A 576,716-nucleotide genomic window follows, 5' to 3' on the forward strand; every position below is an offset into this window, starting at 1 on the left:
GCAGCTAACAGGGTCATTTATGGTGCCATAAATATTTTTGAAATGCTTGTTCAATATCTGTGAAATATGTCATTGGTATTTTAATAGGGATTACATTGAATTTATAAATTTCTTTGGGTAATATGGACATTTTGATGATGTTAATTCTTCCAATCCATGAACATGTTATATGGTGTATGCCCTGGGGCAAGGGACATAAGGAAAGAATAAACAAATGGAATCTCATCAAAATAAAAAACTGCATGGCTAAAGAAAACATCAGCAAAATGAAAATGGAACCAACTGTAATGGAAAATATATTTGCAAATGATACCTTGTACAAGGGTTTGATCTTCAAAATATATAAAGAATTCACAAAACTCCATTTCAGGAAGACAAGCAACCCAATTAAAAAATTGGCAAAGGACCTAAACAGACACCTCTCTAAGGAGGACATAGAGAGGACCCAGAGACACATGAAAAAATGCTCAGCATCACTAGTCGTCAGAGAGATGCAAATTATAACCACAATGAGATACCACTTCACACCAGTCAAAATGGCCATCATAAACAAATCAACAAACAATAAGCACTGGTGAGGCTATGGGGAAAAGAGAGCCCTAGTACACTGTTGGTGGGAATGTGGACTGGTGCAGCCACTATGGAAAAGAGTATGGATCTTCCTCAGAAAACTCAAAATGGATCTCCCTTTTATCCAGCAATTCCACTGCTAGGATTATATCCAAAGAACCATGAAAAACCAATCCAAAAGAACCTATGCACCTCAATGTTCATAGCAGCACAATTTCCAATAGCCAAGTGCTGGAAGCAACCTAGGTGCCCATCAGTAAATGAATGGATCAAAAAGCTATGGTCCATTTACACAATGGAATTCTATGCAGCAGAAAGAAAGAAGGAGCTCCTACCTTTTGCAACAGCATGGATGGAGCTGGAAAGCATTATGCTAAGTGAAATAAGTCAGGCAGTGAAAGACAAACACCATATGATGTTACGTTTAACAGGAACCTAAACAACAAAACAAAGAAGCAAGCAAAATATAACCAAAGACACTGAAATAGAGAACAGGCTGACTAGAGGGGAGAGGGGAGGGAATTTCAGAAGAAAAGGGGAAGGGTTTACAGGAACAAGTATAAAGGACACATGGACAAAAACTAGGGCGGGGGGGGGTGGAAATAGGAGGGAGGTGGGAGGGAAGAGTGGGTGGACTGGGATGGGAATAATGGACAGAAAACTGTACTTGAACAATGATTAAAATAAAATTAGAAAAAAAAGACACAGCAAAGAAAGAAAACTACAGGTCACTATTTCTGATGAATATAGATGCTAAACTCCTCAACAAAATACTGGCAAACCAAATCCAGCAATACATCAAAAAGATCATACATCATGATTAAGTGGGATTCATTCCAAGGATGCAAGGATTGTACAATATACTCAAATCAATGAATGTAATATACCACATAAACAAAATGAAAAACAAAAGTCACATGATCATATCAATAGATGCTAAAAAAGCATTTGATAAGGTACAGCACCCATTTATGATAAAAACACTCAGCAAAGTGGGAATAGAGGGATGATACCTCAATATAATAAAGGCCATATATGAAAAACCTACAGCCAACAGCATACTCAATGGGCAAAACTAAAAGCTTTCCCCTTAAGATCAGGAACAAGACAAGTGTGTCCACTTTCACCACTTCCTTCAACATAGTATTGGAAGTTCTAGCCACAACAATCAGACAAGAAAGAGAAATAAAAGGCATCCAAATTGGAAAGGAGGGGGGTAAAACTGTCATTGTTTGCAGATGACATGATAGTGTACATATTAAACCCTATAGGCTCCACCAAAAATGTCTACTCGACCTAATAGGTGAATTTGGCAAAACAGCGGGATACAAAGTCAATATTCAGAAATTGAAGGCTTTTTTTGTATTCCAACAATGAAATATCAGAGGTAGAAATTAGGGAAAAACCCATTTACTATAGCAAAAAGAAAAACAAAGTACATAGGAACTTAACCTAACCAAGGATATAAAGGACCTATACTCAGAAAAATACACAACACTGAAGAAAGAAACTAAGGAAGACACAAATAAGTGGAAGCATATACTGTGTTCATGGATTGGAAGAATGAACGTCATTAAAATGTCCATATTACCCAAAGCAATCTAGAGATTCAACTGAATCTCTAGAAAACCAATGGCATATTTCACAGATCTAGAACAAATATTTAAAAAATTTATATGGAACAAAACATGACCTCAAAGAGCCTCAGCAATCTTGAGAAAGAGAATGAAGTAGGAGGGATCACAACACTTTATATAAAACTATATTACAAGGCCACTGTAATCAAAACAGTCTGGTACTGGCATAAAAACAGGCACATAGACCAATGGAACAGAATAGAGGCCCAGAAATAAACCTATGTCTCTACTGTCAATTAATATTCAAGAACGGGGGTAGGAGCATAGAATGGAGCAAAAATAGCCTCTTCAACAAGTGGTGTTGAGATATCTCGACAGGTACATGCAAAAAAGAAAGAAAGAGAGAAAGAAACTAGGCCACCAACTTACACCGTACATAAATTTATATGACCTCAAAGAGCCTCAGCAATATTGGGAAAGAGAATGAAGTAGGAAGGAGGGAAGAATTTAAGTTGAGAAGTAAACTTGCGTTTAAGCAGAATAAACTCAAGATGGATAAAAGACTTAAATATAAGTCGTGACACCATAAAAGTCCTTGAGGAAAATACAAGCAGTGAAATTTCATATATCCTACACCACAATAAGTGAATATTTCATGCGAATTTTAAAAGAATACATATTTTGCCTCTTTATGGTAGAAGTTCTGTATATACTGATTAAGTCCATTTGATCTCCAATGTTGTTCAGTGCCACAATATCCTTGTTGATTCTTTGCTTGGAAGATCTGTCCATTATTGGCAGTGAGGTGTTAAAATCTCCTACTGTAAGGGTGTTGCCATCTATATCTTCTCGAAGTCCTCCAATATTTTCCTTATATACTTAGGTGCTCTTATTGTGGGTGCATATATGTTTACAAGGGCTCTGTCTTCTTGATGGCCCATTCCCTTAAGTATAATGTAGTGATCTTCTTTGTCTCTTTTATGGCCTTCATTTTGAAGTTAAATGTTCTATGGACATACTAGACATTGCAGTTAGACATCTGTAAGCTTATTTCTTTAGACAGTACTGCTTTTGCCTTACTTTTTGTTACCAAAGAAACATAATATTTTCTGCAACCAAAAAGTCAATGATGACTGTCCCTTAAATGATACCAAGAACCATAAACAGTATTACTGATGATTACTTCTTTCTTATTTTTTTTTATGTTTGTGGGTAATTTCAGATGTCTGATATCTGAATTTGAATTGAATTATCTTTGCTCCTTAAAGCCACACAAGACTTGGTGCCTAATAACCTTTGCATCCACTATTCCAGCAGCCCAGCCGGCTAGGGTGTCACTGTCAACTGTTTCCATACCTGAATATAAAAACACAATGCAACATTTCCACATAGGGTCATCCTTGTTATCATTCCCTTGTTGGTCCTTAGGCTCAAGGCAAAATGCATTCTTTTGTTTTGCAACATTCTGTTGAATTTTCTGCCTACTGGATTTAGTTTAACTTGATATAATGCTATTACTTTTTTCCAGCAGTCAATGTTGTATTATACATTTAATAAAGAGTCAAACTACATGATTTTGTTTTATGGTATTTGAAATCTTCCAGTACTGGAACCAGAAAAAGAAGAAAAGGACAAGTAAGAGTTGAATAAGCCCATCTTAGAAGGATCAACTGCATTTGTTATTTTCTTTGTAGCTGCAGTCAGCCCTCCTCTCAAATGGAGTCAACTCTGACATTACTTTATTGTTAAACTCCCATTCCACCATAAACATTGATCTGCATCTTAATTTTTCTTTGCCTTGTGGAGAGGTGCAAGCCATATGGTATATTTCACCAAATCTGACTGCACACTATTATCTATGAAATAAGATATATGTTATTTCTAGTATTTTATGTTCACTTGGTACTTCGTATCTTACAAATTACATTTTATATATTTAGTCACATTCAATCCCCAAATAAATTGTGTGAAGGTTATTATTAATTCTATTTTACAGATTAGAAAACAGAGGTTCAGAGATGTAAAGGAATTTGCCTAGGATTACACAGCTATTCACTGTCAAGGTCAAGACCTTAGCCCAGCCTTCTGAAACCAAGTCCTTGCTTTTGCAAATATCTAGCACCTACTATCCCCACTGGTTATTTCACATATATTATAAAGGCAACAAATTAAAAAGCAACAAGTCACATGACCTTCAGGTCAAGTGTTTTAGCATGTCTTATTAAATATTAAGTGAAAAAAATAGTCCATAGCTTGATAATCAAGTTTTTCTTCAGTGTTGCATCAACCTACAATGTCAACCCTATTATTTTCTGATCTCTTGTGTGCCTCTTTGCTCTGGTAAGACCGAGCAACTTATTTTCTAAGAAATGTTAAAATGTAAATAATTACAAACACTTTTTGATTAATTTTGAGCAGTCTTCACTATGGGTAAGCTACCTAGAGGACACAAAGGGAAAAGAACTCACATTTATGCAGTGCCTTCTGTGGTTGATATTATTACATATATTGTTTCAACTAACCTTTTTTTTTAAGATTTTATTTATTTATTTTTAGAGAGGGAAGGGAGGGAGATAGAGAGAGAGAGAGAAACATCAATGTGTGGTTGCTGGGGGTTCTGACCTGCAACCCAGGGATGTACCCTGGCTGGGAAACGAACCTGGGATACTTTGGTTCCCAGCCTGCGCTCAATCCACTGAGCTACGCCAGCCAGGGCTCAACTAACCTTTAAAATGACCTCAAAGATGGGTATATCCTAGTCCTTTTTACAAATAAGAAGCATGGGGCTTAAAGAAAATAAGTAATTTGCCCATTTACATGGAAATGTCTGGAGCTTATTTTGAATTTCATAGATTATTGTAAGTTTGAGGGTAGTGTTTTTTATTTGTTTTTTACCAAATTTTTCTCAAGTTGCTGGTCATCTAATTAGAGAAACAGGTAACCTTTGAAACTCTCTATGAAAACTAATTATGAGATAGAATTTAATACATATATGTTATATTAGAAGTCAAATATAATACATGATATATGAGAGTATGTCTAGTCTAAATGCTACCATTTTCTAGGATAAATGAGTAGCTGAGGATGTGTTACAGTGAGGAGAAAACAGAAACTCTCTGCTTATACTAGTCAAGGAAGGCTTCAGGGAGTAAGTGGGATTTAAGTGGGATTTTTAGGAATTCAGATTGGTGGAGAAGGAAGGAGAGGACATTCTAAGATAAGAACATGGTGTGTTTGACAGTGTGGACCCAGGAAAGGCCAAGTCTCTTTGAGGGATGGTGATTATAGGAATATGTGTGAGGAATGAGTGTGAAATATAGGATAGAGTCAACCATGAAAAGGATTGAACTTCAGGCTGAGGGGTTAGGGATTTATTCTATAGGCAGAAGGGAATCATTTTTAAAACCCAGGTGTGACAGGATGATAGTAATGTTTTGGGAAGGTAAACATGGGTGGGAGCAAATTGACACTGGAGGGAACTGTGGGAATTAGACAAACTATGAGGCAATATGTGTATATGTTTATGTGTGTGTTGTGTGTGTTTTGTGTGCTCACAAGACTGGGTTAGGAGACATGAAAGAAAAGTCAGCAAGATTTGGTAGTAACTAAATGTGGGAAGAAGCTGAGAATGATTTAAGATGGCTGCCGAGGTTTTAATGCAGAACAAGGAAAGAATAGTGGGTCCATTAGCCAGCAAAGTGATCAAGAAGAGGTATGATTTCAGATGAATTAATTTGAGGTGATGGCAGAATATCTAAATGAAAAGATCCAGTGAAGAATTGGAAATGTAACATAAATTGCAATTATCAAGGGTTAAAAAGTGTGGTTTTGGGAGTCATCTGCACGTAGGTGAATGACTGGTCATCAAGGGAGAAAAAGCCAGGAGCATCAGGGAGGAGGGTGTGGTCGACCCTGATTCTGGCTTTCCTAATTTTATCATTTCCATGAAACTTTCTAAGGGGGAACCTAACTTGTGGTGGAAATAATTGCATTTTTTTTAGCTAGTAAAATGGCCACTTTAGCTCTTTTGGATATAAAATTGTTGAAAAAGTGTTGATGAAGGGACGTTTCCCTTTAAACTTTGCTGAATCTGCAAATTCTTAAGGAAAAAATTCATGACTTTGTACAGAAATCATTTACTCTGAGATAGGTAAATTTTCATTTAGATATAGGGCTTATTAGAATTTTAATTCTCTAAATCATAAATAACTCTAGGATATAGCAATAGGCAGTCCAAGTATTTCATAACATTAATGTTTCTGACTTGCTATGACTATATATTTTCAAAATAAAATGAGGGCCTAATATATATTATATAATGTACCATATTATTGAAATGATCAAATAAAATATCACATTTCCTAGGTGCTCATTACATTAGCAAGTATTATCAGGAAAAATGTGCTAATGTGCATTATTTTTCTTGAGAGTATGAGAAAAGTAGCTCTTTATCATGAGCAAGTTGTATTCTTTAAGTCTAAGTCTCTTTTTTTGTTTTGTTTTCAAGGGAGGCTTGCTATATTTGCTACTTAAAAACAACTTTTCATATCTTATAAAGTAGATGTTTTAAAAATAGAAAATTTGATTATACTTAATCTCACTCTTTTATTGTATTTAAGTCATTGAATATAATTTTAATGTTACCTCCAGTCCTATTTACATCATCATTCTTTAGGCACAAGATTTCTGTAACTGTTTCCTTGTTACTATTCTAGTTGTAAAATTGTAACATTTTTTGTGCCTACCTTCCTCTTTAATCATTTGTGTTAATCTTTTCTAAATTTCCTCTAATCTGGCCACATTCTTCTGGTAATAAAGTGTACAGAATCGACTGTAATTTTCCTGGTCAAATCTTAACAGAGTCATTTAAATGTCAACAGTCACATTTTTTAAAGAGGGTTGCCAGGAATATTTTATAGCTCAGTAAGCCAAGCATTGACATCGTCTATGGGGACTTAAATCTCCTGCTTCAGGGAATAAACTGAGAGTTTGTAAAGAGGCAGGAAAAGTGTTTCTTCCTTTCTCCACATTTGCTACTTAACTAACTTAATTCAGTCACTCCATTTTTGTTGTTGTTGTTGTTAACTTGTGTTTGCATTAGTTTTCAGTTCTATAACCATTGGTAATTGCTATGGGTGATATAAAAAATTATATAAGCCAATAAGCTGACAATGTGTTGTAAGTCTTATGTCTGGAAACTCTCTTGAGCTTTCATTATATTGTATATGGTGCCCTTCAAATTTTCAAATGAATTATCTGTAAAAGGCTGAATTTTAAAGAGTTCTTATAGGAATACAAGAAATGTTATAAAACAATGCAATTGATGATAGTGAATACAATGGGGCTTACATCAGATTTCCTTTCTGTCAATTATTATTAAAGACAGTTGTCACAATTGTTGCATTCAGTCATTTAAAAACAGTAGAAGAGAATGCCACTCTCTTTGTGTGTGCTATAACTAGCTAACCTTTCTGGTACCAGTGATGCACACCCACAGCTAATTTCAGGAGCTGGTTTTGAAGGTAAATAGAAATAGTGAAAAAGGAAAAAAGAGAAATCTTCTAATGTAAGTGAGATTTGAAGCCCCTACTGCAATTAGCATTAACCGCAGAAGGGATGTGGTTTTGATTTTTGTTGCTGTTCCTAGGAGAGGTCAGTTTTCTAATGAACTCATTTTCTTATGTGGTGGAAAAAATGTGACAGTATGAGTCATGGCTAACTTAAAGATCATGAAGGTTGGCTTCTTTAGTGACACTGACATTTTTGTCAACACAGTGCCATGTGACCTAATCAATTGCTGAGACAGCTTGAGGATTTCTTTGATAGCAGAACAGAAAGTCCAATTAGATGGCTTTCATGCTAATTGCACTCATTTAATAGGCAACTTTCCATGTTTGATTCCTTTTTTCCATATCTGGTTATCACTGTGAGTGACAGATCAAATGTAAACTTGCTAGGTCAAATGTAAAATTTGATAGATTCTAAAATCAAATTGGGTCTGGATTAGCTATGCATAAGGTAGAAGTGGGAGAGTAAGAAATCATCATTTCAAAAATTTCATTTTTGTATTATAAATTCCAGTCAAAATCACCTGTCCTTGTGTTCTAAAATGCATACCTGTGTTTATTGATTTTTTATTAAAAACGAATAATTAACAAACAGAACCTAACACCTAAAATGTACATTGAAAGTATTTTACCTCAAATAATATAAATTATTTAATATACATTATATAAAGTAAAATATTGAGTGTAATAATTAGCATACATATTCAATTCCATAAACTGAAAATTTGTTGGTAGTATTTAAGCAACCTAAAAGTTGGTGTTATTGAAAAAATAGCATTGTTTCATTTCAAAAATAAGTAAAATGTGCTTGTTTTCGAGTTTGTATGCCTTCCTATTTGTGTTTATCAATTTTGACTAGTTATTCACATTTAGTCATCTTTAATACCAAATGCTTTTCAATAACTATTATGTTAAGTTCTTGATATAAATTTAATGACTCTACAATGCCAGGGTACTATTAAAAAGCTCTGATTTTATATTTATTACCATCATATACTTTAGAACAAATTTAAAGCACAACTTTAATTAGTACTTAGAAATAATATGTATGACGTTATGGATCCTAGTAATGATCAATATTCCCACTTGATATTGCAAAGAAGACTTTAAAGGCATGAGAGTGCCAACTACAAGGAAGACAAAGAAAAAAGGCAGCATTATTTTGTCATCATTCTGAGAACTGCTGGCCCTTGTAGAAATATGTCTATGTTGAATGCATTGGCAGCTCAGGGTTCATTCTCAGAAGGAAACAGAGGCCCTAATAGAGTATCTGCCACAATTTAAACCCAATTCCTTTGTTGAGTCCTGGGTTCACTTGGAAATTTCTCAGAACAGACTGTGGGTAACTAATTTAATTTTGCATACTGAGGCTGTGATCTTGGCTTCTGACAGGCAAAGTCATTGTCTGGCGGGACATGTTATATCAGGAGGAACAAGTTATATCACTATATCCACTTTTTGCTTTATAGTGAAGTGAAATGTGGGGCTGAGAATAATGTCCCACATTTGCAATGCCCTGTTATTTGCAAAGGGGGCTCCTTCACTTGAAACTGGTTGCATTTCCTCTACTGTTGGCTATTATCCATTTCCAGCTGTTTATCCAAAACTGAGATTATTCTAAAAGCCCTAGAATGTGCTTATTCTGAGAGACCCAGTAGTTTTCTGATCCACTGTGCTAGTGGTATATTCACAATCCAGAGCTGTTTAGTCCTTGTTTGGATCATGTCCACACAGGCACCTTCTCTATGTAACCAGCAAGTCTTCATTCTAGTCCATGGTCAAATGCCTCATCCCAAACATGCCCATATTTATCAGGTCAAATCTTAGACAAATGTCATGCATAAAACTGGTGAGGGGTGTGAGTGGATCAGTGTCAATCTACCTGCTGGCAAACAAAAGGGGCATGTCTCCATTCTTCTTCAGGACCTGCAACAAATTCTTTTTCTTTCTTTCTTTCTTTCTTTCTTTCTTTCTTTCTTTCTTTCTTTCTTTCTTTCTTTCTTTCTTTCTTTCTTTCTTTCTCTCTCTCTCTCTCTCTCTCTCTCTCTCTCTCTCTTTCTCTCTCTCTCTCTCTCTCTCTCTCTCTCTTTCTCTCTCTCTCTCTCTCTCTCTCTCTCTCTTTCTTTCTTTCTTTCTTTCTTTCTTTCTTTCTTCTTCTTTTTTTTTTGTAGCTTGTCTTTGGCAAGTCCCACATTTATCCGGGCCAGATTTCCATCCTAAAAATTCAAAAATAATATTTTATACAATATTTCCTTATATGAACTTGAGACAATTTAGTGAAATAGGAAGAAAAATGTTACCAGTGTGAGGTGAGGTAGAGGAAATCTAGTCTAAAATTTTAAGGTCACACTGTCTTAGGTCAAATTCCAGTTCTGCCAGTAATTTAAAATTAAATTATATTTTAATTTTAATAAAATTAAAATTTTATATTTAAATTATATTTTAATTTTATCTATTTAATAATAGATAATTTAAATTCTCTGTAGTTCTTTTACTTTATTAGCTGGAATAATACCCATAGTATCTTAGAACATCCATAGAACCATTATAAGGATTAAATTATCTAATCCCTGTAAAAAAATTAGCCCTGTGCTTGACATGAACTAATGCCTTGGTAAAATTTACTTATTATTATACAACACAAATACATCACAGAGAAGGGACTCAAATCTAACTAAGAATCCTTAGTTCTACCATGTCCCAAAATAACATAGTTAAATATTTTTTACCTAGAATATTTTTTTGAAAATTTTTATTGTGGTTTAAGTACAGTTATCTCCATTTCCCCCCCACCACTCCCACCCACACCAGCCAACCCCACCTTCCACCCTTGATCCTACCCCCCTTTGCTTTGTCCATATATCCTTTATACATGTTCCTTGACAACCCTTTCCCCTTTTCCCTCCCTTATCCCCTCCCACCTCCCCTCTGGTTACTGTTATTTTATTATTAATTTCAATATCTTTGGTTATATTTTGCTTGCTTGTTTTCTTTGTTGATTAGGATCCACTTATAGGTAAGATCATATGGTATTTGTCTTTCACTGCCTGGCTTATTTCACTTAGCATGATGCTCTCCAGTCCCATCTACGCTGTTGCAAAGGATAGGAGCTCCTTCTTTCTTTCTACTGAGTAGTATTGCATCATGTAAATGTACCAAAGTTTTTTGATCTATTCATTTACTGGTGGGTAATCCATTCATTTACTTAAGTTGCCCCCAGCACTTGGCTATTGTTAATTGTACTGCTATAAAGATTGGGGTGCATAGGTTCTTTTCAATTTGTGTTTCAGGAGTCTTAGAGTAGAGTCCCAGCAGTGGAATTGCTGGATCAAAAGACAATTTCATTTTTACTTTTCTGAGGAAATTCCATACTCTTTTCCATAGTGGCTGCACCAGTTTGCATTCCCACCAATAGTGTACTAGGGTTGTCTTTTCCCCACAACCTCTCCAACACTTGTTGCTTGTTGATTTGTTTATGATGGCCATTCTGACTGGTGTGAAGTGGCATCTCATTGTGGTTATAATTTGCATCTCTCTGATGGCTAGTGATGCTGAGCATCTTTTCATGTGTCTCTGGGCCCTCTGTATGTCCTCCTTAGAAAAGTGTCTGATCAGGTCCTATACTCATTTTGTCATTGGACTGTCTTCATGGAGTGGAGTTGTTTGAGCTCTTTATATATTTTGGAGATCATACCCTTCTCCAAGATATCATTGGCAAATGTTTTCACATATGGCTGGTTACCTTTTCATTTTGGTGATATTTTCTTTAGCCATGCAGAAGTTTTTAATTTGATATATTTGTTTATTCTTTCCTTTATATGTAGGAGACGTATGAATAAAAATATTGCTGCATGGAATATCTGAGATTTTTCTGTCTATGTTCTTCAAGATCATTATGGTGTCACGACTTGTATTTAAGTCTTTTATCCATCTTGAGTTTATTCTGGTGTATGGTGTAAGTTGGTGGCCTAGTTTCTTTCTCTCTTTCTTTCTTTTTTGCATGTACCTGTCGAGATATCTCAACACCACTTGTTGAAGAGGCTATTTTTGCTCCATTCTATGCTCCTACCCCCGTTCTTGAATATTAATTGACAGTAGAGACATAGGTTTATTTCTGGGCCTCTATTCTGTTCCATTGGTCTATGTGCCTGTTTTTATGCCAGTACCAGACTGTTTTGATTACAGTGGCCTTGTAATATAGTTTTATATAAAGTGTTGTGATCCCTCCTACTTCATTCTCTTTCTCAAGATTGCTGAGGCTCTTTGAGGTCATGTTTTGTTCCATATAAATTTTTTAAATATTTGTTCTAGATCTGTGAAATATGCCATTGGTTTTCTAGAGATTCAGTTGAATCTCTAGATTGCTTTGGGTAATATGGACATTTTAATGACGTTCATTCTTCCAATCCATGAACACAGTATATGCTTCCACTTATTTGTGTCTTCCTTAGTTTCTTTCTTCAGTGTTGTGTATTTTTCTGAGTATAGGTCCTTTATATCCTTGGTTAGGTTAAGTTCCTATGTACTTTGTTTTTCTTTTTGCTATAGTAAATGGGTTTTTCCCTAATTTCTACCTCTGATATTTCATTGTTGGAATACAAAAAAGCCTTCAATTTCTGAATATTGACTTTGTATCCCGCTGTTTTGCCAAATTCACCTATTAGGTCGAGTAGACATTTTTGGTGGAGCCTATAGGGTTTAATATGTACACTATCATGTCATCTGCAAACAATGACAGTTTTACCCCCTCCTTTCCAATTTGGATGCCTTTTATTTCTCTTTCTTGTCTGATTGTTGTGGCTAGAACTTCCAATACTATGTTGAAGGAAGTGGTGAAAGTGGACACACTTGTCTTGTTCCTGATCTTAAGGGGAAAGCTTTTAGTTTTGCCCATTGAGTATGCTGTTGGCTGTAGGTTTTTCATATATGGCCTTTATTATATTGAGGTATCATCCCTCTATTCCCACTTTGCTGAGTGTTTTTATCATAAATGGGTGCTGTACCTTATCAAATGCTTTTTTAGCATCTATTGATATGATCATGTGACTTTTGTTTTTTCATTTTGTTTATGTGGTATATTACATTCATTGATTTGAGTATATTGTACAATCCTTGCATCCTTGGAATGAATCCCACTTAATCATGATGTATGATCTTTTTGATGTATTGCTGGATTTGGTTTGCCAGTATTTTGTTGAGGAGTTTAGCATCTATATTCATCAGAAATAGTGACCTGTAGTTTTCTTTCTTTGCTGTGTCTTTATCTGGTTTGGGAATTAGGATAATACTGGCCTTGTATAAACAGGAATATTCCCTCTTCTTGAACTTTTGGGAATAGTTTGAGAAGTATAGGAGTTAGTTCTTCTTTAAATGTTTGGTGAAATTCACCTGTGAACCCATGTAGTCCACAGCTTTTGTGTACCAGGAGTTTTTTGGTTACTTCTCTGGTTTCACTAGTTGTTATTGGTCTATTCAGGCTTTCTGTTTCTTCTCCATTGAGTTTAGGAAGATTATATGTTTCTAGAAATTTGTCCATTTTCACCCAGGTTGTCCAATTTCTTTGCATATAGTTGTTCATAGTCATTTCTTACAATCTTTTGTATTTCTCTTGTATTGGTTGTAACTTCTACTCTTTTTTTCTGATTTTATTTATTTTGGCCTTCTCTTTTTTTTCTTGATGAGTCTGCCTAAAGGATTGTCAATTATGTTTATCTTTTCAAAGAAGCAGCTCCTGGATTCATTGATTCTTTGAATTGTTTTCTTAAGTCTATGTCATTTAATTCCCCTCTGATCTTGATTATTTCCTTCCTTCTACTCACTCTGGGCTTTGTTTATTGTTGTTCCTGCAGTTCTTGTAGAAATAGGGTTAGGCTGTTTATTTGAAATTTTTCTATGTTTTTTAGGTAAGCCAGTATTGCTATGAACTTCCCTCTCAGGACTGCCTTTGCTGTGTCCCATAGGTTTGGGATTGTTGTGTGTTTATTTTCATTTTTTTTTCAGAAACTTTTGGATTTTTTCCTTGATCTTATTGTTAACTAATTAATTGTTTAATAACATGTTATTCAGTCTCCATGAGTTTGACTGTTTTTGAATTTTTCCTTGAGTTTGGTTTCTAATTTTGGGCCATTTTGATACAAAAAGATGCTTGATATGATTTCAATTTTTTTGAGTGTGTTGAGGTTTGTTTTGTATCCTATCATGTGATCTCTTTGAAAAACTTCCATATGTACTTGAAAAGAATGTGTATTTTGCTTCTTTGGATTGAAAGTTTCTGTATGTATCAATTAAGTCCATTTGATATTGAGCATCATCCAGTGCCACAATATCTTTGTTTATTCTTTTTTTTTTTTGGCAGTGGGGTTTTAAATCTATCCATTGTTGACAGTGGGGTGTTAAAATCCCCTACTATAAACATGTTGCTGTCTATATCTTTCTTGAAGTCCTCCAAGATTTTCCTTATGTATTTGAATGCTCCTATGTTGGGTGCATATATATTTACAATGTTTATGTCTTCTTGATGGATTCTACCCTTGAGTATTATTAAGTGTCCTTCTCTGTCTCTCTTTATGGCCTTTGTTTTGAATTTTTTTGTCTGATATAAGTATTGCTAACCTGGTTTTTCCCCACTGTCCTTTTGTTTGGAATATTTTTTTCCCCTACCATTCACTTTCTGTCTGTGTAGGTCTTTTGTTCTGAGGTGGGTCTCTTGTAGGCAGCATATATGCTGGCCATATTTTCTTATCCATTTAGTAGTTGCTTTCTTGTATGATGATAAACACCATAGTGTTTGCTCCTATAAAAAGAAGTGTAGTGTGGATCTACATATATATTTGGTTTACCACTAAAAATGTAGTGTTCTCATGGTGCTGATATTTAATAAAGATTAATATTTACCCATTTTTTTGTATAACCAGGTTATACCAAATAAAACAGAACCTGCTTTCCAACTCTTATTTTAAAAATTGTTGTTCAAGGAGTTATCTGTCTTTTACTTTCATCCCAGTCCACCCCCCAGCCCTCCCCACCTCCCTCCCATTTTCACCCCCCCAGCTTTTGTCCATGTGTTTTTTATACTTGTTCCTGTAAACCCTTCCCCTTTTCCCCTGAAATTCCCTCCCCTCTCCCCTCTGCTCACTGTCAGCCTGTTCTCTATATCAGTATCTTTGGTTATATTTTGCTTGTTTGTTTGTTTTGTTGATTAGGTTCCTGTTAAAGGTGAGATCATATGGTATTTGTCTTTCACTGCCTGGCTTATTTCGCTTAGCATAATGCTTTCCAGTTCTATCCATGCTGTTGCAAAGGGTAGGAGCTCCTTCTTTCTTTTTGCTGCATATAATTCCATTGTGTAAATGTACCATAGTTTTTTGATCCATTCATTTACTGACGGGCACCAACTATCAGAGAGTACTCTTTTAGCTTGTTAATGTATGTCCTTCTCAACTACACACCACCCACATTTACATGTATGTTTATATATTTTTCCTTTAATGAAGTTTGAATCATTTTTGACTACTTAGACATGTATTTAATAGTTGTAAAAATCCAAAAGAAGCTGAGCATTAAATCTTAAGAAGATAAGTGAACTGCCTTTGGTGACTTGGCTTTACCAGGCTGTGTATGCTCCAGTCTTCCCTCTCACCCAGTGAGGCTGCCTTGACCAGCTTGGGAATGAGGGTCTGATAACTTGTCCAACTTCCACATTCTCTCAATTTCATTTATTGTGCTATGTGTTTGTTTTCAATAAAGCATTTGTGGCAATGGCTCTGGAGCTCAGGGTCATGGTAAAGGGATGTGTAGGGATTCCTAGTAAGGTGTGGGCCTACATGGAAGACCAATCCTTGGGAGAGAAAAGTCATTGGGCCACTATGGCTGAAAAGCTGGACCCTTCTTTGTCTTGGAACCATGACAGTCTCTTGCTCTCCATGTGGGAGAGGCAAGGAGCTTTCAATCAGGAGATTTCAGTGAACGAGCAACATTGCACTGCCATTTCTGACCCCTTCATCTAGGTGTTGTGAAAGATGAGACAAAGGAGGCCACTGAGCAAGAAAACACTTAGTCTGGCAGACAAGAGAATGGCAGTCCTGCCCTTATTTGCACAAGTCATGACAGTTCCTGATAACTTTTATATGCCATGCTGCTTTTTGATTCACTTCCCTCTGTAGAGGTAGTTCTGGATCTAGAATCAAACAATTCTAAACTTCAGCCTCTATGATGCTTGAGATTTAAGGTTGCCTTTGAGATCACACCAACTACTAACAAGGCTGTAACAGTGTGGTTTGCAAGGGTCCACCTTGTATATTGGCAATTGGCAAGACAATGCTCTAAAGTCAAGGCAAGGATCTTGGACTATCCCTATTTTATGAAGCCACATAAACTGGGGCAGGACTCCACAGAAATTGTCCAAGACCCTCATGACTATGAGATTTCTATCTGTGGGCCATGAATCTGTCTCCATGAAAGATTCCATACTCTGTCTGAGAGATACTCAATTCTGGTATGTGTTCTATTCTCTCAGGACATTATAAGGGAAGCAAATGATGGAAAGGAAAGAAAGGATACCAGAGTGGAAGTTCAGCTTTCTTAAACTAGCTGGGAGACCATAAGCAAGTCATAGAATGCCTCAATTTTCTCATCTGCAAATGTTCTATTGGATTTGATAGTCTTGAAGTATTTTTTTGAGATTTTATATGTCATTAAATGTCTGAATATCTGGGGTCCTTCAGGAAATAGGTATGCCCCTCTGTCCCATTTAGGCTAAATTTGCTCAGTATGGCATGCCCCTAATCCTCAATAGCACACTCCCTTCTCATCTGCCCCAGATACCCAGGGAACAATGAAAGAAAGGGTTTGTGGCATACAAAAGTATAAATGTAGTGACATCTGACCACTTAGTAGACATGAGCCTTGCCTTTACATAGTTTTGTATAACAACTAGAAAAGGCTGTGTGTTTTCTTCTCCCCATTTCCAAGCCTATTCCTTTAGGCATGCAGGTTTTTTCCTCTCCCCACCTCTTCTTATGTCACCAGGGAACCCTAAGGAACAAAGAAACCCTACCAAAAGAAAGTCTCAAGTACCCATCAGCAGCCATTTGAGATTGCAGGTAGATCTGATGCTAAGAAGGGGTTGTGTCCAGCAGAACCCACTTCCATAGGAATCCCAGCTCCAAGGCTGGGAGGCAGCAGGTGTTAAGGACAAGCTCACTGCTGATCAGTTTCCCGCTGGAGAATATTGTGGCTACACAAACCCAGACCACATTGTTGTAGATGGTGATCATGCTGGTGCAGAGGGGCTGGCTGCATCTCTGTCACCTGGCATGCCACCAGCCTGCCAGCCACATGGCAGCAGCTTCAGTACAACTCAGGACCACGTGTGTTTCCAGGGCCCAGAGATGGACTTTGATTGCTGGGCCCAATTTGTTTCCTTCTCAGGTTTCTTCTCTGCTCTTGCTTAGATGCTTTGATGATACCGTACTCCTCTCTATGCTCGCTCCCATAGCACAGTTCCTGCTCCCCAGTCTCCTGGGCTTACTGCTTTGCCTGCTTCTTCTTTGCCTCTGGCTCTAATTCAGCCACTGTGGCCTCTGCAGCCTTCCTGTGCTGTAATTGCTGTCTTCACACTGTGGACTCTCCCTCTCATCCAAGCAATCCCCTGCCACTTTGGCCAGGATAGGGTCCAGGGAGTTGTCCTTCAGTCCAACCACTTCAGGCCCTTGAGCTGAGCAAAGCTGCCAGACAGGTGACCAACCTGCTGTTTAGGACATCCAGGTGTTGGAGGTTGACCAGACAGCCAAAGTCATGGCAGTTGCTGTTTGTTTTAGTCTGGTCCAGCTGTACCAGGCATGCAAGGCCACAGAAATCTGACAGTGAAGTAGGCAGTTTATGGCAGGACAGATCCAGTTTATGGTGGACTTTGGGAGAACAGCCAGCTCCTTGACTGGGAGCTCATTCAGGTCTTTGAGGCTCAGGTGTAGTTCATGCCCAGCCAGCTTGTTGTGGAGGTTCATGCCCTTGCTATGGGCCCTGGTCATGTTGTCTCTGGCTAAGCAGGTTCCAACTCTGGGACTCTGACTGTCAGGAGGTGCACCCAACAGACGATGCCTGTGCTCTCTGCCTGCCACACCTTGTGGAAAACCCTGCCACCTTCCACCTACCCCCGCACTCTGATCCCAATGTCCCACTCCTAGTGTTGCCCTCTAGTCATTCTTAAATAATCCTTTTAAAGCTGGCTTTTGTTTTTTGTTTGGTTTTACTTAATGTGCCATACCTTTCTTTTCATCTGACTTTTAAAAGTATTCAAATCCCTCTCTAATTTTTGAGCGTTCAAAAATTTATAAATTCTTACCTTTATGCTTTTAACATTTAATATATATTCATCCCCTTGCCTTTACTACTTTGTTTTAACCTAGACCACCTCTCTCTGCAAGTCCAATTGCCAGTGAAAATTCCAGCCTGATAAATTAAAGCATAATTCATAATGATATTATTTAGAATATAATAAATAATTTTTAAATATTTTATTCAACAAAAAATTCCAAAAACCTATTATGTTTGATGTTGTGTATGTATATCCACATATATTCCAACACACTAACATTATGATGTATGAGGAAACACATTCTTCATCTAAAACTGTATCTACTTATATGCATAAGAGCATTTCAGGTTAAATTTATATTAAATTTATGTATTTTACCAAGCATTACAAGCAAAGCATTTTGATATACTAAGCAGACATTTCTCCCCTTTATATTAATATAATTTCATCAAATCTAAAGGTAAATCTGGGAAATTGAAATACAAGGAAAAGGAACATTTCTATAAATATCAGTAAAGGTTTTAAAAAGATGGCTTAAAGGAGCAATGCAAAAACATGTCTGTCTTTTCAGCTAGATCATTTTAATTTTTCCTTTGAAGAACAATGGAAAAATATGAAATTATACATACAAAGGCAGTGGAACCACATGCTGCTAATCAACACAAAAGTCTTTGAAGGTATCTGGAATTCAAGCTGTGCATATGGAGAACTCAGATATTTCAAACAATTTGTACACTAAGGGTTATTCTCTGTAACCCATTTGATCTGTAAGTAATTTAGTAAATGGAAGTGGAGTTTATTTATAAAGACTATTTTTCCATATCATCGCATGCTTACAGACACACTTAGGTGTTATGAATAACACCTACTCATAACACCCTGCTTTCCAGATCTGGAGATAGCAGTAATGTCTTTTAGTCAACAGATAATATGCTCTTTTAACTAGTGTCCACTTCCTAGGAAAATGAATTCAGATTTCCAAACTCTAGTGGAAATTTAAGGTAAAACATTTTTTTAAACAAATACTTGTCAAACAATTAAGTTCTCAATAAGGTGATCAGTAATGTTAATGTTTGGCTAGTAAAAAGAGGGGATTTCACAATACATAAAATTAATGAGAGATCATGCTGCTTAAATTCAGGCACAGCTTAAGTTAATCTTAAGTAGTCTGTCTAGACTTTAATTATTTTGTGAATTCCATTCATATAATAAATATTGCGTGCCTGTGAAAGGTTTGATGTTTGAATAGGTACCTTTTAACATGTGTGGCTCTGGGTTAGAGGTAAGGAATGTGAACAAAGTGATATGGAATCCATCCTGGAGGAATTTATTTAAAGCTGTAAGACATTTACAAAAAAAGATGATATTCTGTAGAAAGATAGTTCCCATGATGTGCAATAGAGGCCAAAGGGGTGCAGGGTGACTGAGGTTGAATATGAAGTGGGCCTCAAAGTGCTGGAATGATTTGCACGTGAGGCCTGGAGAGGAGCTTTCCAGGAGAGACTCAGTCAAGTGTGCAGGGGCCGCTGGTAGGGAATGGGAAGCAGGCAAATATGCGTGAACAAAGAAATGATATGGGGAGGGTTGTGGTTAGGAGAGAGTAATCTGCAGGAAGTATGTGAAATGAATGGGAGGGTGGAAGGACTGGAGTTGTAGGAGGGGACATCCTGCAGGTCCCTGGAACTGTGGAGCTGAAGCTTGGAAATAGGTCTGGGAATTTGGAAGTTATCTTCCTCTTCATAGTATTCAAGCTACAAAAGCTCCAAGGACTGCAGAGGACCAGGATGGTTCCTGAGCAACGGAGGCCGATGGCATCTGAGGGCCAACTTCTATACTAAACATCAGGCCCAACTTCTGGACCACCCAGCACAAAGGCTCACAGGAAGGAAGTAGGAGGCAGGAAGCCAAGATGTTGAGAACCCTCTATGATAGCGCTTTCCAGTGCATGTCAGGGCTGAAAACAGAGTGTATTTGGACCTTTTTCAATAGCCACCTTTCTTGGCCTAAAGAAACTCAGAAGGGAGTCCCAGCTGTAAATAGCAGGGCCTACGTTCTTTTTCAAAAGGTGTTTCAAGTTACTTTGTTTTCCTGAAAGCTGTGCCTGCTGTCTCTACCTTGTACCTGTTGGAGAGCACACAGGTCAGGAACCTGGAGAGCCCAATGATGTTATTTCAAGTTCATCCTGTATTTACTGCACCCTAAAGGTGGGGAAAGGTCTGGGTGTCCACGGGAGGCCGCGCCAGGGAGGAACTTGGCACAGTTCCCCAGGTGTCAGGGAGAACCGGCAAAGCAAAGAGACCCTGAGTATGAATAGCGCCCCCGTGGGAAGCAAGAGTTAAGGTTCCCACCGACCTGACTTTTCCCGTAGACCCAGGAAAGTGGGGTTACTGGACTGGCAATGTCCCTGAGCAGAGGTAGAGGTGCTTGGAGGAAAGTCAGGTCCTCTCTTCGTTCCTTGTTTCCCCTACTCCCTGCAGGAAAATCCTCAGGGCCCTATCACTCAGGAGCGAACTCTTCTCACTGCAATTCCAGGGTCCAGCAGAAGCCCCTGCGTTGAGGTCTTGAAGGGGCTCATGCGGGAGAGCCCACGACTGGAAGCAGAAGGGCCCTGGCAATCCTGGGGAGCCGTTGGAGCGTATCTCGGTGGGGCGCCCTCGGCTTTCCCAGCCGCCTTGTGGGCAGCGCCCGCCTGACGGCTGCGGACCCTCTTGCTTCTATGAGCAAGGGCCACACCCGGAAGCAGGTGGGTGTGGAGCGGGGCTGGGGCAGCAGGGAGCAGCGGGCTTGCTGGAGGTGAGGGAGGTGCCCCGAGGTGTGGGCGGTGCCCTACCGGCCGGGAGGCGCCGTCCTCGGTCCAGCCGGTCCAGCCGGTCCAGCGTGCAGCTCTTGTGCTGCCTGGCTCAGCCCAGGCGTCCCTAGCAGTGCCCGGCCGCCTGCGCTGCCCCGCCACAAGGGCCCACCGCCCACCTCAAGAGCCCAGAGTTCCCCGGAAGAGGAGAAGGAGAAGGAGAAGAAGGCGGTGGCCGCTTCAGCGGGAGGGTGCGCGGAGCTAGGGAGGAGGCGGAGCACTAGGTGGGGTGGTGGCAGGCGGGTGTGCACCAGGCCGGCGCCCCCAGCGCCCCGCCTCGCCTCCTGAGCCCAGCCTCTTCTCGGCTCCGCCACAGGCACACACCCACCAAGCACCCACCACCCTCCGCCTTCGTCCCACCGCCCCGCGGGCCCTGCAGGAGAGCGTTAACTCCCGGCTGGCGCGTGGAGCTCAGCCCAGCTAGATTTTTCCCCCGTTCCATCCCAGCCGTCTCTGGCTGGGCTGCGGTGGCAGCGGCAGCAGGGGGAGGGGGACCCGCGTGGGAAAGGGACTGAAGATCGATGAAGATTATTGTTCTTAAGGATTCCTTAGCTTACTCCTGCTGTCTCTCCTTTGAGCCTTCCTAGTGGATACCATCAACCAGAGTCAGGGATGTAAAGAGAGGAGGGAAGACGCCGGGAGCTCCAGCCAGCCTGGGAGACCCTCCTCTCAGTGGAGGGGAGGGGGATTTCCAGCGACACATCATTGGCGAAGGGGATCGTCGCAGGGAGAGGAACCCCGGTGGGAGCGGGGAATCCCACAGCCCTTTGTGGTGCCCGCGCCCCTGTCGCCTTCTGAGCGGGTCTGTGGGAGCTAGGTAAGTGGGGGGACTGGGGTGGCATTTCTGCTCCCCAAAGGGGTCTTCCTTTAATAACGAATCATCGCAGGCAGCCTAGCCATATTTGAGTTGCTAAAGGAATTGGAAACTGCCGTATGGCGCCCAGTGGACTTAACACACAAAGATGACCTAGCCCTGAGAGGTGTATTCATGTAAGGCTTCGTCCCCTAGAGGAAGGCGCTCAAGTGTTAGCCCCTTCAGAGCAGCCTGCCTGGGAAATGTTATTTCTAGGAGATGAGCTCTGTTGCCTTCTGTTCATTTGTTGGTAAATGCCACACACATGGACACACTTGTGGGACCGGATTTAGGAAATGTGATGTCTCTGATTTATGAACAGCCCTCAGAACACAGAGCCATGCGTGCATTTTATTCTTCAAGCAGTGCACGCTCTGCATTCTGTAGCAGGGTTCCTAGGAGAGAGGAGGCTCTAAGGAAAGAGCCCAGGGCTGTTTCCAACACACTGGGCTAGGGGACTAGGGAATACAGTCCCAAATGGCACCAACCATTTGCCTCATCATTTGCTTCCAGTAGTTCATGACCATTTTCAAAATGATGTACTGCCATCCTTTTCTCGAATTATGAGCATTTGGTGTATTCATTCATAAAAATTGTCCGTGTGCAATATGCACAAGCATGCCTTTTATATATACATCCTTTATGACTATGCAAGTGTTATAATAATGGATGTAAGATTACACTGGAAAATTTAGGGTATGCAGATGTACCCTGGCTGAATTTTATGCAGGTTCAACATTCCTTCTAATCAAGTTATGCAATAATGTCAATATCTTAAATAGCACCTCTCATTTCTGTTTTTGCAGTGATTGGCTTTTGGATTTTGTTGGGCATTTGATTTTGTAATCTCAGCTCAAAGGAAAAGTAAGAATTTGTTATTGTTTTAAAATATGTAGTACTGTGTAGGACAGGGGTCTCTTGGCATATTTACTAATAAGTATCAGTAGAGATATTACATTTCACAGGACAAAAGAAAGGTAAATTCCAGTTAAAGATCTAAAATCTAACTTGTCAGTACTAAGAAACTTAGAGGAAAGATTTTGAAAAAGAGGGTAACATTTAAAAAATATATTATATAAAATAAAGTTTTACTTTATCTCACTCTTCAGAGACCTGTGTGTATGTGTTTGTGTGTGTGTCTGCAAATATAAAGTTGTTCACAGCTCACTTGTAATACACGAATACCATCTATAGACATCTAGACCAGAGAGTTCTTGGTTCTTAAATTAACCAAAACTTAAACAGTTCAGTAATTTGGCACATTATGCATATGTAATGCATTAATTGTTGCCAGAGGTGATGATTTTTAGTGTGGGTCATATAGTATATGTTTGCTTATGTGGCTCCACAGACGTTCTGAAAAATTGGCATGCATAAATAACTTCTTTCCATACTGAATGAAAATTGTCCTCTTCACTTAAAAGAATTAATATGCCTTCCCAAAGTAAATACTATGATCCTTTCTGTCTGTCAGGATCAGACCAATTGTTCCTCATCACCAATAGAGTTCTGTTTTATGTCCTCTTTTGCCTTTCCTGGTTCTGTTCAGACTCTTGGAGAAAGGAGTGAATCACTTGGCAGTTGTCTTTGCTTCTTCTCCCTTTTCACCTTCACCTTTACCTCTCCTTGTTAGTGTTCCCAAATCTCCCTCATACACAAACACACATGGACTCCAGAAGATAACTTTATTGCATGCCACTTTGAGAATGTTAGTGTCTCTTTTCTTTTTCTCCTGATTTTCTAGAATTAACTGAGGCATCAGTTGAAATGATTTCCAATTTCAGGTTTCTCCAAATACCACAGTTCACCTTTTTAAGCATATGTGTTTTCTGAATATTCAGAAAGGATTAGCAGAAATTATTTTCTACTCAATCCTTTCTGTTTGGCTTTTAAAGTTTCATTGTGGATGCCTTGGAATGATGGTGAACATGAACTCACCCTTCTAATTTCTAGTATGGTAAGAAAAGTGAGACTTCTAGAAAAACAAAACAACAGGTTATGGGTTCAGTCACATTTGGCCATTTAAAAGCATATCTGTCCAGGTTTTCTGCTTACCTGTTTGCATATCAGTGGAAAATTTTGGTTAAACATAGAAAAAATATGTTTCTTGAATTTATAACTGACATTTTGAAATGGTATTTTGAGAGATTGGCATACATGCATATATATTGTGAAAGTAGACCAAATTACTGATAAAATCTAAGAAACCTACAAGATATATGTTTCATTCTGACCTAACACATTTTTTTGATGAATTATAAGGAATTAATTAGTTCCTTGAAATCTTCTATCCCATAGAGACTAATCCTAAGGAACATCCTTAAAGTTGACAGGACATCTTCTTATGTACATTTGATAATAAATATATAAGGTTCAGACATTCTGTTTACTTTAGAATGAAATATTGTTTGAGATTTGCTTTATTTGTCAGGTGGATTTTGCATACAGTTGTGATGCCTCTATAATTTTCACAGGGGCTTCAAAAAAGTGAAGAGTATACATGCTTTGTATGTAATTTTTTTTAAGTTTAGAGTATTTTTAAAGGCAAGAGTTTATGGCTTTTTACTCTCAAAATAATGAAGTCAACTTTATGTAGGAGCACAGTTTTCAATCTTTTACTCATATACTACAAGTATCTTCATAATCTAGATCTGTAGCCCATTCTTGCTCATTGCTTATTTTCACATGTGCTTCTTTAATATGTATTTCCACCAACTTTTTACTGCAAGCGCAGGTTGTCAGGCAGAAGGTCAAGTGTGCAAGGCCAAGGGCTACCATGGTAAGCCAAACACTGCTGTATTATCTTTAAGGGAAGAGTGCTTGTTCCTGTAGGTTAAGTGGTATATATCTGTGCTGTCTGGTTTAATGTCATGTATCCACTCATTCATTAATCCATTTATTACTCATTAGTATGTATAAAGAGAAGAGTGCTTGATGAGACTGTAGCAAATGCAAAATGGGTAGAAGACATAGTGACTGCCCCTCAAGGACGTTTTATAGTATAGAGAGTAAAACTTGAATAACTATTTAAAGAATCACGTACATAGTTTAAAATCTGGGGTCCCTTGCATACAGAAGTGCATTTAACAATGTCATAGTTGATAAATTAATTAAGGCAGATTCATGAAGAGGATCATGAAAATTCATCACAGTCTATGCATTTGGGGAATTATTAGACAACAATAATAACGATAACTTATTAAAGTTTAAATTGAAACATTGTTTTAAATATTTGTTATATTTTAATATTATATTTATGTGAATAAATTAATTTATCATTATTATTGTCAGATGTTTTATGTGTTTTACAAATATTAAATATTTTAGTTCTCATAAACACCCTACAATGCAGCTATCACTAATAGTCTTATACAGGTAGGAAAATTAAAGTACAAAGACTTGTCTAAAGTCACATAGGAAATAAATGGTGCAGTCAAGCTTGAACTCACACTCAGGTGTTCTGGCTCTATTTCACCACTATGATATTAAGAAGTATTAATAAACATGATCCCAGGCAGAATAAGAAAAGATATGTGCAGCTTTTAGGTTTATTTGGAGCTATATCTTCCCATTAAAAGATACCATGGTTATTATTAGAGGAAATACTTGGGAAAGGTCAAAAGTAGGGACTTTATTTTAAATAGGAGAAAAAAATCCAAATTTTCAACATGAATTAGAAATAAGAAGGTAGTTTAGTTAGAGGCTGATTTTTAAAAGAGAGGTGAGCTTTTATCAGAATGCTAAGATGTGAGTAAGCATGACTCTTGTAGTGACCATGGAGAGCAAGGGTGGCTGAGACAGATGATCTGACTGATCATTTTCTAATGATGGTTGATTTTATTTTCATTTTAAATTTTTTAAAAATGTTGTGCTTACTTTGAACAGAGTACAGTATTATAAAATTTTTTAAGTTTATTATTTTTAGAATTATATGCTTACATATAAAGAGAAAATTATTAGTTTTGCAACATAATTTTCTTTTCCTCATGTCCTCATTTTTTCCCTCTGGAAAAAAGTATCCTCAATACATTAATAGAAATTGGAATAGTTACTTAACATATTTATTTCTAGTATATTGTCTAAAATACATTTATTTTATTAAATGACAGCTATAACAAAGTCATATAAGCATAAATTAAATAATTATTGAGCTTTTCATCAAGAAGTCAAGTTCTTTGTAAATAGCTATTGGTGCTTCTTTTTATGTGAAAAATACCATGTGTATTAAATTTAGAAGGTAAAATGGCCAAATATTACCTGCAGGATGCCTTACAATAAAATATTTAGATACAACCTCATAACAGATGACATTTTATTTTTTTTTTGCAGATACTACTAAGTCTCATAGGTTGTCACATTACATAGACAACTCTCAACCTACAATTGTCTTGCAGCATAAAAGTTGACTTTAATGGCTTGTTCTGTTGGAACGTATAATACATTTATAGAAACAGAACTTTAAATGATGTTTAAATCACCAGACCAATCTACAAATGCCCTTTTAATCAATAATATATCTGAAGTACAGTACTATTAGTACTGAAAATACAACAATTATATATAGAAATATTCCTGGGGAATAATTTGATTTAAATAATACTTATTTCCTGCTTCTTCTGTGCCTGAGTATGGAGGTGACCACAGTAATGCCTGGGCCCACAAGAAGGAAAGTAAACAGAGTTTGGATGTAACTGACTCTGATATTAGGCAGAATGGAAAAAGCTTTATAATATTGGTATAGGCAAAATGTTGAATAACTGATTCAGAGTTCTATCATGAGAGGTAGGGTCTGCATATCTTTTCAGGATTCAAGCCCTCAGCTAGGTGTTGGAAACATAATTCTGAGTAAGACATCTGCACTCATTGCCTACACGCATAGACAAATAAATCATAACAACATGTCGTAAATGCTATTGGAGAAGCAGAAAGGCAATTCAACTGAGTAGTTGCCTAACAGCAACATCCTGTGAGAAAAAAAATGGTCTCTTTGAGTTCCCAGGTATATTCAGTCCTGATCCTCTGCCCAGTCAGACCCAGTGACTCCTTTTCATAAGCAGTGCTTTGTAATATCCCTTTTACTTTTCTGAAATGATTTTGTAGATAATATAACCTATCTACATATGTAATGTTTTAAAGATCAATGCACATGCTCTATCTGTAATAGAAGAAATAAAGGAGAGCAGTAATGAAAACTGTAAGCATAATAGCATGTGTACATTTGGGGATAACTGCACTAAAAGTTGTAATAAAGTAGTCAGATGCTTGCTACTGAATATGTGTAAATTTGTGTTAAGAGAAACTATTTAACTGAATATTGGTGACACTTTTGTATTTGGCTTTTTGTTACAAGAACAAAGTAAATACATTCATTGAGTGTATGTTGTGTTAGTGAATGAGCAGTTATCCTGAGCAGTGTTATAGTTGGTGATGTGACTTTCCAAAATGGTGGGTAAATCTTGGTGAAGTTCCAAGTATGGTAGTTATATTCCTAGAAAATTCCTATGTACAACAGGGTTAGGATCTAGTTGCAAATAATAATTTTTTCATTTACATACATTTGGTGAGAAGTGTAAAAATCATGTAGGACAGAGAATTTCTACCCACATTGTAGAGTTTCTTGCATTCCTGGACCTTGCCTTCCAAATACTTAACAATTTTAGAAAACTCACTCAAATGGGCTGTGTTAATTTCATTCAGCAACACTGATTATGGTTATATCCTCCCATTGAAGGAAGCCAATCTAATTCTAATGTATAATTGGACAATTCTGAAAAGGCAGAGCTCTTAAGTACACAAGATACAAGTAAGTAAGGACATAAATTTAGAGGCTGACTAAATAATCAAATAAACAGCAACAAAATTAAGCCACATAGATCACTAAACATTAGAAATATCCTAATAGTAGACCTAGTATGTGAGGCTGGCTAATCAGATCATAACTGTTAAAAGTTTCGTTTTCTGTGTGGGAGTGACAGACGAGACTTCACAGATGAAGTGACACCTAAAATAATTTTTAAGAGAATAGTGCACATTCTTGAGGCTAAAAAGGAGGCAGAGGGATGATATTTTAGACAGAGGGAAAAGCATTGGCAAAGCAGTATTACACAATACAAAGGGTGTGGCAGGTAATTAGGGAAGTGAAGGGAGATCAGATCGAAGAAGATTGGGGATCAAATGTGAAAGGTGATGTACGCAATAAACTCCAAAGTCATTTGGAGTTTATCCTGTAAGACAGGCAATAGGGTCAACTGCAATTTTAAATAGTGTGACATGATCTGCTTTAATTGGGGTACAGTCTCTGAGCTGGCATGAGAAAGACAGATTATAAGAATAGAAAAGATTGATGCCTGGGACGCTAGTTGAGAGACTATTGAGGGGCATAGGTGGATAAGAACCAGGATTGACATCCAATGAGAAAAGTAAATACCCCAAGTATCTCTAACTCTTCCAGCCCCTAACATGAGTCATAATAGCAGGCTTTAAGCCTCCTTCTTTCTTATTCAAAGATCATTGTATTAGTTGAGATAACTCCAGCCTCTCTAAAAGGGCCTTTACATTTCAGTGGTTAACAGAGTAGAAGTTTAGTTTTTGCTCATATGAGAGTCCAATGTGTATGTTCCATGCAGTGATTTGGAGACCCACATTTTGATTACACGAAGGATGTGGAGTTCGCTGCATTTAGCTGGCAGCTGTGGAAGAAATGAACATAGGGAAGGCACATCCAGGAGGTGCCACACCTTGCTTTTTGTTGGGCAGATAATGATATTGCTCCATTTACATACAAAGAGGGACCTATGTAACCCCTGGCTGGGTAGCCACTTCTCAGCAACATTTCTATATCACAGAAGGAGGAGAACAAATTTTGCTAAACAGCTATTTCTATCATATTCTCGCTATCTGGCCGCATGTAGGAAAACCTCAGTGCCAGGAGACTATCTGAATGTCCCTTGGTCACAGCATGCATCTCAAAAGTCCAAGTTCTATGGGTGATGCTGAATTCTGCATCCCACTCCCACCATTAAATCTGGATATGGCCCCTTGTTGTCCAGAAACCTTTATACTAAAAGGTAGGTTATTGCCCTCCCATCATACAATGATGACCAGATACAGAATAATTGCATTCAAAATTCCAATTTGGAAAAGGGAAGAATGGAGACACAGCAGTCTTTGGTTTATAACGTGGAAGAAATCCCAGTAGACATTGCTACAGACCTTTGGCTCTGACAGTGAGGGAAAGTTTTTATTATACCCAAGTTTTGCTGTCTTGGAGGAACCCCTCTGTTCTTTGTTCTTGGTAGCCCTGACCACCCTGTGGGAGCTTCTTTCTTTTCCATTATACTCCATGGCCACATCCCAAGTGAATATTGGAAAGTATGTCCTTCATGGGAGTTATATAACTTTCCTAGCCCACTGCTCACTGGTCTAAGTTTGGATGCCTTGAGGTTGTTTTATAGTCACTTTTCTGTTCTTTTTTTTTTCTTAGCTAGGCTCCCAATTTTCTTGTCAATACAATTCCCTCAAAAATTTTTGTAAGTTTCTTACCTATTTGCTGTCAGTTATTCTACTTACTACTATTCATAGTTCTTGGACCTGGTCTATTTCTTTGCTTGTGTTTCAATTACCCATGTCTCAACTTATAATTTTGCAGCCACCTGTAACAACAGGATGGGGTGGCATAGTATGGTAACTTCATTAATCATATTTTTGCTGCAAGGTGGAGTTACTTCATCTAACTGTGAAGTCTTCATGGACATCTGCTATTCAAAGCTTCTTGCAGTGTTATTTATTCCTCAGCATTAGATTCCCTTAAGCAGTGGACTGTTCCAACTTGATAGTCACGCCTTTATAGCATTTGGCTACTCACCTTTGTTTCTGTTCTTAAAGTAGCAAATTCTTTCCTGAGCTCCATCCATTTTCTTGTAAAACTTTGATATAGGCAGTGAGGAGCAACCATCACATACTAGTGTGCTAGCTCTTGCTAGCCATTTCCTAGGACTATAGGTCTACCCTTTAAATTAGTGCAGTTTTTCCAGAGCATAATAGGGTTTCAGACCTCTGGTCTTCTACATCCATTTCCTTGCCAATGGCCACCACCACATATTTAGATTTTTGTAAAGGCAGCACCCTATTTAAGGTATCGATTTCAGAACAAGTTAGGATGATGATAGCTACTGTAATAAACTGAAACACTAGTGGCTTCAAATAATAAAAGCATATTTCTCTCACATGACAATTAGATGGAGAGAGAGCAAGAAGGAGAAAGGTATGTGTGGAGAGAAAGGGAATAAAAAGACATATCTTCTTAAACATCTTGGCTCATAAGTGATGACAACAACATTTCTGCTTATATTCTACTGATAAAAGCTGGTGAAATGCCCACATAGATGCAGGGGGGCTGGGAGATGTCATCCTTGGCTTAACAGGAGCTTCCCAGTGACAACTTTCTCTCACAAAGGTGAAGCATACATTTAGGTAGACATTCAGCCATCCCTGTTGTAGTCATCTTCCTCTAGAATAAATTAAGGGGAAAAAAGGTTTGAATTCCATTCACTGGCTGGTTAATCTGTGCTATGATGGCAGCTACCCTGCTTCATTCCTGTCTCCTCTTTTGCTCTCCACCCAGACTTCTGGGACTACCACACATCTCCTTCATTCTTTGAGTGTCACTTATAGCTCTTGCATGTAACAGACTCTGGCTAAGTGCTTTGGGATAAAGGATGGTAATTATACTATAAACCAGAAGCTAATTCTAATTGAGCATTAGATGTCACTGCTCCTAGAAATGTGTTTTCCATTTTTCACTGTAATGGTTTGCTCACTGGCCCAAATCTCCTTGGGGATCTAGTCATGTGCTCGGTGTCTCCCTTCCTCTAGACTTTTGCTCACATCCTTTCAATTAGGATTTTCTCCGTACCCTTTTCAAGGTGCCAGTGGACTTGATGTGCAAGCACAGAGTGGGGCTTGCCCATAATAGCCAAACAGTACATTATGTTTTTTTTTCTGAAACAAAGCAGCAGTTATTTGGCTAAGAGCAAGTAATGCTTTGTCATATATAGCCTAACTGGCTAGAAATTGTAGCCACCTTTTTTTTTTTTAAAAAAAAAGACATGCAAATATTTGTTAAGTATTTTCATATGTAAAGCACTCTTCTTGGTCACCAGGTAAACGAAATTGGTCTTGACCCTCACAGGACGTAAAATGTCTCTGAAAGCAAACATAGAACCTCAGTAGCCAAGTGGAGTGGGTCTACCCTAAGCCCAGACAATCAATTATTCTTTATGAACTATTTGGACAGGAAAGGTGATAGACAAAGTCAAGGCTGCTGCTAGAAGTGAAAGACAGGAGCATGTGGGCTGTGGTGTGCTAAATTGGGGGAATTGGGGCACTATGCTTCTGGTCACCTGGTTTATTTTTTGAAGACTTCAGGACTTGAACCATTTGGGTTCTTTTTTTACTTTTTCCTTTTATTTTCTAACAGTGGGTACTCAGCAATGTCAGGATAAACTGGTCTTAAATGGAGGAGATCAGCCAGGTAGGCAAACATAGTATCTCAGGAGAATGGAAATGGGGCAGATGGTAATTTAAGGAGGCAGGAAATTAGATTTGAGGAGTATTGGGGTGGGGGAGTCCTGGCTAAATATGGGGAGGGGAGTCTGGGATCAAGCAGTATTTGGAGATTTAGACAGGAAGGGTCAGGTGGGACAGGCAGAATTAGGATGATCCAGCTTCATAGGCTGAAATGCTATAGTTTGTGGACACTAGAGTTTAGGAAGATATCTACCCTCAGTAACTAGCAGAGGCCTGTTTTAAGGAAAACTGCATGATGGTGACATTTTCAACACAGGAATTCAGACACGGGGGACAGGCCCCTTCCCTGTACAAGCACCAAACTACCATCACCAGTTTCTGGACATCCATGAAAGCTTACTAACTGAACTTTTAGCTTCTTTTCTTGTTCTCTTAGTCCATCTGCCCTTTGTTTTTGTTTTTACAAAAGGCAAATTTGATCATATTCTTCATCTATCCTGAAATGATTTCCCACTTTTCTTGGAGTAAGGCCTAAATCTTTATTTTGAGGGTTACCATGTTTCTTTTTCATTTTCCAAAGCTTCACTAGTGCGAAGGTGTTTTTCATAACAGGCTCTGGTCAGTCTGGCCCTGCTCATCTAAGGCACACTTGCCCTTCGTTTTCTGCTACAATTTCTGGCATTCTTTTAGTTACCTAAGATTCACTTGCCATAAGGCTTGTGCATGCACATAGTTTATTGAGATACCCTCTCTTCCCAGTTTCATCTATTTAACTTAATCATGCCTCTGATGTCAGGTCAACTGTCACTTGCTAAAAGAAGCCTCCCTGGGCACCTAGAATAGAGTGGGTCTCTTCATTATTCTCATCTCCTAGCATCCTATGTTATCTCTTGCAGCACTTACCCCAATTCTAACTTTAAATTGTGGATAATTATTTATTTGCTGACATTTTCATGTGTGTGAATGTAAGCTCAGTAAAGGAAGGGACTGTCTTTCTTACTCACTACTTTATCCACCACTCGATGCACATAGCGAATGCTCATTATATTTGTGGAATCAGTGAGTGAAGGAATGGATGGAGCGGGGACCTATGTCAGGTCCCAGGTTATAATGCAGCACTTGGAGTGCAGTTACCAAGAACAGCAGGCAGAGTGGGGTGGAGGAAGGCCAGAGCAAGTTTCCCTGATGCTGGAGTGCCAGGCCATGGCCCTGAACCATTTACACTCACACACTCTTTGCATTCTTCTTGACAAGGGCCAGGATAGTCCTAGATTCTGTGATGAAGCAGAGTTTGTAAGTGCAGGTCCAGGGGCTACCAATGTCAGAACGGAAGCAGCTGGTAGAATGATGTACAGACAAGGCATAACACGGTGCATCCAGTAGAATTTTCCTCCCACATCCCTGTTTCAGAATAGAATCCAGCTTTACAACTTGACAGGAAGGCTGTCTAGGCCTATGCTTTCTGATATAACTTAATGTAATGACAGAAAAGTTTCTACATCTGTGCTCCCCAGTGCAGTAGTCACTACCCATATAAGCTGTTGGACTTGTGAGACTGAGGAATTAAATTTTAAATTTGATTTAAATTTAAATAGCCATCTGTGGCTAGGGGTTGTAATACCAGACAGTGAAGATCTGGACTATTACTAGCATGAATTACTTTAGGAAGCCCTATGTTTCAAAAGCAGAATGGTGCAAATTCTAGAAATCCACTTATGGCCAATGCTTGCCTCCAATTAACCATATATAAGCATGTAAGCTATCTCTGGAGTCCAAGGCTTATTTCGACTCTGATGAGTATCTCCTAGGAACATTCTAGTGAAGAGATCTGTATGTACCGTGTCTTGTTTCTATCCATAGGAATTACTCTTTATTGAAGGCATTTCTTTCTTTATAAGAACTGTACAAAATGTAAAATATACAAATGTAGAACATTATCTTTGCTAATGTGACCTTAAATGCTTTCCCATGCCCACTTTCCCCAAACGGATTTAAAATTTTTTTCTTTGTTCCCTTTCTCCTTCTCTCTCACCTTCTTCTTCTATTCTTGTTTCTTTTCTAACCTCTACAATAACATGAACCCAACACTGTGTTCTTTTACAATTTCCTATTCTTATGCATATTGATTTCTTTTCTTTTGTGCTTATTTACAAAAGCTGTTTTATCAGAGCAGATCATTAACAAAAACAAAAAAATTCTCTGAAACGATGATAGCTTTTGACCTGTCAACTGATACATTTTTGGAGATTTATCAAATAAAATAATTTCAATACTTATATAAAGAATGTAAGGTGAAGTATTATATTGTTTTTTAGATAGGTTATCACCAAGATAACATCATAGTTGCTTTTAAGCCTTTGAAAGTTACCCTATCTAGACCTCTTGAATTCTTTGTTTTGCTTTTCACAAATGAAAGGCTTTCCATTCAGTAAGATAATACCAGAATGAGAAAGTGGAGTTTAGAAGGCAAAATTCTGAAATATAACATTAAAGTAACATTTGAAAGAGGGTGGTTCATCTTTAGTCTTTTTCTCTGGTCCGTATAGTTTAGAGCAAATGTGTCTTGGGGCTTTCATGCTAAATGTCTCCAGTTCATCAAATCACAATGATTAATCAGGCTATCATTAAATTTTAATTTACCTTTGAGTTAAATGTCATTTTAAATTTGGAATCCTACTTTTTTCTAAATCTAAGGAGAGTATTTTCATTAGAGCCTGTGGAAAGAGTGCACACAGAAAGCTTAGAAACTACTGAAAAGCTACTTTATAACCTTGGCTTTGGTTTCATTCAAGCCCAGCAAAATACTTGGTTTTCTGCATAATTAACACAGTTTGTAATCAATATATACAGCTAAATTAGAGCATTATAATAAGGATTTTTGCCAATTTTTTAAAACCTAGGGAGGCATTTATTTTTAAATTTTGATTTATTTAAATTTAAGTACTCCATGTAGCTAGTGGGTGCCACATTGGACAACACAACTCTAAACTCTTAGACATTATTTATGCAACTAATACATTAAAACACAAATTTATCAGGTTAAAGTTTTAGAGACAAATATGTTGATTACAAAAATACTTAATCAGGTTCTTCTAAATATTTATAAAAATTAAATGCTTACATATCATATTTGAAAATGAGCTTTAAATACCTTAAAATCAGGAAAAAGACACAAGAATTACCAAAGTTCTTATGACTTATTTTTATACTTATACTTTATACTTATTATTAAATGAATTATAGAAGTATTTATTATGTGAATTTAAGTTGGCTGCTTTATTAACATTCTTCTTTTCTGCTTCTCCTTCTCCTCTTCCTCCGTGTTCTTGTTATATCTTCCTTCCTAGGTTAGAATCCCATCTTGAACATTCTTAGATTATAGGTTCTGAATCATCAAACAACCACTTTTTAAAATTGAGATATTGAATTATTAGCTTTTAGAGTCCAGTTGTAATTTTTAGACTTATGATGACATGTTCTGACCTGGGTCCCATTTTAATAGAAATAAGCCTGCTATATCAGTGGGGCTTTCTAAGTTCACTGTATGCTATATTTTACTGTAGTCAATATTTTATATTGCCTTTAGTTGTTTGGATCCTTTTTCCTCCAAATGGTATGTTCTTTAAGGTCCATTTAGACAATGTTATATACATTCTCCTGAAATCGATATATTTTGACCTCCTTTGCAACATTGCTAGAAAATTGTACATAATATTTATCACCTTATTTTAATTTGTAAGGCCATTGAGTTTTCCTCTCCCAGGAGAAAAGGATAAAGCCTGCATAAAAACATCTCCTTTTTAGTGTTCTTGGCCAGTCCAGCACCTTGAAACACAGTTACTCTGTATATGACCAGTGATTCTGATGGACTTTGGCTCCTCTTTCCACCTGGTTATTGGATGTGACCACTTGTGATGACTTACTTACTCCAATTTCTTGTATCCACTCTCCCTACATAGTACATTTGCATATGTTCATTTGCATAGTTTATATATTTAACAAAACAGAATACTCACATATATTAACAATTCTCTACATGTTAAAAATAATACAAAGCAATTTTATTCTGTTAGGATCACTTTGCTTCTGCAGTTTTATGTAAATTTTCCCTTTTTAAAATAAAATAATGGATATGTAATTGCTCAATTTGTACTAACTGACTAGCTCTTCTTTGCTATTGGATACTCAAGTAGTTGCCAGTTGGCCATGGGAGTAGGCTCTCTTTAAGCCCTTCAATGTCACATAGACTTTGAAAATGTTCTTATGTTTTTAACCACAACAAGATGCTACATTCTGTTTATCACAATTTACTCAGGATTAGTCACCTTGTTCTTTTTGATAGAAAGAGGTGTGTATGAATGTTGATGATGAGCAAACAGTTTGAATTGGGGTGCTTACAATGATAGAAATGCATGTATAAATATACATATTTATACATATATTTCTATTTAAGGTCTTGGGTTCACACTGATTTTTTTCCCATTTTAACAATTGTTATTAAATTCTTTAAATTTCATGTCTAACATAAACTTTTTCTTTTTTTAAGATTTTATTTATTTATATTTAGAGAGGGAAGGGAGGGAGAAAGAGAGAGAGGGAGAAACATCAATGTGCGGTTGCTGGGGGTCGTGGCCTGCAACCCAGGCATGTACCCTGACTGGGAATCGAACCTGTGACACTTTGGTTTGCAGCCTGCACTCAGTCCACTGAGCTACGCCAGCCAGGGCTTAACTTTTTCTTTACAATATGCCTTTAGATTTTTAGCCTCTAATTTAAACTGAAAATGTACTCTCTTTTTATTGAAAAACTTTGCCTCATTAACTACCATTTTGAATGGGTAGAAGAAAGGGATCTAACTTGAGGAGTGACAGAATGTTGTAGCTGGCAGGGGTTTTAGAGATCATTGGTGTGTTCCTTTTGTTTTACAGGTTTAAAAAAATCAGATGTTCAGACAGACTAGACAACTTGACCTAAGTTGGATGTATGTGTATATGTGTGCGTGTGCACACACACACACCCTTCTTAAATTGTTAAAACTTATTAGTCATATCTCCCAGGGGTTGGGCTTTGATGAGTTCCCTATAAAGTATTTTTGGGATTCTCAGAGTTAGAGATGGATCAGAATGTCTTGGGTTCTAGTTTAGAACTTGATTCTTTTCCCCTAGGATACTCTTCTGAGGCCATAGCTGAGTGTAAGAATTAAATCAGACCTCGCTCAGACCAACCTCAATCAGTTTAGAAACCCAAGGGATTATCAAACCACCCCATAGTTAGAATGGGGAAAAATATGATGTCACAGGGACAGTGCAAGTCTTGGGTTACTCTGAGTTCATACAATCTGTGTGTCTACCATGATTATTCTGTAATTTAAGAAATTTCCAGGATAAGTGGTATGCCTATGGCTGAATTCCAGCATGAAAATTAGGTAAATCAGTAGATACTCTGAGAATCTTAGAAGTCATTTATTTCAATTTATTTATTTACAGAACAGTAAAACAAATCTGGTTTAAGTTTTCTTGAATATTAAATTATTGTGGCATCAGAATACATAGTGAACAATTTGCTAATGTTTTTCAGAGTTAGAAGAAAAATAAGCAACAGTATACTTTAATTAGATATAAAACAGTTTTCTGATTAAAGTATTTTTGGATTACTAGAGTTAAAGCTTTCCACCTGATATTTTAAGCCATTTTAATTCAAATAGAAGTCAGAAAAACATAACATGTGTGCTACATTCATTAAAAACACATCTTGTAATTTTGCTACACAGCGAAAGCTAAGGGTGAACATTCATTATCATTACCATCTTATATCTAATAAGACAAGTTTAACATAGTAATCTAAAATTGTAAGACTGTTATTCTTCATCTATGGAGCCATTTTTTAGGCATTTTATAAGATTTGGAACCTAGTGTTTGACATGTAGTGGGTGCTCAATAAATATTTTTGAACAAATTCATGAAATAATTCATTTAATTCATTAATTCATTTAATTTCTCAAAGAGCTTTTAACATTTGAAATGGTAGCTAAGGCTGTAGCTCTCATAAATGAAGATTATATTCTACAAAGCCCCCAAATTCAGGTATCTGCATCACTTATTGGTACTTTATCCCTCTCTCTTCCTTTACATCAGGGAGAATGCTTTACATAGGTGCACAAATCTAAAAATTTCTATAATATTCTTTGGAGTATTTCTTTTTTTTCTAAGCATTTTTAATTGTCGTTCAAATACAATTGTCTCCACTTTCACCCCACCAGGCCCCCCCGCTCCACCCATCCCTGCCTTCTACCTTCAAACCTACCCCCTTTGGCTTTGATCAGGTGTCCTTTATACATGTTCCTTGATGGCCCTTCCCCTATTATCCCTCTCCCTCTCCTCTGTGGTAACTGTCAGTTTGTTCTTTATTTCAATGGTTGTATTTTGCCACCTTGTTTGTTTTGTTGATTAGGTTCCACTCATATGGTATTCCTCTTTTACTGCCTGGTGTATTTCACTTAGCATAAGGCTCTCCAGTTCAGTTCCATCCGTGTTGTCACAAAGGGTAGGAGCTCCTTATTTCTTTCTACTGCGTAGTATTCTATTCTGTAAATGTACCACAGTTTTTTTTATCCCCTCATTTACTAGGTTGCTTCCAGCATTTGGCTATTGTAAATTGTGCTGCTATGAACATTGAGGTGCATAGGTTCTTTTGGATTGGCGTTTCAGGGTTCTTAGGGTATTATCCCAGCAGTGGAATTGCTGGGTCAAAAGGAAGTTCCATTTTTAGTTTTCTGAGGAAATTCCATACTGTTTTCCACAGTGGCTATACCAGTCTGCATTCCCACCAACAGTGCACTAGGGTGCCCTTTTCCCCACAGCCTCAGCAGCACCTGTTGTTTCCTAATTTGTTCATGATGGTCATTCTGACCAGTGTGAAGTGGTATCTCATTATAGTTTTAATTTGCATCTCTCTGATGGCTAGTGATGCTGAGCATCTTTTCATATGTCTCTGGGCCCTTCATATGTCTCCTTTGTAGTATTTCTGTAGGTTCCTTGAGAGCAAGAGCTGCTTTACCCAATTTTGTATCCTCTGTATTTAATGTACAGTATAATCATGGCCAAGTAATGCATTGTTTCAGAAGGAAGAGAGGGAATGAGAAAGGAATAATGGCTCTAAATCAGTATGTGTTATTTATAGTTCGTGATCTTTTTCCATTCTGGCCCTTACTGCAATAGCAGAAACTACAGACTGTGATGCAGTCAGGAATCATTAATAATTAGGTTCAACTCTTCAGTATTTATAGGTTTAACTGGATTTGAGATACAGATGTCCCCCACTATCTGAAAGTAGAGCATTTCTGTGAAGCCTTTTGTAATTCAAAATGGTGTAAAATGAAGAAGCAATCACCTTAGGACACATTTGCTAACAAATACAAAAAATAAATTGAGATAAAGGACAGCTACTCACAGACAGTTCAGAGATCCAGTGGCTTGCAAAGTGCATTTTAGAAAAGCAGGGGATACCTGTGGCTCGATTGCTCTTGCTTCACATTTTTTTCCTCTTCCATTGTTTTAATTTTATATTTATTTTTGATGCCCTGAGGTGCTAGTGGGAAGAGGCTAGTGGGAAGAACATGGTTTCAGAAATAGGATATCTGGTTTCTAGCCCTAATGCTGAATGGACCCTGGGAAGATCATTTGAATCTTCCAGTGTTGTCCTTTCAAATACTGTGAATTTTATATTTTCAACATTTAAAAAGTACTATTTAAGCATATATCTTTACTATAAATCTCTAATACTGAGGCTAATAGCATTAGTTTTGAAAGTCACATACTAACATTTATTAGTTTAGTTTTAAAAATTTAGAATTGCCAAAAGAGTTCCCAATGGTACCATCTCTATCCTCAGAAAATTATGACCTTTAATGTATTTTATGCATGCCACTCAGGCCAAGGAATGGATGTAATGGTACAGGAATTAATTAGGTTCATTCTTTCCTTCTATAGCACGCTAAAAAGATTGCTCAATATTGGTGCCATGTTTCCATTTATTTATCATTCTGAAGCCTCTAGAATCCTGCCATTCCAGGAAAATTGTCAGCATCATAGGAGGTTAAAAACATGGTCTTTGAATTAAGATAGTGCTGGATTGGATCCTGGAACTGGTACTTCCTAGTTGTGTCATCTTGAGCAAGGAACTCACCTTTCTGATTCTCAGATTCTTTTCTGTAAATGAAAAACAAAATACTGACCCCCAGGTGGCTGAGAATTAATGAGCATTCTAGTTATGAGGATGGGATAGTTAAATGGGATAAGCCCAGTTGCTGTATGCTGTACTAATCACTCATTACATTGTAGATGGTAAAAATGGTAATTATTAACAAAATTCACAAAGACCACAACTTTGGCTCTCCTTTAGATACAACTCCAGGACTATCCCTACCTTCTAGGAAATATAATTTTTAGTTGTGGACATTTTGATCTTAAGCTGAAGTAAAGTTCAGATCGCAAATCTGAATCCCATAGCCATGGCTTTCATTATATAGGCATGTTCTTTTATTAGAATCCTGACTACAGAGGGCTTGCAGAGTTGAATGCTTCAGCTATCACCTTCTCCAAATCTAGAAGAATTTCTCTGAAGAAAAAAATAAATAGTATAACAGCATTAAAGAAGAACTGAAAAAAGGGGGAAACATCCATGATTTCTCTGTCTTTAATGAAGCTACTTCTTTCAATGAAAACAACAGCTCTTTTTTATTTCTGAATATTTTCACTTAAGGTCCAAAATAACATTCCCTATTATACTATTGTAATCATAATTTTTATGATTCTTTCACACTGTTTTTTGAATTATTTATTTCAAGCCTGCATCATCTGGTACAAGTCACATGAACTTGGGGCTTTAGTCAGTCCATCTGTGGTCCCTAATTTTCACATTTTTATTTTAGAAAATGTTGATGGAATACACTGAGCTCATTTTCCTTATCAAATGCTTTTCTATTTTCTTATCAAATTGTGCTAAATTAGATTATTAGCAGTAAATTTTAACATTCTAAGATTCATAGATGCCGGTAGGTCATCTTATCCATCTGCCTTAATGTTCTTACCATCAATTATTTATTATCATTGTAGCTTCCTAGCATTTTGTCCAACAGAGACACATGGTAGATTAAGAAGGGGGCAGTGATGAGAGGAGGAATATTTATAAAGTGCCATTCACAGATGGATGCTAATAAATGTTGTTTAATGATCCTCACTGATGACAGGGTGAGTGAAAAACATTGTTCCTGAGGGACATGGAGTTGGACATCTATAGTTCAGTGAACCTCTTCCCTTTTCTCCTTAATGAACTGAAAAAATATCAAGCATACAAATACTTGTGACATATTCTGATATTTTAAATTAGTTCCATTAATGAAGGAGCCTATTGGTTTGTTAGACACTATATTTTTTCATGCTAGAATCTAGAAACCATTTTTTTTTAAAATATGCTCAGTCAGGAAAGGTACCAATGGATGTGACTACACTGATTATTTTGGGGTAAGTTTTGTCAGTAGTCTGCTTTGAGTCTGAAAATGTGGTCACCTACTTATTGTGATTTGAATGCAGTGGGAAAAATTTCTGCCCTTCACCTTAAGTTATTTTCCTGACCCAAATACTGCTCTGTTTGTATTTCCATTACTGTAGGGTCATTCCTTTGACAACTTTGCTCTTCTTTTAAGGTCTTCATACAGCAACACTTATGTTATTTAGAAAAAGAAAAGGTCATTGTTGAAAAGTATAAGCTCATCTTTTAAAAAATATTTGGATTCACTAACTTCGATAGTTTTTCTTTATTCTTTTATTGGTAGAAATTTTATCATATTGGCTTTGCTGGCTTGAATATTTTTCCTAGGAGTGAGTAGAAGCTGCAAAATAGAAATACACTCTTGTCAAATTTTAAACTTAAGAAATTTATAGGCCTGAACTTTTTCCTCTTTGTCATCTTTCCAAGGGAATGTGTAGATATGAGGTATTCACACAAAAATCTCATTGACCCTTAAAATTTCAGTGATAGAAGGGACTTTGGAGGCAATCTTGCCAATATCTTAACAGGGAAGAAGTTGCTTCTGTGCCTCCCTGTCAGTGGTTACCTGGGATCCACTAGAATATTACTGGGTCCAATAGTGTTTTGAGGCAACATATTTCATTTTGGGTCAGCAAGTAATTATTGGTGAGACTTAATTCATCACTTCTTCCCTACATCGTTCCAGTAAATCTAGCTCTTATTTTGAACCCAGGCCTTGTTAAAATAGGCAAATCACGGCCAGCAGAACTAAGCAAATTAGAAGTCAACACAATAAACTGATATTTGATGATATTAACCAAAACAAAATGATAAGAGTGCTTTGAAATTCATTATTCACTCAATCATTTGTTCTTTTGGGTAGTCCACAAATATTTCTTAGGAACTTGTGTACCAAAGATGCAAATATGGACAAGACATGTTCATCACTTTTAAGTACTCACAGCCAAGAATGCGTTTTCAGTTAAAGCTCACATGTACCTCCTTCTCCATTGTAGCTGTTGTGAGTCATACTTAGTTGCTGGTATATTTGTATATAGAATGTTTATCTACCTCCATTAGAAGATAAATTTCATGATGTCAGAGACTGTTCTTCCAGCAGAATAAGGCTTCATAAATATTTGCAGAATGAACAAATAGGAAAGAATTCTAAGTGAATAGTTGTGCTACAATGAGAAAAACACTATAATGGAAAGAACAAACTTCTAGCCTATTGTGGCAGAAGAGATTAATTCTCCCTAGACAAGATATTTGTTCTTGACCTTGAGTAACGAGTAAGAGTTCAACATATGGAGAATATGGAGAAGAGCATTTTATATATGAAAGTCATATTGGATTTTGGGAGTGACGTGTAATACGAGGTTGCTGGGATGAGAGGAAAATGATTTTTAAATAAAATAGAAATCTGATCATTTACTTTTTCATTCATCTAATATTTATTGTGTGTCTATTGTATGCCAGGCACTTGGGATAAAATAAGGAATAAGATCAAATGTGATCCGTGCCCTCAAAGAACTTAAAGTCTAGTGGGGAGATTGGATATTAACCAAATAATCAAAATGCTCATCTCCAAAAACATAAAACTACTGTTGTGACAAGTGCTTCAGGTAAAAGGCAGCTGATATTATGAATATATCAGTTCTTAAAACAGGAGAATTATTATATAATCAAGGAAATCAGGGGGCTATCTAAGATGTGATCCCTGAGTTATATCAGCAGATGAAGAGGGGGGAATATAGGTATGCAGATTCCCTATGGTGGGGAGAGCCTGGAACATGCAAAGAAAGAACAAACTAAAACAGAGAGAGTGAGAGGGAGCAAAGTAGGTGACAGAACTGCAGAAGTAAGTAAAGGACAGACTTTACAAGTCTTTGGATTATGTCTTTATCCTGAGAGAAGGCAGTGTGGGAGTGTCTTCTACAGGAGATGGCCCTGATCTGCTGGTGTTAGGGCTGCAATGTACAGAAGTGACTGGAGGGATCAGGAGCAGAAGGAGGGAGCTACCATAAAAACTGGTACTAGGGAAGTGGAGGTCATGAAAGCGATTCTATGAAGTGCACCTTTCTTCAGAAAATGGTCAAATTGCTGGCCTGCAGCCATTGCTCTTTAAAGGAACAAACAGTATATAGGAAATAATGAAGTTTAATGTGTATAGTTGGAATCAATATTTTAACATGGGGGTACACAAATAAATAAAGCTTTTAAAATTTTTGACTAGAAGGTGAAAAGCAAAGAATAGTAATGGGGTGTAATGGAAAGAGACTTCTATAGGCATCTACAGATCTGGTTCTAGTTCAAGTTCAGTAACTACCAGAGATCAGCCAAGTCACATGACCTCAGTTCTTAAAGCTGTAAACAAGGAAAGACTAGATACCGGCTTCCTTCTGCCATGATCTGTGATTCTACTCTTCAAAAATGGATATATGTAAAGCATGGCATAATGTTTAAGTCACAGAGACTAATCTCAAATCAGACTTCAGTATTTGAGCTTCTAAAAAGCCACATGGCCTATAATGTGTTGATTATGGAGAAGGAAGGGGCTGGAATGCAAATGGAAACTGTATTTTTACTGTTAAATGGAACTAAACTGAGAATCATCCCTTGTCAAGTATCCTACTACTAAATGTTCCAGACCAATCATCCCATGATCTAAAAGCTAATTTTATTGGAAGAAACCCAACAAAATGTTCAAATCCTATCCAAACTTCATAAATATTTTTTATTTGGTTTCATAGAGGCCTAATCTAACCAATATGACAAGACATCCAGAAGAATATGAAATTTAAGTTAACTACACAAATAGAAGATTGTGTTATCCACATAGAACACCAGGTAGCAAGCGAAGCTTGTGATTTTTTTTTAATCAGGATATTATAGGGTGGCCCAGTCTTGTTTCACATCCCTTGCAGTGGCACCAATAGTTTCTCTCTTCATTGCTTTTTTCCTTTTTGTCTTATCACCTTTCATCTGTATTTACTCCCTTCACTCCATTGTGACACTGGGAACACTTTTGCAAAAGGAGACAGTGAAAAGAACACTTCTTGGGCCCCCATGTAAAGGGCACGTTCACCTTCAGAATAGAAAACCCTCCAGCAGCTGAATGGCTGAATGCTCATATAAAAGTTTGAGCTTTCTTGTGTGTGTTTTGAAACAGACTGAAAATTTTCAGTGACAGCTATATTTGGTAGTTTATAAATGTGTAAGATGCATTATAACATCAGTATTATATTTTTCAGAGTACAGAAGGATTTTTTTGTTGGTTATGTCTTATAAAGGTCATTTTTCAAAAGACAAACTGAATGTTTTATTCTGTAATTATAGCAAACACATATAGGATCTAACTCTTTATATAGTTCTCTGTTATGATGAATAAAAATTATATAATGTGTCTAAATAAAATAGTTTATTTATAAATTTGGTTGTTTGAAGACATCTATGCTATTGAAAGATACTCATATTACATATTCTACTTATTACTTGTCATCTTCTCTTCTTACTGCAACACAATGCTTCCTTTGACCACCGAAACAAAGCTTTTAGGATTTTGTTTGAGTGTATCTAAAAAAAGCATCGGTTATGTCAAGGATAAAAGTCCTGGACTTTTTTTTTTAATCTAAGGAGTAAACAGTTGTGCTAAAATCGAGGAACACATTGATATCAGCAGCCTTTGACTGCAGAAAAATACCACCTACCACCTTTCTGAAGACAAGGACAATGTTTTAGTTATCACTAGAATTTGACATGTTAAAAAACAATGCACAGTATAAAATTCATTAATAATTTAATTGAATTTATTAGAGTGACATTGGATAATAAAATTATGTAGGTTTCACATGTACAGTTCTATAACACATCATCTCTGTATTGTATGATGTGCTTACCACCCCAAGTCAAGTTTCCTTCCATCACCATTGATCCCCCTTTATCCTCTTTCACCTCCCCCTTCCCTCTCATAATTACCATGCTGTTCTGATCAGGTTCTAAAGTAATTCAGCAGGTTTGTTGAATTTCTTAGGACAGCTAAAAGTTTCTAAAGCCTTACTTTATGTTTTTAAAGCCTTACTTTAAAATAATACCTACCTTTTTCAAATACATGTGCTTGTTTTTCACTTGTTATAATTTTATAGTTTTTTATTAGTAAATTCTGGAGGTGCTTTTTAAAATTTCAATGAGTACTTTGTTTAAAGCATTGATTGATTATCCAACTAACAGTTTCAGTGCCTTAGTCTCCACATATTTACTGAAAATAATCTTTGTGGCTCTCTGAAACAAAAATAGCTGTTAGAAAAAAGATGCATTTACAACTTAAAACCATACATGAAAATTTAAAGAAATACACAGAGTGACTTAGACTTAAAGGTCTCAGAGCTGCTTGTTTGCAAATACTGTTCAGTGTGTATTAGCAACAGAGAAAGGAAATGTTAAACACTTAGATCTTCAGAAAGATCTACTTTTCATCTTTACAGGATCATACATGGGACTTATGCCGCCTTGCCACATTAAGGAAATGTCAAGTATATGACATAATGGTAGTATTTTTGAGATTGTATTACTCCCCTCCCCCTGCTGCCTTCAAACCTGCAGCCTCAAGCTGTAATTATGGTGCCATGATCAGAAAGTTGTGTTTTGTCAGGTTTGGCCCTAAATGGGTGGCAGCATAATTTCACACTGCTGGTAGGAGCATGGTGCAGCTGTGCAAATTCAGAATGTTTGTTGTTTATTGTTTAAGGAGTGGTATTTTTCTCTAACGGCCTAACGGCCTAACGAAGGAACGTTTACGCAATTGCACTGGACTCTTGCAAGCTTGACTTTGCATTTCAATGGATCGAATGAGGTGAAATAAATCAACAAACTGCCCAAAGAAAAGAGTCACTGAGATTCTGCCCTTGACATAAAAATGTGTGTTCTGTTTATAACTGACTTTATTTATATAAATTCTACAAGTTGCATAACATCTACACAGTGAATTACTACTTTTTGTATTATACTTATGTACTAAATTGAATTACATGATTAATTCTTATGGAATATCACTTATAAAACTATATGTGAGAAAATATAGCAGCATATCCAGTTTTACTACTAAAATTAAAAACATAATTTTTTCAAGCACTTAAGAATGGCAAGTCATGATACCTAACCCAGCAGAAGCTGACAGATTTGTTGTTAGAAGTAAAATTATTATGGCAGAAAGAACATATATTAAAAGTGAAAAGTTAAAATATAGAAAAGCAACTAAATACTAAGTAAAATAAATGAAACTTTAATGATGTTTTAAAGGTAGTCTGTTTCGAACCCTGATAAATTTCAAAGGGTTCTCAAAATGAAATATGAAAACCACCTTTTCTTAAGAAACTACACTCAAAAGAATGTTTTCATGTGCTCTGAGATAGCATGATGTTTATTTCTATCTAAATGAGGATGGTGATTGGTGGGACAGGGTGGTGAAGGCCACAGAATCATAGGGAGGAAAGAATTCAGCAAGTGTCATAGCAAAGCACAGGATTGCAGACATGGAAATGCCCTTGTTTAATGGGTGAGGGAACTGAAGTTCAATCACAAAAGAGACATGGAGGCAGAGGTCAGTCCACCTGGATCCAGGGTCCTGAGCCTCAGAGCAGAGCTCCCTTTTGTGATCTCATATGACCACTCATGAAAAAACACCTCAGTTTAGATGTTTCTCTTTTTCTGGAGAGAGACATGGTATTTTCAGCTCAGGAGGTTTTCATGACAAGGATATAGAGAATTTTATGAAGTATGTAGAAGTCTGAATATATAGAGTTTGGTTTTGTGGCTGGTTAAGGGACTGTGAGGATAGAAAGATCTAGGGAACAGGATAAGAGAGGGAGAGGAATGGAAGAAAGATAAGCAGTGTGTGAGGAAATAGAGACAGGGTAAAGTGGGAGGAAAAACCACAGGCGAAGAGAGAGAAGGGAGAATAATGACAGGCAGGCAGGCAGTCAGGTGGAAAAGCCCAGTGAGTTTCAAAGGTACTACTGATCTGGGCTTATGCTGTGCACTGTTCATAGCTCTTCAACTGCTCAAGAACTTATGCCTTTGAGCCTCTACTTCTTATCAGGTAACAAGCAGAACATTCTGCCAAGGGAGAATAAAAAAATTTTAGCTACAATAATCAGAGCACATCATCATTAGGTTTTAGGAAAATCAAATCAACAGGCCACATTCTCTTATTCTGAGTTTCTCTACCCTTGCTTTGTAGAAAGGGCATTGAATTTCAGTCTGTCTTTTACTGTGGGATTTGTAATCAACACTGGATTTCTTATAATAGAAAGTTCTTGATCAGTAAAGAAGATATTTTGAAATTTAACTCTTATGACCTCTCTTCTCTTGAAACACATGCTCTACAGAAAGGAAAATTCACTATAAGTCATGAGTGTGAAATTATTTGAGAGAAAGGGTGACCTACCAGTGACTATGATGTAGCATTTATACTTTTAGTAATGACTTATAAGAAAGCAAGTCACACTAAGCCCTTGAGCACAGACATGAGGTGTTTGTATCACATTGGAGATTATTCTCACTTTTTCTGGAAAAACTCTCATCTGATAATATAATCAATTCAAAAACCATTTGTGTTCTTTACATTAGTATAAGATGTGATATTCCTTAAAGAGTAAATTCATTTTATATTTATTTGTAGCCAAGTTAAAATGGATTGGCCTTCTTGTTTACTGTTTACAGAGACTGTTCACATAATTTGTAGGGATTGCTGAGATGTTATTGGCACCTACAACCAAGTTATTTAATGGCAGAGAGACATTCAGATTCATCACTGGAATTGCTACCTCTCTAATAGTTTCATCAGTTTTGCCTGATCCTAATATTGCTACTTAATTTTGTTTTAATATATATAGTGCATTGTCATCTGAATACATGGGGATCGGTGGCATTAGAGATGCATGATATGAGGCACCTATTATGTGTAGGTACAGTGCTCAGCAAAGAAAAGGTGGGAACAACAGTTCTTGGCATCAGAGGTTTATAATTCACTTGAGAAGATAGAACATATGCATAAGGAAAAGTGTAATGCTAGCATTTATTGACTAGATACTAGTATCACTTTTAACCTCAGTTCTCTACCAGTGATTAGAAACCAAACTTAAAGGAGAAAGAATTTTCTTATTCTGTTCTGATATACCTCTCTGTGGCGAGCACTGCACATAAACTATCTCATTTAATTGTCATAATATTGCCTGTGAAGTACATACTATTACCCTCATTTTCTAGATTTAGAAATTGAGATTCAGAGAATTTAAGTTACTCAGTCATTGTAATTCTATTTTGTAAAAATAGGCATCTCTGCAATAAACTCTGAATGTATATGCTTAAAATATTTCTGCAAATATTTAGTTGAAAAAACTCCCAATTCGAGTGTATTTATTGACCATATTTGAAGTACTTCTTATATAGTCCATCTATATTTTTCTCATAAATTTGACTTACATTCATTTGAGAGGATACTTGGTTTCCAGATGGAGAAATAACTAGGAGTGGAGAAACCAGAAACATGCAGAAATTGGTGTGTATCTTAAAAGAGAGTTCTAATTATAAGGAACTCTTAAATCTAAAAACTTTTTCCCTTTGGTATAAGCCATTGACTTTGTGAAACATTGTGTTTTCATTAAAAGTGGTATTTTGGATGAATTGGTTGAAGCTCTTTGAATTTCTTTAAAAACCTGTAGGGGAAGACCACATAAGAAGATGCTTGCTGCTATAGATCAGAATAAGGAACACTGGACCAACAAGAGGGGATATTAGAGCAGTAATACCTCAAAGAATTGGTACAAGGTGAAAAGAACTTTGGAGCAAAAAATACACACACACACACACACACACACACACACACACACACAGATGCTGACATCCTACATCCACACAGACATATAAACATAGATGGTTTTTAGGCAAGTTATCCAAATAATTCCATTTATGTGTTTTTCTGGCTACATACATCAGTCCTACTAGATATTTTGTCAGCTGTATTCTGGAAAACAAAGAATGGATTCATTATTTAAGATTTATTAACCCCTCACAATATGTAAGCACTGTGCTTAGTGATAAGGATATAATAAAACAGAAGATAGTCTTTGTCTTTAAGAGCACTGAGCATCATGTGAGAAAGGGGTTATTGCAGTGGCATGATGAAATAGAAGACACATCCACAGAGAATTTCTAGTGGAGGGATATCATGGAGAGCTTTCTGGAGGAGGTGATGTCTGAGCTGAGTCTGGAAGAGCAAGCAACAGATAGTCATAAAGAGAGGTCAGGAGCTTGAGACAGAATCATGTGCATAGTCTGGGGTGGCTGGCATATAGTGATGAGGGAAGACACGAGAGAGGGTGGAGAGGTAGGCCTGATCTAATAAGGCTAAGTGGACTTTACACTGCCAGTAATGATTAGCCTTTGCAGGATTTAAAGCATGGTAAGATCAAGTTTGTATCTTAATCATTCTAGTAGTTGTGTGAACAATGGGCTTTAGGTAGACAAAACCTGGGTTTGGGATCCAGTTTAGAGGCTGATGTAAAAATGCAGGTGAGAGATGCTGAGAGTTTGAATCGGCATCATGGTTCAAGGGTAACAGGAACTGGGCAGTGGTGGTGGAGGGCTTACCCACTTAGGAGATACAGTTAGCTAACACCTGTTGCTGGTTTGGATGTGGATGGCTGAATGGATCAGGATTTCTCAGAGTTTTGTCTTGGGTGGTTGGGCATGGGGGTGCAGAGGACCATATCTGTGGTGAAGAAGGAAGAGAAACTGGTGTAGCCAGTTTAGAGGTGTGGTTAGTTTAGTTTAAGGTATCTGGTTTATCTAGAAAGAGGTGATCAGCACATGGATATTTTAGTATGGAGCTTGAGAAAGGGGTCTCTGGTGACAAATTTGGGAATTGTCAACCTATAGGTTCATTTAATTGAATACAGCCTGTCCTGCATAGTACATTGTGTTGTCTTTTCCATCTGTCTTGTATCTTAAAACAAAGATTGAGATCCCCATAAGTGCTCAATATTAATATTATACCTCCTGGTTGTGCATAAATGACAGAGTGATCACATAGAAGAGGAAATGCTTTAGGAAAATTGCGAGTAACCAAATCGTGGTTGTTTTTTTCCAGTGTGGCTGTGGAAATGCCGGCCTCAGAGGGATGTCACTTTCTCTGACTTTCCCACGGCTCATTGCGGGGAAGACGCTGGCTCCGCAGCTGTGTTCAATTCAAAATGGCTGAAAAGGCTCCGTCCGGCTTAAACCGGAAGGCTTCAAGGTCAACACTCTCCCTTCCACCAGAACCTGTGGACATTATTCGGAGCAAAACGTGCTCACGGAGAGTTAAAATCAACGTGGGAGGCCTGAACCATGAGGTCCTGTGGAGAACGTTGGACCGCCTGCCCAGGACACGCTTGGGGAAGCTGCGAGACTGCAACACGCACGAGAGCCTCCTGGAGGTGTGCGATGACTACAATCTGAACGAAAATGAGTATTTCTTTGATCGGCATCCAGGCGCCTTCACTTCCATTTTAAATTTCTACCGGACAGGGAAACTCCACATGATGGAAGAAATGTGTGCTCTGTCTTTTGGTCAGGAACTTGATTACTGGGGTATTGATGAGATCTACCTAGAGTCCTGTTGCCAAGCCAGGTATCACCAAAAGAAAGAGCAAATGAACGAAGAACTCAGGCGCGAGGCAGAGACCATACGAGAGCGGGAGGGAGAAGAGTTCGATAACACCTGCTGCCCTGAGAAAAGGAAGAAGCTATGGGACTTGCTGGAGAAACCCAACTCCTCAGTGGCTGCAAAGGTAAGAAAAACGTGGCGTTGCTTTCCTGTGTGTGGTCAGGAAAGGTGTTGCCTGCATTCTGGAGGGTGTGATCTTCACTGAAGATGTTTTGGTAAGACAGAACAAAATGGTGGCTACAGAGACAGGGAAAGATTCTTTCCAAAATCTTTAGTCACATAGAGTTATTCTGCCTGTGTAATGTCATCAAATGGCATTAGTCTTCCATATGTATTATTATGTAGGAAGAGGTCTGGGCAACAAGTGTTGGGGAGTCTGGGTTCCCCGCACTGTGTGTTGATAACTTGGAGGCACAGAAGTTACCAGCTCATATCCATCAGGCATGGAGTCTTGCAGAGGGTTGTAGTCTGGGCCCCACCCTGAGTAAAGGCAAGGTGTTGTCTTTGAAAGTGGAGGAGGTGCCTCCTGGCTTGGTTCTCTAGAGTTGCAGGGAGGGAGAGGGTCCTGTAGCTCAGAGGGCTGGCAGCCCGTCACAGGAGCAAGGGGCAGCCTTATTGAGCTCTGTAGGGCACGAGTCAATGTCCAGATGCTCCCATTGACCTCTCCTTGTGAGGACTACTCTGACAATATTTCCGCTGTTGGGGTAAAGTTGTTTCCACAGTTGACTTATCACAGTATCTTGGAGTTCATGAAGTATTTGCCTAAAATGAAGGTATTAACTTCGTATGCTTTCATTGTGCCTGCATATATCCAAATCTCAGAGTAAATTGTTTTGCTGGTAATTTCAGTATTTAATTAAACTGTGTGATTCTGTTTATCTAACTTTATTTGGAGCTTTGGGAGTTAGCTTAAACTGAGTTTTCATCCCATACATTTAGTTCTACATTGCAATACAAATTATTAGAAAAAGTAAAAAGAGTCATTGTTAGCTGAGAAATATAGTATTGCTATTTTGTGCAGATTATATGAAAATGGAATATAAAGAGTGTGTCATCATATGAATTCTTTAAGTTATGGTTTCTTCAATTAATCAATTAATCATTCTTATAAACATATTATATATATTATAAACAGTAAAGATTACAGAACTATAATATGCATTATATACCTTTGGCTAGAAATTAAGATTTCACATGATAACCTGGGACAAACAAGTCATGGAAATAGATGATCATAAAACTTCTTGTTTGACATGTCTGATTTTGCATCTTGTTGACTTCTAGACTTCTAATTTTACTTTCCAGCCAGGACATAGAACTAAATGAAATAAACTGTATTTCTGTTATACCAAATAAGGAAATGCACATTTTGCAGCAAATGAAAGATTTTAATCAGGTATTTTTGTAGCTATGAATAATTTGTTTCCCTGTGTTTTACCTGTAAGAAAGAAATAGATGTGCTACATTTGTGGGGTTTGGTTTGAAGGTTACTTCTCTGTCCAATGTCAAGTGTTGAGTTGTATATTTGAGTTACCCTTAAAAATATGGAGTGAATTTTGAAGATGAATAAGATAAGCTGTGGATTTAAAGGAATATTTTGGGCATTAAATTAATTCTCTTAGCCATTAGGCAGATGAGGGATAAATCATTGTTCCACCAAGTGTTCCAGAGGGAGTTAGCCAAATATGTGAAAATAAGCAGCTAAATCAAAGAAAACTGGAAAGGTTAATGTGGTTTATTTGCCTATAACAGCATTGTTAACATATATCTAAAATTAAGTCCTATTATAGAAAAAATTTTAAAACATACATGTATTTTTTCTGAAGAATTTCTAGTAAGGATGGACTAGGGTCAATAACTTGATTTCCAGATGAGGGAGTTCATTCAATCCAGAACTTTTAGAAGAAGCAGCTATCTCTTGATATCTAAGAAGGTAATGTTGATAACGGGTTGTTACAATATATCATTATATACCCCTATGCCCCAGACAGGTGATTTAAATTGCCTTCAAATTATGTATGCGCAAATATCTACCTACAAACTATACCCAGCAGTTAAGGATACTAGGTTGGAAATTTTTATGTAGTTATATAATTAATAAATTTGTTTCCAAACTATTAATTGAGATAAGCAAATCTTTGCTAATATAATTAGAGCCTTTACTAAGTTTTCATGCAGGATTTGTGTGTTTACTTGAGAATCTGAATTTTTCTTTCTGTTTGAATGGTGAATTATTATGGAAATTATTTACATTTGATTATATAGTAGTTTAGTGAAAGTGCTGTTCATTTGTCTGGGGTTTGGAATGTTTTAAAAACAGCTCTGTATGGTGCCTTCTATAATCTACTACCTTTTCCTGTACTCTCTCAAGTCCCATAACTTGGTATTTCTCCAGAATAATTCTTGGTGATGGGGGAGCTAACACTAGGTTTGTGTGAGTAGTCTTTTTACAATTTAGGAACAATTGAAACAATTGTGGGATGATACTCTAACCCTCACTATTAATGTTATAGCCACATCAGGATCCTACTTACACTGTAAAGCTCTTGTGCTGGAATGCTTGTAATCTCTGTGTTTTCTTAACCTGCTTAGGATGTAAGGTCATTGGAGGAGAATTTTGTTTATTTTGCCCTTTCAATTATTGCTCATTCAATTTGGTAGTTCAGAGGAACATACATAGAATGCTCTCTGTGCACTGCAGACATTAACGTATGCATGTACAAAGACACTCCCTTCTCTCCAGAATTTGAAAAATATTCTTTTAGCTTAAACAGGGATTTTATGTCCTTGAAAATATTTGCTGCTTTTCTCTTTTGGCTTTTCTGTATTTTATAATTTATCTATAATATCTCTGTAATAAAGTATAAAAGTTATGAGATTACTTGCCAAATCCTTTGCATAGGAAAAAAAACTTCATTATCATGGAATGAGTACTCAGTAATCAATTAAGTAATAATTCTTCAGCCATGCTGTGTGCATCCACTATGATACCCACAGTTATTGCAAGGCTCATTGGCCTGTCATACTTTGTCTTTGAGTGTGATCTTGACAATAACAATTTGGCTCTTAGAGAACATGTTTCTGGATGTCACTTCTATTGATTGAACTTTCTGGTATATTAGTAACTGAAAAAATCCCAAAACAGAGTTTAAAGTTTGATATATTTGAAATGTCTATATTTAACAAAATAACATTTTTATATACACAAAATACCACGAAATCTACTTTTTAAACAAAATAATGACAGGGCTATAATAAGAATTGTTATTTCATAATTTTCTGTGGTTTGGTATGATCTGGTTATGCCACACAAGTTTATGTCTGTGTGATAGATAGACTTTGATCCTCACTTCTGTGTGATTGTGTATATCCTGTATATATACCCTCATGTAGAGATCATGTGCAGAGTTTAAACCTGACTGGCACAGATTTCTGGGTTACCATGACATGGCATTGCTGGCTGTGGTGTGCCTTTCCTGGGAATATGCAAGGGCAGGAGATGGGCTTACCCTGCTGCCAGTTTTCTAGGCAGTGAGCTAGAATTTGACTCAATTCTGTGCGTCTTCCAGCCCAGGGCAATTTAGTCAGCCTCTGGACTGGAAACATTTTTCTCTCTTTTCTTTGGCCTTTGCCCAAAGGAGCAGCAGTAGCTGTTTGTCTTTGAATATTGCCCACAGAGATGTTAGTCCACCAGGTGTTTGAAAGCATATGAGAGGCTGAGCACCATGACATGCAGTATGATCAACCTGTGTGAGGACACAATTGCCAGGAGGGGCACATCCACCTGAGAACTACAAGGAACTGGACTCCTCGGTATCGTACATCACCCTCACCCTGGATCTCTGAAGGTCAAGAACAAAGGAAGTCATCCGGTCTTTAAGCAAATCCAGTTAGGATCCTGGGCACATAAATGGACATGATGTTCAGGACAGTGCCAGCCAAGAGGCCCATGCCAAGTGTCGGATTAGACTATAAGCAGCTCTTACTGGATAAGCACTATATGAGGCAAAATCTGCAGAAAGACATTTCTGTTCATCTGAGCCAGTACAGTGAAGGCCACCCAGCTCCTGTGGGCCAGGGGCCAGGGTTCAGTGGGGGACATTGTTTATTATCTGCTTCCCTCTCCCCAGTCTCCCTGTTTATCCACAGCTACTGCTTATTTACCTAAGGACTCAACTTCCTACATATTTCCCCATTCTCTCTCCCTCTGTCCCTCTCTGTCCTATTCCTCACTCAGGAAAGGGGCAAAGATTGATAGAGAATTATTTCTCATCTGTTATTCATTAATGGCCCCCTAAGAATACAAATTGAGTTAAACTTAAATTATCTCTAAAGAGAGAAACTAAATACTAAGGAAAAAGATTTGTCAGGTGGGGTGGAGTTTGGAGGGCTTCCAACTATTGTAGTATCTAAGATTCTTTTCACCCCTCCCCACAAGAACCAGTTTACTTTCCTTGGCAGGAACAGTCTATGGAAAATGCATAGAGTGGGCGGGGAGGAATGACCAGGTTTCATACCTCTGGCTCATCACCTCCACACACCCACATGTTCACTGCTGGCACAGTGCGGTACAGTACCTAAAGCAAGTGTGGGAAGATGACTAAAGGTTGGAGACCTTAGTCATCTTTGGATCAAGAGGGAAGCTGGTGATGGTAGATGTACGGACTCTGTCCCTGGAACTACAGCTTTCTGAGAGCCAGAGGTCAATGTTGTGAGTTTCCCAGGTCATGGTGCCTGCTTGGGTACCCAACTGAGAACCACACTCCCTCTTCTAACTAAATTAGAGTATGTGCCTTTCAAGTCACCAAAATAGTAAAATGAAAATGAATCCAAATAAAACAAGAGCTCCTGTGTGCTCACCAACAGGAAAAGAATGCAGAACATTCTCATTCTATTTATAGTTAGTGGATCAGTTATTCTAATGCTTTGTGTGAAAAAGAAAGGTATTGCAACAGAGCCATAAATTATTTCCTTTTAGTCCAAGAACAGAACTTTCACATGTTGTGCATATATATACACACACTGTGAAGCAAAGGATGCTGCCCAGTTGAGCTTTCTGATGACTTTCTTAGTGATAAACAATAATGGTAGCCATTAAAACCATAAATGGGCTCCCCCAAATGAGCCAATACAGTGATGAGTGCTCACTGAGATCTCCCTCTGTTGAGGCACCTCTGGGCTGAGCAGTACCCCAGCTCTTGTCTAGGACTGCCAGCGGCCTAGTGTGTGTGCCAGTCATGCTGTTTCTGTGCTGTTTATTGTCTTTCCATCTTGCTCCTTCCTTTCTATAGCCCAGCTGTATAGATTAGGTTATTTATACTCTTCCCATAACATGAGACATGAGTGGCATAATAGTCTAGAGTTGCTCACAGGACATAGAGTAAAAGGACTGGGCCAGTCTGTGGAGGTTTATTTAGTTTAGAGATTTTTTTCTTTCTAAAATATGTAATCCATGCAGACAACTGGTTGAAAGCTTGGAAGAAAGTAAGTATAAAAAATAAAACAAAAAAGATAGAAAACATTGGGTTTTGATTAAAATGCCTCAAATATTCTGTTCTTTAGCTCCTGTGGTCCTCTTTCTAGATCCATGCCTCTCTGCTTTCCCTGAATGGCATCCTGAAAATGCACCACTCTGTGTACTTGGCCTCATGTGATCAGGGAAAGGTAAGGAAAGAGGGAGAAACTGATGAAAAGCTCACCTAGAATGTCCTCTTACACAAGGTACCAGACATCCTGATTTTACTGATGATGCCCTGGTTAATGCCATTTGTCCCACACTAATTATTAGCAGTATTTCCTTTCACTCTCAGAAAGTGTCCCACTTTGGACAATAAGCTATATGATCACCTTAGATGTGGAAAAAAAAAAAGAATCTATCCAATAGTCATGCACTTTTTATTTCCTCTTCGCTTTTTGGTTACATTTGAAAGGGCCAGTCTTAATTTTCAAGCAATTTTTCCATCTCTGTTAAAAAATCTTAGGTTTTCATTAATATTAAAAGAAGATGTTAATATTCTTTTAAAGCTTGATGTTTAGTTCTCAATAAATTATCATTTTCAAAGTAATAAACTAAGGAGTTCTTTCTGTCATCTACTGTTACCACAAAACAGAGTATATTGGCAGTATTGAAATATTCTGGTTATGAAAATGCATGTACACTGCTTGGGTTATTAACAGATTTGTTTTCTTTATTTCAAGTGAGAAACTTATTAAATGAATAATGTACTATTTTAGGTAAGCATAAGTATTATGAAGAAATAGTCACAATATTTAACACACTCTACTTTGGAAAACTCTAGAAGGGTTTGAATAATGTTTTAAATTAAGTGTTCATATCATTATTTCCCATTTTTTAAAAAGAAGAAAACCAAATACTTTCCAAATTCTAAGAGTTTATAAAAGAAAATTCCCATGATGTGTATGCCTTGACCTTACATCTCAATATTATTAACTTTGGTGAATTTGTGTTGTTGAATAGAACTTTGTCCTATAAATTTCATCTAATAATTGCATGAAAAGTACAGTCTTCTAACTGCTTTGATTAGTCAGGGAGATGGTTCATCATTGCCTAATCCATATTTATTTATATTGTTACTATTTAACTTTCCCCGGACATGTTAGAGAGTATCAGGACACCCTTCTAACTGTCAGTTAGCATTGTAATGTAGTTAGGTATAGCAGTTAGTTGCATTGGAACTGAACCTGAGAAGATGCTATTTTGAATGCCACTGATCTTTTTCCTTTTACTAGTGCTTTTATACTTTACAGAAATACTTGATATATAGAATGAAATGAAATAATATTTTCTCACAGAACCTGTTAATATAAAATTATTTGTTATGGAATGTCAAATTAGCCAATTTTATTGAGTATTAAATATTACATACAAAATGTTGAATATTGAATGATAAATATTATATGCACTGAATCATCAAGAATAAAAAGCTTTGGGCATTCTCACCCTGGCTGGTCTGGCTTAGCTAATTGGAGCATCACCCCATAACTGAACAGTTGCAGGTTAAGTCCCTGGTCCAGGCACATAGTATCCACAGTCTGGGTGCTTTGGGAGGCAACCAATTGATATTTCTCTCACACTGGTGTTTCTCTCTCCCTCTTCCTCTCTCACTAAAAGCAATAAAAAATGTCTTCACTCAGGTGAGGATAAAAAAATAAGCTTTGGGTATTGCATTTATTTTTTATTCTTCTACACTTTTACTTTGTTCCAAAATAGGCAACTCACTGAAAATATTTACACTAATAATTCAAATAAAATAACAGTAGAAGGATTCAAAGCAAAAATTAGAACTAGAAGAAATACATTTTATATTGTGATAGTAATACTAGGGAATAAATTATTTTCTGCAAAATGTTTTGAATAATTTTAATTAAGAATAACAATCTTGCCCTGGCTGGCATAGCTCAGTGGACTGAGCGCGGGCTGCAAACCAAAGTGTCGCAGGTTCGGTTCCCAGTCAAGGCACATGCCTGGGTTGCAGGCCATGGCCCCCAGCAACCGCACATTGATGTTTCTCTCTCTCTCTCTTTCTCCCTCCCTTCCCTCTCTAAAAATAAATAAATAAAATATTAAAAAAGAATAACAATCTTGCAAATTAAAATGAAGTTGAATTTCATAACAAAGATATATTCATGAATGAAAAAATGTACCTCTCTGCTAACTTTAGTAAACTGTGCTAACTGACACAAGGTAAGAGTCTTCTTTAACATAGAGAGTCAATTTGTATATCCTTGTGAATTGACCATTCTGATGAAGAAAGACATTTTCAAAATAATTAACAAAGTTGATGTTAAAAGAATTACTGGAATAAAAATTCCTTTTTGATCAATGCATGATTACATAGGAAAAAACTCCACTGACTAACATATAATTCATGAAGTATCCTTAGACTACAATAGGCATTTTGGTTTGTGCATTGATTTGGCATAAATGGTTTTATTGTATTTGAGAATAACCCCAGAGTTTCTTGACATTCAATAATCTGTAATGTCCTAAGGCATCAATCTGTATAGTGTATTCTGTATAGTGTAGGGTTGGTCAGTAGGAGTCAGTAACTTTGATAGTGAGTAAGCCTAGCTGGCCATCCAGCAGTGTTAGCCTAAACTGATTTGTTGTTTGCTCCTTATTGACACATATACCAACTTTCATTAAGTATTTCTGTATTTTATCAGGGAGATTATATGGTATGGTAGAGATTGGTAAAACTCTTAGGGTACACCCATTATTAAAAATATCTTATTTAGATATGCTGTAGGTGAGAAAAGTTTTTTCAGGTAGCAGTCAGCCTGAAAATTATTTTTGCCCCTTCCACCAACACCCTGGTGTTTATTCATTCTTTATCCTTCTCTGCAGAGGGACAGAGAAGGATAAAGAGTCCCCATGCTGTGACAGCCAGCATGTTCCACATATGGACACGGTAGGCATGCTGCGCTTTCTGCATCTCAGCAATATTCAGTCCTTCACCCAACTTACCTCTTTCCCCTATCCCCTCAAATATAGTTGATGATGACTTCATAGTTTACAGTCAGAACTTTGAAGGACTTGAGAGACCAAGACTTCTCTTCACTTGTTAGATCAGCCTTGATACACAGGTATAAACAACCTAGGATAAAGAAGGAGACATGGACCAGTTGGAACATAGAAATATAGTGACCAACACAGTAGCAGGTAATGGAAATGTAGAAGAGGAAGATGTTTGCTTTTATCCCTCTAAAACAATTCTAGGAAGCACTAAATGCTAACATCAGAAGTATACCAGATTTGCACATATGTATATTTAGTTTTGTCTTTGCATATATTTATGTTTATATTAAATCCTTTGCTAATGGATAAAATGAATGGATTTTTGGCCTTAAATCATCCCCTTTAATGTATTTATAAAGCTTTAACTGAAAGGGCTCTGGATAGTGCTAAAGCCAGGTATCTGAAGTAGATAGATCTAACTAATAGTATATGTAGTCAAGTTTCTGTGTCTAGTATGGGTGAACCAGGTAGCGGCAGACCTCACAGAGTGGTACTAAACTAGCTCTGTTCCTGTGTGTGCATGTGTGTGTGTGTGTGTAAAATACATGTTACTCATATGCACTGTGTGAGATGCATGCTACTCATACACACTGCCACCTCTCCATTACAGCATATTATATTATTATAACCACCCTGGACAAAAATGCAATGAATTGAAACCTGTGTTTGCTAATTCAGGGTTGATGCAACTTTGTCATCCAAATAAGACAGCTCATTCAGAATATAAACTTTTGGGAGAACCTGTTCAGACATGAAGTCCATGGAAAGTGCTCTAATGGTGCAAAATAGCAGGAAGAAGTATTTTCATTCATCTTCTAGGATTTTGTTTCAGGATGCTAGAGGTCATTGCCACTCTGGATTTAAGACTTTTACTTACATCTTATTGAGTCACTCCTGATACAACCACAAGTGTTGAATGCCACTTTTAATAGCTTCTTTAGCTGACACCACAGGAATGCCAAGGACAGCCAAGCAATCCACACAGCTCTGAGTGGGGTTGCTCAGTTGTGTCATCCTTTACCAAAGCCAACCTTGGGATATCTACACCTGACTCAAAGCCAGCCTTTTAATCACTGTTACATCTTTAACTAATATGAAACCTAGAATGGAGTTTTGGTTATTGAAGTGAAGTTGTCTAACTGGTGTCATTTAAACTAAATCCTCAACCAAATTGTGCCTCAAATTGGATTTTTTAATAAAAATTCAAATTTTAGTTTAATTCTTAGAGATACACATGTCTCTGGTAACATTTTGTATGGAGCTATCTAATTTGAGCATTGACATCTGAACATGTAGTTTCAACCAGAATTTGATTGATATGAAAAATAACTTGGTACCACTATCTATAAAGAATAGTAGCAGAGTTGTGCTATGATAAATTACAGGTATTTCATCAATATAATGGGAATTTCCAGTTTGGGAGACTAGCAAGTAGCCTTGTACAATATTCTTAAGGTGAGCAACCTATTACATTTCAATGCAGTTTTTAGTATAGAGGCAGAAAAACATTGGTAGGCAACAATGTTTTTTAAAAGGTGGTAATTTGCTATGCCACAGATGAAATGAACTATAAATGCAATGAGAGGAAATAGTAGGTTAGAATGTAGTACAACATAAATTTGCTGTTACATACTTGCTATGTAAAAAAGCTACCACATTTTATTATATTTCTTAAATGAATTGTGCAAGTATGAAAATTATTGCATTATATAAGTAAAGTAATTGCATTGTGAGTAATGTTAAAATATGAAGCAGAAGTCTGTTTTATGCACTGCTCTTAATTTTTCAAACTCATGTCTAGCTCATGTGCCATTATAAATATTTTAAGTTGCATGGAGTATTTACAAAGTGTTAATCACACACACTTGTTTTGAAAGTTTTGCATATAGATTATGCATGAGGTATCTTAAAGGTTAGCAAATTGTTAAGTATATTTGAACAATATATGTGCTTAAGGAAAGAAATAAAAAAAAATTGTTTTGGGCCCTGGCTGGTGCAGTGCAGTGAATTGAGTGCTGGCCTGCGAACCAAAGGATCACTGGTTCAATTCCCAGTCAAGGCACATGCCGGAGTTGTGGGCCAGGTTTCCAGTAGGGGAAGCTCAAGTGGCAAGCACACATTGAAGTTTCTCTCCCTTTCTTTCTCCCCCCTTCCCCTGTCTCTAAAAATAATTAAAATCTTTTAAAAAATTGTTTTGGGTTTGTGTTTATCTGACATATGCCATTGTGTTGACAAACTTGCCTTCCCTGCTTGAACTTTGATGCACACATCTAAAGTTGAGTCTGGAGGTTAGATGACAGGGCTCTGCTGTTTATCAGACATGCCATCCTAGCTGTGATGGGATGGCCTCATGGAATACTTCTAGTGCAGGAGAGGTTGTACAGGGCATCATACTGATACCAGCGGGTACTTGGAAAATGCCTTTCTTCTTGTAACTCAGCCCGAAATGAAGAAATACTTTTATCACTTCTTCAAGCTCTTCTTTTCTGTCTGTGTGAGGAGGCCCACCTCCTGTTTTTCTCTCCACATCTGTTTCTCAACTCCTTCATCTGGGTCAGCCCTTCCAGAGGATGCAAAGGAAACCCTATCCCACTTCACATACAACCCTCCTCTTCCCTCAAGAGCCCTCCCCATCAGGGAATGTTTTGGTTACACTTCATTGAACAACTTGTTTTTTTTTTAGGTATAACTGAGCTACAACCTTACATTAGTTTCAGGTGTACAACATAATGATTCAGTATTTGTACGTATTTGTTTCAAAATGATCACTATAATAAGTCTAGTTAATATCCATTGCCATATATAGTTATAAAACATGTTTTTCTTATTTTGAGAATTTTCAAGAGCTAGCCTTTTAGCAACTTTTAAATATGCAATGCAGTATTACTAACTATAGTTACCATGCTATATATGAGCAACTATTGATTGTCCATTGAATTTCTTTGGCTCCAACTGGATTTCACATTTGTTTTTAGCCTGGTTCTAAAAATTTTCATGAGATGATATCTATTTGAATTTCAGTGAAATTGAATATAGTGAAGAGTCCAAATCAGAGAAGGTAAATAAACCTAAAAATCGGATTTTATTTTCACTTTAACTTATAAATAGCCATTTGCTTTTCTTTATCCCAAAGCATTAGAGTCTAAGAGTAGGTAGACTTTTTTATTCTAGACTCTAAAATCAGTATCTAACTAGTACTTTTCCTCTCCATTTGAAAACATCTGATTCTTTACCCACTGTCATGGATTAAAGGATTCATGAGCTCTGGCTGTGACAGTTAAGACAGTTCTGTTTCCCAGACCCTCATAGTTGTCATTATCCCCAGATACTTCTGTTTTGAGCAGAAATTTGACTCTGAAAAAGAGACTGTGGTTAATTGATACCTGATACAGTGACAGATGCTTTTCACAAGGCTATATTAGCTGCTGTCTTCAAAGTCCTCTGTGAGGTATAGACATAACTTCCTAACATCATCAGAGTGTTCTCACTCTGTCTTCTGGTTCTAAGAGATGTTCTTGTCAAACAAGACTGCTTCCTTCACAACCTGGAAAAAATGAACTTGTTTTCTGCAGTTCAGAGTCATGAAATAAGAGGCCCATTTTCTTGTCCTTTCTATAAGTAGTATGACCTTCGTAAAAGAGCAGGAGGGAAAGAATTTATATTGAGCATCTGCTGTGTGACATCGATTAAACTTGGGGGTTTTCATAATGACCCTTTACAGCAGAGGTCAGCAAACATTTTCTATAACCTAGGTAGTAAATATTTTCAGCTCTGTGGGCCATAAAGTTACTGTTTCAACTACTCAGCTGTACTGTTATACTGTGAGTGCAGCCATAGACCACACAGAAACAATGGGCACAGCTGGGTTCCAGTATACCTGGAGGCTGTCTGGATCTGGCCCAGGGGCCATGTTTGGCCTACCACTACTTTCTATCAAATTTTTGAAAAAGACATCATTAATCACATTTTGCAGATTAGAGAGATGACACCCATAAATATCAAAGTCGCATCTATTGTCTGTCACTATGTGGCATATTGGGGTTTGTGTACACTAGTCTCTCCAAAGCCTGGATTTTTCACAGTTCTTCTCCTCCAGTTGTGTTTAGCATTCCTTTATCATCATTGTCCAATATTCCTGTCACTATCCAGTGTCCACTGCAGACTTTGGTTTATGACTGAAAATCTTCTTACTCTAGTACCCCCTTGCTGTCACACAGGACAACAACCAATCATAAATTCCAGCCTAAGTGTTTTCCATCTTGAATTTAGCACACAGATGAAAGCACCTTTGGAATCTTAAACTCTGATGACAGCCACTGAGCTTCCATTTCCCACTAAATCTGTACTTTGTCTCTGTTGCAGCTTCTTTCGTTTTACTTACCCCATTCTTTTTCTACTCAGTGGGGACTGCTGGATCCGCTGCTGTGATCTAGGTCTTGATCATCCCACAACTGGATTACAGCAATGTCACTAACTGGAATTTCTCACTTAATCCCCACCCCCTAATTCTAATCTATTCCCCCATGAAGCCAAGAGAATTACCTTTCACAGACATGCCTCTGATTGGGTCACTTCTAAACTATAAAGCTCAGTGATTTCCCATTCCCTGCAGTCTGGTTCAGACTCCTCAGAACTGCATGTAAGACTCTTTGCAACCTTCATGGCCAACCACGTGCCTTATCACTCCTCATACAGCAGGTCCTTGTGTGAGCCATTTTGTCCAATGTCGTTTCATTACAGTGTTGGTGAGAGGCTGTAGGAACTTAACTCTTGTTTATATCAATGAGCCTATGGTAAAAATTTGTTTCATTATATGTTGTTTCACTGCAGTTCTAAGGACCTATTGACAACATTCAGTGAGGACTTACTGTACATAACTCTCCAGTTTTTCTAGATTATCCTGAAGACAGGATTCTGCTTATTTACTATATTCAACAAGCAGTCTTTTCATGAGGTTTTAGCTATCCAGAGGGGACATCTTTTTGTCCAGTTTGCATCAGGGTGCCTTGTAAACTGACTGCAGCCACACCTGCACACAGCTGGCACATACACAGCTCTGTGGCCACCACTGCTTTCCTGACCTGGATCACCCTTTGCCCCTTTTCTGCCCTTCCTGTCTCTCAGCTCATATGTCCCTCCTCTATGATGTCCACCTGATTCTCCTTCTCTGTCTTTACCTAGCTCTTGGTTCAGATTTATAATCTAGAGATTCTCTCTGTGCTCTGCTCATCTCCCCATCTAGGCTGTTATTCTTGAAGGTGCAGACCACATCTCTTTGTCTTCAATTCCTGCCACTGAGTGCAATTCCTGGAATGCACCAAAACAGACACTTAGCACCTGCCACGGAATGGCACCAGAAGGCAGGTGTCACAGCAAGACCAAATCTTTCATAGTATTTCTGTTTCCCAGTGAAAATTAAACAATGTAGGTAGAGGTTGAATATGTCATCCCACTGGTTAGACCTAGGTTTGTTTTAGGCAGTTTAAGGAAGCTGGATAGCTTACCCATTTAAAATGGCTTTATGTTTCTGAAATAGGCTGAGAGCCATACATGTGGGTTTTCCATGTTTCCATTGTATAAATTCTCCCTCTAGAGTCTCATGTAGGCTGCTCTGTGTGCCGCAGAGTTTATGCAAAGAAAGGCCAGGTGCTGCTGAAAGGCAAGGTTCAGATGCTGTGTTTTACTAAAATTGCTCATCTTCTCAGAGCTGTGGGTTCTAGGAACTCTTTTTTTTAATCGAATTTATTGGGGTAAAACACTTAATGAACTACCATGTACAAATTTTTCAGTTACATACCCACAAGACACATTGTTGCATCATATGGTAGCTCACAGGTGAAATGTAGCCTGTGTGTCAGTGTGGGGGGAGGAGGGCTCAGTCTGGCCCCCAGGCATGAGCAGTCTTTCTGTCTTCTCTGGAGGATGGACAGGTCATTTCTTCACATTCAACCAGCCACCTTTTGGAGGACCTTGGGTCCAAGTATTGTTATCCCATTAGTCAGCAAAAGTAACAAAATGTGCATAAATCCAAGATTTGAATCAAGACAGATCTGCAACAGGGTGTCATTATGTAGAAATAGCATGAGAGTCTGAAAAAAATGAATTCTCAATGGCATAATGTAAAAAAGAGAGCTCAGGAACCTTTATTTTTACTACAAAAGCTAAAGAATCATAATTGTATCAACTTACAGGAACCAACTTTTATTGTAACCCAAAGGATATTTTCTGGAAATTTCTAATTTGAGCTTTTTAAATGGAAATGAGGCACTTCTTTTTATCTCAAAATTGCTTGCTATTAGCATGCCACTCGGTCATCAGGTGTTTTCAGATATTATTCTGATATTTCAAACTGTACTGATGGAATTTTCTAGTGTGATTTTCAGAAAGAGCCTTAGTCAACTCCTTTTAAAATTGCCCAGTTACTTAGGAAGTATTTTTGACATATCAATTTAAAAATTCATAAAATTGCTGTTTGAAGAACTACTTGGTATGTAAGAAAACTTCAAGCCTTGTATGCATCTTCTAAGAATTTTAATGAGATAACTGCTAAGAGTAAAAGAGTTTTCCATTGTTAAATCCTTTGATCTTACTATATCTCAGTTTTTAAGAGGTTTCAGTAACATTATAGTATGATTTAATTATACTTTAATTTAATTCTTTCAATTCTACTGCAAAAGGAAATTGTCAAGTTAAAATATATTTTCAGTTTCGCTGTTAATTATTTGTGCATCCACCAGAGGAAAAGTAATCTTTGAAGAGATCACAAGATTTTATAGGAGAAGAAATTGATAGATTTAAAATGGTCAGAAAATATTCTTGATACATCCACAAGTTTAACTAAGCTTCCATTTTGTGTGGCATTTAGAATTTCAGAGGAGTGATCTAATTATGTGAATTTTTAACAGGTAGGGAAAGCTTTGTAAACAAGAGGGAATCAAATAGGAGAAATAGAAAAACATTTTGAGAAGAGGGAAGAGATATAAACAATGGCAAAAAGAAAGAGATTCAGTTGCCTGATGCATGCTTGGGATGTTAGGGAAGCTATCAGCAGTGGGAATGAGTTGGGAGAGTGAGGGAGGGCCATGTACCACTGGCCTGGCTTGGTGCCTGCCTGAGAGTCTGCACTCCCACAGAAGGTCATAGGTGGGTGACCTTTGGGTCTGTACCTGTCAGTTGCTAGTAGGAAGTTACTAGGGAGATGGGGCAACACAGTGGCAAAGAGCATAGGCTCAGGGTTAAGACAAACTTGGAGAGGAGGGCTGGCTTTGCTACTTCACCAATTTGGTGACTTTGCTGAACCTTAGATTCTTAGGGGAAGAGTGGGGAGGATCCTAATCTGCACTCAATGCAGTTATTGTGAGGATTAAACAAGCTAGTTAGCTGAATCTCTGGAATACAGCATGTGTGGAATATACCACATATTAGCGTTATAATTATTATTACCATCGTTACTCAAAATAATTTATTTTTAACTATTGCCAAGACCATTTTTCAAACATATTTACTATTCTTTTGTACTTTAAATAATTTAATTAGACTATGAAGATAACATCTATTATAGGTAACAAACTATTTCCATCTTATTTCTAGAACTAAAACATCTTAAAAGCAACTAATTAATGTTTATTCATTTGTCCAAATTTTTGTGACAATGATACGTTAGATAAATGGAAGTTGAATACAAATGAAAATTTAAATCTTAAAAATGCCAAATTTTAGGAAATAGATTCTATTAATGAAAACAATGAAATTAAAGAACAAATAGACCATTCCAAAATTTGATTACAGTATAGCATTTGTATTTATTGCTCTTTCCTGATGGCCACCTTTATGTTAATCACTGATATTACAGTAATTTAACTGCCTGGAGGTTGAGCAGCTATAAATAGCTCTCGTTCACAAACAGTGCCTTTGCCTTGGCAGAGGGAAGTGATCAAACTATCACCTTGCACTTTCCGGTTGGTCTCATTGGCTCATATTTCTTATCTAAGTATCTATTAGTGGGGTAAGAAATTGAACACAGATCATTGATTTTCTAAATCCCTGTCATTATGATGCATTAACAGTAATATGTATGATAGTAAATAATTATTTGTCTCAGGAAGAATTGGATTCAAAGTAAATGTAGTTTCAGCTATAATACTTTCCATGCTGGACTTTAAAAACTCTCAAGTTTGTTAGAAATGCTGTAACTTGGAAGTGATTAGAAGAATGTTATTGCTCACAGAAAACAGGTTTTATTACTAGAGTTTCACAAATAACCACATTTTCTGAACTTAAGATTGAGACAAGTATTTGGCACAGCATTTGTTTCCTGATGTATACATTTTAAAGAAATAAAAGTTCTTGCAAAATCAAAATATCTGATATTGAAAACTAAGATTAGCATTTAAAATTTCTTCTTGACTAAGAACATGTATTACCAAGTGTCATGTCTCCTATATTATTTAATGCATCTTACAGAGATATATAACATGGCAGGATATTAAATGACTGACTGAATTGTAGATAGATAGGCAGACAGACAGACTACATGGAAAGATAGACTAAATAGGTGGATAGATTAGATAGATGATAGCTAGATGGTAGATGGATAGATTGGTGGATAGACAGATTAATTGATACATAAAAGATGAAAAGAAGTATGGATAGAAAAATAAAGAGGAAATGAGATATTAGCATATAAATTGGACACAAGTGCCTATCATTGGTTGAGGAGGGAAACAGGCTTTGAGCATTCTTTTTTTTATTTTATTTTAATCATTGTTCAAGTACAGTTTTCTGTCCTTTACTCCCATCCCAGCCCACCCACCTATCCCTCCCTCCCTCCCTCCCATGTGTCCTTTATATTTGTTCCTGCAAACCCTCCCCCTTTTCCCCTGAAATTCCCCTGAAATTCTCTCCCCTCTCCCCTCTGGTCACTGTCATTCTTAATGTTGAAGCAAGTAGGAAGACAAATAAAAAGAACAAAATTACATTAAATCTGAACTTTGCAGGCAAGACTTAAGGTCCTTCACTAACTAGAGTCCTTTGCAAAAGGAGGAGGTGTGTATGGTAAGCTCTTTAGATGAGCTGGGAATCCAACCTTGAACAGAATAGACACAACCTAGTGCCACCATTAAATTTACATTCTAGAGGGAGGACAGTTAAACAAAACAATTAATAACTGTAACATATTAAAAAGTGATCAATGACATAGAGGAAAATCAAGCAAGAGACAAGGTTAGGTAGTGCTTGAGGACTGTTTGCATTTTAAGTGGGCTTTCCATGGAAGGCTTCACAGAAAAGTTCATTTTTGAGCAAAGTTCTCAAGACGTGAATGTGTCCTGTGGGTGTCTAGGGAGAGGGTTTCAAGCACTGGCGAAAGCTTGACTGGCAGTCAACTTGAGCAATTTTGGCCTTCAGGGAACATTTGCCAATGTCAAGAGAAGTTTTTGGGGTCAACTTTGGGGGAGGGGTGCTGCTTTCTTTTAGTGGGTAGAGGCCAGAGATGCCGCTGATATCCTACAGTGCACAGAAAAGTCCCCATGACAAAGAATCATCTAAGTCCAAAACATCAGTAGTGCCAAGGTAGAGAAATCCTGGTCTACTGAAGGAGGCCACAGCATAATGAATGTGGAGGGCACAGAGGGGCATCCAGATCCTGGGAGCCCTTGTTAACTCTTAGCCAGGCTTGCAGCTTTTCTCTGGGAGCCAGGCTTGCAGCTTTTCCCTGGGGAACCAGGGGCAAGTTCTGAGCACTAGTGATCTGACTCAGTGTAATAGGCTCGCCCAAGCTCTGGTGTTGAATTAGACTTTAGCAAGAGGAAGAGGTGACACTGGAGACTATTGTAATAATTATGGAGAGAGTCTGAATCATAGTCAGTGGTAAAATTATATAGGGTAAATGGGTATCTATTCAACAAAATATTTGGAAGATCTACTTATTGTGCCTTTCATCTTAAAACTAGGGTTTATGGGTACATTTTTCTAGCTACCCATTTTTGTAAATTATGGAAAAAATGGCTATCTGTCAATATTTAGGTTTCATCAGTTAATAGATATCATAGAAAAAAAACCCCAAAACCCCTTTGATAAGTATATACCATTAAAGAATACTAGTTGTGGTAGATTTGTCTTCGGCAGTCCTTATAATTAATTAACTTGTGTGGAGCTGTCTAAAAAAAGAAGAGTATTTAGAAAAAAAATTAAAAAAAAACAGGTACAGACAACTTCAGATATCTTTTTTTATGGGCATCTAAAAAAGATTGTTAAAAAAAAGTCAATCATTTAACATAGTCAAGTGCAGGATAAAATAGAAAAGCAAATTCAGATATAGACAAACATGAGGAACTCAATGAACACAGGAAATAAAATCTCAAATCAAGGAATTTCTGGACCTTATTTGACTCTGGTTCTTAGAGTAAGGCTCTAGGATTACATGCCAAAAGGCCTTCTCCCACCTCACTCCCAGGACTAAATTTTATTCAAATGGAGGATGAATTTGTTATCTTTTTACCTTTATTATAAATAAATAGAATATATATTTATATTTTTGTATATAAATATACATATTTATAATACTTCACTAATTACAAATAGCAGTAATGATTTACAGGAAGTGAGAAAATATGTTTTTAAAATTTAAATTAGATTGAGGCTATCTTGTGAAGGGCCACCTACTGACAATATAAGCCACCCCTGCTCACTATAAAGGAGCATGGATCATCTCGAAGGAAAGCCACAGCAAGTATCTGAAGTGTCTGTGTCACCTTGATTCACCGACCAAGTGAAACATCACTGTTTCTACTGTATAAAAAAGGCATGGTCTTTTACATTTAGTGTTTCAAATTATGAGACACACTTGGTGTTTGCTTTGTGGTCTCTGGCTCTTGACAAAAACTAACATTGGGAGCTCCCGGTTGGAATGGTTGAAGACACAAAATCTGTGGCCCCTTGTTTCTTGGCACCTACTCTGTATTATTAAGGGGTGAGCTAGTAATGAGGAGCCTCTGCAGCCTCACCCTTGAAATCATAGCTCTGGGACTCAAGGACTCTTGGGGCCTTCCTGGGAGTAAGCACCTCATGCCTCTTTGCTCCTCATCTGGAGCACAGGGTGTCGCAGTCATGCTCATGGGGTGTTGCTGGGTCTTGAATGGCTTCATCCATAGCCTGTGGCTTTGCAGAATTTGAGGCAGAAAGTAAGCACTCAATAAGGGGGTTTGTTGTCATTGTTATTGTTGGTTTGTGTCCCTGGCCAAGTGGGGTATAATCAAGCTTTGTAATCAACTGCCATGTAAAGAGGAGGAAAGTTGCAAGTGTTCCCCTAGGAATGGTGCATAATATTTAAATCAATAAAGTTTCAAAGAATCATCATGCATTTAGTTAATCTGTTTTCTTAATTGAATCTTCTGTCAATATGTGTTTGTATCCCCAGTTAGATTTTGAACTGAGCCCTGTGAGGGCTGGAGCTCCTGTTTCATATTCTTCTCTCTCTGTAATACTCAAATTAGGGTTATAGTGTGGCAAGGTGTTAAGCACATGACCAATTTTTAAAAACTAAGATTATTATATGTGAACAGTTATGATAGAATATGATTTCTTATAACAGAGACTTACTGGGTTTTCCTGAGCAGGTTTGGAAGATACCTTATTTCAGCCAAATAAGCTGATATTTGTTTGAATTTGTCATTTGATACTTATTAAATCTATATTTTTTAAAAAAAGAAAGGAAACTAACAGTTTGAAAGGCAGTAGTTTGAAACATTGAAAAGAGCATGACATTTCTATCTAGTCATACCTCTTAACCCAGCATTCCTGAAGAGTGGCATACCGATGTTTCTCTGTGTGGAGCATGAGAGCAGTCCACACCACCAGATGCCTTAGGCTTAGCAGCTGAACTCCTACATTTCTGTCCCCTCCCTCCTCACTGCAGAACAAAAAAAAAACTTTAAAAAATTAACTGCTTAGAAATAGCACCCCTATGATCATTGCAGCTTTATTCACAGTGGCCAAGATATAGAAACAACCAAAGTGTCCTTTGATAGATGATTGGATAAAGAAGATGTGGTACAAATATACAATGGAGTACTACTCAGCCATAAGAAAAGATGAAACATTGCCATTTTCAATATTTGAAATGGACACAGACAACAGTATAGCGCTTACCAGAGGGAAGGGAGTTGGAGAGCTGGTAAGGGTGGTCAAATATATGGTGATGGATGGAGATTTGACTGTAGGTGGTATGCACAATATGCAACATACAGATGATGTATCATAGAATTGTACACTTAAAACCTATATAATTCTCTTAACCAAAATAATCCCAAGAAATGTCATTTACTTATTACTTATTGATTTGAGAGAGAGAAACATCACTTTGTTGTTACACTTATTGATACATTCTTTGGTTGTCTCTTGTATGTACCCTGACTGGGGATTGAACCTACAACTTTAGCATATGGAGATGATACTCTAACCAGCTGAGCTACCCAGCCAGGCCCACCTCAATGAATTTAACTAAATGAAAGAAGAAATACTAGGTGGGACTAATTACCAATGCAGAGCCCATTGCTGTGGTTCTATTCTACTTTGAAAGCCTGTCTTTGAGGAATGGCTCTATTCTATTTGTAGTTTCTTTCTTATTGTTGAGGTTCTGGACGGAGTTCCAGGTAGTACTCAAATTGGGATTTCTCTTTTTGCATATAAGCTGTAAGGTAGTTTAACTAGTTCTTCAAAATGATAAAATTTTATGAAATGATAGTGTTTTTGAAACAAATGTGTTTGTTGAGTGTTTTGTGATTTTTACACTCAGTTAAAAAAAGTATTGATAGAGAAAACTATGCAAATTGAGGGTCATGATGACATGATAATGCAGAAATAAGAGATGTCTGGGAAATATGCACGCATTGATTATCTACCATAATACTTTTCACGTTCTCTTATTTTAGCCATACAATAATCCTATGAGTTGGATGCTCTTATTCTGACTTTTGAAGATGAAAAAATAAAGCTCAGAGAGTATAAGAAATGAAACTAAGGGCATTTCCAAACTTCAAATCCTGGTTTGAGTGACCCATGCTGTCCACAGAGTATAAATGACCATTGAACACAGAGGCAGACTGTAGTCAACAGTCTGATCATGTCACATTGATTTAAAGTCTCCTTGACTCTTGGGGCTAGGGTCACTTCTACTGGTCACTTGTTTAATTTTCTAGCCATCAGGAATTACCACCCTTATACTCTATAGAATAGGTAACAAGTATTATCTTCTCAAAGGTTGTGGGTACTCTCACTCCTTACTAGACTATGATCTATGGATAGCAAAGATAAAATATTAAATTTTCTACTTGACTAAGGACTGCAGTACATTGCCTTGAAGAAAGAAACAGTTCTTATTTCTGGAATTTACTCAGTATGTACAGAGTGAACAATGAAGAAATAACAAATCTTGATTTTGTAACCTTGAAAACAGCTCATCGGCATAGCTGCAGTTCTGTGTTTCCTAGGTCACATTGTTTTTCACACCGATTGACAGCCTATGTATGAGAGCCTGTCTGTCTCCAGAGACTGAGGGATTCTTGAAGACAGGATTTGTATCTTTTAGTGTATAATTTCCATCTCCTGCTACAGTGACAAGAAAATGGTAGGTTCTTCATAAAGGTTGACTCAGTGAAAGAATGAATGGATTTGTTACATCTAATACACCCTTTTAGCATTTAATATATTGAAAATGTAAACCCCAGAAGAGAATGAAACTTTATTTTGAAGTTATTTTGCATTTGCTAAAATTATTACAATTACAGTAAAAAAAAGTAGGACTGAATATTATTTTTAGTAAGCTTGTGTATATAAGCTAGAGCAGAAGTTAACTTTATTAAAATGGTTCACTTAAAACCCAAAAGAAACCTTGGCCAGTGTGGCTCAGTTGGTTGGAACATCATCCTATAGACTGAAAGGTCGCAGGTTCAATTCCTGGTCAGGGTACATGCCTAGGTTTTGGGTTCAGTTCTGTGTTTCCTATTGAGGCACATCCTGTAAACTCAATAAACATGTCCTCAGGTGAGGATAAAAAAATTTAAACCCAAAAGAGAGTGTATTTTAAAATCCATCCACATTCAAGAAGAAGGTCAATGTTATGCTTCATGTGGCTACTTTCCTGGTTACTGGGTTAGAACAGAACTGTTGCTGTGAAACACAGTCACATCTTTTAAACCTGAAAGGTGTTTGTTATAAATTTTCATAATGGAACACGTTACAGTTTATGATTTTAAATTTCTAAGTTTTCTTCCAGTCTAAGGTTTCTGAGATCCTCAGGTTTATCAGGCATTAACCTGGACCATGGGACCAGTGATGACAGAGCACTTACTCTCTCCTAGGCACTACATTAAGCACTTGAATGGATTAAGTCCCTTAGTCTTCACAACAAGCCTAAGACATTGGTATTTTTTTAAACTTCATTTTATAGGTGAGGGAACAGAGGCACAAAGTAAGAAAATGCCTCAACTCACATAGGAGGTAAATGGTTAAACTGAGGTCTGAACCAATAGTCTGATTCCACATTCTGTGGACTGCATTACTGTGTGTATTGCCCTACTTAGGGGTCAATGGGAAATCATGAAGACAACATACCCACAAATAGAGGGCAATAAACTCTAGAAAGGAAGTGTAGCTAAATGGAGTGGTCAGCCAGTGTCAGCACCCTTATTTTATTACCTATAGGCAGCAGCAAGATTAGGGAACCCTGAATGTATGAGTAGAGAGTGTTCCTTCCTCAGAATGTATGGAATGGATCAAGTAAATAAATCAATGAACTTGATTCCCTTAGAAGGTTTATTTGTAATTTGGACTGTGTATGTGTCTTTCATCTGCTTTAAGTCAAAAATCTGTGGTATGATAAGCCCTGGAATGTAATGTATAGTATGTGAATACAGTTAGTACTGTATTTTATACTTGCAAATTGCTAAAGAAATATATCTTAAGAAGTTTTCCTCACAATGGAATACTACACAGCAGAAAGAAAGAAGGAGCTCCTACCCTTCACAAGAGCATGGATGGAATGGGAGAGTATTATGCTAAGTGAAATAAACCCGGTGATGAAAGAGAAATACCATATGAATTCACCTACAAGTGTAACCTAGTCAACAAAACAAGTGAGAAAAATATAACCAGAGACATGGAAATAAAGAACAAACTGCTAGTAACCAGATGGGTGGGGGGAGGGAGATAACAGGGTAAAGAAGGGGAAAGGTCATCAAGGAACATGTATAAAGGACTCATGGACAAAGCCAAAGGGGGGAAGGATTGAGGGTGGGAGGTGGGGGAAAGTGGTGATGGGAAAATGGAGACAACTGTGTTCAGACAACAATAAAAAAATGATTAAAAAAAGTTTTCATCACAGAAAAAATTTAGCAACTATGTATGGTGATGGATGTTACCTAGTCTTACTGTGCTTGTCATTTCACATGTCGTTTCCTTGAAACTAATTTATATGTCAATTATATCTAAATTTTTTAAAGTTTGTGGTATGGAGAGACTTCTGAAATATATACTTTTAGCTTTTTAATATATGCTTTCTTTTAATTTCTATGTAATTTAGAACCATGGTTTTCAATAGGGGAAACCCCTCTCCCTAAGAGGGCGGTGTTGTTGGGGGAGATTGTCTCAATGACTTTGACTCTGTTGGCACTGAGTAGGTGGGCCTGGGATCCTTTGCCAGACTGGGGAAGCTCTCCTTTTTTACTTTTTCAAATAAGTTTTCAATTTGTTGTCTTCCTCTTCTTCTGGCACTCCTATGATTCGGATGTTGGAATGTTTAAAGTTGTCCCAGAGGTTCCCAAGCATCTCCTCACTTTTTAAAATTCTTGTTTCTTTATTCTATTCTGGTTGAATGTTTATTTCTTCCTTTTGTTCTAAATTGTTGATTTGAGTCCCAGTTTCCTTCCCTTCACTGTTGGTTCCCTATATATTTTTCTTTACTTCACTTTACATAGCCTTCACTTTTTCCTCTATTTTGCAACCATACTCAACCATTTCTGTGAGCATCCTGATTATCAGTGTTTTGAACTCTACACCTAGTAGGTGGGCTGTCTCTTCATTACTCTCTTCTATTTTTGGAATTTTGATCTATTCTTTTATTTGGGCCATATTTTTTTGTCTCAGTGCACCTGTTATGTTGTAAGGGGAAGAGCCTTAGGTATTCACCAGGGCAGGGCAACCCAGGCAGCTGCATTGTGGGGGAGGGGTCCGAGAAGGAACAATGCCACTTGCTCAACTCTCTGCTGACTTTCAGTCACTCACCCTACTGTCCACAAACAAATTGGGCTCTTCTGGTGCTGATTCCCAGGTGGCTGGGCTTGTGTACTTTTTAGGACCCTGTAAGTCTCTCTAATGAATTCTCCTGTGAGGCTGAGAGTTTCTCCTGCTACTGCTACCCCCACAGATTTTTATAGCCAGAAGTTTTGAGGCTTTATTTCTCTATGACAGAACCCTGGGTTGTGTGGCCTCTCTCCCCAGTTGTTTTTCCTGGTTTATCCAAATGCAAATGTGGGACTGCCATGTCCTCTGGCTATTGTCTTGCCACACATCCTCTCCACCCTGGCTGCTTGTCTCTGCCCCTCCTACCAGTCTGGATGAATGTTTCTTCTTTAACTCCTTGGTTGTCAGACTTCCAAACAGTTAGATTTTCTGGCAATTCTAATTATTTTTTGTTTTTAAATTTGTTGTTGTCCTTCTTTTGGTTGTTTGAGGAGGCAAAGTATATCTACCTACACCTCCATCTTGGCCAGAAGCATGTTGGCACATTTTTAAACCCAGGTTTGTAGGAAAATTTTATTTAAGTTGAGAGAAAGGAAGAGAGAGTAGGAAGGGACAAGGGGAGAGAGAGAGAGATATTGATATGAGAGAAAAACATCAATTTGTTGCCTCCTGCACATGCCCTGATCAGGGTAATGAACCCACAGTCCAGGCATGTGCCCTGATCAGGAATCAAACCCGTGACTTTGGTATATGAGACAAGGCTCCAATCAACTGAGCCACACTGACCAGAGCAAACCTTGTTTTACTAAATGTTGAATTTTTCAGAAATACAATGAAATATAAATCTATTTAACTGTACTTTCTTTTGCTCTGAATTTTATAGGAGATGTTCAACACTTCTTCAGGCCCTTGTAACACAGATTTGTAGTTATTGCTTTGATGGTGATTATTCAAGTAAATGCAGGCACATGCCTGTCTCATTCTAGTTGTCTAGTGTGAGCATTTACCTTATAGAAACACAGATTACTTTGTCATAAATTAGTTTCCTTGTGTCTCTTGTAGATTACAGTTGAGTTCTTACAGTGCTTTTTTTAAGTAAATGTGTAAGTAAGTTAAATTACCCATGAATTTTATTTCAGTATTGTAAATTAGACCACAAAATGATGTTTCTCAAAGTAGGTGTTTGTGAGTGATAGAATTGAGAATCCTAGGATTAAATTCCAGTATGAGCCATAACTACCCAGTCATTAATTTTACTCTTCAAAGTTTTATAGCAATTTTAACTTTAATGTAATCATGTGAGAATTATCTGCTTTTTGAGTATCATGTGGTACAATGTCAGCAGAGTTCAGTTCTATGTTTAGATAATTGAGAATCTATTTTATTATTAGTCTGAATTTCACTAAATCCAAAAGCAATAGAAGAACAGCGGTGTCTTTCTGAGATGGTTTCATTTCCTGTTGCTTTCATTTTTCTAGCTCTTACCTGAAACAACATTGGAATCAGAATGGAACTAATACCATTGAGAAAAAGGGCACTGTTATTTCTCTTAAAAGAAAAGCTCATTTTCATCATGGTAACCAGTATATCATGTGACGTACACACCAGATGGCCCAAGAAATATGCATCCTTTCAGAAATCATTTTCTACCAGAGCATAATGAGCTCCACGTTCATGTAGCAGAGACTAGAATAAGGTAACACTTTAGGTTGATTTGTGTCAAATGATTCCTTTGATATCTTTTGGCATTTTCCTTGAAGTTTGTAAGAGATAACATTAACTTTTCATTTTTTTAAAAAAAAAAAGCTTAATGAAAGTGAACCATTTGCTATGGATAAAAGATAAATGCATTTTTATGAAGTCCTAGAAATGGCATGTTCCTATTTCCTGTAAATGTTAGGATCAAGAAAAAACCTTGAGGTTTCATCTTCCATCTGGTTTTCAGGATGTGTATTTGTACATAACTGATATATTCAAGTGAAACCAAAAACAAACATCAAAAATTGCAGCTTAGCATAACATGCCCATCACAATTGCTCTTTATTTATGGTAGCTAAAACCTTTGGTTCTTATTTAAAGTTAGGATGTTTTTCAAAGGACTAATAAAGAAAAGGAAGAGGAAAACCTTTGGTAAGTATGCATCACATCTTGGGAGAGGTAAAATGAAAATGTTTCACTCAACTTTCGAATAATATCCTTTTACCTTTTTGCTTAAAAACACTTTTTGTTCAGTTAACTTTTTAGTTAACTTCTCTGACAATCTTCTAACCATTGTACTTCCTAAGTGTACTTCTCCAGTTTGAGAAAATTTTATATTCAGTAGACCTAGTTTGGTAAGTGTTCAGAGATTGAGTAGGTCCCTAGGCTGGGTGGTTTCAGATCTGATGACTCACATATGCACACATGTTTTATTGCCAGATACTCAACTGTTCCTTTTAGGGCATCCAGTAGGGCAGTAGTAGTTTTGGAACTCAAAGGTTTCTTTATAAGTATATAAAACAACCTAAAATATCTTCATAGTCTGGAACTGAGCTACAAGTTGCTGGGCATGTAGAACAAGCCTCTTTAGGAGCTTACTGAGAAATGTAATAGAAATTAAATATGTTTGTTACCTGCTATGGAAGTGAAAGTTTTTTTAGTAACTCTAATAAAAAAAGCATAGAATCCATCATATGTATAGCCATCAGTGAAAAGTCAGCAGTTTTGTTTCTATTTCTTGATCCACTTCCTCCTCTTCAAATTCCCATGTTTGCATAGACTTGAACTGACAAGATTTTAAGGAGAATATACAAGAAAGGTAAGAGTCTTATATACAGTGGAAAAAATTCAGTAATGGGTAATCAGATCTGACAAGCAATGGATTCATCATAGTCCTATTTCATTCAACGTTGGACTCCTTGTAGGTAGCATGGAGCTTAGTAGATACTCAGTAGATGTTTGGTGAAATAAAATTATTTTGGTTATTATTTCATGTAAAGCCTTTTCTATTCTAAGGTTAGCCTTTAAATTATAAGAATAGTATCACTGAGAATAATCTTACATAAGCTTATGTAACTAAGAACAAGATAATCTCTTAAAATGAATATTTAGCTACATCAAAGTATACATCTTAAAACTTAGAGCATAAGAAATTTACATTTTGGCTTAAGAGATTCACATTATTATTGAATTATGCTATGTCCATCTGCTCAAGTACTGGATATATTTAGAGGCCAGTGAGCCAAAGTAAAAGATTCAATGGATTATTCATCTGCCTCTTACTCTGGTATATAGAAATCTTCCGATATGTAAAATTTACCCAAAAGTCATCTCTCTTTTTTTCATGGTAAGGAAATTATGACATGCATACTTGGGTTAAGAGAGAAAATAGAATGACTCTGTTTTTCTTATTCACTTTAAAAGAGAGAAAATAGAGTTAATAGTAAAGTGAGTGCTTGCACTGATACATAATTTGAGAGCGATATTTCTTTTTCTTACACTAATACTGTAATATATATGTATATGCACACACTTAGTGGGGGGCTGAAGGGAAGAGAGATAGAGAGAGAGAGAGATTGAGACTGATTTTATTTTTGGTCTACCTAAGATTATGATAGTCATTAGGTCTGTTCACAAATATTTCTTTCAAGTGATCCACAACTGTATGACTTGCATTGGGTGATGAAATGTGCACATTGAAATGGGTGTCACTTCTGGGCAGACACTGTGCAGTATGTGCATTTACTTTTTGCTGTCTTGGTGAGTATGGAGATGTATAGTGAGTGAGTCTCATGCTAGCCAGGGTCTTTCAGTGACTTTGCTGAGCAGAACACCTTGAAGGCCGTGTAAGTCCCATGCAATGACACTTCTGTATTAACCTTCTGAGATTCTGTTGTTTTATTAAGCTTCTGAGATTTCATTGGTTTTATTTTGTTTTTGTTATAGCAGCATAAGCTAACATACTGAGGCAAGTAGCCACAAAGGTCATTTTTCTCTTGTATTCTTGAAGGAAAATGCAAGTTTCTGTCTGTTAATAAGCATTTATAAGAATCTGAAGGAACAAAACTAAATAAAAGAGGTTTTGAATTTGAGCTACTTTGAAATTTATAGATTTTTATTTTAGGCTTCTTTTATAAAGTTGTCAGAAGAGAAGCCAATATGTTATCAAAGGAAGTTCCCTTTGATTGCATTGAGTATTTGGCATGGTTGATAGTTGGTGGTTGTAATTTAAATTAAACAATGACAGCTACTATATTTAGTATTCATGGTTGTTGATATCTTTTAAAGTTTGTATAATATTTTCATTTAAAAAGATGCATATGCTGAGCCCTAAATATCTGTGGCAGGAGAAGTACTTTAAAGGGCAAAACATTGAAAGAAATATGACTTATGGAATGGAAACAGCTTCATTAAGTTCTTTAAGTGCATCCTCAAGGTAAACTGGGAAGTAAAAGCATATTACATATATGTGTGTATGTGTGTGCATGTGTATCTATATTTGGCTGTGGAAAGGCAAAAATGGGCTCTGGAGTCTATAGTGATGAAAAGGAAATATGTTAAAAATTCAAATCAATGGGAGAAAAGATGGACTTTTAAAGAATGTATTGCTTCTGAGCTGGGTATTAGCAAAAACTAAGGTAGCTGCTTTCTGCTCCTATTTCTATTTTAATTCCTGGACAACTGCAGGGAAATAGTTGAGAACTGACGTGGGGTTGGGACTGTGCTCTGACAACTCTGTCATCTGGGTGATCCTTCAGGGGATGGTGTCAGATGTGGGACCATAGGGGTCAGGGACCACTTCAGGTCTGAGTGAATTTCTAATAACCCCTTCCTGATCTGGAGCCATGATATTCTTCTACCAAGGCTGAACTGATTGTGTGGTGATCAATTGTGAAGACATCTAAAATGATCGAATCTGCTGGGTTATGGTTAATTTCATAAATATTGAATGAGCTACAGTCTGCCAAATGGCTTTGCTCTGTTTATTGGCTTTATAGGAAGCAAATGGAAACTTGTTCTTTTTTTTATATTGAAGGGAAAAGGAAACCTCTGTGCATAATGTTAGTTAATACAAATGTTTCAGTAAGTTTTCATGAAAATTGTTTCACTTATCTCTACTCAACAGTAATTAACTGAGCAAGATATTATGCCAGACACTGTAGGAAATAGAAAGATAAATAAAATTCACCTTGCTTTTAAGGAATTTAGAGTTTAACTAAAGAAACTGTAATCTAGTTATATACTTCATATTGATATGCATATGACTCAGCTTCACTGATACTTAATAGCCTGCAAAGAATTTGAAAGTGGAAATAAAAAGATAAAATGCATTTCTTATTATTAAAAATTTAAGATGTTTTCAATTTGAAAACAGTTCAAAATTTAAGTCTATCACAAGAAGCTAAGCCATTTAGTCTCCTTTATCCCTGCTCCCACTGTCATTCAAATGTATATATCCTTTGGTCCATGTTACCAAGAATACAGTTTCTAAACCACATATAGTCAGGCAGAAAAAATTTTTTAACTGTTTTGGCTTATGATGAATAGTCTTGGATGTTATGCCTGGGTAGTTGACATTTCAGATATATTTTCATGATTATAGAAATAAGAAAGTATAGTAATTGAGTTTGGTGGTTGAAGCACAGAATTTTCTTTTGATAATGACCAAAATTTCTGGATGAATATGTCAGTAGAACATGTGTACAGATATCACAAAGATATATATTCTTAATACTGCAGTATTTTTCTTTACCTGAGGATCACTGACTCAGCGATTCTAACTAAGGTAAGAGGATAGAAGTCCTCCATCCCTGCCCTGCATAGTACTTACAAAAGAATTCACTCAGCCAATTTACTTACTCTTTATTTTTTACTTTTATTATTATTTTTAATCTTCACTCAAGGACATTTTTTCATTGCCTTGAGAGAGAGAGAGAGAGAGAGAGAGAAAGAGAGAGAGAGAGAAACATTGATTGGTTGCCTCCTATATGCACCCCAGCTGGGGATCAAGCCTGCAGTCTATATATGTGCCCTGAGTAGGGATCAAACCCACAGGCTTTCAGTTTAAGGGGCAATGCTCCAACCAAATGAGCCACACCAGTCAGCACTACTTAATCTTTTTTAAAATAAAAAATTTAAAGCATTTGAATAAATAGTCATCCAGACTAGAAACAGCAAATTAGAAATTAGAAAAAAGTTTCCTCACTGTATGCACATTATGGAGAAGTGATGGTTGACAAACACCTGTTGACAGGTGTCAACAACAAGTGACGGTTGACAAACACAACAGGGGAGACAGGAAAACTATGAAAAGCTTAGCAACCTGGGACCATTTAACGAAAGGGGGTTGTTCTTTATAGCCCAAAAGCCCCTAAGGGGGCAGCTATTTCATAGAACAATGATTCAGTGTCATCTTGTCATTGTCCTGGATAAATACCACCCTCTTCCCATTAGCATCAATTCCAGATTCCCTGATGCAGACTTCCTGTATTGGCCTGTCATTGCCCACCCTGCTCCAGCCCTTACTAGGTCGTCCTCAAAAGGATCATGTGCTTCTCTTGTATCTGGGCCTTTTGTTTTCTTCTTCCTGAAGTACTTCTCACTAACTTTTGCTCATACTCAGATCCTTACCTCATATGTCATTCATTCTGATAAACCTTCACTGACCTCCCAGAGAGTGTGCAGTGTCCCTGCTGTTTGTGTGCCCATCACATTCTGTATATCCAGTGTCCGGCCCATTTCACATTACACTGGAATTGCTTGTTTAACAGTCTTGAGTAGGGGTTGGCCAACAATGGCCTATGTACCAAATTCAGCTCCCATCTGTTTCTGTAAATTAGGTTTCGTTGGAATCCAGCCATGCTATGTTTATGTTTCCTTTTGCATTGTGATGGCAGAGTTGAGTAGTTGAGACAGATACTCTACGTCCCACAAAACCAAAGCTGTTTGCTATCAGGGCTTTTCCAGGAAGTTTGCTGCTCCTGGTCCAAAGAATAAGCAGTGTCTATTTTACTCACCATGGAATCTCTAATATTTGGCACCTGCATAGTATTATGTATACAGGTGCCTCAAAGCCATTGTTAATAAGCTCGAGAAATTTCATTCTATTTATAACTTATAGTTACCTTAGTTCAAAGAGGATTTTCAGTAGTATTTTGCCTTGTGCTCTGCAAACTCAATTTATAAAGATAAAGAAACAGTCCAAAATGTAGGTTATTAAAAGCAACACAAAGTGTTATGTATTCTCTTCTGTTGGGCTAAGGAACTCATCTGCTCTTGCTATTAGCTGTGCCTGCTTTCTGGAATTTTCCAAGTATCACATACATGATGTTCAGGTGTGATGCCAGAATCAGTACATATAGTAGTTTGCCTCCTGAGGACTTTCTGCTGGTGTTACTGCCTGCACCATTGGCCCCGGCATTGCAGGAACACTTTGATGCAGCCCAAGCTTCCATTCACATTGCCTGCAGTTGGCATGTTTTCCCTTTTATCAATGACAATATTAAGCCACTTCATACAAAATACAGAAGTCTAGAAATCTCTTTATTGTTTTTTTAGTTAAAGCAGTAACATATTATTAGGGCACCATGAGAAAGTTTTGTGAACATTTTTTAAAAACAAAGATATTTTGAAATGACTCAATGAAAATATCTTTGCCCATGCAATATAGAAATTGGCTTTGCTGTCTTGCTTCACATCTGTCCTAGCTCCTTGAATGTTAAACCTAACAGAGAGTTAGACCATTTTCTTCATCAAATCACTGTTAAGCAAGGAATTAACTATATTGGACAGAAAGATCGAGCCTGGCCCTAATAATATGGTTAGGTTGTTTGTTCTGGTCTCATATGAGAAGATTAAGTTGTGCTGGATCCAGGGTTCTAGAATTCATCCCTAACTTTGCCAACCTGTAGGACTAACCCATAAACACCGAACACATACACATACAATACACACATGCACACAAGAAACCCAAAGAATATATTCTAGTCACAACAGATCCTTTATTTTGGTTTTAAAACTGTATTAATGCCTATAAAGAAAAAGTATCAGCAAATTTGTTAATTATTCTATGTATGTTTTAGCTGGGAAATTATTAAGGGCATTTTATTTAATGTTTTTGAATCATAATTTTATCTCTCAATAGGAGTTGATGTACTTGAATTTCACATTTTGTGTCACTTACAATGGCCTTATATTTTACCAGCAAGCAATTGTCCTTAGTCAGCATTTTTTAAATAAAATGACCCAAAGATAAAACTTTGAAAATTAAGTCATCAATGTGCATTCCAGTGGAAGGTATAAGAACTACTGTCATTAGACTTCTGTCATTAGCATTTTACCTCCTGTGACTTAGAGAAAGGAAAAATTGTGAGCCATGTAAGTTTGGAAAAGGAAGCAAAACTGGAGACACAGACATTTTAATATATAGGGAGTTCTGAATATGAACTTCACTGGCTTCTTTTTAGTGGTGATATCTACATGGAACATTAAAGTTCTGTAGGTTGAAAATCTAACCACTTTTGTGTGGAGTTGAAGATTAAACCTTGCATTGATTGTTAGATAATGATTGCACTCATTATAACTTGACTGTTGACTTAACTTCCACTGCTAAGTGTTTAAGGGCAATATTCAGACATCATGCTACCAAATACTGGAAATAGGAGTATTATCCTAGCAAGGTGTAAATCTTAGCTCTTGAAATAGATGCCAATGTGGTTGTTGACCTGGGTAGCTGGAAATGGCTGTTCAGTGCAGGATGCTATAACACAAAAACAGTTCTGTTCACTCTGTGTGTGTGTGTGGGCAGAAGCACTGGGAAAGCTTTGTTATCATTCCTGAAATGCAAAATGTTCTATTTAGCTTAGAAGCTCTGTTCTTTGTACTAATAGCTAATATTAGGCAGCTCTAGCCATTTGAAAAACTATCATGAGAAAATGAACCTTGGCATTCAATTCTCAAAATGTCCATATCAGAAACCAAGTGGTCTGTTCTGATTCTGCCAGACTAACTTTGGGGAGGTACCCTCAATTTTGTCTCTACCCCACCCCTTCCTTTGGGTGGTATAACACAAGAAGTAGAATTTTTTCCATTGATACCCACTACTGAATCACTACTAGAATATTTGCTACCCTATTGAATTTTAATCAAGGGATGAATGTGCATTTTGAGTTACTTAATTTATGTCACCCTTATCAATATTTCTTCATTTTGATTTACATAACATCTGTGAAATATAATTAAATGAATGATGCTACCTCATTCTATGGGTTGGTTCCAGCTATCTTTTCCAAACTACCCTCAAATGTATTGGCTTCAGGAATAACCATTTTACTCTCACAATTTTGTGGGTTGGCAGTTCAGGCAGGACATGACTTGGTTTCTTCATTGTCAGGTAATGTAAACTGAGGTCAACTGGTAGAATTTAGCTGGGGACTGGCTAAATTCATTGCTCGTAAGTCTGGCACCTTTTTGTGAGCAGCTAGAAGGCAGGCCTCATGTATTCTTCTCTCCTTTGCCACATAGTCTCTGAGTCTTGCCATATTCTCTCTCTAGAGAGAGAGATTGAGATCTCTTTTCTAATAGATCTTAGAAGGCTCAATCTTGGAAGCCTGAGTTGCCACATAAAAAGTCCAATTATCCTACTGGAATAGAGATCCTACTGGAAGAGACCAAGTGGAAGCCACAAAGCTTTTAATGACCTTCCAGAGCCCCTTTCCAGAATGTCATGGAATGCACCAAGGAAAGGAGACAAAAATATCGCCTATCTGTAGATGACAAAGAATTCATGGGCATCTTTAATCTGCCACATATGGGTTTGTCAGTTGAGTTTCCTCTGAGGTCAAGTGTATCAAACAAAGCCAGCATGCTAGTCACTGACTATGATGCCACATCTACAAACCTAATATATATCCCATTCTTCCTTTACTCCTACAGCCAACCAAATGACCATCTTGAGTTTGACCTCTCAAACTTAGCTTGTGTGTATCCTTTCGGTAGCTTCCTGACTGGTGTCCCTGTCTTGACCATATCCTTGCCACCACTACCAAAAGCACATGTCATGTGTCACTTCTCATTGATGGCTTCCAGTGCTCTGTAAGGCAAAGTCCAAATGCTTCAGCTTGATACACAGACCCTCCATCATTTGGGCCCACAATCTTTCCAACCACAGCACCCACCACTCCCTTTGCAGCTCTCCCCCACCCCGGCATCACCTGCTTGTTTCATTGTGCCCCAGCCATGCTGTTTCCCAGGGGCTGCACGCCCTATCTGACTATGTACCTTACTTAACAGTTCTGTTCTCCTCAAGTATGATTCCTTCTTCCCATATCTGCCTAAAAGTAGATGTTCTATTCATCTTTCAAGATTCCATTCCAATGTCACTGGCCCCACACTCCCATAACACTGCCAATTTGGCAGCGTTGAAATGCCTTTGCTGATATTCATTCCTGTGTGGTTGTGATGGTGTTGGAGCACAGTGGTCATGAACACAGACCCTGAGCCAGAGGGAATCCAGTTTCACAACTGACTCACTGTGCAGGGTCCAGTAGTGTCATTTCAAAATCCACATCCTTCTGGAACTTCAAATTGTGACCTTATTAGGGAATAGAGTTGTTGCAGATATAATTAGTTAAGATGGGATCATACTGGTGTAGAATGGGCCCTTTATCCAGTATGACCAGTGTTCTTATAAGAAGAGGAGACATAGAGACAGATGAGCACAAGGGAGGACAATGTGAAGAGACACAGAGAGAACCCCATGTGGCAATGGAGACAGAGACAAGACAAGGACTGCCAAGGATTGTGACAGCATCAGAAGCTAAGATAAACTCATGGAACAGATTTTTCTCCAGAGCATGGCCCCACTGACACCTTGATTTAGGACTTCTAGCCTCTAGAACTGTGAGAGAATCAATATTTGTTGCTTTAAGCCACCTGGTTTGTGGTGCTCTGTTAGGGCCTCCCTAGGACTTAACACATTAGCTCTAAGGCCTTGGGCAAATTACCTCCCTTGTCTCTGTACCTCAGTTTTCTCATCCTTAAAATGGACATAATGATCAACCTTACTTAGTAGAGGGTTTGTGTGAATTAAATGAGTCAAGATGTAGTAACTGCTTAAAACATCACCTGCACACAATAAGTTCTCCAGTCTATAAGCTATTTTGAATGTTTATGTGTGTGTCTTCCCTTGGGCTGGAGATCATATCCTGCTTAGTTTTTATACCTTACTTTAAGAAGCCCTGTGACATAGCAGAGAAAACAAAAACATTGAATTCAAGTTCAAGATGTGACATTTAAGAGCCACTGTGTGATTTTCAGCTTTAGACTCCTCAACTATAAAACATATAAGACATGGCAAATAATAGCAGTTTTGAAGGGTTGTTGTGGAAATTAGAATTCATATATGTCTGACACATTAAATAGGTCCTCAAAAATGACAGAAGCATGTCCTTTTCCTGAAAATCACCCAACAAAGAGCCATGAGTATACTAATTGCTCAAAAGTGGTTTTCAATTGGATGTATTAAGTAATCCCTTAGTACTTGTTTAAATGAACATTTTTGGCAATTAATTTTGGATTTTTTCTCTAAAGTATTTTTGTGGTTTTGATTCTCTGTCTTTTCACTTAAACTCCAAAAGTCAACCCTATCAGGGGTTAGAATGTTGAGTAGAAGCACACATTTTTAAAAAATTGTGTCTTTCACTATTTTATGAACTAGCTGTCAATCACACCTTCTCTTTGTTTTGTGAATGGGGGAGAAAATTACTTTAACTTTCTTGACAAGCTTTCCATAACTGCATTTTGATACCAAATGGATTTTCTCTTATTCTCATAACTCATCAGTCTTGCTTAGAATGTTTTATTTCTCTTGGCTGTGTTGTTCCTTTTGAGACAGCCAGTCACCCTATGTGTGGTTCACCATGTGCATGCCTCTCAAATGTGCAGTAAGGGAGTCTTTGCAGCACAAGACTAGGAGATGAAGGTAATTAATAGAAGGAAGCTGTACAAAGTTGCTTGGGGGAAATGTCAGGAAGAAATGCATCACCCTGTCATATTGCTGCTGTGCTTGTTAGCAAGGCTGACACAGCACAGTGGGGATGTGCAGGTAACAGCATTGCCCACACAGTCATCTGGCTTTTAAGTAGCTGACCAGTGTCTCAGCTACAGCGGGGATTCCGCCACATGACATCATTAAGGGTTTTGTGGTGGTGGCAGCTTTTGATTTTGTTCTTTGGGCCCATTTCTGTTATTACTGTATGTCTGAGATGTAAATAATTTTTAAATGTGCAGAGAACTACTGCACAGCCTTAAACACCTTTCTTAGGAAAAGAAGAGAAAAGGATTTCCAGAAAGCCATGTAGTCTTATAAGGACAGCTTTCTTAGACATTGCTAAAGAAAGGAGCATCTTTAAGCAGTTAGATGGCTGTGTCCATACACAAAGAGAGATGTATTTTAGTAGAGTATTTTCTAATGCTTTGAAAAATGCTTTAAGAATATTGTGGGAAAACCTTTTATATTACACACAAAGTAATTTAAGTGCAGACATTGGAAAAAATGTTGCAAGTGAATCTTTTTTCTGATTTTAACTTTGTCAAAATGTATGACTCAATAAAGATACTAATGATGGCAGGTGAGCATACTGTTATAGACAAGGGTGTTAATTAAATGGGATTTATTTTTATAGCAGTATAAAATTATAATTTCTAGACTAGCTTTGTAATAGAAGCTATAAAAATGCCATATTCTTAATGTTTTTACAACAACAATAGGAACACTATTCCACCAATTGAAAAACAAGATAAAGGCCTCAAATCCCTGGCCAGTTGGGCTTAGTTGGTTGGAGCACCATCCTGTAACCAAAGGTTTGTGGGCTCAATTCCTGGTCAGGGCACATGCCTGGGTTGTAGGTTCAGTCCTCAGTCCTGGCATGTGTGGCCCCTGGTCCAGGCATATAGGGAAGGCAACTGATCAGTGCTTCTCTCTTGCATCTATGTTTCTCTCTCTAGAAATGAAAAAAAAAAAAGACAAAGGCCTTGAAGACAATTTACAAATTAACCAAAGTATTACCAAAGAAACGTAAATTGAAACAACCTACTATTCAAGTTGTAAAGTAGCAAAGGCTAAAAAAAAAAAAAAAGAAAAAAGGACTTAATGTTGGTGAGTATGCAGCAAAACAGGACCCCTGGAATAAGTTAAGTTGGTATTATTTTCTGGAAAACAACTTGAAAGCATGTTTATATCCTTTGACCCAGTAGTTTTATCTTTAGGAATTGATCCTAAGGAATAATAAGAAATTCACTCAGTATTAGATCCAACTGCTTCTTTCACAGAATTATTATTACAGGAAAAACTAGAAATAGTTGTAGAGGAATGGCTACATAGTAGTGACTAATCCATGAAGTCCTGTATGCTGTTGAGGAATATTTAATGATGTACGAACATACTCATGATCCAAGTAAAAGACAATACAGAATTAGAATCGAGACCTGTAGTATTACAAAAATTTTATGAATTAAAAAAAATGGGAACATGCATCAAAATGTTATTGATTGTGGATGGCAGGATAATGGCAATTTATGACTGTATTACTAATACTTATCATGCTAATTATTATTTATTAGTTTATAATCAGAAACAAATAGAACATTAAATCTTTAACCTGGAGGCATCTAAAGAAAAATCCTCAGCTCCATAGTCTCTGTGGGTTTGGCCCCTTCTGATGCTGTGGGTTGGTCAGTTTGGCCAGCACATGATTTGCAGGAAGGTCTGATACCTGGGGAGGAGAAGTCATGAGTAGACCATTGGGGGTGCTGTCTACAGAGAGGAGATACAAACAAGTGGAGGTAGACATGGACATTCTGCACTTGTGTGAGCACCAGGGGATGAAGGGTATGTGAAATGACAGCTGGGTTCTGGGTTCTAAGAGGAATGAGTACCTATGCATGGGTTGGATGTGAGAGAAAAGCTGAGGTTTGATGTCTGGGAGAGTAGGCCAAAGGGAGCAGTGCTGGTGACTGAGATGGGGTCATATGGCCAAAAGTGCAGATTTGTCTGGAAAAGAGACCAGGGCAAAATTGGTTCTAGGACAATGGACTGTGCAGGAAGGGAAGGTAAAGAACCAGTAACTGTCTCGACCACTGCTGGTGTTTTCTGGATTTCTTTATGGGTTCCTTCCAACAGAGTGTTCAAGGCAACAAGAGGAGCAGCGACCATTGGAGTGGGTGAATGACAGAGTTTAAGGAAAATGGATGCGGCCAAAGAGAGGTATGAGAAAAGCAAAAGGAAGAAAGGTGGGCTTTATAAAGTAGAGAGGACAGTCTTTCTCAAGATGTTGCAAGGCTCCCCAAGGACCCCTTGTTTCTAAATGTAGCAATTCAGGGGAGAGAGGTGGAAGGCTGGCATTTTCACAGTGTATTTATCAGAGACTGAGCTAGTGAGTTTCATTGTTACTGTTATAATGACTCATTCTTCATTACTGCATTCCCAGGCTGGTGTGACCTGGCACATGCAAAAGTATTGAAATGTATGGGAAATAATGAAGATAAAACACTGTGTCACTTTGTCTAACAATAATGCAATGAGCAAGAAAATAGGATTTTTGTGATTTTTATCTTATGATCTATTTAGAAAACAATCAATTTTTTAAAAAAATACTTTCAGATATATCTATAAAAATATTTTTTATTATTTTTTCAATCATTGTTCCAATACAGTTTTCTCCTTTTTACTCCCAATCCAGTCCCCCCTCCCAACCTCCCCACTTCCCTCCCATTACCACCCTCCCCTTAGTCTATGACCATGTGTCCTTTAAGTTTGTTCCTGTGAACCCTTCCCACTGTCCCCTGAAATTCCCTCTACTCTCTTCTGTGGGCACTGTCAGCCTGACCTCTGTTTCAAGGTCTTTGGTTATATTTTGCTTGTTTCTTTGTTTTGTTGTTTAGGATCCTGTTAAAGGTGAGATCGTATGGTATTTGTTTTTCACTGCCTGGCTTGTTTCGCTTAGCATAATGTTTTCCAGCTCTATCCAAGCTGTTGCAAAGGGTAGGAGCTCCTTCTTTCTTTCTGCTGCATAGAATTCCGTTGTGTAAATGTACCACAGTTTTTTGATCCATTCATTCACTGATGGGCATCTTGGTTGCTTCCAGCATCTAGCTATTGTAAATTGTGCTGCTATGAACATTGGGATGCATAGGTTCTTTTGAATTGGTGTTTTAGTGTTCTTAGGATAGAGTCCCAGCAGTGGAATTGCAGGGTCAAAAGGCAGATCCATTTTTTAGTTTTCTGAGGAAGTTCCATACTGCTTTCCATAGTGGTTGTACCAGTCTGCAGTCCCACCAGCAGTGCACTAGGGTCCCCCTTTTCTCCACAACCTCTCCAACACTTGTTGTTTGTTGCTTTGTTTATGATGGCCATTCTGTCTGGTGTGAAGTGGTATCTCATTGTGGTTTTAATTTGCATCTCTCTGATAGCTAGCGATATTGAACATCGTTTCATGTGTCTTTGGATTTTCTGTATGTCCTCCTTGGAGAAGTGTCTGTTCAAGTCCTTTGCCCACTTTTTTAATTGGATTCCTTGTCTTCTTAGAGTGCAGTCGTGTAAGTTCTCTATATATTTTGGAGATTAAACCCTTGTCTGAGGTGTCATTAGCAAATATGTTTTCCCATACAGTTGGTTCTCTTTTAATTTTGATACTGTTTTCTTTAGCTGTGCAGAAGCTTTTAACTTTGATGAGGTCCCATTTGTTTATTCTTTCCTTTATGTCCCTTGCTCTAGGGGACAAGTCAGTAAAAAAGTTTCTTCGTGAAATATCTGAGATTTTCCTACCTATGTTCTCCTCTAGGACTTTAATGGTGTCACCTTTTATGTTTAAGTCTTTTATCCACCTTGAATTTATTTTTGTATATGGTGTAAATTGGTGCTCAAGTTTCATTTTTTTGCATGTGGCTGTCCAGTTCTCCCAACACCATTTGTTGAAGAGGCTATTTTTATTCCATTTGATGTTGCTGCCTCCTTTGTCAAATATTAATTGACCGTAGAGACTTGGGCTTATTTCTGGGCTCTCTGTTCTGTTCCATTGGTCTATGTGCCTGTTTTTATGCCAGTACCAGGCTGTTTTGATTACAGTAGCCTTGTAGTATAGTTTAGTGTCGGGTATTGTGATCCCTTCTACTTTACTCTTCTTTCTCAAAATTGCAGCAGCTATTCGGGGTCATTTATAATTCCATATAAATTATTGAAGTGTTTGTTCTATGTCTGTGAAATATGCCATTGGTACTTTAATAGGAATTGCATTGAATGTGTAAATTGCTTTGGGTAGTATGGACATTTTGATGATATTAATTCTTCCAATCCATGAACACGGTATATGTTTCCATTTGTTTGTGTCTTCCTTGATTTCTTTCTTCAGTGTTGCGTAGTTTTCTGAATACAGGTCTTTTACCTCTTTGGTTAGGTTTATTCCTAGATATTTTCTTTTTCTTTTTGCTATTTCAAATGGGATTTTTTCCTTGATCTCTGCTTCTGCTGTTTCATTGTTGGTGTACAGAAATGCCTTTGATTTCTGGATATTGACTTTGTATGCTGATGTTTTGCCAAATTCATTTATTAGGTCAAGCAGTTTTTTGGTAGAGTCTATACGATTTTCTATATATACTATCATGCCATCTGCAAACAGTGACAGCTTTGCTTCCTTCTTTCCGATTTGAATGCCTTTTGTTTCTTTTTCTTGTCTGATTGCTGTGGCTAAAACTTCCAGTACTATATTGAATAGAAGTGGTGAAAGTGGACAGCCTTGTCTTGTTCCTGATCTTAATGGAAAAGGTTTTAATATTTTCCCATTGAGAATGATGTTGGCTGTAGGTGTCTCATATATGGCCTTTATTATTTTGAGGAATGCTCCCTCTATTCCCACTTTGCCGAGTGTTTTTATCATGAATGGGTGCTGTACCTTATCAAATGCGTTTTCTGTATCAATTGATATGATCATATGTTTTTTGTCTTTGCTTTTGTTTATGTGATGTATTACATTTACTGACTTGCGAATATTGAACCATCCTTGCATCCCTGGAATGAATCCCACTTGGTCATGGTGTATAATCTTTCTAATGTGTTGTTGGATGCAGTTTGCCAGTATTTGTTGAGGATTTTAGCGTCAATGTTCATCAGTGATATTGGCCTGAAGTTTTCTTTCTTTGTTGTGTCTTTATTTGGTTTTGGAATTAGGATGATGTTGGCCTCATAAAAAGAGTTTGGGAGACTCCCATCTTTTTGGATTTTTTGGAATAGTCTGTGAAGGATAGGGGTTAACTCTTCCTTAAATGCTTTGTAAAATTCTCCTCCTGTGAAACCATCTGGTCCCAGGCTTTTGTGTGTTTGGAGTTTTTTGATTACTGCTTCGATTTCTTTTGTTGTTATTGGTCTGTTCAGACTTTCTGCTTCTTTTTCATTGAGTTTTGGAAGATTATACTTTTCTAGAAAGTTGTCCATTTCCTCTAGGTTTTCAAATTTCTTGGCATACAGTTCTTTGTAGTAATTTCTTACAATCCTTTGTATTTCTGTGGTATCTGTTGTAATCTCTCCTCTTTCATTTCTGATTGTGTTTATTTGGGTCTTCTCTCTTTTTTTCTTGATTAGTCTGCTTAAAGGCTTGTCGATTTTGTTTATCTTTTCAAAGAACCAGCTCTTGGATTCATTGATCCTTAGAATTGTGCTTTTAGTCTCTATGTCATTTAATTTTGCTCTGATCTTGGTTATTTCCTTCTTTCTGCTTGCTCTGGCCTGCCTTTATTGTTGTTCCTCGAGTTCTTGTAGACTTAGGGTTACGTTGTTTGTTTGGAATGTTTCTAACCTTTTTAGGTGGTCCTGTATCGCTATGAACTTTCCTCTCAGGACTGCCTTGCCTGTGTCCCATAAGTTTTGGGTTGTTGTGAGTTTGTTTTCATTTGTTTCCAGAAACCTTTTGATTTCTTCCCTAATATCATTCTTGACCCATTCATTGTTTAATAGCATGCTATTTAATCTCCATGATTTTGAGTGTTTTTGTTTTTTTCCCTTGGGGTTGGTTTCTAGCTTCAGTCCCTTGTGGTCTGAGAAAATACTTGGTATGATTTCAATTTTCTTGAAATTCTTGAGGCTTGTTTTGTGTCTTATCATGTGGTCTATCTTTGAGAATGTTCCATGTACATTTGAAAAGAATGTATATTTAGCTTCTTTTGGATGGAGGGCTCCGTATATATCAGTAAAATCCATTTCATCAAGGGTATTGTTCAATGCCACAATATCATTGTTGATATTTTGTTGAGAAGTTCTGTCCATTTTTGATAGTGGGGTGTTAAAATCTCCCGCTATAATTGTGTTGTTGTCCATATCTTTCTTGAAGTCCTCTAAGATTTTCTTTATTTATTTGGGTGCTCCTATGTTGGGTGCATATATATATTTACAATATTTATGTCTTCTTGATGGATTCTTCCCTTGAGTATTATGAAGTGACCTTCTGGGTCTCCCTTTATGGACCTTTTTTGGAAGTCTATTTTGTCTGATATGAGTATTGCTACCCCGGCTTTTTTTCCCTGTCCATTTGCTTGGAAGATTTCTTTCCAGCCCTTCACTTTCAGCCTGTGTAGGTCTTTTATCCTAAGGTGGGTCTCTTGTAGACAGCAGATATGTGCGTCATTTTTTCTTATCCATTCAGCTATTCTGTGTCTTTTGATTGGAGCATTTAATCCATTTATGTTTAAGGTTATTATTGATAGGTACTTATTCATTGTCTTTTACGTACGTGTGTTCCTCTCTCTCTCTCTCTCTCTCTCTCTCTCTCTCTTTCCTCTCTCCTCTGTAAAGCAGTCCTTTTAGAATCTCTTGCAGAGCTAGTTTGGTCGAGGTGTATTCTTTTAGACTGCTTTTGTCTGGGAAGCTTCTTATTTGGCCTTCTATCTTGATCGAGAGCCTTGCTGGATGAAGTAGCCTTGGTTGCAGACCTCTGGTTCTCATTACCTGGAGTATTTCTTGCCATTCTCTTCTGGCTTGAAGTGTTTCCACTGAGAAGTCAGCTGTTAGCCTTATTGGGGCTCCCTTGTATGTTACTTCCTTTTTCTCCCTTGCTGCCTTTAAGATTCTCTCTTTGTCTTGAAATTTTGTCATTTTAATTATGATGTGCCTTGGGGTGGGTCTCTTTGGGTTCCTCTTGATTGGGACTCTCTGTGTTTCCTGGATTTGTGTGACTTTTTCTCTCATCAAATTAGGAAATTTCTCCTTCATTACTTGTTCAACTAGGTTTTCGATCCCTTGTTCTTCTTCTTCTCCTTCTGGTATCCCTATTATACGGATATTATTACGTTTCATATTGTCTTGCATTTCTCTTAAGCCCTCTTCATTCTTTCGGAGCCTCTTTTCCTTTTCTTGCTCTTTCTGGATGCTGTTTTCTACTTTGTCCTCCAGTTCGCTAATCCGATCTTCTGCTTCATCAATCCTGCTTTTCATTCCTTCTACTGTGTTCTTCAGTTCAGAAATTGTATTCTTCATTTCCTCTTGACCTTTGTTGAGAGTTTCTATTTCCTTTTTCATGTTTATATAGTTTGCAGTGAGATTGATATAGTTTCCCTCTAATTTCTGAAAGCTTATTGTGAGTTCATTGAACTTCCTGGTAATCATTGTTTTGAACTCACTGTCTGATAGTTGAGTTGCCTCTATTTCATTTAGCACTTTTCCTGAGGCTTCCTCATTTCCCTTCAGTTGGGGGTTGTTTCTTTTTCTCATTGTTCGTGGGTTTCTTCTTTTTTCTTCTTGTTTGTTAATTTGAACTGTTCTGGTTCCCTGTAATTATGGTGTGAACTTCCGTGGTAGAATATTTGTGTGTTTCAGTGGTGCAATCTCCTTCATGTATCCTGGTGTTCACAGCTTCCCCCTACTCTTTTTTGGGATCTGTTGGAGGAGTAAGGCAAAATGGTTTAAAACAGCAAGACAGTATACTATGATATTTACTTTAGCAGCCAGTAGAGAAGAGATGGGTTATCCTTTGGCTCCTTATAGTGTTAACCATGATCCTCCACCCCACTATCCACGTTTTAGAAAGGATGGAAAGAAGGTAAGACTCTCATTGGGGCTGAGAGGATTGTTAGTTGGATCTAGAAAGCTGTGAGGCTGTGGGAGGTCAGCCTCTAAGGTAGGGTTGGACTAAAGATTAGTATATAGGAGTAGTGAGTAAAAGAATAGAGACAACCCCCACAATAGTATAGTTCAGAAAATTGCAAAGTGGGCTGAGATCAGGTAGGGGGTATTGAGAAGCATTTACAATTGTATAGACTAGGTCTTACTAGCAGTAATAGTAAAGTGACAGTCTTGTGGCAGAATCGATGAGGTCTAGATAACAAGAATAAAGAGTATAGAACCTTGAGGGGTGTATTAATGGATCACAGATGAAGGATAGTAACTTATCAACACCTTGTGACTGAGATACCAGGGGGAACCTATCAAATGACAGTATAACCAGCCAAGCAAAGAAGATTATACTGAAAGGAAAAGAATACCCAAATATGAATAAAATAAAAAATGTCAGAAAGTGAGAAAAAGATAATACAAATTTACAGTAACTTGCAAGATTAAAAAAAAAGGAAAGAAAAGCAGAAGATGTAGTGCAGGAGAGATAAATTTGGATTGGAAAGAATAATATTAGGTTGAATGGAAGAGAAACATAAGGGATTGTGAGATAAAAATAATAAGAATTGAAAAAAAAGTCACATAAAACACAAGATAAAATCAATCAACCAACAACAGCCAGAGAAACCAAACAAAACCAAACAAAACCAAAAAAAAAAAAAACTAAACAAACAAACAAAAAAAAACCTCGTTAGTTTCTAACTGGCCAGACCAGTTTATCTGATCTTGCTGGCTTCAGCTGGCTGAGGGGCCTTTGAAATGCTTCTCTCTCTCTCAACCAGATCTCAGCAAGTCTGTCAGGAACCCTGGGTCCTCCCGAACACACTTGTGTGCGAGAGTCAGTCTTCCCGAAGACGGTGCTCGAGCCCAGCCGTTTCCAGCTATTTGTTCCTGCCGAACCGGACTCCGACAGGCTGCTGGCGCCTTTTCTGGCTCTCCTGGTCAGGCTGGCTGGAAATCTCTGAGCCACCACTGCAGAACGCACCCAGCACCACGTCCCTCCCGGGATCACAGCGTGCCATTCCGACCTCCCTATGGGGGCGACCTGAGCGTGGCCAGCTCGTACTCTTCACCGGTCTGCACTTCCACCAGGCTAGAGGTGCCCCTGGTCCTGTTGGCTAGAGGCTCTCACTTCTCCCCAGTCTCTGGGCGGGTGTTCATATTCCCTGGGCGATTTTTTCTCAGTCCAACTGGCCAATCTGTTCCTTCTAGCAACACGTTCTCCCCTGGAGTTGCTCACCCCCCATATTCGGGGGAGGGAGGGAGCAGCGACTTCCCTCTCCTGGGAGCCCTGGGGCAGGCCCTGGGGCAGACCCTGGAGCACCGGGCGGGCCTGGGGTCTGTGCACCCCCAGACCCCGTGCTGATCCCTGGGCCCCTTTTGTCCTGCATCAGACTCCTTACTGTCTGGTTTTCCAGTGAGTGCAATAATTTCTGATGTCCTGCTTTCAAAAGTGATTCGGCAACCCAGCCCACTTGCTCTGCCTCTCCACCGATCTGTGAGTTTCCCCCCTCTTCACAGAAGCAGAGAAAAACGCTGCCTAGAGTAAAGCCGCCATCTTTCCCAATCCGCTATAAAAATATTTGTGTTGCCTAGTCTCTGAAGATTTTCACTTCTACATTGGATAATTGGTCTTCTTAAAAGTTTATTATTATAAAATGGAGAATACCCATACTGTATATGTACTTCGTGTAGAAATGAAACAAGCTTGCATAAGAATATGACAGTAACCAGAGGGTAGAGAAGAGGGAATTTCAGGGGAGATTGGGAAGGGTTTATAGGGACAAATTTAAAGGACACATGGACAAAAACTGGGTGGGGGGGGGGTAATGGGAGGGAAGTGGGGAGGGATGGATGGGTGAGCTGGAATGGGAGTAAAAGGCAGAAAACTGTACTTGAACAATGATTAAAATAAAATTTTTTTAAAAAGTTATTGGTGAAAATGAAAACTGTTTCTTTTATTTTTACCTACAAACTAAGGGAATGTTTTGGCCAACCCAATAAATTTAATTAAAAAAATATGAAATCCTAGAAATAAAATTTAATCTTTCTTTTTAACACATTTTGAACATCACATATTTACAAAATTGAAATTATAATTATGAAAGAAAAGATGTATTTACATCTTTTGAAAGAAAGATGTATTTACACTGGTTCAGTAAATAGGCAGGGATTTATTCATTGATTTATTCATTCATTCATCTTTATTAAAGAAGTACCAGTATTTATTAAGCATTTCCTATGTGTCAGGCATTGTTCAAAGAGCTAGTGTTTCTGAAAGTGATGGTTGCCAGGGGAGGTTGAGGGTTAGGTGAAAGGTGAAGGGATTAAGAAGCACTAATTGGTGTGACAAAACAGCCACAGGGATGGAAAGTGCAGTATAGGGAATGTAGTCAATTGTATGTAATAACTATGTATGATACCTGATGGGTACTAGAAATATCAGGGGGAACACTTTGTGAATCATATGGTTATCTAACTACTATGCTGTACACCTGAAACTAATACAAAATAATACTGAATATAAACTGTAGTTGAAAAATAAAATTAAAGAGGAGAAAGGACTATTGTTTCTGTGTGAACTAAGCAGATAGGATTCTGCTCTGATGGAGATTATATTCTGATGAGGGCAGAGAGACAGTAACCTGAATTTTTTTCAGATAAGGATGAGCTACTTAGTAGTGATACAGTGGAAACCTCTGGGTGGCTGCACTAGATTGTGTAGTTGAAGGAAACCCCTCAGAGAAGGAGCCTGTCTTGTACTTGCAGCAACATGGGGTGGGCATTCCCAGGAGACAAAGGAGTGACTGGGACTGAAAGGTGACAGGAATCAGAGAGAGAGGGGAAGAGGATAGGTGACACAGAACAGTGACAGCCAGGGATAGGAGGCTGGACTTGGTTTTGACTGCAGTGGGCCGACATAAAATGGTGTTAAAGCAGGGCATAATGAGATCTGATTTATATTTTTAAAAATCAGTTTGGCTGCTATGTGGAAAGTGAACTGTACAGTGGCAAGAGTGGAAGCAGAGAAGATGTTGGGAGACCATTAGAATAGGAAAGTGAGAGGTTCTGATGCCTCAGATAAGGATAGTGCACCTGGAGATGGAGAAGGGGAAAATGTAAGTTGGAGATGCTTGTTTCTGTCAGCCTGGCAGCTACATGTGTAGACAGAAAGGAAGGGAGCCCAGAACTACCCCTAGGGCATTACCAACACTGAGAGGTTGAGCAGAGGGAGAGGAGAAAGAAAAGGAGACTAATGAAGAGTGACCATTGGAATGTGGTCGAAGATGGGAAAGTGTTTCCAAAAGGAAAGGATAAGACATAAGTCCAGGGGCCAGAAGTAGGACACTATTGTCAGATTAATTAGTAAAAACTGGGAGCCTGCTTATAGCTTCATCATCTGGCTCAGCTTCCAGTCATTGGGTAAGATTATGTCACAGCCTGGCTATAAACAGGAACAAGATGGGCACACAGGCCATTTTACTCAACAGTTCACAATTTGGTGCAATTATATATAACAGGTAATTTTCTATGATGGAGGTATAACTTTAAGCATGAGTGATATGGGAGGGAGTGGGGGAAATATGACAGCATTAGAATGAGAAGAAATCTCAGATGTGAAGGTCTAATACTTCTTCATTTTACAGATGAGGAAACTAAGTCCCAACACATTTAAGATAATTTGTTCAAGATCACATGGCTGGTTAGTGGAAAAGCCAAAGCTATAACCTGGGTCCATGTTTCTCAGCCCAGACAGGTCTTACACACCACTCACATTCTCACACAGTTGTAGTGCATGCTCATATATGATCACATAGTGCTAGGTGATAATTATTTGTTTTTAAAAGTGAGTTAAAAGAATAATGATGAAAATAAACTCATGGATCATTTTTAAAGGTTTATTTGATTCATAAAATTTTATTTAACATTTATTTTCCTAAAGTTTACTGTTACATTTGCCCTCTAAGAAAAAAAATCTTTATTTCTTTGGTGTCAAAAAATGTTAGCATAATAGATCTCTGCATTAGGGGGACCAAAAAACCAGAATTTATTTATTAAAAATTGTGTATTTTTCTCATATATTTAAACTTCAGTCACCTTCAAAGTACCTTCTATTTGATGCAGTACACCTATCGAGACATTTTTTCTCCACTGCTCAGAATAGTTTTTGAACTTGTTGATTTTGATGCCTTTTAGTACTTCTGCCATTTTGTTGTTGTTGTTGTTTGTTTTATCTCTTCTACATCAGCTAAACCTTTCCCCTTGAGGACTTTTTTCATCCCGAGAAACAAAAATAAGTTGCTTGGGCTGACATCTGGTGAATGGGGGGGTGGGGCATAGGGGGTCATGCTGTTTTGGGTCAATAACTGCTGAACACTCAGTGCAGTGTGGGCAGGTGTGCTCATAAATCACCCATCATGAAATGGGCAAACACTTGGAAAGAGTCTTCAAAAAAATTCACTGAAGCTGAATGCAGCTTCTCACAACACCAACTGCACACTGACACAGATGGGTTCCTAGAACACTCACCTATTGGGGGAATCCTGTACTACTAGGGGCCTGCCCTCCAAAAGATAATTCCATTTTTTGTGGGGTCCCCTCTCATATTTTACCTTTTTTGTTTTATTAGGTGCAGAAGTTTACTCACAGTAAATATTATTAGCATTTTCTACTGACCCTTTTATTTGTTTTTGAACATAAATTAGAGTAGATACTGATATAGTCAGATTTGGAATATAAACAAAATCTGTTTTTAAGCAAAAAGAACCAAGAAAGAAATATTTACAATGTCAATTAGGCACAGTTTACTATAATTCTATTTTCAGTTCTTGTAATATCTGTAAAACATTTTAGATCATTGAGCATTAAGCTTGTGTGCATTCAATTAGATCATTTCTCATTATGATCCCTGATTGAATAAAGCATCATCACATAGACAGCTCAGTGCTGCCACATCGCACAGCTGCAGGGCACCAGCTGCCTGGAATCTGGGATCCAGGGCTGCTCTTCTGCTCTTCACAAAGAATGTGTTCCTGGCTCCCCGGGAATCACACAAGGGATGGCCCTGGATGTCTTCTTATTTCTGAAAACCAGAAATAGCTTTCCTTGTCCCTGTTCAAGTATAATAAATCAATAATATTTGAAAAGAATTGGGTGACTTTTCTAACCATAGTGTTATGATATGACAACAGGGGTACAAATCTACACATTAGTGAATAGAAAAAGATCAGAGTGGGGAGTTGTTGGAGGGAAGGGAAACTATGACTCTCAAAGCACTGCAAACCCCATCTCATGAAAAGTAGATGTGCTGAAATATAATCCCCTCATCTTCAGGGGTTTAACTGCTAAGCCTTCCTGCTTAAGTCAGTGGGGTCTCTTCCATTAACTGATGCACAGGCAACTGCTCTCCAAGCTCAGAACAACTTTAAAACAGAATCTTTACTTTAAACAATTGAATTTATGATGATACAATTTACTTCACATTTTTTCTTCTTTGTGCTCACCAACTATTAACTTCAAAAATGTACACCTCAATTTATTGGTTTCTTTCTGAAAATTTCAAAACAAAACATGCCTAACCAAAAGAATAAGGATGTAATCTCTTATTACATATTTGTAATAGTACTAGTAAATGAAAATTATATAGCACTTCCTATATGCAAAGCACCATTCTAAACATTTTACAAGTATATTAACTTATTAATCTTCACAACAAACCATATGATGTAAAGTATATTGTTAGCCCATTTTAAAATGTGGATAAGGAATTAAGACATTGTTAAATTAAAAATGGAATTGTTCTGAAGGAAGACGAAGACAAATCAATGATTACACAGGGTAAATTCAGAAGACAAGTGATTTTTTATAACACAGGGTTTTGGTAACTTAAAATATACAAGAATAAGACAGGCAGCTTGGCTCATGGAAGGGGCAACAAACAGGGTGACTTAGGTCAATCCAATGAGATCTGATTTGCCTCAAATTAGTGATGACTTCACAGGATGGCCTTGGGTTGAAGAAACCACTGTTAGAATACGGCTTTTGTCACCAATACTGATTAACAACAGTCAGGCTCAAGGAATCAAGGGGTGTATGTTGAGATTATTATAAATTTATGTATCTTGTCATTTTGTAGTGAGTAAAGAGCACTGGATAAAGGAGAAAATGTATGTATGTTCTATTAATCTTAAAACTGAAACCATATTTCAATTCTCAGAATATTATCAATATTTTCTTAAAAACTTCTGATACTTATGCAGATAGGTGACCTTAAAACATTAGCTTTTTAAAAGATTTTTAATTTATTTTATTTTTAGACAGAGGAGAAGGGAGGGAGAAAGAAAAGGAGAGAAAAAACCATGTGTGGTTGTCTCTCACGCTCCCCCTACTGGGAACCTGGCCCACAACCCAGGCATGTGCCCTAATTGGGAATCTAATGGGTGACCCTTTGATTCATAGACTGGTGATAATCCACTGAGCCACACCAGTCAGGGCTAAAACATCAGTTTTAAATTTGATTGTTATTCCAAAGTAGATAACTCTATTACTTTTGCCAATATTTTCACAAAGGTAACTGACCTAAAGAAGTCTCTCAATATGAATGGTGTCAATCTGTTGCCAAATGCTACCATGGGGTTAGAGTTGGCCCCACTGCTTTCAAGCTTGTGACTCCTGGCTTGTGACCATGGATGTCTGAATCTGTCAGCATCTCCAGTTTTATTTTAGTCACAGATAATGTTTATATTGCGCAATATGCCATTTTTCTGTGGGCTATACTTCCTGTGATAAGATGGGTTCCCTGTCATGTGAATTGCACATGACTTGTTGGACAACAATGATGATGCAAAAGGACACGTGCAGACTTTTGCTTTGCTGTGTGGCACGGTGGCTCTTTACAGTGGATGTGGAAAGAATACCTTCTTTTGAATGTACCTTGCACCTTGCAGCACACAAAGACCACGGTAGGGTTCCATTTCAACTTTTTGCTTTATGTTTGTTATTTATGGGAATAGAAAATATCAGGCAGTGTCTCACTCCAATTGGACTTAATATCCTAGGCTGTCCACTTGCTGCCCAAAAAATACATTTATTTTTTTCAAATCTCCTCTTTCCTCATTTGCAAATGGGAACAATTGAGTTGTGATAAGGTTAATGGGTATTAATTACTTAATATATGTGCCTAGAACATGTTTAAAAGCTAAATGTTAACAATTGTTTAAAGTAGAAATCATAATGCCAGATGATCTATTATGGAGTTCAAGTGAAAGAGAGCACATCAACCTTAAAAATGCTACATAGAAGGCATGCAGCATGTTCTCAAATAGTATGTCCCATGCAATGTCTTTATCAGCTTCACATTTCACTTAAAACTTAAAATCAATAAATTCTGTGACTTTTCTCAATTCATGCTGTTCCAACAATTAAGTATTATCATGGAAAGCCTGACTGTTGCCCTACCCCAACTTAGTTTACTAACAAATACAAATTTATGTATTGTTTTAAGACTGAAAGATTCAGCAATGCTGAGTTATGGGTGAAGAGTGATACATGTCTTGCCTGCAAGTGACTCAATGTTCACTCTCTTAAGCTTTAGATAAATGTAAACATAAGCAACATAATCTTTGAAAACACAGGAAATAAAACTTTGTTGAAGACTTGCTGGTGAACTTTTAGAATAAGACATCACTTCCAGTTCTTCATCATTTCAAACTGGTAAAATTTTTGCCTTGCTTTCTTTCCCATGCCTAAGTTTCCCATGTCTTTTAAGTAAATTATACTGTAGGATATGATACAGGAGTTAAAAATATGTGCCACTGAAAACCTAATTCTGGTTCAGGTCTCCTTAGTAAAGCTCAATACATTGAAGCAGACAGTGGCAGGAAGCCAGCCATCAGGGTCAAAGTCTAGAACAAGTTAAACAGAAGCAGTTGCCTTGGGCTTTGTGGAGGTAGAATGGATGTCGGAACACTGCTGGATGAAATCATTGATTTTTTTCTGAGGCGAGTATTATTTCAGTCCTTAGAACTCCTAGGCTTTTTCAAGTTTCAACTTACCTGATATAAAGTGCAGTGTGATAAAAGAAGCTGGAGTGTTTTTTTCTGTAGATTTCGTAGTTAGACTCTCAGTGTTTTAACACTTAAAAAAATCTTCACCCAAGGATAGATTTTTATTGATTTTAGAGAGAGAGGAAATGTGTGTGTGTGTGTGTGTGTGTGTGTGTGTGTGTGTAGAGAGACAGAGAGAAAAAGAGAAACATTGATGTGAGACAGAAACATCTATTTGTTACCTCCCATAAACACCCGGACTGGGGATCAAACTTGCAACCCTTTGGTGTACTGGATAATGTTCCAACCAACTGAACCACCCAGTCAGGGCTAACACTTTTTTGGAATACTAAACATGATAGTATTGTGAGAAGGTATGATCCTCTGCTGAAATAATATCTCTATTAAGTTCTTTTATTCATACATACACCCCTGCACACATAGTTATAGAATAAAAGGAAATAAGAAACAGTGAAGCAAGACCTGCTTCATAGTTACTTGTGGACTAACTTGTTTCTGTCCCACTATACCATCACAGTGCTTTCCAGACTGTGGCTGGAGTGAATCTGAATTTATAATGATAAGCTGAAAATAAAAGTGAAAATGGTGGATATCGAGCAGGCAGTTGTCTTTCAGCTGAATTCAGTTGTAGCAAGCAAAAAACAAGCCATCACCTTTGGCCTCTGCAAGTCCTTATGGAGTCTGCTGCTCTGCCGATAATAATTATGAATTTACATTCCTCAAAAAATGTTTTGAATACCTTTCATACTGTTATTCAATATACACTGAGTCACAGACTATGAAGGTTTGTGTTTTGTGGGTATAAAAATATCTCCAATTAGCTTCATGTTTCTTCAGTGTTTGACTGAGAGGGGGAAAAAAACATAAAAATAAAATCCCCCTTCCATCGAATCTGTGTTTTACTAGGTATTACAATCTGGCCATCTGTGGAGGGTGCCCAGCTGGTAGCCAGCAACTTCAATCCACTTTGGCCTGTTGCAGCCACTCTGGGAGGTCTGTTCACCACAGACACACAGCTGATGCCCTGGCCATGTGACCTGGCATGGTCAAGCAGTGGACTTGTCAGTTGCTGTCAGTGGGCGCACTGGAAATCCCACTAGTAGAGTTCTTTTTCCCGCCTGGTAAATTCCAAATGGTCCACATTTAAACTTCATGACCATAGTGAAATAACACCGTCGTGGGTTCTTGAGCTTTTGCTGTAATTCAGATCAGGTCTTATCTGTTCTCAACATGTAGAGTTATGAGTTTAAACTCTCACACTGCTACTGAGATAGTGACACCAATGCAAAGTGTAGATGTGGATGATCTAATCTGAGTCAGTGGCAGTGAATTCTCCTGTAGAAATGCTGCCTATCTTCCTGCTAGGCAGTGTGTGAAATGTACAGAGTTGCAACCCTGCTGCAGGCCAGCTTGGCTCCTGGGAGAGTGTGTGGGGCACAGTCTGCACTCAGCTGCCCTTGTTTCGGATGACGTCACAGCCTCTTCTCCCAGCACTGTTGATTGGCTAAAAATAGATTTATTAAACATTGATTAAATGCCAAACAGGAAGGAAATGCCTTCTAATTTATATCTAATATAGTTCTTTATTTTAGCTCCTAGCATTGAAGCATTTGTTGTTGTCTGAAGGGTCAGTGCATGATGGTGAACACAGAATCAGGCTGGAATTGGGTTCACTTTGCACTGTGCCTTCACAGCCCTATGAATCCATGGCAAGTTCTTTACTCAGACACTGGATTTCTTTTGTTGTTAAATTAATACTCTCATCTGACTCCATTATTGTTACAATGGGATGAGATCATGTGGTAACATGCAGGTTGGGGCACAGAATGGATGCTGCTTCATGATTGTTGCTGTTATTTATAGGACCTTTCTAAATTGTCATCTTCCATTTCCTGGCCATTTAAACTTCCAAATGGAAATTTAGAGTAACTATAAAGTTAGCTCTGGAATTGAAACAGAGCTGTAATTGTAGAGTAATATGGATTTTGGTTGTGTGTCATGTTTGTGAGCAGTGGTTGCTAACAACAAAACAATATTGTGTATAACCTCCTGAGTGTTAAGAGTCACTTGCATCAGGATTTTTTTTCACTCCAAAGTTTATTGAGTTTTTTTTACCACCAAAGTCAGGCATATTCCAGTATGTCTAAGTGTAAAATTCTATAGCTCTTGCAGTTTTTTTTTCATTCATGTCTTCATTTAAATAGTTAATGTTGTTCCAAGAGTTCATTACAAACTGCTTGATATAAAGGAACCTCTTTCTATTCAATCACATTGTTTGGTTATATTTTCATAGCAGGTACCACTGTCTGGAATTTTCCTACTTCTGATTTATTTATTGTCTTCTACTTCTTACTAGAATGTAAGGTTTATGAGAGGAGATTTTTCTGTCTAGGTTACAACTCTTTCTGGCTCCTAATGCTATGCCTGGTACAGACAGAAATGTAATAGGTATTTGCGTAATGTATGCGTAATGTGGAGAGGGGGTGATAAGGTGGGCACAGCTTTTGTAGGGCTCTGTCTCCTGCCCTTCATTTCACACTGATGATGGAGGAGGCTTGGGAAGCTTTACATGAATCTCAAAAGCTCTCAGGCAACCCTTATTGACTTACAGAATTTCTTCCTCTCCCAAAGTTCTGTGACTTTACACTTGGGCCAAGTTTTAACTCTAATGTGATTTAGGCAGACTGATTCCAAGTAGCCAGTGAAATAGTGACTAATTAAGAGTTTATTGTAAAAATGCCCACTAATCACGGGGAACCATTTTTCATGGTCCATTTTTGTGTTTCTGTTCTTCTAGTATACATTAATCAATGCACTGGTTTCTGCTTTGTGTTGGAAGCAAGGTTTGAACAAAAATTTCAGGATCGGAAGCTGCACCTGCCATTAAAAGATGAAAGACCTTCCTGCCTTCTCTCGGGTTGAATGAAGGAATCAATTAACCTGATTTGGTCCCAAAGCCCTGCTTTCCTAAAATGATGTTGCCTTGCCTCCATTTCAAATCCTGCCTTTGCTGTCTTCCTCTTTTATCTGTAACACCCATCACTAAACACACATCTTTTCTCTTGGAAACAGAGACAAGGGTGTTATCTTCTGAAATACCATTCAGACACCAGGAGAAAGCCTATGATCTAGGAAAAGTGGAGGGTTAGAGCAGCATTGGAACCTTAGGTGACCTGTTTGGCAGTGTGTCTGGCAGCGAGTGTTTCTTACCTTAAAGCAGGAAGCTTTAAGCAGGAGGCTTTAAGGTAAGGTTGGATTAGTCAGGGAGAGGAACGGTGTAGAAAAAGTTGAGGAAACAAAGCGATACCTGCAAAATTGGTCCAAAACAGGGTACACAGGTTGCAGGAAGAAGGTGACATAGGACACTTTGTAGCAAAGAGAGCTGGAGGAAAGGGAAGGAAAGGGTTCCAGAGCTGTGCCTGTCACTGACCCTGTTTATCTCACTGGTTGGGGTTTCGTGCCTTCCTCTCACTTCTCAACTCTCCATCTAGTGCTTTTCTCAGACTTTAAATTCCCCCATGCGCCTCCAGAAATAAATAAACAACCAATTAAAAATAGAGCGATTTTTGGCAAGTGCTGTCTACAGCCTTTTGTTTTTTTTAAGAAAACACACACCATAACATTATCTGAGCTTCTTGGCTCTTTAGCGAGGAATATAAATATGTGGGAGAATGACCTCAGGGCTCCGGGGATAGCATATCAGCAGGGACCCTGGGCACCCGTTACCCTGAGGTCCCTCTGCAGCCTCCACCATGGACCTCCACATGTGGCTCTTTCTCACACAGCCCCTAGTGCTGCTGCATCTGTGACAAGAAAGTTCAAGATACCTGCCAAGATGGCAGTGTAGACTGACATTATGTCACCAGCTTTGTGAGCTGAGCAATGAGTGTCAGAAAATGATCCCGAAGCACTAACGTCCAAACCCTCGGCTTCTGCCGGACTTGGAAACAGAGGTGTGGGGCAAAGACCAAAACCAAAGAGTTTATTTTTGTGGTCCCGTGCCTTTAGGGAAGGAGAAACTCTTCTTTTCTTGGCAATGAATTCACCCTAGATATTAATTTAAATATACGGATGATGTTTGCTGTGTTGTCATGCATCATCTCACTGATAAAACTAGATTTTAATAAAATATGGTTAAAGAATAACTTTTTATTGTTTTGCAGTTGATACTGAGTCAGTGTAGTGAATTTTATGTACTCATCTTCCAAAAACATTTTTCATTTTCTTCAAATTTTATTTCATCTAAATCATATCCCCACCCCCTAAAAAAGATTTATTCTATGTTTTCATGGCATACAGGCACAATCAGATGAGTTTTAGGTAACAACTAAAAAAATCTTCAAGATTGCAGTGTTAAAAAATGAGATGTAAATGAATTTCAGAGCCATTTGGTTGACATGGTATATTAAAGGATTTAATCATCTATTTACTGAATGTGTTGATACTTAGAGCTGTGCTGTCCAATATAGTAAATACCAACCATTTCAGGTGTTGCCAACCCGAACTGAAGATGTGTTACAAGTATAAAATGTACATGATATTTCAAAGACTTAGTGCAAAAAGAAAAAGTGAAATATCTCATTCAAAAATTTTGTATCCAGCCCTGGCTGGTGTGGCTCAGTGGACTGAGTGGTGGCCTGCAAACCAAAGGGTTGCCAGTTCAATTCCCAGTTGGGGCACATGCCTGGGCCAGGTCCCCCGTAGGGGGCATGCGAGAGGCAACCACACATTGATGTTTCTTTCCCTCTCTTTCTCCCTCCCTTTCTCCCTCTAAAAATAAATAAATAAAACCTTTAAAAATTTTTGTATTGATTGCATAGAGATAATATTTTAATTTTGTTACATAAAATTATTTTAGTTGTGTTCAATAAAATACATTATTAAAGTTAATGTCACCTGTTTATATTTACTTCTTTAAATGTGACACAGACATTTTAAATCATATATTCCTATTCAGCGGCCCTGCTTTAAAGTGTTCTTGTTCCTGCACTGGGAAACAGTTAAATACGATGTCACCATGCAAAAGGAAACATAACATGTCCTTTAGATGTTCTGCCCAGAGAGCTCTCCCAGCACAAATTGGTAAGGCATGTCTGTAAAGAAACAGGTGATACGTGTGGGTCACTGGCCAGCAGTGACCACGGAACCCTGCGGATGGCTCGGCAATATGCGAGAAAAAACAACATTCACAGAGACAGACTAGTTTCTGTGGGGAAGTAGGGATGAAATGGCCACCCCCCCTAGTGGGGAGCGCGCCGATTTACAGTCCATACATGCTTTTATTGGGCTCATTCTGCATAATAATTCAGGTAAAGTATAGTACTCATTAGGGGGAAGTAAGGAACCATAGAAAACAAAGAACTCTGCCGGTCTATTGAGTTGGGGGTCAAAGAGCTGTAAGACTGAGGAACAAAATAACTTCCTCCTAAGACCCTTCTCATTCAACTGAGAGCATTCTAAACAAAGAAGGTTTCACAGTAATTTACATGTTCTTTCTTAGGCCTGATCACCCGGGGAATCTGCCCTTTTCAGCACAGAGCTTCACCACCCTGTCATTGTTTCAGGCTTAGGTGGAGCAAGGGAACTAAGGCAACCGAGAAACAAGGAGGTTTTCTCCCAGACACTGAGAACTCAGGCTATGTCAAAGCCGAGGAGCGAGGGTCCATCACCCCCTTTTGCTGCAGCCCCCCAAGTCCTTCTTTTGGGGGCCTCCCAAAGTGATCGTGCCTGGCTTAGGTCGTTCCCCCCGTGGGGAATCTTACCCATCTTTGGCTAACCAACCAAGCTTTTTGGGGTTCAGTCATGAATAAAGCAGCAGAAGCAGCATTCCTGCCAGGAAGATAAGCTTTTGTCTCCTTGCTGGCTTACAGTTCCAAGGGCGTTCCCTTAGCCTTAGCCTAGGCAGGGGTTTCAGCTTCTGATACCAGTCAGGGCGGTTCCCAACAAACAGGCAGGTTTATTGTCCATGCTGATTCAATCCTGAGTCCCTCTCCTGCAGTATAACTATGCAGTACCAATTAGTTCTAACTGGAATGAGTGAATGACTCTCAAAACACTGGAAAGAAAGGAGTTCAGATGAACTAAAGTGCAACAAAGGCAGACTGGAATTTCAGTGGTTAGTCTGTGGTCCAGCCAGTGTCCCTTTGTATCTAAACATTTCTCTTAAAATCATTGCTATCCAAGCTTGTTGGCCCTCCAGGGTTATATTTTATATATATTAATTCAGTGGATTGTGTTAGGCCCTTAGACACAGAAGTGGCTGTGGTATCTGGACTGTTTCATTTTAATTGTGGTGAATTACACATAACATACAATTTACCATCTTAACCATTTTAAAGTCCATTGTTCAGTAGTGTTAAGTACATTCACATTATTGTACAACCAATCTCCAGAATGCTTTTCATCTTGCAAAACTGAAACTCTGTACCATTAAACAATTCCCCATTCCTCCCTATTCTCATGGTGTCTGGACTTTTGTCTTTCTGATACTTATGTTTTTCTGAGAAATCTTATCATCTTGTATGTGAATATTCTAGAATAAGAAATATTAATATAAGTGATTCTTTACATATGGGTCTTCCTTTTTGATAAAAGAAATAAAACCACAGACTTATGCAAATGTGTCCTTCAAAAGAATCCCAGTGTAATATGAACATTGTATCTCTTAACCCTTTCTGATGTGAATTTTTTATTTGACCCAAATGATTTAAACCCAGCATGTCAGTGAGGACTTCCCATACACCAAGGAGCTTCTGCCATCTGGTGGTATTGCTAGAAGACACAGCAGTAGAGGTACCTGACATGATCACATCCCAGCTTCCAGATTTTTCTACTAAAAAGAAATAGAGAGAGGGGATGGATCGTAAGTTCAGCTAATGGCTCCTTTTATTCTTTCCCAGAATGTTGTTTTCTGTGTGTGTGTCTTCTTATACCATAGTAACAACATTACTTGACTCAAATATTATTCTTCATTCCTTGTAATTAACAGTTTCTTTTTTAATAGAAATAACCCAGTAGCAACCCCACAGTTTTAATAAAATTTAGACTAAAATCTTCAGTTAATTATAAAAGTCAAATAAAAGATCTTATGAAGATTCCTACATCTTATGAAATCTAAATCATAATCTAAACATCTTTTGAAATTCATTGAATAATCTCTAACGTAAATGTTGAAAGCTGGTATTCATACATTTGATAAGACAGTGTTTTTAAAAATCTGAACAAAAATTTGTATAGAACCATAAAAGGCCCTGAGTAGCAGCAGCGATCATGAAAGAGAAGAACAAAGTTGGAGGAATCATGCTACCTAATATCAAACTACACTATAAGGCCATAGTAATCAAAACAACATGGTACTGGCATAAAAACAGATACATAGTTCAATGGAACAGAGTAGAGATTCCAGAAATAAACCCACACCTTTATAGTCAATTAATATTTGACAGAGGGAACAAGTACATACAATGGGCTAAAGATAGTTTATTCAATAAATAGTGCTGGGAAAATTGGACAGATACATGCAGAAAAATGAAACTAGACCACCTTCTTACACCACATACAGGAATAAATTCAAAATGGATTAAAGACTTAAATGTTAGACCCCAAACCATAAAAATCCTAGAAGAAAACATAAGTAGTAAAATCTCAGACATTGCTCATAGCAATATTTTTTTCTGATATATCTCCTCTAGCAAGAGAGACAAAAGAAAAAAATAAACAAATAGAACTACATCAAACTAAGACAGAGGTTTTGCACAGCAAAGGAAACCATCAACAAAATAAAAAGACAACCCATGGAATGGGAGAATATATTTCCTGGTGCATCTAATCTAATGAGGAGTTAATATCCAAAATTTATAAAGAACTTTTAAAACTCAACACCAACCCCCCCCAAACAATCCAATTAATAAATGGACAAAAAGGACACAGATGACCAATAGACATGAAAAGATGCTCAATGTCACTAATCATCAGAGAAATGAAAATTAAAATGACAATGAGATATCACCTCACACCTGTCAGAATGGCTATCATCAATAAATCAATAAACAACAAGTGCTGGCGGGATGTGGAGAACGGGGAACCCTAGTGCACCATTGGTGGGAATGCAGACTGGTGCAGCCACTATGGAAAGCTGTATGGAGATACCTCAAAAATTAAAAAATGGGGCTTCCTTATGACCAAGCACTTCCATATCTGTGAATTTATCTGAAAAAAAAACCCCTAAACATTAATTTGAAAGAACATCAGCACCCCTATGTTCATTGCAGTGTTATGTACAGTCACCATGATATGGAAGCAGCCCAAGTGCCCATCAGTGGATGAGTAGATAAAACAACTATAGGATGTTTACACAATGGAATACTACTTGGCTATAAAAAAGAAAAATTTACCCTTTGTGACAGCATGGATGGACCTGGAGAACATTATGCTAAGTGAAATAAGCCAGTCAGAGAAAGACAAATACCATATGATTTCATTTATATGTGGAATCTAATGAACAAACTGAACTAACAAGCAAAATAGAGACAGATTCATAGAGAACAGGTTGACAGCTAAGGGAGTGGTTAGGGGGTGGTTAGGGGGTGGAGGGATGGAGCAAAAAGGAAAAAGGACTCATGGACAACAGTGTGGTGATTGTAGGGGTGAGGAGGGTGTAAGGGGACTAAATACTAATGGAAAAATACCATAAAAATAAAACAAAATAAATAAAATAAAATAAAATAAAATAAAATAAAATAAAATAAAATAAAATAAAATAAAACAATTCCAAACATACACATAGGTAATGTTTCCCTCTTCAACATTTTTAATCTGCTATACTTGACCCTTAGACAAATGATTTATAGTTAAGTTTACCTTTTAAAACATAAACTTGTATTAATCATCTATAATCTATTATAACAAATCATTTTATCTGTTAATGCATAGTGAATGAATATCTATACTGTGCCAGGCTCTGTGTGAAGTGATGATAAAGTGATAAATATGACATCATTGTGATCCTTGGGGAATATGCAGAGAAAAGAAACATGCCTTAGACTTTTCTTTGCCCTTTGTTCTGTTGTGCAAAGCAGGAGTAGAAATGTTAGCCTGTTTTCAACAGATTATAAACATTTTAAGTATGATTTATAAATGATTTCAGAATGAGAAGAGCCCTACACCTCTGTAATGAGTCTAATGAATAATGTCTCACAGTCTCTCATTATTATCCAAGAGAGTTGAGACTACTTGAAGCTTTTCTTGATCTTCCAATAATAGGGGCATTCAAACATGTATTAACATATCTGTCATCATACACAACAGCAGAAATAATGTGATAGTAGATTATGATCTACTAGAAAGTCTAAGAGTAAATAATACCTTGATGACAAGTGACTGAAGAAACATCTTTCTACATATGTAAATTGAAATGGTGATACAAAGCCATTTTCTCCTGTGTCAAGCCTTCAAAAATGGTTAATTTATTAATATGAATATTTCAGGAAAATTTTTAAAAATGCATTAGAATCTAATGAAGAGGGACTTGAATAATCTAGGGGATTAAATCCCACTGTGTTTTTTTTTTAAAGTTAGTCTACAGTTGATGCCACAAGGACTGTGTAAGAACCTAAGAGAGCCTAATGTTGCATTGTTCTGTCCTATATAGGAATGTTTACTCTGGTGTAATTTGTAAGCAGCAGAATTTGATTTGAAGTGGGTTCATCCCAGACCCCTATCTATTAAAGTGCTCGATGCATGTTACTTCATGTCAAAGGAACCAGTAAGAGTCTTGTGTGCAGCTCAAAGAGCCCAGGATCCTAGCATTTTCATGACTAGGATCTGTTCAACCCATACTTGAACTCATCAGGTAGGTTTTTATGAGACAATTTATATCCCTGAGCTTGTATTTCCTCATCTATAAAACTAGGGGGTGGGCTCAGTATTCTGATTCTACAAAAATCAGAATGGTGTAAGAAGAAGGAAACTGGAGGTTTGTAGATGTAGTTTCGTGCGTTCTCATTGACTGACTGGTTCATCATGAAGCCACTGCAGCCTTGCTGGTGTAAAAGGTTCTGTTCCAGTCATCCAGAGTCAGCCATTGTTGAGGTTATCCCCAAAGCTGGAGGAAGAAAATAAATTCCTTCTACCAACTTAGATCATAGAGATACCTGTTATGACTTAGGACATTTCTCATCATTTGCCCTCCTGAAGCTGACATGACTCCAAGAGTACAGATCTCAACGTTAGCTTCCTCAACAAGGAAGGCTGTTCCGGGCAGTGGAAGGCATCTGTGGGCTGAGGAAGCAGACACAAAGGAAGGAGTGGGGAAGAGGACTGAGGTGTCATTTACTGAAATGACAGGGTGGGTGGAGAGTGTGGGCCATGATGTGCAGTTACTGGCTTGTTCTAACAGAAGACTTTGGAGCCTGAGCCATTTGGACACACTTCAGGGTACAATGAAAAACAAAAAGGGTTTTATAAATGGAAGGAAGGTTGATAGGTTGTTAGGGGAAAGATATGAGTGATGAACCTTGTGAACTAATGCAAGGGAGCCAGGCTTCCCACACACAGAACTCTGAGACTAGATTACCAAGATGACCCATTTGAAACACTTCAGAACAGGGAGCCTATGCTTTGTTGTTGGTTTGGGGAGGGATGGAAAATGGCTCTTGATAATGATGTATTAATATAGTTTCATCTAAGGATATCAGCGTGAATTACATTTTCCCTGTTTTTTTGTGTGTGTGTTTCTGTGAAAGAAGGTTTTTGCATGCATGTTAGTGGTTGGATAAGTGTAAATCTTTTTTTCTAACAAATAATACTAAATCTTAGAGATGATATTATCTTCCTGGCTCTATTCCAAATGCATTACCCATATTCTGGTTCTCACAAGCACCAGAGGTAGGTCTGTTATTGCCCCTATTTTATAGGTGAGGAGAAGTCAGGTCCCCAAAGTCTCAGCTGTGAAGGGTCATACCCACTCTGGCTGGCCCTAGAGACACTCTCTCATTTGCATAAAGTATCATCTTCAGCCACCTTTCCCTCAGTGCCCTCATGATCAGCCCTTCCTTTCATTAATGTATAAGCCTCTGTTCATGACACAGGTTAAGCTGGGCTATAGCTTATTCTGTAAGTCACTAGTAGACACAGAGCTAACCACCCATGCTTCTTACTTTTTCTGTTCATTCTGCTGTAATATTTAAATCAGTCTGATGTTTGGATTAGTAAAATACTTAACCATGAAATATCACAAATACATGCTAACCTCTTAAATGTCTTTATTTTATGTGCTGAGTACTTGGCTTTCTGTACTAGTCTCTGCATCAAAGTCTATGGAACTGTATAATGCAAAGGAAACTTCTCCAATGATGTGCGGGCTCATAAAATCTGGGAAAACTGCCTAGAGGAAGCATACATTCTGTGCCTCTTCCTTGACTGAGATGTCACTGCCACGGCACACCATTCCTTTGTGCTTTCAGAAACACTTTCTTCAACAAAAAAAGATATTGTTATGGTTCTGTGGTCCATTTACAATCTTTCCCTAAATGTTTTTATAAGCCTGAGATGGTTTGTAACAAGTTATTTTACTCAGAGATGTGTTCTTTTTAACTAAAGAAGGAATTGAATATTTACTGATTGTAGTAAAATAAAGGACTCAAAAATTTAACCATACCCCATCTGATTATACTAACTACATACTGTGGTTCTACATTCATTTGTTTAATGAACACATCATATGGAGCACTTGCCAGAGAGACTCTTAGGGTGGCCCCATAACTGCCACCTCCTGGTCACCTCATGTCATGTCCCCTCTTGAGTGTGGGCGGAGCCTGGGAATTGTTTCTAACCAATGAAGTACAGCAAAGGATGTCCATGTTACATGTATGTGATTGCATGACATAGCATTGCTGGCTTTGAAGAAGCAAACTTCTATGTTGTAGCCTGCCTATGTTGGTGGCCCACATGTCAAGGAGCTCTGAGCAGCCTCTCAGAGCTCAGGAAGTCTCCAGGAGACCCCTGATAAGACACTACAACGTTTGGTATCACAGTTGTAGGAACTGAATTCTGCCCAGAAAAGCAGACCTTTTTTCCAATGGAGACCTCAGTGCTAGCTAAAACATTTATAGTACCCTTGTGAGATCCTAGCAGAGGACCCAATCAAGCCATATGAACTCCTCCTGACCCACAAGAACTAGGATATGCTAGGTGTTTGTTGTTTTAATTCCCTATGTGTGGTTATTCATTACGTAAAAATAGGAAACTAACACAAGTCCCCAATTTAGATGTTGGCAATGGGGCAGTGGACAAAGTGAGGTCCTGCCCTAAGAAGTGGGTTTTTGAATTAAGTCTAGAACATACACACATTAGAAGCTTTGATTAATCTCAAGTGTAATTTCAAAGTAAAAAGCTCAGTAGCCTTAGCTAAATGAGAAAGAAAATCCAAATTGCTTTAAATCTTTATTTCCAATGTGGTAGATATTTTACATTTGAGGATTTTATTTTTGGTCAAAAGGAGAAAATGAGTTATTCTGAACAAATGGTAGCATTGACTTGCCAGGTGATATTATTCAGGGAAGGAACGTGACAGTGGCATTGTCTGCTGTGGAAGAGAGTTCTCTGCACCTCCAGCTTCAAGTCAGAACTTGCAAGGCCCTGAGAATGCGGTCACACAGTACATGTAGCCATTTCAAAGGCAAGATACTGCAAAGCTTATTAAATACAAAGCTGCCAAAAGTCACCAGAATAAAAAAGCAATTTTGAAACCAGCCTAGCAATGCTATTTCTGTAGAAAGACTATTGTCTAAAGTAAAATCTAGAAGTATTGTGCATCTCCAGAAGACTGAAATCATATTTATTAACACAGTACATACATTAATTTGGTTTTTCAGGGCAGAGTGGTATGGAGAGCAAGGTGTTGGCTTGAATCTCTGCACAAGGCTACCTGGCTTTACGTGCAGCACCAGAATGTGAGAGCACATGGCTATATCCTGACATAGGTCATTGTCCAGCAGTTTGGGGCTACTAGTCTCCTGTGAGACCAGAAGCCTGTGCTTTATTCAATAAACCACAATGCTGAAGCCACATTCTATGGAATAGACACATGTCTTTTGAAATTGATAAGTAACCCATCACATCCAGAACCTATTTGGGCAGCTTTTATACAGGGCCCAGCACAAAAAAAATGCCCCCTATAGCACAAAACCTTACACATGTGATTCTGTAACATAAAAATATCACAATCAAGCACATCATATGACATTTTAGGTGAAATGTCCAAATTGTTGTCCATCTTGTGTGAGACATTTGCATACCCTACCAACCACACTCAAGCAAGCCTTACCTCTGCTGGACCCTATGTATACAGAGATGTATACATCTATATAATATTGTTTTGCATGTTGGTTAACATTTATTGGTTAACTTATTCAGAATAGTTAACTTATTATTAACTATTCAGAATAATTTATTTGTTATTGGTTTGCATGTGATTAACATTTATATTTTGGTGTACAGAGAGTGTTCATAGAGCTAGTTGTTACTGACTTACTGTTATTGTTATTAACAATACGTAGTGAGCACTAGCTTTGTCTAGACATTGCGCTGAGTACTTTGAAAAGTACTTAATTTTATTTTCTTAAAAGTATTATAATATTGTGTGAATGAAGAATCTGAATCTTAGAGAGCCTGAGATACTCACCCAAGTTCTAACAAAGAGGAAGTGCTGGGACCAAGACTTTAATCCAGTCAGTGTGATTGCAGACCAGGTGCCCTAGCTGTCATGCCTGTTGCCTCCTGTTGATCTGATCAGCATGTTGCCAGAGCCACATTCTCTCATTTGTTCCTCATAACAACCCTGTGAAAGATATTTGGGGGTGGTGGAATGGGCCTTGAATGACTCCTTGAAACAAGTACTTTGAAGAGAAACTAAAATTTAGACATGCATCTTCTTATACCGTAGCCATACCTTACACAACCAGTTTAAAGTGAGGCACTTGGGACTTTTGTGCTGAGTTGATCCTTATGTGCTGATATTTATGAAGTATTTAGAAGACAATGTACTTCTAATAGGTCCCTCATCAGTTTGATATTGTCTAATATCTGAAAATACATGTTAATGTTCTTTACCTTGAAGCTTTCATCACATAAAATTATTCCTAGTCCTTTAACCCTATCAGTCATGTATACTCTAGTAACAATGTTTATCTCACTCTATCATAAAAGTGGATTGTTATACAGAAGAGAATGCAAAAATATAGGGGTCCCAGGTGCTAAAGCTAGAGAAGGAGGTCACTAAGGAGTACAGAAAAAGGGAGGAAGGATTTAGCTTAGTGACTAACGTATATTAAAAACACTTTCTGGAGGTTTTAAATTTAGGTTTTTCTGTACTAATTATATTTTTCTATCATAGATAACCTTATTATCATATGACAACAACTGCAATCCTCCCATAGCCCACTTTCACAAGCAAATTCCAGATAGTTTCAAGATAAAGTGTTATGTTTACTGTGGTATTTATGAACTATTTAGCACATGTAAAACTTTGCTACCATTTTCTTCAGGTGACTTTGTTTTTAACATTTGTCTGTTGAAATTTCTGAGCATCTATTTTTCTCATGAGCCCTGTAGGTTTTATTGTGTGATCTTGCATAGCACAGTGATTCTTAGAAGCCCCTGTGTAACATTATGTAGATCTAACTTCGTTGCCCTTTATTGTATGGACTGTGCCCCTGTTAGGGCATGTGTGTGCTGTGTACTGAAGGCATGGCTGACATTATTTGAAGCACTTCTTTCCACTGTGATTTAGCAGGCTTGTAGGTTTCTCCAGAAAAAAAAGGGCTAACCATGCATCAAAATAACACTTTCAGAGATTTCTAAGAATATAGTTCCCAAAGAACTATGCCCACTTGATTCTTCAGGTTGATATCTCAGGACTCATCCTAATAGATGCCAGGGCTCCAGCAGCATTCAGACAGTGAGGTCCTCACTTTCGTACCTGCCCTGTATTCTTACATAAGCTAATATTTGGTAGCTGGTGGATTTTTCTTAGGGTCAACATCAGGGAATAGACCTAGCCCTGCTCCCCAAACATATTTGCTGTTGAATAACATCCAAATGAGAGCCCCACTGTGAGGTTAGGGTCTTGGCCTGGTGCACGGGCTGGCTCCTGACTCTCCTAACAACAGCAGTATTTTGTTACACATAATCTCCATGTGTAAATTTAATCTTGATTAATTGAGTTCAGTTAAATTCAGTAGGTTTGCATTTAATCCTTTATGTATTTGTTTTCTATTGCTGCCAGAGTTAATTACCATAAAATTAGTGATTTAAAACATCGTCAATTTATCTGAGTTCTACAGGTTAGCAGTCCAGTGGGTTTGGCTGATTTCTCTGCTCTGGGTCTCACAAGACTGAAATCAAGGAGTCAGCAGGGCTGTATTCTTTTCCAGAGGTTCATTCAGGTTGTTGGCAGGAATCAAGTCCTTGTGACTATGGCGTTGGCGCTCCCCCAATTCCTTGGTGTCTGTGGGAGCCTTTTTCAATGCTGCCCACATTCCCTGTCTCAGTGCCCCTACCATCATCAAACCAGCGATGGCTGCTCAGACCCTTCCCCTCCTTAGAGTCTCTCTGGCTTCTCTACCTGCTTCATCTCTGCCGCCTCCAGCCACAGAAAATTCTCTGCCTTTAAGGGCTCCTGTGATTAGATTGGTCCCTTTCTGACAATCTAAAATAATCCCCCTACTGTTTAAGGTCTGTAACCTCAATGACATTTGCAAAGTCTTTGTCCTGTAACTTAACATATTGAGGCTGCAGGAATTAGAATGAGGAAATCTTTGGGAAACCATGCTGCAAGCACACCTTCTGTGGTTCTCTCTTTCTAACCTGAATGTCTGCATCTCTATGTTCCTCTTGGAGTACTCAGGGATCAGCACTTGGCCTTAGTGAGTACATTCTTTTCTCCACTTGGGAGACCTTTTCAGTGGGTCATTTCTTTCTACTGTACAGTTGGAATTTAAATGTAATCTTTCATCTGAGTAGCACCAGATTATTTCCAGATCAAGCTACAATAGCTCAGAATATTCATACTGAGTCATTTCATAGACAAGACATGCATAAGGTATGCTGTGAACATGGCACTTGGGGCACGTATAGTGCACAACACGCCCAGCCTGATGCTGCAGCCCTAACAAAAGGTCTGTGTACATTCTGGTCACCTACCCTCTCTCCTAAAGTCAAAAGCTAGGGAGTCAGATAGAAAAATATGGGGACTCTCTGAAATTTAGAATATATCCATTTTTTCATGACTGTTAAAATTATAGGTAAATTACTATCTTGCTGTACAGTCTAAAGTTTCTGGTTACCCATTTAATCTGGTCCAAGTTTAGAAGAGTTCTTGGGCTTGATCCAAATGTTAGAAAACTTGAAGCAAACTTGAAGTTCAGTCTCAAGTATAAGTACACTTAGGGAATGCTATATAACTAACCAAAAGAGATTCCCACTGGTGACATGGGAGTGGGGAACTTACCTTTCTCTTCACAGACTAGATCACAGCACAGAGGCACTCAGAGAGTGGGTGCTAAGGCTGCTTAAACTCTAGTGTGTTCATGTATCACCTAGGGATCTGGCAGACATGCACATTCTCATTACCTGGGTCTGGAGTGGGACATTAGACTCCACATTTCTAACCAGATAATACAACCTCTGCATCCGTAGGCCACACTTTATGTGGGAAGAGTTTAGTGGATGACAGAATGGATGAAGTTTTTCCCTGAGGATTATTTTCTTTACTAAACTAATTGTGATTTCTAGGTTAAATATATTTATATTCCTGGAAAACTCAAATAATTCAGTTGTACTTTTCTCTTTTGGCTGGCTTTGGGATTTAAGTATAATTTTAATGATACTTTGTTCCCTCAGAAGGAGAAGCACAACTAGGAATACTTCCATTAGTTTGAATCAACTCAAACTTAATTAAAGAGAATAATAAATTTATAGGACACTATATCAAGTTAAAATTTAGATCCAAATAGGGTCTTGATGTCCGGGTTAGCATAAGGAAGATAGTTTCTTAAAAGTGTTTGATATATAGCCCTGGCTGGCATAGCTCAGTGGATTGAGCATGAGCTGTGAACTAAAGGGTTGCTGGTTCGATTCCCAGTCAGGGCACATGCCTGAGTTTTGGGCCAGGTCCCCAGTAGGGGCCATGTGAGTGGCAACCACACATTGATGTTTCTCTCCCTCTCTTTCTCCCTCCCTTCTCCTCTCTAAAATAAACAAATAAAATCTTTAAAATAAAAAAGTGTTTGATATATAATTGGAGAGTGAGACAATGCAGTCTAGTAATGTGTGTTGATGGGAAGACATTTAGGTCTGGGCTGAAATATTCCCTGCATTCTCTCTCTCCTCTACATCTTTTTTAAGCCACCTGGTATTCCTGGGGATCCCAGAAACATGCTAGCTTTTGTTGTATTTGGGAGCTGGTCCAAGGTAGTGTAAATTAGAATCTTAGCATTTGTGTAGCTGCCTCCAGGTCTGGCTGGGTGTATAGCACAGGCTCCACTTTCAAACCTGTAAAGGAAACCTAATCCCTTCATAATGCTTGTGATGCCTGAAGCTTGGTGTGAGTGCAGGGTATTCCTGGGAGGTGCTGCCTGTCTGTGTGTTGGCCAGGCTGGACCCAAATAGGCCTTCTCTCCCCTTTGGAGCTAAATCCTGATTGAGGGTAAACAGAGGCAATACCCGAGAGGCAGATACCATATCATATCTTTCACCTTCAAGATGGAAAAGATTTGAGACTGCTTGTAAAGTACTATAATTCAGTTTGAGATTCTGAATCAAGATTAGGTTTGGTTACCATCAAAATGAGGGAACTATCCTCCCAGTGACTTTTTATCCCGTCACTTGGCTGAGTTTACCTAATAGACAAAAAAAGGCCCCAAAGTAGCTCCATGGGATCCTTCTGGGATTCTGGGAGCCCCAGAATTGAATGACAAGTACATCTCTCTCTCTGTCACCAAGATCACATTGTGTGATAGTGGAGAGTGTTCCTGGTCTTCAGTCTTATTTCTTCACTTCTAGTAGTATCAGGCTTGCTTCTAGCTATTTTTATAGGATGTGACTGATTGAAAGGCTGATAAATACACTACCATGTTTAGCTATGAAGAACGGTGTAACACTTCATTTGGGTGTGAAATATAAAAAAGAAAGGTAAGTCTGTGTCAATAAAACATTCAAAGTGGAATGACTCCTGGCTGCTTTCTTTTGACTGAAAGTGTCTTACAATCAGTATCTCCTCTGGGGCCTGATGGTGAATAGTACAGGCTTCAGAGAGAAATGGTCAGACTCATGACACCAGCCTTATGCCTCCTGGCTGTGTCACTTTGGGCAAGTTCCTTAATTTCCTAGTGCCTCAGTTTTCTCATCTATGAAATGAGAAGAGTAGTACTTCATACAGTATTGTAAGTATTTTAAATTTGCATGTCTGAATGATTAGAACAGTACCTGACACAAGTTTGTGCTCTGGGAAGGTTAGTCTTTATTGTTGTAAGTTTTCTGATGTTCAGAGAACCCAAGGCAACAGCAGTGAAATCAGAAGACATGGCTTTGAATCCTGGTTCTTTGCACAAATTTGAGCCTATGACACAGTGTATGTGAAACTGCTTCTCTGTAAAACAAGGAACATAGGACCTACCTCTTATGGTTATAGTTAACTTAGGCAAAAAGAAAATTCATGTGAAGAGTCTGGCATTAAGTAGTTACTAGGGGAGAAGTGACCGAAGTCCAACTCACTATAGTAAATATGTACATACTACTAAAAGGTATTAACTGAAAGCAAGCAAACTAGTTTTTTCCTCTATATTAGAAATCTATTTGCAGACAAGCATCTACTGTGAACTATGGAAAGGATATAATTTTTCTCTAGTTAGTGCAAATCCTTGCATTTTGATTAGATTAAGTTATAATTTATACTATTATATTATTACAGTGACATTTATTGAAGGCTTTGAATACTTTATATCATTAGTCCTCACCACAGTCAGGTAATATTATTATAGGGAATATTATGATCTTTGTTTTACTGTGTATTAGCAATATGATTCAGAAAGGTTAAGTGACTTGCCCAAGGTCACACAGCTACTAAGAAGCAGAGGCAACCTAGTTCTCTTTACTCCAAAGACTGTGCTCTTTATAACTATGATGTTCTCCCTTGCACAATTGAAGTCAAATCTCTTGATCTCTTAGAGACATTTTTGTCATGATAGTTAAATTATAAAAGATCAGATATTAATTTCAATTCAAAGAAGCAAAGTAGTCAAAATGAGGAAGGAACAAGGAGCTATAAAAATCAGGTATTGACCCTTCTCTGCCACTGACATACTCTGTCAGGCCATAGACTGAATCCCTGTCTTCTGGTACTGAAATATCTGCTTCTTAGATAATTTTCCTGCAGGAGGGCCTCATAGACAGTATTGGGTTGGAAGGAGGAGGGTTGGCTGGTGCTGCTGCCTGGAAGGTGCATTTGCAAAGCAAGCACATGGCTTGAATTGCAATGCTATTCTCATTGGGGTAGCTTGACATGGTTAATAGCCTGCCACTGACACTTTTCTGCCAATATCACCAGGTCATGTGAGTGAAAGGCCTTTGACTCAGTAACCAAAGATACTGAAGGTATATATACTGCACAGTGTGGCCTGGAGTAACCCAGTATATAATAGTGTCACTAGATTAAACCAGTTGCAAAGAACAGTCTTACTCTAAAGAAACTTTATTTACAGTGGCCTGTATGAAGAGTTAATCTGTTATTGCTTGACAACTTGTACTAAAGAATTTTATAATTTAGTTCATTGCTTTTATAAACAACCTTTCTTCTTCTCATTCTGAGTAGATCTTTTTTAATAGGGAAATTAGAGCTATCAATCCATCCAGAGTGACACAGTCATGTCACTCTTTTTTCATCAGATAATTCCTTTTAGCTGAGCCTGAGTGTGTGTGGGCTGGGAAGCTGGAGGGATCAGAGAAGGATAGGAATGAGGAGACGTGTGCAGTGTTGCTAGTGATGCTAAGCAGAGAGATACGCTCCAGTGCTCATGTCACTGTTAGATCCATTTTCTGCTTCTCTGTCTCTCTCTCCCCCTTTCTTTTACTTTTCTTTTTAAATAACCAATTCTTGGAAGCCTTGGAAGACCTCTCCAATTCTTTCTTCTATCATCTCTTTTACATATAAATTCCAGAGAACCCAAGGCAACATTGAGTTGCACTGTTGTGCACTTGACTGCAAGACTGTTAAACATACAAGTCACAAAGACTGGCCATCCGCCTCATAACCGAACAGTGAGGAGCAAAAGTAGAATAGATGCTGAAAAGTCTACTAGAATCCAGATCTGAAGGTAATTGAGGAGGGTAAAAAAGGAAAAAGAAAAGAAAGGAAGGGAAAAATGAACCAACTATGGAATTAAGAGTATATAGAGAGGGTTACAAACTAAAGGGCCATGGGTAGATGTTTTCTCATTTCCCCTCTTACCAACTTGAGTCTTGGGCCAGCTCAAAGAGCCTTTGTGTTCTCACCTGCAAAATGGGATAATAACAATGCCAGTCTCATATAATTGTGAAGACTGAGTGAGGAAACCAAAGGAAAGCAGTTAGCCTATATTAATGCTTAAATCCATTCCCTGTTTAGAATCACCACCCTTTTCCCCACAGTAGGAATTGGAGGTTCCTGACTCAGTTGTTCAGAATTCTGTAAGGGATCATTTAAGATCCTGTGAGGTTAGAAATGGATCAGAACCCATTCTTCTGTTACTTCCCTTTTTCCCTTGGTTTTTATCTTTCACATTACAGAAAAGCTAGAGTGAGTACCCTGAAGTTTTCTCCTGTAGAGACTGTATATGGAAACTTACAAAAGATTGTAAAACTACCAGGAAGAGAGGTCTTTTTGTTCTTTAATCCTCAGAAGCTATTTCCACCAAGGGTACTGGCCACTAAGCTGCATCAGTGTTGCTAATTCTTAGCCTCTCTCTAAAATAACCATGTGACAATCTCATTAACACTGCTAGAAAACAACTCTTGTAGAAACTGAGTTCTTTTAATGAGTGTTTCTTATGGTACAGTTTGCTTGATAAGGCAAATACATATATTCTAAGTCAGCGTTAAAATCTAAACTGCTGTCTAATTTCTGCCTTTCAAACACATACACACACAAACATGTACACACAAGCAAGCCATCAGTGCCCCCAACCTCCTGAAAAGTCCAGTTTTAATCAGTTTATAGCTTTTTATAGATGGAAGAACTCAAGAGCCATTGGTGCCATTTTTCCAATTTTATGGTTGAAGAAATGGTATTGGAGAGGTTAGGTGACATACTAGGACATGTGGTTATTTTGAAAGAGACTGGAACTTTCCCCACTACATTTCATTGTTTTCCAAAATGGAAAAACTCCAAGTAGAAGCACCCTACTTGCTCTTAGAGGATAAATGCCTGAAGGAGGTACCTCCAAGGACAACTGGAGACAGTATTAAATCCATCATCAACTTATGTAGATCACTGTGACTTTTTTGAATTGTCATGATTGGCTCTATGCATGCCCAGTGTGTCCAAATTATCCCCTAGAAATATTCTTTCTACCTCCACTGATGGCACAGACTGGAAAGATGAATTGGTTTTTAAATTTTTATGTAATTTTTGGTTAATATACCCGTTATAATACTAAAGGAAGCTAGACATTTCAGGATTAGGTTCCTGATTTTTGAAGCTGATGAACATGACCTTCCCCAGCTGGTCTGTTGCATCAGGCCATACAACCCCTGGTTCTGACCCAGGATGACTGTTGGTGAGCTTGCTCTAACCTGCCCCCACAGTGGAAGCTCAGAAATACAACTAGCAGGCTCCCAATCTGTTGATGAGACAGCCACAGTCCTTCAGGCAGAGAAACACATTCCTGGCTCTCATGCAGTCATTTGTCATAAAACTCCATAGTATTTCCCATTTTCTTTCTTGGGTTTTAGTTTTTACCACCTCCCACTGTGAGGGTTGCCTTGTGTTATTATTTGACAAACAGCTTCTTTTATCTGGCCTCTTGCCCAGATCTACTGCTCAGTAACTCTTCCTGGGGCAGGGAGAAGGCTCTTTCCTACCTAGGGTTGTGCAGGGTTGCCTGCAAGGCTGTGACTTCATCCAAGTTTGGCTCCTTAAGCTTTATAACTACTGACTAGAGAAGTATTTTGGAATATTGACTGTTTCATAGAATAACCAAGGGAGAATTAAAAAATAAATGTATTATAGTAATTGTTTTACAATATATGTAAGTCAAGTCATTTGCTATATACCTTAAAGTTATATCAATAATATTTCAATAAATCTGGAAAAAAAGAAAAAATGCAGACACTGGGGCCATGCTATAGATCAGATGAAACACAATTTTAGGGGAGAGGTCCTGGTATGAAGTGCTTTTAAGCACTAAGTTAGTCTAATGTGTAGCCAGCATTTAGAACTACTCACAGAGTTTTCCATGTTATTCTCTGTAACAGAGAGTACACCTAAACATAAAAATAAGTAGTGGAAACACAGAAGGGTAGCTAGAATGCACAATGTCAGGTGAAGGAGAGTTAATGACAGAGAAAGAAGACAGGACCAAGAGTGCATAAGAACATCATGGACTTTTTACTGTCTTTTCAAGGGTAGTTGAATGAAAAGCATTGTGATGTAGTTCTAGAGTTATAGCCTCAGTGTGGTGTGGTGGTGGCTCAGATCTGTGATAAAAGGGCTCTTTGGCCCTGCTAGGCAAGAAGTGGAAGAAAAGTGTGGTGTGTACTTTGTTCAAAGAACAGCTAGTGTTAACTCTGATTCTAGGTTTTTCTTGCTGGTATACCTATGCGTATTCTTTGTATATTGGTCTCCTGTAAGATAGTGACTTCTCCAGTGGTGAGAACATGTCTGTCTCCCGCACCAGACACATAGGAAGTGCTACACTTGTTCTCATGGAACAGACAAATCAGGGAATAAGGAATGAATGAATAGCAAAATCATACCTATGTGCCAGTCCTTCATCTTGCTGGATTTTATTTCGGTTGTTAGAGGTCTGATGTCAGAGCATGTCATGGAAATTAAGTAACCCATGTCCATCCTGCCTTATCTGAGTGAAGTCCTTCAGAAAATTATATCCTGACCTTTCAGAAGTGCTGTTTTCAGTGGGTGTCTGCAGCAGCACTCAGTCCAGTGTGCTGAAAATAATAATACTGAGGAATAGCAATGAAAAACTTCATTAAAATTCCATTTTAAAGCTCTATAAAATCAGATGCTAGATGAGAAAATATAAGAAAGCCCATAAAACAGATCATGGTAAAAATATATTAGGAAGATGGAATTTAATTACTGTGTATAAACCCTTAATGTTACATTATGATGGACTTCACTATGGACCAATTGACTATTCATGATTTTGGTAGAAAGCTTTATCTTCTAAACCTAAGGTCTTTTAAATGATGCTGTTATCAGCTAATCAATTAATTGAATTTTACATTGCAAATGGTGCAAGACCAGTTAAGGAAGGAATAAAAGTAGAAGAAGCTGGTCTTCAGTGCCCTCCCCAGCCATAATCTCTGGAACTTACACAGAATTTATCCTATATATAGTCCTATGTCAAAGGAGGAGATGTGTGTGTAAGGGGTGCAGGTAAAGAGACCATGAGAATTAAAAGAAATTTAAAGGCAGAAGTGCAGGAAATCAAACCAGAGTTACCTTGTATAATAACTCTGATTGATGAAACTGCTTAAATTCACTTTACAATCTAACAAAAATTTTCTATTCATTAAAAACTTTGAATCAAAGTACCATTGTATGCTTTAATTTGGGGATGGTTATTTTGATGGTAATGGTTTCTCCTGGTGATAAAAGACTTAACTGCTCCCTTCTCGTACATGAATCATTTTTTCACATCCCTAAAGTCCCATTTTACAAAGCACCTCCCAATATACTTATTTTTCTGTAACTACCCAAGTGGATTAAATCAAGTCCATATTATTAATTCTTTGCTGTTCAGTCCAGAGAGAAATATGTATTGTATGTTTCTATGTCAGGCAAAAGAAATGGACATTCTAGATGTTTTGACCTATCATTTCTTTCCTTGTTTAGTTACTCTAAATTACGTATGCTTCCAGTCCTTTAACCTTCATTTTTATATCATGTGCAATTAGCAACCAATGAAATTGGATACCTTGGGTGCTCCTTGAGTCATCTGGATACCATGAGTGTCTGATGACCATAGTGCATTATAACTCTGGGATCAGAATGCCTAGACCTGAATGCTGACACAGGTTCTTTCTTGCAGCATAGCTTTGGTTAAGCTACCTAAGACTCAGTTTCTTCATATGTAAATTGAGCACAATTATACCTCATGAGCTAATTGTGAAAGTTGATAAAATAACTTATGTAAAGCATTACCATAGTGGTCGGAGCAAAGAGCTGGATGGGTGTTGAGTACTAACTGTAACACCAGATATGTCATATGAAGCTATGGCAGCTACAAACTTCTGCAAACCAGAAATACTTAGTGAATTTTCAACTTCTTAAAAATCATGTACTTTATTTTCTTAATGTTCCCATTCTTTTTAAATTATACTTTATTGTTTATTCTATCACAATTGTCCCAGTTTTCCCCCTTGGCCCTCCTCCAGCCAGATGCCCCTCCCCCCACTTCCTTAGGCAATCCTCAAACCATTGTCTATGTCCATGGGTACTACATACATGTTCTTTAACTACTCTGTTCCCTATGCTTTACTTTGCATCCCCATTACTATTCTCTGACTACCAATTTGTAGTTCTTATAAATCCCTTCATTTTTTTCACCTATCTCCCCATTCCCCCCTCCCAATCTGGCAACATTCAAAACATTCTCTGTATCTATGATTCTGTGCCTGTTCTGCCTGTTTATTTTGATTTTAGATTCAGTTGTTGATAGAAATGTAATTATTGTCATTTTATTGTTCACATTTCTTATTTTCTTCTTCTTAAACAAGACCCTTTAACATTTCATCTAATACTGGTTTGGTGTTGATGAACTCCTTTAGTTTTTTCTTGTCTGGGAAACTCTTTATCTGTCCTTCAATTCTACATTATAACTTTGCTGGTTAAAGTGATCTTGGTTGTAGGCCCTTGCTTTTCATCACTTTGAATATTTAGCCTTTCTAACCTGCAAAGTTTCTTTTGAGAAATCAGCTGACAGACTTATGGAAATTCCTTTGTAGGAAAATATCTGATTTTCTTTGCTGCTTTTAAGATTCTTTATTTTTAACCTTTGACATTTTAATTATGATGCATCTTGGAGTGGGTCTCTTTGGGTCCATCTTGATTGGGACCCATCTGTACTTCCTGGACTTGTATGTCTATTTCCTTCACCAAACTAGGGAAGTTTTCTTTCATTATTTTTCCAAATAGATTTCCAATTTCTTGCTCTTTCTCTTTTCCTTCTGGAACCCTTATGAGGCAAATGTTAGACCTCTTGAAGTTGTCCCAGAGGTTGTTTTTTTTTTAAGTCTTTTTTCTTCTTGTTCTGATTGGTTGTTTTTTGCTTCCTTTTGTTCCAAATTGCTGATTTGTTTCTTGTCTTCATTCACTCTACAGTTGATTCCCTGTGAATTGTTCTTTATTTCAATTAATGTAGCCTTCATTTCTGACTGCATCTTTTTTATGCTGTTGAGGTCCTCATCAATTTTCTTGAGCATCCTTATAACCGGTGTTTTGAACCCTGCGTTTGATAGATTGCTTTTCTCCATTTTGTTTAGCTCTTTTCCTGGACCTATTACCCCAGCTGGGTATTCCAGGTATGCCTACTGTATGGTCTGTGTACACCCTCCTCTTGTAGTTGAGCCTTGATTGCTGTTGGCACATTCAAGGTCAGCCACTGCCTATGTTCTGCCTGGGGTCAGCATAAGCTACAAAGCAATTTGCAAATGGCTGCTACCTCTGTTGGGCTTGGAGGTGGCCAGGCAAAGCCAAGTTGTGAACCAAGGCCAGCTGCTGCTAGTGGCAGGCCTGGGACCACTTAGCAAGAGGCATAGGACTTGGTGAAGCCAGATGCTGCTTATTTGAGAGAATTTCAGAAAATCTGAAGACAGGCCCTTTGTGTTGAAAAGTCATAGGAAACAGCTTGAATGGGCCTGAAAGTTGTGTGGGGAAGGATCTCAGGGAATTACCAGGTGGAGCAAACAGTGAGCCAGGTTGATGGAGACTCAGATATGGTGCCTGCCTCCTGCCTCTTTTTGGAGAGGGCTCAGAAAAGGAACAATGGCCTCTGCTAGTACTTCTGTCTGGGGGAAAGCTGTTCTAGAGCTCTTGCCCTGATGATAAACAGTTTAGCTCTTCCTCATATGTCTCTGATACCTTTCAGTCTGCTGCCCTGGTGCTGGAGCTCAGGGGGAGTGAGTATGAGAAAGTCTGTACACAGGTCCTTTACAAGGAGCTGCCTCAAAGCCAGCAGATTCTATCTGCAATAGCCTCAATCCTAGCTGGTTTTTACTGCCAGAAGTTATGGAGACTTGTATTTCTGGCACTGGAGCCCTGAGCTTGGGTTGCCCCCTGTGGGGCTGGGACCCCTTGTTTCTGAGATATCCCTCCCAATTTTTTTTTGGATCCACCACACATGGGTGTGGGGCCAGCCCATTCCACATCTGTGCCCCTCCTAACAGTCTTGATGTGGTTTCTTCTTTAATTCCATAGTTGTAGGACTTCCATTCAGCTCAGTTTCTGACAGTTCTGATTGATGGTTGTTCCATAGTTTACTTGTAATTTTGATGTGGTTGTGCAAGGAGGTAAGCTGTATTTACCTATGCTTCCATCTTGACCAGAAGGAAATCATGTATTTTCAAAACAGGATTGTGTAAGCCCTATATTTGAATTGAACCTTGATTAGTTTAAGTGGGATTTAGGTACGTGGAGAGGAAAAACAATCTATATTGTCCATTATGGCATCTCTAGCTACATGTGGCTACTGAGCACCTGAAATGTGTCTAGTCTGAGTGAAGATGTCCTGTAAGTGTATAATAGGCACCTGACTTTAGACACTTAGCACAAAAAAGGAAATGTAATGTATCTCATTAATAACACTGATTAGGTATCAAACTGATAATATTTTGGATGTATTGTGTTAAATGAAATATATTGTTATAATTAATTTCACCTAATTCTTTATACCTTTTAAGATGTGACTATTAGAAAATTTAAATTATATATGTGGCTAACATTCTATTTCTAATGGATAGCACTGTTCTAGATGGTACAGCCCATCATTAAAAAGAAAAGATTGGGGTATGAAGTGACTTAAAGAACTTATAGTTTTAGTAAGGGAGACTGTCTTAATACACATGAGAAAAGAACCTATGTGTCTTCCTTATATGACCTTATTTAAGGTCCTGAGTCTTCCTTATATGATTCAGAACACCTGGGAGCTTTGAGGTCATCTGAACTTTCTATACTTAGTGGCTGTGGAGGGGAAGGGGAGATGTAACAATGGCTGTCTCTTCTGAAAACCCACCTAGAAAATAAGGAATTATCTTTTGTTTTTTTAATTTAAAAAATTTATTATTTTTAATTGGGTTTTTGGGGTGACATTTGTCAGTAAGATTACATAAGTTTCAAGTATACAATTCTATAATACATCATCTATATATTGCATTGTGTGCTCACCCACCAAAATTCTAGTCTCCCTCCATCATCATATATTTTACCCTTTTTACCCTTTGACCTCCCCACTTCTCCTCTTCTTTGGTGACCACCATACTGATGCCTGTCTTAATAGCATCCTGTTTGTCTTCTGCAAAATCAGATACCAAAATAGCAAAATGAAGATAAAAGAACTCACTTGTTCTGCAATCTCAGAGCCTCTTTGTTCAAGAACATTTTTTTGGCCTTGATTTGTGTAGTATTTTGGCCAATAGAATTGAGATATATTTTGAAGTACTTTGTCGGAAAAAAAATGAGATATGAAATAAGCCTGAATGTAGAGAACTTGAAACCAGAAGAAAAAAGTCACGTTTGAAAGCTTTTCGCTTTGTCAAGAAATAGCTATTTTGACTTTCAGATAGATGGCTTTTGAGCCTGCCAAGAAGACAGAATTTCAACTAGCCTACCAGAACTTTATACTCCTTTTCATATATGCCAAGTTTGAAAGGGCTGTTCTGTCTTCTAGTTCAAGAGCATGCTTTCATCATGTTTTCAGTATCACTGAAAGGGTGCTGTCCATGTACTCTTTCTACAACTAATACAAAACATCTTCCACCCTCAGTTTGAAAAATAGAGAAGGAGAGGTAGAAATAAGGATGGAAAGAAGAACAGAAGGCAGCAGGTTACAGAGTTTCTTCTGTGTGCCAGGCACTGTACTAAGCATCATCATGTTTAATTGAGTGTGATGGGCTAGAACTCTCTAGAAAGTAATTTAAAATATGGAACTAGAAGCTTCCTGATCTTTCCAGAACAATAGTGACAGTCTAGCACTCCTCACCCCCGGTATCAGTGTAGACTGAGAACATTTTGTGTTTATCTTAAAGTTCCTTTCTGTTCATTTTGCATATCTGACTCACAGAGTGGCTTGAACTCTCAGATGCACCTCAAGAAGGATGATTTCTCTGCAGTGTGGGGTGTGGCACAGTCACTCTGCTGAGCTGTGATCATCTGACCTTTGATGAGGATGAAGGGCACATTTCTGAGGTCTACTCATCTTTTCCTTCTGAATTTGTATCACTTTTGATCACTGCTAGAATTTCCTCTCTGAAAAAATACTCTTTTATTCTATGAATCCCTAGTGGAAGATACAGACACTCTAGACATTTCCCATACAGAACTGATTTTTGAACACTGATGGACTTCTGCATGAAGAAAGGAGAATACATCCGGTGGAAATATTTCTCTTTGCTCTGAGCAGAGGCTTGTCGAGAAAACTTGTTAGGAAAACACCAACCAGACTCAAGGAAAATAATAACTTGGCAGAAATGTGCAGAAAGGGATATCACATAAACTTTTCTCTCACATTCCCAACAACTTGAAATTGACTTAAAATGGGACAAATCAAAGGAAATAACTTTTTTTCTCAATAGATTTAGTGCTTTGAACATCTGGGGAAGGAATGGCCCTTCATTCATTGAAATGTGTGTGCAGTGAATAAATAATAACATTAGGATCTGCAACCTACATTTGTGTATAAAATGCCTTGTTCTTTGAAAGTGGGTTTCATGCTGTACATGAACCAATTATTTTCATACTCCAGAAACAATAATTCATATCAGCAACTTAATTACCCATGTGCACTGTAACTATGCCAACCACATTAAACCCTGATTTTTGAAAATCTTGTGCCTCTTTCTCTTCAGATGAATGCTATTTAGAGAAGTAGTGTTTTTTAAATTTTGTTTTATTTTCCCCCGAATTATACTATTTGATGGGACTAACAGGTTACTTACCAGATTTTTATCCTATACAATTTAGCCGAAGTTTGACCAGTCCTGATGGTGCAGTTTGGGATCTTGACTAAAAAAATGGGAAAAAATCAAGGGATAAAACTTTTTTCAGCTTGCACTATAATATGATGGTGCCCCAAAGTAATAATACCATTACTTCTGCAGCATTAGGACAAGCTTTGACAAATTGGAGTTGCCATATTAGAAACCACACACAGTTGTCTATAAAACATAAACACAGCCTTGGACTGGAATCTTACTAGCAGTACTCTGGATAAAAAATAGATAGCTATCACTTTAAATGTAATTTTAAATATGTGTCAAGTGTTTCCTTGCGTCTCTAACTGTATCAGCTCACAATTCAATTAAGATTTGCTGAGTATTTTCTTTGTGCCAGATGCTCACTGAACTGTTCATATACATTATCGCATTTTGTCTTTGCAGAAGCCTGTGAGCTTATTTCTCTTGCTCGATAAATAAGGAAATTTTTATCTAGAGAAATGGTCTGGCTTGACCAAAAGAAAGGGAAGTCAAGACTCAAATCCAGGTTGGCTAACCCCAAGTTTAGTGACAGACTTGATGGTCCTCTGGTAGGCCAAGGGCCTAAGCTGAAGTTATAGAGACAGGAATGCTGTAGGTTACAATAAAGGAAAGCAAAAAGTGTCAGTATTTCATATACACTTGATTACAAATGAAAAAAATTGTATTCATGATATCTGTGGAATAAAATTGAGGTACAACAAAACAACGTGATCCATTGCTGATGGACCCTCAGAAGAGTCTAATTAGGACTGCACCTGTACTGGTACTGTCTTATATGCGATAATGCCAAATCCTACAGCCCATCTCCTACCTAGGAGGGTGGGCTCATCCCCATGGAGACAGGAATTCACTCCCAGGACTTGATGTTTCATATACGGGGTATGTAGGCCAGACCTCCACCCCTTGCTGTTTTACAGGCTCCTTGTCATACACCATATTCCCATGGTTAGACTGTCCCATCTCTAGGAACCTCGGGTCACTGCTGGACTCTTCATAGGAGCAGCTACAAGATGGCAATGGTGCATTTTATATTCCAAGTGCATCATAATTTTACAACTATCATAACATCAATTCTATCTTAGCAAGGCCTAGAAATAAAGCTGTTATCTTCCTCTATTGCCCTGAACAAGAATTATATATAGTTTGCTTTTATTGACTTGGCTCAGCTCTTCTTGATATCAGAGCTTCTGGGCTCCTGTTTCACAGTAATGTATGGCTGGCTATGTTTGGCTGGAACTTCTGAATGGGTATGGGACTGCTCCATCCTGTCAGCTAAACTGCCTGGTGGTCTTAGTGTCCTGATGCTGCTTATGGCCAGCCTTGAGCAACCATGAACTGGACCACACCTGTTGGAAAATAAAACATGAAATGAAATATCAGTAATTCTCCTGTGTTTACCAGTTTTAAATCCTGACCCATCAACAGCATTACCTTCTTGATTAGTAGTGACAGAGGGCATTGATGAATCTTCCAACTATTGTCATTAGTATTCAATATACACCCTGTACCACAGGTTACAAGTTGGTATGTTAGGGTCAGCTTTTTCATTCATGTTGACAGCAGAATTTTTCATCTTTATTTTATTTTATTTCTAATATATTTCATTGATTATGCTATTACAGTTGTAACAATTTTCCCCCTTTCCTCCCTTACCACAGTACCCCTATTCCCTCCAGCAATCCCCACCTTAGTTCATGACAGTGGGTTGTGCATATAAGTTCTTTGGCTTCTCCAATTCCCATACTATTCTTAACCTCCCGCTGTCTATTTTGTACCTACCAATTTAGGCTTCTTAATCCTGCACCTTTTCCCCCTTTTTCCCCTTCCCATTCTCAGCTGATAACCCTCCAAATGATCTCCATATTTATTATTCTATCCCTGTTCTAATTGTTTGCATTATTTGTTTTTAGATTCAGTTATTGATAGTTGTGAATTTGTTGCCATTTTAATGTTCATAGTTTTGATTTTCTTTTTCATAAATAAGTCCTTTTAACATTTCATATAATAAGGGCTTGGTGATGATGAAGTCCTTTAGCTTTTAACTTGTCTGTGAAGCACTTTATTTGCCCTTCCTTCTGAATGATAGCTTTGCTGGGTAGAGTAATCTAGGTTATAGGTCCTTGCTTTTCATCATGTTGAATACTTCTTGCCAGTCCCTTCTAGCCTACAAAGTTTCTTTTGAGAAGTCAGCTAAGAGTCCTATGGGAACTCCTTTGTAAGTAACTATCTGATTTTCTTTGCTGCTTTTAAGATTCTTTCCTTGTCTTTAACCTTTTGCATTTTAATTAAGATATGTCTTGGTGTGGTCCTCTTTGCATCCATCTTTTTAGGGATACTCTGTGCTTACTGGACTTGTATGTCTATTTCCTTAACCAAATTAGGGAAGTTTTTTTCTTTATTTTTTGAAATACTTTTCATTATCCTGCTTTTCCTCTTCTTCTTCTGGCACCCCTATGATTCAGCTGTTGGTATATTTAGAGATGTCCCCAGGGCTCCTTAGACTATCCTCACTCTTTTAAATTCTTTTTTCTTTTTGCTGTTTTGATTGAATGTTTTTTTTTCCTTAGGTTCCAAATCATTGATTTGATTATGGGCTTCATCCACTCACTGCTGATTCCCTGTAAATTGTTCTTTATTTTAATTAGTTTATCCTTCCTTTCCTCCTGGGTCATTTTTATGCTGTTGAAGTACCCAAAGAGTTCCTTGAGCATCCTAATAACCAGTGTTTTGAACTCTATATCTGATAGATTCCCTATCTCCATTTTGTTTAGTTCTTTTTCTGGAGTTTTGTTATGTTCTGTCATTTGGGCTATATTTCTCTCTCCTCAATTTGTTAGCCTCCCTGTGTTTGTTTCTATGTATTAGGCAGATTTATTTTGACTCCCTGTCTTACTAGGATGGTCTATTGTTGAAAAGGCACCTGTGAATTGTGTAGGTAGAACCTTAGGTTCCACCTGGCAGGTTGCCAGGGTGGGGAAACCTGCTTCCCTGATTTGTGATTCCTTGTGGGGAAGGGCTTAAAGAGAGGACAATGCCACTGCCTTGCTTCTGGAGGTATGTCTGAGTGGAACTGTCTTCCAGTAGTTGCCCTGTTTCCAGTCACTTTACTTTCTCCTCATATGTGACTTGTGCCCTTCTAGCTGTTGCCTTGGTTCTGAATCCCAGAATGTGTGGGTCCTAAGTTCATGCAAGCCCTTTAAGAGGAGTCTCCTGAAAATCTGACAGTTTCTTCTGCTGCTCCAACCATCAGTGGTTTTTATAGCCAGAGTTATGGGGATTTATCTTCCCGGTGCTGGAACCTTTAGCTGGGCGGTCTGACCTGGGGCTAGGATCCCTCACTCCCAAGGTATTCCTCCCAATTTTTATCCACCACATGTGAATGTTGGGCCACCCATTCCACTGTTTCTGCACCACACTGTTTCTTTGTGCCTCTCTGCCTGTCTCCACATCTCTGCCCCTCCTACCCAACTGGATGAATGTGGCTTCTTTAAATCCATGGTGTTTGGACTCTCATACCACTTGATTTTCTGATGGTTCTGGGTGATATTCGTTTTGTGGTTTAGTTGTAATCTTTTTTGTAGTTGTACAAGGAGGTGAAGCATGTTCACCTGTGCCTTCATCTTGATCAGATGAGTCATGTTCTGTAATTCCAACAACATCCAACCAGACAAAGCAGCTGCCACCGGTGGTGGCCAGCTTGGCAAACTATCCACTTATCTTTGTTTTAAAACACAGATAAAAGATCTACCAGATAGAGTTAGGGAGTGTTTTTGAGGTGTGAATCAGTTGTTTCCTTATTATTTTCCTAGATATAAAAGTTTAATATAATTTGATACATATATCAGAAAAGTATTTATGTATTTAAATAGTATAATATACTCAAATGTGTTTAATATTTTATAATCTATAGGTAAATGAAAAGTCTAATTAAAAGATATATACATTTTTCCTAAAGTTCTTATTTCTTATGAAGGATATAGTGATAGTGTCTTAGGACTGAACTCTTTCAAGGAACTTAAGAATTGATTCATAAATTTTCCAGCATTGCTTTGGTTACATGATGAAAGTTCAGAAGACAATATTCAGAAAGGGGTTATACACCCCCAAAATAGATAAAAAAGTAATTCTTTAGCTTTCCAGTTGGTACTCTTGTTTCTTTTTTAAATTTATTATTTCATTGTCCAGTGAATCTTATCTGAACAGTTGATACAGAATGAGATGAGATTCCCACCCGTTGGAACATCTGGTGAAATGCCAACGGTCAACTTCTGCCTTAAAAAAAATTCTTTATTCAGCCTTAACAAGGAAGGAAATTTCCCCCCAAAATGAAATTATCTTCTGGAGTGTGGGCTGCTTGTAGTACAGGCTTTCCCCATTAGGTGAGTGTTCTAGGAACCCATCTATAGCAGTGTAACAGCTGGCATTGTGGTGAGAGGCTCCATTCAGCTTTAGTGAATTTGTTCTGTAGACTCTTTCAACACATTTGCCCATTACATGATGGGAGATTTATGAAGCATGCCTGCCCACACTGTGCTGAATAGTCAACAGCTTTCAACCAAAAACATTGTAATCTCTATGCCCTACCCTCCCTATTCACTCAATCTCTCTCTTTTTTTATTTCTCTGGATGAAAAAAGTCCTCAAAGGGAAATGTTTTGCCAATGTGGAAGAAATGAAACAAAAAATGGCAGAAGCACACTAAAAGGCATCAAAATTGATGAGTTCAAAAACTGTTTTGGGCAGTAAAAAAAATGTCTTGACAGGTGTATTGCATCAGATGGAGGGTACTTTGAAGGTGACTGAAGTTTAAATATGTATGAATAAATACATAATTTTTTATTAAATAAATTCTGGATTTTTGTGGTGTCCCCCTCATATGCTATAATATGGGTATACCTAGAGGATATTATGCCAAATGAAATAAGACAGACGTGAAAGGACAAATGTGTGTCTTTCCATTCCACTCATATGAGGATGTTGTGTAGTCAAACTCATGAAGACAAAAGGTAGACTGGTGGTTACTGAGGGCTGGGTGAGAGGAAATGGGAGTCAGTGTTTAGTGGGTATAGAGTTTCAGTTTGGGATGATGAAAAGTTCTGGTGATGTTTGCACAACATTGTACATGTACTTAATGCTGCTGAATAGGTCACTTAAAATGGTGGTAAATTTTATGTTGTGTATATAACAAAATTTGCTTAAAAGTAATTCCAACATGTTGCTTCTGTACCTTGAAACTGGGGGCTCCACAAGGGGTTGCAGACAGAGGGAGAGAGTTTAAGGCAGGTACTAAACACACATTTAATAATCTATAGTCTGGGTTATGCAACTTTTCTTACTTTTAAAAAGTTAATGCAAGCTTTGGGAAAATGACCCCTTTTTCTATTTGCCACACTCCAACAGTTCTTAACAGAGGTTTTGGAATTCTTAGAAAGATCACAGAGATACAAAATAATAGTACATTTTTATAAGAAAGTATTTTTTTCTTAATTTCAGTGTCTGGTTATATTTTGCTTGCTTGTTTGTTTTGTTGTTAGGTTCCACTTATAGGTGAGTTCATACAGTATTTGTCAGAACATGTTTAAAAGACACATTGACAAAACCAAAGTGGCGTAGGATCGAGGGTGGGAAGTGGCATGGCTGGGGTGGGTGGGAGTGGTGGGGGGAAAATGCATACAACTGTACTTCAACAATAAAAAATGTGGGAAAAAAGAGAAAAAAGATTAAATGTTATGTTATTTTGAGCATTGAAAAAGTATAAAATTTTAATTAAAAATTCAATTTACTAATATTTCTGCTAAATAAATATTGAAAAAAAAGAAAACACTTTTTTTGCTGAAATCTTCTAAGGAAGGTTATAATGACTCTATTTTCTTGGCAAAAGTTCCAAAAAGAAGGAGGTTAAGTAACCTCAAATCACTCAGTAAATAAATGGAAAAGCTAAAAATGGAACTGAGGGTTACCTGATTTTCACAATGTGTCTTCATCATGAACACACTCACATCCTTCTGCAGAGTAATGAGGCTGACAGGAGACATGGGGGCTGGCAGCCTGAAGAGAACCTTTCATTTCTTGAAATAGTTTCTGAGTTCTAAAAACCTGTAGTGGCAAAGCAAACTCTGCTACAAATGCTGACTCTGCATCCAGCCCAGCGATGTCTAGTAAGGGAGAGGAGTGTGAGGAAATAGCTTTCTTTTTAATAGCCATGCTGTCATTTCTTGATGAATTCCTCCTATTTGGATACTTAATTGTTTGGATAATTTTTAACACTACTTTTCCTCTTTCTTAAAAATAACATCCATCAAGTTTGGTAGAACTTTTTCCATGCCACGGAAATTAATAGAAATTTAAAAGTTGATTCAGTATTAACAAATATATTACTCTTCAGTTTGTTTTAAAAAGCACAGCTCTGGCTGAGTGGTTCAATTGCTTGAAGCATCATCCCATACACTAAAAGATTGTGGGATCGATTCCCAGTCAGGGCACATATGGAAGGTAACCAAACAATGTTTCTCTCTCACACCGATGTCTGTCTGTCTCTCCCTCTATCCCTCCCTCCCTCCCTTCCTCCCTCCAATCAGTAAACATATCCTTGGATGAAGACTTTTTTAATCATATACATTCATTAAAGTTTTGGTATTTGCCAAAAAATATATTGAAGAAATTATATATTTTAATGAAAAAACAAGGGCTTGGTATATTCAATGATAAACAAAGCTGGAGGTTGTTCAAATAGTGAAAACAGATTTTATTCAGTAACTGCTGATGGTAGGGGATAGAGGGGTCTCCATTCATTTGGAATCATGCAAGTGTAACTTAGTGCTTTAAAGAGGGAATGAGGGATTTTGGAGGGGGCACACACCAGGCTCAAGGAAAGTCAAAGTTAGGATTCTGTTCTCTCACAGAGACCCAGGTCCTGTCATTCCTGATGGTGCATTTCAGAGGCAAGGCTTTCAATCCCTCTCCTCAAACCCCCAATTGGGAACAGCACAGATATATTCTTTTTTTTACATTTTTAAAAATGATATTTTATCATTTTATGGTATTACAGTTATCCCCAGTTTTCCCCCTATGCCCACTTCTAACCAGCCCCTGTCCCTCAGGAAATTCCTACTTCATTGTTCTTATCCATGGGTCTTACACATATGTTCTTTGGCTAATCCCTTAACCTTCTTGCATCTAGTCCCCACTCCTGCGTCCCCTCTGACAGCTGTCAGTCTGTTTCATGTGTCCATGCCTCTGTTTCTATTTTGTTAGTTTATTTTGTTCATTATAGATGCTCTTGAGGTGGAGAAATACATCTACATCTCAACGGGACAGAGGAAAAGGGTCAGAATGTAAGTCCTTTTTAGTAAATGCTCCAAGGAAGGGAGTTCATAGGCCTATCTTCAGGATGTGGACCAGAAGAAACAGTAAATTCTTTTAACAGTCTTGAGCTTTTCCAGACAGGCACTTGAAGGGGGCTGGGTTGTCCCAGGGAAATCACCTTGATTTGCAAGAAGCTAGGCTAAAGTTTGTCAGATGTCTCAAGCAGTAGTAGAGTAATGGAATGTTCATGTGGAGGTTCTCTGTACTCATGATGCTCTGTCTCCATAAAAAAGATGTCCTGTCTCCATAGAAAAGAATATAGTATCTGATATAGAGATAGCAATGAAAAGCTTGATTTTAAGCTATTCTTTAGTTCTTGTGTGTCATATTCAATGTCAGCATTATGAGTGAGGTTTGACCTGTCTTTAGTGAACATCTTGTCAATGGTTTCCTGTACTGGAAGAAAATATCAGTGGTTTACTTTGTGATGAAAAGAATGAGATTTAGCTCTTAAACCATACAATAATATTTTTGCATAAAATACATTTGAGATGCCAGTAGATTCTGACTATATTATGCATATTTTATTTTTTATTTTTTCAGATAATAGAAATTCAGTTTTAGTAAAATATTGAAAAATGACTATTAATGCATGGGTATTCATGAATGTGTTCAGTTTCCACCACTTTCAGATCACAAGCCAGAATTTTCCTGATAAGTAGGATAGAAGATTTATTAGTCTATCTAGAAAAACCCAAATGGAGTGATACATATCAGAAAAGGAGAGGTAAATTTCTGACTTAAAAATGACATCTTGTCTCAATAGCTTTCTAAGCAGATAGAAGACTAAGCCAAGTAGTAATACCTAAGAATCAACAGAAAATATCTCACAGTATACTTTGATATTAAGTAGCATGGTTCCTCCAACTTTGTTCTTCTTTCCCAGGATTACTGTTGTTATGTGGGGCCTTTTGTGGTTTCATATAAATTTTTGAAATATTTGTTCTAGTTCTATGAAAAATGTCATTGGAATCTTGGTAGGAATTGCGTTGAATCTACAGATTGCTTTGGGCAGTATGGACATTTTAATGATGTTAATTATTCCTATCCATGAATGTGGTATGTGCTTCCACTTATTTGTATCTTCCTCAATTTCTTTCTTCAGTGTCTTATAATTTTCCAGGTATAGGTCTTTTCCATCCTTGGTTAGATTTATTCCTAGGTATTTTATTCTTTTTAAAGTAATTGTAAATGGTATTGTTTTTTTTATCAGTTTATTATTGGCATATAATAATGCAGATGATTTCTGGATATTAATTTTGTATCCTGCTACTTTGCTAAATTCATGTATCAGTTCTAGTAGTTTCTTGGTGGAATCTTTGAGATTCTCTATATAAAGTATCATGTCATCTGCAAATAAAGACAGTTTCACTTCCTCCTTTCCAATTTAGATGCCTTTTCTTTCTTTTTCATGCTGATTTCTGTGGCTAGGAATTCCAGTACTATGTTGAATAAGAGAGGTGAAAGCATACATCCCTGTCTTCTCCTTGATCTTAAGGGGAATGCTTACAGTTTTTGCCTATTGACTATGATGCTGGCAGTGGGTTTGTAAAAATGGCCTTTATTATGTTTAGGTATGTTCTCTCTATTCCCACTCTATTGAGAGTTTTTATCATAAATCAGCACTGGATTTTATCAAAAGCTTTTTCTGCATATAATCATGTGTTTTTTACCCTTCATTTTGCATATGTGGTGAATCACTTTTATTGACTTGTGAATGTTGTTCCAACCTTGCATTTCTGGAATAAATCCCACTTGATCATGGTGTATGCTCTTTTTGGTGCATTTCTGTATTTGATTTGCTAAAGGCTATAAATTAAAACAGCCTGATATTGGCATAAAAACAGACACACAGATCAATGGAACAGAATAGGGAGCCCAGATATCAACCCACATCTTTGTAGTCAATTAATATTTGACAGAGGGAGCAGGCACATACAATGGACTAAGGATAGTTTATTCAATAAATGGTGTTGGACAATGGAATACTACGCAGCAGAGAGAAAAAAGGAGCTCCTACCCTTTGCAACAGCATGGATGGAACTGGAGAGTATTATGCTAAGTGAAATAAGCCAGGTGGTTAGGGACAAATACCATATGATCTCACCTTTAATTGGAACCTAATCAACAAAAGAAAAAAAGCAAACAAAATATAACCAGAGACATTGAAATTAAGAACAATCTGACAATAACCAGAGGGGAGCGGGGAAGGGGTAGTGTGGGGAAGGCTTTTCAGGAATTACTATAAAGGACACAAGGACAAAACCAAGGGGGAGCGTGGAAGCAAGGGAGGGAGGTGGGTTTGGCTGTGGTGGGGGGAGTGGACGGGGAAAAATGCAAACAACTGTAATTGAACAACAATAAAATAATTATTAAAAATAAATGGCGTTGGAAAAATTGGACCAATAACAAGCAGAAAAACAAAACTAGACCACATTCTTACACTACACACAAGAATAAATTCAAAATGGATCAAAGACTTAAACGCTAGACCCAAAACCATAAAAATAATTGAAGGAAACATAGTCAGCAAAACCTTGGGAGAAATTTTTTATCAGATCTATCTCCCCAGACAAGGGAAACAAAAGAGAAAAATAAAGAAATGCGACTCTATCAAACTAAAAAGTTTTTGCACACCAAAGGAAATCATTAACAAAATAAAAAGACAACCTACAGAATGGGAGAACATATTCGCCAATATATCTGACAAGGGGCTAATATCCAAAATTTATAAAGTACTTACAAAACACCAAAAATAAACAACCCAATTAAAAAATGGGCAAAGGACCTGAAGAGACACTTCTTCAAAGAGGACATACAGATACATGGCCAATAAACATATGAAAAATGCTCAGCATCACTAATCATCAGAGAAATACAAATTAAAACCACAATGAGATATCACCTCACACCTGTTAGAATGGCTATCATCAATAAATCAATAACAAGTGCTGGTTAACAAGTGGATGTGGAAAAAGGGGAACCATCTAGCACTGTTGGTGGGAATGCAGATTGGTGCAGGCACTGTGGAAAGCAGTATGGCAATACCTCAAAAAATTAAAAATGGATCTGCCTTTTGACCCAGCAATCCCACTTATGTAAATATATCCAAAATAACCCAAAACACTAATTTGGAAGGACATAAGCACCCCTATGTTCATCACAGCATTATTTACAATTGCTAAGATATGGATGCAGACCAAGTGTCCATCAATGGATGAGTGGAAAAAAAACAACTATGGGACATTTACACAATGGAAGTCTACTTGGCTGTAAAAAAAGAAAATTTTAACCCTTTGAGAGCAGGCACATACAATGGACTAAAGATAGTTTATTCAATAAAAGGTGTTGGACAATGGAATACTATGCAGCAGAGAGAAAGAAGGAGCTCCTACTTTTTGCAACAGTATGGATAGACCTGGAGAACATTATGCTGAGTGAAATTTGCCAGTCAGAACAACAAATACCATATGATTTCACCTGCATGTAGAATCTAATGAACAAACTGAACTAACAAGCAAAACCAAAACAGCATCATAAATGCAGAACAGATTAACAACTAGTTGGGTGGGGAGGAAGTTAGGGATTGGAGGGATTGAGCAAAAAGGACTCATGGACAACAGTGTGGTGATTGCTATGGGGAGGGCAGTATAAGGGGACTTAATGGTAATGGAAAAAAATACAATAGAAATTTAAAAAAGAAAAAAGTAAATACTAAGATAAATATTCATTTATTTTATAAGAAATGTTTGCTACCTAATTAATTTGACATTGTCTCTCCTATGAAATTTTACATTATACAGCATTTTTAAAATTTGTTTTTTCCTCACATTACATACTTTTTTGTCTTTACAGATAGGTACATAATATAAAATTGTGTCTGTTGTGTTTTTCTATTAAAGACAGTTTTGTTGTCTACTTTTAAAAGAATAGGTTTTTATCATATCCAATGGCCTAAGACTAATATTTTTTTTTCTATTATTCCTCTGTATTTTATAGAATGGAATAAATTGTGCTGTCTTTGACATCTTCTCACTCATAATTTCCAGAACTACACCACATTGGACTTGTAGGTATGGGTTTCTATTGTGAAGTAACTCAATACCCAGACTCTGTTGTTTATGTTGTTCTAAACTCTGAGATGCTCCCATTCACTTAAAGGATTTGATAGTGTTTGATTTGCAAGAGGGAGATTGGAAGATGAGTCATGGGCCCTTTGAAAGCTATGTTTCCTACTAACCATCAATGAGAATAAATGCTTCAGTGAGGGAGTTGTGGAGTCAACAGTGCCGAGCAGGGTACGATAAAAAACATCTCAGGCTTGCATCTAGACTACATCCCATTAGAATCTCAGCAAACCTCCAAGCACTGTGATCTTTTCCTCCTTGTGGGTGTACTGAACAGTCCTCAATATGACATGATCAAATAAAATGATTAAGTTACCTAGAATGACTCCAAGTGGCAGAACATGATTTGCAACTGAAAGAATTATTTATATCTGAATTTCACTAAACAAGTAACATTAGTTGGTCATGAGAAGGCAATGAACCTGGAAGGCCCAGTAAAGGAGGAACTAAGTAAGAGTGGTCCTGGCTTCTAACCCATTTCATGATACCATGGATTATCTAAATGAATAGAGTCATTAAAAGGAAAAACAATACAGGAATCCTTAAACTAAAGTAGTCACATGTGTATTAAGTTCCTTAAATGTGTATTTTTCATGGGGAAAAGTAGGTAACATCTCATAGTTATTTTTAGCCCCTGCCTATAAACCACTTTTATATATAGCCTGTTTTTATTTTCCAAAATCCATTGAACCAGCAATTCCAAGTTTCTTAGCTGACTAAGACCCTTTTCTGTAATACAAACCTGGGATTTGAATCTCCCAATCACCTCAAGATCATCCCCTAGCTCCCATTTACTGAATGCCTTCACCTAACAGCTCTGCTGCTGCCCATTTGGCTCTTTGTGACAAAGAGATAGAAATGATGTAGGAAGAGCTTTGACTTTGCATTAGGCACTTTCAGTACATTTTCTCATTTAATCTTTGCAACAGTCTCCATTTTACTGATGAGGACACTAAGGTTCAGAGAGTTTAAGTAACTTGCTCAAGATCATGTTGATGATGACACTTATCAGAGCCAGGGATTGCCACCCAGCAGGTTCCTCTAATGCCACCCATGCATCCCACAACCTAAGATCTTGTCACCAATTTATTACCCACTGATGAGTGAGTTAACTATAGTCATCTTCTTAAAAAAAAGCAGTTTGAGGACTTAGAGGATATTTTTGTTGCTTATGTTAAAGGGAAAGTCAAACACTTATTTATCTTGCCTTCCAAAGAGTTTACCTGTCAATGTCTGTAACATGTAAGGGAGTCATAGAAATTAATGTAGATGTAGATGTAGAAATGACCCAACCCTAGTAAAAATGTCACTGAATTTCCCCAGAGACACTTTTGTATTTACTGTATAGCAGCCAGGACCTAATTATTAGACTGATACATTTAGGAACTTCAAGGTAGGATTGGGTGTCAAAACTGACATTCATTTTCCCAACCCTAGAATTACCATGTCATGAGGCTTTGGCAGGCACTGTAGAAACACCATTGGGTTCACTGAGAAAACTTCAATGAAGAGAGTATAGGGAATGAGAAAAAAACAAAACAAAACAAAAGCTTAATGCTTTTCTTTCAGTATAAACATAGATTTTACTCAGGAGACATATTATGTGTTGTATTTCATTTTCTACAAGGCTTATACAAGTAATTATATTAAAAGTTTATGTTAATATTCACTTTGACTTATGGTTGATTATATCATTATTTCCATAAGTAAATAATTTTTCAGTAAGGGTCAAGGGAGACTACTTGGGCAAAGGAATAATAAACCATTTTCTCTTGACAATTCTTTCAAAAGTTGCATTTCAATTAAGATGGTGTTGGATAACAAAGGCAGGGTGAACTGAAATTATGGATTTGAAGTACTTATCATTCAACACTAAAACAACTCATTAAACCCCTACTGTTAAAAATTACTTCACATTAACATGCACAGAGACTTTCTGCCCTCTGAAGTCAATGGAGGCAGCACCGAGCCACACAAACCTGTGATGAAAGGCTCAGCAGTGACTTGGCTGGAGGCCCAGATGTGGTTCATCCACTATAAGTTTTACTAGATAATCATCATCAACTCCAAGCACCTTTTGAAGAATGCTTTCATTTTTGTCTTTGGGCATTAGATCTGCATCCAGTTTATCCAGTCAACCTTACACTATTAAGAGGAAAAGTAACATCAATTTATTGCATTATTTCTTGATATAATAATGCCAGGGAAGAGCCTATCAGAAATGAACTCCCAGTTCAGTCTATGCACCTGCTTACATGATCTTTTGGATGTTTAACAGGCATTTCAAAGGTAATAGAAAAAAATAACTCTTGAGTCCATTCTCTACTCTATACAAACTCACCTGTTTGTCCCATCTGGGTAAATTATATCACCCAGTGGCTCACACCAAAAAGGTAATGTGTTGTCCTTGACTCTTCTGTCTATCTCACTCCCAACAGCAGCAAGTCCATCAATTCTCCCTCCATAATCTACTTTGAGTTTGACCTCCTCTCAGTACTTCTCACCACTAGTTCAAGGCTCAAGCATCATTAGCCCCCACAATGCTCTTGTGCAAATTTGGAAAAGTCATTACTTTCTCTGGACTCAGCTATCTCTTGGAATATTGCCATTCTATACTGTTTTTTTTTCTCTTAAGAAGACATATTACTGCCTCTGCTGGAAAGCAATTGTTACACATATGTATGTCATGTGACAAACATACAATATTTACATTGTGAATGGCACCCCTGAGATTGTGCTGTGCAAAGCCTGTAGAATCTTGTGTGGCAACCCTGAGTCAGTAAAAAGCTAGCTAACTATCCTGCTTCCTCCCTTATCCTCTTACTATGGTCATTTTTCCCCACAGAGCATCTAGAATGATCTTTTTAAAATCAGACATCAAATCATGTCCCTCCCCTGCTAGGAAGCTCCCAAAAGAGTTCATTTATGCTCCAAGTAAACTCCAAACTCTTTTCTATGGTGTACAAATCTCATTAAAATCAGGCCCCTGGCTGTCTCCCCAGCCGTTCCTCCAAACTCTCAGATTGAAAACATATCCATATGCACAGGCAGGGCCTAAGGATGGTCATCTGTTCTGATTGATGGGTGCCTTTGTCAGGTCAGACATTAAACATATGAATATCTGCCCTGATTACCTCTTTTGTCTCTGCCCGCTTGGCTCTAGCTAGAAACATTGGTTTTGCTGTTCCTGGAACAGACCAAGCATATTTCTATCTGCATTCATCTACTAGAGCTGCATTAACAAATTACCACAAACTGAGTGACTTAAAATAACAGAAATTTATTCTCTCACAGTAGTGGAGACAAAAAATCTGAAATCAAGATGTTGGCTGGGTTGATTCCCTCTGGAGGCAGGGAGGGTGAATGTGTCCCATGCCTTACTCAGAGCTTCTGGTGAATGTCGGCAGTCTTTGATGTTCCTTGGCTTGTAGCTGCGTGACTCCAATCTCTGCTTCTGTCCTCACATGGTCTTCACCCTCTTTTCTGTGTCTTTTCCCCTTTCCTTCTCTTATAAGGACTGGTTATTATATTTAGGGCTCATCCTAATTTAGGATAATCTCATATCACAATCCCTTACTTAAGATCATCTGCAAAGATGCTTATTCCAAGTAAGATCCTATTCTAAAGTTCCTGGTAGACATATCTCTTAGAGGGCCACTACTCAAACCACTATTATCTATGACAGCTTTTGCATCTTCTGTGTTTTCCTTGAATATTTTTTCACCTGGCAGACAGGACATTTCTCCTTCACTTTATCCGAGTTTCTTCTCATATAACAATTCTTCAGAGAGGCCTTCTCTGCTTGCCCATCTATACTATTAATACCTTCTGCCCTGGCTGGTGTAGCTCAGTGGATTGAGAGTGGTCACTGGTTCGATTCCCAGTCAGGGCACATGCCTGGGTTGCAGGCCAGGTCCCCAGTGGAGGCCATGTGAGAGACAACCACACATTGATGTTTCTCCCCTTTTCTTTCTCCTTCCCTTCCTCTCTCTCTACAAATAAAAAATAATAATCTTTAAATAATAATAAAAATAAAATATTAATAGCTTCTCCTCATTCCTCTTGATTCACTTATTCCACTTTCACTTTTCTTTGTGGCACTTTAATAACATCTTCCATTTCATTGTATATTGTTTATTTTTTGTTTACTGATTATTGTCCCCACTAGAATATCCAGTCCATTATGTCAGGGACTTTGTCTTCTTCATCTCGGTATCACCTAGCACAGATGTTAGTAAACTATGTTCTATTGGCCAAATCCAGGTTGCCATCTGTTTCTGTAAAGTTTTATGGGAGCACAGCCAAGCCCATATGTTTGCATATTGTCAGCTGCTGCTTTTGTGCTATAATAGCAGAATTAAGGGCCATGACAGAGACTGTGTGTCTCCCAAAGCCTAAAATCTGTACTACCTGACCCTTTAAAAAAAGCTGCATGTGTATGTCATATATGTGTCTGGCTTACAGTATATATTTGCGGATTTATATTGCAAAGGGTTATTTCCAAACAGAGAAATTTAATTTGGTCTTAGGGTTGACATTTTGAAGAAGAAGAGATCTGGGTTCTTTTTCCCTGTTTCTAACTTAGAACAATTAATAAATGCTAATTTGGGTAGTTATAAGAGGAAGAGGAAATTCTATTAAGATAAGATTGCAGAATGCACTTCTTAGATCACAAATTACTTTGAAGAGTGTGCCATCTTGTTTAATTTTCATAATTACCCAATTAGGTCAATATAATGCTCTCTATTTCATAGGCAGATAAAATGAGGTCACCCAGCTACTAAGAGGCAAAGCCAAAACTCCATCTGGGCTCTAACTTCAGGTCCCGATGTCTTCCCTGTGCTTCTGTCCCACAGCTAATGTCATCCTCCAAAGAGAGAAAATCCAGACATTTCACTGGGACCACTTCATATTTCCAGCTGTCTCTGTAGACATGTATATCATCATGAGGCATAGCTCAGGCTTCCCAAATTATAAGTATGATCTTACATTTTACTGTAAAAAAATAAAGATTAAAGATTATCATGTACCTCAGAACATAAATAATACTATATATTTTTGTATCCCCACAATATCTAGAAGAGTGCAAGATACAAATTGAGGTAAGTAGTCAATACTAAGTAAATGTAAGTGGATTCTGATACACAATACAAAATAAAAAGAAGTGCTATTTAAAGGCCTAAGTGACTTAAAATATTTTTGACATCTCAAATGGTCATCAAGAGGATAATAGATACTTGGGTTTGTTAATAATTTAAATCTTTGTATCATTTCCTGTTTTTTCAGGTTCCTCAGCCATTTTCTTTAATAAATAAATTTTATATTAAAAGGAAGTAAACTAAGAATGCATATTTTTTAAACAATTAGTGAGAGACTTTCTGTCAAGATGGAAGTATAGGTAGACACACTTCACCTCGTTGCACAATGGTAAGAAGGATCACAATTAACCTCAAAATAAAAAATACCCAGAACTGCCAGAAAATTGAACTGTATGAAAGCCTGACAACCAAGAATTTAAAGAAGCCACATTCATCCAGAAGGGTAGGGGGATCAGATATGGAAAGCCGGGGCACAGGGGACATGGTGTGGTGGCAGTGAGGTGGCTGGCAGCATGGTCCCACATTCACTTGTGGCAGATAAAATAGGGAAGAATACCTTGGGAGCAAGTGATCCCAATCCCAGGCCAGACCACACAGCCCAGGATTCCAGTGCCAGGAAGATAAAGCTCCATAACTACTGGCTATAAAAACCAGTGGGGATTGGGATGGTGGAAGAAACTGCTGATATCTCAGGAGCATCTGTTAAAGGGCCAGCATGATCCTAGAATGAACACAAACTCACCCACTCTGTGAACCACTACTGGGGCAGAAGCTAGACAGGCTCCAATCACATACAGGAAGGGGATGAAGTGATTGCAAATGGGCCAGTACCGTGAAACCTCCAGAAGCCAGGTAACAGCACTGTCCCCTCTCTGACATCCCTCCCTCCACACAGTGCCACAAAGTGTTTGAAAGTATGTTGTCCCAACCTGTTGAATACCTAAGGCTTTGCCTCATACAAACTTTATAGATACGTATCCTAAGACAGGATAGTCAAAGCAGCTCTACCTAATCCACAGAAACAAATACAGGGAGGCTGCCAAACTGAGGAGACAAAGAAATATGGCCCAAATGAAACAACAGAACAAAACCCCAGAAAAAAGAACTCAGCAAAGTGGAAATAAGAAATCTATCACATGCAGAGCTCAAATCACTGGTGACAGGATGCTCAGAGAACTCATTGAATATGGCAAAAGCATAATGGAAGAAATGAAGGCTACACTAAGTGAAATAAAGAAAAATCCACAGGGAACCAACAGTGAAGGAAAGGAAGCTGGGGTTTAAATTGATGATTTGGAACATAAGAAAGAAACAAACAATCAACCAGAACAAAATGAACAAACAAGAATTCAAAAAAACTGAGGAGAGCATAAGACAACTTTGGGACATCTCCAAAAGTTCCAACTTCCAAATTATAGGGGTGCCAGAAGGAGAAGTGGAAGAATAAGGAATTGAAAAACTTATTTGAAAAAATAATGAAAGAAAACTTCCCTAATGTACCAAAGGAAATAGTCATACAAGTGCAGGAAGCACAGAGAGTCTCAAACAAGTTGGATCCCAAGAGGACCACACCAACACACATCATAATTAAAATGTCAAAGGTTAGAGATAAGGAGACAACCTTAAAAGCAGCAAGACAAAAACAGAGAGTTACCTACAAAGGAGTCCCCACCAGACTCTCAGCTGATTTCTAAAAAGAAACTTTGCAGGCTAGAAGGGACTAGCAAGGAGTATTCAAAGTGATGAAAAGCAACGGCCTACAACCAAGATTACTCTGTCCAGCAAAGCTGTCATCTAGGACTGAAGGGCAGATAAAGTGCTTCCCAGACAAGGTAGCACTGAAGGAGTTCATCACCAAGCCATTAGTACATGAAACGTTAAACAGACTTATTTAAGAAAAAAGAAGATGAAAATATTAAAATGGCAACAAATTCACAACTATCAATAACTGAATCTAAAGAAACAAACTAAGCAAACAACTAGAACTGGAACAGAATAATAGATATGCAGATCATTTGGAGGGTTATCAGTGGGAAGGGTGAAGGGGGAGAAAAAGGGAAAAGGTGCAGGGATTAGGAAACATAATTGGTAGGTACAATATATCAAGAATGGTATAGGAAAAGGAGAAGCCCAAGAACTTATATGCAAACCCATTTACAGTAACTAAGAGGGTGGACTGCTGGAGGGAAGATGGGTACCCAAAGGAGGGGGGCAAAGGGGGAAAATTGGGACAACTATAGTCACTAAAATATATTTTTTAAAAGATACTACATTATCTTAAACTCTTGTACAAAATCTGAATGAAATACACATCACATGATTCCACTATATGAAAGAACAAATTCTTAGAAAATTGCCACAGGCAATTCAATTTTTTTCAAAACTGGGTGAAGTTTCTGTTTATAATAGTGACACTGCCAAAATTATACACATCACTCTGAACCAGAGTCTCTTGGATATACTTATCTCTCTATTTTTTGTATGAGGTTTCTTTGAAATGAGAAAGATATATTTTTATTCAGTTATTTCTATAACCATTATTAGTTAAACATTTTTTGTTACATTCAAAACAAAATATTACATATACTTTGAAGTCTTACTGACCTGTGATACATTAATTCTACCAAATACTATAAATATCACTGATTCTGTTAAAATGTAAATGCCATTCACATGCAATTCACAAGGCAAGTAGAGATAAGATCAACCAAGTGAAATGGATCTTGAGCTGCATAGTGGTTCTGGTAAGTTGTGACAACCACGAGGCTTTCCTGAAGAGTCTCTTCTCTCCCTCCTGCACAGAAGGGGCAGCTTCATAAAGACTCACTGACAGAACTGGCAGAACAGGGAACAAACTTAGAACTGGAGACATTTGAAACTTGATGTCTATCTCTATGTAAGTGGGGTTGAATTTACTCAAAATTAATATATTTAACTAAATAACTTTTGGTTTTAAAAAATCCTGTTCATCTGTAAAATCTTATCTTTTACTGGTTTCCTTTCTAAAAATCGGCTTTTGATTCTTTCCTGTAATTTCTCCCTATAAACCCTCAAAATACTTTGTACTTCTTTAATTGTACACTATCTTGCAAAATCCTTGTCTAATTGACCACTTTTCCAGGAAATTGTAATCTTTCTGTGTGTTTTGGTAGGGATTATGTTTCAGTCTGTGCATTTTGTAGTGTGCTTAGTGCATGACACACTACACAGGAACATCAAAGGTGGTCAATACAGATTTATTTAGCTTTAGTTAAGTGAATTTGAAAATATACAGAGTGGTCTTCTACCATAATAAAATAGAGGCCATGGTTAGTGACCAGTTAGAGGCTGGGGGTTCTGTCCCATATGTGCTCACACATACAGACTATCAGCTTCTGTGTCTCAGGCAGTGTGACTCCTCTTTCAGTCATCCTCAGAATGAGAGTGAGCTGATGGTCCTAAGCTGGACTTGATGAGAAAGAATGAGGGGAAACAAGGAAATCTATGAACTGTACAGAAAAATTGCTTCCATAGTATGTTCTCCTATTTCCACAGAGGAAAAGAATTACTCACAAATGCAAATGACAATCTGTTTCTATTTCTTAAATATGAAACTTCCTATAATACAACATGAAGAATTTAAGCCATATGCTTAGGAAAAGCCCAAACTGTGAAAGTCTATGGTTCTCATTTTAATGGTAACTTGACTATATAGTACCTTTTTTCATATCATAAAACAATCTTGGAGAGTTTATCTAGATATTGAGAGAAAATATCTGTGTACAACTTGAGTAAGTTAACATTTTTCCATTCTTGCCTTTCCTGGTGTTTGTGTGCCATTATTATTATTTGTGACTTGAATGTTGATAGCCAATTCAGCAAGGGATAAGCCATAGAGTAAGCATGGTTTCTGCCTTGGTGCTTATTGAATGAATTAGACGGTGAATATATTTCATATCAAAACTTTCAACTTGGGAGATAGTGAACTGCCAGAGGTGCAAAATGCCTTGTCTTTAAGATACTGACCAATGAGAATGGCCATCATAAACAAATCAACAAATAAGTGTTGGAAAGGATGTGGAGAAAAGGGAACCCTAGTGCACTGTTGGTGGGAGTGCAGACTGGTGTAGCCACTGTGGAAAACAGTATGGAATTTTCTCAGAAAACTAAAAATGGCACTGCCTTTTGACCCAATAATTCCACTGCTGGGATAATACCCTAAGAACCCTGAAACACCAATCCAGAAGAACCTATGCACCCCAATGTTCATAGCAGCACAATTTACAATAGCCAAGTGCTGGAAGTAACCTTAGTGCCCATCAGTAAATGAATGGATCAAAAAACTGTGGTACATTTACATGATGGAATACTACGCAGCAGAAAGAAAGAAGGAAATCCTACCCTTCACAACAGAATGGATGGAACTGGAGAGCATTATGCTAAGTGAAATAAACCAGGCAATGAAAAACAAATACCATATGATCTCACCTATAAGTGGAACCTAATCAACAAAACAAACAAGCAAGCAAAATATAACCAGAGACAATGAAATTAAGAACAAACTCACAGTAAGTAGGGGGGAGGTGGAAGGAGATAATGGAGGGGGAAAGAGAGGAGAGTTTTCAAGAACAACTATAAAGGTCACATGTACAAAACCAGGATGGTGGGATCAGGGGAGGGTGGGGATGGCTGGGGTGGGGGGAGTGGTGGGGGGAAAATGCAGACAACTGTACTTGAACAACAATAAAAAAAGATACTTGTTCTTTCTTTCTTTATCCTTTTTAACCTTTCCCTTCATATGGGCACCTCTTCATATGGAGAAGTTCACTGAAACTATGAACGAAGATGTTAATTTTCCTAAAAAATAGTTGTTCTGGTGTTCCAGTGTTGCAAAACTAAAAGCACAGGGGTGAAGAAGTGAAAGAAAGGCCATGACTATGAGAATTAAATTAAAACAAATGTGCTTTTGTACTCTGGCACATGCTGCTGCTTCTGTCCATAACACCCCTTCTTCCCTGATTTCCAGCTCGAGATCTCTGCCACTGAGAAGCCTTCCTTGATCTTCCACAGACCATACCTATTGCCATTATTTGCCTCTCACCTGACTCCCCACTTCCTGTGTGCAGGGAGTATACCTTATTCAGCTGTGTATCCCCAGCATCTAGCACTGCAGGCTCAGCAACTATGGGTAGTGGGTGAATAAATAAAAAACAAGGAATAAGTCTGAGGTTGATACAGCCATCCTGTCATTTAGAGTGATATGTGAAATGATGCATGTTATATGACTAGTGAAATTTCCACCCTTCTGTTCAAAGTCTTATGAGTGTTTTCTGATCCCTTAAATAATCTTGCAAATAGCTTACCAATAATCGTGGCCAAACTGTGTTTGTTGTTTGATTACCTTTCCTTTAAGGGAAAATTATTGTTGGTTTACAGATCCTCTATTTGTTTTAGTAATTTCTCAGGACATAGCTAAGTCTCTTCTTCATTCGCTAATCCTGTTAGTCCCTGAAGCTTTTCTAATTTGATTCTCAAGTCTTTACTTGATAATAGTTTGTTCTCTATCTCATTTGTTTCTCTTCTGAAACTTGTATTATATAGACACTTAATGTCTCACTCTGCCCTCCATACTTTTCATCTTTTCTCTCATAGTTTTTTGAGATTATTGCTCTATTCCATGTTATAGAAGAATTATTCATGTTAGTATACTTATTTACTAGTTGTTAGTATGTTTTATTGATTATGCTATTACAGTGGTCCCAATTTTTCCCCCTTTGCCCCCCTCCTTTGGGTACCCATCTTCCCTCCAGCAGTCCACCCTCTTAGTTACTGTAAATGGGTTTGCATATAAGTTCTTGGGCTTCTCCTTTTCCTATACCATTCTTGATATATTGTACCTACCAATTATGTTTCCTAATCCCTGCACCTTTTCCCTTTTTCTCCCCCTTCACCCTTCCCACTGATAACCCTCCAAATGATCTGCATATCTATTATTCTGTTCCAGTTCTAGTTGTTTGCTTAGTTTGTTTCTTTAGATTCAGTTATTGATAGTTGTGAATTTGTTGCCATTTTAATATTTTCATCTTCTTTTTCTTAAATAAGTCTGTTTAACGTTTCATGTACTAATGGCTTGGTGATGAACTCCTTCAGTGCTACCTTGTCTGGGAAGCACTTTATCTGCCCTTCAGTCCTAGATGACAGCTTTGCTGGACAGAGTAATCTTGGTTGTAGGCCGTTGCTTTTCATCACTTTGAATACTCCTTGCTAGTCCCTTCTAGCCTGCAAAGTTTCTTTTTAGAAATCAGCTGAGAGTCTGGTGGGGACTCCTTTGTAGGTAACTCTCTGTTTTTGTCTTGCTGCTTTTAAGGTTGTCTCCTTATCTCTAACCTTTGACATTTTAATTATGATGTGTGTTGGTGTGGTCCTCTTGGGATCCAACTTGTTTGAGACTCTCTGTGCTTCCTGCACTTGTATGACTATTTCCTTTGGTACATTAGGGAAGTTTTCTTTCATTATTTTTTCAAATAAGTTTTTCAATTCCTTATTCTTCCACTTCTCCTTCTGGCACCCCTATAATTTGGAAGTTGGAACTTTTGGAGATGTCCCAAAGTTGTCTTATGCTCTCCTCAGTTTTTTGAATTCTTGTTTGTTCATTTTGTTCTGGTTGATTGTTTGTTTCTTTCTTATGTTCCAAATCATCAATTTAAACCCCAGCTTCCTTTCCTTCACTGTTGGTTCCCTGTGGATTTTTCTTTATTTCACTTAGTGTAGCCTTCATTTCTTCCATTATGCTTTTGCCATATTCAATGAGTTCTCTGAGCATCCTGTCACCAGTGATTTGAGCTCTGCATGTGATAGATTTCTTATTTCCACTTTGCTGAGTTCTTTTTCTGGGGTTTTGTTCTGTTGTTTCATTTGGGCCATATTTCTTTGTCTCCTCAGTTTGGCAGCCTCCCTGTATTTGTTTCTGTGGATTAGGTAGAGCTGCTTTGACTACCTGTCTTAGAAAACGTATCTATAAAGTTTGTGGGGCAAAGCCTTAGGTACTCGACATGGTGGGGCAACCTACCTGAACACTTTGTGGCACTGTGTAGGAGGGGGATTCAGAGAGGGGACAGTGCTGTTACCTGGCTTCTGGAGGTTTCACGGTACTGGCCCATTTCTAGTCACTTCACCCTATTCCTGTATGTAACTGGCAACTTTTTAGCTGTTGCCCTTTTGTTTGAGTCCCAGAATGGGTGGGTTTGCATATGTTCTAAATCTGTGAGGGCCCTTTAAATGTACTTGCCTGAAAACCTGGCAGTTTCTTCCACCATCCCAATCCCCACTGGTTTTTATAGCCAGTAGTTATGGAGCTTTATCTTCCTGGCACTGGAATCCTGGGCTGTGTGGTCTGGCCTTGGGCCAGGATCACTTGCTCCTGAGGTATCCCTCCTGACTTTTTTCCACCACATATGAATTTGGACTGCCCATTCTACTGCTGCCACCTCTCCAGACCACACCACATTCCTGTGCTTTTGTGCCTGTCTCCACAACTCCACCCCTCCTACCCATCTGGATGAATATGGCTTCTTTAAATCCTTGGTTGGACTTCCATACAGGTTGATTTTCTGATAGTTCTGGTTGTCATTAGTTTTGAGATATAGTTGTAATTATCTCTGTGGTTGCGTAAGGAGGCTAAGCGTGTCTACCTATGCCTCTATCTTAACAGGAAGATCTGATATAGTACTTTTAAATAAAGCACAAATGTGAAAACCTTCCATGACTCCATTATTTCATATAATTTATTTCAAGGGATTTCAAATCCCTTGGCTTGTCATTCAGGCACTGCCAATGTTTACTGCCTCCTTTTTGATCACCTAACTCTTCTTCATACCATCTTTACCATACTACCTGCTATTTATTGTCCTCAAGTATTTTATTGTGTAGTTGAACATGCCATGGTTGAGAATTTTGACTTAAACATACAAACAGCTATGAATGTACCTGCTGCTAATTAGTATCCTACAAAGAGGCCCAGATGAATGTTGAGGAGAACTAACTGGGTTCCAGTCTCAGTTCTACCACTGATTAGCTGGATCACTTGACTATCACTAAGCTTCAGTTTCCTTATTCTTCAGATAAGGAGATTGCACAAGATGACTTTGAAACTGCTTGTGGTTCTAAAAGCCTGGATTCTATCTTCCTTGTGTTGATGGTCCCAACTCTAGAGCATGTCATTAATAATCAAGAGATAAGATTCTACTCAACCAGTCAGGTGGACAGTTCAGCCTGCTAAAAAGTGAAAGACCAGTAAAGTACTTCTAATGGGTGGTTACAGCTTTTATTGATAAGTCAATTTGTGCTTCTTATGACTCTGGTGACACTTTCCAGACTAATTAGTATGGCAATGTCTCTGTTCTTGGCAGAATTTGGATTTGGAATAAATTAATTCTAATGGAAAATTTGGGGGAAATTTTGAGAACTACCCTTTACTGTAGAATATATAAACTTGGCATGTAATTGAGCTGCCTTCCTATTAAAAAAAAGTTTAATGGGTAAGACGTAGGGCTATTCCTCTTACCTACAAGTCTCTCTCTGTCAGAACCTCCCCTCTCTCACTGCTATCCCCTTAAGTTAAGTCCTCTCACCAAGACAATTTCAATAACCTCCATAGGTTATTGTCTGCCCACCTTCTCTCCCTATACAAGGCAGTTCTGCACAGTACTATCAGATTAATATTTCTAAGGCAGGGATGTCTGCAGAAATAGCTACAAACTCTTTGGCTTGTTATTCAAGGCCATAAAAAATATAGACCAGGTCTATTTCCAGGTTTATTTCCCACCAATTGTTCACATTTACCTCCCACCTTTGTTTCAACAAAATTGGATCACTCCCTGGCCCTATTTATGCCCAGCCTCACCTACCTCTGCACCTGCACTGCTCTCATTGGTTTTTAAAGTTTTGCAGATACTTTACATGTTCTTACATATTACCTCCCTCATGAAGACTTTATTCTCCAACCACAAATGGATATGACCTTTTTTCTCTTTAAATTCATCTGCTATTCTGGGTTCCTCTGCATTCTATTATTTGTATCCAAAATAATAAAATGGCGGCATTTCAGAGTTGAATGTAACCTTACTTACACAGATCATTCTCATTTGAAAGCTATTTTATGCATCCTACAGAGTTCCAAACAGGGATGGAGAGTGGTTTTTCACCTTACCCTTTGAGTTTTCACTAGAGTGATAAGACTCATATTCCTAAGTTCATCCCATAGTGTTTTGCACAAGAAATGCACATTTCATATTTGTTGGCTAAAACAGAGGCAGTCACCTCAGCATGGAAAAATAAGTATTGATGTAGAAAATCACAAAACACATTCTTCTTACCTTAATTAACAATGTTACAAGTCGCTACCATGTAGAATACTACAGACCTCAGAACTTTTTATTCTTCCTTTAATCAATTCATTCTGGGTTCATTGAATAGCTACTCTGCATTAGTTCTTCTAGATTAGCAAGATACTTGCTGTGGGACTTGTGACTGGGCCAAAGAGAGAAAGAGCCCTGCCCCAACTACTATAATAAGAAAATTCCATCATAGCCTAAGAATATGAAGGTGAATGTGGTGGACTGTTAGCCTAATTACTTCATCTTTCACCCCTCTTTGTATAGTTTCTTTGCATATAGCCCACAGTTCTTCCCTTTAAAAAGTAGAGTACAATTTCATTGCTTTTGATGCTGATAGCCTGTAGACTTGCCTTGGTCAATGTTATGTTAGCAGCTCTGTCATAGGCAGAAGCTTGAAAATACAGTGACCTGACTTCTAATGAAGATAATAGCATAAGTAAACATGGTTTACCTCCTTGTACAACCACACCAAAATTACAACTAAACTATAGAACCACCATCACTCAGCACCATCAGATATCAAGTTGAATGGAAGTCTGACAATTATGGAATTAAAGAAAGCACATCCATGCAGACTGGTAGGAGGAGTGGAGATTTGGAACAGGCTCTTCCCACATCCACATGTGGTGGATAAGAATTCAGGAGGGATATCTCAGGAGTAAGGAGTCCCAGCCCCACACCAGTTCTCTAGCCCTTGGGTTTCAGTACCAGAAAGATATATCCCCATAACTTCTAGCTGCAAAAACCATTGGGGGTTGAGCCAGTGAGGAAACATCTGGAGTCCCAAGCAGTTCCTCTTAAAGAACCCAAACACAAACTTACTCAGATTCACTCCTTCTGAGCTCCAACACTGGGGTAACAGTTGAAAGTCACCATTGATATATAGGGAGGAACTGAAGTGGCTGGCATCAAGGTGAGAACTGGAGGACAGCTTTCTCCCAGAGATAAAAGCAGGCAGAGGTCATTGTTCCTTTTCTGAACCCTCCCCTGACAGAACCACAGGGTCACAAAGCCAGTAGCCAGGTACCATATCTGAGACTCCATCAACCTGGCTAACACAGTTTTCCCTGCCCTGGAGACCCTCTGAGACTTCATCCTACCCAACTTATGTTAACAGTGACTTTTCTATATGAATGACTGGTCTTGGCTCATGCTTCACAACTCCCTAAATCCTCTCAAACAAGTAACAGGCAGCCTCAGAGAGCCTCTAGGCCCCATAACTCTTGCTAAGTAGCCTCAGGCCAAGCACCAACAGCAGCTAGCCTAGATTCATGCCTTGGCTTTTCCTGGGAACCTCCAAGCCCAGTGCAAGTAGCAGTCATCTGCAGATTGTTTTACAGCTCATGTAGGGTGGCCCTGGGCAGAACACAGAGGTGGGGACTGACCATGGCCAGCACCACCAGGGAAACCCCTAAGCCTGCACACCAAGTGGACAGCTACAGACCATGTTGGAGCATCACCACTCTGCCCCTGCAAGCTAATCCTCTAAGGGTGGGGGGAAGATGTTGGTGTTCAGTGGTTATAGCCAATCCTTGCAGCTGACTGGCCTGGGTAAATCCCTCTCGTCAACTGGCTCAAGTACAAGAGGAGGTTGTACTCAGCCCATACAAATGACACACCCCCAGCCCCCAGCTTGGGTGATAGGGGAGGCTGTGTCACTGGACCCCACAGGACACCTACTACATTAGGCCATGCTACCAAGACACAGAGTCAAAGGATCTCTACCTGACACATAGAAACAAATACAGGAAGGCTGCCCAAATGAGGAGACAAAGAAACATGGCTCAAATGAAAGGACAGATCAAAACTCCAGGAAAAGAATGGAACCAAACAGATATAAGCAATCTATCAGATACAGAGTACAAAACACTGGTTATGAGGATGCTCAAGGAACTTAGCAAGAACTTCAACAGCATAAAAATGATCCAGTCAGAAATGAAGGATACACCTCAATTGTTCTTAACTGAAATAAAGAACAATTTACAGAGAAACAAGAGTAGAGAGGTGAAGCCGGGAATCACATCAATGATTTGGAACATAAGGAACAAAAAACAACCAATCAGAACAAGAATAAAAAAGAGTCCAAAAAAATGAGGATAGCGTAAGGAGTCTCTAACAACTTGAACAACTTTAAGAGGTCCAATATTTGCATCATAGGGGTACCAGAAGGAGAGAAAAAGCAAGAAATTGGGAATCCATTTGAAAAAATAATGAAAGAAAACTTCCCTAAGTTGGTGAAGAAAATAGACATGCAAGTCCAGGAAGCACAGAGAGTCCCAAACAAGATGGCTACAAAGAGGCCCATTCCAAGACAGATCATTATTAAAATGCTAAAAGTTAAAGAGACAATCTTAAAAACAAGAAGGGAAAATCAGTAGTTACCTACAGGGAGTTCCTACTTCCAGCTGATTTCTCAAGAGAAATTTAAAAGCTAGAATGTGTTGGCAAGAAATGTTCAAAGTCATGAAAAGCACAGACCTACAGACAAGATTGCTCTACCTATCAAAGCTATCATTTAGAATCAAGGACAGATAAAAAGCTTCCCAGACAAGAAGAAATTAAAGGCATTCATCATCACCAAACCACTATTATATGAAATGTTAAAGGGACTTATTTAAGAAAAAGAAAAGATCAAAACTATGAACAATAAAATGGCAATAAATACATATCTAGCAACAGTTGAATCTAAAAACTATATTAAGCAAACAAAAAGAACAGACTCAGAGTCATGGATATGGAGAACATTTTGATTTTTGCCAGATGGGAAGGGGTGTGGGGAAATGGGTAAAGAGGTGAGGATATTAAGAAGTACAAATTGATAGTTACAGAATAGCCATGGGGATGTAAAGTATAGTATAGGAAATGGAGTAGCCAAGGAACTTATATGCATTGCCAACAGGCATGAATGATGGTGTGGGGATTGTCTGAGGGAGTGGAGGTTGTTGGGTGGAGGGGGGGTGGAGGGGGAAATATTGGGACAACTGTAATAGCACACTTTGGCTTCCAGACTTTATATCAGCTGGGATTCTGTTGACTGTTCACTCTGTTCTTTAAAAGATCAGCTAGGTATGCCAGTTGGGTGCACAAGCAAGTGGGTTCAGCCTCCACCTACATCACTGTCATATTCCTCCCCCTTCGATAAAATATTATTTAAAAAATAAACTCCCACTAAAAAACTACAGTGGTTTGTCTCTTTCCTCCCTTACATCATTGCCATAATCAAAAGAAAAAGGCAACACTTGCTTACTGGAGGGTAAGACAGGGCCAAGTACCCCATATCATTTGAGTGTGGCTGTCCTGGGGTAGCCAATAGTCAGGTGATCCTTAGATAGGTGAGCGAATCCATCTCCCATCAAATAAGCCTCTGCCAGATGAGTCATTGCAGACTCATGGGCTAAATAAATTGTTATTCCATTATGCTGAGGTTCAATTATTGTTTGTTATGCAGCATTATATGAGGTCAGTTCTCAGATTCATACATTCCCTGGTATTGAAGTATGTGCCATGTACTTCAAGTGTAGTAGTTTTCTGTTTGCTTTATGTCTATGGGCAGCTAAATCCAGTAGTCATTGAATAATCAAAGGTACCCTGGGAAGTTTACTTTGCTATAATGTTATTATTTTAATACAGTTAAATGAATTAGAAAAATAATGGTATGTCTTTATTTAGAACCATAAAAGAGGTAGTGCTCAACTCACTCATTTCCCTCAAACTCATTAGCATAGATTATTTTCACCACAGTTGCAGGAAATTAACATGGGCTATTTCTCCAAAGTAGCAATTATCAACATGCTAATGCATCCTGAATTATGGATGGTTTAGCAAAATTTAACAATGGCCCATTGCTCTTTGAGAGACAATTCTAGGGACACCATAATGCGTTGGGCATTTGTGATCAATCAAGATAGTTGTATTTTTTTGTCATAATTGATCCTATTACTATTCACTGACATTATCTCTAGTGAAAGATGTTTCTTTTTTTTTTAATGACAACTCTTTCCAAGGTCTCTAAAGTCTTCTGTTTTTAGAAAAGGTTTCTTGTTCCTACTGGCATTGGGGTCCTCATAACCTTTAAAATTCTTCATGTTCTTATAGCTCATACCATACACACTGTGATCAATACAGTGCAATTTAGAAATTTGTTAGTAGCATTTAAAAAAACAACTTAGAGGATGAGTGTTGGCAAGGATGTGTACAAATGTGCACTGTTGGTAGGAATGTAAAATGTGCAGCCACTGTGGCATTTCCTCAAAAAGTTAAACACCAAACTACCATATCATCCAACAATTCCACCTCTGGGTATACACCCAAGAGAACTGAAGGCAGGAACTCAAACAGATATTTGTATGCCAGTGTTCACAGCAACATTATTTATGCTGGTGCTATTCATGTAACAACCCAACATCCATAAACAAATGAATGGATAAACCAAATGTGATATATACATACAATGGAGTATTATTCAGCTTTAAAAAAAATCATGAAATTCTGACATGCTACAACATGAATGAGCCTAGAAAACATTATGCAAAACAAAATAACCCTAGCACAAAAGGACAGATACTGTACAATTCCACTTAGAGAAGGTACATAGAATAGTCAAATTAACAGAGACAAAAAGTAAAATAGTAATAGCAGGGGCGTGGGAAAGGGGAGAATGGGGAGTTAATGTTTAATGGAGTTTCCATTCTAGAACTTCCAAAACTTCTAGAGGTGAACTGTGGTAATGATTTCACAACAATGTGAATGTACTTAATGCCACTGAACTGTAAAACTAAAAGTGATTAAAAGGGTAATTGTATGTTAGGTGTATTTTATCAAAGTAAAAAATATGAAATAGAAAAACCTGTTAAATAGTAGGTTAATGAGGTTGGTACATTCCATGGTTGTTCTGGGATATTTTCCCTCAGCCTCTGGATTTCCCATCCCTACAGAAAAATAAAAAAAATTAAAAAGAAAACAACTTACCATGAAGCTAGCATAATGTGGTATCATAATAATAAGGTCATGGATTCCAAAGTCAGAGTCATGTGTCCAAATCTCCAGACCATCTATGGCTGTGGGGCAAGTTAATTAACCTTTTTTATCCTTAATTTTTTTCTTTAAATGGTCATGATAGTATCTACCTAGAAAGGTTGTTTTAAATAATTAAATATCTTAGAATTCAAAAGTATTATTCTTTTTTTCACTGAGGCTTCTGAGTTTTCCTCATTTGGCTTGCCAGACACCACTTAAATTAACAACATTTTAAGATTCAAGTTTTACCCAAGGTCAAGAACATACCAAGGTCTACTTAGGTTTGGAAGAGTTATATAATGGATTTGAATCTAGTTATTTCCCATTTGCAACTTTAGGGTCTTGAGGACATGTTGTACAATAATTTGACTTTACAAACATACCACTTTTTATTCATCAGCATTGTTAACTTATCAAAGAAAAGCTCAGTGTAAATTTGAAGATGGTTTACCAATATCATCATGGTAAATATTGTAATTCTCTTTATTAATAAGGACAACAGTGGCTTAAATCACTGGTGCTGGATTTGTAGTCCTAGCATTTGGCACATATTGAGTATTTAATACATGTTTTGAATAGAAATAAGCAACCCTGACTTCTGACTCATAGAGAAGGATGTTTCTAAGTTGAAAACTATAAGGGAATAGCTCTAAAACTGCTGGCAGCACAGAGGCATCAGAGGAAGATTGAAGGGTTGAAATAATTGTTAGAAAAGTTTATTCATTGCTATCATCAAGCATTGGATGAAGTCATTGCAAAGTAAAAATTTTTTCTGTCATATAAGCAAAAAATTGTATTATATGGGTATGAGAAATCAAACAGGCTCAGAAAACAACTCAGGAGTAACTGCTGTGGTTTTACTTTGCTGGAGGAGTTGACTTCTTTTTGTTCTTTTAACCATTTCATTTCCTTGCACACAACAAAGGTAGAAATGACCACTGGGGGATGCAATGCCAATCAACACATTTTGGAAGAGAATGATGTGAAAAAAAAAGATTGTTTTTTTATCAAAAAGCAAGGTTGCATAGGTAGGTAAAGGGGTGGGGGACTTAATAAAAGGTGTTTAAGTATCCTTGCAAAGAATTTTTTTTAATCAATGCTCTTATGTTTATGAATTTCCTGATGGAAAAAATGAACACAGTCTTTGCTCAATGTGTTTCAAAGTAATACTGAAAAAAATTGAACAAAATATGCAATAAGAAAAATTATTTGCCAGGATATGAACAGGCTGACACTATAATAGATGTTTTCCATTTCCCTGTGTCTAGAGTTTTAGGTGGTTGCAGGCCATATATTACCCTTGGTTTACTCCCACCCTTTCTACTGACATTAATGGGAAGCTCATTGCAGAAATTAGGTAATCTGGAGTCTTGTTTTTATTTATGGAATGAGATCCTTCTATGTGGTATAAGATCACCAGTGTCTCTCATTACACAACAAGATAACACATATGCTAACAACAATTATGTGAGTGTATTAGAGAAGAATTAAGCCTCAGAAAAGTGTAACATTGGAAACATTCATTTAAAGGAGGGATGTTGTCAGTAAAACAGCAATACAACTTCCAAAACAGTTGCATTGTTTTTGCTCACATCATCCATCTCCTTTACTTCCCCAACCTGATCTTCACCTATGCATGGAATTTCTTTAGATTTAGAGGTTCAGAATTTGAGGACATGACAGTATTTCAATGGCCAGTGTCTCTGTTGCAAAATCAAATGCAACAATTGCCTAACATGATGAACTTGAAGACAGTTCATTTAGATCATGAAGTTATTGAGGCCAATGATCAGTATCCTCAATTCCCATGGATAATAAAATTGTTGTACCTATGTTCTGAGGTTATTAAAATCCACATTAATATTCCACCATATTTTTCCTGAATAGAGTTTCTGTTTCTGATCTGTTCTTTCTGCTTCCTATATTCTTGCACTTGTCTTTCCCATTATCTGATGTATACACATCCACTCATGTACCATTCTAGGTAGTATAAGACCCTTTTTCATATTCACACTAGATCATAATTCCTTATTTCTTGAAATCATAATTGCAGTTAGAACTTTGCTGAATTGCATAGATTTATTTTGTATCATAGAACTCACATTTAAATGTAGCAGAACTCATAATTAATTGGCTAGTATTCAGCAGGCTTAGGTTAGTTGAGCAAGTAGAGATTAACCTATGATGTCGATGTTGCCTTTTATTTCCCTGAGAAAATATAAGCAATCAGAAGAGGACTTCAACAAGCTTCACCACCACCACAGCTAACCCTCTACCTGCATCTGATTCCATAAACATTTTCTGCCTGCCCCCTCACACTCTTATGAACACCAGCCTCTCTACTTTGCACTGTTATGGGTTGAGCTGTGGCTCTCCAAAATTGATATGTTGAAGTCCTAGCCCTAGTACTTAGAATGTGCCCTTATTTGGAAATAGGATCATTGCAGGTGTAATTAGTTAAGATGAGGTCATGCTAGATAAGGGTGGGATTCCAATCTAATATGATGAGAGAATTTATAAAAAGGGAAAGTTTGGACACCAGTGCCCAAGGAGAATGTACTACAAAGATTGGATTCATGAGCTACAAACCAAGGAACTAACATAAGCTAGAAGAGAAGCCTGGAATAATAGGGACTTCCCTACTGAGCAGAGGGACATGGCCCTGCTGATCCCCTGACTTGGACTTCTAGTCTCTAGAACTGTGAGACAACACATTTCTAACATTTAAGCTACAGAGTTTGTGGTACTTTGTTGCGGTTGCCTCAGGAAGTTAGTGAAGATTCCAACCCCTCTCCCTATGAAGCCATTGCCCTCTCCAGCATTATGACATCTTCCCTTCCAAGTAGACTGTTCCCATCAGCATATAGGCCTGCTGTAAGCCTCCTTCAGCTATGCCTGTTTCTTTGCTCCCTCTTACAGAAAAAATCATTGAAGATGTTGTTTACACACCTTGTCTCTACTTCTTTTGCTTCATTCTCTTTGGAACTCCATTTATACTTTTATCAAAACTGCTTTTGACTTCTACATTGCTAAATCCAGAGCACATAGCTCAGTATGTAGTTTTTTGCCATGTATAGTGCATACTTTTTTGCCCAAATTTTTGAGGGAAAAATAAGGATGCACATTATACATGAGTAGTACTAATTCTGTATCTATATAAATGTTTTTAACTCTTTTGTTTATGCTTATATGTTAAAAGTGTGACTCTAGAAAGCAATAATGATGTCCATATGCAAAATAATACTCTGGAATATGATAATTGATTTTGTTGAACTTATGATGAACTTGCAATGAAAGCAGTTTTGGCCAATGATTCAATGAAGTGAAACCAAGAGCTACATACTGTTATCCACTTGATAAAATAGATGATGCTGACACATCTACTGGATAAGACAGATGATGCTGACGTTATTCCAGGGGGTAAACAGGGTGACATTTCTCTTCGTACACTTTAGGTGGGAGAAATTATTGGAAAATCTCTTGGAAAATGTTGAAACAGTTTTCATACACTGGAAGCTTTAAGCTAAAAGTATTAAATATGCTAAAAAGCATAGCAACAGAACTGCAGAGAGACACTTTGGACCTCCTCTGATAGACAGTGTCATCAAATTGTGGAGGCAACAGGAAGAAAAGCTTCTTAAGATGCCAAGACAGAAGAAGACAATGTGAGGGGAACCTCCAAGGTGGCTGAAGGTGGAGCAAGAGGTGAAGACCTGGACTCTGGAGCAGCATCAGACTGGAATCTCTGAGTCAACCAAGATGATACAAGAAAAAGCATTGATGATTTCTCAGGGACACCTAAATGGTGCTTCAGCTTTATAAAGGGAGAAGGTTTGAGCATGAGCACACGAACAAAAGTTGCCCCAAAACTTCACTAGCCTACAAGAATCAAGTTTTGAAATTTCTTTTTTTAAAATTTTATTTATTTAGTTTTAGAGAGAGGGGAAGGGAGGGAGAAGTGGAAGAGAAGTATCAATGTGCGGTTGCCTCTTGTGTGCCCCCAACTGGGGACCTGGTCTGCAACCCAGGTATGTGCCCTGACTGGGAATTGAACTGGTGACCCTTTGGTCCTCAGGCTAGCACTCAATCCATTAAGCCACACCAGACAGGGCAAGCTTTGGAATTTCATTCTTATATTACAATCTTTGAAAGACAACTTGAGCTGTCGCAAATTGCCAGTATGGATGAGGTCCCACTCACATTTGATGTGCCATCCAACAGAACTGTGGACATCAAAGGTGCAAAGACCATGGCTGTTGAAACTAGTGGTCATGAGAAAGAAAACACATTTCACTGTTGTTCTAGCCTGTTGTGTGGATAGGACAAAACTACCACCTATGATCATCTTTAAAAGAAAAAACATTTCCAAAATAAAAGATTCCAAGTGGAGTTAATTGTCTACATGCATGAAAAAGGATGGATCCATGAAGAAGGCATGAAAATTTGGTTTAACAAAGTCTGATCACAAAGGCCTGGAGGATTACTTTAAAAACCAGCTTTGCTTGTTTTTGATCACTTCAAGGCCCATGTTTCACAAAGTGCAAAAGCAATCGCAGCAGACTTGAACATTTAACTTGCTGTGATACCTGGTGGGCCAACCAGCCAACTGAAACCTCTTGATGTGTCAGTAAACAAGCCCTATAAGGCCCTAAGGAAGAAAGAGTTGACATCATGAATACAGCCAACTCATAATAATTTAACTCCTAGAGGTAGAATCAAGAAAGCATCCATTACCCAGGTTTGTGATTGGATCCTAAGATCATGGAATGTTGTCAAGAAGGAAGTGGCTGTGAAATTGTTTTAAAAATGCAGCATCAGCAATGCTATGGATGGAAATGAGGATGATAAAATTGACCAAGATGAGGAAAGTGACTCTTCAGAAGACACTGGTAAAGTAGAAATTGAAGATGATACTTCTGATATTGATAGTGATGAAGTGATGATAGTTCTTGGCCTTCTGTGATGCATAAATATCATAAATTTGCTACCAGTACATAAAGTTTCTTGTGCCATTTATCTGTTCTTGTGTTTTGTAATTATTTGTTATACTCTTATACCATAATATGTTCAAAAATAAATGCTAAAATTCCTTTATAATGCAAAAAAGTATCTAAATATAAGTAAATAAATTGAATTAGAAAATTAAAATGAAAGATTTTTTCCCCTGAAAGTTTAGGCCAAAAATGTGGGTGTGAATTATACATGGCAAAATACAGTATTTCACTTCATCCAACAGCAGCATTCACTTGGCCTCCAGGACACCATTCTATTTGTTCTCCTAACCACTGACCACTCTTTCTCAGTGCCTTTGATAGTTCATCTCATTGTATTGCCCTTAAACATTGTGTTTCAGTTATAGCTCAATAAAACTGTAATAAAAACAAATAGTAGAGTGTTCCAAGTCTCAGTCATCAGACCTCTTAAGATGATCTGAGTCTACATTCATTCTTAGGTGATTCTTATCCAGCCCTCTTGACATTAAATAAAATATCACTATATTGAGACTTCTGTATTTGCCATTGAGTTGGACTTCTCATCTCTGAAGTCAAGAATTGTGTATCCAACTGCTACGAAGCATCTCTTAAGCTTCTCAAAGTAAACTCATACCTCCAAATCTGTTCTTCCCCAGTCTCATAAATGGCAACTCCATTCTTTGTGTAAACTAAACATTTTGAAACATCCTTAAGTCCTTTCTTTTTCTTACTCCCCACATCCATTATACCAGAAAATCCTATTGATTTACCTCTGTAACAGCCAGAATCCAAGCACTTTTTACCACCTCCACTTCCTGTGCAAGCCTCCCTTGTCTCTCACCTCATTTATTGCAAGAGTCTCCTAATCAAAGACATACTGAGTTCATAATTGCCCTGTAATCTACTCTCTACATCACTGCCTAGATGATCCTTTCAATGCATACCATATTTTATATCATCATCTCTAATGGTTTTCAACTCACTTTCATTCAAAGTCCTTACTATGACCTACAGTCTCCATGTAATTTTCTCTTCACTCATTCTGTTCCAGCCACCCTGGCCTTCCTTTTTGTTTGGTTTGTTTTTTTCCTAGCACGATCCTGCCTCAAGGCCCCTGCATTGGAAGTTCTCTTTGCTTTGGAGGCTTTCCTGCTGATGGTAACATACTGTCTTCCTCACTTCCAGTCTCTGCTCAAAATATCATCTAACTACAGAGTCTTCCCTGACCAAATCCTTGCTCATCACTTTCTGTTCTTCTTAAATTATTTTATTTAAAAAAAAACACTAAAAAATTCATGAAGTCAGGAACTTCATTTTGTATCATGAGCCATTAAAACAGATCCTAGCTCACAAACATAAGGTGAATGAATTGTTGATTGATCCAGGGTTAGCCTGATAAGGTCACACTACCACGTGTAGCCTGGTGTTTCTGTATTCCATTTGATGCTATGCTATATCCACGTAGGCTCCTGCCATGTGTCTCCCTTTAGCTTTGGTGTCTAGATCAGTGCTCATCATATGACAAATGATTTTGGATGGCTAAATGTATAGCTGTTTTTAGGCCTTAGATTTTTAATCTTGAGCTATCATCCTGACCCAAATTGATTCTACTATAATATTTTCCCATAAGATTTGTTATAAAGGGATTGAGATTACACATCCTACAAAATATGATAAATAAATTATTACTTAGAAGATCCATGGTACATTATTAAACCTCAGTTAAACAAGCTAAAACAGCACAATACAAGTTACATCAGCTTTTAAGGCATGGACAATATTCTTATTTGTTCACAGCTCACATAAGACAAATACAATTTTTTTCTTTTAATATTTAATAATGGGTCATGCTTTCATGTCTGGCAAGAGCCTTTCATCACATGATAACTAAATTTCTCTGAGTCTTGGCCCACAAGATGTAGTGCATTACATTAGCCTTCCTCAAGCTTTTCGATTGAAATACTTCTAATACCAGAGAATAACAGCAGATAGTCCCAGGTGTCTGGCTGTGTAGACCAAAGAAGTCAACAGCTATTCAAAAGTGGTTCATGTTTATTATCCAAAATTATGGAATTTTCCATTCTACTTTGTAATAAGCCCATGGAATTTTTATGTTTTGTCAGAGAATACTGTGAAATGCATTCAATTTAATTGTTCACATTTTTTTTCCTGAATCTTCAAATGTAAAGATGAACCATGTTAATTCTGTGACTGAGTAGCCCCTGGGACTGGGCATCAGTTTCAGTTCCTGATCTGGGACTCACTACACAATTTCTAGAGAACAGCAAAATTGACCTTCCTTGTTAGATATGGCGCTGACAGCAATTGAACGAACCCAACTGCCTAGGAAGGCTACTCTCTGAACCTATAGATGCTTTTGGCAGCTGATAACTTCCTGTTTGATCCAGTCCTTGTCTCTAATGGAATGATGCATCACTGTGTAATGGGTCCTGTTTTATTCATCCTATTCTATTAAGCCAAGATCAATAATGCAACTAAATCCTGAAAGCTCTTATTATACCCAGGTTTCACTATGGCGTCACCCACTTTTGCACGAAACTTAATTTAATAATATTGAATGCTTAATAAGGTTTTAATTACCTGAATTTTCAGAACACTGTAGCACAGTTTCAGCTTTAATATATTTAGGGGTTTACTGAGGCTTGTACTTCAAGTAATTAAGCCTGAGGACACCTAGAAACACCTACAAAAAGAGGTTAAAGAGGAAGAGCTGGCCTGAGTAAAGGCAGGAAGAAGAAATGGACAAATGTTTGCAAGGATACTGCTTATTATTTCATTGGTTGTAAACCATGTGACTCTTTTGATTCTTCATTTAACATGTTATGGATATACAATAAACATGAAACAAACATGATTTCTACTATTTGGAAGCATTCTTATCTCTATGATAATATTTTTGTCAAATCTGCCCAGATGACAATTAGAATTCATATGAATATAATATATAATAAATATAATAATTAAAAAATTAAGAAGTTAACATGTAATTTATGAATGTATAAGATATTCTGTTGCTTTGGTCTGTAACTGCCCAGTAAGCTGTTTGGAGATTTTCAGGAGACTATACCAGGTGTGTTAGGTGGTGCAGCTACTTTCCAGGCAACATTTAAAATCATGGACCAAACTCAGTATATTTGAAAAGTTGAACCTTATTTATTCTCTAAAAGGAACTATGTTTCATATAAAAATTATATAATCAGACAGGTTAATATTAACATATTTTCTCAAGAACACTAAATATACATGTTGATGTTGAGAAAATAGGAAAATCAAAGCCCTTTTCATTATAGCCTGTGAGTTCCAATATGTTGGTTAGTTGACCAGAAATAAAGACTTTAGAATATAATTCTTAACCCCTAGATTCAGATTGTTTTCAAGAGTACTACCTAAAGGATCAGGAATCTTGAGTCACTGTATTCTAGTCTCAGGTTTCTCTTCAGTAAAAAGGTCAGCTTTTCTCATGGCCCAGGACTATCTACCATGCCAAACTTGGTCCAACCCTGCTGATGCTCTGGGGAAAGATGCAATGCCAAACATCCATTTATCTGCCTAGGAAAGTCTACATTCCTAGTGAGCTGCAACTATGGCTTTCTACGGTGTGGGCATTCATGTTCTTCCTTGTCGGCTGAGAATGAGGAGAATTAAGGGTACAGTTGAACATGCTGAAGGTAAACTTCACCTACAGGACCCCAGAAAAAGTGAAGAATCACTGGAGACTTTTGGAAAGCAGAGACAAATGGGGAGACCTCTTTAACATCAGTGAAAAAGGAAGATCTAAGACCTGCAATCTGGACTTAGGAGCCAGGATCACTGGACTTAAGAGCCAGATCAGGGAGAGCAACAAACAGACCCAAGAACCACATTCCTACCTTCTGTGCAAAGGAGACCATTGCCATTGACTTTTCATCAAGCCTGTGCCAGCACAGATCATAAACTGCCTGTGCTGGAACCAGAAGGGAAAAGACTCCCAGAAAACTCTACCTAACTGACCCATATCTACATATATGCAGTCAGAGACTAGGGAAACACTTGAAGCCCAGGGGCTATTTCTCTAAAAATACATACAGATACATTTCACTGGTGATTAGAACATGGGAATAGCCAGCCTTTCTTTCTACAACCACTGGTTCCTTCATCCCAGGATGGTATACTCCAATTGGGAGAGTAAAAATTACTGGAAGGTTCAGTGCTCCTATCTTGAAGGCTCTGCTTATTGCTAGGAGAATTCCCAATGAAAGGACACAGAGCTCTCCTCCAGAATTAGAAACAGAATTTTTCATTGTGAAAATAACTCTCATTTCTGAAAGCCAGGCACTTACACTGGGCCTTTCTCTCAACATCCACTGCCATGGAGTACCATATCTGAGACACAGGTGACTCTGGAGTGATTAATATCTATATACCTAGTCTAGGAGATAAACACAACTTTTGTTGATATTGTTGTTTACTTCTGGAATCTACCCAACAGTAATAAAGTGAATGAGCGAAGAGCCAGGTAAAAAAGGCAGCAAAGTGTCATCTGAGATTAAGCGAGGGGAACCTGAGGACAAAGGTCCCACCTGGCTTGTCTGTTCATCAGATGAAAGTCCTTGAGGGAATCACCTGTTTGACTTTGGTCCTCATTTACTTAGCCAAAGAATGAGGGCCTTGAATCAGATGATTACCCTCAGCTAGAAAATTTAGTGAATTTATATCTATATACATATGAAGGCTGTCCAGAAGGTATCAAGCCATACAATAATGAAGTAGAGACATTTATTGAAGAAGATACAAGATACAAGAAGCATGGTACATAGGACAATGATACCTCAGTCCCCTTCAAAGTAGGCAGCTTAGAATCTTGCACAGTTCTTCCAATCACCATTAGCTGCCTTGTCATATTTTCCTGAATCTCATCGACAGTCTGAAATCTCTTCCCTTTGAAAAGTGATTTTAGTTTTTGGAAAAGCCAGAAGTCACAGGGCACCAAGTCTGGGCTGTAGGGGGGCTGAGTCACCTGGGTGATTTGATGTTTGGCAAAAAAAACTGCACAATATAATGCATGAGAAGGTGTGCTGTTGTGATGAAGCTGCCAATCACCAGTTGCCCATAGCTGTTGCCTTCTGAATCATCTCAACAGTTTCTGTGGAGGAATGTTCAAGCATACCTCAAAATCTGATACAGATTTGTTGCTCTACTCACTCAATCATATTTGATGTGACATTAACATAGTATACATGCTCACACTGGCATCTACCACCCCACACTGAGTAGTACAGTGAAGTTGTCAATGTTCATGTATGTGCATTCCAATACACTCTCTTTAGCTGCCATTCTCATTGCAAACCACTCTCATTAACAATGGCTGAACTTTTTCTGGACAGACTATATATATATTCTCTCTCTCTACATACATTCCTTTAAAAGCAGCCTCATGTGAAGAAGGTCTTTGAAGTTTCATTGCCCCTCAGAGAGTATGACTGGCAACTTTGGTGAAAATATTAACAGCCAACTTCAGTGCTTGATAAATGAAGAGTGAAAATAATAAATAATAATAAAGGTTCATTTGAACTTGATATTAGTGTAACAGAAAAGCTCTTTTGATATTTCTTTTTTTATTGTTGTTCAAGTACAGTTGTCTCCATTTGCCCCCCACCATTCCGCCCTCCCCACCCATCCCCACTTCCCAACCTTGATCCTATGTCCCTTTGGCTTTCTCTATGTGTCCTTTATACATGTTCCTTGATGACCCCTCCCCTTCTTTCTCACGTTATACTCCTCCACCCTCCTCTCTGGTTACTGTAAGTTTGTTCTTTATTTCAATGTCTCTGGTTATATTTTGCTTGCTTGTTTGTTTTGTTGATTAGGTTCCACTTATAGGTGTGATTATATGGTATTTTTCATTCGCTGTCTGGTTTATTTCACTTAGCATAATGTTCTTCAGTTCCATCCATGCAGTTGTGAAGGGTAGGATCTTCTTTCTTTCTGATGCATAGTACTCCATTGTGTAAATGTACCACAGTGTTTTGATCCATTCATTTACTGATGGGTACTTAGGTTGCTTCTAGCACTTGGCTATTGTAAATTGTGCTGCTATGAACATTGAGGTGCACAGGTTCTTTTGGATTTGTGTTTCAGGACTCTTAGGGTATTATCCCAGCAGTGGAATTGCTGGGTCAAAAGGAAGTTCCATTTTAAGTTTTCTGAGGAAATTCCATACTGTTTTCCACAGTGGCTATACCAGTCTGCATTCCCACTAAGAGTATACTAGGGTTCCCTTTTCTCTACCATGTAGCCAGCACTTGTTGTTTGTTGATTTGTTTATGATGGCCATTTTGACTGGTGTGAAGTGGTATCTCAATGTGGTTTTAATTTGCATCTCTCTGATAGCTAGTGATGCTGAGCATCCTCTCACATCTCTATGGGCCCTCTGTATGTCCTTGGAGAAGTGCTGTTCAGGTCCTTTGCCCATTTTTAATTGGGTTGTTTGTCTTCCTGGAGTGGAGTCGTGTGATTTCTTCATATATTTTGGAAATCAAACCCTTGTCCAAGGTGTCATTTGCAAATATATTTTCCCATATGGTTGGTTCCCTTTTCATTTTTTTTTTATGTTTTCTTTAACTCTGCAGAAACTTTTAATTTGATGAAGTCCCATTTGTTTATTCTTTCCTTTATGTCCCTTGCTCTAGGGGACACATCAGTCTTTCTTTTTTCAGTTAGGGTTTTGGGGTGGGGACTGTTGTAAAAAACTTAAATAAAAATTAAAGGGTCAAAAGAAATAAATTTTAGGATCAGTTCTAGGATCTAGAAGTGGAATTAGTGGCAGTTCCACCAAGGCACTGCTGCCAAAGTGAATAATCATCTTTACCTCTTATCTATGTGTGGTCATTCTACTCAGGTAAAATTCTAGGAAAAGCTTCCAATTGACCTGACTTAGGTCAGGAGCCCATGCCTTGGGTAGGGAGGGCAGGGCACCTTGATTGACAGGCCCAGTGAAGCCTTCTATAGTTCTCTGACCAAAAAGAGAGAAACTGGACTCTGCACAGGCAGAAAGAGCAGATGCCTGCTATAAAGGGAGCCAAGTGGGTGCCATTCCTCCTACAGCGTGAGGCACATACTATTAGAACTATGGACAGGGTGCTGGGGGAGCACAGAGATGGAGAGCACAGAGAAGGAGGAAATTCACATATTAGACAACAGAAACGGCAATCCCTGGCCTAAGAGCAGCCATAGTGTAGTTAAAAGGAGACAGATTCTAGAGATACTCCAAATGTAAGGGATTTGGTGCCCAACTGCCCATGAGACATGAAGGAGAATTAGGATTCTATGTGGCTGTCAGGTTTCTGACTTAAGCCAGCTATGTGGTCACTAAGAAAAATGCAAAAATAGGGTGCTGCACTTTTGACACGTTGACTTGCTATTTCTCTGGGACGTTCAGTCGGCTATAGCCTAGGAGGCAGTGCTGGGTAAGGAGCAGAGGTCAGGGCTGGGGACGTGGCAGTCAACTGTGTATATAGGAGATGCAGGCAAGATTACTTAGGGAGAAAGTGACAAAGTGTAGGACGGTCAAGTCAGAGTCTTTGGGAATCCCAGTATTTAAGAGGCAAGAGAAAGAAGAGAAGTTATGAAGAAGGACTTCCATCCATCCCTGCCTGACCCCTATCTACCCTCAAAGTATAAGTAGGTTTGTTAAATCTGGAGCAATTCAAATAAACCTTTTCTCTAAAAAAAGCATGTCCCTAGTACAGTACATCCTGGTGCCATGGGGAGCTCTTTAATATGAGATTTAAAGAGAATATTTGATCAGTGACCAACAGCTGAAACCAGCCCTCACATAAAGGCTTAGAATTTATTAAGAACTGGACTGGCTGAATTATGTTCAGAGTGTGCAAATCAGGAAGTCACTGAGTACATTTAGGAGATATGTACTTCCCACTAGATACTCACACATTTGTATTCAAGTTTATTTTTTGAGGCCCACACAACATAATTTAAATACCACTTTTTAAGAGGTAGAAGAGTGTAAAGAGGGGGGAAGAAGACTGAAACAACTTTGAGTGGTGAACACACAATACAGTATACAGATGATGTATTATGGAATTGTACACCTGAAACCTATAAAATTTGCTAACCAAGTCACCACAATAAATTGAATAAAAATTAAAAATAAATAAATATCACCTTTATTGTATTCTTATCCTATGAATAAATACTTTATTGCACTTCTACCCTATGAATAAATGTAGTCATCTCTATTCCTTTGCATTCTGGGAAGGATTCTTCATCTCTAAATAACTTATGTCAAAACAAATTTAGGAGGTATCCAAGTTACAAAAAAATTATCATTTCACAAAGGTAAAGAAAAGCAAGAAACATTTCTCTGAGGTATGATAGGACTCCATTGCTGTTCTGAAGTCCACATGTTGGTGTTAATACCTAATATGCTCATCTTACAAATCAGGAAAAACTTCTGACTGAAAACCAGCTGTGACAGGCTGTACAGATATGTATATATCTCAGGAGAGAATTAGTTGGGCTTTTGAAACCTCTTATAATCAGCACCCTGTATTCTTAGTGTTTTTAAATTAAATTTATTAAGGTGACATTGGTTAATAAGATTATATATGTTTCAAGTGTACATTTCTATGATACATTATCTGTATATTGTATTGTGTGCCGACCACTCAAAGTCCAATCACCTTCTGTCATCATATATTTGGCCCCCTTAACCCTTTACTAATCCCCCACCCCCTTCCACGTGGTAACTACCATACTGTTGTCTGTCTATGAGTTTTTGTTTGTTTTTCTTGTTTATTCATTTGTTACTTTCAGTTTTATATACCACATATAAGTGAAATCATGTTTGATTTCACTGTCTGATTCACTGTCTGATTTTTCTGTCTGATTTATTTTGTTTGCTTAGTATGATATTCTCCAGGTCCATCCATGTTGTTGCAAATGGCAGAATTTCATCTTTTCTTTTGGCTGAGTAGTATTCTTTTATGGTGTTTTTGACCATGTCATATTTTTCTTTTATGTTTTAAAAATGGTATTACAAAATGCATGTTCATAAAGATGGGGGAAATTTTTAAGAATTCATTAACAGTTATTTATTTGAGGTCTTGCTCTATTTCATGTTTTGTCCTGGGAAATGAAGATACTGTTGAATGGGACAAACATAGTTCCTGTCTTGCCAGCTTGTAGCCCACAGGGAAAGATAGATGCACAGTATTAAAAATGAGGAATAGTGGATGTTCTGACGTTAGAGGTCCAGAGGGCCATGGGGCACATAGCAAGAGCACCTAATTAAATGTAGGGTTCAAAGAAGGTAATCCAGGAGAAAGGATGTTTAAGCTAAGAACTGAGGGTGAGTGGCAGAGGGGATGAGGCAGGCTCAGAAAGAGAAGGCTGAGGGAACAACAGTGTAAGGAGGTCCAGATACTAGAGAGATCGTGGCATCTGGGTACGTTTGTGGAAACAAAAGTAGTTCGAGATGCTGGAAGTACAGCCCATGAGAAAGAATTCTGATGTCAGTCCTTTTTATTTTATACTTTATCTATAAGATTATATTTTTCCTATTTGGAACTTGAAATTTCTCCACTTACTGGTTTGTTAAGACCTTGATTTTTCACACAGAAAAATGCTGTATCCCTTAAATGGAGTTTGTAGTGTGAGCCCATTGTCATGTAGCCTTTTCCACAAATGTCTTGATCATGGTACTATAACTTCTGTTTGGCTTTCTCTGAGTTAGCAATGTATGATCATTCTTTTTTTTTTGAGATTTCTTTTTTTTTCTTAGAGAGAGAGAGAAACATCAATGTGTGGTTGCTGGGGGTCATGGCCTGCAACCCAGGCATGTACCCTGACTGGGAATTGAACCTGTGACACTTTGGTTCGCAGCCCGTGCTCAATCAACTGAGCTATGCCAGCCAGGGCAAGATTTCTTATCTAAGAAACTTGGAAGAAAATAAGAAGCAAAGCTACAGGGCAATAAGTTGGTATAAAAAAAGAAGTCAATAAGTTGTTTTGCCAGCATAATAAATGACCTAACAACAAACATAACCTCCAACACAGTACATCATTGAATGTTCTGTAATGACCACTAAGAAATTGTTTCTTGTCACTGGGTAATAAGTAATATTCTGAGGTTGAAAATGATACCCCCAAACTTGTCCCCAAAAGAATTACATATCTGAGGGGGTTTCACTTAAAAACAGCCCTACAGCACAGAACTCAGATATTAAACCCACATCATGTTTACCCAGATCAATAATTAGAATTAAATGTATATCCTAAATAGCCATCTTAAAATTGCTTTAGTCTCCAGGACACTGGTCTTCTTCCAAGTTGGATGGCATAGAAAAATGAGGAGCTGATGTCACAAGTTTTCAGTGTAATTCCCTTGAGAGGTCTGATCCACATGAGTACTTACCTCATGGAATCAATTACTCAGGAAGCTATGTGTGAAGTCATTTGAGATTGCTATTTAAAATAATAAAAAGCATCCTTTCTCAGTGACAGAAAGCTAATAATGTCTTTATAAATTTTGGAAATGAATGAATATGGTTCAATTCACTCTTTGATGTTGATGGTCCTTGATAGTAACTTATTGGAATATCTGTTCCTGAAAACAAAGCCACTTTTAAAGCTGATTAATCAATGCAGCTGTTTTTATGGCCTTTTCTCATGGCTTTATGAGCATTTTGTGAGGAGTAGAATTAGTGTTTTTCCTCAGCTCTATTGTTATCAACCATTGGGAATTTTAGACAGCCCATATGACAACAGAAAAGGTCCCTCACTAAAACATAATTTTATTTTGTGCATGTATCACATTTGGCCAGTTTTCGAGCTTGACCTGTCATCTTTCTCCCCCAGTGAGTGCTAAGAAAGTTGTGTAGGACATGTATTCTTTGTCATTTCCAGTGAGTGTGCTGCCTTGAGGTGGGTGTGTGATTTTCTCTTTGGGGAGGGGCTGCAGCACTGGAACTCATTAACAGTAAGACTGCAGAAATAAAAGCACAAAAATAAGCCATAATCTAAATATTTGTGCCATTAAGTCTAGGGTCACAAATTATATTGTTCCAGATAGTTAAAGAGTTCACTGGTTCTTTTAGTTTCCTAAGTTTATTTTGACCTCAAACAGTAATGATTCTACAATATTGTATTCTAGAAAGATGTAATGGTCTTGGAAGTGGACACACTGGTCCACTTTCATATACTTGAATATATTTTAAAATAAGATGTGTGATGCCTTCACATCCCCTGGCCACCTGGCCACCCTGGGAACCAGATGAGCAGCTATTGCTGGGAGCTGGGTCTCTCTACCAGAGATGTCCAACCTTTTGGCATCTCTGGGTCACACTGGAAGAAGAAGAGTTGTCTTGGGCTACACACACTAATAAAACTGCTAGTAAAAATTAAAAAAGGTTTTAAGTAAATTTACAATTTTGTGCTGGGCTGCACTTTTGGCCATCCTGGGTCACAAATTGGATATCCCTGGTATGCCTAGGGAAGAGCAGGATTCCTATGCAGGGCAGCTGAAGAAGTCCTGAATGGAGAGGGCATGGAGGCCAGAGTCTATGAGAGGAAGTTTGCAAATATCAAAAGCCAATGGAAACCTTGGTTACTGGAGATGGGAGCAAAATCTGGAAACCTGGGAGGCTGAGCCCCAAGAGGTGGTGGAGAGCTGCTCTTCTTGTGTAGCTTCTCCTTTAAGGTGTGTCCTCTCTGTCTTCCACACTGATACTGAAATGACCTTTTTGAAATTCACCAGTTCAAAATCCTTTATGGGTCCTAAAACTTTCAGGCTAACAAAATGTAAGACCTTGTTTTGAGATCCTTAGCTCGACATGGTAGTTCTCTTCTGAACTGGTGTTTATCCACCATCCTGGCCTTGTTCCTGGTTGATCTCTGGGGTGTACCCATCACTCTAACCCCAGAACCTATTCAGCTTTCCCAAGTCCATCCCGCTGTTTCTTATCTCCATGTGGTTCCTTCTGCTTGAATGTCCATCTTCCTTGACCTATGTCATCTCCCTAAATGCAACTTAAACTTCTTAGGTTGGCTGAGTTGAAAATCATTACCCCTGAAATATCCTACATACATCTTCATCATAGTTTTCACCATGTTTTACTCTAATTCCTTACTATTTGTCTGTATTTCCACTAAACCATAAGGTTCTTGAGGGCAAAGACCAGGGCTCATTGTACTCTGCATTTCATTTAATAAGTATTTAAATAAATATTGAATAAATGAATTAATTATTGACTTTAAACTGTAATTACCATAGGAAACAAAGAAAGGGGGCATTTAATTCTTTAATTTATTCTTTACATTCATTCTTAATCATTTGCATTGATTAATTCAATGCATTCATTCTTTAATTCATAGTATATTATGTTTGTAAATAACATTAACTTGAGGAAAGATAGATATATAGATGAATACAGATACAAATTCTTCTGTAGAGAAATAGATTTTACTTTGAAAGTGATTCATCTCATATAATTGCTCACTGAAAAATACATATTGAATGACTGCTGTTATTCAGATAAAATTGACATACCATAAAATTCACCCACTTTAAGAATACATGTCAATGATTTTTAGTTCATCTGCAGAGATATATAACAATTACTATGTCATAATCTTAGAGCATTTCTGTCATCACTAAAAGAAAACTTGTACCCATCTGCAGTCACTCTCCATTCCTACACTTGGTCCTGAACAACCACTAATCTACTAGTTGTCTCTATAGATTTGTCCTTTTTTGAACATTTTCACAATAATCATACAATGTGAGATCTTTTGTGTTTGGGTTCTTTGACTTAGTATAAAGTTTTTGAGTTCTATTCATGTTGTATAGATTATATCAATATTTTATTCCTTCATTATCAAATAGAATTCCATTACATGAATATAACATGTTTTGTTTATCTGTTCACTAGTTGATGGATACTTGGGCTGTTCCTTTTTTTTTAAATAATATTAACTTTAGAATTAAGAAAAATGTTTCTGATTGTGAGTCTTGCTTATGTTTTGCATTGCTACCAAACAATCTATCTTTATTTTATATTTGGAAACCAGACTGGGACCCAACTTCTTTTATTTGTGATACTAAAACAAAACTTACTTTTCCTGAAATTTCTCATTCTATTAACAAGTATACATTAAAGCTCTATCCAGCCATAAAAAAGAAATTTCAACTTCTTACCAATTTAAAGCTACATAGCCATTGTAGGACACTGTAAAAGAGATTTTTCTGAAGCCAACTTCTCCTATTTTCTGCATTCATTGAGCTTTGACAGATGGGAAGAATTTCTTTGCAAGTCACCTGCTCCCATGAGTGGTCACTGCATAGAAATGGACATGAGTGGAACATGTTGATTCCTTTGAAAGGGGATTTATCAGTAAGAGCAGCCATATGATTCAGTGATTAGTTTCCTTCTTTCCCAAGAAGCAAATCACTGTCATTACCAACCCTCATCAGTCAAATTAACTACCATCACAGTATCTGAAGACTAGTTGAAGCTGAAAAACCCTCCATTAGGGGAATAAAGCCAAAAATGTGTCCTCATTTCCTGTTAGCACAATCCTAAAATGTCTGCCTTTTACACACACGTGCATCTCTCACAGCACGTGGCACTTTCTATAAATCTTGGTTTGTCTGTCACCCCCACTGGACTTGAATCTTTGTGAGGCCAGTAACCAAGCCCTACTGGCCTGAGCCATCATTTCTGGAAGTACCTAATTTCATAATTTGACAGGACTTTTAACAATTTGCCACAAAAATAGAATGTGACCCTTTTATTTCACTGTGTGAACAAATGCATAGCTGTACTTCCTTAAATTAAAACTGTAAAGGGATACTCTGATTATTTGTTTAATTCAGATGCCAAGAAGCATCCCAAACTGTTTAAGTGCCTTTTAAAATAATAGGTAGGGCTCTCATAAAATTCCCTCTGAGAAGAGTGGTTGAAGCTCACATTTGCAAAAGCTTATGGTTTCATCTTCCTATAAATAACACAACTGAATGTGTAGGATTCATGAGGGTAGTAGGATGCCAGTTGTGTGTGAAAGATCCATGACAGACCCTCAACTTGATACATCCATGAAGCTGGTTCAGCTACCCCAGGACAAGGGGCATTTAATCTGTTTTCCTTTTGAGTTAAATGCTTATACAACTTGATATTTTAAAAAATAAGCTTAGTCTTCCCTATTGCCTGTCCATCTCTGTTACATATTAATTTGAGCCCTGTGCCTCCCTGAGCACCTAAATTTCTCACAGAATAAAAATGAAGGATACATTTTATCACTTTGGGCAGATGACCAGTTGACTTAACTCTTCTCACAATGCCAGTGCTGAATTTGCAGTAAGAAGAAAAGTCCTACCTACTTGAACTAATATCATTTTACTTGCATTTAATGGCAAAACCCTTTGTTTTTAGATCCTGAAATCACAGTAGTAATAATCCTTCTAATTGATCTAGTGAACGTCTTTGCTCCTTGTATTCATGCATGAGGAACTAATCTGTTTGCTACAATCATTTTCACCCTCTGCAGGTGCTACAGGTTAATTTACACATTGCAGCTTACAAGTACTGCAGCTCACTCATCGTTTGTTAGCCTCAGAATTCTCAAGCTCAGTGATTTCACAGGAAACCTGGAAGTGTCTTGAGTCTCCAGAGCTGGTCTTCAACTTTATTGGCAGCTTATACTGTTACAATGTCTTCATCTTCTCATTAATATTTATATATGCTGGGTCCCAGCTAATTTCTGTCACTGCCTTTTTCCTTCCGTAATTTTAGTATTTCCACATGAGATGACTAAAGATCCCTAACTCCTTGCTTTGATGCTACTTAAAGTGAGTTGTTTGTCAGTGGTTTGTGATGAAATGAATATAGAAATGGACAGTGAGTTTAACCATGTCTGCTGATTCTAATTATAAAAATTGGGAGGTTTTAATTTGTATGTCTCTGATTTTTTAAATTCATTTTTCTATTAATTGAAAGTATCAGTTTGCATCCTGGCCAGGTGGCTTATTTGGTTGGAGCATCACCCTGTGCAACAAAACGTTGTGGGTTCAGTCTCCATTTGTGGTGCATATGGGAGGCAACCAATTGATAATCGACATTTCTCTCTCACATCTCTCTCTCTCAAATCAGTAAATATGTGCTCAGGTGAGAATTTAAAAAATAGTTTAAAAAAGTATCAGTCTGTGAAAGACTGGGGTGGGGGGAAGCAGATCCTTTACCAGAATTAGTTTAAGAAACTTTGTCCCATTCTGGCAACATCTGGTTGGTTGGTGGGGAGAATGGACAGGGGTTACCAAAACAAGCTCCCTCCTCCAGGGTCTTTCTGTACTATGGTTTTTGCTCACTGACCAGGTGTTAGGAATTGTGGTTCTCAATGTCAGAGTTTGGTGGAAAGGAAAGGAACTATTTATTCAAAAGTTGTACAGGTTTAGAGTAATGGTGGAATGTTGCCATTAAACTTTAAAGTCACTTTAAAACACCCACAAACACACACAATCCTGCCTTCCCCTCTTTGCCCAGTTAGGCCAGAACATGACAATCAGAAGTACCGTCCCCTAGAAGAAAAAGAACAGACATCCACAGCTCACTTCTCCCAGGTCCTCTCAGTAATCACTGCTCTGGTGGGCAGGTCTCCCACAGTTCCTGGCATCATCAGCTGTGTTGCTGCAATCTCCAGTTCTTAGTCCAAAACCACGTGGCACCTTCTCATGGCCCACCAGGGAGCATCCTTTCACCCTCTCCTTTTTTTTGAAGATTTTATTTAGTTGTCTCAGAGAAGGGAAGGGAGGGATAAAGAGAGAAACGTCAATGTGTGGCTGCCTCTCATGTGCCCCTTGCTAGGGATTGTGCCCCCTGGCCTGTAATCTAGGCATGTGCCCTAGACTGGGAATCAAACTGATGACCCTTTGGTTTACAGGCCAGCACTCAATCCACTGAGCCACACCAACTGGTGTCTTTCAGCCCTTTTCTTCCCACATGGTCTCTTATTGTCTCCCTCGTGGGGGCCTGCCTTTTAGGTTAATCCCAGCCTGAAACCTCCTCTGTAACTGCATTTCTGACTCCTCCCACAATGAGCTACACCTGCTAGCGTGCCCACATCTTTGTGCCTTTGTTAGCTGCCATAGTTAGTCTGGACAGGTGCAGAGCGAATCATCTCCAAGCTCTTGTGCAGGTGCTATAATGGGGAGGGAGGAACTGCCTCCCAGTTACATCATGGGTCAAAGTCATGCCCATGCCCCTAGCTAGCCTGCTGTTGTTGATATGCAAAATGACCATTTTACATATGAATATGAAGCTAGCCTTCTGTTGATATGCAAAGTAACTCTCAATGGCCTGGCTCCATGTCTCCCATCCCCCAGCCAGGCTTGTGGGGGTGAGGGGTCTCTGAGACCCCTTAGCCTACACCCTGTTACACAGGTCCCCATGTTTCCCCTGACAGTATGGTTTATTTTATTGTGAAAATTTTTTCACCCTCAGTGGTCTGTACTGTCCTCTGCCTAACATTAATTATGCTGACATCTAAGGATTGTATTTTGGGCTAAAGAGACACTGGGATTTTTAAATGCTTGGCTTATACCCGCAGTGTTCCCCATAATACATGTCATCCCACCCCACATACATAATCTCACAAATTATATAAAACAGTTTTCTGTTTTATTTCTGATGCTATATTCCATCTTCCTGTTTTTTTTTCCTAATTTGGGGGTTGTTGGTACTAAATATTATATTATTTGCTGGATTTTAAAATATACTGATGTTTTTTGTTATTGCAGAGAATTTTTTCCCAAAGGTGTGAACTAAGAACAAGCCTGGTTCTTTGAAAAACCTTAAACTGACTAGTACTACCAGTGATGTGCACCTTAGGAGTTTTGTTTACTCTAAGGCTTTCTGCAGATGTGAAATTATGTAACTTGCTTTTGACAATGAAAAAATGAATACTGTGATTATCACAATATTATGATATCATTAGCACTGACAGCCCTCTTTTGGTCACCATAATTAGCTGTCTTGTTTAATTTGAACAAATGAAGAGCAGTGTACCTTTGGCAGCCCCTGCATCCTGTTTGCCATCAGCTGATCCTGTCATGGCAGAACTGCAGATGACCAGTGTGTGGATCTGTGTTTCCTTGGGCAGGGTGGGCGGGCCAGGGGAACACGTGGCTGCGCAGCACTTTCCTAACCCCACACTTGCATCTGTTTTCTGCACAAACTGGAGAGCACTTCTTTTGTGCCTGGCTATTTCCCAGAACCCTGCTGTCATACCTATTGTTGCATCTGAGGGTATACCTGACTATGCAAAGCTTTGGCCATCCTGTGCCCTTGGTCAAGGTTCTTTGGGACTTGTTGAGAGAACATGTCACACAAGAAGCATAAATCCTACTCTCTGTCAGACTGCTGTCCAGCCCACAGCCAGAAAGAGGGCAAGCTCTAGTTTCTAAAAAAAGCATCAGCTTCCTGTACAAAATGTCACTCATTATGTCTCAGATTGGGCCTAGGCTCAGAAATATGTAGGCAATCCATAATATTTCAAAAGTGTTCTCAGAATGACTTAAAATTAAGCCAGTTTAACCTTATGTGAGGAAGCCTACTTCTTCCAATAGTAGCAAGGTTTCAGTTCAGGATGTCCCCAGAGAGAAGAGAAAGAGAAAAACAAAGGACCATGGAAGGGAGAGAGTAAGACTGTCTCTTGTTTCTGTCTTCTGCTACATATAAGAAACATCACCTCTGCTTACCTGAAAGTCAGCAGTTTGTCCTAGATTTAGGTTTCCCCCTGAAACATTACTGCAGTTTACAATTCAACATTCTGTTTTCCCCTTTCTTGAACAACAGTAAGACTTGCATTCAAATTGATCATTATTCCAAACATAACATAAAATATTTATCCTGAGGGTCAAATGATATATGTATATTAGGAGAGAAAATAGAAAAGTAGTATTAAATTCATGCATTTTTGTTGTCCTCATGAGAGGAAGAGGAATGATTATAGCATAACCCAATTATGAACTATTAAAGGATATGGCAGTACTTTAGGCCTAATTTAATTTTTGTTTATTTATTCTGTAAAGGTCATTTCCTAAAATATCCTCTTGCAGGCATGCAAAGCCCTTTGCTTTGCATAAAGTGACCAGGAAGAGACTGCTTTTAGAGTCAAATTGCAAGTTTGCATGAGTGACATGTCCACATCTGTCTGCTCAAATAGATGTGTTTCCTTTTACCTTTCATATAGTCAGTTTACTGCAGTATTTAGAAATCCCAGGACTCAAGTGTTGCATGGGTCTGTTCCCTTTATGTGTTCCTACAAGTTAAAGAGAAACCTGCCTTAAGCAAAAATTCTAAAGACCAAAAATAAGTCCATCATGCAGCAGCAGTTTTTAAATAACATTTTTTTGTGTGTGTATGGAAAAATTCTATCAAAGTATTCCAGAAGATGGCAACTTCCATGTAGATATAGACATTAAAAAATTAGAGTGTTTTCCAGTCTTGTCAGGTATAACAAAAGAGGATATTACATACTAATCCAAGAGTATGAGCCATTGATAAATGTATTTTTTAACGCTGTATACAGCATGTTACCTACATTATCAATCTGGATCAAGCAATCAGTAACAGAAGTGGCTGTTTTTACTAAAAAGTTTTATAATATCTGTGTATCCATTTTCTAAAAAGATAAAATACAAGTTTTTGAAAAGAAGTAAATAAATATTTCATTCATTTAACTTATTGAACTATGTTTCAGGGTCATAACTGTATATTTCCCCCCTGAAAATACAGATACAAATGTTTGTGCCAGTTGTCATTAATTTTATGGCATAAAACTGAATAATTAACTTTATCTTTGTGAGCCCCTATTTTATCATCTGTAAATTGGGTTAATAATATGCTTAGTTTAGAGAGTAATGGGAGGAGTAAATGTTATACTCAATGCTAAAGAATAAATAGCACAGGTCTTGGCATCAAGTGTCCAACATATGTAGGTCGGTAGTGTTAGAGAGTGTTCAGCCTCTCTTCTACTGTCTCCACTGTTTTTCTCCTCCAATTGTGATAAGGAACTGAGGAAATAAAGATTTCACATTTTAATGAAAGTAAAAGAATATTTAATGATGTTCCTTCTACCTGGAAATTTTACCCTATAGCATTAGAAATAGTTTACCTCAATAACAATGAAAATATCTGCTTCAAAAACTAGAGTCCAGGTATTCAAGTAGCTATATACCTAGAGAGTGAAAGAATTTTTCCATGTGCAAGTGATTATGAGAATACAGTCTATGTTTTCAAAAATGATGGATTTTAAAAGTTAATCAAGTAATCTAATAACTGAACACTTTTAAAAATAGAATCCTTCTTAATCTGTACTGGATGCCTCTTTTCCTTCATCCATGCAAAGATCTTATGTTCAGAGGAAATGTTATATTAAGCAACAAAGGCAGAGCCATCAGCAAACTAAACAACAACATTACCAAATAGTCTTTTTCTTCTGATATAATATATCTATTCTTGACCAATTCAACTCATTCAGTATATTTCCTAGAACCGATTTTTAACATATCAATGTATTCATAACCCATGAATGAAGCAGAACTTTGGTCATTGTTTAACATAGACAACCAAATTATTCCAACAATTGCTTCATCCTAATTGCTTAATACTTTCTGTGTCTATTTTGTATTTTCCAAGATCTCTTGCAAAGTGAGTATTAATGATACAAGGTGACACATTAAATTAGTGGCACAGAGAGACTGTAGATTGGGTTGAGCTGTGGTCCTACTCGGACTGCACCAAGAAAGGGATGTTTCTACAGTGATTTGGCAGCTGGCACTTGCAGTGTTGTCTGTTGGAGACAGTTCAGTGTGAACTTGTCAGGGGAGGGAAATAAATCTGATGGTCTTCGAAGTTTCTCTTGCTGCCTTCTACCTTTACTCTTTCCTTCCTATAGTAGATATTTATTAAGGGCTTTCTCTGTGCTAAGTGCTTTGGCAAGAACCCAGCTGCAAATCAGATGGGGACCTTGACCTGAAGGGGTTTAGAATCTAGCAGGGAGCCTGAGCAGGAGTATCTAGACTACATATGCTAGGTGGCATGAGAGTTGTCTGACATGATAGGAAAGGGACAGTTTTGGAATTAAGTACAACATGAATTTCTTGGAGAACCTGATAAAGACTGTAGAAGTTTTTCCAGAAAACCATGTCTCCTATGAAGCATTCTATTTCAGTGTGTTATGAAACCACTGGAGGTGTGTGTGTGTGTGTGTGTGCTGTGTGCTGTGTGTGTGTAACATGTGTATGTGATGTGTGTGGGGGCTGTGTATAGGTGTATGCAAAGTCAGTCAGGAAAAAGTCCAGCCATTTTTAATATAATGAGAAGGGTTTGAGTGACGTCAATGGGGTCTCTTTCATAAAGACATTAACCCCATTCATGAGGACAGTGCCCTCAAGACCCAATCACCTCCAAAAGGCCCCACCCCAAAACAGCACCCCTTTGGGGATTTGATTTGAATGCATATATCTGTAACCTTGTACTTGGAGCTGGGCAATCTATGTTTTAGGAAGCCCTTCCTCGCCAGTGATGCTAAGGTCTGAGAACCACCACTCTAGCACATTTCAAATTAAAACTAAACTTCACTGTGGAATAGGCACTGTTAGCAGCACATTAAAATGTGATTATAACAATTTTCTTTACATTCATTAAGAGGTTCCACTTGCGTAAAAGTAAGCATATCTCATAAAAATGGAAGCCATTCCATGACCAAGTTATCTGTTAGTAACACCAGCCTCCAGAACCCTCACTGCCCTTTGTTCAAGAGCATGTTTGTACTCCATAGGTGCAGGGTGAGCTGTGCCATTTTACTTTATACCTGGCCTTGTTTGTAGGTTTTTAACCTTCCTCGTACTTCCATTTTTCACACTTTTAGACTACATCAGAGGATAGGACAGAGTAAACAGAATTAACATTAAAAGGACCTTCTTCATCACTTCTCCTAAGAATTCATTCTAAGGAAATATGCATGCCTATGTTCACATGTGCAGATTCAGCTACAAGGATGTTTATTGACGGTGGTTGTCATAGCAAAAAATGGGAAACACTAAATGTCCAGTAGTTGAGGGAATGGTTAAATAATTTATGAAATGAACCTAAGAGGGAAAACAGTACAACCACTTATTAATTAAAAAACTTACAAAGCAGTACTTTTTCATATAGAATAGATATATAGTATTATGCACACAAACATCCTACATGTTATCCAAAATATTAACAATATTTCTGAAAGATGAGATTATAAATCATTTAAATTTTCTTGTTTTCTAAGGTGTTCATTTTCTATTTTCTTTTCTTTTTTTTTTTGGTGATCTCAAAGTAACATAATTTATCCTTTATATATTTTTTTGCATTTTTGTTTTTTTAAACTTTTTTTTATTGTTGTTCAAGTACAGTTTCTGCCATTTCCCCCCACCCCGCCCCCCCACCCCAGCCCTCCTCACCTCCCTCCCCTGTTTTTACCTGCCCTTGTTACTGTCCATGTGTCCTTTATAATTGTTCCTGCAAACCCTTCACCATTTTCCTCTATAGTCCCCTCCCCTCTCCCCTCTGGGCACTGTCATTTTCTATTTTCTCAATAATTATCCTAATATGGGTATGAAAATGCCCAATGTCTAGCAAATGCGAAACATTAGGCAAACTCTCATCTTGGCATTTGTTATCCATGAGGTCAAAAGCCCAGCCTGCACTGCATTGGAACATGATCTCATTAGTCGTACACATTAAAAAAGCAAACATAAGTTAACTTCCCTAGATTTGGGTTTTATGTACACACCTGTCTGAGGTGGAGGAACTTACTCAGACGGCTATGATTTCCAATTAACCCACTTTCTTCCTCACCCTCCAGCTCTTCATCTTACAGGGAACTCCCCTACTGAGACAAAGAAAGAAGTTTCTGAATATGGACAGAAAGGTGCATATTCAAATAACACCAAGTACATTGTGCCAGCAGCATAAACTGTACCTGTTCCTCTTGTTGGTGTCCTAAAATTATGAATGCAGTCTGTATGTGGACTGGTTGCATATTTGTTGCAGGGATAAGTTCGGTTTTGTTTCCGTTTTGTGTTCTCTTCCCCAGAGCCTAAAAAATAGGGCATTCAGTCAATTACTTGGCTAGTGGCAGCTCAGAGACGTTGGCCTCCCTGTTGTGTACATCAGAGAGGAAGAGAGGGCTGACCTTACCAGGCCAACACTCTTGGAGGGAAAGAAATGATATGGAGAAATTGAACCGTGATGTGCCATCCATGTACTTTAAAAGCCGGCTTCTGCCAAGAATCTGCTAGAAAAGTAGTGAGCTGGAGCTGTTAAATGTTGAATTCTGTTCTAGGAGTCCCTTCAGTCTGGTGAACACAGCCCTGGATGAGAATTGTGAGGCAGAGCTGTTGTTACACCTTAGAGGAGATTTCAGAAGGTATCAAGAAGGAACTTGGGTCACCCGGTTTATGGAGTAATGGTAGGGGATCCTGTAGGAAGCATACAGAGGTTTCCAGGGAACACTGCCCCAAAGCTACACTGCCCTTTTGGGGCTGTCTTTCCTCCCAGGTGACCTGGCCCCTTCTCTGGGCCAGTGGAGAGCATTAAGGAACCACTTCCCTGGCTTGATTCTACCAAGCAAGCTTTCAGGTTTGCTTATCATCATGCTGGGGCAGCATTTGAGAGCTCTTAAGTAAATATCAGTAAATGCTTCATCCTAAGCCAGTGAGAGAAGGGTATAGAAACTAAAGGCATTTTCTTTTCCTAGCTGCACTGTTTATGCATGAATCTAAGCTCAGTTGTGGTGCTATTGGAGGGAGAGAGCTTAGCATCAGCTTGAGCAAGGATGCCAGATACACTGTCTCCTGTCTTAACAAGAGCATCTGCAAGATGGAGATTCACAAGCACTAACTTATTAGAAGGTGACCCTGGGCCCAACACTTGTAGGGAGCATGGAAAGGACACCTGCTATATTCCTCAGCTGATCCTACTGGTTGCTCTGGAGCTGGATTACCCTCCAGTGTTGTCAACAGTTGGGATGAGGGGACAGAGCTTTTATACCTCTACTTGGATCACTCCTTGGGTACAGGCTGTCTGCAGAAGAGATATGATCTTGGGCCAAGCGACTGTCTTCAGCCTACATACCCCCCAGTGAGAGTCTGAGCTGAGAGCTGCTGCTGGCTGCTATTGCTTCCAGCATCTGAAGGAGGGAGTATGGGGGAATAGCTGGGCGATGCTCCTGCACTCGCTACAAAGAATAGCCCCAAAAAATCTGACTCATAGGTAGTTAAAATTGTTTATGGGGGGAGTTCTGGAACAAGAGGTATGATGTTATCAAACTCCCTGAGAACTACCCATGAAAATGTGCTCCGGGAAGGAGCATTGGTTTCAAGTTTGTTATTCATGGAAAGTAGATAATGCTTCTAAACATAAATCCATTAATGTCACTCTAAAAAGTATATTGTATTTGATTCTATGTTTTAAACTTTAAATATAGTAGATAAGTTTCCAGAACTAGGCCAAAGACTGATGCGTGCATTTGAATTCTCAGTGTACAGTTACCGCCAGAGGGGAAGCATCCCCCATGTAAACCTTACAGCTGAAAAATCTATTCTTGGATAATGTCAGTGACTGTGAAAAACAGACCTTTGCTACTAGAGTTAATTGGGGGAGTTCAGGTTCAAATTACTTTATCAGTCATTTAGTCAATGGCATTTATTGAGCAAATAACTTTTTGTATGAAGATTGTAGGGCACTACCAAAGTGGAATGAAAATAATGACTACTAACATTTGACTCATCCTTTATTGTCTGTAGAACATTTTAGCATAATATTATTTCATTTAATGAGTTGTATTAGTGTCCTTATTTTATAGATGAGGAATGTAAAGTTCAGAAATGGAAGTAAATTGCCCAATTTCAAGCAGTTAATAATTAGATGGTATTATTATATGCTAGGAGACTTCAGTCCAAAAGGAGGTGCTGAAATAATACAACTATTATATCTCTGTTTCTAAGAATCAGAGAAAGTTCTGTGTATGTGTAACAGCTGAGCAATATTGAACTTGGGGTATGGGTAGGACTAGCACTGTGTTCCCTAAAGGACCTCAGCCATCAGAAGGATTCTCCTGCCCAGCACCCACAAATAAGGAGTAAGTTTCAAGATAAATTTACTCTTTTAAGTGATCTCTGTAAAGATGAGGGATCTAGCAGGACTCTCTGGATCTAAAGACATGACATGAAAGGTAAGAAATCCAAAGGTGATTTAAATACTAGTTAGCTCAGAAGGACTCTTTTTATCTATGCCAGTGAATCCCTTTGACATTTTTTTTTCAATTCCTCAGTCTGTCCTTTATCTAATAATCCATGGAGCCCTGGCTGGTATATGTCAGTGGATTGAGCACAGGCTGCGAACCAAAGGGTCACTGGTTCAATTCCCAGTCAGGGCACATACCTGGGTAATGGGCCAGGTCACCAGTGGAGGCCATGTGAAAGGCAACCACACATTGATATTTCTCTCCCCCTCTCTCTTCCTTCCTCTCTCTCTAAAAATAAATAAATAAAATCTAAAAAAAAAGAGAAAAAAATAAATAATCCATGGAGACTGAAGCTCTGGCTATTTACCAGTGAAGTATTACCTGAAAATGCATTACCCCTGGAAACTGTTTTTTTATCTGGCCCCTCTCTGTTGCATATAGCCTTCTAAGGTGGTCTAAGTCATCTGGTGATCCTCTCACTAGATGATATAGATAGGAAACACTCCCCATCCATCAACTCCATTATGAAATTCCCACACAGGGTGCAATTCAGTTTTTCTGATAGACTGTAAAAACAGAGTAAAATGAAATATTAGAAGGGATTTAAGGTAAGTCTTCCTAATGGAAATAAGAGAAGAAAAGACCAAGAACCTCTGAGACACTATATTTGCAAATCAATAAATCTCACTGGTACGTCATTCCAGTTTCTCTAAAGATGGCCATGATGGACATGTGTCACTTGTGATGGACATGTGAACACTGGGTATTCTGGTAGGAGGGTGGCTAAACAGACAGTAAGAGCCCACTAAAGCAGAGTTTGTTTGAGGGTGGAGGAAAGCAATGAAGCCATGTAGACCAGAACACCCATGGGTGTCAGTAGACAACATAAGGTCCTGACCAATGTGGAGGAGGGATCTTAAGAGGCATCAGGATGGGTTTGTCTGGTGTATGGAGCATGGGAATGAGGTGTTTGTTACTAGGATGGCTGACAGCAGATTCTGGCACCCCAGCCCCCTTGACAGGAGGAGTGCAAAGAAGCAGCTTGGTCTTTAAAGACCAAGTCTGAGGGACTATGCAGAATCACACCCCCAGGGATAAGACAGGGACCCAGTGTCTGACTGGGATATATGTATTTGGGGGGCTTGGTTAGAGGATGGGCAGAAAGTTCACTCCTATTATGTTGTGATTCCCCAGTCAGTCAGGAGGAGCCAAAGCTGATGTGGCCAGAGAGGGAAGTATGTCAGACAGAGACTTCTAGTGGAGGACCCTCCACAGCCAGGGCAAACTGGAAGACAGGCTTCTAGACTAATCTGAAGGAAGCTGAGGGAGAGCTTGGCTGGGGATTGAGAGCACATGGGGATGGCAGCTGGATGCTAAGCCTCCTAGAAACGGAAAGGAAAAGAGTCAGCCTGAGAGCTTCTGTTTAGGAAAAAGGTGGACACAGTGGTTTCTGTGCTTCTGGAGTGTCCAAAAGAGGACTGACAGGACCAATCACCAGTGTCCAGCCTGAGCTGAGCAGTGGGGCATGTATTTCATCAGCACAGGATGAGGGATCCATTGAAATGAGCCTCAAAAGCCTTCTGAAAACTCTGGCCCTTCTCTCCTCTCACTAGTTGAAGTTGTGGCTTTAAAATTAAAACTAATATGTAGTGTTGGTTTGATAGCTAAATATTGATATTTAGTTATGATTATAGATGAAAGTGCATCAAAGATTTTGGCTGAAAGTGTGAGTTTTAAACTACCAACCACAATTTTTTAAAAGTAAAAAAATAAGTGTAATCCACAAATGACCCATATTGAATAAATTGCCTTTTTTTAAGGTGGCTGAATTCTTCAAGCATCAGGATCACTTCTTAGTTACCCCCAGAGGGATAAATTTCCAATTAGTGTCATGGTGCCGGCTTTGTCCTCATGCACACAGGCACTGGGATTTATAGTGTTTGTTTCTGTTGTTTTTTTTTACCATCCCCTGAATCATAATGTTTCCATTTGTGCACAATATGATTAACACTTCATGAGCTAGGAAAATAATAATGACCTGTCTTTCCATAGTCTCATGCATAGTAAGAAAATACACTGATAGTTTTGTATCACATAAAGCCCCCCTTTGAAGGAGAATGATGAACAGAGTTGCCACAAATGTGTTAAAATAACAGTTGGGTCTCATTGCTTCACAATCACATACACTTTACAAAAAATTTTTCAAATGAAATTTAAAAATAAATAAATAAATTTAGCAATAAGAAAAAAAATGAAAGAAATGACCCTGCTTTGCTGCCGTGTTGCCCACAGCTCTTGTCTCTGTTCACACGTGAGTCTGTTTGCTTCAGATGTGTGCTGCTTGTTATTCAGCTGCCTCTGATGCAGCTGTCTTCCCATGATTGCCTCCAGGCTTCTTTATTTAATGCCAACTTGGCCCCCCTTTCTGCCATTACCTTGTAAATGTTGGTGCTTTCTGATTAGTACTTTATGGACTAAGAAGGGACCTTGACAACTTGTTTAATGTCAAACCTTGCCTTCAGAAAGGCAGAATTAAACCTTCCCAGAGATGGAAGTACCTAAATCTCAAAGATATCCAGAGAAAGTAATTTCACAATTTTCTCTACTAAACCACTTCAGTAGGTTTTTTTCCTGTTTTTTTTTTTTTAATTTTTGTTCAAGTACAGTTGCCTCCATTTCCCCACTACTTCCCCCACCCCACCCATTCCCACCTCCCACCCTCAATCCTTCCTGCCTTTGGCTTTGTTCATGTGTCCTTTATACATGTTCCTTGATGACCCTTCCCCTTTTTCCCCCATTATTCCTCTCCCCCCTCCCCTCTGGTTACTGTCAGTTCATTCTTTATTTCAATGTTTCTGGTTCTATTTTGCTTGCTTGTTTGTTTTGTTGATTAGGTTCCACTTATAGGTGAGATCATATGGTATTTGTCTTTAAAGATGGTAACTTTCATGGACAGAAAATGGCTTCTTTTGAAGGCTCTAATTTAGGTTCTTCTTGATGCCATTTAAATTCTTCTTGGGAACTCAGGAAGGAAGAATAATGGTTGGTCAATGTTCTGTAGGAGCCTCCTACTTGTTCATGTATTTCTCTTCTTTAGCTAACTGATCATTGATCTTCAACCATCACTTTGTCGTTTGGTTTGGTTGCTTTGCTTCTTAGCTCCATTTCACAGAATGCAGAGTGGAACAAGAGGGGGCATGGTGTGTTGGTGATATGAGAGATTCTCAGAAAACCTAACCCCCTTCTACAAGCACATGCCACATGGGCACACTTGTCACACATGCAGAAGTCCCACCAACAGTCCACGTCCCATAAAGAGATCATCCAGACCTCAACCACTAAAAGCAGCATGTCTTGTGTAAGAAAGGACACAAATGAGGTTTAATTTTTTTTCCTGTTCAGGGTTATTTTTCTCCCATTTTCCAGATTATCATGATGTGGTTAGGGAAATGCACTTTTTTACTTTCAGAGAAACTAAAGACATCAGCCAGCAATTTGAGGACAACATAACAAAGGGACTTTCTCCAAAGGTGGAACAGCGTGAGGGGGACCCCAGGAGGCAGTAATAAGGGGGCTCTGTTCCCACCCCAAGGCCTAAAGAGTTGAGAAAACCAGAACCCAGACACACAGAGGACTGTGTGGAGAGAACCACCATCAGGAGCAGAGTCCCTGGTGAGGGAATCAGCAAGACCACTTGTGACATCACAGACCGCCGCAGCTAGGGTCCTGCCTATGTGCCACATGGGCCAATCCCAGCAGGAACCTGGAGGATAAGGGAACCAATTGCTTTAGTCACTTCATTCAACCTTTAAGGGTCCAAAGCAAAATGGGGAAAGGTGGAGAGTGCACCTCGGGGGCAAATGAAAGACTTCCAGCAGAGAGAGTAAGAAAAAATTTATCTTCTGCTGAAAAATAGAATTTGGGTTATGTATTTGGTTTAGTTTCTTCTTTCTTTGGAAAGCATATATTTCAGTAGTGTGACTATAGAAGAAACAGCTAAATGATGGTGGAAGTGAACCTATAGTTCTGTTCTAATTTACTATAGTCACCTAAAATGACTTATCCTGGGGCAGTAAAGAATCAATAGTTGAGTACAGACTGCAAGTTGCCATTGATTTCAGGGAATGCCATCTGCTGTGTATTAGAATTATGCTTCTGTCATCAAGGGTTGGAGCAAGCCTCAAATCTCCCCACAATCTTTTCTGCACCAGTGTTAATTATTCAGACACTTTAATAGTGGGAAGGGTGATTACATCTCAGTCTTGATTTCAGTATCTCCATGAATCTTCCCTTCTCTCTCTCCCCTCAGTCAGGAAGCAAATACAGACTTGTTTTATATCAGACTCATAGGGTCCAGTGGTTTTCTTGGTTCCAGCCTTTGGACTTCATAATGTTCTTCTGACTTTATGCTTCATAAAAATGGAAGCAGAGTGTTTCCAAAATTCAGACATAGTTTAAGGAATGAGAATCTGGCATGAAGTTATTTTAATCCCTATCCTATTTTTATTCATAGGCTTAGTGACCTGAGAGGTTTTAGAAATTAGACTTTCTCCCAGGATCATCTTTCTAACTTGCAGACATCAGTAGCAAAATGTGTGACATGGAGAAACCCTGCCAGGTTATTGTGGAGCAGCTAATAAAAAGTGGAAGGCACTGAAAAAATAACAGATCATTTACCTTTGATAATATCACTCTCTCCAAGTTCTGATATTATTGACTGTCTCTTCACTGTTTTCATCAAGCAGCCAGTGGTTTGAGCTTAACTATTCTGGTTAAACATCTAGAAGAACAGAAATATGAATAGTATTTTCTTTTCTACTGAAAGGAAAAGAGAGAAAAAGAAAAATCTCATTTTAAAATTTTTCATTGGCCTGCAGTAAGGACAAAAGAAGATACCCAAACTAAATTTTTAATTGATTGAAATTTGGTTAACTTCCTTAAATAACTAACCAGTCTCTGAGCTGTCTTGTCACCTATGGTTCTTTGATGGTAGTGGAACCACTCAGCAAGTTACTTTGTACCCAAAGTGGTCTAATGTTTCTTCCAGAGATGCCTCTTGCAGTTCAGTGGTTCCACTGGAAATGGCTCTAGTGACCCTGGATGAAGCTATAAGTAGAGCTTTCGGCTTTGCTCCCTTTCACCCTATTGATAACCCAATAGCTAGATGTTCATGGCCTTGAGTCTGAGCTTGCCTGTCCAGAAGTCTATTGAAACCCCTCCCCACCATCCAAACATTTTAATCCTGTGTCCCAGTGTACTTGGGACCACATCAGCTGGCAGATATTTAGGGCAATAATTGATTAACTTTACTCTATCCCCAAATGACGCTTAATTTCATAGAGGCCTCTCAGGGATACTAACACAGAGGAATGTGGGCCATTTAAGGGCAGTCATGCCTTCTGCCTTCCTTCAAATCACATTCCACTATGCTAATACTTAGTTTCTCATATGTAGTCTCTTTCAAGTCTTATCATAACTCCAAGTGAGAAACCAGTATTTAGAAAAGATAAATACTTCCAAAGACATGGACAATTGCAGTCAATAATGGCCTGGCATGGGAAATGTGGCCTTAGTTATTAGCAGGCTCTGCATTTTTTTTGAATGATAGGGAAAGAGCAGTGTGCATGTGTGTGTTCATGTGTGTGCATTGAGAAACAGCAGGCACGGTGGGGAAAGTGGATGGGAGCAGTGCAGTTCCTAACTCAGCCATAAGCTGAGTTGCCAGTGGCTTGGCCATCGTGTATCAAAGCCCATTGTGCTCACAGTAAAACCACAGAGGACCTTCCACTATTTCCAAGGACATGCATATGTCACCCCCCTGGTTAGATACAAAAAAGAATTCCCTAATCGAGACATTATTAAACAACTCATGTATTCCTGGTCATCTCTAGAGATTTTAAGGAGAGACTAAATTTAAATTATAGGTTTTCCCAAAAGAGAAGCTATAGATTAGAAGGTCTCTCAAGGCTATTTGAGAAGATGGAGAAATCAGAGTACTTCTTCTTTGTTTTGTTTTGTTTTTTTTTTCATTAATATTATGGACTTCCTGAATCAAGATGGGCTAAGGTACACTAATAACAAACAATGCCACAATGTCAATGGTCTGCAATGACAAGGATTCATTTCTTGTTCTTCATATGTGTCCATCATATCAGCTAAGGGGTCTACTTGGCACCCTCCTTATACAGATCCTGACTGATGGAACAGCTGGGGACTTGGTGCCATTGGCAGAGGAAAAAGTGCCATGTAGGGCCACACACTGGCAATCCATTTCTCTGGTCCAGAAGTGATGCCACTCACTTTCACTCCCTGCTAATTGGCCAGAACACATTCTGTGGCCCAGCAGAACCACAAGTGGGCCAGGAGGTACCATCCTACCATGTGCCCCGGAGGCAGAGGTCCAGGAGTATCTGTGAACAACACTAATGGCTGCTACATGGCCTACCTGTGCCAGGCCCTTGATACAGCTCCCCTTGTGGTCTGTATGTTCACACTGAAGAGTCAGATCTATAAATGGACAACTTCAATAACTTTTCATAAAGTCTGTGATAAAGTTTTCCCAGGGGTATATAGGAAGGGAACCTTAACTCATTCTTAAAGAGCCACAAGAGACCCTTAGAGGAAAATATTTTTGATGTGACCTGAGGGATGAAGAGGCACTGGCCAGGCAAAAAAGGGAGGTGAGTGGTGCTTCTAACAGAGAGAACAGCACAAAGACCAAACACTGTGCTCTTGAGAGGGTCATTTTAGAATTTAATTAGCTTGACTTTTGTCCTAATTGGTTATTTATATATTACTTATATTATTGTATGTGCTCAATTCTGCTTTTAATTGGCTTTTATTTAATGATGACTGCTATTCATAAAAGGAAGAACAAATAATTCATAATATATGTTTCATTCTGTAGACTCATATAAGCAAGTTCAATCTAGAAAGGAAAGTGGAAGAGAAGGGGAGGAGGAGAAGGTCTACATTTTTAAAGACATGCCCAGTGTGCCATCAGCTATAATGTTTCCCCATGGTCTTGCTGGTAGAATGCATCATAATGTTTTCCTCACTAATTCCAACATTGCAGTGGGAAGTTTGTAACCCTCTTTTATCTTGTGACATGCATTTAAAAAAAAAGAACAGTTGACCTAGTGACTTGACTCAGAAAGCCAAACACTTCCATAAATTGTCCTATGACCTTGGCTAACATTGTGTCAGATAATGAGGTTTTCTTCTGTAACAATAATACAGCAATAGCTGTCACTTATTGAAAGTTTAATAAATGCCAGAGATGGTACATGCACTAGAGTTTATGTGCTTCAGTATTTTAATGTTTAATAGCCATCTGGTCGGGAACTTATTCATTATGACAACAAATCTATAGGGTGAGCATTATTGTTGATTTTTCCCCTTTTTTACAAATAGAAAACCTGAGGTTCAAAGATAAGAGTAAATGGGAAAGGTCATAAGTTGAATTTTTCCCTGCTTCTCAGTGGATTTGAGCCTAACATTCAAATGTTAGGAAACGGATTATGGCAATAGTCGTAATATAAGACATGAGATGTGTGACAGGCCTCACTGTGGTTCTTTTTGCTGATGTAGCGTCCACCTAGAATAATGCCTGACAGTGAGGAATAAATGGAATATTCTCTCAAATCACTGTTTGAACTCCTTTTTATTTTACTCTCAATTTTTTCATAACCCATGGTATCAGCCAGGCCTTGTGGAAACAAAGGAAGACATGACCCTTGCTCTCCTATTCCCTGGAACCAAATTTTCTTGGTGATGCCAGGCATAAGACCATGTAACTTCTGGTTTCAAAATATGGAGGATAATGACATTCTTCTCATCACAGATCTCTTGTGCTAAAAATATGCTGTTGTATCTATTACTAAATAAATTTATTTAATAATTACCAGTTTGGTTTATAAAGTGACTGGGGTTTTCCATGAAAATACATTTTCTTTAAGAAAAAACAAAATTGCCCTTTGATTTTCTGTCTGCCTAAGTCATTATAAATGTCCTGTCATAGATTTCATTTTAGTTGAAAAGCAGAAAGAAGCTTTGGAGCCTGAGGGTTAAACACTTTCCTCCTTTGCTCCTGCTCAGTCACATTATTCCAGGGAGAAGTCATGAGGAGGTGGTGGCAGCTGGCATTTGTAGTACTTTAGTTGCACAAAAGAGTCAGAAGGAAAGAAGGGCAGGAGGGAGGGAAAGTAACTATACAGAAGAAAGAAGCCCTGGCTGGTGTAGCTCCATGGATTGAGCACAGGCCTGAGAAAAAAAGGGTTGCCAGTTCAATTCCCAGTCAGGGCACATGTGTGGGTTGCAGGCCAGGTCCCCAGTATGGGGTGTGTGCATAAGAGGCAGCCACACATTGATGTTTCCCTCCCTCTCTTTCTCCTTCCCTTCCCCCTCTCTAAAAATAAAATAAAGAAAAGAAAAGAAAGAAAAGGAAAATAAATTCTAATGGAAAAAGGATGAGGTAAAAGACAAGGGGAAAACCCCAGGAAAATGAATTTTATTAAACAATATAACAGGAATACATATTTAAAGGAAATAGTCTAAAAGATGCCCAATCTTCCCATTCTACACTCTGAAGCAAACATTTAGAGCATTCTTTTCATGATATTTATTATTTTAACTAATACATATTTAAAATGGAGTAAAGCTAGAGCTGAAGAAACTGAAAGCCTTAGAATTCATTCAAAAACCGAGCTCCACTGCCCCAAATCATCTTAATTTTCTCAGTGTCCATTATAAAAACTGTCTCTTTACAACCCTCAGTCTCTGCTCCCTCCTCATGGCCCCAAAGAAATGATTGGATAATCAGGAAGTGAATGTCCTTACCACCGCCCACCTGAACCCAGAGCCCTGGAACCTAGCACCTGGAGCCCCAGTAGGGTCTGCCTTCTTTTGGGTAGCTGATTTGGCTTCCAGATGTCAGCCCCTCCTCTGCGTGGTAGCTAAGCCTGTGGTACACACTAAGTCTTGGATTCTGCATGGGATTGCTTCCTTGTTCTCACTGTGTAGCAGCCCAACACACAAAAGGCCTAGGGTCCCAGTATGTTTTCTAATCCCAAGTCAGTTGCACAAGTGCTCTTGAGGAGAAATAACGAATGCAGAATTTCCCAAGCCCTCCATAGGACATTCAGCCATGCAACATGCTGAAGCAGGTTTCTATCACTGGGAATTATCTAAGGAGGCCACAGGGCTTGGATGTGACTTGTTAGAGTCCCCTGTGTGCATATATTTATACCTTGATCACTCCCTGTTTCCATTCACTTGGGTAGCTTAGGACTAACTCCTCACCCTCTGATTACAATGTTAGCATTCTGTGCCTGGGGATAAGGCTTCATTTCTGCTTCCTTTCTTCAGGTTCCAATACCTTTCCCTTACAAGGCAGAGCTTCTCCTTTTCTGCTCAGAAATAGCTTCTTGCCTTGTAACTCACTCTCTGTTCTTGTCATACTGTTGTGGTTGTATTCCATACTCTTGCATGAGGATATCATGTGTCAATGTCTTCTTTGTATTGTTATGTGTATCTGCAGTTCTATAAATTAAATATGAGTGAGTGGTTATGGCCAGGAAAATCAATCTTTCGACAAATTAATATTTCAATGCCAGTTGTGCAGCTATTTCTCCATTTAATGTGAGCCTTGGCTTAGAAGTGGAAAACAGGATGTATCATTTTAGAGAAGCTTAAATCAAAGTGAAGACAAAGAAAGCAAGCCAAATATGTTGTCAGATTTTAAAACTGAATGTTGGAGGGGAGCTAACACCTTAATTTGTGGAGTCTGGATTTTTTTTAAAAGAAAAACAGTGGCATCTTTATAAGATTTCTTTCCTGGCCATCTTATTTCCATAGTTTGGAAAGTAAAATGTGAATTACCATACTGACCTCTGGTTGCCAAATAACATATAGAATGCCAAGGTAAATTTGAATTTCAGATAAATAGTAATGTTTAGTATAAGTATGCCCCAAATATTGTGTGGGACATACTTATACTAAGATATTATTTGTCATGTATTGACATTCCAATTAACTGGGCATCTTATATTTTTATTTGCTAAATCTTACAGCCTTACCACAAGGCAGTTGTGAGAAATAAAAGCAGTTTATTAAGATAATATAAATGAAATAATCAAGCAGAAAACCCAGCACACAATAAGTAAAAGAATATTATTTTCCCTTCTCTGTATTGGAAAGTCACAGGTTATCATTCTCACAAAAATCTTCCATTATGCAGAGAAATGCTTTAAGTTTGAGAGCTTTAGCACCAAAGACATGTTCCTTTTTTCTTTTACTTTTGTAACCCTAGTGATGTCATGATTACTTTCTAAGATTTATGTCTCTTAATATTTCTAAAAAATCAACCACTTCTCTATTTAAAAAAAACATATTTTAGAAAAGAAAAGTGTTTGGTTGCACCAATATTTTCCTCTACATCAGATTTTCCAAAATTAAAATGTAGGCAAGAAAAAAATTTTGTGGTGAATGCATATATTGTGTCTTCTTTCTCTATTTAATGAAGGATATTTTCATTGTCATTTGAAATAGTTCCAGGCACTGAGCCAGTGACTTCATGACTGACAATGTAAAAGAGAAGAGCAGGGATTCCGGTGATGGGGCCAGCTGAAAGTCAAGTTTAGTCCTGTAAATTCTGAAAACTCAACTGGCACTTGGAGAAGTGGCCTCACTTCTCCACTTGGAGGAGCATTATAAGCTTTCTAGAAGGAAGACAGGCAATAGGTATAAAAAATAATAAATTCATGTATCCTGCTGAATGAACTGGCTCTGTAGAAGGCAGGGGGGAAATAAGTATGCCTTGACCCTCATGGTTGGTTTACTTGACCCTTTCATCATTATTCCCAGACTTTTAACTCCTTGGGAGCAAGAACTATCTACATACAGTAATACACACTTAGTAAGCACTTAATAATTATTTGTGAACTGAGCTGCTTTTGAATGGACTGGAGATATAATTTGATTATCCTAAGTTAATTTGAAAAAAAGCTTCTGAAAGCACATGGATTTCTATCCAACAATTCTATGAATTTATGCCAAGGAAAGAACTCTTTATATTCACAGATACATATGCCCAAGGATATCTATCTATCACATTATTTTAGTAGTGCAAATGGAAAGCAAATGGGATTAGCAACCTTCTAAGAAGGGACACCAGAGAGCTTGCTCTCTGTCTCTCCCTCCTGCCATGTAAGGATGCAGCAAGAGGGCACTATCTACTAGGTGCACTGGCCAGGGGGAACCTCGCCAGAACCTGACCAGGCTGGCACCCTGATCTCCAACTTGCAGCATCTAGAACTGTGAGAAAGTCAATTTCTGTAGTTTAAGCCTCACAATCTATGATATTTTGTTATGGCAGCCTAAATGGACTAAGACAATACCCAAGATTATGGTATTGGTGAAATAAATGATGGTGAATCCATATGTAGATTATTGTGTAGTTGTAAGAGATTTGTGTTATAGGGAAATTCTCATATTTAAGAGGAAAATGCAATCTATAAATTATTAAATATGGTACTATTTTGATAAAAATTAATACGTATACATATATACCTTTTTGAAACATGTAAAACCATATACCAAAATGTGAATAAATGTCTCAAGTGATTGAATTACAGGTTATTTTCTTTAATTTTTCTTTGTAAAATTAAATTTTGCAAGTTCTGGGGTGTTGAATGTATTTTACTTCTGTAATCCAAAAAATAACTTCAGAGATTTTTCTTGTTGTTGGGCATGAGCGGACACCCACCCCGGGGGAGTGACATTGAAAACGAACTGGCGGTGCAGGAGGTGGGTTCTCAGACCTGTAGTCTTTCCCCGCCTCACCCAAGAGCTCTGCAGCTGTGGCTAGCAGACTCTGATATTGTAACAGAGTTCAAAGCTCCAGTAGCAACATGAACCCCACCTAATGGAAATGCTCTCTGTTTTCCTCTCTTTTTGCTTTTGGTCTCATTGCTGTTCACTTGCCAACTTTCCTGGTATTTTTGCTCATTGGATGAAAAGACTAGTAAGCTAAAAAAGAACCAGGAACTCTGTAACAAGGAGAAACAGAAAGATTTTTTAATGAGCTAAAGAGAAATCTTTAGCAATTGAAATGAAATGAAGAGGAATATTTTAAACAGAAATGAGTCACTTCAAAGGTATGACTTGGCTCCTCTACACCTCCCCCTGGACCTACTTTAAATCCCCAGTGCACTCACCCATTTACTTAGTCTGTGCATGATTTGAAAACTTGTCTAGTTATCAAATATTTTAATAATTACACTGCAAACTCAGAAACAGGGACATGTACCTTTTCTTCCTTTGGCTCATTAACCAAGACTTTTGCCCTCATCTGTATCTTCTTTTTGTCACACAGTTCGTTATGCTAGGACACCTGTGTGACTGTGTTGTACCATTTTCAAATGGAAACATTGTTACAGCTTTCAATCAAAAGCCTGATGAAGCTGCCAGTCTCTTCATTTGCTAGGTGACCTCCAACCCTTAGCATAGGAGAGGTTCTCATATCCTGCCATCTTGCTTGAAAATATTGGCAACATCTGTACCTATTTAGCAAGGCTGTGGGTGAAATTTTTGTGGGGCAGTTATCATTGTTTGCTTGCTTTGTCACAAGCTATATAGAGTGACCGTAAACCTGGAGGAATGCCTGAGTTGCATAAACTTTGTGTGACATGGCTAGTAGCATACAGATTCAGAGCAGACTAAGTCACAAAAAAAAATAGGCAAGAGATCCTACACAATGACTGGAAAGCATACAGCAGAACACCAAACATGTGTTAGACCCATAATGTAAGAAGTAGCTATTTTAAAGCAGTTCTTTTATATCATGCACATAAGTAATCATCTTAGCAGTACCTTTTGTCCATTTCTAGACTTTATTTAAATTCCAAGATTATTTATCCTCAAATGCAAGGAAAACTGAACTACTTCGGGAAGCATAAAAAACAGTTCAAAACTGTAGAAAATAGAACACAGTCTCTTTCTTGAGGCAGTTGTCATTGTGAACCATGCTGCAGTTGAGAAACCACACCAAAGAATGGAGGTCAGTTCTTTTCCCATTTCCCTTGGACTTCTGGAAATGTGTCTGCTGTACACTATACTCTGTTCTCCTGAATTACTGCTCACTTTTAAATCAGGAGGGAGGTAGTAAACATTAATTCCAATTACAGCTGACTAAGTATTGGGGTGAAAAATCTATATGATTTATACTGCTTTCCTTTAGCCTGGTGGTATGAGGCTTAGGTATTCCTCACAAACAGACTGATCAAGAAGTGTCATAAATGAAATTGTCCCCTGTCACTGTCAATATTGCTTTCTGGTCTTGTTTCCTTGGTGTAACTCCCTGCTACACTTATAATGCATTCTGTTTTAAGAGCTAGGTGAATCAATGATCACTTGGGGCTAGTTTAGAGAAAGACAAACACTTGATTGAACAAACCTTTACGGCATACCTGCATGTATCACATTGCAGCACTGTGCTTTTCTGGAATACAAAATGAACAGCAGTCTCAGAAGACTCCGTATTCTCTTGGAACCAACAGATGTAGACAAATATCTAGGATGTTATGTATAGGGTGAGCCCTTCCACAATGGGGGCATAAAGGAGCACCATGGAAAAAATCAGTTGTACCTTAGTTAATACCTGAATTAGTAAGAATTTTTTAGCTGTGAGATAAAGGGGGTGTGGGGAAAGAAGGAAAGTGATACAAGAGAACTTACAGAAAATAAGTAACATTTAAGCTGAACCTGGAAATAGCATGAGTTTGCCAGATAAAAAAGCAACAAAGAGCATTGCTGGAAGAACAACAAACTAACTCTTTTACCTTGTGTTATTCAAAGAATTAGAGGTGAGTACCATTGCATTGGTCCATTTTCTATTTTTAAATTGTAAGTGTTACTGTGGACTTCAGTTCCAAGATTCTAGGCATAGAAGAACCTGAAGGTTAAAAATGGATCTTAATTGCAAACTGGAAGGGAGGCCATTATCTTGATCAGCCGTGGGGACTCTGTGTTTCTTTCCACTGACAGAGATAGATCTGCATTGAACTGCAGTCCTATGAAGTCTCAGTTGATACCAGGATATTTTGAAACACTCCCTCCCTTACCAAACTTCTCAGGAAGAAAAATTTTTATGAATTACAAAAATGTCCAGTGACTCTATCTCCTAAGAATATTTGGATCTTAATGGGGTTGGGGAAAGAGTAAACATTTAATATGGTAATTTCAATCTTTAGTAACCAAGGGGAAAGAAATTTTGCTGTTGGCTCTGCAGGTGTTTTTTTTTTTCTGCAATTGATGTTGATTAATCCAAGTTTCTTCCTTGATGCCCCCAGACATCACCTCACATAGGCAAACCCTGAGTTCCGTCTACTCCTGCTAATGTATAGTATACATTACTATACTCTCTATACAGTGTGTGTATACACACACACACACACACACACACACACACACACACACACACTCTCTGTATACTCTATAGTGTATATATAGTAATGTATAGTAATGTAATGTATAATAATGTATACTATACATTAGCCGTAAAACTTTCAGAATTTCCTGGACAGTGGGGGAAAAGTTGAACTTATTTGGGGCTGGCTGGATCCCCAAGTACACTCATGGGTTTGCTTTTGACACATCTTTCCTTCAGACTGGCATTATTTTTAAGCACCAACCAACCATTCCAAACTTATTTCAATATGTTTTAAATTGGATGACTAAAATAGCCTTTGAGAAACTCTAGATTAATTTGTATTAATATCAAGTGAAATGTCAATTGAATGCTAAAACCATATTAAGAAAGAACCAAGTGTATAATGCTTATCTTAATGATTGATTAAATTTTACCTATTGTGATTGCCCTTTTATTAATCCAGCAAAGCCTTACTGAGTGAATAATAAGGCAATAACTCACAATCTAATTCGTTTGCCCTGGTTTCTTCACAATTAATGTCATTTTTTTCTTTCTACTGAACAGTGAAGTTTGAAGAAAAAAGCAATTAGTTCTATTTTAGATATTTTTCCTTTCAGTACTGAATCTCCAAAGATAAAATGGCAGTGCTAAATCATCTACATAAAATACAATATGTAGAGAGAAAAAATAGAGCAGATCCTTTTCTTTATAACATCAGAATATTTAGGTATAATCAAGCTCAAATTTGATTTTTGATCAAATTTGATCAAAAGAATAGCCAACTGAAGAATAGCCAACTTTGTCAATTTCTTAAAATCTTGTTATCAGGAAATTATTTAGGTAACTCTATCAAAACTTTGAACTATGAACAATTTGGAAATTTCATATCAAAAGGAGATGCTCTCTTTTATAAAAACAGTGATGCCAGATGGAGGTTTTCTGACCAGGATGCCAAATTTTCCCAGCTGTATTTCCTGATGTGGAAGCCTCCCCCCCACATCCATCCTTCTGTGGCATTCCATCCCAGTTACCCCCAGAAAATGGCTGCCAGAGTGACATGTGCTACTTGGGCAACTCTGGTCAATGGTCAGAGGCTCACACTTTAAAGAATCGGGCTATAATGATGGATTGGATGAAAGGGGAAATGAACGGGAGAGATAAGAGGAAAACACCTTGCATTGTACATATATTATCCTACATTTTTAGAAAATGAAATATTTCACTTGTAGCAAAGTCATTTTATATATCAATGATGAGCTATTCACTTACTAATTAGTATACAATGCATGGCACAAAAGACAAAAGGCCATATTGGGCAGAATGTAATTTTCTTTTTAATGATTCAAAGAGCATTTTAGGATCTCACGTTACTCATTTTGAACATCAAGCATTGTTGTATGCTAAACATGGGAGTAACTGCCAAGAGAGTTTTCCTGTTAACCAAGTATTACTATGTTTTTAAAAATAATTCACAAACAAGGAGAAGACAGATGCTTCATATAAAAGGTACCTGTTTAGGAGCTGATTTGAACAAGGCCACTTGCTTGAGGATAGATACTGTGTTGCAGTGTAGCGCTGCAAGTGAGAGGCAGTGATCCATTTGAGTGCGAACATGCCTTTTAACCTTTCTCAGCCTCTGGGCGGTGTGAGACAATAAGGTCAACTCCTCTCAGGACAAATGTAAGAAATGAGCTAAAAAGAAGAGAGAAAAGCATATCACAGACAAGGATATGTCACAGAACTTCTAATAGAAAGTGTTCTGTGTATGAACAGACCACTGACATTAGAAACCGATTCCTTAATTTCACGCCTGGTAAGCTGGATCCTTCCTTGCTACGGCGATCTTGTTGGTCTGGGGCCACTTTGACTTACTAGGAACCAGCTGCCTAAAGACAGTCTCTGCTGAACTCACATGGCATCGGGTAGCGTCATTGAGTTTAGTTAATTCATCTATGTGGAACAGAGGTTTTCACACAGACTTGAGCTCCCTGCTGATTCTTCTTCCCTTTCAGATGCCAAGATGATGCCTCAATTGAAAGTCATGGCAGCCACACTCATGAAGTTGATTCTGTCTGGTACAAGCTGTTTTCTTTGTTTCCCACAAATTTCTTTTTCTTTCATTATGTTGGCCTTTGAATTTTTTTTTCACTTGCTCACATAGTTGTCTGTTCAGGAGCAGCTTACTCTGTCTCAAGTTGCAGGTCTTTAGTTAGAAGGTGCTACTCCTTAGCTAAAACTGTGAACAGTTTATCAGTCTACCAACTCAAACTTCAGACTTATAAGTGAATGTGGGGCAGAGCTTCCTTTGTGTGACAAGCTACAGACCCACCACGGCCAGTCTTGACTCTGACCTGACTCTAACTGTGGAGAGCAGCCCACAGGCCTTCGGGAAACATCTGCTCACATCATGATGGTCAATCTCTACCTTTCAGACATTTAGACATTACAAGAAAATATGACTAATAGAATTGAGATGCCTACTAGATAACTAGATTTTATTTCAAAAGATTTTAACCATAAGGACTGATTAGCTAAGGTAGTACTTAGAACCTCTTACCAGGCTCATACATAGAGCAACTGGGATGTTGACCTGTTTTTGATGATTCCGTAAACTTGGAGGAAGAAACAGGTTATATAAGAGTGACTTCCATCTAATGATTTTTTTCCACCATGCTTGAGAGTAAACATAAGGCATATTATTAAAATATATAAGAGCATTTTGTACCTTCTAAGTCTGGACTGACCACCCATCCTAGGTGCCAAGACAGGACTCAGTTTGATGTCCCTGTCAAAATACATGTCACCTGTTACTTACTGGTCTTCCCAACTAAAAAGTGAGCACTTGGAGAGTAGTATGTTATCTTGTATCTCCAGCACCCAGCACTGTGCCTGATTTGTTGAAGGCACTGAAGGAAGAATTGAAAAATAAATGGATGAATAGATAAATGAATCAGTAAGAGATAATGGGGAGGGAAAATAGAGAGGAAGGGATGAGAGAGAGGTGAAAAGACAGGCTCTACAAATGCTAAAGTTATTGTTGTTTAGTGTGCACAGGTGTCATACTGAGAGCTCAAACTCCATTCATTACCTGTAAGCCATGTGTTTTCAGTTTTCATGGTGTATTCAGTTTCTAAATAAATGAGGGCTTAGCAAAACTGTGTCCCTTTATTTCTTTACCTTTGTCTTATATTATCTTTTAAAAATACAAGTCATTTATACTGGAATTTGAGGTTTGGTTTTGAGGTGGGAGATGGAATGGGGCTAATTGGCATATCCATCCCTCAGAGGGCACTAAACCAGACATGTGAGAATCTCCCATTCTTGACCACAGTGGGAGACAGCAGAGAATAGTGGCCCAGGGCACAGGCTCTGCCATCTGACACAGGGTTAGACCCTGCTGTCCCACTAATTAATGCACAACCTTAACCAAGTTATTTATCGAAGCTGTCATTTTCTCATCAGGAAAACAGTGGGTAGGATAATAATGACAGTGTACAGGGCTGTTGAAATTGTGTATTAGGGCTCAGTGAAATTGTGTATTAAAGCATTCAGTTCCGTGCCAGGCACCGTGGACCCATTCTACATGATAGCACTAAAAAGCCATCCTTTCCCAGGAAAGGTGGTTGTTAGAACAGCCAGGAAGGAAGCAGTGTTCTGAGCCTGCATCATGCAGCAGCCTGCATCTGGTGTGATGACTCTAAGGCACCTGCTATGAACACTGGACACACCCCAGAAATCATTTAAGGAGCTGAAGGGGTGGGAGGCAGGGTGGTTGGAGGGGGAAGCCTGACATTGAAGTGAACTGAATCTGTGTGCGTGGCTATTTTTGTCAGCCCAACCACAGTGGGTGTGTGATCAGCGTCTACTTTTGATCCAGCTCTTTTTATAGATGCCGGTTTTTCTTAAAGGCAGCTCTCCCCCATCCTGTCACAGGCTGCTGAACTGACTTGTAAGATTGCTTATAGAGCGTTTGTCATCCGCAATCTGGAATAGACAACATTTAGATTAGTAGTCAGACATTCCTTTAAGGTGTAAAAGTGGTGTCATTATCAGCTGTAGCCTAGACTCAGCATAATGGTGTTTTATCCATCACTGCACACACAGTATTACCATTTCAAAAGTGCTTCAGATTGGCAGTCTAGGCTTCATGTGAACCTGGACAGGCAGCTTTGAGGAAAACAAGAGTCAACATCAGTACACCACAACAGCCTGTCCCCTTTATTTTTAGGATGAAACCTTGACTTTAACCATTTCAAACATTTTCCCATTTTTATCACTCGGACTGGTTCAACTACAGTTCCTGGCTTCAAAGAGCACTTATATGAAGTTACAGACTGATATAAGAGTAGGATGTCTGTATCATTTGGTGTTTCAAAAAATATTTTTAAAGGATTGTCATATCCTAACTGTATTGTCATACTGAAAAGTTATTTTTAAGAGCCTACAGGGGACTATTACCATCCCAACACTTGACTACAGCATCTCCAATGCAAAGCCAATGCACAGATATGTGAACAGGTGTCTCTCAGAGAGGAAAACTGAATGAAACTTGTGGCAATCACCTCTGAGTCTTCAGGACTAAACACCTACACTGGGATAGTGACCTCTTAGAAGAGGAAATGGGTGTAAGCCTACTGGGTGTGCTGGAGGAAACACCTGGCTGCACAGTGTACACAGCATCTTGCAGTAACAAGATTTCTAATAGTTTCAGGTAAAGGTCAGCCATTTTAGAAAAGTATGGGGTTTTTCTCCCTTGTTCTTCCCCCAAAAGGCAGACAGGTTGGTCCACATAAGCTTGTGATTATGAATTAGGCAGCTTATACTGTACCAACTGCATTTTCATGACTGTGAACAAAGCCAGCTGCAGGAGAAATTTGATAGGTGGCTTCTCCTCAAAGGACAAGATGCATTTATCTGAAGGCAATTTAGTGATTTATAATGGACATCAGGGTGCCTTTGTCTCCTTGTCACACTGTTCCTGTGAGCATCATCATGATTCATAGTCAAAATTATAGTCGCTTTCTACCACACCAGCAGCTTCCCCAACCTACCATCTTCACAGTGTTAAGTAGCATCCAGGAGGGCAGTTGCATTTTTTTAAACACAATATTTTGCAAGTGTTCGAATTAGAATCAGTCACCAGGAGGTGACTTTTTATTATTTCTGGGCTTTGCTATAGATAAGTACTGAGGCTTTTACAAGTACTTTGATTACAAGCAGTTGGAATCACATCATTTTCCAGCAACATTTATTATACTACTCATGAAAGTCGTTGTGTATCTTACTGAAAAATGGCAATCATTTCCCATTTTCCACAAGAATCTGCCTATACTCAGCTTCAGGAAAAGTCGCCCACACAATAGAAGAAAAAGAGATGAAGTTATAATGTAACAAGGTATTATTGTCTAGATCGGGAATTCTCAAGCTTTACTGTATATCAGATTCTTCCAGGGTATTTGATAAAAATTCAGAGTCCAAGGCCCATTTCTACTCCAATGAGGCTAGCTTTTGTATTTTTTATGGTCTCTCCACATGCTGATACACATTGGACAAGATTATTTTATTCTTTAATTTATTAAGGAAAGAAACAGCCTTAATGTCTTCTGGGAGCAGTAATGACACTGTTTGTCTGTGATTAGGAATAGTGTATGCATGGAATGCATAGTCATCATTTACTAAACAGGTTGCCTATCCCTTTATTGCCTGGTTTACTCAGATGCCATCAAAATTGTTCTTAATGGTTGCCATTAAGATATATTACAGAAATTGGGCAAGACTGACTAAAGTTCAGGTCTCACAGAAATCACAGTGTTACCAGCCTAAGGGTGTCCACTTGTCTGTGTGCATCAGGGTCCAATAGACAGAAAAAGGAGTTTGCAGCCAAGAAGGTAGGGGTTTATTAGTTGAGAAAATGGTTCCATGCCTGGAGTCACAGGTGAGCTAGTACTGAAAGACCTAGCTCCCTGATGGCTCTGGGGGATGGGTTATATAGAGGACTAAGGGAGTTAGGATGATGTTCTCTACTGACTGGTTGCTAGGATGGGGGTAGTCGATCAGTGGATCTGGTCCTGATGTCAGCCATGGCATTGCTTCATGCTTCACAAGGCTGTGGTCAGTGGGGTAGCTAAAACACAACAACTGAGACCTAGATGTTATCTTTAGTTTGACCAAAACCCTGTCTCTGTGGCCAATAGATTTAGTTCCTAAAATTGTTAATGCTGACCAGGGCCTTATTATCCTTAGGGCTTAATGATTAAGGGAGTTGTCAAGCAAGGGAGAAGGAGGGCATACCCTCAGGGAGATGGAGATGAGGCCAGTTTGAATCAAAAGGAAAGAAAGAAGTTCATATTAAAGAAATGAAGTTTCTGCATGGTTAAAACAGCTTCCCAGTATATCACACTGCAAGTTGATAGATAAGTTGTTTGATCATTGACTCTGCTTAGAGGAAAAATTTCCATGTTTCCATACAGGGCACGATACTTAATCTGCAAATTCCAACACCCCAGCAACACTGCAGACTGAAATGGTTTCCCAAGTTTTGTGCCAAAACTCACTTGACAACATAATTTGTCCTGAATTGTTGTGAGGCTATGAATAGCCTTTCCTTACTGTATAAATGCACAATTTAGTGTGAATATGAAAAAAATTTCAGTACATAAATATTATTGATTTGGATTTCCTGTCGGCAGTGTTATGCTGCATTCCCTGTATGTACCCTATTGCCGTTCGATCATTTAAAAATTTTTTGAATTCTGAATTATATTTGCCCTTGAGATGTTCAGATATGAGGTTGTTAACCAGAATTGTCTTATTTCATATTCATGAAGGAGAACTGAGTGAGGACTGTTCAGTTACCTTGGGTCAGTCCCAAGAGTTGTTACTGGCAAAATTCAATAAGATAAGATTCATTTATTCAAACTTAAAATGGTCCACCCTTTTTATTAAGGAACTATGACAAATGTTAATGCTCATTCTCTACTGAACCATGGATTTTCCTTACATTTTTCAGACAAAATGCCCTGCTTGAAACAAATAGAAAAGAGTTTGTTTGTTGTTTAGATCCACATCCTGCTGTCCCCCTGCTTCCAGACAGCACTTGCAGTCCCCTCAAGTCTCTGAATGACAAAATATAGGCATAGTATGTTCTAAATTAACTTAGAGTGTATGACTAAAATTTGAAATGGAGGTAAAATAATGATCAAAAAGAAGCCAAATTAATACACTGTATATAGGTATTTCTGATTAATGTCAGAGATTTCTGTGAGCAAACTCAGCTTATGTGAAGTCCAGTATCATATATGTGTGCGTATAATATTTATTGATATACTTATATTTAAATATATATAATTTTATATATTAACCTAAACAATTTAATAATTGTGCAGTATTTGAAATATAGTTGTAATTGGGGTTTTTTTGATATGGTGGTTTGTGTTTATTTGTATAATAAGGCATACAAGAAACCACAGTGATTTAAAATATATTTTATAATTGTAAAAAATTATTTCCTCAGGATATTTAAGCATCATAGAAATTTTATGAAAAAAATCAAATGATGCTTCTAGGCAATTTCTATACAAGTTTGGATTATAGTTGAGTTTGCAAGTAATTTTGGGGCTAAATGAACAACAGTGTGTTTGCTTTCCAAATAAGGACTGTTAGTTGTGATAGCTAATATCTGGATTTTTCCAACTATATTAAGTAATGAAGCCTCTTTATGGTCAAAATTAATTGTCTGTTTTGCTTAAAATCTTGGCTCCAACTCTGAGTTACTATGGGAAGAAGTTATACCTTTACAGTTTGTAAACATGCCTACTTAGCCAGTGTTTATTAATGCAAATTAGTTGCAGACAAATGTTCTCAGTAGCAATATTTAAAGAGAATGGAGTCCTTTCTGTGATGTTTTACAGGAGATAGCCAGATTCAATGTTTAGGTTCAGCTATTATAATTGCCACCTTGATGGCAGCATGGAAGTTGTGGTGATGTTAATAATGAGTCATAGATCAGGTCCTCAGCTGAGAAAGGAGGAAACAGACTTGGGGCTGGCAGGTGTTACCTTAGAAGACAACTTAGACAATTGCCCTTTATGCATATGGAAACAATTTGAGAAATCGCTTCCAACAGAATGAGCAATCAAGCAAGCATTTGACAATCAACTTCCAGAAGGACTTCCTACCCAGAGTCAGAGTTCAGGATGAGTTATACAGATGGGTACAAACTTCTAATAAAACAAAATGATTTATATTTTTAGTGTAGGAACTGTAGATAGTTATTCTATAAATGAAGGCTTTTAACCTTTTTTTCAGGGTTAGTGGAGCCTCTGAGAAGTTGACGGACATCACAGACCTTTTTCCAGGAAAAATACAATTTCCACCCATACTAGGACTTTGGATAGATACCCAGTCTCCTCTCCTCAGAGCGCCCTCAAGTTGAGACCTCTTTAAGGAATCTCTGAAGAATATATTTGTTTAAAGTTTGCCAGCTTGAATAAGGGGATATATGTTTGGTACAAACAGTCTGAAAATTCTTATTTCTGTATATGTGGTCCAAGTCTACAGTGGGTAGAGGGCTGCCATTTTGAAAATCAGGAAAATCCCTCACCTCTCTTAGATTTTTGAGGTACACCTGATAGAGGTATTTCTAAAATGCAATAAAAGTGTCACCGAAAGTAAGCAACTGAAAAGCAATGCTATAAGTTACTAGCTATGTAACAATCAAGTGCTGAGATTTCTTCTGAGGAGAGAAAATCCAGGTTACTGTGTGTCCTTAAGACTGTACTAGAACAGTTCTCCTCAACTGTCATCCATCCCCACCTCCACTCCCACACACATCTACCAGCTGTTCTCCCCAGTGGTTACTTCTGCATCCCAGAGTTCAGCCCCTGGTCATTTGACATAAAGGCACATTATGGTGTGGTGTCACAAACAACCCGCATGCCCTCCATACCAATCTCTGGGAGAAACACAAACAACTCCGTGCTCACCCCTGTTGTCATTGTACTGCTGTGATTGTGCACAGCTGGTATATGGCAATTAAAAGTAATTGGTTGCTCTAGCATCAATTGTAACTCAGTACCAGGGCAAAGAGAGTCAATTCTGAGCGTCCCTGGCAATAGAAAAACACAAAGAACTAAAACTTAAGCTAAAAATAGTTTTATCATATTATTAAATTACATCTGTGATCAAGCCAGCAAAGAGTGTTTCTTCAATAGAGGCATCTAAGAACATTATGGCAAAAGATGTGGTTTTCATTTTGACATCACTTTGGAAAGTAAATAATATAATCTTAAAGTGTTCTTTATGGATAATCATTTCTAACTTTAATAGTTTTTTTGAAAGAAAAAATAGTTTTTCAAGTCAGTTACATATTCCAACTATACTACTTGTTAAAATTAAAAAATCCATTTTCCATTTTTAAAATTTTTCCTTCAAGTATCATCAGTAACAGGTCCTAGCTTTAGAGCATATTGTGGGATTCAGTGGATAAGTTTATTTCACCTACCTCCCATATGGTTTCATAGGTATCATTCCATAATCATTCTACCTACCATGCTCCATAATTTCTTTTTTTATAGTCAGTCTTTCAACTGTATGGAAGAAAATCTACCTGCTATCTGCCATCTTCTCTACTGGAATTTATTCAGCAAATATTTATTGAGCACTTATGTATGTTTAGGTTTCAAATTAAGCACTAGGGACACAAATGTAAATGAAGTATAGATCCTCATCCTCATTTAAAAAACTAAGATGATGAGGGAATTAGAAAAATACATAAAAATACCAATATAATGTGAAATTGCTCTCATAGGCTTAAATACAGACATATGATAGAAACAAATAAGAGGGGCACAAAACTCTTTAGGGATTAGAGAAGACCTCCCAGTGGAGGAGACTTATAAATGGATGAGTAGGAATTAAGCTAAAGAGTGGGAATTGCATTTCAGGCAGAAGACATGGCCTTGGGTTTAAAAAAACAAGTCTGGAAAATTGTGTATGATCTGATAGAGCTGAGGCTATGAGTTCATGGAATTAAGTGCTAAAGGATGAGCCTGGAAAAGTAAGCAGGGGCCAAATAGAAAGCTCCCTTAAAACTGGTAAAAGATTTGGACTTTGTTCTAAAGATAAAAAGGGAGCCTTAGAAAAAAAACAGAAAGGGCCCTGGCTGGCATAGCTCAGTGGACAGAGCACAGGCTGCAAACCAAAGGGATGCCAGTTCGATTCCATCAGGTCACATGCCTGGATTGCAGGCCGGGTCCCCAGTGGGGGCCATGTGAGAGGCAGCCACACATTGATATTTCTCTCTCTCTCTTTCTCCCATCTTTCGCCTCTCTAAAAATAAATGAAATAGTTAAAAAAATAAAGTTAATAAAGTTAATGCTTTAAAAAAAGAAGAAAAAAAACCAGAAAGGATAATCAATCATCAGTTCTATCTCTATCACAAAGACCACCCTTAATTTACTTCCCAGTTATTTCACAGGGATCTTATTTCTTCAGCCAAAGAGGAGAGGAACGACATCACACTGTTGAGGTACAATACAGTGCACAGAACAGGCATTTAACAAATAAATGCTGATTGTTTGGTTGGAATAGCACACCTGCTTCTAGATAGCTGTACTTTGGAACAACTTAGGGACACTATGAGTAGCTTTTTATGAATACTCATCTTCTGAAAGTTTTAGACTCTGCCTGTTTACAAAAGAAAACAAAATATGAAACTTCCTCATGAGCTTATGTTTTTCATTTTTTTCTATTTATATTTGTTAGATATTGATGCTCTTTGAGGCTAAATAAGATTCAAATGGTGGGTTAATTCAGATCAGGTTGAAATCAGCATATTTTTATGGTATTTGAAATTGTCACACAAAACAGGTAACATTCTTATGGACACTGATCCAAAAGAGCAAGTAGGTTATCAGTTTCTGAAACATAGGCTTAGAAATAGATTTATGTCCAGAAAATATAAGTAAGGATCTATGTGCTGAACACTAGAACTGTTGGAATGCCTCAGATCAAGATTTAACTCCCAGTCTAATGAGATAATGCCTCGAATTCTTCAATAAGAAATTGAGCCCTGGCTGGTGTAGCTCAGTGGATTGAGCTCCGGCTACAAACCAGAGCATCTCAGGTTCGATTCCCAGTCAGGACACATGCCTGGGTTGCAGGCCACAGCCCCCAGCAACCACACATTGATGTTTCTTTCTCTCTTTTTCTCCCTCCCTTCCTCTCTAAAAATAAATAAATAAAATCTTAAAAAAAAAAAGAAATTGAGACTACCTACTGTCCACTACTACAAAGTGAATATGTCAGGGAAAGACCCTTTATTGAAGCCTTAGTAGTCATTCAGAGCTAATAAAAATATGTTAGAAAATCCTTCTTAACAAATTCTCCTTGGGAATATATGTGAGGCCTGTAACTGATGGCTGCCAAAAAGAAGGCATAGAACAGAATAAGGCTCACAACAGAAGCACAAACTTGACCCTCCTCAGTGTGCTCAACCAGTCCTGTACTCTCCTTTGAATGCTTCTATAGCTAAAGAAAATCCCTCAGCCTGTCTTTAAATCCTAAGTCCCTACCTTAATTTTCTCCAGATCTAATATTTGCCCATCCTTCCGACTAAATAAAACATTTTAGAATTTATGTAACTAAGTATTTTTTAATCTAAAAGGTAGCATTTGCAAGAAGAGGGAAATGAATTCTGAACCGTTCACTCGGCTATTGCATTCTGTATATTATAACTTTATTTTAGGTGTGTTATTTGATATCTTGGATTGCTCACTATTTTTTTTAATTTATTGATTTGAGAGAGTGAGATTTGTTGTTCTACTTGTTTATGCATTCGTTGGTTCATTCTCATATGTGTCCTGATGCTGACTGAACCCACAACCTTGGCATATGAGGATGATGCTCTAACCAACTGCACTATCTGGCCAGGGCTCTCCCTGTTTTCAATCGATATATTTTTCCTAAGATATGTTTACTTTTCAGATCCATTTTCTGACTGTAAGCTGCAATAGTGCTGGTTAATAAAACAGAAAAAAATGCCTCAGTAAATGAGACATTTCCTCCCCTTTTTAATTTTAATTTTTATTTTTAATGTATTTTATTGATTATGCCATTATAATTGTCCCAGTTTTTCTCCCCCCTATTTCCCTCTACTCTGTACATCCTCTCCCACCCACATCACATCCTTAGTTCATGTCCATGGGTCATACATATAAGTTCTTTGGCTTCTACCTTTCCTATACTATTCTTAACCTCTCCCTGTCTATTTTCTACCTACCATTTGTGCTACTTATTCTCTGTACCTTTTCCCCCTCTCTCCCCCTCCAAATCCTCCACTGATGACCCCCCATGTGATCTCCATTTCTGTGATTCTGTTCCTGTTCTAGTTGTTTGTTTTTGTTTTTAGGTTTAGTTGTTAATAACTGTGAGTTTGTTGTCACTTTACTGTTCATATTTTTTATCTTCTTTTTCTTAGATAAATCCCTTTAACATTTCATATAATAAGGGCTTGGTGATGATGAACTCCTTTAACTTGACCTTATCTGGGAAGTACTTTATCTGCCCTTCCATTCTAAATGAAAGCTTTGCTGGATAGAGTAATCTTGGATGTAGGTCCTTGCCTTTCATGACTTTGAATACTTCTTTCCAGTCCCTTCTTGTCCATAAGGTTTCCTTTGAGAAATCAGCTGATAGTTTTATGGGGACTCCTTTGTAGGTAACTGTCTTCTTTTCTCTTGCTGATTTTAAGATTCTCTCCTTATTTTTAATAATGTAATTATGTTGTGCTTTGGTGTGCTCCTCCTTGGGTCCCACTTCTTTGGGACTCTCTAGGCTTCCTGGACTTCCTGGAAGTCTATTTCCTTTGCCAGATTAGGGAATTTCTCCTTCATTGTTTTTCAAATAAGTTTTCAAGTTCTTGCTCTTCCTCTTCTCCTTCTGGCATCCCTGTGATTCAGATGTTGGAATGTTTAAAGTTGTCCTGCAGGTCCTAAACCTCTCTTCATTTTTTTGAATTCTTGTTTTTTCATCCTGTTCTGGTTGAATGTTTCTTTCTTCCTTTTGTTCCAAAGTGTTGATTTGAGCCCTGGTTTCCTTCCCTTCACTTTGGTCCCCTATACATTTTCCTTTATTTCACTTTTCATGCCTTCACATTTTCCTCTATTTTTTCAATCACACTCAATCATTTCTGTGAGCATCCTGATTACCAGTGCTTTGAACTGTGCATCTGATAAGTTGACTATCTCTTCGTTGCTTAGTTATATTTAGTTATATTTTTTCTGGAGCTTTGATCTGTTCTTTAATTTGGGCCTTTTTTTTTTTTTTTTTGGTCTTAGCCGTCCTGTTATGTAGTAAATGGTGGAGCCTTAGGTATTCACCAGGGTGGGGCAACCTTCTCGCTACATTGTGGTGCTGTGTGTGGGGGAGGGGTTGGAGAGGGAACAATGCCACCTGTTCAGCTCTCTGCTGGCTTTCAGTCACTTCCATTGCTACCCACAAGCAAATTGGTCTTTGTGGTACTGATTCCCGGGTGGGTGGATTTGTGTATGTTCTGGGACCCTGTGGGTCTCTCCAGGGAACTCTCTTGTGAGGCTGGGAGTTTCCCCTGCCGCCTCAACCCCCACAGGTTTTTTCAGTCCGAGTTTTTGATGCTTTATCTCCCTGCACTAGAACCCTGGGTTGCACAGTCTTTCTTGCTCCCCAGTTGTTCCTCCCAGTTTTTCTGCACACAAATGTGGGGCTGCCTGGGCTGCCAACCACCATCTTGCCACAAGTCCTCTCCACCCTAGCTGCCTGTCTCTGCCCCTCCTACTGGTCTGGGTGAATTTTTCTTCTTTAATTCATTGGTTTTCAGATGTCCATACAATTTGATTTTCTGTCAGTTTTTGTTTTTAAATTTGTTGTTGTCCTTCTCTTGGTCGCGCGAGGAGGCACAGTGTATCTACCTATGCCTCCATCTTGGCCAGAAGTTTCCTTCTCCTTAAATAGAATCTTAGTGATCATAAAACCCCATGGGATCTAGAGGAAAGCAAATGAGCTGAGCTGTGTTTAAAAGAATAAATTTACTATTTAAAGTAATCTTGGCAGTGAAGCCCCAAAATAATGAAATTTGGTATTATTGTATTGCGATTTCACATTTTCTATATCTCCCCAAGAGTTCCGGTTATAATCTTGATTTTTCACACAAACTGATCTGATTACATTGGTTTGAGAGGAAGAGACCAGGTGTAGCACCTGCCTTTCTCACCTTTCTTCTACCACTTTCTCAACAAAGGCCTGGTTTGTACAATATGCCATATACTTTCATACTTGGGAGATTTACCTTTAATACCCCTTTCTCCTTGTTACCTGCTAAATCCCTATTCATTCATCGATCCTCAGTCTCCTCTTTCTTAACTCTTCTAATGGAATTAGTGACTCTTGTCTGTGCTTCCATTTATTTCATATGTTCATATGTTTATTACTCTGTGTTTACATTGCATTGTGATTGTGATTTCAATTAAAACTTCTTTAGATCTTGCATAGTTTAAAATGAATTTGTTCACCACAGATCCTTGAATCTCATTTCTTCATTATATGTTCAGCTTTTCTTTTCTAGATGTACATTCTTTAGTAATTCTTTCAAGTACAGGCCTATAATGATAATTTTTGTGGACTTATTTTTGTTTTCACACTTGAAAAATAGTTTAGCTAGGTAGAGATTGTCTTTCCTTAGGATTTCTGACACCATAAGGGTATTATAAATTAAGACTTTATACCCATGGTTGGTACAACCTGGGAACTTTTATTTAGTTCCCATATGAGAGATACTTCCCATCCTACCATACCAAATTCTAGAGCCAACAGCAGAAATAACCTGGCCTGTTGCTTCTCTGACTGGCTGATCCCCCTTTCTGCATTGGGCATTGAAATGGCCTCTAAGTCCCTATACCACAAATAATTGAGCAATCAACATCCTCATACATGCCCTCTTTGGTATTTGTCCAGGAAAAGAGTTTCTTGTCTTCCCATGTATACAAAGGACTTTTTTTGATAGGAGTCTGGCTTTATGTAGAGTTCTTTGTCCCAACTCGAATTCATTCCTCCCCTTCTTATCAGGGATGTCTGGGCTTAGTACACACTATAGTCAGCTGGCAACTTTATCAATGTGACCATAAGCTCTTCTTTCAAATTTGGCTATACATTTTTCAAAAAATATAGTTATATTTTCACAGCATTTATAAATGCATGCCATTGGGATTGGGGTGGAATCCAGCTCAGTTGGTGTGTTCCTAGGACTGAAAACATGGTATGGGATATGTGTCATTCTGCCATACGCACCTTTCAGGCAGATAACATATCTTAGCCATATTTTATTTCTTAAATTTATTTCTTAATTATAGTTGACATACAATATTACATTAGTTCCAGGTGTATAACACAGTGATTAGACATTTAAGCAACTTACAAAGTGATTACCTTGATAAGTCTAACAGCCATCTGACAGCCATACACAGTTATTATGATGTCATTGACTATAGCACAGTTGGCAGCATGTCAGTCTCATAATCTGAAGGTCCCAAGTCATACTTTATTTTGAATTAAGTGCAGTCTATGTCCATAAATATTTGTGAAAGGAATAAATGAGGACATGGTGCCAGGTAAGACCTGGGGCGAGTCATCACTAGTATTAGAGTGAATCTCTTGGCTTGTTCATTTGTAAAATGAAGGTCTTGAATTACAGCTAGACGTTCTAAAAGGTCTCTTGTACCTCTGACATCCTGTGATTCTAAGAAATATTAAGGTTCTCTCCTATGAAATAGTAGGCTCAAGTTGCCTATCCACAAGTTATAACTGTGGCAATATTATAAGCTGTTATGGCCCATAGTGAAAACACCAAACACCTCACTGCCCATTTTTATGTCCTCCCTAACTGTGACTCATACCTTCTCATGTACATATTGAAATATTGAACACAATGTTTTGCTTATATGGAGAATAAATATTCCAAGGAGGTTTTGTTCCATCTTTCAGTTGGAAGGTCAATTTCCCTTTAAAATCACAGCCTCTATTTCAGAAGGTTATACTGGATGGTACTTTAAAAAGGATTGCAACTGATTAAATTTAGGGTGTTGAACAAATGCCAATCCAAGAATATGCTTTGGCACTGAGCCTATGACATTTTTATTTGATTCTAAATTGGATAAACTTTAATTCACTAAGTTGGATAAATTTTTTGCTTTCTGCATTTTTTTTCTTCTGAGACAGGCAAGCAATTATTGGTATTTATTCTGTCTCTCACTAAAGCTAAATTATGACATACTATATACATACTATTCCCTTATCAAGTAATAATTTTTACTTATTAGTACACAGATCCAACTCTACTTTAAAACTTATCGATCATATCTAATAAAAATACTGACAAAACTGTACCCTAAGAACAATACAAGAAAATAATTATACTATAAGCCTTTTTCCCCTAGCTAATATGGTCTTATATTTCATGTCGCAATGTGAGTAACTTTTGAAGCCCTGGATCTTAATTTCCTATACTTTTTTCACTTTTTTTATCAGTTTGTATGCTATTTTTCTTTTCAATATTTAGTATATGCTTCCTGGGAAGCAATGTTAATTTTTTAAAAGTAAAAGAAAGAAAGAAACAGCCTTATTACATTTTAGTTAAGACTGTAGGGAGAAATTTAGGAATCAGCCACAAAAGGGTACTGTTTGAAGTCTTGGTATGGATAAGTCCATGCAGCAAGAAGAAGAGAAGGCCAAGGCAGGACCCAGAACGACACCTGTCTGAGAACAGAAGCGTCCACAGAGATGGCTGGGGTGCTCTCTTCTGTGTGTGTATGAACTCAGTTTCCGTAGCTCCTTTACAGAGGATATGAGTCTTACATGCTTCTTTTAGGTCTCATACCACTTTCCACAGTGACGAGCACCTGGTAAATGCTTCTTATTCTGCTATTTATTTACTAATAGCTGCCAGTTGCTCTTCTATGAGTCAGTCTCACCCTTATGTCAGGGGTGTGTGTGGGGGGGGGGGTAAAAGGTAGAAATAGGAAACAAGATTGTAACCCAATAAATAACTACTATAATATCTGCAGCACTAAGTGCTCCAAAAAAAATAAATCAAGGAATAGGCTAGGAAGGTGCTCCAGGGTGGTGGTGGGGGGTGGGGCTTTACTAAGTATGGCCAGGTTACCCCCCGGGGAGGAAGTGTTGTTGGAGCTGAGATGGAGCAGCCATATGAGTTCCTGGAGAGAGAGCATTCCAGAGAAAAACCAAGTGCCAAGGACCTGAAGCAAGAACAAAGTCAGGTGGCCGAGGAGCAGGAAAAAGGCCAGTGTGGCTGAACCTAATAACAGGGAAAAGTCACAGGGGTAGGCAAGATGTTGGCCCCTTTGGCCATGAAAGTTATTCGAATTTCTTTTGCTCGTAATAGTCTTGTAGGCTGGTCCATAGGATCCTTCTCAATTTGTGTGTCTCCTGCTGTTGCCCCCACCAGCATCATCCAGCTCCTCATCCTCATTAACAAGGTCTGAAGATACTCACAATGCAAGCAAAAGTCGGGCAACATTGTGCTAGCACAGCTTTAGCTTTTACCTTCTCAATTAAATGTGCAAATTGGGGTCCCGACTCAGCTCCCATCCAGAGCGATATGGTGCCAACTACCCACCCCACCTTGAGAAAGAAACTAAGCAAGTCCTTGGCAAATCTGGAGTGAAGTAAGCAAGAAAACTGTAGTAGTAAAATAAATGTACGATCCTAAAAATACATGCTGCGTTCATTAGCAGGGAAGGAATGAGGGAGAGAATAGATATGACCATATTAGGGCATACGTATTCCTAGATGCCCAGAGGTTAAGGGCAATGTCCTCCACAGACTGCCCTCACTTCAGACACCAGCCACAATTTGGGGGTCCCCAGGGCCACTCTAGTTCTGACCAACTGACTACAAACTCAGGCATTCCCACTGCCCTCTTAGGTTTGATAATTCACCAGAAAGACTCACTGAGCTCACTGGAAGCATTGTGATTCTGATTCTAGTTTTATTAGATCAAAAAGATACAAATTTGAAGAGACACATAGGCAATGTCTGGGAGGATTCCAAATTTGAAACTCCCATTGTCCTCAAGGATGCATTTACTCTCTTAGCATATTGATGTGTGACAATATGCAGAGAAATGCTAACTAGGGAAGCTCACCTCAGCTTCACTGTCCAAAGTTTTTTATGGATTTTGTTAAGTAAGCATGATTGCTGGAATCACAGGCCAGGAAGTTGAACTCAATCTCCAGCCCCCCTCTTAACTCCCCAGAGTTATATCTGATACCACCTGGCTCAAAGCCTAAACCCCCTAATCAGATGGTTGGTCTTTTTGGTATAGTCAGCCCCCATTCCGAGCCCTCAAATTCTTTATTACATGCTAGAACTCCTCAAACCAGCTTTGTAATTAATTGTTTATTCTGTGTACAGTCTTGTGTAAAACTGAGATTACAGTACTTTAGTCAGGAAGAAGCAGTAGTTATTGCTTGAATTTCTGTAGCAAACTGGAGCTGTGGAGTTTCAAGCATTGTTGTAGAGGTGTTACAGATTCATGTTGCCCACCTCCAGGCGTCACACACCCCTTCCAGGCAGCATTTCTGTTTGCTGCTTACCTCACTGACAGATGTCACGATTCTACTCTCTCCTCTCTCTTTTCTCCTCTATCGAGCACATATTTGTCTACACTTGACAAGTGTTAACTGGGCAAGTGACATAAATATTATGAAAAATAGTGGGGCAAAAAATGCTTATTCTTTTGTCCAATTGAGAGTGGTCATTAATAAAACCTCAATGTCCTTAACATTTAGAATCCGAGGCTGCTGTCAACTTTTCAAAATTTCCTTTGTCTACTAACATAAAAAGCACCAAAAGAAAAACAAACAAACTGGGTGATTCAATGAGAAGGTGATGTAAATAACTTCTTGTCTGACCACATAATAGGCTTGGAGATGGATGTCCTCATGTGCTGGTTTTCCAGGTGACCTTGAACAGTGCACAGAAAGTCTGCCTTCTTCATATCTCAACATGTGTGACAGCTGTGAAGTGTAGCCTCAAAATCATTATACCACTCTCTGAAGGAGCTACAATATGTCTTTGGATGATTGCTGGGCCTCCACTGGCCTGAAGAGCTCTGTGGGAGATGATGGCTGCGTGACAGCTGACTTCTGAATAAAAAGTCACAAAATTAAATCACCCAAATGTTTCCAAGCATTGTGTAGACTCGCCATCCAGAAAACTGAATTTTCTTGTAGCTGAAATCTATTATCTTCAAGCCTCAGTTTGATGCCCCTTCCCACCATTCCAGTCCATTCCAAGGGAAGCTTGATTTGATCACAATTCCAGGGAAAACCTGATACTTTTACTGTGTTAGTGGTGCATATTTAAAAGGTTACCTGGGATTTGTTTAAATCAGGTATGGTAAGACATGCAGACACAGAAATGCTTGTCATGAAAGAGCAGTTTTTTTTTTATATTCGCAGATCTCTAGAAACAGGAAGCATAGCATAGCATGCAGGGCCATAGGAGGAAGCAATAGGGTCAGTCAGGAGGCAAAGGGCATGGGAGAAAGTATGATCAAAAGTCTTTATTGTGATTTCTACAGGAAGAACTAGATGAGACAGGATAAGCAGGCTTAGAATGGCTGCTTTGAATAATTTCAGCTGACTCTTCAAAATAGAGGCTGTTCTTAGTTGTCTGGGCCCTAGCCCTGCAGTGATGAAAGTGGAAGACTGATCCAGAATGTGAACCCTGGATAATGAGGTGGCTGCAGGTGTGCTCCCTGGATTGGTTACTTTGTATGTAAAGGTACACTCTTAGACAAGTTGTTTGCTGCTTCTAGGAATTAGCCAGCCCTGGGAGGGACAGCCCTCCAGGGTCAGCAAGGCCCTAAAGTCAAAATCAAAGCATCAAACACAGAAGCTAGAAAATTCAGTAGGCTGGACGGGTATAAGATTCTACATTTCTAACCACTTCACAAGTTTCGTTAATACTGCCCTTCCCTGAACCACATTTTCAATGGTAAAACTCTACTAGGCACCTCGGGACTGTACTCAGCGTCTCACAATAGAGAATGGTCAACAAATGCTACTGACTAAATAAATGGAATTTAGTTACCTTAAGTTCTACAGCATAAATGGGTTGATTCTCTAAAGGACACTGCTTAATTATTATTAATGCATCTACCTTCCTGTTTTGCCCAAAAAAAAACAAACTAATTTATTTTCTGAATTAGAGATTATATAGGTTCTGATTTATAAATAAAATCCTTTGAATATGCAAGTCCAAAGACTTTGAAACCACAGTAAGAAATTTAAACTTATTTTTGGAAAATATAGAAATTATTTTTAAAAGTAAAGGAAATGATCTTGACAGTTGTCAGCCAACTATAATATTCTCATTCTTAGTATGAAGCTCAGACCTAGATGCTATACTTTTTATTTTAGAAAGCAATTGAAATTATATATTGCGACATTCATCTAAAGCAACTGCAATTTTTCTTCTGTTCAGAAACAATCTGGTACTTGCTTCTTCAAAGTTGTTATTTACATATCAACAGCTTTGTTCAGCTCCCCTTCCTTTGGTCAAGTGTGAAATTACAATGAAAAGTAGAGAACAGGGTAGCACCCATAAATAATAAGATTTAAAACATTAAGGAAAAGAGTAAATGGAATATTAGAACAAATAAGCAACGCTGATTAATAGTACATATGGATTATCTTAATTTAAAATGAATTGAGTTATGCTATTTCTATTTTAAAGACCTATAGACCTTCTAGGGGATGGCTGTGCCTTGAGGGGTAGCTTCTAAGCTGAAATAAATAATATATACATATTTGAATCCTACTGAATTTATGCACTCACTTTGGTTTATTTTAGAAACTAGAAGCTAAATAAATATAATACAAAGTTTTATTATAATGGCTTATTATGATGTATAAAGTGCTCCTGAACCTAAAATCACCCAGGGCCTTTTCTAGTTCACTCGCAGGTTATAGTCTGACCAGGCATTTTCTGTGCAATTTCATGAAAACATGATTTTTTTTTAGTTGGTGGATATGTGTGTTTTATAATAATAAATGAGCCCTGGCTGATGTAGCTCAGTAGACTGAGAGCAGGCCTGTGACCAAAGGGTCGCTGGTTTGATTCCCAGTCAGGGCACATGGTTGGGCTGTGGGCCAGGTCCCCAGTGGGGGACACCTGAGGGGCAACCACACATTGATGTTTCTCTCTCTCCCTTTCTCCTCTTCCCCCTCTCTAAATAAATAAATAAAATCTTTTAAAAAAAGAAACAATGACTGCATTTTTATGGATGCCATAGGTAATATTATTCTCCTCGACCCCATCCCAATAAAGGAGCCAAAAACTATTTTAAGTATAAATAGAAATACTTAGAATCCAACCTATTATTTGTTTCCTGGAACTATTTAAACAAGGGAAGTAACATTTTAAACCTTAAAACCATAATATAACTCAACATATTTTTCTGACTATAAGATGCACTATTTCTTCCCCGAATTTGGGAGGAAAATGGGGGTGCATATTATAGTCCAAATGTAGCTCACCAGGCTCGCTGTGGTGGGGGTGGTGTGGTGGTGGAGCAGGGTCACAGGTTATTAAATATTTACCACATTTTTTGCTTCAAAATTTTTTTCCCTACTTTCCTCCTCTAAAACCTAGGTGCATCTATCTTATGGTCAGTCTAGTGCATCTTATAGTCCTAAAAATACAGTAAAAAGATTTTTCTAATATGTATACATACAAAAAGGTGACATATATATACATTAAAATCATAATAAATTAGCTCATTACCCAATATGAGATTTAGAACATTAGCAATACTTATGTGTTCCTTCCCTGCCTCCCCACATTCACAGATGTCCACTATGGTGAATTTTGTGTTCATCAGTGGCTTTTTCATCTATAGCCACATCTCTAAACCACACTGCTTACCCTTCTTGTTTTGAGCTTTATAAAAGTTACACCAGCTCTGGCCAGTGTGGCTCAGTTGGTTGGGCATCATCCTACAAGGGGAAGGATGGCCAGTTCACTTCCCATCAAGGGTACATGCATGGGTTTTGGGTTCATTCCTGGGTTGGGGTGCATGCAGGAGGCAACTGATAGATATTTCTCTTTCACATCAATGTTTCCTTCTCACACTGATATTTCTCTCCCTCTCTTTCTCCCCCCTTCTCTCTAAAAATAAATATATAAAATCTTTAAAAAGTGACATTATATTGTACATAGCCTTCTGCAACTTGATTTTTCTTCTTCAACATTATGAATCTAATATTCATCCATTTTGTGTAATGGAGCTGAACTTCATTCATTTTTCTCTGTTGTCTAGTGTTCCCTTGTATAAATATACCATAATGTATTTATCTGTTCTTCTAGCAGTGGACATTTGTGTTGCCTCAAATCAGTTATCTTATATCCTGGCACAAGTGTATGAGGGTTTCTTTCTTATATCCAGGAGTGGAATTCCTGTCTCACAAGACATGCTTATGCTCACTTGCACAAGCAAATTTCAATTGTTTTCCAAAGTGGCTATGCCTTCTCCATTAGCAGTGTGTCACATTGACTTTTGCATGTCACTCAGAGATCTATGGAATAATTAGTATTGGCATCATCACTGAACTGATTTGAAATACTTATTTCTAAGTTAATCATTTATTTTTTCTAATGCATCAAGCCCTTAGTCATTAGTTCTGTAATTAGTCCCATCAACAGTTTATGTTTCTTATTTTCTGAATAAATTGACATTTATTGTCCCATATATTGCCCTACACATGATGAACTGGTTGGAAGGGGCATCCATGAGCCAACTAAACCAAAATTAGGCAAAGAAACCTAGAAGAGAAAATTCATGTGCGGTCACATTATTAAGACCTGAAGTCCCTCCTGAAACCTGGAAAAATTCTTCTAGAAGAGGCTCAGTGAGACCACTCAATGACGGTAAATCACATCATGATTGATTTTTTCCTTTTGTGGGCACCCGAATCTATGCAATTCCCAGATGAAATTTTTTCAGTATCCAAATATAAACCAAAAAGTGTGTAATCTTATGCTAGCAGGGTTTTCATGAGGTCATTATCAGCTGATAATTCAGAGTCTATCAAAATATGGCAATTTGTTTCTCAAAGAAGTTTGATCCAGATGTTTTAATACTTTTGGGAGAGTTTTATATCCACTGAACTGTGAAAAATATTCCCAGCTATATTTAGGGATGTCTGCACTGAATTTTGAGTGACACCATATCAGTATACAGGTGTATAATGGTTACTTACCTCAGTTCAATATTGGTGTTAAAAATGTGTGCCTGCCTATGGATCAGGTACAGATATTATTTAAGATAAAATAAAGATAGGAATGGACATGTAACTACTGCAACTATTCCTTGGGAAAGTGGCATTATAATATAAGATAAAACAAGCTTTTTAAAATTATTTGAATAATATGAACTGCTACAGTATCTAGACTAATTACAGACTGATCTGGACAGGAATTAAAATTTAAAATTTCAGACTTCTGGCCAAGATGGAGACATATATAGATACACTTTCTATCCTTGCACAACCCCAAAAAGGACAACAACAAATGTAAAAAGAAAAAATAACCAGAAATGCCAGGAAATCAAACTGTATGGAAGTCAAACATCCAAGGAGTTAAAGAAGAAATATTCATTCAGACTTGTAGGAGGGGTGAAGACAGGCAGCCAGGGTGAAGAGGAGGCACAGCAAGGCAGCAACTGGAAGACCCAGTGGTCTCATATTTCTGTGCAGATAAACTGGGAGGAACAACTGGGGAGTGAGACAGATCACACAACCCAGGGTCCCAGCATGGGAAAAGAAAGCCTCAAAACTTCTAGATGTAAAACATGTGGGGATTGCAGCAGTGGGAGAAATTCCCAGCCTCACAGGAGTGTTCCTTGGAGAAACCCATAGGGTCCTAGAACATTCCTGTAGGATTCCATAGAATGCCCCCCACTACATACAGCATCACAAAGCAGGGACGTGGGTCACCCCACCCTGGTGAACACCTAAGGCTCCGCCCCTTGTACATAACAGGTGCCCCTCCGAGAGAAAAAAAAATGTCCAAATGAAAGAACAGATCAAAGCTCCAGAAAAAACACAACTAAGCAATGAAGAGATAGCCAGCCAGATGCACAGTTCAAAACACTGGTAATCAGGATGCTCACAGATATGATTGACAAGGGTGGAAAAATAGAGGAAGAAGTGAAGGCTATTCAAAGTTAAATAAAACATACTATACAGGGAACCAACAGTTACAGGAAGGAAACTGGGACTCAAATCAATGGTTTGGAGCAAAAGGAAGAAAGAAACATTCAACCAGAACAGAATGAAGAAACAAGAGTTCAAAAAAATGAGGAGAGGCTTAGGACCTGCAGGAAAACTTGAAACATTCCAACATCTGACTCATAGGGGTTCCAGAAGGAGAAGAGGAAGAGCAAGGAATTGAAAACTTATTTGAAAAATAATGAAAGGGAACTTCACTAATCTGGCAAAGGAAATAGACTTCCAGGAAGTCCAAGAAGCCTAGAAAGTCCCAAAAAAGTTGGACCCAAGGAGGAGTACACCAAAGCACAACATAATTACATTACCTGTTGGGGACCACCCTGCCTGGTCTCAGGAAGCTGTAACCCCCCATGACTTAGGCTGAGTGAGAGACCTCCGAACCAGGAGCCACTAAGGAGACAAAACTTATTTCCCTGGCGTGAACGCTGCCTGTTCTGTGCCTGACCTCCTAAGCTTGATCAGTTAGCCAATGACGGGTAAGATTTCCTGTGGAGGGAATTGCCTAAGACAGGCATGATCACAAGAAGGCCTCTGGGAAGAGATTCAGGGCTATGGAAATGAAGGGGTGATGGACATCAATCCCTGCCCCCTCGGCTTTGTCAAAGCCTTAGTCCTTGTTCTTAGATGTGAGAAATCCAAGTCTCCTGGCTGCCTTTGTCTCCTCTGTTGACTCAGGCCTGCAGAAATAACAGGTGCAGTGCAGCCCAGACCAGAAATGGCAGACCCCTGAGGTAATCAGGCCTGGGACATAGAATATGCAAGATTACCCAAGATTAAACTAAGGAGAGAATCTTAAAAGCAAGAGAAAAGGAGACACTTACCTACAAAGGAGTCCCCATAAAACTATCAGCTGATTTCTCAAAGGAAACCTTATGGACAAGAAGGGACTGGAAAGAAGTATTCAAAGTCATGAAAGGCAAGGACCTACATCCAAGATTGCTCTATCCAGCAAAACTTTCATTTAGAATGGAAGTGCAGATAAAGTGCTTCCCAGATAAGGTCAAGTTAAAGGAGTTCATCATCACCAAACCCTGATTATATGAAATGTTAAAGGGATTTATCTAAGAAGAAGAAGATAAAAAATATGAACAGTAAAATGATAACAAACAACCAAACCTAAAAACAAAAACAAAATAAGCAAACAACTACAACAGGAACAGAATCACAAAAATGGAGATCACATGGGGGGTTATCAGTGGAGGATTTGGAGGGGGAGAGAGGGGGGGAAAGGTACAGAGAATAAGTAGCATAAATGGTAGGTAGAAAATAGACAGGGGGAGGTTAAGAATAGTATAGGAAAGGTAGAAGCCAAAGAACTTATATGTATGACCCATGGACATGAACTAAAGGGGGGAATGTAGATGGGAGGGGGTGTGCAGGGTGTAGGGGAATAAAGGGGGGAATGGGACAACTGTAATAGCATTATCAATAAAATATATATATATATTTTTTAAGATTTTATTTATTTATTTGTTTATTTATTTATTTTTTAATATTTTATTTATTTATTTTTAGAGAGGGAAGGGAGGGAGATAGAGAGAGAGAGAGAAACATCAATGTGCGGTTGCTGGGGGCCGTGGCCTGCAACCCAGGAATGTACCCTGGCTGGGAATCGAACCTGGGACACTTTGGTTCCCAGCCCGCGCTCAATCCACTGAGCTACGCCAGCCAGGTAGATTTTATTTATTTTTAGAGAGGGAAGGGAAACATCAATGTGTGGTTGCTGGGGGTCATGGCCTGCAACCCAGGCATGTACCCCGACTGGGAATTGAACCTGTGACACCTTGGTTCTCAGCCCGAGTTCAATCCACTGAGCTATGCCAGCTGGGGGCAAATAAAATATATATATTTTTTAAAGGAAAATAAAAAGAGGAACAATGGCTTCAGGTTGGCTAGGCCATGATCCCTTGGGAAAGGGTACCCTGACCCCGGTCATAGGGATAGAAGGAACAGAGCTGAACTCAGAATGACATTTTGTCTTCTGTGAGATTATAAGCCCCTGTAGGTCAGCAGACTTTTTCTCTTCGGAAAAAATATTTACAATCATCAACTCTGGCAAAGGACTTGTATCTAGATTATGTAGAGAATTCTTAAAACTCAATAGTTAGTAAACATATTCAATTAAAAATTAGGTAGAATGGAGAGAGTTTGGGTTCCTTGAGCCTAGAGTGGGATTGTGGCTCATTTACCAAGTGAAATGGCTGCAAAAAAGATCCAGCTAGAGCAGAAGGCCCCAACTAAACCAGAGAGCCTGTGCCTAAAATCCCGGAGTCGCTGATTATTCAGCAGAGAGATGCCCACAGACCTCTGCTGCTAAAATCTGAAGCAAAGTCTGTACTATCGCAGGCCTGGAGAAGTTATCAGGCCCAGGAGGCAGCATGCCATGGTGAGGCAGGCAAGCTCTTAGCCACCAGGTTGTCTTGGGCTAGACTCCAAGGCCTGCCCAGCCCTGTAGTAGCTGGCTACCGTGGCAAGGTTAATGCTTCTGAACCTCAATCAGTATCCTAAAATGAAGATGGGACTACCTATGGCCTAATGTGGAAAAAGAGATTCCATGAATCTCTTACTTATGCATTAGATCTCCCACATGATAATATGTGGGAGATCTAATGCATAGTAGACAGGCATTAAATGGTGGCTAGGATCATTTATAAGGCAACAGTCCTGTCTGCAGAGACTAATGAGTAAATCTTTGAACCTGTACTCCACAGAATTCTGCCAAAGTGCTGAAGAGACTGTGCATGAGGTAGGAAGGTAACTCATGTCTGCAGAGAACAGCCTGTGGAGGAAAGAGGTCAGGAGAAGGTCAGATGACAGAACAGAACACCTAGCTCCAGATGGTCCCTGAGCTAGAATGGATCTCAGAGAGCCTACATCTCTGGTGATGGATAGTGTTACCTGGTATATTTGTTTTCTAAGGCTACATAACAAAGTACCACCAACTATGTGACCTAAAACAACATACTTATTTTTGTGTGGTCCTGGAAGCCAGGAATTAAAAATCAAGGTGTCAGCAGAGCCATGCTCCTTCTGAAACCTGTAGAAGAATCCTTCCTTGCCTCTTCCTAGCCTCTGATGGTTTGCCAGCAAGTTTTGCCATTCCTTGGCTTATAGATGTATTATTAATTCTTCATCTACACATGGCCTCCTCCCTGTATATCTTCATAGCATTTCCCCTCTGTGTGGGTCTGTCTCTGTGTCCAAATTTCTTTGTTTTTTTTTTATAAGGACACCAGTCATATTGGATTATAGCCCATTCTAATGACCCATTTCAACTTGATTACCTACATAAAGACCCTTTTACCAAATTATGTCACATTCTTGGGTAATGGGGGTTAGGACTTCTATATGTCTTATTTTAGGGGACACCAATTCAACCTCTAACACCAAGTCAGTATGAGTTAGAAGTCTTCATTGTCATTTTTTACTCAATGTGCTTACAAGACAGATGGCTGCTTGTTTTATAAAGCAAACGTTCTAGCTTTCTTGATCCAGGAAGATGTTTCCATTCTTGAGAGCTGAGGGAGAAGGCAACTGTTCTTCCACCTTGCCCAGCTCCTCCCTTACTACAGCAGCTGTGTGTCTGCAGCATAAAGCCAAGGAGGGATGTGGGTGAACAGCACCTTCAGTCTGCAGAGGCTGGCTGAGGAAACCTGCCCCAGGGCCCAATCCTTCTGAGGAAAATGTCTTCTGTAGCCTTCAGCAGTTGTGCACAGGATGCCACCTTCCAGCTGACTGTCAGAAAATTCTGGATCTTCTCACAATGGTCTCAGCCCAGAAGTGGACTGTGTAAGTTCCCTGTAAGTGCCAGGAAAAGGCCCAGCCCATCATGGTGTGGAGGCATTTTCCGGGATTTTCCCTCATGGCCACACCCTGAAGCATTTGGGAAGCAGGTAGCAGCCTTCTAGGAAGAGGAGTCAGTTGTGCTGGGGTCAGCGGCTCCCCCTCACTTCCTGTCATTGCTGCATTCTCCCTTTCTCTAGCCCTTGTTCCCATTCCATCCCTCCAGCCCATCCCGTTATCCTCCACCCTGACTGTTACCTGTGGAATATCTTACACTAGTATCTGACATGCATGTAGGCTGGGGTTTTTGTATCCTTTACATGAAAGGACAGTCATGTGGAAAATGGTTAAGAGTCATGACTCTGGATCTTGATTGAACATTTAAATTTCACCCGGGAAGTTTTTGAAATTCCATTGGCCAAGTTTTCCCTAGACTAATTACAACAGAATGTTTGGGGAGAGGACCCAACATCAGAATTTTTTATTTCAAATATTTGATTCCAATGTGTGGCCAAAGTTTAAAACCACTGACTTAATAGGAAGCAGAGTAAAGGAGTTATGTTACTTATCTGGCTATCTCACTTGGCCCCATCTATAGCTAAGTTATAAAGTCACTGCAGTAGATTGGGAAAGAGAGGGTAAGAACAGTTAGGTATGAAGAGGTAAAGCAGCTTCGAGCAAACATGAAGGGTGAAATCATCGCAGCTTGAGGAAATTGCAGGGAATAAAAGAGGGGGGAGTCTAGATGAGGCCCAGATTTCAAGTTCTATTAAATCAGTATAGGAAAAGGAGGAGGAGGAAAAAATTATTTGAGTTTTGGACATGTTGAATGTCATGGGCTTCTGAAGCTATGGAAGTGTCGGGTGCTCAGGAGTTCATGACATTGTCTCAGGAGAGCATCTAGGGTGGGACGAACAGAGCCATAGCCAGTGCCATGTGTATGGGGCAGAGGAAAGGGGCAGAGGAGTTCCAATGATGGAGGGAGATCCAGGAGAGTGTCACAAAATACAAAGGAGCAAACAGTTTCAGGAAGAAAACTAATGAGCAGGTCAAATGGTGATGCTAGATCAAGTATCATGCTTATTGAATTTGGCAGTGTGGAGGTCAATAGCGACTTAAGCCAGGTCAATTTAGTGGAGTCCTGGGGGCAGAAGCCTGACCACAGGGAGGCTGAAGAGAGGAATGAAGACACAGAGACAGCCAGTATAGATAACTTTTCTGAAACATTGGCTGTAAATGGAAAGAGTGGCTGGAGGAGAATGCAGAATTCAGGGAAGGAAGTATATATGTGTGTGTTTATAAGCCACGAGGGAGGAATCAGTACCAAGGATGAGAGATTTATAATTGATACATCACAGATCCTGAATGAGAGAGGGAATAGTACCTAGAGATGGTGGATCTCCGAGCCAGAGTGACTCCTTTGTTTTGTTTCCTTTTTGTGTGAGAGCTTAGAGAAACAAGGAAGACTTCTATAAGGAAGGCTATGGTATAAGGACATCTTCATCTAAGCCTGTCCTTGTAGGAGGCCAGGGTGGGTGCAATCGAGGCTGGTGCTGTAGTTTGGATGCTGATCACAGAGCAAAAGCAAGATTTCCAGGAAAAAGATCCAAGGGGTGCATGTGGGCTGGATCCTGAGAAGTTTTGAGTTTCAAAGTTAAAGAAATCAAGACTAGTCTTCAAGTTCAAGTTATAGGTAGGGACAAGACCACTCTACTAAGCCAAGATGTGCAGCCCTGTGGGATGCACATGGTATGAAAGGACAATCAAAGATACAGTGAGGAGAGTCCTGGAGCTGAGCCTTTCTTAGCCATCACCTGGGCCAGTCATAAAGCTGCAAGAATGCCCACTGCAGAATTGCTCTTGCTTTCTGCTCTGAATAAAGCAGGCCTCATGGTGACTGTTAAGCAAAAGGGAACAGGATTTTAGCAAAGAAGCTGGTGGAAAACAGTAAAGTTTTAGAATGGCTACTGAGAAGAATAGAAAAGGAAGCTGATGAAGGACAAATAAAAGAGTGATCCCATTGAAATCAGAAACTAGAGATTTGTAGTGGCATCAACCCTTGATTCTGGGCTACTGTCTCCAAATGTGCTTGGCCGCCTGGGCATAAGAGCACACCAATAGCCTTGTAAGGTTAATCTTAACAGGCAGGTGTGGCAGAAGTCCTGTGTCCAGGTGGCTGAGGAGGCTGGAGAAAGAATGAGCCAAATGAGTGCAGAGACAATGTTTATAAACAGAGGTATAAATATAGCTATCCAGTCATATAGCTAATGAATGACTCACAACTATGGAAATTAACCCAAGCCTAGATGGCACTTTCTACTTTCAGAGAGTGAACCCTCCTGCTTCTTTCACTCAAGAACATCATTCTTCTTCCTAGTTCCTTCCTCTCAGTTTCCACTTCCTTCTTGCAAGAAGAATGTTTTACTCTCTTTTCATTGTGGGAGCAGCTGAGGTTCCAGAGGTACTGGGGCTGTGAGAACATATTTTAATAGTGATTGAATTGGCAGTTGCTGGAAAAATCAAGGCCCACAGTTCCATATTTTTTGAAGAAAGAACATTGGTTATTTCCCATAGGCCTTCCCTTAATGAAGAAAAAGCAGAACTTCACAAACTAACTTGGTTTGACATTTACTTAAAATACGCCAAGTGCTATTAACTGCACTACCTGATTACATGCCCTGGGTCTGCCAGATCATCAGAGGGCAGCTGGAGAAGGAGGATAAAGTTGTGCCAATATTTTACAAGAAAACTTTTAGGGCTCTCTCTCCTTTGTTCTAATGAAGTTAGTCTGAACTAATGAGACTGTCATGTTGGGGCTGGGTGGATATAGTGGAGGCAGAAGGAGAGGCTGCTTTTTTCTTATTTTAAAAACAGCCTTGTTTATCCTGCTATATGTAAAAAAAGTTGGCAGGATAGAGGGGGGATATTAATCTTTTTAGTTTTAATAGAAAATTTTTCATTTTAGGTGCATTTATTCTATTTTATGATGTTATATTACATTATAAAATATGGGAGTGAAACTCACCCTGAAGAATAAAGAATGCCAGCTCCCTATAGTTTCATTGGACATTAAGACATAAAACATCTTAATGAGAATTTATGAGGGAAAAAAACCTGGATAATCTGTGAAGAGTCATGCAAAGGAGCCTGCCTCCTCTAGATGTTCAATAAATATTAATAGATGGTCGTGAGAATTTAAATTTGGTTCTTGGCTCCAACTCTGCTGTCTTCTTTCTCCTACCACAGTCGCCTAAAGTTATGTAACCACAGTGTGCCAGTCTTTGAACAGAACATGTATTTCTGTCTTTGCATAGTGTGAATTAGCCAAACTACAGCATGGTTGATCTGGAATGCTGTGATCCACACCATTATTACAGTGAGCAAAACACCATTCTTGTCTTTGGAAGCAGTCAAGGTAGGGAGGCTAGGATGGGGCTTGGGGCTTTGCCCCAGCTCTAAGTGGCATCATCATGGGCAGGTAGCCCATTGGCAGTTATATTCCTGAGAGTGTTCACCAGGAGCCTTTTTGGGATAAGTCAGTTTTTCAAAGGCCGGGGTGATTACTGGATGCCTGAGTGAGACCAGATCAATGCCAAGGTCCAGAGGCAAAGCAGTCAGATTTCAGATAAGGTTACCCATGTTGCAGGCAGAAACAAAGCAATTCAGGATGGCTGGGCTGCAGCATTGGAAATTTGGACAGACTCTGTCTAAACAAATGAATCAGTGGTCCACGCATTCAACTCAGATGCAGGCCTTGACTTAGTCTTAGCCTTGACTTTTCTTCTCTGGGGGTTTTATATGATCCTTCCTAGTGTAAAGAGAGGCCTGGATGTCATGGAAGTTCTGAAGCCAGACTGATCCAGCCTGAATCTTAGCCTGAGCATTTCTTACCTTCATGGACTTAAGCAAGTGAACTGACCTCTGCATGCCTCTATTCTCCTAACTAGGAAGTGGAGATAATAATACCTATATGTTCAGGTTGTTGTGAGCATTAAATGAGGTAATGTATGAAAGCATCTAGCACACAAGAGTTTTTGAATAACTGTTTCTCTTTCCCTTTCATGAGTAAACATTCAAACAACTTACATCATATAGGCCTTTATAGAAATCCTCATTTTCTTTCAAGTAGGGCAAGGAAGGTCTGAGGATGTGATTCTCAAATTTGGTCCCTGGATCAGCAGCAACAACATCACCTGGAAACTAGGGTTCCGACACACACCTACTGAGTTGGAAACTCATGATTAGATATCAGAAATCCAGCAAGCTGTTTACCAAGCCCTCCAGCAGATACTGATACACACTGAAGCGTGCAATCTATCCTGTTAGGATAAATCAGGTCAGTAACTCACAGTATATACAGGTGTTGCACAGGCCTCAGGTGAACATTTTATACTGAATACAATCTCCTGTTTACCTCCCCAGATTCACATGGTGTTGGCAGTACTTTACTTTGAGCTGTGCAGGATTGGCCTACAGTGGACTTCTAAGTGATGGTACCCAAGTCCTGGACTCAGGGACATCAGTAATTTCTGTCAGCCCATGTTCAATTACATATCTTAATTAGGATTGGGAAATAAATATGGAACTTATCACTTCCCTGTTGCATGAAGCCATTTTTTTTTAATTAACAGGAAGAGAATTTATTTTTTCCAGTTTTATTGAGATATAATTGACATAGAACTTTGTATAAGTTTAAGGTGTGCAACATAATGATTTATATATGTCTATAGTAGGAAACAATTACAATAGTAAGGTTAGTTAACATCCATTATCTCACATAGTTTCAATTTTTTTCCTGGAGATGTGAACTTGCAAGGTCTACCCTCTTAGCAACTTTCAGGTACATAACACAGTATTGTTAACTGGAGTCACCATATTGTACAACACAGAGCTGATTCTTACTGGGACCATCACCCACTCTTCCCTTCCTCCCAACTGTGTTTGGCGGCCAGAAATCAAACTGTTCACTGCATATCTTGGGATGTTTTGACTATTGCAAAACCTCAGAGTCTCAAAAATAGGCTTGATATTAACAACATCAGCCTAAAGAGTAAGCTTCCAAGTGGCTGTGATAGTTCAGCTGTGAGGAGTGTGGTCAGTCTGTAATTTCTGGCTTCTACCATCTAGAGCAGAAGTGGACCTGAAGGCTCTGTGTCCAGTGCTGGCTCACTGAGTACCTTGAAATGACTCCTCAGAAGTGTGTGTCCTGATTTGGATTAACTGCACACTGGCTTCCTTTGCCTCACTGCCTGTCCATGAAAGAGAAATGCAAAATACAGCCTTGAGCTCTGTTGAACTGCGTGCATTCATAAATGAGCCCCTTTCATCAATGCCTAAGGAGATCTGGAAAACAAAACCAGTTCTTTCTCTTTTGTATATACAGTGGCCACCAAATGATAAGCATTGCTTCGTCAAGGTCCAACACTTGCTAGAGTGATTGCTGGAAACTTCAGGGGATAGAGAGTGTTTATAATGAAAGGAAAATGGATTAGTCAATACTCTAGCCTTCAGCTGTCAGCCCTAGAATGCAATGCATCAACTGGAGTGTGAGGTGGCTTTGACAAGAATGCCATCTTGCTTGCTTTAGTCATTCCTCTATGGAGCAACCTGGTTCAAGCAATGATTTTCTCCACAGCTGATGAATGCATACCAGCAGAATCCATTAGCTATCAAAGCTGTGGCTTTGATTTTAGAATAAAATGCTGTTGCAAAAGAAAGAAATCATATTCTGATATTTCTACTGTTGACAGCCTATACAACTCTCAGGAGAGATCTACTTGCAAAAGTATAATCCCTTCATAAAGCACAAATAACCTGTTGATTCAGTCATCAGCCTACCAGAGTCAATAAATCACCAGAAGTTAGATTTAAATTAAACATCTAAAACAAAAATTTGTCTACACCGGCATTAGTTCCTGCATTTATAGGTGTTCATACTTCTGTAGGTTCTCAATGGAATGCATTGTAGTACCAGTGAGTTTGAGTAATGCCATCCCCCTGCATTAAACTAACATGTACAATCATGTCACCAGAATTGTGTTAGGAAACCATTTCAAGATTCTGTCTGCTTCACAGATGTGACTTTCTGATGCAGAAAGTGGTCAGGAGAGGGGCTCTGTGTTTCTGAGGCCATAAAACCTTTATCCATAACTTTCAAATTTTGAGGCACAAAAGATGTGACATCTGCACCCATTTCAGTACAGTCATATCAGCAATATGAGTGTGATCTGGTGACATGTTTGGATAAATTGTCTTAGTAGTACTCAAAACCAAAACTGAGAAGAAAAATCATTTTTAGCAGAATTCCATTGTTTCAAGTCCCCTTTTCCACTTAGTCCCTCCCTTCTCCTCCAGGTACCCAGGGTCTTCCACTGTGCACCTTACTCTTACTCAGAAAGACTGTGTCCTTCAGCTTCCTCATGTGTATATAAGAATATACATCATTTGTTTGTATAAATATGCATAGAGTTCTTAGAGGATTGAATCAAATAAAGATATATTGGGTACTTAGTCTATAGAAAGTGCTCAATAAAGGTTAACTATTATTATTATGCTTATGCTTATCTGCTCCAGGAGGCCTAAGGATACATAATTTGGTGTTTATGTTTCTTCAATTGAACACCAAAAAGTTGACTTTGTTTCCTGGTAGCTAAGGGAAAAAAATTGAGAAAAAACAAAAAGCAAATAATGAAAGCATAGGTTTGGGGTATAAATATACACATACATACTTACAGTGGGTAAAATTTTCATTTTAATGGCAAAAGAAAGCTTATCAATTTATATGCAGGAAACACTTTTTTGAATTATGTTTAGTATGAGGTAATGTTTGGAGTCTGTGTACAAAGATTGTTTGGTAACAGTAAATATCTTCAGTCAAGGCTTTGCGAAGTGTTTTTTAAAAATGCTCTTGAGCAAGCCATGCTTGGAACTCTGCTGCCCTAAAGCTGAGAATCTGCTACCAGGAAGTAACTCAAAAAGGGTTTTTTCTCACTGATGGTATGTGTGAGCATGGGAGTAGGACCTAAAGGATCTAGATCTGTGCATCTCAAAATACAGACCATCAGTACCCACTGCTTATGAACATGCAGATTCCTGGGCCCAGCTGACACCTACATTGTCAGAACTTTTAGGGAAGCTTGTTAATCTGTGTTTTAAAATCAGAATTGCCCCCACCAAGGCAATTCTGATTTTAATATAAAACTGAATAATTAGAAACACTGATTTATTGGCATACCTGGGAACCTGTTTACAAATGTACCTCTCCAAAACCCAATGTCTTAGCTGGGGTTGAGCAGATTTGAATATTCTAGGTCTATAACTGAATCATATGGCAGAGTCTACCATACAGAGTGGTTAATGAAACAGAGAGCCATGAGCCTGATATGAAACCCAAGGAGAGGCACCATTTAGTTATAATTATTTATACAAATTATTTATTTCTGTCCAATCTCTCAGTCCATCTGGGAAGACAGATAGAAAAGTCAACCAATACAGCAATATGGTAGATGTTCTAATAGAGATATGCACAGGGGTGGGCAAAAGTAGGTTTATAGTTGAGAGTATATGAAATAGAGGTTTATTTTTATATTATTTATTAATTATTGTATTATTTTATTTGTATTACTTGTCATATTATTATTATTGTTATTATTTTATATCCTTATTATTTATCTTTTAGGTAATGATGGCTGGTAATTTAACCTACTTTTGCCCACCCCTGTACAAGGCAAAATGGAAACATAGCAGCCCAGATGCTTAACTATGCCTGGCAGGAAATTTGAGCTCAGCCATGAAGTTGGGAAGGGCACTCCAGGAAGAAGGTAAAGGGCAGTGGAGTGGAGGGGGATAATCTTCAGTAGGAACCTTGTTGGACTGGAGGCTTGGAGTGTGTGTGGAGCATGGAGAGTAGTTGAAGATGAGATGGAAAGGCAATCAGATTGTCAAGAGCTCTGCATGCCCATTGTGGAGTTCAGCCCACAGACTGTGGGTAAGAGGCAGCCAGTGAAGAACCTTAGGCAGAGGTGGCTTAGCAAATTCCCGAGAGGTTTCAAGTCCTCTTTGGGAATCTGCTTTGGCAAGAGGTGGTCCTAGGTCTGGTGTCATTCGCTAGAATTATAGACCTTTTATTTTCTCCATGCCTCAGGTGCTTACATTTCTCCTTAAATAGGAAATTTTCCACTTTAAGGGACCTAGTCACAGCACATCCTTCCTTCTTTATACTAGAGTACTTGCCCTAATAAAAATGGAAAATTATGTAATATAAAATAACTTCTCCAGACATTACCAGTACCTCATCAGAGGCCAACCCACTCTTATCACTTGGGGGTCAGTTACCTTATTAGTTACCCTTAGGTGAAAGGAGGTAGCCCTTTAAGCTCTAGGAGCACTGTAGCTACAAAAACCCCACAGCTTACTCTCATGGTTACAACTCAAAGATGTCCCTTCATTGGCAGTCCTGGGATAGCCAAGAAAATAGTAATAAGCATTCTTCTCATGGTAATGGAGTCAGGACACAGATACCTACCTATAAATGCATACCCCATATACCATCTATGTGTCCAAACACCTTAATGATAGTTAATCATTTCTAGTATTAAGACATAGGGGTGTGTGTGTGTGTTCTAACTAAAAAGATCTCTTAAGAGAATAATCTGTAATGCCTGATCTAAGCTCCAAGAAGGAAAGTTTGAGCACTGTTATTTGTTAAACAGAGCAAGAAAGTGTTCCCAAACACCATGAGATATAAATGAAATCTTCAATGTTAATGGCAAGGGAGGTAGCATAGCAGTTGAGTATTGGAGCTGAGTCATAGAACTGAATTTAAACCTGTCAGTGTCTGTTACTCAGCAGCTATGTGATCTTAGACAAGTTACTCCTTGAAGCTTTACTCAATGATCTGTAAAGTTAAGATAATAATAACACCTACCTCATGAAGTCATGATGGAAATTAAATGAGATAATCTGTTTAAAAGGCTTTACTAGTCTGCACCAATTCAGTGCTCAATAAATGATCTCTGTTGATTATTTGGGCCAGATTACTAGGGCCAGAGAGATTGCTTGATTCACTTAAGAAATCGATATAGATGCAGTACACTGAAAATAATCATGTCTATTCATTGTGTGTAAAAGCTTCTGAACTGGGTCCTTGGCTAAATCACACAACTATGACTTTCACTTTCAGCAGCATGTGTTACCTTCTGAGGAAATTGCATGTTCTTATGTCTGTCCAAATGATATTTTAAAAACATTTCATTGTGATAGGAACTCAGCTGCATTTGTGTCTTAAAGAAAAAAGCTCCTAGACTGAGAGACAAGAGCAGAACTAACTTTAGCTAGTCTGTGGTTTCTCCAGAAATGTCATCTCTGGTGGCAATTACTACACAGGAGATGGACATAAGGTGTATAATTAAGGAAAGGATACATTACCCAAAGTTATGATGATAAAAAGGGGGGAAATGATATATAATTAACCTTTCCAACAGTTAACATCAGTAGTTACCTAAGCCTCTTTTCACGGAACTACTCATTTAAAAATCATCTAGTTGGGTTTTTTTTATAGCATGTACTTAAATATTTAATTTGCTTGCGTGAAGATAAAGTGATTTCCTCTATTTTTTTTGGTACTGTAGATTCCTACTTTTACCATATCAACATTCAAAATTGTATTTTATTAAATGAATTGATTTTTAAGGAAGCTTATTTTTCTCTGGTTTCTCTAAATAGAAACTAGTATCTGATATATATTAATTATGGGGAGGTCAGCATAAGTTGCTGTATAATTGGAGGATGAACTTGAGATGCGGATTTTAGCATCTTCAATAGCAGGTTTCAGTGAGTGGGTGATAGGGCAGGCCAGGCAGGGACAGAGCCGGACAGAGACCATGGAGACCGTAGGCATAGGCAAGTATAAGCATAAAGATGTTGGTGGATTTGGGTTGAAGGAAGTCTAGGCATGGTCAAAAGCCAGGCATTCTGAGAGCCAGCAGGAGCAGACCATTTGACATAATATTATAAAGAGAAAGCTCAGGCCCTGACATCTAAGAGATAAGCCTGTTTGTTCAATCATCGCAAACTTCAGGAAGGTCCAGGAGCAGAAAATGAATCAGGTAAGTAGGTGGCACCAGGAAGATCTCACAGCAGTCCCCAGGTCCCAGACCAGATGACTAGAGAGCAGGATCTGACTTCCGTCCCTGAAGGTCTCAGAGAGAAGTTAAAACCACATTTTCTGATAAACCACATTTTCTGATGTTCAGGTAGAACATCAGACAGGAAATCAGAGAAGGAACTCAAGGACATGGGATAGAGACAGAGGTCAAGAGCCAAGCACTGGGGTTCAAGGGCAGAGCAGATGAAGTTGCAAGGCAGATGCTCTTGAGCCACTAAGGTACTGGCTAGAGGACCCTGATCAGGACCAGCATTAGCCCAAATCTAGGACAGGTCATACCCATGGGTAGGAGTTAAGGCAGGGTTTCTCAGCCTCAGTATTATTACTGACATTTTTGACAAGGTAATTCTTTGTCATAGGGACTGTCCTATGCATTGTAGGATATTAAGCAGCATCCCTGGCATCCAGCAATTAGCGTACAATCACAATAAAAAATGTCTTCAGCCATTACTAAGTGTCCCCTGGGAGGCAAAATTTTCCCTGGTCCAGAACCACTGGGTTAAGTGGGCAAGGCTCCCAAAGCTTGAGGAATGCTAAGATGAGAAGTAGATGATTAGCTATTCAGTGCTTCAGTTTTACTGTTGTTATTGTTTATTAAGTTTGTCTTATTTTTATTCTCCCTCTCTAGACTTCCTAGAAATTCCTTTTTGTTCTTAAGCCCAGATTGTTTTCTCTCATATTTGTCACTGTTCTGGACTCTTCAGTAGTGTGCTAGTGGGACATAAATACAGGATTCACTTTTTGCCCTAAACATACAATGTCTGTCCAAAAAAAGCCTAGCAATTGTTAATATAAGGAGAACGATTTTCGCAACATCAGTGTAACCTGGCAGCCAATAAGAGTGGACTGGAATGCACATGCATGAACAATGATGACTTCATTGTACTAGTCAGTGGGGGTGGTAGATAACATTGAGTGAGCATGTGTACTGTGTGGTCATCACATTCAAAGTGACTGAGAGAGTAGAGCCAAAGATTTGCATAAAATTTTGCATTAAGTTTGAACACTCTTCCACGGAAACTATTCAGATGATTCAGAAGGCCACAGCTATGGACAACTGGTGATTGACAGCTTCATCACAACAACAAACCTGCACATCATATTGCCTGAAGAGTTTTTGGCAAAACATCAAATCACACAGGTGACTCAGCTCCTCTACAGCCCAGATTTGGTCCCCTGCAACTTCTGGCCTTTCCCAAAACTAAAATCACCTTCAAAAGGGAAGAAATTTCAGACTGTCAATGAGAATCAGGAAAATATAACAGGGCAGAGCTGATGGCGACTGGGGGAACTGTGTGAGGTCCCAACGTGCCTACCTTGAAGGGTTCTGAGGCGTTACTGTCTTATGTACAATGTTTCTTGTATGTTCAATAAATATCTCTATTTTTCATATTACATAGCTGGATACCTCCTGGGCAGACCTCATATTTCATACTTGCATAATTTAGGAGGTTGTAGTAGAGATACATTTGTCTGTCCATTTAACATAAATGCTAGGGTGAGTGATATTCTGTTCACACACATCTGTTTGATGAAGCTCCACCCCTGCTTAGCTGGATCTGTGACAATGACTGCCAGTCAGTGCCTATCTCTAAGAGGTCAGTCAGCTAAGGTGTTCTGAAAACTCACATTTCAAGAATATCCCTCTCATTAGCTTAAAATGAGTGCTTGAAATGGCCACAGGTCAGGTGTCAATGGTGGTAAATCTAGTGTTACAGTGTGCAGCCAAAAGGGGGGCCACAAATAGGGATTTGCAATGGGGTCCAGAACTCAAGGTGTCTAGGAAATATTAGAAAGACATATAAGATGTCTTCACCCCTTCCTCCTCAGGTGTGAGTTGGGGAAAGGGACACATGGAGCAGGAACATGCAAGGCTGTTTTGCATAGCAACAGCTTTGCAGCTAATCCAGGCATGGTCATTTAACATATCTATAGCCTTTGGCTGGTCACTTAGATATGTTAAATAGCTGTGGCCGTGCTCTGAGGGGGGTGCGTGGAAAGGGACTCCCCGCAAGATGTAACGGGGGGGGGGGGGGGCAGGTCCCCTGAGTTACAGCGCCTGTGTGGGAGCTTGGAGAAGATTGGCTCCATGACATGGGGCCATACCTGCCCAGACTCACGATGGCAACCCAGTGTACTGAGAATAATGCAGGAATGCTGGCAGGTGTAAATGATTGTAGGAGGAGTCAGAAATGGGGGTACAGAGTAAGATTGGCACAGGGATTTAAACCCAGACACGGCAGCCATTAAAGGGAGATCCACGTGGATTTGCCAGAGTCCAGACCCCTGCAGCTTTGGTGGAGAGAAGAACCATGCGGCTTTAGCAGGGAATCACCACTTGGCTTTGGCAGAGTGGTGACCCCCTGCCCCTTCCTCTACCCCTCTGTCCCCCCGCCGCCCACTCCCCGCAGCTTTGTGGGGGAGAGCCATGCACTTCTGGGAGAGTGGGAACCCCTGCAGCCATGTGAGAAGAGAGCCATGAAGTTTTGCCAGAGTGGGGACCCCTGCAGCTTTAGTGGAGAGAAAAACTATGCCGTTTTGGCCAGAATGAAAACCCCCGCAGCTCTGGTAAAAGAGTACCACGCAGCTTTGGGGTCCTCCCTTTGGCCAAGTGGCCTGGGAAGCAGGAGAGACTTTGCCTGGAAGAAGGGTGAAAGAACTGCTGCCAGTAGGCCATGAAAAGGTGCCGCATGGCTTTGGATTAATTAGAGATCCTGCCTGGACGGTGACACAGCTGATGGTGTCAGGAGCCTGGATCCCAGACATCTGCTTCTTTTCCTGAGTATTAGGGCAGGGGGAGAAGGAAGCACTGTGGGTGTCTATGGGTATTCTAAAGGACTTTGATATCTTAATGAAGACATTAGGTCACTACTTTAAGTCTGTATAGCATTAAATAAATGTTTCCTTTCCTTTTCACAAATCTCTGGCATTGAGAGATGTATTTCCTATAAGGTGGCAGACGTAAAGAACCTGGGGGGTTCCTTTTGGTAATAGTATATCGGCATGCCCTCCCCCCGCACCTTGGCCCTGTGTGTTCTGTAACACTAGCTCATGCTGCACTTTAAGGGAAGTTCACATTACCTTCCTCTTCAGTGAGTTCTCACAATCAGCCATAATTAATGAATGGAAGGGGGACCATGCTATGTTTTGATCTGGAAGGGGAACACAGGAGATACAAAGTTTTAGCATCTTTCCTGGCCCAAGTATGTTCACTACTGAACAAGCTAAATGAACTCTTTGATAGTTAGAGCCAGCAGCTCAGTGGCTGCCCTGTTGAGCTGAGCATCATAAAAATTCCCCAGCCTGTGTGATACTGTCTGGCCTGCCAACTATGCCTCTCTCTATCTTTACCTGTGTGGTGAAAATGGCTGTCTTTATTAGAGTGGAAAAAAGTATAATCTAACCCAGTCTTGCCAACTATAATTAATAGGTTGTCAAAGATCTTCATGAATTCCCAGAGAAAGGGAATTTCATAGGAAAGATCTTCAGATTTGGGCCTCCTGAGGAGAACTTGATCCAAATTTTACTATTTAATTACTCATTCATTTTCTTATTAGCACATATTACATGAGAGTGGCTCGAGAATTCCTCCATAGAGAAAGTATATAAAGATTTTACTTTAATTGATTATTTTTTATGTGACATGGCTTTCAGAGTGCTGATGGAAATTGGGAAGAAGGAACTAAAGCCTGCCCAAACCATTCTTGGCAGTGTAATCTTACTATTTGGGTAATATCTGGGATGTTTGGTAAAAACCTTTCCTCACAGCAAATATTTTTGAGCTGGTCAGTTTCATTTTATTTTTCCAAGGGTTATTCATCTTTACAATTAATTTTGTGTCTAATAATTTTAAGACCTAAACTATAGAGCAATATGCTAAGGTACATTTTTATGCTAAAGTAATTATTTAAAGTATAAACCAAATCATTCATTCCTTCCAAGGTCTGAGCTACTATTGGTATGAGACAAGAGAATTAGTGAGAAATTGAAGAATTCAGAGTGGTAATTTTGTAAAGCTTCTGAAATTCTCAAAAGTCATATCATGCAAGTAAACTTGTGAGTTATACTAAATATTAGCAATAATCACAATAATAAAAAATCACCAAATGCTTATTATTACTACTATGCCAAGGGTTTTTACATGGATTTTTAATTAAGTCCTTTATAACCCTATGAATTGTTACTGTCATTATTTCTGCCTTATAGATATGGAAACTGGGGCATCAGGAGTAACTCGCCTAACGTCAGGCAGAGGTTTAATGGGTCTTTAAGCCAGAATTTTCACCAGGTCTGATTACAGAGTCTGCACTTATGATGACACTGTTCTCTCTGCTTTTCTTGTATGTGATCCAAAGGAGACTATTTCTGCTGTTTTACTTACCATTTCTTTTTCATATTCATCTCACCTTCTGTCATTATAATTATGTATAAAAAATTCATTAATGTGCAGCATGGTGACTGTAGTTAATAATACTGTACTACATATTTGAAAGTTGCTAAGAGACTAAATCTGAAAACTTCTCATCACAAAAATATTCTGTAATTATGTATGGTGACAGATGTTACATAGACTTACTGTGATCATTTTGCAGTATATACAAATATTGAATCATTACATTGTGCACTTGAAAACAATATATTGTACATCAATTACATCTCAATTTTTAAATTCATATTAACATATAAATGAGAGAATTTTCATGCTCTAGTATACATTTTTATTTCCCTGAGTTATACTTGACAGTGTGTTCAGGAGAACACCAAACTACAAATATATGACATTGTGAGATATTACTAATGTGCAGTGTTAATTCACTTTAGGGCCTACTCTGTGGAGACCTGTTGAAATTCTTCATCATTGTGGCTCAGGGAATCCACTGTACTGGGCTTTAGAGGCAAAAAACAACCCAGACCAGTTTTCATTCAAAAGATAAAAGAGAAAGAAGGAGCTCCTACCCTTTGCAATAGCATGGATGGAACTGGAGAGCATTATGCTAAGTGATATAAGCCATGCAGTGAGGGATAAATACCATATGATCTCACCTTTAACTGGAACATAATCAGCAACAACAAAAAGCAAACAAAATATAACCAGAGACATTGAAATTAAGAACAATCTAACAATAGCCAGAGGGGAGGGGGGAGGGGACTGTGGGGGGAGGGTTTTCAGGAACTACTATAAAGGACACATGGACAAAACCTAGGGGGAGGGTGGAAGCTAGGGAGGGAAGTGGGTTTGGTTGGGGTGGGAGGGAGTGATGGGGGGAAAATGCAGAAAACTGTAATTGAACAACAAAAAAGTAATTAAAAAAAAAGAAAGAAAGAAAGAGAAAAGGAAGTAGTAGCCCATTAACAACTGCTGAGCATTTAAGCACCTGAGGCCAACTCAGGGAGAGGTGTCTAGGGATATGTGAAGTCCCTCATCTCTAATCCTGACACCAAGTAGGGTGTTGTCCAACAGATCTCACCTTCCTTCCTACCCTCACAGAAGTTCCCTCACACAGAGGAGAGCAGGGAGGAACATCTCACCTGGCAGAGAAGGGATGGGGAAGGTCTGCCCTCCCCTGCTAGGGCCCAGGTACTTCTCAACCTCCCCCTCCCTTCCAGGAACAGGGTCTGAAACAGTCCTGTAGGGGCTGGCCCAGCTGACACCTGGAGGTGGGGGTGGACCCCAAAGAAAGGGAGGGAACGTATGCAATGCCAAAATCAGTCAAATTCCAATTTTTAAAAATACTGTGCTAATGGAGCAAAGCCACCTGCTGCCAGACTGTGGCCCAAGGCTGCCAACTTTTGAGCCCTGTCATAGCCTCCCTTATGACAAGGGTCAAGACATGCCTTCAGAGTAGGAATGGTATGACCTAAGAAGAACTGTGGCTCTCCCTTCAGTCACAAGCTGTGTGCATGTATTTTAAAAAACATGTTTTTTATTCTCCCTTTAAGTAAATAGATATTTAAAAAACACAGATGTGTGACTTGGGCTTGTGACTCAACTTTGTGACTCAGTAAACAACCCAGTGGCAATGTCCCTCAGCCTTGGAGCAAAAGCACAAAACCTCCGAGCCTTCCTCCTGCCCCCCAGCCTTTTATTAATAAAAAGAGCAATGAAAGTTGTATCTGTTCAAATGGGCCTTTTTAAAAATGCCATACAGGTGTGAATAGCCAGGTAAGGCCACAGCTTAGACTACAGACCAGTCTGTGCCCTTCTTTAAACACCATTTAATTAGTTCCTTTGTTTTGGAAAACATACTGCTCTTTATTCATCCTCATTCTTATTTACATGTATTTGGTTTATGTGGGCACTGGGATCTCAGGAGGATATTACCAACTCTACTAGTGAATATTTTTGACTTTTCAATGTAGGACGGCTCATTCACCGCATCTTATTCTGCTTCTAGGATTGCTGCTAACCAGTATCCTTTACAAACCTCTGTGGGGTGGGGATTTGGGGGCTAGGCCTGAGGGAGATAAATGTAACATGTCTAAGAAAAGAGCCCTGGGGGAATAGGTGTGACATACTGTTCAGAGATCAGTGTGTGTTCATCCAGGTTTTAGAAATCAGTTCTAGGTCATGGCCTTGGGTCAAAGACCTATGGTTAAGGAGAGACCCCCCCACCCACCTGCCACCTACCAAGCCAACTGAGCGACCTTGAAATGACAGGGAGTCAAATCCACACACACACACACACACACACACACACACACAGACGTGTGTGTGTGTGATTTTCAACCTCTTTCATCCCATGGCACGCATGGCACTAACTATTAAAATTCTGTGGGACATCAAGGAATATATTTTTTGCCAATCTGATGAAAAAATGGTATAATTTTGATTCATTCACACTGGACAGCTATTGTTGTGTTGGCTATTGTCATTTTTTTATTTGACAATCTAAGGGAAAAAAGGTCAGTGCCCCTGACTGAATAATCAGATATTACATGTTTTAAAAATTCTTGCAGCAGATTGGTTGAAAATTACTGATGGCCCTGGCTAGTGTGGCTCAGTTGGTTGGAGCATCTTCCCATAAACTAGAAAGTCAGGGATTCAGTTCCTGGTCAGGATAAGTATGAGACACAACTAGTTGGTACTTCTCTCTTGCATTGATATTTCTCCTCCTTCTCTTTCTGTCTTCCCCTCTCTCCAAAATCAATAAACATGTTCTTGGGTAAGGATTTAAAAAAATCGCTGATGTATGTGATTTAAATGGAATAGATCTCAGATGATTCACTGGAAATGTGGAAATCATCTTAAAGCAAAGAAGGTGAACTTATTTAATACATTAAATCTGCATTGCACTGGGACACTAAAGAATTCCTGTACTAGTCATTGAAGTAGCATCTTCTCTCTTCCTCTTTTTCTAGTGCATTGTTATGCCAATGAGGCAAGGTCCTAGAGGTGACATAGTGCTACATAAACACAAAGCTCAACAGACTGCTAAAGAATGTTGTGTTTGTTATCATTTTAGCCTTGTATATTTGCAAAGTACTACTAAGGCCTTGTGTAAACCAGTTTAATTTGGCACTGGGCAAACTAGAGAGTGAGACTCTCAGATTTGGGGCATATGCAGGAGGGGGGATGAAAGTTCTTGACCCTCTTGGGAACTGGAAATGAGGGAGATTGATTATGAGAGGACTGAGATGTCTGGACTCACAGGCTGAGTCATTCCAGGCAGCCCCCAGGGGCTGGAAGTCAGGGGCCCATGCATTCACTGTTATCTTCTTATAAGTCACCTACATTGAGTGTCTCTGGTTCTCAGTTTATAAAATTGGTGTTATAAAAAGTATTGACCCAGTTCATTGTAGCCACCATGTTTTTTTCCAAGAATTTCTAGAAGCCCAGATTTTTAAAAAGTGATCAGTGAGTATACAATATGATCATATTATTAGAAATACTGTTAACAATAGTGTGTGTGTGTGTGTGTGTGTGTGTGTGTGTGCGCACATGCACATTGCACTTAAAATATCTGATTCACTTCTTAGACCCAGGTTCAGTGGTCAGAGTACAAATGACAAGGTAGTAATACATGGTGTTCTGCCTAATTTTAAGACAAAAAACAATTACACTTACAACTCTTCAAAATAGCTGACTGGTATAGGCTTTTGGAAATCTCTATAGCCATTGATTAGTGATTGGGCATGTCCTTTGTTATTCCTTCTGAAGGAAACTCCAATACTGCACTTTCATCTGAATTCGTCTCCTATACTAAAAATCATATTTCAAACATCTGAAATAAACTTGGCCTTTTTTCCTGATTCCCTCTTTCTCTCTCACCCTCAACACAGACTATCATCAGCTGGTGTTCTCATGCTTTGTACTTATAAACTAATGTTAGACTAAAAATGAATTGTCTAAAATAGTATCTGTGAGAGTTACTAGCTCTCAAGGGTGGGCCATATGATAACTCCAACATCACTTGCTGTTAAATATTTATAATTAATACTCTCTCCTTTCCAGCCAACAGTTAAACAGCTTAGTTTTCTAATTATGGAAACAAAGAATGAATTTTCACCCAGAGGTAGTATTGTTTTTGCTGCCCTGGAAAATGAAGATTAATGAAGAGAAACTAATTTCCATTGGTTTCCTGCCAAAGCTTTGGTTGGGTTCAGCTGTGTTATCTCACCTCCCTTGAAGGAGGGTGAAATACACATCTCTTTATTTAAGGGATATTAAATGTTGACTAGTTCAGCATCTCCTTTCTCTAGAAATAATTCAGATTCAGTCAGGTTCACAATAACAAAACAATATATTCTAATGTTGACCCAACTTTGTAGCCTAATTTCCCACTGAGTCACTTGAGAAGCCAAGTGTAGAGTTCAGCTGACACCTTCCCTTTTAAACATAGATGCCAAGACTACCTGCAGAGCAGGTGATGCTAAGCAGCCTTGTCCTACTTGGGCAGCCCATTGTAAGTAGCTGGGTTGCAGAGCTCTGTGGTGATTCCCTGTGCCCCAGGCAGCAAGGACACACACTGCTGGAAAGCTTCCAACACCTACCTGGCTGGTGGCTCAGTCACAACTTGGCTTGTTGCTTCCTGAGTAGATGCAATAACAATTTTTAAAAAATGATTTAATTAAAAAAAAGACTTTGGTATAGGAAACTCAGGAAGAGAACAGTGGGCTTCACCCTCAGTATGCAAAACAAAGGACAACACAGCATTTTCAATTCTTGTCTATTCTGTGGAGAAGTGATGAAAATAAATTTTGCTTCTATTAATTAAAGGCAATGGTCTCTATGTGAGAAAGACCCTTGTCTGTACCCACAGTGGTGACCATAGGAAGAAAGGATAAAATTCCAGCCACACAGAGATTTGCACAGAGGGCACCTTCAACACAGAACATTCCTGTTTCCCAGGCCGCCAGGCCAGGCAGGCTGGCACCCTGTCTTCAGGCTGAATTAAAGCCAGTTGCCTGGGCTCCTTGAGCAGGACATGAAAAGGAAAGTTTCCAAATACATTAGACATGGTGCTCCAATTCTGATCCTACTCATTTTCATTTATCCTTTTCCAGAATTCTGTCCATAGATTGGATGTGAAAGCTCTGAGTTGGTGACTTTTATGGCTCTTAGAAAATCTTAACTATTGGTACGGGTCTTCTTTTTTAAAGTGATTTGACAATTTTGGAATATCAAATTACAGATAAATGAGGAAAAATTGCCAGAGCAGGACACAGGAAACTGCAGTAATGGAATGATCTAGAGGATAAGTCAAGCTGAATATTCTCCTTGGCTCAGCACAAAATTAAACATATGAGAACTATATGAAAATGGACTACTGCTTCCTAGTGACCCAGTATTTCAGTGTCCTCCACTACTTTTCAGGGTTATATGTTTAGTTTGTGAATGTTATTGAGATTTGTGTAGCACCGTCTTCCAATTACTGTGGGTGAGAGGATGGACCTACATTTCTTCTGAGCAGTTACTATGGATAAAGCTGCCATTTCACTCTAAATCAAAGCCTTTGTGTGTGAAATGTTACGTTATCATGTCCAAAGCTGTAAGTGGAGTCCAGTCTTTAAAGTCAGAGCCGGAGCCAAATACTTTTTATTCCCCACCCAAGCCAAACATTCTTACTTTATTGTATGACTTCTGACTGCCTGTACATTCAGAAGGAATTGAAAATGTAAAGCCAGTTTGACTAATAAAGACTAAAATATCTGCAAGTTCCTTATGTTCAAATCATTTTATTTTAAATTACACAGTTAATGTATCATTCTCACTTCAATTTTCATTTCTTCTCTTCTATTTCTTCTGTAAAATGACTGGAAATATCACTTAGCTCCTGGAAAAAATTTAAATATTCTCAAGTAGAAAGCCATCTGTAAATTTAAAGCACTCAAGACAAAAGAGCTTCCCAAACTCGGGACTAGGTTTTAAACCTGTTTGCATTAGTGTTTGAATTAATTATATATGTCTCAAATAATTAAGAAGTTCTTTTTTCCCCTTCAGACTTAAGTTTCTTAGTGATTACCATTGTGTTTAAATCACAACATGTTAGTATAAGATGTCAAGAAAAATTTTAATGTACTTAGCCCCCTTGTGTCTACTGCTAATGTTTACTGAGATTTCCAGGGCAGTCCAGTTAATTATTTAGATCTGATTAAAGGGATTGGGACTGTGTGTTGAGGAATGCTTTATTTTCATTTTGTCTCTCTAACCCTCTGAGAAGACCCCAAGCCTGGAATACTTTGTTATGACCCATTGCTTTTATGAGATGGCCTCCTTCCAAGAGCCTAACTGGCTTTTCTCATCCACATTTTTCTGTATAATTTATGGTTAAGACCCATTTCACTTAAGTAATTTCCTCAATATTTGTCTTACTGGTTAGGAGTGATGTTCAAGTTGAAGTTCAATTTCATATTGAAAAATTTCTGTTGACCTTAACAGAGTGTTTGAGGAGAATGTTTAGTTATAAATTTGTTTTTCTCCCTCTAGGACTTATTTTTCTGCTGTACATTTGAGTTTACTACAAGTTTTAGTTTAAGAATCCTTCAAGCAATTGTTATCATTGTAAAATAAGAGACATAATGCTTCAACTATGCATAAGAATGGGTGTGGATTCAGAGCTAATGAACTTCTAAGAAAATTTAAAGTTTACATTCCGCAATACCATCTGATGCTTAAATCTACTCCGTAATATAGATACATCTGACATTGTGTCTTACAGAACTATTTCCTGCACTAGCTCTAAGAATTTTACAAACATCTTGTGGAGATCCATTGTCCCCACTTCACAAAAGAGTCGAGCCACCATCATTTGTAACCTCTGACAAGGGATCTCACCTTCTACTTTCCAACCCTCCCCCATAATTTATTCCCCACACAACAGCCATTGTAACCTTTCTTAAAGCGTAAATTAGATCACATCACTCCCCTTCTTAAGTGACTTCCTATGAAATCCAACCCCTTATCCTGGGCTATAAGGTCCTGAAAGTCTCCTATCTTACCATCCTTGTCCCTTCTTACCTCTTCTCACTGTTTTTCAGATAAACCATTTATCTCTCAGGTACTTGAATGTCCAGGATCATTTCTACATCAAGGGCTTTACAATTGCTGATCCCTTCACTTCCAGTAATCCAGGGAAATCCCTGGGTCTTCATGATTCAATGTCTCCTCCTCAAAGAGGCTCTTGCTCACCCACTCTCTAAAAGTCCACTCTTCTCACATCCCCTGACTCTTTATCCCATTAACTGTTTTTTGTTCTCTTCACAGACTCTATCACTATTTGAAGTTACTCTTTTGCTTCCACTTGCCCCTAAGAGCAGGAACCTGCTTCTTGTTCACTGCTGTAAGCCATGCACATAGTAGTGTGGCCAAATGAGAAACAATGGTCCAAAGTTTTTTAAAAACTTGCTTGTAGTTTCACTCTGAGTAGGAACAAACTCCTGTTTCTATGAATATATCATAGTATTTCTGGTTCCTTGACCTTGTTCATATGCTATCATTTACCCAGAAAATTGTCTGTCTTCCAGAAAAGCTATAGCATCCTTTAAAAGTCCAGCCACTTGCCATTTAGGAAACCTTCCCTCACCTTCCCAAACCAGGTTAGGTAATCAGTTCTAAGTACTGTAATATTATAATGCTTCCTGTAGTCTCCTCCAGTGGACTTACCACATTGTTTTATAAGTATTGGTTTGGTTGCTGGCTTTTCCAGGAAACCAGGATCTACTGCAAGGAAAGACAATTTAACTCATCCTAATATTTCTTGTCCTGAGCATGCCACTAAGTAGATGCAGAATTCAAGTTTGATTAAGGGGACCAGAACCTTAAACTTCTGACTGTGTTGAACTATATTGCCAAAATACACTGTGTGCTGTACAGATGGAAACCATCAATATGTTAGCCTACATTTCATTACCTATAACTACTTAGAGCTTCAGAGTATTAAAAAAGACACCATCATAATCCAATGTCACTCAATTTAAACCACTTTCAACATGAGGGGATTGTGGTTTGCTGCTATACTTTTAAAAACTATATGAGTGGTTGCTAAGAATTACTTAAATTTACAGAAAATCCCCAAACTCACTGTAGAAATTAATTACATCAAACATTTGATCAAAGCTGCTAACTATAAGGAACTCTATTGATAGGAGTTTAACTTCCTTGAATTTCTCTTCCTAAGAAAAACATGTGGGAGAAATGTAGGAATAAAAGGAATTATAAACAGCCCACATGTTGGATAATGAGCTCTGAATAATTGAGACCTAAATTTGTGTTAGCCATTTCTTGCATTTTCCAAGGACTGTCAAGTTTGTCTTGGAGGATGGTGGGAGGCACTGAAGAAATATGAGAAAGAGGTTTGCTCCCTTTTCTCTATTCTTAGGGAAGAAAATAACATTAATCCAGTTAACAATTCAGATAAACCAGAAAGAATAATGGCTCAAGTTTAACCCTGTTCTTTAATTGAAAGATGTTTTTGCCCTAAGGAAAGATGGCACCATTTAATCAGGTATTTTTCCTGTTTCATGTGATCATAGATACCTGCCATGAATAATAAGTCATTTGTTTTGTTGGTGTATTTCCAAAATTTCTGGTCTATTGTCTCCTCGAGCAAAGTTGACTTCACTTCGACAAACCCTTCCCCATAATGATTTCCTTTTGCCAAAGATTTAAACAGCTTCTGGGACTTAATGTAGAAGAAGTGACACATTCTGTCAATGACTGTTGAATGCCTCCTGTGTGTCAGCCATGGATTTAGGTGTCAAATGAGACACAACATGGAGTTTATATTTAATGAGACCTTTCCCCATAACCAGCATACTGAAAAGGGCAATTTCATTTTTAAATTCATAAGTATTTCCATATTGAAATGTGACTTACAGACACAAAAAGGTCACTAATTTTCTGCAAAAATAAAGTTGTTCATAATTAAATGTGAAAGGGAGTTTAAAAAAACCCTGAAAACAAATAAACAAAAAAAGAAAAAAGACTTTATTCACATTTTCACTGTGTATCTGTTCAAAAAATCATAAATTATCTTTAATTTTAGTGCCAGCAATTACAAGCACAAAAATAGTATTGTAGTATAAGTTAACTTAACCATATTATTTAAAATGTATTCATTTGTCCCTGATGATACACAGAGCATGACCTGTATAACACACTATATTTTGTATTTTGGTAAATATATATATATATATATATATATATATATATATATATATATATATATATATATATATATATATATATACATGAAAAATATATAAATTTGCATTCCATTACTAATAATTATTTAGATAGATATTCAGAGTTTTTAAAAAGGCTTCATTTTGCCTCTCAATCCCTGAAATAAGTCCTTAAGGTGTTTTATGACAAATGTATTAGCTACAATTTTATAATAGTAATATATATTATATGGTTTATCAAAGGTTGCTCAATGAATTTGAGACACTCTGGGGAATAGTACCAATGTGTTAGAATCTACCCAACTCCTTACTCCTTATATATGTAGAGAAGATACTGCATTCTCCCTAGATGTGTAGTGAGTGTTCAAACAACCATCCTAAGTTTCTGTGTAAGGCAAGACTGGCTGCAATGTTTTTTTTTCTGGAACTGAAGCATTTTTCATGGGTCTTATCTCCTCTTGCCCTACAATTAGATAAACTCAGCTGTGGTTCAGCTCTGAGACTATGAATGACCACCAAGTGTTGCTATCTCCACACCTCCTGTGTTGAATTCACTGAGCAGATTATTTTATGTAATCAGACAGTCAGCTGATCTTCCTCAGGGCCAGGACAACTTGAGGCTATCTCCTGAGAGCCTAGATTTGCTTAATTCTGAATATCTTACAATGATTATGTCTGTCCTAAAATAAAAATGGTCTTGAAGGCACTGGAATAAAAATGGATGAAAGTAATACTCCATCATTTGAAAAAGAGACTCCTAAAGAACAGGCATCTCATTTCCCCTTTTCCTTTTACAGTGTCTACTGAGCACCTCCCCTAGGGATCTGGGATGTAGTATTTTATATTAATTCTCAAGTGAATATGATAGCAAATCAATGCCTAAGGCTTATATTTCATTGCTGCATGATAATACTTTCCACACTAATCATTTGCTAACTATAAACTATCCCATTCCACTTAAGAAGTACTCATCATTTTTGCCTCTAATCATAGTTAGAAAATGAATCTAACTTTCCATTGACACATGAACTAAACTGTGAAATGATAAATGCTTTGTCCAAGAACAGAAAATCTTGAAAACACTGTCATGAAAACATAGTAACTCTAAACACTAAACTTAAAACCTAAAATACGAAGTTTAAATGAATGTGGTACTATTTTCCAAGAGTATGGGGTGGAGAGGTCATATCACTACAGCAAAAGCTCTCTTAAGCTACTCCATTTAACCCAGTAGCCAGATCAACCAAGGCTCTCCATTCCCTTCTAACAGACACTGATCTATCCCAGATCATACTGACCACTCACCTCCTCCTCTCCCTGAATCCATTGTTTGATTACTAAGAGTCTGTTGTATTTTCTCCTCAATATATTAATTCAGTAGAGAGTATTGTATTTATGCAACTTAATTCAACAGAATATAAACCCATGAAATACAATCACAGCAAAAATGCATTGTTGCATTTCTGAAAACTAAAGTGAGTCTCTTAGAGGGCTTCAGTAAGGGTGTGTGGCTAAAAAAAATCCTTCGAATTGGGTGTGGGTATGACAACTTTAAAAGATTAGGGAGAGAAGGAGTATAAAAATTTAGATAGATCTTCACACAAATTGCTTAGCAGGGTTTTTAAGGATCCATTGCACTTGGAAGGAATTCAAACTGGACATTGTCAACAATGCATTAGAAGTATGGCTTATGAATGAAAGATAACGCAGAATTGCATAATCTATATCGAAGCAATGAGCATTGCCTTGCCTCCTCTCCCCCACCCTTAGTGAAATATTGGCAAATGAATTTTACATTAAAATGACATTTTAAATTACATATTTTTTCTGATATTCTTTCTTTAATTAATTTTTTATTGACCATTAATGACTGTTCTCACTCATGTCAGGTAATTTGGTTTTACTATACAGCATGGTGGTTGAATACATAGGGTCTGAAGACAGACATCCTGAAGTCCAGATCTGACACTTCTTATTGTCTGTGCCTTTGGGCAAGTTGATTACTCTGATTTTCTGGGGGGTTTTCATTTGTTTTCGTCAGTTTTTTGAAGGGTTTTTTTTTTCAAAATGGTGATGATAATATAGTATTTCCTTCTTAAATTTGTTGAGAGGATTTAATAAGAGAATTCATATTAAGAACTTGACATAGCATTAGTGTCTGGCAACACAATAAGCCCTTAATTGACAATATGAATTTACATATTTTTATTATTATAGCAAAGCTTGTAACTCAGGTGCTATTAATCAGCTCATGCTGCCATAACAAAATACCACAGACTAGGGGCTTAAACAACAAAAAATTAATTTGTCTCAATTCTGAAGGCTGGAAGTCCAAGGTGCCAGCAGAGTTGATTTTGAGTGGGGTTTCACTTCTCAGCATACAGATGGCACCTTTTTGCTGTGTCCTTTTCTCTATGTGTGGGTGGAGACAGCAAGGCCTAGTGTGTCATCTTATAAGGATTAGGACCATCTCTTTGACCTCACTAAACCTTAATTACCTCCTTAAAGGGTCTGACTCCAAATATGGTCACATTTGGGATTAGGGCTTCAACATATGAATTGGAGGGGGGCACATAATTCAGTTCCTAATAAGTGGTGTATTTATACTCTAACTATAACAAGTGGGACCTAGAAGGGGTTTTTGGATACAGAAATGACCTGTCAGGTAGGAAGAACCCCAAAGAGAGAACATGTTTCAGTTCACAGTGACAGATTCAGGAGACAAACAGAACATTTAGTCCCCTGACTAACTCTACTGATCCACTGTATAAAACTGTAATTGTTATTTAATTTCTTTTCCCTAAATCCACACATAAAATCTAATTATAAATGAATCCATCATCTGCCTGCTCCATGAGCATGTATTAAGGACTAAATAACATTGTTCACTAACTAGTATGAGATTTTTGGATAAAGTAAATATCAAGGAGCAAAGGGAGGCTTGTTCCACTTGATATTACATCCATTTGTTCTATTTATTCATGAAAAACTCATTGATTACTTACTATATGCCAGCCCCTAAGCATTCAGAGGAAATAGTTCCTAGAACATAACCTTAAAGCAGCTCACAGCCTTTGGGGAAAGGGCAGACCTGTAAATAAGTAATTATAATAAATAAGAAACATAGTACATAGTTGTTAGATTAAATGCCATGAAAATGTAGTAACAGCTATCATTTATTGTGTGTTCACTATGATATTCCAGCTCCCATGTCAAGTGTTTTATATTCATTATTCTCATCTAACATTTATAAAATTACTTCATTAAGTACTGTGGTTGTCAACATTTTACAGATCTAGAGAGATTAGGTATCTTGCTGGGGGCTTACAGCTGTAAAACTAAGCCAAGACCTTGGTTGGGTCTCATTTTGGAGGGCATTTTTATGACTACAGTCTGTACTGTCTCTTTGCCCTGGAGCACAGAATATCTAAATCTCTCTGAGCCACATAAGACTTAATAGAAAAAGTTACTGTTGATCTGGATCTTGAAAGATGAGTAGAAGTTGTCAAGGTGGAGGAGGAAGAAACAGGAATGTAGGAAAGCTGAGAGACATGAAGGAACACAGCTTCCCCAGGAATGGAGAGTAGGACATGTATTGGGAATTAGCCCTATGTGAGGCCACTTTAAGGGACAAGGACCTAGAAAGTCATGCTTTAGCCTAAAGGCAGCAAGGGACCCTGGAGATTTTTTTGAACAAGCTAGTTAATGTAAAATTAGATAAGCTTTTCATTTTGTTAGGTCACACTAATGAAGGTATGTATGCTGGGATGGGGAGGCTTTTATCTCAGAGAGCTGTGACACTCTGAGAGGAAGACCAGTTTACCACTACACTTATCTGAGCAAGACGTGGTAATGATTTGAACTTAGGAAGTAGGAGTTTGCCTGGGGAGAAGAATGTTGAAAAGATATGTTTAAGAGTAGCTGGTAGTAGTTTGCAATTAATCAGATATGAAAAATTAGGTCAAGTGAAAAAGCAAGACTGACTCCCAGGTTCCTAGCTCAAAGAAGTAGGTGAAATATGGTGCTGTGAACCAAGAGAGGGAAAAAAGGAGGTGGTTGGGCTTGGGCTCAGGCATTGGATGGAGGACAAGTTCCATTTTGGAAGCCCTACTTTGAGTTGCTTGTGGGATATATGAGTGAATGTCACCTGTAGACAATTTGAAATGCAGTTCTAGAGCTCCAAAGAAGGAAGTCCATGCTAGAAGTGGTATTTGGTAATCTATCATCCCAAGTGTAGGCAACAGTTCAAGTCAGGGCAGTAAATGGAAGCCAGCCCCCAGGAAAACAGATCAAGGGAACAGAACCCAGAGTGGATGAAGAAGACCCTCAGGAGGTCAGAAGGCAGGAGGAGAACCAGGAGAGAGTAGCATTCTGGAAGCCAAGAATATTCAAGAAGAATACAGGATTCAGAGCCACAGAGGTTAAGTGAGGATGATTTCTTAATTATTCCTTGAATTTAATAATTAGGAAGTCCTTAATTATTGCTGGAATGGCTTCAGTGGAATGTAAGAAGAAATACAAACATGAACTTGCAGTGGATGATGGGAAGTGAGGAAATGGAAGCCTCTGATGAAGAACATGTTCTTAAGAACGTGGGCACCGGAGGAAGCCTAGTTTCATTGCATTAGCCAGCACGGAGGCAGGATCAAGGAAGCACTGTTGGGTTTTTCCCCATTATACCTAATGTTCCTAATAATATCCTAAAGGTCAATATCCTTAGAATAATAATATTCTAAGGATCAAATAATCTAACTTTTAAGGCCTTTGAAATGCACTTACAGAAATTCTTTTTTTAAGTTTTATTTCATTTGCAATGATAAAATTTGTCCATATTTTTAATCTGTATATGAGTTTTCTAGGCTTATTATAGGTCCAACTGATATAAAAGCCTTAGTGAAAATATTTTTAAGTCTTAATAAAAATATTTTTCTTAAGGAGTATCAAAATCAAGATGTTTTTATAGATGCTTTTCCTGTCAATGTCAATTAAAGTGTCCTATAAATCTGTTAGTTTTCTGATTTATCCTACCAGATGATCAGAATAAAGAAAAATGTTGTGGGTGCATTTTCATAAATAAACAAAGAGCAGGTAGGGGAAGAAATAGGAACCAAATGATTCCTCCCAAGGATTTGCATGTCTGGGGTGTTGAAAGGGAGAGATCCCCAAAATTTGACTGAGATGTTCAGAGTGGCTAATATAAGGCAAAATGTTAGACTCATTAGAGGCTCTCTCTTTAAGTTTCAGACAAGAGAGTGCTAGAATACTGAAACTAAGCAAAGAAGCAGGAAGAACCCTTTGCATGTAGCATATCTGCTCATGAGTGGGATGATGACAGATGCAAGGAGCAGCTGGATCCAGGCTTCATTTACTCCTTAGAGGAAACACTGTAGATTGGGTAGGAAGCCATCCCCAGTGGAAGGACAGAGGCCCTTTCAGTAGGCAAAACTACAAGGCTGCTCCTCTGGTTCATGCACTGCTGACTGATAATATTTGAGAGACAGCAGCGTATTCACCAGTCTTTCACTCTTCACTTTTCTGGTTTGGTAACTTGTTCTGGAGATCACAAAACTGATCCCTGTTTCCCTGCAAAATGAGAAAAAGGACTAAGTTAGAGTAACACATTTAGATGATAACTTGTAGGGCTTAAAATAAAATTTGTCCACCTCAAAAAATTGATCAATCACAACAGACATTTCAGATACTTCTTTAGCACTGGCTATGCTCCAGGCACAATCCTACCCAGGGGTATAACTGTAATTCAGGGAGAGAAAAGAAAAAAAGAAGCCACCAGGAGTGTCTGGCACTGCACACCTACCTATGTTTACCATTTTGCAACAGAAGTCAGTGAGGTTAAAAAAAGCATGTTCCCAAGACAGCAATGGGCTCTGTCAAAGCCATTTGAGGTAGAACATCAAGAAGGAAAGCAAGAGTCAGAAAAGACATGGACATAGAAGTAGGCAGACAACCAGTTACGTAGGCAATGATTTCTACCCTGGCTGTACAGTCTAGGGCACAGGTAGCAAACACAAGGCCCACAGGCCAAATTTGGCCCTCTTACTTGTTTTGTTCAGCCTGGCACCTCGTTTCTACCTGGCAGCAGCACCAAGCTCTTGCTCTTGCTTAATTGTTAAGGAGTAGTTACATTTATACAGTCCTAAAATTACATTTAGCCCTTTGAAGGCAACTGCAAGGCTGATGTGGCACCCCAGTGAAAATAAGTTTGACACCCCTGTGCTAGGGCATTAAAAAAAAAAAAACAGAGCTTAGGCCCTCACCAGATTCACTGATTCAGAATCTCTGAGGTTTCACCATTAGTTTTCTCCATGTGTTCCTAATGTGCAGATTAAATTGAGATCCACTAAGTAAGGATTGAAAAGACAGAATAAAGAGACATGGAATTTTACTCCACATGTAATGAGAAGTCACTAACTAAATGACTTTAAGCAAGGAGACAACACCACTTAGTGGAAAAAGGATTGGAGATAGGCACAGCAAGATCAGAAGGAGGGAAATCAGTGAAGAGGCAATTGCAATACTCCAGAAAGGAGAGGGTGGTTCTTTGTCCTTGTCTGGAACAAGCAGAAAGATATGGTCGGGCTGGGCATATTACAGATTTATGGTATGGAGTCAACTACACTTACTGGATTGGAGGAGAGGTGACTCCTAAGATTAAGGTTGCAAAGATGTGGATGGAGGTATACTTTATCAAGATAGAGAAGGCTGGGAGAGGAGCAGGTTGGGGACACAGTGACTATAATATAGATACGTAAACCCTAAGAACTTGTTCAACTTGTCTGTTGGTCAGATAATGGACAATATCAGGTAGACAGTTGAATATAAGATTCAGGAGCTCAACTCCAGATGGAGACTAGAGATGCAAATGTAGAAGCCTAGAATCCTGTTGCATAGAAACTATTCAAAATCATGGAGACTGCCTGAGAACATCTGGAGAGAGAGGAAACAGCCAAAGTGGATCAAGAGAAAGAAATAGCCAGGTAGTTCAAATGCATTTGGGGGTGGAAGAGAGAAGTAACCACTAGAAAAATCTTTGTCTAATTTGGGCTTTGTGAAATATAGTTACCAGAGATAACACTGCTAATGACATTAAGATTCTTGCTCTAAGTTCATGGGTACATTTGGCAAAATAGATCTAGACTGAAAATATCTAAGTGGTGTTAAAGGGGGTGTGTGTGTGTGTTCAATGCAAGGTCATTAAGATAAGTGAAATTTAGAGCTTTAATACCACCACAGAAAAAAGCATATGGATCACATTTCTTTGCCAAGTAGAGTAAATGGATACATCCCAAAGTAGACAAACAGTAACTCAGTAAATTTTACATATTTTCTACTTCCCTTGTTCTTTAAAAATTCAACAGGGCCTAGGAGAGTGGATCTGTAAGAAAGAGCAGTTATGGGCTAGGCTAGAAATTTTAATCAGTTAAATGACCTACTTGAGGACCAGAGGAGACACTCTACCGAAAGACTTATGAAAAAAATAATCTGAATATTTTCTATGGAGAGTCTGAGATTCCATCAAAAATTGGGTAATGTGAATGGGATAGATATTTTTAAAGCAATATTACTTTGTTTAAAGGAGAATACAATGCATGAAGTAACCCACAAGCCACACAAAGTATTTCAACAGTGACAGGAAATCAGACAGACCACAGTTATCTTGAGTTTAGTCATTTAGTCATCAGAAGTCTTCAGATTCAAAGCAAACAAAACTAGAATTTTATTTCTCAAATGTCCTCAAATGTTTCGTATAAAGGTAAACTGTGTAAAAGGTAAGGTAATGCAAATTTCTGAAGATGACTTTAAAGCAGTGATTTTCAACTGATATACTGCAAGAATTTTTAAAACATGCAATACCTGACTATTTAGTCAGGGGCACTAACCTCTTTTCCCTTAGACTGTCAAATTAAAAAAAGACAACAGCCAACACAATAGCCATCCAGTATGAATGAATTAAAATTATAACTATTTTTGTCAGATCTGCAAAAAAATACATACTTTTGTATGATTCAGAATTTTAGTAATTAGTTTATGTGTGCCATGAAGTGAAAAAGGTTAAAAAGTGCTGCTCTAAATATATACCATGTAGACTTCCAGCCAAGATGGAGGCATAGGTAGATATACTGTGCCTCCCCACACAACCAAGAGAAGGACAACAACAAATTTAAAAACAAAAAACAACCAGAACTGCCAGAAAATCCCACTCTGTAGAAACCTGACAACTAAGGAGTTAAAGAAGAAACATTCATCCAGACTGATAGGAGGGGCAGAGATGGGCAGCTGGGCAGAGAGGACTCATGACAAAGTGGAAACTGGTGGAGCAGGCAGTCCCACATTTGCATGCAGATAAACCAGGAGGAACAGCTGGGGAGCAAGACAGACTATGCAACCTAGGGTTCCAGTGTGGGGAAATAAAACTGCATAACCTCTGACTGAAAAAACCTGGGGGTTGAGGTGGTAGGAGAAGTTCCCAGTCTCACAGGAGAGTTCGTTGGAGAGACTCACAGGGTCCTAAAACATACACAAATCCACTCACCTGGGGAGCAGCACCAGAGGGTCCCAATTTGCTTGTGGGTAACAGAGGAATTGACTAAAAGCCAGCCAAGAGCTGAGCAAGCAGCATTGTTCCCACTTGGACCCCTCCCCCACATAGAGTGCCACAGTGCAGCGATGAGGGTAGCCCTGCCCCGGCAAATACCTAAGCCTCTGCCCCTTACTATGTAACAATTGCACCAAGACAAAAAATATGGCCCAAATAAAAGAACAGATCAAAGCTCCAGAAAAAATATAACTAAGCTATAAAGAGATAGCCAACCTATCAGATGCACAGTTCAAACACTGGTAATCAGGATGCTCATGGAAATGGTTGAGTATGGTCACAAAACAGAGGAAAATGTGAAGGTTATGAAAAGTGAAATAAAGGAAAATGTACAGGGAACCAACAGTGATGGAAAGGAAACTGGGACTCAAATCAATGGTTTGGAGCAGAAGGAAGAAATAAACATTCAACCAGAGCAGAATGAAGAAACAAGAATTCAAAATAATAAGAAGAGGCTTAGGAACCTCCAGGACAACTTTAAATGTTCCAACATCCAAATCATAAGGATGCCAGAAGGAAAAAAGTAAGAGCAAGAAATTGAAAACATTTGAAAAAATAATGAAGGAGAACCTCCCCAACCTGGCAAAGGAAATAGACTTCCAGGAAGTCCAGGAAACTCAGAGAATCCCAAAACAGTTGGACCCAATGAAGCACACATGAAGGCACACCATCATCATATTACCCAAGATTAAAGATAAGGAGGGTGTGTTGTCACACTTCAAGGCCAGGCAGGTTCATGGTATTCATGCAGATGGAAAAATATTCACGGAGCCGTTGGGATGTCTGGCATGCCTTTATTCACGGGTGGGTGAGTTACACACACTGCAACCTGCATGTGTGTCTGCATGTCTCATGTAGTGGCCCTTGCTACCCAGTTTGGCACCCATCATGGCACCTGTCCCCTTGTGTGTCTCTCATTATCATCGCCCCCAGCAGGGAGTCCCTACCTGTTTAAGTACTAGAGGGGACAAAAGTCAGAAAACTGCCAGAACATTACGTAACATAATGTAACATAATTCCCCCCATGAGAACTCACCTCATGTTATGGGAACAGTTTATTGCACCCAATCTCAAGGCTATGAGAACACTGGTTACCAGGCCCCTCCAAGGCTATGGGAACACTGCTCCTCTTAGTTACCCAGACACCTGGGTAAGGAAGCAAGACTGCTTCCACTTACCCTACAGAGCGAATTATAAAAGCAGCAAGAGAAAAGAAGACAGTTACCTAAAAAGGAGTTCCCATAAGACTATCAGCTGCTTTCTCAAAAGAAACCTTACAGGCAAGATGGAGCTGGAAAGAAGTATTCAAAGTCATGAAAGGTAAGAACTGATATACAAGATTACTCTATCCAGCAAAGCTATCATTTAGAATGGAAGGGCAGATAAAGTGCTTCCCAGGTAAGGTCAAATTAAAGTTCATCATCACCAAGCCTTTATTATGTGAAATGTTAAAGGGACTTATCTAAGAAAAAGAAGAAGATAAAAACTATGAACAGTAAAATGACAACAAGCTCAACTATCAACAACCAAACCTAAACAAAACAAAACAAAACAAAAACAAACTAAGCAAACAACTGCAAACAACTAGAACAGGAACAGAATCACAGCAATGGACATCACATGGAGGGTTATCAGTGGGGAAGGGGAAGGTGGTAATGGGGGAAAAAGTACAGGGAATAAATAGTATAAATGGTAGGTAGAAAATAGGGGGAAATTACAAATAGCATAGGAAATGTAGAAGCTAAATAACTTATATGTATGACCCATGGACATGAACTAAGGTGGGGGAATGATGGTGGGAGGTAGAGTACAGGGCAGAGAGGAACAGAGGGGAGAAAAAGTTGGACAGCTATAATAGCATAATCAATAAAATATATTTTAAAAAATAAATATATACCATGTAAAGCCAAAACCAATTGTGCAACCATTATTCATATTCACAGTAAAGAGTAGCACATTTCTGTTACTCTGCATGCAGCAAGCAAGCAGGAGTCTCTCAGAGAGGCATAGGGTGATGCATCAATAACTAAATTAGTTTCTACAATGTTAGAGTAGGAAAGAAGGTAAGTATTCTATTCCGAATGACTGAAATGGGAATATGGAGCCCTAAGAAGATATTGTTCAACTTGCAGTCTAGAGTGTAATGCCCACAAAAAAAGCACACCTACAGTGAAGCTCCCTTTTGGCAGTAATAAAGAGATCATCAGCAGCACCCTTTGATGGCTCCATCTGGCATGCCTTACATTAAGCAGTCACATTTATGATCCATGATCTTTTCTGCCACCAGGAAATATTTACTGAAGGAAATATTTGTTCAGGTTTGTTTGTCATGGGGGTGACCACCTGTTTGGAGCTATTGAGCTAAACAGTATTTGAATCATTACAGGTTCAGGTTCACTCTCTACAACTGAAATATGAAATTTCTCATATCTTTCTGGATTTTCATCACAAATACACAAGGGCTAAATGCAAGAGATGATCTAATTTATAAATGGATATAGAGATAAATGTGTTTGCCCCTTTTTAATTGAAGCAAACAGCTGGCTGATGGTAATTGTACATCCAGCAATTGGTAATTTTCCAAAGATACAGAAAATAAATTTGTTATTTCATCACTATTCCTGTGACTTTAGGACAGTTTTAGAAAACTGATTAATATCATATTTTAAAGTAATTGGGATTTCAGCTTCTCACTATGGGAGAATTTATAAATATTCAGGACATTTTGTTGAGATAATAATGTTAGGATTTATGTACCTTGTCAATGTAATCAGATTTACTCTAATTTACTAAAAATTACACAGTCAAAATAGCCTATTAAACTCCCTTGTAAATGAATACTAGGGAAATAGTTTTTGATCTCTTTTACTGAATAAACAGGCCAAACAGAAATATTTTAGGTCTTACTGTGGCTAAAGTAATTATATGAGAAATTTGGTTTGTCACCAAATTCTCATCAACTATATACTAAAAAGTGTGCTCTTAAGTGTGTGTGCATGTCTTACATAGAGAATTCCAGTTGCCCTTTGCAGTGTCCAGAAAGTTATTTTCTGACATTTCCTGAGCAGAGAGTTTCCAGAATCTTCTTGGAAATATTTTTAGGTGAAGCTGATGGTCATTTGGGATTAAGTGTGTGAAAGTGCTCTATAAGCTACAGATAGTTCTAGTTATCATGGCATCATGACTTCTCTAGGTTAGTAATGATGATATGATATAACAATGAAAACTTCAGGTCCTACTGTGCTCCTTATTCATGATTCAGGTGATGCTATTGATGACCTTTGTAACCTCTAAAGGAGAATCCTTGTTTCCCTGAAATTGCAAGGATTATTATTAAATGTGCCTTGAAAAATTTTTGAAGATTTTATTAGCACAGTCCCTACAAAGGCTTCAGAGAAGTAGCTATACAGTAGAATGAGTTTGCCTATTTTATCACATCAGAAACCCGAAGTTCTGGTCTCTATCCCTTCCTGATCTGTGTAAGATGGACAATAAATTACCCCAAAACTATGAGTGTAATAAAAAAGTAACCTCAATTGCAATCCAAGCATCAGTAGTGAGGCTCCAGGACGTGTGCTCAGGGGACAGCCCCCTCCCCTGCAGCAGAGCCTGCATTCACTAGAGACCTTGAGAGATCAGCTTCAAACTTCTATCCATTTGATCGGTTTATTTTTTCACTTATATTTTTAACTTTGTCACCAAGAAAATGTGCTACAAATGGGAGCAGCCTAATAAATGCAATGAGTTTTGTGTGATTCGACCTCTAGCACCTACCAGGTTTAGAGTATTTTTCCAGCTATCTAGGATAACCCATGCTGACAAAGCTTAGCTCTGTGAAACCAATTATCCATATGGCTTACAATAACACGACCTGAACTAGATTATGAGTATGCCAACTGCTGCATGTACATGACAGCTCCCAGGGGCTGTTTGTGATGCTGGTGTGGCATATCTCATGGATATCTTCTGGGACATTGGGGAGGAATGGATGGGTCAATAGCTAAAAGAGAGGTCTCTTTGTCTTCCAATTTTAAAAATTGTTTGTGGTCAAAACTTTCAAAATTTTATGTCTATGTTTAACCATTTTAGATCCTTTTTCCTTACCCCTTTGTTGTCTACAATATCACTTCCTTCTTTCCCCCATATTTTCCCTTATTAATATGCATACACTGAATACTTTCAAAGTATTTTCTTTAGAACATTTTTTGATGGGTTAAGGTCAGAAAACCTGTGTTAATTCTGCATTTGCCCTTGATCCTGAAAACAACCTCTATCTTTTACATTTGTATAAATTTGAAGAAAATAGCCCTCGGCTTTGGAACTCTGCAGGCTCTGTCTAAATGCATCTTCCCCACAGAAACCCCAAGTCTCTACACCTCAATGACTTGGTAATTCAAAACAGGCACTCAGTTCTTCAGTGAACCCACCAAGAATGCACTGACACACCCACTGAACTTCACATTTCTTGAAGGCAGTGTCTTTCTGTATTGTTTTAACCATATCTACCATAGCACTGACAATAATGCATTGTTCCTCAAATTGTTCAATAGCTCAGTAAGTGCTTGTGACAGTGGACTTTTTCCTTTATTCTGCCTTTCACCTGAAACCTCAAAATAGCTAATGCTAAAAACCAGCTCCACTAACTTGGGAATCCTGGTGATCAGAGATGCTAATAAATAGTGGGGTTCTTTTTGGTGGAATAAAGAAGGTCTTCCCCTCCTTGTCCCTGATTCATCTGTACTCCTCACCCCTACCACATAAACCCATTGCTATTCCATTTCTATTTCCCTACGTTATCCAACCCCATAGTGCAGTGTGACTTGCCCTAACAACAGACACGATCTGGTAGGTTTCTAGTGGATTGATATGTAGGCCAGATTCCTACTAGGAATGGTCTCTTAGGGGAAGAGGCACAGGATGAGCATTTCCCAGATGATTATCCAATGGGTCAAGGAAGTGACAAGTGAAGAGAATCTCTCATTGTCTCTCTTCTTGCAGCCTGTTTGACTGCAGAGCTCCTCCAGAGCCATATTTACCAATATAGTACCATCTCTGTGGCAGCTTTATCTTAGTGTTAGGTGTCCCAATGAGGGTCTAAGGCACAACTCTCTAAGTTATAGGCCTTAGTTTCAAAATGCAGACAGACACTCAGGCTACATGTACCCTGAATAGGCCAGGAAAGAATGGCCCAAAACCATCTTCTTAGCTTTTACGGATGGCCCTTTAGCCACATCATACCACTTGTTTTGCACAAGTTACAGAACCAGATGAAATATACTAGAGAATAATTTTGACCTTAATGCAAACTTGGTGCTGATATATGGAACAAATCAACCTTAGTTCCTTAACTAAAAAATGAAAGTAACAATACTTTCCTCCTGATCTTCAGTTTAAAAAAACTAAATAACTAGCACATATGTGGAAAGGACTCAACTCTTTTCAACTGAAACACATTGTCCGAAAGCATGTTATTATTACTCTCTGATACATATTTGGTTTTCAGAACTTCATAAAACCTAGTGATATTCAAACAAAAATAATTTACAGTAGGTTCTTGAATTATATCATCTTGTTCAACATAATTTTATTATCATGTTAATGAGATGCCATAGGAACTTAACTCTTTTGTTTACATCAATAAGCCTATGGTGAAATTGTGGGGGCTTTTTTGTATGTAATTTTGCTTTAAGTTGCAGAACCTGTTGATGGCATTAAGTGAGGATTTAGTGTACTTTCAAAACACTGATGACACCAATTTCTTTAGCACTTCAAATGTTTCAGAAACTGGAAAATCACATTGTAACTTATAAACAAATGGGCAAGGGATCAGCCAAGAGAGTAACTTTTATGACCATAAAGTCCTAGAGTATTAGGTCTGTCAAGTATCTATAGAGATAATAACCTAGGAAAACCTAGGAAGAGAAGGGCAGTGATATGAAAGCAACAAATATGTACTCAGACCCATGGCCAGGCACTGTGCTGGGGTGGTGTCTCAGGACATAAACATACACAAATAAAATTGAAAAAGAAATTTAATGTTGTGGGAGGATCAAGGTTAATTTTAGTCAGACTTCTGGCCAAGATGGAGGTGTAGGTAGACACACAGTGCCTCCTCCCACAACCAAGATAGGGACAACAATAATTTAGAAATCGAATAATAACCAGAACTGATAGAAAATTGAACTGTATGGAAGTCAGACAACCAAGGAGTTAAAATAGACCCATTCATCTGACCGGTAGGAGGGGTGGAGTTGGAGAGGGGTGGAGGCACAAAGAGTGGTGGGACCAGGCACTTAAGGCATCTTGGGTATGCAAAACTACAGCAAGTGGACCCTGGACTCGAAGGAGGTGGTTGGGAGACCCCGGGCACTGGGTGGCTGGGTGGTAACTGGCAGATCCAGCAAGGTGATGATTGTGAAGCAAGGCACTGCATGCAACCCAGGGTCCAAATGCCAGGAAATAGAGCCTTGGGGTACTGATTGAAAACACCTGTGTATGTTGAGGTACTGGGAGAGACTCCCAGCCTCACAGGAGAGTTCATTTGAGAGACACACGGGGTCCTAGATCATGCACCAGCCCAGCCACACAGGAATTAGCACCAGAAAGGCCCAGTTTGCTTGGGAGAAGCAGTGGAAGGGACTGAAGTCCTACAGAGAACAGAGCAAGTGCCACAGTTCCCTCTCAGACCCCGCCCCCACATACAGCTTCACAACACAGAAACTGAGTTGCCCTGCCCTAGTGAACACCTAAGGCTCTGCCCCTCATACATAACAGGCACAACAAGACAAAAAAAAATGGCCCAAATAAAAGAACAGATCAAAGCGTCAGAGCAAATACAACTAAGCGACCAAGAGATAGCCAACCTATCAGATGCACAGTTCAAAGCACTGGTGATCAGGATACTCACAGAATTGGTTGAATCTGATAACAAACTAGATGGAAAATATGAAGGCTATGCTAAGTGAAATGAAGGAAAATGTACAGGGAACCAATAGTAATGGGAAGAAAACTGGGACTCAAATCAATGGAGTGGACCAGAAGGAAGAAAGAAACAATCAAACAGAAAAGAATGAAGAAACAGGAATTCAAAAAAATGAGGAGAGGCTTAGGAACCTCCAGGACATCATTAAACATTCCAACATCTGAATTAATAAGGGTACCAGAAGGGGAAGAAGAACAATAAGAGGAAAAGTCATTTGAACAAATAATAAAGGAGAACTTCCCCAATCTGGCAAAGGAAATAGACTTCCAGGAAGTCCAGGAAGCTCAGAGTCCCTAAGAAGTTGGACCCAAGAAGAAACACACCAAGGCACATCATAATTACATTAGCCAAGGTAAAAATGAAGGAGAGAATCCTAAAAGCAGCCAGAGATAAGGAGACAGTAACCTACAAAGGAGTTCCCATCAGACTGTCAGCTGATTTCTCAAAAGAGACCTCACAGGCAAGAAGGGGCTGGAAGGAAGTATTCCAAGTCATGAAAGACAAGGACGTACACCCAAGATTGCTCTATCCAGCAAAGCTTTCATTTAGAATGGAAGGGCAGATAAAGTCTTCTCAGATAAGGTCAAGTTAAAGAAGTTCATCATCACCAAGTCCTTATTATATGAAATGTTAAAGAGACTTATCTAGGAAAAAGAAGATAAAAAACATGTATAGTAAAATGACAGCACACTCACAATTATCAACAACCACACCTAAAACAAAAATGCAAACAAGTAGAACAGGAACAGGACCACAGAAATGGAGATCACATGGAGGGTTAGCAACAGGGGAGTGAGAGGAGGAGAGACTGGGAAAAGGTATGGAGAATAAGTAGCATAGATGGTACGTAGAAAATAGACAGGGGAAGGGCAAGAATAGTATGGGAAATGTAGAAGCTAAAGAACTTATGACACATGGACATGTACTAAAGTGGAGGAATGTGGGTGGGAAGAGGTGTGCAGTGTGGAGGGGAATGAAGGGGGGAAATGGGACAACTGTAATAGCATAATCAATAAAGTATATTTTAAGAAAAGATTAATTTTAGTCAGAAAGGACTCTTAGGAGAGGTTACATTCAATATGAGCCTTGAAGGATAATAGAATTTCAGTAAGTGGAGCTGTAAATACTATATGCTTAAAGCAGGGAAAATTATATGTTGGGATGCTTTTCTAGAAATGCTATGGTCTCTCTGACTGGTTGTAGTGGTGTTGTTGGGAGAATATGAGGGCACTGGGACCAGTGTGAAAACCAAACTAATGAATTTAGAGTTCATGTGTAGGCATTAGACTGAGGGATTTTGAGCATGGGACTGAAATGATCAGAGCTATCTGTATTAAGGTATAGAACCAAGCTCTATCCAAGTGCCCATGGAACACCTTGAGTGGTGTGCATGTGTGTGTGTGTATTTTGTTTTGCTTTTTGTAATGTCTTCATAGGTTTAAGAGGGCAGTATAAAAACAGACCTTTAGAAACCTAGCTTGGCAGAAGCATCAGGTCATTAGAATATAAACACCTGCCTTCAAAAAAGCAATCCAATTTATTCCATGAAAAATACAATGCTGTGTTGCTACATTTTATTCGACTATAATTCATGAATGTTTACAGAGTTCAGCCCCTAACTATGGGACACTATGTCCTTGGCCAACAATTTTTTAGTGATCAAGTAAGTTTGAATTTGGTATAATACAAAGCTTCATGGGGTAGCTTGTTTATTCCCAAATAAATGCTTATGCAAGTTTGTAAAGACTCCCCAATGAGGCCAGTAACTCACTTGAATCTATGTCCCTTGCTCTCTAAGGCTGCATTTTTGAGAAAATATGGCCCTGGAACTCATAAAAGGTCCAGTGCCTAATTTGTCTGTTGGGAATCAATTATTAACTCTTGCCAATGACACAATCTGTACCACCTTTTTAATAGATTTTTTTTGGTTGTCCAATCCCCAAATGCAAGATTGCAGTTGGCTGAAGTTGTATTTATTATTGTAACAGATAGAACTTCAAGTTCTCTTTCTGAAATGACACTTTGTAGAATGATGTGGCTTTTAGAGTTACTGGTAATAAACATAGCTCCTGATGCTCTGGTATTTGGCTTCCAGTAATAAGAATACCATCTGAGTGAAAACTTCCTTGCAGGTTCAGTCTTCCTAAAAGAGCGAAAGTTTTATTCCAACTGAGATTGATGCAGGAAGCTCTTTGCAAAGTGTCCTTCACATTACATTCACTCTGTTCCCTGAGTGAGATGGTTTCCCACCAGCCTAAAACACAAAAGGGCAAAATCTTGCCTTGAATCCTGGGATCCCTATTGTTTCCACTCAGGTAAAAACAGTGCAAACCTGATCCCTGTTGGAGCTGGAGAGGATGAGACCAATACTGATCCCTGCAGGAGTACTTTGATTTTAAAAGATGCCATTACTTGATTGAAAAAGAAATATTACATAGCACATTGGGTAACCATATATACCCTATTGTAGATGCTTGTCCCCCAAACCTAAAGTATCTTTACTGAAGTAACTGCCCATTTTTTTGTACATTTGTAAAAAGAATAGATCATGATCACTGATTTCCTCTGAATCCTGTTTAGATGAGCCCCTCAGGAATATGGGTATTTTACCCACTCTAGTTTAGGTTTTAGAACCTAAACTTTGAAGGTCAGATAATAAGTCATCTCACTTTTGTAGATTATTTTGTTGTCTTACTATTTTTCAAGATTCCTTTTTTTTTCTGGAGCATGTCTTGACTTCAAAATGTACTGATTGAGCATAAATTAAGGCACTGGATATGTAAAAATGAATGGCATGGATCCTGCCCTCAAGTCTAGTGAGGAAGACAGTTGGAGTAAACCATCTCCTAGAGTGGATACAATGAGGGCTTTCATAGAGGTGAGATCAAGACAGTAAGACCACCAAGCAGGAGATTCTTTATCTGAGCACATCAGAAAAGGCATCTAAGAACATGCAGCTGGTAGTCAGGCTTGAAACAAAAGTTTTTCAAATGGATCGAGTGAGGGCTATGATAGAGCAAAAAAGCAGTCTTCTTTTCCATTTCACACATTTGCTCAAACAAGTGCAAAAGCATCTTAACCATTTCATCCAGCCTCAATGGAGGCCAAAACTTAACATGTAAAAGAAAAATTAAGTAACTGATTTCCTTATTAGATCTGTGCAAAAGATGAGTTTATTATTAGCCCTGTTAGCCTGCCCAGATCTGTTTGGATAATTACATTCTTCCTACCTAATTTATCCCTGTTGTTTTAATTGGCTTCAGAATTCCATGCACTTCTCTTCAGTTGTTATGTATTGTTGTTATTTGGTATCAAACAGCTGTTAGGTTCCATCACAGAGCTGAATATTTTTCAGCAGCTGATGCAGTGGTTTAAGTCCTCTAAGGCAAATAAGGCAATTTGCAAGGACTTTGTGATGACAAATAACCCCTACATGCGTAGATCTGTGGTCTTAATTACTGATAGTGATGGTTACTACCCGCAGAGTCACTGCTGTTAGAATAACACAGAGTATCGTCTTTGGTCTACAAAGTCATGTATGCAGAGGAAAACCCTTGTTTCTTTATAAATATTATCTCTGGGTTGACATATACTCAAAAGTGTTGATGGTCTTCCTTCTATCATGCTGGAATTATATTGGTTTTAATTAAATACATTCTGCAGTGTACTGAGAACAGATGTTCATTTTGTTTTTTAATCAACTTCGAGGAAGTTTGTTAGGTCATTTCTGTGTTGGGCAATATGCTGTGGGGCCATTCCCCCTCCCTTCGATCCTTATGTGTTTATATTTGACTGGGGATGACAATGATTGAAAGCCTGAAACTAAAAGCTACTCTGAAGTCTGACATCAGCGTGTTAATGAATTCGGTCCTTCTCTCAGGGACCCATGTTATTATTGCTGCTGTTGTTAAGTGCCATGTTGCATGCCTCTAATGGGGATGAGTCGTCCATTATGCCTTTCACTTTTGGTTAGCGCTTAGACCCAGGGTAAGCAATAATGACCTAATTAGTAGAAATGTCACAGCTTCCTTCTCCATCTTTTTCACATCAAAAACGTTTCTCTTTGCTCTTTTGGTGAACGTTGTAGATCATCTGAAACATCTTCCACTGAGAATTGACGTTTACTAAGAGGTTCATCTCTCCCCAGATGCCCTTAAACTTTATCACCCAAATCTTTGAACAAAGTCACGTGACCTAGAAAATGTTGTCATTGCCAAGATGCACATGCTCACTGCTGACAACTGTAGCTCTGGGTCAGTGGCTTTGACTTACGGAAATAAATAAGCCAGGAACCTCTTTGTTCACTTTAGGGCACATGTGACAAGCAAGGGCAGCACACAGTAGACAAGATTGACACCAGGCAGGTCAGAGCAAGTAGGTGACTCCATGTTCTCTGTTTAAGTTTTTGGGGACAGTCCACCCCCTGTGACACACCCTGTGTTGCCTGCTGTTCTCTCATCTAACTGCACCAAATATCCATACTCTGTTTTGTGACTGTAGTATCTCAACAACATTTTTCCAAACTTCCCTAATGGCTGAAAAATCCCAGAAGTATGACAGCCACTCTAGATAATTCATAATTAGAAATCCAAGGTAGCACCCTATCTGGACTACCAACACCACAGCTCTGTAGATCATGTAAAATGATACTTTCATGACAGCTATGAAAGCTAAAAAGCATATCAAACTTCCAGAAAAGTCCTGACACTTGGTGCTCTCAAGTGAATATTATTTATCTCTTCTGACTATAATCCTGTGAGCTCACAGGTCTAGAAAACAAGGAGCAAACCTTGAGTGCCTATAGATGTGACAGCAGGATTAATAGTTGTGGTGTAAGGACAGGTGGACACAATGCTGAGAGACATGTGAATGATAGCCAGGTCCTGGAGGCCGATGGGGTATTTGGCAAAGGCAGAGTAAAGCAGGAAGCATGAAGGAGTGGTGGCAAATTGTGTTCCCAGCAGGCTGCTGTGATAACAGGGTTGAAGGGACAGGAAAAGCGGGAAGGAGGATCTGAGTAGGTCTGATTCTAAGCAATAGCTTTCTCTTTCTGTCCTAGCTGGAGAAGGATGTGTGTTCTAGGAGAGAGGCATTTTAGACAGATATGACTCAGTGCAAAGGCATATGTGCATGGCATGTTCCAGGAAAAAAACAGTGACTGGTATGACCAGGGTTAGGGCAGATGAGTGGACATAGTTGCAGGAAGGTCTGGAAAGGAAGTTGAGTCTAGTTGAGATTTGTGGGCCACTTTATCCACCTTCAGGATATGGAGTCACCCTTATCCTAAAGGCAGTGGGGAGCCATTGAAGAACTTTCAATAGAAAGAAGGGTGATGTGATCAAATGTGAACTATAGCATATATATGTGAAGAGGGAAGAGATGGTAGGGAGGAAAAAAATAAATATATAAATAAATGTTTTAGGAAGCTTCTTCAGTAGTTCAGGGAAAAATCTCAGAAAAGCAAGTATACCTGCCTTGCTCCCTCCCTTCCTTTATTTTAAAGCCTACATATCTCTGCATATTATTCTCTTTACTCACTGTTCTGATGGAATATCAAACCTAGAAAGTCTAGTCTGTTTGAATTATAAAGTATCACCAGGACACAGAAACTGTTGATGGTCTCTTGGAAATAGGATCACAATGGGGAACAGTTTGTGCATAGGGACAGCAAAAATAAAAAATCAATTTTCCTGCTGATGAAGATTGGTGTTAGTATTTGTGCTCTCATCAAAGGTTTTAACTAATATTGTCCTTCCTTTTCCACTTCCTACTCTTTATGCTGCCTTCCTCCTCCCAGGTTAAGTCAAATTAACTACTAATTAAACCATAACATTTGAAACTGACTTGTGAGGCTTTGCTACTTTATTAATAAAATGAAAGGAATTGCAGTTAATTTGAAAAACTCATTAACTCATTGAACAAACACTATTTGAACATCTGTTAGTTCTATGCTAATAGTTGGCGATACCAAGATGAAACCCAGTGGCCCTGCTTCCCAGAGCAGACCAGGGGAGGGGTAACTAAGGATCTAAGCATATGGGAGGATTGGAAAGTAAGTACTGGATCCCAAGGCTGCACAAAGGACTGGATCTTTTGCTTCTTAGAATAAGTGTTACAATGAGAATATCAACTTTAAACCATTAGGTTAAAGGTGAGACGCTGCAGTGATTATGTTGCTGGGCACTGACCAAACTTCTTGTATTCAAATCTCAGCTCCACTGCTTACTAGCTCAATCTCTTTATTGGTAAAGGGGAATCCTTACCTCACAATAAGGATAATTGTGAGGATCATGCAGATTAATACCTATGAAGTTCTCAGAGCAGTGCCTCACACATTTTAGCTGCTCAATCATTGTCATCTATTTATCTGCCTATCATCATAATCATAATCATCATCATCATCAAAAGCCAAGCAACTTACAATCATAAAGTAGAAAAATAAAGTTCAACAGACAAACTATATTAAAGGAGAGCTGTCTTCCCCTGAGTGGGGGAGAGAGTGGATATCTGTCCACTCTCAAAGGTAAACTTTCTCCCTTTGGCCATGGTTCTAATTAGAATTATCATCTCTGAAATCAAACAGCCATGCAAAAGAGATTATTACTGTTCTTGCTGTCCAAGGGTGACATGGGGTTGTGGGCCCCTAAGGGAATTAGAACTCAGAACTTAAGAACATTGTCTTAGATTACAGGTCTGTTTTCCTGCATACTGCTATGTTTTTAAGAATTATTCCTGCTGCAAGTAAAGGTTTTAGAAAACAGTAATATGTAGAGTTGGCCCAATCTATTGACCTGCTGCTGTTTTAAATGAGCTCTTTTTACTCCTCATTTACCAGATTGATTCATGCTCCTCTCAATCATAAACCCATTCGCTGTCTGGTTCTTTAAATAACATAACCAACCAAAGTGCTGGTACATGCTTTCATGGTCTACCAACATCATTATGTCCTCTGAGTTTACAAACTACTCCATGGGATAAATGCTTTCTCTTTAGTCCACTTGCATGAAGCTGACAAGGGTGACATTTGTGCAAAAGGAGATTGACTATTGGAACTGTTACAAATATTGTCTTTCTCTGTGAATGGTCAAGGTGTGTTAGGAACAGTATTGGACTGGATGAGAAAAAGTGATCCAGCTCTAGTCCTGGCACAACTTCTGGGTCCTCAAGTTCGTCATTTGTAAAATGGCAGAGAGAGATTCTGTGCACTCTATGGTTTTACTTTATTTGGTTTCCAACTAATGAAAAGTGATGAATGTTTTAATCAAAGATATACTTCAGTGAAATCCTTAATAGAGAAATATTAGAATATTTTATTCATTCATTCAATAAGTATTTATTGATTGCCTAGAGCAGGGATGTCAAACTCATTTTCACCGGGGCCTCGTCAGCCTTGTGGTTGATGTGGCTAATGCACCTAGTGCACCTAATGCAATTTTAGAACTGTATAAATGTAACTGCTCCTTAACTAGGGGCAAGGAGCTCTACATTCAGCCCTTTGAAGGCAACCACAAGACTGAAATGGCCCCCAGTGAAAATGAGTTTGACACCCCTAGCCTAGAGTATACCTATACCAGGTATAGTAATTGGGGCACAATGGTGGGCAAGGATTGGTCCCTACCCCCATGGAACATTTGGGAGAGACAGACAATAAACGAAGAGATTAGCAAAATAATTTTAGATTGTTAGAAGTGTGTTGTGGAAGTAACTGAGTAATGAGAAAGAGAATAGCAGAAGGAAGCTCACACTCAAAAGAGAATAATCACAGATCTCTCTCTTTCTCTGAGGCAGGCACATTTTACTTGTGACCAGAATGAGGTCTGCCATAAGGGAAAAGGAGGAGTGATTTCCAAGACAGGGTACAGCCCACTTTAAAGACCCCCAAAGAGGGAAAATATTTGGGAGTTTTAACACAGCTACCAGCCTGCATATGCATACACTAACAGCCAGTTGGAGATTTATAGCTGGTTTTGGAAGCTACAGAGATATGGTTTCACAGCATGCAGATGGTGTAGGTTATGTCCTATATCTCAAAACATGCCTGCTCCCAAAAGAGCTCTTAAGATGAAGTATATGAACCATATACTGTGTGCAAGCCAATATGAGCAAGCTGTTTTCTGGGCTCCAGGGTAGTTCAGAGAATCATACAATAGACTCTTAAGTGAGTAAGCCCTTGTAAACTTGAACCACCCTGCAGGTGTGAGTTATTATTATGCTTCCTGCTAAGATAGACCTTACAGGTGGCTTCCACAAGCACCGTTTACTCCTAGACATTTAGCTTGATTCTGTGGGCAGCTCTGTTCTTTCCTGCCTCTGTCAGACTACCATACATAGACTAACCTTGCACATATTAGACTAACCTTGTTTGAGAGCCTACTCAGAGCATTACAGAGGTGAGGTGTGACCTTTAAGTGCTTGTACAGACAGATTTGTATTTGACTTTCTCACTGTGTCCCAGGAAACCACCATCTAGATAGTATCTGGGAAGGGGAAAGGAAGCTACTTCGCTGTGACTTTATAATGAGTGAAAGAAAAAAATCTAGGTAAAAATGAGGGGAAAGAAGTAAGTATTTCTCTAAATTCTCTGTTGAGTTAGTAAGAAGCTCTGGGAGAAATAAGAGGGCAAAGAGAAGGAAACAGAAAGGGACACCCATTTAGTAAAGCAGAGGCACTAATGAAAAGACCAAAAATTGCTAAAATATCCTATCATGATAATTTTCCTGAGGCTAACCTTCCCAACTGTTTTAATGAAAGTTCCACAAAAACCAAGAATTTTCATGTGTCAGTGTTCCTTGATTTGGCTAAGTACAGCCTTCCATTTAACCTCATGAAATCTTATGCAACCAGGGACCAGTTCTGCTCTGAAACAATCATCTAATATGAGCTCCAATAGCATGAATAGGATGAATTCTATCAGATGAATTCTGTTCTCATTGTTGATATATTTCAGGATATATGATTTGATCAGAAGTATATCTAAATCTAAGCAATAATAATATCAATATCTTTTGAAGCATTATGTTTCTAAGTAAAAATCTTTAGATTACAACAAATGTTTGAACTATCAAATAATCTGTTTCATGTCACTGTTTAAAAAACTGCCTAGTATGGTGCCTGAGAACACTCATTATTATCTACTCCTTGTACTAACCTTGAATGTGATCTAGCATACAGATGCTTCATTTATGAAGTGGGAAAAAGTTTTGGAGCATGTTTGCAGTTAGAAAATATTAGTCACTATATACTTTTAGGATCTTTGAGAGATACTTTTCAATACCATTGAGAATTAGATTATTTAATGGGAAAATAGAGCCCCCATGTACTTGACATTTCCCCCACCCCCACCCCAAGCCAGGTCTTCACCTAGGCGATGCCTACTTATCGCCCAGGCCCAGTGTCATGTCCTAAGGGAAACTTTCTGACTCTAAATCTACATCAGATGTCCTTTTATACCTGCATAGTGCCAAGTACATTGGCCTGGAAATACTAGCCTTGCTGAGGATCCTATTCACAACTTCCCAAAGGTCAGGTCTCTTCAATTGTTCACACAGTTATAATTTTATATCTGTTTGGATCACTACTTGATTAATGTCTATTTCACACATTAAACTCTAAAGTAATTGAGGCTAGTACCATAACAAATGTTGCTTGCTATTCTAGCACAGTGCCTGACCAAAACTGAGTGCTCAATAAATATTTGTTGAAAAATGTTGTATGAAGTGGTTTTCTGTCCATGACCTGTGTGACCCATCAGACATCTTAAGCAATCAGAAAAGCAGCCTTTAAATCTACTAAATAACAATCCAGTATTTTAATCTAAATGCTCTAATCTACATAAGGGGGTGGGAATGATACTATATTCCATGTAGAGATAAAGCTAAAAACTCAAATATTCTTTCTTTTCCAAGATGAACATTTTCACCAATATTCCTAACCAATTTCTCCTCTAGTAATATGAAAATCCATTGTCCTTCCTCCTATCAATCTTATTTTTCCCCAATGGTGCATTTGGCATCTACAAATTATTATTGAATTAAATTAAATTAAAAAGAACAAAAAGGAAAAACTAAACTTGGACTAGTTATAACTCCTGTCCCTGGCAACACTATGCAGCAAAAGCTTCCATTACCCTGGAGAAGGAAGTAAGGCTGATTAGCTCTGGGACATTGGTCTCTGAGATAAACTCAGACTTCTCCTTTCAAATTTATTAGAGAAATATTTTTTAAATGAATTCATAATGCTAATATTGGCCCTTGAATATGCCCTCTGTCATACCTCTGGCAAGGACAACCAATATGCAAGTATGTTTTTTCCTAAGGAAGTCCCAAAGATCCCCAAAGCCTAGATTCTCCACTATGTTGGGGTTTCCCAGGGCTGTAATCAAACCTTCCAACTAAACATTTACTAACAAATGCCAGTCTTCAATTGTAACCTGTCTCCTTTTTTCTTTTTGAAGAAATAATTGCCTAATGCCTTTTCCAAGGGTTATTAGCTTTTGTTTCTTATCTTTATTTATATCTTTCATTGTCAGTCTTAGAATTGTTTTAACATTTTTTATTTTTTAATTACAGTTGACATTCAGTATCATTTTATATTAGTTTCCAGTGTACAGCATAGGGATTAGACACTTACATAATTTACAAAGTGACCACCCCCCCCCCGCTAATAATTCTAGTATAAACCTGGCACCATGCATAGTTATTACAATATTATTGACTGTATTTCCTGTGCTGTGCTTTACATCCCTATGATTATTTTATAACTGCTAATTTTGTAGTACTGATATTAAGTACTACTTTGTACTTAACATTAGTATTCTTTACTCACTCTTTTAATTACTGTCACTGGGACCAAAACCCTAAAACCCCATTGGCTCATGTCCCTCTCACCTTCATGCCTACTTTGATGGTTTTCACCTGTGCAATAGAGCTGTCTCCTAAGCCTGGGGTCTAGGTACCTGTGGGAGGCATACATCATTTACATTGCAAATGCCTTGGGGGAGGAAGAATAGCTTGGGGAAGTGCCAATCAAAAATCAGAATAGACCATATACTCTGAAGGAACTTAGCAGGGAAGGTTCAGCACCATGGAAAACAGGTGGGACTGAGAAGGCTGGAAGTTTATGGACAGTATGCCCATATAATGTATCATCCATTTTATTTTGAGAATGAAAGGAGGCACTATAAATAATTACACCAGAACATGAGGCATAAACCAGGACTCATGGTTGTCATCATCAGAGGGAAAGGAACCCAAAGCAATCTCAAAGTCTCTGTTCTGGTGCAAACTTGATCTCTTCATCCTTCTTTATCCAAATGTCCACTGTTGATAGTTCCCCTCTGATGGACACATCAGTTCCTTTTCTTGTTTAGATAAGGAAGTACCTTCCACCAAGTATGGTTAGGTCTTGTCTCTGCTCCCGTAGTGTCTTTAATATGATGCACCTGGATGCTGGGACCAGCTGTGTTAATTTTATAGTATACCTAGCTATTAAACAAACATGTTCTTTATTTACAAGTTTTTGAAGAATGTCCTCCAGTGTAGTTATTCCTGAAAATTTTCTGCATTTATTTAAAAGGAATTCCATAAGAAAAATTATTTTTCACATTTTTGGTATGTACTTGACATCAAACAACTTTGGTGCTTGGAATAGGGAAAGCACATCCCAACCTAAAGCCCACATGTCTCTTGTGAACAATCTTAAATATTTAAAATTCAATGGAATCTGTCAAAAGGGCATGACATCAGCTGTGTAAGTTGTGATACGTAAAATTACAGCCTGATTTCTTTTGTTGTATAATTATCACAATTGTCAAACTAGACCATAAAAGCAAAGAGAAATGACTTGAATTGTCGTCTCGTGAAAAGAGACTGTCCAAACTGTATTTATGTTACCTATTCTACCTTTTAACCATTTCTTTTTCAGATAACATCTTACTTAAAGAAATTAAAAAAAGAAACAGCTTCAGTTATGTGGAACAAGTCACACACATTGCTGGATATGGAAGGGATTTCCATCTTTTTTTTACCTTCCTGATTTTGAGTCAGTTTAAAATGTATTTTCCAAGGACTCAAGGACACAGACAACAGAGTGGTGATTGCAGAGGGGAGCAGGGTGGGTGGAGGTGGAAGGGGATATAAGGGGGATAAAAGGCAATGGAAAAAATACAATAAAAAATAAAGACAGTCATGGTCAAAAAATAAACAAGATGTGTTTTCCATTTCTGAGGTATTTTGACCTTTTCTTACAAAACTTTTATGGTTTCATTTATTTTTAACCCTTAAATCCTTGATCCATTTGGAATATATTCTGCAATAAAAAGTGGATAAAACTCTCCTTTTCCTTATGGCAATTCCTTATTCCAAAGATGCCACATTTATCATATATAATGACATATAAGTAATAGGATCTGGGTTTATTTTAACCTTCTTCCATTGGCCTATCTATTCATGTGCTTGTACTGTTACTGGACAGGGTGTGGATCTGACTCAGTCTGGCCAGTGGTATCGGTTCCTGACTTCTTGCAGGAAAGATTTCACAACACAAGTTCAGGTGATTTTGAGAGTATGGTTTTTTCAAGCTGGGTGATCGAAACAAGGAAGAGCTTGAGGTAGAAGAAGCAACAGGCTGCTGTTGCCTCACTGGAAAGTCAGAGAAAAGGGGGCCTGGGAGACAGGTTCAGGGAGTAAGCCCAGGATGAGCTGCCACTGCCCATTGCTCCCCTGGTAGCATGCCTCATGGGGTCCCTTAGAATTAGGAGAAAAAGAGCAGAGATACAGGGTATCGGCATGCTCTAGCAAGGGTGTGCCCTGGATCCTCTTTATCTAGAGGCTTTTTACTTACCTTAGTCAGCAGGAATCCTAGGGGACATTTCAAGGGAGGGTTTTAACAGAATATTCATTAGCTTTCCAGGTATGTCCTTCAATATGTTGATTCATCAAAAGGTGTATAGAAGGGTCAGGGTTAATTTCTAGTGAGTTTTATTTTTTATTTGTTTTATTTTTTTAATACTTTATTGATTATGCTATTGCAGTTGTCCCAATTTTTCCCCCTTTGCACCTCCCCACCCAGAGCCCCTTACTCCCTCAGGCAATCCCCACATCATTGTTCATGTCCATGGGTCATGCATATAGTTCTTTGGCTACTCCATTTCCTATACTATATTACCTCCCCATGGCTATTCTACAACTAGTTATTTGTACTTCATAGTCCCCTAACCTCTCACCCCTTCCCCTACAATCTTTCCCACCTAGCAACCATCAAAATGCTGTCCATGTCCATGATTCTGTCTCTGTTCTTCTTGTTTGCTTAGTTTGTTTTTTGGAGTCACTTGTTGATAGGTTTGTATTTTTTGCCATTTTATTGTTCATAGATTTGATTTGCTTCTTTTTCTTAAAGAAGATCATTAGCATTTCATATAATAATGGTTTGATAATGAATAATTTTTTCTTGTCTGTAAAGCTCTTTATCTGTCCTTCAATTCTAAATTATATCCTTGCTGGGTATAGCAATCTTGGCTGTAGATCTCTGCTTTTCATGACTTTGAATATTTCTTGACAGTCCCTTCTAGCTTGCAAATTTTCTTCTGAGAAATCAGCTGACAGTCTTATGGGAACTCCCATGTAGGTAACTAACTTCTTTTTTCTTGCTACTTTTAAGATTCTCTCTTTATCTTTAACCTTTGGCATTTTAATTATGATGTGCCTTGGTGTAGGCCTCTTTGTGTCCATCTTGTTTGGGACTCTCTGTGCTTCCTGAGCTTGCATGTCTATTTCCTTCACCAAATTAAGGAAATTTTCTTTCACTGTTTTTTCAAAGAGGTTTCAAATTTCTTGCTCTATCTTGTCTCCTTCAGGCACCCCTGTGATGCAAATGTTGGAACACTCAATGTTGTCCCAAAGGCTGCTTATACTATCCTCATTTTTTTAGATTCTTTTTTCTTCTTGTTGTTCTGATTGGTTGGTTTTTATTCCTTATGTTCCAAGTCATTGACTTAATTCTTGGCTTTATTTGCTTTAATGTTGTTTCCCTGTAAATTCTTATTTCAATTAGTGAATCCTTCATTTCTGACTGGATCTTTTTATACTATTGAGGTTTACTAAGTTCCTTGAACACCCTTCTCACCAGTGTTTTCACTCTGCATCTGATAGATTGCTTATCTCCATTTTGTTTAGTTCTTTTCCTGGACTTTTGATCTGTCCTTTCATTTGGGCCATGTTTCTGTCTCCTCGTTTTGGCAGCCTCCCTGTGTTTGTTTCTATGTATTAGGTAGAACTGCTTTGACTCCATGTCTTGGTAGTGTGGCTTAAAGTACTAGGTGTCCTGTGGGATCCAGTAGCACAGCCTCCCCTATCACCCAAGCTGGGTGTTCCAGGTGCACCCTTTGTGTAGGCTGAGTACACTCTCCTCTTATAGTTGAGCCTTGGTTGCTATTGGCAAGTTAATGGGAGGGATTTATCTAGGCCAGTCAGTTGCAAGGGTTAGCTGTGAAAACTGACCACCAACCTCCACCTCCTATGGAAGATCAACTATGCAGGGACAGGGCAGTAATGCTCCAATATGGTCTGTAGCTGTCCACTAGGTATGCAGGTCCTGGGGTTTCCCAGGTGGTGCAGGGCAATGTCAGCCGTGACCTGTGTTTAGCCTGGGGCCACCCTGCCTGAGCTATAAAACAATCTGAGATGGCTGTTATTTGTGCTGGGCTTGGAGATTCCCATTCAAAGCCAAGCTGTGAATCCTGGCTGGCTGCTGCTAGTGCTGGGCCTGAAGCCACTTAGCAAGAGGAATGGGGGCTGGGAGCTTACTGAAGCCAGCTGTTGCTTGCTTTAAAGATTTAGGAAATTGCTAAACTTGAGCCATGATCAGCCATTTGTATGGAAAAGCTACTGTTAACAGCTGTAAGTTGGGTGGGAGAGCCTCAGGGTATCTCCAGGGTAAGACACACAACTGTTAGCCAGGTTAAGGGGGTCTCAGATATGGCACCTGCCTGCCAGCTCTGTGGCTCTACCCACCTTTCTGTCTGGGAAAAGCTGTATCCCAGCTCTTGCCTTGATGCCACCCACCTCAGTTTCTCCTTGTATGCCACTGGTGCCTTTCAAGATGCTGCCTCAGCACTGGAGCTCAGAGGGAGTGAGTCTGAATAAGTTTGTGTATGGGTTCTATAAGAGGAACTGCTTGGGACTCTAGAAGTTTCTTCCACCAACTCAATCTCTGTTGTTTTTTTCAGCCAGAAGTTATACAGACTTATCTTCCTGGTACTAGTACCCTGGGCTGGGGGCCCTAGTGTGGGGGTTGGACTTCTCACTCCTGAGATACCCCTCCTGAATTTTTATCTACCACATGCGTATGTGGGACCAACCAGTTCCGAGTCTCCACCCCTCCTTCCAGTCTGGATGGATTAAGTTTCTTTAATTCCATTGTTGTCAGACTTCCATTCAACTTGATTTCTGCCAGTTCTGAATGATTGTTGTTCTATAATTTAGTAATTTGGATGTGGCTGTGTGAGGAGGCAAAGCCAGTTTACCTATGCTGCTATCTTTATCAGCAGTCCATTAGTTTTATTTTTTAAAGAACATCATCAAAGGGGGACCAAGGCCAGTCTGCCCTGGGATGGTCTGGAATGTGTAAAATATTTGCTTTTAAATGTCCCCGTTAGGGAAAATAAAGCCTTGTGACTTATAAACTGGCTATAAATTGCTCAAATTGTTTGGCCTTATTTGGTTATTTTGTCTCAGTTTCCCTTATTCCACTTGTCAAGAAATTTCCCTCACTTCTTCCTACCCTGACTCAGTACCACCTTGATTTAATTATGAAAACTTTATATGTGTTTTAATATCTAGTAGAGCTAGTCCATTTACTGTGTCTTCTTTATCAGAATTTTCCTGGCTCTTCTTCTTTATTTGTTTTTCTATATGAACTTGAGAATCAGCTACTTTCGTTTCTTTAAAAACACTGATGTTTTGTTAGGATTATATTAACTTTATAAATTGCTTATGGGGAATAGACAACTTTCTATTGCCACATATGGATCTTGACAATATGAGATGTCTTTTCATTTGTAAAATGTCTTGAAAAGACCTTATCTTTTCAAGGTCTTACTTTGTGTCTTTCAGATATGTCTTAACATTTTCATATATCTGTTCACATTCCTTATAACTTTCATCTTTGGGAGAGCTGTTCTAAATTGGGTCATTTTTTTGTTAATCTCCTAACTTGTATTTATATATAAAGATTATTAATTTCTGTTAATTGACATTGTGCTTTACTGAATTTTCTCATTGTTTGTATGCTTTTTCCTATTGATTATTTTGGCTTTTCCAGGTAAAAACTCTTCTCTAAATGTAATAATAGATTTACCTTCTCCTTTCCAATTTCTATACTTCTAATTGCTATAGCTTGTCTAATTTTGTTAAACAACAGTGGTAACAGTGGGTATTTTTTTCATGTATAACATTAGCAGGCATGCTATTTATGTTTCTCCATTAATTTTGATGCCAGATTTTTGGCTGACATGGATGATGGATGGATGGACAACAAGGTACAGAGATGTTATTATTTCAAGGAAGTATCTATCAATTCTTACTTTAATTAATATTTTCTAAATAAGAAATACTTGCTGTACTTAGCTACCTTTTCTAGGTCTAGGGAGGTGACCATATGTTTTTCTCTTAAGTCTATAAATATGATAAATCAGTACATTTCCTAATACCAACACAATAATCTCTACTTAGTCATGGAGTTTTATTATTTTAATGTGTTGCTGGATTCTTGTTGCTACTATTTAATAGAAGATTTTTACATTGCTCTGCATAAGTTTCATTGTGCTGTGGGTTTGTGTATGTGCACTGCTTGTCAAATTTTGGTATCAATGTTGTATAAGCATCATATAAAGAATTTGGAAGATTTATTCATTTTTATGTCTTAGAGAAATAGAAATTATGTGGGAACTAGATGGTCTTTGATGATGTGGTAAAATTCTCAGCAGGCTTGATTGAATGCCTACCTGGCATCAGCGTGCTTGGTAACTGGAGATAAAGAGGTGAATGACACATGGTCCCGGCCTTCAGGGAACTCATGGTATAATGTCAATGATGTATTTAAAGTGGAGTTATATGTTTCTATAACAAAAGTATGTAGATGAGATTCTATGAGAATATAAAGATAGCTTTTTAAAGAAAACAGTGAACTATGCTCAACCATTGTTGAGAACAGCAAGCAGGTGCCTAACCAGTGTGATTCCAGAAGCCCTGTCCCCCAAAACTTGCCTCCAGCTGCTGAAGTTCCTTTACCAGGTGACTCAAGACTTGTCATTTCACATGAGAAACATTGTAAGGCTTAAAATGCAGCTGCCTCCTGGAGAGCTGAAACACCCATTGAAGTTTATACTGGAGAGCAGTGCTTGGTGTTTATCTGTTTCTGATGGTAATTTGAATGCAGAAATACAACAAGTAAAGGTTGTAAGATTCCCACTTGTGAGTGAGACTAATAAAGAAGTCACAAAAGGGAGAGAAAGGTCCATCAAAGGTAAACTTTGTTAAATTTACTCATTTGTCTGTGTCTACCCATTATGCAGTCAACAAAATTAGGGGTCTCATCACCAAGTCCTCTCGGCCTTTCTCTCGTACTCTTTCTTTCTTTGTAAATGTTTAATAAAGAATTATACACATATATGAAAGTAAAACAGATTTAAAAAAGGATAGTTGTTAATTTTCACAAATTAAACACACTCATGTAAACATCAGCCCCCTCAACCACTTCCCCAAGGTATACTCTCCTGACAATTAGTTTACTTGTTTTTGAACTTTTTTTTGTATCTGGTTTCTTTTTTGGGGGGTGGGGGTATCTGGTTTCTTTTGTTCAGTATTATCTTTGTTCAATAGTTAGGTCTGTGACATTCAACCATGTTGATGCATGTTAATTCAGTTCTCATTGTAGCATAGTATTACACTCTATGAAAACACCACAATTTATTTATTTACTCTTATAATAATGAGCATTTAGATAGTTTATAGTTTGGTATGATTATGAATGCTTTTACTGCTATAAGCATTATTTTCTGTGATGTTTGTTATCCTCCTATTGGGTAGATCTCTAGGAGTGTAATTACTAGGTTGTAGGACAGACAAGTGTTCAGCTTTTAGAGGTACTGACAAACCATGTTGCATCCAGCAATGTAGATTGTTTTGCTATATCATCTTCATCTATACTTACTAATTCCCATCATTACCATTATAACCATTCTGTGCAAGCCACAAATGAAAGTTAGTTTCACTGCTTATTAAACCTTTGACTAATTTTGATTAAAAGGCTCATCTTTTTCTGAAGAAAAAAATAACCCTGACCAGGTAGCTCAGTTGGTTAGAGTGGAATCTGATATGCCAGGGTCACAGATTCAACCTCAGGTCAGGGCACATACAAGAAGCAACCAATGAATACATAAATAAGTAGAACAACAAATTGATGTTTCTCTCCCTCTCTCTCTCTAAAAGTTAATAAATAAACAATAAAAGGAATAGAAAGTTTTTTAATATATTTTATTGATTATGCTATTAAAGTTGTCCCATTTGCCCCCTTCACTCCCCTCCACCCTGCAAACCCTCTCCCATCCACATTCCCCCCTTTAGTTCATGTCCATGTGTCATACTTATAAGTTCTTTAGCTTCTACATTTCCATACTGTGCTTACTCTCCTCCTGTCTATTTTCTATTTACTATCTATGCTACCTATCCTCTATACATTTTCCCCTCTTTCCTCCTCCCATTCCCCTGTTGCTAACCCTCCATGTGATCTCCATTTCTGTGGTCCTGTTCCTGTTCTAGTTGTTTACTTAGTTTGTTTTTGTTTTTGTTTTAGGTGTGCTTGTTAATAATTGAGAGTTTGCTGTCATTTTACTATACATGTTTTTTTATCTTCTTTTTCCTAGATAAGTCCCTTTAACATTTCATAAAACAAAGGCTTGGTGATGATGGACTCCTTTAACTTGACTTTGTCTGAAATGCACTTTATCTACCCTTCTATTATAAATTAAAGCTTTGCTGGATAGAGCAATCTTGGGTGTACGTCCTTGTCTTTCATGACTTGGAATACTTCCTTCCAGCCCCTTCTTGCCTGTGAGGACTCTTTTGAGAAATCAGCTGACAGTCTGATGAGAACTCCTTTGTAGGTTACTGTCTTCTTATCTCTGGCTGCTTTTAGGATTCTCTCCTTCATTTTTACCTTGGCTAATGTAATTATGATGTGCCTTGGTGTGTTCCTCCTTGGGTCCAACTTCTTAGGGACTCTGAGCTTCCTGGACTTCCTGGAAGTCTATTTCCTTTGCCAGATTGGGGAAGTTCTCCTTTATTATTTGTTCAAATGACTTTTCCTCTTATTGTTCTTCTTCCCCTTCTGGTACCCTTATTAATTCAGATGTTGGAATGTTTAATGATGTCCTGGAGGTTCCTAAGCCTCTCCTCATTTTTTTGAATTCCTGTTTCTTCATTCTTTTCTGTTTGTTTCTTTCTTCCTTCTGGTCCACTCCATTGATTTGAGTCCCAGTTTTCTTCCCATTACTATTGGTTCCCTGTACATTTTCCTTCATTTCACTTAGCATAGCCTTCATTTTTTCATCTAGTTTTTGACCAGATTCAACCAATTCTGTGAGCATCCTGATCACTAGTGCTTCGAACTATGCATCTGATAGATTGGCTATCTCTTGGTCACTTAGTTGTGTTTGCTGTGGAGTTTTGATCTGTTCTTTTATTTGGGCCATTTTTTTTGTCTTGTCGAGCTTGTTACAGATGAGGGGCAGAGCCTCAGGTGTTCACTAGGGTGGGGCAACCCAGTTTCTCTGCTGTGAAGCTGTAGTGGGGGCGGGGCCAGAGAGGGAACAATGGGGCTTGCTCTGCTCTCTTTCAGATTTCAGTCCCTTCAGCCATTTCCCCAGGCAAAGTGGGCATTTATGGTGCTAATTCCCATGTGGGTGGGCTTGTGCACATTCTAGAACCCTGTGGGTCTCTCCAATGAACTCTCCTGTGAGGCTGGGAGTCTCTCCTGGCACCTCAACACCCACAGATGTTTTTAATCAGTGTCCTGAGGCTTTATTTCCTGGTGCTGGGATCCTGGGTTGCGCAGTCTGTCTTACTCCCCAATTTCACCTGCTTTATCTGCACATGAATGTGGGACTGCCTGGTCAGCCAGCTGCCTGGTGCACAGTGCCTGGCTTCACAATTGCCACCTCACTGTATCTTCCCATTGCCACCCCGTGCCCAGGGTCTGCCAGCCACTGCCTCCGCACCCAGGGTCTGCCCACTGCCTTCTTGGTCACCTGGGGTGCCTTGCATGCCCAGTGCCTCTGCTTTTTGTGCTGAAACCCCTCTCTGTCCGGCTGTCTGACTCCACCCTTCCTACAGGTCTGGATGAATGTATCTATTTTAAGTCCTTGGTTGTCCGATTTCCATACATTTCAATTTTCTGTCAGTTCTGGTTGTTATTTGTTTCTAAATTGTTGTCCTTATTTTGGTTGTGCGAGGAGGAACAGTGTGTCTACCTATGACTCCATCTTGACCAGAAGTCAAAAATGTGCACTTTAAATTGTAGAATGTCTGCCCTGGCTGGTGTGGCTCATTTGGTTGGAGTATTGTCCCATGGACCAAAAGTTTGTGGGTTAGATTCCCCATCAGGGCACAAATAAGAAAGCAACCAATGTATCTTTTTCTCTCACATTCTCCCTTTCTCTCTCTCTCTCTCTCTCTCTCTCTTTCCCTGTCCCACAAAAGAAAGTGAAAAAAATACCCTTGGGTAAGGATAGAAAAATTAAATTTGTGGGATGTCTTTTCCACCAGGATTCAGGAACTCCCCAGTAAAAGTGACAGTCATCTTTACAGAACCTCCCCAGTAAAAGTGACAGTCATCTCTAGCCACTAAAGCAATACTGAATGTATCCTCCTTTTAGACTGTAGAAGAAAGAAAATGGAAATGAGACCCAAGAGGCAGAGGAGTTGGAATGTTCTGAAATTATTTATGATGGATATTTTAACTTCTAGTGTCAACCATCCTCAGAATGTATTCAGATATAAGAGATAAAAAGATAGGAAAATTATGTTTTACCCCTTCCTGTTAACTCTTAAAGCATTAACTATAATACAATAACATGTACTTTCTCTTTTAGTAGCATTTATCATTGTTATGCTGTTTATTTGTTTTTATCTCTCATATATTATGTACTTACAGAAAGCAGGGACCTTTAACCATTGCCCTCTATTGTATCTCCATTTCTTGTCATAGCACCTGAACCATTTATTAAGTATTTGTTGAATACATGATAAATGAACAAAGAGAGACTGAATCTAGGTTAACAATTTTCTTTGCCATTTATTGACTAATCTTCAAATCTTAACCTTCATATCTTATGTTTTAAAATAAAGGAGGCAACCCAATTAAAAAATGGGCAAAGGACTTGAACAGACATTTCTCCAAGGAGGACATACAGAGGGTCCAGAGACAAATGAAAGGATGCTCAGCATCATTAGCCATCACAGAGATGCAAATTGAAACCACATTGAGATACCACTTGACACCAGTCAGAATGGCCATCATAAACAAATCAACAAGCAACAAGTGTTGGAGAGGATGTGGAGAAAAGGGAACCCTAGTGTACACTGTTGGTGGGAATGCATTCTGGTGCAGCCACTGTGGAAAACAGTATGGAATTTCCTGAGAAAACTAAAAATGGAACTGCCTGTTGACCCAGCAATTCCACTGCTGGGATTATATTCAAAGAACCCTGAAACACCAATCCAAAAGAACCTATGTACCCCAATGTTTATAGCAGCACAATTCATAATAGCCAAATGCTGGAAGCAGCCTAAGTGCTCATCAGTATATGAATGGATCAAAAAACTATGGTACATTTATATGATGTAATACTATGCAGTGAAAAGAAGGAAGGAGCTCCTACCCTTTGCAACAGCATGGATGGAACTAGAGAGCATTATGCTAAATGAAATAAATCAGGCAGTGAAAGACAAATACCATATGATCTCACCTATAAGTGGAACCTAATCAACAAAAGAAACAAGCAAGCAAAATATAACCAGAGACATTGAAATTAAGAAAAAAGTGACAGTAACCAGAGGGAAGGTAGGAGAGGATAATGGGGAGAAAGCAGGGAGGGTTTTCAGGAACAACTATAAAGGACACATGGACAAAACCAAAGTGGGGAGATGGGGATGGTAGGTGTGAGGTGTGGGGATAGCTGGGTTTGGGGGAATGGGGGACATGAAATAGAGACAACTGTACTTGAATAACAATTTAAAAAAAGAATAGAAAAGAAAGGAGGTGTTGAATCTAGTCTTATTCTACTAAATTTCTTGATCAAAAGGAAAATTTGCAGGAAGGATTCCATAGAGCAGAGAGGGAATGAGGCCAACTCTGTCCTTGAGGGAGTTCAGGAAAGGACATGAAGAATTCCCTAAAACCTTTACAGTAAATCCAAACATGGAAAACTTAATATTGAAAATTTGTGAGGGGACTTCCGGCAAGATGGAGGAATAGGTGGACGCACCATACCTCCTCGCACAAACAAGATTAGAACAACAATAATTTACAGATAGAATAACACCCAGGACTGATAGAGGATTTATCTGAATGGAAGTCAGACAGCCAAGAAGTTGAAGTAGACCCGTACATCCAGACTGGTAGGAGAAGACGAGCCGGGCGGGCGCAGGGCTGGCGCGGGTCGGCGGCGCACAAAGGTTGGGGAAAATTTGGCGCGAAATCGTCGTGACAGCCATCCGGGGTGCAAGAACACAGCGGTGATCCCTGAGTACCCAAGCTGCGGCTGGCGGACCCAGTGAGGCAGCAATTGTGGACCAGGGCAGAGCTCACAGCCCAGGATCCCAGAGAAGGGTCTGAGCCCCGGAGAACGGAACTACCGCCATTGTTCCCTCCCGTCCCATTCCCACCCCCATCCCCACATATAACGTCACAATCTAGCGACTGGGGTGCCCAGCCCCGGTGAACACCTAAGGCTCCGCCCCCCCACCGTAACAAGAGCGACCAGACTGGGAAAAAAAAAAGGAGAGACAGGGAAAGATATGTTTCCAACAGAACAGATCAGTCCCCCAGGACTCATCCTTTTGAGTGACCAAGAAATAGCCAAGCTATCAGATGCACAGTTCAAAACACTGGTGATCAGAAAGCTCACAGAATTGGTTGATTTTGGATGCAAATTAGATGAAAGGATGCAGGTTACCATAAAAGAGATGCAGGAAGATACACGGAGGAGAGCCAATAGTGAAAGAAAGGAATCTGAGTCTCAAAACAATACAGTGGACCAGAAGGAAGATAGAATCAACCAAGCAGGAAAGCATGATGAAATAAGAATTCAAAAAAACGAGGAAAAGCTTAAGAGCATCCAGGACACCTTTAAACGTTCCAACATCCAAATTATAGGGGTACCAGAATGGGAAGGGGAAAAGCAACAAATTGAGCACATATTTGAACAAATAATAAAGGAGAACTTCCCCAATCTGGCAAAGGGAACAGTCTTCCAAGAAATCCAAGAAGCTCAGAGAGCCCCAAAGAAGTTGGACCCAAGAAGAAACACACCAAGGCACATCATAATTACATTAGCCAAGGTAAAAACAAGGAGAGAATCCTAGAAGCAGCAAGAGATAAGGGGACAGTAACCTACAAAGGAGTTCCCATCAGACTGTCAGCTGATTTCTCCAAAGAGACCTTACAGGCAAAAAGGGGCTGGAAAGAAATATTCCAAATCATGAAAGACAAGGACCTATATCCCAGATTGCTCTATCCAGCAAAGCTCTCATTTAGAATGGAAGGGCAGATAAAGTGCTTTTTAGATAAGGTCAAGTTAAAGGAGTTCATCATCACCAAGCCCTTATTTTATGAAATGCTAAGGGGTCTTATCTAAGAAAAGAAGATAAAGAAAAGACATGTATAGTAAAAGGACAGCAAACTCACAATTATTAACAACCACACCTAAAGCAAAACCAAAAGAAACTAAGTAAACAACTAGAACAGGAACAGAACCACAGAAATGGAGGGCACATGGAGGGTTAGCAGCAGAGTGGTGGGAGGAGGAGAGAGGGGGAAAAGGTATAGAGAATAAGTAGCATAGAATGTAGGTTGAAAATAGATAGGGGGAGGGCAAGAATAGTACAGGGAGTGTAGAAGGTAAAGAACTCATAAGTATGACACATGGACATGAACTAAAGCGGGGGGAACGTGGGTGGGAGAGGGGGTACAGGGTGGAGGGGAGAGAGGGGGGAAATGGGACAACTGTAATAGCATAATCAATAAAATATATATAAAAAAAGAAAGTTTGTGAGAAGTAAATGAAAGTACGGAGAAAAAGATTTAATGTAAAAGAAAAAAGATTTAAATACACTTATTTTGAATTTACTGTAAAAGACAATAATGAGAGCAGGAATATAAGGAAGATAATGTTGCCATAATTAAATGACTCAAAATTATATCAGTATAACAAAGTCAAATTTTAGAATATTTTATAAATAGGAAAAAACTTAGAATCAGCAGTGCTTGAGACAAAGAAGGGAACATAGGGTAAGATGGATCCTTCTAAAATGAAAATAGATGTCCTTAATGAGAGAAGTTTGGACAGATTTCTGCAAAATGTGATGAATAGTTATGCTCATCACCATGAGAAGTTAGTGAAGATAAGCCTCTTGGATTTCAGCTAGATCCATGAACCTGGGTCCTTTGCAAATCACACAGCTGCCAGTGCTGCTGGGTTTTATTTTAACAACATTTACAATTTCCCTTTCAGCTGAAGCAAGGCCGAGGGACCATCTGAACAGATAATGAAATAACTGTGAAAGTTCAGAGCAGGCTGAACAAAACAAAATATGTTTTGCCTGATTTATGCAAACTAAACATATTGTCAGGATTTCAAAGCAGTTAGTCCAAAATATGCACCAAATACAGCAATTTCTCAAGTAGCCTGGCAGCAGATGAATTCAATGGAAATATGCCTGTGAAACAGTTTGATCCAACTGTATAGATGTGCCAAAGATTTTGATAGTTTTGTGATATGAATTCATGAATATTGTCTCTTCCTTAAAGTATACTCTACCAAGTTCACCTAAAACCACAACTCTTGCTTCTTGTTAATGGAGTTCTTCCATGACAGATTCTGGGAGCATCTTAATTTTAAAACCTCCGCTAAAGGAGAAATGAAATTAAATATGTGGCTTGCTCCTTTCCTTATGGGAAACAAGCCAGATTGACAGGGACCTTTCACACAGAGACGGCCCAGGACTCTGTATTTCTGCTGAGGGCTTTTCTACTCCCAATCATGGCTACAGTGAAGAGGTCAACAAATTCAGCAAGTATCAAAGTTAGAGGATTCTTAAACCCAATTTTCATATACCCTGGTATGTTAGATCCTAACAGAGGACATAGTCTGTAAAAAAAAATAATCTTCCAAGAGGAAAGAAAAACATTATCCCTGGAGAAGATCGCAGAGGGTTTTAAATGAATAAAGGAGTTGATGCTTATGTCAGTTTCTCAGTGGCTTTATATTTCCAAAGAAACAAGTTGTGATTCACAGGGTAAAACCTTGGTTAAGACTATGGCAAGTGGTGCTTAAAATAGCCTTTCCCTCTTCTCCTCTGACCTCCTGCTCACCGAGCGGGTTCATTCAAGGCCTAGCCTGTAGAAACTGAAGAACAGGTGGTGCCTACTCTAACTGACATCTCAAAAAGATGTGGCAGAATATCCCAAGCAAGTAGTCATTGATTTTTCTGTAATGTCTTTGGAACAAGCAGAGTAATCCAACTCTTTATTCAATATTATCTTAGATTTTGGTGTGAAGGGTTTCTGGTCTTCTGAAAAGCAAACTATCATCATTTCTCAACTTTTTCTTTTATGGTGACTGATCAGATTTCTAAGCCTTTTCCTTTTCATCTTTTCTCATTGGATTGTGCAGTGGTCTATCTCTGAAGTGTTAACCTTTCTTTTAGTAATTTTCTCAACAACAACAGGAATTATTTCTCAGAGCAGAACAAAGAAGGTTAGTGACTTTGTCCTGTTATGACTTACTTTGAACCATGAGTCTTCACTGAACCCTCCTATTCACATTCTCACCCTGTACCAGGAACCATCATCCTGGCCTCTGAACTCATAAGGTGGGGGGTTGGGGATAGTGCTGTGAGGATTGCTGAGTTTACATATGACATGACTTGATCTACTTGTAAAAACTCTTAAATAAATATATAGTAATTCTTTTGATATGACTAATTATTAGTCCTGTTAACACTGTTAGTATTCTAACACATAACTAAAAGGATCTGTATCTTTGCTGCTCACCCCCACCCTCAAACAACAAATTCACATTCTGATTCCAACTCTTAAGCCAGATGACTTTGGATGATACTTAGCTACCCTGTACATCAGTTTCTACTAAAAAGTAGAGGTAATAATAACTATGTAATACAGCTGTTTAAGTTTTACACAAATGTGAAACATCAGGAGAGTTTCCAGTCAAGATGGCAACATAGGAAGACATGGTTCACCTCTTCACACAAGTGCATCAAAATTACAACTAAAATACAGAACAACCATCATCAGAACCATCACAAATCGAGTTGAATGGAAATCTGACAACTAGAGAATTAAAGAAACCACATCCACCCAGACTTTTAGGAGGAGCGCAGATATGGAACAAGCTGATCTCTCATTTACACGTGGAGGATAAAAACTCGGGAGGGATGTCTCAGGAGTGAGGAGTCCCAGCCCCTCAGCCCAGACCCCCCAGCCCAGGGTTCCAGTGCCAAGAAGATAAGTCTCCACAACCTCTGGCTGCAAAAACCAGTGGGGATTGAGTTGGTGGAAGAAACTTCTGGAGCCCCAAGCAGGTCCTGTTAAAAACCCCACATATGGACTCACTTCCTCAGACTCACTGCCTCGTGGCTCCAGCTCCAGGGTGGCAGCTTGAAGGGCACCAGTGGCATACTGGGAGAGGCTGAAATATCTGGCATGGGGGTGAGCATAGGCCATTGTCCCTTTTCTGAGCTCTCTTCCCATGGAGCTGGCAGGCTAGTGCCATATCTAAGATTCCATCAACCTGGCTAACACTCTTTGACACACTTTGGAGATCCCCAGAGACTCTGCCCCACCCAACTTATGGCCCCACCCAAGCTGCCTTTCCATATGAATAACTGGTCATGACCCATGCTTCATAACTTCCTAAAATCCTGTGAAACAAGCAACAGCTGGCCTCAGTGAGCTCCACGCCAGGCAGTAGCAGCAGCCAGATCAGTTTCACAGCTCGGTTTCTCCTGAGAATCCCCAAACCCAGCACAGCCAACAGCCTTCTCAGAATGCTTTGTAGCTCAGGAAGGATGGCTCTGGGTAAAACACAGGTGGGGGCTGAACTTGGCCTGTACCACCCAGGAAACCCCAGGGCCAGTACACCCAGTGGACAGCTACAGACCACTTTGAAGGACTGCCACCCTGCCCCTGCACAGCTGATCCTCCACAAAGGGCAGAGATTGATGGAAAGTGGTCACAGCCAATACTTGTAGCTGACTGGCCTGGATAAATCCCTCCCATTGATCTGACAATAGCAATGAAGGCTCAACTACAAGAGGAGGGTGGACTCAGGCAACATAAAAGGTGCACCTGGAACACCCAGCTTGGGTGATAGGGGAGGTTGTGCCACTGAACACCTACTATATTAGACCATGCTACCAAGACTTAGAGTTAAAGCAGCTCTACCTAATACATAGAAATAAACACAGGGAGCCTGCCCAAGTAGACAAGAAAACGTGGCCCAAATGAAAGGACAGATCAAAAGTCCAGGAAAAGAACTAGACAAAATGGAGATAAGCAATCTATCGGATGTAGGGTTCATAATACCAGTTATGAGGATGCTCAAGGAACTTAGTGAGGACTTCAACAACATAAAAAAAAATACAGTCAGAAATGAAGGATACACTTCAATTGTTCTTAATTGAAATAAAGAACAATATACAGGAAAACAAGAGTAGAAGCCGAGAATCAAATCAATGATTTGGAACATAAGGAACAAAAAAGAAAAAAACAACCAATTAGAACAAGAAGAAAAAAAGAATCCAGAACAATGAGGGAAATATAAGCAGCCTCTAGGACAACTTCAAGAGGCCCAACATTCACATCATAGGGGTGCCAGAGGGAGAAGAGAAAGAGCAAGAAATTGGAAATCTATATGAAAAAAATAATGAAACAAAACTTCCTTAATTTGGTAAAGAAAATAGACATCCAAGTCCCAGAAGCATAGAGTCCCAATCAAGTTGGACCCAAAGAGAACCACAAGACACATCATAATTAAAACATCAAGGATCAAAGATAAAAAGAGAATCTTACAAGCAGCAAGAGAAAAGGAGACAGTTACCTACAAATGAGTTCCCATAAGACTGTCAGCTGATTTCTCAAAAGAAACTTTGTAGGCAAGAGGGGGCTGGCAAGAAGTATTAAATTGGTGAAAAACAAAGACCTACAACCAAGATTGCTCTATCCAGCAAAGCTATCATTTAGAATGGAAGGGCAGATAAAGTGCTTCCCAGACAAGGTAAAGCTAAAGGAATTCATCATCACCAAGCCATTATTACACAAAATGTTAAAAGTACTTATTTAAGAAAAAGATCAAAACTATGAACATTAAAATGACAACAAACTCACAACTATCAACAACTAAATGTAAAAATAGAAACAAAAACAAATTAAGCAAACAACCAGAATAGGAACAGAATCATAGGTATGGGGATCATTTGAAGGCTTATTAGCTGGGAGGTGAAAGGGAGAAATGGTGTAGGGATGAAGAAGTATAATTGGTAGGAACAAAATAGACAGGGGGATGTTAAGAATAGTATAGGAAAGAGAGAAGACAAAGAACTTACATGTGAGATCCATGGACATGAACTAAGGGAGCAGGATGATGCTGGAGGGAAGGGGGATACCAGATGGAGGAGGGCAAAGGGAAAAAAAATTGGGACAACTGTAACAGAATAATAAATAAAATGTACTTAAAAAAAAGAAATAACATCATTTGTTAAAGAATTTAAAACTAATGATCTCTGTTTCCTGGTATACTCATTCTAAGTAGCTACACTCCACCAAACTTATTACCCAGTTAAAACACATCACACACAAACATACCCTGAGCCCCACAGTGCATGGAATTGGAAAAACTTAGAAATGTTTAATAAAGAGTATCATATTTTTTGCACTATAAGACACACTCTTTCCCCCCAAATTTGGGAGGAATAATGGTTATTAATGCTGCCATTGAGTTCTGTTTACATTTACATTGGTGAAATATTATGTTATTTATGTTATTAAATATTTTACCACATTTTTTACTTCAAATTTTTTTTCTATTTTCCTCCTCTAAAACCTAGGTGTGTCTTATGGTTTGAAAATATGGTAGTTCCATTAAATGTGCCTTCTATAAGCAGTCATTGATGTTTCTTTGCAATAAGTATGTGATTGTACTTGTGCACTATGCTGTACACCTGAAATTAATACAAAATAATATTAAATGTGGATTATTGAGTGTTCCTGTGGTCCAAGCAGAAGGTAGAGTTGCTGGATTTTCTTAGCTACCACAAAGCAGGACTATCTCAGGGGCAAGAAGACCCCAACAGCAATGATCTGCAGATACACCACATGAAGCGGGCAGATGAAGGAAGCCTGGGAAGTGATCAGTGGGCCACTGCAAGAGAACCCAGCAGGGGTGCTTCAGAGTCATGAACACACCAAGTGAGAGTTGGCTTTTAAACACCTGCCAGGCCAGGGAGAACAGGCCAATTTTCAGGGGAGTTAGTTCCAGTAAGAACTGCCTTATTCCCTTGCCTCTCTCCCCATTCCAGAGGGACAAATGCAAGAAAGAAGTGGGGCAAAGGTGGCCCAAAGCAAGCCAAACCCAGAAAGCAGATTCAAGCAACTTCTGAGGTTCAACTGATACATTGGACTGTGCATTTTAATGTCTCAATTAAGTTTGCTGAATGAAGTGGCTACCTCTAAATGAGCAGAATATCATAGGGTCTGTGGAGAGGATGAATATTACTTATGTTGCATAAAATTCAAAGGAACTTCTGGAGGCAAAAATATAGCTTCGTTTGGATCACCAACCACCAGCAGCTACAAGATGTGAGCTCCCCTGGGGTCCTTAAAGAACTGGTGTAGGCTTCATGGGAACCTCTAGGAGTGAAAATGAAGTCACTGAACCCCCAGGGCAATGTCGGGGTTTTGGTCTGGTCTTATGTTTGTGTTCTCTGCAGTAATTGACTTAACCTCTTTGAGATTCCATTTCTTCATTTGTAAAATGGAACTAATTGTAGTACCTGCCACCTTGATGGTTCTTAGAATTATGTGAGACAATGAAGGTAAATATTAATAAATATGAACTATAATTGTTATTATGGGTAGGATAAATTACAGGTGTTTGCCTCCTGAGAATTTAATTTCTGACAAAGAATATTATAAACCTTCTAACTGAAATCCTGGAAACTTGCATTTGACAAGGTCCTTAGAAGCAGAGCATTATAAGTATCAAAGTCCAAACTCAAATGAACTCCGATCCACATTAACAGGGGGCCTGCCATGAGCAAGGTCCTTTCCTGGGCCCATGTAGGGGGCCGTGTCTGTGCAGAAAGTTTTGGAGCAGTGGAGAAACCATCCTTCTGTGGCTGGGTTTTATTTGCCATGGCAACAGGGAATCACTTGCATAAAACTTCAGCTGACCCCGTGAAAAAATCACCTACTCTCAAGGTGCTTGGAATTGCAGAGCATGGCTCATGGTGGCAGTCCCTGAGTCTGCAGGATCATGAATGATGAGCAAGAGTGGAGTATTAAAGAGGTTCCTAAGTTGTAGAGATGCCATATGAAGGAGAGAACATGTTCATGAAAGTGGAGATGAAGCATTTGCAAAATGACTTGCTCAGAATGTGAGGGAGTACTTGCGAAGTCAACAAATACTCTGTACCTGCTTTTTAGGAGCCCAGTATTGGTCTAGGACCTGGGAAACAATTGTGACTTAGATGGTGACAGGGTGCCATATTCCAATGAACTCACAGTGGAAGGGTGACAGTGGAGATAGACCATATACACACAAATGCATTAACCAGAAATTATCCCACAGTGATAACTCTCATGAAGGGTAGTCTTTGGGTGGTCAGGAAAATGAGGTGGTGGCATTTGAGCTGAGATGTGAATGACAGGAAGGACCTAGGATTTGGGACAATCCTGGCAAAGACCATTCCAGTCACACAGAAGAGCTAGAGGTCAGAGGACTAGGAAGGTATCTGAACTTGGAGGACCCTATGCTAAGTTTTGGTTTTATTCTAAGTTTGATAGAAAACCACTAAAGAATTTCGAACTTGGAAATGATGTAATCTGATTTACAGTCACTTGAAAAAGTTCATTGTGGTTGCTATTGGAGATTGAACTGGTAGGAAGGAGGTGAAGGGCAAGGTGGTGAAAGGGAAGCCGGAAAAGGTTGAATTGTCCAAATGATGAATAATAGTGGTTGGACTGAGGTGGGTGGTAGAGGTGGAGAGAAGATGAGAGACAGTGTCAGTGCTCAGTTCTTTCCAAGCAAGAGAAGAATAGCTCACACAACAACTTATACAGCCTGTGCCACAAAATCAGTGGATTTTGCCTCAGACTTGTTCTCCACTTTTTCATGTCTGTATTTTTTCTTTGCAAATAGACTGTTACTTCTTTCAACCAAGCACTCGCCATGTGTGTGGCATTGGCCCACCAACGTATTTACTGGAAGGGAGGGAATATAAGGCAAATTAACCAGCAAACAATACAGAATATAGCAAGTGCCATAAAAGCAAAGGTGTCAGTATTATGAAAAGAGAATACACAGCTCTCCCTGAAGAAAGGCCCTTTACAATGAGCTGGGAGTCCCCAGGGAGTTTGAAGGAGGATGGTGACGTGATCAGATCAGCAAATGGATTGCAATAAGGAAAAATGATATAGAGAGACTGGTGAGCGGGCTGGTGCAGTAGCCTAGGATGAGATGCTGGTAGAAGGAGTGGGAATGAAGCTAGAGGAAAGGGCACAAGTGTGATATATATTTAGGAAGGGAAACTTGAAGGCATTGGAGTTGGTACTTGACTTCATGATTTGTGTTGAGGAAGGAACACAAAAAAAGGATGATTTGTATGGCTTGTGCTCTCTTCCTTTCTTTGAAGTTCTTAACTACTATATGATTCTTGTCCATAAACATACATAATTTTTAAAGTATAATTTTAATTTTTATCACTTAACATTATATCACAAACATTTTCCATGTTTGCTACACAATATTCTTTTAAGTGTACAGTTGTATGGCATTAGGTACAGTCATACTATTGTTCCACCATCACCATCATATATCTCCAGAGCTTTTCCACCTTCCCCAAATGAAACTCTGTACCCCTACCCCCTGGTAACTACCACTCTACTTTCTGTGTCTGTGAATTTGTCTACTCTAGGAACCTCATATAAATTGAATCATACAATAGTTGTCATTTCTGTGATTTAAGCACGTCTTCAAGGTTCAGTGTTATAACGTGCCAAAATTTCTTTCTGTTTTAAGGCTCAATAATATTCCATTGTATGTATATGAGGTCTGTCTGGAAAAAAGTCCAGCCATTGTTAATATAATGAGAATGGTTTGCACAACATCAATGTAACCTCGCAGCCAAGGAGAGTGGACTGGAATGTGCATACATGAACAATGATGACTTCACTAATGTAGTCATAGATGCCATTGGGTGAGCATGTGTACTGTGTCAAATTTTGCATTAAACTTGAACATTCCTCCATGGAAACTACTTGGATGATTCAGAAGGCTCTCAGGAAAGATGCAATGAGTGCACTGCAAATAAAAGTGTGGCACAAATTCTTTAAAGATGTTTAAGAATCTGTTGAAAGTGATCCACATTCTGCAAGGCCTACAACAAGCAGAACACCTGAGATGCTGAACATGTACTGGCTGCAAACAACAAAGATTGATGACTGACAGTGTGAAAACTAGAAGCTGATTTGGGGATTCCAAAAACTACTGCATCCAAGATTTTGATGCAGGATCTTGGCATGAAAAGTGACATGGCAGAATTTGTTCCATGGCTTCTGCCACCACCTCAGAAGGAACATCGTGCTGGAGTTGCTAATGATGTGGGGAGAACTGTGTGAGGTCAAAAGGTGCCTTCTTTGAAGGAGACTAAGGTGTCATTTTCCTATGTACAATGTTTTTTGTATCTTGTAGCTTCTTTAATAAATGTCTCTATTTTTCATAGTGCACGGCTGGGTATCTTCTGGAAAGACATTCTTCATATGCCACATTTTTTTATCCATTCATCTATCAATGGACATTTGGGTTTCCCCCACCTCTTAGCTATTGTGAATAGTGGTACTAAGAACACGAATGTACAAATACGTTTTTAAGTCTTTGCTTTTACTACTTCTGAGTGTATACCCAGAAGTGCAATTGCTGGATGGTATGGTAATTTTATTTTTAATTTTTTAAATAATTGCCATGATGTTTTCCACCATTTCATATTCCCACCAACAGCAGACAAGGTTAGAATTTCTCTACATCCTCCCTAACACTTCTTATTTTCTGTTTTGTTTGTTTGTTTTTGTTTGTTTGTTTTTCTACAATAGCTATCCTGATGAATATAAAGTAGTATTTCATTGTGGGTTTGATTTACATTTCCCTAGTGACTGCTGACATTTTCATGTGCTCACTAGCCATTTGTATACCTTCTTTAGAGAAATGTCTATTCAAATCCTTTGCCCATTTCACATTTTTTAATTGGGCTTTTTTGTTGTTATTGAATTTTATGAGTTCTTTATAGATTTTAGTATCAGATATATGATTTTCAAATACTTTCTCCCATTCCATCACTTGTCTTTTAGTTCTGCTGATAATGTCCTTGGTATACCAAAGCTTTTAATTTTGATATAGTCCAACTCATCTTTTTTTTTTGTTTCGTTTTGTTGCCAGTGCTTTTGGTGTCATATCTAAGAATTCATTACCATGTTTAATGCCACGAAGCTTTTCCTCTATGTTTTTCTCTAGGAATTTTATAGTTTTAGCTCTTTTACACCTTGATTCATTGTAACTTTCCTATATGATAAAAGGCATGACTTTTTAAGAACTTTTTTAAAGTTTTGAAGATTTTTGTCTGCTATGGACCTTAGACTCATGGGTTTTCTTTAGAAATTTAACATGCAAATTTTTCCTATGCTTACTTTGATATCAGTAGTTATCATTTTGGTACTTCATTCATAGCTGAGAAGAGCCTAATTCTGACATCTGCATGTGAGGAGTCTAGAAAGTAGAAACTGCAAATTATCAACTGTTCCCCAACTAGATTCCATGTAGCACAAATCCTACCAGGGAAGCAGGTCCACACATTGGAAAATCCCATCCTAACAAAAGAGAAAACAGAATAAAAATGTTGATATTTATGAACAATAAGGAATGACAAGAGGAATGTTCAACTGAAGAAGAGAAGACTGAGGGGTGCTAAGAACAGTTTGCAAGCATAAGACAAGGGTTGCAGACAGCTTATTTCACTGAGGAAACAATAAAAGGGAATAAGTTTAAAGTGTAGCTTGAAGGAGTAATTTAGATATTTCCTGGGAATGTGTCTCTAGGTTACCAAGGATGGTAAATCTCTGTCCTTAGAGTTTTTTCTTTTTTAAACAAAATAAAAGACTGAATGAGGATGGGGTGAAGAAAATGGCTCCTTGAATTCTCTTTCCTATTAGGTAATGATGTTTTGGGGGGAAAACATGTTATGAAAGGAATTAATTTTTTTATCTGACTAGTCAGCAATTTTGAACACTGAGAATTAAGACCCAAAGTGCTCTAGGATATAACTTGCACGTATGTTGCTGCCTATTCCCTTTATACAGTTTCTCTGCCATCTATAGCTAATTGTAAGCAAGAATAATAACTACATAGCATATTTGTGTTAGTTTTGCTTTTTCATTCTCTGCTGTATTTGTTTCATATTGGAATGTTTCAGGGAAAAGATCAAACAGCTTTAAACGTTTCTCTGCTATTCCGGTCATATTTTGGCTGGCCACTGTAACAAAGGGAACCTGGCTTGCATATCTCTACCATCTGATAACCTACAAATCAGTGTGATGTTAGAATATATCACCTAATTTAGCAGGGAAAGGTGGACTTTCTTATGATAGCTGAAGGGGAGGGAAAGCTGGTTATTTGTGAATTTAGTTTTCATCCTCTGAGCACATAGCAGCTGCTCCAGGGAAGAAGGGAAAGACAATAAATAACTTGAATGTATCTTGGGAAATCAACTTAACACCGAGATTTTTTTCTATAGGTAATCCATTAAATAATTGATGGGTGGGTTGACCTAATAACATTAGCAATCCCAGACCTCTTTTTACCCCCTAGCAATTTCAAGGCACTTCCACCTAGGTTACACTGGAGAAACTCAAGCTTCATTCCCTGTCCATGAACAACCACACCATTGCATTAGTATTACTTTCTCAGCAGTGCAGAAGGTGAACCTCTCAGATGTTGTTACCCTGCAGCTCATCCCTGCCTCTTACTTTTGCTGCCTGTCTGGCCTCATCTCCTATCACTTGCCCCCTGTCTCAGCCCCAACACTCTCTCCTACATGTAAGTCCTTTACTCTGTCCATATCGCATATGTCTCCTTTCAGGACACACCATGCTCTCTCATTCTTTTGCCTGAACATATGGTGATTTTATTCTTCTGGCATCTTTGAATCCTTCCTGCTTCTCGTACTTAATCCAAGTAGAGAGATATTTTTTCACAGTTTCCAGGGTGTCCCCCATCATAGAACTTACCACCTTGTTGTCCATGTACAGGCTACTTCCAACATTTTCTCCAATGTCTGAGCTTCTCAATAGAAGAGATGTGACATGTTCATCCTTGAAACTCTTGCATCTGGTATATAAATGTCTGTAGTCATTAAATGAATAAATTATTATCCAAACAGTAACTAGCACTTCTAAAGCATTTAAACAGGTATTCATAGTCATTGGATTTGTTTGAAGCCAGTAAATGGAATCTTTAAAATACATCATACAGAACTTTTAAACCTATGTACTCTGCCATGATGAAAAATTCCAACCAAACATTTTCTTAGCCATGACCTTAAAAGAAATGAGGACAAATGAGGTAATATCTTTAATTGCTATACCAACACCCAAGAGTGACAAAGAGATCCTAACTTCTGTTTATTCATTCATTCACTTAGTCATTCAGCAAACACTTATGAATGTCTACTTGATGTTTATAACTAAGTTACAGTGCCAAATGGCGGGGATACAAGCCTAAGATGGACCTTGCTTCTTCCCTAGGTGAGCTTACTTTCTCTTCCACGTGCTCATACGCCAATGGATTTTGTTCTTTCTTCAACAAAATACCTTTTTAATTGCAACCATATAAAAAAGAAAAATGTTGACACGAGGAATAATATAAAATATATGAAAGACAAACAAGATCCAAAAAGTATGCATTTATTTCTAACCAGTTTTCCATGAGGAGGTTTAAGTATTATTGAAAAAACATATAATCAAATTATATTCATGGCCTTAAGTTTTTATCATGTCTTGTTAAATAATGTGATGGGACCATATGGCAAAATAACCTAGTTTTTACAGTATTTCAGTACAATTTTCATTTTGGTCTAAAACCCTGAGTACTTGGGTTGTTGTAGTAAATAAGCATCCTGGAAGTATTATGCATATTTTCATCAATAAAAATGGATTACTAACCATACTCTGAGGCCATTTATCATATGACCCCAGCAGAGAAGTTGGCAGGGGTTCAATAGGTTTTCAATGTGCATGTTTGATTGGAGCAGCTCTCCTAATCTCACAGGATTTTATTTGAGAAAGGATGGATTTGCTCCTGCAAGGATTCAGTGTTTATCTGATTTTAAAGCCCTGGACATGTTACAAAACATGCACATGGGCTTCCATCTGTTTGCTCTTTCTATGGATCTATTTTTTGAAAGGTTTAGAAAAATGTATTAGGTTAAAAATATATTCTATTCTATAGTTTTCAAGTCAAGCTAAGATCATTCATTTTCCAAACTCTCTAAGAATGGGGATGCTATCACCCTTTCTGTAATACTTTAAGCCTAGTACTACTTAAGCAAAAGTCCCAATGCTTAGCATTTTAGATAGTTCAAAAACAGTTGTTTATACACACACATACACACACACATACGTAGTATTAAACATTAATGCATGGGTGCTGTACCTGCGTGTATTCATATCTCCAGGTGATGGTAGCATTTCTCTGTCCAACTCTAACTCTGAGGCCATTTTATGTTGGCTTCCTCCTGTGAGTCACTGTAATTTCTTTTCTTTTCACTTTTTAAATTGATTTTAGAGAAAGAGAAGAAAGGGAGAGAAAGACAGAGACAGAGTAACAGAAAAAGAAAAAGAGAAATATTGATGGGAGAGAGAAAATATTGATCAGTTGCCTTTCATGTTCACCGCAACCACCCCCCCCCCACACCCCGGGGATCAAACCTGCAATGTAGGTATGTGCCCTGAGCTGGAATCAGACCTGTGGCCTTTTGGTGTACAGGATGGTACTCTAACCAACAGAGCCATCCAGCCAGGGCAGTCATTGTAATTTTATTTGCCTCATCATGGTTCTTTACAGAGAAGGTTCTGAATATCTGTCCCTGTGACTGAATTGTATCCATTGAAAGTAAAGAGTTGTGTCAGTCATTTATTTTAGATAATACTGCCCAGATGTATTCCCCCAAATCTGAGGAAGTTAGAGGCCTACATTATTATTACTGAAGGTAGTCTCAGAGTACTTACGTACATGGCAGTCCTCACAAAATATGTTACATTTAGCTGAATTCAGTAACTATCCAGCTCTTCACGTTACTTTGAAAAAGCAGTCTAGGCTGCAGAAATGACTTCATTAGTAGATGATGGATAGACTGGGCCCCATCGAAGTCTTCAGAATGATGGAAATCTGCTAATATTGTCAGAATTGTATTCCTTAGTGCAGTACTCAAAGATCCTCTGTGTAATGAGTATATAAAATAATGAGAGGCAATTAATATTTGCACAATCCTTCATAGTTTCCTAATGAATTTTTAAAAATATTTTCTCATAAGTTCTCAGCACATCTCTATAAGGAAAATCTTGTTTTCCCCATCACACAGATGAGCAGTATGAGAAGTGCAGAAACTAGGTAACTTGCCTCAGGTCACAGTGCTGTTAAATGATGGGTGGGAACTGCACCCCAGGGTTGCTGCTTCTAGATTACTCATTCTTTCTACTAAAAATACACTAGCTTTTAATATATTGTTCCATTTGGCTTTGTAAACCCTTTTCTAGGCCTTGACGATTTAAAATAAACAAAACCAAAATAATGTGTCTGTTTGAAATTAAAATGTCGAAATGATTCTTTTTATGTGTTGAGCCTTTGTCATCAATGGTATAGATGCACATCCTTAGATGAATCCTGAGGGGCAGAAAGTGAGAAATTGCATCAGGAATTCTTATTCTTTGTGAGGGTCGAGGGTAATAACAAGGGAAAGGGAGGTGGAAAAGAAACTGTTGCTTAAAACAAAGCAAAACAAAAAAGAAACCTAGTTACTCCATAATCTATCACCAAAAATTGCTACTATTCGTCAGCTGAGACTATCCAGTGTTCTTCAAAATCATATTTCTTCTGTTCCTATTTCTTCTGCTTTTATTGTAACACAACCCACCCACTTCATCATAGTCTCCTTGCCTTCAAATGACATACTCCCACGCATGTTGCTGTAACTGTAGAAATTCTTAGAGCTGAAAAATGTCTTTGTACATATTTGTTGAAAAGGAGGTTGGGGAAGGGAGGGAGACCTCAACTTTCCTGCTCAGAAGATAACCCAAACATAGGTTATGCGCATGAGTGGAAATGTGCTCACTCACCTGCAGGTTCTTTCATCACAATGCACCTTTCCAAACAGAACTGCACAGGGATGTTCAAAACCTAGCCTAGTGCTGATTCACGCTGATGAAAGGGACTCCAGGGACATTATATATGAACTAGAACAAGCCAACCAGCCCCTTGTCAAGAACTACTTGTCAAGTTCTCATTACTACCCATCCCACTCATTCCAAAAGTAACTTCTTCCATGTTTCATTTTATTCTCCTAAATCCAGATATGTGGTAACTTTACATTTTGACATATACCAATGATCCTTCTTGGTTTATGGACTGGTTTTCAGTCTTCTCTGTACCTGGGCAGGCATCTGGCCCATCAACAGGTACCATGCAAACCTCTGTCCTGCCAGGGGTCACACCACAGTTGATCATCAATGCCCAGTCTTGTCTCATGTTTCAGACACCATTTAATCTCACCCAGACAATGGCTTTTCTTTCTGCTTGGTGACACTGCAAGAAATAAAGCAATGAAAAATTGAGTGGCATTATGGAACTCATTGCCTAACAGTCTAAACTTCATTTGGAGAGAGGTAGAGATCAGAAATTCTATGACTTCAAATAAAACCCCCAGGCGTCCCAAAGCTATAACTCAAATATTGACCCATTTGGGTTTGGGTTTCAAGCAATTTCTGTTTTGCTGTCCTTATTATATACCAATGTCATAAAATAAGCATCAATTTTAAATATAGTAGAAGTCCTCTTAACCTTCTTCTGCATTGACAACTGACCAGTTCACAAATGGTTCTTACCCCCTTAGTGGTCAGGCTGACTGTGGTGAGTGGTGAGCCATGTGTTCAGGTTATAAGCCACCCTCGTGTGATCTTGCACTTTCCAGTGACAGCTATGTACTCACTGAGAGTCACACTTGATCATTCCCAGAGATGGTGGTCTCCAAAGTAGCAGCATTTGCTGTACTTGTTTCCCTGGGCCCAGTTCCCACAGGGAGACATGGGAGAAGGCCAGGCAATGCATGGATTGTACTAGGGGAGAAGACCCCTAGGTTTGAGGATCTCAAATATTTTATAATAAACAGTTAGCAATCCTATGTGGGGTTTTTTTAGGGGAGATAGTCTCTATCTTCCAAGGCTGTATGCTCTACAAATATCCTTGGGATAATAATCCAGAACAGGGGCAGCTGTGCCTCTGATCAGAGATGTGCAGAGACACAAGAGGCCCTTGGAGAATTGTTTCCCAAAAGTAAGTAGAAGAGAGGTCAATCTTAGAAGACGAAATATTGAATATCATAGAAAATAACTAATGGTAAGTTTCTTGAAGGAGTTGGATAAACTAGAATCAAGTGTGGTGAAGGAAATATTAGTTTGGGAAGGGAGAGGAGATTGTTTCTATCTAGAACAGAGGAGTGGAAGAAAAGAATGGGCATAGTATGGTAAAAGTTTGAAGAAGAAAGGTAGAAAATTTCAGGAACTTTGACTAGAATGTTCTTATCTTGGGGCAGGGGAAAAGAGATGAGGTCAAGTGTATACCTACCTGGATGGTGCAGGGCTGGAGGATGGCAAGGTGAGATGCAGAAGATGTGAAAGGTTTCTTAAGTTTTAGAGAGCTACATGGGGCATGCAACACACTGCCTACAGGGAGTGGACAAAAGAATTGCTTTCAGTGGGGAGTGTCCAGCTGAGAACAGAGAGGTTTCATGACTTCATGGTGGAGCAAATTAGAACAGTCTATGCCTCTGACTTGTGTCTGTCTGCTCTATGAGAGCTGGAACAGGAGAAACAAATGGCAGAAATTATTCAGGGTAGAAGGTAGGATAAGGTCTAGCAGGTAAGGAATTTCTAAGCCACTGACATTTTTTAATATAGTTTCAGACCCGAGGACAGTAATAAAGCCGAAAAGGTTGCTGGACTGAGGGGTAGGGGTAAATAAGGAAGTTTATAATTACATTCAAAATTGGGAGTTTTGTGGAGTTCAACCCTGACTGTGGCTTGTATGATACCCAATGTGGAGTGGGCAGTGCTTCAGGAGGTGACCAATACCTTGTGTCTGGGTGAGGTGCCCACAGAGCTGATTCAGGGGTATGTGCAAGATGACACATTTCTGAGGGAGATGTACCACATACTGCTGGAGGTAGAGGTAATGAAGGGCACCCTGCAGTGCACAGAGTCTGGACATGTGTTCACCATCACCTTCGGGATCCCAAACATGCTGCTGAGTGATGAGGAAACCAAGACTTAATCATGCCAGGCATCAGTTTTTCATACTGTGACTGTGTATATCTTTGTTTATGTATATTCCTGTTTGTTAGTTTTATAAAGTGTATCCCCAACTTTGACCCAGTGACACACCACACAGTGTTCTTGAGCTCCATATATATTTTTTTCCTCATTAAAGGTCCAATACAAAAAAAAAATCATGTAGAAGGCAGGGAGCTGACTAGCAGAAGTGTAGAAGGACAACAGCTGGAACATGGAGATACTATGGTTGTCAAAGAGCAATTCTAAGTGAGAAGAAGACTTAGGAGTCCCTCCTGGGCTGGTTGAAGTGGAGCTCAGAAGAAACCCTCAGGAGATGAGGAAGTAAGGAATTGTGCAGTCAGGAAGCCAAGGCCTATCAATCAATGGAGTTAGAATGATGGCAGAAGCAGACTGTGTGGACAACCCAACAATCTACTACCCCTTAATTTTATGTCTTTTCTCAGACTCTCATTTGACCCTTGTATTCTGTCATATCAGCACATGTGGTTTTACCCAAGTGATCTCAGTTACACATTTGATAGAGACCAGCTATTTTTTTTACACAAAAACATTTTTCTCCCCAGAGAGTTTTTAAAATAATACCTGAGAAAGACATATTCATGCCCTTGTAAATCATTCAGTTTTCCCTATATTCTAGTAATTTCTAATTATCAATTTATTTATGTGTCTTTGTGAAACATCTTTGAATTGTACATAAATCAAGTATCTTAAATTTTGTATTGATTCCTTTAGCATCTTTGAGTTCCTTCCTCCATCAGGTGTCAAGGTGGTAAAAGTATCTCATGATAATGATGAGAAAATACAAGAAAACACATCTGATTCTGCAGATTACATACTATGAGATGACTCTGGAATTTTGATTGGGGAAATATTTGGAGGAACATTGCTACAGGGAAGAAACACAATTCATAGGAGGAAACATATGAAGTATACAGGGCATGAATTTCAATCAGGTCTGAAGAGATAGATGTAAGGGCCAGCCTTGACTTGACCTCCCAGGAAACATTATTCTGATGGACTTGTTATTAAGCCCAACTGACAAGAACTCACCAAATAATTTAAAGTCTTTGATGTGGAGTGGAAGCAAACCAAAATCCTATGCTGGAAGTCCTCAGATACAAACTTCAAGCCAGTCCTAGAGCATCTTCCAAGGAGCTATGACTTTCCTGAGGCATCTTTGTTACACTCTTTGGCCCAGGAATAATGGAGTGAGCTCAGAGTCCAGAACACTGGTGGATATCAAGGATGCATCCAACATACTCATGAAATTCTATGAAGAAAATGAAGTGAGGTGCCCCCAGGGATATTTCAGGGAAATAATTACTATGAGTATTTTAGAAAAAAAATTTATCACCATCTTTGAATATAATTCAGGGAGTCATGCCAGAAAAAAAGTATAGCATTGTCTTCTTGTTTATGCCACTCTGCATCCTGCCAAGCAAACAGGACAATTAATTCCTCCAAATTATGCCAGTGTTAATGAATGGAGCATTGGTAGGACAAAGGGGATCCTGCCAGTCTTTAGTGATTATTCTGCTAGTGAGACTCATTGCTCATGTTCTAAGAACAATTGTACCTTTGAAGAGTAATTGAGAGCTCCCAAAATACTAGGAGGAAAAAATTAAGTGAGTGAAGCATGCATGCAGGACAAATTAACCAGGTGAATGCTAAGCAAAACCTCTTTGTTCATAATATCTCAAATTCTAAGTATGCTTCTGAGACTTCACATTAAAGCAAAGTGTAATGGTATTTTCAAGTGTTTTAATTTAATTTACAAATAAGATATTGTATTATAGGAACAACTAGCATACCTCACCCATCTCAAAATGAAACTAAAACCACTTTGCCTTGTCAGGAAGAAGAAAGCAATAGAAAAAAATAAAAAGCTAAGCATAAGCTCCAAGATGCTGAGAGAAAGATGGATAGTGCCCAGTGTGGGGAGTTCTGAGAATCATGTTTTCTTTATCACAACTTAGGCTGTAAACTAATAGCCTCTGTCTTTTACTGTGGCACTGAGAGTCTTGAGAACAGGACTTGAAGGAACTTAGAGCATTTCCAAATAAAAAACCTGTACTTACTCTGAAGTTACCCATGCAAAGAGTTCCCATATATGTGACTTCCAAGGACTTTCGAGGTGTAAGAGAACTAAAGAGGACAGATCACAACTGGCACAAGTTGAAATTTTAATCATCTGATTAGTGGGATTTCTGTAGATAGCCAAGCTGCATACATCAAATCCAAAACTTAAACCTTCTCTCCTAACCACTGCCAGCTCACATCTGGAAAACAGTCATTCACTCATACATTCATTCATTCATTCCTTCAGCATCCTATCATTAGTCACTATATTCCAAAGGTGCTGTGCTATGAGCATTAACAGATCCTCAAATATCCAAGTATCAAATATTTGGCCTTGACAGTGTACATTGACCTCAGGCTGGCTGCCTTTTTGTCTTCCTTTAACAATTTATATTTAATATCCCATCCTTTATTAATGGTGGAGTATAGCAGCAAAATTTTCAATTGGGATGTTTTGCTCAAAGAATTCTCTAAAATTTAAGTTAAAATGTCAACACCAAATTTATTCCACTTCTATTCACCTTCCATTCATTGTTTCTCATCTTTTGAATTTTCCACATACCTTTGAAAGAGGTAACACAACCTAGTATTCAAACAAAAAGTACATCAATGAGATGTTCAAAATTGTCACATTGCAGTTATAATTTTGCTTTGCTTTAACTGACTACATTTGACTATATTTTTTGTTTCACTTTTTTAAAAGCCTATTTTATCATTACCTTATAGCAAAGAAAATAATAATGACAATGAAAAGGCCAGAATATAATATTTCTTTAGGAAAAAAATCCAAAAATAGAGGTATTTCACACGAGGTATGGCATGCTTGTTACTATGGTCCAGAGCAGACAGGTGCTTGTTAAATGTGGCAGTGCTAACCTAAATTACTCTTTCTTCTTGGACTTTTCATTGTTTCCTAGAAATTTACAAGTTAGGGCATCCCTTTTGCACATGGCTACCCTATGCCTGTGTGTATGAATATGACTCTGTTGCGTGTTTATCACCTTATTCTGCTTTCACTACCCAAAACATTGCTAACTGCTCTCTCATTTTGGGAGTACTTCACATTCAAGCTAGGCCTCAGTAAAACACTTCTCCACAGTGGGCACTAACTTAACACTGGAACATTTTCATAGATGGTGGCTTCTAGTTCTATAAAAAGGTGTCTGAGCCCTGCTTTATCAGTTTGATACATCTAAAACTGTACACTCCTAGTACTCTTGGAACTAGAGAAAGCTTTACTGATAATTAGCCTCTGGGCTGCAGATCTCAAGGACAACACCCTATAACTACCATTTCCTCACCATCTAGGGGCCATCTGAGGTCCATGGGTCTTTTTCAGAGCAGCCACATTTACTACTTTACCTACAGCTTCATGGCAACTGGCCCTTCTGAGGTATGTTCTCCAGCTAGGAGATCTTGCAGCTCTGCTCATTGACTGAAAAACCATCATGCCTAGGGTGACTGCTGGCATAATTTGGATGCTCTTGGTTTTTAAATGTATTTCTTCAAAATCTGGAGTTTTAACAATTACCAATGGTTTCTCACACTAGAACCCCCTGGTCCCTGGAAAAATTCTTCAATCAAATAGACAGGCACCACCCTTAGAAGTTATGCCCTGACTTTTGCATTGGTCAGACTTTTCTCTTTTTTTAATATTTTTAAAGATTCTATTTATTTTAGAGAAAGAGGAAAGGAAGAAGAAAGAAATGGACAGAAACATCTATGTGCAAGAGACACATTGATCAGTTGCCTCTTCCATGCCCCCAACCAGGGACTTGGCCCACACCCTAGGCATGTGCCTCAACTAGGAGTGGAATCAATGACCCCTCAGTTCACAGACCAGCACTTAATCCACTGATCCACACCAGCCAAGGCAGACTTTTCTCAATCTTCCGAGAACCCAAGGTATTTGAGGGGAAGGTGTTAATTACACAAAGTGAAATCTATTTAATTCATAATCTCACCAATAAAGAATTGATGATTTTTATACAATAAAACCCTTTGAAGTTTAAAATTTATCATCTCACTCCCTAGTCTAGGGGTGTCAAACTCATTTTCACTGGGGGCCACATCACCCTTGCAGTTGCCTTCAAAGGGCCAAATGTAATTTTAGGACTGTATAAATGTAACTACTCCTTAACAGTTAAGTGAGAGCTCAGAACTGCTGCCAGGTGGAAACAAGGTGCCAGGCCAGATAAAACAAGGTGGAGGGCTGGATTCGGCCCAGGGGCCTTGTGTTTGCCACCTGTGCCCTAGTCCATATAATTTATTGAGCTAATTAATAGCATAGCAAGATCTACTAATTCCATGATAATCCCATAGCAAGGAAAAATGTCACAAACTTTGAAAATCAAATATTTTCAGGTACTTTCAGACATTTGCTATGCTTATTTCAAAGCTTGTTTTTTTTAAATTTAGTTATTAAAGAGGCCACTTACCAAGAATCAACCAAAGCTGTAAGATATTTTATTAACAAATTTTGGACCCTGGCTGGTATAGCTCAGTAGATTGAGTGCTGGCCTGCAAACCAATGGGTTGCCCATTCAATTCCCAGTCAGAGCACATGCCTGGGTTGCAGGCCAAGTCCCCAGTAGGGGGCGTGCGAGAGGCAACCACACAGTGATGTTTCTCTCCCTCTCTTTCTCCTTCCCTTACCCTCTCTCTAAAAATAAGGAAATAAAATCTTAAAAAAAAAGTTTGGGTCTGGAACGATATTTAAACAACATGGCTGCATTGTTTTAGAATTATTTATGGGGTTTGATTTACACATTCATACTGGCCTTCCCTCTTTAAATTATATTAATTAGTGGTATTAATATTATCATTAGAAAATGTACTCATCATGCTGACTCATCAAATACTTCAGAGTAAATGCCATAGCTATATTATGGTACAGTAACTTCACACTAAATTTGTAGATCTAAATTTAAGTCTACATGTACTATAAAATGGATAATAATATATAAAATAAAAAATTTGCATACATGTAATTTTTCTAAAATTTTAATGAAAGGAAAAATCTCTGATTCATATGAAATTTCCAAATTTTTGAAGCCAATGTGAATTTGGAATATTGATTTGGAGGAAAATCCTCCCCCAATATTGATGCTTCAGATTTTCCTAAATTATCTCAAACAAGCAGTATCTGGCTTTGGTGAGCCCAGTACCTCTCACTAAGTTGCCTCGGACCTGGCACTAGCAGCAGCCATCACCTGGCCTCACCTGCTTGGCCTCACCTAGACACCTCCAAGCCCAGCACAAATAGCCATCTGCAGTTTGCACTGTAGCTTCTGCTGTGTGACCCTGGACAAAAAACAGGTGGTGGCTGACCTTGGATGTGCCAACAACAATCAAGGCTCAATTACAACAGAAGTGTGTATACAACCCACACAGTGGGTGAACCTAGATTACCCAGCTTAGGTAATAGGGCAGGCTGTGCCACTGGACTCTACAGGACACCTACTATATTAGGCCACTCTACAAAGTCTGGGAGATGTAGCAGCTCTACCTAATACATAGAAACAAACACAGAGAGGCTGCCAAAATGAGGAGACAAAGAAACATGGCCTAAATGAAAGAATAGAACAAAACTCCAGAAAAAGAGCTACACAAAATGGACAAAAGCAATCTATCAGATATAGAGTTCAAAACACTGGTTATAAGGATGCTCAATGAACTTAATGAGAACTTTACCAGCATAAAGAAAACGGCATGGAAATCATAAAAAAAAAGTCAGAAATAAAGGATACACTAATTAAAATAAAGAAAAGTTTACAGGTGATCAACAGTAGAGTAAATGAAGCCAAGAATCACATAAGCAATTTGGAATACAAGGAAGCAAAAAACACCCAATCAGAACAGCAGGAAGAAAAAAGAATTAAAAAAATGAAAATAGTGTACGGAGCCTCTGGGATGACTTAAAGTGTGCCAACATTCACATCATGGGGGTGCTGGAAGGAGAAGAGAGAGAACAAGAAGTTGGAAACCAATTTGAAAAAATAATGACAGAAACTTTCCCTAACTTGGTGAAGAAAATAGACATACAAGTCCAGGAATCTCAGAAAGTCCCAAACAAGATGAACCCAAAGAGATCCACTTCAAGAAACATCATTATTAAAATGCCAAAGGTTAAAGACAAAGACAGAATCTTAAAAGCAGCAAGAGAAAAGCAGTTAGTTACCTAAAAGGGAGCCTCCATAAGACTTCTAGCTGATTTCTCAAAAGAAATTTTGCAGACCAAAAGGGATTGTTCAGATCTATTCAAAGTGATCAAAAGCAAGAACCTACAACCAAGATTACTCCACCCAGCAAAGCTATCATTTAGAATCAAAGGACATATAAAGAACTACCCAAGAATGGCAAGAAATACTCCAGGTAATGAGAACCAGAGGTCTGCAACCAAGGCTACTATATCCAGCAAGGCTCTCAATCAAGATAGAAGGCCAAATAAGAAGCCTTCCAGACAAAAGAAGTCTAAAAGAATACACCTTGACCAAACCAGCTCTGCAAGAGATTCTAAAGGGACTGCTTTAAGGAAGGGAAGGAAAAGAGAGAGAGAGAGAGAGAGAGAGAGAGAGAGAGAGAGAGGAACACACGTACATAAAAGAAAATGAATAAGTACCTATCAATAATAACCTTAAATGTAAATGGATTAAATGCTCCAATCAAAAGACATAGAATAGCTGAATGGATAAGAAAACATGACCCACCCATATGCTACCTACAAGAGACCCACCTCAGGATAAAAGACCTACACAGGCTGAAAGTGAAGGGCTGGAAACAAATCTTCCAAGCAAATGGACAGGAAAAAAAAAGCCGGGGTAGCAATACTCATATCAGAAAAAATAGACATCCAAAAAAGGTCCAAAAAGAGAGACCCAGAAGGTCACTTCATAATACTCAAGGGAAGAATCCATCAAGAAGACATAAATATTGTAAATATATATGCACCCAACATAGGAGCACCCAAATACATAAAGAAAATCTTAGAGGACTTCAAGAAAGATTGGACAGCAACACAATTATAGTGGGAGATTTTAACACCCACTATCAAAAATGGACAGATCTTCTCAACAAAATATCAACAAAGATATTGTGGCATTGAACAATACCCTTGATGAAATGGACTTTACTGATATATACAGAGCCCTCCATCCAAAAGAAGCTAAATATACATTCTTTTCAAATGTACATGGAACATTCTCAAAGATAGACCACATGATAGGACACAAAACAAGCCTCAAGAATTTCAAGAAAATTGAAATCATACCAAGCATTTTCTCGGACCACAAGGGACTAAAGCTAGAAACCAATCCCAAGGCAAAAAACCCAAAACACTCAAAATCATGCACATTAAATAGCATGCTATTAAACAATGAATGGGTCAAGAATGATACTAGGGAAGAAATCAAAAGGTTTCTGGAAACAAATGAAAATGAATTCACAACAACCCAAAACTTATGGGACACAGCCAAGGCAGTCCTGAGAGGGAAGTTCATAGTGATACAGGCCCACCTAAAAAGGTTAGAAACATTCCAGACAAACAACCTAACCCTATGTCTACAAGAACTCAAGGAACAACAACAAAGACAGCCCAGAGCAAGCAGAAGGAAGGAAATAACCAAGATCAGAGCAGAATTAAATGACATAGAGACTAAAAGCACAATTCTAAGGATCAATGAATCCAAGAGCTGGTTCTTTGAAAAGATAAACAAAATCGACAAGCCTTTAAGCAGACTCATCAAGAAAAAAAAGAGAAGACCCAAATAAACACAATCAGAAATGAAAGAGGAGAGATTACAACAGATACCACAGAAATACAAAGCATTGTAAGAAATTACTACAAAGAGCTGTATGCCAAGAAATTTGAAAACCTAGGTGAAATGGACAAATTTCTAGAAAAATATAATCTTCCAAAACTCAATGAAAAAGAAGCAGAAAGCCTGAACAGACCAATAACAACAAAAGAAATTGAAGAAGTAATCAAAAAACTCCCAACACATAAAAGCCTTGGACCAGATGGTTTCACAGGAGAGTTCTACAAAGCATTTAAGGAAGAGCTAACCACTATCCTTCACAGACTATTCCAAAACATCCAAAAAGATGGGAGTCGCCCAAACTCTTTTTATGAGGCCAACATCATCCTAATTCCAAAACCAGATAAAGACACAACAAAGAAAGAAAACTTCAGGCCAATATCACTGATGAACATTGATGCTAAAATCCTCAACAAAATACTGGCAAACCACATCCAACAATACATTAAAAAGATCATACACCATGACCAAGTGGGATTCATTCCAGGGATGCAAGGATGGTTCAATATTTGCAAGTCAGTAAATGTAATACTCACATAAACAAAAGCAAAGACAAAAACCACATGATCATATCAATTGATGCAAAAAGCATTAGATAAGGTACAGCACACATTCATGATAAAAACACTCGGCAAAGTGGGAATAGAGGGAGTATTCCTCAACATAATAAAGGCCTTATATGAGAGACCTACAGCCAACATCATACTCAATGGGCAAAAATTAAAATCTTTTCCACTAAGATCAGGAACAAGACAAGGCTGTCCACTTTCACCACTTCTATTCAATATAGTACTGGAAGTTTTAGCCACAGCAATCAGACAAGAAAAAGAAATAAAAGGCATCCAAATCAGAAAGGAGGAAACAAAACTGTCACTGTTTGCAGATGACATTATAGTATACATAGAAAATCCTATAGACTTTACAAAAAAACTGCTTGACCTAATAAATGAATTTGGCAAAACAGCAGCATACAAAGTCAATATCCAGAAATCAAAGGCATTTCTGTACACCAACAATGAAACAGCAGAAGCAGAAATCAAGGAAAAAATTCCATTTGAAATAGCAAAAAGAAAAATAAAATATCTAGGAATAAACCTAACCAAAGAGGTAAAGGACCTGTATTCAGAAAACTATATAACACTCAGGAAAGAAATCAAGGAAGACACAAACAAATGGAAACATATACCGTGTTCATGGATTGGACGAATTAATATCATCAAAATGTCCATACTACACAAAGCAATTTACACATTCAATTCCCATTAAAGTACCAATGGCATATTTCACAGACATAGAACAAACACTTCAAAAATTTATATGGAATTATAAACGACCCCAAATAGCTGCAGCAATTTTGAGAAAGAAGAGTAAAGTAGGAGGGATCACAATACCCGACACTAAACTATACTACAAGGCCACTGTAATCAAAACAGCCTGGTACTGGCATAAAAACAGGCACATAGACCAATGGATCAGAACTGAGAGCCCAGAAATAAACCCAAGTCTCTGTGGTCAATTAATATTTGACAAAGGAGGCAGCAACATAAAATGGAGTAAAAATAGCCTCTTCAACAAATGGTGTTGGGAGAACTGGACAGCCACGTGCAGAAAAATGAAACTTGAGCACCAACTGACACCATATACAAAAATAAATTCAAGGTGGATAAAAGACTTAAATATAAAACATGACACTATTAAAGTCCTAGAGGAGAACGTAGGTAGGAAAATCTCAGATATTTCACGCAGAAACTTTTTTACTGACTTGTTCCCTAGAGCAAGGGACATAAAGGAAAGAATAAACAAATGGGACCTCATCAAAATTAAAAGCTTCTGCACAGCTAAAAAAAAAAACAGTATCAAAATTAAAAGAGAACCAACTGTATGGGAAAACATATTTGCCAATGACACCTCAGACAAGGGTTTAATCTCCAAAATATATAAAGAACTTACAAGACTGCACTCTAAGAAGACAAGGAATCCAATTAAAAAATGGGGAAAGGACTTGAACAGACACTTCTCCAAGGAGGACATACAGAAAATCCAAAGACACATGAAACAATGTTTAATATCGCTAGCTATCAGAGAGATGTGAATTAAAACCACAATGAGATACCACTTCACACCAGACAGAATGGCCATCATAAACAAAGCAACAAGTGTTGGAGAGGTTGTGGAGAAAAGGGATCCCTAGTACACTGTTGGTGGGACTGAAGACTGGTACAACCACTATGGAAAGCAGTATGGAACTTCCTCAGAAAACTAAAAATGGATCTGCCTTTTGATCCTGCAATTCCACTGCTGGGACTCTAACCTAAGAATACTAAAACACCAATTCAAAAGAACCTATGCATCCCAATGTTCATAGCAGCACAATTTACAATAGCTAGATGCTGGAAGCAACCAAGATGCCCATCAGTGAATGAATGGATCAAAAAACTGTGGTACATTTACACAATGGAATTCTATGCAGCAGAAAGAAAGAAGGAGCTCCTACCCTTTGCAACAGCTTGGATAGAGCTGGAAAACATTATGCTAAGTGAAACAAGCCAGGCAGTGAAAAACAAATACCATATGATCTCACCTTTAATAGGATCCTAAACAACAAAACAAAGAAACAAGCAAAATATAACAAAAGACATTGAAACAGAGGTCAGGCTGACAGTGCCCACAGAAGAGAGTAGAGGGAATTTCAGGGGACAGTGGGAAGGGTTCATGGGAACAAACTTAAAGGACACATGGTCATAAACTAAGGGGAGGGTGGTAATGGGAGGGAAGTGGGGGAGGGGGTGGGGGGGGATGGATTGGGAGTAAAAAGGAGAAAACTGTATTTGAACAATGATTAAAATAAAATTAAAAAAAAACTACCCAGACAAGAAAAAGCTAAAGGAGTACATCACTGCCAATCCAGCATTATATGAAATGTTAAGGGGTCGTTTTTAAGAAGATGAAAAATATGAATAATAAAAGGGCAACAAAGACATATCTATCAACTATTGAATCTAAAACCAAAATAAACAAATAAGAGGACAGAAACAGAATCATAGGTACAGAGAACATTTTGTAGGTTCCCAGATGGGAGGAGGTCAGGGGGATGGGCAAAAAAGGTGAAGAAATTAAGTACAAAGAGATAGTTACAGAATAGTCATGGAGATATAAAGTACAGCATAGGAAATGGAGTAGCCAAATAATACATATGCATGACACATGAACATGGATAACAGTGTGGGGATTGCTTGAGGATGTGGGGAAAGCTGGATGGAGGGCATAAAGGGGTAAAATCTGGGACAACTGTAATAGCATGATCAATAAATTATAATTTTAAAAAAGAATAAAAAGTCATTTTAAGTACAAAAAGAACTAAAAATTTAGAAGAGTAAAAATAATATTTTATTTTTCTCTTTGAAAAACTTGCTGAATAAAAGGGAGAAAACTGTACTTGAACAATGATTAAAATAAAAATAAATAAATAAATAAATAAATAAAAAGAAAAAGAAAAACTTGCTGAATAAAAGTGATGACTTGGAAAAAAATGATGTAAAAGAAGATTTTTACACATAAAAATGTCCTCCCCTACTTTTAAAAAACTGCTTATTGACATCAACTGTAAAATATAGTGTTTTTTAAATAAAATAATATTAGCCAAAAATGATTTTCAAAGTAATTGAACTTTTTTAGCATTATACTAGGATTTCTTATTTTTTAATATTTTTTTACATTTTTTAAAAATATATTTTACTGACTGTGCTATTACAGTTGTCCCATTTTCCTCATTTCACTCCCCTATACCATGCATACCCCCTCCCACCTACATTCTCCCCTCTTTATTGATGTCCATGGGTAATACATATAAGTTCTTTGGCTTCTACATTTCCTATAGTATTCTTACCCTCCCCCTGTCTATCTTCCACCTACCCTCTATGCTACTCATTCTCTGTACCTTTTCCCCCTCTCACCCCCTCCCACTCCCCTGTTGATAACCCTCCATGTGATCTCCATTTCTGTGATTCTGTTCCTGTTCTAGTTGTTTGCTTAGTTTGCTTTTGTTTTTGTTTTAGGTGTGGTTGTTAATGATTGTGAGTTTGCTGTCATTTTACTGTTCATATTTTTTATCTTCTTTTTCTTAGATAAGTCCCTTTAACCTTTCATATAATAAGGGTTTGGTGATGATGAACTTCTTTGACTTGACCTTATCTGAGAAGCACTTTATCTTCCCTTCCATTCTAAATGAAAGCTTTGCTGGATAGAACAATCTTGGTAGTAGGTCCTTGCTTTTCATGACTTGGATTACTTCTTTCCAGCCCCTTCCTGCCTGTAATGTGTCTTTTGAGAAATCAGCTGACAGTCTGATGAGAATTCCTTTGTAGGTGACTATCCCCTTATCTCTTGCTGCTTCTAGGATTCTCTCCTTCATTTTTACCTTGGCTAATGTAATTATGATGTGCCTTGGTGTGTTTCTTCTGGGGTCCAACTTCTTTGGGACTCTTTGAGCTTCCTGGACTTCCTGGAAGTCCATTTCCTTTGCCAAATTGGGGAAGTTGTCCTTTATTATTTGTTCAAATAACTTTTCCACTTGTTGATTTTCCTCTTCTCCTTCTGGCACCCCTATAATTCAGATGTTGGAACGTTTAAAGATATCCTGGAGGTTTCTAAGCCTCTCTTCATTTTTTTTTGAATTCTTGTTTCTTCATTCTGCTCTGGTTGGATATTTCTTTTCTTCCTTCTGGTCCACTCCATTGATTTGAGTCCCAGTTTCCTTCCCATCACTATTGGTTCCCTGTGCACTTTCCTTTATTTCACTTAGCATAGCCTTCATTTTTTCATCTAATTTGCTACCAAATTCAACCAATTCTGTGAGCATCCTGATCACTAGTGCTTTGAACTGTGCATCTGATAGGCTGGCTATCTCTTCACCACTTAATTGTATTTTTTCTGGAGCTTTGATCTGTTCTTTCATTTGGGCCATTTTTTTGTCTTGACATGCCTGTTACATAGTGAGAGGCTGAGCCTTAGGTATTCACCCAGGCAGAGTAACCCACATTGCTGTGTTGTGATACTGTATGTGAGGAGGGTCCAAGAGGGAACAATGGTGCTTGCTCCATTCTCTGCCATATTTCACTCACTTCCCCCACTTCCCACAAGCAAATTTTTTTCCTTGACGTGTGGGTGGGTTTGTGTACATTCTAGGACCCTGTGGATCTCTCCAGGGAACTCTTCTGTGAGTCTGGGAGTTTCTCCCGGTGCCTTAACCCCCACAGGCATTTTCAACTGGTGTTTTGAGGTTTTATTTTCCTGCTCTGGGGCCCTGGGTTGCTCAGTCTGTCCCACAGTTGTTTCTCCCAGTTTATCTGGGTGTGAATGTGGGACCACCCAGTCGGCAATCTGCTGCCTCACTGGGTCTGCCTGCTGCTGCCTTGCCAGCCAGCTGCAGCCTTGTGCAACCTGCTGCACAATCCGCCACCTCACTGCGCCCGCCAGGCGCAGCCTTGACGTGAGTCCTCTCTGCCTGGCTGCCTGGCTCTGCCCCTCCTACTGGTCTGGATGAATGTGTCTTCTTTAGCTCCTTGGTTGTCTGACTTCCATACAGTTAGATTTTCTATCAGTTTTGGTTGTTATTTGTTTTTAAATTGTTGTTGTCCTTCTTTCGGTTGTGCGTGGAGACACAGTGTGTCTACCTATGCCTCCATCTTGGCTGAAAGTCTCCTCTTTATTTTTATTATAAAAGTAATTTAATATAACTCTTTAAAACAATGGAAACAATGTATTATTTTGTATACATTTATGTTTTCATATAACATAATTTATATCTATAACTACATGCTACATAGTTATTGATATGTCATATAAAACATATGTATATTATAATAGTATATATACTATATATTTGTATATGTAAAATAATGTATTATATAGAATTATATAGATAATGGTAAAAAAATGACTCTTCACAATAAGATAATACAGATACAATTATTCTCCATTTTGCATGATTCCTCCTTCTTATTACCAAATGAATATATTTCCTAGGTAAATCATAATTTGCATGATTTTTCCTTCTTATTACCAAATGAATATATTTCCTAGGTAAATCATGATCACTTTTAATATTTTTGTCCTGTTTTCTCTGATTTTTATAATAAACATTTTTCACATTTTACATAGTCATTTTGTTTTAAAGTTAAATTGTTTAGTATTATTTAAATGGCAAAAAAAGATTTTCCAACATTTGTCTCTCCTGGTTTTTAAATCTCAGATTCTACTTCCATTCAGCCAACATCTTTTGAATACCTACTGTGCGCACCTTGCCATGTAACTTGTTAGGCATTACAAAAGAAAGATGAGTAAGACATCTGCGCCTTTGAGGAAATTATAATCTAATAAGGAAAACATGAAAACACGCCTCAAAAATGTTCAATAATTCATGCAGGTGCTACTGAAAAAATTATTCATTTTACTTTACAGCAAGAAGGCTAAGAAAGATAAAGAGAAGTCATCCTGAGCTGAGTTTTAAAAGGCTCCTGCTTAAAATCTGAAGGGATTCCATGAGTTGGATTAGGGTTCTACTCAAGAAACAACATACAAGTCAGCTCCCTGGGGAAGAGACTGATGTTAGAAGCCACCTTCAATGATCTCTTGCCATGGCCAAGCATTCCCCCAGTGCCCTGTATAACATCACCCTCAAGTGGCCTTTCAGCCTCTGACCAACATGGGACCTCCCAGGAAGTCTACCTCCCAGGCATTATCCACTAGTCTTATTGCTTGCATTTCCCAGAGCTTCTGCAAACAAGAGCTTCCAGCCCTTGGTTGCTATTTAACTGTTTAGTTTCCTAGATATCTGTGAACATGTTCATAAATTCAGTATTCTTACATTAAGATTATACATTTCCTTTCACATCTGTACAACCAATCAAGGGTAAGGGAGATCACTTTGAATATGTAAAATATGAAATTTTCATTTCATATGATAGAATCATCTGCTGTTACTGACCTAGAAATCCCTGGTGTCCTGAGAGGTCACTAGGATTTATCTTTGCTCAAATGGAAGAAAATGCAAATTGAAAGTGATTGTCAAGCATCCTGGCAGGGTAGCTCTGTTGGTTAGAGTGTCATCTCTATATGCCAAGGTTGCAGGTTTTATCATCAGTCAGGGCATGTACAAGAAGCAGCCAATGAATGCATAAATAAGTGGAACAAAAAAATCAATGTTTTTTTCTCTTTTTTTCTGTCTCTAAAATCAATAAATAAAATATTTTTTAAAAAAGAAAGTGATAGTCCAAAAAAGAGAAGGCACAAAATAAGAAACAACATGTTTGCCATCATGTCTTGGAGATTCCAGGCAAATGGGTGTCTTTCATGTTTTCCCCATGAAGCCCAGTTAGTTGGCTCAGTCCACATCTTACTGTGAATGGACAGACGCTCTGATCTTTGCTGCAGCCAGAGTCTGAGGATAGAACAGAGGTCTCTGTGGGAAGTAAGTGAAATTCTCTCCCCCTTAACATTCATTCTCCTCATCATATATCGAAAGTCAGGCCTGCCCCACTGCAGAAAACTTTCCCTTTCCCTTTATCCCATGTGTATGTTTCTTCCTGCACTGCATTGTTTCTGGCTTGAATCCTAAACATTGCTGCTGCTAGGGAAGCTGTTATTGACCCCAGTGAGGTTCAATTTCTGTTTTGAATATAGAAAAATAACCAGATGCTTTCTACTTTCATTTTATCAATAAACATAGGTCATAAAATCAAGCCTTTAACTAGGAGATGTATCTGTTTTCCAAATATGAAAGAGCTTGGAGCTTTCAGCTCTGACAATGCCATCCTCTACTAGTGACTTGACTTTTCAACCTTGGTTTCCTCTTCAGTAAAGTGGGGGTTGTAGTACCTACTGTAGAACAGTGCTCTGCTGAAGGACCAGTTTCGGATTTTTTTTCTTGCAATATCCAATTTATTGTGGACTGATACTTTTGTAAATAACAATAAAAATACATTGAGATAAATATGATTGTGCCCTTGGATATTTGGGTATGTCAGAATGCTATAAAAATCTCAGTGCTTATTCTTAATTTCTGTACTAATCTATCTTGTCGTAAATTGGTGACAGTTTGTAGATAGGCGCAGAGAGGCACAGACTCATGGCCACACTGCCAGCTGTGCTGCCTTAGGGGACTGACCTGTGACTTACCATGGAAAACACCTAAAACAAGACAAGGCGTAACACCTAATAGGTATAAATAATGCCACTTTCATTTCTTTTCTCTCCAAATGTATCATTCAAGTCATTTATTGATCAATTCATTCACCTAGTCATTCTATGATTATTTATTGAGAACTTATTAAAAGTTGGACACTGTGCTAAATGCTGGAGATACAGTAATGAAAAGAACCCTCTTTCTACCCTCCAAAAGCTTACATGTTACAAAAAATGTTTTCACTACACTATCCCAAAAAATTGATATTAAAAACACCTAACATTATAAAATCATTACACGTTTTACTTTTATGTCTAATATTCTTTTGTAATTTTTCAGCATTTTCATTATCTTTGTCATTAATATATACCCACAGTACATACACATATATTTTATTTTAAAGTCCAACTTAGTATTTATTATTCTCATTTTCTTAGCCACAAAAAGGGGTTTTCCCACACCAGCCTTGTAATTCTTCCTTACAGTATGTAAATCATAATTCCTTTCAATTTCATTGGAATTAATTGTGCCAGTCTTCTTTCTAATTCTAAGCACATATATGATATGACTATAAAATCCATTTTCCTAAATACAGCTCTCTCACTCAGTCTGTTAATCATCATTTAAAATAGAGTATATAAACCAGCATTCTGCTTACTTTTTAAAATCCCCCTGCAGTGAAAACATATAGACAATTAAAGTAAGAAAGTTAAATCTCTTGATTGCTTTGAAGAAGAGTTGGCCAAAAATGCTTTTTAAAAGTAGGAGCTCTGCTGGTATCCACTTCCAGTAGTTCTTCAATAGTGCAAAAAAAATTTGTCTTTCTAGTATCACCACCATGAAATATGAGGATTGGGGGCAGTCTTCAAAAAACCTGAGACTTCAAATCTGCAACCTAATAACTAACAATGCTGTGTATTCTGGTGACCAAAACCCAGCCATTGAGGTACACTGAGATCTAGTTATCTACAACATCCAGCACTTTTCAACAGAATTTTATGCATCTTGAGGGCAATGACCTTAATTAGTCTGTCTTTGTGTCTCAACATTGAGTACCATTATAGTCACCAAACAAATGTTTATTGAGTAAATGTTAAATGCAGTAACAACACATTTTCATGTATAGTTGCATATAGATCTAATTTTGCATAATCTAAAGGCTGTACATATGTATATGATTCTTCTTGCCATTTCAACTTAATAAATTACAAAAATCCCCTCTGTCTATGGGAGCCAGTAATGATGGTACAAAACTCAGATTCTGTTTTATAAGAGGAAATTATTTGCTGGAGACTTTGATGATGTATAATCATCTCCACACATTCTTATAAATGCCAGACTCTAGTTAATGTGTGGTGCTAGTGAAGAAATTTTAGTGGCATTGTTTTATAACCCTGGGTGAAGGAGGTGCACAAAGTTAACACACGGCATGAATTGGAAAAAGCTAATTATTCAAATCACTTCCCGTGTTTGTGTCTGTGACATAATATAAGGCAGAATTCCTCTGTGAGTGTCAATCTTAAAAACTCCTTCTTTACAGTCATTTGCTATTGATAGAGTCACTTGATTATCATTTGACTGGGAAACCTGTATTTGTGCCTGTGTCTAATTCTGTATCCCATATGGCCCTTCTCATAATCCTCCAGTGTAAGTCTACAATAAATAACTTTCCCCTATGATTGGCACTAAACCATGGCAGCCAGACTCAGACAGTAAAGTGCATCCCATAAAAAGTGTCAATGATCACCAAGCTTGATGATCTTCCTAGAAGCTGAAGCTAATGCAACAGAACCTACTAAACATATTAATATACTGTTTTTTTAAAAAAATAGAATAAAGTAGAACATCTCTAAAAGTGAATGACAGAAAATTCCACTTCCTCTTGTTTCCACTAACATCTGCAGAGAGGACATTCATTGTGCCCTGGCCAGGTAGCTCAAATGGTTAGAGCAACATCCTGATACAGCAAGGTTGTGGGTTTGATCCTCGGTCACCGTGCATACAAAAAGCAACCAATGAATGTATAAATGGAACAACAAATCTCTCTCTCTCTCCTTCCTCTCCCTCTAAAAATCAATAAATGAAAGAAAATTTAAACAGAGGACATTGTCACTATTACTGCCTTATATCCTTGAATACTTAGGGTACTGAGCCCTGGGCAAGATGGGTTATAATGAAGTCTAGTTAGCAGACAAAAGATGTGCTATCTGAAACAACTAAAGACAGGACCATAAATGATAGTGTCTGCACTACATTAATTAGCACTTTATTACATTTATTCATTCATTTTACATTGTTCTTATAATTCAAGGTTCAGAATAGATTTTGATGTGGAGGATTTGAAGTGACCTTAATCTCCCTAAAGAATTGGACAAAGATACCAGAGTCAGATCTTTCCTCCCAAAACTAGCCTTGGCTCAACTGAGCTCTGGTCACTTTCTAGTAAGTGACATGAACCCTCCTGGAGCAGACAAGTTGATGTCTCTCCAGGGATCCCCTTGAGCATCTCTGCACTGAAGCTCTGTGGCTCCCAGAAGGCACAGAGCTCCAACAGTACTGCGGTGTGATTTGTTTAGAAAGTAGTTCTCTGCCAGGAGGAGAAAGCTCATATCCACTTGAAGGAAGCCAAGGCCTCTTCTTTCTCTTTTCTTTTAGTAGAGAGCCACATGCTGCTGAGTTCTAGAACTTTTCCCACTGTCTTTACAGACTCTTAATTAGGAGAAAATCTGGTGTGTGTGTGTGTGTGTGTGTGTGTGTGTGTGTGAGAGAGAGAGAGAGAGAGAGAGAGAGAGAGAGAGAGTATAGAGGCTAACAAGTGATATAGGAAGCAAAGAACTCATTTTCTTTTTCTCTAATGTTAAAAGAGTACATAACCAGCACCCTTACTTGTGATAGGGGAGGAAGAGAGCTATCTTAGGTTTAATTCCAGCAGATAATGCCTCTGTTCCCTTTAGTCTGGTACAGCAGCTGCTGCCCCCATGGCTACTGTGTGCCTGAAATGTGGCCACTTCACACTGAGGTGTATGGAAAGTATAACATGTGCACCAGATTTTGAAGACTTAATGGAGAAAAAAACCAGATTTTTTGATATCTCTTTAATAAATGTTATATTGATTACATGTTTAAATGATAATATTTTAGATATATTGGGTTAAAATAAAATACATTATTGAGTTTTATTTCACCTGTGTTTCTTTGTACTCTTTTTCATGTGGCTACTAGAAAATTTTTAATTACACCTGTGGCTCACATTATTTTTCAACTGGATGTGATGCATTTGATAATGTAAATTAATATAAAATTTATTCCAGATTTCTCACCTCAAAATGTCTTTATTTTTGGAATCTTGTCAAGAAAACCAGGAAGAAAGATCTTAATTCTGCAACAAAGCTTAATGCTCACCATACATCTTAAAATCTTATTCTCAAGATAACTTTCTGCTCCTTAAAAACTGAATGAAGGAGCAATATCTTGTTTCCTTCAAGGTTCCCTAGCATGGCACTCAAAAATATAACTAACTGATTTACACTAATTTAAAAAGCTGTCAGTTCTTACAGATTTAACTTAAATGAAGACAATATTTAAAATACTTTTGAATGAGTTTTTCTGCCCAGATGGGACTTTTAGAACAAACATTGCTCTCATTCCCTTATTATACCATGCTTTTCATGACCATTTCTATTACTTTTCCACTATTCAAAAAAGAGATTTATATTATTTATCAGAAATATTACATATCCCATTACATTTACTGCTTTGTTTATACTTGTGCTGCTATGATACAAACTACAATTGAAATATTGCAAGCCCTGTAGGTCTATTACATTAATCTTAGTTTTATAACAGAACACATTATTAAATATTTATGTGGGAATGGAAAGCAATCAATAGCTATATTCTACAGTGGATAGTCTACAGCTGAATTGGTTCATCTGTAATCCTCTGCATGGAATGGTGGAGATACTGCAATAGAATTTGATGGTTAACTTTTCAGTCTTACTTATCCATGTAAAAAAGATATTCTATAAATGAATGTACAACAGTGAGTCAGTATCGATAGGTCACTTAGTCACTCTTGATTTTATAAGGTTGGACATTTGCAATTTTTAAAGTTCAACTTCTTGTTATATCAGGTAGTTTTTTAGGTAATATGGATTAGTCACTTCTGGATTTCACATCCATAAAATTCAGAAAATAAGTCTATGATCAAAATGTTTTCTCATTAACACAAGGTGATCAGTAGCATCAAAACACTATCTGGAGAGTGTTTGCACTAGCGTATGGTTGATAAATTCCACCTCTGCATATAGCAGTAGGCTTTTTTTCTTTTTTGTAAAGTGAAATCATTGGTTTCTATTAAGTTCTATTGAAAGGGCACTAAATTTGGAATCAGTAGGTTTGGTTTCAAAGCATATTTGACATGTACAATCTGTGTTCTCATGGGCAACCTGCTTGCTATAATAGACACTGTCCTCAACTAGATCCCCCTTCCCAGGTCTGTGCAGCCATCCTCTGCTGCTCTCAGTGTCAGCTGCTAACAGGGCCAAGCTCTCCTCTATCTGTAGAAGGCCAAGAGGAACTGCTTGCCCAGGAAGTCATGCTTCAGCTCCCCATCTCCACCCATGGCAGCCTGTGGCCAATGACAGCCTTGGCATAGAGTGGAAAAGACTAGCACCTGTGCTCAAGGTGGGACCAACTCAGTGATCATAAGCTCCAGAACTTTCTGTGGTCTCAGGCTGAGCTGCTGTCCTGCTGAGACCATGTTCTCACATGGCCTTTCCCTTCCTTTCTCCTGCTGTCCTCACTCCCCTTCTGAAAACCCTCTTCCAGGACATCATTGGACAGGAAGCCTGTGTCTGCTGTAGGAAACCTGCCTGACCTAAGTTATCCCTAACCTCTCAGCCTCAGTTTTTTCATTTGTAAAGTAAGAATAATAGTTAACCCATGAAATGATTGTGAGAATTAAGTGTTCTATCCTTACATAAAGTACTTTGTAACCCAGAAAGAATTAAACAAATGTTAGATATTGCCATTGTCGATGTTATTACTAAAACCAACAAGAACAAGCTGATTTTTAAAAATTCTCTGGGATTTACTATGCCAACTCTTGCAACATGTGCTATAAGTGCCCCAAATTTTTCTCTGCACCTTCACATAAGCCTGATTTGAAGAGAAAACTTCCCAGTTGCTTCCAAGTTCTACTTATCTTTTACATTTGAAGTTGTGCTTGTTCATCTAAGTAGATAGATACTTCCACAATATTCAGCTTCCTTATTTCACTGTCCTCACCATCTATGGGTGCTTCTGTTTTACTACTAATTAATATTAGTCTCTTATTATGAAGAAAATATTATAAAAATACTATAAAGAGAATACAAAGAATAAGGAATATTATTCTCTTATTATAAACAGAAAATGACAACAACTCACCTGTAAATCTAAGACATTTTATTTCAACTAAATTAAAAATATTTAGGGCTATTTGCTTCAATTCTGATGAGATGTTTACTTATTTATTTATAGGGTTTTTATTTAGAGCATCTACTTGCTTCCTGGACTGGTAAATGCTAATCAGGAAAGCTATTAAGGCATTCCCTAAACTGAATCTTGCTACCTTTTGAATGTTGTACAATAACAATCAAAATGAGGAAGATCTCAGGTCCCTATACATTCATTAGGAAAATATAATTCAGTAATATGCAAGTGTCAGTTATATACTTTTTAAAGTGTTAGGATAAAACTATTTAAAATTTGGCTTTTTATATTGCTTTTCAGCCTGGGGACTGTGGTATTCCATAAGGACTAACCCCAGGATCAGTACTTTTTCAGATTTCCACAATGCCTTAAACTAAAGAGTGAGAACTCACCAACTCACTTAACATTTATCAAGTTCTTGCCAGGTGCAGAAATGCTGTGCTAAGAATGTGGTTAGCAGAAACATAAAGCATGCCTCCCCCTTTAAAGTGCAATGTAGATAGCAATGTAGAGATGGGTTTTCATCAGAGAATGAGTATATGTCACTGAGACAGGTGCCATGAGGAAAGTGAAAATTGAGCAACTCCAAGTTAACTGAGAAGACTTCCCAAAGAAGTAATCATTAAGCTGACATTGAAGGGGAAGTAGAGGAAGAAAGACCATTCCAAGTAGAGGGACTAGCATGTGTAAAGGCACCATGGCAGGAGGGAACATGATCAATATGTCACAAGTAGGGTTAGAGGGTCTAAGATGACAAGACAAGCATTAAATCTAAGGGTGACAACCCAGAGAAGCTAAGATAGAAAAAGGGCAGAGGTCACTCAACTAGGAGTCATCTTGATCCAATGAAAATGCATTTTGTATCCACTGCATGCAAGGGGTATGCTCACTTTAGGTCCAACAGGCCTTCCCCATAGGAATACCAGCAAAATCTCTCAGCTCCATTGCACTAGTCCCTCTATCACATCTGCCTCTCAAAGGCTACCACCCTTGGTCAATCTTGAATTGCTCTTCCACTAGTTAGAAACTTATCATACAGCTGCATTTATTAAAACTAAAACCTCTTCTCCACTGTAGCTTTCTAGGTAAGATGCCTGACATTGTTATGCTTTAAAACCTTCAGAATTTGATCCTATCTGCAGGACATAACTTGGTTTTCCATACAGAACCCTCCAAGATTGAACTCTCTCATTTCTTCTACATCTTTACATTTCAGCAACTCCAGAATGCTTTAGGTTTCACCAAAATTTCCATCAAATTGGCACACACCATAATGTTTCTAGCTTCTGGCCCCTCCTCGCCTTCAACACTCAGCTCAGAGAGCCCCTCCCCAAGAAAGCCTTTTCTAACCTCTCACTGTCCCCCAAAAACCAGTTATCTGCCCCTCTTCTGTGTTCTGATATCATCTTTCCATATTCTTTGTTGAATTGTCCATGTTATTAAAATTATTAAGTTATCTATCAATAGCCCCACTAGACTAGAGTGGGAGTTTTACAAATGCAAATACATGGTCTGTATTTTTTCTCTATATATATGTAGGGGATGGCATAACTTTGGCTAAAGAAAAAAGATTACTGGACATAACTAAGCAGACAGGGGGTCAGTTTGCTCTCCAGATCTACTAAAGGAACTCTCCAGGAATCTAGACCATTGCTGTCAAATGGAAATATAATAATGCAAGCCAACCTTTAAGCTTTAAAAAAATAAAAATAAACAGGTGACATTAACATTAATAATATATTTTATTTAGTCCAATATATAGAACATATTATCATCATGTTTTACATTCTTTTTTTCATACTGTGTCTGAAATCTAGTGTATATTTTACACCAAAAACAGATTTCAGTTGGGATTATCCATATTTGAAGTCCTCAGTAGCCACATGCAGCCAGTGGCCCCCACCTGTCGATCTGGATAGTTAGCACCCAGGTAAGGCCAGCAATAACAACAAAAACCTGACAAGTCAAACAGAATCAATGTGAGCCTCATGGCAAAGACCTTGGAGGAGTCAATTGTCTGAGAATTTTGCAGCTTGAATTCTCTAATTTGGCTTTCTGTGCTGATGGGATAAAATGTTTCTACCAGTTTCTACATAATTACTTAGAGATATAGAAGTATTATCACTTGAAAAAAAGTCAGTATTTCCTCTTTTTTCATGGATCACTTTTCATGGTTCTAAAACTACAGAAACATATGAGGTAGTTGGATGCAGTTAAGGAGCATTGAGATTATTACTTTTTTAATTCTGAAAGATAGTATTAATATTTCAAAAGGGAAAAGCCAACAACTGGAATATTTTGTCTAGCAATATTTCTCCTGTTGCTCCCAGAATTGGCTTGACAGCTTTTCTCACTTACTCCATTTATTAATATCACTGAGTGACTGAGATTCAACAAAGGATCCTGCCCCCTCCCCCAGCACAGAAACATGTGGAAATATGGCAGTAAATTACATAGATGGAAAGACATGATTCTCTTTAATGCCTATGGTCATCTTTTGAATCAAAGACTAATGTGTGTTTATTGAGAAAGATAATCTCATTTCCTTTTTTCTTTTACTCATTTGTTCACTAAACACTTATTGAGCACTTACTATGTGCTGACCTTGTGCTGGGCCCTAGGACCTCACAATCACTGCCTTCAAGGAGCATGCAGCCTCTTGGGGAAGTCAGATATTTAATGAGACTGTGATATGCATGGTGAAAGGTACAGGAGCTTTTAAACATAATGAATTATGGTCCAGAGGCTCAGAAATGGCCTTTCCAAGGGAGGGTCATTAAGGCGAGAGCTGGAAGAGGAGTTGACCAATTGAATAGAGAGTGAAAGAACAGCCAGGCAAAGGAGAAAACACATGGAAGACCCAAATTTAAGAGAGCATATAGTGGTCTTGGCTTTCAGCAAGTAGACTTTCCAGAAAGTGGAGGAAGTCCATTGTGAATGGAGGGTAGAACTTAAGGATTATGGATGTTAATGAATCTAGAGAGGAGGCCAGGTTGGAGGCAGCTCCCAAAGAGTCAAAATGTTACAATCGCAGTTGCCTGTGACACAGTTGTCTGCAGTCAGTTACAATGACTGGAACCAGGGAAGAAGTGGCAGAGTGTCTGCCTGAAGATGGAGGTGGGTAGATGAGATAGAAACACTGGAGTAGGATGGTGGATGGCAAATAGACAAAGGGGCAGGGAAGAATGAAGAGTCAGAAAAAAATAGAGGATTTTGTTAATCCCAGTGAGATGAAGATTGGATTTGAACCAATTATCAAGATGCACTAACCTTGGAGGGAGATTCTACATCAAAAACTTAGAATATTTTAGGCCCTGTGCATATATCATCTAACTTAAATCTCCCCACAGCATATTTTTCAATGAAGAAACTGAAGTTCAGAGTGGCTTTATAACTTGCCCAAGGTTATATATTAGCAAGTGGTGCCTGCAGGAGGGAAATAAACTTGTATCTGTCTGGCCACAGTGCCCTCAATCTTTCTGGTAAGCTCATAAAAAAAGGAAATCTTACAGTGGAATACTACTCAGCTCTAAGAAAACATGAAATAGTTCCATTTGCAACAACATGGATAGATCTTGAGAATATCATGCTAAGTGAAATAAGTCAGAGGGAAAAAGTCAAGAGCCATATGATTTCACTCATATGTGTTATATAACTGAAAGCAATAAATGAACAAACAAGAAAAACAAAACAAACACTCATAGACACAGACAAAAGTATGATGATTACCCAAGGGAATGGGGTTGGAGGGAGGTAGAACAGGGTAAAGGGGGTATAAATGCTGATAGAAGGAGACTTGACTTGGGGTAGTGAACACACAATTCAATATATAGATGATATGTTATAGAATTCTACACCTGAAACCTATATAATTTTATTACTCAATGTCACCCTAATAAATTCAATAAAAAAAAATGTTGAAAAAATTGTTAAACTTTATTGGTTTGGCCTTGATGTTAAAACTGAGAATTTTGCTAGTTTATCTTTCTACATGCATAAGTAATCATAAGATTGTACAGTGCTTTGAACTAGCAGAAAGAATGATGGCACACATAAATTTACATGTTTATTATTTCATTTTAATTCATGGTCCCCGTTTTTAAAGGATTAACCAAATTAAATTGCACTGGCCTAATAATATTTTATGAAATGTATAATTTTAAGATCTGTCTTAAGAAAACATAATCAAGTCCATTAAAGACAACATTACACTAATTTTTATAAAAAGAAGAGTATTTTGCCAAAAAAAAATGCTTAGACCAGGGAGTAACTTTACTCTTAGCCTTTTTTTTTTTTTACTGAAGTTGTTATTTTTCATCATGGCATTTTTAAAGTGTTAAGGCACAGAGATTAAGCAGAAATTTTCCCACTTTGCATAACTTAATTGGCAGACAAGATTTGCTCTTATCCACAGCTTAATACTGAGGTCTCAGCCCTTTAGTAAAATGAAGCTTATCAAGAAAAGATTTGGAAACAAGGTGGGCAAAATATGAGGTTTCAAGGTAGTTGTCACTGTTGATCTGTAAGGCACCCCACTGGAACTACTCTGGTTACCCGTGGCCTTACAAAGTCATTACAGAATGAGACCTCTAGGGAATCTGCTTGTCGTGTGGCTTCCCCTGTGTACAGATTGTCTTACCCAATATCAGTGGCCCATTCCCTGGTAACTTTCCCTGAACAAATGCAAACTCTGCAAGGGAATAATGTTCTCTGTTTTCTGTACCTTTATGTAGCGTAAATGACTCTTGGTTTCAAGAATGGGATTTTTAATCTTGTTTTCCTCCATCAATGATACAGATTGCACAAATCCTAATATGACTGCTCCTGTAAAATGTCCTCATAGGTGAGGTCTAAATCCTTTAATTCTCACAATAATGCCTCCATTTGTAAAGCAAGGGTCTCCTAAGGAAAAAAAGCAAAATCGCATCAAGAGTCTGGGACACAAAAGTGTTTGGTCTCTCCAGGTCCCTAAGGAGAAAGAAACAGGATAGAGAGGTTTGCCAGCCAGAGATTCCTTGGGGGATGGCAAGAAAAGAGGAGAATGCTAGTGTGGAATATTATCAAGCAGTACTGCTTTCTCATAAGTTTTCAATATACTTTGGTGCCTTTTTAAATAACTTTATTGAGGCACAATTCACATTCCACATAATTCACCCATTTAAAATGTACAATTCAGTGGTTTTTGGTATATTCACAGAGTTGTACATCCATCATCATAATCAATTTTGCAATATTTTCACCACCCCTAAAACAAACTCTGTATTCCCTAGCCATCATGCTCCAATTTCTCCATCTACCTCACCAGCCCTAGGCAAATACTAATCTACTTTCTTTTCTTCCTCAGTTAAAATATTTTTTATTGTTGTTCAAGTACAGTTGTCTCCATTTTTCTCCCATCACTCTCCCCCACCCCACCCACCCCCAGCTCCCACCCTCAATCATACCCCCCTCTGGCTTTGTCCATGGGTCCTTTATACATCTTCCTTGATGACCATCCCCCCTCTTTTTCCCATTGTCCCCTTCCCCCTTTCTATCTCTATAGATTTGCCTATTCTGGACATTTCATATAAAAGGATATACAATACTATAGTCTTTTGTGACTAGATTCTTCATGTAGCATAATGTCAAGATTAATTCATATTGTAGCATGTATCAGAACTTTATTTCTTTTGATTTCCAAATAATAATTACATTGTATACTACATTTTATTTATGCACTTCTAGCTAATGGAAATTTGGGTTGTTTCCACCTTTGGGCTATTAAGAATAATGCTGTAATAAGCAATTGAATATAAGTTTTCATGTGTATATATGTTTTCATTTCCCCTGAGTACATACCTAGAAGTGGAATTGCTGGGCCTTAGGGTAACTGTAACCTTTGAGGAGCAAAAGGTGCTCATCTTTGGAGCAAAAGGAGTACATCCATGGATGGCTCCATCCAGGCCCTTCAAGATTGAAATGTGATTCCTCCCTATATCCAATATCACCACCACCCATCAATAACCACATCACCCTTCAGTTGGACATTGTCTCTTTTTTCCTTCAAAGTACTCACTTAATAGGCAGGTGGCCAGAAATGGGGGCAGGGAGGGTTGTTCATGGTAGAAATTGGTCACCCTGGAAGGTGACCCTCCAATCTAAGCTAAGACCAGTTCTCTTGCTGTCACAATGAGGAAACACACTCGCTCAGGGAGCAGCCCAGAGAGAAGAACTGGGTATGGTTAGTTGCCTGCTCTGTAGGTGATGACAGCAACAGTTTTAGGGGCCTTGGGAGACAGAGAGAAGTGGGTGTGGTGTGCCTCTGAGCAAGCTATGGGGTGTAGAGGGAAAAGCAAGCACAAGGAAAACTCATAGACCCTCTTGGTGGGTTTATACATTAGGAAGGGGGCAATGAAGCAGGGCTGCCTTTTGTCCCTCATGGGTCCTAGGCATTTTTTGCCTTGGTGAGCTCCTTCCTCCACTGAAAAAATATCAAAAATTATATTTTACACCTGTATTGGAATAATCCTGTCTGGATTCATTATTATATGTTAGTTATATATCCATTTTTCTTCCAATTTTAAATGAACTTAAAATAAAAACATTCAGTGGGCCCCCAGAAGTATCAGCCCTGGGCACAGTGTACACAGTGCCTAATGGACCAGATGGCCTCATCAGGGAGAACTTGAACATCCCCTGTATGATATATTTATCAAAAGGAAACTGGGAACAAGTAGCAGCCATCTCAGATTGCCTTATAGCTCAGGCAGGGTGGCCCAGGCAAAACACAGGAGGGGGCTGACTTTAGCCTGCACCACTCAAGAAACCCCAGGGCCAATGCACCCAGTGGACAGCTACAGACCATGCCAGAGCACCACCACCCTGCTCCACCCTGATCCTCCACAGAGGGTGAAGGCTGGTGATAAGTGATGGCCCCCATTCCTTGCAGCTGACTGGCCTGGGTAAATCTTTCCCAATGATCTACCAATAGCAATCAAGACTCAACTACAAAAGGAGGGTGTACTCAGCTCACATGAAGGATGTACCTCAAGTACCCACCTTGGGTGATAGGGGAGGCTGTGCTACTGAACCCCACAGGACACCTACTACATTAGGTCACACTACCAAGACTCAGAGTCAAAGCATCTCTACCTAATACATAGAAACAAACACAGGGAGGCTGCCCAAATGAGGAGACAAGAAAATATGGCCCAAATGAAAGGACAGATCAAAAGTCCAGGAAAAGAACTACACAAAATGGAGATAAGCAATCTGTCAGATGCACAGTTCAAAACACTGGTCATGAGGATGCTCAAGGAACTTAGTGAGGACTTCAACAACATCAAAAAGATCCAGTCAGAAATGAAGGATACACTTCAATTGTTCTTAATTGAAATAAAGAACAGTTTACAGGGAAACAAGAGTAGAGAGGTGAAGCTGAGAGTCACATCAATGATTTGGAACATAAGGAACAAAAAACAACCAGTCAGAACAACAAGAATAAAAAAGAGTCCAAAACAATGAAGATAGTGTAAGGAGTCTCTGAGAAAACTTCAAGAGGTCCAACATTTGCATCATAAGGGTACCAGAAGGAAAATAGAAAGAGCAAAAATTTGCAAATCTATTTTAAAAAAATAATGAAAGAAAGCTTCCCTAAGTTGGTGAAAAAAATAGACATGCAAGTCCAGGAAGCACAGAGAGTCTCAAACAAGGTGGCTGCAAAGAGGCCCATTCCAATACACATCATTATTAAAATGCCAAAAGTTAAAGAGAGGATCTTAAAAGCTGCAAGAAAAAAGCAGTAGTTACCAGAAGGGTGCCAGATGGGAGTGGAGAGTAGGAGAATGGGTGAAGAAGTGAGGGGATTAAGAAGTACAAATAGGTAGTTGCAAAATAGCTATGGGGATTTAAAATACAGTATAGGAAATCGAATTGCCAAAGAACTTATACATATAACCCATGGACATGAGCAATGGTGGGGGGATTGCCTGAGGGAGTAGGAGGCACTGGGTGGAGTGAGGCAAAGGGAGGAAAATCAGGACAACTGTAATAATATAATCAATAAAATATAATATTTTTTTTAAAAAAGGATACTGGGTGTCCCAGAATGGGAAGCAGTGTAGGGTAATGGCTGTAATGTCACTTTTTTTTACCTTTAAGCTATATGACCTTGAGCAAATTAGTTTATCTTAGTCTTGGCTTCCTCATAAATTGTCATTACATGGATTTAAATGAGATACATACAAAATACTTTGCCTATTGCTTGCTTCCAAGCATTAAGAAAATGATAGCTATTAATAGTAACAGCAAGTTTGTGATATATAGAAAAACTTTAAATAGAGTCAAAGAGGCTTCTAGTTGTTTGTTTGTTTTTTACACACTGGCTTTGTGATCTTGAGCCAGGCAGTAACCTTTCTGAGTCTTTGTTTCATCATCTATATCTGCCCTGCCAACCTCAGAGGACTGCTGAAGGAACAAATGAGATAATGGATGTAAAAGCATATCTATTACAGCTAAAAACATTACATGAAGGAATTATTGTATGCAGGAACCAAAAAAGCTGAAAATTATGTCAAAGCAAGTGTCCAGTGCCTGGCAGACAAAGGCTGTTTGGTGGATGTTTATTGAATGAATGAATGCCTGGCGAAGCTTTCAACAGTTGAAATGCTATAGTCTCCGCTATTGTACGTAATGGTGAGAAACATCACAAACACAGCCCAAGACAAAAATATTAAATATTTTATCTGAGCAGGAGATTGTAGCCAATGATTCAGAACTTTCACCAACATGTGAGTGTCTTAGATTGCAGTCTTCCAGAAGGTACCTTGTGTTTTTGTATCCACAACATTTCCCATCTCACTGTTGATACACAGTAGTCTCTAAGTAAATGCTTGGAAATTGAATCGAGTTGAATTTATTCAACAGGACCTGCTCTTGTAGCTGAATCTCTCTTCATGCTGAAACATTCTTAATTCCATTCTTTCCCCTAAATTCTTCCTTTCCTATTCATACCAGCAAGACTCTCAAATTAAAAAGAGCTATATAAAAAGAGAACCAACCATATGGGAAAACATATTTGCCAATGATACCTCACACAAGCGTTTAATCTCCAAAATATATAAAGAACTTACACGACTATACTCTAAGAAGAAAAGCAACCCAATTAAAAAATGGGCAAAGGACTTGAACAGACACTTCTCCAAGGAGGACATACAGAGGATGCAGAGACACATGAAAAGATGCTCAGTATTGCTAGCTATCAGAGAGATGCAATTAAAACCACAATGAGATACCACTTCACACCAGTCAGAATGGCCATCATAAACAAAGCAACAAACAACAAGTGTTGGGGAGGTTGTAGAGAAAAGGGAACTCTAGTGCACTGTTAGTGGGAATGCAGACTGGTACAACCACTATGGAAAACAGCATGGAATTTTCTCAGAAAACTAAAAATAGATCTGCCTTTTGACCCAGCAATTCCACTGCTAGGGTTATGTCCTAAGAACCCTGAAACACCAATCCAAAAGGACCTATGCAACCCAATGTTCATAGCAGCACAATTTACAATAGCCAAGTGTTGGAAGCAACCGAGGTACCCATCAGTAAATGAATGGATCAAAAAACTGTGGTACATTTACACAATGGAATTCTATGCAGCAGAAAGAAAGAAGGAGCTCCTACCCTTTGCAACAGCTTGGATGGAACTGGAAAGCATTATGCTAAGTGAAATAAGCCAGGCAGTGAAAGACAAATATCATATGATCTCACCTTTAACAGGACCTAAACAACAAAACAAACAAACAAGCAAAATATAACCAAAGATACTGATATAGAGGACAGGCTGACAGTGACCAGAGGGGAGAGGGGAGGGAATTTCAGGGGAAAAGGGGAAGGGTTTTCAGGAACAAGTATAAAGGACACACAGACAAAAACTACCGGGGGTGGGGGGGAGTGGAAATGGGAGGGAGGCAGGGAGGGCTGGGAGGGTGGGCTGGAAAGGGAGTAAAAGACAGAAAACTGTACTTGATCAACAATTAAAATAAAATATTTTTTTAAAAAGGCTTTCAATACAGATTATTTGAATGAAGCAACTAATAAGCTATGCACTGTATTTTTATTTTATTTTTTTATTTTTATTTATTTGTTTTTAGAGAGAGAAAGGAAGGGAGAAAAAGAGGGAGAGAAACATCAATGTGTGGTTGCCTCTCACACACCCCCTACTGGGGACCTGGCCTGCATCCCAGGCATGTGCCCTGACTGGAAATCAAACCAGAGATCCTTTTGTTCCCAGGCCAGCGCTCAGTCCACTGACCCACACCAGCCAGGGCCATGTTTTTATTTTAAATGTGTGTTGCTGAACATACAGTTAGCAAATGCTTTAGAAAATATGTGTTTGTATTATTGGAGATACAATTGAATAAGATCAGATGGTATCTTAATCAAATCAGACTTCAGAATTCCACTCCTGATTCTTCCTGATATGAATCATCCTACAAGCCCAGTGCACCTGGAAAGAGAGTCATTACCTGATCTAGGAGTTTCTATTGATGGGATCTGTCCTTCACGCTCTTCCCTTGGCTTTGGAAGGTGTTCAAAAACATTGTGCTTGCGTGTAAAGAACCCTCAGGCCATCCTGTTGGCATCACACAGTCTGTTGAGTCTTCAAAGCTGTGACCATTTGCCTGTTACAACAGTGTCTTTGGAGAATTAGTGTGGGTACATTTTGTGAAAATTGCTTCTTTTGGCAGTGTCTGGGAATAAATTGGCATCTAAGTGGTGCAGCTATGGTGATAATTGACTGAAGTTCTCAGTGGAAAGGGCACTGACCATCTTTCTTAGGCAAATAGCTCTATGGGAAAAGCACTATTCCAAACATCTAATCACCCCTTAAAAAGTATATGTCTTTTGGTGCCTTTCTTTGATGTGCATCTTCTGCTCAGTTTTATACTTTCCCCATCAGTTTTAATGTGGTGGTGGTGTATGCAGTTGGATCCTGGGTACTTACTTGTTGACATGTTAATTGGCTTTATTTCTGGGAAAATAATTTATAATTTGTGAGATTTCTGTGACTCTTATCTCCATCCAGAAAATGACTGTTACTAGTAAATTGTCATGAGTGGTACATAACAGTTGGTAATAGCAAGATGTTCTACATGGAACAAAGAACAGCTTTTTAAAACAGAAATGTTTAGTCCTGGCCAGATAGGTCAGTTGGGGGAAGTATTGCCCCAACACACCAGTGTTGCTGGTTCAACTCCCAGTCAGGTCACATTCAAGAAGCAACCAAGGAATGCATAAATAAGTGGAACAACAAACTGATGTTTCTCTCTCTCTTTCTCTGTCTGTCTGTCTGTCTGTCTCTCTCTCCCTCCCCCTCTATCCCCACCCTTCCTCTCTACAAAAATCCATAATTTTTTTAAAAATGTAATGCAGAAATGTTTACCTATGGTGATTGCAGGGTAAGGGAATATAAGAGAGTTAAATGGTAATGGAAAAAATTTTTAAAGAAATGTTTACCTCTGCATGAAAGGACATAAGCAATTCAACTATCAGGAATAAAAGACAGTCTTGGCAATCTTCTAAAATATCAGGGGTGTGGGAGCTTATCTGCCTAGCGCAAGTTTGCATGTGCCAGCTTTATTCTGTTCTGGGTCTGTTTGAATGCTCCTGTATCCTCCAAACAAAGAAGGTGTCCACATATTCCTTTCAAAGCCCCAGCACCTCTCCAAGCACAGAATAGAGCCCAATAAATATTCATTGACTGAGTGAATCCCTCAGGCTGGGCTATGTACACTGAATGGGTAGCACCCATACCTGGCCCAGCACAAAACCAAGCTCTGCTGTCCCAGACACCCCAGCCATTTCCACAACCCACCATGCTGAGATAGTGTTCTCAGTGTTGACTTTGTCTTCAAAACCTTCATTTCTTAAAATCCAAACTTGAAAGTATGAAGAATGGGGAGTAAATCAGTATATTCATTTCCTCTTACTCCTTAGGAGACCATGTGGCACGTGGGTTAAGGCAGCTTCATCTCTTTGTGGACCACAAGGCCATGCCCAAATGTCAGGGAGCACCCCCTTTACTGTTTCACAGAGCCAATAAAAAGGACACTAGTCTTAGAGTCAACATGACTTTGAAACCTGGCTGTGACATGCCAGGCATGCCAGGCAGCCTTTGACTTAAAAATTTAACCTCAGTGCTATTTTCTTATAGTTGGAATACTTAAAACAGTGCCCCCTAGCCCTGACCATTGGAGTGAGATCTGGTAAAGTACACAGAAGTGCCTGGGACAGAGAAGCTTCTCACAAATGTTAGTGTCCTCCCCAAGGGCCTCTAGCAGGCCAGGCTAGCCAACAAGTTAATGAGAACCTATGACTCTAGGTGACTGGTGCATGGCAGAAGAGAATGAGGTGACATTGGGTGACACAGTCTTAGGGAGGGAGATGATAATGCAAATTCACAATCCTCAGAATGTGATGGGGAGTCCCTGCCTGAAGGGTCTTTTCATTTAGAACAAAGGCCAATTCATTCTCCCTCTTAGGTCACATGGCAGGTGGTACAGTTGGGGATTTGGAGGCTTGTGTCAGTCCCCAGTACCTAGCCAAGTGATAACTGTTAGCCCATCTACCTTCAGGTGAGCCAGAGTCTATCCTCCTACAGACTTAAACTTCTCCCCTAGAATAACATTTGTTGAATTTCCTGTTTTCTGATAGCAGATTGGGTGTTTCTTACAGTTTGGACAACTTTGGTATTCCACGAAATATACATAGCACATGTAGTATTGCCCTCTTTTTCAGAAGCAGCATCAAGAGGCAAGTGTGGGCTCACCTACTTATGCTTATTCATAACTTCAGTTTAAAATGAATTAGGAATATTTGTTCTTTTTTTAGTAGAGACCACCTTTTCATTTAACTTTTTCTTCCTGAGTTTATATAGGATGCAACTCTCATTTTTTAAAAAACAATATCTTTGCCACTGCCCAAAATTACTTGGGAAGAATCTTGAGCAAAGTGCCTTCACCCTGGGGAGTGATAAGAATTAGTTGGAGACATTCCATAATTACTGATGGTGTCTTAAAATGAGGCCACTAATGAATGTGGACTAAAAGGCTCTCATGGTATGTCTGAGGTACTACTGAGCGGAAGTCATCCACTCAGGGGTCCTGACTGTCAGCCAGTCTGCCGTCCACCCAGGTCCTCATGTAGGGCCTCTCCAGCTGCATGTAATCGCAGGCAGGTCCAGCCCTGGGGGCACAGCACAGCCCTGCCCATCCATAGCTTATCATCTGAAACAGTCAGAGGGGTGCAGAGCAGGGATAGGATCAGTTGTTCAGATCAAATGTTTACATTGTGATGAGGCTCTTGTCAGCTGCTGGGAACAAACAACATCTGTCACAATCCTGTGGCTGGAGGCCCTCATCACCTTTATGTCACAAACAGGAGGGGGTGGGCCCAACTGTGACAACATCTGTGTGCCAGTGACTCAAGCCAAGAGGCCTGGCCCTCAAGGACATAATTTTACCCCATCCAGTCTACAATGAGGAAAACTCTTGGGACAGACAGCATTTGTATCCTTCTGTCACTTGCCTAACCTGCAACAGCCTCGAAGCAAACACACAACTGATAATGTGCTGAGTCGAAGGAACTCCTTCCAACCAGCGCCCCTGATACAACATTCAGTGCCTCCTGAGCTGTCATCCTGAGAACAATGACTGCTGACACTCATCTTCTTCCACAAGGGAACACACCTGTCCTTCTCCTGGGCTCTTGCTGCATCTTCAGCCACAGCCAGATGAGGAATGCCCTCCCACCCCTTGCAAGGCTCAGATGATAGATTATCATCTTAGGCAAGGAGAGGACAGTACATCCTCACTGTAATGAGAGGGAAGCTGTGTCTTCTCCCTCCCTCCTTCCCCTCCCCCTCCTGGCCTTGACCCTCCCTTGCTCCTCAAGGTGCAGTCCAAGGTGCAGACCAGCAATATCAGCATCACCTGGGAGCCTGACAGCATCTCAGGCCCACCCACACCCACAGGATCAGAATCTGCATTTTAACAAGAGCCCCAGATGGCTCCTATACAAGGTCGAGAAGCCCCACTCTGAGTCTTAGAGAAATGATCAGATGTAAAATCATTTTGTATTAACACCAAGTGGAAGGAAATCTCTGCTCATTCCAAATCTTAGAGGAAGACATAATGGAGACACTCAGACATCGGTAAACCAAAAGCACAACTCCACAGAAGTTCATGGTTAATATTGGCAATAATACCTATAGGTCTGACTACCTTTGCTGGCCCTGAGCTCAGAGGTTCTGGCTGTGAAGTGGCAGCAGCCACACACGAGAGGGGATGCTTCCTCTGCCTGCCTGTCTGCCTCCAAGCTGGGAGCCCTGGCTCTTCTCCTTCTGCTGCAGCCAGAGAAGAGCCAGTGACAGCAACTTGGAAATTCCCTGTCACTCAGAGGGCATTAAATTTTTACAAAATGAAAAGTACTTTTTCCAGAAATAAAACTCAGTTATCATTTCAGTAGGCTGGAGAAATGTGCCATTCCTTTTTATAGCTTCAAATAAGACCAGTTCTATAACAACCTGAAATTTCTTCTTCTGATTCTACAATCTTCTCTCTTTAACATAAAAGCATTTAAAAAATAACATTAGTAAAGCATCCAGGTGTCATTGAGACACGCAGTGCATGCTTGTCAAATTCCTGAGGCACCACTGCCCTCCCCAGGTGGGATGATTTCTCAAATGTCACAGTGTGGTGTCACCTTCACCTCTCTGGTCCCCAGTTTCCCCATCTGCAGTAAGCTGTTATAAAGAAACTGAAAAGCTCACATGCCTGCAGGGGTCACCCATGGAATGAAAGTGAGTGAGGGGGTGGGAGGAGGCAACAAAGGGAGGGTGTAAAATGAGGTCACAGCTATCACAAGGTGACGACCACAGCTCCATCCACCTCACTCAGTAATCATGTTTGGATTTCACTAAGTCACATGGCCCATCTTTGTCTTATTTTTGACCATACCAACTTTTGAGAGAGATTGCTTCATTACTGCCTGCACTTACAGTTCCTCTTCAGCTGGGGGCAGTAGTGAGATCAGGTCATGGATCCAGCAACCCTGCTCTCTCTGTGGATTCCAAGCACCATAGATGATTGTCTGGTGATGGTCTTCTAGCAGAGACCCACAAGACCTGGCTTGCTTATGTTTTGTTGTTGTTTGTCCTACACAGTATTTTAAGAAATGTTTGAAACATTTCAAAATTGGAAAATTGTACACTGGAAAAAAGTCCACATTTCTGTCTTCTTGCAAACTGGAAAATCTGAGGATGCTCACCTTTATTGCACTGAGTGGCAACAATCACTGAGTAGCAACAATCACTAAATCACTTCCCACTCCAGAGGCCTTCTCCCATTCCCCACCATCCCCCACCCCCACTTCCCAAAGTCTTGCCTCTGCCCTTGCTATACTTCTGATAGTGACCCACTGGGTGGTAGAAGAGATTTTTGTTTCCAACCCCTTTTTGCAGCCTGAAATGAAGCTAGGTTCCCCATCAGGGCTACTCTCTGAGAGGTCAGATCATTGAGAACGTGGCTGGTGGGAGTGTCCACTTCATTCAGTTTACAAGGCATAAAAATGTTTATCTCAGAATACCAGATTTTAAACAGTAAATAAAAACAAAGAAATGCACTGAGAAAAAGGTCAAACCACGACGTGGTAAAACGAGAGAGCGATGGTTTAATGGGGTGCAGTCACCAGCAAGCACCTGATGGAAGTTAGGTAGGTTTCTCTGGCTGGCAGTCCTACCTTGGGCATCTCACTGGCCCTAGCCAGCCTCACAGTCTTCTGCAGTCTGTGCTCTGTATTATCTGGGTGCAGCCCCTGCATACTCACTAGCCTGGCTGCAAGGTCACTCTCATTCTCAGTTTACTTGATGCCTTGGTTGTTGCATTTCACTCTAATTGCATAAAAGCTACTCATTTGTTACTGCTTCTTTGTTTTAATTTTTTATCAATTGTTTCAGATCTATAGAAAAGAACTGAGGCAACCCAAGTCATCCACCCTGTTTTTATTGAAACCTAATACCTTGCTACTCAGCCCTGTGTCTTCTTTTCCTAAGGAATTAAAATAGTACAGTTGTGTCTCCTCAATTCCATGCTCTTCTCTGACTTCCCAGAGGTAGTCAGCAGCCTAAATTATCTTTCTCTTGTATCATTTAAATACATTTTTAGATTTAACCATTCGATACAGGTTCACTTTTATTTTATATTTTTATTAAATTTTTTGACTTTTAAATTATAGTTGGCATACAATATTAGATTAGTTTCAAGTGTATAGGATAGTGGTTAGATACTTATAAAACTTATGAAGTGATCCCCCAATAAGGCACCATACATAGTATTATAATATTACTATCTTCCCTATGCTGTATTTTACTTCCCCATAGTGATACAGGTTCATTTTTAAGTGCTTAGTAGTGTTCCACTGGAAGACAGTTGTAATTGATTTTTATCTGTTCTTGATGGACATTTAAATTGTTCCCAATTTGCTATTATTACCAACAATGCTGCAATGAATGGTCTTCTATCTCTCTCCCTACACTCATATGTGCAACTCCCTTTATACTTCTAGCAGTGGAATTACATGTCGCACACTTTTTCACTTTTATTTTATTGCCAAATCCTTCTCCAGAATGTTCACATTGCTTTGGCTCTTCCAGCAGCCATAGAGCAGAGCTTCCTCTTTCTACATCCTTCTCATTATTGGCATTGTCAAGGCTTTTAACTTGGGCCAATATGAGAGCAAAGTGATATCTCATTGTTTAAATTTCCCTTTTTCTGATTACTAGAGAGGTTAGCATCTCTTCCTGTGTTTGTGGACCTCGGGAATTTCTAAGATGGTAAATTACCAGTTCACTGACTCCTAAGCTATCTGCTTTGGAAGAAAAAATTTTTTATCCTTTCCTGCTTTCCTATTCCACAAATAATATTTTCCGATATCATAAATAATTTTAATTGCTAAATTTTGTTTATTGTTAAATGTTTAGATTAAACTTACTGAAAGAAAACTTTTTTAGATATGTATTCATATATTCTTTTGTTTAACTCTAGAGAAAGCCAGCAAGCTTTTTCACTGGCCTCCTCATCTTCACACCCTGCCCTTCCAGCCCACCCACTGTCCCCAGGTGTGCATTATCACCTGCAGAAATTGTGGACCTGTTGTCCCTCAAAGTCCCTGACACTTTTTGGTTATTCTAAAGCCCTGTTTTAGTCTCTCTTTCTCTTTCCCAGAGCATAAAGATCAAATCGAACAAAAAACCTTCCCATAACAATCTTCTGGATCCTGGCCCAAAGTTCTATGTCAAAAGATCTCTTCCTCTCCTAGACTGTCTGCCCCCAAAAGTTAGATTTAGACATAAAACATCTTTCTAGCTGGAAAGCATAAATCCCCACCGTCTGCTTTTTGCTGGTCAGAAAGAGAGATTTTTTTCCAAAGTGGGTTCTTGAAGGAGGCAAACAGTGCTGCCCAAACCTCTGAGCTCATTTGACTTGTCCCTGCAAAGCCTAGAACTGGCACTACCCTAGGGGAGTAATTGCCCTTGGTTCTAGCCCAGGGCAATGACATTCAGACAGCCTCAGAAAGTTCAAGTAGCCCAGACTATTTCAGCTAAACAAAGTAACAGCAATTTCCACAGATAATCAGCTACTTTCATCACAGTGGCAGCTGACACATTGTGAACTTTAGGTAAATATTAATCAATACCTATGTAGTGACTATGAAGAGAGACAAAAGAATAGTCTGACAGCTTAACCAAGGTTGTACTAAACAGACACTGGGTCCTGATTTTTAAGGGAAGGTACATGTTCCACCAGCTAGAGCTGCTTGGACCAGAAGTCTCTGCCCAGTGCCAAGGGCATTTGCTTCCACGTGCAAGCTCTCCAGAGCAGAGGACATGGTCTGCCTTTTGTTGATCTGTACTAGTAACGGAGATATCCTAAACCAGCCTCATGAGAATTTTCTTAACTGTTTTATTAGCCATCGAATGAGGGAGCTGAGTTAGATCCTGACCATGGCCCTGAAAACAAACAAACAAAAAACACTTTGCCATATCCTCATTCCACCCCAGAAGGACCTATTTGTCAAATACTCATGCTATCCGGTATCATATCTTACTGAGTTTTCTAGATCTGAAAGTTGGTCATGCTGGTGATGAATTTTGACTATTTAGTGAACAACCTTCCAAGAACTAAAACAGGATGAGAAATATTTTTTAAAAACACAAAGGAAAGGTAGTTTATCAAAGTGCCTAATAAGTTTAATCTACTGGTTGCATGAACGGGGGCCTGACATAGTTCCTGATCTTCTTGGATGGCCAATTGCAAACAAATGCCTGCTTTTAGCAGATCAAAAGATGGGCTCAATCTCTAGACAAGAGTGGGAACAGAACTTCAAATCAAAAGCCACTGAACTGGTTCAGTGAATTTGCTCTGGCCCCTGCCTATGGGCAGAGCTGTCGTCTTCTGATAAAAGGCTTCCTTTCAGAGCACATTGTCACTCCCAGGGATATTTCCAGCTCTGCTTTCCTAAGGCTTCACCCTCTGACCTAATTGGCTATCCCTCTTAGATTTGCCCCATGCCCACAGTCAGGACCCAGCCTAATGCTGCCCCAAGTCCCTCACCCAGTCAAGTCTAACTCTGAAACCCAGACCTAGACCAGGGCCCTGGACTTTCTCTGTGCCCAGAAGGAAACTTGGATGTGAACAGGCAGGAGGGAGGGACACTTAATCACAATCCTTCTTCAACCTGTTCCCTAGTTGCTGAAAATATGCTATTTGGAAGACACACCCAGTAAACATAGCTTCACACCAATTGTGTATCTCATCTCCCCTGATTTTAAGCTCCTTCAAAGAAGGGCCTTAACACTTTAACCAAGTGTTTTGCAGAAAGAAGTATACTAATAAAGATTTCTTGATTGATTTCCAGGCAATTTTCTAATCTACTTAGAATCACAGTAGATTCACAGTAGAATCAATGCTGCAATGAAGGGTCTTCATGGAAGGTACTTTATATTGTTACTCAATTGCAGTTGTCCCCATTTCCCCCCACCATTGCTCTCCCCTGGCCCACCCACCCCACCACTCCCACAGTCAATCCCCACCCCATTGTCCATGTCCATGGGTCCTTTATACATGTTCTTTGACTTGACCCTTCCTTTTCTTTCCCTTGTTGTCCCCCTCTCCCCTCCCCTCTGGTTACTGTCAGTTTGTTCTTTATTTCCAAGTCTCTTATTCTATTTTGCTCACTTGTTTGTTTTGTTAATTAGGTTTTTTTAAAGTAGCTGCAGAAACTTGGCTTTTGATACATAAGATTCATGGAGAACTAAGGCAGAAGTAACTTGTTAAGCTTTTGACTCAAGCTAATTATTGCTTTTGACACAGCTATACATTTTTAAATAAGAAAATGGTCCAAGGACATAAATGTAAACTATACCCACCTTGCTATCACAGAAACTTCAGACTTGAAAACAATAAAATGAAGCTCCTTGTGCCTCAGTAGCAAAAGCTTCTATTATGATTTCCCTGTAAGCCCATGGAACAGAGACTGCCATTGCCTTGGAGCACAGGTAATCATGAGCTTGTCTCTCTTCCTGTCTTCTCTGTCTTCTCACTTAGAAGACATAGAAAACATGTATATATAGAAAAATAGCAATGTGATAAGTACAGGGAGAACTCATTTCTTGGAGCAAGTTTTCAGTGAATTAGAGATGTATTTTGGCCATCTGCTGCTTCTACTGCTCTTATGAAATCTGGGATTCACACATTGCAGTTTCTATAACACTAACTCTGGGACTCGGAAAATCTACTCAGGATCTATAACCTGATGGGAATGTTCTGGGTTCTCTGAAAGCTCCACAGCACAATAAGAATCATTGTCTCTGAGGGCTTCTCGACACATGACAGGCAGTGCCACATGCTCCTGGTGGGAAATAGAGGCTGAGGGCTGTGTAATACCAGGGTCTGTAGCACATTTCATGTTTGTAAAATCCTTCACTACATCTCACTGGAACTATTCCCAGCATCCCTAAATGCAGATCTTCATTATACAGCTAAAAATACACACAGGACACCAAGCAATAAATAGGAATTTACACTAAAGGTACAATTTCACCCAGCCTCACTCAATATGGAAAACACATATCTCTCTAAATAAAAAGAAAAAATTAAACATATGAACAATAAATAAAATAAAGATATAAATACAGAACTCTTAACCAAACAATCCTAGTATTTTTTTTTCATCTTTCTTCTTCATAAGGCTTGGAAAGGGGAGGAAAAGGGATGAAGAGCAAGTTCTCTAATCATCTGCAGATTCAGATTCTACAGTTCTAGAACATTCTCTGTGACAAAGTAACCACAAATGGCCAATCTACCCAAGCACTAATACCTAGAAATCATTTCATTCATCCTTCCAACAGTGCCAGGCACTGGGACTACAGAAATGACAAGAGGAGGCACTGAAGGAGCTTTGAGTCTGTGGGGAGGCAGAGACATTGGCAGTCACAGCAGACATGACCACACTTTAGTGGAGCAAGGTACAAAGTGTGGCAGGGCACAGATAAGAACTCAGACCACTAAGTCTCGGCCCACCAATCCAGTGCCCCTCATTCCCTGGGAAGCTCAAGCCCTCTGCCCAGTCCTATCATACTACCCTGAAATCTGTAACCACCTGCCACACCTGTTACCAGCAGTCACCACAGGAATCACAGCATCAAAATTGTGCAGGAAAAAGTAGATATGTGTCAACTTTGAGCACCTACTCTCTACAGGGGGTGTTATTTTACTTAATCCACATCACAACCCCACTTTCCAGATGAGAAAATTGAGGCACAGAGAAGTTAGATGTGCCAATATCAAACAGTAGGAAGTGAAGGAGCCACCTCTGACTTTCAAGTCAATGTTCCTTCCATTACATTTCACTGCTTCCACTCTTTCTGCCCATAAATAATGTTGGAAGCAGCCTTGTTTCTGTCTACATAAATTTAAACCCTTTGCTGTAGATTATAATCCACAGCAGAAAAGTAACTCACAACAATGGCAGCCCATTATGTGCATTTTAGTATGGTACTAGAGAACCCTCAGGATTGCCAAGCACAGCTCTCCCACCTTGAGACTCTTGGCATAAATCCTGTTGTATTCAGGGCCAATGTAGGTGTGTAGAAAGAGACAAAATCCATATAACAGAGTTCAGCAAGAACACCAACCAAGATCATCACCTCTCCTTAAGGCTAATGTGTCATGTACAAATACAACTTCAAGCAATGAAACACTAATTTCATGCATTGATACAAAAATCTTAGTGTTGGCACCAGAGACTCAGACATTGCCAGTGGAGGAAACACTCTAGTAGCTACCTGGGAAAGGGTATTTGGAAATAATTTTCAAAAATCAATTTTTTCAAGCTCTGACTGGTGTGGATTGGTCATTGTCCTGCAAACCAAAAGGTCTCTGGTTCCATTCACAGGTTCACGGCCAAGTCCCTGGTTAGGGGCATGAAACAAGCAACTGATCAATATTTCTCTCACACATCAATGGTTTCTCTTCCTCTCTTGCTCCCTCCCTTCCCCTCTCTCTAAAAATAAACAAAACCTTTATTTAAAAATCTTGATCAAAGTATAATTTACCCACTATAAATACATCAATTTTAGGTTTTAATGGGTATTGTTAAATTTATATCCTGTATAAAATAGCCACATGAAGAAGTGGAACTTTTCCATCATTCTGAAAAGCCCCCTTGTTCTCCACCCCAGTCAATCCTCACCCCCATCCCCAGCTATAGACAATCTTTCTGTTTTCTGTTATTATATATTAGATTGTTCTTTCCTAGAGTTTTACATAAATTGAAATCAAACCGAATGTAGTCTTTTGTGTCTGGCTTCTTTCATTTAGCTTGATGTTTTTGAGATTCACCCATATTATTGTGCATGTACTAGTAGTTCACTCACTTTTTTAAAAAGCTTAGTTCAGGTGTAATTGACAAATAATAAACTATATATAATTAAAGTGTATTATTTAATAGGTTTATACCTATCCATGAAGCCAATGGTAAGTGATGACCATCACTCAACATAATTATTCTGAGATTCATCAATGTTGTTACATGTTTAAATAGTTCACTACATTTTATTGATGGGTGGTACTCCATTGTGTGAATATACCACAGGATATTTATCCATTCATGTGTTGATGAGCATTGGGATGTTTCCAGTTTTGGATCTGACAAATAAACTGCTACAAACAAACAAACAAAATCTTAGTGGTGGTAAAACCACATGCTGCTTATGTATTTTTAATGTAAGATGCATTTTCTTGGAACTGTATGGAGTGTGGCAGTAATGGCACAGGGGGAATCAAGGAGTACAGATGTGGAGCTGGAGATGATAATGTTACTGTTTACATTGGCAGTGTAGTTGTAGGTACGAGGGAATTGTCAAGATCCTAAGTAAAGTTTCATCCCTACCTTAAAAATGGTCATATGTGCTTATATAGCAAAAATTGGAAAGGAGGAAAATTAATAGCAAAAGGATATGCTAACAGAAGTATTAATAGACAGGGTTCATATGGTGCAATTCTCTGAAATGATAGCCGTTCAGCTTACATTAGACAAGACTTACCTCCTTACCAATGTGTGTATCAAAAAAGCCATGGCTGAAAATTCAGGCAACCTGGGGCCTTGTGATCCATTTTCGCACTTCAAATGCAGACAAGCACTTCGATGAATAAATGACTGGTGGTTATCAATGACAACAGCTGATACTATGACATCCTGGAACAACTTACCTCATTCTTAGCTCAAAACAACTTTACTTCTAAGAAAAACTTTTTTTGGTCTCTGTCATAAACAAGTAGATTAAAGAATTTTACTTAGGAGGAGTTCTGGCCAAGATGGAGGCATAGGTAGAGACCCTCTGCTTCCTCGCACAACCAAAAAGAGAAAAACAATGAATCTAAAATCAGTAAACAACCAGAAGTGCCAGAAAATCAAACTGCATGGAACTCTGACAACCATGGAATTAAAGAAAAAAAACAGGACAACCAAACCGGTAAGGCAGCTGATGGAGAGAAACCGTGGTGAGGCTGCAGACTATGGGGGTGGGGCTGGATGTGGCTCAGGGGATGGGCTGACTTAAGGGGAAACTGAGACTCAGAGGGGACTATGGACTACAGTGGTTGCCACAGTGGGAGAAACTCCCAGTCTCACACAAAAGTTTGTGTTGGTTGAAAAGTGCACTAGAGAAAAGCAGGCGAGCTTCATTGTTCCCTCTCTGGCCCCTCACCCACAGGTAATGCTGCAGTGGAGCGAGGAGGCTTGCCCTTCCCCAGGTGAATACCTAAGGCCCCACCCCCCTTACAACTTATCAGGGGCCCTGAGCAAAGAAATAGGCCCAAAATGAAAGAACAGTGCAAAATCTCTGAAAGAGATGTAAGTGAAGAGGATATAGCCAACCTATCTGATGGAGAATTAAAGCTCTGGTAATTAAAATTCTTACAGATCTGACTGAGCTTGTCGAAACATGAAAGAACAAATGAAAGATACCCAAAATGAAATAAAGCAAAATATTCAGGGAACCTGCAGTGACAGGAAGGAAACCAGGACTCAAAGCAAGGATTTGGAACAAAAGGAAGAAATAAACATCCAAGCGGAACAGAATGAAGAAACAGGAATCCAAAAAAATGAAGAGAGGCTGAGGAATCTCTGGGACAACTTGAAACATTTCAATATAAGAATTATAGGGGTAACAGAAGGAGAAGAACAACAGCAAGAAACTGAAAACTTATTTGAACAAATAATAAAGGAAAACTTCCCCAATCTGGTGAAGGAAATAGATTTCCACGAAGTTCAGGAAGCCCAGAGAGTCCCAAAGAAGTTTAACCCAAAAGGGAACACAGCAAGGCACATCATCATTAAGTTACCCAAGATTAAAGACAAAAAGACAATCTTAAAAGCAGCAAGAAGGAAGAAAGAAAAGAGTTGCCTACAAAGGAGTTCCCATAAGACTGTCAGCTGATTTCTGAAAAGAAATCTTGCAGGCAAGAAGGAGCTGGAAAGAAGTATTCCAAGTCATGAAAGGCAAAGCCCTACTTCCAAGATTGTTCTATCCAGCAAAGCTTTCATTTAGAATGGAAGGGCAGATAAAGTCTTCTCAGATAAGGTCAAGTTAAAGGAGTTCATCATCACTAAGCCATTATTATATGAAATCTTAAAGGGACTTATCTAAGAAAAGGAAGATCAAAAATATGAACAGCAAGATGACAACAACCTCACAACTATCAACAAATGAACCTAAAAAAATAAAAGAAAAAAAATGAAAACAAAAACTAAGCAAACAACTAGAACAGGAACAGAATCAGAGATATGGACATCACATGGAGGGTTTTCAGTGAGGAGGAGGAGGGGAGGAATGGGGGAAAAGGTACAGGGAAGAAGGAGCATAATTGGTAGGCATTAAATAGATGGAGAAAGGTCAAAATGGTGTAAAAATGGAGAATTCAAAGAACTTATATGTACAACCCATGGATATGAACTAAGAGGGGTATGCTAGAGGGTTGGGGGGTGCAGGGTGGAGGGGGGATAGAGGGGGAAAATTGGGAAAACTGTAATAGCATAATCAATAAAATATAATCAAAAAAAATTTTACTTGAGCCATAAACAAGTGATGTTGAAATCACAGGAAACCAATATACAACACCTAGTGTGTTTGGAAGAGGGTTCCAGAAGTGGTGACCACAGAACAGGACCCACATCATTGGGAGTGTCAGCCAGACAGAGAAGCCTCCAGCTGGGCCACCACTATGGAAAATCAAAATGACCTCTTTAGCAAAACACCTTGTCACAAACATCTAAGCCTCCTTGATGATCATTTTCTTTCATTTTTTGCATGGGAAAACCAAGTATATGGAACATGTCAAGTGCATCACATAAATCACCTCCTGAACCCCCAACAGTATGAAAAGTTGGCAGACCACCCCTATTTTATCAATGAGGAAACTGAGGCTCTGGAAGGTTACATAGCTTGGCCAAGGCTTATATCATTGCAAAATGGTCAAGCCAGGATTTGAACCTATCTGCAAAACTTCCCAGCCTCTGTTCCCTTCTGTCTCCCACACCCTCTCATTTCCTAACTCTATGTCTCACTCAATTCATGTTTAGTTTTTTTCTAAACCCCCTATGAAAATTGTTGCCTATAAAAATTTTCTACCATCTTAAAGCCTGGACACACAGCCATTCAGCTCTAAATTAAATTAAATTACAGATTAAACAAGTATGCAAAATAATCTTTAAAAGTAGCCAATGTGCTTAAGAAATATGGCATGATAACATCTCACTTCTGAAATGATGAGCTGTGCCAGCTGATCAACCCTAGGGAATGCTTAATGACTCTGTCCTGGACTACTGCACAGCCAGAAAATGTGGTTTGGCTTTAGGATGATGAATGTGTGCTATTGAGATCTGAGGGCTGATAAAAGGAAAGAGGTTTATGCAAGTTGACAGAAAACAAGACAGCCCAGGCTCAATGTCATTTGCTATTTATGAATTCTGTTCTCTTTTGCGATAGATTTATCTGCCCTGACATTTATTCTTCTTATTTAAAAAACCTCACACTCATCAGTTTGCTATCTGGGCATGATAAATATGTTTCATGTACCAATTCCCATTGTGTTAAATTTATTTTCCATTCTAGCATGGGGCAGAAAATATATCTTTGATTCATTCTTTCCAACTCTGTAGAGTGTTTCATTATGTGATTTTATGCATTTCATATTTTTAGATATTTTACCTGCATTTCTGAGACTCCTACCTCTTAACATAGAAAACCCACAATATTAGTAAGCACAATTCAGACTAGAAATTTAATAATATTGTAATACCTTTCACAAAATAATAATAGCACTAAATGAGCTGTGGAAAATATTTTTATGTATGCATCACCTTATTCAATCTTTGTGTACCTTGCTTATCACAATTAATTGAAACAGCTAAGGTCAAAGTAACTTATCATGTTATTATTCCACTTTTTTTGGCCACTTCACAGATAACACAGGAAAAGATGTTGAGTTTTAGGTAATGTCCACACAACCCCAAAATATCTAACCAGCTTCTTTTTCAATTCATATATTTGTTATACAAACTTAAAAGCCAAATAGCTTGATTGAACTGTTTTGCTATATTGGTATTGAATAGAAATGTTCACAGAGAACAAAGTAAATTTGCCAACATTGTAAAATCAGTTTTGAACCCAGAGGTGTCCAAGCCAAATGACACAATACTAAAGTCATGTATGAACCCAGTGTTCATTTTTTCATGCTACCCATAATTATTGAGCCCTCCCTCTGACAGGCTCTGTCTGGGCACTGAGGATAAGGCAGTAAGCCACTTCAGCACTTTTTCATTGCTTTCTTGGAGCTAATTATCTGATTAACAAGAAAAATCTCAGGGAATGATAAGTGCTCCACCAGGAATCGAAATAAAGGGTTGAGGTAGATGGATGATGAAAGTCTCACTGGCGAGGTAACATTAAACCTGATATCAGAATGACAAGAAGGAGCCAGTGATGCAACAATATGCAGGACAAGCATTGCAGGTGTACAGACAAGCAAAGATGCCAAAGGTGGGAAGGAGCCTGGCAAGGGTGTCTATGGTGAAGACACTGGTTACGGTGGAGAGTGCAGGAGATGGGTCAGGGAGAGCCCATGAAAGGCCATGTGGGACTTTGCAGGCCTGAGTAAGGAATTTTATTCTGAATGTGAGAGGAAGCAATGGGAGCATTTTAAGAGGAAAGACGTGATACGCTTGACATTTTTTAAAGTTGTAAGTGTATAGAGTTTTGACTGTACACCATTTCTTAGAACAAAGAATGAAGGAAATACTTGCTGGTAATATAGAGTTGTATGACATCACATCACTCCTCACTTCACGTTTCCCCTTGCAGTCTGACTGTAAAGAAGCCATATTTCGATACTTTCCTGGGTCTTTTCAAGGACCTCCCTTGTAAAGCACCTACAGCAATGTCCTCCCCAATTCCTCTTATTCAGATGTTGGCTGGTCTCAACTCCATTTGCCAGTAGGCTCAAATGTGAGCCAAGCAGGTCTCCTTCACTTTCCGTAAGTTCACGAAACTCTGACTCTTTCTCAAGAATTTTAAGTTGACTTTAAAGTAGGTTTGCATTGTTTATTTTGGAGCACCTGGACACTTGGTGAGGACACAGGTTTGGATAGAACCTAGAGTTGAGGAGAGACATTTGTGAAGCATTGTAAGCATTCAGGCGAGCATCTTCACATTTGGTTTTGCTACATCTTTTAGCTGCAAGGACTAAGATAATAAACTGCCCTATAATCCACAAGACCCTGCCCCAAACACCTTTAGAAAGTGCTTGGAAGTGATACTTACAAGGCTTCTATGATGATAAATGTGATAAGAAGAATAATAGCCCTCCAAGGTGTCTATAGCCTAATCCCTAGTACATGTATGTAAACATGTATTATGGCAAAAGGGAATTATGGCTGCAAATGGAATTAAAGTTACTAATCAGCTGACCTCCAAATATGGAGATTATCTTGAATTATCCAGGCAGGCACCGTGTAATCACAAGAGTCCTTCGAAGTGGAAGACTCAGAAGAAATTATTGTCCCCTAGAGTGTCCTAAAGGGACACAGCTATGTCAACACCGAGATCTTATCCCACTGAGACCTGTGTTGAACTTCAGAACGGACAGATAATCAATGTGTTTTTTAAGTTGGTATAAATTGTTATAGCAGCAATAGGAAACCAATAGACTAGAATAAAGCTCTACCTTGTGAAGTAAGTTAGGAAGTCCAAGAGGTGAAGATGAGAGATGAACATAGAGCCACAGGCTGAAGGTTTCACAGAGGATACAAATCTTGATCCAGAAAACCTATAATAGGAAACCTTCTGCAGAAGATAAGATGAAACAAAGCTGGACATCTTTGGGGCCAGCACTCATGGCCGGCAGCCTGCTAAATTAGTACAGGGGACAGAGTGTTTTTGAATGATTTCTATATAAATTTTAAAATGTTTGGGCTAATTAATATGGCTGCTGATTTTGATCCTAATTTGAAGCAATACCATTATGTTGTCAATTACAACTCATAAAATTAGCAGGGCGCAATGTCCTTGAGCTTTTGTTTTTTTCTAAGTTTCCAAAATAAGTTTCTGTAATCTTCTTTGGATTTTGGAAAGGAGTTATAATGACACATAATCAATACTCTGGAGGAGTTTTGTTTTGCTGAATGCTCCTAAGAAAAACTTAGCTCAAAAATCCTCTTAAGTGGCTATTGATATTTAATAAGCTTGCCTGTGATGATAAGTTTCAGCTGGTCTCTCTTCCAGAAGGTCAACACTGCCTCTGTTTTTCTGGGATATAAAATAGTTTGGGAGGATACCATTTCCTATATTCCTTGCTCTGGGAATTGCTTGTAGGTTTGTCATTTGTCCCTCTGAAGTTTTTCCTTCCTTGGGACAGATATGACATGTATTTTTCACCTTTGTGTCCACCCCATCTACAAGCACAGTGTCTTTCACAAAGTCAACACTAAATGATGTTTCATGAATGAAATAAATGAAGCACTCTGATGATCGCTGAGATGTTGAATAAAGTGGCCTTTCTGATTCATAATTACGTATGAATCTTCATACTTACTTATGAAATCTGCATTTATACATGAGTACAGATGTGTGTTTTATGGAAATATACAAAGTTTATCCTAATATATCGATTTTTTCAGCCACAAAATTATTACACTAATTTCAATGATCCAGAAAATATTTCAAAAGAAAGCAATGTATTTAAGAGTTAGAAATTCTTTTTTGTAGTACTTCTTCCAAATGACTGATGTTGATATAGTGTCTTAATTAAAGGTTCTTCTAAATCTTGCCTCTGTCACTATAAAGAAAAAGTCAAGATATGAGTCATTCAGAGAAATGCATATTGTCAGTCTGGTACAGACATCAAGACCAGAAAATTCCTTTTCCCTTTTATTGTCTATCTGTTCATCTCTAAAGGGCATTTTCAAAACTTTTTTTTGGTGTGGTTCTGGATTACTAGGAAATTAGAATAGTCTTATGGAAAATGAGCTATGGCTGTGCCTATAAATGAATAGATTTAAGTAGGAAAATTGTATTATCTAAATTCTAGACAATTCCAGACCAAACTTTTTCATTATGTCATTTTAATATAGGAGATTACCTGGCCTTCCTAAATATGCCCCTATATTATGACAGACACCACACCTGTCGATTTTATAAAATTCCTTATACCCAAAATATAGTGCCCCTCTAAATTTTTGTTGAAGTTTGCTCTATAGATAATAGAAAACTAACAAAACATAACAAAATCAAGTGAAAATAAGAAAATTATTAATTATAGTGTTTGACACAGGAATAATCACAATAAAGCTAAATGATTAAGCCCTCCAGATCCCACCTTATCCAGTTCAGCAGGTAGTAGAAAAGGCAAGACATTACCTAAACATCAAATTTGGAAAAACACTTTTGCCACTATCCAGATAGTATAAGTCATCTTCAGTTTGAATTATCCATGGAATATTCCAATTCTCCCCCCTTGTCTCACGTGCATATTCATAGATCAAGATTAAGTATTTTATTTAAGAACCTATTAAAAAACAATAGTGGCTAATCACTGAAAATTAGCTCTTTGACCAGAACTGCACAGCCATGCAAAACTAAAGCTTGGAACTTGATCCTAATTGTTCAGATTAATTATTTGCTGGACCCCAATTCATTAATTTAAAACTCCCCTTTCTAGCACTTTCTTTCATTTGGGCTGCCTTGACCTCACCCTTGAAAGCATTATTGCTTGAGGAACAAGGATGGCTGTTTTATATGAATCCTAAGCACAGAAAATCAATATAAAAATCCCATAAGGCCCTGGCTGGGTGGCTTAGGTGGTTGGAGTATCATCCCATACAACAAATGGTTCTGGGTTCGATCCCTGGTAGCCCATTGATGTTTCTCACATCCATCTCTCTCTGTCTCCTTCCCTCCTACCTCCTCTCTAAAATCAATGAACTTATCCTTGAGTGGGGATTTTTTTATCCCACCAGTAAAAGAAATTCTCATCCTGATACTGTATTCTTCATTTGCAATTTGACTTCTTGGATGTACACGTTCTCAGATATGGGAGGACTTGATGGGTCATGGAGGACACTATGGACAGACCCTGGTTGAAAGACAGAGGTGTTCTGGCCTGTGTGTTTCAAAGGCAGTCACCTCTGACAGCCTGGGCTTCCAAAAAGCAGCCTTTGGACCTTGGGAACTGTCTTATCTCTTTTTCATTTCCTACTTCAAATTCTCTTTTTAATGGGGATTTTCTCTATGGGAATCAAGAGGATTTGCATGTCTAACAGGGACTCACAAATTAGGAGGGAATTGAAGAGGATTCTTTTGTAGCTGCTGGGGTGTCTGACAGATTACAACTCCAGGTAGAATGCACCATTGCCATGGAAAAGCCGACCACTTATTTTGTATAGTAATTATTCCCTGGACTGCTTTATAGAGGCCAGAGCAACATTAGCTTAAACTATACTTATCAAATGTATTGGAATTAAGCAGGGCTTTTATCAAACCAAGCCAGAAGTTTCTCTTTCTCATTTACATTTCTTTTCAATTTTGCTGAACTTCATAGAAATTTATTTAAAAGGTTACTTCTCCAAGGGCTCTTGAACATTACTTTGCTTTTCAGACAAATTTACAAAAACTGTAGAAATTCAACAAATACTCATTAATGATTTCCTAAAGATAAACTATAGACCCAGCACTAAGCCAAGCCAACGGAATTCTAAGGGTTTTTCTTTCATGTCACAACGAGCTTGGCTTCTGATAAATTTATCCCAGGCTTTCTCTAATTTACAGACTTCAAGTGAAAGCCTTTCTGCTGACTTTATCTTCTTTACTCCAGGAAAGTAACTTGCCCAAATGAAGGGAAACTGCTTTGGCTAAGAACTTCTGTGCTGCAGTACAGGAAACACAAAATATAGGATTCGTTTGTAAGGACTTCATTTTAATAGTCCTGAGTGCCTATAGGTTGCTTTTGAAACAATTACTCATTTCATTGTTTCTGCCCTGTGCACTGCTTTCATCTAGAGCAGCAGTCAGAGGGGGCTGGGGAAATGCAAAGGGCAGCCATGTATGGACAGAGCTGGCAGGTTTCCAGAGTGGCACAGACCTCTGGAGATAAAGCGAGGAGGGTGCGGCAGAATACCTGAGGGGAATGGGAAGATTGAGCACATTTCGGCAAGTGACTGGCAAGAAATGTACCAGGGTTTCAAAAAAGAGAAAAAGGGTGGAACCCTGCCCTGGGACATCCAGGCAATAGTTCATGTGAGAGTCAGAACAACACCCATTGTTCCTTTTTGAAAATATAAGCAAATACTTATAGATATATAGGTGTCTTCCTATCCTCACCACATTTGAAAAACCAAAGTAGCATATTACAGCTTTCTTTTGCATCCTTCTGCCTTTTATACTGAGTGGATACTGAGGGTTACTTCATTGTAGTTCATGGAAACCTGCTCCATTTATTTCTTTTTACAGCTGTCTGGGGAACCATTGTGGATGTACCATAGTTTCTGGTCCTAAAGGACATCTGGGAAGTTTCCAATCTTTTCTTCTTCTTCTACAAGCAGAGCTAGAATGAAGAGCCTGTGTTTAGTTCACTTCGTATTTTTGTCATTTTATCTTTAAGATAGATTCCTTGAAGTGGGTTTGCTGATTCAAAGTATATGCACTTTTTCTGGGTATTGCCAAATTTTCTTTCAGAGAGATTGTACCACTGGGCTTTCCCAAGTGCAGATGGTGTTATGCAGAAGGTGGGTGAGCTTTTGAGATTCGTTAAGCCTGGTGCTTCCTTATTCTGTGGAAATGGAAGACAAGGTTGTCAGTGACTAGAGAAGGAGGTAGGTGTTCAGTATTGTCTTGAGGGAAGCACCAAGAGGTGCTTTTGAATAGCTGAAGAGGGAGCTGAGATAAGATAGGACTGTTGGGTGGTATTGAGGGCTCAGCCTAATCTCTGGTCTTCAGCTTTCTCTGAGCTATCAGTCAAGCAAGTTTCTTCAACAGGGGTCCATAGGCCAAGTACAGGACATTACAAGGACAAATTGTTGAATGAATCTATGTCAGGGTAAGGGTGACAGTGGGGAGGTCAATGGAATTGAACAAATAAGCAAGAGAATGGAGTGTAGGCTAGATGAGGGAAGAAATAAAGCTATGAAAGAACTAAGCAAGGGGCCAAAGACCATGATGCAGCATCAAAGATAGTTGTTGTGGGAGAAGAGTAATGGGAAAGCTAGATGGAAACAAAGCTATGATCGGAATGGAATTTTAGAGTTTGAGATTTCAGATATGGAGCAATGCCAGGTGATAGCAAGGTCCCAGCCAAAGCCATGGGAGTTGACAGATGAATTGGAAGAGAACTGAAGTTAAGCCACAAGGTTGAGAAGCTGAAAAGCAAAGACATTAGAAGGGAAAAGGAAATCCTCTGGAATAGGGCTGGAATCAACCAAATTATTTGGTTACTGGAGGAAATGTCTGCTATTATTCAATCTGATAGAGCCCATTATCTAACATATAACTGAAGTTCATGAGATAATTATTAAAGGAACAAATGAATGAATAACCCAACTGCTATAGAAAAAAATACCAATTTTTAGGTGATAATGTGGTTTGAAGATACTAATGATATCTATTGTTAGCATTTGGGATAGTATTCATGACTTGTTTTGTGATTTTGTCTCTGGTGGCTGATGAGTAAGAGAAATTGGCATATTTATTTCCCTGTATCTTATATTTATCCATCTGTGAAAACTATATAATAGAAAGAAATATAAAGGATAAACTGAGAAGTCAGAGTTTTTCAAAGTTCTAGTACTTATGTTTATTGCCTGTGACCTTGAGCAAGCTCCTCTTTCTTCATCTTTAGATGTAAGGATGGTTCTGGATTATCTCTTCATTTACTTCTAGCTCTAAAAATCAGGTTTCTGTGTCTAGGGAATTTCAAGTAACTCAGATAAAATCGCCCATCTAGTCTGAAACTATTTTGGTATCAAATTATTTTCAAAGTAAATAATTAAACTCCTGAGTTGATGTTTTAAAACTACTTAGGGGAACCCATGCAGTTTCTTGCCACAGAATGAGATTCGAATGATGGCACATCTCTCAAATATTTTGTGACCTTAAATCGAAGGTTATCTTTAAAAGACAATCTTCCCCATGAAAGCTAGACATCTAAGAAGCTAGACCCTTCACTCTGATCAGGTGAATACCACATCACTTTCTCTTTTTACTTATTCTTGATTTAAGGATGAAAAATATATCTTTTATTTAAGAAAAACTTAATTTTATATTATAATTATATAAATTTGGATTATAATTTATATTTAATTATATAGTATTTGGATACATAAGCTAGAGTTCTTTTCCCTTCAGGAGACATTAATAAGGAAGATAAAACCATGTGGAAATAGAAACAACCAAGTCTAAAACAGGCCTAATCCCATATGAGTAGTATAAGTAAAAATAGATCTCCAGGTTATTTTTAAAAGGTGTTGAGAAATAGAGAGTTGATGAGATATTTTCATTTCTTATTTTATACAATTTTTTCTATTGTTAGCTCTTTCTATGTATATATAGAAATGATTTGCTTTTGTATACATAAGTTAGTTTTATTGCTAATTATTTTTACTCAGTATTGATTTGCTTACAGATAAGTATAGTATTACTAATACACATGATTAAACTGTGACTTCTAAGTGTTTATAGATAGTTTGAGATTCTGTAATTCAATTATTCCAAGTGGATTGTCCACTTTCTGTATAATATTAACATCTCCTCATTTTTCTTCTGCACCTTGAAATGATCCTGGGCACTTCAAAGTTTTTTTTAACACTTAGACAAGAGAAAGAAACAAAGAAATAAATTTTGTTTACCTGGTTGCCTCTAAGCAGCTTTGATCTTTAAAAAGAGGGACTTCTTCGCCAGTGCTCCCATAGTATTTTATGTGAATTTATACTTGAAAATGTGTCACATTATACTGTAATCCTTTGCTCGAATGTCTCCCACACCTTTCCCCTTATTGTCACCATACAGCCACAGGGGGTCCTGCTGCCTGCCGCCCATAAACTCCAGAGGCAGAGGTTTGGTGAAAAACCTGTATAGCCTCTGTATTAGAGGCTATACAATTTTGGAAGAATAATGGGCTTCTACCTCAAAGCCCATTCCCTTTAAAATACTCCAAAGCAAATACTCCTCCACCATCTGCCATATCAGTTCAAGACTGCACCTGGAATCCCTTCTCCCATTCAAAAATACCATCCTTTGCAGTCCACAGGTGGCCACAGCATGATCATCCAGGAGGCATAGCTGGTTCCTGGTCAAAGTCCAGCTTCAGCCATCTCTCTCAAATCTGTGTGCACCTGGCTGGGTAAGGCCATGCAGTGCTATGCAGGTCAACAGTTCTGCTACTACCTCTCGCACAAGGAGAGGCACAGGGTTTGCTGACTGGCCCCACAGTCACCTGCTGTTCTGGGAACACTCAGACCCCTGACCCTAACTACACTAGTGAGAGGGAAGAAAGAGTGTAAGTTTCTATACATACTTCGTTTTTAAAGTCCCAGCCCAAAATCACACACACACTGGAAGCACATAGGTTGGTCTTTTTCCCTTGTTCACTAGCTGGACCCACACTCTGTGCAAACCTCCTTCTGTTGCATCACACACTGGCTAGTGCTGCTCCATTGCCAAGGCAACAAATACTGGCACTATAATGTTTACTGTTGCTTTGGGCAGTCTCTACATATGGCCCCTCCCTTATCTGGGGAAGACAGGCTTTTGCCACCTCAGGGAGTCTGTCTGCCCTCCAGTGGACTAGTCAACACCCCCCATTACAATTTCCCCCTTTAACACTCTAGGCCCTATAGTCTTACAAAAACAAATGGGTGAAAGTCTTGTTCTTCTGAAGCTACTTCCTGTTAGCCAAGGACATAGTCCTATCTATGCCCTTGTCCAGAGGTTTGTAACCAAAAAGGGGGTTTGGGGTGGAGGGAGGCCTTCACATGAGGGAGAAAGATCTCACAAAGTCCAGGTCAGTGGATTATCCCTGGGAAGCAGCATGCATGATGTCCAAAGGATGGCATTGCTGGATAAGTTGGCATCCTTGTAATATTCTGGAGGTCACAAATTTGGCAAGAAGGTTAGAAGCCACAGTCAGAACCATAACCAAGGTAGGGATTAACTCCATAATGTCCCAGATTAAGAAAGAATGGCTTTTGGAGGAAGGTATGCAAGGCATGTCACAACTGTCCAAAGCCCTTTTACCACTATATTTAATGCAAGCTGAGGGGAAATATTCTAGGACTTCCCCCCTTTGACACTTCAGGCCCTTTTCTGTCTAAACCATTAGGGCAGAAAAATAAACAGTTTTAAGCAAAGCTGAAAGACTACCCCATACTTCACCAACTCAACCATTTAGTCCAGCCAAACTGTTAAGTCTCAGGAGGTGGTGATGCAGATGGGCTTCTTAAGTGAGGTCTATACTGTGTAAACAGTCACCCAAGTAATGAAGTCATAGGCATATACCCTATGAAAACAGAAGGAAGAACACACAGGTTAATTTACACAACAAATCATAAACCAGTCTCTGAGTCCTCAAGATTGTCTTTCAAGATGTCCCACTACAAGTCCTTTGCTAGAATGACATTAAACAGTGACAATTTGACAAACTTTTCTTGCCTGTCAATTGAACATCTCTGTGATGTTCATCGGGTGTTGAGGTAACATAGAAACCAGTTCAACTTCATAGTGAAAACAAGACTTTGAAGACAGTTTGCTGCACTAGAGTCCAATATCCACAATTGAGCATTTGACTTCCCTTGAAACATGATTTTTCTACTTAAGCTCACCTTCATTGTTATCAAAGGGGCTGCATTAAATCTGGTTTTATATTTCCTGTTTATTCACATAAGCACAAGAACAGCAATTGATCACATAGTTCTCTAAATATGATTTGCTGGAATTCACACAAGAAATTTTTAGATTGCACTTTGGTCAGCACTTCTGGGTACAGAAGCCAAGCCCCACCACTGCCATCCAGCTTTGCCTGAAGTACCTATATTTTTCAAATCCTTCAGGTTCCCAATGTGGCTGAAGGTTCCTCTTTGCCATCTTTCAGGAAAGAAGTGTTCATGCCTTCCCTGGAAAGACTGCCATGAACCACACAACCAAACAAGGTCCCAGGCCATTTCTCCAGTGACCTTTCATTAACTTTGAAAGTTGATCTCAGTTCCTCAAGGATTTCTGGTAACTACCAGAGTCCAGGCATGCCTCCTTCAGGCATGACATTCCACTCAGAGTCTTGTTAACAAAACCACCATTGGTAACCGGTCTCATTCATTTTATGCAAAGAAACTTTGTGCCATCACTCACTTACAAAAAATGCCAGAATCTGGAGGGATGGGTAGGGAGAAAAATACAAAGTAAAAAGGAAGATTCTTGTCCTTCAAATATCCACCAAAATTGCATCTCCATGCCTCATACCTTCTATTACTTACCTTCCAACTTAATGTGGAGTTTGAACTCTCAGAAACCTCAATTTAACCTAAAGAAAAGACAGGGGGAGACTAGACCTAGCCTTAGAATCTTGTCTCACACCAATTAGTAACACTAACTGGTCACACAAATGAACTTTCCTAGGTTCAAATGGCCTGAAACTCCATTGATAGAAACATTCTCTTGCCTACCAGTGTGCCAACTGGCCTCACAGCAGAGACATGACCTCTTACCCCAGTATGTATCCTAGCCAACACCATGGCACAAAGCCCCAAATGGTGGAGACAAAAGATTCCCATTGTACACAAAACAGCAAAGATTAAATCAGGTCCCCACAAGATTAGAAAGCAAGCATAGAGTAACTATAACTAAGAATTGAGGTTTCTTTCCTTTCTAGTTTAAAACTTCCATAACCTTCTATATACCTTATACACATTCAAAAATAACCACAAATCACTTTCAGTCCTTGTCCTTTTTAACAATTGGAAGGACCATACTTTATATCAGGCACCTAAAGTCCCTAGATTGGCAAACATATTCCATAAACACAGGCCTTTGATCCTATTCCTTGCTAAACCCTTATTATGTAATAGGGTTTTGGGTGGCAGCTAGCCTTCACCCCAGCACAGTAAATTTGCTAAGGAAGCCACCCCCTGGGAAATGCAAAAAAGAAAGAAAGCACTTGGCTTTGGGAGCTGCTGTCCCTTTCCAAAACAGAAACTCTAAATCTCTTTCAGGTGTGCATGTCCAGTTTTCCCTTCCAGTATCAATCACAGCAGCAGGGTCCAAGGCCTCCTCAGGCAGTCCCCATTTTATCCATGTCTTCTAGATCTTTAGTAAAACTTGGTCTCCCAGCTGGAGTAGGTGTAAGGGCTCATCAGATGGATAGGCAGACCCTCAATGAGCAAACTTATGCGGAATTGTTAGTGTTTGCCCTAAATGTACATATTGCTTAATTTTTGACTCACACTCCAAATCTAAAGTGGGCACTCCAAAAAAAGAGATTTGGAAGGGTCTTTCATAAGCTCTTTCAAAAAGGCTCAATTTAAGCCCACTTCTGGGTGCTTCCCTAATTCAGAGCAAGGCAATAGGGAGTGCCTGGTCCCATTTCAAGTGCATTTCCTGGCATATTTTTGCCAGGGTCTTCTTTATTGTGTGATTCATTTTCTCAATCTTTCCAAAGATCGAGGTCTCCAAAATGCCTCTCCAATCTTCTAAGAGATCTCTGAAGTGAATGACAGTCAATTCTCACCTTGGATGCTGTGAGGAGAACCAAACCTAGCTCCTCTCTGGCCATTCTCCACGAAGCTGCTCCCATCTCTATGGGAGTCCTAGTCTGGTGCTGTCAGTTGCTGGTCCAATACATCATGCCTGCTGGAATAAACTTGGTCAATGATTTCCAAGCAGTCATGCTGGATGGCTGAGTCTCTGAGTCTGGGAGCAGGGTGACCAGGTTCAAGGGAGTAGTAGTCTGTAAGGCAACCTTTGGGTTGTCTAACAGAATGGCAGGGTTGGACACCACAGGATAAGTATCCTGTATGGGTTAGATGTCAATAGCACCACCTGTGGTTCTGTCCACCCAAACAGATTGACCAAACTGTTCATTGATTTGATTGGGGAGAGTTTACCTCTGGGGCCTTCCAGGCCAGTCAGGAGTGCCTGGAGCTGAATAGCATTTTCCAGCCAGACTTTTACACACAATTGCTGCTTCTCAGGAGAAAAGGCCACTTGTGCATGCAGTTTACAAAGAAATTCTCAGCCCAGCAATGGAATGGGGAAGTCTGGCATGCAGAAAAAACTATACATAAGCTTTTGACCCTCAAGCTGGCATTCCAGAGGTTGAAGAAACACCTGTTTTGTAATTGTGCAGTCACTCCAGTAACCATTACTGCATCCAAACTTTTCTTGGTTATCTTTGTTATTTAGCACTGATTGTGTAGCTCCTGTATCTACAAGGGAATCAATTAGCTTGTTTCCCACCATCAAATGTACCCAGGGCTTCTGCAGGGAAATAATAATTGGTTGGGAGAGGTCTAGGGGAGCCCTTAGGCCTCCCATTCATCATCAGACTCCCCTTTCCTTTCTAGCATTTCTTGGTGAGGGTTTTCATCCTCTCTATTTTCCCTTTTGAGCTACAGGCAGTCCATTCTCCAAGGCCCTCCTCTTTGCAATGGGCACATTGACTGGTGTCTAGTAGGTCTTTCCTCCTTCTTCTCAGGTTCCATCTCTCCTGTTTTCCCCAAACTGTTCTAAGAACACCATGACCTGTTCCAACTTTCTTGCTTCCTGGGCATTGTAAACTTTAAAAACTATGTCCACCATTTGGGAGGGCTTCATTCCCAATGCCCCATCTAAATGCTGGAGTTTCCTTCTTATATCAGGGGCACTTTGCCCAATAAAAGTCATGTTCACCATCTGGACATTTTCTAGTGCCTTGGGGTCAGCAGCATCAGTGTGCTTTCTACAGGCCTGATAGATCTTTTCTAAAAATTCAGAAAGATCCTCATATGGTCTTTATTGAACAGCCAATATCATAATCGGGCTCATTTGCTTGGGCACCCCTTTCTAAGCTCTTCCAATATGCACCTTCTGTAATGTTCCAGGAGGATTAGGTCCCCACTATTCAGATCCCAGTTGGGCTCTAACAAGTGAATTGTCCCAGTTGGGTTGGGGGTCCCTTTGGGATTCTCTTGGTGGAGACATTGAGCTTCTTCATTAGCCTTATTTATAACCAATTCCCTTTCATCCACTGTCAGCAGGATATTAAGGAGAGCCTGTACATCTGCTCAGTTTAGGTGGTGAGTGGCAAAAATGGAGGTGGTAAGATCTGCCATTTTCTGAGGATCCTCTCTATATGAGGGGTTAGAATTATTCCAATTCAGTATGTCTGAAGTGGAAAACAAAGTATGGGCCCAACAGTATCCAGCAGCCTGGTCTGCTTGATATATTCTGCCTATAAGATATTACCTCAAAAGGAACTGCTCCAGATGAGGATCTTTCCTATATTCCCTGGCTATATTGGGTGCCCTGTTGGGTCTTTGATGGGGAGATCTGACCCTTGTCATATAGGGTTGGGGCTATTGACTCTCTGGGCCCTATTTCAGGGGTAGCAGTGGAGGGGGTGGTAACAGAGGAGGTCATCCTGCTGCCAACCCTGTGTCCACTGGGTTCAGGACATTATCAAGACTTATTTCCTCATTCTTCTTTCTGTATCTTACTGTCAGGAAAAGGTTTTGAAGCTACTTCCCTTCTCTGCACCATCAAGCAGCTCTTTGTTCCTGGTGAAACTCTATTATGCAATGACACAAATGCCTTGACATATGGATTTTATCCCATTTGTCTAACCATTGGCAATACTGTTCCAATTGCATAATGGTATAGTAATTTAGAGAACCATCTAAAGGCCATTTTTTCATGGTCTAAAATAAACATAGGACACACAGTGTTGCAATAATAAACCAATTGCTCCTTAGACATTGGATAATGACTGAACATACTCCAGCTTGCTAGAATTCCACTCAGTGCGCTCCCTCCAGGAGCCAACATGCCACAGCCCCTATTGGCCTGGAGGTATAGCAGGCCTAATGTTATGACCAGGAAAATCCAGGTAAACTGGGAACATATAAGTAGAACCTGATCCCCCAGCTCCATTATACAAAACAAGTGCCCATAAGCAAGTTTTCTGCCAACTGATCTCACAAACAGTGGTGCCCCGGCAGTGGCCTCACCAAAGCTCAGCCAGTCCTCACCAAGACCCTAGTTCACAGCCCCAAAACTCAAGTGATCCTCACCCCTTCTTAGAATCTATCATCTTGCCAGACCCATTTTCTTTCCACCTGCTAGGTATGTCTAATCAGCCAATGCCTTGTGCAAGCATGCAGAGAGAAATTCCCAGAGACTTGGAAACCCCACAGTTCTACTCTTGGGGGAAGGTGGGGAGGGTGGTCAATGTACCATGAACAGGTAGAGCCACAAGTTGGGCACCATTAGTGTTGCTGCACATCCACATAGGGTTCTACTGCCTGCCTCCTATAAACTCCAGAGGCAGAGGTTTGGTAAAAGAGGAAAAAAAAAGTCTTTTGTTAAAAGGCTATACAATGTTGGAAAAATAATGGGCCTCTGCTTCAAAGTTCATTCTCTTTTAAACACCCAAAGGCATTTGCCTCCTACACCCTCTGCCAGATCAGTTCAAAGCTGGGCCTGGAATCCTTTTTCTCATTTAAAAATACCATCCTTGTGATACACAGGTACATGCAGCATGATTATCCAGGTGGCATAGCTAGTTCCTGGTCACAAGTCCAGCTTCAGGCATCTTTCTCAAGTCTGTGTGAGCCTGGCCAGGAATAGCCATGCTGCCACCACCTCTTGCACAGGGTGGGGTGTGGGGCTTGTCACTTAATCAAGCGGTCTCTAGGGCCCACCATCTGGGAATGCTCAGGTCTCAGACCCCTGACCAGGTTAGTAAGGGGTAGAAAACAGCATGAGTTCCTGCACACGCTTCATTTTTAAAGTCCCGGCCCAAAATCCCATGCATGCCAGAAGCACTTAGGAAAGTCTTTTTCCCTTCTCCAAATGTTTTGCTAGCCAAGAGCCACTCTATACAAACATCCTTCTGCTGCGTCAAGTGCTGGCTTGCACTGCTCAGTTGCTGGGGCAATCAATGCATGCTGGAACTAGCTTGTTTACTGTTGCCTAGCAGTCTCCTCCTATGGCCCCACCCTTCTCTGGAGAAAGCAGGTGTTCACCACCTCAGGGATTCTCTCTACCTCCCAGTGATCTGGCCAGACCTCCCTATTACATTACCTCCTGTTCCCCTCCTTCCTCCTTCCTTCTCTCTCACCAGAATACAGCATCTAGAGAAGAGGAACCTTGGAATATTCTTTTTTGTATTCCTTGTATCTTGTAAATACAGGAAGGAAGGAAGGAAGGAAGGAAGGAAGGAAGGAAGGAAGGAAGGAAGGAAGGAAGGAAGGAAGGAAGGAAGGAAATTTTATGTAGATGGATGGGTGAGTGGATAGATGGATGGGAGGCAGCTATAACTGAACTCTCCCCCAAGATCTGGAGAATCACTCATGATTGTCTTTTAACCATGAAATATCTGCCAAGTGTAGACCTCAATTTCAATGGATTTCTGACTCCAATTCTAACAAATGGTTTATTTAAATGGTCTAAGACATAATTTTAAAAGTTCTCTAAAACTCTTACAAGTTAAGCTAATTCTCTGAAAATGAGGGTATTTACATATGTGTAAAGCTCAGTGCAGACTGATGAAATGCACTCTTAGGCTGAATTCACAGACCCTTATTGAAAATTCACTCTTCTCCTTTTTCTCCCTCTAAGCCAGCCATCTATAACATTTCCTGTTATCAGGATCCTGCAGTTCTCTTCTCCACATTAGCCACCAAGATGGATGTTAAGGAAAGGCTCTTGGAAGTGTAATGCAGAAAATAAAGATATAACTCTGAACATTAGGGAAATATTTACATGCTAAAATTGTAAGTGGAGTAGAATGTTAAGTGAATTTTAATGGCATGAGACATTTTATAAAAAAGAAAACTTCCAGCAGAAGAAGAATGATGACTCCTGTGGGGAGTGGAGGGATGGGTCAGGGCAGTTGACTGCAGCCCTCTGCTATGGCCTCTGATTACCAAGAGCACAGGCCTTGCATGCCATTGACTGTCCATCGGGAAGTGGATTTTTCAGCTGCTCTGTGTGTGAGGTAGGCTGGCTTCTAGCAAAAGGGCCTTCAGTCAGATGCCTTAGTCTGTTGCAACAGCCCCACCTTAACCTAAATCCAAGAACTTTAAGAAAACTGATTATGCAGCTCAGTGCAAAAACTTATGTGGTATCCTGTGCTCACCAAAAGTCACCAGACCATCAGGAATTAATATAAAATATTTGAGATGCAAATCAAGGGGTGGTTGTAAAGGAGTGTGGAATCCCTCAGGGCCACTGTCCCTAGTGGGGGCAATTCCTGGCCAAATCCACAAGATTCACCCTTAGCAAGACCTTTGTCCTCCATCATCATAAGCAAGATGCCATTCAGTTTTCTCTCTTCTTCCCTTTGATGCTTTTATTAAGTTGTCAGGAAGTCCTACGAGCTACAATTTGCATTTTCATGTAATTGCCTTGGGCTTCAGGTCTGTATAAAGTAACTCTGTCACTGTATTTAAAGAAGCTTTTTGGGAGGAAAGAAAAAATAAAGAACCTGGCATTATGCCTTTTGCTGGTTCTTTGCCACTAAATAGCATACATTTTTGTTGCCTTAATTTCTTGAGCCTTTTACAGTTTTTTAACCTAAGCCTCCTATTTTAAGAAGCCAATGAATCTTTTGCCTTTTATTCCCTTATAGATCTTAACGACACTAGCTAGCATCTAAAACAGTTCCAGGCAGAGGTTCAGATTATCTTTGTTAGTTATTGGATTAGGTCAAAGTAAACAAGATAATTTAGAAAATTATGTGTTTCAGCTTCTTTACAACTAAAATATTCAAGAGTTTAAAAGATACTTTGTAGAATTCAAACTGTATAGTGAAAGAAAGCTGCTCCAGTGCTTTTATGTAAAAATAATTTCTTTTCTAAGAGTAGAAGTGGTTTGCAAATTAACCAGGTAGAGACAAAACAGAATTGCATTGTAAGAGAGTGACTCACAATGTTTTGACTTTTTAAAATATATCTTTCCCAACAGCAAAGACTGCCTTGTCATTTGATTACTTTCTAATTAATGTTAAGCTTTCCATTATAAACATCAGACTTTGCCACAAGAACTACCAGTCATGATCTCGTATTTCCTGTACTTGAAGGACTTCCTAGGAAATTATGATGACTGGTGTCTATGATTACAAGGACATATCTCCTTATATTCTAACCCTAGATATAATCAGTACCACTATAAGAATGCTTCCATTAATAGCAGAGAAGCAAACCAATGTTTCCTTGCTTGGAAGTGAAAATAGGTAATTGATAAGTATACACGTATGTTCCTTGCTACTTTTATTTACAAAAACTGAACCAACCATGAAGCACCTTCAATAACTAAAAACAAGTTGCAATTTTAATAAACTATTTTAAATTATATTTCAAAAAAGTAACGCTGTACTTTCTGCAAAGGGAGAGGTGGATTGAGCAGATAAAGTCAGTCCAGGGCACAGGACATGCCCTGCTTGAAGTCCCTGCCTGAAGAAGGTGTCATGCAAACTTAAAAGAAATTTGACCTGGAGGAATCCAGGATTCACTGAACACAAAAATTTGCATGAATAGCAAACTAAAGCTGTGTGTAAAGGGCTGCAAAATCAGACTATGCCAAAGGTAGGGCCTGAAAGCATCAGGAACTCTCTGCTCACATGCCACTGGATTTGGTAATTTAGATAGAAGGGTAGCCCCAAGTGGCCTCCCTACTGTCTGTGCACCCAACAGACATATTGTAAAGTTTCATCCTAGTGTACCCTGGATGTTATGTGATAAGGTGTACATCTGGAATTAATCAGTTCTTCATTTAACTTTCAATTCAATTTTACCTTCTCAGTTGAGTCGAGATGAGAAGCAATTGTTTTGCAGCCTGCTGAGACCCTGGACCTTGTACTCCTGTCTAGAGGAACTGTCATCCTCCATGTGAACAAAGGATATTCATCTCTTCTTCTGGCACATCCTGGAATCTCACAGCACAACTTGATTTATAGGACAGAGTCTAAACTGACATTTTCTTAGGTGTTTTTTCCCACCATTCCTGATTCATTCAGCAGATATTTATTGAGTGCCTCTTCTGTGTTGTGCACTGAGGGAAAAGCTCTTAACAGTGAAGGAATATAAACTTGTCTCACATGCTCCCCCTACTTAACCCCTCCTTATCCTTCATATAAACTATCACTTCCTCAGAGAAGCATCCCTGACCCCCAGTTTAGGTATCTTCTTTGTTCTATAGACCCTCAGCCTTCATAGAACATGTTTATTTATAAATAAACTCATTTATTGATTATTTTATTAATGCCTATCTCCCCACCTTGAGAATAAGAATCATGTCTGACTTTGATCACCAATTTATTCTTGTGCCTGGCACACAGTAAGGCTTATCTAATTGGTGAATTGATTGGCAGCTGATGAATGGATGGATTGATGAATGAGGCATCATTTCTTTCCTCCAAGAGCTCATAGCTTATTATAGGAAAATGAGCATAGATGGGCATGGAAAATTAGGTTTGGGAAAGAATTATCAATAGCCTTACTAAAGTGCCGCAATGCTATCTTGTAGGCAACAGGAAGCAAACCAAGATGTTGAAACAACAATGATCAGCCTAGTGGTTTCGGAAGCTCCACAAGGTAACAGGAAGTAGACAGCCTAGGAAAGGAGAATCTGTAAGCAAGAAGAGCAGGAGAGTGCTGCAGTGGCCCCCATTGTGTATGGATGATGGGGTTTACAAAGACAGCAGGTGCAGAGCAGTAAGAGTGAGGGGCTGAGTCACAGTGGCTCAGCCATCCCTATGCTTTCTGAGAAGATTAATAAGTTTTGCAAGGAATACCTTCCAAAAGATGATCCCCCTCCTGTAGAGAGAGTGGGGCCTGGCTCATAAAACTCCCTTACCAAGGGGCCCACACAGCAAAAGGTTCCTTGAGCCAAGGGCTGATCCAAATGGACTTGACACATGTGACAATACAAGCTGAATACAGTTTGCTATGTTCCTTTCCGGCCATTTTTCAGACAGTGTCAGGAAGATTGGCACTCCAGGTTTAGTCAGACAGTCAACCAATATTCATTCAGCACTGGCCATATACCAGGAAGTGGGAATGGAAAGATCAGAAAGGAGGACATGGACATGGCACTATCTTTGCAAAGCTCTGGGGCTCATGAGCAATCAGCAGCAGATGAGTAGGGGTGGCTCAGTGTGGTAAGTATCCTGCTAGGAGAGCTACACAGAGCTGTGGGCACACAGGGGAGCCACATCCAAGCTGGTTCTAAGGGACACATAGTTTCAAAGAACACATGACCTAAACTACAATCCACATAAGGAGGTGAGTTAATGGGGGAGAGGTAGAAGAACATTCCAGGCAAAGAGACCAGCATTTTCACAGCCTCCTAGACTAGAGAAAGCAGGGCTGTGAGAGGGAGGAGAAGAATTCTAGAGTGGAAGGTAGGGGATGAGAGTAGAGGATGAGGCAAATGAGGCAGAAGGTGGACAAGGGCTTAGACAGTAAGCCAGAACAAGATCACACAGTGCCTTACAGTCCATGTCAGGATGAAGCTTTACAGTGAGGGTTGTGGGAGGATGGTTTTGCATTTAAGAACACTGATTGGTACCCATGTGGAGAGTACACTCAGAGGAGCAGGACATGGAGTTCCAAGGCTGAGGCATTAATTTGGGCAAGAAATGATGAGGACCCACACTCAGGGAATGGCAAAAGGGGTGAAGAGTAATAAATATATAGGAGAGGTAATTAAGAGATCAGTTGTCAGGCTTAGAGGACTGATTGGGTGAGAAGGGAAGAAGAGAGGAGACATGGAGAATACTGGCATCACTGTGGGATGGAGAAAGGGACAGAAGACAGATGGTGAATTCAGTCTGGGGGATGTTTGTTAAAAAGTAGCCATGGGACAGGTCTGGAACTAAAGACAGAGATTTCAATAGTTTTTGTGACTCCTCTTGTTGATGGCCATTCACAGGTAGCATAGTCCATAGCAACATGGGCTTTTGAGTCAGGGGGCCTAGGTGCAAGTCACTTTGGGGCTGTGTGAGCTTAGACATTACATTACCAAAAATATTTCTTCATCAAAAGCTGGGGTAACAATATTACCTACTTAACAGGATTTGGGGGAGATATAAAGGAAGTAATATTGTAAAGCATCCAGCCTCAAATAACTCATTAGTGGTGAAGGCAGTGGCAGTAGGAACATCTGCCTTGGAAATGTAGATTCAAAGACTACCGGGGCATAGATGATATTTGGAACCATTGGAAGGAATGAGACTAGACTAAGATAGAATATCAGAATGGAATGGAATGGAATGGAATGGAATGGAATGGAATGGAATATTAGAATAAAATAGAATGCAATGGAATGGAATGAAATTAGAATAGAATAGAATAGAATAGAATAGAATAGAATAGAATAGAATAGAATAGAATAGAATAGAATAGAATAGAATAGAAAAAAGAACACCAACATTGAAAGGATAAGTAAAGAATATACACGGTGGCTACTGAGAAGTAGCCAAAAAGGTAAGAGGAAAATGAAGAGATGCTGTAACATCATGGAAACCCAGGGAAGGGAAGGTTTCAAGAAGAAAAGCCATCAGTAGAGTAAAATTCTACTAATGAGTCAAGAAAAGTAAGGGCTGCAAAGTGACATTGAATTCTGGGATAGGTAGGATCAGTGACCCCTGAGACAACAGTTTAATTGAAGGGCAGGGCAAAAGATACAGCAGGTTGAGAGAAGTTGCTAGACATAGGTCATTACTTAGTATGCAAACACTTTTTATTAAAAATAGCACAGGGCATAAGAGCAAGTTAAAAAACATTTCCTGACAGTAGAAATTAGATTTTGCCCCAGCACTCTGGTTCAGTATGTAACAAAAAGACCTTCAGGGTCTCAGGTGGATGCCCCATTCTAGCTTTTTACTGGGCATTGTCAGGTGCTGGCATAGGAAAGGAAAAATGATCATTCTAAAGTCATTTTCTACAGAGGAGACTTCTCGAATACACCATACAAACATAATGTGTTTATTCTGTTCTCAAGGTTGTTTTGAAAAGGAATTAAACCCAATATAGCATCTGTGGCAGTTTTCTGCATTGCATGCATACTCACGTGGAGAATTCACTTTCCCACTTAGAACATTAGAAAGTCTCTCTTGAGCAGAAATTGACAACAGCCTACATCTCTAAGCCCAATTTCAGGCTCTTCGCAATGACTTCAGTGGATTCGAAACCAGCTGTCCTTTCCCAATAACACTGACACAGAAAGCACACAGATTCAGGACTGGCACTCAGGTTTACTTATAGTTGTGTGGACATGTTGGTTAATCTGGGCTAGGGCCTTTACCCTGAAACCTAGCAACAATTTTTCCCCTCAAACACACACACTCATTCATACACAGGCACACACCATTCAAATCCTTTCACCTGAAAATTTAACAGTCAAGGGAACAGGCACCAAATGATTCATTTTTAGACAAGAGTATATAGACACATTATTCATCAAACCAGAGCCAGGACCCTTCTCCTTGGCCAGCACTGCCTTTTTATCATTCAAATCATTTTTAATTATTATTTTTTATTTTTTAATTATAGTTAATGTACAATATTATATTATTTTCAGATATACAACACAGTTATTAGACACTTGTGTAACTTACAAAGTGGTCACCCATCTGATACCACACATGGTTATTACAGTATTATTGACTACGGTTCCTAAGCTGTTGTGCTGTGCATCCCCGAGCCAACACTGCACTTCTAGCCAGGTGCTCCCAGGCAATCACAGTCCTCTCCAATTCTCAGCTTCTTCTCAATGGGATGACTTTCAGTAAGTGATTCTTCTTGCTCAATCTCAAGTTTGAGAACTGCTGCACTAATTCTTTCTTTAACAGAGCTGTCATGGGGCCAGACTAGCTGGCTTCAAATCCTGGCTCTGTCACATGCCAGCTGTGGGCAACTTACTTAATTTCTTTGTGCCTCAGTTTTCCACTTTTTATAATGAGGACAACAGTACTATCAGCTGATATTGTAATGAGGAGGGCAACATGAATCAACATATGCCGAATATTTATCACTGTGCATGGCCTTAACCATTGTGCCTTTCATCTTCCCCCTGTGAACTAAGGATGATAATAGTACCTATCCTAAAATGTGTGAGGTGCAAGGAGGAGCTGATGCATGTAAGTGCTTGGTTGTTACTATTAAACATCTCTCTCCATATAGTTTATACCTTCATCAAATCTTGCTTGGAAAATCAGGGTAGCTGCTGGGCTATTTCATCAACATTTTTATGTATCATTTTGTGAATCTTCATGGTGGATCATTTTCCCATTGATTTATTTCCTATTAATCTCACTTTCTCCATTTTTCAAGTTGTGTTTGGAACATCTCAAAGCATGAAATCCAACTCCACATGGAAAGGAGCTTCCTGGGTTGTGATGGGTGGAAGCTGGCTGATGGTTCTCTCCTTATGGGAGTACTGGGGCAGTGTGAAGAACTTACTTCAGGAAAAACCTCCACAGTATTTATAGTTTCATAGCCTTTGAGAAACAAGTCACAAAGAAGGTATACATATGCCCTATACACGGGGGTGTCCAACCTTTTGGCATCTCTGGGCCACACTGGAAAAAGAGTTGTCTTGAACAACACACTAAATATACAAACACTAACAAAAACTGATGAGCAAAAAAAAGGTCGATGCATAAATTTTGTGATAGTTGCCACCACTGATAAGCAAAAAAGCCCTCATATATGGCCCTCAAGCCACAGGTTGATCACCCCTTCTAGTAACCTTATGAATTCAGTTCACCTAAGCCAAGTGGGAACTAGCTTTTATTTGTCATGGTTATGAATATGTATCATATATATCCTGTATATATAAAAGATATTTATATACACTATCGCATGCCATGCAGTGTTCTAACCACTTTAGATGTATCATATTTATTCTTTATAACAACTTTATCACAAAGTACTAGTATCCTCCTTATCCCCTTTTATATATGGGAAACTAAAGCACAAAATTAGTAAGTAGCTCCAAGAAGATCAATCAAATAATAAGAAGCAGAGCCAAGACTTGGACCCACGTAGTCTGGAGCCTGAGGGTACATAGTTACTTTCAGTGCTCTCATCTCTGGGAAATTAACACGGGAGACAACTCCCAAGGACATTCAAAGCAGGGCTTCATTTAAAGGGGAGGGAATAAAATGTTTAAAAGAAAGAGTCTGACCTTTTGAGAAGCCTCACATACCTAGAAACTTAGTTATTGCTACTTTGCTCCAAAATGCACCACTAATTGGAGTGAGATGAAGCCTGGCAAAAAAAGCTGATTTAAGTACCAAAGAATGAAAAGGGAGATTGTCTTGAAAACTCCTGACAACATTATCAGCAACCAGTGCTGCAAAGCAAGTCCAAATTCAGAGTGAAAGTGAATACAAATAAAAAGAGAAGTCATTTTATATCTTCTCTTTATGTAATTTCTAAAGAAAAGATGCCTTTTATGTAACATCTGTATTTCCAGGAGAAACCTAGGCAAATTTGGGGAGAGCATGATGGAAAAGAGACACCTACTGGTAAGAATGAGCCTCGCTTCATAAATTTCCATCATTTCTTTTAAGATGGTGATTCTCATTGTTATTTATATGTATTTGATATGAACAGTATGATAGTAAGATACAGTACCTTCCCTCAGAACATTACATTTTAAAAGGAAAAAAGCGACCTCTGACTGGTACAGTTCAGTTGGTTGGAGATCATCCCCACAGAGCCAAATGCCATTGATCTGATTCCCAGTCAGGGCATATGCCTGAGCTGTGGGTTCAGGGCACATACAAGAGGCAAGCGATCACTGTTGAACTCTCACATCAGAATTCCTCTCTCTCTCCTTCTCCTTCCCTTCCCATCTCTCTAAAAAATAGTTTTTTAAAGGAAAAGAGTGAGATGTATCCAACAACTCAAGCACGGATCTCTACTCATCCTTATAGGAATACCAAGCTACTTTTTAGCATCCTGCATCATTCACTGTGCTTGAGTAAGGCAAACACCAGGCTGGGCAAAAGGTCCCTGGGGCCCTTCATTACTCACATTTCAAGCCAACCAACCTTGATTAAACACCTGCATTCCAAGGATAGGTGAGGGAGAGCCCTCTCCCACAAGGCATTCCCATCTCAGAGGCCAGGAGCCAAGATGCTCATCCTTCTAGTGTCTCAGGGTACCTCTAGTCAGATGCTTCCCATCCAGTCTGGATGCTCCTAGGAATCAGATCTTGTCTGCTCAGATGACATATTTTTGTCTCCTCTGGGGAACTCAGATGTTACTTTGTTTGCCTAGAGGTGACACTCTTCCTTCAAAAATTTTGTGAACGTGTACTCATTTGAATTCTCTCCTACACCACATCCACTGGTTGAAGGTGGAATTGTATTTTGAAAATAGTACTTTTCTAAATTTTGTCTAGGAGAAAGAGTTCAGAGAGAAGAAATGCAGAAAATAAATGAAAGAAAATAAAGTGTAGGAGAAGGAGAAATTTTGCTGGGGGATGGCAACATCACCCATTTGCTTTAGTGTCATCAGTTAAAACACTTTGGATTCTGTTCAAAGCTGCTAAACTCCCTAGCCATAACCATGTATAATTGAAAAACCATGATAGCTTTAGGAGAAACAGTTCTCAGTTGGGTTGTTGGTGTGCAATTGTTTATTTTGCTTGTTTTAGTTTCAATGTAGAATCTGGAGTTACAGAAAATTTGCCTACATGGGAAGTGCAGTTGGATGACACAAAAGTGACTCAGCCATCCAGCAATCCAAACAGAAGAGTGTCATCTGTGGGGGTGAGAGAATTTAGAACAAGATGATGAGATGTGTACATGGGCATCAAGAATGAAGCCAGTTACTGAGATGCACCACTGGCAAAAATAAATTCATGAATACTGTTGATTAAATTTTATTTATGAAGCACGCATTGTGTTTGGAGCTCACGAGAAAACAGCTCTTAGTCAGATCTGTCATGACTATTGATAAGTTGTAGTCTAGGGGGAGAAATGAGACAAATGACTGATCTCTAAGATGGTAAGAGGAAGCCACTGGGAAAGTGAAACAGGTAAGGGCAACAAAAGCACCCTCCACTCCTTGGATTCCCCCTTTTCCCACATCCATTTCATCCCCAGAAAGAAAATGGACAAACTAATAGGTAGTTGAACAATTAGAGTTTAACTGTTTAGGAATGCAATTGTTTAGGAATGAAAAGTTAAGCAGCTGAATTAATGGGGCTGAGGAGATGGATTGGAAAAAAGAATCTTGAAGAATGAATAACTAGAACTTAAGAACTTGGATGTGGAGCTTTAGGGTAAAGAGTTATATATAAATATAAGTATAGACATAGAATATTAGAACAGGGAGAAAAACACTTTAATTCCCTGGTGAAAAAAAAATGAACTAAATAGAAATAGAACTAATACTAATACAAATAAAACAGTCAAGAGGGATTTGTTGCAGGAAGGTGGGGTGGAAGGTGACATCATGAATTAGAGGGACCAGTGGATATGTAGGTGGAAATATCACCCAAGAGGTTGGAAATGTGGGACTGGCCCCAGGAAACTCTTACTAAATCAGGAGACCCATTGGAGAGAATCCATGAGATCTTGTGAACCCCTCAAACCTTCTGCAAAGAAATCATATTAATTTGTTTACATTACAGGTTAATTGGATATCACTTTCATTCTCATGTGCTTTTATAGAAGTTTAGTTTAATATAAAAGATTGTTGATTGCAATGGAAGCATCTAGACATGAAAAACAGTAAATCATTAACCTAATAAGGAAAGCACTTCCTTGTGAGACATTTTTGATGAGTGCTGACATTGAGAAATGATTTAACTGTTCAGAGAGTGAATAAATCAAAGTGAAATAAACCCATCTATGCTAAGAGAAACCAGGAATCAAGATGTTGAACTTAGAACCAAATATACTTCCAGTGGAATGAGAGAGTAAATACTATAATCAGTTAGCTAAAAGCAGTCATTAATATGTAAGATCTTGCCCTTATTATATTGTTCAGATTTTTTTTTAAAAGCCAAAAAACAGACAATATAAATGGCAGGGAATTTATTTATACTATTCTTAAATGAGCATATGGTCATTTTATTGAAAATAAAGAGTAAATCACAAAGTTAAAAGCCTGAGACCTAGTCAATAAATCAAGTCTATTTAAAATGTCCTTAATTGACGACTATATGCCACACGAGTAAGGCCAAGTATTCAAGTTTCAGTTCAAGCAGAATTTTTATTCTGCCTATGGGGTTGAGATGATGAAAAAAATATGTACATTTTATACCATTTAGTTAAGTGATAAATTTTTGACAGAATGATGGTTTCTTGTACCAAAACATATTTTTCCAGGAATATCAGCATAATTGAGCATAATAGGTGAATGTTTTGTATATAATTTAAAGCTTCAGCAAATCAAAATTATTCTCATTGCCAGAAATTCTGTTAGTAAGAATACATTCATTTGCAATAAGATATTATCTGACCCACACAGTAGAATCAGGTTGGTAGACCAGGCAGTGGAAGGAGAGGCTGCTGGACAGATATTTCAATGGAAAAAGAGGGGGGACAGGAAGTGAGGGGAGCCACAGCAAGTGGTATGCTGGGGAGCCCTGAGCAGCTCCGAAGAATCTGAGAACTTGGCCCTGGCAGGCAAGAGGCACAGAAGGTGCAGGGGGCAGAAGGAAAAGCAGGCTGACACGTACCTAGGATAAATAAAAGCTGCCCTGCTATGTCTCGTCTCCCAGACTGGCCTGGGATGCCAATGTACAATTGGGCAGTTACGTTCTTATTTTCAACCTTTCTCATCACAGTTTTACAGAGAACAAATTAGCTCTCTTCAGCCTATCTCTGTTGTGAATGTTGGTGTTTTTGTTTCTCTGCCAATTACATGGTACCTGACAGTCTCCCAACCGTATCATTAGGAGATGAGCTTTATAGCAAAAAGATCAAGGAGCATCAAAGTTGTGTCTTTTGCAATGGAGCTAACTCATCATCTGTTGGTGCTTTTGTCCTCGTGTCTGCTTAGACTTTCAGAAGCAAACACCTTCTATTTATGCAAAGAGAGGATGGGCTATGGGAATGATATCATGGGGTTTTTATTACTATTATTACTATGTTAACTTTTTTATTTATCTGGAAAGCTTAAAATTTGTTTCTCTCAGCTTAATGTCTCAGGAAATCAGATCGAGAAACTCTAAGGGCCACAGATGGCATTTGTTGGATTTGCATTTGCATACATAAAAATTTTATGAGGATAACACACATATTCAGTGGACACTCTTTGGGTTGAGTACTGAGACCTGGACAAAATCCTAGAAAATGCTTTTTAAGGAATTCTAAACCAGTTTGCAAGTAATGTGGGAAAATGAATTTTGTGTATTTGATTATGTTTATGTAAATGATCCAAAACCATAAAAGAATACTCTGGTACTATGAGAAAACTGATGATTCTGTCTCTCCTGGTGCCCAGACCTTCAGCCTCCTAGAGGCCATTTAATGTGGCACAGCTGGCTAGAGGCAGCCGGGGCTCATTGGATTGCTGTTTTATGTGTTATCTCAATATAATGTGTTTCGTCATGCCTTCTGCCTGTTTGGGGAGGTCAAATTTTAGCACCTTGGCATATATAAACTTGCCTGGCACTTAGAAGGACTAGAAGCCTAAAACAAAAAGCTGTGCTCAATAACCAACTCTGCAAACAACAGCTGTGGTCACCGATAAAATAGCCCTTTATTTGTGACCAGTGGAGAGAGGGCTTTTGATCACTCAATGTAGGTCCTTTCTACCAGATCCTCAACCATAGCTAGCAATATTTATCAGTATTATCATCTACAAAGGAGAGATATAGCTGGTTATATATACATATGTATGTATTTGTATGCATGCATTTTTATGTGTGCACATGTTCCACCAGACTCAAAATGCTTCTATGAAAAATATTCACTTCTTCATGTCTGCATCTGTAGCACTGCATGGAAGGATAGCTCTGCCTGATCTGGGGCACAGTTGGGGTTCCCATGGCCCTGTCCACTATCACCTTTCAGTGCTGGCCATCTAAGGCATTTCACAGAACCCAAGGCTCCAGAAAACCCATTCTGAAAACCAAAGAAGGAAGTGATTCCACTATGGAGATCAAGAGAGATTTCTCTTTAGAAGATGATTCAAAATAGTTGTATGCCACCCAGAACATAGACATGTGAGCAGACACTCTTTCCTGCCATTGGAAGGAGAGAGTGTGGGGCAGCTTTCACACCTGACCTCCCACTGCTCTTTACAGCTGGTGAATATTTTATAGATGACAGGAAATGAGCCATGTCTAGAGGTTGTGACAAGGTGACCACATGTAAGTCAACCACTGACAAACTGCTACCTAAAAAATATGAAATTTAAACATGAGAATGCTTGGGCTATATATAAAATTTATCTGGACATGTGTCATAATATCATCAGTATATTTTTATATCTTTAAATATTCTGGTGGTTGAATTTTGCCTTACTGACTAGGAACCATTGTAGACATGTCTTCTGTGGAAACTTGAATATATGCAGTAGTCATCACTAAATAAGCTCCTATTAGGTGCTCTATATATTTAAGCTCTAATCTTAATTTTTATCAGCTCTACTGCCTGAAGAATAGGTGTCTTATAGCTGGGTGAATGACAGAACTGGAATTTGAATACAAAACATGACCTACAGATTTTTGTGCTGGCAGTCTCACAGACATGGCACCATTACTTGCAGTTAGTCAGTGGCCCAGGTGGCAGTGCAGCAGCACCAAGCCCAGTGCACCCTGCACGTTGGCCACAGCATCAACAGCAGCAGTGGCACCATTTCCATCACAGCCCCTGCACTGGTGCAGCCACCCTACCTTCCTCTGCTCTTCCCACCTTCCTTTGCACCGTGAATGATCAGCTGAGTGAAGAACAGATTGCTAAATTCAAAGAAGCTTTTTCCCTATTTGACAAAGATGGTGATGGTACCATCACAACCAAAGAATTTGACACTGTCATGAGGTCACTGGGTCAGAACTCAACAAAAGCTAAATTTCAGAATATGATCAATGAAGTGGATGCTGACAGTAATGGCACCATTGACTTCCCAGAATTTTTTACCATGGTGGCTGGAAAAAGGCAAGATACAGACAGTGAAATAGAAATCCACCAAACATTCCAAGTCTTTGACAAGGATGGCAATGGTTACATCAGTGTGGCAGAGCTACATCATGCCATGACAAACTTAGAAGAAAAACTAATAGATGAAGAAGTCGATGAATGCATGTGTTTGTATGTGTGCATATGTTTCACCATATCAGGGAAGCAGATATTGATGGAGATGGACAAGCCAACCATGAAGAGTTTGTACAGATGATGACTGCCATGGGAAGACCTACTTTCAACTCCTTTTTTCCCCTCTAGAAGAATCAAATAGAATGTTTTACTTACCACTTGCAAAAAAATAATTTACTCATTCTGTTTCTATGTAGCAAAACTGAATGTCTTGGGTGGGGAGTGGTGCTCTGCCCGCAGGGCCCCCAGCCACCACAGATGAGAATAAGTATACCAAGACATGATCTGCTTGGGGAGGAAAGGTGGCCAATCTCTCAAAGGAGAAGGGCCAAGAGCCTTTTCCTCAATGGGCTTTTATTGGGTTCATTTTGCAAAGAAATATAGGTAAAGCTCATTAATCATTACCAGGCAGTAAGAATCAAACAATAAATAACATACAAAAAATTACTAAGGCTTATTCTGAGTCATAGTCTGTTAGCCAAGGGGCTATAAAACTTTGGGAAACAAACTCATTTCCTGCCCAGATCCTTATCATTTAATTGAGAGCATTCTTAGCAAACCAGGTTTCACAGGATTTTTATATATTCTTTTTTAGGCCTTATCACCCGGGAACCCACCCTTTCCAGCACCGGGCTGCACTGCCCTCTGTCATTGTTTCAGCCGTAAGTCACACAGGGGAAGAAAGACAGCCAAGAGATTAGGAGACTTCTCACAGACAGAATGAAAACTCAGGCTATGTCAAAGCTGAAGGGCAAGGGCCCATCACCCCCTTTCTCCATAGCCCCCAAGTCCTTCCCTGGGGCCTCTCCATGATCATGCCTATCTTAGCTCATTCCACCCTTGGGGAATCTTACCCATCATTGGCTAGCTGATCAAGCATTGGGGGCCAGGCAGGGTGAAGAAAAAGGAGCAGAAGTGGCACTCCTGCCAGGGAGATAAGCTTTGTCTCCTTAGTGGCTTATGGTCTGAAGGTCTCTCACTCAGCCTTAGCCATGGGGAGGTTACAGCTTCTGAAACCAGGCAGGGTGGTTCCAAAAAGTGCCAAAAATACCTTTTGTCCACACACACATAATATCTGCATACATTGGTTGGTGGTCCTATTCCCTAAAGATCAAGCTACACATCAGTTTTACAGTATAAATCCTTATATTAACTTAATGATAAGGAAGCACTTAGTGGACTCCTTCTAGTTTCATTTGCTAATGATGAATACACTGTCTGGGCTGGCCAGTTTCTCATACATGCTGGTTGACAACATGGTCAGGCATTTGTATTAAAAACAAAAAATGAAAAACAAATTCAAAACCTATTCAAATGGGTTCTAGTTCACTTTGTTAATATAAATCATCATAGTTGGTTTACTGAAAGCAAACACATTTCAAATTGGTTTACCTCAGGATGTATGTAGAGTTCTGCGTGAAGGATAAACTATCTAGATGTAACCCTAGACTGGCAGGATGGTGCTCTTGTGCTTCCATGTACCCTGACCCATGGTGACACTGACACATGCTTGTGGCATGCCCACATGTGTTGGCTTAGTGCTGTCTTCCTCGTACTGGAGTGACATGGGTGTCAGGCTGTCTTCATTTACACCAGTTTTTAAAAAGAAACTTTACCAAGGGAGCATCTTTGGACTCTCTGTTTCAAAACCTTCTGAACTGTGACTTGGAGCCAACAGAAGTAGACAGTGGCCATGGACTTCAGCACAACCATCACCATTGCTGTTCAAGAAATTACAATTTATATCCATTCCAAGTTGTAAATGCTGATTGTTTTATTTTTCTTTCTAATAAAAAGTCCATTAACTTGCCCTGGCTAGGTGACTCAGTTGGTTGCAGATTTGATTCCTGGTCAGGGTACCTACAAGAGGCAACCAAACAATGTTTCCCTCTTATATCTACATCTCTCTCTCTCTCTCTCTTTCTCTCTCTCTCTCTCTCCCTCTCATCAATAAACATATCCTCAGTGAGCATTAAAAAGAAAAGACCATTAACTTAAAGAAATAACATGACATACCAACTAAGGTTTTGGTTTAAAAAGATGGAATCAATCGTTTTAATGTTAACTATTTGTCATATATCACTCTTATGTGATAAATAAACATTTACCTAATCAAAAGTTGAGTCTTTTTTACGAGACAAATCATACAATTGAAAATTCCACATAATATTTAGAAACCAGTATCAATCAATGGTCTATCAATAATGTCAACTTCTTTTAAATTTTTTAATTGTTTATTTTTTATTATATTTCTCCCTTACCATTTATCCTTGTTATACCAATTCCACCCTATTCACTCCAGTCCCCCCACAATCACCATACTGTTGTTGTATGTCCATAATTTTTTTCTTTTTCATTCAATTCCTCCACTCACCAACCACCCCCACCTACCCCACCCTGTTACCAGAGCTGTCAGCCTGCTCTCTATGAGTCTGTCTCCATTTGGCTTATTAGGTCAGTTTGTTCCTTAGACTCCACTCTAACTGCTTATTTCACTTAGCATAATATTCTCCAGGGCCATCCATGGTGTTGCAAAGAGTAGAATCTTTTTTAACAGCCAAGTAGTATCCCATTGTGTAAATGTCCCACAGCTGCTGCTTCCAAATCTTGGCTATTGTAAATAATGCTGCGATGAACATAGGGGTATATTCATTCTTTTGAGTTAGTTTGCAGGTTTCTTCAGATAAATTCCCGGAAGTGCAATCACTGAGTTCCACTTTTAATTTTTTGAGGAAATTCCATACTGCTTTGCACAGTGGCTGCACCAGTCTGCATTCTCACCAACAGTACAGAAGTGTTCTCCTTTCTCCACATCCTTACCAGCACTTGTTATTTGTTGATTTATTGATGGTAGCCATTCTGACAGGTGTGAGGTTATATCTCACTGTGGTTTTAATTAATATTTCCCCAACAATTACTTCTATAAAGATTTAATATTTTAATTCAGAAATTAATTAAAATGTACTACAATGGCAGTAATGACTGGGCACAATTTAGTATATGGCATTTTCTTATAGCAAATGCTTATAAACTTAAAACAAAGATTCGCTAAATAGATTTGCTAGTAATTAATGAAACTTCATCATCCCAGCTTATAGCATAGGAAATATCATGAATCCATTCAAAACCCAAATAACAATAGCAGTGCAAAACATAGTAAATAATAGGTCAGAAATCTAAATATCAGAACTTAGAAAGGATCAATGTGAATGTAAACAGAAGCTATATGTAGGCAGATGACTCATCAGAGTCCTAAGTCAAAGTAATGTTGAAAGACTAAGAGTTCTGTCCTTTGGGAGGATATAGAAGGAAGCCTATCTTCTCTTCCATTGATGGAAATTATCCAAAGCTTGGGAAACACTAGGATCAAGTTGTCATTGTATGGATCATTAAAGTAAAATAATAATTACAATTTACTGATAACCATTCTTGTTATTATTATATGGGTGTAGGAATTAGGGTCCAGTGTGTATATATATCAAGAAGCTTTTTACAAAACATTACTTATCCTTCCTGGTATTTTCTGTTATATTCTTACTTATTCTTTTCCACTTTTTTTTAAGTACTGATGATGACTCTCAGAACTGATTTATCACCCAAAAGGGGTTGCTACTCACAGTTTGAAAAGTGCTGTTCTAACTCATAGATAGAACAGATTGATGGTTGTTTGCTGGAAGAAAGGGGTGTTAGAGGACTGGGTGAAAAAATTGAAGGGATTAAGAAGTACAAATTTATAGTTACAAAATAGTCATGGGGATTTAAAGTACCGCATAGGGAATACATCAATAATATTGTAATAGCTATGTATAGTACCACGTTGGTACTGGAAATATCGGGGGGAACACTTTGTAAAGTATATATTATCTAACCATTATGCTATACACCTGAAACTAATACAGAATGATGCTGAATGTCAACTGTAATCGAAAAGTAAAAGTTAAAAAGAAAAATACTATTCTAGGAGCTCTTCATAGATACCTGCCACCAAGCTTAGGTAGGACCTGCGTACTAGGGGCTTGAGTAACAGAGAGACTGTGAAACATAGTACACTCACTGGTGCTTTTTATTTAATAATTCATTTACATAGACAACAGCGAAAGGATCCCCCAACACTTTTCATTTATAATCTACCACCAGAGGAAGTGTTTTAAATTTTGAGTTTTTAAATTTGCCAACACCAGGAACTTTCTTGTTGCTAACTTTACCATTTTAATCTGTTACTTTGTAGTTTTTCCGTATTTATTTTTCTCCTACAGTCCTCTGGTATAAATGACTTTTACAGCTCGTGGACCCACGTATTCTAACTTGTATTGGGCTGCTAGTTAGAATGCAGGTATTAATTACCTACTTAACAAATCATAACTACTTACTTGCAACAGTAAACCTCCCAATTTAAACTGTTTTTCCTGCTGACTAGGGCTCAAAACCTCTATGACTTCCATCTCTTTTTCAAATCACATTTACTTTTGAAGAGTGTGCGTGCATTGGCTCTGAGCATTCTTAGCCCCACCCCTCATGAAAGACCAGACCATGTGTCAAGTTATACAACCTGACTGAATTAGTTTTCTAGGATTTTGCTAACAAAATACCACAAATTAGGTGGCTTAAAACAACAGAAATTTATTCTCTTGCAGTTCTGGAAGCCATCAAGGTGTCAGCAGGGCCACTCTTCCTCCAAAGACTCTAAGGCAAAATTCTTCCTTGCCCCTCCCCAGATTCCAGTGCTTACTGTCAACTCCTGGAATTCCTTGGCTGCTAGCGGCACCACCCTGATCAATCTCTGCCTCCATTGTTACTTCTTCCCTCTGGGTGTGTCTCTGAGCTTCTCATAGCCTTCTTTTACAGACATTGGATTGGCAGCCACCTTAATCAGATATGACCTTATGTTAATTAATTACATCTGCAAAGACTTATTTCCAAATAAAGTCACATTCTGAGGTTCAGGAGGTACATGAATTTTGGAGGGACACTAGTCAGTCCAGAATGCTGACTTTCCAAAAGGACTAGGCATTAATCTAGTAATGTAACTTGTAGGTCAGTCACCAGCATCCACAGAAATGGACTTAACGGACATTTTGAAGGAAAGAATGCACTAATTTCCAACAGGAAGTTGTAAGAATAAAGTTCTTCAACCTGTAAAATTATATACTAGTTAATAATTCTGCCCCAAACTCTGTAATTCATATGAAAATATTGGCATTTATATAATCATATAATTTACAAAACACTTTCACATGCATTAACAACTTCATCACTACAGTCTATTCATGTAAATAAAATTGTCATAATTATCCCTAGTCATAAGTGAAGAAACCTTGACTCCGGGTTTTGACTCAGGTCATGCAGTTGATATTGTAACAAAGACCCAGACAGAAGGTCAAGTCTTCTGACTCCTCATCCAGCATTCTTTGTACTGCCAAGCCAAATTGTTTTATGTGCAGGTGTTTAAAGCAATAGCTGTCAACCCCAGGCTGGGAGAGGAGGTCTGTGTGGGATTAGAGACCACTCCAGCATCACCTGTGAGATATTTTTCAGCTAATTGCACCTGCCTACCCAGAACCTCTGAATAGTGTTGAAAAAAACCCACAAGGCCTTACAGTCAACCCCGTTTCAAGAACTGAGATCCACAGGTTAAAAATTTAGGAAAGAGCCTCTAAATACATTTGTGTCTGAGGACAGAGCTTCTCCAACTTAACTGTGTGTAAGAATCCCTCAGTATTCTTGTGAAAACAGACTCTGATTCAGCAGGTCTGAGGTGGGCCTGAGGTCCTGCATTTCCAACAAGCTCCTCAGTGCTGCTGCTGGTTTGAGGATCACACTCTGATTCACAAGGCCTTAATTAAGTGGCCTTCAAGATAGAAATTAACTCTATACAGATAATGGGATATGTCTGTGTGATTGTAGAAAATGTCCCCATTTTCTACAGCTGTAAAAAGCAGGACCTCTCTGTCTAGTAAATACCTGCTCAGTCCCTGCTAAGTACAGAAACTCTGGAGGCTGTTGAAATCATGGTCCCCAACTGCAGCTGTCAAAAGGAGCCAAATTGCACTCCATTAAAGGCCCTTGTTTGTGATGTTTGGCTTCCTATCACAAAGAGCCCCTGTCATCCATGTGACAGAAGCCCTCAGTGAGCTGCGGCTGCTTGCTGGCCCTGAGACAGCACAGCAGCCCACCACTACAAGCGAATGTAAAGTGAATCACAAGTTGTCTTCATTGGCCACTGGGCTTGGCTTTCTTCAAACGTTTCCCTCAGCAGAGATGCTGCATTTCAGCAAGGCCCTCGCAGGTCTTCTGTTTGCTGGTGTTTCTATAATATGGTCTTAATGACGTTGACCTCAACACTACTTTTCAGAAGAGGTTTACTGCAGAGATTCCTTAAAAAGAAAAATAATGATTGCATTAGGGCTTTTGTTTTTTCTTTCTTTGAAGCTGCTGAGACATTGTTTTTAGATATAGGGATAATAGTGGAAATAAATTCTGGCAATTCTCTGTTAATGGTGATTGATGAGCTGATGAGTCCAACTAAGTGTCCAAGGAACAAAGCCAGTTTTTAATGGCACTTTAATTTGGGAAATTTAGAAGACTTCCTTGCAGAAATTGAAAGTTGGAGTGGGTTGGAGAAATAATTCAACAAATAAGCATGCTTTCAAGGAGCAGCTAGTATAAATGGGCTGTTAAACTTGTCTTTGCCCCGTTTGATTTCTGAATATACATGCAAGGTAACATTTTATAAAACAGACTAATTCCGGCAAATAATAGAGTGTGTGTGTCATAATGTTTTCATGGATAATAGACCGTTGTTTCATTCCAAGACAGAAATATCTCTATTTCTTTTTTAAAAGACTATTTTTAAAAGATTTTATTTATTTATCTTTAGAAAGAAGGGAAGGGAAGGAGAAAGAGAAGGAAAGAAACACCAGTGTGTGGTTGCCTCTCACATTCCCCCTACTGAGGATATGGCCTGCAACCCTGGTATGTTGCCCTAACTGGGAATTGAACCAGCAACCCTTTGGTTCTTAGGTCAGCACTCAATCCACTGAGTCAAACCAGCCAGGGCAGAAATATCTCTATTTCTATTTCAAAACCTATTCTTATTAGAATATCTGTAATATGAAGAAATATTACTCTCAGAAATAAATGATGATGCAAGTCAAGGATCATTTTGAGTTTTCTATCTGAATGAGATAGTAATGGAGATATGTGAGAGCTACTTAATCTCCCTGGTAAACTTAGTCACAAACATGAGAGACTCCTGGACTCTCCATCTCCATAGTGAGTAAGGTTGAGATTCCACATCATGAATATTTTATAACATATTCTCTTTTTTACTGCATTGCAGTAGAAACATCTCTTGTCTTCCATTGCACCCCTACCCCAGTCACACATGTTGCGGTCAGCGATCTTTCCAAAATGCAGATCTGAGCGGCCATTCCCTTGCTTAAAATCGGTTGGTGGCTTTTATCCCTCAACTTTTAGCAAGCATTGGAGTCACCTGGAGGACTTGCTAGAACACAGATTGCTGGACCCCTCCTCAGGGTTGCTGACTCAGTAGGTCGGAGCAGGGCCTGAGAATTTACATTTCTAACAAGTTACCACATAAGTCAATGCTGTGAGTCTGAGGACCACATTTTTAGAAAACTGGTCTTTGGAAGAAAGTCCACCAAACTCTTCATTATCATTGCATTGAGTATTCTTCAGAATTTATCCATTGCTTAACTTCCCAGAAGAGCCCCAACCACACTCACATTTGTGCCTCCACCTGCATGCCTCCACCTGCATACCAAGCTACTCAACTCCTTGAAACCAGGGCTTTTGCAAGGATGTGAAATTTGTGCACTGCACAAATGGAGTCATCCTTCACATTCTTTTCTCTCTCTTGGTACTCTCTGGAGTTAACCCTGGAATCACCATGGACTCCTCCATGCTATGCCTCCTTATGGATGGCCCAGTCATGCAAAACTACTTGGAACTTTCTGAGCAAACCATGTTCTGGGCTTTGAAGCCCTTGGGTACCTCTCCTCTCAGCCTTGATCCCCTTTTCTGGGTAGAAACTTCTACCCATCCTTTAAGGTCTCCCCCTCAAAAAGATGTATGATTTGAATTCTTCTTAGAGCAATGAAAACATTTTTCCAAGAGGGAAAGGAAGACTGTTATGGATTCTGTATAAAACTGTAAGTACTCTAAGTTCAAAACACTAAGTTTTCAAAATCTGTTTCTCCCTGAAATTCTCATGAATTATCATTTTAAAGAACTAGAAAATTAATAAGAACTGAAAAAAGAAGGGAAGCTTCTTTTCTTCTAGGTCTGAATGAGTCTAATATGTGTATTTATATAGACAAGGTATTAACAATTACACTTACAAATAAACATTAAATGGAATATGCAATATTCTTAAGTATATATTTTAATGACATGTTTCATTAGTTTTTTGTGATGCTTTACTTCTGGCTGCATGAAAGAGTGATAAATGAGTATATTTGTGTGTATTCTTGTGTGGGTGTGTGGGTGTACATGCATGTAAGTAATTTTAAATAGATAACCTACATTACTAATTCTTTTGTGGGGCTTCACATTTAATTGAACAAACTTGAGTCTACCGAGATCTATACATGGAACTATCATTGCCTTCTCTGGTTGGATTAACTGCAGGTTCCAAGTCATACTAAGCAAAAAAAAAAAAGTGATATAGAATGAATAGAGCACTTTTTCTCTCTTTCTTTCAGTTCTTTAAATCCTCACCCAAGGATATCCATTGATGAGAGAGAGAGAGAGAGAGAGAGAGAGAGAGACATCAATCAGTTGCCTTCCATATGTGCCCTGATGGGGAATCAAATCCACAACCTTTCGTTGTACAGGACAGTGCTCCAAGTGCTCCAACCAACTGAGCCACCTGGTCAGGACTACAGCACTTTTCATTAAGTAAATATACCCTTCTATGAGGGTGAAATCCCAAACTGATATGCAGTCAAAAGCAGGATTCTCAGAAAATAAGGTAAAAAAGAAAAAAGCAATTTTCTCAGCATAATGAAAAAAAAGAAAGAATCAAGAAAAAGTATAGAGCTCAAACCTCCAAAAAGATTATGTTACTGGACTGGACTTGAAAAGATTATGTTATTGGTCTGTTACCATAAAATCAGCAATTTATAATATGAATTTCTACTATTAAAAATTCTATTGGTGGTTAAACCTTTTAGGCTAACTTTGGGCCATTTGGAAGCAGCAGAAAATAACTAGAAACCTGTCTTATTTTCTTGGGTGATTAAAAAATATTTGGATTCTTCAAAGTCCATTCTCATTTTCTCCAGGTCGATGGACTTCTCCCTTCTTTTTGGGTTATTCTTTTTTTAAAATATATTTTATTGATTATGCTATTACAGTTGTCCCATTTTTCCCCCTTCACTCCCCTCCACCCTGCACAACCCTTCCCACCCACATTTCTCCCCTTTAGTTCATGTCCATGGATCATACATATAAGTTTTTTAGCTTCTACATTTCCCATACTATTCTTACCCTCCCCCTGTCTATCTTCTACCTACCTTTTATGCTACTTATTCTCTGTACCTTTTCCCCTCCCTCCTCCTCCCATTCCCCTGTTACTAATCCTCCATGTGATCTCCATTTCTGTGATTCTGTTCCTGTTCTAGTTGTTTGCTTAGTTTGTTTTTGTTTTTGTTTTAGGTGAGGTTGTTAATAATTCTGTTTGCTGTCATTTTACTATACATGTTTTTTATCTTCTTTTTCTTAAGATAAGTCCCTTTAACATTTCATATAATAAGGGCTTGGTGATGATGAACTTCTTTGACTTGTCTGAGAAGCACTTTATCTGCCCTTCCATTCTAAATTAAAGCTTTGCTGGATAGAGCAATCTTGAAAGTAGGTCCTTGCCTTTCATGACTTGGATTATTTCTTTCCATGCCCCTTCTTGCCTGCAAGGTGTGTTTGGAGAAATCAGTTGACGGTCTGATGGGAACTCCTTTGTAGGTAACTGTCTCCTTTTCTCTTGCTGCTTCTAGAATTCTCTCCTTCATTTTAATCTTGGCTAATGTAATTATGATGTGCCTTGGTGTGTTCCTCCTTGGGTCCAACTTCTTTGGGACTCTCTGAGCTTCCTGGATGCCCTGGAAGTCTATTTCCTTTGCCAGATTGGGGAAGTTCTCCTTTATTATTTGTTCAAATAAATTTTCCACTTGTTGTTCTTCCTCTTCTCCTTCTGGTATCCCTATAATTCAGATGCTGGAACATTTAAAGATGTCCTGTAAGTTCCTAAGCCTCTCCTCATTTTTTTGAATTCTTATTTCTTCATTCTTCTCTGGTTGGATGTTTTTTTCCTCCTTCTGAGTTACTCCATTGATTTGAGTCCCAGTTTCCTTCCCATCACTATCAGTTCCCTGTACATTTTCCTTTATGTCACTTAGCATAGCCTTCATTTTTTCATCTAATTTGCGACCAAAATCAACCAATTCTGAGAGCATCCTGATTACCAGTGTTTTGAACTGTGCACCTGATAGGCCGGCTATCTCTTCATCACTTAGTTGTATTTTTTCTGGAGTTTTGATCTGTTCTTCCATTTTCTTTTGTCTTGACACACCTCCTAGGTAATAAGGGGTAGAGCCTTAGGTGTTCATCAGGGCAGGTCAATGCAGTCACTGGGTTGTGATACTGTATGTGGGGCAGGGGTCTGAGTGGGAACAATGGCGCTTGCTCCACTCTCTGTTAGATTTCAGTCATTTTCCCCACTACCCACAAACAATTTGGGCCCTTCTGGTGCTGATTCCTGTGTGAGAGGGTTTGTGTATATTCTAGGACTCTGTGGGTCTCTCCAATGAACCCTCCTATAAGGCTGGGAGTTTATCCCAGCACCTCAATCCCCACAGGTGTTTTCAATTGGTGTTTTGAGGCTTTACTTCCCCTCGCTGGGACCCTGGGTTTCATGGTCTGTCTTGCTCCCCAGTTTTGCCTGGTTTATCTGCATTCAAATGTAGGACTGGCCAGTCCACCAGCTGCCTTGTGCGCTGCACCCCTCCACAATCCACCGCCTCCCTGGGTCTACCAGCTACCGCTTTGCCATGACCCCTCTCCACCTGACTCTGCTCCTCCTACTGGTCTGGATGAATGTGTCTACTTTAACTCCTTGGTTGTCAGACTTCCATACAGTTCAATTTTCTGTCAGTACTGGTTGATTTTTATCTCTATATTGTTGTCCTTATTTTGGTTGTGCGAGGAGGCACAGTGTGTCTACCTACACCTCCATCTTGGCCAGAAGTCTGGGTTATTCTGTTATTCAAAGTAGATTATGAAGTGCCTGCTGTGTGTGAGGTACTGTAAGAAATTCTGTAGAAGAGATGTAATCATTGCCTTCCATAATTCTAGGATTGTGTTTGAGAAACACAACTATCTCCTATGAAATCATCAAATTATTATTTGAGAAGGTTGTAAGGTTTTATGGTTGGAACAGAACTGATCAGAACTCTGGCCAACTTAAGCTAAAGGGTTGGGTAGAGACACTGTACTGAGAAGTACTATTCAGGCAGAAACTGAGACTCCCCATAATGCAAGCATGTCACTCCTCCTTCTGGAACACTGCCATAATGTGCACTCATCCCAGCAACGCCAAATCTCCAGGTCTCTGAGATCAAACTGCAGATTTCCAGGAGAAGGAGAATCTGCCTGGGTCAACCTGAAGCAGGGATTGTCCTCTGGGTCAACATGCCATGGAGGTAAGGTTGCCAGACCAAGTACAGAATGCCTGGTGAATTTCCTATGAACAGCGAATACTTTTTTACTATAGGCTTGTCCTGTAAAAGAAATTGATTCAAATATAACTGGGCATCTGTATTTTTATTTCCTAAATCTGACAGTCCTGCAAAGTGGCAGCTGAGCACAGGCAAGGCCACCAAGGGAGACTGTGTGAGTTCCAATAACCACAAGAACTGTCAGTGACACCTTCTGTGCATTTGGTCAACCCAGGAAATAAAGGCCACAAACATCCAGAGAGGACAGGCCACCTTGGGATCTGGAGGCCCAGGGAGGGCTGCATGGGAAGTGGCAGGATGTGGGCAGATGGAGGACAGTAGAGGAGGTAGTGACTGGTGGGGTGAAGGGGAATGAGGGCAACATGCCCAGGAAGCAATAAAGGTCCCAGCCTGGCTGGAGGGGAAATTCAAGCCAATTCAACCACCAAGAGTGATTGATAAGGAATAGAATGATTAAACTAGCTAGAAAACACATGGAACTAAAACAAAATCTTTACAAGGGTCTCAAAATCAGAATCAGTTACCAATTCCCCACACTCCACTGGGGATGAATCCAGATGGCATATAATTAACATAAGTTAACCATCTATGTATGACTTTAGAAAGTAATATGTGTTGATCTTTATTTTCCTTCTGCTCACCTTCCTGAGTTCACTTCAGCTCAGCTAAGTAGAAGAGGCAGCATCTTAGAAGGTAGGCAGCTGTTAAGAAAAGTCCAACTTGGATTCTTCTTGATTCATTTGCACCAAGTATGCACCAAGGAAGAGAACCATCTGTCCTTATGGCCCTCCTAATGATGCCATGCACATGAATGCAGGATGTTGAAACAACCATCATCTAAGCATTGAGGTCACACAGAATAAGGAACTGGATTCTTCTTATAGCCCAACAGGAGTAGATGTATGAATTGGGAAGTTCTCAAATAACTTAATAATTAACATTTTTAGAAATTTATAGCTTGCAAAGTGTGAGCATGTATTTTATTATATTTGTTCTTGTATTAGAGTTATCTGGAGAAACAGAATCAATATAGTATATAATATATAATATGTAATATAATATATAATATATAATATATGCATGTACACATACATAAAATAAATTAGATAGATAGATGGATAGATAGAGCTAGATACATAGGTGTACAGAGAAAGGCAGAAAGACACTAAGGAATTGGCCATGCAATTGTAAAGGCTGGCAAGTCTGAAATACACAGGGCAAGAAGACAACAGGCTGGAAGTTCAGGTAAGAGTTAATGTTGTAATAATCTGTACTCCAAAATACACAGAGCAGACCAAGCAGACTGCAAACTCAGGGATGGTTTCCGTGCCGGTCTTGAGGTAGAATTGCTTCTTCTCTGGGAAACCTGTCTTCATTCTTAAGACCTTCAAAACTATTCCATGAGGCTCACCTGAGTTATGGAGGGAACTCTGCTTTACTCAAAGTCTACTGATTTAAGTGTTAATCACATCTAAAATATACCTTCACAACAACTTCTAGACTGGTGTTTAAAAGCTAACCACCAGTTTGTTTGCCCAGAAGCTAAGTCCCATATTACAACCACTTCCCTCCCTAAGCACTTATTTAGACTCCCTGAAGCTTCATTTCTTTATCTATAAAGTAAGAAATGGGGTATTTCAAAGATTTCTTATACCTTGAGTGCTCTATGATTTTTTATGGTCGAGGTATCAAGTTGAATTAAATTCTGTTGAAAGGATACATTCCACTCATTCTGTACTGTGCCCTTCTCCCCAGGCCTATCATTCATACACTGAAGAAAAGAGTCTAAGCACTTATGTTGTGTTTCTTGGAAGGGGAGTGAAACAGTCCACAGAGAGGCAAACCATGATCCCTGCCCTTCAGGGGCTGGCAGAGGCAGTGACTTCATGTTCCTCCAAGCTGACCCAGTCTCTGTTTCTTTACTCTCTGGCTTCTGAAGACTTCCATAAGACAAATTAACTAAAAAGAGTTTGCCTCATCATTACAGTGTATGTAAGATTAAAGGTCTCCCCATGCCTCTGTTGGTCCCTTCTTGTAGAATTACTACGAATATTAAAGTTCTCGTAACAAGCCTCTGCCTAATGATTTGCTTCCTAAAATCAAATCCTTTCAAGTACAGAAATATATTGTAAGTGGCGAAACAAAGCTTGTTTCAGGATATACTGAGAAAATATCAAAGCACTATCTTTAGTCGTAAGATAACCAGAAATGCTCCTCTCAAAGAATTGTTTTTGTATATAAGAATAAAAAAACAAAAGAACTTGGTAATATGTAGAACTGGGTTCATTCTTACACCACCACCACCACCACCACCACCCACCTCCACAAATGAAAGACATTATGCAGGTTTAGGGCTGAATTAACTTGTATGAGGATAATTAAGTCTTTGCAAACCCCTCATTCAACAGCCCACAAATGGGGAGGGGGAAGAATTGAATTCCTGGGTTCCTGTTGCCCATAGGGCCAGAATAATTAAGTCAGCTGAACCTTTCAGTGATAATCATTCTTCATATGTGTAATGTTATGCAAATCAGCTGAGAGTTCTTAAGCATGGAGTCTCATTTGCCCTTGTCCAGGGAAACATCTGAGAGAAGAAAGGACTAGTGGTGAACCAAGGTCCACCAGCCTTAGAAGAGAACATGTGTGTTCAAGGAATCCAGATGCTAGAACTACAGTGAAAGATGGTTCTTCCTTTGGTGCAAAGCAAAGCATTTACTTTCTGGTTTGCTGCATCCACAAGCCTGCTGGGAAGGAGCTAGAAATAGAAGATGGGTAGATGCAAATTATGAGATTCTTTTCTTTTAATTTAACCTTTATTGTATTTTTTTCCATTACCATTAAGTCCCCTTATACCTCTTTCCCCAAAGCAATCACCACACTGTTGTCCATGTCCATTAGTCCTTTTTCCTTTTTGCTCAATCCCTCCACCCCCTAAGCTCCCCACCAACTCCTCATTTCTTCCTTCAACAAATGGTTTGGCTTTTGGTTTATAGGCTCAGAAATACCACTGTGCTTTTTGGGGTTTTGTTTGTTTGTTCGGTTGGTTCGTTGGTTGGTTTTTAAGTAGACATGATGGTTTTTGCAGGCCTTTTCCTCCCTGTCAACTTAAATAAGTTGATTTTCTCCTGAAAATTCTTGTTGTCTTGTTTCCCCATGTTCTTTTTTATTGCTGATCAGGATTTTTTTAAATGTATTATATCCCACTAAGAAGATAAAGCAGGAATTGCTGAAGAGTTAAGAGTTATAACTCATTCACTGTCACTTCTCAGCATGTATTTGGGAAGGAAAGAAGGAAGGAAGGAAGGAAGCAAGCAAGCAAGCAAAGGAGGGAGGGAGGAGGGGTTAGGGGAGAGGGGTGAAACTACCTGCACTGACTTTCATTGCAAGGCACAGAAGCTTCCATGTGGTTTTGAGGAGTGCTGAATGTCAGTGAATATAAAGCAGATTATCACCCCAGAGACCCAAGCTGGAAAACTTTCTGCATATTTTAAGACTCAAGGCAGGTCAAGTTTACCTGAAGCAACCTCAATCCAAAGCTATTTTTAATTGAGATATAATGGACATATAACATTGTATTAGTTTCAGGTGTACAACACAATGATTTCATACCTGTATATATTATGACATAATTACCATAGTAAGTTACCATCCATCACCACACACAGTTATAATTTTTTCTTGTGATGAAAACTTCTAAGATCTACTCTCTTAGCAATTTTCAAATATATAACACAGTACTGTTAACTGTAGTGACCATGTGGTACACTATATCCCAAGAACTAATTTCTTTTATAAATGGAAGTTTGTACCATTTGACCCCCTTCACCCATTTCAACCCCAACCCTTGGTCCAACTCTTAAACACTATTGGCAAACTAAACAGTTCCAAACTAAGGTAAATAAACTACAGTCATCTGGGTTTGGCATGGAAACCACTGCTTAGGTGAGAGAATGTGTTTGAAAGTGTTGAAAATATGAACATTAAAGAGGCCTGCAGTTGTATTTCAATGGGGAATAAACAGTTTGTGTTCTTTACTTTGTCCCAGTTATGGCCAAAGCCTTTTCCAGACACATTCCCAACTGTTCTTAGGCTCATCCCTCTTTCTATATAATAGGGTGCCTCACGTGCAGGATCTGGTTTGATCCCTAACAACCTCGGAGGCAGGCAAGCAAGTGTGAGGCACCTCATTTTGAGGGTATGGTCACTGAGGCTTGAAGTGGGAGCTAGCTGGTCCTGATGGCCAGTGGTACAGAGCATGCATTTTAATTCCTTGCCCTGCATTCTTTCCAGCACAAAACACCCATTATCTTGAAAGGAAATAAAATCAGCAAGTTGGTAAATTGAGGCAACTGCCTCAATAATACTACTGCCTGACTTCCTGTTACAAACAGAAACCAACGCAACCAACTTTTGGAACCTCTTAATAGAAATGCTGGGGGCCCTGTTCCTAACCCCCAATGACCAGAAATGTCTGTGTCTGAGGAAGGAATTTAAAACATTATCAAGACAATTCAAAAGGGAAGAAAAGTTTTATCCAGAAATAATATCTATTCTCAGTAACTAATTGCTTATGTGTATGGAACATACACAGTGATATTTTTCAAAGCCTTGCCATTTGAATTTCTTAAGCAACGAAATTGTATTTTGGCAATTCAGTCTCAGTGACAGGACTAGGTGTGCATTGTCCTGGGTTTGGTTTTCAGGTGTGACTGGGATTAGCAAAAATGCTTTAGTTTATAAACAGAATCACCAAATGATTGAGGTGAAAGGAACCTTGGAGATGATCTGATCTGGATCACCAAGGAGGCTGACTAGCATCACACAGATAATTGTTTGGAATTTCTGCTTCATTTGCTATGGACAAACAGAAGTCTATTTGCTAGAGCTGAGAGAAACCACCAACTCTAGAGGCCAGTTGTTGGAGATAACAGGATTAAAAACCTAACTCCTGCATAGTTATGATAAATGAAGCAATACCTAAATTCCAGAAGGGTTTGCTGTACTAAAGTAAATCCCCATGTTGGGAAGTGTATCCTGTAGCCTAGAGCAAAAAGTCACATTTGTTATATTTATTGTGTTTAAAAAATGCAATAAGCAATAAACTTGCATTTGGGTTATTACATCACATATCATCCTTGGTATATATTGAAAAAAATCTGTCTAAGGGGTTGTTTTCTGGAAGAACTCTAAGTTTCACACGATATTTTAAATAAGCCATTTCTTTACGTTGGGGGTAAATGCAAGTGGATTTTGACAGATTGAATGTGAACATGAGACAGAAAGTATTGTACTTTAAAACCTTATGGTTTCTTTAACATGAATGTGGAGTCCCTAATGGCTGGAGTGTTAGTTTTTTGCTTTAGCAATTCTTTTTCTTCAAGAATATACTGCAGTACATTTTCAGGTGTTGAAGGCATCCGTATTTGTGAAGTTGTCATCAACTAGACCACAGACTGCATTATCTTTATTTCCCAAAATTAGCTACCAAAGTAAAATGACCTATAATCTAGCTCTGTTTGTTGAGTCAAGGGAATCTGAAGGTCCACCTTGGACCGTCCACTTTGTTTTGTGTTCAAAAGGTTGAAAGGTAATGGAATGGTTTCATTTTTATTTCTCTTTTTCTCCTTGCTCTGTGAAGTGATAAACATTAGTAACATGCATCCAAAATGGTCAGGTGAACAAATAAGATGATATGGGAAATCTAGAATATGGATTATCAGTACAAGGGTGATGGCAGTCATCCCAGTACTTAAAATACCCAAAGTATATTAGCAACAGTGTGACCTCTTAGAAAATACAGAAAGATCTTGTCCTTTATGGTAAGAGCTTAATGAATGGACAGGATCTGACCAGTGCTTCCTAAGGTATATTTCAGTAACAGAATATTATAAACGTCACCTTGCCATTGGCTTCTGAGGGTAGAAATTCGAGGTGAGCATTCCTAACTTGCCCTTAGTAAAACCTCTGAGTCCATTATCTACAGGTTTACCTAAACCTTCACAGTCTCCTAGGGTAGGTGAACAGAACCTTTATTATAATACATTGATCTAAGGGGTTGTTTTCTGGAAGAACTCTAAGTTTCACACGATATTTTAAATAAGCCATTTCTTTACGTTGGGGGTACACGCAAGTGGATTTGCGTTTTAAAGGAAACATTTTTAAAGGAAACCCTGAAGTATGCTCAAGTAAAAAGTGCTTAACTTAGTTTTGTTTGAAAAGAAAATATAAAAGAATAATTAAATACTGTTCTTTAACTTAAAGAGCAATAAATCTGTATTTAATATCTGCAACACATTCTGAAATATATTTTCCCGTGGTTTTACTTTATAGCAATTTAAAAAGAAAGTTAGCAGCTGGAAGAAATAAATGAAATCTATAAGTAAGGCATAAGAGGAGGAAAGAGGAAAGGTAAGGAGAATGGCCCAGAAGTAGAGAAACTTAGAGGGATAAATGGAAGGGGGAGAAAGAAGAGCAAGAGAAGTTCAGAAGTCCTGATGTCAGTTAGAGATAAACTAATTTTTTTCACAGTCTAATGTGTATTAATCTATGTGGCCTCAAGATGTTTAATCATTGTTTTTTGAAATGTGTACTAGATATTGAATCTCTAAGCAGTCACTGCCAGAGGTACAAACAATAACTGAGATCAATGACCTCTCCCAAGGTCATTGGCAAAGTTCAGATGAAACCAGGCCAGACCTAACTAGGTAAGGGAGGTCTACATAGGTAAGAATTGTGTGCTCTAGGTACACAATATTTTCACTAAGCAAATTAAGTGTTTCCTTCCACTGCCTTCAAACCTTAATCTCCACACCTATCTTATCCACCTAGAACACTGGGTTCCAGTGAGGAAATCTGAAATGGACTGTCAGAATCTCACATGGTTTTATAGATTTCCCAATATCTGTTCTTGGCCTTCATCTTTCAAGACCAAAGTTCTGGTCATTTCAGCCTCTAATAGTGGGAGGAACTTTTATAATAACCATGACATAACTATGATTGTTGGCTTCATTCGATAGACTTGTAAACTGAAACGCAGAGGTTAAATAACTTGCCCGAGGTTACACAGTAAGCAGTAAAGCCAGGTTCCAAGCCAGGAATGTGTGACTGTAAAACCCAGTCACTGGACCCTCATTTTCCATATCTTGGGCCGTCCTTTTTCCTTCCACATCTGGCTTCTGGCTGCTGTTCCTCTGCCTACAGTGTCTGCCCCACACACATATGGACAGTCTTCAAGCTCTTCATGAAACCTTCCTGGACTGAATAAAGTTGGCTCATAATCTTCCTTCCCCACATGAGGCTGCCCAGCGTCCACACATCCCAGGCTCTCCTGAGTCAATTTTGCCATCAGTGCTAACCACATAAACAGTATTTGTTCTAAGAGAAACACTGTTGTCCCAAGTGCCATTATTATCTCTCCATGTGTAGGTCTGCATTCATGTCTTTAGTTATAGAATAAAACTTCTAGAAATCATGAATCCCTTCCAGCTTATATAGCATGTATGGTGATTCATTTCAGAAAACACAAAGCAGGGAGCTAAGAGAAAAAAAAATTACCCATAACTAAGACAGGAGAGATTATTGCTCCCCCAAAACTATTTCCAATGGTGGTTACTCCCAGAAATATGCCTAAGAACAGTGGGCAATGAAGGGAAAAATGGATTTTTTTCAAATTATGTAGGCCCTAGAATTTAAATGTATGTACTACATTAGGCTTCTGAGTGAAGTTAAGTGGTAAAAAGTGAATATTGGTATTGGTTAGGGAATTTCAGGTTGTAAAGTTACCTTCTTGGAATATCTTTGAGCAATCCATATCCTTTAAAGAATGGTAAATCCATGTTTCCTAGCTGCCTACATAACCAAGAGGATTCACTCACTTGCACTTTCTTCTCTTTTCCAGATCTTGGCCATTGTGTCTATCCTGTTCATCGTACTCTCCACCATTGCTCTGTCTCTCAACACCCTGCCAGAGCTTCAGGAAACAGATGAATTCGGACAAGCCAATGACAACCCCCAGTTGGCACACGTGGAGGCAGTGTGCATTGCTTGGTTTACTATGGAGTACCTTTTACGCTTCCTATCCTCACCAAATAAGTGGAAGTTCTTTAAAGGCCCACTCAATGTCATTGACTTGCTGGCCATCTTGCCATATTACGTCACCATCTTCCTCACGGAGTCCAACAAGAGTGTCTTGCAGTTCCAGAACGTGAGGCGCGTTGTTCAGATCTTCCGTATCATGAGGATCCTCAGGATCCTGAAACTCGCCAGGCACTCAACAGGCCTGCAGTCTCTGGGTTTCACCCTCCGACGGAGTTACAATGAGTTGGGCTTGTTGATATTGTTTCTGGCCATGGGGATAATGATATTTTCCAGCCTGGTGTTTTTTGCTGAGAAGGATGAAGATGCTACGAAGTTCACCAGTATCCCGGCATCATTTTGGTGGGCCACCATCACCATGACTACTGTAGGCTACGGTGACATCTACCCAAAAACATTACTGGGGAAAATTGTGGGTGGCCTCTGCTGTATTGCTGGGGTTCTGGTGATTGCCCTTCCTATCCCAATTATTGTGAACAATTTTTCTGAGTTTTACAAGGAGCAGAAACGCCAAGAGAAGGCAATTAAAAGGAGGGAGGCTCTTGAGCGGGCCAAAAGGAATGGAAGCATCGTCTCTATGAACTTAAAAGATGCCTTCGCTCGCAGTATGGAATTGATCGATGTGGCTGTGGAGAAGACAGGAGAATCAGCCAAAATGAAGGACTCCACCGACGATAATCATCTGTCTCCCAGCCGGTGGAAGTGGGCCAGGAAGGCTCTGTCAGAAACCAGCTCCAACAAGTCTTACGAAAATAAGTACCAGGAGGTTAGTCAAAAAGACTCCCATGAGCAGCTGAACAACACTTCTGCCTCCAGCCCACAACATCTGAGTGCCCAAAAACTGGAGATGCTATACAATGAGATCACCAAGACACAGCCTCACTCTCACCCCAACACTGACAGCCAGGAACAGCCGGAGAGGCCATCTGCCTATGAAGAAGAGATCGAGATGGAAGAGGTGCTCTGCCCACAGGAGCAGCTGGCTGTGACGCAGACCGAGGTCATCGTGGACATGAAGAGCACCTCCAGCATCGACAGCTTCACCAGCTGTGCCACCGACTTCACCGAGACTGAGAGATCGCCGCTGCCACCGCCCTCTGCTTCTCACCTGCAGATGAAGTTCCCGCCTGACCTCACAGGGACAGAGGAGCACCAAAGAGCCAGAGGCCCTCCTTTCCTAACACTCACCAGAGAGAAAGGCCCTCCAGCCCTGGATGCCACCCTAGAATATGTCCCAGTCAATATAACTGGGAACCTCGATGCCAGCAGTTCCCAAAGTGAGCTCCACGACACTGTACCATCTAACAATACCTTGGAGAGCCCTAAGAGCTCACTGAAAGGCAGCCACCCAATGAAATCCAGATCACTCAAAGTGAATTTTAAGGAAAACAGAGGCAATGCCCCTCAGACCCCACCCAGCACAGCCAGGCCACTGCCAGTCACGGCAGCTGACTTTCCCATCACCACCCCACAGCTCATCAGTACCATCCTGTTAGAAGAAAACCCCCCACAAGGAGACAGACCCTTGCTGGGCGCTGAGGTCTCAGCACATTGTCAGGGACCTCCCAGAGGGCCAGCCCCTCAGGTTCCCAAGCAGAAACTCTTTCCTTTCTCATCAAGAGAAAGGAGGAGCTTCACGGAAGTGGACACTGAGGAAGACAATGACTTCTTAGAGCTCCAAGGAACCAGGGAGGACATGCAGGCTAACTCCAGCCCTAATTGCTTTGCAGATAAGCCTAGTGATGGAAGAGACCCTTTAAGAGAAGAGGCCTGTGCAGGCTTTTCTTCTCCCCAGGACACAAGTCACAACTGTAGACAAGACATTTACCATGCTGTGGCTGAAGTTAAAAAGGACAATAGTCAAGAAGGGTGCAAGATGGAAAACCACTTGTTTGCCCCAGAAATTCATTCCAACCCTGGAGATACAGGTTATTGTCCAACACGTGAAACCAGCATGTGACTAGTTACAAAAGCAATAAAATTAAAAAAAAAAACTTGGTTCTTAAAAATGCAGTTAATAATACCTGTGAACTAAAACATGGGAAGCTCCCCCTCCAAAAAAATGCATAAAATGTTATTTTTTGCATGGCATGAGCAGTTTAGTTTAAGTACTGTTTAAACAAAGAGTCAAGACTGCATTTTGTAACAAACAAAAATGACTGAGAAACAGTGACCAAATAAAGAGGCTCTGTTAGGAACCAGTATTCTGCAATGTCTGACATTTGTGATCCTTTCATTTCAAATTGTAGACAGATTTTCAACTTTCTACTTTTCTGTTACAATGAATTTTAGAATTTGCACATGAAAGGATGAAATGTCATTGCATGTGTTCTTAATCACCAGGAGCAAGGTGCTCTGAGCTTGCAAAATGCCTAACTTGGTGAATATTGGGGCCTGAGATACAAAAAGTGTCAAGAACCTATGGAAAGAAGTTTCTGAGACACGGTACTTCCTTCATAGCCACTGCCTGGAGGAGCTGTACAGACTTCTTGTTGCAAATTTGCAACCTCTTTTTAAACCATCTCCCATATCTTGCTTTGGGTTTTAAAGCTCTTCTAAGTACATCTGTGGAAAGGAATACAGTATTTTTATTTCCTTGTGATATAATTCCCAGAGCGCAGTTTTCTTTTCTGCGCCTGCTCTTGTGGTTTTATTTATAAATCATGAACACAAGAAAGATTTAATGACCAGATATCAAAACTTTTGGAATTTAAGCTTGAAATTTTGACAATCAGTTGTATACCATGCCATAGCCTATTACCAAAATGCATTTTATAAAAACCTGAAAACATGGAAAAAGTTCTATCATACAGCTAAACTTCTTTTTTAATGGCACCCCACATTTGGAAGTCAGTTTTGGGTTCTTTTTAAATGTATAGTGGCCATCTAAAGATGATTGTATGTTCCACTTGTATCCCAGCATAATCCCTTCTAGCTAAAGATCTAAAGATAGAATGTAAATATGCTTCTTGGGAATTCCAAAAAGTGACTTTAACAAACTAAAAGCAGAGCTGCTTAAGTGAGAGTTCCACCCCCTTTCTCTCCATACACAAAGTTGGGTTTGAAAAAGATTCACCATAAAAAGCAACTCTGACCTGGTAATGGGTCCCCAGGATTTCCCAATGGGGGGAGGGCACACTCCACTTTGGGAGGGCCACAGATGCCAGCAGCACCCCCCAGTAACTGGAGGTGCAGGAACTGGAAACACCCTTCCACATTTCCAACAATATCTCCAAGGGAGGTCAGGATTACCCTTGTGAAAACTGCTTCCAGAATTTCCTACTGAGAAGGGTGAAATCCAGAGGAGGAAGGCACTTGCTGGTGGTGGCCTTGCTGGTAAAGTCTGTGCTAGGACCTGGGTCATCTGAATCCACTTTGTTTCACAGGAAACCAAGGCTCAGGCTCCAGATAATACAACTACCAGAAGTGTGATCCTGGACAAGCCTCAGAAACCTCTTCTTGCTCTCAGTTTTTCCCCAATAAAAACTAAGACACAATTATTCCTAAGCTCCCTTAAGCCTTCAAATTCTAATGATTCATTGGTCTCTCAGGAATGCTGAAGTTTTTCCTCAGCATAATGTAGTGTGTATGTGTATGCAGGGAAACAGGAAAAATCTGGGCCAAATTTAAAGCACAACCTTTTGTTTAAAGGAAGAAAATATTCTAAATTTTATTCTATTTTTATAATTTAAAAGGCACTGGAAAAAGTCAACCAATATATTTAGAATCTAACTTAAAGAATAATATTTCTTTATTAACAGAATCTGGTCATTATATCTCAGTTAAGAAAATAAATCTTGATCCTAACTGAAATCCAAGCAGTCCTACTGCTAAAAAGGATTTTAAACATTTTTTTTACTGTGCTTAGAATTTCTAAATGGCTTTCATGTTTGTTTCAAAACATAACCTTTAAGAGTTTATGGCCCTTAATCATTGATATTTATATTACTCATACTTAGTATTTCAGTGTCTAAAACTAAATGTTGGTCAGTTTTTTAAATCTAGAGTGTTTGAATTTTATATATATATATAGTTTTTCAAGTCAAACAGGTTTATCTGCTCTTAGAGGAATAGCAAATAAGTTATGCAAATCATTTTTATATCAAATCTCTTGAAGCAATTATTTTCTAATGTCTCCATATTGTCGAATCACAAATTTTAAAAATGTGTCTGTACAAGTGGACTGGTCTTACTGCCCTGACAATTCACTAATGTCCACTTTTCATGTGTCCACTAGGCCACCTTGTGAGAACCCTGCTCCAGAATGTTTCATACTAGAAATCTTCCCTACATTAGGAATCCTAGGCATTCCCCTCTAGAAGCATCTCTTGCTAAAAGCTTTTTCCCCTTTAATATTTTTTAAGTTTTAAAAAATTGTCAAGAACATCCTATAGAAAGCCTAACCTTCGATTCTTAGCCCCTCCAAGCCAAAGGTCTTTAGCTAGGAAAAAAATAAAATGCTCCTCTCAAAACACTTTGACTTTGGTGTTTTACAGGGAGGCAGTTCGAGAACTGAGGGCTCCCAGAATGCACTTGGGCAGCGCTTCCTAAACCTTGTCAACGAACTGCACCTGACACAGAGGATGAACGTGAATGCCTGAGACAGTCTGGGAATGTACCAAGCACAGAGTTCTTTTAAAATCTTATGTTTTACATTAAAAATTCATGGAAATACTACTGCATTTCGCTCTATAGCATATGTTTCAATATAAAACAAATCATGTTTTATATTACTTATCAACTAGTAAAATTGATACTCATAACTTCTAGTACCTCTTTTGCACCCCGAGGAAACTGTTCCCCAGTTGGAGAAACACTGCCTGGATGGGGGAACATAGATTGGTTGCCTGAGGAGTTGAAGGTTTCTGCTGCTAGAAAAGTGCACTCGTCAGTACTATGTCAGTGACCAGGGACAAATGCCAATCAGTAGAGACCATTTTAATGAGCTCAAAATAATACAGTCTCTGGAATGGTTACTTTGATTCTTTGGGCTGTTTTAACAACCAGTGCAAATTGCCCCAAGTATATTTTAGCTCCAAGACTGAGATCAATCTTAAAAGGATAGAAATGGGTACATAGATAAATGTCTTTGGTTAAATCACAGATAAAGGAGTGACATACTGAGTAAGTCCCTGTACTTGACCTAGTAAGTCTATAAACATTTTCACTAGAAATGTCTCCACTCTGGCACAGCTAACTGCTTTGAAGTAAGAATTTAAATAACTGTTATCCTGATGTCACTAGGTGTAGTAACAAGGAGAATATGGTCTAAGTGTCTGTCCCCATTAATTTCATGTCAAAACAGTCTCACACGTAGACACAGGCTGAGGAAAGATATCAATTCAACTATTATCTCTCCAAATTTGAATAGTAAAAAAAGTCTTATGTATGTAAAGTACTTTACAGTTTCTTGTTGCTCTTAATCATCATAACAGCCTCCTGAAATATATGTAATATTATTTATCCATAAAGGACCAGAGAGGTTATGTATCTTGCTCAAGTTCACATAGGTCACTGGGAAATCATAGACCTTAGCCTCATCCACACCGTCTGCCTTCAAGTTAGGCATTCCACTATACCACAGTATGTTTTATTAGGGTTTTTTTCCCCCTATTAATACCTGAAATTATATAAGTAAAACTAGAGGTGCATTTATAGTCAAAAAGTTTGTTTAAAGCAACAGTGAATTGGACCAAGTGGTAGTGACCGATGATAAATGCATCTTTAGCACATATGTTTCCCACTTCAGAATTTTGGTCATAAGATACACATCCCTGTTAAAGAAGAGAATTCATAGTTCATGATGTAACATGACATGCACACTAGGCAGAGGACTTAAGGAACCACTTGGTTTTTTGAAACAAAAAATAAGTAGACTTTAGAACTACCTCTAGTCTAATTTCAAAAATAATCAAATTTGTCATTTCACTGTTCATTCATTCAGCAAATATTAGATAAGTACCCCTATATTACTAAACACTAGGTGAACACCCCTATATTCTACAGAAGGCACTATGCTTGGTGCTAGGGTACTATCCCAGCCTCATGGGGCTTCCTGACTATCCCATTTAAAACCAAATTAAGGATCATTTCAGTTACTGAAAAATGTCTCTTCTGAGTATGGAAAAATCACTCAATTTTCAAACCAGAAAACTGCATGACAGGAGCAAGTGAAATGTATTTGCAACAAACTTTTCCTAAGAAAACAATGGGTGATGTAAATGAAAGTCAGATCCAGAATTATTTTTGAATCACAGTTTTGATTTACACTTAAGATAACTTGTTAGTCTGGTAGAATGAGGTTGTATGTTGTCCTTTTTTATTCTGATAAATTGAAAAGTAATTTTTATTGTTTTATTTTTAATATATTTTATTGATTGTGCTATTACAGTTGTCCTGTTTTCCCCCTTCACTCCCCTCTATCCTGCACACCCCCTCCCACCCACATTCCCCCACTAGTTCATGTCCATGTGTCATACTTACAAGTTCTTTGGCTTTTACATTTCCCATACTATTCTTGCCCTCCCCCTATCTATTTTCTACCTACCATCTATGCTACTTATTCTCTGTACCTTTTCCCCCTCTCTCCCACTCCCACCCTCCTGTTGCTAATCCTCCATGTGATCTCCATTTCTGTGATTCTGTTCCTATTCTAGTTGTTTGCTTAGTTTGTTTTTGTTTTAGGTGTGGTTGTTAATGATTGTGAGTTTGCTGTCATTTTACTGTTCATATTTTTTATCTTCTTTTTCTTAGATAAGTCCCTTTAACCTTTCATATAATAAGGGTTTGGTGATTTCTCAAAAAAGATCTTACAGGAAAGAAGGGGCTGGAAAGAAGTATTCCAAGTCATGAAAGGCAAGGACCTACATCCAAGATTGCTCTATCCAGCAAAGCTTTCATTTGGAATGGAAGGACAGATAAAGTGCTTCTCAGATAAGGTCAAGGAAAAGTAATTTTTTAAATTCAACATGTTGCTTGTCAAATAGCTAGTAATAATCTATAACTAGTAACTAGAATGAAATTCAATACCAGTTAAAATCTATAACAAGCTTTATATTTTAAGAGTGTGTTGATGGTTATGTGGTTAAAAACAACATATTGTAATGGTTTTTCTTACTTCTTATTGACTGTGGGCAACATTTTAGCAAAGTACCACTATTTTCTATTTAGCCCTCTGAATTTTACATGGAAAAAGTTTACAATTCAGTATCCAAAAATAATTTAGCTTGACTCAAGGGATTTATTCACTAGGTCCATGTGAATTTGAAAATACATTGGGTATTTTTCCACTGTCACTATCCTCACCAAGAAAGGAGGGAAGGATACAAAACCTAAGTTTAAAAATTTAAACATTCAAATACCCATCCCTAATAAGAAAGAGGAAAGGCCTCAACTCCAGAATCTTGGTGAACATTCTATATTATTGAAGTTAGTGCTTATTGTAATATAATGCTATTCTTTAGTGGTTTTAGTAACCTTTTTTTCTGCTGGCCTTTTGAAAATGGTCTGATTTAATTGCATAAATCTTAATTTACCATTGCCGTTAATGCATAATCTCTTCCTTGGTAACGTATAAAATGGTTTAACTTATAGGTATATTTAATAATAAAGGAGGGTGTGGGGTATCTCTTTAATAGTAAGACAACCTAGGACCAGCAAAAAAAGTAGCAAAAAGAAAGAAAAACTAAAAATATGTAAGTAAATTAAACACATTGATAAGCAGAGAAATTTATATTACATATTTGTATATGCTTGTGTAAAATTTAGACCAAATATTTACTATTGATATGAAACTTACAACTGAAACCATAATTCCAATTTTAATGTCTGTCCTGAAGAAATTATTTTTTATCATCTAACAGATACTTCCAGATTGCTATGATAAAATATTTCATTCAGGAAACATTTGTTGTTTGTCTACCAAGTTCCAGAAATTAATTTATGTACAGTTCATTTCTTCAGTTCAAATCTAGCAGAGGTTTCATATTTAAAGAAATTACATCCCAAAGTGAGATCCAATTCCACAGGGTGAACTGAGATAGTATGACAATATGTTTGAGTTTGTTGTCTGAGAATTTCTATAATCCACTCCTCTCCTCAGGCTCAAGTGATATATTTTAATTCCTTAATCTGGAATTGGAATAACCACCACATAAGATTTCCAAATATCCATGCTTAAAATTACAGCAGCTGTCTGAAATCTAGTGACAACTTATTTCAATGTAGGTATTGCCCACTTCAGCCAAAAGAAATATGGTTCTAGCAAAAAATGATGTTGAAAATAATCGTTTTATACTCCCATAACTGATTTATTGGATTTTTCAAAATCCTAGCCTATGTGCTGTGACAGAAGCCATACCAGCCTGGGTTTAGCTTAATACCAATCTGAGCCATTCAGTGTATCTCGCCTCCATTGTGAGTGTTGCTCAGTCCACACGATATGGCTGAGCAGTTTCTTTCAGTTATATTTTTGCTCTGTTTCAAACTAAAAAGGATTTGCGATAGCATACAAGCCAATAAAAATAGACTTTTAAAATCAAGACTCAGGAAAGCAGACACAGAATATTGGCAACAGGAAGGATGCAAACGCATAGATTCAGAAGTAATTCCAGGAACCTGCCATCCCGTTTTTATGATCCGCGTTGAGCGTCCTCTAGTGGTCAGTCTGAGAGAGAGTGGAATTGTCTGCCGAGAAAGGATGTGGTAACAAGAACGTGAAAGTTCTCTACCATTTCCCACCTCCTATTATGCCTGTGTGCAGCCAAAATCTCACATACATCCCAGACTTTTTTTTAAGTGATCATTTCCAGGTTTTCTTTTTTTAATTCCAAAATGTCTGATAAAACTGTTATTACCCCCCACAGGGCACTTTCAGGATATTCCTGCCTGCTGCCTCCATTAAAAAAAGAAAAAGAAAAAAACCCCACAAGGTTGGCTAAATATTTAAAAGCACCCTATTCGGTACTCTAGATACACAATATATACTACTTTGACCTTTCTACCACTAATGAGAAGCTAGAAGAGAACTCAAAATAGTGATATTCTTAAAAAAGAATCATGTACCTGTCAAAACAAAGCTATTGGGTTGATTAACTACAAAACCCACAGTCTCCATTCTAACTGGAGATTACAAGTAGCAGCTGAAATGCCCCTGAATTGACCCTGAAAGATAAAACAAAACAAAACAGATGGTTTCCAAACTCCCAGGAGGCATCTGTGGGTGCTAGCCAGAAACTCTATTACAGTCAGATTTCTACCATCTTTAAACCAAGATGCTTCTAACATTCTTATTTGCAGCATATGGGTTAGGCTATGATTTTAACCTACAAATAACAACCACATCATAATGTTTAATTGAAATTAGGAGCATTTTAATAAAGAAAACAAGTACACAGAAAGTAATATGTACTAATATTACCTATCCAGCAAAATGCTATTGCCAGAATTAACAGATATGTATGCTATGAAGATATTACTAAAGAGTTGGTAGTATCTTCACATTTAGTTCCAAATTAAGGGACAAGGGGAAAAAACCTGCAACTTATAAAACTCTAGGTTTGTCATTTAATAGCCAAGTTTCAAACTTATGCAATTTTAAAGAGGTATGATATTAAACCATTAAAAATTCAACAGTGAATGTATGAAAAAGGTTTATTGAGCAAATATAAGGTTCCATTAGCACACTGAAGCATTTTTAATAACCTTGCATTTAACTGGTAATTACTATGCCTTTTCTTCACACCCTGCTTTCAGTCTGAAAGCTTTTCTGTTTTATATCATTGCCATGTGTCAGCTTGCTTACTTTGTTATGTTTGAAGAAGTGAGGATAAGTGGGCAATGTGTTTAGAGAGCACAGTTTTGGGACAACTCATTAATATTACCTACTGTGCCCTGGGGTACCAAGGAAACCATTTGTGGAAATGGCCTGGGCTTCTCTCTTCCACCTTCTTTTCAAGTGTCACCATCCTGGTTTTGAAACAGATTCTTTTGATTAAACCTCAGATCTTGCTCATCCAGATTTTTGGTTCCTCACTTGTCTGCTGTATCCACCAGTCATCTTTCCCTAGGGTCTGCCTGATCATAGTGTTTCAGGTTTTGAGTCAAAGGCAGGACCAAATTGAGCCTTAAGCAATGGTTCAATAGTAACAAAAATTCAACTGGGGGAGACAAATACTGCCCTGGTGGTTTTTATATGGTTCATGGCCAAAACTATAATAGCAATTTAAATAAAACTTTAAAATATAATATCTTAAATAAACTTTAAGATATTAGGGATGAAGAGAAGGTCATATTGAGCCCTGGATGGTATAGCTCAGTGGATTGAGCACAGACCTGCAAACCAAAGGGCCACCAGTTTAATTCCTAGTCAGGGCACATGCCTGGGTTGCAGGCCAGTTCCCCAATAGTGGGTATGTGAGAGGCAACCACACATTGAGGGGAAAGGAAGGAGAAGAGGGAGATAAATATCAATAAATATCTATTTTATTTTATTTTATTTTTATAAATAGATAAAATCTTTTTTTAAAAAAAGAGAAGTCCATATGGAAAAATTGTACTTTGCTGTACATCCAATTAGAAGTAACTAGCATTTGGATTAACATATATTTTTTAGTTCTTTCATATAAAAATATCTTTAGGTGGTCATTTGAAATTAATATTTCTCATTTTATTATAAACATGTTTTTAAAAGACTATTCTAAATTAAATGAGATGGTATATAGTTAAACCATCTAGCACAATACCTAAAAATTAGAAAGTTTTTTTTTTTTAAGTATTCCAGCCCTGGTCAGCATGGCTCAGTCAGTTGGACATCATCCTTCAAAGCAATAGGTCACTGGTTTGATTCCCAGTCAGGGCACATACCTGGGTTGCAGGCCTAGCCATCCCCTGTTGAGGTGTGTGTAGGAAGCAGCCAGTCAATGTTTCTCACCCTTTCTTACTCCCTCCCTTCCTTTCTCTCTCTAAATGAATACATAAAATCTCTTTTTAAAAAAACTTATTGACCAAGAAAAGGAGAAGGCTCATTTTCTATTTCAATTTGGGTAAAATGCCAGGTCACAAGTATTTAGCTAGAGCCCTGATTTCTTAGGAAAGCATCAGAGAGGGGTGATGACCCAGGATAGTCTCTAACGCAGCACACTATAGACTCCTTGCACTGACTAAAGGCAACTGCTCCAACCAATCAAGGGGTCACTGTGGAGCCTGGGGGCACAGCTAACTATGATATTAAAGACAAACTGACTTTGAGAAGATCTTCCATTGAATCTGCAAAGGAATTTCAAAGATATACTAAAATTTTACCTTTATAACATCCAGTATCTATCACTGGTAAACTGAAAAGAAGACTTTGATTTTAATGAGGGTTTTCTGGGTTTTGAGTTTTTTGTTTTTGTTTTTGCTTAGGAATTCTATGAAAACTATTATAACACATTTTGGGGTTTCAATAAACATTTTTCTTTAAAAAATAATTCATGTTCTAAAGCATAATTGCATGACAGTTTAGATCTCATTACCATTTAGTTATAGCCTAACAAATGCTGTATTCCTACTCAATTTCTAAAAAAAAAAGTTTCTAACTTAGTAAATAGTGCTCAAATAAAGCATTATGCTGCCCACCCAGCTCACTACATGTATTTATAACCCATCTCTACATAGCTTATATGAAAATTCAACATTGACTGTCCATGTCTGCTGCATTTAAAAGCTGCCAGCGTAACTGTCTCATCTTACTGTCAACATAGTGCGTTCCAGTATCATGTACACAGACCAGGGTACTAAAGTGACTGTGAACTGCTTACTTCACATCTCGCCCTGAAGAGGTCTGAGGTAGCGCAGTCATGGCTTTAGTGCAGACTGTTCACTGTCTCAATCATTTTTATCTGTGTGTTTTTCATCGTAAGTACTGACATAGTATTTTTAGCTGTTTTTTCAAACTTGTACTGTAAAGCTCTATATCATATCTACAGTCTAAATATGTCAGGTAATTCAGTTTAAAAAGTGTTGCCTACTAGCAAAGTGCATAGAAATAGCAACTGGTTTTCCCAGATAGTGGCTGAAATTATTTCCCATTGCCGATGGAGACCTGCCTTAAGTGGTTTCTTTCACCACTACTCTGTGTAAAACACACAGGGTACAGTGGCGAGTGCTCAGCTGTCCAACATGAGCTCTGTTCGCTAGTCAAAGGATATACGTCCCAGAAGTGATCCATCCAGTGATGTCCAGTTGTCAAAATATATATTATTTTCATTCTGGTCTCCCAAAACTGAACTTGGGTTATGCACAAAATTAATACATAGAGTTTTAAAGACCAGCATTGCGGGGAGTAAGGGAAAGTAATAAAGGGAGAGGGGAAGAAAAAGAAAAAAGAAAAGGTCATTGAGAAAGGCAAATTTCCAAATCAGTTAAATGGGAAACTGAAGTTTAAGATGTATTTTTAAGTTGGGTGGCTTTGGGAAGGCCAAGTGTGTGTGTGTGTGTGTGTGTGTGCGCGCGTGGACAAGAGTGTGTTTGAGATCAGGAGAGGAAGCCTGAATGATCTGCTTTTTTGGTTAACTAGAGTCATGTATTATTAAAAACAAATATGCATAACTCCAAAAACTCATTAATTCAATGTTTAATGTTAGAATTATAATCTTATTGTGAAACTCAGGAAAACTCTGTGAAGATTCACAAAGTAACTTTACAAAAACTTATGATGAAACTATAAAACTGAGTAATTGATGCACATAAGAAGCCTCACTGGGAATAATCATGGGTGATTTCTCTATAGAAAAGGTTGATATACAACCTATTTTTTTCTCAAGTTGTAGAGATTTTTGATAGCTTCTATTAAGTCCCTAGCATCTTCCAGATTAAAAACACTTAAACCTATTTTTAAAACCTAGGGAATATAGACTATCAGAAATTAAAAATTAAATTAATAGTTCTTAGAACTTCTATATATGTTAAGTAATACAATTTCATATTTCTAAGTTACATATGCTATTAGATTTATAGGTACTGTCACATGAAGTATCATTTACTTTTATTAATGTTTGAGAGAGTTTTCATACTACTCTGTGAATGCTCTGAATGCTGCAGGGGAAAAGAAGCACAATGAGTATTTTATTTTTTAAGATTTCTCACTTGAGTTATCCTATCCTGACCACTCACATAATGCATTAGTGTTTCATCTTACACTATGTTGAAATACTTTCAGTACATATCTTCAGTAGGAGCTACAGCTTATTCATAAGTGGTAAGTCTTGTCTAGTCTCATTCATCTGCCTGAACATACTTTATCTCATTATATTTGCAAACAAAGTGTTTTGATTTCACTTTTGTAAAGAGGATATGATTTAACATACTGGTGTTTGTTCAGCTGTCCATCCTGCACCATTAATACGATGCCTTTCTCTCCCATTTAATGGTGTCTGAATCAATGTCCCCATATCTGCTTCATTTTAACTCCATAAAAAGAAAATGTGATTTTGTATTAGTAGTTTTGCTAATCAACTCAATATTTCTGCACCAATCAGCATAGTTAAATGCATGTGGTAGTCTGTATAATTGTTCAACATCAAAATACTTGTTTACTTTATGTCAAAATGTCTATAAAATTGCTGGCATTATTCTCCATTCCAGTCTGGTAGAATAAGCAAGATAGAAAATAAATGTCTAAATGAATCATCTGTGTCATTTCAGTTCTCTGCATGAAGTCACTTCATGTTAAGCATGGTATATGTGCCCACCACCCAGGAACCGTGGCTCCTTCACACTGCTTTACTGACCGTTGAGCAGAGAGTTTTTGAAGAAAGTGTAGGAGAAACTTCTAAGTCTGGAAAAACTGAAAATTGGATGCATTGCCATTCAAAGTACTGTCTTTTTCAAATGGACCCTTTTAGCCAGCCTATGGATGAACATCACTCAGTTCATATCATTTAAAAATTTAGGGCAGACCACCTTGCCAAAACTCTGGGATGGGCTTATCAAAGAATTTTGAGATAGTCTCACTGTTATTCTTAGAATCAATTCGGTACAGTCCTTGTTGGGTAAATTGAGTCCTAACTCCTGACCCCAGTGCCAACTTCTTGGGTATGTGACCTGTGCAGGTACACAGAAATCAGGTGCTCAGGACAACTCATACTTAATTTAATGCCCTGGTGTCAACATCTTGAAATTCTTAATGATTTTTTAGCAAGAAGCCTGGTATTTTCATTTTGCTTTATGTCACCAAGTATATAGCCAGTCTTACCTGACCAGTGAGGCAAATGAGAAAACTGCCAATTGAGTCAGGCTCTCCCAAGTAAGAGGTTAGCAGATAGTGACTCAAGAGGCCTATTTAACAAACTCTTATCGAATACTTACCATGTGCCAAGTCCTACACATATATTTGCTCATTTAATCCTCATATCAGTATTATTGTCCCCCATTTCAGAGATGAGGAAATCAAGGCACAGAGAAGTTGAGTAGCTTGCCCAAGGTCACATAGCTAGTAAAGCCAGGATTTGGACCCAGGCAGCCTGGCTACAGAGTTTGGACACCCAACTGTTTAGGTCAATGCTGGCTCTTGCTTTCCATCAAAGAAAATTCTCTCTCTCTCTCTCCCACCCCCCCCCCGCCTCCTTCCCTCCCTCCTTCCCTCCTTCCCTCCCTCCCTCGTTAATAAAGTGCTGGGAGTGTGCATTGCAGTCTTTAACTTAGAGACTTTGGCTTAATCACTGAAAACTTTCCAGGATGATACTTTCAGAAAAATTGCAACTCTCAACATCATTTCCCTGCTCTTCAGGCCAAGGATACTTGCCTGAGTTAAATTAACAAGAGATGGCTATCGATATTAAGTAAAATGTAGCCAGTGTATTTGTGGTCCAACACAGCTATGACTACAGACTGCCTGGTCTCTCTACACACAATTCCTGCACTAATGACAGAGGGGAAAGTACTGACAAGGACGAGGGGCGTACCCTTGGCTCTTTGACACTGTCCTCCATTTGTTCCCTCTGCCTTCCTAGCTCAGATAGTGCCAAGCATCTTCCTAAAGCAAAAGGGCCCCATTCTGGTTATTGTTTCATTAAAAGAGAAAGATGCACATAAAGGATGCATTTTTATGTACATAAGAGTTTAGGGCTGGTGATGTAGAGAAATTCAATGCTGGATTCTGCGAATTAGAAAAGAAACAACACGGTTCCAACCCATTCAGCCACAGGAGCCCTTCTGCTGAAGGCTAATACTCAAAGTTGAAAGCCATAGGGGAGGAAAGAGGGATCCCCTAAAGCCTACTGCACCCACACCCTCCAGGCTTAACTGCACCACCCAGGAGCAGCCATTCCCATCAAAAAGTTCGTAGGATTTTCTGGTCATCCCAGAGAGTTGGCAGCACCTGTGGTAGGGGTGATCTAGCCACAAAAGGGAACATAAATCTTCTTCCACACAAGGTTCTCCATTCCACTCACTACATCCCATTTCCCAAACCCTGTTTTCTAAAAGTTCAGGACACAGAGAAAAAGTAATTTGGAGAAGTTACCCATTCTTACAACTCCAACTAACCCAAGAGAAATGGAATAAAAGCAGCCTTTATCTCCTTCCCCGTTTTGACCAGGTTGAATTCAAAATTCTTGCTCCTTTGGTATGGTCTCCTCTTTTTGCTCCATCCTATCTATCCTATTCACCCTCCAGCCCTAGATCCCACAGTGCATGCACAGTTAGGGCCACAGAAAAAAATGGAGGTGGGAGGAGACTAATAGCATGGCATCTACTCTAAGGAGAACTAAAAAAAGATTTTTTTTCTCCCTTCCCACCTTCTCCCATATTCAACCTCATGTCAACAGATGGGTTTAACAGTGTGACTCAGGCAGTTGCAGAATAGCAGAGAGAGCGCTGGAGCCAAAACTGAGCATATACCAGCCCCAGAATTTTCATTTCTTAACCCTCATGACTCCTCTGACAGTCTTCTATGAACTAAAGAGTATAAAGTTCCTGAAACAAGAACTTTAGAGCTCAGTTTGCAACGTGGCCCTGATCATGACAAAATTATGTACAGGAAGTCTTTGCTTCCGCTGTCTGAAACATTATGACCCCCTCACATGACTTTGAACTCTACCATTGCTCATGTACATATAAAGCCAGAAAAATGGCAGGAAGCATCAGCACAGAGCATTAAATATCAGAACTCAGTTTAATCCTGGCTTCTGTAACTCACAAATAGCCTGGGTGAACTTCAAGCACCTTCAAAAGAGAGTCACAATGACCTCTCTAGCCAAATAAAAGACAATGAGACAGATGAAAAAGAGAGGGTTGTCCTGAGAAACAGCAATATGTTGAAGGACAATTTTTTTAAATTATAAGACCATATTGGAAGACAGGAACAACTCATATGATAACACAAATATTTTATTGAGTGATTTATAAGAGTCAACATTTAAGTATTCTATACATATTTTGTCCTTCTGAGCTTGGGCACTGTACTAAATCCTAAGGATCCAAGACTAATAAGATGGGTCTCTACCTGCAAAGAGCTTGCAGTTATCATGGGAATGGGAATGGTAAACAGCCAGCACAAGTGTGGCGTTTCCTCCCATGCCCCTTTCTTCACCCATGCCAACCATTAACATGCATTCCTCCTGGATAAGCCTGGATGTAGCCTCAGGATACAATACCCAAATCTACCACTACCAGGCAGTCAGCACTGCTAATCCCCAAAGTACTTGATATTCCTTTATCCCTAGACAGACAAAGACCATGACGTCTGTGGGGTGATGTCTGTCTGATACAGTGATAACCATGATAATAATTATTATGGCCCCTAATGTACTTGGAGAGCCTATTTTGTGCTAGACCTTGTTCCAGGAGCTTGACACCCACCAGCTCCTTCAATTTCATTTCTCTGAAGTAGTAGGTTAACAGAAATCTTATGTGGTCATCACTGAAGGCTCATTTAAAGAAATGGGAATGAACTCCAGTCTAAGGAAATTAGATGTCCTTCAGACAAATTTTCCACAAGTGATGGATGTTTCACATTAGCAATAACGAGACAGCTGGTGAGATCTTCTTTCCAAGATGGCTTCACAATTAAGAGTCGAGCCTAGCTCTAATGAAAGTGCAAACCTGTCTGAATGAAGGACAATCAGATGGCCTTTCAGATCCTTCTCATTTCTGAGAGCCTATCATTTGTGGTGCTCCAGAATCAAATTTATTTTTTGCTAAACTCTGTGGTAAATTGTGTTCATTAAATTGTCTCCACATCCACTGATACAGATGACAAATTAGTTAAGGGGGGTGGTGGAAGCAAGCAATTTGTAAAAACACCTTTTTTAAATTCTATTAATCACATATCTACATTTTGTGCTGAAGCACAAATATTGTTTAGAGAATTACTCCAAAAAATATTTGAAAGTAAGTATTAGACATGATGCAAAGGTAAAGTCCTGGAATCTCCCACAAACAAATCACTGTAATTTGCATGAATAAATTAATTTGTGATGAAATGCCTTATTTAGGATGAATGTAATTTTATGAACATTTATTCATTGTAGAAATAAACTAATTCTGAAATGCCAGTGATTTAAAAAAGAAAAACAATGACTAACATTGGATATTTTTCTATCTTGATTTCAAATTTTTTCTAACTATGATTCAAGAAAATACCATTTATATTATACTAGTTTTTAGCAAGAAATTGCCTTTTAAAGCTTACTATAAAGTCATTTACCAAAGAACCTAGAGGTTTAAATAGGAAAATCCCATTTTATCTCTCATCTTTAAGTAATGACATCCCAACATTAAAGGGCTAACTTGCTTAATTTATAAAGAGCTCTTTTAAATCATTAAGAAAGTGACCAACCCAAGACAAAAATAGGAAAATTCCTTGAAAAAATAGTTAGCAACCACAAAAAGAATTCCAGAAACCTGGAAAGTATTTTCATTCAAAAAGAATGCAAATAAAAACATTAAATATCATTTTTTCTCCTATTAGGAGCAGAGATTTGTTTTAAGTAACAATAAAGTATTTGGCCATTGTATAAGAGACTGGCATTCTCATACTTGTGGAAGTATTCCTTGGTACACTTCTCTGGAGGAAAATTTTATAATATCTATTAAAAGGTGAAAATTTGTGAATGGTGGGAGATAAAGAGGGTAAATGGGGATAAACGGTGATGGAAGGAGACTTGGCTTTGGATGGTAAACACACAATATAATATACAGATAATGTGTTATAGAATTGTATGAGTGAAACCTATGTAATTTCATTAGCCAATGTCACTCCAATAAATTTAATTAAAAATTTTTATAGATGAAAATTTGATTTGCCCTAGTGATGCATCTTTTAGGGATTTATCTTAAAAGAAATGTTTCTATATGAGCAAAAGGATATGTGCACACAAGAATGTTCACCACATCCTAGTGTGGGCGGGATAAAGGGGTTTCGGGGAAGGTGACCTCACCGGTGAACTGATCATAAACTCCTACTTGGGCAGGTCTTGGTGGGTAGTCATGCCCCAGGCATATAACATTTTTAGTTAAAAGTTTTCAAGCAAGCCCTGTCTACTATTCCTGTGCATCTAGGGTAACAAACCTTTGAAATACAAGAAATTATACCTCTCTAAGGCATAACCATGCTAAAGAGGACACATACTCTTATTAACTATCCTGTAATCCAATCCCCACCTTGTTCCCTCCTACTCCCATGTACTCTTCCTGATCTTCCCTTCTTAATTCCAAGTGTATAAAAGAAGCTGCAAAACTGTCCTTCTCAGAGCATTTTAGATCTTGCTTCCTGGCGATTGTCAGTTCTGGCTCAAATAAACTATAAAAATTCCCTACAGGTTTGGATGTTTCTTACATCAATATAACTGAACATAAAAAAATGGTATCTTCAGCTGCCTCTGGAAAAGAGGGTGAAGGTTGAGGGCTGGATTGGGGAGAAGACAGAATTTTTGCTGTAAATTTTTTGTACTTTGTGGATTCCTTTGTATTCAGTTTAGTAGCAGAGGCCACAGCTGGAGTGCAAGGTATTAAGGAGTAATCTAATTCAAGAAATGCACAGAACAGAGACGGGAGAGCAGCATCTGGGCTCATCTTCACTTCCTTTTCTTTAATCCTGATCACAGTGCCCCTGCTATTTACCGCTGGTCGGGATTGGAGCATAAAGCTCAGGAGAAATATTCACAAAATAAGGGAAAATGAGCAGGGGAGATAAGGGGGCACATCCATGCCATGCTGATCCTCAATGGCTGTGCAGAATCCTGGCTGCTTCCTCCTTCCTGCTAAGAACTTTCTGCTCCAGACGTGCCTCTAAAAGTACCTCCTGTGAATATTTTGGGGGCTTTGGACTTTCTCTTAAACTTACTTGAAATTGTCCTGGGAAGTTCCCAGATGTTGAGGCACTGAAAGATATTTTATAAATAGCCTAAAAATTCTTTGTGATAATGTAAAACTTTGCTCTCACTGAACAAGTAATCAATCACTATTCTCCAAAGAGCCATTTCTTCTTTGTTAGCACCAAAACCCATTTTGGAAACTTTGTGAATGTGGCTATTTTATAAATGAGCTGCCCTCAGAAGGACCACAGCACCCTTAAAGATGGGAACAGCAGCCCAGGAAATGAGGGTGTCTGGCAGGAAAGGACAGTTCCTTTGGCTCTCAGAAATTGTCTTCACTGTCTTTGAGGCTGTGATATTTAAAAATTGGCTGAGCAATTCCAAGACCCAAAGTATTATTAGCAGTTTAATCATCAACAGAAAGATGGGGCTGATTTAGATTTGTGAGGGAGAATATTGCTTTAACGGGAGTGAAGTGCTGTCTTTGTTCAGATGAACCAAGATGCAAAGAGGTCAAATGAAGTCAGCTGCTATTTTTTGCAAAATATAAAAGCAGTATAGGATTATAGTCATAATCATAGAAAAAGATCAGCAGCAATTCTCTAGTTGCGTTTTAGACTCTGATGAAAAGAAAGTTAGCAGGAGCAAACCCAAGCCTTTTTCTCTTTCCCTATGAGACAACCAACCAAAGAACACTGTACTCATTAGTCCCCAACAAACCTTAATAATCTTTGAACATACAAATTTAAATGTTAAGCCTAATTAAACAGATACCACCACCACTTTTCATTTCATGTGTTAATGCAGATGCATACAAGTAATGACTCGGGAGCAGAAAAACAGAATTAGCGCTTACGAGTTCTAGTTAAATTTTGGCTTCCAAATAGGATGTTTTTGCTTTTCACTAAAAATAGTGAACTTTTGAACTAGAGAAGGACATAATAAAGTGCCCAAATCATTAAAAGGAAATTGATAGGAGTGACACCATTTTGTCAGCCTCTGATTCTTCACAGCCTATCCAGAGTTCTGTGAGCCACAGGAAACCCAGATCCACCAGTGAAACAAGATAAGATAAAACTAAATAATAAATGTGAGGGTGCTTTGAAAAAAAGCACAATGATAATAAAATGATATTCTTATTATCATTGTTGCTGTCGTCCTAATAATACCAGCCCTTGGGAATGGAGAGAGTCTGTATGGACCACAGGATATTAAATGCAAAAAATTGAAAGTTTGTGTCACCTGCCATTCTGCCAGGGTTGGGAATGTCAGAAGTTGTTCAAAATCTTTAAGACTCAAAACTAAAAATGCTTCCATGTGGAATGGATTTTTTTAAAGCTCTTGGAGTAATCGAGTTTCACCTGGACCTTACAGAGCACACCCTTACAGAGCATACACCTTACAGACCTAAATAAATAAATTAATTAATAAAATAAAATAAAATAAAATAAAATAAAAAACCCTTTATTTTCCTTCAAAACACTCTGTAAATCAACTGCAACTGCTTAGTTACTAGCAAGACAAGATGTCTCCTTCTATTTTGGTGGCCCTATAGCTTTCTCTCCCTAATTAGAGCTTCCATATTGTCGGACCATCTGCTTCTGGGTTCTGCCCAAGTGGTGCTGGAAGGGGTATTTTATGATATCATCCTTTCAGTGGGAGGATAAATTCCACATTAGTCTCATCACAGCAAAATGTTTTTGGGGAAGACACACGGACCCTTCATGCTGCTTCCTGTGTCACAGCTAAACATTGCCTCTGGCTGCAGAGATTGTAGCAGGTTTTTTTGTTCATTTGTTTGATCATCTTACAGACAGCTAGCATGAAAATGTCATATGCAGAACGGATTCTACCTACTTTCTCAACCACTGTCCATACGTTGTCCCCTATTGATTTGCTAAAGAACCTTTGATCTTCCCCTATGTATACCTGCCTTCTCTTATGTTTGGTTATTAGGTCAAACTCTGTTTCGGTAGCCACAGGCCCAGACTAACCCTCTGATGCAGCTTCTCATTTTTCCACATTCAGTCCAACACTCTGGTACACTGTTCACAGAGATAGCTCTCAACAGCAACTCTCATTCCTGTCCACACATCTTCCCCCTCCTACGAAGAGGTGAAGTCTACTTGCCCACTTTTGAATCTGGAATGACCTTTCTACGGCTTGCTTTGACAGGAAAGGCATGAAAGAAGTGTCATTGTGCTATTCTGGGCCGGTGCCTTCGAAGTCTTGGGAGTGTCGCTTTCCTTCTTTTCTCCCTGCCTGGAAAGAAGTCTGACATACCCCACACCAGAGAGAGGCTGTGAAGATAGGCTCCGGAGGAGACACCAGGTGGAAGAAAAGGCCACACAAAAACTAATGACTAGGTATGTACATGAGTCCATCTGACACCATGAACAAAAAGAGGTTTAGCCAGCCTTCCAGACCCCAGTATTTTGAGTCATCCCTGATAAGGTACCTGACTTTCGATCAAGGCTTTTTGGGGGCCTCCAGGCCAGGCTGGCTGCCCCAGTCAGCACACACATATAGCAGAGAAAAGCTACCCCATTCGGAGTGCCTGAGCTCCTGACCTACAGATTTGTGAGCAATAAAATTGTTCTTGTCATAAGGCCCTAAGTCTGGGGGTGATTTTTCTATATAGCAGTATATAACCGATACATAAATACTGTAATGATAATTATAACAGCCCTGAAAAAGCCATGCTACCCTGTGTTTATGAACCCTTGGAATGTAAAATGGTTGCACTTCCCATCAAGAGGTGAAGGTCTGTGACTTCCTTTGACCAAAAGAATGTGGCAAAAGAAACTTTGTGCAAGTACTAGGCCACAAGAGACATTGCAGCTTCAATTCTCACACTTTTGGAACATGGAGATCACCATCCTGGAAGAACCTAGTCTAAATCAGTGGAGCATGAGAGGTCACATGGAGGACAGCCAAGGCACTCCAGCCAGAAATGTGAGTGAGGCTCTCTAGAACCCTCTCTCAGCAGATGACTGTGAACACATGAGTAACCTCAGACAAGACTGTCCAGGTTATTAACCATGGAATCAAGAGAAATAGCTGTGGTAGTTTTAAGCCACTAAGTTTTGGGGTAGCATTCTGCATATCAAAGAATGAGAAAAAACTACTCACCTATCTGGCTCCTGGTTAGTTCATCTGGTCTGGGTCCCCCAGGCTTCCTGCCCCAGTGATAAGTACACAGGGTAATGGTAGCCTGACAGAGTAGTCAAGGTTCTGACTCCATTTGACTGTTGGAGGCACAGAGCAGCAGCGTAATCTCTAGGTATACATATAGGTCAAGGGCATAGGCCCAGAGTTCATTAGAGCTGCTCTAAAACTGCACTGCCCAGAGTTCATTACAGCTCTGCCACTGACAACATGAGCAATGTAAGGCAAGTTTCCTTGTTTGCTACATAAGGATAATAATAATAAGTACCCAATGAGTTGTGAGCTTTCAAGGAAATGATCTGCATAGGATATACTCAGAAATAGTAGCTTTATTTTTCAAAGGCATGAGATTTGTTTCTCTGAAAAGTCTTTACAAGTTTTTATTTTATATATATATTTTTTATTTTATTGATTATGCTATTACAGTTGTCCCATTCTCCCCCCTTCATTCCCCTCCACACTGCACACCCTCTCCCACCCATATTCCCCCCATTTAGTTCACGTCCATGTGTCATAAGTTCTTTAGCTTCTACATTTCCTATACTATTCTTGCCCTCCCCCTGTCTATTTTCTACCTACCACTTATGCAACTTATTCTCTGTACCTTTCCCCCCTCTCTCCCCTTCCCACTCCCCCACTGGTAACTCTCCATGTGATCTCCATTTCTGTGATTCTGTTCCTGTTCTAGTTGTTTGCTTAGTTTCTTTTGATTTTGTTTTAGGTGTGGTTGTTAATAATTGTGAGTTTGCTGTCATTTCACTATACATGTTTTTGATCTTCTTTTTCTTAGATCAGTCCCTTTAACATTTCATATAATAAGGGCTTGGTGATGATGAACTTCTTTGACTTGACCTTAACTGGGAAGCACTTTATCTGCCCTTCCATTCTAAATTAAAGCTTTGCTGGATAGAGCAATCTTGAAAGTAGGTCCTTGCCTTTCATGACTTGGAATACTTCTTTCCATGCACCTTCTTGCCTGTAAGGTCTCTTTTGAGAAACCAGCTGCCAGTCTAATGGGAACTCCTTTGTAGGTAACTGTCCCTTTATCTCTTGCTGCTTCTAGAATTCTCTCCTTCATTTTAATCTTGGCTAATGTAATTATGATGTGCCTTGGTGTGTTCCTCCTTGGGTCCAACTTCTTTGGGACTCTCTGAGCTTCCTGGACTTCCTGGAAGTCTATTTCCTTTGCCAGATTGGGGAAGTTCTCCTTTATTATTTGTTCAAAAAACTTTTCCACTTGTTGCTCTTCCTCTTCCCCTTCTGATACCCCTATAATTTGGATGTTGGAATGTTTAAAGATATCCTGGAGGTTTCTAAGCCTCTCCTCATTTTTTTGAATTCTTGTTTCTTCATTCTTTTCTGTTTGGCTGTTTCTTTCTTCCTTCTGATCCACTCCATTGATTTGAGTCCCAGTTTTCTTCCCATCACTATTGGTTCCCTGTGCACTTTCCTTTATTTCACTTAGCATAGCCTTCATTTTTTCATCTAATTTGCTACCAAAATCAACCAATTCTGTGAGCATCCTGATCACCAGTGCTTTGAAATGTGCATCTGATATGTTGGCTGTTTGTCGCTTAAAAGTTTTTGCTCTAGAGCTTTGATCTGTTCTTCCATTTGGGCCATTTTTTTTTTTTGTCTTGTTGAGCTTGTTACCGATGAGGGGCAGAGCCTTAGGTGTTCACCATTGCAGGTCAGCCCAGTCACTGTGTGGTGATGCTGTTTCTGGGGAAGGGGTTCGAGAGGGAGCAGCGGCATTTGATGCACTCTCTCTCAGATTTCAGTGGCTTCCACTGCTTCCCCCAAGCAAACTGGGCCTGCCTGGTGCTGATTCCCACGTGGTTGGTCTTGTGTACATTCTAGGACCCTGTGGGTCTCTCCAACGAACTCTCCCATGAGGCTGGGAGTCTCTCCCACTGCTTCAACCCCCACAGGTGTTTTCAATCGGTGTTTTGAGACTTTATTTCCCTGAGCTGGGGCCCTGGGCTGCAAGGTCTGTCTCATTCTCCAACTTTGCCTGGTTTGTCTGCGTGTGAATGTGGGACCACTTGGTCAGCCAGCTGCCCTACACGCCTTGCTGGGCCTGCCTGCTGCCACCCTGTGCCTGGGATCAGCTAGCCGCTATCTTGTGCACTGGGGTCCACCAAGCCACTGCCTTTTTTTTTGTTTTTTTTTTTTTGCTACACCCCTCTCCACCTGATGCCCGACTCCGCCCCTCCTACTTGGACTGGATAAATGTGCCTAACTCCTTGGTTATTGGACTTCCATCCAGTTCAATTTTCTGTCAGTTCTGGTTGTTTTTTTTGTTTCTAAATTTTTATCGTCCTTAATTTGGTTGTGCGAGGAGGCACAGTGTGTCTACCATCTTGGCTGTAAGTCTACAAGTTTTTAAATGAAGTCATATCCTTTAAAAATATTTTTTATTTTATTTTAATTGTTGTTCAAGTACAGTTTCCAGTCTCTTACTACCATCCCAGCCCACACCCCAGCCCTCTCCACCTCCCTCCCATTTTCACTCCCCGCTAGTTTTTGTCCATGTGTCTTTTATACTTGTTCCTGCACACCCTTCCCCTTTTCCCCTGAAATTCCCTCCCCTCTGGTCCCTGTCAGCTTGTTCTGTATTTCAGTGTCTTTGGTTATATTTTGCTTGTTTGTTTGTTTTGTTGTTTAGATTCCTTTTAAAGGTGAGATCATATGGTTTTTGTCTTTCACCACCTGGCTTAAAGCAAAATAAGCCAGGTGGTAAAAATATTTTTATAAAAGTGAAACTGAGAATGAAAAACCCACTTTCCATGGTCCTCCAAAGCTTCTTTGGTGAGTTGTTGTAGTAATAATGGAGGATTCTAAAGGAAATGGCCTAGGACATATATTATGGGATAGATCTGTAGGAGGGACTACTTTTAAATGATAATTTAAAATATTTGGGGGCAAAGCTTTAAGCTCTGTTTTAAAAAACAAAATTGTTCCTTCTAGTTGCTTCTTAAACTAAGATTTAAAAAAAAAGATTTATTTATTTCTAGAGAGAGGGGAAAGGAAGGAGAAAGGGAGGGAGACAACCATCAACGTGAGAGAGAAATATCGATCGGTTGCCTCCCATATGTGCCCCAACCAGGGTCTGAACCTACATCTCAGGCATGTACCCTGACTAAGAATCTAACCAGTGACCTTTCATTTTGCAGTGTGATGCCTGACCATTGGTCAGGGCTTAAACTAGGATTTTTAAAACTTCACACTTCCAGTCAATATGAAGATAGGCATCTAAAATACTTGTTTTATTCTGATGGGACATGACAGCAACATTGATAAACTAGAGAAAGCACACAAAAAATGTCAATAATTTGTATTAATTTCTACAAAACAGGTTTCACTGAGGTGATACAGCAGAAAAGGCACAGAAAGGGAATTAAGTAGCTCTAAAAATTAGACAATAGTCATTGAAGATCAAAAGTATGTTGAAAAGATGTTATGTCTATACATCATGAATTTGTACACTGGGAATAATGGGTAGAATAAAATAAAAGTAAATGGTCCAATTCTTTGGATTATAATGAGAATAATTTATTTTAATTGGGTTAGGGATTTACACAATGAGTAATGCTTCAACAAATGAGGTTCAACAAAAATGTCAAGATGGTGAATTCATAGTGAAGCAGCTTTTTAAATAAGAGCAAATAATGTGAAAACTCTCTAGAACCAGGGATAACACCACAGTTCTAGAATATTTTTAATAATCAGCATACAAAATGACAAGAAAGAGAAATGTATACCTTTGGTAATCTTAGTCAGTCCAGGCTTCTATGGCAAGATACCAGAGTCTGGATGGCTAAATGACAGAAATTTATTTCTCACATTTCTGGAGGCTGGGAGTCCAAGATTAAGGTGCCATCCAGTTCAGTTCTTGGTGAGAGCCCTCTTCCTATCTGTGTTCTCACATGGCAGAAAGAAAGAGAGAAGAAGCAAGATCTGTCCTTATAAGTTCAAATTCCAGGTTTCTGAGATAAACCAATGACTTAGTTTTCACTCATTAAGCTTGGATATGGTTTGTTACACAGCAACAGAAAACCATCATCTTGCCTTGGCTGGTGCGGCTCAGTGGATTGAGTGCCAGCCTGTGAACCAAAGGGTCACCAGTTCAATTCCAAGTAAGGGCACATGCCTGGGTTGTGGGCCAGGTCCCTAGCAGGGGGTGCACAAGAGGCAAACACACATTGCTGTTTTTCTGCCTCTCTTCCCTTCCTCTCTCTAAAAACAAAATGAATAAAACGTTAAACAAACAAACAAAAAAGAAAATCATCATCTTATCAAATTTCCAGTTGCCATCATTCTTTTATTTAGTATGTCAATGACCTGGTGACAGTTCCTTGAGATAATTGTTGATATGTGTAATATAGTAATTCTGAGTAGAAATAAAAGTCATTATCTAAATTTCTTCCAATATTTTGCCCCTGGGGCAATTTTTATGGAAAAAAATTTCCTATTAAGCACTATAGCTATATAACATATGTATTGATTCTTTAAATAACTATTCTTACCCTGATGAATGAATTCAAACCTTACATTTATTTCAGAAGTGTCATTAAGGAATCAATCATTGTTCTTTTTTATATTCTTGCAATGTAATCTTAGAATTCCAATTTATGTTTACTGTGTTATTTTTACTGGCTTAAGAATTGTAGAAGTTCTTCATGTCAGATTCACCAGTAACTTTGTAGTGGCCACAAATGCATTGTAATTAAAGGAAAGGTCTCCTGGAAGGACCCATTGCCACCCAAAGTGCGCCACACACACTCTATTCTACCAGGTAAAAAGGCATTTGAAAATAAACTACAGACATGTTTTATCAAGCACATAACACAATTAAAGGTACAAATCTCTGCAACTAATGATATTGGATGGATGAATGGATGGTGGATGGATGGATGGATGACAGGTAGTAGGAAGGTAGATGATAGGTATAGGGATAGACAGATACACATACAGATAGATTTTGTTTGGCAGCAAAATTAATCCAACTAAGATTTGAATTCATTCTCATTTTCTAGGTAAAATTTATCACTGATAATTTGATAATAGAGCCCACATTTCTGCCTGAAAAGACTGCTTTTCTCTCTTCCCTAACACTTTCTGCTCCAGACAAGTGTCTTCATTTATCTCTACCTACTAGTTTCAGATCAACCTAGACAGGAAATAGTACATACATGTAATTGTTAGGATCTCTGGCCCCCATCCCACCTTGTGTTTAGCTCTTTTGTATATGGGACTTGCAAGTTGAGTTAGCAAGAACAGTTTTCATAGGTGTTTTTTAGAAGAGATTGAAAAGCTTTGTGTGGGGGAAGTATGCTATGTATTCTATTTAACCAAATATTTCATTATGTAATGACCTCTACTGGGAAGAGTAAGAATACCACAGGAGCTGACAAAAGAAGCCAATTTGTTTGTTTAGTCAAGTGATTGGTTAATTTGGAAAGGCAGTGCTAGTCAAATCTGTTATGCAGATTTGTTACAGCCCAAATAAACTCTGAATATTTATATTAAAAAAAAATTTTATTGCCTGGACAGGTAGCTCAGTTGGTTAGAGCATCATCCTGATATGCCAAGGTTGCAGGTTTGATTCCCAATCAGGACACATACAAGAATCAACCAATGAGTGAATGCATAAACATTGTACTTTGCTGAGTGTAATGTGCTCCCATGTATAATGTGCTCCCATATATAATGTGCACTCACATTTTTGGCCCAAACTTTCCAGGAAAAAAATCTTGCATTTTAATTTTTTAATTCAATTTTTTATTTATTTATATTTAGAAACAAAACCATGATCATATTCCAGGGTTATATTTTGCATATGGATATCATTATTGCTTTCTAGAGTTACACTTTTAATGCATAAGCATAAATAAAAGAATTAAAAACATTTATATAGACCAAGGCCAAGATGGAGGGGTAGGTAGACACACTGTGCCTCCTTGCACAACCAAAATAAGGACAACAACAAATTTAAAAACAAAAATCAACCAGAACTGATAGAAAATTTAACTGTATGGAAGTCCGACAACCAAGGAGTTAAAGAAGAAACATTCATCCAGACCAGTAGGAGGGGTGCAGATGGGCAACCAGGCAGAGAGGACTCACAGCAAGGTGGCAGCTGGTAGAACCAGCAAGGCGGTGGATTAGAGACTGGGCAGTCCCACATTCACGTGCAGATGAACCAGGAGGAACAACTGGGGAGTGAGACAGACTAAGCAACCCAGGGTTCCAGCTCAGGGAAATAAATCCTCAAGACTCTGATTGAAAACACCTGTGGGGTTTGAGGCACCAGTGGAAGAAACTCCCAGCCTCACAGGAGAGTTCACTGGAGAGACCCACAGGGTCCTAGAACATACACAAACCCACACACCCAGGAATCAGCACCAGAAGGGCCCCATTTGATTGAGGGTAGCAGAGGAAGTGACTGAAAACCAGCAGAGAGAGAAGCAAGTCGGCATTGTTCCCTCTTGGACCCATCCCCCCATACAGCTTGCGTTGCCCTGCCCTGGTGAACACCTAAGACTCTGCCCCTTACTGTGTAACAGGTGAGCTGAGACAATTGTCCAAATGAAAGTACAGATCAAAGCACCAGAAAAAATACAACTAAGCAACAAAGAGATAGCCAACCTATCAGATGCACAGTTCAAAACACTGGTAATCAGGATGCTCACAAAATTAGTTGAATATGGTCACAAATTAGAGGGAAAAGTGAAGTCTATGCTAAGTGATATAAAGGAAAATATACAGAGAACCAACAGTGAAGGGAAGGAAACCAGGACTCAAATCAACAGTTTGGAGCAGAAGGAAGAAATAAATATTCACCCAGAACAGAATGAAGAAATAAGAATTCAAAAAATGAGGAGAGGCTTAGAAACCTCCAGGATATCTTTAAACATTCCAATATGCAAATCGTATGGGTACCAGAAAGAGAAGAGGAAGAGCAAGAAACTGAAAACTTATTTGAAGAAATAATGAAAGAGAACTTCCCTAATCTGGCAAAGGAAATAGATGTCCAAGAAGCTCAGAGAGTCCCAAAAAAATTGTACCCAAGGAGAACACACGAAGGCACATCATAATTACATTAGCCAAGATTAAAGATAAGGAGAGAACCTTAAAAGCAGCAAGAGAAAAGGAGATACTTACCTACAAAGGAGTTCCCATCAGACTATCAGCTGGTTTCTCAAAAGAGACCTTGCAGGCAAGAAGGTGCATGGAAAGAAGTATTCCAAGTCATGAAAGGCAAGGACCTACTTCCAAGATTACTCTATCCGGCAAAGCTATCATTTAGAATGGAAGGGCAGATAAAATGCTTCCCAGATAAGGTCAAGTTAAAGGAGTTCATCATTACCAAACCCTTATTATATGAAATGTTAAAGGGACTGATGTAAGAAAAAGAAGATCAAAAACATGTATAGTGAAATGACAGCAAACTCACAATTATTAACAACCACACCCAAAACAAAATCAAAAGAAACTAAGCAAACAACTAGAACAGGAACAGAATCACAGAAATGGAGATCACATGGAGAGTTACCAGTGGGGGAGTGGGAAGGGGAGAGAGGGGAGAAAGGTACAGAGAATAAGCTGCATAAGTGGTAGGTAGAAAATAGACAGGGGGAGGTTAAGAATAGTATAGGAAATGTAGAAGCCAAAGAATTTATATGTATGACCCATGGACATGAACTAAAGAGAGGGGGGGAATGTGGGTGGGAGGGGTGTGAAGGGTGGAGGGGAATAAAGGGGGAAAATGGCACAACTGTAATAGCATAATCAATAAAATATATTCAAAAATAAATAAAAGTAAAATTTAAAAATTTTTAAAAAATGAAAATCTTTTAAAAATACATTTATATAGATACAGAATTAGTACTACCCATATATAAAGTACATCCTTATTTTTCCCTCAAAAATTTGGGCAAAAAATGTACATTATACACAGCAAAATATGGGTAAGTGGAACAACAAATCAATGTTTGTTTCTTCCTCTTTCTCTCTCTTCCTTATTCTCTCTCCCTTACTCTCTCTCTCTAACATCAATAAACTTTTTTGAAAAGATTTTATGCAATATTTCAAACTTATAAATTATAAGGAACATAGAATAAACAACTACCCACCACCCAACCTTATCAAATCTTAACATGTTGCCTCATTTACCTCAGGTCTTTTTTTTAGTAAGACAATATATATGAGGGGGAACCCAAAGACAACTGGAATTTATTTGTAAAAAAAAAAGTGTATATATTCTTACATGTTTAAACTTCAGTCAACTTCAAAGTACTCTCCACTTGATGCAATACACCTATCAAGATTTTTTTTTCCACTGCTCAAAACAGTTTTGAACTCATCAATTTTGATGCCTTTTAGTGCTTCTGCCATTTTTGTTTCACTTCTTCCACATCAGCAAAACACTTCCCTTTGAGGACTTTTTTCATCTGGGGAAACAAAAAAATCAGTCACCTGGGGCAAAATCGAGTAAATAGGGAGGGTGGGGCATGGGGGTCATGCTGTTTTGAGTCAAAAATTGCTGAACACCCAGTGCAGCTTGGGCAAATGCACACTGAAAGGATCTTCAAAAAAAATTCACTGGAGCTTAACGAAGCCTCTCACAGCAATGGCAGCTGGTACAGTGTTACAGATGGGTTCCTAAAACACTCACCTAGCAGGAGAAGCCTGTGAGGGGCCCACCCTCCAGAAGATAATTCTATTTTAGCGGGAAGTCCCATCTCATATATTTGAAAACAGTTCCCTCCTCCCCTCTCAGGGTGGCACTATTGCTGTTCATCTTCCTCATGAATATACTTCTCCTTCATATGAATATATTTATATACAATAAAAGGTATTGTGTTACAAGCGTTAAATTTTTACATAAATGGAATTACAAACACATATAATATATATACTTTTCTGAAATTTATACTTTTTCTGAAATTTTACACTTTTCTGCTGTTTGAATTGACCTATTATAGAGATGATGCCCCATGCCTTGGGGATATAAAAACGAAACTTTGACATTTAAAATGATGAATAAAATATGATTACTCATAATAAAGGTAGGTAAGATAAAGTTGTCAAAAGGATTCTGTACAAAAACATTTGAAAATCAGCACAAAGGAGAAAATCAGTAGGAGCTAATATTATCAAGCACTTATGTTATGCCAGATGCCATTTTAAGTGATTTCTTTTTTTTTTTAAACAATCTATCTCTTTTTTTTTTTTAAAGATTTTATTTATTTATTTTTTAGAGAGGGAAGGGAAGGAGAAAGAGAGAGAGAGAGAAACATCAATGTGCGGTTGCTGGGGGCCGTGGCCTGCAACCCAGGCATGTGCCTGCAACCCAGGCATGTGCCCTGACTGGGAATCGAACCTGAGACACTTTGGTTCGCAGCCCGCGCTCAATCCACTGAGCTACGCCAGCCAGGGCTGATTTCTTTAAGTCATTTCATCCTCACAGCAACTCTATGAGGAAATTCTGTGGTCACCTTCATTGTACAGAGAAGGAAACCTAGGCATAAAGATGTTCCCTAGTTTGCTTTGGCAACCCTACTAATAAGTGGCAGGACAGGAGGCAAGCCCAGTCTGACTCTGCTCTGAATCATGATAATGTAGATGAGATTTATCAAGAATTCTAAGAACCATGTGTAGCACCCCTTTAAGTCAATTTCCTTCCAATGCTGATGCACTTGAACTCTACCAAGCGCCTCTCCTTATGGTTTTCCAAGACTCCAGCCGGGCCCCAAAGAGTGCAGACAGTGGCTCTCTTTATTCAGAAATTTCACGGACCACAAATTGAGTATCCTCTTTCAAGGAAAACGTCATGGTCCTTTGGCATGAGAAAAAAAGATTTGTTCCCAACTCCAACAACTGGGACCTGAAATAAATCAAAATAATAATTTCTCTGATGAGTCAATTATCTATCTATCTATCTATCTATCTACCAAACACCTTTATTACATGAGCTAAGATAGGAGAAAAGAGGATTTATTTGTCTTTCCGAACCTTGATTTTCCTCAGCTAGAACCCCAGCTCCTTGCCCTTTAGCACAGAGCCATCTGCATAGCCGTATTGGCCTGGTCTTGAAGCTCACCCTGCTGGAACTGCTCTTCTAGAAGACTGCTGATTTTGGCATTCTTTTTTGTTTTATCATATTTTTTCTGAATATTCTTTGATCATTTTTTTTGTTTAAAATCTCTTCCTCCTCAGCAGTCAGCCCCCTTCTTGCTGCCCAGTGGGATTTGTACCATTGTCCATACCAGGTGTGCTGTCAGCAAGCACCATGCAGATCTTTACTAGAGTCCTTTCATTGTCAGATGCTTTTCAGGCAAAATCAATGATTCTTGTTTTGCAAGTACAAAACTCCAAGCTCCAGGAGAAGTTACCCACATCCAGCCTCAAGGCTCAGTACTTCTCATTACCTTCTAGCACATGGATTGTGTGTATGTGGTGGGGCCAATGTTAGTGTTGGTGGCAGGGCATCCTAGCTTATATTTTCACTTCTTGTGATGGGGCTTTCTCTTGCCCCCCATCTTACAGAGCTTGTGCTAGTTGTCTCAAGAGATGCCCATGACTTGGCACCTCCTGGACAGTTAATCTTTTAAACAAGGCAAAATTATCTTTTTCCATTTGAAATAATCTTCTTGTGAGGAAGAATAATTGAATGTGCTATGACATCCCAAGTCGTTAAATGGAAGGACCTGGCAGTGCTGCCCTCATACAGCTAGGCACTTACATGTAAAAGTTGATGTGCATGGAAGCTTTAACTCTTTAACTATTTGGCTTTAATTCTCAGAGAGAAAGGGGAGGTGGACCTCTGGTCCTAGGGAAGAGCAACAAGCAAAGTGAACTATGGCTGGTCCCCTGGAGAGACCTCTAGGGAGAAAAGGAAATATAGAGTCAGAGTGCCTGGTTTCAGAGTGTTCCTTAGAAAGTAATCCAAGGCAAAACAGATTTGGGAATGTCAGCGGTGTGGGGAATGTGATCTAGGCTTTATGGAAATCTGTATTTGTCAGCTTGGGCTGCCACACAAAATACCATAGACTGGGTGGCTTAAACAAATTTATTTTCTCACAGTTTGAAGGCTGGGAAGTCCATGATCAAGGTGCTGGCTGATTTGGTTTCTGGTCAAGTCTCTCTCTTCTGGCTTGCAGATGTTGTAGATGGCCACCTTTCCCTGAGTCCTCACTTCTTATAAGGACACTAATCCTATCAGATCAGGGCCCCACCCTTAAGACTTAATTTAACCTTACTTATCTCTATAATGGCCCTATCTCCAAATACAGTCACCTTGAAGACTAGGGCTTCAACATATGAATGAGGGAAGGGGCACAATTCAGTCCACAGCAGAATTTCCCACAGTATCTCATGCTCATGGTCTCCAGCCACTACATCAGTGACTCTAATGGTGAGAAACATTACCTGTCAGTACTTCATTGTGGGAACGCTGTAATCGTTAGAAAGCACACGTTATAGGAAGTCACATTTGCCTCCCTAAAACTTCAGTCTTTGCTTTCCTGTTGTCATCTTAGGATCATCACCAAAATTAAGTAAGCAAATAAATAAATAAATAATCAAATGCCTCCCCACACAGCAGCACTTTAACTAAAGATAACTGTAGCAATTATGTATCTCAGCCTGTTACTGAACCACAGGGGAGGTCCTGCAGTCCAGCTGTGCACCACCACCTCCAAGCAAAATTCTGAAAGCAGAGGTGAAAAAGGAAAGGAGTATTTATTCAAAAGCTACACAATTTTTGGAATAACAGTTTTCCTCGTGCATTAGTCACTTAAGCATATCAATTGAGGCTAAAATCTCTAACTCTTGAGTTCCAGCTTTAATCACTTAAGCCCATCAATTAAGGCTAAAATCTTTAACTCCTCAGTTCCCCTATCATTTCCCCCGTTAGTTTTTAATTACCATATTTTGCCATATATAATGCGCTGTCATGTATAATGTGCACCCATATTATATAATATGCTTCCATGTACAATGCACACCCACATTTTTGGCCCAAACTTTCAGGAAAAAAATCTTTCATTTTAATTTTTTAATTCAATTATTTATTTATATTTGGAAACAAAACCTATTATCATATCCCATATTATTTTGCATGCAGATATCATTATTGCTTTCTAAAGTTGCACTTTTAACACATAGGCATAAATAAAATAATTAAAAAGTTTTATAGCTACAGAATTAGTACTATCCATGTACTAATTCATGTACTAAAGTGCATTATACACAGCAAAATACAGTATCTTATTTCTATAAGGTTAGTTTATAAACTAAAACAACGTAAGATACAAAAGCTACACAATTTTGGACGAATGGCAGGCCTCTGCCTCAGAGACCATTCCCTCTAGAACCCCCAAAGAAAAATAACTTTGCCACCCTTTTCCAGGCCAGACCAATCCTAGTCTGTGCCCGGAGTTCCTTTTCCCATTTAAAATGCCATCCTTTGGGAACCATAGGTGGGTACAGCAGAATCATCCAGGAATCCTCAAGGAGGAGAAAGAGAGCCAGTCTCTGCCTTCCTTCTGTTTAAGTTTTCTGGCCCACAATTCCTTGCACACAGGAGGCATATAACTTCTCAGCCAACCTTGTCCCAAACTGTTTATCATTGCCTTGGCAACCTCCTCCTATGGCCCCTCTCTACTCCTCCCCAGTAATCTGATCAGATCTCTCTGTATAAGCTCAAGTTTGCAAGAAATATAATGTCCTAATTTTACCCAAGGGATGACTTTAAAAATCATCAAACTCAAGATTATCCCTTCCACCACCCCTTCATTCACCTTGAACTACTAGTATCTGCCTCCTTAAAAGCAATCATGAAAGGAATGGTATCTTATAAACTTTTCTGCCAAAAAAAAAAAATTTCCCATGACAGACTGTTTAGCAATTACATATAAATTTTACTTAAGTGCCATACGTTTGATTTATCTATGATGCCACTAAATTAACATATATGTGGCTAAAGTGTTATTGGAACTTCATATATTATAAGTTTTATTGCATCTGGTTTACACTAATTACAGTTGAGTTTTCTGATGGTATAGCAGTGTCAAACTACTATTTCAGGAGAATAATTCTGCCATCTATCCTGATGGGCAGGTTTAAAAATTACATTTTTTAAATGAGAGACCTCCTAGTCCAGGCTTTTTTTTCTGGCCCACAACCAATAAAACTCTGCATTATTGACTTTCTGCTGGATTGGGATTTTAAAATAACTTTTAGACCCACCCAAATAGTCCAGTTTCTTAATTTCCCTTCAGTGAAATACCAGGAAGGGAAGAGGCCAGAGAATGCAGTATATAGCTAGAAGTAACCCTAAACAAAAATTTTGTTGATGATTATGATTAAATGCTAATCAAAATATGCATTTAAAAATCCTACTTCATTATACATAATTGAAAAAATGTTTCATTTCCCTAAATCTTTCAGTAAGTTGAAACCACAGAAAAATATGCCATGTTTACTTTATGGCTTTTAATGAATTGGTTGACATACCTAAGAAAAACCCTTAACTTCCTACTGGAAAGAAGAGGAGGCTTGGAGGAAAGAAAGGAGCAGGCCCCATTTGAGAGCACTGCATGACCAAAACAAAGTTTCACTTTGGAAACCTGAGGTTTCTTTTGTGTTCATAATGCACCTTAACCCTCACTCCCTTAGACCCTATTCCTCTGTATTGTTTAAAAATGGAACTTTCTATGGGACCATTAGAGCCTGAAGGATGCATCCCTTCTGACTCATCACCCTCTTTCCAAGCAGCACATATGTCCTGTTTGTTCAGCTAGTATTAACGGAGCACTTAGTATATTCCTGGCTTCCTTCTAAACTCTTTCCATGTATTAAGACCTGTAATCCTCCCCATAAGCCAATGATGAGGACTTTAGTATTGTGCCTAATATATAGAAGAAAAAAGTGAGGCGTAATTTGTCAAAGACACATAGCTAGTGGGTAACTGGTAGAAGACATTCTAACCTACGCATTCTTTTTTTAACTGATTGATTTATGCATGTGTTAGTTGATTCGTGTATGTGCCCTTGTTACAAAACAACAAGGGGGGGACGGTATACTATTACCCAAAAGGATCCCCCAAGTTTGTTATGTCTGCCACCAGAGGAAAGACATCTCTCAATGCCAGAGATTCGTGAAAAGGAAACATTTATTTAATGCTGTACAGACTTAAAGTAGTGACCTAATGTCTTCATCAAAACCCCAAAGTCCCTTAAAACATCTATAAACACACACAGTCCTTCCTTCCCCCATTTTCCCAGTCTGGGGTACCGTGTCGCAGGAAAAGAAATAGAAGTTCGTGGCTCAGGCAGCCCCCAGTTCTTCCCAGTAATCCATCTTGACTGGGAGACCTCCCTGGGTTCCCAGCACCATCAGCTGTGTCGCCAGGATCTCCAGCTAAAGCCAGGTGGTGGTTCCCCCTTCTAAAGCTGCAGGGGTCCCCACTCTGGCAAAGTAGCATGGTTCTCTCTCCACTGCTCCAGCCACATGGTCCTCCCTGCACAATGGCTGCAGGAGTCTCCACTCTGGCAAAGCCGAGTGGTTCTCCCCAGTGGCTGCGAGGATGGGGGTCGCCAGTCTGCCAAAGCCAAGTGGCGATTCTCTGCTAAAGCTGCATGGTGATTCTCTTTCGCAGGGCTGTGGGAGTCCCCACTCTGCTAAAGACCTAAAGACCGAGTGGTTCTCTCCTCAATGGCTGCCGTGTCTGGGTTTAAATCCCTGAGCCAATCTTCCTCTGCAGCCCCATTTCCAACTCCTTCTACACTCGGCCACACTTGCCCTCAATCTCCTGTCCTTTCCAGCTTTTCTGGCTGCCATCATGGGTCTGGGCAGGTGTGGCCCCATGTCATGGAACCAATCTTCTCCCAGCTCCCACGCAGGCACTGTAACTCGGGGGACCTGCCCCCCAGTCATATCTTGGGGTGGGGAGAGTCCCTTTCCATCCCCATGGCCCAGAGCATGGCCACAGCTATTTAGCATATTTAAGTGACCAGCCAAAGGCTATAGGTATGCTAAATGGCCATGCCATGGATTAGCTGCAAAGCTGTTGCTGTACAAAAGAGCTCTCAATGGCCCTGCTCTGTTTATCCCTTCCCCCAACCTACAACTGGGAGGTGGGGGCGGGGGCGGTGAAAACATCCTAATATTTCCTGGACACCCTGAGTTCTGGACCCCATTCCAAATCCCTATTTGGGGCCCCCTTCTTGGCTACACCCTGTTACACCCTGACCATGACTGAACCTGCAACCTTGGTGTATGGGGACAATGCTCCAACCAACAGAGCTACCAGGCCAGGACCCAGCCTAAGACTTCTTAATGGCTATAATAAAGTGCTTTAATGACTCAACATTTAAACTCTGGCCTTAAGGCAATAATGTGTAAATTTAAAACACATAAAGGTTTTGATAATGTTGGCTGTGTTATAAACAGTAAGGTTTTAAAGGTAAACTTTTTATTCAAATATGACACACATTATTGAAAAGTGTATAAATCACGTTCAGTGAATTTTCATAAAGTGAATACACTCATGTACTATCACCTACATAAACAAACATAATATAACCAAATTCCTCCCCACCACCACCAAGTTGTAGATAAATTTCAAAGTTCAGAATAAGCTGCATTGTATAGCTTAGTTCTATTCTAGAGTAGTGATTATCAAAATGTAGTCCCCTGACAAGCTGCCTCAGCATCTCCTGGGAACTTGTTAGAATTGCCAATTCGGGGACCGGAATCCAGACCTATAGAACTGATACTTGAGTGAAGCCCAGCGCTTGTGTTTAACAAGTCCCGGAAGTTATTCTTATGCACATTAAGGTTGGAGGAGCACGAATGTAAAACAGTTGTAACAGTTTTGGTTTGTGTTCGCGTAGTAGTGTATTAGGTGAATACCAAGATCTAAAGTGTTACGCTTGAATAATAGAGTCTGTTCCAATCACTTATCTCTTAGGTACCTCTCTCCGCTCCCAATGTAGACTTACCTAGTTTACAAAAAAAGCCTGGCGCTATAGTGACAGGAAATTAACTTCCGGAGGCAAGACAAGTCTAAGCCAATCAAAAGTCAGGCTCGAGCCGCTAGCCCATCCTGGAGGTGTGATTGGTGAATCCCCTGCGGAAGAGCCGGCCGTGGCACCATCCCCGCCCTACGGCGCAAGCCAATTGTCGCCCGGAGTTCAAAATAGCAAAACCGCGCTTGTGGTGGAACATGGCGGCGTGTAGTGGCGGAGGGTCTCCTAGCTCCCGGGGGCGTGCGGACGGGGAGGATGCGGGACCCTCGGATGAACTTCTGTGGGAAAGGGCGAAAGATAATGAGGAGTCGTTCGAATGCCAGGAGCTGTTCGAGTGTCAGGCTGAGATGGGGGCCCCGGAGGAAGAGAAGGATGAGGGCTTGGTGGCGGAGGCTGAGGCGGTAGCTGGCGGCTGGATGCTGGATTTCCTCTGCCTCTCTCTCTGCCGAGCCTTTCGCGACGACCGCTCCGAGGACTTCCACCGAATGCGCGACAGCGCAGAGGGTGAGTGCCGCGTACGCGGTGGGCGGGCGGACGGCGGAGGCCTAGTTTGCGGAACTCACCCCCTGAAGGATCGGCTGAAGAGCGGAGGCGCAGAGGGCAAGATTGAACTGTTCGCTGTAATTTCGCATCCGCCTATTGTCAGCTCCTCAGTTTTTCTCCGATTCTAAATTTTTCTGATAAAAGTGACAATAAGATCCCGTTTAGAGTTGATACAAGATTAAATGAGTTCCAGTTGTACAAAATCGCGCCTAACCGAATGTCCAATTCCTTTTGTCTTTGTTGGCATAATGTTTTTCTTTCGACTCAGGTATTTCTCTAATGGCAGTTAGTCAACAGTCATTGTGGTCTCCAAGTGATCTAGGCCTCAGTGTTTTCTGTTAATCTGTGAGCTACTGAAACCGCATTTGGCCTGCTACTCAGTATTGTAGACTTCAGAATAATAGTAACAGTCAATGAAATCTACTGCCTAGACATTTACAGCCCGTAAATGATGAATAAAGACATAGGTCCATAGAGAAGGTCCATAGGTCCTGGCGTTTTGAATGGTAACAGAAAGATGCGTTACCGTACTAGGGAGTCCGTTTGCCTGCTTGTATCAAAGCCCAGTAAGACATGAACAGAAGTTTGCAGCAAGGAAAGTAAAGTAAGGGTTTGTTTTTAGAAAGTGATCCAAGCCAAAAGGCAGATGAGCTAATGCTCCAATACCTGGCTTCCCAATAGCTTCCAAGCCATGGGTCATTATTAATCAGGGTGACTAAGGGAGTCAGGGTTGTGGTCTCTCTTGTTTGGTGAGTGCTAAGGTAGGGGTCGCTGATCAGTGCATCTGGTTCTGATGTCAGACACATGATGGATTCCTAAGATTATGTGATGCCAGCCAGAACCTCACTGTCCTGAGGGCTTAATTATTAAGGGAGAAGAAGGCAGGTGAGTCAGGATGCTGGGTGAGGCCAGTTTTATTTTTTGTCTCCAAGTGTCAGATGTCCATCATCCAGACCCCAGCCAGAATGCTGAGTGTACGCCACCTAATGATAGAAAATGTGACACAACAGCCACATCTGCAACACTTCTAGGGGCAGTGAGGCCGGTTTGAATCACAAAGAAGGAAAGGAGAAAAGGTCATATTAAAGAAATGAAGTTTCTATGCAGTTACAGATGCTCTAGTATTTATTGCAGAATTGGCATTCAACTTATTGCAGCCAAATGCAGCCCCACGATAATATTAAATAGAAATACTTAAAACCATATTAATCCCAGGAGTTAGGCAAATAGTGTATAGAGAAGTAAACTAGTTAAGCAACCTAAAATATTGATAGCTTTTAACCCCTTTTAAGGGGTATTCTACACCCATGCCCTATCATCCAATACAAGAATCTTTCCTCTGACTGTGTCACAGATACCACTAGAATCATTAATTTAACTCAAGAAAGCTAAGTCCTGGATTGAAGCCAGTGCACCATAATTAGAATTATTAAAAAATCCTCTTTGGGGAGGAGGCTAGAATTATCTATGTGGTGATGAATTTCAGTTGGAAACATGAGCTCGTTTAACTTAAAATAGGTATTGATGGCTAGATATAGAAATACATCTGCATATTTTTTAAATCCTCACCAGAGGATAATTTTATTTTATTGATTTCATTTTTTTCCCACATTTGTTTTATTGTTGTTGAAGTACACTTATCTCCATTCCCCCCCCCCATGCCACTCTCACCCACCACAGCCAACCCCCCTTCCCACCCTTGATCCCACCCCACTTTGGTTTTGTCCATGTGTCCTTTATACACATTCCTGAAAACCCCTCCCCTTTTCCCCCCTTTATCCCCTCCCACCTCCTCTCTGGTTACTGTCAGATTGTTCTTAATTTCAATGTCTCTAGTTATATTTTGCTTGCTTGTTTTTTCACTTAAAGATGACTATTTTGTTAAAGATTTTATTTATTTTTTGAGAAAGGAAAGGGAAGGAGAAAGAGAGGGAGAGAGAGAAACATTGATGTATGAAAGAAACAATCTGGATCATTGTCTCTCACATGCCCCCAACAAGGGACTTGGCCTGCAACTCAGACATGTGCCCTAACTGACAATGGAACAGGCAACTTTTCTGTTTGCAGTCCAACACTCAGCCCATTGAGCCTCACCAGCCAGGGCCATATGCATATTTTTATAAATGTATGGACCCAGGTACTATACTCATTAATTCCCTTGTTCTGTTAGATGGAAAGTTATAGACTCAGTGTAACCCTTGTATCAACAAGTACACCTACCTCTCAAGTCTTGGTTCCCAATACTATTTATCCATAAGGGGAACCAGAGCTCTTTGGAGAAATGGCCTGATTATAGTACTGGGACAGGAAATGTACAGTATGAACCTGGGGTATTTTTGTGCCAGAAAGTAAGGAAGTGCTAAAGACAAAACAAAAATACCCACATCAGTGGGGCTACTGAGTGCAAGAGCTCCCCAATAGCTAAAGCTGAAACAACATGGACAAGAAAGTAAAAAGTATTAGATTATAACCCAAAGTATAAAATAAATATCCATGAATCCATACAGATATAAATAAATGATGGCATAATTAAATAAGTGGGAGAAGAGGCAAATCTCCCATGAAGAATTTCAGGTAATCTATGCAGCTACCCTGTCGTCAAGGAGGTAGAGCATGACCACCAATTTCTTAATTGGGGGCTTTACATAGGGACTTTCTTCTGAAGAGTACAGGATGAGAAGGGGAAGAAAGAGTATACAATAAAGAAACCTGACAAACTCTACCTCACTCAGGCAGTCAAGGTCAGGCTTATCAGTGATAGTTGGTAGTATGTATACTTGATATATGATGAAAATGGAACTGTGCCTCTGTGGTTTTCCTCCCCAAGCCTCTTAACTCCAGTCTAATCATGAGAGGTAAAAAATCAGACATATCCCAATACAATTCTCAAAACCGTCAAGGTCATCAAAACCAAGGGAAGTCTAATGACTAAATGTAATGTGGTGCCTTGGATGGAATCTTGCAGAAAAAGGGCATTGTAAAGACTAAGGAAATAAGCATAAAGTGTGAACTTTAGTTAGTGCATCAATGTCAGTTCATTAACATATGCCAAACTAATATAAGATGTTAATAATAGGGGAAACTGCCCTGGCTGGTGTGGCTCAGTGGATTGAGCACCAGACTGCAAACTGAAAGGTTGCTGGTTCGATTCCCAGTTAGGGCACATGCCTGGGTTGTAGGCCAGGTCCCCATTCAGAGGCATGCAGGAGACAACCAACTGATGTTTCTCTCCCTCTCTTTCTCCCTCCTTTCCCCTCTAACAATAAGTAAATAAAATCTTTAAAAAAATAATAGGAGAAACTAGAGGGTATATGGCACCTCTACTGTTTTTACACAATAATTCTGTAAATTTAAAACCATTCTAAGAAATAAATTTATGAAAAACATAAAAACCCCTTTCAAGGTTCTAGCTCAAGACCAGAGAAATAATATAGGCCACTTCGATTTTATTCAGGTTAAGGGCACAGAATCCCAGAGAAAGGGAACTGTTTTTCAAGTTACTGTTCTAATCAGTGGAAGATAAGCAAATTGTGAACATTGTTTTGTCTCTGTATTCCATTTTTGACTGAAGGGACTCATTTTATCCCATCTATAGAACTTCATTTATTATACTTCATGATTGTAAAAAAATGTACAACTTGATGCTTTTTAGAAAATTCTTAGCTCTTTCATTCCAACCCAGAATTGTTCTCACGCCTGTCAGATGACACCTTTTCCAGATTCTTATTTCTAACCTGTCTCCCACCATGGGAAGCACTGTGGACTGCAGGGTAGTGATTAAGAATATGAACTCCAGAGTAAATTGTCTGAATTTGATTCCTGGTCCTGCTACTTTATAGCTGTAAGACCTAAAGCAAGTACTTACCCTCTTGGTACCTCAATTTCCTAACTTGTAAAATGGTGGTAATAATAGTAATGACCTCATAGGGCTGTTGAGAGAACCAAATGAATGGATATGTGTAAAGCAAGGTTTCTCAACCTCAGCACTGTTGACATTTTGCTCCTCATAATTCTTTGTTTTGTGTGTGCATGAGGTGGAGGTGCATGGGGGGATGCAGGTGCCCCAGTGCATTGTAGGATATTTAGCAGCACTTCTGACCTCACCCAGTAGGTGCCATTAGCAGCCCCTTCCACCCATGACAACCCAAAAGGCTCCAGACATTGCTAAATGTTTTTTTAAGTATATTTTATTGATTATGCTCTTACAGCTACCCCATTTTTTTACAGCTCCCTCCACCCACCACTCCCATTCCCTCCAGCATTGCACCCCCCCTCCCCCTTAGTTCATGTCCATGGGTCATACATATAGTTCTTTGGCTTCTGCATTTCCTATACTACTCTTAAGTCCTCCTGTCATCTACCAATTATGCTTCTTACTCCCTGTGCCTTTTTCCCCATTCTACCCACTCCCGGCTGATAACCCTCCACGTGATCTCCATTTCTGTGATTCTGTTCCTGTTCTAGTTTGCTTTGTTTTTGTTATTTTAGGTTCAGTAGTTGATAATTGTGAGTTTATTGTCACACTAAATGTTTTCTAAGAGACGGAATCACCCCCAGTTGAAAACCACTGGTATAAAGTACTTAAGAATAGTGCCTGGTGTTACACGTGCTTAAATATAGTTGTTATTGTTGCTAGTTATTAGATCCTCCCTAATGCATTTTTCTGCCAGCAGTGTTTGGTACAGGTATGGGAGAAGCAGCTAGCTAGGTTCAATTAGAGTAGGTTTTCCTTGTGCAGAAAGACGATGGTGTGTAATTTAATTTGTGCTGTTTTAGACTAAAACCACGTGAGGGGCAGGAACCAGCTGGCTATCTTACCATTCAGTCATCAGTTCCTAATATTGGCTAGAAGTAGATGTTCAGGAAATATTGAATGAATTGTGTTTAAATTTTATTTAAATTGTGTGCTGTTTTTGAATCCTATTTAATATCTTATGGCTATATTTGCACACTCCTTCCCTCCCCACAGATAATTGCTGGTATGTTATAAGATTATGGCAGTTTAGAATTGAGGAAATGTATTTATTTGTTTTATCTGCTTAGTGCCTGCCGAATTGCTTTTTGGTTTTTATATTTACCAAGTCAGTCCTAGGTGAAGTATTATATAATGGCACCTTTAGGTCTTAAACATTGTTTCCTCAGAGAAGACTTACCTGATGTAACATTTCTTTGCTATATGCTTCTGTAGCATTCTATACTTATCTTTTTCAGTTGCCCCCACATTTTTACTTTAGTTGTTCAGTCATTTGTCTTTCATTGCTACATGGTCCAGAATTATGGTTTACTTGACATTGTATATACTCACTGTCTAACATAACATCTGGTCAGTATTCAGATATTTGGGAGATTAGTATAAATAAATATTTTTAAAATAAAGTTTTGAGCCCTGGCTGGTGTAGCTCAATGGGTTGAGCACAGGCCTGTGAACCAAAGGGTTGCCGGTTTGGTTCCCAGTCAGGACACATGCCTGGGTTGCAGGCCAAGACCCCAGTGGGAGATGCATGAGAGGCAACCACACATTCATGTTTCTCTCCCTCACTTTCTCCCTCCCTTCCCTTCTCTCTAAAAAAAAAAATAAATAAATAAAATCTTAAAATAAAATAAAATAAATCTTTGAAACTGAACAGACTCACTTAACTGAAACCTTGACAGAAATAATATAAAATATTTTCTATAATATTATGAATTTGAAGGTATAAAATAAGCTTCCAGATAGTGACTTGACACATTTTATTATTTGGATCTGTAGTTCCCTTTTTGTTAAGCGCTACCCGTGAAAGTAGTTTTAAATATTTATTGTTCTACTTGTGAAGCGCCAGCTTTATTTTATAAGTGTTTATTGCTGTCTTCTTGTTCTGATTTTTTGTTTTTATTTTTGAGAGTTATGTTTATTAAAGCTGGGGATAGTGAAACAGGGAGAACTTAGAACAGGAGAGAGCCTAGGGGGAGCCGCCTTGTCTCTCCAGAAATATTATAGGAAAGAACTGAGCTTCGGCGGAGCTGCTGTTAAGAGCAGTGAAGAGTCAGAGAAAACAGGGCTTTGGAGACAGGTTCAGGGGGTTAGCCCAGGATGAGCTTCCTCTGCCCATTGCTCCCCTGGTTGCAAGGCTAGTGGGGACTCTTTTATTTGTTTGTTTGTTTTTAAGATTTTATTTTTTTTATTTAGAGAGGGGGAAGGTAGGGAGAAAGAGAGGGAGAGAAACATCAATATGTTGACTCTCACATGCACCACAACCGAGGACCAGCCCCAACCCAGGCATGCGCCCTGACCAGAATCAAATGGATACCCTTTCGCTTTTCAGGACAACACCCAACCAACTGAGCCACACAAGTCAGAGCAAGGGTTTTTTCAATGTTTTAATAAAATTCACTTTTTTCTTTTTCAGCTATTATTCATGGATTATCCAGTCTAACAGCTTATCAATTAAGAACTGTGTATATATGTCAGTTTTTGACAAGAATTGCTGCAGGAAAAGCTCTTGGTAAATATGTGTTTTTATCTTATATTGGAAATATTTCAATCCATGTCTAAAATAAAACAATGAGGAGAAACAGGTGAGAGCTGTCATTTGTTTTTGAGTGTTGCCCATATGTATTTGTCATGTATGTTTACACACAAGCATTTCTAAAGCAAGTAAAAACTATAGTTCCTATATTCTTAGAGCATTGGTTCTCAAACTTTAGCCTGTTTCAGTATTGTTAGAGAACTTGTTGAAAAAAACAAACAAACAAACCCAGAATGCTAAGTCCCCTTCCCCTCCATGAATTTCTGATTCAGGATGTGCAATAGGACTGTTGAGGGGCCCTTTCAGTTACATTTCCTGTAAGTTCCCAGGTGACTCTGATGCTGCTGTCAGGGTCCTATGCTTCACAGACTGTACCTTGGAGATTTTAATTTAAATTTGTAATTTAAAATCTTTTCTTTATTTTTATTGTTGACATTATTGTAAATGTCCCCATTTCCCCCCATCCTTTGCCCCCTCCTCCCAGCCTCCACTGCCTCTTCCCTCTGGCCATCACCACAATGTGTCCATGGGTTATACATATATGTTCTTTGACTACTTTTGTGGTGACTCATCCTGTTATGCACACTCCATTTTTTACTAGCAACTATGATATTTGAAGCCTCTTACTTGATTTCAGCACGTACTTATAAGAGGGAAATGATTTACATCTATAATATCCTGTCCCTTGTACCCAAAGTTCATTTTAGATTGTAACAGACATGCCTAATTCAGTGTATCAATAATGGCTGATATTACACCATAGTTATTTAAAGGATCTTTTGATGCAAATAATTACATATTTATATTGGTTCATACAATGCTTATACAAGCGGTAGGCAATACTTACATGAAACTGCTTACTTACGAACATGTTGTATTACATGAAATCCCAGTGTGTTAATACTACTCCCAAGGCCCTCACTAGTCTATCTGGCTCATGTAGTATGCTTTGTTAGTTAGGTCTGGAGTCATTGTGGACAGGACTAGAGGCAGAGGAGATGTGAGAAAGACAGAATTATAGGTGGGTCTAGGCCTGTTGCTGAAGAGAAAAACAGGCTGATGTGGACACAATTGGAGATTTTCTGACCATGCAGACCATAAGTTAAGATGGTTGTTAATAGAGTTGTTTTGCAGTTAAATGTAACAAAATATTCTGCGGTGCTCAACTGTGCTTGGCATTTTTTCAGTGTATCTTACTTTTCCCCCCTTCCTTTCCTCCCAAAAAAAGAGTGCAGGAAACTCAGATTTTATGTATGACCCCCCATAGTTTAATCTTAAATTCACTAGAATCCTGCTTTGAGTATATCTTAGATACAATAGGCCAGGGACTATTACCAAAAATAAATATATTTCACTGTAATGGACTCAAGTGAGATGCATTTTAAATTTCATTTTAATTTATTTATTGGATTTTCAACTATACACACCCTTTTGCATTTTTTTATTTGTTGTTTTACATCAGCATCGCCTGATAGAAATATAATGTGGGCCTCATATATAATGGGAAGTTTTGTAATAACACCATTAAGTAAAAATATTTAGAAAAATGAAGGGCTGGAAAATGATACTGCAAGCAAATGGCATCCAGAGAAAAGTGGGTGTAGTTGTGCTTGTGTCAGACAAAATAGATTTCAGGACAAAAAAGGTAATGGGACGATGATGGCAGATGCTTTATAATGATAAAGGAAATGATACATTAAATAAATTACCAAGAATTAGGTGGAATTAATTTTAGCAATATCTTCTTTAACCTAGTATTTCTAAAATATGTGCCAATATATCAATATAAAATATGTTAATGAGATTTTTACCCCCTTTTGTAGTAAGTCTTTAGATTAGCATATTTTAATTGCTGAATAATTGCATATAGCTGGGGGCTACCATGTTAGCTTTAGTCTTCTGCCCCACATAGCTTTAAAATATGGCAAATGCTGTGAAGGGGAAATGTTTGTTTGCTTCTCCTTTCATGGGACTTTATATCTTAAGACCCATGCAACTCTGGGAGATTTCCCTCCCTTTCCACCCAGCTTCCTACACTGTCCCAGAACTCAGCAAATGTTCTGTGGGGGAAAAACATTTGTTTTCAGTTTGTCTAGTTACCAGTCCACCAAGCTAGCCCCAAGGAAACCACCAGAAGCTTTTTTCATTTGTCTTACCCCAGTAAAATCTCTGTATGAAATACACTGGATCCTCTCAGCCTGAATAGCAAATGGGCTCAGGAAAGAAAATGGCTACAAAGCGTCAGCTCACTCAGGACTCTCCCACTGGAACTGTGGTTCATCAAGTCCTCATTGCTTCTGCAGCTATCCCATGCCTACAGCAACACGACTGCAATTTATCTAGTTTTTTCTAGTTGTGGGAGTGTTGGCCTGCTGCAGTATCCCACATCCTACCTGAAAGGTTACGCTGTAAATTTTTTGAAGATCTAACGTAAACATATATTCTATATCTCAGTTATAAGAAGGAAGGCAGATTAGTGAGGGGGGTTAGTAATGTCAGTCAGGAAAGATTTATTAGGAAAGATGGCTGTTAAAGAAAGCAGATGTGAAATGAACAAGGACTAGGCAGTCTGCCTTTGCATTTTTACTTCATGCTTTACATGTACTTTGGTCATACCAGCCATCTTGTTATTCCTGAAATGCACCTTCATTGAAACATAGTACTTTTTAAGGGTTCTGCTGTCTGCTTCTACTGCTTGGTAGCTGTGTGAACTCTGCAGATCTCAGGTTCTCCTTTAAAAAACAAGGTTATTGTGCCCCTTTTTTATTGTGTACACTACTAAGGAAATTGTGTGGACAAAGGAGATACTGGATGTTAAGCACTTAGCACAGTGCCTGACACATAGTGGGGCCTCAATAAATGTTAACTAGGAATTTGAATATCTTTTGTACACCTGCCTTATGTTCTTCTGCTCCATCTTCTGAAATATTCTCTTTCCATTTTTGTCCTTTTCTCTTGGTTATCTTCTGTTTGTTCTTAATGACCCAGTTCAAATGATTTCTCTTTGAGGGAAGGTTCTCTTCTAATATCCCTTCTTAGATCTAATACTCTTTGCCTCAAATACACTAGTCTCTCCTAGATAGTTTTTAAAAAATAGAGATGCATGGCCTCTCCCCTATACTAACTAAATCATTCTCTGGCGTAGGCCTAGGCATCAGTAATTTTTAAGAGTTCCTCAGATGATTCCAAGGTATGGCTAGGAATCATCTGAGGCCATAATATAGGGCAAAAGTGGGTTTACAGTTGAGTATATACAAAACACGGAGTTTATTCTTATATTATTTATTAGTTACTGTATTTTTTTCCATACAAACAACTGTAAACCTACTTTTCCCCACCCTGTGTGATTATAGTGAAGTCCTAGTCACATAGGTTTGTCTACATGTCTTCCTTCATGGCTAGCATGGGAGTTCCACAAGGGCAGAAGCTTTTTCTTCTTCATGTTTGTATCCTCAGAACCTGGCACAGAGCCTAGACTATAAGGAGGCTTAGTATATGAATGAATATATTTTTATATCCAAAATGTTGGTGAAACAATTAGGAGAGAACCACAGGAAATAAAGTAGGAATCATGGAAACTGCTAGTATTAAATTGCATGCTCCCTCTAATTTTGCAAAAGAAAAAAAATGGATGTGCCTTTCACAGTTCTCTTTAGTATGTTTATTTTTACATAGTTGCCATGGAACTGCTAGAGTACCAGGAACTACAGGGTTTGAGAGGAATATACTATGTAGCTCCTGCCCTCAAAATTTGAAATATAATCATCATGCATTGTAGTCTGAGAGGTTTTCTGCCTTCAAGACACTTAAATGCTAATAGGATTGTTAAGTGTAAGTAAAAAACACTGCAAAGTATAACAAAGATAGGAATGGCCATACAGAGATTTTGAGAGAAGATATCTCCCAGTCACTTATCTAGAGTAAGGAAGGAATTCAGGAAGGAGGTAGAGTTTGATCTAAACCTAGAAGGATTGATGGATTTCATAAGAATGTAAAAATAGTATTCTATACAAAACAAACATTTGAGTTATTTGAAGAATGGACTATAGTTTACCTGGGTAGTAGAAGTCTTTTTTTTTTCTTTTTTTATTATTTGTCTTGTGTTTTGTTTTGTTTTGTTTTGTTTTTAGCCATCTTTCAGGTAGTAGAACTCCTGATTTGCATCCTTAACTCCCTAAAACTTGCTCCTCCACAAGGGTTCCTGTGTCAGTAAATGGCAGCACCATTTATCCAGTTTTTAAAACCTCTCTCAAGTTTGAGAGAGTTCCTAGTTTTTCTCATACTCCACATCCAATCCACCAGCAGGTCTTTTTCATTCTACATTTGAAGTTCTCAAACACATTTACTTCCTTCCCCTGTCATCTCTGATGACACAGGTTTTATTTGCCCACTATTACTCTCGGCAGACTGACCACCTATCTTTTGAACACCAAACTCCTCTTCAGTGCCTTTGTATTTGCTGTGCCCTGTGGAGTGTTTTTCCTGTAGATCTTTGCTGCTTCTGTTTCACATTATGCTGATCTTGGCTCCATTGTCACTTCCTCAAAGACATCTTTCCTAACTTCTCTGTCTGAAAGAGCCCCTACCCCATCATTCTCAATTCCTAGTGCCCTTTTTTTCTTACTAGCCCGTATTACTCTGAAGTTAAATTATGTGGTAATAATTTAACAAATTATTAGTGAATATGGACTTTGTCTTATTCACTAAGATATTCTTAGTTTTTAGTCTAGCTCCTACATATAGTGAGTGTTCAATATTTATTGAGTAAATGAATTATAGATTATACATGCAGATTATAAATTATAGTGAAGGTTCTAAATGTCAGATTGAGATGTTTGTATGTAATTTACTAAGTAGTTTACCAGCCACTGTGAATCTTTGATCAGAATCACCTGATTAAAGCTCTGTATTAAGAAAGTTTAGCTGTAGTACAAATACTGTCTCATTAAATATTTACATAAGTCCTATGAGACAGTATTTATTTTCACCATTTTGTAGGTGAGAAAAATGAGGCTTAGAAAGGTGAAGTAACTTTTCTAGCACTAAAGGTAATGATAGCCTGGAATAAACTCCAAAATCAAGTTTTTTAAACCACTATACAGTGTTTTGCAAGATATAGGATATGGTAATGAGAAAGGGAGCAAAACAGTGACTCCATTTTTTTTAAGGATTTTATTCATTCATTCATTCATTCATTCATTCACTTATAGAGAGGGGAAGGGAGGGAGAAAGAGAGGGAGAGAAACATCAGTGTGTGGTTGCCTGTTGCACGCCCCCAATTGGTGACCTGGCTCACAACTCAGGCATGTGCTTTGGCCGGGAATTGAAGCAGTGACACTTTGCATTGGTCAATCCACTGAGCCACACCAGCTAAGGCTAGCTTTTTAAGCCTTGGTAATTGGAAAAATGTTGGTAGAGAAATAACTTTTTGAAAGACCCTATTTAAAATAACCACAAAATATATAACAAGGATTTCAGGTAGTTTATGCTAAAATCAAATTCAAAATAAACAAATTTTGTGCTCTAGAGATTTGTTATAATGCATTTAGACTTATGAACCATTTAAGAATTCTGTTACCATGACACCTTATGTAATGTATAATTTATTCTAGCTTATCAAATCAATATTTTAGTAAAGAAAGGCTTTAAATAGCCTGGCTGGTGTGGCTCAGTAGATTGAGTGCTGGCCTGTGAACCAAACAGTCACTGGTTCGATTCCCAGTCTGGGCACATGCCTGTGTTGTAAACCAAGTACCTAGGAGGGGGTGCACGAGAGGCAAACACACATTGATGTTTCTTTTCCTCTCTTTCTCCTTCCTTTCCACTCTCTAAAAATACATAAATAAAAAATCTTTTTTTAAGAAAGAAAAGCTTTACATGTTCTGTAAACTCATCTAGTTTTTTCATTGTTAAAGTTGATTTTAATAAGGAAATTAACTTGAAATATTAGATCACGTCCCTAAACAGGTATATGCAAGAGCAGTGCCTAGCAGGTAGTATACATTCAGTAAGTGAAGAAGTGAATTTTTTTAAGTGACAAAGTAAGGTTCTACTTCGCTTTCAAAGTTACTTACTTTTGTTCTGGTTTTAAAAGATGCACAGTTTGAAACTGATGAACGAATCACACCCTTGGAATCAGCCCTGATGATTTGGGATTCAATTGAAAAGGAACATGACAAATTTCATGAAGAAATACAGAATTTAATTAAAATTCAGGTATGAATATTACTATGTTTATCATTATTTGTTACTTTCTAGAAAATGAAAATATAACATCTAAAGAAATTAAGAGCCACTCTAATAGAAGTTGGGCACTAAACCCAGAGTAAAATTTAATATAATCATTTTCTTTAGAAAACCTTTGGTTTATAGTCTTGACATGAGCTCTAAGAGCTAGGACTTAGTGTTTGCCACCTAAGTATTTATTGCCCACACTTAGGAAAATTTGCCACATCTATTTAAAGATCATTAAGCAGTTTGAAAAGCTTGAGGTTTGTGCCCTCTCAATTTTTATTTAAAGATTGTAAATATAAAAAAGTAGAATATTTGACTTTAAAAATCAACAGATTTTTGTGGTCAAGAGAATGTAAAGTTTTAACTATGTAGAGGGAGTTTTAGGAGTAGCCTATTAAAGAGTGATAAGCCAGCCCTGGCCAGGTGGCTCAGTTAGTTGGAGCATCATCCTGTACACTCAAGGGCTGTGGGTTCAATTCCTAGTCAGAGCACATACCTAGGCTGCAAGTTTGATCCCTGGTCGGGACGGTTACAGGAGGCAACCAATTGGTTTTTCTCTCACATTGATATTTTTTTCTCTCTCCCCCTCCCATTTTCTCTAAAAAGAAAATCAATAATACACATCCTCAGTTGAGGACTTTTTAAAAAGACAGTAAAACTTTAATAGAAAGAGTGATAAGCTACCCTGGCTGGTGTAGCTCAGTGGATTGAGCGCGAGCTGCGAACCAAAGCATCGCAGGTTCGATTCCCAGTCAGGGCACATGCCTGGGTTGCAGGCCATGGCCCCCAGCAACCGTACATTGATGTTTCTCTCTCTCTCTCCCTCCCTTCCCTCTCTGAAAATAAATAAATAAAATCTTAAAAAAAAAAAACTACATTAAAAAGAAAAAAAGAAAGAGTGATAAGCCAAAAACGTCACTCAAAGATGTAAGAGCAAAGTTTTTCTAAGAGGAATTTTGTTAGAAAAATAAACTTTTCCACATTTTTAAAAAATGTTTTACTGTTGGGTAGGAGGGGAAATCCAGGTGGTATCCCACCTCCCCACGAATTAATTATTGATAATATAGTGACTGTCAGGTAGAATTAAGACCTGAATGGGCAGGAAAGTGACTGCTTCTTTTAAGAATTTCAATGCAAGGCAAAGAGATTGTCATGTTATCCCAATTTGGGGGGTTTCTAGTGGAAGCAGGCCTTTGTTAATATACAAGTGAAAAGTCAAGTGGGTTACCATAAAATATATAACAAACATGTACTATATTGCTTACTCTTTACCAAGTACTATTCTAAGTACATTCATATAAAATTCTCTAACTCTCACAACAAACCTATGAAGTAAATACTTTTATTTCCACCCTGTTACATATAAGGAAAAAGGAGGCATCAAGAGGCTGAATAATTTGTCCAAGTTTATAAAGCTACTTAGATGGTAATAGTGGTCCCATATCTTAACCACATATGGTATCAAAAAGGGGAATTTATAAAATGATTATTGAAAAGCTTCTGGCTTCCTAGGTTTCTATTAGAGACTTTCCAGGTATCCTCTCTAGCAGATTTTATATATCCTAATCTTCACAAATGCCATTTAGTTCCCCTCTCATTTCTCTTTTGCTCAAAATATTTAAGTGGGTCCTAAATGTACGTGATAAAGCTTCTAATTTATTTATTAATACTTGCCTTTAATTTGACCTAAATTAGAAGGAGATACAATGCTGTGTTTATTAGTATATATGACATTTTTTCATGTCTTCTCAAACAACAGTTACTTTATCTTTGACAAATATTTTATATAATTTATGAAATCAAAATTATTAAACTACAAAAAAAATTTATTTATTTTTGTCATTTTTTCCTCTTTCTTTTTTTATTGTTGTTAAGTACAGTTGCCTTCATTTTCCCCCCACCACACTCCCTGCCTTTAGCTTTGTCCGTGAGTCCTTTATACATGTTCCTTGATGACCCTTCCCTATCTTTCCCCTGTTTTTCCCTTCTCTCTCCCCTCTGGTTACTGTCAGTTTCTTCTTTATTTCAGTGCCTCTGGTTCTATTTTGCTTGCTTACGTGTTTTGTTGATTAGATTCCACTTATAGGTGAGATCATATAAACTACATAAAAATATTTTAAATGAAGTACCAAATTTTTCGTACTGTAAGATGCACTGGACCATAAGATGCACCTAGGTTTTAGAGGAGGAAAATAGGAGAAAAAATTTTGAAGCAAAAAATGTGGTAAAATATTTAATACCATAAATAACATAGGCCACCAACCACCCCCCCAATATCGAGCCAGGTAAGCTACATTCTGACTATAAGATGCACCCCTCCTTTTCTTCCCAAATTTGGGGGGTGCATCTTATAGTCGGAAAAATACGGTAGTTATTTCAGTATTAAACAACAATTGAGTATTTCAAAAAGCAATCTAACATATATATTTGTCATCCTGTCTTTTAGGCTATAGCTGTTTGCATGGAAAGTGGCAATTTTAAGGAAGCAGAAGAAGTCTTTGAAAGAATATTTGATGGCTCACATACGGTAATTATTTAAATTAAAATCAGAATTTTAGAACTGTTTGTATGCAATGAGGAAAATTGAAAGAACGTGGAAGGAGAATAAGAATGGTGTATAGAACAGTGCTGTCCAATAGAAGTATAATGCAAGTCACATATGTGATTTTAAATTTTCTGGTAGCTGCATTAAAAAACTAGAAAGAAACAAGTGGAATTAATTTTAATAACATTGAACCCACTATTTTTAATATTTTAAAAATCATTTTAAACATTTAATTATTATAAAAATTGATGAAATATTTTGCATTCCTTTTATGGACTGTCTTCAAAACTTGGTATGTATTTTACATTTTTGTCTAATTTCAGGGCTTAAACATTTTAAGGGTTCAGTAGCCATGTGTAGCTAGTGCCTACTATATTGGGCAATGCAGGTATGGAGGAAGGCATTAACACTTGCTTATTTTTCTTACGGTTTCTTATGTGATCATTGTTCACTTTTGTATCTCTGTATAACATTAAGGTTGAATATTAAAAATACAGTGCTATCAGAGTAAATTAAGCTTATTCAAAGAAAAGATAGCTTTTCTGTGAATTTATTGAACTTATTGACCAATAGCATACCTCTAGTACAGTACATGTAGCATAAATGTATAAGTAGGTGGTTTTGTTTGTTTGTTTGTTTGTTTGTTTGTTTGTTTTCACAAAAGGAACACGTTTGTATGATGAGCCCCTAGATCATGAATCAGAAGATCCCAGCACACCCATCCTCCAGACTTTGTCCCTCCTACCTTCTCATGGGCAACCACTGGCCTGACTCATAACATCCAAGATCAGCTTTACTTTTTTCTGAACTTTATATAATAGAGTCATATAGCAAGTTTATATGTGTAAGATTGATCCATGGTATTGCTTATAATAGTTTGTTCATTCTCATTGCTTCATTGTAGGAATATATTACAATTTATCTATTCTACTGTCAATGGACATTTGAGTCATTTTCCAGTTTTGGACTATTACATTCCTTTATCCATGTCTTTTATAAAACATATAGTATACTTAGGAATGGAACTGATAGGTTATAGGATATGAATATAGTCAGTTTTGGTAGGTGCTGCCAAATAATTTTCCGAAACAGTTATATTATCTCAGTTCCTCTAGTGCTGCAGGAGAGTTTCAGTTACTTCACAGACCTTATCTGTGGTTTTCTTTTTAGTCATTCTGGCAAATATGTACTCTGTCACACTGAGTTTTAATTTTGTGTCCCGCTGATGACTAATGCAGGTGAGCATCTTGTCATTTACTGGTATATGTAGAGTTGGGGGGCAATCATCTTAATCCCTTGAGGGACTGAGCCAAGTTGGTCGTCAGTTGTAGTTTTAGAAAGGCTCAATCTATCTCTAATTTGCTCTTGTTCCTAGGGTATAACACTCCAGATTGCAGCAGAAAGCTTGATACATTGATTGGGTTCCCTGCCCCCACTTTTTTATAAACAAAGACTGTAATTGTACAGATGCTATCTTATTTCTTAAATTTGGTACTGGACATTCAGGTTTGTAGTATTTTAAGTCCTTTATTATGTGTGTGAAATATATTTTTAAATTAAAAAGAAAATAAATCAGTGGGCTATTTAGAACATTAGATTTTTAAAAATCTTGTGTGTCTTTGAGTTTGTTTTTAGAAAGTGATGTTTTTAATAGATGACAAAATTTCTAGTATCTTATTGTGATTTTTGTGTTGTTTCTTCTGTTTTCTCTAGTCTTTACAAAGGAAATTGCTTAAGATAATCTCTCAGAAAGATACGTTTCATTCCTTTTTTCAACACTTCAGCTATAACCACATGATGGAGAAAATTAAGAGTTTTGTGAATTATGTGCTTGATGAAAAATCATCAACATTTTTAATGAAGGTATGCATATTTCAGAAAGACTGGTAGACTTAGGAGAAATTATTGTAATAAAGAAGAATAGTTAAAATAGAAATTCTTAAAAAACAAATCAGAATTTTGTTTAGTGATTTTTGTAGAAGAATGTGGCAAAGAGTTACAATTAGTAAACCTAAAGGGTTTATCAGTGATCTTTGTAGTATTTTTACAACTTCTCAAAATAAGAGTTGAAGAAGTTTTCAAAATAAAAAGTTGAGAGACGAAACTTAGAATGAGTTAAGAAATAAGCAAAAATATTTAGTTTAAATTTAACTAAACTTTACAGAAAGTTTTAGCATATTTTTGGAAAAAGTAAAATTAGACTGAAAGGGGACCTTTAAATTTTTTTAATAACATATTAGCCTCTGTCTTGACCTCAGAAATTTTTAACAATGTGTTATGATGGAGCATTAATTAATTTGGGGTAGTTTTATTTTTGAATATCTGGATTTTTTAAGTGACCTTTTTTCTTAAAATTGCCAAGAGAACGTTGTGTGTATAACATAGATTTACAAGAAAAGATTTCCATAAGCACGTATCTAAAGTAGCTGCAAGTGATGTCAGTTGCTGGGTAAAATAGCAGCACAGTGCCCTTGATTGGCTTGTGAGTAGGTACTTTTGTTATGGCTACCAAAGAATTCGCTTTAATTTAATGTTTTTTGTTTAAAAGCATTCCTTTCTCTACCCAACCCCCTTTCTTAGGCAGCAGCAAAAGTAGTGGAAAGTAAAAGAGCAAGAACAGTTCCTCAAGAGAAGCCTAATGGTACTGATACTGACATGACAACTCAAGCTGATTTGGATACAGACAAAAGGTTTGTAAATCCACTGATAATATTTTTTGTCATATGAATATAGTATCTTTATGTAAAAATGATACAAGTGAGCCATTATTAGTACAAATAATTATTGAACATTGGGTATATTGTCTTGATGATGATGAACTTTTGGTGATTCAGAGTATGTAGAGTTATTTTATTTTATGACTTATGCAAAATTTTGTTACATGTGCTAAGCAAAAGTAGTAAAAATACATAGTTTAAATAGTGTGATATCATTTACTGTTCTTAGTAGCTTTGTGCCCTGGAACAGTACTGAGGCTGAAAACCTGAATCATCTGTACCCCTTAGTTCTCAGATCCCACTTGGCTGCATTATGTGACTATTGACTGTACTGAGGGGTATTCTAGTATTTAAGACATTTCTCATACATCTGTAAGGGTAAGCTATTCTGCTTCGTCAGGTGCTCCACTGAAGAAATAGTGATTTGCTCCACTGCTGGAGGGAAACCGCTATGTCAGTCATACATATTGAGAAACCAGAGTTCAGTCTCCAGAGTTATTTCTTCTTTAAGGGTTTGCAAGGGTAACTTTTACAAAATTGATTTTACCTTTTGCTTTGACTTTAGAAGCTAACCCTATCAATAATATAAACTCAACCATTATAAAGATCTTCCTTTCTGTTGAATCTGTGATTCATTCTCTCTATTCTTCCACCCTTAACCCAAGGCCAAATAGTCATCCTGTGGTCTCTGGATGGATATATTTGGCAATGGATATAATATATTACTTTTTTTTTTCTTGGGACCATTGACTTGAATGCTGAAGTTTCCCCATTTTTTAAAAAATTCTCATCCAAAGATATGTTTTGTTTGTTTTTTAATTGATTCGAGAGAGGAACACCTATGTGAGAGAGAAACATCAATTAGTTGCCTCTTGCACATGCCTCGACCAGGGATTGAACCCATAACCTAGGTGTGTGCCCTGACTTGGGATTGCACCCACGACCTTTTGGTGTAAGGGATGACATTCCAATTAACTGAGCCACCCAGCCAGGGCAGGTTCCCCATCTTAACTACTTATTTAGAGGTGGGGATTTGGGTCTAAGTCTGTGGATGTGGCCTGGATCACACCTCAGGATTGAGCTTAGTCATTTTATAATCTCTCTTGTCCGTGCTATTAGAACATGATCTGCTCCTCACTGTCATCTCCCCAAAATTTTTTCTAAAATGCTAGTTCTCACTGACTTATTTTTTCTAAGACACATTTTGAGACGTACAGATGCTATTTTTATTGGTTCAGTTGTTTCACTTTGTTTATGAAATCAAAGTTTAGCAATACTAAAACCTAATGCATTCTTGTGGCCCAGTCTTTCTGCCTGGTGTAATACTGCTTTAAAATAAAATGAAATTAAAACTTACCATTATTCTTACAGATAATGAACACGTCTTATGCCCCCTTCTTATGTAGTACCACACGCTATTTCAAATGTCTCTTAGACACAAAGTAAATCTGTGTAAAACAATTCTTGTTGTCATCCACTCTGTACCCTGACTTTCATTCACATCATACATCCAGTTATCTCCCAAAGTGTTGTGAATTCCATCTCAGAAGTATCTCTCTAACTTATCCTTTCTTATCATTTATATCCTAGATTATTGTGTAGCTTTCTACCACACAAATCCATTCTTGACATGACTTTAGAGTTAGCTACCCATGAAAACAAGTCTGTCTAAATACTTCAAAGCTTAATAACCTCTGCTGGGTTTCAGTTTCTTACTAGATGAGTTAGCATTTACTGGCATGGTTTGCAAAGCCTTACATAGCCCCTTTCTGTTTTGTTTTTTCTCCCCCATAAACAACCTTGTCCCTAAGCATTAACCCCTCCCTCTCCACATATACCATACTTTCTAGCAACCAGAACTTCTCCCTCATCTTGAAATACAAGCTTCTTTATGCCTCCAATTTTGAATTTCCTGTTTTCTAGTCTAAGAATACTTCCCATTCAAGGTCTATAACTCAAAGATCACCTATAAGAAGTCTTCTTGAGCTCTCTGACCAGAGTTGTCTCATCTGTGCTTCCATAGCATCAAGTCACACCTATGTAAATGGACTTACCTTGGATAGTAATTTATCTGTTTACCTATTTGTATCTTTCACTAGATTGAGAATTCTTTAAGGGGTTTGTGTTCTTGGTACCTCGGTCATTACTAGGCATACAATAGAACTTGTAGTGGGCTGGGCACAGAGGGCAAAACCAAAACTAGACACAAAGTAGAAATCAGGAATCAAGCATCTTGGAAGCAAATAGACAGAATGAGAATTGTGACTGTGAGGTCAGACAAATGCTAGGAAAGATGAAGACCTTTTGTTATCAATACTAGATGAAATAAATATTTTGCTCTGATAAAGCTTATAAACTATTTGAGACCATAACAATTATAGATGTGAAACAGAGACAATAGCAGACAGTACATAATTTGTTAGTTTGTAGGTGAACTTACATGCTGAAAAACTTGATATGGACACCTTCAAAGACATGTGAGCACTGAGCAGGGCCTTGGAGGGTGGTTAAGATTTTGACAAATAATTGAAAGAGGAAATGTTTAAGGAGAGAGTAGTTGCTGTGAAGTTGTAGTGGTATAAATGGTCATGCAGTGTCTGTGGGAGCTAATTTTAACTGTCACAAAGGGAGGGCTTTGTAAAAAATTCAGTTAAAGACTGGTGGAGAGGACAAGAAATTGAACTTGAATAGAAATAGAGATCCATGGGACAGTTTTTAAAGAGTGACATTATGAATGCTTGATTACAACATCAATTCTGCTTAAATTGTGTTTGGGGAAGCTTGATTTACTATCTCTAGTAAGCATATCTGGCAGAAATTATCCATGTTGTAATGGATAATATATGTCCTAATGGTACCAGGATTTCTTTCTCAAAGATATTTTGTACAAATTGAAATTTTTACTAAATTGACTTGTGGAAAGTACTATTCTTACTAAATGTTTCTTTTTGTTGCATTCTTAAAAATTTTTTTCTTCTTTAAAGTGTTAATGACAAACCATCTGCAGTAACTGAGTCCTCACGGGATATAGTATCCTTAATGAGGTGAGGTAAATTGACATTTTTCTTCACTGTTTTTTAAACCTTTTTAGCAATTCATGCAGACCTAGGTAGATCATGATAACTGCCACAAAAATAGTATGAATGAAGAATATCACAGGGTCCTACTTACATCAACAGGTGTTCTAGCCCCTGACATATCCTGAAATTCCAAAGTCTAGAGACCTGCCTCTGGGACCCTGAGTTGTTTCCCATTGTCTCTACTTGCCCCCTTATTAGAATACACACTCAGGGGGCACCTGAACTTAAAGCAGATGTTTAGTAAACTCTTCCTCTGCCATTAAAACAAGAATAGGATACTGCCAAAGGAGGGGATGTAGGTTACATTTCTAATGAATGTTACAAATTTTTATTTTATGAAATTACTTGAAAAACTGTATATGACCTACTATAAATGCTGTAACAGACAATGTCACGTGTTCAGAGAGCAGGAAGTCTGCATGAATGGAGAGGAGCTCGTTGGGTTATCTATGGGGACTCTGAAATAACTCATGATAAAAGCAGTAGTTAGGGGCAGAGAGAGATCTGTGAGTGGTAGGAAATGCTTGGAAGGATGGTGATTGACTGATCAATGATAGTGGGTGGTACACCCGAGTGGCATAAGTTCTCACAGGCTGGTGTCTTTATGGAAGCAGGATCCTGAAAGTGGCATTCATTTACACAAGACCCACCTCTGGGAACCTATGGCTCAAGGAAGGTGGAAGATTAAGTCAATCTCTACTTGAGAAAGCCACAAAGGAGAGAAATATTGTCCCCAAGGGAGAGCTACATGTTGAACAAAGCAAAGAGGTGGGGTAACTGGTGAAGAGGGTATAAATGGCATTCCAGAGGGCAAAAGAGAAGGTTTTGGGAGGGAAGGAAAGGATTAGCAGGTTGGGTAGAGCACTAACAGGGGTGAAAGTATTGACTTCAGGTGGTGATAAAATAGCTGTGTGAGCTTAACTAAACTACTTTATCATCATAGTTTGCTCCTGTATAAAACTGGAATAATACCAACTTTTTAGGGATGCCAAAAATTTCTGCCACATCCAGTATTTCCAAACAGCCTTTACCATTCAAAAAAAGCCTTTTTTTATGAAGTTCTAAAGATAATCAAGTGGTATCTTGCCATCATATATAAAGGAATTTTTGGAATTTCTCTTTGGGGAAATAAACTTATAAGCCATAGGAGAGAATGAAAATTAATACTTTACACTCTGAAATTTTGTTTACTTGATCTGTTTAATTGGAAAACCAAAAGAATCTTGATTTCTCAGTAGATGAGATGGAGAAAATAAGTGATGGGAGAAAGGGAAGTCTGATAACATAAAATCTAAAAGGACATAGGTTAAGATGGAACACTAAGCCAGGAGAGCATGAAAGGGAACAGATTAAAGTACAAGAATGTCCAAGAACAAAGGAGACAAATCACCTCGCTTTTTCCATAGCTTTTCTAGTCTTTATGAAAGTAATCACAAGCTTTGATGTTTCATTTAGGTCTCACAAGAATCTCTTCTTATCTAACTCACAACATGGTTGCCACCCACAAGATTCTAATGAGGAAGAAGAAAGACAAGAAACTCTTAAAAGTGAGTACTCGTATTACTGTTTTAAAAGTGGAAAATTGAGGTGTTCTCAAAGCAAGCCAGTCCTTGACTTCGTCACCACAACGCGCGCGCGCGCGCACACACACACACACACTTCAGAACATTGAAACACAAAGATTAAATGTAATGACTGGACAGAGTTAATTAGAGGTGGTAGCTAAGTTAGAAAGTTAGGCACTCTGACTACCCAGCCTAGAGAACTTTTTTTAAAAATATATTTTATTGATTATGCTATTACAGTTGTCCCATTTTCCCCCTTTTATTCCCCTCCGCCCTGCACACACCCCTACCACCACCACATTCCCCCTCTTTAGCTCATGTCCATGGATCATACATACAAGTTCTTTGGTTTCTACATTTCCTATACTATTCTTAACCTCCCCCTGTCTATTTTCTACCTACCATTTATGCTACTTATTCTCTGTATCTTTTCCCTCCTCTCTCCCCCTCCCACTCCCCTGTTGATAACCTTCCATGTGACCTCCATTTCTGTGGGTCTGTTCCTATTCTAGTTGTTTGCTTAGTTTGTTTTTGTTTTAAGTGTGGTTAATAACTGTGAGTTTGCTGTCATTTTACTGTTCATATTTTTTATCTTCTTTTGCTTAGATAAATCCCTTTAACATTTCATATAAGGGCTTGGTGATGATGAACTCCTTTAACTTGACCTTATTTAAGAAGCACTTTATCTGCCCTCCCATTCTAAATGAAAGTTTGCTGGATAGAGCAATCTTGGATGTAGGTCCTTGCCTTTCATGACTTGGAATACTTCTTTCCAGCCCTGTGCCTGCAAGGTCTCTTTTGAGAAATCAGCTGACAGTCTTATGGGAACTCCTTTGTAGGTAACTGTCTCCTTTTCTCTTGCTGCTTCTAGGATTCATTCCTTCATTTTAATCTTGAGAAATGTAATTATGATGTGCCTTGGTGTGTTCCTCCTTGGGTCCAACTTCTTTGGGACTCTCTGAGCTTCCTGGATGCCCTGAAAGTCTATTTTCTTTGCCAGATTGGGGAAGTTCTCTTTCATTGTTTGTTCAAATAAGTTTTCAATTTGTTGCTCTTCCTCTTCTCCTTCTGGTACCCCTATAATTTGGGTGTTGGAACATTTAAAGATGTCCTGGTGGTTCTTAAGCCTCTCCTCATTTTTTTGAATCCTTCCTTCTTCATTCTTTTCTGATTGGATGTTTCTTTCTTCCACCTGGTCCACTCCATTGATCTGAGTCCCAGTTTTCTTCCCATCACTATTAGTTCCTCATACATTTTCCTTTATTTCACTTAGCACGGCCTTCACTTTTTTCATCTAATTTGTGACCAAATTCAACCAGTTCTGTGAGCATCCAGATTACCAGTGTTTTGAATTGTGCATCTGATAGGTTGGCTATCTCTTCGTCACTTAGTTGTATGTTTTCTAGAGCTTTGATAACCTAGAATACTTTTGCTGTGATAGTACACTGCTTTTCTATTTAAACTTTATGTAGCAATTTGAAATAGTTACTTATCTAAAACATAAACACAGTTGATTCTTGTTATTCACAGTAGTTATGTTCTAGGAAGTCTCCACGAACACTGAATTAGTGAATACTGAGACATCATGGGACAGTATAGGGATTGGTTTCTTGGAGCCTCTTGGTCATCCATTTTTGTCAACTGATCAATATATAACCTTGTTTTATGTGTTTCTGTTAAAAGATACCTTATTTAATATATATTATATGTTCATTAACGTTAAACTCATGGCCAACAACATTATAATGAAAATTAATTGCATATAGAAGCTAGCTATCCTCCTCATTGCATTCAGAATTTAGTATCCTTATTAAAGGCATTGTTGAATTGATTTAAGAAAAAAGCAGCAATAGCCATGCCTGAAGGAAGCCTATCTAACATATTCTCTCTAAGGAATACTAGATAGCATTTATGTAATACACTTGGGCCTTTTTAAAATTACCAATAAAAAGAACAAAAATGTTGCACTAAATAGACTATTAAAAGGACAGTTTATAGCACGAGAGCCAAATAAGAAGGCAGAATTTCACCTTGGGTAACTTCAGCTGGGAATGTGCATGTTGGGTACTCAAATTTTTTGCCACTCTGCACATGTCTATCTGCCTATGACCACAAAAGCACTATGAGGATTGACTTTTGAGTTACAGATTTTAATAGGTAGGTGAATTTGCAGGTGCAGAATCCATGAATGATTAGAATTGACTATATATAGAATCTAACCATGCTCCTCATTGCATTCAGAATTTATTATCCTTATTAAAGGCATTGCTAGATTGATTTAAGAAACAAGCAACAATAACCAAAAATAAATCTTAAAAAACAGTGCATAATTTTTTGTCATAATTATTTTCAACTATAATTTGTTTAAAAGTTCCTTCTTACCATGTATGCATTCAACCAGTGTTTATTGAACTGACACCATATTCTAGATACTACACTCATGTAGGGATTTTAAAACCTTGTTGATCCAAACCTAAATACACTGATCAATATAAAAATCATAGATGTACCAGCTTGATGCCAGGCACATAGCAGCCCTGCAGTAAATATTAATTGAACACATTTATTATTCATAGTTGGTAGCTGATGACATAGCCACTATTAGCTAATACTTGTAAATTACAGCTCAAAAATATTTACACCCATAGATATCATCCTCATTTTATATTTTATTTTTTTAAATTTTATTTTAATTGTTGTTCAAGTACAGTTTTCTGTCTTTTACTGCCATCCCAGCCCACCCACCCCCCCAGCCCTCCCCATTTTAAAGACGGTAAAGTTAAACTCAAATATTTGCGTCATGTTGCTGGAGTTCCAAAGTTATTTTTCTACCTCTATTGGTACAAAATGCTAGGAATTATAATTCTAAACTAAAATAAATTTGTTCCTTTGACCTACTTCATTGCCTGTTTTACTAACCACAGAAACTGCTTGGTATCAGGAAATGAATAATCCTTGTACATTCACAAAAACTGGAGGGATTCTCAGGGCCCCTGATGGACTACCTTTCTTAACACATAGAGTTTTAGAGTGATAGTGTTAAATTCTAAAAACCCTGTTGAAATTTTTATTTAAAATTGCATTGTAGCAATAGATAATTTTGAGACAACTGACATAATTAAGTCTTTCTGTGGGTATTTCTCTATTTAGATTGTCTTCCATATGTATTTTCTTATAACGTGTGTGTACAAATACACACATATATAGTAAAACGTTTTAAGTTACTATACATAGATAGATCTTGACTACTTTTGCTAGATTTATCCCTAAGAATGTTACATTTTTTGTTATATTGTAAATATTATCTCTCCGTTGTTTTAATTAAATATTTTAACTATTTGTTGCTAATGTACAGAAATACTATTGAGTTTTGTTTATTGATCTAACAATCAAATAATTGTTTATTATCTAACCATTTTATTAAATTCTTAATTCTATTTGTAGATTCTTTTAGTTTCTATATAAAAAAATTCTTTCAATAATTATAGTTCTATTTCTTTTCACTTACAGATACACATATGTCTTGTCTTACTGAACTCTGAATAAGAAAAAGGGAATGACTGTACCATACTGTTTTGAGACTTGAAGGGGGGAGAAAATTAAGCACATAGAATTCTTTTTCTTTAAAATAGCTAAAAAAATAAGTAGGAATTTTGTGGTGATCTTAAAAATATAATTCCTCTTTTTCTTTTAATGTAAAACAATTTTTGATGGCAGTATTCCTACTTTTAGGTAGAAGAAAGACAGAGAAAAACAGACAAGCAACCAAAAGAATGAGTGTTTTAAACAATCAGCCAGAAACTTCTAAAAATCATCGCTCTAGGAAAAAACAGGTATTTGTTTATTATCTTAAAATGATACTTGATGGACAGTAAAGTCATAACTTGAATAATTATAAGTATTTCACATTATTTTTCTTCAACCCTAAAAAAATCTTGAGTATAAAATATTTCTTCTTGGCTGTCTTTTATTTTGCCATCTTAGATTGACCAATCTCCCCATTAAAAGTTTCAAGAAAATACTTCACCCACATTGTTAAAATAGTCTTTTCTTAAAAAGTGTTTTTTTTAAAGATTTTATTTATTTATTTTTAGAGAGAAGGGAAGGAAGGGAGAGGGAGAAACAGAGGAAGAGAAGCACTGATGTGCGAAACATCAGTCATTTGCCTCTCACATGCCCCTAACTGGAGACCTAGCCCACAACCCAGGCACGTGCCCTGACAGGGAATCGAACTGGTGACTTTTAGGTTTGCAGTGTGGCACTCAATCCACTGAGCCACACCAGCCAGAGCTAAAATAGTCTGACATTGGGTATTGATAATGACATTTGTTTAAAATTATTGTGATACTATCATAAAGTCAGTTCATCGTATGTAAGTTGGATCTTAAATCCACATATATATCCTTTTATATTTATATTTGCCTAATAGAGGTCCAATTCAAATAAGGTTATTCTGTGCTTAAAAAAAAAAGATACCATCTGGTATGGAATTTTTCTATTCAGAAAGTTAAGCTGGGTTAGTTTTAAGACTGACTTCATTTATTTCTCTCTCAGTGAATATTGTCCAGGGTCTGAAACAATTGTTTCCTGTATTTTATCTGGTTTTCTAGTTGTTTACAGCAGGTGCATAAATCTGGTCCTTGTTCTGTCATGGTTGGAAGTAGAAAGTGACCTGGTACATTTTTCTTACTCTCTCATATTAAAGATGATTTAATTCTTTATAAGCTTTTTTTAAAGATTATATTTATTTATTTTTACCGAGATGAGAGGGAGAAAGAGCTAAAGAAACATCAGTTTGTGAGAGAAACATCAATCAGCTGCCTTTTGCATTCCCGCAACTGGGGACTGGGTCCGCAACCCTGGCATGTACACTGACCAAGAACCGAACCAGCAACCTTTCACTTTGCAGGATGCCATTCAGACAACTGATCTGCGCCAGTCTGGCCACTTGATAAGCTTTTGGCAAATGGCTCACACTGAGATATTAGAGCCAGGGTCAAGTTCAAGGCTACTAGGAATATCTCCTGTGATTAAAGCTTTTGTTTAAGCCTTGCTTTTTCCCCCTAGTGAGCAAGCAAAAACTACTTTTACTTTGCTTCCTGCACATATTGCTTATCTGTGTGATTCTTTATTTAACCTTGTCACTTCTATTTTTGGAGCTATTTCAGATTGAGGGAGGCTCTTGCTGTTTTAGACCAGGGATTTAAGGTTTGCACCTCAATATGTGTTTCTTACTTTGGAACAGTGTACATCACAGGCTGTCTGAAATCTGTAAGCTGCAGTGTTTGTGCCCTGCTTCTTTGTATACCTTTTGTCAATTTCCACTGGTAATGTATCCTTTTCACCTATACTATGGTTCAGATCATAGGGGGTCTTCTGATTTTATCAGACTTTAGGATTTTATTTCTTTCATTTTTGCTATTGGGTGAATTCCCAAAAGAGAAGGGGGAATGGCTATAACCTTATGCCACCAATAGTTTTACATATTTTTTCTTTGGTATTTTGCATTGAGAATATGATGTGCCATGGTTTAGATTTTTTTGGTATTTATCTTACTTTGTATTCTCTGATCTTCCTGTACCTATTTTGTTGTCTGTCGATAACTTTGGAAAATTCAGGCCATTGTCACTTTAAATCTTTTTTCTATGCTTTATCTCTTTTTCTGGTGTTCCATTATGTGTGTGTGACATCTTTTATAATTGTCCCACAGTTATTGACTATTCATTTTTGTCTGTTCTTTGCTTTTCTTCCTTTTTAAAATATTTTTGATGCATTGCTGTATTTTGTTTAGTAATATTTTGTTGAGGACATTTGTGTCTAAATTGGCCTATAATTTTCTTTCTTTTTAGTTTCCTTACCTGGTTTTGGAATTCGGATAATGCTGGCCTCATAAAATAAGTTTGGGAGCCTTCCCACCTCTTGAATATTTTGAAATAGTTTGAGAAGGAGAGGTGTTAGTTCTCAGAATGTTTGGTAAAATTCCCCTGGGAAGCCATCTAGTCCAGGGCTTTTGTTTGTAAGGAAGTTTTTGATTATTGCTTTTCAGTTTCACTAGATGTAATCTGTCTATTCAGATTCTTTGATTCTTCCTGATTTAGTTTGGAAGATTGTATATTTGTAGGAATTTATTCATTTCGTCCAGGTTGTCCAGTTTTTTGGCATATAGTTGTTATATTTTCTTATAATCCTTTATATTTCTTTGGTGTCAGTTGTTATTTCCCCTCTTTCATTTCTGATTGTATTTATTTGGGTCCATGCTCTTTTTTCTTGATGAGTCTTTTTAAAGTTTTGTCGATCTTATTTATCTTTTCAAAGAATTATCTCTTGGATTCCTTGATCTTTTTTGTATCTTTTTTTTTTACCATTTCATTTATTTCTGCTCTGATTGTTATTATCTCCTTCCTTTCTACTTCTACTCACTTTGGACTTTGTTGTTCTTTTTCAAGTTTCTTTAAATGTGAAGTTGGATTGTTTATTTGAGCTTTTTCTTGTTTGTTTGTTTTTTTTGAGATAGGCCTGTAATGCTATGAATTTCCATCTTACGATGGCTTTCCCAATGTCCCACAGATTTTGGATTGTTGTATCCTCATTTTCACTTGTTTCAAGGTATCTTCTGATTTCTTCCTTAATCTTCTTGTTGACCTATTCATTGTTTACATGTTATTTATCTTCCATGTCTTTGTGTGTTTATCAGTGTTCTTGTGATTAGATTTGTAGTTCCATAGCATTGTGGTGAGATGAAATACTTGATATGATTTCAATCTTCTTAAATTTACTGAGACTTGTGGTATGTCCTAACATGGCTATCCTAGAAAATGTTCCATGTGTACTTGAAAATTATGTATACTCTGATGCTTTAGGGTGAAATGCTCTGAAGATATCAAATGAAATCCATTTGATTTAGTGTGTCCTTTAAGGCTGCTGTCTCCTTGTTGATTTTCTGTCTGGGAGATCTATCCATTGAAGTCAGTGGGGTATTTAAATCCCTGACTATGAATATATTTCTGTCAATCTCTCCCTTTATGGCCATCAAGATTTGCTTCACATATTTAGTTGCTCCTATGTTGGGTATGTAAATGTTTGAACGGTTATATCCTCATGTTGGATGGTTCCCTTTATCATTATGTAGTATCCTTCTTTGTCTCTTACTATAGCCTTGGTTTTAAAGCCTATTTTGTCAGATATAAATACTGCTACCCCAGCTTTTTTTTTTCCATTTGCATGAAATATCTTTTCCATCCCTTTACTTTTAGTCTGTGTGTGTGTATCTTTTGATCTGAGATGGGTCTGTTGGAGGCAGCATGTATGTGGATCTTGTTTTCTTATCCATTCAGCTACCTTCTGTCTTTTGGCTGGAGCATTTAAGCCATTTACATTTAAGGTGATTATTGATAGGTACATATTTAGTGCCATGTTATTGTTAGACTTTTTCTGTTTTTCTTTTCTTCTTTTTAAAGCACACCCTTTAACATTTGTTACAGTACTAGTTTGGTGTTAACAAACTGCTTTAGCCTTTTCTTATCTGGGAAGCTCCTTATTTATCCTTTGATTTAAAATAATAGCCATGCTGGATAAAGTAGCCTTGATTTTAGGTCCTTGCTTTTCATCTCCTTGAATATTTCACGTCACTCCCTTCTGGCCTGAAATGTTTCTGTTGAGATATCAGTTAACAGTCTAATGGGTGTTGCCTTGAATGTAACTTACTTGCTTTTCTCTTGCAGCTTCTAGGATTCTCTCCTTGTCTTTAAACCTTGTCATTTTAATTATGATGTGTCTAAGTGTAGGCCTCTTTGGGTCCAACTTGTTTGGGACTCTGGGCTTCCAGACTTGTGTGGCTTTTTCCTTCACCAGATTAGGGAAGTTTTCGGTCATTATTTCTTCAAGTAGGTTCTTGATCCCTTGTTCACTTTCTTCTTCTTCTGGTATTCCCATGATGTGGATGTTGTTACACTTCATGTTGTCCAAAATGGTTCTTAAGCAATCTTCATTATTTTTAAAATTCTTTTTCCTTTTTGCTGCTCTACCTGGGTGTTTTTTTCTGCCTTGTCTTCTAAATCACTAATTCGGTCCTCTGCTTCATCTAACCTACTGTTTTTTTCCCAGTGTATTATTTATTTCCGATACTGCATTCATTATTTCTGACTGGTCCTCTCATGTTTTTTCATGCTGTCGAATATCCTTATAATCATTACTCTAAACTCTCTATTGTTACATTGTTTGCCTTCATTTTATCTAGCTCTTCTGGAGAATTATCTTGTTTTTTCCAGTGGCTGTCTGTTTGTCTTCCCATTTTGGCTCTTTCTTTGTATTTGTTTCTATGTATTAGGTAGATCTGCAAAGACTCTGGTGTAGGTCTTTTTCAAATGCTAGTTATGACTGACCCTGGCCAATCTATTGAAGATATCAGCAATCCACAGCATGGGACTCTCTGTCAGGCCTGTTTGTGTGCAGAGAGTTCTTTGCATTTCAATTTCAGAAGTTTCTATGAACATATCTTAAAGCTCACTGATTCTTTCTTCATCCTGTCTAGTCTGCTGATTAACCCATCAGAGGCATTCTTCATTTCTGTTATCGGGTTGTTGATTTCTAGCATTTGCTTTTGAATCATTCTTAGGGATTATATCTCTGCTTACATTTATCTATCTGTTTTTATGTTGTCCACTTGAGCCTTGGCATATTAATCATAGGTATGTTAAATTCTTACTCTGATAATTCCCAAATCTTTGCCATGCCTGAGCCTGATGCTATGCCCCTTCAGACTGTGTTTTTCACCTTTTAATGTTCCTTATCATTTTTTGTTAATAGCTGGGCATAATTTGTCAGATAATAGGAACTGAGGTAAATTGGCTTTTAGTGTGAGGTTTTATATTCACCTGGTGAGAAATTACATTTTATTTACTGTTTTTCATAAGTATATGTGGCAGGAACTAAAATATACTTTTTTTTAGTTCCTGTGCTCTCTTTAGTTTTCCCTAAAGACTCCTTCTTAGTAAAAGTCTAAGGCAGCTCTTCCAGCTGAGGCAGTTGTTATTCAAGAGCCCAAATAATGTGGTGGTATGATGCGGGAGGGAGAAAGAAAGCATTCTCCAGTTGTGTGATTGTCTCATTCCTTTTGTGAGCCTGAGTCCTAGGCTAAGACCTTCATATTAACCTCAGCTTTTATTTCCCCCTCTTGGTGAAATGGAAAACTAGAAGAGGCTGAATTTGAGTGTTTTCCTTTTCCTACACGGAAGGCTAGAGAGAACTGGTGTTGGGTATTCCCACAGATCAGTTAGGCATTGGAAAAATTAGTTTCTCTTGAGGACAAGCTTTTGTTAGTAAGAACAGAATGCCCTGGATGTATTTCAGAATGTCTGCTTTTTCCCCTCCCCCTATAAGCAAGAAGAGATTTTTTTCCCCCGTTCATCCTGATAATCTGGTGGGGGTAAAACTCACAAAAGTTTGTTGGCCCCATGAAGATTAGAAGCTGGAGTTTTTTAATTCAATCATGTCCACAGTGAGTCTCCATCTATTCATCCATCACAGTTAAATGTTTCCACCAGTACTGGCTCCAGCCATGAGCTTCTGTATTTACTTTTCTGTTTTTCTAGTTTTCAAGGCAATAGTTTGTTTGCCTTGTGATGTTAATTCTCTGAAGGATCTAAGAAGAGTTGTTACCTTTGTTCCGTTTTTTTTTCTTATTTTGAGGACTAGATTAATATTTCCTACCTCTTTACACAGTGAACCAAACAAAAACTGGATTTCTGCCTCATACTGATTTTTAAGAACTTTTTCTGTTTTTATTTTGCTTTAAACTTTATTTTTTTAATTATAGTGTACATTCAATATTATTTTGCATTATCTAACTCATACTTTTAATTGATCTTTCCCTATAGTTCTTCTGGCAACAGTTCCAAATGGAATTGTAGGTGTTGTTTATGGATATATTTGACAAAAGTTTATTACTTTCTTTGTAGTCAAAACAATATGTGGTATATCAACTATATAATTTAAGGAAGACAATATAGGTGATATTGTCTGTCACTATTTACTATGCCAAAATAAAAATGCTCTGGATATAACTACTGTCTGGTTTTACTTTTAGCTTGAAACTATTGGCTTTTATCAGGAGACAGCTTATTTCAGATGAGTGACAGATTTTATCTTATTTTGTGTTGAGATTTTGGTTCTTTAAAAGTTTTTATTGCTGTAGTCTGTGCCTGATTGGAGAGTTTCTACTTGCTGCACTTGTCTGTTAAACAGACAAAAGATATATCTGCTTGCCTCGTCACAATTTAAAAAGAGATGCCCTGGCCCACGGTCGCAGTTGATTGGAGTGTTGTCCCGTGTACCAAAAGGTTGTGGGTTTGATCCCTGGTCAGGGCACTTACGTAGGTTGTGGGTTTGCTTTTGTGAGTCTTGGTCTGGGTGCATACAAATGAAAAGAAGCAAATGAAAAAATGTCCTGAGGTGAGGATAAAAAATAAAATAAACACAAGAAAAAATCAATAAACCTATCCTTGGATGAGGATCCTTTTAAAAAAGAGCCTTCCTTTCATAAATTTATTTTATTAAAGAAGTAAATTCCTTTCAACAACAAAAACTTTTTTCCATAATAGTATATAATGGGAATTACTATAAATACTGAAAAGTCTAAATAGATTGAGCAAGACTAATGAAATTGAAACAATGAACAAAAACCTACCAAAAAGTATAAATCCAGGACCAGATGGTTTCACTAGTGAATTTTGCGAAACATTTAAAGAAGATTTAATATCTATACTTTTCAAGCTATTCCTAAATTTGAAGAAGAAGCAGTACTTCCTAACTCTTTTTATGAGGCCAGCATTATCCTGATAACAAAACCTGGCAAGAGTAACAGAAAATTAGAAAATTACTGACCAGTATCTCTAATGAATAAAAATGTGAAATTCCTAAACTACTAGCAAATCAAATACAATAGATTTTTTTAAAATACATCTTGATCAAATGGGGTTCACTCCAGAGCCACCAGGATGGTTCAACATACACAGATTGATCCATGTGACATACCACATCAACAAAGTGAAAGATAAAAATCCTATGATTATATCAATAGATGCAGAAAAAGCATTTGACAAGCTGTAACATCCATTTATCATTAAAACAATAAAAGAGATATAGATGGAAAGTAGTTCAACATGATAAAGTCCAAGTATAACACATCCTCAGCCAATATACTAACTGGTAAAAAACTGAAAGCTTTTCCTCCAAGATGAGGAACAAGACAAGGATATCAACTCTTGCTACTATTATTCAAGAGAAAGAAATGAAAGACATCTAAATGAAACACATCTAAAAACACAAGAGCTAAAATTATCACATTTTGCAGATGACATGATTCTTTATATAGAAAGCCCTAAGGACCACCAAAAAACTATTAGAAACAATGAACAATTACAGTGAAGTTATAGGATATAAAATCAATGTACAAAAATTCATTACATTCCTGTATACTCACAATGAAATTTCAAAAAAAGAAATGAAAAACAATTCCTTTTGTGATTGCAAATAAAAGGAATAAAATACCTAGGAATAAACTTAACAAACATGAAGGATCTATACCCTGAAAACTACAGGACATTATTAAAAGAAATTGAAGACAATACACCAAAAAATAGAAAGTTATTCCATGTTCATGAATTTGAAAAATCATCATGGTTCAGATGGCCATATTACCCAAAGCAATATACAGATTTAATGTAATGTCCATCAAAATTTCAGTAACATTTTTAAAAGAATAGAATAAAAAACCTACCAGATATACATGGAACCACAAAAGACCCTGAATACCCAAAGCAATCCTCAGGTTTAAAAAAAGAGGTATCACAGTCCCTGACTTCAAATTGTACTACATAGCAACAATAATCAAATAGCATGGCATTGACAGAAAAACATGCAGACCATGGGAATAGAATTGAAAGCTCAGAAATAAACAACATATATGTGGGCAAATAATTTTCAACAAAGGTGACAAAATATACAATGGAGAAAAGAAAGACTCTTCAATAAATGATGCTAGGAAATTGGAAAGCCACATGCAAAAAATAAAACTAGACTTCTGTTTTTCACCATACACAAAAATTAACTCAAAATGGGTTAAAGACCTAAAATTAAAACCTGAAACAATGAAATATGTAAAAGAAAACATTGGTACTAAATTTATGGATCTTAGTCTTAATGATTTTTATGAATTTGACCCCAAAGGCAAGGAAAATAAAAGCAGTGGGTCTCTATGAATAGATGAATAAATTAATGAATGGGTCTATATAAAACTAAAAAGCTTCTGCAGAGCACAAGATACCATCAACAAAACAAAAAGGCAGCCAACCAAATGGAAGGAGATATTTGTAAACAGTACCTTTGATAAAGGCTTAATATCCAAAATACATAAACTCATACAACTCAACAACAACAAATTAACCCAACTAAAAAATTAGGCAGAGAACCTGAATAGACACGTCTCCCAAGAAGACATACAAATGGTCAACAGATATATGAAAAGATGATCAATTTTATTAGCTATTAGGGAAATGCAAGTCAAAACCACAACAAGATGCAATTTCATATCTGTTAGAATGGCTATTATCAACAAGACAAGAAATAACAATTATGGGAGAGGTTAAAAAGGAGGATAAAAAGGACCCTCATTCACTGCTGGTAGAAATGTATATTGGTACAGCCACTGTGGAAAACAGTATGGAGGTTCCTCAAAAAAAATTAATGAGAGTAGAGTTGTTATATGACCCAGCAACCCATCTTCTGGGTATCAACCCTACAAATTTGAAAACATTTGTAAAGATGTACCCCTTTGTTCCCTGCATCATTGTCACAGTGCCCCACATATAAAAACAACTGATTTATCCTTTAACAGATGATTGACTATAGAAGACGTAGTAAATATATGTGATGGAATATTATTCAGCTGTGAAAAAAAAGATGAAAATACAGCCATTTGTGACTACATCGATGGAACTTGAGAATATACAAAGCAAAATAAGACAGAAAAATACGATTTCACTCGTGCAGGATGTGAAACTGAAAGCAGCAAATGAATAAACAAGACAAACAAAAACTCAAACTACAGTAAATCCCAGTATGGTGGTTACCAGAGGAAAAAGAGGAGTAGAGCGAGGTAGTAAAGGGTAAAATGGGGTCAAGTATATGGTGATGGAAGGAGATTGACTTTGAATGGTGAACACATAATGCAATATACAGATGATGTATTATATTAAAGAATTGTAAACTTGAAACCTATATAATTTTATTAACTAATGGCACCCAAATAATTTCAAAAACACAAAAATATGTACTTTATATAAACTTTTTAGCTTTAGGAAAGAAAAAAGAGTGATGTGTTTTAATTTGTTATATGGTCTTTGTATTTTGGGTGGCTATAGGCATGACCCAGGGTTGTTAGGATTTTTTAATTGATTTTACTTGAAAGGATTGAAAGGATTCAATTTTTGTTTAGGTCCTGAAATATTTCATCTTAAACTCTTTGATAGCTAAGTGTCATTATAAATACAATATAGTGCAGTAAGTTAAATACGTAAAATGAAAAAAATGAAGTTTTAAGAAAAAATAGATTTGTGAAATATTACTGCTCCTATATTTTCTTTTTGACCTGATACTAAGGAACAAGTTGTGTGACTCATTCAACTCCATCTATAGAAATGAGTTGGCCTCTTTAAGCTCTGAACTTTTATTTTTTTTAATTTTTTTTAAGATTTTATTTATTTTTAGAGAGGGAGTGGGGAGAGAGAGAAACATCAATGTGTGGTTGCTGGGGGTTATGGCCTGCAACCCAGGCATGTACCCTGGCTGGGAATCAAACCTGCAACACTTTGGTTCACAGCCCGCGCTCAATTCACTGAGCTATGCCAGCCAGGGCTAAGCTCTGAACTTTTAAAGAGTATGGTTACTAGTTGCTATATCATCACGTGTTCCATATGATGGGCTTCAGCCTTCACCTTTAACTCAGATGAAATTAAGCAAAGAGTATAAAAACATTCAGATCAGACAAAATAAGGCATAATCACAAAGAAACAATATATTAAATTAGAATTTCCCTTTTTTACTAGAAGAAAAAAAATAAGTACTTAATGTTAACCTTTACTGACAAAATTATAACTTTATTCTAGGTCAGAGGTTGGCAGACTTTTCCTATGAAGAGCCGGGCAGTGAATATTTTAAACCTTGTGCATTTTCTGTCACATATTATTCTTTTTCCTTTTTAAAAGCAACTTTTTAACATGTAAAAACTTTTGTTAGCTCCTGGGTTATACAAACAGCACAGGACTGGATTTTGGCAATAGCTTGCCACCCTCTACCATATGTGATCCACTGGAAAATACCACTTAAACTTGTTCCACTCAGAAACCTAAACAGAAGTCAAGCAGGGAATATTAGTTATTTCTTGAGAGAAATAGGTGTTGCTATTATATCAAATATCATCTTTGATCTCTATTGCAAGTAATATAGCTCAGATTAAAACAAGAAAACAGCACTGGCTGGTGTGGCTCAGTGGATTGAGCACCCACCTGAGAACCGAAAGGTCTCCAATTTGATTCTCAGTCAGGACACATGCCTGGGTGGTGGGCCAGGTCCCTAGTTGAGGTCATATGAGAGGCAACCAGTCAATATATCTCTCACACAGTGATGTTACTCTTCCTTCCTTATACCTACAGGTAGAATTCCTGGATAATGTGGTGGTTTTATTTTAATTTTTTGAGAAATCAACATACTATTTTCTATAGCAACCATACAACTTTGTGTTCCTACCAGTAGTGCATAAGATTCCAATTTTTCCATATCCTCACCAACATTTATTATACTCTGGGTTCTGTGGGTTTTGTTTTTGTTTCTGTTTTGTTTTGGTTTTTTGATAGTAGATATCCTAACGGGTGTGAGTGAGGTGCTATCTTCTTATACTTTTGGATTGTATTTCCCTGATGATTAGTGTTCTGGAGCATCTTGTAATATGCTTATTGACCATTTGTATATCTTTATTGGAGAATGTCTATTCAAGTGCTTTTGCTCAGTTTTTTTTTTTAAGTTTATTTGCTTATTTTAGTGAGCCATTTACAGCATAAATTTTATCTTCTTAACTATTTTTAAGTGTATGGTTCAGTGGCATTAAGTACTTTCACATTGTTCTTCAGTCACTCTCTAGAACTTCCATCTTGCAAAACTGGGACTCTGTACCCATTAAACAACTACCCATTTGAGGCTTTTTCTTGTTGTTGTTGTTGTTGTTCAAGTACAGTTGTCTCCATTTTCCCCACACCACTCCCCGCCACCCTGCCCATCCCCACCTCCCGTCCTTTCTCTTAACCTCTTTGGCTTTGTCCATGTGTCGTTTATACATGTTCCTTGATGACCCTTCCCATTTCTCCCCCATTACTCCCTCCTCCCTCCCCTCTGGTTACTGTCAGTTTCTTCTGTATTTGAATGTCTGGTTATATTTTGCTTATTTGTTTTGTTGATTAGGTTCCACTTATAGATGAGATCATATGGTATTTGTCTTTCTCCATCTGACTTATTTCACTTAGCATAATGCTCTCTGGTTCCATACTGTTGCAAATGGTAGAAGCTCCTTCTTTCTTTCTGCTGTGCACTTAGCTATTGTAAATTGTGCTGCTATGGACATTAGGGTACATACGTTCTTTTGGATCGGTGTTTCAGGGTTCTTAGGATATAATCCTAGCAGTGGAACTGCCAGGTGAAAAGACAGTTCTATTTTTAGTTTTTTGAGGAAATTCCATACTGTTTTCTATAGTGACTGCACCAGTCTGCATTCCCATAAGCAGGGCACTAGCGTTTCCTTTTCCCTACAACCTCACCAGCACTTATTGCTTGTTGATTTGTTTATGATGGCCGTTCTGACAGGTGTGAAGTGGTATCTCATTGTGACTTTAATTTGCATTTCTCTGATGGTTAGTGATGCTGAGCATCCTTTCTTATGTCTCTGGGCCCTCTGTATGTCCTCCTTAGAGAAGTATCTGTTCAGGTCCTTTGCCCATATTTTAATTCGATTGTTTTTCTTCCTGGAATGGAGTTGTGTGAGTTCTTCATATATTTTGGAGATCAAACCCTTGTCCCAAAGCAATTTATAGATTCAACACAATCTCTATTAAGATACAAATGACATATTTCATAACTGTGTAACAAACATTTCAAAAATTTATATGGAACCATAAATAACCCCAAATAGTTGCAACAATTTTGAGAAAGAAGAACAGAGTAGGAGAGAATCACAATTGCTGACATCAAACTATATTACAAGGCCACAGTAATCAAAACAATCTAGTATTGGCATAAGAACAGACACATAGATCAATGGAACACAACAGAGAGCCCAGAAATAAACCCATGTCTCTATGGTCAATTAGTATATGACAAAGGGGACAGAAGCATAAAATGGAGTAAAAATGGCCTCTTTAACAAATGGTGTTGGGAGAACTGGACAGCTATATGCAAAAAAATGAAACTCGGAGTTTGGGCCAAAATGGAGGCATAGGAAGAAACAATTCGCTTCCTCGCACAACCAAAGGAGGATAACGACCAATCTAAAATCAATAAACAACCAGAAGTGCTGGGAAATCAAACTTCATGGAACTCTGACAACCAAGGAATTAAAGAAACAGTCAGCCAGACCAACCAGACCAGTAAGACAGGCTGACAGAGAGAATCCGCGACAAGGCAGCAGACCATGCAGGCGGGCCTGGCTAAAGGGGAAACCGAGACTCAGAGCTGACTGTAGAATACAGTGGGGGTTGCTGCAGTGGGATAAACTCCCAGTCTCACACGAGGGTTTGCTGGAAAGTGGGGCTAAAGTGGAGCAGGTAAGCTGCACTGTTCCCTCTCTGGCCCCTCCCCCACTGACTGTGCCACAGTGTAGCAAGGAGAGTTGCCCTGCCCTGGTGAACAGCTAAGGCCCCGCCCCCTTGAACCTAACAGGTGCATGGAGACAGAAATAGGGCCCAAACAAAAGAATAGAGCAAAACTCCATAAAGAGGCTTAAGCGATGAGGAGATAGCCAACCTATCTGATGGAGAGTTCAAAGCCCTGGTAATCAGAATGCTCACACAACTGATTGAGCTTGGTCGAAAAATGAAAGAATAAATGTAGGATGCTCAAAGTGAACCTCAGGGAACCAACTGTGACAGGAAGGAAACCAGGACACAAATCAATGATTTGAAACAAACATTCAACCAGAACAGAATGAAAAAACAAGAATTCAAAATTATTAAGAGAGGCTTATGAACCTCTGGGACAACTTTAAACATTCCAATATCCTAATTATAGGGATGCCAGAAGGAGAAGAACAAGAACAAGAAATAGAAAGCTTATTTAAACAAATAATGAAGGAAAACTTCCCCAATCTGCCAAAGGAAATAGACTTCCAGGAAGTCCAGGAAGCCCCAAAGAAGTTGGACCCAAAGAGGAACACAGCAAAGCACATCATCATCAAGATATCCAAGATTAAAAATAGTGAATCTTAAAACCAGCAAGAGTAAAGGAGAGAGTTACTACAAAGGAGTGCTCATAAGGCTATCAGCTGATTTCTCAAAAGAAACCTTGCAGGCAAGAAGGGGCTGGCAAGAAGTATACACCGTCATGAAAGGCAAGGACCTATACCCAAGGTTACTTTATCCAGCAAAGCTATCATTTAGAATGCAAGGGAAGATAAAGTGCTTCCCAGAAGAGGTCAAGTTAAAGTAGTTCATCATCACCAAGCCATTATTATATGAAATGTTAAAGGGACATATCTAAGAAATTGAAGAAGATCAGAAACTATGACTAGTAAAATGACAACAAACTTACAACTATCAACAAATGAACCTAAAAAAAGAAGAAAAAAAACAATGAAAACAAAAATTAACCAAACAACTAGAACAGGAAGAGAACCAGAGAAATGGACATCACATGGAGCATTTTCAGTGGGGAATGGGAAGGGAGGAATGGGGAGGAAAGGTTCAGGAAAGAAGTATATAATCTAATCGGTAGGCATAAAATAGACAGGAAAGGTAAAAAATGGTATAGGAAACTCAAAGAACTTACCTGTACAACCCATGGAGATGAACGAAGTGGGGGATACTGGAGGGTTGGGGAGTACAGGGCTGAGGGGGGATAAAGAGGAGAAAATTGGGAAAACTGTAATAGCATAATCAATAAAATATACTTTAAAAAATAAAGTGAAAGAGTAGGGTCACATTTGAAATGATTTAGGTTCAAGGCTTTCAATTCCAGAGATGGGAAGGCAGGGCACCATGGCAGGAGGGTTTGACAAGGGATAGCAAATGTGTTATAACTCTTGTCCTAGAATTTAACCTCAATTTGTGATGGTTTATTTATAAAGTGGGGATGTATCACTTCCCTTATACAATTATCATGAAAATTAAATTATATTGTGTATGTAAAATTATTCTTTGTGAAGTGAGTGGTAAATGAATTTGGCAAATTTAAAAAAAAAAAAAAAACAAACTCAACCACCAACTTACACCATACACAAAAATAAGCTCAAGGTGGATAAAAGACTTTAAATATAAGTTGCAACACCATAAAAGTCCTAGAGGAGAACACAGGCAGGAACAGTTCAGATATTCCACGCAGCAGTATTTTCACCTCTGTGTCCCCTGGAGCAAGGGACATAAAGGAAAGAATCAACAAATGGGAGTTCATCAAAATAAAAGGCTTCTGCATGGCTAAAGAAAACATCAGCAAAATGAAAAGGGAACCAACTGTATGGGAAAATATATTCACAAATGATACCTCGAGCAAGGGTTTGATCCCTATTTCCTTTTTTTAAATGTTTAATCATTTTTTCCCAAAATAAAATAGTTTATTTTTAGCTAGCCTTTATTGTGTTTTAAAAACCTATTTTACAGAAATTTTGAATTTTACATGTATGAATACTTTGACCAACATTGAAGAGGGTTTTCACTTAGTTCATCAATGAAATGTTAAATATTCATACATTCTCTTTAGAGATATATAGGACTAATAAATACCTATCTACTAACAACTGTAGGAAAACATGTGGGAGCTTGAAGCCAGATGAATTGGGTTGGTGTTTAACTTTGCATCTCTCTGATTTTGAACATCTGAGCCATAGCACACTTACGTAAAATGAAGAATAACAGTAAAGGGTCTTAAAAATCTTTTTCCGGTAAATATGAGGTCTTACATAAGTCTAAAAAGTGTATACAGGAATTCTTCCATCTTTAACAAACTCATTTTATTTTGATTAAAAACATGTTCCATTTATTGTAGGTATGTTCTTTAATTGTTTCTGTGAATAACTTCTATTTTTTATCTACTTATGGATTTTGACTAGACTTAATTTGGTGGTCATTTCACAATATATACAAATATCGAATCATGTTGTGCACCTGCAACTAATGTTATTTGTCAATTATATCTCATTTTAAAACTATAAAGAATTGTTTCTGTGAATAACCATTTCTTTCTTTATTTTTTTAATCAAAAGGCATGGCTTTGGGAAGAAGACAAGAATCTGAGATCTGGGGTGAGGAAATATGGAGAAGGAAACTGGTCTAAAATACTATTACATTATAAATTCAACAATCGAACGAGTGTCATGTTAAAAGACAGATGGAGGACTATGAAGAAGCTAAAATTGATTTGCTCAGACAGTGATGACTGAATATGTAAAAGTTTGATAAACGGACAGTTAAATATTTTGATCATCATGTTTTGTTTGAAACTGGGTGGTCATAGATATATCTTAAAATTTGTGTTTAAAGCATTATAGTATTTTTCTGAGACAGTCAATATGAGGATTTGTGTTATGAGTAATATGCCATCACTGTATTCTTTAAGAGCCTTTTACTTGGTAAAATGTAAATATGTCAACCCTGATGTTTTCATTACCTTTATCCCCAAATCCTGTACCGATTAAAAAAAAAATGAAAACTTGGTGAAAGAAAAAATATTTCTGCTAATCTATTTTGTGTCTATATGCTGACTTCAACTCCAAAACATCCACATAAAAGTGAAGTTACTAAATCAGTGAATAATAATAGGCCTTAGATTCATGGCCTTGATATAGTAATTACTAAGATATTTGTTTATACAATGGTTCAAAGTAATATTTGAGTTTTAACATACTTAAACTTTACTTTCAGTAGTTTTATGTAAAGGAAAAAACTTTAATAGTAATACCCATTGGGCAAAATTTGTACTATTAACAAGATTTGCTTCATGTATAGTTTAGATACATTTGATTGTTTTTGTTCCAGTGTTAAAACTTTGACAAAGATGGTTTTAAATAAGCTTATTTATAACCTGGTGCCATAATATAATTTTCTCTGATATTTTTAATATATCAACAGTGTGCCTAAACAATGTTCTGTAAATGCCCACATTGATATTAACCATGATCATTTTCACACCTCTGATAAATACTGAATAAGTAAGGTCACACATACCTTACTAGATAATTTTGAGTTCTCACTAACATATAATGCTTTATAGAATTAGTCTAGAACTCATATAGTCATTTAGCATTTTGAGTTGCATGTGCTTTATTTAATGAGTGAAAATACTGATGTAGTTGCATAACTACAGTTGATAGTATTTTATAATGTTTCATTTCTTCTTCCATTGTACATTACTGCCCCCTTGATCCTGAATTTGTTGTCCTATACATGTAGTAAACAGAAATGTAGGTGATTACTATATGCTTCCTAATTCAGTAGTTTTTTACATTAGTAACTGTCACTGTTTATGGAAGACATTTTGATGGTCAGTATCACAAGCAGCATGAGCCAAAGTGGACCTGTATGTCAACTTTCTCATTTCAAGCATGCAATAACTAATCATATCGAACTTCCAGGCAAGATGGAGGCATAGATAGATACACTGTACCTCCTCATACAACCAAAAGAAGGACAACAAATTTAAAAACAAAAAATAACCAGAACTGACAGAAAATGAAACTGTATGGATGTCTGACAACCAAGGTATTAAAGAAGAAATTCACCCAAATCAGTAGGAGAGGTGGAGACAGGCAGCCAGGAGGACTCTCAGTAAGGTGGTGGCTGGCACACTGGGCAGTCCCACATTTGCATGTGGAGGAACAACTGGGGAGTGAGAGACCGTGCAACCCAGGGTTCCTGTGGGAAAATAGAGCCTCAAACCTCTGACTGGAAAAACTTGTGGGAGTTAAGGCAACAGGAAAAACTCCCAGCCTCACAGGAGAGTTCGTTTGAGGGATGCACAGGGTCCTGGAACATATACGAACCCACTCACCCAGGAATCAGCACCAGAAGGACCCACTTTGCTTGTGGGTAGCAGAGGAAGTGACTGAAAGCTGGCTGAGAGGCAAGCAAGCAGCATTGTTCCCTCTTGGACTTCTCCTCTACTAATAGCATCACAACAAAGCCACTCGGGTTGCCCTGTTCTGATGAACACCTAAGGCTCCACCCCTTACTAAGAAACAGGTGCACCAAGAAAAAAAAAATGGCCCGAATGAAAGAACAGATCAAAGCTACTGAAAAAATACAATTAAGCAACAAAAGATAGCAAACTTATCAGATGTACAGTTCAAAACACTAGTAATCAGGATGCTCACAAAAATGGTTGGGTATGGTTGCAAAGTAGAACAAAAAGTAAAGGCTGTGAAAAGTGAAATAAAGAAAAATGTACAGGGAACCAACAGTGAGGGGAAGGAAACCAGGACTCAAATGAACAGTTTGGAGCAGAAGGAAGAAACAATTCAAAAAAATGAAGAGAGGTTTAGGAACCTCTAGGACATGTTTAAACATTCCAACATCCAAATCATAGGGGTGCCAGAAGGAGACAAGCAACAGCAAGAAATTGAAAACTTACTTGAAAAATTAATGAAAGAACTTCCCCAATCTGGCAAAGGAAACAAACTTCCAGAAAGTACAAGAAACCCAGAGACACACAAAGAAGTTGGACCCGAGTAAGCACACACCAAGGAACATAATTTCATTACCCAAGATTAAACATAAGGGGAGAATCTTAAAAGCAACAAGAGAAAAAAAAAGACAGTCCCATCAGACTGTCAACTGATTTCTCCAAAGAAACCTTGCAGGCAAGAAGGGGCTGGAAAGAAGTATTCAAAGTCATGAGAGCCAAGGACCTACATCCAAGATTGCTCTATCCAGCAAAATTTTCATTTAGAATGGAAGGGCAGATAAAGTGCTTCTCAGATAAGGTCAAGTTAAAGGAGTTCATCATCAAAAAGGCCTTATTACATGAAATGTTAAAGAGACTTATCTAAGAAAAAAGGTAAGAACTATGAACAGTAAAATGACAACAAACACAACTCTCAACAACTGAACCTAAAGAAAGCAAAACAAAAATGAACTGAGCAAACAACTAGAACAGGAACAGAATCACAGAAATGGAGATCACATGGAGGGTTAATCAGTGGGGGAGTGACAGGAGGAAAGTGTACAGGGAATAAGAAGCATGAATAGTAGCTACAAAACAGACTGGGAAGTTGAGTACAGTGTAAGAAATGGAGAAACCTAAGAACGTACATGTATGGCCCATGGACATGAACTAAAGGGGGGAAGTGATGGTGGGATGGGGGATACAGGGTGGAGGGGAATAAAGGGAAGAAAATGTAGTAGCATAATCAATAAAACCTTTTTTTAAATAATCAGATCTAAGTTGCCATTGACTATAAGATGCTCAATTATTTTTATGTGCCACTAAAAAAGATTACTATCAATTATACTATGGTATGATGCTTTATTTAGAATTTTACTTATTAAAAGCTATTTTAGATTTAATTAAAATGTGTATTTTTATCACATATCTTCTGGAAACAAAGAAAGCAAAATAAATTGAATAATGTATTTTTAAAACATCTTAAATCTGAATTTCTGAATTCATTACATTGAAATTTTTTAGATAATTATATTTTCACATGGAGTTGTAAGAAATAATACAGAGGTTCCTGGTACACTTGTTCCAGTTTCTCCCAGTATTAATGTGTAAAACTAAAGAATATTGATACAATCCATCAATCTTACTCAGATTTATCCAGTTTTACTTGTACTGTATTTAAGTAATTATCATTTGTGTAGGTTTGTTTACCACCACAGGCAAAGCACTGATCAGCTTCAATGCCAGATCGCTCCTGTTGCCTCTCATGTCCCTCTTCCATCATTCCTCTAACCCCTAGCAACCACTAATCTATCCTCTATTTCTAAAATTTAATCATTTAGAAGTTACATATTGACATCACCGAAAATGGAGTAGGGAGCTCCAAAGATCCTTCTGTTGATGCAACTATTAAACTGTCAAAAACTGTTAGAATTGACTTTTGTAACGGGAATCTAATCAAAACCTCAAACAATCGTGGAGTATTATGAGGAAAGACACCACTGAATTTGGTAAGATTTTGGTGTTTTTGCTTACTCTGCTTATAAGGACAGCAGCACGTTACTTGGTGAAGCTTGCCTGTGCCAGAGAGGGTAGTGCAGATCCTGTACTCAGAAAATTGTGGTCATGTGTTTTGACCTGTTTGGGGATTTAATTCAGAGGCTTGCCTTTGTTTTGCCCCCTCTAAATTCTCGACCTTAAAACATTACCTAGAGCTTGCTACCTGAAGTCAGGGACCCCAGAGAAGGCAAGCAGCAGACAGACTGGAAATCCTACAGGGGAAGATAAGGGGGTGAGGGCTCTGAAGGACCAGAGTAAACCAGGGAATCTAGAAGGCCTGCCACATGCCCAGAATTAGATGCAGTCTCAGAAAAGACCTGTGAGGTTCCTAGGCCTCCACCTTTGAAGGATCTTTTGGGCTTCACATGTGCTGGAGGTGAAGGCTAACTCAGAGGTAGCAGTAGCCTGGCTAAACATTGAAAGAGCACCCCCCGCTCAGAGGCAATCCGCAAAGGCAGGAGAATATCTTGTTTTTCTTTCTGACCTGAGACATTTACTGAAATTAAATGAAATATTCCATGTATTCTTTGCTCTTTTTAAAATAATTTATTGATTATGCTATTACAGTTGTCCCATTTCCCCCCTTTTTTCCCCTCCACCCTGCATACCACCTCCCACCCACATTCCTCCCCTTTAGTTCATGTCCATGGGTCGGTCATATACATTCTTAGGTTTCTCCATTTCCTATACTATTCTTAACCTCCCCCTGTCTATTTTGTGCCTACTATTTATGCTATTTATTCTCTGTACCTTTTCCCCCTCTCCCCTCCCACTCTCCCAGTGATTAATCCTCCGTGTGATCTCCATTTCTGTGATCCTGTTCCTGTTCTAGTTGTTTGCTCAGTTCACTTTTTTTGTTGTTTTCTTTAGGTTCAGTTCTTGATAGTTGTGAGTTTGTTGTCATTTTACTGTTCACAGTTCTTACCTTCTTAGATAAGTCTTTTTAACATTTCATGTAATAGGGCTTATTGATGATAAACTTCTTTAACTTGACCTTCTCTGGAAAGCACTTAATCTGCCCTCCCATTCTAAATGATAGCTTTACTGGATAGAGTAATCTTGGATGTAGGTCCTTGTCTCTCATGACTGAATACTTCTTTCCATCCCCTTCCTTGCCTGCAAGGTTTCTTTGGAGAAATCAGCTGACAGTCATGGGAATTCCTTTGTAAGTAACTATCTCCTTTTCTCTTGCTGCTTTTAAGATTCTCCCCTTATCTTTAATCTTGGGTAATGTAATTATGATGTTTCTTGGTATGTGCTTCCTTGGGTCCAGCTTCTTTGGGACTCTCTGAGTTTCTTGGACTTTCTGGAAGTCTGTTTCCTTTGCCAGACTGGGGAAGTTCTCTTTCATTATTTGTTCAAATAAATTTTAAATTTCTTTCCCTTCCTCTTCTCCTTCTGGCACCGCTATGATTCAATGTTGGAATGTTTAAAGTTGTCCTGAAAGTTCCTAAGCCTCTCCTTACTTTTTTAAATTCTTGTTTTTTCATTGTGTTCTGTTCTGGTTGAATGTTTGGCCCAGACCATTGATTTGAATACCAGTTTCCTTCCCGTCACTATTGGTTCCTTGTACATTTTTATTTACTAGGCATAGCCTTCATTTTTTCTTCTAATTTGTGACCATATTCAACCAAGTCTGTAAGCATCCTGATTACCAGCATTTTGAACTGTGCATCTGATAGGTTGGCTATGTCTTCATCAGTTAATTGTATTTTTTCTGGAGCTTTGATCTTTTCTTTCATTTGGGCTTTTTTTTTTTTTGTCTCAGCACACCTGTTTCTTAGAAAGGGGCAGAGCCTTAGATATTCACCAGGGCAGGACAACCCAAGTCGCTATGTTGATGCTCTCAGTGAAGAGGAGTCCAAAAGGGAACAGTGCTGCTTGCCCCACTCTCTGCTGGTTTTCAATCACTTCCCCCACTACCCCCAATAAAATTGGGCCCTTCTGGTGCTGATTCCTGGGTGGGTGGGTTTGTGTATGTTCTAGGACCCTGTGGGTCTCTCCAATGAACTCTCCTGTGAGGCTGGGAGTTTCTTCCACTGCTGCCTCAAACCCCACAGGTGTTTTCAATCAGAGCCTTGAGAATTTATTTCACTGTGCTGGAACCCTGAGTTGCACGGTCTGTCTCACTCCCCAGTTGTTCCTCCTGGTTTATCTGCATGCAGATGTGCAACCACCAGTCTGCAATCCGCTGCCTTGCTGGGTCTGCCAGCTGCCACCTAACCTGGAGTGTTCTCTGCCCAGTTGCCCATCCCTGCCTCTTCTACCGGTCGGGATGAATGTTTCTTTAACTCCTTGGTTGTCAGACTTCCATACAGTTAGATTTTCTGTCAGTTCTGGTTGTTTTTTGTTTTTAAATTTGTGGTGGTCCTCTTGGCTGTGCAAGGAAGCACCGTGTGTCTACCTATGCCTCCATCTTGGCTGGAAATCCCTTTGCTCTTTTTTCTTTCACTCAACGTATGTATATGTAGCTGTAGTTTGTTCATTTTCATTTCTATACACTAACACATTATATGATTATATAACAGTTATTTACTCTTTACATTGTTGAGCATTTCAGTTGTCGGAATAAATAAAGACGAGTCAAAAAGGAGAACAAACATGCTGTTTACTCACAGCTTTCTCTTTTAAAAAATTGAATTTATTGGGGTGACGTTGGTTAATAAAATGATACAGGTTTCAGGTGTAAGTTCTACAACACATTATCTGTATGTTGTATAGTGTGTTCACCACCCCACATCAGGTCTCCTTCCATCACCATTATCTCCCCTATACCCTCTCCTACCTCCCCCATCCCCCTTTTCCTCTAGTAATCACCACACTGTTGTCTATATCTATGAGTGTTTTTATTTTGTTTTTTGGTTTATTTTATTAGATTCCACTTATGAGTGAGATCATATGGTACTTGTCTTTCTCTTACTGGCTCATTTCACTTAGCATAATGCTCTCCAGGTCCATTCATGCTATCATAAAAGGTAAGATTTCCTTCTTTTTACAGTCAGGTAGTATTCTATTGTGTAAATGTACCACAGCTCTGCTGTGGTACTCAGAGCTTGCTATAGCAAGGGAGTCAGCCACCATCCCTTGGGTTTGACACAGACTCCAGTGGGCAGGGATTTGTAGTGGAGGGGCTTGCAAAGCAAAGAGAAGGCAGGCTGGCTCTGACTAGAGTTCATGAGCATGAAGAAGCTGGAGGCTGGCCACCTAGTAGCAGGCATCTGGTATGATTGTTTGGGGGAGAATGTTTGGCTTTCTCTGATTGATTCTGAATTGGAAATGGAAACAAAGAATAGGGATGTTGGCAGTTATTGACCAAGTCCTGACTATCTGGGTGAATTGCTTTAGAGGTTTGCTTTGCATATTCAACTGGTTGCTACAGAGGTTGTGGGTCAGTTGTCATACAAGGTCTATCCAGTGTCTGTTTATATTGTCTCTCAAAGTTGTTTTCAATTATTGCTGCAAGGCTGTTCCAATTTACATGAAGTGTGATGCTAAGAATAATATTAACCCTTGAATAAACTAAAAATTCAGCTATGATATTGAAACCATTTTTAAAAAATACAGATATATGCCCAATTGATAAATTAAAATGGAATATTAAAGATTATTCAAATAATCTAAAAGACCGAAAAGGGGGGGAGGAAAAACAAAACCACAATGGCAAACAGAAAAAAAAGTACATCTCAATCCAACCACATCAATAGTTACATTACATGTCAGTGCTCTAAGCCAGAGGGTGGACAAACTTTTTCTGTAAATGGCCAGATACCTTATTTTAGGCTTTGTGAGCTGTACCATTTCTGTTGACTCTACTTGAAATTAGCTATAGGCAAGAATGTGTACATGAGTGGGTGTGGCTTGTTCCAATAAAACTATATTTACGAAAATAGCCTGCAAGATTTAGCATATAGTTTGTTGACCCTTGCCTGTGAGTTTCAGACTTCAAATTCCACAAATTTGTCTCTCAGGGTTGGGATTTTTAAAAAATTCATCTTGCTTGTTGCTCAGTGGGACCTCTCCACCACAGGAAGAATGGCTGTCACCTCTGATTCCGCCTTCTTTTCTACATGTTCTGAAGTGTATGGGCTCCCATTCTGATTTATCTATCAGTAGGCTCCTATTTGCTTTCAATCTTCAAAAAAATTCTTCAAAGTCTCTGGGCTGATTTCCATGCTCCCCCACATCTATGTTATGAACCTGTTCTCTTTCATAAATCCTGTAATCTTAATGGGACTTGGGAGAGGAGAGAAGGTAAAGGTGTGTGTCCGGCTGTCATCTTGACCTAGAAGTTTCATTTCTGTTTCAATATCTTCTTCAAAAGCATCGATATCTGTTTCAAAAGTATCTTTACCTGATTGCTTATATGTCAGAATGCCCAAGTCTTTGCTTTCTAAATCAATTTGCAGTTATAGGTATGAACCTTCAGTAGAATAAACTTAGAGGTTAAAACCAGGTTTATTTTGCATCACTTTTGTGCATACGTGGAAAAGATGGCTGATAAGATTTTTATGCCAGACTAGAACTAAACAATTTATTACTATTGCTCTTTATGCTTACATGCAACATTGTTGAATAAAAACATCCTAAGACCCCTAAAAGAGAACAGTATGATTAAAATTCACCTTTTTCTAACTTATTTTTTAACTTTTTAAAATGATCACCATCCCTCATTCCTCTCCCCTTCTTTCCTGAGTGGGTGCATTTATTTTTCTACAAATTACTGTCCACCTCCACTTTTGAAAATCAGTCTATTACAGAATTCTAGGGGCTGTAAATCATTGTACAGTGCCTGTGGAAAGAACCCTAACGGTAAGGTATTCATTGAAAAAGGATGCCAAAGAGGTCTTAAGTACTTTGATCTTTAACTTTGGAAATAAAAAAATTTGCTTCTTCATTAATCACTTGGACTACATGTTTCAGTTCTGACCTATTTCCTTGGGCTTTGCTAGAATTAATAACAAGCTTTTCAAACCATTATTAATAGTTAACTCTTGCCTATGAACTTCTCAAGAATAGGGATTATAAAAATATACTATTGTAGCCCTGCCTGGTGTGATTCAGTGGATTGGGCACTGGACTGTGAACTGAAAGGTCACTGGTTCGATTTCTGGTCAGGACACATGCCTGGGTTGCAGGCCAGGTCCCTGGTTGGGGGCATGTGAAATGCAACCAACCCAGATGTTTCTCTTGCACATAGACGTTTCTCTTCCTCTCTTTCTCCTTCCCTTTCCCTCTCTCTAAAAATGAACAAATAAAATCTTTAAAAAATATATAGTATTGTACAATATGAAGGTAATTAATAATTATGCATTAAAAACTAAAGGTATAAGGTAAAAATTGACTTTATAAAATTCAAAAATGTTAAATGTTATATTGAATCTTAAATACCTCATAGCTTTATTGCTGTGAGTCATCATACTTATACCTGCCAATTCTGAGGAGGTGTTTTTGTTTGTTTGTTTTGGTGAAATTTTTTTCAGTCACTGTCCTGCCCAGAAAATTTGGGTATTTTCTCATCAAACAAGTAAAGAGCTTTTTAAAATGTGAACAAAAAGTTTATTTACTGGTACAAAAATTTTAAGCATCATTGAAAATTACCCAGGTATATTTTCAAAAACCTTGCTTTACAAATGTTAGAAATGGTCTTAAAATGTTAATACTGAACTGATGGTTGAAATCTTAACCTTGAGGAGATACAAAATTTTTATTATTAATATCTGAAGAATTTAGTTTACCACAAAAAACAACTTTGACAGTTAAATGAATATTTAGTCAGAAATATTGCTACTCTCAGCATTACATATTGGGCACTTTTCCATCTCTATTAAGTTTGCTATTGTCATCCTATCATCACATAATAAGTACCAAGAAATACATATTTTAGTAAATAATTTGTTAATTAATAATATTTTAAACAAATGAAACTGAAGGAATTTCATATAGTTTAAATCTTGAATTTCAATTCTCCAAAGAAAATATCCTGAATTTAAGATTTGTTCCGAAAATGAAAAGGGCTTAGCCTTTACAGCCCAGTCTTTGACACAATTTGGCTTTTCATCAAAGCTGGGTTTGGCAGGAGAAACAGAGATTTGGCTCTGTGGCTGACTTGCAGAATGACCTGTCATCCCAGGTGCTTAAACAAGCCATTTGGTCTCTGGTTCATAGATTTCCCAACCATTAAATAAGACTAATATTATGTGTGTTTGCATGTGAGATCAGAGTATTTGTAATAAAATCCAGCCTTCGATAATCTATTCCTCTGCCATCTACTCAAAACATAAAATGAATACTCACAAAATAGAAAACAAGTATTGTAATAAGTTTACTTCAACTTAACTTGACACTGGACTTTGAAAGACTGTTTGAGTCAGCTTCAGGCTTTAGCCATGGAAATAATCTTAGATACTAATGATGGTAGAATTTTCATAATTAAAACAATTGTTTCATTCACTGGTGCCAAAATTTCTCATTATGAAAAGTATAACATTTAAAGGAACTCATACTGATCTAGAATGAACAGTTGATCTTTTCAATTAACTGAAGAATATTTCTTCAAAAAAAAGTATTTTTAGCATAGCTATTTTTTATTACAGAATGCTTGCTAAATCTTAAATAATTTGTCCTGTGGAAAATTATTTGTGAAAATTTGCTTGAAATGAATCATTTCAGAATTTGTGGAATAATATATGAGAAATGTTTATGTAAGAATGTACATATATAGTATACATTTTTAAAGCAAGAAGCTTTGAAGATTACAGAAAAGGAGAGAAACGCAAGATCCAAAGCATAGATAACCTTAAATGACAACGTATTCACCAATAAGTGGACCATGTTCTAGTAATTTTAGTGCAAACAGACATGTATTTTGTGTCACATGGGCTGCCTGTAGAATGAGGGTCCCCTATGTAGAAGATCAAGGACAGAAAATCACAGGAGACTTTAGAGTGGGTCCTCAGCTCACTATAAATAAAAAAAAGGTATTGTGTTTACTGAGAACTGGTCCCTCAATTTTCTTTTTCCAGTGTGGCAATGATGTTCACAAATTTGGCCACACAGTTTTTAAAGGTTTATGAAGCGTTGAACATACTTGATAATATTTATCATGTTTACACACAGATTTTATGATATTTACCTTGCAATCTATATAAATATAAAACTGTGCACAGCTGGACATGAACACTGGTCTACTCGCCGAACTTTTTTCCAAGTTCCTTGACATCGAGGATTGTCAACTGCTTGCCAGTGGAGAGTCTGATTTCTGAAACAATATTTTGAAAATGTTACTACACTAAAAGCAAACCAAAGGAAATTCTAATTTACAAAATTATATATTGAAGGTTTTTAAAACTAAAAACTCCAGGTATTTTTTTTTTTTTGAGATTTGAAGTACATTGTAAATCAAATTTTTAAAAAATGATCACAAACCAAGTTCCCCTTCTTCAGGTTCTAGCAAAACAAGTTACCACATAACCCTATTTGAGGACACCCTGTGCTAAGAGTGTAGTAATCTAAGGTATTAATTTCTGTCACTTGATTCAGTCACTTCATGAAGTGCTACATAAAGGAAAATGGCTTCCTGTTTCATATATATTTAAATTAGATGGGTCTAAACCAAATAATTTCTTGTAATCCTTTTCACCTCTTTGATTCCATGATGAAAAAAAAATGGGAGAAGTGGAAAGAGCAAAGCCAGATTATTGAAATTATTTTTAAAGTCACTGGAACCTCAGCCAGAGTTTAAGGTACTTTATGGATACAAATTAAATTATAAATTAATTTCAAGTCAAGATATGGATGAGGTATTCAGAAAAATACTAAGTGTAAATATTAAGTTTCTATTTCATATGGATTCCTTACCCACTTAACTATTCATATGGTATACTCAATACAGAGACTGTTAGGCACAAGTGACTGATAAATAAAAATTCAAGTTATTAAGCATTAAAACACAACATGGGAATAATGAGTAACTGGAAAGGTCCATATTTTACTTTCTAATCTGTATTTTTATCAGTTCCATCTGACATACTTAAAATCATAATCCATTCCCAGAAGTCTACCCTTCTCTTAGTTACAAACAGTGTTATCAGATTTAACTGATAAATGAGTATAGGACTCGTATAGTTTCCAAGATGTTAAAGTGTTTTCAAGGGTCAATTCTTTTGGACAATCTATAGATTTCTGTAGTTTATGACCTCGCAAAGCTGAGCCCACCACGATCTCAATCATTATGTTAGGACTCCACTGAGCAGTGGTTCTGAACCTTCTGTGGAATGAGACATCTCGGCAGGGGTCAGCAATCTACCATCCATGAGTCAAATCCAGCCCACCCCCTGCTTTTCTGTAGACATTAAAGAGTTGATGAAAAATTGAACAGTTCAATGAAAATTGAACATTTTGTGATATATGAAAATCATATGAAATTCAAATTTTAGTGTCCACTAAAATACAGTGTTATTAGAACAAAACCCAGCTCATCAGCTAACATAGTGGGTCTGGCTGCTTTTGATGCAAAGTTGAGTACCTGTGACAGAGCCTGTGTGGCCCATAAAAACAAAAACATCTATCATCTGGCCTCGTACAGAAAATATCTGCTGACACCTGACCTGGGAGATTGTTAAAAATCTCCCAGGCAAAAAATTCTACGCGCAAAAAATTCAGATGTAGGAGGGGCTCAGAAATCTGTTTATCTTGTCTTATTTTATATTTTAATTTAATTTAATTTCAATACTGACCTAAGGATATGTTCGCTGATTTCAGAGTGAGTGGAAGGGAAATAGAAAGAGAAACAAATATCGCTAGGTTGCCTCCCATATACTCCCCTACCAGGGCAGAAATCTGCATGTTTTAAATCACCATCCTTAAGAGATTCTAAATCAAATGAGCTTTGGAGCAATCAAGTCTTTAGTGGTCATTTAGGAACTGAGCCTGAACCCCAATATCCAGATTTGCCCCCTTACCCCTCATTTCTGATAAAGAGCCTCTAAGTTCCACAGTGTGAACTGGGTCTTGGGCTCCAGAGTGGCAAGGAGGAAAGATCTCCTCACTCAGTGTTTGACTCTCACTCATTTGACTCTAAACAGCCATACCAGTCAGCTGTTTAGGACATGCAGAGCACAAATCTCTCCAAATGAGTAACAAGAAAAGTCCTGGCCATGGCTGGTGTGGCTCAGTGGACTGAGTGTTGCCTGGCAAATCGAAAGGTTCCTGGTTCGATTCCCAGTCAGGGCACATGCCTAGGTTGAGGGCCAGGTCCCTGGTTGGGGGCATGTGAGAAGCAACCAGTTGATGTGTCTCTCACACATACATGTTTCCCTTCCTCTCTTTTTCCCTCTCTCCCCTTCTCTCTAAATAAATAAATAAAGTCTTTAAAAAATAAAAAGAAAGAAAGAAAAGCCTTTCAACCCACTTCCCTCACTTACCCATCAGAATCCAGGCCATCTCCAGAACAACGGAGACTCACAGAGTTCATGGCTGGAGGTTGACAATCGACACACACTGTATACCCCTCTCGTAGGTACTGCATCCATCTTGTTAGGGGACGGTTTTCCAGAGCGCAGTGATGAGTCAATGACTCGGTCTTGAACTCCATACAGTATCTACAGCAAAAAAAGGACAAATTTTATTCACCGTATTTATATATATATATTTTATTGATTATGCTATTACAGTTGTCCTATTTCCCCCCCTTCACTCCCCTCCACCCTGCACACCGTCTCCCACCCACATTCCCCTCTTTTAGTTCATGTCCATGTGTCATTCACTGTATTTAGAGGTGGCCTGCTGCTACAGGAATTCTTAGGAAGCTTGTCATCCCCAAGGACATCTGCACAGGTCACACTTTGGTTATAGGACACCTTATAACAGTTCTCATTCACTGATCTATGATGGTATCCAGGAGACAACTATAGTGAAATTTGAAGCTCTTTTTCAGTCCATGACTGAATTATCTGGTCAACAAGAATATGCAGAAATTCAGATATCCTGTACCCTATCTAGCCTGATCATTTAAATTGTATATATAAAAACACATTTCAGTAGGAAAATAGTCCTTGATCACTTTGCTGACATTTTTAAAATATATTTTATTGATTATGCTATCACAGTTGTCCCATTTCCCCTCCTTCATTCCCCTCCACTCTGCACAACCCCTCCCATGTGGATTCCTCCCTTTTAGTTCATGTCCATGGGTAACACATATAAGTTCTTTGGCTTCTACATTTCCCATACTAGTCTTAACCTTCCCATGTGTATTTTCTAACTACCATTTATACTGCTTATTCCCTATACCTTTTCCCCCTCTCTCCCCCTCCCACTGCCCCACTAATTAACCCTCCATGTGATTTCCATTTCTGTGATTCTGTTCCTGTTCTAGCTGTTTGTTCAGTTTGTTTTTGTTTTGCTTTTTTTAGGTTCAGCTGTTGAAAGTTGTGAGTTTGTTGTCATTTTACTGTTCATAGTTCTTATCTTCTTTTTCTGAGATAAGTCCCTGTAACATTTCAGGTAATAAGGGCTTGTTGATGATGAAGTTCTTTAACTTGACCTTCTCTGGAAGCACTTAATTTGCCCTCCCATTCTAAATGATAGTTTTGCTGGATAGAGTAACCTTGGATGTATGTCCTTGCCCCTCATGACTTTGAATTCTTTCCAGCCCCTTCTTGCCTACAAGATTTCTTTGGAGAAATCAGCTGACATTCTTATGGGAATTCCTTTGGAGGTAACTCTCCTTTTCTCTTGCTGCTTTTAAGATTCTCTCCTTATCTTTAATCTTGGGTAATGTAATTATGATGTGCCTTGGTGTGTGCTTCTTTGGGTCTAACTTCTTTGGGACTCATGGAGCTTTCTGGACTTCCTGGAGGTCTATTTCCTTTGCCAGATTGGGGAAGTTCTCCTTCATTATTTGTTTAAGTTTTCAATTTCTTGCTCTTCTTCTTCTCCTTCTGGCACCATGATTTGGATGTTAAAACATTTAAAGTTATCCTGGAGGTTCTTAAGCCTCTCCTCATTTTTTTTTGAATTATTGTTTCTTCATTCTGTTTTGGATGAATGTTTCTTGCTTCCTTCTGCTCCAAACCATTGATTTGAGTACTGGTTTCCTTCCCTTCAGTGTTGGTTCCCTGTGCATTTTCGTTTATTTCACTTTTCATAGTCTTTACTTTTTCCTCTATTTTGTAACCATACCCAACTATTTCTGTGAGCATCCTGATTACTAGTGTTTTGAACTGTACATCTGATAAGTTTGCTATCTTTTGTTGCTTAGTTGTATTTTTTCAGTAGCTTTGATCTGTTCTTTCATTTGGGCCATTTTGTTTTTGTCTTGGCGCACCTGTGTCATAGTAAGGGGTGGAGCCTTAGGTGTTCATCAGAACAGGGCAACCCAAGTGGCTTTGCTGTGATGCTATTAGTGGAGGAGAAGTCCAAGAGGGAACAATGCTGCTTGCTTGCCTCTCAGCCAGCTTTCAGTCACTTCCTCTGCTACCCACAAGTAAATTGGGCTCTTCTGGTGCTGATTCCCAGGTGGGTGGGTTTGTGTATGTTCTAGGACTCTGTGGGTCTCTCCAACAGACTCTCCTGCGAGGCTGGGAGTTTCTCCCACCACCACAACCCTCACCAGTTTTTCCAGTCAGAAGTTTTGAAGCTTTATTTTCCCACTCTGGAACCCTAGGTTGCACAGTCTATCTTGCTCCCCAGTTTTCCTCCCAGTTTATTTGTGTGCAAATGTGGGACCTCCTGCTCCACCAGCTGCCACCTCACCCTGTTTGCCAGCTGCTGCCTTGCCACAAGTCCTCTCTGCCCAGCTGCCCATCTCCACCCTCCCTACCAGTTTGGATGTTTCTTCTTTAACTCCTTGGAGGTCAGACTTCAATACAGTTTGATTTTCTGTCAGTTCTGGTTGTTTTTTATTTTTAAATTTGTTGTTGTCCTTCTTTTGGTTGTTCAAGGAGGCATAGTGTGTCTACCTATGCCTCTATCTTGGCTGGAAGTCAACTTTGCTACATTTTAATGAAGTATATAAATTGAACAAGACCTTGCTTGAGCCTGAGAACATGTGAGTCCCAGGAGGACTCGTCCTTGATGCCCAGACCAGCACCAGCCCCACAGATGCTCTCAGGGCCTTCCCTACACTCCCCACCCAGCACACCTACATGGTCTGGGGTAGGACATGAGTTTTGACTTGAAGTCAAACATCACAGTTATACTGGGTGTCACAGGTGAAAGGAAATGGGAAGCAAAACATGTTTTTCTGTGACAGAGGCTATTGTCACCTCTTACTGAGCTGTGGAAACTCTAACACTATATGTGACTAGATTGAGGGCCCCACACATGGGTGAATATTTCAGTCTTGTTCTTAAAAGCAACACAATTTTATAATTCTTTGGGGGGAAATAATACATCATAAAAAAAACCTGAATGTTGCATTTTAGGTTCTAACTATGCTAAAATTGGCTAGTTTTCCACGTATAGAATTATGAGCAATAACAGGACAGTGTTTGGAGCATCTGCTTCAGTGAAGATCTTTAACATGGTAAGTATCATTTATTAGGTAACTTAAACTACTGAGGTAGAAAACCCTGTGATGCAGCTTCAATCAACCTTAGACAGCTTAACCCAGATATCTCTCTCTTCAATTTTTCCCTAGAATTAAATTGTCATAAGAACCCATGTGGTAGGTATTGGTATTCTCATTTTTTAAGACAGAAAAGCTGAGGTGGCTGCTGAGCAGCAGTGTAGGGATTTGAACATGCAGCTGTCTGGTGACCCTACTCTGACAGAAGAGTAGACTTATAGTGAGCACAGAGGTTCCTCCCAGCCTGTGCCATGAGTCTATTACCTGCAGATAATAGAAATCCTCAGAGCTCAGGTTGGAGCCACTTTCGAAATCACCAAACAGAAGTGGTGCTGGAGTCCATGGTTCCATGAAGACTGTAAGAGGAGCTTCCTTAGTGTGAGTGACAATAATATCAACTCATTTTTATATAGCATGTTTCTTTTTGGAGATTAGACCTCAGAGACAGATAAATCTTTAAAGGCCAGCAAAAACAGGGAGGGAACAAATACTTTCCCAACTCCGTGGCAGAGTCATTTTTACCCAAAGGCAATGAACAAGTAACAGAGGAAAACCCATCACACCATGTTGACCTCTGTGGTCAAGTGAAAAAAACATAAATTAAAAAAAAATCGAATTACCCAGTGTCCTCTGTGTCTGTAGACCACTGTGGGGAGACAGCTTGTCTTGTTCTCTCCTTGTTGAATGCAGAGGTAGTTATGAAGGCAGGGACTAGAAAACAAATTAACATTGAACACATGCAACCTAAAGTACTTAGAGCGATATTTGCCAAACTTGGTTTCAAACCTGTCAAAAGTGCTCTGTATTCAAGCCAAAGGTCTGTGGCACACCATCATGGAGTGAAGAGGGGCTACGTTCCAGTGTCCCCAGGACCCAGTTGTAGAGATTTGTGTACACACAGATGAGTGGGGGAGGGACTGCAGGCCTGGAGAAGTGGGCTTGTCTGCAGGAATAAAAGCACTGAGAAGGGAGGGCCAGGAGGAACAGCCCAGAGGAGATAAGAAATGATGGGGGTTGGAAAAACAAGGAAAAACATGATGTAATATACAAAGGGAGAGAATAGTTTCAAAAATGAAACATAGAGGAATACAGTAGAAAAGGGGAAGATAGGAAGAATAGAGTAAAAGAATCAAAGGGAGAGAGTGAAGGAAGAAAGGAAAGAGGAAGAAGACCAAAGAGAGTAAAAGGGGGATGGAAGTAGGAAAAATGATGACCAGAGATAGAGAAAATAAGAAAGGGTGGGGGGACAGAAAAAGCAAAGGAAGCAAGTGTGAGTGCTTCTCACATCTTCTGGTAAATGCAGTCTGGAAGCTTCACTGCCAAATGCATAGTGGCTGCTAGGTGCCAGCCAGCACAGCACTCTCCCTCTGCCCACCTGAGGAAGGAAAGGTCTAAGTCATCCTCTCCTCTTCCCTCTCCTCCCCCAACCCTACCCCAACTCTGACACTCTGGGTAGGAGAAGAGAAAAGGAGCCAGGTATTCTTTCTTCCCACCTCTGTTCCTTCTGTAATTTTATTTTGTTTGTGTATCTCCTTCCAATTTCACCTCTAAGTCCATGGAAGCACCTGTCACTCTGTTTAGCACCTGCAGATAACCTTTCAATTACACTCTGCTGTCAACTCAAGGAAGACAAGGTTTTGCCTCGTACATCACTGTGGCCCTTACACATTTATACACTTAATAAGTGTGTGTGCAATGCGCCAATGAGCAAATGAATGAAGTCCCAAAACTGCCACCAGGGCACATGGGTCCTACTTCCCCATAGTCTTCTGTTCTTGTACTGAGCCTTGTAGCAAAAATGGCTCAACAAAATCCTTTCTCCCTTTCATTTCAGAAATGGGACCAACCCAGGAAGCGTACATACCAGCTGATGTTGGCTTTTGAATGTGAAAGTCATCATCAACATGAACACAATAGCGGGAGGGTACCAGGTGCAAAACTGATGCTTCAAGCTTACATATTCATTTTACCTGGCTCCTTACTGCCACAGGATGGCAGCCTTAATTCTGTTCTAGATTTTCTTAATGAGGAGGCACTTTTATATTACTAGGGAATGTAAGACAAGAGTGGCCTAATACCTGGCAGCCACTTGCCCCTAAGAGTTGCAGGTATTATCCTTGTCTCCTATGGTTTGATGCCTAATCTCTCCAGTAAAAAACTTCCTACATCTTGCATTAGCCCTAGCACCCCAGCTGTGTGGCTCTTTCTTGCTGCACTGAGATGTTTGTTTGCCAAAGAGAACATGTCACACTTTCTAAATATGACCGTAGCTTTTGAACTTCAAAATCCACAGACAATCCAAAGGACAAGTGAATGCATGTATGTCAGGATCCCTCTCTGTTTCTCTTAGATCTAATGATCAGAAACATAGACACCTAAAGGATTTTAGTTTTCCCAAGTTATTATTCCCAAATTATTATTTCCATTTCTGTTCTTCTGATGAATTTATGTGTTTATTCGCTAAGTGAAGAATGGGTAGCATTATACCAGGTAAACTATAACATTTTGGGGATGTGTTTCTTTACTCAAAACATTTACTTGATCTCTTAATTTGTATTGCATATATTATCACAAAAGTTCATAAGCATACACACTAATGCATAGCTCAGGAAAAAATGAGGTTAGAAAGGAGAGGGCAAGTATATGCCTAGAGGTGCTGATATAAAATCCTCAGAAATGTTTTAGAATAATAAAAATAAAAGCTAACAAACATGCATTTCTAAGTTTCCGGGCACAATGCAAAGCACTTTACGTGTGTTAATTCAGTTAATTCTCACCACACTACCCTCTGAAGTAGATCCTATTATTTCCCCATTTCACAGATGAGGGAATTGTGGCACAAAGAGGGGAAGAAATGTGTTCAAGGCTCATGTTTAACTAGGGGAGTACCAGGCCTCATCTCTAAACCACGCTCCTCATTGCTGAGCTCCACAGTCTCTATTATAATGCTGACCACAAAGTTTCACTATTTTATAAGGCATATTTCCCATGAATTACTTACATTCTGCTTTATTTTCCCTTTCTGTCTCTCATCACAAAGTCTAAAAGTAGGAAGTGGGCATGGGTGGTATGGGGGCTTATGGCCAAAGCATACCGTGGGCACTGGGCACAGATTAAAGCCTATCATAGGATGGCACCTTTGTAGCCTGCTTATTTAGGAAGAACTTCCACATTTTGTGTTACCGAGCTTCACCAAAGTTTTGTAAAGAGGTGTTCTGATGAGGTTTCCTCATCAAAAACCAGGGGCTTCCAGAAGTTAAAGGGAAAATAAACAGTAAATCACTGAGTAAGGGCCCAGCAGAGAAGGTAGCTTGTTTTTGTGAGACCCAGTACCCATGGTCAGTGTTGAGCCTCTGCAGTTATGACCCTTGATAAAAACAGCCCGGTAGCCCTAGACCCTGTGTCCTGTGTGTCCTGACCCCTCACCCTACTGATAAGGCACCTCCTCCTCCCATGAGTCCTCAGGAAAGTAGAACAGGAGCCAGATTGCCTGCATAGCTCCGATCCAGTGCCGTAATCTCCCGCACAAGTGTAATTGTCATTACAGGAAGAGTGGTAAGTAATTTAGAAACTATTTTTGCCTCCAGTGCTACAACAAAGACTCAATAAATGCTAGTACCCCTCCTTTCCCCTCCTGGCAACAATGTTCAAATGTAATAGATTCTTTGTTAACAGGCTCTTTGCCAACTTCCCTGGCAACCCATCAACCTACCATCGTTGGGTTTTACAACAACTTCCACTTCTAAAAGGTGGTACCGCACATACTTTGAAAATGAAAGTAAATTAAATTTGCTTTGTGAATTTCATAAAGCCCTCTGACACAGTGGGGTGTCACAACAGCAGGCTTAGAGCTCCTGCTCTGAAGACTTCATGGAAAACAGAACAGAAAGAAAATCTGACCAATGACACCAGCCTGCAAGCATACAGTTGATAATGCACCTTCATCTCCTTGCAGGAGGAAAACACATACAAAAATTGTCAGTATGTGCAACAGATACAGTCACATGGCTTTTGGGGTTTGTTTTTTATGAAAAAAGATAGTCAAAAAAGGCTTTAAATGAAACAGGAAAAGTGCAATAGCTACTTGATCATTAATAAGAGCACTTCTGTGATCCCATTTCATTCACTGGCCTAGCAGGGATTTTGTGTTTCTATGTAGCATTACCAAAATCTACAACTGCAATTTTAGGTCTAACAATAGATAACAGTTAACAGCAAAACAATACGAAGTGTGGGGCAGAGATGGGGGGAATCCACAGAATTTAGAGCCATGAGATCCAGGTTTGAATTCTGCTGGTCCTTTATCAATGCTTTCACCTCTCTGAGCTCCAGTGTCCTCCTGTGCAAACCAAGGATAATGATGCTGTGCTACCTGCATGAGGGCAACATAATGGCCCCCCAAGGATGTTCACATCCTAATGACCCACACCTGCAAATATGTTATGTTATGTGGCAAAGAAGAACTGAGGTGCTACTTGGTTGATCTTAAAATAAGATTATCGTGGATTGTCCAGGTGGGTCCCATTAAAATTAACAGTCAGAAGAGAGTCCTAGAGAGATGTGACAGTGGAGGAAAGACAGAGAGATGCAGTGTTGCTGTGGAGCTGGAAGAAGAGCTATGAGAGAAAGAATGTGGCTGGCCCCTGGACAATGGAAAGGCAGAGAATGCAGAGACTATGTCTGGCTTTTGGCTTCAGAAATATAAGATTTCTGAAGTTAAGCATTTCTGTTGCTTAACTCACTAAGTTTGTGGTAATTTTTATCCATAACTTTCTGAGGTATTGACAAAAAGTGATACAATCACACCCTGGTGTTTTTCTCTAGAACATGCTTTCTGAGCTTGAATCTCTTCATTCAGTGTTCTTTGCCATTTTGCAAGGCTGAGAATTTCCCATTTCATTAAGACCTGTTCCACTGGGATAAAGAGTTCCCTCCATCTATCACTTAGCAAGAAGAAACCAGACTGCACCTTCAACATTCTGCTCGGAAATCTCCTCAGCTAAATATGCAAGTCCATCACCTACAAGTTTTACTTTCTGCATAACTGCAATTCCACTAAGCTTTCTACCCCTAATGACAGGGACCGTGAAAAGGCGAGGAAAGGGATTCCCCCAAGAGCCTTCAGGAAGAAGCACAGCTGACTCACTTGGGCTTAGCCCAGTGAGACCTGTGTTGGACGACTACCCCACAGAACTGTACGATAATCAATTCATGTTCTCATAAGCCTCTAAGTTTGTGGTCATTTGTTTCTGCAGCCATGGAAAACTCAAATACTCTCTTACAGGATTGCCCTGAAGATTGAATCAATGTCTATAAAGGCTCTTTGCCACACAAATGTGAGGGCCAGTGAGCCATGTAACAAAAGCTCCTGCTCTGTGAACAGGAGGCCTGGAGGGGCAGGTAAGAACAGATACACAGGTAGCCAGGGAGCAGGACCTAGAGCCCTAGGTAGAGGTGAGTGCCCCTCCCAACGCTCCCTCACCCACCTTCTTGTCCATCATGGCACTGACTCAGCACCTCAAGTTCTAAGTGACAGTGATGATTGTCATTCAAGTTTGCACCTCCCTAAATCCAGCACAGTGCCAGAATGCCATAGGTGCTCAGGGAATCTTAAGGAAACACATAAATGAAGGCACAGGAGCTGGGGTAAAACTGGACCTAGGGGGCCTGGAGAATCCGCCCCCTTGTATTTTCACATTACCATCTCTCATTTCCCTCCTCCCCAGCCCCCAGCAGTCCATCATTTACCAACGTGTATTCCACAGGACACTCTGATGACCAGCACAATCGCCTGGAGGCCTTGCTACAATGCAAACAGCTGGGCCCAGCTCCAGTGACTGTGGGTCTGGGGGGCCAAGAAACCTGCATTTCCAGTGAGTTCCCAGGTGGGGCTGAGGCTGCTGGTCTGGGACCACACTTAGGAACCAGCTGAATGGGAATATTCAAGGTATTCTGTTCTCCCTGATCAGCTTGTGACAGGAGCCATCACTGACCTCCCAGCTGGAAAGTGGATGTCAGAGAGCACAGCCAAGGCAGTGAATGGCCCTGCCCCAAGTAGAGATTCCTCTTTTCTTCCTAAGCTGAGAAATCTGACTTGACCTTATTAGGAAAGCAGGCCATTAAGTACAGCTATCTCCTGTTGGGGTTGTATCAGAGTTGCTAACACCTTCGGGGGAGTCACCTAAGAAGACTCCTGCTTCTTAAAATCCTATTCTAGGGTTTGGTGGAAGATGTGGGCAATAAGGGTAATTTGGAAATCCAGGGACATTGGAGGTAGGAAGGGCTATGGATTTTGCCCCATCAGAGGACAGAGGAGTGGACAGCTCCAGACAGAGAACACCAGAAAGCAAGGTGTGGACCCAATGCTGCCTGGTGCCCTTGTCCCATGTTTTATAGCATTCTCTTATGTGACCTTCCTGTCCCCTTCCCTGTGACCTGCACAGCCCTGTTAGAAGGCCCTGCAGGGCTGGGAAGGGTCTGTGCCAGCCAGGGGCAACACTGGATGTGCTGAAGGACTACCTTCTAGCAGTCAAACTTGGCAGTAAATGAATGGAGCAAGCTGCTTTTCCTGACAGAATGACCATAGGTTTTAAGTTATCAAAAAAAAAAAAAAAAATCAGTCGCATCCAAGAATGACTCCCTCCTGAGCCTTTTCTGCAGTGTTTCTGCGAAGTAATGAGCGGAATGTGACTTTGTACTGTGGCCAATTCTGTGAGCACTAAAATATGTCCCCGTGAGTCTACTGTGATACCTCTGTCCATGGGAGGCTCCACCTGGCCCTTCCTTTCACCACCACCCAGGCAACCTTCTTAAATTAACATCTGATCACATCGGCCACTACAGAAAACATCCTAGTGGCCTTCCAGGCCTTTTCCTATAAAGACCAGAATCCTGAACAAGGAGCTCCAAGGCCCTGCCCTGGAAGGGGGGCAGGGGAGTCTTCTCTCACCTCTCACCTTGCTCTCTGTTCCCTGTGTCCTATAAATGAGGCAAAGGTGGCCAAAGGCTGTTTACTTCCTCACAGCAGGCTGAAACCTGATAGCTCCAAAGCCTGTTGGCATCAAACTGAATTTTTTCTATACCCAATTGTTTTAAAAATAGCCAAACAAGCAAGAAGACTTTTAGCCATTTAGGCCTGGCCTGCTTTGCATACCCTGTGTAACTGCACCCAGCATCTGCAGGCCATTTGTAAGCTATTACCTTGTGTTCTAAAACCTCAAGATGTTAAAGCCCTTGCCCTTCACAGTTCTGTGACCCAAGACTCCTGGTTATGCCGCTCAACTGACATCAACTAGACACACAAGCCTTGGCATGCTGACACCTCTCCTTCCATTCTGGATGGTGGTCCCCACACCACAGCCTCTGGACTTCTCTGTCATGAAACCCTTACTCTCGTGGTCAGATGTTTTTCTTAGATCGGCCTCAAACCTCTCAAACCCCCTCTCCCTGACTATCCGGTTCACCATGTTGGTCTCTCAGCGTTATTCCCAGTCCTCAGGGAGGTGTCTCCCCTCCCACCTCTGTGGCTTCCCTCCTTCCTGAGAAACAGAGGCAATCAGCTAACATACACTCCTAGGTCTACACCTTTCATGCGGTTGGGACTAGCTGGACCAAACTGCAGCTGTAATTTTCTGAGATTAATTTCCCAGGATGATCAGATGAGCATCTCTGCCTCCCCCTAGACAGTGATCTATCTAGATATAACAGTGGGATCCCTGTCAGCTTCCCTCACCATTGTAACCCTGGCACCCCAAGTGCCGGGCATGCAGCCTGTGGCATGCAAAAAGGAACACAATGGTTTAATGAGGGTCATGCTGTCATGAAACTTTCCAAGTTCCTATGAAAAACATATAATCTTTGCTCTCCTGAGAATCAGTGCTTTGCTCTATCAGGTTCCATCCAGATCAAAACATCGATACTGGCCTTTCTGCTTATTTCTTTGTGAGCTTCGTGGCTCCAGACTCACTAAGAAGCTGATTCCTGGCACCTCCACTGGCCACCCCACAACCAGAATGATGTTTTCAAGTCACAGATCTGATCACATCAGCCGTAGTCTATATGGCATGAGAGCAGAGGCAGGTGATTAAAGAGGATAATTCTATCATCATTAGAAATGTATAATGTTTCTCCTATTTTCATGAGCCTGTCAGTGTTGGTGATTAAACAGAAATTACAGTGAAAAGTGAACTAGAATTATCTTTACCAGACACTCACTTTGCTGTGTGAAATACCATTGCCTTACCTAAAGTCCTCTGTCATCAGCGTGACTGAGTTTGCTGAAAACCACTGAGTCTGTGCACGAGAAAGGGTCACCCCTGGCTTATAAACACAGGGAGGAAATAGCAGGGATGGGACTGGGGGACATGTATGCCGCTGACCGGTAATTCCTTTATCAAGCATTTCCTGAGCTTCATATCTACTCCCCGCAGACCGGCCCACCCCACTGGCTGCAGCATGGAACTTTCCCTGCTCAGCACCTGACCCTTTAGGGAACCAAGTGCAGCAAAGTCATCAAAGACCACAAAGGCAGCAGCATTGTGCAAACCTCTGTCTTTACCAAAAGCATGCCCGCAGTCCTGGCCCTGCGGTGTCGAGTACTCCAGGCAGCCGGCTTTCTCTTCTAGGGCAGGGCAGGGCGCCCCACCGTTCTGGGGCTCCTGCTGCACCAGGCGCCTCCGCACGCGGGCCATCGGCTTGCACTGGTCAGCACAGCCACTCCAGGGGCTCCACTCCCCCACGATGCACGGGCGAGCTGAAAAACAGCACCAGGAGACAATCAACCACCCAGGGAACCCAGCAAGCTGCCTGCCAGGCTGTTCCCTCCCACCTAACAGTGGCATCCAGCCCACATGAACTGCATCAGCAGGGACACCAGGTCTCAGAAGGGCCCCATTTGACATTGACTCCACTGCCCTGATGGTTAACTGATAACTGGGTACCTCAGAGACAGGTGGAGACTCGGAGATCATAGAGGTGGGTCTGAGCCAAGGACACACCTAAGTAAAGAGACCATTCCTTTAGGGTACTTCCTCATACTCCTGGGCTAAGTTTAGATCTTGGCTTTGGTTTTTCTTGGTTGTAACTTTATCCTCTCTTGGCCAGAACACTTTTTATTGTAACAGTAATAAATATTCATTGTAGCACCAATAATCCCATCACCTACCCAGGGAATTTCAGCCAATGTGTCTCTGGAAGACGCGGACTTAGGCCCACACCAAAGGACCTCTGCATTCTCAGCTGCTCCTGGATGCTCATTCCCACCCTCGTGGTTCACCAACTCATAAACTATGAGAACCGGAGTGTAGACATGAGCAACTAGGGCCCACTGAGGTGAAAAGCATCGTGGTCATCATGAAGGGGCCAAGTCAGGGCAAGAGTCTAGCTGGAGCATTAATTCCCTGGCCATGACTGTGAAGTCAATGTGGTTACACACTTAGCTTTCCCATTTAAAGTCCTAATGAGTCTATAAAAGGACTGTACCTGGCTGGCGTAGCTCGATGGATTGAGTACGGGCTTCAAACCAAAATATCACAGGTTCAATTCCCAGCCAAGGCACATGCCTGGGTTGCAGGCCAGGGCCCCCAGCAACTGCACATTGATGTTTCTCTCTCTTTCTCCCTCCCTTCCCTCTCTAAAAATAAATAAATAAATCTTTAAAAAAAAAAAAGGGCTGTAATGAGTGTTTCAATTGAATTATGTCCAGACTTGAAATTAAATGTAAGAAAGGACAAGAAAGAAGATGTATGTACCTCTAAACTAGATGCCAAAACTCTTTCCCACAAAATGTGACCAACTTTCCCTATCACCCTCATACATGCAAGTTTGCAGAGTCTTCACCAAGAAAGCACCCTACTTCTTTGAAATCTTGGTTTGGACTTCCAACAGTTCGTACTTGAAAACTGAAGAAGTAAAAGGGTCACACCCAATATAACCACCTTTCAGTAATTCAAAAACTTCAAAGTGTTTTAAAATATGTCTTTATTAATCAATCATCTAAAAACCCACAGGTGTCACATGACTGGGGTCAACTACCTAAAAAAGCAAGAATGGGTCACATTAGAGTTTGTTCTCAATATCCACCATGCACACATCCTTTGGAAATTCAGTAATGGGTCATTTCCTGCTCCTGTCATCTCTTGTTGATCCCTCCCTTTTTACATTCGGGATGCCATGATTAAATTAGCCCACAGAACCACAAGGCATTTAAAGAGACTGCCAAGCTAGGAGCTGGGTGAAAAGGACTTCTGTCCTTAATTCTTTCAATAACTCTCTTCCCACCCAAATCTCTTCATCTCTCAATCTAGCTATTCCTGCACTTATATTTGGACTTAAATAATACTTACTAATATACTTTTTAAAAAATACACTTGTTTCAAAGATTAACATTTTGACATAACAGAATTTTATAATATGGCCTAAGGTTACACTTTACCCGCGTGGAAAAACATGGCATCAGGGAGAGCTATATGGCTGAATTTTGTTTCCCAGTATTTCTTCATCATTTCTGGTCTCATGTCCAGTGTTTATTTATTTTATTCGGTTTGACCCACAGTGAAAACTCTCAAATCACAGAATAATTGAACCAGTTGTTGTTTCTATTTGGTTAAAGTTTTTCCTTGGCAAAATGCTATGTCCCATTTTTCTGATCAACGACTTTAACAGCCTCATAAAGAGAATCTGAACATTCTGGGGCTCTGAACAACATCTTGATGGCTGCATGGTAACACAAAAGGGAAAAAGTTTCTATGGAAATGTAGTGTTCACAAAAGCTGTTCCACAAAATATTTTGAGTTGGAAGGCTAATCTGAGGTATTTACTCCTATCTGCACACACACAAAAAATGTATTCTTGGTTAACTTGTGAACTTTCGAAGATTTGGACTGGAAGGCATCGAGATCACAAGCAAGCAATCTTTGGTCATGGAGGTCAAGGGAAGTATGGAAATTTTGGATAGACTTTTTATCATGAGTCATATATTACAATGAAGGATACGAATTCCCCTTTGAACTAGTCTATGTTCTTATCCCCATCCCACTAAGCATATCTAATTTGCATCTACATACAGCATATCAAAATATTATTTTCTTCAAAAAACTGATTTTCTTGATCTTCACATTTCATTCACCATTATTGGGGCCCGACAGGCTGTTACCTAGTGAGCAGTGTGATTACCTTTGACTCCAAGCTTGTCACAGCTTCCTGATATCTTAAAATGATGACATTATTTTAGGGGATGGAAGCCTAGATTTAATTGTGCCAGGAAGCTTGGCAAGCCCTTTTTTTCTTCTTCTTTATTTAAATTCAATGTAATATTCAGGTTGAGTTTCTCCAAAAGCAGATTCTGAGACGTGGATTTGAATGCAAGCCATTTATTTGGGAGGTGATCCCAAGAAGCATAACAAGGGAATACAGAGCAGAGACAGCGAAGTAGACACAGAAGAGAGACCAGAAATAGGAAGTAGACACCCAAGTTCCTGCTTTAGGCCCAGCAGGCACGTATGGCCCTCAGCTTGCTGGGAAGTGAGATAATGGAAAGATCCAGAGTATAAGGAATTATCGAGTCCTTCCTGATGCACCAGGAAGGTTCCCCCTCCTCAAGAACTTCTGGTTATCAGATATCTCTACCATGGCCACAGGGAGAAAGGCCAAGAACAGAAAAGTAAGTTATGTATTTCAGTAAAAGATCTGGGATCCAGAGCAGGGCACATTTTAACATGTCTTAACAGGGTATCCAGCCACAGCAATGTACCATGACCTTAAAAGATTTACCACTGATCTTTTTTTCAAAAAAAATTTTAAGTAGCTTTTTTTATGTGGTTTGCCATTGAGTTGAAATTCTCTGCCACTTTGTGACTGACCTGTGCCTGCCACTCCACTCCTACCTGGAGTCCTCTACCCCCACTGCCTCTGTGCCAAGCTCCAGCCACCAGGCCGCTTGACTCTGGGAGCCACCAAACTCTTTCACACTCTGAAACTTTTGTTGTGTGTTCACTCTGCCGGGAATGTTCCTCCCACACTGGGCATGGCTGGGGTCAGCTCATCCTTAGGTCCCAGATGAATTATTTCCCCTTCCGAGAGTCCATCTCTGGCCAGCCTGGCTAAATCATCTTCCAGCCCCCACTGCACACACCTCTCAAAATTATTTCCTCTCAGAGCTCAGTGCTGCTTGCTTTCAAGCAGCTTCATAATTCGTAATCACATATTTATTTTTTGTTGTTTATTGTTGAGTTTTTCACTTCATGTCTAGAGCTGGGCGCTTTGTAGATACTCAAAAAAATATTTGCTGAATGAATGAATGGCATGGCATTGGGCAAGTTCCTAAATGATGTTCTACATTGAAATAGACTCTGCTCTGCTCATATTAGTTAGAAGCCACAGCACTGACAGGGGCCCCATAGTGGGAAGGACAGGAGAAATTTCCAGAGCCCAAAACATGAGATTCTTAACCTGGCCCAGAGCTGGCTGCACTCTCCCAGCAATGGCAGCCTCAAAGGGGGTCATTGGAAGGAGCACTGTCTCCTGCACCTTCGGGTTAGAAAGACCCCAGCTTCTCCTGGCAGCCCCACATCTTCAGATCCTTTCCACTCCATTCGTGTCTCCTGCTAATACCACATCTGGAACATAACAAGCTTCTTTAATTTTATTATCTTTAGTGTGAAGTGGTTTTTCCTTTTATCTGAGCCAAATTTCCCTCACTCAAGAATTTCAAAATATGGAGCAAAAAATATCTATGCCTATCTTATCTGTGCCACTTAGGGACTTCTGCTGTTTCAGTGGCTCCCCTTCCCTGTGGCACAGATTTTCAGGTTGATGCCTCTGGCTCTTGGATCATCTTTCTATTGACACTTTCACTCTCAAAATTACCATTGGACTTTTGAGCTTCAGTGAGTTGTAGCAGCCAAAACTAGACACACTATTTTCAGTCTTTAAGCACCAAAGAGTAATTTAAAAAATACTTTTCTCCAATGCTTTTCTTGATGATGCCAAATACACACACACACAGCAACAAACTAAGCTGGCAGCCATAGTCCTTCATTACATAAGTATAGTTTGAATTACTTCTTCTTAGTGGAAGGCCTTGCTCTTACTCTCGTGCGGCTCTGTCTCCTTGGTTAATCACACAGACACTCAGGCACTCACCTCTGTAATCTGGCCCTGCCTGCTTGGCTCTGTGCTGCCTCAAAATTAAAGGCCACCCACGATCAAGTGCCTTCTCTCACACATTGTTGAGTTCATTCATTCCTAAGGAAATACTCTTTTTACACGTTGCCCACAGCAGTGCCATTTATATATGGCGTTTGCTTCCTGACATTTTATGGAAGAAAAAGGAAGCCCCTTTATCCACACACACATATACACATCCCATGGTGACACAATTTTAAATGTATGTTATCTGCCTTATTCTCTCTCCATATGCATATCCTTTTCTGTGAAACTTTGTCAAAACTTCTCTGAAGGTCAAGTGAGACTACATGGTCTAAGTTACTATCTATCCTCTCAAAAAAGCTCCAATAAAATGAGCAAGTACTGTTTTCCTCTTGCAGAAACCATGTTATCTGGCCCCCAGTAGGGTTTTTTTTCCCCCTTTCGAGACATTAACTGGATAAGTGCATGAAATGCTAGCAAGACGATGAAATGGGCTGCCTCACTTGAAAAAATGAAATTTTGGGAGAAAACTGTACTTGAACAATGATTAAAAAAAAAGAAAAAGAAAATTTTATGTAACATGTAAACCCAGAAAAAAAAAGAGATGCAAATTTAAAAGATAATGATGCTTTTCCTGGACAGTAAGTGTCTGGGTGAGTTCTTTTCTTTTGTGCACTTCTATATTTTCTGAATTTTCTACAACATACATTTTGTAGTCAAGGAAGAAAATGCTAGTTCTAAAAGGACATGTGGATACACCCCAACTGGCAATGCCCTCTGAAACTACAGGTAATGTCCTAGGTGGAAGGAGGGCTCATGTGTTTTGACAAATGTTATCAAGGCACCACGACACCACCAGGGATTGCACAAAGGAGCAGGCCACACTTTTTGCCCTGGAAGAATACATGGCTGACAGAGAGAGAAGGCTCACTCACTCCACCAGGATTTATCTGGGGCCTACCCCGAAAAGTATGTGCACAACTTCTCATAAGGCCTCATTTCTCTGAGGCCCAAAATCATAATGTGTTTTAATGTGTGGGTTGTGGATCCAGAGTTCCTGAGGTCAAATCCTCTTTATTAGTTGTGTGATTTTTGGACCAATTGCCTAACCTTTAACCTCCCAGTTCCCTGAATACCTTGGCCCTAAAATGAGAAATACAGGCATACCTCGTTGTGCTGCATTTCACTTTATTGTGCTTTGCAGATGTCGCATTTTTAAAAAAATTGAAGACAAGAGAAAAGAGAAAAATCTTTTTTCCCTCCACAATAAAAAAGGTTTGACTTGTTTCATTGTGATACTCGCTTTTATTGCAGGGGTCTGGAACCAAACCCACGATACCTCTGAGGGATGCCTGTAACCTCAGTGGGTATGAGACCTAAGTCAGTTTGGAGCTGTGAGGTGCCCACAAGAGAGCCTGGCACAGAATAAATGCTGGATAAGCCTTGACAACTTTATCGCCCTTGATTGCACACCCCAGGGCTGCAGCCAAATCCTACATGCTGAATATTGACTGGTGCTAGGCCCTGCTCGTGTTTTCTGTAGAGACAAGGGCAGAGGAAGTCACACACTGTCTCTTGGTCCCTCTGGTTCCAGTAAAGCCTCACCTTTCTAAATCGTCAAACACTGTGATATCCTTCCTTTGAGTGAGTTACAAAGCCCGTGTTTTCAAGTATAGTGCTCTATCTTCCTCCAGCCAGATATGACATCAGGTTTGGCCAGTTGGTTTTTTACATTCTCTATAAACCTAGAACAGATTAGCCTGTATAGGCTACTCAGTTTTTGTCCCTCTCCATGTGGGTTAATTATTCCTCTTTCCTTAAATTGTTCATCCAAGATCCAATGCAACCCACTGTTTCTATGATCAGGAATCAAGCTGATGAATTAGAAACTGAGGTGTTCTAAGCCCAACAAGACCGCTCTCCCAGAAGTTTGTCCAGGGCAGGTAACATGTATCTGTCTCCCTCCTCTACCTGACCCCTTTTCCCCATCCCTGATCAGGCCAAAGAAGAATTTCCTATCTTTTTGTGGGGGGAGGGGCAGGGAGATACATAGTTGGTATCAAAACCCATGCCATCATCATTATGAGAATTTTTTAGATAATTGGGTTCAGAACAGATTTTTTTGGCAGCTTAGTAATTCTATAGATCCAATAACTCATTTTTCTTTTTAATGAGAAAAAAATCTATTTAGAAAAAGAAATTCCAGTAGTTCATCTTTTAGCCACACCAAAAAAAAAAAAAATGTGTTTATCCGGATTAAAAAGTCAGAAGGAATAGAAGTAAGGCAAGCTAAGTTCTGTAACAGTTCCGCTTTCTGTTAACATTTAATGTCATTTCAGTCAAAAAGGCTTCTGAGAGCATCAATAGATAACACAGCATTAAGTAAGAGGAAGAATGGTTCTATGTCTGTAGAGGAGCTAGGTGCTCTGTACTGCTGAGCCTTTTTTTATGTAGGAATGAGTAATAGCCTCGAGTTCACATGCATGGAAGTGGCTGATGGCACCCTGAAATCAGGCAGCCTGGCTTCAGCTCTCACTCCCCTATCCCTTCATGGTAACTTAGTAATAAGGGCAGAGTCCCCAGCAGTCTTAGTTGCTGCAGTGGTGAAATGCTCATGCAGGGCAACTCCACCTCTTGAAACCCCAGAATCAGTTAGCTCAGTCGTGACACTTGTCCAGGGCTTTGTTGTGCCCTTACTCTCACCCGCAGCTCCAAGGGGTCAGCAGACTCAGTCTCGCCAAGTGGCCACCTTCCAATTGTTTCTATTTTCTTCTTCCCTTCCCCTAAAAAGCTCCAGGTGCAGAGAATTGACTAACAAGGAGCCTTTTCAGTCCCAAATCTTCTACTAGGCTGGATCCTGAGTCCTTCCAAAGATAGTAAGGTCACCTGCCAGTCTATACTCAATAAACCCCCACTCCAAAATGAAGTATTTTTTTTAAAAAAACATTTTTAATTCCTGAGCTGAAAACCAGGGATTTATTTTTGACCAAATGAAGATTTTGAGGATTCTGCAACTGCTTATAGTGGTGTTAGTCCTCAGTAGAAAGACAGTTCTTCTCAGGACACTGGTCTTCCCTTTCCCCATCCCTCTCTGGGCCCAAATCTCTGTACCTAAGTGCATTCACCAAATCTGTCCTATTTGCCAGGGTAGCCTCAGGGACTAGCTTAGTGCCTGGCACAAAAAGCTGACACCCACAGGTAACTGCTGGGATCCTCCTAGAATTCCCTCCCCTTTTATGGACCTCTGCATTTTGCAGAGGTAGGCTTGCTGGTTATTTCCTCTGGGAATTCTTTCTGAATTCCTCTGGTCTTCTCAGGTTTTCTTCTCTAGCCTCCAGGCCCCTTATTTTGTCACTAAGTGTGTTGCACTGTCTTGTATGTGTGTTTCCCTGCTCAACTATGACCTTCTAGGGGGCAGAGACTGTGCCTTCATTATCTTTGTGTCCCTGTGCTTCCCAAAGCATGTGATCTGAATTACAAGAATTCTGTATTTATCCTTGAAATGCAGGCAAACCCCTGATGAGAGAGGGCTGAGTGAGACAGGCTGCCACAGTGGACAGGTTTCACTTGGAGATCCAGGTAACTGAGGAAAACTGGCTCGGGTAGGATGGGGCTACTGAGAGGGGGACAGCTGTCCCCTTCTAAATAACTGACACATCACCTCATGTTGGTAATAAAATACCCTGGCTTTAGAACAGGAAAGGGAAAGAAGCTTATAAAAAAAAGAAAGAAAGAAAGAAAGAAAGAAAGAAAGAAAGAAAGAAAGAAAGAAAGAAAGAAAAGAAAAGAAAAGAAAAGAAAAGAAAAGAAAAGAAAAGAAAAGAAAAGAAAAGAAAAGAAAAGAAAAGAAAAGAAAAGATCAGTATGGTCAGTAAGCCATTAGTTTTTGATCAGGATAAAAAGAGAATCTAATGTTTTTCAACTGTGTTCTTTCCTCAGCAGTAGGCCCAGGTAATCATCAGGCATGAGCTTGTGACCTCTTCCTGCAGAAAGGGGCAGAAGGGGTGAGACTCTCTACCAGGCACCAATTTTCCAGGGAATGACACAGCCCTGCAGGATACTCTTCCAGGAAGATGCCGAGGACCCCACAAACCCAGGAACCTTGAGGTCAAACCATAACATCTGTGTGGCTTTTAGGGGGGACATGATTAACAGAGAGCGGGGCTACTCTTATCACCAGAGCTGGCTTCTGTCAGGCACACCTTGTTCTTTAGGACTAGACTCAGCATTTCTTCCTTTACCTTTTAACTTAATTAAGTCAACAATTATTGAGCCCATATCAGATACTGTGGGAAGTGTAAAAATGAAAAAGTTTGATCCTAAAGGAAAATCAGAAAGTATAAAACATAATAGGAACCCTGAGATAAAAATCTTTATCAAGCCCTCTAGATACAACTGAATTCGGGGGGCAGATGGACCCCTTCCTATGAGAAGGGCTATGTTCGCTGCATGTTCGAAGTCCGGAGATGAGGCCAGCTGTTCTCCAAGAACTTCAGCAGAAAAAGTTCCTTCTCAGAGCAAGCCCTGGGCACTGAGTGGGATCATTACATGTTCCTCTCTCCATCACCCCTCACCTACCCCTAAAATGCCTGAGGATTAACAGAAAGAAAGCTGTGGAACCCGGCCCAGGGACGTACCCGGGGACCTGCCAGTGCCATTTCTCCAGGCGGGGAGTGGCTCTGTTAAACTGGAGTTCCTGAGTGGAAGAATTCACCCGGCAGAGTTATAACCCTGAACCCTTCAAGAAGAGAGGGCTCCGGCACCTTCTATCCAGACTCTGGTGCGAACGGTGCTTTGGAGCAGTATGTCTAGATACATGGGGCTGGAGGCACCTAGGGTAGAGTCTGAGGTGCATATAGATGGAGAGGCTGGACGACCCTGGAGAGATGGAGCTGGGTGTACTCGGATTCAAGGGGCTGGATGGAGAGTTACAGGATGGAGCTGGGTATACCTGGACGGATCTGGAAGACTCTAGGTTGGAGGGAGCTGGGATGGGGAGGAATTGGAGTGGGCCGGGACAGAGGGACTGGACCCACCAGAATGAAAGGGGCTACGGACTGCGGTCCTTGGTGCAGGACCGTGAGCCTCTAGGCTACGGACGAAAGGCCGGCGCCCCACCCTCGGCCCTGCCACCCACCTGGGCATGCCGTGGCGTAGTCGAAGCAGCAGTCCCCGGTGAGGCGGCAGGCTTGGTCGCAGAAGCACGTCCCATAGATCCTGTCCAGCCTCCAGCCGCGGGCGAAGCAGGCGGGGTCCCGGCCGGGGCAGCAGCGCCCAGACTCCACGCAGCCCGCCAGGGCTCCGGGCCGCAACCGCGCCAGAGCGCACAGCGCCAGCCACAGAATTCTCATAGCCAGCACTCCGCGGCGCGGGCGAAGCACAGACCTTCGGAAGGAGGGCTGACCTCCCCAGAAAGCGGCGGCTCCCCGAACAGCCGCAGCGGCCCCACCACTCGCAGCTCTGCGGGGCCCTGCCCGGAGCGCAGCCTCAACCCCTGAGCGCCGCCCCTCCCCTCAGGGCGGGTACTGTGGCCTCCCAGACCCAGGTGGGGCGCGCTCTCCCCGGCGCCCCGCTATCGGCGCTGAGGGCACCTGCTCCACCCAACGGGACCATCTGCGAGGGAGCGGAGAAGCGAGCGCTCTGGGATCCCAGCGTCCCAACAGCCCACCTACCCTGGCAACAAATTCGGCTTCCTAACGTCTGGGGACACGTTAGCGAGTGGGCATTGTCACTGTCGGGGCGGCGGACGAAACGCACAAGGGGGTCTCAGAAGCGCAGTGCGCACTGGTCACCCTCACTTCGCCCACCGATGCCCTCGCTGCGTTTATCCGGGACACCAGTCCCTGCGACCACAGAGGCCCTCGAAATCGAGATATGACTGAAGAAGCATCCTTCTTACTGCAGCATTTTATAACGGAATGTCCCTACCGGAGGAAAATGCCACTTTGCTTCACTGAAGAAGCACTTAATGAACAAAATAAACTAAGGATCAAAATAGAACCAGAAGCCCTGGCTGGCGTAGCTCAGTGGATTGAGCGCGGGCTGCGAAACAAAGTGTCGCAGGTTCGATTCCCAGTCAGGGTACATGCCTGGGTTGCAGGCCATGACCCCAGCAACCGCACATTGATGTTTCTCTCTCTCTCTCTCTCTCTCTCTCTCTCTCCCCCCCCTCCCTTCCCTCTCTAAAAATAAAATAAAATCTTAAAAAAAAAGTAGAACCAGAGACTTGGAGACATGGAATAGATTGACAGCGACTAGAGGCGACTGGGGAGGGGAACAATCGTGGACAGAAGGGGAAGGGACTAGTGAAAGAACATATGTGAATGACCCACAGACATGGACAACGGTGTGGGGATTGACTGAGGAGGGGGCTGGGTGGAGGACAAAGGAGGAAAAACTGGGACAACTGTAATAGAATAATAAAAAAATGTGACGGGAAGGAGAAATGAAATCTGAATGGTGCTGTTAAAGCAGACTAACCCAAATAAATTCTGCTTAATAGTGTCTTAGAAATACCTTCTGCTTTTATAAAATGCTAGTCTAACTTTGCATACACATTTTCTTCCATCTTTCTCTCCAGATATGTTTTCTGCACCTTTTTTGTTAACCAAAAGTTATCCTGAATGTTTCATTTCCATTTATGTTCTTAAATCATTTAAACTATTATGGTTTTTGTGGGGAACTAAAGTTTTCTGTATCTATGAATCTGAGAAACCTGATTCATCTACAGACAAGCTTTTTTTTTCCTTCCTCTTACAAAAACTTTTCGAAGAGGAATTTTCTCGACTCTTTAGAGAGAAAAGTAACAATGTAGAAAAAACTTTACTATAAAAGTAGAAAAACAATACAATAATCAAACATTAAAAACAAGCAAAGATGTTGTGAAATGAAAAAGACTTAATACATCATAAGAACTGAGACTTAGGAACTCTGATCACAAAGTTTGACCAATGAGAATGTAATCTTTTTCCATCATCCAAGGAAAACACACTCCCACATCAAAAAAGAAATTATTTCTTTATAATTATTTACATAAATCAAGATCAGGGTAGAAAATTTATTTTAGTTTTTCTGTTTAAGTCTCTCTTATGTTTTTCATTTAAATAAATAATATATATGTTTTTAAAAATATTTTTAGCTCTTGGTAGTTGGTACTAAATAGTTTTGTCAGCAAATTATAACCCTCTGCCTTTTACCTGTATTGTAGGTTTTAATAGCAGCTTTGTACTAACTCATTCATGTAATTCATCCCTCATTTCTTCCCCAAGGCTGTCTGCTTTATGGAATGCCTTTAGTTAGATTTATTCTGTAATGCCATTAAAACCTGGAATTGTTCCAGAAAAAGTGTAAAGGAAAATGATTCACTGACAAGTTCATTTTCAAGAATAAAGCAGAAAGTGGAAGAAGATGCTCTCCAATTTAAGATAATTGAAAATACAGTGCCAAATGCTGGCTTAAATATTATTTTTTCATGTCTTTTTCTCTTATCCCCAGACAAAACCAAAACCCCAAAACAAAAAGCAAAAGGTTGGGGGTTTGTTTTCAGGAAGCTTGGGTTCAGTTCTAATGTTACGATCTCTGACAAGTCATCTCAATGCCTTCACCTCAAACGCAAAACACTAACCCTTTTCAGATTGCTGTGACATGTCTGTAGAGATGGGGGCCATGTGTGCAAACTGAACACGAAGCGAGTGCTAAGTGATTATTAGTGCCCTATAATAAGGTCCTCCCCACTCCCACTCTATAACTTCAGCCTAAAGCCAAGGAAACACATGCTCAGTTTTAACAGTGTGCAAAGTAAGGGAAAGCAGAAAGTTAAAAAGAAAAAGACAAAAAACACAAATAAATGATTACTACTTTAATGTCAAACATAGAAGGGAGCTTGTCTCTGAAAAGTCACACTAAGAGAAACTCACAGTCTCAAGTCAAAACTTGCACTGTCTTGAAAACCTCAAGATAAGGAGCCCACAGTGGCCTTTGCAAAGGAAGCAGTTCCTGCCAGAATGCAGCCAAGTCATGGGGGGACACTGGCATTTAAAGCAAGGGAGCTCTCATTCTTTCTGGAAACTGGATACAGTCAAATGTAACAGGTTGTCACTTTCTTTTCCATGTTTTGTAGGAGTTTCCAGAGCAGAAATCATCCCAGTGATTGCGTGGGTGAATATAGGAAGTAATCAAACACACCTTGAAAGACACCCTTTTTTTCTCAAGTGTTGTCATTGGAAGCTGTCCAAGACTGGTCAAATTACAGAGGGGAGCGAAGGCCTTTCTGTCCATCAGAATGCAGTAATTTTAAAGGACATCCACATATATGATCGCATTGGACCTTGCAAAATTGGCACCCCCATTTTGCAGATGACAGAGATTAGACTTGTAGTTAATTAGTGGCAAACTGGACTAGAATGAGTGCAATTCTTCCCATTACTTCAGGCTCGGGGCTGGTGGTGAGATGGTAATGAAAAGTAAGGGACAAGTGAGGTTAAGCACTGTACAAAATACTGTAACTAGTATATGTGGAAATGAAAATAAAAATAATTTGCAAAAAACTTTGGATACATTTAAAATATAAGAGGGATGGGGAGTGATTAAAGGCATCCAGGTTGCCATCAGGAATGTAAGGGAATCTCTCAAGGTTGACAAACTGAGTAGCTGATTCTTAGACAGGTTTTCTGGGCATTTGTCAGAGACAGAATATTGCACGGATATTAATAACATCATACTTTGTTGACTATCAGACACCTGTAACTGTAAGATTCACCATTATTCTATGTAATACTAAGATAGAGAATAGTGTTTGCAGGACTGTAGGATTGTCTCATTTTCTTCAGGCTGCTATAAGAAAACACCATAAGCTGGGTGGTTTGTAATCTTTCCTCACATGTTTGGAAGCTGAGAAGTCCAAAATTAAGGTGCTGGCACACTGGGTGCATGGTGAAGGCCTGCCTTCTGGTTCATAGGCAGTGCCTTCTAGCTGTAACTTCATGTGGCAAAAGGGCTGGGGAGTGCTGTGGGGTCTCTTTTATAACAGCACTCATCTCGAACATGAGGACTCCAGCCTCAAGACCTAAGCACCTCCAAAAGGCTCCCCTTTTTAATCTCATCACCTTGACCATTAGCTTTCCACATATGAATTTAGGGGGCACACAAATATTCAGTTCAAGAATGGATCTCAGTTTCAGAGGTGTTAAAATATGAGAAAATGAGCATCTTAGAATGAATAAAAACTAGAAAGAAGTATTCCTCATTGGAATATTACAAATAATCCAATGAGGCTGATGTTAATTTTCTTATTTGGTTGAAGGGGAAGCTCAGAGAGCTCAGTGACCTCCCCTGTTTCCCAGGGGCTGGAGCCCAGCCCTCTCTAGGCTGAGGGCTGAAGATGGGTGAGAAGCAGTCCTTCCCTAGGGAGACTGAGATCTCATGGAGATGGTAGACATGTGACAGTCACGCGAGTGCTGTGTGGGTGGTGGGAGTCTGCCATGCAGGCTCTGGAGTGGTCAGATGAGAAGACTGAATTTGACTTATAAAGATAGGACTGGGTCACCATTTGTCCCTGTACTTTTTCCTTAGAAAGTACAAATTTAGCCTCTAGGAAATACTCACATACCTTTTGGGAAGGTCCTGCCTGAGGCTGATGCCCATTCAGTTAATAATGCCTGAAGCGCAGGCAGGAATCCAAAGGTTTCTGCTTAAGACTAGTGTACACAACCTTATGTGAGCAATTCTTCTAGAACCTTAGAGCAAGCAGTCAGGGACACCACCGTGGAGGTTGAGGCTGTCAGTTGTGTATCTTTCACCCTATCAGTTAAATTAATGTGGAGCGAATACAGAGGTGGCTTAACAAATGCATTGGTTGCCTGAAAAATACTCATTCTTCCCCTCTTTTTCTAACAGTCTCCCTGACTTTCTTTTCCAGAGGGAGCACCCTCTCTCCTTTTTGTGACAACAGTTCATTCAAGTTACATTAACCTCACTCCCAGCTCTAGTGATGGGATGTGAGGATTAATTCCGTCTTCATTCTATAGACTAGTCCAGAAAGTGGTCCAAGGAGAGCCCAGGATCAGCACATGTGTTCAACAGATGACTCAGTTTCACATTCACCCTTCCTGGATGGGACTGAGAACACATGGAGCTGGAGCCAGGCTGAGATCTTTCCAACAAGCCAGAGAAGCCAGAGCTGGGGATGACACTGGAAGTCACACTTCCCCTTTGCAATCCCCTGCCCCAATAAATCCTTATAATTTATGTCAGTTTTTTGCAGTTTCTGTGGCTTAAAACGAAAGCACCCAACAGAGGTGACATGGAAAGTGAAGAGCTTAGGTTTTAAAAAGAAAAGTCATTTTGAACTGTGGCTTTATTACTTACCATCTATGTGACATGAAAGAAGTTATTGTAAACTCTTCAAGCTTTTTGATTTGTAAAATGGGGACAAAGAAGAAAAGATTAGATAATGTTTATGTGTCCAGTTCAGTTCCTGATATATAAAAAGGAGTTGGTAATTAATGGTAATTATTATTATATTTGTTCTCTGGACTTTAACACAAAAGCATACTTTAATTTTGAATAATAAATTTCCTTTACAAAAACTATTGTGTGAGGCTATATGGTACAATTAAAACCGTTCTGCACTGGGGATCCAAAGACCTGGCTTCTAGATCCTGCCAATGGTAGGTCTTAGGCAGTTCATTTAGGCTCCCTGGACCTCAATATCTCTCATGTAATTTGAAGGTGTGAGCCAAGAAAATTTCCTAGGACCCTTTTAGTTCAAAAATCCTAATATTCAGCTTAAGTAGTAGCATTATAAGTCATGAGAGAAGTCTTACCTATTTTATTTGACCCTAATGGTACAAAGTGAGTAACGCAGTTGAGGAAGTCATTTTGCAGAGTCCAGCTCTCTCTAAGTTGAGATCAGAAGAGCCAGTTAGTTTGGAGACAGACAGACATGTCCACAGGTTAATTAAAAGTTCATCACAATGCTTGCACGGATGTGTATCAATCATGGTGATTATTGAAGAATAACATGGTTTTTAAAAATATTTCAGAATCAGGAAATGGGAAATACGTTTTTGTCTCCATAACTCGCTAGCTGTATGAGTTTGAGGAAACATATTTAATTTCTCTATGCTCCAGAATCTTATTTATAAAATAAAGGCTATATAAGGTCTCCAGCAGATTCAACATATTTTCTGACTATAATCTTCCAGTTCAAGGAGAAATGATAGAAAAATTATGCCTATTTTTGTAGAGCCGGTTGAGCTAAGGGAATTTTTTTCTAAAGATCGTTTTGTGTCATGTGGAATTAAATGAATTTCAAATTTCAGAATCCATAAATAAAGTTTTATTGGAACACAGCCATGCCCATTGTTTACATGTTGTCTGTGACTGTTTTCACTCTACAAGCACAGAGCTGAGTAGTTGCAACATATAAAAACTGTACGGTCTCCAAAGCCTAAAATACTTACCACCAGCCCCTTTATAGAAAATGTCTGGCTGACCCCTACTCAGTGCATCCTACTCTAACATTCTATGAACTAATATACATCAAACACTTTGTAAACTGCATGGCATTCATCCATATGTAAGGTGTTCGTATAAAATGGAATTCTGAAATTAAAAAAGGCACAGCCAGAAAACCCATGCCCTCAAACATTGTTTATAACAGTTGCAGCTATGGATAAAGCCAAGCCTCTGCTTCTAGAAAATACTGTGAAATTGTAAGCAAAGCTTAAAAAATGAAAAGTAGAAAATCATCTGGATGATATTAAAGAAGTCATGTAATTTGCTCCTTTTACAGCAAAATAACCTCCGCTTCACAACAGGGATCTTTATAGCAAATTGTTTTTCCTTCCTACATGCAAAACTCCCACTAAGTCAGCAAAGAGCACCAAGCCCTAAGAAGTGCCTGCCACACAGCAAGCCAGAGAGAAATGAGCCTCTCCAAGGGAGAGGAATGCTCCTACCACATTTAGTTCTAAGAAGAAAGTAGGAAGGGAGTGAGCCTGCTGACGTACTTGGCAGCCCTGTGTGGGTGTGAAGGCAGTCCAGGGATGCATATTCTGACTTTGACCTTGATCCTAGACATTTGTTTGAGAGAAAACTTGCTCTTTGCACAATATGCCTCCAGGTACTCTATTATTCATAGAAAATAATGGAGCTACCATTTCTAAAGGCCTATTTGATACCAGGAAATATATTAAATACTTAATGTATCTTATTTTATTGAAGCATATGAGACAAGTATGACAATTTATTTTTGACAGTTAAGGAAACTGAAGTTTGATGACATTAAATAACTTGCCCAAACTAGAGATATTTCAAACCGTTCTGGGCAATTTCAAGTGTCTATACTTTTTTTTCTACTCAGAAAACTAAGTATTTAATCAACAACTGGATTTCTATTAAAATTTTATAGGCTTTTTATGATATATCTTGACAAATAACACAGAGACCATTAAAACACTGAAGGATTATTTTTCTATTATCAGTTCCTTAAATTCTTTTTTTTTAGTGACAATTTTTTTATGATGAGAACTTAAAAGATTTAATTTCTTAGTAACTTTCAAATATACAACATAGTATTATTAACCCCAGTCACTATGGTATATATTCAGTCCCTTATTGACATGATTTATTTATTTTATAACTAAATGTTGCTAACTTTTGACCACTTACCCATTTCATCTACTTTCCACTCTCCACCAATCTGTTCTTTGTCTCTATGAACCCAGTTTTTCTCTTTCTTTTTTAAATTTATTTTTTTCTTTTTCTTTTTTTACAGTACCAATATGATAAAATCAATTTTGCTACATTAGGTACATTGAATATTGTTGCTTTAATATATTTTTAAGAATTAATATATTTATTTGTATTTTTATTGTTGACACTATTATAGATGTCCCTCACTTACGCCCTCTGCCCTTATCCACCCAGCTCCCACCTCCCCCCAGCCTTCACCACATTGTTGTCTGTGTCCATGGGCCATGAATATATGCATATATGTATGTTCTTTGGGTAATCTCTTCCAGCTCACCCATCCCTTCCCCTCTGAGATCTGTCAGTCTGTTCCATGAATACACGCCTGTTAAATTTATTTTTCAATTACAGTTGACATACAATAATATATTAGTTTCAAGTGTACAATATAGTAACTAGACATTTATATACCTTACAAAATGATTACCCTGATAAGTCTAGTACCCATCTGACACTATTGTTTTGTTTTTTATTTTGTTTTTAGACTCTACATATAAGTGAGACCATGTGGTATTTGTCTTTCTTTGCCTGACTTATTTCTCTTAGCATAATGTACTCAAGGTCCATCCATGTTGTTGCACATGGCAGGATTTCTTTCTTTTTTTTATTGCTAAATAATACCCATTGTGTATACATATCACATCTTCTTTATCCAGTCACCCATCAGTGAACATCTATGTTGTTTCTATATCTTGGCTATTGTAAATAATGCTGCAGTGAATATGTTGGTGTGTATATCTTTCATGTTACTCTTTTTGTTTCCTTTGAATAAATATCGAGATGTGAAATTGCTGGATCATATGGGCATTCTAGTTTTAATTTCTTGAGGAACCTCCATGATGATTTCCACAGTGGCTGCACAAATTTGCATTCCCATCAAGAGTGCACAAGTGCTCCCTTTTCTCTGCATCTGCATTTGCACCAGCACTCATTATTTGTTGTCTTTTTGATAATGGCCATTTTGACAGGAGTGATGCAGTATCTCATTGTGGCTTTGATTTGCATTTCAAACAGTTCCTTAAATTCTTAAACATTTAATTAATAATACAGAATATTAAATTGGAGGTTAGAAGAACTGGATTTTAGGTTTTTTTGGGTTTTGAGGGGGGGCTTTTTGTTTTTTGCCACTTTCTGCTTGTGCTTAAACTCAGCAAGCCTGTTTCCCTCATCTACAAAACAGGGACAATAAAATCTACCTTGATTATCCCACACAGCTGTTACACAAAAGGCTTTGTAAACACATACTTATTTCTTGGTTACTGGTAGTTGTGTGTGTGTGTGTGTGTGTGTGTGTGTGTGTGTGTGTTAGTTAATATTCTAAGAAGTAAACAAGAGCATGCCTGAAAATTTTAAGTAAATATAAGTACAAATTTTGGATATACCACTGGCTTAAAAATGTAATTTTCAAGAAAAAAACGTCTCTTTTTAGTAAGCTTAAAAGGACAAAATTATTATCACAGAGAACCACCATTTTCTAACTTTACATGCTGCTATGCAAAGGCAATGGCACAGCCACAGTCACAAACTCTCTAAGAGTTTGCATTTTAATCAGATGTAGCAAAAGTTTAAATTCCATGTCCCCATACCACAAGGCACACCTGTCTAGATTATAACAACCAGAAATATATTCCATGCCCCTGTTTGCAGACTTCCAAGAATCACAGAGTATGCTGGACACAAGTAGCAGTCATCTTCAAATCCAGCAATTACCATATCCTGGCTACTCTGCTTGCAAGTATCTGACAAATTGGAAAGACCCACAGGGTTCCTCCTTCCACCCAGAAGGCTGTTCCAATCAAGGACACCACCTGTTGGCTGGGTCTGGAACTGATTAATGTCCTCAGAACTGTCTTCCAGCAGCCATCCTCTACATCCCTCCCTATCTCACAGCTCACTATTCAGTTTATTCTGTCTCAGGAATAAACAGAACACACATTCTTTGCATGTAAACACACATTCTCTTTCATTCCTATATTATTTTCTAGGGCTTCTGTAACAAAGTACCACCAAGTAGGTGGCTTTAACAACAGAAATTTCTTGTCTCGCCGTTCTGGAGGCCAAAAGTCCCAAATCAAGATGTTGGTGGGTTGCTTCCTTCTGAGGACTTTTGGGGAAGGACCTGTCCCACACCTCTCTCCTTGTTTTGTAGATGGCCATCTTCATGTTCACATGGTGTTCTTCCTGCATATGTTTCTCTGTGTCTGAATTTCCCCTTTTTATGAGGACACCAGTCACATTGAATCAGGACCCACTCTAATGACTTCATCTTAACTAACTACATCTGCAATAACCCTACTTCAAAATAAGGGCGCATTCTGAAGTTCTGAGGATTAGGGCTTCAACATGAATTTTGTGGGTGACACAATTCAACACATAACAACTCCCTTCTTTCTCAGATACCTCAAGGCAATCTTTTATTCTCACTGTCTCTTCTACCCCTTCTCCCTTCCTCCCACCTTGCCAGCCTGTGAATTCTCCTATATATGATGGGAACACATAAGAACGGGCATGGCTAGGAAAAGAAAGTCATGTGCTTTGACATGTACCCTGACCCAGAGACAGATGTGAGCAACCCTTAAAATCACTCAGAGTCTCTCTTCAGAAGGTCCTCATTTTCTCACTTTCCTTTATTTAAGTTAGTTTGTTTTCTTTTCCTTGAGCACCATCATTTAAAATAATTATTTCCAACACAGTATTTTCTTGTTTCAATTACTAAAATCAAATTGTGTTGTGTTCTGCTATATTTTCATTGTCAGTATGTAGTATTTTAACTGCTATGAAATAAATTGGAGTAAAAGTCCTTGTAAGATGTTAACTATCCTCACCTCAGTCGTTGATACAATTCTTTTTCTTTCTTTCTTTCAATTCTTGTTCTCTAAGTATTTGTTGAGTAACAGTTATGTGCTAGCTGATGTGGTGGATATGAGATACAAACACAAGTGAGTCATGACGACTCCTATAAAGAAACATACAATCAGGGGGGCATTAACACTCTAAGGTTTACAATAGTGTCATTTATAAGATGCTATAGCAGTACAGAGGATGAAGTGATTACTTAAGTCTCAGGAATCAAAAGTCATCAGCCCCTATCCACCCAGGAAGAAGAAAAGGCAGCATTCCTGGTAAAAATGAATTTTATTAGCAGGTTAAATGATGAGAGAGAATAGCTGGCCTGCAGAAGAGAAGGACATTCTAGAACATTGTGTGCAAACTAGAAAGCAGATGGAAGTTTCAATTGACATATCAGCTGAAAGAGCCTTTGAACAGTCTTCCATCCAACCATGGGCCTCTGTCTACTGCTGTGGATTAGGCTGAATTTGTTAGTAGCTCAATTAGGCCCAAGTGATGGATACCACCTTTGACCTCAGGGACGCCATGTTGCCCAGTGGAAATGAATGATGTATTTCTAAATTTGTTTTTAAAATGGCAATTCAAGACTTTTCATCAACTTACAAGAGTCATTATAATCATCCAACCAGTGAATTGTTGACACACTATTTCATCTACCTACAGATGACTACTATAAGCTGCAGTGTGACCAGTCACCCACGGAAACATGTCATTTTCTAATGGTAGCTCATTTCACATCATTTCCACCTGTACTAATTCTCACACTTGTTTGGGACTGAATTATTTCAGCACTCGTCATACACTCACCAAACTAAAACCTGGGCATACTCCTGAGCAGGCTTTAAAACTGTTCTTTTGAAAGGACAGTCACAGAATCCTGATTTTCACTAGAACCATTTGATTATAGCAACATAAACCTCAAGGAGTATGTTTACTCTGTTTGTTGTTATTGTCTATGACAACAAATTTTGGCAAGATCCTGCCCTGGCTGCTGTGGTTCAGTGGGCTGAGTGCCGGGCTGTGAACCAAAGGGCTGCTGGTTCGATTCCCAACCAGGGCACATGCTTGGGTTGAGGGCCAGGTTCCTAATGGACAACACTCAAGAGGCATCCACACATTGATGTTTCTGTCCCTCTCTTTCTCCCTCCCTTTACCTCTCTCTAAAGATAAATGAATGAAATCTTTAAAAATAGAGATCTTGCACACAGGTCCTTTATGACCACTAAATTCCTACTTTAACCTCTTATCTATTAATATAAGGTAAATGTATTCTTGACCCAAGTTGCTCCAACCAAATCTTGCTCCATACCCTGGAGTGATTTCTTGTCCCCAAAAGAAACTGGTAACCTATTACAAGGTGGGGTATTATTAAATGCCTGATAGCAGTTGGCATGATAGTACAAGCAGGCACATTGGAGAATCTTTCTTGAATTCTTGTAGTGCAAAGAATAATGTCTTGGAAAGTGTAAGGGCCAGAGAGAGCAAGGGAGGAGGCTACTTATGATGGATATGTTGAGGGTTACCTTATCTCACACTTTCAATCACACCATGTGGGTCAAGATCAGACAAATATGCTCAAAAAGCTCTGATTTCAGCATTTTCTCAGACCCTTTAAATTTTAACCCCAAATCACACTCATGAACAGAAACTCTAGTACTGACTTCAGATAACTCTGATATGAAAATCTCATTGTAGTATATGGTTCAAGAGTTAACTCCTTGTAGATAAAACTAGACAAAGAGAAAAGTCTATTTGGAACTGGGTCAAATTGAGGGAAATAAGATACCCAGTTTTGACCCAAGTTGCACACAAAGTGAGAGAAAGACAGTCTAGAAAAATTTCCACCAAAATGTTAACTAAGATGATTTTTGGAAGAAGTGATCCCTATGTTTTTATTTTGATTTTTGTGGTTGCTTACCTGTATTTTTCTTAATGTTTTGTAATGAGCATTATATTTGCAATATTATTGCAGTAGTACTGTAAGAAAACCAAAGAATGAAATTATTTTTCTAAGATAAAAAGAAAAGAAGCTTCAATGAACAGAAAAGTACATACTATAGCTATGAATAAAGGGGGTCAGTAAAGGGTAAAGGGGGTCATATGGTAACAGAAGATGATTTGATTTTGGGTGGTGAGGACACAATGCAATATACAGATTATGTATCATAGAATTGTATGCTTGAAACATATATAATCTTATTAACCAATGTCACCTCAATAAATTTAATTTTTAAAAAAGAGAAGAAAGAAAGAAAAGGAAAGGAGGGAAGGAATGAAAAGGGGAGGGAAGGAATGAAAAGGGGAGGGAGGGAGGAAGGGAAACGTCAGAAATGCTATCATAGTTGTTCAGACCCCACGGTTAGTCCTGATGTGTGTTTTGTTGACTTGCTCTACAGAGTGATGGATTTCCAAACTTTGTGTGTGAAAAGTGGTGGCTACATGCCCCACCAAGACCGGAAGAAAAGAGAGAAGCCATCTGCACAGGGAGAATCTGTTCTTCTAAACAGAGGGTTTACTCAATATTAAAAACACTTTGTTCCTGTTTCAAGTTTAAATTATAGCCACAGTGATATTGAGAACTCGATGAAAGGACCGTTCAGGTCAACTTCAAAGTGCAGCTGAGACACAGGATCTGTCAGTGGATAGCATGCTCCACCTCACCTCCACCTCCTTGTCCAGACCCTCCCCACCCGACGGCAAGCTGGCCCAGCTCACTTTGTGCATTCTCCAGGGATTTCACTGATGGAATCAAGATGGGCAGACTTCAAACATGCTGCATTTTTGTCTGTTTCTTTTCCTTCCTTCCCCAACTTGCTTATTTCCTTATTTACTCTTTAGAGATTACTCTTGTGTGTGTGTGTGTGTGTGCTGACAAAATGCAAAAGTCTTTATTTTTTTAATTTTTTAATTATTTTTAATATTTTTTATTTTAATTGATCCAGTACAATTTTCTATCTTTTACTCCCACCCCAACCCACCCACTCAACCTCCCCTCCTCCCTCCCATTTCCACTCACCCCTAGTTTTTATCCATGTGTCCTTTATACATCTTTCTGTAAACCCTTCCCCTTTTCCCCTGAAATTTCCCTGAAATTCCCTCTCCTCTCCCCTTTGAACACTGTCAGACTGTTCTCTATTTCAGCATCTTTGGTTATATTGGAACCTAAAGAACAAAACAAAGAAACAAGCAAAATATAACTAGAGATCACTCTTTCACTCTTATTTTATCAAAGAGCCTAGGATGAAAAGTCCTTAAAACCAGAAGCTGTTTGGCTGTGTGCACACAGGGTGTGATTCTGTGACTCAGAAATTCTTTCCTGGGTGAGGAGTGGGTGGGTCGCCTTCCCTGGATTCCAGGCCCTCGCTGAGGGCTGAGAGCAAACTTCCCATAAGAGTGAACATTAAATCATTTAGGCTTATAGGAATCCTTTTAATTTTATTTTTTAAATTACTTCAAGGATCCCTAAAAGACCCTTATAGCTCTCTTTAGAAAAGTAAATTTATTTTAATATGTTGGATACCAATAAGCCTAGAGTGATACCACACAGGTCAAATTGAACAAACATTATAATTATCAAACTGCAATTTAAATTCCAGGCCTCAGAGGCTAGCATTTTAGAATGGGCATTTCCCTCTTTAACTAATAATAGTAATTAACAATTTGTTTTGTTTTTAAAGCACACAAAGCATTTTTACATTGTCTTAGGTGAACCTTTCTACAACTCTGGGCAGGAAACAGAGCGTGTTTTGTATTATATCCAGTTTGAGACTAAAGGAAGTTAGTGACCTGCTGAAGGTAACCTCTGGACAAGCCTCAGGTGCAAGTCCAGGACTCTTTTCCCATGCCTGCTACCACTCAGCTCCATCCCCCAAGAGAAAGACGCTTCCCTTCTTGGAACCTACTTGGCTGCCTATAGTTGCCAGTTTTAGGATGTGCTCTGGAAGAAGTTGGAGGCTCTCTGAAATACATTTCCAAAAAAATTGAATGTTGTATGTTTAATAATTATTTATTAAAAATTTTCATATGTAGATGTTGTTTTGATCAAGTGAATTCTATTATTTGATAACTCACTCCAGAATAAAGTTTTAACACTTGAAGTCTTAGAGACATGGAACACCTGAACACTTAAATTTATATGCATATTTTTATTGGAAAACATTATGATAGGGTGATTATAAAACTTTCAAGCATAATAAGATACTAGGGTAAAACTCTACGGGAGAAATGAGATGGAAGTACAAGTTCAAGAAAGCAAAGAACATTGAAAACTTTCCCACCATTAGAAAAGAGTTTTTCTGTGTATTACAGATGGATGGCAGTAGTTATAAAATAACTCTGGTGTTTGTAGTTCAGTAAATATATTCAAAGGAGTAATATAATGGTGTTATTTTTAAGTACCAATATTTATATTATAGTTGAAGTTGCATCCTTTGTATCAAAGTACATCACTGGCAAAATATTTTAGATGTCAAATTTTTTTTAAGCATGAGGTTTACAAAGTTGTTCAACATTTTTGGAGGGACATAAAAATATTTTGAAAACCACTGAATTAGAACACCTGTTTGTCTCATGCAGGGGTGAGAAGAACAGGGAAGGTTGTCTATCTTAACAAATTACTTAGTGGGAGAAAAAAAGTTCCAATGCAGTATAATACAGGTCAATCTCCAATTTACAGATGAGAATCCTATGATACATATTTCATAGAGACACAAGGGCATGAAGCAACTTGCTCCAAATCATATAGCTAGAAAATGGCAGAGCTGGGATTTAAATGCAATCAGATGGGCATCAGTTGAAGTAAGATAAGATTAGATTGAAGTAGTCCTCAGCTCAAATTTTTGCCGTTACTAGTGTCTAAAAGGTGGTTCTCAAGTCAATTTATACGCTAGAGTTTTGTTGAACTGTTAGCACAGGAAGATGAGCTGCTGTTGCAGAAATAAAATATTCTCAAGAGAGTAGCAAGCATGCTGAGAGTCTTAAAAATTTACCTATGCAAACAGCAGAAGCATTTACAAAAAATAAGCACTCTGTAGGGGTAAAATGGGAAAATTGCACTGAAAAACTGTATAAATTTCTACTAACAAATGGGATCAATGATGGAGGACATATGAAGAATAGGAGTCCAGCCTTAGGAGTCCCAAGACCAAGAATTCAATTAAATGAGACCTTGGACTGTCCATTCTCTTTATTTAAATCAAAGAAATGGGTTGAACCTGCTGGATAACTCATAGACACATCACCAGGATACCAAAATTTGTTCACCAGGGAATTTAAAAAAATATCTCAGTGGTCTGTTCTATATTTTAACACAGAAGGAAAGGCCAGGCTAATTACTGAGTAAGGTTTTTTTTTTGTAACTGGATTTATTAAGCACAAGATGTGACCAAACTTCTTCCTAAAACTATGCTCAGTAATCTGAATATGCTTTGGTTCAATGAAATGCATCAATAAACCTAAAAACATGAACTTTCATTCCCTCATCCACTTTCACCCCTTTATTTACTTCTTATCCCTTTAAGTCTTTTTCTCTCATTAAAAAATTACTTATATCTATTTAGCAAGAATAGAGATCTATAAGAAACTATTGTAAACTAGAGAGCTAGAAACAGAGGAATTTGGGGATCAAAATTGATTTAGACCAGAACAGAGAGCAAAACTACCGAAGTACAGTTTGAGAACAAACTGCTCACGGGCATAAGTTTGAGTCCTTGGTTCATGTCTGATATGAAGTGGACTTTGTAAACAGCCAATCATCTAATGTATAGACATGAATTTTTGAAATATCAGTAGACCTGGAACAACTGGATATTTGACCAAGATAAGTACCAAAGACAACTATGAAATTCTTCACAACAACTGTGCAGATGCAGCTCAAAACACAGGCAGAGAGCAGCAATTTTGCTTGCACTTAATAAAACTGTATGTTACACCACTAGGTGTGTTATAAAATGATGCTCTTTTCAGAGTCTGTTTCATTGTGGGGTGGATAGATAATGGTCATGGGAAAGCTACTGAGACTGCTAGACAGAGAGTTAGGAAAGATGTCCCTCTGGAGCAGAGCTTAGAAAAGGATCTGTAAGGAAGAGCCTGACTGATCGTGCAGGAAGGATGTGGGAGGCTCTTTCAGTTGGGGTGGAGGTGGACAAAAGAGACATCCTGGGGAACAAGAAAAGGTCAAGAATATCCGGTTGGGAAAAATGAGAAAAGGAGCCCCACAAGGTAAAGGAGATGAGGCTGTCCCAATGTCAGCATGCACAAATACAGAGAAGGGAGCAGATGGTGGGGAGGAAAGAGAGTAGTGGCCGGGTCAGAAAGCCTGGAAAGTGAGATAGTTCTGGAAGCAGGATTTGGGCCTCAAAAAATCAAGAGCACTAAAGTACAGAGAGTGTGAATGGAAGCTTGCAGATAACACTGGCAAGGTCTGTCCTTTGAAGTAAGTTTTTGTTTGGATTCAGCAGATGTTGGAAGCCTTTAATACAAAGTAGATATATACAGGCTAAGTGCCATTCCCTTCCCCATGACTAATTCAGTTGGCAACAACGGGAATAAAAGACCAATTCGTAGAGCAGGGTTCTTAAAGGGGAGAGGGGTGATTTTTACCCTGCCCCCAGGGAATATTTGGCAATGTCTGGGAACACTTTCGGTCATAGGGATGCTGCTACTGGCATCTAATGGAGAGAGGGCAGGGATGATATTGACCACCCTGCAATATTCAGGACAACCACACAGCAAAGAATCATCTAGTCTAAATGCAAATAGTGCCACAGCTGAGACACTCTGGTGTAGGCTGATCCCCTGTGCTCCAAGCCCAGGACACACACACAGAGGTGTCAAGGTGTTGAGCTATCACCTGGAGGCTAGAGAATGATGAAATAATAGCTGACAATAATAATGGCTATCAACTTGGAGCACCATGTGCTAAGAACCATTCTTCATCCATCTTTCAATTAATCTCTGTAGCAGCCTGGCAAGGCAGGTCTTCTCAGTCATACTTCACAGAGGAAGAAACTTACCCAGGGCCACACTGCCAAGTTCCCCAGGAGGCTGAGACAGGCTTCAGACTCCAATTCTGTAAACCCTAAAGCCATGTTTGTTTGATGAGACTGTTTCAACAACCACAGTGACGCCAGAGCCATTTTGATCTGGAACATTTTGCTGTGGAGAAAAAGGGCATTAAACTCTCAGCTGTTTTGTTCCACCGACATTTTGGTCTGTTCCAGACTCTCCCTTCTTTGATTGCCTGAGGGAGGCTCAGAAATATCTGCTGTTTTAGGTTTTATGAGGTAACAAAAATAAAATGGCATTAAGTCAGTCTGACTTTGGCTTTTTCTCTTCTACCACATCACAGTATTTTTTCCGTCACAGGTCACTTCTTTTTTTCTTTTTCATGTCTTCCCTACTACTCCTGACCCTTCTCTAGGTCTTCTTAGCACCACGGACATTATTAGCCCCGTGTCATGCCCTGGCAAGCATCTCATAACTATTGGCTATGATTCCTATTATTTCTTTGTTTCAGCGCATGTTACAGTGTGAGGTTTTACTGTTGGCTTATCTGTCTCCTCTGTGGGACAAGGACCTCATGTGAGGCAGGGACTGTGTCCTTCCTACCTTTGAAATACAGCTCCTGGCAATAAATGTTTGTGGAATGACTATTCCATCAGAAAGTAGGCCCCAAACACCCATTTTTGATGATTCAGGAGCCCTGGTTGGTGCTTTCAGGCAGCACTTTTGTTTCTTGAGAGTGCTGGCACAATCCTTCAAAGTCATAACTCTATAAAAACAACAGGTTTTGGTTACTTCAACCATCGTGCTTTGCCATTGGTGCCAACAGAAACAAAGAGAGTCATGGTATTTGTCAGAAGCTGGAGATACAGTTTTCTCTAAGCTTTTATATGCTTCTATTATTTTAATTATTACAATTCAAAATAATAACCTAAACATTAACAACTTAAGATAGACCAAAAAACCTACAGATTAAAAGGCATTTAAGAGATAAAAAAAAAATGTTACCAACCTAAAATTTTTAATGTTTATGTATGTACATGACATATATTAAAATGTTTGTGCATTTTTGTGTATTATAATTTTAAAGTAAAAGTTAATTTAGATAAAGAAGAAGAGAGAAAGAAGAGAAGAGAAAGAAGCAAGGTGCCCTTCTAACTGTACAATACCTCATTGTTTCTAAAGGAAACATATGATTGGAACATTGAACTTGGAGTTGAAAAGCAAACAAGTATACCCTTGAATTAGAAGTAAGGCTCCTCTCTGCCTCTCTCTCAGATTGATTTGTACAGTGCAAAGTACAAAAAAAAATGGTTTTTGTGGTTCTTGGCTTGATAATCACCCTGGAAACTGATTTTGGAATGTTAGTGATTGCAAGAGATTGTTTATTCCATGACTTTTACTCTGACCAAGCCCACGTCTCTCTCTAAAGTATGTTTTATTTTCAGAGTTTATAAATCAAATGTATTGTAGAGATGGAATGCACTAAGAAATGCACTCACAAACAAAAAGTCAGCCAGCCATATTCAGCAGTCCTTACACAGCAGAAACAAAAGTAAAAACACTAAGACTTTTCTGCATGTGAGGCTCTAACTTTGGACCCTTCTTGAAGTATTTAACATGTGCTATTATTTTTTTAAAAATTAGGAATCTACTTATAAAGAAAATTTGGTTATTTGAACTAGTTAGTAGCAGGAGAGATGAAAATCAACACTTAATTCTTATTTACTCCAATATCGGAGACCACAAATTTTAAATACTTAAAGCCCACTGGAAATATAGAAATATTTAAATTGAGCATAAACATGAGAAAAAGCAGAATAAAATAATTCACTAACATATTATCACCTCCATATCTATAAAGAATGTGCACCCTTGGCAAATTGCTTAATCTCTCTATGCCTCAGTACCCTCATCTGAGAGATGAAAAAATTGTACCATGTTTTTTCCAAGTCCCTTCCTGGTCGCACATACCTTGATTCCCTTTTTCTTACCCCTAATTCTACTAACCACCTCTTAAGTTGTCCATATTTTATATAATGCTTATCCTACAGCCATTTGAAGGGGCTTTGTTTTAGATATGAGTGCAGTAGAATTTTTTTTCTTTATTGTTTTATTTTTTAATTAAATTTTGCATTCAAAACTATTTTGTATTAGTTTCAGGTGTACAGTGGATAGATATTCATATAGGTTACAAAGTGTTTCCCCAATAATTCAAGTGCCCCTATGACACCATATATAGTTATTGCAATATTATTGACTATATTCCCTATGCTATACTTACATCCTCATGTCTATTTTGTAACTTCCAGTTTGTACTTCTTTTTAAAAATATTTTTTATTGATTATGCTATTACAGTTTTCCCAATTTTTCCCCCTTTACCCCACTCTGCCCAGCCCCCCAACCCTCCAGCATTCCCCGACACCCTTATTTTGTGTCCATGGGTTGTACCTATAAATTCTTTGAGTCCCGTTTCCTGTACCATTTTTACCTCTCCCCATCTATTTTATGCCTACTAATTATGCTTCTTCTTCCTTGTACCTTTACCCCCCTATTCCTCCCTTCCCCCTCCCCACTGAAAACTCTCTATGTGATGTCCATTTCTCTGATTCTGTTCCTGTTCTGGTTCTTTGCTTAGCTTTTGTTTTCATTATTTTTCTTTTCTTTTAGTTTCATTTGTTGATACTTGTGAGTTTGTTGTCATTTTACTGTTCATAGTTTTGATCTCCTCTTTCTTATATAAGTCCCTTTAACATTTCATATAATAATGGCTTGGTGATGATGAACTTGAATTTGACTTTATCTGAGAAGCACTTTATCTGCCCTTCCATTCTAAATGATAGCTTTGCTGGATAGAATAACCTTGGATGTACCTTGCCTTTCATGACTTTGAATACTTCTTTCAGCCCCTTCTTGCCTGTAAGGTTTCTTTTGAGAAATTAGCTGATAGCCTTATGGGCACTCCTTTGTAGGTAACACTCTCCTTTCCTCTTGTTTCTTTTAGGATTCTCTCTTTATCTTTAATCTTGAGTAACTTAGTGATGATGTACCTTGGTGTGTTCCACTTTGAATCCAACTTCTTTGGGATTCTCTGGGCCTCCCGGACTTCCTAGAAGTTTATTTCCTTTGCCAGATTGGGGAAGTTTTCTTTCATTATTAGTTCAAATAAGTTTTCAATTTCTTGCTGTTGTTCTTGTCCTTCTGTCACCCCTATAGTTCGGATATTGGAATGTTTCAGGTTGTCCCAGAGGTTTGTAAGATTCTCTTCACTTTTTTGAATTCTTGTTTCTTCATTTTGTTCCAGATGGATATTTACTTTTTGCTTTTGTTCTAAATTGTTGCTTTGACCCTGGTTTCATTCCTGTCATTGTTGGTTCCCTGAATACTTTACTTTATTTCATTTTGGGAATTCTTTATTTGTTTTCTCATTTTTTGACCAAGCTCAATAAGATCTGTGAGCATTTTGATTACCAAGGCTTTGAACTCTGCATCTGATACGTTGGCTATTCCTCATCACTTAGTTCTTTTTCTGAAGTTTTGCTCTGTTCTTTCATTTGGGCTATATTTCTTTGTCTTGGAACACATGGTAAGTTGTAAGGGGACGAGGCCTAGGTTTTCACCAGGGCAGGGCAACCCTCCTTGCTGTACAGGCATGCTGCCTGTGGGGGAGGGGCCAGAGAGGGAACAATGCAGCTGGTCTGCTCACCTCTAGCACACTTTCCAATGGACTCTCGAGTGAGACTGGGAGTTTCTCCCACTGTAACAACCACAGTAGTCCACAACCACCTCTGAGTCTCAGTTTCACTTTCAGTCAGCCCTGCCTGCCTGGTCCACCACCTCGCCGCAATTTTTCTGAGTCGGCCCCACAGTCCTCCACCTTACTGGTCTGGTTGTTCTGATTGATATTTTCTTTAATTCCTTGGTTGTAGGAGTAGTGTGCAGTTTGATTTTCTGGCACTTTTGGTTGTTTATTGATTTTAGATTGGTTATTATCCTCCTTTTGGTTGTGCAAGGAAATGAAGAGCTTCTACCTATGCTTCCATCTTGGCCAGGATGCCTGTACTTCTTAATCCCTTCACCTTTTCACCCAATACCCCAACCCCTTCTACTTTGGCCTCATTAGTTTATTCTCTGCATCTGTAAGTCTGCTTCAGTTGGTTCATATATTTGGTTCTTTAGATTCCATATATAAGTGATATTACAGTGGGAATCTTTAAGTCAGCAGGATAATGGAATCAACTTCCAGGGAAAATTGACCTGGCAGAAAGAGACCAGCTCAGTTGCACTTGACTGTTAATGATTGGACACTAGAAACATGGTGGAAAATTGTTCCCTTGTCTTTGCTGAGGACATCCCGATGCCTAAAGATCCTTTGACCCTTGTCCTCTTATGAGGGACTGCATCCACTGGGGACTGAGCTGCCCATGGCCATCTCATGCTCTCATCCGACCCTTAAATTTTCAAATGCAGATCTATTTCCCATTCTGGTTATATCTCATTCAGGTACCTTAGAACACATCATGTGGCTTTCATATGGGCTCTTGTGACTTTATTTCCCGGAAATTTTTGTATCTATTAGCTCACTGGATGTTTGGAAATGACAGTATCCAACAATAATGCCAGAACATCTAGTTTCTAAACACAGTCTTATTAGTTTTTTAAAAACCTAGGTATTTCAATTTGCCTTAATTTGCTCATCTGGAAAAATGGGAAATAGCCACAACATTTGCTTCATCACTCAAATACACTAGGGCAAAATAAGATATATATATAAAAGAGGTCTGAAAAGTCTTTGCTAGATATGATATCAATGTAAAGTAATACTCCACAGTGAAATTAATGTTCAAACCATCTCCAAGAAACATTTTTAAATGTGTGTGATGGGTCTTTGTGCCCCGTGCCTGATAAATTATAGCTTTCAGATCCAAGTTAACAGAGCGATGGAAAAGAATCTGCTCTCTCTCACGCCTCCACCCCCTTTTCTCCTTGCCTGAAACATCTGGCGGCCCTTTGTAGTTCTGGATGATCTGATTTGGGGTTCATTAGTAATAATTCTTGTGCTCTCTAGAATTTTTTAAACAGTTAATCTTGTGGTGAGTAGCTAAGCCAAAAGGAATTGTTAAATGAAGCTTGCTGACCTGGTGGAACTGAAGTTGTCAAGAACTGAGTGCTTGGTGCCCAAGGTTGTAAAAGGCTCCCTACAGCCCTGCCCCTCACCTGATTGGGTGCGAGGGAGCCTCTCTGTCACGGGAGCAGCTTGGTTTCCTTGTCATGTTCATTTTAAGAGCTTCTTTTTGGCAGAGTGATGAGAACAATGAAGGACATTTGTACTTAAATGACTACCAGTGATTCAGCCACACTAATGTGGAGAACTAGAATTAGCATTTAAGATGCTTAATTTAAAACCTGGAAATCTGGTAGTGGGGGAAGTGTCCACAGAGGCAACTCAAAGAAAAGTAGGAAGGATTACTCTAAGGCAACTCTGAGGAGAGGGTTCTTCAACATTCTGGGGGCCATGTGCCTCTCCAAGGACCTGATGAAAGTTATTGACAGATGTGTGTAGGAAATGTATGATGTGTATATGAATGTGTTCATATGTGTCTGTGTACCTGTGTATACTTCCAGGTGGCACACCATGCAAGGGGTCCACGGACCTCCTGAGATGCATCCAAGGACCCAGGTTAAGAAGCCCTGGCAACAGTCATGTTGAAATAATAAATATCACATCACTTATGAATCTGGTTAAAAATAACAGAAAATTCATCTTTTTTATAAGCCTCATTTAAATTATTAGATTCAATGGGCATAAAATTATTCTGTCAAATTGTTATTAAAGTGTGCACTCTCTCCACTTTTGGACTTAATATCTTAGGGATCAGTAATAAACACTGTGGGCTGGCATGGGTTCACTGAGCAGCCAGCCCTGTGTTAGACCACAACTCTCGTTGCCTGCTCAGAGACATCACAACAGAAACTTTCCTCTCTTTCTCCTGAACCAGCAATCTATCCGTCTCTGCTGGATTACTAACATCAGTGTTTAAACATACTGCTAAGACAGCTCAGCTCAAACTGACTTCATCGTAAAGGGAATCTATTGATACCGTGTCCACATAAAAACCTGTTAATATAAAAGACTATTTTATGCCTAAGTAGTTTAGCATAACTTCCTAAAAATTAAGCTCAGTTTCTTACATAATAATTACATGAATACCACACTTAGGAAAATGTAACAGTAATTCCTTAATGCCATCTAATATTCTAATTCCCCCAATCATCTTCCCCGGTGTTTGTTTATAGTTATTTTGTTTAGTTAGGATCCAAAAAAGTTCACACATTGCATTTGTTTGCCCTGTACCCTTATTTAGTCTCTTACAATCTTCATTGGTTTCTTCCCCATCAGCACACACACACCATTTCCCCCCCATGCCATAGAATTTTTTAAAAGATGGGCTGGATATGCTGTAGAAGGTCCTGCATTCTGAATTTCTCCACTGGCTTCCCCATGGTCGTAACTGGCTCTTCTATCCCTCATAGTTCCTATAAAATGGGAGTTGGATCTAAGGGCTTAAATTTGGGTTCATACTTGTTGATAAGAATACTTAATCATGGTAAAATGCATTCATAGCTCATGACATGGGAAAGCACTAGCATCATCAGCACCGAAACTGATGAGTGCGTTCAGGTGGTGACAACTTCATCCCTCCTTGTAAAGATGCGCTCCCCATGTATAATCAGCAAATTGTTCACAGATTGATACAAAGTGCTATCAACTATCAAACAAGGCTACATCTGCTATGGCCGGCTAACACTTGACTTTTATGTAACTTCTCATGTATAGTATTATTTCTTTTGACTTCCCTTCCCAAACATGTGTAATATTTCTGAATTGATTCTAGCCTCCAGTCCCCCAGGAACTATGACAGATACAGAAACTCCTGGATAGCCTGGGTAGCTTTTGCTTTGGTGAGAATTAAGGTTCACTGTGGTATACATGTGCCCAGTGCTCTTCCTCAAGACCATAGAACCTGGCGAATCTTGCAAAGATTGGTGACACTCTTTGGTAGCATTTGGTTTTTGTTTTCCATAAAATAATGGTAGTTATTAGAAGTACAATATTGTTCCAGTTTTATTTTTATTTCATTGCGATACTTGCTTTTTTTTTTAATCTCTTCCTCTTTTCCTTGTCTGTGGAACTTCAGACTTTTTCCTTTGCTAGCAACCAAACATTATTACCATGGGAATCATTTATTCTACGAGCCCTGCTCCCCTGGAGCTTACAAATTGATAGATGATATTGTGAAATGATTTGAAAGGCCTCAGTTTTGATAGTTTTTACTACATACTTTGGGCCAGGACAATTGTTATTTTGCTGGTATTCACTGCATTTTAAGTAATTAACATCCTTTTGGAATTCTAAAAACATGCCATTTCAATTTTGTGAACTAGGTTATGACCGTACTAAGAGTCATCAGAATTTATGGTTTTCAATGGTAGTATTGAAAAAGAATTTCAGTAACTAAGAATATTAAAAATAAAAACAAGACTGATATTTCTTAGCCCCTAACAACTTTATTATAAATCTTTAATAATTTCTGAAGTTTCCTCAGTATATAAAATTATTGAATTTCAGTTTTTAAAGTATATTTTATTGATTATGCTATTACAGTTGTCTCATTTTTTTCTTTTTTTCCCCTCCAGCCTGCAGCACCCCACCAATATTCCCACTGCCCCCCCTGCCCTGCCCCACCACCTTAGTTCATGTCCATGGGTCATACATACAAGTCCTTTGGCTTCTCCATTTCCTATACTATTCTTAACCTCTCCCTGTCCATTTTGTACCTACCATTTATGCTTCTTATTCCCTGTAACTTTTCTCCCATTATCCCTCTCCCCATCCCAGTTGATAATCCTCCATATGATCTCCATTTCTGTGATTCTGTTCCTGTTCTAATTGTTTGCTTAGTGTGATTTTGTTTTGTTTTTTAGGTTCAGTTGTTGATAGTTGTGAGTTTGTTATCATTTTGCTATTCATAGTTTTGACCTTCTTCTTTTTCTTAGATAAGTCTCTTTAACATTTCATGTAAGAGCTTGGTGATGATGAACTCCTATAACTTGACCTTATCTAGGAAGCAATTTATCTGCCCTTCCATTCTAAATGATAGCTTTGTTGGTAATCTTTGATGTAGGTCCTTCCCTTTCATGACTTTGAACACTTCTTTCCAGCCCCTTCTTGCCTGTAAGGTTTCTTTTGAGAAATCAGCTGACATTCTTACGGGAACTCCTTTGTAAGTAACAGTCTCCTTTTCTCTTGCTGCTTTTAAGATTCTCTCTTTATCTTTAATCTTGGATAACTTAATGATGATATACCTTGGTGTGTGCTTCCTTGGGTCCAACTTCTTTGGGACTCTCTGAGCTTCCTGGACTTCCCAGAAGTCTAGTTCCTTTGCCAGATTGAGGAAGCTCTTCATTATGTCTTTAAATAAGTTTACAGTTTCTTTCTCTTCCTCTTCTCCTTCTGGCACCCTTATGATTCAAATGTAGGAACATTTAAAGTTGTCCCAGACATTCCTAAGCCTCCCTTCATTTTTATGAACTCTTGTTTCTTCATTCTCTTCTGGTTGATTGTTTCTTCCTTCTGCTCCAAACTGTTTATTTGAGTTCTGATTTCCTTCCCTTCACAGTTGGTTCCTTGTGTATTTTTCTTTATTTCACTTTTTTAGCCTTCATTTTTTTCCTCTATTTTGTGACCATACTCAACCATATTCAACCATACTCAACCATTTCTCTGAGCATCTTTACCAGCATTTTGAACTTTGCATCTGATAGGTTGGCTACCTCTTTGTCGCTTAATTGCATTTCTGGAGTTTTCATCTGTTATTTCATTTGAGCCACATTTCTTTGTCTCGATGGACCTGTTACATTGTAATGGGCAGAGCCTTAGGTATTCACCAGGGCAGGTCAACCCACATCTCTGTGTTTTGGAGGTGTATGTGGGGGAGGGGTTCAAGAGGGAATAAGGTTGCTTACTTGGCTCTCAGCCGGCTTTCAGTCATTTTCCCAACTACCCACAAGCAAATTAGACCTTTCTGGTGTTGGTTCCCAAGAGGGTGGGCTTGTGTATGTTTTATGACCCTATGGGCCTCTCCAGTGAACTCTCCTGTGAGGCTGAGAGTTTCTCCCACCACTGCAACCCCCACAGATTTTTACATCCAGAGGTTTTGAGGCTTTCTTTTCCCACACTGGAACCCTGGGTTGCATGATCTGTCTCACTCCCTTGTTCTTCTCCCTGGTTAATATGCACACAAATGTGGGACCGCCAGCTGCCACCTTGCTCCCCTGGTCCTCCAGCCACCCCTTTGTTGTGCATCCTCTTCACCCTGGCTGCCTGTCTCCACCTTTCCTACCAGTCTGAAAGAATGTTTCTTTTTTAACTCTGGTTGTTGGACTTCCATATAGTTCAATTTTTCTGGCAGTTCTGGTTGTTTTTGTTTTTAAATTTGCTGTTGTCCTTCTTTTGGTTGTACAAGGAGGCAAAATATATCTACCTATGCCTCCATCTTGGCCAGGAATCTTGGGATTTCATAGTTTTGATGCATCTTTAAGTCATGGAATCTAATGAGCTAGTACCTCTCATTTGTACCCCCACCTAGGGGTACAAATGGGATCAAACCCACAACCCAGGAATGTGCCCTGACTGGGAATTGAACCCCCAACCTTTTGGTGTACAGGATGACACTCCAACTAACTGATACACACTGGCCAGGGCCATGTTCTTTTTTAATTACAGTTTATATGCAGTGTTATTCTGTATTAGTTTCGGGTGTACAGCATAGAGTTTAGATAATCATGTACTCTAACCATCCATCACATCCATGGCTCCCATGTTCCACTGAATAAAATGTCAAGTAGCCTCTGCTCTTGCCCTTCCCAAGACCAGAACCTCCCTGTCTCATGAATTCCCTACTCACTTACTGAGCACCTGCAGTGTGCCACCTGCTATGTCAGGAGCTTGATGACCTTGAGAGACAACTTTGTGGGTACAGGGAATAAGAAGAGTATGGATGGGTACTAAGAGATCCTTGAACAAAGTGAGATGGTTCTTGATGCTAAAAGTTGAAACAAAACATGTAACAAGTGTTACAGAACAACAAGGGGGGCCTGGGACAATATACTATTACTGAAAGAAAACCCCAGGTCCGTTATGTCCGCCGTCTATAGGAAAGACGTCTCTCAATGCCAGAGATTCTTGACAAGGAAATGAAATGTTTAATGCTATACAAACTTAAAGTAGTGACCTAATGTCTTCATCAAAATCCCAAAGTCCCTTAAAATACCCACAAACACACACAGTGCTTCCTTCCCCCTTTGCCCAGTCTAGGGTACCATACCTCAGGAAAAGAAATAGAAGTCCATAGCTCAGGCAGCTCCTGGTTCTTCCTAGTAATCTGTCTTGGCTGGTAGGCCTCCCTCGGTTCCCAGCACCATCAGCTGTGTCGCCGGGATCTCTGCTAAAACCGGGTGGTGGTTCCCCCTTCTAAAGCTGTGGGGGTCCCCACTCAGCCAAAACCGCATTGTTCTCCCTCCTCAATGGCTGCAAGAAGCAGGGTCACCTCTCTGCCAAAGCTGAGTGGTGGTTCTCTGCTAGAGCCGCATGGTGATTCTCTCTCACAGGGCTGTGGGAGTCCCCATTCTGCTAAAGACGCATGGTTCTCCCTCCAATGGCTGCCGCATCTGGGTTTAAATCCCCACGCCAATCCTCCTCTGCAGCCCCATTTCCGACTCCTCCCACACTCAGCCTCACATGCCAGAACTTTTATCCTGCCAGCTTTACTAGGCTGCCATTGTGGGTCTGGACAGGCGTGGCCCCATGTGTTGGAGCCAATCATCTCCAAGCTCCCACACACACACTGTAACTCGGGGGACCTGCCCCCCAGTTACATCTTGGTGGGGAAGTTACTTCCATTCCCCTGGCTCAGAGCAGGGGCCACAGCTATTTAACATATCTATGTAACCAGTCAAAGGTTATAGATATGTTAAATGACCACCCTGGAGGGTAGCTGCAAGGCTATTGCTATGCAAAACAACTCTCAATGGCCCTGCTCCATGTGTCCCTTCCCCCAACCCACACCTGGGGGTTGGTGAGGACATCCTAAAATCTCCTGGACACCTTGAGTCCTGAACCCCATTTCAAATGCCTATTTGGGGCCCCCCTCTTGGATGTACTCTGTTACCTGGGCATCCCACTTCCACATACTAATAGTTGTTACAGCATACTTACATAATTGGTCTTATTTTATGTCCTGAAAAATACCATTTCACCAGTCAGGTAGTGTTACATTGACCTACATTCCCTTTGGAAAGGTGTTCTGATCTAACTTCTATAACAGTTTAGATGACACTGAAAAAGATGGGTTGTTTTCCCAGTTTGTATTCTCTCAGGCCTCCATCTGGTCTTACCAACAATAATTCTAGGGATTCTGTGGGGCTCCTGAAAGAAAGTGATGGTCAGCATGTCTGTGCCATTTCTTTTCCCCAGAATAACCTTGAGTGTGGGCTGTGGACACCACAAGGTAACCTGCAGACATAGCTGTCTCAGATCCTGTCTCCCTGTCAGCCAGGGAGAGAAAGAGGTGGAGGGAATGAGTCAAACTACTGTTGCTCAAAGGAGGGGAAGGACAAGACCACATTTCTCCATAATGCCAACCACCTTGGGGCAGCCCACACTTCTCTTGGGTTTAGGAAGATGTTTTTGTCCCAGGGGAACAAGACTATTAATCCTGTTCACCGACATGGAAGGTTATGGTGCTTCAGGGATTTCCTTTCTCCTTTCTGCTTCTTTCTCTTTCCTTCCTTTCATTACCATCCCTGCTTTATGTTTTTCTGCTTCCTTCCTCCTCCTCCTTCTTCTTCTCTTCTCCTTCTTCTTCCTCCTCCTCCTCTTCTCCTTCTCTATCTGTCTCTATCTCTATCTCTATCTCTATCTCTATCATCTCTATCTCTATCTCTCTTTCCAGCAGCATGAGGAGGAAAGGAAGGACATGGGCAAAAGTTCAGGAAACACGGATTGTCTTCCCAGTTTTGTCATTAATGTCTATGAGAGACAGGATAAGACAAAAACTGTGAATCTACTTTAAGAATAATAGAGTATAGCCGTCCCTTTTTCCCCAGCTACTTCATTCAGCGTCAGGTTCAGGATGTCCAATAGCAGTCACCTGTGGTTGTGCCTGGTGTCGGGTCAGAGACTCCATTCAGCATATAGAACTATTTCCAGTTCTAAAAGTTCCACTTAGAACAAGAAACCCAGAAGAATTTGTGCCATACCAGACATGCAGTAAAATCTGAGAACACTAATTCCTGAGCTGGGTTTAAATCAAGATCAATGTAGTCACTTGAAATCACTGTTCCATTTAGTTCTATGCCAAGAGTCACTGCCACACTGAGTGAGGGGCCATTGATTCAGTCCAATCCATGAAAAGTATAACCAGCCCAGTGTTGTTATCTCTAATTACATTCTTGAATACTGACCTCTCTGATACGGACCTATCCCAAACACACATGACAGGGAATAAAAATGGCTTTTGCAAGCTGCCATGTGCATGCCTAGGGTGATCATTGCTTCTTTAGACCCATACATTCCAGTCCTCTTTCATGTCTGGAATTCTCAAGCTAATTATACAAATGACAGCTGAGTAAATAAAATCGGATACTGTAGAGCTGAAGGAGCATCCTTTTGGCATCTCTGGGTCACACTGGAAAAAGAAGAGTTATCTTGGGCCACACATTAAATACATAAACACTAACAAAAACTGATGAGCAAAACAAAGATTTTAATTTACAATTGTGTTTTGGGCCATATTCATAGCCATCCTGGGCCTCATGCAGCCCTTGGGCCATGGATTGGACACCCCTGGTTAGAGCTTCAAGGGGAGAAGTACAGGTTGTCTGCATGGGGCTCCTAAGCCAGCAGCATCAGCAGCTCCTGGGAGCTTGGGAGAAATGCAAATTTTCAAGCCCCACCCAAGACTCAGAAACCACTTAAGCCAGTTCCTTGTCCCTCATTCTGAGTAGCCAACTGTTTTTAGTTGGCTTTGTACCAACTTTGTGCTAGAAAGGCTAAGTGAACTACACAAGATCACAGTTTGTGATAACCTGGAAAGGTACGGCTGGCACCTGAAACTTCTGATTTCTACTTCAGGAGGTGGGTGTCGGGGAGGACTATGGGAGTGATACAAGACCAAGTGTTTGGAAAGGAAACAGAGGGGGACTGTGAAACCAGGTAAGGAGTTGGATGGGGAGCAGTGTTTTCATTAAAGTTTTAAGCCACTGACAGAATGCATGTCAATATGAAAAAGTTTTTTTGGAAAAAATAGTATTTTTTCCTTCTATAATGATAGGAACAGGTTTTTTCATCCACCAGTTGGTAAAATGTTCCCTACAAAAGTCTGAGAACCACTCCCCTGATGGCCTCCCAGAGAAAATTGTACTGGATTCAAATGATCAGTTCTTATGAGTTGGCTGGGTTATGAATCAGGCAGAATACTGCAACAAGGCAGCCTCGTGCTGAGCAAATTTACAACTGACAAATTCCTTTGAAAATGGGAGTCCAAAATGAAAATACTCACTGTGAGCCCTGAGATTACAGGAAACTTTCTCAGTAAAAGAGAAAAAAAGGACATTAGAAAAGACAAAAGAAAAGACAAGATTCTTCTCCTTAATGTGGATTTTGTTTGGATTTGATTTGGGATCCAAACAGTATTCTTTACTGGGGAGCAGATGTTCAGAGGGAACTGGGAATTGTAAATTCAGCCTAGGGGGTCACTTGCTTTGTGTTCAACATGCAAAGTCAAAACCAACAAAAAGGCTTCATGAGTGTCTTCTTTTGTGACTGCCCTCTTCAGGAGAAATGAAAGGAGCATGGTCTCTGAACCCACTGAATGCTGCCCAGAGACGGCTCCAGAGCACCCTGTGGTGCCTGGGCTGGAAGCACCCACACCAGGACAGGCCTGGACAACCCCAGAGAGAGGATGGGGGTCCTTCACCCAGAGGCTGCTTCCATAAAACATGAGGGCCTCTTAATAAGAAGTCTTTTTTAACAATAAACTCAATTCGAATGGGAATCCATCAAGCTTCAAACTTCTTTTTAAAAATAATCCTATAACAAACAAGTCTATTTACCTTGTTTTTTTACCAAGTCTATGTAAAAAACTTCCTGAATTTCTGTGTGATTCTTCTATTGGGTTGTTTCCTGCCTCACCTTGTGCTTATGCTGACCTCCTTCAGAAGACTGCTGGGAATCACCCAGGAGTGGAAACTATATGACAACATATCTGGAGAGTTCAGACAAGAAACTTAGAGTAGCCAGGTTCTGTTGAGAAGCACTACAAAGGGCTGAAAAGCCCTCAAGCATTGGAAGTTCAAAGGAGAGCCTTGGCCATCTCCCCCCTGCCCACTCTCCTAAGGCAAATCTCCTCAACCCTCTAATCCCCAGTTTCCGTATCATGAAATCTTTTTGAAAAAACAAATGATTTAGGTCACTGATAAGTCAGGGTCTGAGATATTACCCTACTTTCATGGACTTTTTTTTTTCTGGGATAGTTCTAAAAGTTAAATAAATTTTCTGAAATGTAAACTTTAATCTCAAAGCATGTAAAACAGTGAATTATTTATTTAGTGTATAGAACATATTTGTTTCAGGGACTGAAATTTGCTCACTTAAATTGTAAATTAACTGTTAATCTGATTCATCATTATATAAATTATGTGGAATTATTTGCTCATTACAGAAAATTATTCAGACACCTGGGCCTGGTTTTTCTCTATGGCAATTTTGCAATGCATAAGAATGGGAACATTCTATAGCCATCTCATACTCAAAAACAATGAGAAACCTACCTTGAAAGCATATCACCCCTTTTTTCAACTACACACCATTATCATGGATTCAGATGTCTAAAAAACTCTGCCAAAGCTCCAGTCTTTATGGTCTCTGGGTAGATATTTCTTTTAAAGTCTTACAGATTTCACTCATTTTTAAACATTTTAATGTAAAAAATAATACAAATACCTTTGACATTGTCATGATTTGAATTTCCCAAACATTGGGAATAATCTGAAGCTATTCCTTTATTATTTTTTCCATTTCAGAAATATTTTCCCTTTCCCTCTTCAGAAAGAGATTAAAGTTATTTTCCATTTTATGATTTGGCTGCTAGTAACAGGACAGTTAAGAGCAGACACCCAAGACATAATACAATATTTTAAAAATGAACGGACACCAGAGAAAGGGGGATGGGAAGCAGGGTGATGGGGGTTAAGAAATCCCCCCCAGATCAGGTCCACGTTCACTGTCCAATTACACCATCATGTATCCATGTATCATGAAATCACTTCTCTCCAAGAAGCAGGGGCCAGGTGAGAGCCCAATTATTAATGGAACAGGTTAAAGGAGACAATTGTGTGCTGGTCTCAGAAACCTGTACAAAGCAGGACTCTGATTCTTTGGGAGGTTTGGCAGGTGTGAGCTATGACTCATCTGAGCTGTGGTGACCACCTGCGGCACCAGCAGGCCCAGGTCTGTGGGCAGGCTTCTTGCTGTGTGGTTATAGTTACTGAATGAGTGACCACAGTTACATAAATGATAGGCTGTTCAGTTGGAAGTCGCCTTAGGAAAAATAAACAAAAACCAGCTGCCTTTCTCACATCTAGGCTCTTTTGTAGCAAAGAAGGCTTAGTTTTATCATTCTCCTCTCATATTAGTATATTTAAAAGATGTCTTTCATTTATTTCTTGAGTTTAGACAGAAGAATAATGCTACTATGAGTGGCAACTTTGGGGCACTTACTGTATGCTGCACACCTTACATTTATTTTCTTAGTGAGTGTTACCATTCCTGTTTACCGGGAGGTAAGGTTACATAGCTAATAAATGGCAGATTCAGGATCTGAACCCAATCTGTCTAACTCTAAAACCCTGACCATGACCACAGCCTGTGGCACTTGTCAAATATTAACCCAAGTAGAACATGAGCACATCTGCTGAGGGAAGAAGTGCATTGGCCTGGGCAGCCTTGGAAATAAGCCATCAAGAGTCCCATAGCACATGAAGGCTGCTAATAGTCAGCCACTGATCCTGCAGCTCCACTCACTGACATTCACTTACTTGGTTGATACCTACTGCCTCTAGGAAATCTCTTTAAAAGCGGATACCTGAGAAAAGGGAGGTGACTTGTGCCATCTGTGTCCTCTGAGAAGCAGACAGCCTGATGGGATGAAAAATGCAAGACACTTTTGGGGGATACAGTCAAACTCCAATGTCAGGATCTTGGACACTGCAGATGGCTCAGCAGGTGTCCTCTGTGCTTCTCAAAACACCTGCTGAAACCTTTCCTTTGTCTGCTACACTATTTCTTTAGCTTTCTCTCTCTCAGGGGTCAACAAGATCTTCAAGGTCAGGAGCTGGTTGTTTGTCTCTGTTTTCCCAGAATCTGAAATGTTCAAATGTTCATTGACTTGGGCAATTGAGAGAAGTTTCAATGAAGTGATGTGGGTGGAATTCTGGTTAGAATAGGTTGAAGAATGAATGGATGGGGAGGAATTTAAAATAAGGTGATATCTTCATTATCCAAGCTGAGGGAACAGGATAGAGATGTGAATGAAACAAACAAAAGAGAGATAAGCCCAAAAAAGTCATATTTGAGTCTGAACATAGATTCCATTGAACACCTGTATTCTTTCATAGATCCAAGGAGTCCCTCCCCCAGCACTATCCCTCTTCTGATGTGGCTTTACTGCCTATGGTTGAAACTCCCAGGAAGAGAAAAGACCCAAAGGGGATGAGCCCCTGCTCTGTGATTGAGAACTGGCTAATATAGAAGGGGCCTAACAAAATGAAGCTTCATGTAAGCAAACGTCTGCAGGTAAAAGATAATCATAAGGTGTAGCAGCCTCATGCTTGAGATAAACAGAAAGTCTGAACGTTTGCAAGCCAATAAAACATTTTCAAGCTTTGAAGATTAGTGTACTTGAAGATTTTGGATGAATTCCATTTGGAAAGTGTTTTTTTGTATGAAGATGTCATTATAATAATGAATGTTTTGCATTTGGGGGAGCAGTGTAATATTTGGAATGTTCTGCCAAAGGGGAAAAGGTTAGTAGCTGGTTCTAATGACTTCTGGAGAATATGAGAATTTTAGTTTTTTGGGTCTTTTCTTTTTACCCCAAAGTTAAACGAAGGGTTGAGTAAGGAAAAATTGAAAGCAGAAACATATGAGCTGGCTTGATCATAATCATTACAAAAGTATTTCATGTACATATTAGCTTTTTAAATTTTTTTATTTTATTTTTAGAGAGAAAGGAGGGAGAAAACATTGATGTGACCAAGAAACATCAATGTGACAGAGCAGCATCAATTGGTTGCCTCTTGTATGTGCCCCAGTGGGGACCAAACCTGCAACGAAGGCATGTGCCTTAACTGTGAATCAAACCAGCGACCTTTCCCTTTGTGGGACAGTGCCCAACTGAGCCACAGCAAAAATGGGTCAGTGTGTTTTTTAAAGTATGTTGACATCCATTATCTGATTCAATATATATTTATACACAAAGAAATTATAATTAACTCAGGTTTACTGTGATAATCCCCATGAAAGAAATGAGGAAACTGAGGACCAAATACAGCTTCATCCTCAGCAACACCATCCTTTTGAGAAAATGCCCAAACCAGTATTCTCTTTCTGGTGTGTAATGACCTCCCCACCTGCCCTCCCTCCCTTACTTCTGCTTTCTTTTCCTTCCTTCCTTCCTTCCTTCCTTCCTTCCTTCCTTCCTTCCTTCCTTCCTTCCTTCCTTCCTTCCTTCCTTCTTTCCTTTAGAAACTATTAATTGAGTACTCTGCCACTGTGATATTGTGATATAATAAAGTAGATTTTTGTCTTCATATCTGCCTCTTGAAACAGCTCCAGAGAAATAAAGGTGAAAGGAGTGTCTATTCTTTTCTTTTCTTTAAAATATATTTTATTGATTATGCTATTACAGTTGTCCCATTTTTTTCTCTCTTTTATTCCCCTTTGCCCTGTACCACCCTCCCACCATCATTCCCCACCTTAGTTCATGTCCATGGGTCATACATATAAGTTCTTTGGCTTCCCCATTTCCCATACTATTCTTAACCTCTCCCTGTCTATTTTGTAGTTACCATTTATGCTTCTTATTTTCTGTACCTTTTCCCCCATTCTGCCAACTTCCCTTCCCTAATGATAACCTTCCATGTGATCTCTATTGTTGTGAATCTGTTCCTGTTCTAGTTGTTTGCTTAGTTGCTTTTCTTTCTTTTTTTATAAGTTCCATTGTTGATAGCTGTGAATTTATTATAATTTTACTGTTCATATTCTTGATCTTCTTTTCTTAGATAAGTCCCTTTAACATTTCATATAATAAGGGCTTAATGATGATGACCTTCTTTAACTTGACCTTATCTGCAAAGCACTTTATCTGCCCTTCCATTCTAAATGATAGCTTTGCTGGATAGAGCAATCTTGAATGTAGGTCCTTGCCTTTCATGACTTTGAATATTTCTTTCCAGCCCCTTCTTGCCTGTAAGGTTTCTTTTGAGAAATCAGTTTTGGGAACTCCTCTGTAGGTAACTGTCTCCTTTCCTCTTGCTGCTTTTAAGATTCTCTCCTTATCTTTAATCTTGGGAAATGTAATTATGATGTGCCTTGGTGTATGCTTCCTTGGGTCCAACTTTTTTGTAACTCTCTGAGCCTCCTGAACTTCCTAGAAGTCTATTTACTTTGCCAGATTAGGGAAGTTTTCCATCATGTTTTCAAATAAGTTTTCAATATCTAGCTGTTGCTCGTCTCCTTCTGGTGCCCCTATGATTTGGAATGTTAGAATGTTTAAAGTTTTTCCAGAGGTTCCTAAGCCTCTCCTCATTTCAATAAATTCTTATTTCTTCATTCTGTTCTGGTTCAATGTTTATTTCTTCCTTCTGTTCCAAATCGCTGATCCGAGTCCCAGTTTCGTTTCCTTCACTGTTGGTTCCCTGTACATTTTCCCTTATTTCACTTTTCATAGCCTTCACTTTTTCCTCTATTTTGCGACCACACTCAACCATATCTCTGAGCATCCTGATTACCAGTATTTTGAACTGTGCATCTGATAGGTAGGCTATCTCTTCATGGCATAGTTGTATTTCTTCTGGAGCTTTGATCTGTTCTTTCACTTGGGCCTTTCTTTTTTTTTTTTTTTTTCCTCAGAGAGCCTGTTACATAGTAAGGAGTAGAGCCTTATGTAATTGCCAAGATGAGACAACTCCTGTGGCTGCATTGTGGTGTTGTATGTGGGGGAGGGGCCCAATAGGGAACAATGCAGCTTGCTTAGCTGTTGCTGGCTTTCAGTTACTTCTTCTGTTATCCACAAACAAATTGGGCCCTTCTGGTGCTGATTCCTGGGTGGGTGAGTTTGTGTATGTTCTAGGACCCTTCAATAAACTCTCCAATGGGTCTCTCCAAAAAACTCTCCTGTGAGGCTGAGAGTTTCCCTTGCTGCCTCAACCCCCATAGGTTTTTTTCAGTCAGAGGTTTTGAGGCTTTATTTCCCCACACTGGAACCCTGGGTTGCTAGGTCTGTCTTGCTCTCCAGTTGTTCCCCTCAGTTTATCCACATGCAAATGTGGGACCACCCAGTCCACCAGGCGCCGTCTCACCCACCCTGGTCCTCCAGCTGCCATCTTGCCACAAGTCCTCTCCACCCTGGCTGCCTGTCTCTGACCCTCCTACTAGTCTGGATGAATGTTTCTTCTCTAACTCCTTGGTTGTCAGACTTTCATACAGTTCGATTTTCTGGCAGTTCTGATCGTTTGTTTTTAAATTTGTTGGTGTCCTTCTTTTGGTTGTGCGAGGAAGCAACATGTATCTAACTACACTTCCATGTTGGCTGGAAGAAGAAGTGTCTTTTCTTAAAAGATGTGGGTTTTGTTCCTGAAATTGTTCTGGAGTGATAAAGGTGAAAGGAGTGTCTTTAGTTATTTGCTACAAAGCCCCTTTTAATCACACCTTAGTTTATGTTAGTAAGTTAACTCTTAGAAAGCCCCTAAGGATGGGGACTGTTTTCAAGGGGAATTAACCATGTGATTAGAAGGTTAGGACTTCCAGTGCCCCCCCTCCCACCTTGAGGGAGGAGAGAAAAGCTTGAGTTTCAATTAATCAGTAATGACCAGTGATTTAATCAATCATGCCTGAGTCATGATGCCTCAATAAAAGACAGTAACTAAAGGGGTTCAGAGCTTCAGAGGTGGGGATGGAGTGGAGGAGCTAGGAGGGTGGTGTACCCAGAGAGGGCACAGAAGATCCCAGCTCCCCTCAAATCTTGACCTGTGGTTGGTGTGGGGAAAACTCCATTGTGGTTGTCAGAAATAGTAGCAGTAGCAGAGAGACATGGCATTTTCTTTTTAGTGATGTACTATACAAGGCACTGAACCAAACACATATCCTATTATAACCTGTGCTCTTCAGAGAGAGCTTCTTCCTAAACTTCTGTATTCAGGAAGATGAGAAAATGCAGGTGGCTCAGGGCATGGGCCCTGGGCCCACTGACAAGCTCCTTGACCTTGGGCCAGTTAATTGAACCTGTGTGCCTCAGTTTCCTCACTAGTGAAACAATACCTCCTTCAGAGGGTTGTTAAGAGTGTTAAATGGGTTCGTATTTGTAAAGTCCTCCATGGCACTCAGTAAACTTAAGTATGTGTTTAATAAATGAGTGAGTTGGATGAGCTTAACATTTTTTGTAAGAGAAAAATTATTCTTTTTATTTCTTCTCTTCTTTCCACCATCCAGAAGAAATTCCAGAAATGAAAGAGTTTATGAGAACTGAATACATATCACCAAACATCTCTCATAAGGGCTTGACTCCAATGCCTACTTAAGGAAGAAAAGGCTACTTCCTTCTGAGGGTGCACCCTTTATTCAAATCTCAGGGGGGATTCCATATCTGCAAGATAGAAGTTAATGATTCCCAGAGGCCACTTGTGAAATTGCTGAAGTGATTTCATCAGTGTGCATCATTTGTGGGTGGACGAGTGGGAAGATTTCACAGTCTGCTCCCAATTCTTTCCAACTGCTAGAGACAAGAAATATTCACTCATGGTTGTTTCCTTGAAGGTCGTGAGATCATAACATGTCTTTTTTTCTCTTGTCCTTACAAGGAAATCTTTAAAACTTTCTTTAGACAGGGAACCAAAAATAGTGACAAGGAGAAAGGGTTGCCAAAGATGTGTCCTTTCTCCCTCCTTTTATTTCATTTATAGTAAAATCTTAAATCTATGAGAGCAGTTTGGCACATTCCTCTTACCAGACACTGTTTATTTCAAGTAAATTCATGCAGCATTTACTCCATAGCTCTCGGGATATCTTATGTTTAAATACCTACAGTGACTACTACTCCTTTCATTTTTACTTACCAATAATTTTTCAGAAAGTTACACTTACCTCTTTCTGTCCTAGTCAAATGTCACAGGATTTCCACAGTCTCTGTGAGGCCACAGTAGGTAAAGCACGTGGGTGCAGACCGAAGGCACAAGTTCAAGTTCTGAACCCACTACTGGTTGTGAACCTTGGGAAGGCTTTCTTATTTCCTCAATTACGAAATGTGAGTGATGGGACTAAAGGCTCTTCTTTCTTTCTCATAGAGTTATGGACAAGATCAAGTGAAACAATAATGTATGAAGAAGAGCGACAGAATAGTAAGCCAGTATAACAGAGTGTTGCTGATGAAGCAGGGGTGGGGAGAAAACCCCAGGCTATATTGAAGACTGGAAGCCACTCCCACTCCCAGTGCAGGGCGGGGCTGCCAGATGCGGGGAAACTGTGTGGGGGAGCTCAGGACTCAGCAGAAGGGAGCTTGTACAGAGCATGCTCGACTGGAGACTTTGCCCTTGTGTAACCTGGCTCTGGAAGAGGGGCAAAACCAAACAAGACCAATGCTTGCTCTCATTGGTTGAATAGCTAGACACACCCATTGGCTTCCAGTGCCTGTGGGATTTGGGGTGCCTATTAAACAGAGTGCACCTGGAAGCAGGAGCTCTGTGAGCTCTGTCCCCTCTCCTGTCTACTCTGGTCGTTCACAAGGAGCTTGCGTTCCTTAGACCTGCGGTTCCTGGGAGACCACATGGCTGTTCTCCAAGCCCCTGCACTCCTCCTGCACAGAGAACAGCAGCGCCAAGAACTGTGACCAAGAACCTGGTAAGGCATGTAGATAATCCCCTTGCAATGATCTACATTTCATAAAGGATGGTACTTCTAAGAGTGAGAAAAAGGATTTCAGGCTCATTCTTGCACTGGCCAAGGATGGCAGGGCTGTTTGTCTTTGGGTATTTTAAAGGGATCAGAGCCCTGATGAAGAAACATACCACCATTCCAAAACTAACCTTAAAATAAACAACCCCTTTCCTTTTCACCAAACTCCTGTCTTCAGAGTTATGCCTCTATGCAGCAAGTAATAGAACCTCACTGACTGTTCTGGAACAGCATGAGGCTGTCCAGTAACACCAGGAAAAGTGGAATGGAGAAACTGAGACAATTGAATGGTCAAGCAGTCTACAGCTATCTATTAAATTGCAAAATCTTATCTTCTGTAACCAAGGACACAAGACTAAATGGTTTATACTTCTCCCCAAGGAGAGGGTAAATAGCTTAAATTATCCTATTCAGGGAGATAGATACCAGAAATCCAATTAGTGTCATTTGCCAACCACACCCAAGGACAGGTGAAGTTAAGAGATCCTCCCCAAGACCTTCCCTAAAACCCTGTCTTTAAAAACCCTCCAAAATAGGTCCCAAAACAAGCTCTCCTTTCCAGGACCACTCCCACACCTTTCCCTCCCCCTTCCCTGCCCACAAGTGTGCATCTCCTAAACTCTAAGGAACACCATGAGACTTGCAACCAGGGGAGCCATGCATGGGCTGTGACAGCTTTCTCTGAGCTAAGCTCCTGACTCTGTCCCCAAGGCCAACTTTTCTTTGACTTCTTAGTGAGCTAAAGCACTCTTGCCTAGGCTCATTTCCCCATCTGGTCTCTCTTCTGTTGCTTCTTCTATTCTAGGCCCTTCTTTGTTTCACTGTCCCCTGCTCTAATAAATATCCTCTAAAACTCACCTGGACTCATACTGTGAAATTTTTTCTGCAGGAAGCCAAAAACCCACACACTACCAGCCAGCCCTAGGCAGACCCGCTCAGGGCCGGTCCCCTTTCTGGTAACAGAAGCATTCATACGCTCTATTAGAAAACCAGTTGCCTTTATGCTTTATGCATCTTTCCTCTATGTATATTTCACAATAAATAAAGTTAAAGTAATTGAATCTGAAAAATGTAAGAATTATAAATTGTTACATTTGCAAAACAAAGGTGACTCTTCAGATGTTAGTCAGTACCCTACCTATTTAAAGAAATAAATAAACATAAATATGGTTTATATTTTATATGTATGTAACTGAACAGCAAGTGGGGTCCTGCTGCCCACCACTACCCTCTAGACAAAATTCTGGAGGCAGAGATTTGGTGAAAAAGGAAAGGAGTCTTTATTCAGAAGCTACCCAGTTTTGGAATAACAGCATCCACATTCATTAGTCGCTTAAGTCTATCAACTAAGGCTAAAATCTTTAATTCTTGAGTTCCCCTATCGTTTCCCTTGCTAGTTTTTAATTACCTTTTTTCTATAAGATTAGTTCACAAACTCAAACATCTTCCAGCCCATAATTCTGTGTGCTCTGACATCATTCACCTTCTCAGTCAATCCCATCCCAGACTGTTTACCATTGCCTCAGGGAAATGAGCCCTCCTTACTCCTCCCCAGTAATCTGATCAGATTTCTGAGGTATAGAATCTATATCCTGTATAGGCTGGAGTACAGACACTTCAGTTCTCTCACTAGGACTACAAGCTTCTGATTTAACATCTCTGAAATATTACAGCCTCAGATTCAGAACACAGATAGCATTTTCCCTCACATGGGTAACATTTTTGTGTTTCTTTCATTCTTTTGGCTCATTGCTTTGCTTCTGAAATGAGTTGAAGATAACGACGGGTGCAATTAAGTTTGTGGCAGAGATTATTATTTGCCTATCAAATAAGCATCTTCCTGTTCTCTTTCAAATGACCTGAGTCTTGGTTTTTAGCAGGGTACCAAGACCCAGCTACAAGGTGACGTTTCCCATTTTCCCTTCTAGTTAGGTGTGGCCATCTGATTAAGTTACGGACAAAAAGATGTAAGCAGGAATGCTGTGTGAGATTTCCAGAAAATTCTCTAATGGGAAGTAGTTGCATCCTCTCCCTTGCCTTCTTCCACCCTGCCATTTGTTAAGTGGCTGAGACAGTTGAAGTTGCCACAGGCATCCTGGACATGAAGAAGCTGGTCACATCTAAGGGAAAGATGAGGGTAAGAGGAGAAAAACTTTGTATCTCTGGTGACAATGGAGTGAACCTACAAACTCTGGACTACATTGCTCTAGACTTCTTATGTGTTATTCACAGCTGAATTTAATTTTAACTGAAAAAAAATCTGTGGACAAAAAGGGCCACATACTAAACCCAAAAAGCTCAGGGGAGGCCTTACAAACTCAGAGAGCTAAAGTAACCATGTAGAATGGCCTGAAATTAAAACTTTTTAACTAAAAGCAGTTTATGGTGGGTTGTCATGTCCTAGCCTAGAATCTTCCCTAACAAAAGTCAACCTTTACCTTAATTAAGCCTGTCTATTGTCTTTTCACACCTATGATAACATACATTTGGAATGTAAAGATAACACTTCCCCTCCCCACCCCAGCAGCTGGGGCACAACCTGGGCACCAGAGCAGAGCCCACAAATCCCCTCATTGTTATTCTTATCACATTAATTGTGGACTGTTAACTACCCTGTACCCACCTGTGTAAAAGAAATATGAGTCTGTCATTTTACTTTTTATCCAGTCTCAGAGTTTCTCTGCTTTGCTTTCTCCTGTCTCCAATCTATCACCAGTGGGTTTCATGTAACCCCTTTATGCCTCCTCTTTTGATTGTAATGTGTAAAATAAGGTGCAAAGGTGCCATTTTCTGGAGCATTTTCTCAGTCTGTTGAGGTTTTGCTTCCCAGCAATTGTCATCAATTTTGTTCAAATAAACTCATAAAAATTCCTACAGGTTTGGCTGTTTCTTGCATTGACAAATGTCATTCTATGGCCCATGAATTTCAGAGACCGGTTTGAATCTCTTACCTAAAATAAGATGCTGGAAAAAAAAAAAAGATGCTGAGAGGCAAAATATATTGTCTGACATGACTACTTGCCAATTCACCTGATGGTTTTGTGATAAAATTGTCAACTCCTGATTCCCAGTCTTTAGCAAACAATGTGACTTCCACACAAATGTCAGCCAGAACAGAGAAGACAGAGTGGCATTAAAAAAATCTGAGGGGACAGGGAATTAAGCAGGACACCTCTCAGTTGTGTGTCTCTTGTTCATGGAAGCTGATCTGTCACTGTCTACTGAAAGGTCCAGGGTGGATGCATGGATGGGGGCACAGGCACGTGTGGTGGATGGGGTATAGAGGGTTGGGTTCAGGGAGAAGCAGGGACATGGAGTGGGGGCAGGCCCTGGAGAGAGGCGGATGAAGCTCAGGCCTGTAATTTTATACACAGCATCATGGAACTCCAGCTAAACCATGTTCATACCTGTATCTGTAAAATGAGGAACTGATTAGACACTCCATCTTTATTGGGCAACATGACATTTTTGCACTAACAAAATCAACAGTGCCTGTGGAAAGGCACTCTCGACCACCTTGTCCTCAGTCCCTCACTCAACAAATGTCCCTCCCAGATACTGACTACACAGTCACACACTGGATCACCTATGCTGACTCAGTTCCCCTTTCTGCCCTAAATGTCATATAATTTAATGACATCTCTTTCTTCTCCCCTCATTTAAGGCCAGCATCTCTCAGAGACCCAACTCTGGACCCAGAAGTCTTCCTCAGCCACCACAGTCCTCAGCGCTGGCTACCTGTTCTGCTCTGAGCTCTTGCAGTGCTTTGCAACTCCACTCTTAGCAGTTGCTGCCTTGAATCTTTTTAATGTTGGTTCTACTGTAGTATGAGTGCCTTAAGTTCAGAGCCACATCACTGGTGCTTAATAAATGGTTGTGGACGATGCCATGTTCATTTAGCACTTTCCAGTTTTATCTGTCAGCATTAATTGGACACCTTCTGCATGCCTTACACTCACTTAAGCACCAGTAGGGAGAAAAGATGAGTAAGATTCAAAGGCTAGCTGGAGGAACAGACGTGTGAACAAATTGCTACAATTCTATGTTATATACACTAGAAAAGAGTTTGGAGAAAGTGTGAGTAGAGGCTACTATTTCTCCTTGGCAAGCTAAAACAGACTTCCCAGAGGAAGAGTCATCCACCCAGCTCTTAAGGAGGAAAGGCCAGGTGGGTGAGGGGGCAGTTCACAGATGTGCCATCGATGGCTCTTTGTGACCTCTTATAAGGTAGGAAGGGCATTGACTATAAATCTCTACTTTTCAGAAAGAACTTGGAACAAAACATGTCTGGGCCTTGCCCAGGAACTCCTGACTGGAAAGAGAAATGAAGTGGCCCAGACTCAAGCTCTGCTCCTAATGCCGTCTCATTCTGCAGGGCTGCAGGCCTCCCTAAGTAGCGTGGATGACCACAAGCTCAGCCCTGGAGGAGGTCAGGTGTTTCTTATTTTCTCAGTTAACATGAATCAAGCAACCCAATTTATTTAATTGATTGCATTTTCCCCTTCCATTTTTCATAATTCTCTCATTTATGAGGCCAGAATTCTCAGTAATTCCCCTTCCAGGATTCTTCCCTAAGGAAATAATCAGAGGCAGACATAGATTTATGTGCAAAACCTTTCCTTACAGAGCTATTTATTATAATGGAAATAGGTAAACAATCTAGATTTCCAACCAAAACAGACCAGTGGGAAGGCCCTAAATGTCATATAATTTAATGACATTATTTAAATGCCTACAATTAATGTTATTTTTTTAAAAACCAGAATAAAAACTCATTATTCCGGTTTTGTTGAGTATACATGCCAATATGTGCATAGAAAAGAAAAGTAGGTCTTTCAGCAAATGCTTACAGTGGCTGTCTTCATATTACTTATTATTTTCTATCTTTCTATAGTGTGTGTTTTTTCATCAGAAAAAAAAGTTGTTTACTAAAATGCCAAAGTCATCGAGAGGGCCACAAAATAGAGACTGGGTTCTTCTATTAGTTGGGGTTCCCCAGAGAAACAAAAATAAGAAGGAAGGAGGGAGGGAGGGAGGAAGAGACGGAAAGAGAGAGAGAGAATGAGAGATTTTTTAAGGAATTGGCCTGTGCAAATGTGGCAACTGAGGCTGGCAAGTCTGAACCCTACAGGGTAAGCTAGCAAATTGGAGACCCAGGAAAGTATCAGTGCCACTGTTGGAATCCAATGGCAAACTACTGGCAGAAATCTGTTTTATCTAGAACACAGGTTTTTTCCCCAGGTTAAGGCTGATTGGATATGGCCCGCCCAGATTACGGAGGGTAATCTGCTTTACTCAAAGTCTACTGATTTAAACATTAATCTTATCTAAAACCTTCCCAGAAACACCGAAAATAATGTTTGACCAAACACCTGGACACTGTAGCCTACCCAGTTGGTGCACAAAATTAATCATCACAGTTTCTCAAATACTTAAGAGTTCTTGACATTAGATCCAAATTTGATCACAGAGGCTCTGTCTCCTTCTTTCCGCCTTTGTATAGCAAACCACAGGCCTGACTCATGGTAGATGTTCATCAGGTGTCAGAATGAGTGTATGGGTGAGGGAGGAAGTCAGCAAGTGAATTGCTAAGAAGTAGGCAACAATGTTACAAAATTATCAACTCAAAATGTCACAAATTCAGTCAGGGGCCATTAGTCTGGGACTTAACTAATCACCTCAGAGGAAGCAACATCATAATATAAGGATCGGTCCTAGCCGCCAGGATTACCCCAAACCCTACGCCACTCACCTATTTAGAACTACTGAAAACTTGCCCTGAACCCAGAGGCCAGTGTGGACATGCAGTCCACCCCAGTGGGGTTGCCCTGCCAAGAGCAATGGCCAATGGGAAGCAAGAGTCCTTTAGGACCAGAGATGTGGGTGCTCAGAAGGTTGCCTGAACATAGAGTACCCACAGGGTGCCTCCACTGCCTAAGCCCAGGCAAGTGGCTGTGGGCACGGCTCTTCACTGTGAACTGCACCTGGACAGTGACTCCTGCCCAGCCCCTGATGAGCGAACACAGCTTCTCCCGCCATCATAGCGTTCTCTCCCATTTTTCAGTATGATCTTCTATTCCCTCTGGGTTTCTTCTTTGCTGATCACTCAACCTTGCCTCGGGCTAGAATCTTTCCTGAAGCCCCAGAGCCCCAGGTCCTCCAACCCTCTGGGGTTCTACCTTCCCTGGAGTTTCACAAAGGTTGGACACTGGGTGCCCCATGTGTTCAGAACAGCCTACATTACTAAAGACATTTCAATAGCTATAATCACCAACTCATGAATATCAGAAAATTCAGGAGGTCCATGAGGTCACTGGAAAGAGGAAACAAGGAGCAAGGTTGGTTTCCTTATACTGTGGATGAATAAAAATTTTCTATTCAATGTGGTGATCTTGTTGTACTCAGGGGAAAAGATTTTCTTTTTCTGGTTTGTCTTTTAAAAATTTTTTTATTGTTATTCTATTAGAGCTTACCCAATTTTCCCCTCTTTGCCCTCCTTCACTCAGACCAACCCCCACTTACACTGTCAATCCCTACACTGTTGTCCAGTATTTTCTATTTAAAAAAATCTATGAGCCCTGGCCAGGTGGCTCAGTTGGTTGGTAAGTCATTCCAGACACAAAAGGTTGCAGGCATGATTCTCGCTCAGGACACACATGTAGGTTGTGGGTTCAGTCCTTGATCAGACTGTGTATGGGAGGCAACCAATTGATGTTTCTCCCTCACATTGATGTTTCTGTCCCTCTCCTTTCCCCTATATCTCCTCCTCTCTCTCTAAAATCAATAAACATATCCTTGGGTGAGGATTCTTTAAAAAAGTCTACTATGAGGATTAGTTCTAAAATACATATATTTCATAGGGAAATTCTGACACAAGAGTCCTTATTGAAAGAAAGAGACTTTTCATGTAGGGATGGGGCTAGAAGCTGTGGCAGGCAGTCATCTGATGAAGTCAAGCCCTGTCAGAAGCGGATTTAAGGTGGAGGGGAGAGGACGAGGTACTCCCCACAGAGGAGTGGGCCTGTTAGGTGAGCTTGTCCCTTTCTAAGCACAATAGTGTTGACATGTAATCTGTTAGCTCTGTGTACAGCAGGTGAGAAACATACTTCATGGGCAGGGGTCCCAGAAAATTGACAGCCCAAAAAGCATGAGTTGTAGATGTTGTCTGATGGGATAACAGCACACATTTAATGAGGCACTTACCTACAGATAGGCACTGATCCAAGTGCTTGGCATAGATATCTCATTGAATCCTCACAATGTCCATATGAAGTTACTGCTAAAGTTCTCCCTATAGTTCATAACTAAGGAATCTAGAGAAGTGACATGACTTGATTTGCCCACAGTGTATAACTCATAAGGGATGAAGCTGGGACTTGAGCCCAGCAGCATAATCCTACAACTATCACTCTTAAACCATATACCACACACACATAGGCATACGCACTGATTTCTTGGAATGCTAAAGTAAGATGCCTTTTCTTCTCTTACACAAGAATAGCATACAAACTCATTTTCTTGCCTTCCCAATCCTGGCCTGAAGCAATTTTCTGATTTCCTATCCCTGTTTCACTTGACCCAAACACTCTAGTCAAGTCTCAAGAGTCTTGTCCTTTGCTTCTTATGTCCCCTGCTAT

The 576,716-nt window shown here is 38.9% G+C and overlaps 3 protein-coding genes, 1 non-coding gene and 1 pseudogene across 7 annotated transcripts; 2 read left to right on the forward strand and 3 right to left on the reverse strand.

The window, feature by feature from the left end:
• Positions 1–16,912: 16,912 nt before the first annotated feature.
• LOC123825780 lies at positions 16,913–17,742 on the reverse strand (annotated as a pseudogene).
• A 3,629-nt stretch (positions 17,743–21,371) lies between these two features.
• On the forward strand, positions 21,372–415,505 carry KCNB2 (potassium voltage-gated channel subfamily B member 2). The gene is made up of 3 exons (XM_045849467.1): positions 21,372–21,694; positions 49,935–50,616; positions 413,116–415,505. Exons 2-3 carry the CDS (start codon positions 50,038–50,040, stop codon positions 415,270–415,272), a joined length of 2,736 nt encoding a protein of 911 aa, XP_045705423.1. The 5' UTR covers positions 21,372–21,694; positions 49,935–50,037; the 3' UTR covers positions 415,273–415,505.
• A 36,459-nt stretch (positions 415,506–451,964) lies between these two features.
• TERF1 (telomeric repeat binding factor 1) lies at positions 451,965–494,981 on the forward strand. Of its 3 annotated transcripts, XM_045849437.1 has the most exons (10): positions 451,965–452,319; positions 458,745–458,840; positions 464,959–465,080; positions 467,545–467,625; positions 469,357–469,506; positions 470,224–470,333; positions 473,345–473,404; positions 474,896–474,987; positions 478,738–478,838; positions 494,519–494,981. In XM_045849437.1, the coding sequence occupies exons 1-10, from the start codon at positions 452,013–452,015 to the stop codon at positions 494,693–494,695; spliced, it is 1,296 nt and encodes a 431-aa protein (XP_045705393.1). In that variant the 5' UTR covers positions 451,965–452,012; the 3' UTR covers positions 494,696–494,981. The 3 variants fall into 3 exon arrangements, with proteins under 3 accessions (XP_045705393.1, XP_045705395.1, XP_045705394.1); XM_045849439.1 differs by lacking the exon at positions 478,738–478,838; XM_045849438.1 differs by lacking the exon at positions 473,345–473,404 and having other exon boundaries at positions 451,966–452,319.
• Positions 453,323–453,396, reverse strand: LOC123825875. The gene has a single exon (XR_006786971.1). It is a non-coding gene; the product is annotated as a small nucleolar RNA SNORA17 (small nucleolar RNA).
• Positions 494,982–504,004: 9,023 nt separating the features above from the next.
• SBSPON (somatomedin B and thrombospondin type 1 domain containing) lies at positions 504,005–529,673 on the reverse strand. Of its 2 annotated transcripts, XM_045849440.1 has the most exons (6): positions 529,323–529,673; positions 519,585–519,791; positions 511,660–511,750; positions 507,894–508,070; positions 505,604–505,729; positions 504,005–505,431 (listed from the first exon to the last, which is right to left on the reverse strand). In XM_045849440.1, exons 1-5 carry the CDS (start codon positions 529,534–529,536, stop codon positions 505,612–505,614), a joined length of 807 nt encoding a protein of 268 aa, XP_045705396.1. In that variant the 5' UTR covers positions 529,537–529,673; the 3' UTR covers positions 504,005–505,431; positions 505,604–505,611. The 2 variants fall into 2 exon arrangements, with proteins under 2 accessions (XP_045705396.1, XP_045705397.1); XM_045849441.1 differs by having other exon boundaries at positions 504,005–505,729; positions 519,597–519,791.
• Positions 529,674–576,716: the final 47,043 nt, after the last annotated feature.

Source organism: Phyllostomus hastatus, unplaced genomic scaffold (assembly GCF_019186645.2).
Source record: "Phyllostomus hastatus isolate PE091 unplaced genomic scaffold, TTU_PhHast_1.1 phas_contig_65, whole genome shotgun sequence".
NCBI classification, from domain to species: Eukaryota; Metazoa; Chordata; class Mammalia; order Chiroptera; family Phyllostomidae; genus Phyllostomus; species Phyllostomus hastatus.

Excerpts from the sequence above, each read along its gene's own strand:
- SBSPON (XM_045849440.1), bottom strand. The coding sequence starts at position 529,536 with ATGAGAATTCTGTGGCTGGCGCTGTGCGCTCTGGCGCGGTTGCGGCCC. Across the intron at positions 519,792-529,322 it reads CTACGCCACGGCATGCCCAG|CTCGCCCGTGCATCGTGGGG; the intron begins GTGGGTGGCAGG and ends GCTGTTTTTCAG. Across the intron at positions 508,071-511,659 it reads ACAGACACAGAGGACACTGG|ATACTGTATGGAGTTCAAGA; the intron begins GTAATTCGATTT and ends TTTTTGCTGTAG.
- TERF1 (XM_045849437.1), top strand. The coding sequence starts at position 452,013 with ATGGCGGCGTGTAGTGGCGGAGGGTCTCCTAGCTCCCGGGGGCGTGCG. Across the intron at positions 452,320-458,744 it reads AATGCGCGACAGCGCAGAGG|CTATTATTCATGGATTATCC; the intron begins GTGAGTGCCGCG and ends TTTCTTTTTCAG. Across the intron at positions 458,841-464,958 it reads TGCTGCAGGAAAAGCTCTTG|ATGCACAGTTTGAAACTGAT; the intron begins GTAAATATGTGT and ends TGGTTTTAAAAG.
- KCNB2 (XM_045849467.1), top strand. The coding sequence starts at position 50,038 with ATGGCTGAAAAGGCTCCGTCCGGCTTAAACCGGAAGGCTTCAAGGTCA. Across the intron at positions 50,617-413,115 it reads ACTCCTCAGTGGCTGCAAAG|ATCTTGGCCATTGTGTCTAT; the intron begins GTAAGAAAAACG and ends TCTCTTTTCCAG.